The sequence below is a fragment of the Chaetomium fimeti genome (genome assembly GCF_033439085.1).
Source record: "Chaetomium fimeti strain CBS 168.71 chromosome Unknown B0H64scaffold_7, whole genome shotgun sequence".
In the NCBI taxonomy this organism is placed as follows: domain Eukaryota; kingdom Fungi; phylum Ascomycota; class Sordariomycetes; order Sordariales; family Chaetomiaceae; genus Chaetomium; species Chaetomium fimeti.
The window spans coordinates 510,068-1,004,677 of NW_026944335.1; the positions used below are offsets into that span (position 1 = coordinate 510,068).

Here is a 494,610-nt window from a genome sequence, read left to right on the forward strand (position 1 = left end):
TAAACCTAAATATACTACTATAGAACGGTATTCTTAGAATTAAAGGTAACTATTAAATCGATAGGGCAGTTAGTTAAAGGCTTAAGAAGAGCCTAGGCCCAGTCTTATAGGCTATCCTAGGTAGATATAGCTATCTTACCGATAGTAAATATAAAAGTAGTTGCCCAACTATAAATTTAAAAGGAAAGAGGAATCTAAGAAGGGGACTGGTCTGGATAGAGGGTAGAAGGTAAGAGAAAAGATATTAGATAAGATTATAGGTTATAGTTAAGGAGTAGGAACTAAAAGTAGGAGAGGAAGGAAGAACTAATACCTCTCTTTATAAGAGAAACTTTTATAAAACTATACTTTAAGCTTTTAATTCTTTTTATAAGAGGTTCCTTCCTATAGAGGTTTTAAAGAGTAGAAAAGATTAGATAATAGCTATAAACTACTATTTTATAAAAGGGGTAGTTTTTATATCTTCTACTACCTCGATTTCTTCCCCCTAATATTATATATAATAACTATATAATATAAGCCTATTCCTTTCTTATTACCTACCCTAAATAATTATTATTACTCTCTAGTTAGATAACTAGTATTATAGCTATTAGCTATAATACTATATAAGAGTACTGTCTAGATAAGTAGGGAATCGCACCTAGTAGAGGGTTCAGATAAGCTACCCGATTTATATAGTAATAAATACTATTTTAAAGATAGCTTTAACCTTATAAATATAGGAGACTCCGATCTAATAAACTATAGGAGGTTCCTCTATACCTAGATAGCTAACTTTACCGCCTAAATATACCCTGGAGAGTTGGGACGAGAATTATTCCTATAGGACTGGTAAACTATAGACTACCCTATAGAAGTTATTATAAGGTGGCTAAACTAGATTACTACCTCTAACCTCTCTTTAAATAGAAAGATAATCCAGTTTCTTTTTTCTAGGTAGAAAGGCCCCTAGAGTAATATCAATACCCTATACTATAGTACCCTATTTTACAATATTATAGCTATACTCTTCGATATAGAAGGATATATCCTCGGGTAATACTAACTTAAGTTATATAATACCCTTAACCTACTATATCTCTCTCTCTATTCCTATAAAGAATAGGTTTTTATTTACCTAATCTATATAAGTAACATCGATACTATACTAGTTAAAACCCTCTATAATAATACTTTAAGGAACTAGGCTAAGTTTATAAAATAGTAGGTTTTCCTATACTACTGTTTTAGTAGATACTGGGCCCTAGCTATTTATAACTAGGTAGAGGGAATTACTTTTTACTTCGATTCTATAAAGGAATTAAACCAGTAAGTTAATAAGTAGTTCCTTTATATATATATCGGTACAATTCTAGTAGATACCCTAAACTATTAAAAAGAAAGTATCTAGTCTACTATAATCGTTCCGGTTACTATTTAGGCAGAGGTTTAGGAATATAGGTTCTAGGTTACTAAATATACTTATATTTTCTTCTAGGAGTCTTAGAGCTATCTACTTAACAGTACTAACAAGGTTAAGCTTAATAAGACCTAGTACTACTAGGGTAATATATTAGTAATCGCCTAAAAGTATATAATATACCTTTAGCTAAACCTTTACTATAATATATTAGAATATTAGAAAGACTATCCTCTAAAAATAAAGATAGTATTAATAAATAAACCCTTTAATACCAACCCCTTTATAATACCTTTATAACTAATAATATCTATACTAGTAGATCCTCTAATATAGGATCCGAAGATACCCTATACTAAACTAATAAATAATCTCGATTAACTAAAGGTTAGTCTCAGAAAATAATAATATACTCTACTTCCACTTATACTAATACTAGGCTTATAGTCTAATAACCTTTAAGGAAGATTACCGTTACTATCTGCCTAGAGTAATACTATAGCTCTAAAGGGAGAGGAGAGTTAAAATAAGTAAGAGACTAGTAATATAGGTAACCTGAGCGGTCTTTATATATTAACTGCTTTACTAGAATAATAACCTTAGCTGCTATTTAATTACTAAAGGTTATTGAGGATCTATATTACCTCTCTAACTAGAGCTAGCTAGAGAGGTTAGGTAATAGAGTTATATTCCTAAGAGATATATAAATATAAATATAATAGCTAGGAAGTATAGGAGGTATCTATAGCCTCTACTACCGATAAGTAGGCTTACTATAGGGAGTAGTATAAAAAGAAGAATAAAAAGGGGAAGTAAGGTCTAACCAGAGTAAGGGTAATATCTAGGATATAGCTACCTATTTACCGGTACCTAATAAGGATTATTATAGAGAAGAGGCTAGATATAGAGTAGGTAGTTAGTAGGTAGGTCCGGCCTTTATAAGTTATAAAGTTATAGTATATATTTAAAGATTATAACTACTAAATAGTTTTAGATACTAAATACTATTTATACCTTATTATTCTTAATATAAGCTCTATTTATTTAGGAAATACTAATAATAGCCCTATTAAGTTTAATAGTTAAGTTTAATAGTTAGGAAATAGTAACTATTACCAACTATATAATATAAGGCTAAGCCGGAATAAAAGAGGTTTAATCTACCTACTAGAAATAAACCTAATCTAGACTAACCTAGCTATATAATATAAAGCTAAGCTAGAATAGAAGAGGTTTAATCCACCTACTAAAAGCAAACCTAACCTAGACCAACCTAGCTATATAATATAAGGCTAAGCTAGAAGGGAAGAGGTTTAATCCACCTATTAAAAGTAAACCCAATCCGGACTAACCTAGCTATATAATATAAGGCTAAGCCAGAACGGAAGAGGTTTAGTCCACCTACTAGAAGTAAGCCTAATCTAGGCTAGCCCAGCTATATAATATAAGGCTAAACCAGAACAGAAGAGGTTTAGTCCACCTACTAGAAGCAAGCCCAACCCGGGCCAGCCCAGCCAACCAGCCGTACAATATAAGGCTGAGCCAAGATAAGGCTGACAAAACTGAACCAAAACGAACCAATGAAATATCAAACGAAGAATAGCCGAACCAATAAAAGCAGTGAAAAGGCCCAACCAATGAGAATGCTTGTTTATGCGCCTACCACGGGGGAGGGGGTGGAATCCGGAGACATAAGCTAGTTTTCTTCCGAAAACCATAATCCCTTATAGAACCCGCCTTATCCTCTTAACCCCCCCAGCGGTAAAATGAGTAGTGATAACGAGACGGAGCCGCCTGCGTGGGGTGCCCTCCCCGTCGAGCAGTACCTAATTGTAAGCCCCTATCTCACGCAAGCCCTTTATAACCCTCATCACCGTCTTCATCATAAACATCTAACCGTCACTAACCCTACCAGCGCAAATGGGACCCCTCGTCCGAGCTCAGCCCCGACGAGCAACGCGCCGCACTGGTGGCGGACTACATCAACGAAGATGTGCTGGACTCGGACCTATTGGCGTCGCCGCCGTCGCGCTTGCCCACGGAAACCGAGATCGCCGAGATCCTGGAACCGTGGCGGCCACAGAAGCTGCGCCGCATTGCCGCCGTCTACCTCGTCGAGAACAGCGCTATTTACACATGGTGCTTTCTCAGAACCTACTACGGCGGTGGCGCTGCTGACGACGCTAAACTCCGGGGCTGGCTGGACCTGGACGAATGCGAGAGCGCCGGTATCAACCCCGAGGACGAGTGGCACGCCGTGTTGGACGACCCGGGGCTGTTCGATGTGGGTGATGACTGGCAACAGGTGTACGCGGTGCTGCCCGAGCTGGCAGCGCGGGAGTCGGATCGCCGCTTCACCGACGAGCTTGTTGAGGAAGCTCGGGATTGGGCGACGTCGCACAAGCAGCCTGGCGAGGAGGTCGATGATGAGGAATATGGGGATTGCATCATGCGGCTCGCGACCATACGCTCGGCGTGGCTGCTTGTGTTGGACAAAGAGGCGTTTGAGACGGGGGAGCTGGGACTGATTCTGCGGGACGCGAAGGGAATCCCAGTCAAGGAGACGACCATCAAGCCCGAGAACCTGGATTATTATTATGTATTATCTGCTATCAAGGGTATGATAACCGAGACGGAATATTGGATCGGGGTTGAAGTGGGAGAGAAGTACCGGACCCACGGCGAGATCATGCGCCAGCTGTTGCCGAGGGTGAAGGGGGAGTAGTATACAGGAGGAAAGTCTGTGTTTCTGTACCCCGAGCCTTAAAAGGTTCACAACACCAAGGGCCGGTATCCCATTATTATGATATTGACCACAAGTATGCCTTTCCCGACACCCATGCCTGGTAGAACATAGGGTTCCACCATACGGTCCATTCTTGCCCACGCCCTAACCAGCTATCGACTGCAAACTGCTCTTGCGTGACCTCGACCACATATTCTTGAAATAGGGCAAGCTCATCCGCTTGTCCTTTGCCCTCAGCGACATCGGCAAAGAAAGCGAGACTCTGCGCAGCTTATCCCTCCATGGATGCATGCCCTCTGCGTCATAGTCCGACTTGAGGGGGCTGTCGCTGTCTCTTCTTTCGTCAGCACCGTTGACGCCGTTGGTGTTGTTATCATCGGCCACCCCCCGCTCGCAGCCGCCCTCGCTCTCCGTCCCTGCGGTGTAATCGCCTCCTGCCTCTCCGTTTTCGGGTTCTGCCCACTCCCTTCCCTCGCCAGCCTCCCCCTGTCCCAACTCAACCGGAGCCGACTTATCTACCGGCTGCACCCGACCCAAAGGCTCACAGTCTGCGTCGCCATTTTCTATCCCCATCCCCTCCTCCACCACCACCTCCCCATTCCCCATGTACTCTCCCTCCCCATTCCCCACTGCTTCTCCATCCTCCATCCCCATCCCCATCCCTTCACCCATCATCTCCCCATTCGTCCCCTCCACCAACCCCTCTTCTCCCAACCCATTCACCTCCCCATCCACCCCCGCCCCATCCACCACCACCCCTCTATCCTCCCAAATCCCCTCCTCAAAAACGACCTTCCCCGGCGCAAAACACGGCGACAGCGGACTCAGCACCGACACCGACACCGACACCGACACCGCCTCAGACCCGACCGAGCCCGAACCCGTCCCCGTCCCCGTCCCCGAGCCCCCCCTCTCACACGAAAAATAGTCGGTGGTGGCGGCGGTGGCGGGTGTGACGGGGGTCAGCTCCTCGTGGCAGGGGCTGAGGCAGGGGATTGCTTCGGTCCGGCCGACATGGATCGGGTTTGGGAGGGGGGTTGAGAGGGGGAAGGGGAAGGCTTGGGGGGTGATGGGGGGGTAGGTTGTCGTCGTGGGAGGGTAGGCTGTGGTGGTGGGGATGGGGATGGGGGAAGGGGGGTAGGTGGTTATAGGGGAGTAGGCGGCGACGGGGGAGTAGGCGGGTATGGAAGGGGAGTAGGCGGTGATGGGGGAGAAGGTGGTGACTGGTTGGGCGGTTGGTTGGCGCTGGTGGACGAGCAGCCAGCGGTCTCTGTTCTGCAGCTCGATATGGATCTCGCCGAGGCGGAGGAGGAGGAGCTGCTCTTGTTGTGTGCTTTCCGCGATCTTGGCTCGGACGAGCGAGGCTTCTTTCTTGCACCGTCTTGACTCCGGTGAGGGGGAGGCGGCCGCGGCTGTGAGGCGGGCTTCGACGGCCGCGTAACGGTGGAACAGCCGGGTTGCCCGTATCCCTTGCTTCTGTAGGTCGTGGAGGAGATAGGAGCGCTCGCGGTGAAGGTCTTCCAGCGGGCGGGGGGTCCAGTGCTTGGACTGCCTTCATATATGTGCTTGCTGGAGATGCGGGCTGGCAGAAGCTGGAAGGCCTAGGCTTTGCGGGCGGCATCGTGGTGCTGAGACGGAGAGGGGGCCTCAGTCGGGCTCCCTCGGTACTGCAGTCGTGGTGAGGGATGGTCTTGGGGGATACGGGCCTGCTTATTGCGTCGATCGAGGGCATGGTGTCCGGATGAAACATATACAATACTTCGGATAGATTGATAGGACAGGGCAGCTCGAGTCCCATCCGAACCCGTGAGCAATGCCTCATGCAGGTGCTTTAAAGTCTGCAGCTTTTCTGCAGGTCGCACATCCGTGGCGGCTGGACAAAGGGCCAAAAGAAGGATCGGGCGTCGGTATCCCTGCTTGCCCTTTGTTTGCCATCACGAACTAGCCATCGTTAGCCGTTGAAACCCCACCGTCAGCCACATGGTTAGCTCCCTGGGAGAGTGTATTCAAAAAACCGGCCTCAAACATTGGCGGCGTTTGCCGCGGGAGGAGGCTTGTTCATGAAGTGTGGCGTGGCGTTGGCGGCGTCGTTGAAAGAGGGGCGGCATTCCAGCGCGCCATTCCCGAGAGCTCGTTCTAGATCACAGTCTTTGGTTCCCTGCTTCGAGGCCAAAGCAATAGTGCGTAGGCGGGTTGCAGAAGGATCCCAGGGGCTTGCCGCTCCGGGCCCTTTCGGATGCCAGTGATATTCTTTTTCATCACAGCGTGGTTGGCCGCAGCGTAGTGTCTCTCGCTAGCATTGTCGCCTTTGTCGGCAGCATATTGTTTTGATATAGCCATCAGGAACTAAGCTGCATAAGCGCCATGTGGTGCTGCTCTATATGTTGGTTGTCGAGGCGGTCGGTCCTTGGAGACGTTGGTTACAGGGAACGTTGAGATCGTCGTGCGCTGTGTTTCGGGTCTGGTAGTTATGACGAGGTGGCGCACAATCAAACCGTTTTTAGCAGTCACATCTGCAGCAAAGCGAAAGTTATCATCCTAGGTGCGTGTGCATTGCTCGATGCTGTCCAGACATGCCCGGTCGACCACAGCTTGAATAGGAGACGGATATTCAGGCATTCATCCACCAGTCTGAGCTACCCCAACCAATCAACAAACCACAGGCCGATCGATGTGTTGTATGTAGATGACGGGCATATCCAGCTAGCCCATTATCCCGTGTGTGGGAGAAGCTCAAAGCAGGCTGCTAACAACGCCGTCATGGGCCTTCAGTCAAAGCAAGCACCGACGGGCCTCGGCCACCCACCAACGGCGCCAAGGTTGATATTGTGCGCATTGCCGACTTCTCTCAGCTTGGATCCAGTTCTCGCACAATGCCAGTCCGGTTTTGGACAGCAACTCGGGGAAGACGTTGTCTCGGGAGCGATGTCTGTTTCCGCGTCCGCGAGGCAAGCATTTCTCGCCCTCCAGCTGAGCCCCGAGCACCTCGGTTCTTAAACTTTTGAAATCAATTTTGTCATATGTTTGTGTTCGGGAAGCGTGGCGTTCGAGACCTAGACGTATTATCCGTGCCATCCTTTTCCCATTGCCGTGTCGGTCGAGGCATGCGACCCGTGAAACGTATTTGATACTAAATAATCTAGCAGTTAACAATGATGTTGCCGTTGGCCTGTCTACCTGGTCGTGTAAAAAGTGTTAAAGCTGTCAGCTGCAAAATCAGTCCTGCAATGTGTTTAGGAATGACTCTCCAGTCTCCCTTCCACTGAACAACATCGCTTCGCTAATACACAACGCCGTGGATATCATATCATATCCTCCTCTGCCGGAAACGCCGATGAACTAACTCAGTTGTAACCCGTCTTCTGCTTGCCTTGTTAGTCCTTACCACCACCACCCTGTGCTTTCCTCACAGCCGTCGTTTCCTGTCTAACCCCCAGTCTCATTAGTATTCTATCCCAAACAAGTCTCAACAGCCCAAAAACAAAGCATCCACTTTAAGGACTAATAATCCTTTTTTAACGCAAAAAAAAAGAGAAGAGGTGAAGACAAGGAAAAAAGAAGGTAAAAAAGAAGTACAATAAAACAAAACAAAAATACGTAAACTCACTCAATCTTGCCCACGCCCTTCAACCGCAAATACACATCTGTCCCCCACCCATGCAGACTCTGCACCGCGATCCCACCGCCAAAGTACTCGGCATACGCCCTGCTCAGCGGCAAGCCATACCCCAGCCCCGCGATGGAGCTGCTCCCATTGCTAGCAGCCGAAATAACGTTCAGGGCATCACCATAGCTGTTGGCGCCACCACCAAAAATGCTGTTGGCACTACTACTACTACTACTACTATTACTACCCCCGGGGACGTCGTCGTCCGACTCGCTGAAGGTGGTGAAGGAGTAGCTCCAGATGTGGGGCAGGATGTCGGAGCTGATGCCGCCGCCGCGGTCGCGGATGCGGATGGTCACGCCGGGGGCGTTATCGTCCAGCGGAGCAATGGCGTCGCGGCCGAAGGCGCCGCGGTCCTCGTGCGGCGGGGACAGGCGGACGTGGTCTTGGTCGTGGTGTTGGTTTTGGTCGTGGTGGCGGTGGTGGTGGTCGTGGTGGTAAGGGGGCGGCTTGACCGCGGGCGGCTCCGGGGCGATGGTGATGACGACGGGCTCGCGGCTCATGCCGTTCTCGACGGTCGCGCGGAACGCGTTCTTGAGCAGCTCCGTGACGATGTACTCGAGATGCATGGGCACGAAGGCGAAGGTGGTGTCGGGCTCGCCGTCGACCACCCACTGCGGGCGCACGCCGTAGTTGAGCTCGCAGATGTCGGCGACGAAGCCGCCGCACGAGTCGACGGTGGAGGCGGGCCGCAGGGCGGTGTCGATCACCCCGATGTAGCTGGGGTGTTCGGGGCACGGGGTCGGGCTCGCGGCTGGATCGAAGTGCGGTGTGCTGCTGAAATGCAGGGCGATGTGCTGCTCTGCGACGAGGCGCGTGCCGATACGGGCGCGCAGATGCTGGTCGAGGAAGCGGGTCACCTCGGAGGGTGATATGTACTTGCGACACTCGAGGAAGCCTCGGGCGAGGATGGGAATGGTATCGGTGTGCGTCTGCACTAATTCGGCCAGCACCTCGGTAAAGCGTATCTCATCCTCCAGATTGCTGATGGTGCGCCCCTGCCACGGCAGCAGAGTCGAGAGCGAGTGTTGGTAGTTGTTGTAGATTTTGCTAATGTTTGGATTGGAAACGACGATGTACGGGAGGTTGCGTAGCGCTTGTATGCGATGGGCTAGTCGTATCGGTAACAACGAAAGTGTGAAGCGGGCCGACGCCAACAGAGCCTCGGCGGAGAGGGGAGGGCGGCCGTGTCTGGGTACAGCACAGTTAGCTACTGCTAGTGGGGAAGTGGAAGAAGAAGGGATTGGGATTGTACTTCACTAGATCTGCAAGGCTCAGGGGATGTAACGGTTGCCTTGCTAAGTGAGGGACGACATCGTGATCGTAGCGACGCCGTTGTTCGCGATCACGTTGTGGATGGGATTGGGATTGGGTTTGTGGTTTGTGGTGGGCGACCGAGGCATTCTTCAGATTCTGTAGGGTTGAGGATGCTCTCCGGGGGCAATTGGATCCTAGAACGGCGCTGGGGCTAAACCGTAGCGGCCTCGAAATAATGCATCTCATATTGACATGTTTGCTTGCGCCGAGCGGTACGGAATAATCTGTACTCGTGTTGAATTGGGAATGACGAGAATCGCGGGGCAATCAAAAAACGATGATGTCGAGTGAGGTTAGGTTGAGTGAGTAGCTTGGATCGACAAGCTAGCGCTAGAACAAGAATATACCTCTATCGCTTATGCCCCTCCAGACCGGGTACGCAGTAACCTGTGGTGTTGATGGCAAAGTGTTGATGGCAGAAAGCTACGTGACTCTTGCTCGAGGCACATGTCAGCAGGTTGGGATGAGAGATCTCCACCGAGTCGGAGCCTATGACGACAGGGTTCAACTGTTTTGGGTCACCGCCTTGGCTACAAGTAATTGCTGGGAGTGGACTACCCAGGAACCCGACCATGCTGTAAAATGGACAAGTCTGTGAATTGAGAGACAGTGGCAAAAATACCAAGTAAGGGGGGGTCAATGCAATGCCCTCATAAGAGCGAGATTTATGGAAAGATGACAACGATGTTGGTGGTTGATCAAAGGGTAGCATAACTAGTCTGTTTAGCCAAGGTAAGACTGTCTCAACTCGGCACCTTGATGAGTGCCGAAGTCGCTCAGCTCAGCTCAGCAACACCACCCCGCCTGCCCCGCCATCATGCCCCGCACCGCCGTCCCCTGGCCAGCCTGAGCACCCCCTATTGGGTTGTGACCTGCTTGTCCTCCTCGACGTCCTGGACATGTTCGTGGCTCGCCATCGTCTGGACAGTGCCCTCAGGATAAGTGACCCTGCGCGTTATTGCGTCAGCAAATGGTGTTTTGTCGGTGGTAGGTAGGTAGTTCGGGCCTCTTACTGGAAACCCTTGATCAGGCTGTACTCGTGCCCGATCTCGCCGCCTTGGTCGCGGGCATGCTGCTTGGCCCTGTGCCGTATTAGTTACCACAGGAGTGCCTAACCAAAACATACAACACTCCAGAGTTGGGCAGGATGGACAGTGTTTCTTACGCTTTGACCTGGTCCTCAGTCGCCTCCGGCTTGCAGGTCACCTGTGTCACCCTGTCAGTATTTCCGGTGCTAACGTGTGGTGGATTTGCTGCGGGAGCAGGGAGCATATGTACAATGAATGAAGGCATGATTTCTGCTGGTTTATGTGGTTGCCGTTGTGGTTTTACTTGGTCGAATGGCTTGTGGGCTTCTTGGATGCGAGTGATGTGATTTGGGAGACTTGGAGAACGCGTAGATACTTCCCGAGAGTTGGGCGTTGACTGCTACTTATACCAATAACACGAATAGTTTCGCAGCTTCTTGTTTGGGCAGAGTTGGAGGCCCAGTTTGGCGTGACGCGGCGTGGGAGGGCCACAGAAAGAGGGGCATACGTCATGCGCCTGGCCATCAGCTCTCGCGTGATAAACCGGTATGGGCTTTCAAGTTGTCCCAACCCACTAAGCAGTTAACGTTACGCTTAGCTTCGGGATCCCCGCGTGTTGCGCCTCGAATCAAATTCGGGGCAACCCGGAAACACCATGCATTGGGCGACTTTGAGACGCCTCTATGACCATATTATTGACGTGTTCGTTTGGCTCTGTGTTGTTTGACCCACTTCTACGTTCAGTGTCATTACAAAGCGCAACTGAGTCAACAACTGGCCCCGGGGGACCTGGGTCGGGGAAAAGGAGACGGAAAAGGAGACGAAACCGAAGAAAGGGGGACGGCGTGCCTCATGCCTCACATGATCTCCACGTGACCTCGCGTGGTGGGGCTCTTCGTGTCCATCACATGTGGGGTCAACATGCCGATAGGCTTATCGCTTATCGCGCCCACCTGCCGCCCAAAAATTTCTGGAGCTTTGCGCGAGGAATTGGATCGAGGCGACAGGCTGCTGCGACACGACTCGGATTTGGTGCAGCGACAACTCGACGCCGCAGAAAAGGGGTCCCAACATGGACGGGCAAGCACACAAGCCTCACCGGGCTTCCAAGAAGTCCAAGGAAAAGAAGACACAACATCAAGGGGGTCAGTATCCAATCCTGCCATCCACTAATTCCATTCCAAACTAACAGCAGCAACGCGCGACTCTAGGCCAAAACCCAAAAGCCTTCTCTTTCTCCAACCCCGGCAAGCTCGCGAAACAAGCGGCGCGCTCCCACGATGTACGAATTCTTTGTTGGCTCATATTTAGAGACGTCGACACTGACACGACATCCCCCAGATCAAAGAGAAACGCCTCCATGTTCCCCTCGTTGACCGCCTACCCGATGACCCGCCCCCGCGACTCGTCACCATCGTCGGCCCTCCTGGCGTGGGAAAAACTACACTACTGTGGATACCCCCCCCCGATCCGTACACCTGGGAGACCTAGGTAGCTAACTGGTGAACAACAAACAGCAAATCCCTGATCCGCCGCTATGCGAAGGAGACCATCTCGGACCCGGTGGGGCCCATCACGGTCGTCACCTCCAAGAAGCAACGGTTGACCTTCATCGAATGCCCGAACGAGCTAGAAGCCATGGTCGATATTGCCAAGGTAGCCGACATTGTGCTGTTGATGATTGACGGGAACTTCGGTTTCGAGATGGAGACGATGGAGTTCCTCAACATACTCGCAGCCACTGGTATGCCGGGAAACGTCTTTGGCATTCTCACCCACCTTGACTTGTTCAGGAAACCACAGGCACTCAAGGATGCGAAGAAGAGGCTCAAGCACAGATTATGGAGCGAACTCTACCAGGGCGCCCACCTGTTCTACCTCTCCGGCGTCCTGAACGGCCGCTACCCCGACCGCGAAATCCACAATCTCTCCCGCTTCCTCTCCGTCATGAAGAACCCCCGACCGCTTGTGTGGAGGAACTCGCATCCCTACACCATTATCGACAATTACCGAGACATCACCCACCCCACCAAGATCGAGGAGGACGAGAGCTGCGACCGGTCCATCGAACTATCTGGCTACTTGCGCGGCACCAACTTCGCCGCCCAGGGGCAGAGGGTACACATTGCCGGCCTGGGTGATTTCACAATATCCGCTATGGAGGTATTACCGGACCCTTGTCCGACACCAGCCATGGACCAAGCACTCGCTAAACTCACCGGGAAAACGGGCAGGAGGCGCTTGGATGAGAAGGACAAGAAGTTGTGGGCCCCCATGGCAGACCGGAGCGGCATGAAAATTACTGGCGACCACATCGTCATCACCCGGGAGAAGGGCTTCGCCTTCGACAAGGATGATGAGGGTGTCGAGCGCGGCGAGGGCGAGCAGCTTATTGTTGATCTCCAGGCCGAAAGGAGGCTTCTCGGCTACACTGATAAGGGCGTAAAACTCTTCTCGACCGGGGAACAGATCGCCGAGGTTCCAGAAGAGGCTGACAGTGGGAGGAAAAGCCAAAGAACCGCTCGCTTCCTTGAGCGGGATGCCTCTGACGGGGAGGACGTGCCCGAGGATGAGGGGTTCGTCAGCGGCGAGGAGGAGGAGGAAGGGTCCGACGTTGAGGCCGAATTCGACGAGCAGAAACTAGGCAAGATGTTTCGGAAACAGACCGATAAGGACCAAGGGGATGACGTTGCCTTCGCCGATAGCGACTCTGATCTGGGCTCCTTGTCTGGTGAAGAGGGCCCCGACGGTGACGACGACGAAGATGAAAATGACGAGGATGAAGAGTTCGACTCTGACGAAGAAGGCGCGGCCGTCAAGTGGAAAGACAACATGATGGAGCGGGCAAAGATGCTCCACGGGAAGAGACGCCCTTATCGGGCAGTAGACCTTGCTAGGTTCATGTACGATACAACCCTGACGCCAAAGGAGGCGCTCCAAAAATGGAGGGGTGAAGGGGATGAGGAGGAGGAAGAGGATATCGAGCAGGATGACGACACTTTCTTCCGGAGGACAGGTAACGACGAAAAGGAGGATCTTGCCGAGGACCGGTCGATACCTCGGTTCGACTACGAGGACCTGGCTGCGAGATGGTCGAGCGAGGATGCCGTTGAAGCCCTTCGTAGCAGGTTTGCCACAGCCAATTTGGTCGACGAGGATGGTGGCGACGAAGAGTTGGATGAGGACGACGAGGATGGCTTTGGGGATGAGGACGAAGATGATGAGGGTGACGGCGCCTTTGAGGATCTCGAAACCGGAGAGTCGCATGGCGTCGAACAGGACGAAGAGAAGGGCGAAGAGGAGGCCGAGGAGAGCCTGGAGGCGGAGCGAGAAAAGAACGCCCGCCGCAAAGAAGAACTCAGGCTCCGATTCGAGGAGGAGGATCGTGAGGGCTTCAAGAACGATAAAGCCGTGTCGAGGAGGGAAGGTGGAGACCAAGATTTCGCCGAGGACGAGTGGTACGACGCGCAAAAGGCCTTGTTGCAGAAGCAGCAGGATATCAACAAAGCCGAGTTCGAGGAGCTCGACGAGAGTCAGCGGTTGGCAGTGGAGGGCCTGAAGGCCGGCAAGTACGCCAAGCTAGTCCTCGAGGGTGTCCCGGCCGAGTTCGTCAACCGGTTCCAAGCGCGATTGCCCATCGTTGTGGGTGGCTTGTCTCCCACCGAGGACAGGTTCGGGTTTGTCCAGGTTAGAATCAAGAGGCACAGGTGGCATAAGAAGATCCGTAAGTGTTGAAGAGAAGTTGGTCGGTCATGGCAACGCTAACACTTTTCACAGTCAAAACGGGCGACCCGTTAATCTTCTCGCTCGGTTGGCGGAGGTTCCAATCGCTCCCAATCTACTCCATCTCGGACTCCCGGACGCGGAACAGGATGCTCAAGTACACCCCTGAACACATGCACTGTTTCGGTACCTTCCACGGGCCCTTGATTGCGCCCAACACGGGCTTCGCCTGCTTCCAGTCCTTCTCATCCTCCAACCCGGGTTTCCGCATCGCGGCAACGGGTACGGTATTGAGCGTTGACGAATCCACCGAGATCGTCAAGAAGCTCAAGCTTGTACGTAAACCTCCCAATGAACTGCCGATATCGATGCTAACACGCCACAGACCGGCACACCATACAAGATCTTCAAGAACACGGCCTTCATCAAGGACATGTTCAGCTCTTCCCTCGAGATCGCCAAGTTCGAAGGCGCCGCCATCAAGACCGTCTCGGGCATCCGCGGCCAGATCAAGCGCGCCCTCGCCAAGCCAGACGGCCACTTCCGCGCCACCTTCGAAGACAAGATCCTCCTCAGCGACATCGTCTTCCTGCGGGCCTGGTACCCGATCAAGCCGCACCGCTTCTACAACCCCGCCACCAACCTGATCGGCTGGCAGAGCATGCGATCAACGGGAGAGATCCGGCGGGACCAGGACCTGGCCACCCCGCTGCTCAAGAACAGCCAGTACCGCAAGATCGAGCGGCAGACGCGGCACTTCAACCCGCTGCGCGTGCCCAAGGCCGTGGCCGCCAGCCTGCCCTTCAAGTCGCAGCTCGTGCGCACCAAGGCGCAGAAGAAGGAGACGTACCTGCAGAAGCGCGCCGTCGTGGCCGCGCCCGGCGGCGGCGAGGAGCGCCGCGCCCGCGACCTCATGCAGAAGCTCACCACCGTCCGCAAGGAGCAGGTCGCCAAGCGCAAGGCCAAGAAGGACGAGAAGCGCGAGGAGTACAAGAAGAAGATTGCTGATATTGAGGAGCGGTTGGAGAACAAGGAGCGCAGGGAGAACAAGGCGTACTGGGAGCGCGAGGGGCGGAAGCGCAAGCCTGGGGATTCCGGGGGTGGTGGGGGGAAGAGGAGGAAGTAGATAAATAGGGGATGAACGGGTGTGATTTGGGGGGGGGGGGATAGTATTGTGTACGGTAGAAATTTGATGTTGGTGTTGGCGTTCACATTCCTGTCATTCTTGTTCTTGCCATTGCTGCTGCTCGTGCCATCCGTTGTGATGCCACAGCAGAAGAGGTCTCGTCCCAAACCACGCCCATAATCCAGAGCAGAGTCCTTCTGCTACTATACACACACATATTTAACACGGCGGAACTCAACTACCACAACGAATCAGGAAAGGAAATGCTAATGATGCTAATGCTAGTGCTAATACCCATTATATACGACAAACAGACAACCCAGGAGATGACAGACGACAGAGCAACGACACGTAGCAGTTGCCCCAAAGGAAAACGCAAGTCTGAAGTTACTAGTAGTGGTAATAGTAGTAGTAGTATTAACCAAGTCCAAAAACCGAACAGACGTAACAAGAGACACAGAGAGAGAGACCAGACCGTAAAGGGCCCGATCGGATCGGATCCAATTCAATCCAAGCCATGGAAGCAAGGCAATCCAAACCCCAAACCAAAAAAAAGAAAAAAAGAAGACAATAGCAAAGAAACCCCGATCTATCCCACACCAACATCATTCTTCTTATTAACGGCCAGATCACATATTCGCCAACTCATTATCGATCTGCCTGTCCATAAACGTGCGCCTCTCGCCGGTGAGCTCCGTCTGCAGGCGCTGCTCGACCAGGGCGCGCACCTGCTTCTTGGTGACGGTGTCGAGGTCGACCTCGCGCAGGACGGCCTGGATGGCCTCGATGATGGACCCGTCATCGATGAGGCCTGCGGGGCCGGTCAGGCCCATGCCGCCCCCGAACGAGCCCGTGCTGAAGTCCGGGTGCAGGCCCAGCCTGCTCGGCGTGGCCGACGCCGTCGACATGCGGTTGTTGGCTCCCATGCCGCCGCCGGGGACGCCTAGCGCCGAGGGCGGGGTGCCGCTCATGCCGCGGAGGTTGGCCCCGCTGTTGCTGCGCGGGTAGTCGGCGTAGGGCGTGTGCGAGCGGCGCTGGTCGGCGCCCATCGACATCATGCTCTGCCGGTGGGCGAGGTTGGGGTTGTCCGTGTAGGGGCCTGCGCCCTGGAAGGTGCTGGTGCGGGTCATGGCGCCGGGCCCGTAGGGGGTGCCCGGGGTGCCCGGGGTCGGGGGCATGTACGCGCCCACGCCGCCGCGGCCGGGGAGCCCGGTAAGGACGGACGACTGGCGGACCGAGGAGTAGACCGACTTCATGTCGTCCATTTCATAGTTCTCGTCATACATGCCCACGGCGACTTCCATGCCCTGCTTCTCCGACTGGCCGCCGCGCCGGCCGGGGAGGTTGTTGACGAGGGCATAGTCATCCCAACGCTGGAGGGGCACGGCCCGCGGATCGAAGCCTTCGTCGTCGACGGCGACAACCTGCCTCTTGCCAGACTCGCCAATAACGACGCGCGTGTTACCCCACGAGAAGTTGTCCTGGTTCCAGAACGAGTAGATGGGCAAGATGAGCCAGTACACCGGGAAGGCGATGATGTAGATGATCATCCAACCAACGTGCTGCCACTGCCGCTTGAGGATGAAGATGAGAGCCTGGAGACCGTACACGACCGCCAACATGATGATGGAGATCAGGGGGAACGGCCCGGTGCGGGTGATAACCGTGTACAGAAGCCAGCCGAGGTAGACGCAGGTCGCCGGAAGAACGATGGTACCGAAGAGGTCGATAAACACCATGAAGCGCATGGAGAAGAAGCAGAAACCGCACATCTCGGGGAGGAACATCAGCTCGACCAGGTTGTGGATGGTAGAGTTGATCCAGCGACGACGCTGAGACAGCAGGACGCTCCATTTATCGGGTGCCGCGGTCTGGCAGTAGGCATCCGGGAGGAACTTGTACGACATGTAGGGGAAGTACCTGGTCATGAGGGTGGTCAAGTAACGATCCTCGCCGAGCGACAGCAGGTTCTTCTTGTGGAGCGTGTCAACATGGCAGGTGCTGTAGTCACGGAGAATGTCATCAGAGATAATCAGAGGCTTGCCCTTGTCGGCCGTCCGCAGTCGGTACATGGAGAAACTAGAACCGGTCAGTTAGATGGACTCAATGCCTAACGCAGGAAGGGATACATACCATCCCGGCAAACAGGTGACGCTGCCGAACAGCGACTCGAAGGCCTTCGCGAGATGATGCGAGATGTAGTACTCGTAGACCTGGATCATAGTCCACCACGAGCCCTCCTCGTTCTGCAAGCTCGTCTCACCACAGATGCCAGCAATCTTCGCATCGTTGGCACAGGCCGCAACGAGCCGGTTGAGCGAGTCCTCGCGGACGTTGGTATCGGCATCGACCATCAGAAGGTACTCGTACAGCTCGGGGTCCACACCGATGATGTTGTTGATTTGGTGGAACATCTCCAGCTCGAGGGGGTTCATGGGAGCGCGGTGATGGACACGGTTGAGGAAGCTCATGAGCAGGATCTGCGAGTCACGCTTGCCGCGGTTGCCAGGCTTGGTCTTCTCGCGCTCCGACTCCTTGCCCGTCTTGACGACAACGAGGTACGGGACAACATTGCCTTCGTACTCGTACAGACCGGAATAGACCTTGCCGTAGTTGAGCTGCTCGCCGCCGGTGCCGACCGATTTGAACGCCAGCGCGGGCGGGTCAACCTTGGGGTCTACGCCGAGGATATCCAAGACGATCTTGGGGGTAGGACGGTCGTTGCCGGCACCGACGATGACACCATCGCAAATGACGCAGATCAGCTTTCGCTTGTTGTCGTACTGCAGGGCAGTGAGGGAATCAAGGGCGTTCCGCAGCGAGTCTTCGCCTTCCGTGTACGCCGGCACCTGGCAGATAACGAACTTATCCTGTGGGGAGGGGCGTTTCTTGGAACCGAACTGAAGCGCCGAGACAAACTTGATGAGGATCACAGCGCAGAGGATGGCGGTAAAGACGATGAGAATCCACTTGTTGAACTGGCACCTGGCCGACTCGCGGTAATCCGTGATGCCCAGGTAAAACCGGTTGTTGAGGCAGTTGAAGGTGTTCTGGACCCGAGCGGATTCAGTCGAGTTCGAGTTCGCATCATCAAGTATCTTGGCGAATTTCTCGGTAAGGTCTTGGCCGGGGTTGTTCTTGATGGCGTCGACGACCTTGGAGTCCAGGAAGGCCCAGTTAGGGTGGTCGCGATGGACCTTTTGCGTTTTCATGTAGTCGGTCAAGTCAAAGACTTTGTTCTCCCAAAGGAACCACGGGCGCTGGTCCTCCTCTCCCTCTCTCTTAATCTGATTTGGGTCCCAGACGAGGTCGCCGGTGATGTACTCCTTCATACGCGGCAGGAACTTCTTGGAATACCAAGTCTTGTCCCCCATGGCGCCAGTGGGGTCCCTGGCATAGTAACCCGAGTCGTGGATAGCCAGCTGCCACTCCTGTGAGTCTGTGTTGTTGAGGTCGAGCCGAATCGTCTCATCCGTAACTAGTATAGGGCACGCCAGGGTGAGCGGTAGGATGAAGTAATTGTCCATATCCAAGCCACCCAGGGGCTCCATGACGTCGCGCGTGGTTTCGTAGGAGGGGGTGCCGTGCTGCAGCTTCCAGAACTTTGTGATGTCGTAGACCTTGCCGTGGACGCTGACCCAGAAATCGTCGGCGCCTTGATGGTTCTTGACTTCATTTCGTGACCAAGCCTTGTCGTAGTCGGGACAGAGCAGTTTCCCAAAGAAGATGATCCAGAAGACGATGAGACCGTTGAGAAGCACGATAAAGAAGCAGAGGACAACCTTTTCACGCCAGGCCATCCGTACGTCGGGCCGCTTCATGCGTCCGACATAGTGGAGCAGAGGTGACGGGATCCAGAATGTGAGTGCCCATACCAGGATAACCCACGCCCTTCTGCCAGCGGAGATGGGCTGCTCCTCGATCCTCTTGCCCGCGGCGAGGTCACTTTCGAGACCAATCAACTGGCCGTCGGCGTCGTAGTAGGCGTCTTGTTTGTGGGTGTCGCCCTTGCTACCAAGACCGTAGTCGCCAGCGGCGACGTTACGCATACCAGTCACGGCCGTGGGGGCAATCGAGGGAGCCATCGGGGGACGGGGTCCTCCCAGGGTCGCCTGGCTCATGTTCCTCTGGTGGACGAGCTGCTCGTGACTCCCATTAGAGGAAGGGTCCTGGAATGGCTGTGGGGGGAAGAAGCCGCTCCCGGTGGCGGAATAGCCGGTAGCGAGACCACCGGGAGGCATCATGTTAGGCATGCTCCCCAGCCTCTCAGCGTCGCCAGGCTTCATATCCATGACGCCCTCGGCTTCCCACCAGGCGCTCTCGCGCATCCACACGCGCTCGCGGCCGACCACCACCTCGCCGTTCGCCCAGCCGCGTTCGAGGATCCAGCTCTCGATACCATCGCGGCCATCCATGCACCCCAGCATCCGGTAGCGGGCGACGAACTCCTCGAGATCGAAATCGACGGTGTAATCCAGGCGCTTGTTCCGCCGGTTGGACCACTCGGGGAGGCGCCAGGCCCGGAGTTGCCTGGAAACGGTGCCTGCAGACCACGCCGAGTTGACGGAGGGCAGAGCCGCCAGGTTGGCTGGCGACTCGTCGGTCGGGTGAAGGCAGAGATGGTACCACGCCCGACTCGTGCTAAGAATGGCAGGCAAGTCGAGACGGCCGCCCCGACCGAGGCTGATGCCCTCGGCGGCGTCGGGAATGATCAACTGCTTCAGAAAGCCATCGTCCTCGGATGCGAGCGCGATCTTCTCAAGGACCTCCTCCCGCTTTTCGAGCATGTGTTGCCTCTCCCTACCAAGCGACCCAACCATGATGCCCAACTCGGGCCCTGCCTCGGCCACCGCGTTTTGCATCTCCCGTAGGACCGAGCTGCCGGCGGGGGCAACCTCGACGCCGTCCTGCTTCATCTCCGAGTTGATGCCCTGGTTGTCATCGAAGATACCCCGCATGGCGACGGCCTTCCCCAGGTTTGGGTCAGGAATCTCGAGGAGATGGAGGCAGACGGTATCCCCAGTGTCCTCGGTAGGGTTGGGTGCTCCACCGACCTGGCTACCGTCTGCTGACTCCTCTCCGTCCCTGATGCGGCCCATCTGGGCAGCGATGGCTTCGTTGGCCTTCTTGATGACCCAGTCTACCAATGCTTCGTAAAGGCCAGCGACAAACGTGGCACGGTCATCTGTCGTGCATTGCCTGGCGAGAACCTCGGGCTCCAAGCCGAGGAGACCACCGACATCCTCGCTGATCTCATCCAAAACGTCCTCGTCGACGTTGTAGTCGACTGTGTTGCCTAGCTTGAGCAGGCCGGCAAGCGTGGAGATGAAGTTGCGGTGGGCGGACCCCTTGATGCCAATCTCCTTCAAGGCGGACCGGAAGTCGTCGGCGGCGGCACCATCGTCGGCAGTGGGGAGGTAAGAAGGAGGATCGTAAGTTCCCGAGCGAGCCAGTAGATTATAGCTGGACGCGCCCTTGAGGCCAAGGAACTCCCGCTCGGCCGGGGTAGAGGCCGAGGTGAGCAGATAGTAAAACACGTCAAAGGCACGGTTGCCCGCCTCCGCAGGGATGCGGAGCAGACCCTTGTCTGTGTCAATTCCGCCCTGGGACAGGGCCACCGACGCGCCGACTATCTTCCCGGTGAGACTGAGGGTCAAGGTGACACCAAGAGCGATTTGTCGTGGTGTTGAGGGGTTGTACGGTGTCACGCATCGGAGGAAAGGCTCGATAGCCTGCAGGGACTGGAGGATCGAACTTGGGATGGATACCGGGAGGGTTGAGAGGGCGGGTCGGAGAAGAGACGGAGTAGATGTGTGGAGAGAACTGGCGATGGTTAGCAATGAGCCCAATGGCCTTTCCGCGTACTTGAGAGTACTCGAGAGGGGCAACTCACCCAAAGATGATGCAGCCATCTTCAGCACGGCGGCGGGCATGTTCCCAAGCCCTTGTTACTAGATCGGTGTCTATCGTGCCCCCAATGAGCCCGGTCGGCCCGGGTTGCGAGGCCGTGAGCCAGGTATTGACCACGAGACTCGTCCCCGCGTCAAGCTGGTATGGTTGAGAGGAGAGGTAGATGTTGTGAATCGAGTTCAACAACGTCGTCGTCGAGACCTGGGACTGCTGGCCACCCCTAGAGCCAGTCAGGCCTGGCTCCGAGGCCATCGAGTACATGGACATGCGGTTCGCCATGCTAGCGACGTGTGCGTTGCGGCGCCCCGAGAGGGACACGGCCGAGAACGGTTTCGTTCAACGGGCAACGCGGGATGTGCTCGGGTTTCCCCAAATTAGAGTGGTGATATCAACAGCAACCCAGTTTTCCGACTCGACACAGCTCTCAAGCCTGTTCGAACGCGCTGCAGCAACCAATGCGGGGAGTGAATATGGAGGGATACCGATGCTGAACTAGCGAGTGTTGTCGGATAACTACCCAACTCGTGCGTGGTGTGTGCGTGGTGTGCGTAGTATGCGTGGTGTGTACCTGGGGTTTTGGCGTGGGATGCGGGCTGGTCGCGGCGGCAACGGACGAAGGAACACTGAGCCCCCCGGTGCCCCTTTCTCAGGCAAGCAAGAATTAAGATAGTTACTGGCTGGAAAGGCGGTATTCCCAGGATTTAGGCCCACGATCGACCGAGGAAAGAGAAAAGCAAAAACCGAAAAACCGTCAGAGCGAGTGAGACGGATCGGAGAGCCAGCGAGGGAAGCAACGACCAAAAAAAGATAGGCACAAACGAGCGTGTGTGTTTGCAACCGCGGGCAACCTGGAAGCTTGCAACGAACGAGGCAGAGTGGTGCCCCAGGGGTGCTGCCGAGAAAAGATCCATTGCGGCGGTCGTCCGAGTCTAGCTACGGTGGACGAAATTAACCAACCGTGCAATCGCGCCAAGGAAGGTGTTGGCTGCCAGGGTGTGGGTCGGGATTTGCATGATGTGCCGCGAGAAATTCTGGGCATCCGGCCGGATTGGGCCTGGAATGGGCGTCGCTCAGTCAAGATGGCTCGAAAAATTCATGCTTTTTGGCACTGAGACCAACTTCTTGCAATTACTTGTATACACAAAGTTACGTGCATAATAAACATGGAGCTCGTCGCCCTTGCATACGAATACTGTGACGCATCCTATCCTAATTTCATAGTTACGATGTAATCCCAAGGTGACCAAAAAAGCGCTTTCCATCTGTCAGCACCACACGGTAGGTTATCAACACCGTCAACAAATCTCCCGAGACCACGCCGACGAGCTGTCGTTTTCTTTGCCGCCCATTACTCCCCGAGGATTGGTGTCGTTGCAAGCTGGTGGCGTTTGATGACTGGAGGATGGCATCTGAAGCAACGCGGCGGTGCAGGCCTAAAAAAAGGCCTTCGCGGCAGCTGCCGGACGGGCGAATACGAGGCCCTGGCACACACATGGGCATGATGAGATGGAGCTCCTGGCCCAGACAAATGCAAGTCTCCACACCAAGAACCAAAGAGCTCGCATGACCCAAAGTGTTGGTCACAGCGTTGGACCCAATTCTTCTTCGTATGGAACAACCTGGAGCTGCAGGTTCGTTCGGGGTGGGAGGCAAAACGGCAAAACACGAGCCGTTGAACAGTTCGTTAGCCACATAGCCAGGGAAGTTACTCGGTTCTTGGGGTCGTTGGCTCTGCAGCTGTACTTGTAAGGCTGTGTCCATCGTCTCGTTTCCTCGCTGTCTTCATTCAGTGCCCCCGGCCCAGGGGGTCAGGGTAACACAGACAACGAATGCACTCCCGCGTTTCCGCATTCTTAAACTCTTCTGATCGCCCTTTGAAAATACCTTTCAGGTCCGGACTAACTGTTGACTATTATCGCCATGCCAATTTTCAACCACACTTGGAAAGTCAACAGAAGACGGTGACCACACTTGGTAAGTCACGCAAGGCTCGTGTCTCGGAATGAGCAGCATGCCAAAAGTCGACCAAAAGCTCCCGATTGCAGTGCAGATCGGGCTCATTGTCCGATCAGAGCTCGGACCCGACGTCAAGTGGCATCATCCAAACTTGACTTGTTGGACTTGCGATGAAAGGCGTGTGGGGTGCGGGCGCCAACTCCTTCCCAATCCCCCAGCCCCCTGATTCAGACGCTGCCTGGTGTGAGCCGCAGGAAAGCATGACCTCAAACACAGGATGCCCGGCGCAGCGAGGTAACCACCGGCGGTGGGCTACCTAGGTATTGTGCAGAGCACTCGTCTTATATCGAAAAAATAAAGAGGAAACAAAAAAAAGAACACCGGGCCGCTTGGCAGGATTCGCCGGTGTTTGAGCGCAAAAGGAAACGTCCGAAGTATCCGTATTTGCTTCGTAGGAATCTGTAGTCCTGCGTGCCAGCTTTCGGGTTACGTGGGAAACACCATTGCTGTGTCGCCACCCGACCAATCGCGACCAATCGCGGAGATCTTCCATGGACGACTGAGGTGCCACTGCGCTACCCAGCAACGCTTTTTGTGTGGTCTGCAGAAACAGTACGACGCGCCCACTGCCCCTGGAATTCAACCCTCACACCGGCCCTGTGGTGAGAAGTTTCGGGCAACCTTCGCTCAGGCAGCACATTCCCACACTCACTTGCAAGACACAAGCAACAATGCCGAGCATGCGGTTATCGAGTGAACCAAGACACGGCGGCTGACGCCCAGCCCGGATCTCACGATGCAAGCCACCCATCCCCTGCGCTCCTGAAATGCGATCCCACCGCCAGTGGAGACGGAGAGCCGGCTGGTGCGGCGAACGCCTGATCCTGGTCAGTTGGGTTTAGCGATGCATCATCATCGAAATGCTCTGGAAGCTTTGCGAAGACGAGGGAGGGCTCCAGGGCTGTGGTGGGGAGCAGAGCCGAGGGCAGATTTTCGCGGTGTTTCCGTTGCGCAGAATCTGCATGACCCAAACCAGAGTCCAGCCCCGATTTTCAAAGAGGGTCGCATACGATGGAAGGTTGCGTTCCAGAGATCTTGTTTATTTTGAGCCACTTCCTGAACTGCGATCCAATGCCTTGCTCCGGCTTGGACCGCGCCCCTGCCAATCAAGTGGGGTCCGTTCGAGGATCGCGGGCCCAGTTCGTATGGAGAAGTTGCGCACCTGGTAGATAGCGCCTGCCGTAACAGGGATTTGTGCTCGGAAAAAAACAATCCACTCCCCCCTTTCCGGGCGTGGCCTGGCCCAGCAAGCCCCCCCCCTCCCCCCCGGCCAGCGCGTGCAAGCAAGCAGTGGTGTTGGAAATCGCTGGGCCAGGAGAGTGCATTCAGTTCCATCGCCCAGGCGACTCCCAATCCCCGCCGCCAAACATTTTGTCACACGCTTCGCTGCCTGTGTCCTTCGTTCAGACACTCGTTTTAGACGCTTTTTTGCACATCCCCCAGATAACTTTCGTTTTTTTTGGCATCTTGCTCCAACGATCAGTCTTATTTTAATTTTTTTATTAGCTCCCGAGACCGAAATTGCGCCAGTCAAGGCCCGTGCCGCCGTCGTCAACGGGTCCGGAAACACAGGCCGTGGCTTGCTCCGTCTGTTCCTTAGGGAGAATCTCCCCGTGTCGAAGGACACAAGACAAACACAGACAGTCCAAACACCAGAAATCCCCCCCTCGCTGTCTGGTGATACACCGTTGAAAACCATTGACACCCGGGCGTTGACAACGGCCACCTCTCGGCCGCGCTGTCCACCATGGCCCTCAACCTCCCGCCGCTAGGCGCGAACAACGGCGGAGGGGCCCATACCCAACCCTCGCTGCCCTCGCTGCCCGCTCATTCCCAGTCCGACACGCAGTTGACGGCGCATCTCGCCAGCCGTTTCCATGTCTCGATTCCGACCGCACGCCTCTCGTCCCACGCGCTCATCTGCACCAACACGTATACGAGCTCGACCAAGGGCGATGGCTCTAGGGATTCGTCCGCCCAGTCCGCGGCCGAGGACATGGCGGAGAGGGCCTTCCTCCGGATGGGACACCGCTTGGAAAACCAGGCCGTTCTCTTTCTGTATGGCAGCCCCTAGACTTCCAGGTTGGTGTGATGTCTATCACCGAGACTAACTGTTTGGCAGTGGTGAATCTGGCTCAGGGAAAACGACTGTGCGAGCTCACCTCATGACTTCGCTGCTCAACCGCTCCTCTACTCCTCTCTCGGCCAAGGTATCCCTTGCTGCGTACGTCTTCGACACGCTCACTACCACGAAAACAGCCACGACACCTACGGCCTCCAAGGCTGGTCTCTTCTACGAGCTCCAGTACGACACCGCGTCGTCGACAAACCCCGTCCTCCTCGGCGCCAAGCTGCTAGATCACCGACTGGAGCGCAGCAGGATAACGGATGTTCCCACGGGTGAACGTAACTTCCACGTGTTGTACTACTTGCTGTCAGGTACAAGTGCTGCCGAGAAATCCCACCTCGGGTTTGACGGCCCCGAGAAACGGTGGAAGTACCTGGGCCATCCTACACAGCTGAAGGTGGGCATCAACGATGCCGAAGGTTTCCAGCTCTTCAAGACGGCTCTGCGGAAACTCGAGTTCCCCCGTAGTGAGATTGCCGAAATCTGCCAAATCTTAGCCGGCATCTTGCACATTGGCCAGCTCGAATTTGAGACGACCTCCAGTACGACCGCAACAGGCGATGACAGCGGCGGCTTCTCCCATGAAGGCGCCCAAACAAGCACCACGGTGAAGAACAAGGATGTGCTCAGCATCATTGCCGCCTTCCTAGGTGTTGGTGCGGCCGAGCTCCAGGCGACACTGGGCTACAAGACCAAGATGATCCACAAGGAGAGGGTGACAGTCTTGCTCGACCCAGCTGGCGCGCGGGGGAACGCAAATGAGCTTGCCCGGACACTGTACTCGCTTCTCGTTGCCTACGTGATCGAGAGCATCAACCAGAGGCTGTGTGCTCCCGAGGACTCGATTGCCAACACCATTTCCGTCGTGGACTTCCCCGGTTTCCAGCAACAAACTTCGACCGGCTCAACCCTCGATCAGCTCCTGGCCAATGCCGCCACCGAGTCCCTCTACAACCTGACGCTGAAGAACTTCTTCGATCGCAAAGCCGACATGCTCGAGACCGAAGAGGTTGCCGTGCCCGCGACCAGCTACTTCGACAACTCGGATGCCGTCAAGGGCATGCTGAAGCCGGGCAACGGCCTGCTCAGCATCTTGGACGATCAGACTCGTCGCCACCGTACTGACATGCAGCTTCTCGAGAGCCTGCGTAAGCGCTTCGAGGGAAAGAACCCTGCCATTGGCGTTGGCGCAGCCACCGCGAAGCTGCCCGGCAGCAATTTCTTCACCGAGAACAACGCCGCTACCTTCACCGTCAAGCACTATGCCGGCGAGGTGGAGTACCCGGTCAAGGGGCTCGTCGAGGAAAATGGGGAGGTCATCTCGGGCGACCTGATGAACCTGATCAACGCGAGCAAGAGCACATTCGTCGCCCGTCTCTTTGGTCAGGAGGTTCTCAAGACCGTCGTTCACCCGCAAGAGCGGACAACGGTCATGCAGGCCTCTGTCAGCTCGCGGCCGATGCGCCAGCCCAGCGTCATGTCGAGGCGCGGGCGGCCCTCGGCTGCTCTCCAAGCCCGCCAGCAGCGGGCTATGGAGAAGGATGTGTCGGATCAGGGCAGCGATGCCGGCGACAACAAGACGGCTGGTGGTGTGCGCATCTCGGAACAGGGTGCGTCCGGCCAGTTCCTCTCGGCGCTCGACAGCGTCACGAGGTCCGTTACGGCACCGGGCACGAACTGTTACTTCGTCTTCTGTCTCAAGCCAAACGACAGACGCATCGCGAACCAGTTCGACAGCAAGTGCGTGCGGGCGCAGCTGCAGACCTTTGGCATTGCCGAGATCAGCCAGCGCCTGCGGTCCGCCGACTTCAGCTTGTTCCTTCCGTTTGGCGAGTTTCTGGGGCTCGCCGATGCCGAGACCGTCCTCGTGGGCAGCGAGCGCGAAAAGGTGGAGATGGTGGTCGAGGAAAAGAGATGGCCCAACAACGAGGTTGCTATCGGTGCCACGGGCGTCTTCCTCAGCGAGCGCTGTTGGATGGAAATCGCACAGCTGGGCGATAACCTCTCCCAGTCTGGTCGGTATGGGCTTCCCTCGGACGCAGGGGATGGCACGGGCACGCCCGCGGATCCCTTCGGCGTGTCCAAGGAACGCCTGCTCATGTCTGGCGGAGCCACGCCAACCAACTTCAACGGCGAGAAGAAGGGAGCCTACTTCAGCAGCAACGAAGTCGACGCCCGCTCGGAGGCCGGTGTGTCTGCGTTCGGAGCGGGCGATATGTTCCAGAACTTGGATACACGCCAGCAGATGGCCGAGCGTGGCAACGAGAAGGACATGCAGGAGGTCGAGGAGTACAAGGACAGCCCCAGCCGCAAGCGCTGGGTCTTCATCGTGTACATGCTGACCTTCTTTGTCCCCGAGTTCTTGATTCACAAGCTGGGGCGCATGGGTCGCAAGGATGTGCGGATGGCGTGGCGTGAAAAGCTGGCCATCAACATGATCATCTGGTTCAGTTGCTTGACCGCCGCCTTCTTCATCGTCGTCTTCCCGATGCTGCTCTGCCCGCGCCAGTACGTCTACAGTCCGGAGGAGATGTCCCATTACGACGGGAAGGACGGCCGCAGCGCCTACGCCTCGATCCGTGGGCAGATCTTTGACCTTGGCGCCTTCACGCCCCGCCACTACCCCAGGTACCTGTCGCAGAAGATGCTGACCCAGTACGGCGGCATGGACATCACCTCGCTCTTCCCCGTGCAGGTGTCGGCGCTCTGCCAGGGTCGGTACGGCCAGATCGACCCGGCCGTCCTGCTCGATTACAAGAATGACAACATCACCGGGTCCGCGGCTGTCATCAGCAGCCAAGACAGGAACGCAAAGTATCACGATTTCCGCCACTTCACCAACGACAGCCGGCCGGATTGGTTCTCGCAGAGGATGAAGATGCTGAGGGCCAACTACAAGGTCGGCAACATCGGCTACTCGGCCGAGTACGTGCGTACACTTAGCACGCAATCGCAGGTCGTCGCCATCCTCAACGGCCGCGTCTACGACATGACGAAATACACCCAGAACGGCCGGCGGCAGAAGAACCCGCCTTGGGAGGATCCCCCGTCAGACCCGAACGCGGTGAACTTCATGCATCCCCTCGTGGTCGACCTCTTCGAGGACAAATCCGGTGACGATATCACGAGCCTCTGGCAATCACTCGGCATCGACGCAGCCCAGAAGAAGGCGATGCAGCTCTGTCTCGACAACCTCTTCTACGTCGCCGACTTAGACACGCGTTCTTCCGTGCGGTGCCAATTTGCTGAATACTTGGTCCTGGCGATATCCATCCTTCTTGCTAGCGTCATCGCCTTCAAGTTTTTCGCTGCCCTTCAGTTTGGCACCAAAAACATGCCTGAGAACCTGGACAAGTTCGTCATGTGCCAGATTCCAGCCTACACAGAAGACGAGGAGTCCATTCGCCGTGCCGTTGACTCGGCAGCTCGCATGCAGTACGATGACAAGCGCAAACTTCTGGTCATCATTTGCGACGGTATGATTATCGGTCAGGGCAACGATCGCCCGACGCCGCGCATTGTGCTCGATATCTTGGGAGTGTCCGAGACCATTGATCCCGAACCGCTGAGCTTCGAATCGCTCGGTGAAGGTCAGAAGCAGCACAACATGGGCAAGGTCTACTCCGGTTTATACGAGGTGCAAGGACACATCGTGCCCTTCCTCGTCGTGGTCAAGGTCGGCAAGCCGTCCGAGGTCTCCCGCCCGGGCAACCGCGGCAAACGTGACTCCCAGATGATCCTGATGCGCTTCCTCAACCGCGTGCACTACAACCTCCCCATGAGCCCTCTCGAGCTCGAGATCTACCACCAGATCCGCAACATCATTGGCGTCAACCCGACCTTCTACGAATACCTCTTCCAGATCGACGCCGACACGGTTGTTGCTCCCGATTCGGCTACACGCATGGTCTCAGCCTTCCTCGACGATACCCGCCTGATCGCTGTATGCGGCGAGACAGCGCTGACCAACGCCAAGGCGTCGTTTGTTACCATGATTCAAGTGTACGAGTACTACATCTCGCATAACTTGTCCAAGGCCTTCGAGTCGCTCTTCGGTTCCGTCACCTGCTTGCCCGGTTGTTTCTCCATGTACCGTATCCGCGCCGCGGAGACCGGCAAGCCGCTGTTCGTCAGCCGCGAGATCGTTGAGGCGTACTCGACCATCCGCGTCGACACGCTCCACATGAAGAACCTGTTGCACCTGGGTGAAGATCGTTACCTGACGACGCTGCTGCTCAAGTTCCACAACAAGTACAAGACCAAGTATATCTTCCGCGCCCATGCTTGGACGGTCGCTCCGGACTCGTGGCAGGTGTTCCTCTCGCAGCGCCGCCGCTGGATCAACTCGACAGTGCACAACCTGATGGAACTCATCCCCTTGAACCAGCTGTGTGGTTTCTGCTGCTTCAGCATGCGCTTCATCGTCTTCGTCGATCTCCTTTCCACCATCGTCCAGCCCGTTACCATCGCCTACATCGTCTATCTCGTTGTCATGGTCGCACAGAGGGCCACCGTCGTCCCGATCACGGCGTTCGTTCTCCTGGGTGCTATCTACGGTCTGCAGGCCATCATCTTTATCCTGCGCCGCAAGTGGGAGATGATCGGCTGGATGATCCTGTACGTGCTCGCGGTGCCCGTCTTCAGCTTTGCCCTGCCGCTGTATTCGTTCTGGCACATGGACGACTTCAACTGGGGTAACACGCGTGTGGTGGCCGGCGAAAAGGGCCAGAAGATTGTCATCTCGGACGAGGGCAAGTTCGACCCGGCCAGCATCCCGCGCAAGAAGTGGGAGGAATACCAGGCCGAACTCTGGGAGGCCCAGACCCAGGCCGGTGGCCTGCATGACGATGCTCGCTCCGAGATGTCCGGTTACTCGTACGCCACCCGGCCCAACGTCCCCATGTCCGAGTACGGCGGCTACACCCCCAGCCGCCCAGGGTCCACCACGGGGTACCCGGGCATGCCGACCGCGCCCAGTCGCATGTCGCTGGCCGCGTCGGAGATGCTCGGCCACAACAGCATGGCGGGCAACCGGCAGAGCCAGTTCGGCGGGTCGCAGTTCCTGGGCCACTCGCAGTCGCAGCAGGAGCTGGAGATGGCGAACCTCGCCGGCCTGCCGAGCGACGACGCGCTCCTCGCCGAGATCAGGGAGATACTGCGCACCGCGGACCTCATGACCGTCACCAAGAAGGGTGTCAAGACGGAGCTGGAGAAGCGCTTCGGTGTGCCGCTTGACTCCAGGAGGGCTTATATTAATAGCGGTGAGTTCTTGTCCCTTTTTGATATTGCATTGGTGTGATTGATGACTGACTTTTTTGGGTTAATAGCAACCGAAGCGATTCTCTCGGGACAACTGTAGTAGGCAGCATGCATGGCTTTGGTGTTTTTTGTTTTCCTCTTGGGCTTTGGGTTTCTTTGTGTCCTTTTTTTTTTTTTTGGCTTTCCGGTCTGGTTCCGGCAGCACTCCTCGATCCGACGGACTACCTACTGAGTACTAGCTTGGTTTTTTTGACTTTTTGACTAATATAATGCTTGCATTGTTCTGCTGGAGGGTGTTGAGCTCACGCTGTGGGAGGGTCGTTAAAAGAGAATCAATGTGTTTTCGGGTTTCCTTTTTGGCTTGCTGTGACGGCTACACTTCAGATGATGAGCTGTTGAAGTTGCTGAGTCTGGTTTTGTGTCTCCGTCCTGTTTTGCCACCTGTCTGCGTGTTTGTCTGTTGAGGTGAAATGGGGGCATTGGGAATAGTTTTGGGTATTTTATTCTCTTGGGGTAATTTATCTATATAGACTATAATGATGTGATATGAAACCTTGTTGGAATTATATACAACTGTCCGGGGGAAGTGAGAATCGGGAATGGGGACGTCATAAGTTTAGAGATGGATATGTTATGTTAGCAGAGATTCTCTATTGTTCCTTCACTTTACCCGACTTCATCTAGTTCCTTCTCTCACTTTTTTCTCTTCTAACCACCTGCCACCGTTGGCCGCATTTTACTCATGATTTATGTCAAACCTTCAAATAAAGGGCAAAATAACGGGGTCAAACAAGTCCTACTTTCTCGCTACTGAATAACATTCGTGTCTATTCCCAAACCTCCACTCCCAGCTAGTACAAGACCTTCCTCGCCTAGGGAGAAGCCAAAACAAAATAGACAAGCCAAGGAACCAAAGAGGAGATAACAAAACAAACCAAAAATAATGCTAACGAGACTCGAATAGAAGAGCAAAAGTATATGACAAGGGTGAGATTCGAACTCACGCCCCTTTCGAGACCACGGATTCTGATTAAGGGTTGAACACCTTAACGTGGCGCCTTAGACCGCTCGGCCACCTTGCCGTTTGTTTTGATGCTGTTCCGGATCGGAATTTCGCTGCTTGAGCGAGGAGGGCGTGGGGTTTCGCGCGCAACCAATTCTACCCCTATTTTAGAACGTAACCGCAGTTTACCGTGACTTTTTAGAGCTCAATTGCATTAACGGAGAGCATACCCAATTGTATTTCAAGCCTTTACCATTTCGATATTTGTAGCTACCCCCTTTCTCATAACCTCACCAATCTCAAAAAGAACCCCCCCCCCCCCCCCCCCCCCCCCCCCCAAACCCTTCCCAACACCATCTATCTTTCCTCGCCCACCTATTTCTGCGCAGCAGCAGCACCCACAGCGGCCACCTCCTCCCCCAGCGGCAGGACGTCCGGCACGGGCCCCAGCGGGGTGATGGACAGCGGGTTGATCTGGGTGTGGGAGCGCGTGTAGTGGTTCTTGATGTGCAGGAAGTTGGTCGTGTCGCGGAAGGCCGCGTGCGTCCAGTACAGCTGGCGCATCCAGCGGTGCAGCGCCGGGTAGCCCGAGCGTATGTCCAGGATGTTGCACTTGAAGTGTTGGACGTAGACGGGCTGCGGTGTGTTAGTGAGTTGGTTGGGTTTTGGGGGGGAAGAGAAAGGGAGGGAGGGGGGGGGGGGTGGTTTGCTTACGTCGAACCGGATGATGGTCACGAACCTGTTGACGGAGAGATATTTATCAATGCTGCCGTTCAACTTGGATATGAACCAGGGGATACACTTACAGCCGGATGTCGACCTCGGTCAGGGTCTGGCCGAACCAGTAGGGCCCCTCGGCCGCGGTCTTCTGGAGGTGCGTCTCGGCGCGGTCCAGGGCCTCAAACAGGGCGACTACGTTGCGCTCGTACGCCTCCTGGGTCGTGGCGAAGCCCGACTTGTACACGCCGTTGTTGATCTTGTCGTACTGCCACTCGTGCGCCTCGTCGATCTGCGCGCGGAGGGCCTCCGGGTAGAACTCGATCTGGCGGTACTTTTCGTCGATGAGGCCGTTAAACTATCCCGGCTCTGTCAATAATGTGACGTTCGTAGGAGAGTGGAGAGGATCCATGTTAGTATGACTGACCTCGGTTCCCAACATACGCAGGATCTCGCTGCTCTCGTTGTTGACAATGGTCTTGGTCTTGGTGTCATACAGCACGGGCACGGTGAAGCGGCCCTCGTATGACGGATTCACCTGGAAGTAGAGGTCTCGCAGGTGGGTGAAGCCCTCATGGCCGGAGACGGGGTCGGGGATGACGTTCTCCCCGGCCGCGTCGGTATCCTCAGGGGTTGGGAAGCGCCAGCCTAGAATCATGCCTTAGTGGCATGCTCATCAGAAATAGGTGAGTGATGGGAAGAGCTCACCCTTAGGCCCCATGTGCCAATGCACCACCGAAAAGGAAATAACATCCTCCAGCCCCTTGAGCTTGCGCGCAATGAGGGTGCGGTTGGCCTATCACCCATCCCATGCATGTCAGCCCCTTGACCCCTCCCCCCAAAAAGAAAACGAGGGCAACGAAGTGTGACGGAAGTACTCACCCACGGACAGGCGTAGCTCACGTACAAGTGATACCTGCCCTTTTCCGGCGGGAACTGCGCACCGGGCTCGCTCGAGATCCAGTTGCGGAACGAGCTCTGCTGGCGCTTGAACTCGCCTGATGGATCGCTGGGCACGACCCAGTCGGTGATCTTGCCGCCGGCATTGGCACTGGGGGTGTCCTTGGTTGCCTGGAGAGCGAGTTAGTGAGTGTCGGATTTATCTGGAGCATCAGATTAAAAAAAGATGAGGTTGTGACGCAAACTTACCATGGCTGCAATGTGTCTGATTCCTTGTGCTTGGCTTGTGAATAAATATCGAGTTGCTAGTCCCGGTATGGACCTGGTTGCTCGTGGCGATGTAAAGTTACGAGACTGGCAATAAACTCCTGGGACAAAAAGTGATGATGGTTTCCCAAAAAGTGGCGAGAAGCTCCCGACAAGTGGGCGAGTACCACTTCTTAAGTTCATGGGGAGAGAGGGGTTTACAGGTTGATGGAGTTGGTCACTGCATTCGGCCTGCCGGTGCTTTAAAAGCCATGTGTAAGTGGGTGGTAATAATACCCTGCTTGGTACGAGGTTCCAAGTAGGTATGTACTGTGCACTTACAACAACGGCTGCTTAGACTTGCATTATTCAGGACGGACACATCAGACGAACGTTTGTAATCCCCACTGTCTTTCGTCAGTTGGTTTATCTTTCAAGGGACTGGTTATATCCACAGCACTAGCTTTTTAAGGGGACTGACAAATAGTGACGTAATCCCCAAGGCCTTTGACGCCGAAGCTCTCCACCCTCTGGTGCATGCATGGTGATGAGTAAGGGACAATAGGGGTTACCAGCCAAGGCGAAGTTGTACCCGTTGCTGTTGGCCACACGTAAAAGTGAGGAAGCAGGGAAGGTAACGAAGAGGGGTAACTATGCTTGTAACAAACACAAGGTCTATTTTCTGCTAGGGCCAAACGTGCAAGTCTCCGTACTCGCAATCTACAGTCCCATCCTATCCATCACGTCCCATCCCCTGCCTAACATTTACCGAATTTTGGCCTTGATGTACGGCACCTCGACATCCTCGCCGTCCGCATCCTCTGTGACCACCTCAAAGATGAGCTCCTTCTGGTGCGAGGGGATTGGTTTCTTCGTAACCGACTCGACCAGCTCGCTCAGCTTCATGTTGAACTTGTCCTTCTGCTTGGCTGCCGGGAAGAAGGCCGCAAACAGCAGGCTGACCCCGGAGCTCAGCATGGCAACGGTGAGACCGCGCTTCTCGAAATCGTCGATCAGCTCCCGGAGCGTGATGTTGCCGACCTCAAAACGGTCCCAGATCTTGTCCAGCGTCACCTTGCCGTTGGGGCCCTTGTACTCAACCTTGGGGCTGGCAATCGGCTCGCTGAAGCCAAAGAACGGCAGCGCCAGGTTGATGAAGCCATTCTTGTACTGCTCGGTGTCCGTCTTGCCGTCAATGATCTTGTACAGCTCCAGGACCACCAGGCCGGTGACCAGCGCCGTTGTCGTCGCAATGGCCGGGATGATCTTGCCGGCAATGAACTTGGTCTTGTGGCGGTCCGCCTGTTCAATCTTGTAGTTCTCAGCCCGCAGGTTGCTGGCAGCCGTGATGAAGTCGATGTGATAGTTCGTGTCGTCGTCCTTCTCAAACTCCACCGGCGTCAGTTGGAAACCGGCCAGCGTCTTTGGCTCCGGGAGGTCATTCATGAGCTTTTGTAGCTCAGCCTCGTCGTCGAAAGCACCGGCGTTCGGGTCCTGGTCTGTATCAGCCACAACATTCATATCAATTCGAAAACTCATGCATTACTTACCGCTTCCTTGTCATCAGCCTGGATCTTAACGTTGGAGTCTGGTGAAAAGTCCGGAACAATCATCGAATCCAAGGCTTGGATGTAGTCCTGCCTGGTCTTGCCCTTGACGTTGATGTTGTAGTTGAAAGCGTGCAGGTTGGTCGCCGCCTCAACAAACGAGAAGTGCGTCTTGTTCTCGGGGTCGAACTTGAGCGGGTCTGGCGCGCGCTTGGGGCCCGACCAGAACGGGGTACCAGTCGACGAGACCGAGTCCTTCGGGAAGTTGTAAAGGAGCTGCTGGATCGCATTGTTGTACTGCTTCTCAAACAACATGCGGGCCCACTGAACACAGTCCTCGAACGTGAGGGCGCGCTCGTTTTTCAAGAAGTCCAACAGCATTTGCAATGTGCCTTTCTGGTTGCCCCCAAGCGCCGCCGTCGTCTCCAGGTAGTTGGGCTGGGTGAGGTAGAGGTTCGCCGTCTCGGCCGGCGCCACGAATGAGCTATCAAACAGCTCTCGCGACCAGGCGATGGTGTGCTCAATCCTGTTGGGGAAACTCCGGAGTGTGCACATAGGGAATGATTGCTCCGGCGGGTCCTGGGATGACGAGTATGACTCGGTCAACAATGGGAGGACGACTTGAGTGTTGCCCTTGGTCCCCAAAGTGCCACTCTCCAAAAGAGGCTTGTGGAAGAACACGCATCTCCTATCAATATATGTCCTCGCCTCCACATTGTCCAGAGCGTTGGTCACGCCATCCAGGGCGTGCCAAAACTCCTCGTTGAAGATGCTCTCCGTATCGGGCCCGACACGCTCCTTCAGAGTGATGATGCGGCCCTCGAGATCGGGATTCATCACCTGCGCCGCCTTCGCAGCGCACTCGCTCTTCATCTGGCCCACGTCCTTGGGCCGGAACAGGAATTGCCGATTCAGGTTGCTCTTCTCGATCGAGTCCATATCGGTCACCGTGATTTGACCGTTAGGGCCAGTCCCTAGACCGATCATCGCCCAGTTCTTGAGCATCTCACAGCCGATCGCTCCGGCGCCAACTAGGAACTGCTTCATGTTTGCAATCTTCTCCTGGAACTCACGACCGAACACTGCGATTTGACCATCGTAGCGGGAGCCGGAGGGCTTGCACAACTCCTCCGAACGAGCAACCCCCGTGGGGAGAGACTCGAGGGAGTCAACGTACATAAACTGCTTTACCGGGCTAAACTTGCCCGATACAGCTTTTAGCGCCTCCTGAGCAGTGAGGCCACCGAAGAATGCGGCCATCGGACTGAGATCACCCGTTGCCTGGTAGCTGAGTTCCTTCAGCAACTTCTCGTCAAACTCCACCTCAATGCCTTCGGCCTGAGCAAACTTCTTGGCGGAATTGACGATGACGAGCGCATCTTCCTCGTTCATCGGCCTGGGGAGACGGCCGTGGGTCTGAGCGAAAGCGTGCAGCATTTGGATGCCGATGTGGAGTTGCTGAGGCCGGTCGAACTTGGCAAAATCGGAGATGACGAATTCGGGGTCCTTCATGGCGGCGCTGATGCCCTTGAAGTCGATGAACTTGGGCATCTTGACTTGCTGGTACAAGCCACCCCGCTTGTAGTGGCCGAGGCCAGACACGTCGCCGATCGAGAAGGTATAAGGCCCCTTGACCGTAACCTTCCGCGGTTCGCAGCCGTTTAGAGCTTCCATGCCTTCGACCTCGGAGAATGTCACGTAATCCCCATCTTCAAGCCCGTGCCGGGTTTCGTCCAGGGCGGATACCAGGCCCGTCTCATCGATACCAGCAACGATGCCGTTCAGGGGGTTTTCGCCGGTCGCGTCGATAACGGTGAAGTTCTTGCCAAAGTCGCAGAACACGGACCCAAAGAGACCGAAGGTGTCGGCTACAATGAAGTAGATGCCCTTCTCGTGACAGTAGTCGCCAACAGTCTGTTGGATGTGTTGGGGTGTGTTTGTGAGGACGACGACTTGATATTGGTCGAACTGCGCAAGGTTCTCGCCGAGGCTGCACAGGAAAGCCAGTTAGCACATGCCGCACTCGAGCTAGTGTTGGCAAGACCACACGTTACATACCTCGGAGACTCGTGAATACGCACGGGTGTGTACGCGTTGAGCTCGGCAACCCGGGGGGCGGTGGTCTGATCGCGGGGTTTGCCGACGTCCTCGGCCCGGAGGAAGAACTGGGAGGAGAGGTCCGCGATGGCGACCGGCGCCGGGTCGTGGAGGGTGAGGCTCTTGACGCCGGCAAGGGCGATATTCTTGGCGATCTCGACGCCGAGACCCTTGAGGCCGACGATGAGCACATTCGAAGCGCTCATCCGCTTCATAGCCTCATGACCGAGCACATAGAGTTGCCGGCTGTAGAGGGATTCGTCGATGTCGTTCGACCCCACGACCGACTCGTCCACCTGCATCCTGGTGACGAGGTCGACCTCACCGGGCTTCTTCTTGTCCTGGTAATCCATCGTTAGAGCGTTTGTCGACCACAGCTATGGTTTGTCAAATCCCCCTTAAAAGGATGCGTCACGCTAGAGTTGCCACGGTGGATGCTGGATGCTGGATCTGACCCCCCTGGCCTGAGTATGTCCTCCGTGACGCAGCCGCTCTGGGTTCGACGATCGAGGGGTTGTTCGGACCGGGAAAGTGTAGAGAGTGCAACTCACAGTCATGGTTCGTTTGAGGGAAATCGGTAAATCCCCGTCGGATACTTTGCGCTTCCCCAGTTTGGCGAGATTGTTTTGGTATGGGGCGTAAATGGGAAGTAGAGGTTTTGGTCCTTCTTGGTGATCGAGGGTTGATATGGTGTGGTGGAAGGCGCGAGAAGAGTGTTGGATGTGAAGTGCAAGGCACTCGCAGGCAACTCAGCCCCGCCGGAGGTGGCCTGCGGGAGTGACGGCAAGGTGGGGTAATGGAGCTAATCAGGGTTCTATAGAGACGGTGACTAACCTGATACGGTCGGTTGATTAATCGTGGATTAGAAATGTCATTTTTGTCCCCCTTGATTTAATAAGCTAGGTGGTTGCTTCCTGCCATTCAAGGCGCTTGTTTTGATCTTATGAACTTGAGCAGGACGCTGCACCTTAAGGGAGCTCCAGTCCAAGCAACAATATTTGCAAGATGGCGGCATGTATGTATCTAATGTGTTTCTTTTTTTATTTATTGTAATCCCATATTTCCGCCTGTGTTGCAATTAAAATAACTAGAAACCTTCGGCGCCCCATCGCTGTGACGGTCCTATATGGATTAAGGCAGACCCCAGGTTGCGATGTCCGAACACTTGTCTCGTTGCTAGTGAAAAGGTTGAAGTTCGATTCCTAGGTAGGTATACCTCTTTCCCCTATTCTTGTTTTGTTCTATTGCGCTATCGAAGGCTAGATCGAGTGGGAATAAGCTTGCGCGTGTATCAAGCTCTTGCTAAAAAGAAGAAGAACAGAGGATATCAACGAAATACGTTTTCCCAATAAACGCCTAGCCATGTGTGCAGCATTTTTTCCCCACCAGAAATCCGAAACAGGGCCGGAACAGATCATTGAACCGCTTTCAGATGTACGTCACTATCGACACATGTCAGACGAGATTTCGAGGAAGCCACATCAGTGGCCACTTACAAAATCAGATCAGCATTCGGTGGAATATGGCCGTGGAAGCCCCTGAGATTCTGTTAGCTCCAAGGCCCCTGATACATTATACAAAAGTTCCGTCTAAATGGGTGTACTTGCTTCTCCCCATAACCATAATCACTATCGATAAATGATGCGTTAGCCAATCCCTCTTCCATATAGTAGCAACCTGCACCACCGACGAGTCGAGCAACTCACCTGGTAATGTCAAGGGTTGCGCGCTCGCCGACCCTCATGTCCAAGACTGCCTCGTCCCATCCTAGACGCGTAGTGTAAGCCGGCTTTCTGTCCGAAAAAAAAGGGGCATGTTTTATGAAGGGTGGGTGTGTGGACTGATCCTACCCGTGATGAGCCTCCCGATCCCAATCTCCGTCACAAAGTCGGCGCCACCAACAGACGTGTCAAACCTATGAGAGTTGTGTGTTAGCAGACAAACTCGGCACTACAGGAGATGACCACTCACATTTTTCCCCTATTGCTTGGTTGACTTGTGTCCTTTAGCCAACCAGTGTACTCGATCGTGACTGTCTGGCCCTTGACGGGCTGTGGGCCGTCTCCCGTGACGTGCGTTGTTCGTGTTACGCCCATTGAAACCGAGTATCTGTGATGGGTGACAACGATGATGCTGCCGGGTGCCTGAATTTGGCACTAGTTCCCTGCCTTGGTGTGGGGTTTGTAGAATCGTTTTGCTTGCCTCCTCAAGCCGAGTGTGGCAAAGTAGACGAGGAGTACCAAGGCAAGACGGCGGGCGCCGACGGAAGCAAGTGAAGAGTTTGTGGAGGAAGGGACTGAAGAGGGCTGGCTTCGGCTAGGTACTGCTGTTATGACTCGAGAGAAAAGGAGCGAGCTGGCATGGCACGACGAGGCATTTGTATTTGGAGGACTAGAGGAGACGGGTGTCAAGCGGCCGTAGGTATTTATTACTCGGTAACAACTTGGGCAGTTCCCAGTGCAGTGCGTTTGAGCAGGAAATTCTCAACCTCTCCCCCGGGCGTGATTCCACCGAGCCATCGTCATGTTCGGAAAAGGTACTTGTACTTGTCCTCGGGCCACGCGGCTCACGCGACCAAGGGTACTCGAGACAAACAAACTTGAGGCGGGACAAGACAACTTGGAAATGCTTGCCCATGCAGATCGCCAGCCCATGACCGGTCAGTCATGGCCCGCTCCGGAGCTAAACCCGGCTGCAAATTTTGGTCAATTTTAGTCTGGGGTGCTGATGCAGGCCGGGTACCTTCCTTCGTAGCACTTGGGTTGGCTCCGTGGAGGAGGATTGGTGTTGGCGGAAGGAGCCATGGGGTTTGTTCTGGTCGTGGTCGGCGACTGCCTGCACGAACAACAGCGCCGGTCCCGGTTGGCTGCGTGGTTCCGCAGAGAGAGATCTTAGCGCGGGGTTTTCCGTGGGGTTCATTCGATTTGAAGACCCCCTGGCTCTTTCCCTCCATCTTCACCCACTCTCACACCTCCTCGCTCCCCCCCTCACGCGCGAATCGGCCACTGCATCTTGCAGCTTGCCAACACGATCACCGTTCCCGCCACCAATTACCTGCCGTGGATCGCAGCTGTGTGCCGAAAAGGTTGCATGCACTAGCCTCTGCGCCCATGATGCGGCCGCAGCCATCGCAGGCCGCTTGTCCACGATGACGAAGACGAGACACTGTTCAACAAGCAGAGTTCCATCCATCCTCCGCTCAGGTCCCCGAACCGTTGCTGGCCCGTTCCATTCTTTGCTTTTGGCCTTTCGTCAACCCGCCCCGCCCTGTGCTCCCATCACATGCGTCTCTGGGGGCCGTGTTGATGCATTGCGGACCCGGAAAGAAAGCGGGGGGAGAGGAGGGAGAGACCAGGAGTGTGTTGGAATGAAGTCTCGTTCTCACACAATCGGTGAACCCCCCTGATTCACTGTTGGCCCGCCGTCGGAGATGTGCCCGAATCCGAAGTACCTTGCCGGCCCGGGTGCGGGCCGTATCTGGCATTTGACAACTCCGATCCGTGCTAGTGTATGCGTGTGCGAGATTCCCATCTATGTCGACGCACTGTGTCCGTACCAACGTTGTACGCGGAGAGGGCAAACACCCGGCTACCAACCAGCATGGCAGCGAAGACGGGCCGCTTCTGGCGCTCGTCAAACGACGAGGCAGCAGGAAGGTTGGGCGCAGACAAGGTGGCGCGCGACCCAAGAGCGGGTGCCATGGCGGCTTGGCCAGCCGGGCTCTTATCATGTATGGACGTAGGGCCAACGAACCCGCATGCATAGTCCGTTTGTCACTCGCAGCTCGCCAAACCAGACCTGTTTCGCACATTGCCAGATCTGCATCTCCTGGTGCCGAAGCCGACTGGCTTCTCCTCGTTGGCTCAGCCCCGCTGGACCCCGTCCGTCTCGTCCAAAGATGGCATTTTCTGCCCGTGTTCCTGGCACCGTCAGAAGCCGCGCGGTCCCGCCAGCTTGGTCACTCCCTACGGTTACTCCTAGCTCCCTCCGGCCATCAAGTCTACCCGATTAGGGAGCCGAACCGAGGAGCACCGGCGGGCCACCAAGAAGCGGACCAGAGGTCTGCCGTGGACGCTGACACGAGACCAGAGACATGACAGGCCGAAATCTGCCGTCCTCCCCTTCGCTGGGAAGAACCCAGTCCCGGCCGCAGGTCAAGGGTTCAGCGCGGGCGATGGCATACAATGTCTCGATCTGCACAACCGATGATTTGCAGTGTCTTACCCAGCCCACAAGAAGTACCGAATCTCATCCCAGATATCTCGACCATGACTGGTCTCGGGCTGGCGCAGGACGGCACGTTGAACCAAATATCCCACGGTCCTGGCATTTTCGGACTGCCTGCGTAGGGTAGAGGAGCCTAGCACTGCGCCTTTTTCTGCCCGAGCATCTCATCACCTCCCCTCGTGTGTAGACACGACACTCCACCTGGGTGGTGATTCCGCATCAAGTCCGCCAACGCTTGTCTCGGGGTTTCTAATCGCCGGGCCAGCGAGCCCGGTGCCCTCCTCACCGACACCCCCTTGACTTCTATCTGTTCCAAAGTAGCTTTGATCTTGTCTTCGGACTTCTCGTCGATCATGGTCGATGCTAGTACGAGATAAAACCCCGCCCGCGCAAGATCAGTTGTGAATAAGTAGCGGTAAGCAACAAAAGGCCGGCACATCGTTTCGGGCGCTTGCGGCATCGAGATCGAGTGTAAGGCGTGACCAGGAGACACGTGGAGGGTCCCGAATGGGCAAATCCTGCGTCCCACGGAACCGGCAGGCCGCTGCGGAGACCAAGATCCTGCCGGTTTGATCGATGCCGGTGGCCGGGGCGGATCGGGTTGCCGGAGTTGGTCTCAAGTTGGACAACCCCCATCGATTGTACTAACAAAACCCAACTTCCTGACTTCCTCCTAGCGCGGCCTGGGAAAGTGGATGCGGGAGGCACGCACATGCATCTGCCGTCACAATAGTGCCCAAGGGCTGCCCGATGACTTTCGGCCGATTTGAAACTGGCGGAGAACCCACCGGAGGATCAAGAATATTCAAATTCCATGGAGAACAGCAGTCAGCTCCATCCACACTTGCACGGCTCGCTCGCCTCCGGTTCACGAATCGTTGGTGTTCAACCTTTTTGAGGGTCTAGTGGGGGTCAAAAAAGGCAACTAAAAGATTGCCGGCCTGCAGTTCTTCGCACGAGATCGACGGTCTTGCCGACGATGCCTTAAAAAAGCAACCGAGGAGTTCCGGGGCCGAGACCGATGGGAAGCAACCCCACCACGGGGAGACTAGATCAGCCGTCGTTGCCGCTTTTAGTTCCGAGAGCCGGCCGGCCCATCCCGGAAGCCGGGATAGGCGCCGGCCTGCCTGGGTCGATGTTGATTCACCCGACAAGTATCACACTCAGTCACCTGCCGATATCTCCCACGCCATGACAGCCACAGCCCAAGAGAGAGAGTAAAGGGCCGATACCTCGATCGTGCTTTATGAGGTAAATTAAGCCCCCCGCCGGCTTTCCTGCCAAACAAAGAAGCCGAGAATAGAAGCAGAGTCCTATCTCCATACATACAGACACATCGGGGCGGCCACAGAATAAAGAAACGAAAACGTGGGAGGCAGGCATCCCGAAGATCAAACCGTTCGAGCCGGCCCCCCCCCTCCTTCACATTCACTCCCTCACCCGCACCTAAGATGCCACTCGCTTCGTGCCGAGGGGGCCACCATCTCAGGCCGACCCGCGCCGCGGCCCCTTGCAGGTGGTTCGTTACATCTCTTGAAGCTGGCTGGGAGTCATCATCCCGCATTCGCCATATCAGACTTGGCTTTTTTAGCCCGCGCGTGAGAATGAGGAAATGCCTGGGTTGGGTTGAAACGAAGCACGGCAACACCACTGCACAGAACCATTTGGGCTTGGGACACCCCCCCACCGCACCGTGGCCGCGCCGAGCGCGGTATAATAGGTAATGAGCTACGTAATGAGCGTAGCGAACGAAGGAATCTACTTCGTAACAACTACAGGTTTACCAAACCGTCATGCCGTGCCGGATAATCGGTACCCAAAGCTGGGAGCGCCAACAAGCTGAAACATCCGTCTTTAGCTCGTTCGTGGGGTGGGGAAAGGGTGTTCGACGTTAGGGTTACAGTTTACAGGTGACAGGTGACGGCGGTTGACGGTGAGGCTGAAGTTGGGGGGGCGGGTGCCGACTGTGCCGTGCTCGTTGTTCCAGATCTTGCCTTTGTGGGTGCACGGGGCACTGTCGGGCTGTTGCTGAAGGTTAACTCGTTAGTGTGTGGTGGATGGTGGAGGGTGGAGGGTGGAGTTGTGCCTGTCCCGAAGTTGGGTTGTTGTTGGGTTTGGGGGGTGAGCCGAGATCGAGAGTGTGGTTGTCAATTTGGTTGGTTGGAGGTGGTGAGTTGAGATATAACCAAGATTGGGAATGCAGCGAACTTGCATCTTCGATATTGAAAGGCAATCAATCATTTTGGATATTCTCTCAGTTAACCTACGTTGACAAATTTTCGGCCCAGCCGGTCTTGTTAGGCAGAGGCCGTCGCCTGTTGGTGACGGTTCCTGCAGCTGCGCTTCACCTCAACGGCGGGTTGCTCCCTACCTAACCCCCGGATGGAAGCTGAGGGTGGAGAGGTACGAAGTACGAATACAGATCCGTAATTGCTAAATAAAACTTGCCTTTGTCTGCCTTCTGTCGAAAAACGGATGATCTGCCTCGTCACTGACTGTTGGCACAACCTGTGGGCGGGGAGCTGGATCTCGTGCCTCACGGCGCAGAGTGTTGGTGGGTTTTGTCGAAGTCAGTTGGCGATGGAACCCAGACTCTAGTTTGCGGCGGCCAACCATCCTGCTTCCCCCGCATGCGCACTCAGCTCACCTAGCGTACTGCGTACCTCGTTCACAGTCTGGCGCGCGTGATCTCACCAGAAGCGAAAGACGACTGATGGAAGCAAAGGAACCGGCATTTCGCGGTCGGCGGGAGTGGCACAGAGGGCTGTCAACGGGCTCGCCCTGGTTCCTGAAGAGCTGAGCGGGACCTGAAATCCTGTCAGATGCAGGCTTGTGGCGGGTATTTGAGGTTGCGGTTCTGGAATGGATGATGAGTCGTTTTTCCAGCACCGTGCTGCCCCTCGTTACGAGCCAGTTTATTCCTTGTCTTGTAAGGCTGGAAAGGTGAGACCTGACTGGTGGGGTGGTTGGTCTTTATTTGGCTCGACGATCGCGCAAATCTCGAATGACGACACCCGGGGATCGTCGATGGGCGATGGGCGATGGGCACTCGGGCAACAAACTCGGTACCTGGCTCGCCTGGGCGCGAGTTACCGATGTTGGTGGAGGCTGAGCTGCGGAAGAAGGAACAATCCGTTGCTGCGAGCGCCGCATCGAGCCTCAACGGCACAGTGGGAGGTTGCTTCTGAGTGAGACACAACTGGCTCGCGCCATTGCAGATTTGTTGGAGTCAAGATTCCAGGCTCTTCAAGGCAGCAGTCACAGGTGGGCGGCGGCTATCGGTCTGGAACCCTGGCACCCTGAGCTCCATCGCCAGTTGTGCCCTGAACCGGCGGAATGTCAGCACGCTTGAAAGCTGCGCCGTCAATTCTGGATGCGTGTTGGAAGCGAACACCGGTTTGCACGTGTTTGGGCTGACCTGGTGGTCTGGGGAAATTGAGCTCGCAGAGGTGCCGTTCCGTTTCGTTGGCACGCCGTTTCGAAACGAGAGGTCTCTTCTCATCAGTCTCGGTTGTCTTTGCCGGTGGAAGCAACCAGATTGGATTACCCGACCCAGCGACTAATATCTGGGTCGCGTATGCGGCCATCGACTATAGTTTGTGTGCAATATCCAATACCGCTTGATTAACCGCATTTCGGTGGACCACCGGAACCACCGTTCAGATGTTTGACGCCCTCCATCCCCTTTTCTCCACGCGTTCCGCATCCTCGAGGCGATCGGAACTCCATTCGCGCAGCCCGAGCCCAGTCCGGATTAGGCGATGGGGAGGTGACATTCTCGCTGGCGCCGTGCGGACACCCACCACTCTCTCCAGCAGTAACTGCACGGTACGTACGTGCCCAGGAGGCGGGGACAACAGTCCAGCGAGCATTTGCTGCGAACCTACACAGTAGAAGTAGGGGGCAATAAACTACAAGTAGTGGAACGGCGAGGTCGTCGCGGAGTCAGGCTTGTCCAGCATCGGAATATCGCCGCTGCTGCACGACAAACCGCTGCAGCTTGCAGCTTGCGCGTGGCCCGTCGGCGGAAATTCGACTTGGGGTTTGTCGCTCGGTGTTCTTGGCGATTCGGGATGGGAGCCAAAGCACGGCAGTCCACCGTCGGTGTTGCATTGGTTCGGAAAATGGTGATCAGCGGGTTTCTGCCCTGCAAGAGACAGATGGAAGGGATGTCCCAGCACGTGTTTTTACTCAAGTCTTGCAGAATTCATCAAATTCATCATTGCGCTTCAATGCTTCCCGGCGCCGAAAGAAGGCGGCTGTCTTTGGGATGGAAGCAATTGCGCGCGCGCCATGCAGGCTTTGAGATTGATCTTTTTGCCGTGATGCAGGGATCCGCCGCATGGCGTAACTGAGCAATATCACTTCGAGTGGGGTCGCCCACTCAACACGAACCAACCAGATGAGGCTGGTAATTCTTGGCGCGGTTGGAGTGGGTCCCTCTTGAAGACTGTTTCTCGAGACTGAAAGGTCGAAGTACCTGCATCGCCGGCCAACGTCAGCCAGAAACACCGCAGAGACATTCCCGCCAGAAGTACCTCATACCTTTTCACTCCATTTTCAGGTCCGGGCCACGCGCCGCCACCATGCCGTCCCTCGCAGCTGCCCCCTTTGGACGCCAACGGACTTTTGCATGGCGGGATGGTTATGGTGCCTGGCAGCCCGGCAAGCCCTTGCTGCGTCCCCAGTTCATCGCGTCTCCCACTTTTTTTGTCGCCAACTTGAACTTCCCGTCGCCAACTTCCGAGCAGGGCCCTGCCCATCCAAGCACCCCGTTGCCCGTCGGCTCCGTGATTGTTCTGCGTGAGGTGAGAGAGATCCTGCGCCCAGTGCCGGGCATAGCCAGTTACCTCGTTACCTTAGTTCAAAACGCAGTGTTGTTCCAAGACCTGCTCGTATTCAGTTTTCTCGCGGCGAGAACTCCAGGTCTGGTCATTGTCGCCGTTGCTGCCGAGCCAGGCTCCGTTTCAGCCCGTTAGGTTTAAGGTACCCGCCCGCGCATTGTTAGCCCACGGGTACCTGGATCCCTAGCCCTCCCCCACCCCACCCCCCAGACCCAACCAGCCGCCCAGCGCAGTGCCCCGGCCAGTGTAATCTTCCCCGTTGCTACCCTCACTGCTCGCTCTGCATTCTGGTCTCGCACCCTTGCAGCGCTCCGCCCCAAAGTCCTTCCCTTCCTCCAATCCCCCTCTCCAGCCCCTTGTTGTTTCTTCCGCTTCGCTTTGGGGCGTCTTTTCTTGGTTGCGTCCGTTCCGTTCTCTCAAGCCAAACCTTCCCTTTCCTTTCTGCTTCACTCTCGACATCCCACTTCCGGTGACCTTCCCCGACGACGTCGTCCCTTCAGACCAGCCCCGCGACTCGCCGACCGACCAGCGCATAACCGTCGTCATCCGACCTTTTTTGCGACCTGGAAAAAGGACCCTCCCGGAAGACCGACCGTGATTCCCGCCCGATGCCCACCTTGTCATGACCCGTGAACGCGAGCTCCCGATACCACGCAGGTGAAGCACCGTTAATACCGGAAACCCCCCAAGTTTGACGATTTTTCGTCAAGTCACTCTTTTATACGCAATTCGTCGTTTTTGCTTTATTTAGAGGGGCTCATCCCGAGTTTCCTCGAATCGCCAATTGTGAGTCCAACTGATAGGGGACGGAGAAAGGGGGGGGGGGTGTACGGGGACTCGGGGAGGCATTGGGGGCCCCGTTTGAGGCGCATCGACTCTCGGTGCAACGAGCAAAAAGCGAGACCCGTGCCGGCTGTGCCTATGGCGCCGGCGAAGCTCCTGTTGTGTTCTGTTCGCCCATGCGGATCCTCGATGCCCCCCTGCCTCTGGCGTCACGCTCGGAATAATGTTGGCTGACCCGATGGCCGATAACTAGAACCACACTCGTTCAATATCTTTGTCAAGTACACTCATTACGACTTCCCTGACAAGTGAGTGCCGCATCGCTGCACCGACGCCGTTGGCGGCGCTGACATGCCATCTGCGCTCACAGAACCCTCCACTCCTTTCGCGAGGTACCCTCGCTTCTTAACTCACTCACCAAACTTCGGAGCGCATGACCGAGACGCCATAGCGAGGTAGAATGAGAACATCTTCAGTGTTGGCCGCCGCCTTGGTGGCGGTCTCGTCGGTGGTGGCTAGTCAGGAGGCAGGGAAGTCAAAGTTCTATTTCCCCCGCCATGTCAAGCGGCAGGTCACCAACGCGACAACAACGTCGCATGAAAGTGTGCCGCCATCCACCTCGTTAGACACGACCAAGAGGCAGTCCAACTCGGAATCGGACTCGTCGAGCGACTCGGGGGTTACAACCGTTGTGGTTCCCGTCACGGTCATTGTCTCGCCGCCTTTCCCAAGTCCCACTTCGGAGTCGTCCTCCACCACGGGAAGCGCATCCAGCAGCATATCCTCGAGCGAAAGCACATCCGATCGCAGTACTAGCGAGCCATCGGACAGCAGCTCCGCCAGCGACAGCTCGTCTAGTAGTTTCTCATCGTCCAGGGGCCCCGCTCGCACCACCTCGACAAGCGACAGCTCGTCTGAGGAGACCTCTACGGAGAGCTCATCGGAGGAGGCTTCCTCTACGGAGAGCTCATCTGAGGAGACTTCCTCTACGGAGACAGCGTCCGGCAGCACCAGCTCACCCGCCGACGACTCATCGAGCGAAACTTCGACCACCGAGCCCGAGCGGCCTTCCTCGACCGTGCTGCTGCCGGTTCCCGGCAATAGTACGAGCAGCACTCTGGACGACGAGCCCACATCCTCCAGCAGCACAACGGACGCCGAGGAAACAACGGCATCCGAGGAGCCCCCGGTCCCAACGACAAGCACATCCGGAATTCTGATAGCTCCAACTGGAATCGTGACCAACTCCAGCAGTTCTGAGCCTGGCAACCCGCTCAGCTCTATCATTGGCGGTATCGGCTCGGCCATTTCTAGCGTTTTTGACCCGTCGCCAAATGCCACCACCACCACCTCTGTCCTTGGTCCCACTGACGGTATCACTGGTCCCGGCACAGGTGTTTCAACAACTGGGCCAGCGACTGTGACCGAGCCACCCGTGTCAGAGACCGAGCCGCCTGTGTCGGACACCACGACCATCAGCGAACCGGTATTGCCTCCAGTTACAAACGCGACCGTCTCGTCGACTGAAAGCACGACCACACCAGGCCTGCCCAACTCGTCGACTGACATCCCAGGTACCGGCACCAACACAACGTCGGCTTTCACGCCGCCGCCAGCGCCTACCACATCGGGCGGCTTTTCTGGCAACGGTACCATTCCGACCGGCAACAGCACGACGCCGCCGGAGACGTCGCTCCCGCCGACTACGATTACCAGTGAATCAAGCACACCCATCACCACCACCACCACCACCAAGGAATCTGGCGTTACGAGCATTCCGGGGATCACCACAGCCGAACCCACGGAACCGTATATCCCGTCGACGATTATTGTGGACCCCAGTTCGACCACGGCCTCAGGATTAGTACCGACCGCGTCGGCGAGCGGTATTCCGACCCAATACCCCTCGGCAATCGCACCTAACAGGCCTCCGATTGAGCAGCCTGATGATACGAGAGACATCCAAATTGGATTCCACGAGGGATATAATTATCCGTTTGTCGTTCAGGAAAACAAGGCTGCGGCCCAAATTTTCAAGTTCCTTCCTCAGGCTCTGAGCGAAGCGGGCGAGTTCGACCTCAGCAAGGCCCAAGTTAAGCGCCTGGTCCCGATGGATACGGGGAATTCGCTAGGCTACATCACAACGTGCGCGATCGTGTCGTATCCAAAGAGACTGGTGGACAAACTGGCTATCGACATCAAGCACCCGAACTCGCTTCTGTACAACAATGACAACCAGCTCATCTACAACCTCACGCAGCAGATCAACCCGGCGATCCCCATCGAAATAGGCCAGTTCCCCGACGGCGTGACGGGCCCCACGGGTGACTCTGCGGGCGGCAACCCCGACGGCGACAGCGGCGGCTCCAACAATGACCCCTTTGGCGGTAGCGGCAACTCTGAAGGCCAGAGCAGTGCGCAGCGGGGCACGACGGCAGGCATTGTCAGCGGTGCGGTTGCCGTGGCTGCCGCATACGGCGTGGTCATGTTTGTTGTGGCGCGGCGGTACAAGCGTAAGAAGCAGTCGCACCGGCGCGCGAGCTCTATCAGCAACCCGTCCGAGATGAGCGAGGCCGGCCGCGGCGGCGGCAGCCCCCCGCTCATGGGCGGTGCCCTGCTGAGCCGTGACTTCACGAGCAGCTACGGCGCCATGCCGGCGGGCGGGCGAGACAGCCACGGCAGCGGCGGGAGCGGTGCGGGCAACTCGGGGCGGACACAGTTCATCTCGGCGCCCGTCGCGGCCGGAAACTCGCTCGGCTGGAACTGATGTGTCCTCCCCACAACCCCCCGCCTGTGCTACCCAGCACCCGATGATGACCTAATCTGACTCCGATTTTGCCATGGCCATGTCTTTCTGTCTATTTCTACGTCGTCTCTCGAACCACATTCCAACTCAACCACCCCCGACATACCTCGCCATCGAAATGACGCGAAAACACGCCAACCGTTCTTATGCTTCGATACCCCTCGGCCGGCGGTTGCGGCTTGCCTGTCTGGTGTCAACCAAGCGAGTCTTGCCGCACCCCCGAGTCTTTGTTTTTCCTGCTTCAAAAACCTCATCGACCCCTCAACCACCAACCACCTTATCTATAGACAGACGACACGCACGCACGGCGGAACCTCGGCCATCGCAAAAATCTTTTTTTACTTTTTTTGTCTATCTACTTCTTGGCGGACCATGTTTTAACCACTTTTTAAACCCTTCTTGGAGATGATACCCTGACCGGACGGGACCGTGGGTTCTGGCCCTGGCCTCCTCCCCTCCCTGTTTCCCCTTTTTTGTGTATACAGCTTTTTTGGAGTCGGGATGGCGGAAGGGAAAATGCCAGGGCTGGGCGGCATCCCGGTCGGGGAATTTAGTTACAATTTTTTTTTCTTGAACCTTTACACATTACCTTACGTTATTGCCGGCTCTTTCGATCTTCCTTGTCCTGTCATGTGTGTTTCGGACTCGGATGGGGTCTGGAATGCGGGGCGGTCAGACTGCGCGCGCGCTTGTGACTGTTTTAGTCTGGGCTGCGTGACTGTCTATTCGGTCTGGGCAAAGGAGGTTGGTGTCTGGTATTACCTAATTTATTTGTCCTTTATTTTTATTTCCTTATGTTTTTGTGTTTTCCTTTATTTGTGGTCTATTGTTGTCTTGTGATCCGGTGGTGCGGATCGGGATGAGCGATGAAGGGAGGACGCGAGTGTCTTGGGAGGGAGTTGTGGCTAGGGAGGTGATGGAGGGAGGGGCGGATGGAGGTGGCCTTGCCTGGGATGGGTTTTGTGTTGGGTGGCAGGGTGTTGGATGGAAACAAAAAATGGCTTTCAGAGGATCTGTGAGCGTGGTGGTGATTGTTGTAGGGGAACGCGGGCTCTGAGACAGACAAGGGGTGGTTGGGGAGGTGTTGTGATGAGCCCTGTGTTGAATTCTGCGCCCTGATGGTTGCGGCTGCGTGTTTTTGTCCAAGGTTGAGCAGATCCGGCAAGATGAATGAAGCTGACATGTCCGCTGTCGCGTCACTGTGCTCTCACATGTGCTTGGGTGTGTACGGTGTATTGATGCTTGTGTCAGTCATGCTGAAGGCCCACGAGTCTTACTCCTGAACCACCTGAGCTTTTCAACGTGACGGTTTAGACGAAATAGGCTACTGATCTTCCACTGTGCAAGTGGGATGCTGGCCACTCAGGCTTGTGCCCTGCCGTGCCTGCATTACTCGTGCCTCGAGAACGCGGGGTTCCCTGGTCCCGTGTTGTGCAGTCATAGGACGGGAAGGAGCAGAACAGTGCGCTGATGGCGCAACTGGACTGTGAGCTGCTTTGGGTGCCTGAAGAGCTGAACTCATCGTTATTTCCCGAACTTTACAACTCAAGGAACAACCTCCTCCCGGGTTCGACCTCGAGTCCTTAACATCGTAACTCGCCCACGGCTGAGATAAAATGGCGGCATCATCCGTGGCCATGTCTTAGATTCTCGGATCACCAATTCGATATCCTGATTGATCACTGAGGTCCACCGCGCACCAACGTTGACCGCCTATGACGAACCATATCATATCAGGGTCCATCCGCGCACACAATGCCGTCGTCAGGTTCGACTAGGCTGATGCAAGGGGCGGCGCGAGGAGGGAACCACGGCCGTGGTGAAGGCGGCGTCGAATGGCCGGCATCCCCGTCCTCCTCTTCTTCCGGGGCGGTAACTGGGGCGGGACCACGAGGAGGCAAGCGGCTGACTCCTGAAACTGGGTCGGAGGACGAGTATGAAGATGAAGATGGCGAGGAAAAGGATGGAGATGAAGGAGATGAGCTTCGGGATGGGATGAAAGGGGAGCTGGACGAGGAGGAAGGGAAGCCGTCGGAAGAACAACCGCTACGAGGACGGCGACGACGGCAACTGTATACCGCCGAGGAGGAGAAGGCTGTCGTGCGCAAGTTTGACCGGAAGTTGGTGGTGTTTGTCGCTCTGCTGTATCTGCTGAGCTTTCTGGACCGGTCGAGTAGGTTTGCCCGTTCCCGCCTCCTTACGATCCACCTCATGCTCACGAATTCTAGACATTGGTAACGCCCGTGTTGCCGGGATGGACGAGGATCTACAGTCGGTGCCACCCCGCGAGGGCTGGTACGAGTGGGCACTTGGCGCCTTTTACATCGCCTACATCGTCTTCGAGTGGATGGCGCTTCTTTGGCGGGTCATACCGGCGCACATCTACGTGGCCGCGCTGGTCATGTCGTGGGGCGTGACGGCCTCGCTGCAAGCCGTGGCTGTCAATTACCCCATGCTCATCTGCTTGCGGGTTCTCCTAGGCATTGGAGAGGCGGGCTTTACGGGCGTGCCATTCTACCTGTCCTTCTTTTTCAAGCGGCACGAACTGGCGTTTAGGACCGCCATTTTCGTATCAGGTAAGCCTATGCACCAGCACTCCCTCGACTAGCCGCACCGCTTACTTAATTACAATACACAGCCGCTCCTCTAGCGACGTCCTTCGCTGCCTCCCTAGCTTGGGTGATCGTCAAGCTCGCCGAGTACAGCCCCATCGCCCCGTGGCGCCTGCTCTTCCTTATTGAAGGCTTCCCTTCTGTCCTCGTTGCGGGCATCGCGTGGCGCATCATCCCCGACTCGCCGCAAACAGCCCCCTACCTCACGCGGCGCGAAAAGAAGGTCGCCCGCCTACGCCTCCAACCCTCCAGCAGCAGCAGCAGCACCACCACCACCTCCTCCACCCCCCTCCGTGACACCCTCGCCGTGCTGACCGACCCGGCCGCGTGGCTCACAGCGCTCATCTTCCTGCTCACCAACATGGCCTACTCCTCCCTGCCCGTCTTCCTCCCCACCATCCTCACCGCCATGGGCCACACGCCCCTCCAAGCCCAGGCCCTCTCCGCGCCCCCTTACCTAGCCGCCTTCGCCATCGTGCTCGCCACGGCCTGGGCCTCGGACGCGATGCGCGCGCGGTCCCCGCTCCTCATCACGCACGCGCTCGCGTCCGCGGCCGGGTACGCCGTGCTCGCGCTGGCCGACAGCCCGCTGCTGCGGCTCGACCCGGGCAGCACCATGCGCTACCTGGCCGTGTACCCGGCGGCGGTGGGGTTTTTTAACGTGGTGGTGCTGACCATCGCGTGGAGCATCAACAACCAGCGCGGCACGGCGCGCCAGGGGGCTGGGTTCGCTTTGCTGCAGGCTGTTGGGCAGTGCGGCCCGCTTGTTGGGACGCGTCTGTACCCGGACGCGGACGCCCCCTACTACACGCGCGGCATGACTGTTTGTGCGGTGGCTATGTGTGGGGTGGCGCTGCTGGCGGTCGGGTTGCGGGCTTGGTTGGGGAGGGTGAATCGGCGGTGGGATCGGGAGGAGGGGGTTGGTAGTGGTGAGGAGGGTGTTGGGGGGGAAGGGGAGGCGCTGGTTGGGGGTGGAGAGGCGGGTTCTTCGGGGAGGGAGAAGGGGTTTCGGTATATGTTGTGATTTGGACTGGATGCGGGCGGATAAGGATGAGAGAGCCGGGGATAGATAGGGGTGGATTATAAGCGGGATATTGGGATGCTTGCTTCGGCTTCACTTTTTGGATATAGGGATACAGGTGGGACAGGTGATTGGGCTGACGGTTTTGGATTTGGATTATTTTGTTATATGCTGTTTAATTTCCCGCACCGAGGTCAACAACCTCTTATTCTTTTCGGTGCGCAGTTATAGACACCCGCTTGGGTTGATGGGCACTCGCTTCGTCGGGTTCATAAACCTTCCACAATGTTCTTTCTTGGTGAACTCGCGGCGGGATGACTAGCCCCGTCGAAAATGAGACGATCCACGCGAAACCCGGAGTCCCCTCCCCCTTTACCCTGATGCCTGTCACGAGCGGACCAAGTAGGATCTCCTGAGCTCTCCTGCGTAGGCAGGGGCTATCTCAGCCCAAATACAGGCGCTACGGTGGTGGGATGCGCGGTTTGCAACGTTTGCAACTCGGCCTCTCTCGGTGCCAGAACCCAGTACATCGGGCTAGCCCAGCTCGCGCTTCCCGAATTGCCGCGGGTGGTGGTGGCCTGAAGCTCTCTCTACGCCCCCGTTCGGACGCAAGGCCGGGGGGGGGGGGGGGGGGGGGGGGGGGTGGTTATTTCGAGCGGAGCTACAACAGCAAAAAAAAAAGACAGCACGCAGCGCCATCTCTCCACGCCTCACGGCGCAGCCATCTTCATCTTGACCATGGCCATCTCGGTGCTCTTAGCCCACGCGCCGTCGGGCTTCTGGCGGTAGCACATGAGCTTGCCCTCGTCGCCGACGCTGCCGAGGATCTGGCCGTCGTCGTCGAACCCCACGCGCCACACGGGGGTGCGGTGGCAGTCGAGGCGCGAGATCTCGGTCACGACGTGCCTGATCTGCCCGGGGGGCTGGCCCGTCGCCCGCCGCTCCACCGTGCCCCGGCTCTGGTCCAGCCCCGCCCGTATCCCCGACGACGACATCAGCGACGCCCGCGACACGCTCGCGTCCTCCCCGCCGTCCACCCGCCGCCGCGCGCCGTGCTTCTTGACCCGCCCCGCGGCCCACCTCCCGCGGGCCCCGTCCTGCTCCTCGTCATCCGAGTGCGGCTCCTCGCCCGCGGGGGGGCGCAGGGCATCCAGACGGAAGACCCGCACCCAGCCGTCCTGGCACGCGGTGGCGACGATGTCATAGCCCCTGATGTTCCCGGGGGCCCAGGCGACGTCGCGGACCAGGCCGCGGTGCAGGCCCGTGGCGACCTCGGCGGCCAAGTAAAAGCCCTTCCAGGCGGCGGCGACGCCGAGGGAGGAGCGGATGGTGTCGCGGGTGCGGTAGACGCGCACGCGGTCCATGACGGCCACCACCAGCCCCAGCGCGTCCGCCGGCACGCCCGCGCCCAGCGCCGCGTAGCACACCTCCGGGTTCGGGTCGAACCGCACCTTGAAGGAGGTCTCCTCGCCGCGCGTCGTCACCGGCCGCGCTTTTGCGCCCGCGCCCGCGCCCGCGCCGTCGTCGGTTGCCGTTGTGGTTGTCGCTCCCGGGATGGTCGAGAGCTCGTCGAGCAGGGTGAACGCGGCGAGGTTCTCGACCCGGTCGTTCTCGTACACGGTCAGGCCGCCGTCGGCGGAGAGCAGGGCTAGGTAGGTGGTGCGGCTGTCGTCGAGGTGCTTGAGGGAGAAGGAGCGGTAGGGGGAGCGGGCGTTGCGGGTTTCGAAGGCGGGCTTGGCGGCGGCGACGGTCGTCCCTGACCCGGCGGAGGCGGTAGTGGTGTTGTCTGCGTATGTGGAGGAGGACGGAGGGGGTGCTGGGGGGGCGGGGCTGCCGAAGCCGGTTGCTGGTGGTGGGTTCGCGTGGAGGTGTGGGGAGCGCGAGGGGATGGTGATGAGGGGCCCGTTACGGGTGGATTCGGCGAAGCGGCGGCCGGGGGCGGCGGAGGGATCCTCGGCCCAGAGCTTGAAGCGGCCCTCGATGCCGAGCGAGGCGAGGAGGTTGGGGTAGATGGTTGTCGGGAGCCATTGAAGCTGGTGGAGGGGGAGGGGGCAGTGTTAGTGCGGGGCCGGGATACATGGAAGAACCGGGCAGTAAAAGAGGTGCGCGCAATAATACCTCTAATATCTCGCTTGCGTGGGCACCCCAAGTATCGCACAACCGCCAGGAGCCATCCTTGTGGCGGTTGAAGACGCGGATCTTGCCATCGACAGACCCCGTCGCGCATCGGTCCCCGTGGCCATTGAAGGCGACAGCCTGCACGAGGTCCTGGTGACCGTGCTTGATGATGGTCTCGAAGCTCGGGCGGTCGTCGGCTGTTGGCGGGTCTGCCAGAAACGCAGCCGCTTTCGACATTGCAGTGGTGGGTGGAGGTTGTGATTTCGGGGTTGTGTTGATGCGCAGCACAGTGTTTGGAGGTTCCAGATTGTGGATGGTGGGTTTGAACCCCGGATTAGAGGGGCCGTTACAGGGGGTGAGCAACACTGACGTCGGCATTTACTGGTGGAAAGAGCCGGGGCGAGTCCCGCTCGCTCTTGGCTCGATCAACAACCGAGCACCAAACACCAAGAAATTATCCACCATCAATCTTGCAATTGGCGCGCATCCCGGGGCTCAGGCTTCGTGTAAGTGGATCTTGAGGCTAACCAGGTTCATGGAATTCTGCCGAGATGTCTGGGCAAGTTGGGGTTCCCATGGGGAAGAACGGGGGTTTGACCTGTTCGGCACCCGATGAGGAACCACGAGGCACTAGGAGACAACTCGGTGACGCGGTTAAGCCCCGATCCAAGAACATCACCGAAGCTGGGGCGGAGACGCAGGTACGGATTACCCAATACCTGTAGCCGCTCCAATCGCTGCCGCTGTGGTTGCCGGTCACCGAGAAGCTCCTAAAGCTGGGACATTCACCACGGCAGATTCCGTTAACCGTCGATACCGAGGTGAAGCTCGGAGGTCGTAGTCAGATGTCATATAACCAGCTCACTCGAGCCTGTCGTGACGTGAAAATGTGAGTCTCGAGGTAGGCTAGGTCAACTAAAGCATACAAACCACCAAGATGAAGTGGACCACGCTCGTCGTATCTCTCCTCCCGCTGGTGTCGGCTGCTCCCAAGAAGCAGGAGATACCCGAGACGTTTTCAGAGCGCGTCATCTTCACGCCTCCCGACGACTACACCGACCCGCGCGTGCTATACGCCCGGACAGCTCAATTCGAGGATGGCACCCTGCTGGCGACGTGGGAGAACTACAGCCCCGAGCCTCCCCCGGTGTACTTCCCCATCTTCCGCTCCACCGACGGCGGCTACAGCTGGAAGGAGATCTCGCGTGTTCAGGACACAGCCAACGGACTAGGTAAATCTCACCCTTACGAAAAACACCTCCCCGTGGCGATCAAAAGCTAACACATACCCCCAGGTCTCCGCTACCAACCATTCCTATACATCCTCCCCGAGCCCATGGGCGGCTTCCCCAAGGACACCGTCCTCCTCGCCGGCAGCTCCATCCCCACGGACCTCTCCACCACCCAAATCGACCTCTACGCCTCCACCAACCGCGGCAAGACCTGGGAATTCGTCTCCCACATCGCCGCGGGCGGCGAAGCCATCCCCAACAACGACAAGACCCCCGTGTGGGAGCCCTTCCTCCTGCAGCACGGCGCCTCGCTCATCTGCTTCTACTCGGACCAGCGCCAGAACACGACCTACGGCCAAAAGATGGTGCACCAGACCACCACCGACCTGCGCGCGTGGGGCCCCGTCGTCGACGACGTCACCTCGCCCATCTACCCGGAGCGGCCGGGGATGCCGACGGTCGCGCGGCTGCCCAACGGGCAGTTCATCATGACGTACGAGCACGGCGGCGCCGCGGTGCTGCCGACCTACCAGTTCCCCGTGCACTACAAGCTGGCGGCCGACCCGGAGGCGTTCGGCGCGGCCGAGGGGGTGCCGCTGCGCACGACCGAGGGCGGCCAGATCCCGACGGGGTCGCCGTATGTGGTGTGGAGCGCGGCGGGCGGGGTGAATGGGACGATTATTGCCGGCGCGCATAGCTCGGGGGACGTGTTTGTTAATACGGACTTGGCGGCGCCCGGGTCGCTGTGGCGCCGGGTAGCTACGCCCGCGGATAATGCGTATACGCGCCACTTGAGGGTGTTGAATGGGGATGGGCCGCCGAGGTTGTTGATTATGGGCGCGGGCCAGCTGCCGCCGAGTACGACGAACCGGGTGATGGTGACGGTGATGGAGATTGGTGATTGGTAGGGTGTGTAGGGTAGAGGTTGATGTATTGATATGACCGGCCGAGATAGAAGGAATTGTAAGCCTGGTCTCGAAATTGGCCATAGGAACGATAGAGGAACCCCTGATATTGAAATCTATCTACAACCCAACCCCTCTATCTATCTAAGATTCTAGAAACAACACTAGTGTATGCTCCAATTATCCTCCAAAAACACCCAGCCCGCCAGCGAATGCCTCACAAACAACCCCAACACGCCAGCCGCCACCTGCGCGGCCGTAATCTCCGCCGCCAGACGGTCCTCCCTGAGCGGGCCTCTCCACACCAACCACAGATTCAACAGCGTGAAATTGCTCGTCTCCACAAACTGCCCCTCGCCATCCAACACAACCCTCAACAACCGCAGCTTTCCCAGCAGACGCAACGCCCAGGCTATCGGGGCGCGCGGCTGGCGGGCCTCGGACCAGGGGGTGACGCTGGGCTCGAGCAGGCCGGAGCGGGCGTTGAAGCGCGGGAGGCGGTGGCGGGGGCAGGGGACGAGGCCGAAGAGCTGCGGGGCCGAGTAGACAAAGTTGAAGATCTGCGGGAGCAGCAGCAGGATCAGCGTCTTGGAGAAGTGGCCGAGGATGCTGACGACGACGAAGACCATGCCGGCGAAGTAGCAGTACGTGTCGCCGACGAAGACCCGCGCCGGGTACCAGTTGTGGTAGAGCAGCGCGCACGAGACGCCCAGGAAGGGGAGTAGGAAGGAGAGCGAGAAGAGGTGCGAGTCCAGGGCCGGGTGCGGGTAGGGGGTGAGCAGGTAGAGCGCGTCGTTGAAGGCGAGCAGCGCGGCGATGACGATGGACTGGGTCACTTCGATGCCGTTGATGCCGGCCAGGATGTTGATGCTGTTGGGGGAGAAGATGGCGATGGCGGCCATGTAGACGTAGTAGAGGGCGCCGAGCTCGACGAGCTGGCCGAGGTAAGGCTGGAGGTGGATCGGCACGACAATGGAGGTCACGCCGAAGTCGACGCGGTAGACGACGAGGAGGGGGATTGCGGCAAAGGCGGGGATGAAGAACTTGTGGCGCCAGCGGATATCGAAGAGGTCGTCGGCCAGGCCGAGGGAGGCGATGGTGTGTAGTGATACGATGGCTGAGAGGTAGGACGAAAGCTGCAAGCTGGCTGTTAGTGACAGCCCTGGATTTTGATATCTTGGTGAACATAAGAGTAGCGCACCTTGCTATGCGGGAACCGGTGCAAGAACCGGCCCTCCTGCACATGTTCGACCTGCAGCACTACATCCCTATTCCCGCCTCCACTCGTCGCCGCTACTACATCCTTGTAGAAGGCAAAGGGCACGAATATGATCATAGCAAACAGATAGACGGAGGCGCACACGGCGCCCATGCACTCGGGGATCTCTCGGCGGTTGTGTTTGCTCAGGTCGACGCCCTTGAAACCGGCCTTGATGAAGGTCGGGCCGAGCCAGCGGATGAGGGCAAAGGTAGCGCTGAAGGCTAGCCCGCTGAGGGCCAGCGATACGATGAGGGGCTTGTCATCGCCCTGGAAGACGTTGCAGAGGATAGCGACGCAGGCGGCCGAGAGGGTGAGGAGACTGAGCGACTCGGTGCGGGACAGCGACGACGACGATGTCATGGTGGGCTGGCGATCATGGCGAGTGGGGTTGAGAATGTGTGTGTGCGGCGAATGCCGCTAACTAATCTGTACCCCACGCGTTGCGGGAGGTGTTGGTGTTTTTCTTTCTTTTTTTCTTTACAGGTTATCGTCGAATTGTTGCTGCTTCATCAGTTCTTGACAGATTTCCGGATGACGAAATGTCAAGACCCGCTGCAAGGGTCCTGGCCTGGACCCGCTCGTCTGCTGTGCCGTTTCGATGCGACGGAATGACCCGATTGGATGGTAATTCAGGGGTCAAACCCCCCTGAAAGCAGAAACGAGAAACTCGAAACAGGCGCTGAGAACGGCTGATTCAGGTGTCGTTTGCAAGGCGGGGCCGCCCTCGTCACGACGACAAAGTACCTACCTAACTACCTTGGTACATAGGATGCCTCAGTTGCTTGCATTTAAAACTGCAGAGAACTTGAAAGCTACAAAAAGAGATGTGCAACAAACTTCAACAATAAGACCAGCTTATGCCCTCCTTCGCTTTCCGTTGTCAAGCTCACCCACCGTATCTTCTTCCCATGCAGGACTGGGGGACCGGGTTCCAAAATGGGGTTGATGGCATTCCGCCAGGAGTGCTCCAGCGGGCCGTACATAGGTACATCGCCTATCGCCTACCGCTACATTATTGATCCCATGATTCCATCATCCCTACATCGTCCTAGCCCTTGGGTGTCATTGCTCGCCGCGTCCATCACAGCGATCGCCTGTGCGATGCGGTCGAGGGATTCACCACTGGGCACAGGCTGCTGCCCCGTGCCGTCCTCCCCCACGCCGTCTTCCCCCGCGCCGTCCTCCCCTGCTGGAGGCTGCGCGCTGGCGAGTTCGATCAGCCTCGATCGCCAGAACTCCCATCGCTCAGGGCCCAGCGGGGGAACGCCCTCGCACAGCGGGCCGGGTGCGATCGAGGCCCGCGACTGCTCGCTCAGGGGTTCCGTGGAACCCATCTCTCTGCGCACGAGCTGGCCGCATCGCGTCAGCCACTCAGTCGCAACCCAGAGCCTGCACTCGAAGACATCTGGGTCCTGTGGCAGCGGCGTCTCCAGGGCCGCCCTTATCACCCAATAGGGCAGCACGATCCAGCGCGGAAGGTCGTCGCTCAAGAGCTGGGACGCAAAGGAGTTGAAGCTTTTCCACGCTTCCAGGTCCTCGGGATCGTAGTCGTCGTCGTCCGGGTCTGTGGGATCTTTGCAGGTATTTGATCAGATTCGTGTCCCATCGACTGCGCTCAGTCCCGATCCTTCAGAGGTACCAGTAAGGTAGCTAACTTACCCGCCCATTTGTCGAAGAGGTACTCGCTCAGATGAGGCAAGTCGGCCCACTGTAGCGTGCAGCCCTAGACGGGACCCGAGTGTTAGCCTCTGCCGATTCGAAAGAGTTTCACGGCAGGGGAGAGAGAGTATTCGCTCACCTCAAGTTCGACCACCGGCCCGCCCGGAGACCGCAATCCCTTGACGGCGGCGACGAGTGCAGCGTGCCATGGATGTCCGACGGGCACCATCATCACCGCTTCCAGGAGGACCATCCAGAGATTCCAGAGCAATGTAGAGGCAGTATTTTGCGACTCGCTCGAGATGAAGAATTGCCGCAGGTCGTCGGCCAGCTTGGCCGCCGCCGTCGCAGGATCGCCGCTCGAGTTCAAAGCTGCATCCAAGATGCGGAGAACATCTACTTGACACTGGGGAATATCGGGATCCTCCAAGACCCCAAGATCAATATTTGCCGCCATAACGCAACGAGAGGTTGTGAGTAGGTTATTGCTCGATTCAATGCCTGGGGGTGAAAAGACACGACTGTAGTAGGCATTGGGATAAGGAGAACGGGGGAAGGCGAGCTCCCCAAAAAGGTTAACCACCAGGCCCAAATTCACGTTTTCATCCTCCGTAGGACAATGACAGCTCTTGATCTTCTTTGTTGTTCAAAGGATGCGGTTTCTTGCTCTCATAGCTACCAGTTCCGGACCCCCCCGAGCAGCCACGGAACTCCCATTTATACCTGGGCAAAACAATTACCCAGTCCGCCTGACTGAGCAGAAAAAATAAAACTCAAAAAGTGACTCGGATACCGGGAGTCGAACCCGGGGCTGTTGAGAGAGCAGTCACTCCTGAGAAGTGAGAGTCAACGATGTTACCGCTACACCATACCCGATTGAATCGTGTGTGGTTCCGATTTGTTGCAACAGAGACCGGAACACCGAGCATGCATACCTCCAGCTCCGACTGCCCCTCGTTTTCCATTTCCTAGGTTGTTTCGAAGACTCCAAATCAGCCCTGACGACAACCCCACCTTACTCTGCTGCCGGGTATCCGAGATGTTTCTTATTTACGACAATAAAAGAGGGAGGTCGTCAGAGTAGACTTCGTATCCCGAAAAAACCAAGCATCTCACCCACCTTCCCCGACCGACAATGATCCCAGCCGAGTGAGGGACAGCCGGCTTGGCACGGGTTTTTATTGTGCTGCCTAGCAAGTCTGATCTTATCTGAGATGGTCTGGGGAGGACACGGTCCAATGGCGGCATCTTCTGACGCCAGAAGGGGGGTCTTGTCAGAACCCAATCCGTGTTCTCTCGCTTGAGGTTGCGATTCTAGAACCAGGGTGGAAGGGACAGAAGTCCCTGGAAGGGGGACCGGCAGGGTAGTCTATACAACAAGCTCAAGTCAAGGCCGGAGATCGGCGTTGAGGTATTTCTCTAGTAAAGAGGGGGTTCTGGGGTATCATCGTGCACTTTGTAAACCGGTATTTGTCATACTAGCTATGGAGTTTGTGCGTCTCTACGGGTCTGCTTTGGAGGTTGACGATTAAGGCAAAGTTTCCAAGTTGGATGTAGAAGAATTAACCTCGAGCGAGGACTCTCCCGTAAATCTCATTGGTTGGCTTGCCCCTGGAAGAGCCACTCGAAGTCAACAGTGGGGTGATGAATCGGCTACGCCGTCCAGGTCAAACACAACCAAAACCAAAGTAAGAAACCGTTATTCAGCACCGTACTAGGTGAGACGGACGGGCCAGGTCGAAAGAACCAAAGAAAAGAAACCCACGTCCGAAGTGCAAGAACGACCTACGAGGACATCAGGCAGCGACATTTTGACACACTAAAATTAGCGGAGCAGTTCCCCGAGCCGGGCTACGCTTAGTAACTGCATTGAGAAGGCAGCCCTTTCTTGCACCTGCACTTGCAGCCGATTCGCCGAGTTTTGCAGTGTTTGGTCGGTAGAGCGCCTGCAAGAAAGAGCAAGTGCGTGCATCGAAGGCACGCATCAAGGGCATGCATCGAGTATCCTTCCCTTTCTAGACTCGTTTTTCTCTGTGCGGCGGGGGCGAGTCTCCCCTGGTCGGTCAATGGCCGGGCACCTACTAGGTTCAGTCAACTGACACACAGAACTGCTCGGCACAACTGGCACAACTGACACGCAACACGCCATGGCCTTACCGGCGGTTGCCCCTTGGCCCTTCATTAAGGTGATGACGAGCTGATGGGGTTGAATGGAGCCCGTGTGGCCCAGGCGGTGAACACTTACATGATGGGCGGATGAAAATAGTCGGGGGCCGGAGGGGGGGTGGCCAACCCGCCCTACCGCCCTACCGCCCTACAGCCCTCCCGGAAAGGGACATGGACCCTATCTTGATGCAGCCGGGGATCGTGTTGTCCACATCTGCAGACTTCAATATGAATGTGCGAGCCAGAATAAAATCTGTCCACACGTCCCTCGCCCTCACCAACCAGTCGTACCGTTATACGAACGAGCACTTGACCCTGACTGCCGATCCCCTTGTGGTTGTCATCCCGAACCGTCGACGACACCATGTCGCAACCCTCCTCCTCTAACCGCTCGAGCCTCGAGCCGAGCAGCAACCCGTCCAGCCCATCACCGTCGCCTGCTGGGACGCCACTAGACCCGCCGAGGAAACGCACGAGAGCTAGCAAGCCCAAGGTACGAACTGGCTGCATCACATGGTAAGCTTTGGCATCTCCCCTTCCCGTGTTGGTGACACTAGCCACTAACGCTGTGTTCCCAGCAAGTGAGTACTAGTCACTGCGAAGAGCGGAACGGTGGCAAGGTCGGATCCACTAACCACTGGTCCTTAGAATCCGGCGAGTGAAATGTGATGAGGGGAAGCCCGCTTGTCTCCGATGCACCTCGACCGGCCGGACGTGCGATGGCTATGACAAAGCCGCTCTCGCCCGGTACCGCTCGCCAGATCCGAACCAGACGGCGGAGCGAGCCAGAGCCGAGTTTGTCAGGGCGTGCGAGTGGAACGAGACCCTCCGGTCCATGCGACGTATCGAGGCCGATATCGATGGGACCGAGACCGAGAAACGCTTGTTCGCTCGCTTCCGGGCTGCCACTGCCGACGGGGTTGCCGCAAATCTCTGTAACTTCGCAGCCTTCTGGCGGAGGTTGAATCCATCGACCGGGTGCCAGGACGACGCCGTCAAGCATGCCGTAGTAGCCTTGGCCGCCGCCTACCAGCTCTTTCAACACCCAGACGAGCCTGTCATCGATGGCTTCGCACGTGGAGACCTCGAAGTCTTCACCATCCAACAGTACAGCCGATCCATCGAGCGGTTGCAGAACCATGCTGGCTCTTCGAGCCCGGAGAGCCTCCGCTTGACACTCGTCTGCTGCTTGGCCTTTATCTCCCTCGAGACCCTGCGTGGAAACCACGAGGTAGCCGTTACCCACCTCACCAACGGCCTGCGTATCCTCCAATCCCTCCCCGATTCCACCTTCGACTGTCTCGCCGATGGCTCCATGTTTGCCTGGCCATCGAGCCGGGACTCGCTCCACATGTCCGATATCGTCCAGCTCTTCGCCCGGTTCGAGCTCTCGGCGTGCTTCTTCACCCACGGCATCCAACCTGTCATCTCGGGGCGCGGGTACCTCACCCGCCGCTTCGACGACGGCTCCACCTACAACCTCTTCCACGACGTCCCGCACGCCCACATGGCCATGTCCTGCTTCCAACACGACGTCGTAGCCCGCCTGCACGAGATCACCGCGGCTGCAGCCTCCGGGGACGAGACCTCCGCCATCTTCTGGTCCGACCCAGCCCAGCAACGCACCCAAGCCTGCCTCCTGGCCCGCAGCGCCCGCCTCGGCGCCCTCATAGTCGACTTCTTCTCCCCCCTCCGCTTCGGCATGCCCGACCCCACCAGCCCCGAGCTCGCCAGCCTATACCTCACCCTCCTCCACTTCCGCTCCGCCCAGTTCCTCATCGCCAAAACCGCCGGCGGCATCTTCACCCCCACCCTCGACCCCTTCCTCCAACCCTTCCACCACCACCACAACCACCACAACCACAACCAAACAACCCCCTACCCCCAACCACACCCACAACCACAATCACAAGCCACAAACCCAGACCCCACCCTCCTCCCCACAATCCTCCACCTCGCCTCCCGCCTCTCCCAAACCACACCCACCACCCCCTCCCCGCCCCCAACCCCAACCGACGTCCACACCCACCTCCTCGGCCCGCTCTACCTGGTCGCCACCCATACCCCAGACCCGGATACCCGTGCCGCGGCGGGTGCGCTGCTGGCTGATGCGTTGCAGAGGGGGGGGCTTGCTGGGGCTGAGGTGGGGGAAGGGCGTGGTAGGGGAAGGGGAAGGGGAAGGGAGGTAGATTTGGGGGTGGGGGTGGGGTTGGGGTTGGTGGCGGTGGAGAGGGCGCAGAGGGTGTTGAGTGCCGTGGGGAGGGTTGTGGCGAGGGAGAGGGAGAGGGGGGGGATGATGGGTGATGGGAGCGGTGGTGGTGGTATTGGTGGGGGTGGTATTGGTGGTGTTATTGGTGGTGGTGGTTTGTTGTCGTCGTCGGTTGATGTGCCGAGGGCGTTGGCGGGGGCGGGGGGGATTCCGGCGCTTTGGGATGGGTTGGTTGCTGCTGGTGCTGGTGCGGGTGCTGCTTCCTTGTAACTGTGTGAGTGATTGTGAGTGAGTGGGGGTGGGGTTCGTGGATGTATGTAAATGGTCTGCTAGTTTGGGTGGGTTTGCTGGATTTTATAGCATTAAGGGCTGGTACCGCATTGCATGGGATAGGATAGGATGGGGTCGGATAGGATGCATAGTATGGGATAGGATGGGATACATAGTATGTGATGAGATGGGATGGGATGAATGCATAGGATGGATGGACGGTTCCGGAGGGTAGATTGCATGCATGGCGCGGGAGACAATGAAAGGCTACGATAGACGATGGTTGTAGAAATTTAAGAAAGTGTTTTTCATGTTTGCCTACGCAAATCTGGATTTCGCAATTGCTCGGTCTTCTTGAAACGGGTGGCCAGGCCGCTATGATATATGGTTTGTAGGCAACACGATGACAGGGGGCCGGCGGATATCTGAGGGGGTGGCTTGGTGGGTTGACTTGGGCGCGCGGCGTTTCGCTTCATCTGGACTTACACAGCCCCATCCCACCACTCCATCCATCCACAACCTATGGAGAGTTATACATACCCGCCGGATCCTAAGAACCAGCAAGTACCTCTCCTGTAAGTTAGGTACCTAGTTACACTCAACTGTTTATGGCAAAACGCCGCGTTCGATTGTATTCCTAATCGGCTCCTCAGGCTAGTTCAAAGCCAGACCAGCTCGTCTCATCTGAGGTAGGCGGTGCAATCATGTCCATCAATAACTACCGCAATACTAAGGGGTATTCCGCTCGCTCTTCACTTAAAACACATCCGTCATGAGCAACAACGACACAGCGCGCTAACGGACAACCAAGATGACCAAAAAGAAAGAAAAAGAAATTATCGACGCAACCCCACCCACCCGTGCCATTCTTTGTCTCGTTGTCGTCCTTTTTTACGCCTTCTTCCCACGGGCTATTATCCCGCCATATAAAACACCCCCCTTATATCAGGAGAGATTACCTCCCAGTTGGTGGTACTCACAGACGGCCAGTAACAACCTCCTTCCTGAAGATGACCGCCTCATCCGACACCTCGCAGAACGCAATCCCCTCAAAGACGGCGATCTTCTGCCCCGCGGACTCGTCACTTTCCTCGTCCGAAGACTCATCCTCCAGTCCCACCAGCTCCGAGGCAATCAGCGCGGGCACATCCAGCTCCACGCCCGACGTCGAATCCAACAGGGCGTTGACCGAGACCGACGATATCAGGGTCGGAATCGAGGTCAGAGCCTTCTGCTTCCCCTTGCCCTTCTTGTCATCCTTCTTCCCGCCTCCATTCTCTTCTTCGGTAGTGGTCTTCTTCTTCGGCTCTGGGAAGCGCACAAGCTTATCGACCCGGTCATCCTCGTCGATCGAAACCAGCTTAAGCTTCAGATCCGGGTAGTGCGAGACCATGTCGATGAGGAAGCGCTTGGTCTCTCGCATCACCCACATGCACGTGTCGTCGTTGCGTAGGTGAATGACGTGCAGGACGCGGAGAGTGGTCAGACCCGGCAAGTGTTGCATGAGGCAGTGCTGTTCGTGCAGCGCAAGTCAGTAAACAGAGGTAGGGATGAAGAAGCCGGGATGTTTTTTTTGGGGGGGGGGGGGGGGGGCATACCATGGCTCTTATGCTCATGCTGCAGGCCAGTTCCTCGAGGTTCTTCCCTTGCCTGCACAACAGCAAAACGGTCTTCTCGTCGACGTCCCAGGTCGTGTCGGCCATATTCTTGATCATCAAGCGCCGTAGCTTGGGCATGTGCTTCTTGAGGACCAGTCGCCGGATCTGGTCCATGGAGGCTTGAGTCCTAGGTGCAAAGCTCTCGGGCTTGGCCTTGGTATCCCGCTCAAGCAAAAAGAGATCGTGCAGCTCCTCCAGCGTCGACAGGAATGCCAGAAAGATGTGTGAGACGTTGTCGGTGGAGATCTTGCGCAATGGCAGCGGCGCCTCCTTGTTCTCCCTGTCCAGCAGAGCCCAGATGGGTGCTTGGATCCCGACGTTGAGCAACGTCAAGTGGCGGAGGGCGCGCAGGTCAACCGCTTTAGATAGGACCGACGCCCTGACAGGGATGAGGTAGATGCTAAGGGATTCAAGGGCAACGCCTCGCGTCTGCCGAATGTAGTCCCGTATGTTGCGAGCTTGCTCGATACGCGAGTCCTTCTCACCAGGCGGTAGCGCCTCGGCGCTTTCTATCGCGATCTGGCACGCGCTGATCTCCTTCTGCATGTCGCGCACGCTCCGGGTAAGCCCCAGTAATTGCGACTCAGCCTCGCCAAGGTGGTTTATGTCGGTGGACGACTTATTGGATCGCCATCGTCGAATCTCCTTGCCCAGCGTGTTCGCCTGGGACTCGAACATTTCAAGTTCTTCAGCCAGAGCCTTGTAGTCGGCTTTTCGTGACTCTAACGTAGCCATCACCTTCGCATATTCCTCCACCTTGGTCTCGACGAGGGCCGCTGCGGTGGACGGGGGGACCTCCGTTGGCGTGGTTGCTTCTTCATCCGCTTGGATATCAGCAGCTGAGGGCTCTTCATGGTCCATCACGAGCTGTTCTTCCGGCTCTTCAATATCGATATCGTCGGGGTCCGCGTCTTTTTTGTCCTCTTTCGATTCGCCAAAAAGGCTCACCGCTGGGGCATTTGCTTCTGCAGCCTCTTCTGCCGATGTCTCGCCAGTGTTGTTATCGGGAGTCTCGGTGGTGCCGGACGAAGAGGATCCGGTTCCGCTCGGGTTCTCGTCCTGCTTTTCTCTCCGCGACTTGGCCTCGTCCATGTATTTCCGAGCCGCGGCACCGAACATGTCAATTGTTTCCGGCGAAGCCACGAAATCGCTCGTTCCATTCAGTTCCCCCAGAACTTTTGGTGCGACTGACTTGATAAAGTCAACCACCTCCTGTTCGGTCTTGACTTTGCCCTTCTTCTTCTTATCGGAATCAACAACAATCGCCTGAAGCTTTTCAGCTGGTGTGGACTCAACGTCGAAGATCCTGCCGAGGATAGAGTCCTGTGTCTTTCTCTCCTCCTGTGCGCGGAAGGCCTTGGCTGGTCCGCTCATTTCTTCGTTTTGCGCGTGCGACTGTGCCGGTATAGGCATCAGTTCGTCTTCCTGATCCGAGTCTTCAGGCTCGGGATCGACCGTAGGTTTCCGAGCCGACGAAGCAAGTTTCTCCGAGAAGGATAGCTCAAGCTTCGTGAGGGTTCCGGCGGAATTGCGCAGGCACGCCTGGAGTTCCGATACGATGTCGAGGGTGTCTATGTCGAGAACAGAAAGGCTCTTGAGGTCCCTAAATCCAGATAAGGTTGGGGGTTCCTTGCCCGCCGACGCCTTCTTCGGAGTCCTAGCACGGGGAGGCTTGGGCAAGGGGGGCGGAAGCATGGTTGAAGCGGGCACATAGAAGCCTTGGGGAGGCGGGGGAATTAGCCCCTGGAAAGCTGGCCCCGGGGGAGGGAGGGAAGCCAAGGGTGCGGTGTGGGCTGGCCCCGGCGAGGAGGTCGACTGGGACGGGTTGAAGGGAAGAGGCGGAGGCGTCTCATATTGCGAAGGCCCTGCTTGGAGCCTTATGTGGACGTGCGACAAAGACGCGATTTGGTGCAACTCCTTATAGACCGGACGGCTGAGCTCAACTCGGATATTCCACCTGGGGAGGGGTGTCAGCTACTGGCACGGGAGAGAAACCTCGCAGCGTATCGGCGCGCGTGACCATAGGCACGAGTGTGTGAGAATGTCTGTGGGCGCGGCGAGGCGCAAACTGTTCAAATGCGAAGGACTCACGTAAAGTACTCTAGCGCCCGGGCCTTGCGCAATGTCAAGAGGAGAAGGGTGTTCATAAACTTGCCGCAGCTCAAGTTGGCGGAATATGGGCGATAGGCTCCCTCAGCCTTGTCGCCCATGTAAAGGGTGTCAAACGTCAGACTCCTCAGACACTGGGCATAGTTGTAGTCGCTCGTGACGAAGGTGTCGAACCCGCCGGCAAGAGGATCGACGGGAGTGTCAAACTGAGGATCCTCCTCGTCCGGGAACACGATCTCGAAGTCTCGATATAGCTGGGCGGCAGCAAGGTCGCGGAAGTGCTTCGACACCAAGGCGACGCAGATTAGAACGCGCCTTGGGCAATGGCTGATGATCTCCCTCTGAACTTCGTGCGGTAAGGCCATGAAATTGTAGGGGCGAGGTGTTGATGGGCTTGCAAGCGGCTCTTGCGTCGCCGGGGAGGCCATGGAAGCCATGGCGCGGCGGGGGGTGGTCGGGTCAGGGTGGGGAAACGAGAGGTCGGTACGAGGACGATGCAAAGTGGGATGCGGATAGTTGGGGTTGCGCAAAAGAGACGAAGGTGGGAGAACCCGAGCAGGCCAGTATAAGGCACCTAGAAGTCGACTTTGAGTGAGGCAAAGTAAAGTAACCTAAAGATAGTCCCGCATGGAGGTGCTACAACTTTGGCTCCTGCGCGGGGCGGGGCTATCCTTGGCCACTTCTGAGTTAATAGGTAAGGTAACTCGCTCCCTGGACCTGAGTTTTGAAATTCAATGCCTTGGCCGGTAAATTGCGTTTCACGCTCAGGCTCTGAACAACGGCCGAGGCTCTCGGATGATGCTTGTCAGATTGTTGGCATGGTGCAGACCTAAAAGAGATGGGATGAAGCAGGAGGCCTTTGCAATGGAAGTTGATGAATGCGGAGGAATCTCAGGGTCGATGTGCATGGATATGGCGGGCAGCGGGACGATGTCTGGGCAAGGACCGGGGTAGCTTAGCGCCCAGTTTGACCGGGAGTGGGGCGGCGATTGGGGAAACAGCCCTGAGTGTGGGGCGGGTTTGCACGGTTTGCTACAGGGGTTTGTGGCAAAGGGGAGCGCGAACCTCGCGGGCAAATCGACCAAACCCCCGGCCCAACTGCAGGAACGAAAGGCGAAAGTTGTCCAGGAGCCCAAAGAATGGATGCAAGTGCTCAAGCTTTCGAAAAACGTGTCTAGACTTTATATAGGTAATTTAGGTATACCTTCTTTTACGGCTAGTTATGCTCGACTTCGTTTTGATTTACACTCTGTTTAACTATTCTTTTCTTTTGTTAGTTTTCTCTGCTTAGTTGAGTTAGGTACCTCTGTTTTCAACTTTCATTCGAGCCCTTGCTGCTTGAACGTTTCAGGTGTTCGAGTCCCATGTTTCTTGCAGAGGGTTGACATTTTTGGCCTGTCCTTCGTAGGCTCCAACCGCCCCCGCTTGAGCCTTCATTCATCCTTCGTCTGGGTTTAAGAACCGACTGTGGCCGATTCGAGCCAATTAACAAGCTGAAAATCAAGCCGTTTCTTGATCACCATCCAAGCCTCCCTCCTGCCTGCCACAGCAGCCCTGAAGCGGCGCAGTCGAATTTCAGTCCTTTTTTAACGTCGCTCCATCCGACAAAACCACAAGCGACGAGTCATCCGTTTCAACAATTGCAAAAAATGGCTGATACAGAGGCGCCGCAGTTCACTACGCTCGCTGAGCGCATTGCTGCTCTCAACCAGCAAAAGAATTTCCAGGCACCCTCACCCGCTGCTGGCAAACGACCCCCACCCCCGCCACCCCCCGTCCGCTCCTTGACCGAAGGCGTGCCTAGGACTACTTCCGACACTGTTTCGGCCGAGAAGAGCCCTTCGATCCCCGCCCGGCCTGTCCGGGCTGCCACGGAGAAGCTCCCGCCGCCTCTTCCACGTCGGACCACCGGGCAAGAGAATGGCGACCCCCCACAACCCCCCTCGAACCGTCCCGGACCCCCTCCGCTGCCAACGCGGAACTCGCAGCTGGCGACCCCACCAAGCCTACCCTCGCGCCGGCCCTCTACCCAGACACTTTCTGTTAGGAGGAACTCAAACTCTTCCGATATATCTCAGCTATCCGCCGTGTCGAGTCTGTCACTAAGCCAAAGCAAGTCTGCTACTTCCAATGGAGGACCCGAGACGCAGACACGGAGAAGGCTACCGCCGCCTCTTGAACAAGCCAATCTTCCGCCGCTACCCCCTAAAGCAAAGCCGAAGGAGGCGGAGAATAGCACGCCCTCTCTCCCACCCAGACGCATTGCCGACCCGCCCCAGCCTTCCCAGCCTCCTCGCCTGCCCTCAAGGCCAAACAACTCGCCAGCCGTTGTTCTCCCCGAGCAGTCATCACCCGCCCTTCCAGCCCGGCGCATGGCACCTCCACCGTCCAGCTTCCGCCCCAAGTCAGCCCTTGAGAGCGGTTTCGGTTCCGGCGCGCGCAACCCGTCCCCTCCTTCAGTACCACCCCCTATTCCGCTCAGCTCCCGGCCGACCGTCGCCCAGATCGACGCTGTAGCGAGCCGGACAGCCCCAGCAGCAACACCCCCTCCCAACCCGTCACCCCAATCCTGTCTCATCTGCCGCGACTTCTCCGGCCCGGACACGCTGGCCGCCCAGCACCCCACCGCCTCCATCCCGCGCGGAGCTGGTGCCGTCGACCCCATCGAGCATCTGGCGTACACGCTCTGTGCGCCCTTCTCCTCGCCGACAGACAAGGCGCGAGCCATCTTCGCGTGGATGCACCACAACATTGTCTACGACGTTCACGGCTTCTTCAACAACTGCATCCCGCGCGGGCTGACCCCGACCGAGACCATTTTCTCAGGCAAGGCCGTGTGCGAGGGGTACGCACGCGTATACGAAGCCATCGCCGTGCGGGCTGGGCTAGGGTGCGTGGTCGTGACGGGGCACGGCAAGGGCTTCGGGTTTACCCCCGTCAAGGCCGGACAGCCGCTGCCGCCGCGCAAGCCAACGGGCCACGCATGGAATGCCGTGCGCATCGACGGCGGCGCCTGGAAGCTGATCGACCCGTGCTGGGGCGCTGGCGCGCTCTGCAAAGGCGAGTACTCGCAGCGCTTCGCCGCCGAGTGCTTCACCATGAGCAACGAGAAGTTTGGCACCCGCCACTTCCCCGCCGACGAGAGGCACTGGTACCGCGAGGACGGCCGCGCGCCGTCGTGGGAGGAGTACATATTGGGCCCCCTCGGCGACGAGCCGGCCGAGTGGATGGGCGACGCGACCCGGGAAGGGCTGGAACAGGCCAACTTTGCGCCGATGCAGCGGCGCATCAACGTGAGCAACGGCGGGATGGTGCGGTTCCAGTTTGCCAAGGTGTGCGAGCACTGGCGGCCGGAGAAGAACGGCAAGGGCAAGCAGGTGCTGTTTGGGCTGAAGCTCAATGGCCAGAATGGGATGAAGGATCACATTGTTCCGATGGAGCACGACGGGTTTTGGCACTACCTGGACGTGGATGCGCGAGACCTCGGTGCGCCGGGGCAAACGCTCTCGATGGTTGCGTTTACAATGATAGACGGGCAGAGCGCGAGGGGGCTGACCAAGGAGGAGTGGCTACAGAAGAAGGGACGGTGTGGGTATAGCTATGCGTATATGGTGCGATGGGAGTTGGTATGATGGTTCTGCATGGATTCAATGATGGTTACGAACGGATTAGTACCTTTCTCATGATATATACGCCTACTCCACAACGGCGACTCATATCGCCTCTAGACTAATATCATCCCTCAACACCCCAACATGCACCACAAACCCCGTGTTCGCCCTGAGCCCCTCCACCAGCATCTCATCCGGCACGCGCCACGTATGGAACGACCTGGCAAACCTGACCGCCCACGCCTCGAACACGAGCGGATCCCGCAGCTGCTGCCCAACCACGCACACGCACGCCTCCTCCCCCTCCGGTCCCCCCTCCGCAGCAGCCTCCTCCGCCCCCACCCGCCGGAGCTTGCACAGGTCCACGCAGGTCGCCACGAACGGCTCGACCAGCGCCTCGTTGTAGATGCAGTCGCACGCCACCACCACCTCAAACCCCCCTCGCCGCGCCCCTTCCCCCTCCCTCTCCCCCGTTTCGGCGGCAGCAGCACCCGCCAGCGCCGCCGTCACCGCGTCGGTCTCCCAGTCTAGTGGCCTGAACAAAACCCCCGCTTCCCGCGCCCGGGAGATGTTGCCTGCCGTTCCGGCTGGGGAGCCCCGTCGGGAGGTGTGTGGCGGGGAGGCGCGGTGGGATTTGGAGGTCGGGCGGGAGCGGCGGGCGGTTTTGGACCCGGACGTAGTCCCGGACCCCGAGGCTGAGGGGGGGAAGGAGGGGGAGGTTGACTGTTGGGAGGTTGACTGCTGGGAGGAGGCGGCGGCGGCGGCGGCGCGCCAGTTGGCGGCGACGTTCTGCTCGACCAGCTTGGCGACGTAGGGCTGGTCGGTCAGCACGTAGCGGGCGACGCGCGGGCCTAGGAGCAGGGCGACGAGACCGGATATGCCGCACCCTAGTTCGAGGATGCGTGATGAGGGGGTTAGGAGGTCGTGGGTCCAGAGGGGGTTGTGCGGGGAGGCGAGCCAGGTGGCGAAGAGGGGGGTTATTTTCCAGATGACTTTTGAGGGGGGGAGGGTGTGTTAATGGATGGGCGTGTGTTTTGTTGGGCGGTGAACCTTCATCCGGGTTGGTTAGGGGTGATTGTTGGGTTTCACGTACCGGCTCCTGTTGTGCCGCCGGCGCGGTTGGACGAGAGGACGCCCGGAGACTGGGTGATGACCAGGTCTCGTCCTGCGACGCTGAGCTCTACCGTTGTGGCTCTCGAATCGATGAAACCGAGGTTCTGTGAGGGCAGGTCCTGTGAAAACAACTCGAATGTCTCTAAAACGACGGCGAGGCCGTGTTAACGAATGCCCCCCAAAAGGCAACGGGAACATCCCCCCTCCCTGAAGTTCTTGGGGCAAGTCCTTGCATAGGTAGTTCTCTAGTTACACATCGGTTGCATATTTTTTGTTGTTTTCCCACCTTCTTCAGCATCCTGCATCGGCGTGCCGAGCGACTGCAAGAAACGCTGCAGCTTCTTCATCGTTGGTTGCCCCTTGTTTACTGTCCAATAATGGCGAGTCGTGTCGTTTTAGAAAACGGCAGAAGGTCTCGGCCAAGAAAATCATCATCTTGGAAAAATGTGGAGGCGAGAGACAATTATTAGCTCGGCGTTGGCAGGTCTGGGCCTGGCCCCGGGCACCCGACCTCCATGTTAGAGTTCTTATCCGCATCTCCATGCGCGCCGCAGGGGCTTGATGCCAACCGCATGCAACGCAATAATGTTCGAGGTGCCAACGACGTTGCGTCGGTACCAAACACCATTTCCATTGCATCCTTCATCTTGCTTTCCCCCATGGCACCTGGAAACGACGGTCATAACGGACAATCCGGAAAACCTTCGAGGAGTGCTTGACCCCAAAAAGGTCCATCCCTTCTCTGACAACCTCAAGTGGAGAGACCGATGGGAGTGAATGCGGGGAAGACATCAAGCTTGCAGGGGATGGTCTGCGACAGCCGCAGGCCACCAGTGAATGGATGCTCATCGCCGTCCCCTGCGATTGGACGGAGACGCCAAGGGGCGCGATCTGTCAGGGCTGAAAGCGCCTTCGTCGGATATGTCTTCCAGGTTCACATCAGCTTTGGAGTCACGCGTCCTACCTGCTACCACTGCCTGCCAAGTTGATCTATTGCTCGGGACTGTGTCATTCGTTTGCATGATGCGGATGGAGGTAGGTCCTTGTTGAGTTTGTTGTCCGGCGGGGGTTCCGACGAGCACAAACGGGAGTGCCAGATTGCTTGATAGACCAGGCATCTCCGTGGGTTGCGAGTACAGACCCTGCCGGTCCTCCATACCTACCTACCTTACTGTAAGGCAGGGAGGTATCATCAAGCGCATCGTCGATAAACCAGAGGCCTGCTCAAGGCTACCTAGCTCGGAGCGGCGCGTTTTAATGGAGGACGCCGGTTGCTCAGGCCTTCAGGGTATCCATCGTTGCCTGCGTCGTGACTGCCCAAGCGTGACCAGTGCCACTTCTCTTGGAAGGTCTCAAAGTGGAACGCCCAGCCTGCCAGGACGCGGCCTAGCCCCAGCCCGGCTAAGCTTGTGGGGCGCATGGAGCCACCGAGCTTTCCCCAAACGGAGCATGCAGGAGCTTCTGCTTTGTTCGGGTCAAGTTCTTGCCAAAACCCCTTGCCTCCCATCCCTTCGATCCCGAGCCGATCTTGATCTTTTGCACTTTCTCAGTCCTTGTTTTTATCGCAATATACCCAATCCCCATCCCTTGCAAACTCAGTCGCTGGACCTTCGACAGAGTGACGCGTGCACCACCACCCAAGCACGACTACGCTTCCTGACTGGGATATCCTGTTGCCGAGTGACAGAGTCGCAGCGGGGCTTTTCCGATCTCCGAGCTCTTTTTGTTCGTCCCGAGTTTCGACGATCCAGAAAAAAGAAACATCCTACCGCGACAAGCTCCCCGATTACCTCTCTCGACTTCCACCCCGTCCACAATGGCTAAGCCGACACATTTGATCCCGCGGATGTCCGCGAAGGGCCCCTTCTCGGTCGAGGTACCCGGCCAGCAGCCCGTCGAGGGCGAGACCCTCGTTCGTAGACACCCTCTTGCCGTAGACGGCCTCATCAAAACCCCTAATGCCGAGATCACGACCGTCCACGAACTAGTCCGCGCGAGTGTCGCCAAGTTTGGTAATGCCAAGTGCATGGGCTCGCGCAAGTTGGTGCGCACGCACCAGGACAAGAAAATGATCAAGAAAGTCGTCAACGGCGAGGAGCGCGAGGTCGAGAAATCGTGGACCTTCTTCGAGATGAGCCCCTACGAGTACATCAGCTACACCGACTACGAGCGCCTCACCCACCAGCTCGGCGCCGGTCTGCGCAAGTTGGGCCTCGTCAAGGACGACCGCGTGCACGTCTACGCCGCCACCAGCCAGAACTGGCTGGCCATGGCTCACGGCGCCGCCTCGCAGAGCATGCCCATCGTGACGGCTTACGACACGCTGGGCGAGGAGGGTCTGCGCTACTCTATGGTGGCGACCAAGGCTAAGGCCATCTTTTTGGATCCCCATCTTCTGCCTACCCTCACAAACGTCCTGGCCGTCGCTACCGCCGTTCAGACCGTCGTCTGGAACGACCAGCACCAGCTCAACCAAGAACACGCCGACAAGCTCAAGGCCTCGTACCCGCACATCAACATCCTCAGCTTCGACGAGCTCCGGAAAATGGGCGAGGAGAACCCCGTCGATGTGGTTGCGCCAACGCCCGACGACCTCTGCTGCATCATGTACACGTCTGGCTCCACCGGCACCCCCAAGGGTGTCCCGGTGAAGCATTCCGCAGTTATTGCGGCTGGTGAGTCTCCTTGCGTTGAATTGACAATCGCCAAGACAGAGAGCTGACCCAGTGAATCTGCAGTTGCGGGCGCTAGCGTGGTCGTTGAGCAGTTTATTGGACCTGGCGACGGCCTCCTGACATACCTGCCGCTGGCGCATATTCTCGAGTTCGTCTTTGAGCACGCTGCCATTTACTGGGGCGCCACACTGGGTTATGGTAACCCCAAGACTCTCTCGGACGCATCGGTGCGCAACTGCAACGGCGACATTCGGGAGTTCAAGCCTACTATTCTCATCGGCGTGCCCGCCGTCTGGGAGACGGTCAAGAAGGGCATCATCGCCAAGGTTAACGCCGGCAGCGCCGTCGTGCGGGGTCTCTTTTGGGGAGCGCTGGCTCTCAAAGAGACGTTGATGGCCTCAGGGCTGCCCGGCAGCGGTGTTCTGGATGCTGTCGTCTTCAAGAAGATCAAGGAGGCCACGGGCGGGCGTATGAAGCTGTGCCTGAGCGCTGGCGGCCCCGTGTCCAAGGAGACCCAGAAGTTCCTCAGCATGTCCATCTGCCCCATGATTATCGGCTACGGCCTGACCGAGACGACGGCCATGGGCACCCTGCAAAACCCGCTCGAGTGGACCTCGCAGTCGATCGGTGCCATGACGGCCTCGATCGAGGCCAAGCTGGTCGACTTTGCCGACGCTGGCTACTTCGCTACCAACAAGCCGAACCCGCAGGGCGAGATCTGGCTCCGCGGCCCCACAGTACTGTCGGGCTACTACGAGAACGACAAGGAGACGGCCGAGGCCCTTACCGAAGACGGCTGGTTCAAGACGGGCGACATTGGCGAGTGGGACAGGAACGGCCACCTCAAGATCATCGACCGCAAGAAGAACCTCGTCAAGACGCTCAACGGCGAGTACATCGCCCTCGAGAAGCTCGAAGCCACCTACCGGTCGGCTCCCGTCGTCGCCAACATCTGCGTTTACGCCGACATCTCGCAGGCCAAGCCCATCGCCATCATCATTCCGGCCGAGCCTGCGCTCAAGAAACTGGCCGCCTCGATCGGTGTCGAGGGTGAGGGCCTCGAGGTGCTGGTCCACAACAAGAAGGTGCAGAGCGCTGTGCTGAGGGAGCTTCAAACCGCCGGCCGTGCTGGCGGTCTCTCCGGCATTGAGATCGTCGAGGGCGTCGTCGTGGTTGACGACGAGTGGACACCGCAGAACGTAAGCACCATCCCCATCCTCCCTCACAATGAACAGCCGACTAACTTGCGATCCAGTCCCTTGTCACGGCTGCCCAGAAGCTCAACCGCAGGGGTATCCTCGACAAGTACAGGAAGGAGGTAACGGAGGCGTATGGTTCCTCGAGCTAGGCGTTCGTGGAGAAGTACGGCAGTTATGGCAACGGAGATGGTAAGATTGGACAGCGTGTTTTGTGACTACTACTTGTGATATACACTTCCTTTGGTCTGGTTCTTGGTTGTCCGTTTTTGTCATGTTTTGATATGACGTAACGCGCTGCCCGATGGTGCTTGGCTGGGTCTGGCTTGGTCTGGTTTTAGCTACCGTAATGTTTTGTTCCTTCAGCGCATTCACTCTCAACAATATCCCGCGGAGAAATTAGATACAGCTATTTCGTTGTCTTGAGATCTCAAGGTGCCAGTGACAGTTCAGCGTTTGAGATAGCCGATGCAACTGTGTACAAGTAAATCACCGACCGGCAAAGACAGGGGTCAACCTCACCGCACGCTTTCATTTTTCTCACACCGGGGCCGTTGCAGACACAATAATCACATTGCAACATGAACGGTCTGGGGCCAAAAGTTGAAAATAAACGTAGAAAAAAAAGGGTTGTTAAAACAGACAGACACACAAACGAGTTACAGAGACCTCTTGCAGCCGAACCACGGCGCCAAGTGACTGCGCCTCCGTCCCCGTTTCACAAAAAATCTCTCAAGTGTCGACCGGCGCCGCGGTCATACATACACCCTGACCTGGCCTGGGGGCGGAGAGGGTTGTGCCGCCCACCTCTTGTTGCTGTCGAAGAGCCTGGTGGTGGCTGGGTTTCCCACCGAGGGTAGGTGGGCAGATAGGAGGTAGGTAGAGAAAGCCGCCTGGTGGGGAAAAAAGAAGCGCGGCTCTCTTCTCTTGCCAGCTGTAGCAGGCGATACCAGATATGCTGACCCCGGGGTTCGTTTCGCCATTTCCTTCCGTTCATACCCGGGTAACAGTCCCCTCCCCTCCCCACCCTCCACTGAGATCGCCACCACCGGCAACGGGCACGCGCCGGGGTCACACAAGTCCGTCGTAGAGCGAGAGGGCCGAGACGATGGTGGCGTCGCGCTGGCTGCCCTCCTTGAACTCCTGCATGTCGAGGCTGCCGTTCTCGTCCTTGTCCATCATGCGGAAGATCTTGCGCACCCGCTTCTCCGGCGTGTCCTCGTCCTCGGGCAGCTTGACCATCGAGCCGACCTGATCGCGCACGTGACAAGTCGTGGTTAGTTGTTTGATGTTCTGTGGTGGTGGTAGGGAAGGAGAGAGGAGGGGGGACCCACCATCTTGTAGATCGCCTCGACAATCTTGAGCATCTCTTCGTAGCTGATCTTTCCGTCGCCGTCAATGTCGTACAGCTGGAACGCCCAATCGAGCTTGTCCTCCATCTTGCCGCGGCTGGTGACGCTCAGCGCGCAGATAAACTCCTTAAAGTCGATGGTGCCTGACTTGTCCGTGTCGAACACGTTAAAGACGTAGTCGGCAAAGGTGGACGGATCGCCGAAGGGGAAGAACTGAGCGTAGATCTTTTGGAACTCGCTCTTGGTGAGCATGCCCGACGGGCAGTCCTTGAGGAAGCCTGTTGTGCGTGCCCGAGTCAGGTCAGTATTTCTGTGCTCTCCGCCAGTTTGGGTGCGATCGCGCGCTGCTGGATAACCCACCTCTATACCATTGCTGCAACTCTTTCTTGTCAAAATTGGTAGACCGTTGCAGCTCCTTCAGCTGGTCATCCGGGAGCTTCTTCGACTGTCTGCGAGCGGGCGGGAGTGTGTCAGCAACGCACTCCAGACAACGATCCCAAGGTGCTGGTCTCCCAGGTCTTCCTCCCAAGAGAGCGAGCGAGCGCTGAGCGGGTGCCACGGAAAGGGAACGGGCCTCAACGCCGGCTTTCACAAACGCCGACCACCGCCTCCCTCCCAGGTCACGCAGCTCAACACCCAAGGTCCGCCAGAACCCAGCGACCCCGAATTCGACTGCCCACTCACAGATTGCCCATTTCCGAAAGCCAGTTGGGTGATTGTTGCCGCCGTGGCCAGTTGTCCTGACGCTGGCAGCGCCGTGAGGGGTTGAGGGGTGCGTTGCGACAAGGATTGGTGCTCAATTAATGGCTCGATTGGGCGGTTCCGCAGATCGCTCGAGCTTGTTCTTGAGTTATGTAAGGTACTCTCGGTTAGATGCGTGTCTTGCTGCAGATAAGAATAGCTCCCAAAGAGAAAAAGGGAGACGGTAGAGAGTTCGGCGAGATCTGTTGGCTAGAGCGTGGATTTTGCAGGAGGAAGATGTGCTTTTTGGGACTCGGGCGGTTCACTGGCGGGATGGTGACAGAGCAACAATGCGAGGCGGGCAGGGCAAAGTCCAGGCGCGGCGGGATGGGACCGCAGCGGGAGTTTGAGACGGCCTGTGACGATTGCGGGCGCAACTGAGCGATCCCCACTCGTTGGACCTCGCAGATGGAACCCCGGGCGGGGCGGCTCGCACGGCCCTGTTTGCACTGTCCCGCGGGGGCCGGGGGGGCTTGTTGCCCGAACCTGGGAGGAGATCGCACAGGAGGCCTTCACAGATTCTTTTTGCCCGGCGTCAGGTCGCTTCCATCTACCGTTCTACGAGATGTGGGCATGCGTAGATAGGTATGGAGAATACACTCAAAAAGTCGGAAACGAGGCAGAATTCGAGACTACCGACCTAGTAGTTACTATTTGTTTTCCGGTCCAACCCCCGGAGTCTCCCGACAACAACTCATCAACCACCACAGTCCACAGTACACAGTAGGTAACGAGATCCCGACGCTGCGGCTCACAAGGCTAGCTTTGGGGTCGAGTGGCACTGGGTGACTGGGCAATGAGGGGCTCAAATTCAGGGACAATCCAAGCAAAGAGCGGTTCTGGACATCTGGGAAGTGGGCCCGCATCTTCGAGAAGGGACTTGGAAGTTTTGCCGCCTCTCGTCCCACCCGTCGAGCCGTCCGGCAAGAGGCCTCACCATCCACAGCCTCGAAGTTGTGCATCATGAGACCAGTCTGCCAGTCCGCAGTTCTCATTCTCGGCCTCCCGTGCCCACCATAAACTCACACCAACACCCACACCTTCCATTGAGGGAGGGAACCGGCTGGCTGGACAGAAATCCCAAGACGGGAACTTCGGCCGAGCACGCACATCTCCAACTGCACAGTGACACAATGCAGCAGCACAGGGGAAAATGTAGCGCGGGAATTGTCGCCAATCATTTTCTTCCCGCCTGCCTGATGTTGTCGAGAGACTCCGGACCTCAACACCAAAAAAACGAGAACGAGGGGTCCTCTCTCGCAACCCCCGCTCTCCATCGTGGCTGTGCAACGCGCCAAGAGGTCAAAAATTCAATGCAGTCCGCCAATCAGTCGCCATCCGGATCCAAATCGTGCAACGGCCTCCTCGGAGCAGCACTCGCGTGGCGATGACTGCGAGGGGCGAGGTGACACAACTGATAGTGAGTGAATGCAAGCGGTCACTGAAGCAACTGTGACAGGCCGTAAGTAAATATTTACCGGACAGCACTGGCAATAAGGAGAAATTTAACCAAGAAAATATGCTTCCATTCCGATGTATCGTCCGTAAGGGAAAGAAAGTGCTACCTAGTTACCAGTGGTCTGTACAGTACATGTATATGCGTGCCCCAAACAGACCCTTCCTCGCCATGCTTCCATCCTACCATGCCATCATCATATGGACCTTAGCGCTACCCGAAACCAGTAGAAAAAGGGGGGATCGAGAAACAAACAAAAAAGATAACCCAGGGAATGACGACGGGCTCCAGGCGCCGAAAACAACCGAAAGCAAAGAAAGAGAGCCAGCCCACTTTTCCATTCCCGCCCCCCAGACCGCCAATCCATAACCCCCGCCTCCAACCCACACCGCTCGCCGTCATACAAGGGGACAGATCCCCGCGCCCCATCACCCGACGACAGCCTTCATGCTCAAGCTCTCCAGGAAGCCACCGAGATCCTCCTTCTTCACCTCCACCACGCAGTGCTCGAAGCTGTCGATGCGCACCCGCGCGTTCGTCTCGCCCACCACGTCCTGGAACGCCGTGCCGAACCGGTTCAACCCGTACCCCCTCTCGCGCGAGCCGTCCTCCCCATCCTCCTCCGCATCGCTCTCCTCCTCCTCATCCTCCTCACTGTCCTCCTCACTCTCCGTATCCTCCTCCTCCTCCTCCCCCCCATCATCCCCCCCACCCGCACCCCCACTCCCATTAGCCTCCTCCCTCAACCTCTTCCTCGCCGCCCTCTTCTCCTCCCTCACGCGCTCCCTCACCCGCCGCGCCTCCTCCCGCGCCTTCCCCCGCTCCTCCTTCTCCAGCGCCCTCTTCTTGGCCGCCTCGCGGTCGCCAAAGGCCGAGTCGGGCCCACCCCCACCCCCAGTCCCAACAACGACATAGACGCCGCGCTGCTCGTCGAGGCTGGCGACGACGAGCGGGGTGCCGCGGCCGCCGTGGGCGAGGCGGCCTCCGGAGGCGTCGCGCTCCTGCTCGGCGAGGGCCTCGCCGATCCACAGGGCGAGTTTCGTCAGCGCGCCCGGGTGGTTGAAGAGCGCGGCGTCCGGGGCGGCGTCCTTGACCACGCACATGCGGAACGCGCGCAGGTGCGAGATTTGCTTCTTTTTGAGGACGGTTGTGCCCGTGGTGAAGATGGCGCGGTGGAGGAAGAGCGCGGTGGGCAGGCCGGCCTTGAGGGACTCGATGTCCTCGAGCGCGTCGTAGGCTTCCCAGAAGCGGGGGAGCCACTCCTCGCTGGCGGCGGGGCCCGCGGTGGAGGGGAGGAGGTCCTGGGAGGGGTTGGCGGTGGAGGAAGGGTCGGAGGAGGAGGGGGACGCGATGGTGTTCTTGCCGACTTCGAGGAGCGCGCCGATGACGACGCCCACGTCTTGCGCGCTGAGGGTCGCGCGCCAGCCCCAGCTGCGCACGAAGCCCCAGCCGTCTTTGGCGCCGCCTCGGTCTTTGGCGTCCGTGTCGATGGTCGGCACGAGCTCGTCCAGGTTGTACAGGGAGGCGTACTTGAGGAGCTTGGTGCGCAGCTCCCGCTTGAGCATCATGTCCATGTGCGCGTAGCTCTGCTTGCACTGGACCAGGCTGACGCCCATCTTGGCGAGGAGCTTGTGCAGCCGCTTGAGGCCCGTTTCGCTCCACGTTTTTAGGCGGGAGAAGAGGTAAGGGGAGTGCAGCATGCTGTCGTAGAGACTCCAGTGCCTAATGAGTAGAAATTTGGGTTCTGGCGATAGGCGGATGCTCGTGTCCTCGGGGCTGCGTGCTGTAGTCGGGATGATGCCCGTATTTTCGGGCAGGACCCGGCCGTTGCCAATCTCGGGAGGGTTCAACCGTCGTACTTCATCTCGCAAGAGCTGCCGTATCCTCGCGCCGCGCATTCCCATCCAGCCGGTGGCGGGGCGTGCCGCGTCAGCACTGCGAACGGGCACCGCAATGCCCGCCGAGGAGCGCCCATAGAGCTCCATGGACGAGACACCGACGATGGCCATCCACAGAAGGTCATTGTCTTCGCGGCCGAGCTCAGAGGCAAGTGAGTACATCATGGAAGAGACGGGCTCCGAATATGAGGCACCCAACCGGTAGTAGTCCCTCAGAATGCTCTCGTTTTTGCGCCGTAGACGTAAAAGCTTCCGCCTCATCGTCCGCGCTGATGGTGCCCTTAGCGGCTGAGCAGGCGTCGGGGGTTCCAATCCGTCGCTTGAAAAGATGGCGTCGTCTCTGAGTGATATCAGGCCGCGCTGAGCCGGGCGCCGAGGCGAGTCTGGAATCGGGGTAGACTGGGTAAGGTTAGCCAACAATGATAAAAAGAAACACCCGAACGCAACGCACCGAGTTACTCCTCCTCCTCTGCTTCGGGCGATCATCCTCCTCTTCACTATCCTCGTCGAGGAAGTCCCACGACTTCCGCTTCTGCCCTGCCCGTGATGTCTCAACTACCGGCGCCGCCTCCTCCTCAACGTCGCTCTCCTCGTCGTCATCGCTATCCCCCAAATCCTCGCCATTATCCTCGATCTCAGGCATATCCACAAGCGCAAGATACGCCTCCTTCTCCTTTGCCAAATCATCCTCAATATCCCCATCATCAAACACCACAATCCCCCCCTTGCCCGGCCGATACGCCCGGTCGATACAACCCGCCCTGACACCAACCGGCGCCCTCGCCGCAAACGTCGTAGCCTCCTCGGTCTCGGGCTCGAGCGGAAACCCACCAAACACATTCCCCAAGTTCCACGGCCGGTGCGCATCCACCACCCAGACCTCCACCCCCCCAAAACTCGTCCCATCCCCCTCCCCACCACTATCACCCTCCTCCCCCTCCAGCCCCAACACGGCCCCTAGATCCGCCATACCCCCGACACCAAGACACACAACCACCCCGCCGGCGCCGCCGCGGGACTCGGCCATGGGGCTGACCAGGTCGCGGCCGACGCGCTCGAGGTCGGCGTAGCCGGCGACGGGCTGGATCTTGTGCGGGATGTAGTCGTGCTTGAACAGGCGCGTCAGGATGCGGCAGGCGCACAGCGCGTCGGGTTCCAGGGCGACGAGGATGAGCACGGGCGGGGAGAGTGGGTGGCGCGTGTTCTGCAGGTGCAGGTACAGCTTGGAGAGCAGCGCCCGCGGGAGGTACATGGTTGTGGCGGGTTTGGGTCTGTGGATGGGCGGGTGTGGGTGTGGTTTGGTTGGTGGTGGTTTGGTGGTTTGATTAGGATAAGGTGTTGAGGGCGGGCATTGGAGGCGGTTGAGGGTCGGGTTTGGGCGTGGATTGTGTTGGTTAGGTTGCTGGTGAGGTTGTTGGGAGGGAGGTACCAAGTCAGCGTGGGAGCTGTCGAGCGTACAGATTAGGGACGCGGTCTGTTCGTGATTTTCGAGTTTAATTGGAATTGGGAAGGACAGCTAGGTAGGTGGTCATGGACGGGACCAAGAGTGTAAACAGCTCTGGTTGAAATGTCCAGTGTCGATCCTAGGGCACAAAATACACGGATTCGGTCGGGTCTGGTGTCTAGCAAAACAGTCGAGTTGGTGTTTGTGGAATCGAGTCTTCCACTCCCAGTTAAGACAATGCACGCACGCACCACTGCAAGACGCGCTTCGAACGACGCGACGTGGGGAGCAATACACCGTTGGATGGCACGTATCTTACTGTGCCGCTGCACTGTGCGGGTACCTCAACACCTCAAATTGATCGCGCGATGGATTGATGGATGGGCTGGGTCTGCACAGACCAGTCGCTGGATTGCTTGAGATTGCCCATCGAGTCTGCCTGCGAGCCTGCCCCGCTGTTGCTCGCATTCCATGGATCCGCCCTTTCCACAACCAGCACTCCACGGCGGCGCAGACGATTCTGCCCCTCATTTGTCTGCCGGCTGCCTGACCGCTCCTTTTCCGCGGTTGACACTGTATCTGATTCAGTTTCCTGCAAATGTTCCGCCCACCTGCCCGTTCTGACACAGACGAGGCAGCATCTTCTGCACGATCCGAGTCGGTTGCGGTGCCACCCCGACGGGACAGGACACGGGTAGGCACTCTACACCGTATGGTATGATGTTTCGAGGAAACATGGAACCCCTCCTTAGGTTGCCAACCTGCCGGTCTTCCAGTCTACCCTCCCCTCCATTGTCCGGTATTGTTATTGCACATTGTATCATCCAAGCGCGGCAGTAGCATCAGAGCAGCAACACCGCACCACCAGCAGCGGGGCTTTACCCGATCTCGGGCTCATTTTGTTGCCCCTCTCCCCCGGGAGGTGCACCTAGTGTTGCATCCAGTCTTCAAGGTCGACTTCTTCTCTTCTGGCTCCAGTGCCCGATCATGATCGGCCCCCTCGCTTGCAGAGTGCGGTGAGTTGTGATGCTACTGGTCACCCGGCACATTTGTTGTGCCTTGGCGGGCCAGTTACCGACGCTCTGGTTACTGGTAACGCCGCCCCGAGCTGTTGGTCGCGCTCAAGTTGCCTCCACGTCCCGGCGCTGTGGTTGAGCTCCCCCTCTCCGAACGGCCCCCGCAGGGGGGGTGTCGGGCGTTGGGCAGCGGTTCGTCTGCCGTGGACCTGCACCCATCCGCCGAGCTGGGTCGACCAGGCCTGTACCGTGGGGCAGGGTCGCCAGCAGAGGGGTCCGGATGCGGTCATGGCGTGCTCTTTGATGCAGCCATGCTGCACCAGATGCCACCATCTCCCGCGTTACAGCAGGTGGCCGTCCTTGATTGGCTCTCTCCCCGAGACGGCCGGCTGGATATCCACCGCTCCACCCTCCAAGGCTCCATGGAAGCAGCCCCATCGAGCTCGCAAGGTGCATCTGGCGAGTCGTCTCGCCTCCGCGTTTCCCTGTCTTCTCCGCCCTTGCGTGTGGCCCGGACGAGATATTTAGCTCGTTCTCTAGTTTCTGGGTGGTTGCCCTTTTCCCGCTCGCCTGCCATGACTGGTACGCTTGACCGAGCTCGACGGAGTTCGTCCGCCTCACGGGATCTGCTTCGTCTCCAGCCGGCCCACGTACATATAGTTGAATGCTACGCCCTTGCTGCCAGTTGTCCACAGGAAAGCCAGCAGTCTTTGCTCTTTGCCCGCCACCCGCATCACAACAAGTGGTCACCTGTGCTAACAAACAGTACACTTACCTCCCTGACTTGGCCTGGCATTGTCCCCCCCGCGCCCTAACCTCCTTTCCCCCACCCCCTTTTCCCTCGTATATTACCGCCGCCCGGCAGTCTGAGTGCACTGTAAGGCATATATCCTCTCCGACGAAGGCTCCGTGGAGATGTTCTTGGCCGGCACCTGCCGTCTCACAACAACTATCACAGTCCAACACCAACGGGGCGCTAGCCTGAGGTACCCCTTCAGGGGTTATTCGTCCGTGGATGCAAGGGGAGACGGGCAGCTCTCCGCCCGGGATGGAGGAAGACGGCATCATCGAACCGCTCAGGGACGATGACCTGCCCGAGGCAGCCCGTGAAGTGACGTCCGACTACGATCCCAGCGAGGAGGAAACTACCTTTGGCTCTCTCACCTCGAGCGTCGGCGACCATGTGTGGGAGTATGGGAGGTATGTCGGTGGACTTCTGCTGTCGTGATCCTACCATGTCGGCGCTAAACTAGACGTAGGCGGTACCACGCTTACCGGTATGGGAGGTACCCCATCCCGAACGATGAAGAAGAGTACAAACGAGAATCGCTACGACACACGATGCTGAAGGAGCTGCTGAACGGCAAGATGTATTTGGCACCGGTCGGAGACAACCCCCAAAAGATCATCGACCTAGGCACGGGGTTTGGGGAGTGGGCCATCGAAGGTACGTGGTCGAGACAGGATAACAAAACGGAAACTGACACACAAGTCAGTCGGTGAAACGTTCCCCAGTGCCAGAGTAACGGGAGTGGATCTCTCTCCCATCCAACCGCACTGGATCCCGCCCAATGTCGACTTCATCGTCGACGACATTGAGGATGAGTGGATCCATGCGAGTGACTACGACTTTGCCCACTTCCGCTTCGTCAACAGCCTACTCAGGGACAACAAGGAAACCCTACGCAAAGTTCTAGAGTAAGCTTTGTACATACCTCCGGACACTCTGGGGACAAGTTGCTAACCCCATGGCTCAAGAAATCTCAAACCAGGTGGCTGGGTCGAGGTCGAGGATATCATGCCACGATTAGCCTCCGACGATAACACCGTTTCACCCGAACATCCCCTGATCAGATTCTACTCGATCCTCGGACCGGCGTTGGTAGAAAATTACGGATTCGACATCTACATTTTAAACAACTTACCCAGTCTGCTGGAGGAGTTGGGCTTCGTCAACGTGCAGAGGAAGGTGTTTCACATGCCCGTGGGCGAGTGGGCGCGAGACTCCCACCTGCGGCTCCTCGGCGGCTATTTCCGCGAGGTCGTTGTCGATTTCGTGGGGGCCATGGCCTCACGGCCGCTCGTCGAAGCCGGGGTCGACAAAGAAGAGATCGCGGACCTCGTCAGAGATATCACGGAGGCGGCCAGCAACAGACGCATCCACGGCTATCTGCCGATCCACTTCGTCTGGGCCCAAAAGCCGCCAGCCTGAACACCACACACGGCCAGATATTGCTATCCTCCCCGAAGCAACCAGCCAGTCCCGGGGCGTCCCACCACACGATGAAGAATAACACCCCGAACCCAGCAAGCCCATGCAACGCAACCTGCACGCGAGTCAGCCAGCCATCCATCCATCCGATATCCCCAACCCAGCCGGCCACTCACCACAGCTCCCGAGACCGACCGACCGACCAAAGTTCCCAAGGAGAGAGAAGAGAGACCCCGACCCGTCACCGAACGCTCCCCAATTTGCCGAGCGAGAGAACCCGACCGGGCAGCTGCACGACGCCGTTCCCGGCTTCTTTTTTTTTGGCCCTCTTTGACCGAACCGACCCCTCATCGTGCCGGCCCCAGGCGTGGCGTTGCAGTGCATGCTGCGTTCGATGCGGGTCTGGCCCGCCCGTGCGGCCGCCCCCCCTTTTCCCCCTCTCCCCGCCCGCCCTCATGGGCGTCCCCATGGGCGTTTGGGTGTTCATATGGTATGCATGCCGGGGAGAGAGGAAGGGAGTCCCGCTGTGGGTGGTGGGTGTGGTTGATGGCTGGTTTGGTTGTGCCGTGCCGTGTTTGCCGGGGTTTGGGCGGTGGTGCTGTCCGGATTCTATGGGGGGTGGTGGGCGTGGGTGGTTGGGTTTGGGGATATGGGAGGTGTGGATTTGTGCCGGTGGAAGGGAAGGGAGTAAAGAACCATGTGCGTTTCCCTTGTCGGCTTTGATAGGGCGATTCGGATGCCGAGATCGTTGACGTCGGGTTCCCGAGAGACTGGCTGTTCAGTGAGGTACTTGTAAAACTTGTTAACGGGAACGGTCAAGGCTTCCTGTGGAAGGGATGCGAGGCTGCCTACCTATTCGTACCTAGGTATATAGGTATCTGATCGAACAAGCTATCCCATCCCCATTTGCGTTAGGTACCTAGTCGTACCTCGGGCTCTCACCAACCCGCACACGTGCACCTATCCATCTTCTACACAGCAGATACATACAGTACAACCCTGGTTTGTTTGTTAGCGCGCCCCATTCGGCAGGGGTCCCGGTTCAAAAGTTGAAAACCCCTACCCTGACAGCCCAACAACGGTTTAAAATGGAGGAAACTGTGATAAATAGAATCTTTTATGAAGACAATTCTAGTCAGGACCTTTTTTCTGTTGAAGAAGGCGCCGTTTTGCCGTTGAGTTGGAGATTTTGGCATGGACCCCGGTCTTGAAGTCACGCGCTAACGAACAAACCAGGGGTGGACTGTACATGTACATACATTACCAGTTGGCTTGCCTCCGTGACAAACAAACCCCTAGCTTGTTTAAAGGCTTGATAACTACCTAACCGTACCAATTACCAAAATAGTAGTTTCAAGTTTTCCGGTCGTTTATCTACCTGCTGTGTATTCCCGTAATTGGTGAGAAAATGGGAGAAATGGTCGGCAGCGGGGAGGCAAACAGGGAGAACCCAGGAACGTCATTAACAGAAGGTGTGGCGCTGGGACGGCCCGTTGAGGATCGCTACACAGGGGAAGCGACCCGCATCTTTTCCCCAATCACCTAACAAGATTCCACCACAACTCCCTACCGGCGATTGCTACGCTCCATTTTGACGACTTCCATCTCACGCGATATTCTCAAGTGTCATCTCCATCCACCTAATTTTATCTAGGAGTGAGTCTAGAACTTATCGCTCCTTGCCAAGTTAACTCCCCCGAAACGATACTGACAAGCGGACAGGACTAACTACCGACCTCCCTAACCTACCTTGCCTTTACCTCTTTCATTTCCCACTCGTCGGACATCTCAAATGGATATTCCTAGCCCCCATGACCGACTGGAAGCCCATTGCTTGGCTGCAGCAAAGCAGATCGTTCCCGAGTGCGCTGCTATCTTAAGGGGCGATGTCATCTGCGGGGGCGTGACAGACTGCGGCGATCCTCTTGTTCAGCTCCTCCAGCGACAAGCATCACAACTACTCACGTTCGCCGAGTGCCGATGGGGTGAGGATTTGGACGTAGAGGTGCCGAAAGCTGTGTGTGGAAAGGCACTGCTACTTAAACGGTTGAACGACCTCATATCCTCGGCATACCGTAAGTCTTATGCCTACACCTTCAAGGACCTGCCAGCGTGCTGGCACCAGCTGTACACGGACGCAAGTATCCTGAAGTTTAGCGTACTGTACATATCGTGGGCCCCCGCGAGACTCTGGGGCAAATGGCCGTATGACAGAAACAGGGCAGAGAAACAGTTGGATGACATGATCCAGACGCTCGATCGCGCAATCATACTTGCTGGCGCAGCTGGGGAGAAACGGGGCAGGGTGTGGATCGACAGAGCGTTGGCTCTCCTCGAGGAGGTCTGGCAGGTGTCGTCGCCCCTAAACAACACCCTCACCGCGACTTCCGCGGACGAGAGGCCACAGAAGAAACCCAAAACATCAAATCCCTGGGGCGAAGCGCCCTCTTTCTCGTCCCACGAACCCTTCACTCCCGAGGTCACCCACCCAGTCCGTCGCGTCCACGACATCCCTCTCGAGGACTTCCAAACCTACCTTGACACCCGCGAAGCCGACGCTCTCGGTCCACTTCCGCTGGTCATCACCGGCCTAATCTCCGACTGGCCGGCGCTGACCACGCATCCCTGGCGCAAGCCCAGCTACCTCCTCTCGCGCACCTTTGACGGCCGCCGCCTCGTCCCTATCGAGGTCGGGCGAAGCTACGTCGACCCCGACTGGGGGCAGGAGATCCTCCCGTTCGGCGCCTTCCTCAAACAGCACATCACCGACCCCGACGACCCGCAAACCACCACCACCACCGCGCGGAAAACAGGCTACCTCGCGCAGCACCCGCTGCTCACGCACCTCCCCGCCCTCCGCCAGGACATCCTCCTGCCCGACCTCGTCTACACCACCCCGCCACCCCACCCCATCCCCCCCCCTCCAAAAGCACAAGCACAAGCACAAGCACCAGCCCAACCCCACCTCCACCCGCCACCCCTCGCCGCAACCCCCCCGGACGAGGACGAGGACGCACCAGAGCTCACCCCCGACCTCCTCCTCACGGACCAAGAACCGAAGCTCAACGCCTGGTTCGGGCCCCCGGGCACCATCACCCCCTTGCACACGGACCCGCACCACAACCTGCTCGCCCAGGTGGTCGGGCGCAAGTACGTGCGCCTGTACGCGCCGTGGGCGGGGGGCGGGGCGGTGGCGGCGCAGGCGCGGGGCCGGGAGGGCGGGGTGGACATGGGGAATACGAGTAGGGTGGACGTGGGTGTTTTGGAGGGGTGGGATGATGGTGCGGTGGGGGGTGATGGCCTGGTGGGGGATGATGATGACGCGGTGTGGGATGGGGGTTGGGGTGGTGAATCGGGGGGTGATGGAGGAGGAGGAGGAGGAGAAGAAGAAGGAGGAGAAAAAGGGAGGAGTGGTGGTGGGAAGGACGGTGGTGAGAAGGATGGTGGTAAGAAGGATGGTGGTAAGATGCATGGTGCTAAAAGGCATCGTGTTACGATGCATTGTGCTAAAATGCATGGTGCGAAGAAGGATGGCGCTGAGAAGGACAGCGCTGGGAAGCATGGTGCTAAGAATAAGGATGGCGCTGACAAGCATGGTACTGAGAAGCATGGCGCTGAGAAGGACGGTGCTAACACGTCTAGTAAAAGGACCCACGTATGGCCGAACCACGCGTGGGGGAGTAACCCCGTCAAGGTCGAGTATGTGGACTGTATCCTCAACGAGGGCGACGTGCTGTACATACCCGTCGGGTGGTGGCACTACGTGAGGGGGCTCAGTGTGAGCTTCAGCGTGAGCTTCTGGTGGAATTAGACACAGACGATGACCGTTACGCTGTGCTGGGCTGGACAGGGTAGATCGATAGATAGATGTTGAATAGCAATGCACTTTTAATATTCGACCAGCTAATAAGCCTCCGCCATGCATCATCATTCTCTGCAAAAGGGGCAAGAGATCGAACCAGGCCCCAACCAAACCCGCCGCAGCCTATCCCGGCAGCCAACTCAACGCAAAATTGGGACGTCATCGTCCTAGGTATCATAGCACATCCTCCCTCCTTCTCTACAACAGGCTCACCACTCCAACGGCTCCGTCTTCACATCTCCCCTGTTCGTCTTGGGCACGGGCGCCGCCTTGACGGCCAGCTTCCCTCCCGCGCCCTTGCGCTTCAGGTAGCCCGACCCGTCCAGCCATGGCGTCTCGCGCGTCATCTTGCCCTCAAACTCGGCAATCTTGTCCTCCATCTGCATGGTCAAACCAATGTCATCGAGCCCGTTCACCAGACAGTGCTTCCTGAACTCCTCGACTTCGAACGAGCACAGTGTATTTCCGTCAGCGTCCTTGATGAGCTGGTTCGGCAGGTCGATCTCGACCTCCCGCCCGGCCACGGCCTCGGCGTGGACCTTCTCCAGGTCCTCCTTGTTCTTGATCGGGATCGGTAGCATGCCGTTCTTGAACGAGTTGTTGAAGAAGATGTCGGCAAACGACGGGGCGATGACGCTCTTGACGCCGAAGTCGTTGAGGGCCCAGGGGGCGTGCTCGCGCGAGGAGCCGCAACCGAAGTTGGCGCCTGTGCAGACGATGATCTTGGCGCCGCGGTAGGGCTCGCGGTTGAGGACGAAGGCCGGGTTCTCGACGCCCGGCTCGAGATAGCGCAACTCGTAGAAGAGGGCGGTGCCGAGGCCCGTGCGCTTGATGGTCTTGAGGAACTGCTTGGGGATGATGGCGTCCGTGTCGATGTTGGCTTTCTCCATCGGTGCCGCGATGCCCTTGAGGACGGTAAATTTCGGGAGGCCGGCGGCGGCGGCGGCGTTGGCACTGTTGTGGGTGACGGTGGTGTTTACTTGCGGAGACGAGTCTTGGGGCTGGTCGGCCAGGGCCTCCTTTTCTGTGTCGTCGGTTTCGATGCGCTCGTCGGGGTGGGCCTTTCCGGAGGCGGAAGGGCCGGAGAAGGTGGTGGATTCCGGGACGACGGCGGCCTCGATGTGCGGGCTGCCGTTGAACTGTGAGATCTTCCGGACGTCGGCGAGTTTGCCGGCGATGCCCGCAGCGGCAGCCATGACGGGGGACATGAGGTGAGTCCGGCCCTGGGCACCCTGCCGGCCCTCGAAGTTCCGGTTGCTAGTGCTGGCGCACCTCTCCTTGGGCGAAAGGATATCGGGGTTCATGCCTAGGCACATACTGCATCCGGCCTCCCGCCACTCGAACCCGGCCTCAACAAAGATCTTGTCGAGCCCCTCCGCCTCGGCTTGGTCCTTGACTAGACCAGACCCCGGCACGACCAAGGCGCGCTTGATGTTGGAGGCAATCTTCTTGCCCTTCACAACGAGCGCGGCGGCCCGAAGATCCTCGATTCTCGAGTTGGTGCAAGAGCCGATAAAGACCTTGTCAACTTCGACTTCCTGCATCGGGGTTCCGGGGACCAAGCCCATGTACTCGAGCATCCGGCGGCCGGCAGCCTTCTTGGCATCGGTTGCGAAGGTCTCCGGGTCGGGCACAACACCGGTAATGGGGACGACATCTTCGGGGCTGGTACCCCAGGTGACGGTCGGGATAATGTCCTTGGCGTCAATGAAGACGTCAATATCGTACTTGGCATCGGGGTCGGAACGCAGCGACTTCCAGTAAGCCGTGGCCCTATCCCACTCCTCGCTACCGTACTTGGGGGCCAGCGGCTTCCCCTTGAGGTACTCGAATGTGACCTCGTCGGGGGCAACCATACCAGCCCTCGCACCACCCTCGATAGACATGTTGCAGATGGACATGCGGGCCTCTATGCTGAGGGAGCGGATGACGGAGCCGCAGAACTCGATGACAGCACCGTTGCCGCCGGCGGTGCCAATCTTGCCAATGGCGTGGAGGACTACGTCCTTGGAGCTAACGCCGGGGGCCAGCTCGCCGTCGACTTGTATCCTCATGTTTTTGCTGCGCTTGGTGATTAAGCATTGTGTAGCGAGGACGTGCTCCACCTCGCTGGTGCCGATGCCAAAAGCCAGAGCGCCGAAGGCGCCATGGGTCGACGTGTGGCTGTCACCGCAGACCACGGTTGTGCCGGGGAGAGTGAAGCCCTGCTCGGGGCCGATAACGTGGACAATACCCTGCCTCTTGTCACTGAGACCAAAGTATGTGATGCCAAACTTTTTGACGTTCTCCTCGAGGGTTACGCATTGTGTCCGGGAGTCGTCTTCCTGAATGAAGCTCGCAATATCCTTGAGTGCTTTCCTGGAGGTGGTGGGGACATTCTAGAGGGTGGTGAGTCGAGTTTCAGTTTCAACGTTTGGATACATGACATGTGCTTACATGGTCGGTTGTGGCGAGAGTGCAGTCCGGTCTCCTAACCTTTCGGCCGGCGACCTCGAGACCCTCGAATGCTTGCTGCAGAGAGGCGGGGAGGTTAGTGGAGGAGCTACTATTTAGGATAACGACGGGACCTAGATAAGATAGCGGGGACGCACTGGTGATGTGACCTCGTGGACCAAGTGGCGGTCGATATAGAGAAGAATAGTGCCGTCGAGTCTCTCGTCGACGATGTGGGCCTGAAAGACCTTGTCGTAGAGCGTCTGCGGTGTGCTCTCGGCGGCCGGCATTTTGGCTGTGCAACACAAACACTTCGCTGCGGAACAAGGCCAATTGGGGATTTTCAACACGCGGCAGTGAAAGGCGGGAAGGAGGTACTCGGGTAGTTAGTTGGTAAGACAACGACCGGGAAGGAGGGGTCGATGGATGTCTTTTTTGATTTATTTTAGACACTTCTTCCACGCAGTTGAGGCTGTGGCAAAGAACACGGAGGTTTCGGGGGTGTTGAGATACGGAAAAAGAGGCAGCGAGTCCACTCGCCGTCTGATAATGCGGTATACCACTTCCACTTATAAAACTTTCAGCGATGACGGCGACCTCCAACACCCCAACCCGGCGATGTTGGAGACCGCCGATATTCGGAGTGCTGCACTGCGCTCCGGTTCGCGGAATGCGGGGTGGCCACTGCAATTGCTAAAATACGGTCACTCATTGGCTGCGGTGAACCGGCAGGGCAGGCCATTGCGGGGCCGAAGCCACGGCGAGACCCCGCTGTGGGCAGTTGGTTCAAAGAAAGCGCCGCTTGCACCCGAAAAGCAATTTTGACAACACACGTGCACTACTCGAACAAGTCCCGAATTCTTGTCCGATTGAAGGATTTATTGCCATGTTTTCTATCTGGTTCCGAGTCGACCTCGGACTCATCCGATCTGGGGTCCAGATCGGCCATCGTTGACGGCAACCTCCCGATACAGTCAATTCTCGAAGCTCGCTGATAGGCAGGTGCGCCAACAAGATCCCGGTCAACACAGATCCATCAAATAGATTCTGGCGCTCTGGCTCGTCGACGTCCCCACGAAAACGTAACGGCATCGTCTTCCGATTCGATCAAGCCGTCCGAAAGATAAACAGGAAACTAATTGTACGGCGGGAACGCACCAACAAAAAGACACATGAGTGTTTACCGAGCAGCCGTCCCAGCTTTTCTTCATGCCCGAACATGCACAGTATATCGTACATACATGTACATACATAAGGCAGATGCCCGCCTGTACATGTCCATACACATGAAAAGCTGCCCTGTCTCCAGTTGATTCAACGCAGGGCTGCCTGCCGAACCCCACCCACCTGCTGATATGGACCGCCGCTTTCGACAAGTTGCAGGGCCAGCCCGCCCAGACTTCCCCAATCGAGATCGTCCCCGGAACACGGAATTCACGCCGTTCGCTGGCCCGGTCCCCCAATGGTCTCTCCAACATGCATGTTCCGTCCGGTCTCACCTGCGTGTCCCACTCCCCCGGCTTTACCATTGCCTGGCACTGGATTATTCTCTCCGGCTTTCGCTGTCCTGCTATCCACCGCCTGGCCCACGTCGCCGATCTTATCGTACCATGAAGCAGCGAGAAAGAGAAAGGAACCATGCAGGACCGTGAAGCGGTCACGGTGCCGAGGAACGACGGAAATCTTGGTCTTCAGCTGCTTCCGGCACCCAAAGAGGCAGCCATATATGCAGCTTTATCAACCGTGTCCAACCACGTCCGTTCGGATCACCATTTCCCGGGCCGACTGCAGGACACCCAGAGCTCGTCAGCCGGGGGCGCCATTACGGCAGTCTATCCTTTTCGGTTCCCCGGGCTTATTTGGGTATGGAGAAAGCTGTTTGTCGTTGACTCCCTCTCTGATTTGGCATTATCTAAGCTATACCGTGTTTTTGCCCCAGAGCAGTGTCGTATCCGAGTGGAAAGCCCTCAGTCATGCAACCCTGCCACCACTCGGAGCACCTCTCCAAGCCTGCCCAACAACCTCACAACCCAAATAATACCCCTGACGGCCCATACCCCGCCGGACGCCGCCAAAAATAAAAACACCACGGCGAGCACGCACACCACCGCGTCTCCCCGAGTCGCCTGGGCTTTATCAATCCGTTTCCTGAGCTGAGAGTCCCCGTCAAACACGGGACTCACCACGTGCCAGTACGCTTCCACTACTTTTGCCAACATCACCATGGCACTCCGCGCCCAGCGACTGACCTCAACGTTGTTCATATCTGCTTTAGTTGTCTTTCCCTTCTCCTTTTCCTTCTCCTTCTCCTTCTTCTTCGCTTTCTCCTTCGCCTCCTGCTCGTTTTCCCCTTTTTCCTTTTCGTTCTTTTCCTCCTTCCCCTTGTCTTGGCTCCCTTGACCCTTCCCCTGCCCCGACCCGGTCTCCGCTCCCGCCCCGGGCTTGGCCGCGGCCTTGGCTCTCGTTCCCGCCGCCTGTACCCGTGTCCGGTGGGGCTGGTGGGAGCCGGGGTCCGGCGCCGATACCGGCATCCGTGTCCGCACCCATCCCGAACCTCCCCGGTGATGCGCAAAGGCTGTCCGCGCTGCGCCACGGGCGATTGTCTCGTCTGCGGCTTGGTTTTGCGATGCTATTGTCCCTGGAGATGGAGACTGGGCTGTGAGGGACGTGGACGTGCGTGTGGACGTGGGTAACGACCTGCGGGTGTCGACTTCGTCTTGGGGACCGGGGTTGCCTAGGGACTTGCGCATTGTTTTGCGCATCGCCCAGTCCGGTGGCTCCGGCTGCGGTGACCGGTTTTCGGTTTCCGCCGCGGGTTGACTCTGCTTTACCGAGTGTGTCTCCCCCTGGACGGGGGCTGTTCTCCCTCGGTCGGTTGACAGTAACGTAGTATCGCTGTCTACTCCTGGTTCGCGAAGCGGATGGGGGATAGGATTTCCCCCCAGCGGGATGACTCCCATCCCCTTTCGGACTGACATCGATGACCCCGTCTGCAGACCCGCGCTGTTGGGATTCGGCCAGACGCTCAGTTGCATCTCGCCTGGGGAAGCCAGCCGGTTTGAATAAGTGATCTTGGGCATCCCGGTCGACGATAGGGGCGATGTTGACTGTGAGAGTACTCTGGGCATCAGAACCCGCCGACTCGGAGGAGCTTCGTGCCACCCGTCGAGCGTCGCGTCGAAGGGACGGGCGACGATGCGGTGGCGAGGCTGATTGCGTCCGAAGCCAGTAGTGGTGATGGTGCGTGTGCAGACAGATTGGAGTCCCTGGCCCAGACCACGACCTCCCTCCACTAAACGCGCCTTCGACATTATGTCGCTTTGGCGGAGGCTGTTCAGACCGCAGAGTTGGCTGCTTGCCCATGGCTCTGCCATATTCGGGTCGTCCAACTCCAACACCCGGCCGGTGGGTGTCCGTCGGCCTCGGCAGTCTTCCGAGAGCCGGTGAAGGTCCATGGGGATGACTGTGAGGTTTCCTAGTTCCCATTCCAGTTGATAGTCCATTAGGTGACTTGTATCGTGCAGCAGAGACTGGGGACCCTCCTGGCGAGAGACGAGCCGTGAGAGACAAAACCGTAGCATCACTCTTTTCAACACACACAGGCCCTTTCCCATGTCTCCCACCACTCCGAGTATCGTTTCTTCGGGCCTCGCCAGCACCATCTGCATCTTGCCTTCCACGTTCCCACAGCGGCGGCGGCGGTGGCCGTTCACCCCCTTCGCCACCGCCGCCATGGCTAAAAAAGGCTGTTGTCTCTGCGGATGACCACCGGCTCCCTCGCCCTGCACCGACGACTTCCCGCTCCCCTGCGGCGACTGCAAGATCGGGCTCAGCTTTGGCTCGGCTACCGAACTCCACCCACCGGCCTCCGGCCGCCACTTCACACCCCCCTGCATCAACACTCGCAGAGTATCCTTTCTCTGCTCTGCCCGACTCAACCTCTCCGCCTCCCTCTGCATCCGCCTCCCCACCCTCTCTTCCCTATCTGTCCCCCTCCACGAACCAGGCGCCAACCGTCTTTCATCACCACTACCGCCGCCAGCACCCGGCGCCCACTGACGCCCCCCGGTTTGTGCCCCAGCCACAACCGCCAAAGCGGAGCTAGCCGTCGTTGGCGACGACGACGACGTCACGATCGCGTCGTCCGAGCTGGTCGGCGGAGTGATCAGGTCCGGTTCACCCGTGTATGGGTTCACGCCCGTGACCCCCAAAAAGTCGCCGCTCGATATCAGTGTGTGTCGTTGCTGGCGCAGGGCACGCTTTGCTAAGAAGAGGTTGCGTGTGGAAGGGGTGGGCGTAGGCGTGTAGCTGTGGGGATAGGGCAGGGTTGAGTTTGTGTTTGGGTGGAGAGAGTTGTGGTTTTGGGCTGTTGCGGCGTGGGAGCGTGGATGGGTACCTGGAGGGGTTGGATTGGGAGGCCGATGCGGTGGAAGGCGCATGGGGAGGCGATCCTCGCTAGGGGCTGGGGTCGAGGTGTGAGGTGGGTTGGCGTTCGCCTGGAAAAGGGGTTGAGTGGCCATCACCCTCCTCCCTCTGGCCCCAACGCTGTTTGCTCTCCGCGGCGGCGTGATCGCCGTGTTCCAGCGACTCGCGGGGATTGTGTCCGGGCCGTGGCGGCCCAGGGAGCTTGACCGGTCCGTTCGGCAGCTTGCGGTCGGCCTGGGCGATGTGGGCTCTGCCGACTGATGTTCCTGACTACTGCCTAGCGGAAGCCGAGTGCCACCACGCTCGGGGCGCTGGCTTGGCCTTAGCTTGGAGAAGAACTCGGTCACGGATTTCGAAAGGTTCTTTGGCTTGACGGCATCGGGGGGCGTGGGGGGTTTGTTTACTCGACGTGTTGGTGAGTCCCTGGTGTCCCCTGGATTTCGGTGTTGCCGCCGTGGTGACACGGAGTTAGTTTCTGGTCGAGTATTCCTCATGGGGAGCGATCCCATGTGCTCGCCCATCTTGGTCTTTGCTACGAGAATTGGACTAAGGACGAGCTGTCTGTTGATCGTGGAGAAGCCAAATAACCGGTCAAGTAAGGAGTTGCTCTTGGGCAACGCGAGTACAAGCAAGCGCTCGCGAGCACCTGCTCGACACATACCTAAACGGCACGCATCCCGTCCCTTGGAAGGAACTGCATGAGGCGCCGAGGGACTTCCCAACCTGTTTCCCCTTCGAATCTGAACATGACAGGACCCTGACGAGGCAAGTGGCCACCGACGGAGATCTCCTGAGGAAGGAGTTGCTTGCTCGGTAAACCGCCGTAGGGCATTTTACTCTTCCGACCTCAGTGGCAGACAGATCTCACACTCTGAACCCCGGCAGACAAGACTCAGCGCAGATAGGGCAGCCACAACCCGCAACCGGATCCTTTCATCCTCTACCGTACCTGCGTCAACACCCAGGCCTGGTGTCACCTCCCCCCCTTCCTACAGGCCCCACAACACCGCGACCCCACCCGTAGGTCCCATTGATAATGCCTGGCACCTACCCGAAGTCCCACACGCTCTCCCCGGCTCCCCCAAGTCCCGCTCGGAGGGACCCAAAAGAAAGCGAACCGCGTCAGTGGTTTAGTGGTAAAATCCATCGTTGCCATCGATGGGCCCCGCGTTCGATTCGCGGCTGACGCATTGTTTTGCTCCTGCGTTCTCCGTTTCCTTCCTTTTGTTGTCTCTGTTTCCGTGTCGTTTTTGTTTCTCGGTATCTCATTTCTGTGTTTGTCTCTCGGAACTTCGTGCCTTAGCTTCAGCCCCTTCTAGGGAGAGCACACATCGGGAATCTTGAAGGAGACAAAGGGCCAAAAACTGGGAAATATACTCGGGTATCCACACGCACCCGTTGCTAGGACTGAACAAATTATGATGCCCTTGAGAGCAGAACAAAATAACCATGTATTCCCCGCCGCCCCTATGACGCCAAAACCCCAAAAATGCTGAGTATAAAAAAAAACAGTATGCATCCCCAAATGACCGTTGCCGGCCGTCCAACCTCCCTTGTCTCTTCCCTCTTATTTATTATGATACAGACGGGGCATCTCGTCGCCTCGCGAACAGCAATCCCCTCAAAGCCTCCTCGAAGGAAACCTCTCCTGCGCCCACCGCCCGGCCCTCGCCCTAGCCAGCTTCTCAGGCGAATGCGCTAGGCTGCTCTGGCCCAGCTCCAACTGCCCCTGCCCCTGCTCCCCCGCTGCGGCCATGGGGCGCCTGTGCTCCTTGAACGGGCTGCTCTGGCGGATCATGCGGTCGGCGAGGTCGCGCTGCTCGAGCGCGGCCATCTCGCGGTTGTTGCGCGGCGAGTTGAAGGCGGCGCCGACGTCGTTGAGGCTGGTCGCCTTCTTGAGGGGCGAGTTCATGTGCGTGTATACGCCGAGGCTGCCGCCGTAGCCGGAGTTGGGCGGTAGGTTGTAGTTTGTGCCGGTGGTTGTGCCGGTTGAGGTGGTAGTGGTTTTGGAGGCCGCGGACGGAGTTGAGGGGGGGCCGCCTCCTGCGCCCGTCGAGGTGGTGGGCGGGAGACTCCTCCGGACGGCCGAGTGTCGTTGCTGCTGTACCTGAGCGGCGAAGGACGGGGGCACTGAGGCCCTGGGTTTGGCGGAGGGGGTGAATGGGTTGGCTGGCATGGTGGACCTCAGCTGTGGGGACATGGTGGTCCTCGCCTGGGAGGGCTTCCCGGCGTCAGGGTCGACATATCTGCTGTAGTTTGGGTTTGGGTGCGTCTGGAACGACCGCTGAATCATCGTTGCGGGGGTGCCGACGGCGATTTCCTCCTCGTCGATCTTCCCGTCGTTAATCGACACCTGCGTCGAAACTTCACGGACGGTTGGATGGAGTCGCGGGTGAACGTATTTGACGTCGTATTCGTGCATCACCTCCTTCTGGATGATGGCTGTGTCCGTGCTTTGCTGGGAGAAGCGCGAGTGCATGAGCAGCAATTGCGCCGAGAAGATGACCTGTAGGAGGAAGCATTTGAAGACCGTGACGCTAGGCCGCGGATCGAGCATCGGCAGCGGGAGGAAGAGCATGTGAATGAGGACGTGTCCTGGGCTGAAGAGGCAGAACATCCGCAGCGTCGCCGGATACGGATCCCACACCTTTATCTCCCATACATCGCGAGTCTTGTCCGGGTGTGCTCGCTGCTCGGCCGTTTCGGGCCTCAAGACCCCCTGGAGGAGTCGCAATGGGGTCGAGGAGGCAGGCGACGAATCGACGCGAACGCGTTGCGCCGAGGGCGTGCTTGGTCCTGCTCCTTCAACATTCTTCTCAAAAAGCCGGTAGTGGCGGGATCGCGTCATCGCGTAGAAGGCATTTAGGGCGGATATGGAAACCAACGTCCATTGAAGGAAGTTAGCCTAACGGAACGGCGCGCGTGTTAGCAGATATCCCAGACCAATGCGCAACGAGCGTGGCGGACCTACCACGAGAGTGAACCAGCCATTAGCGGGCGCGTCGCCAAACACGTCATCAACGGCCTCGCGTGCCGTACCGGCGTTTGCTCTGGCGACTAGGAATATGAAGTTGGCCATAAGCCCGAATCGGGTGCCGAATGTTTTGGAATCCCAGTTGAAGGTTTGTATTTCCTCGGATAACCAGAGGTAGAAATCCATGGGGTTAAGCATGGCACGAAGCCTCTCAGTGAGCGGCTGGCGCCTCACGAGACGTTGCGGTCGAGGAGGCATGGCTGTCGCGCGCAATCTGTTTCCCCTAACGAGGTGGGCAAGTTCGTGATGCGCTTTGCGATTTCTTTGTTTGGTTTGGACCCGGGTTTTCCGCCTTATTTCGCAAGAAAGCGGTCGAGGATGAGATCAAGGAGTCGTTTGTTGATCGACTCAACCGCCACGCTGAAGCAGGAGATTCATTTGCGGCAGCGCAGCTGGGCGATACACGTTGCCGATGAGAGTTGCTTGAAAGGTGCAAAAACTCGAGTTGCTTGTTTACGCCGTCAAAGAATTTGGTCCCAGCAACAGCTCCACTCGCCTGGGCTGCTTGAACATTGGCGGGCTGGAAACGGAAGTCATTGGTGCCGGAACAGGGGTCGGTCGGGAGCGGCAAGGAGGCAGCGGGGGTCGCAACCTGGGAGGTGGGCGAGTGGGTCCACGGCCGACTGTTGGTCCCAGCAGCTCCGAGCGGCGTCACTTCAGCGGCTCAGCACGGAACGGGGAAACCTGGAGTGCTGCACCACAACGGAAACCTCCACCAACACTTCTTGTGACGGAAGAACCACGATTTACTCGGGATTCACTACGTTGATTTGAAACTCTCGAGCCACTCCCCGTTTCTTAACCACCAATTGCTTCGCTTCGTAGCCGAGATGGCATCGCAAGCAGACTTCCGCGACAGGCAGTTCCTGGCTGTGATCGGAGACGAGGCAAGCAGCTTCTACGACACGACCAACGTTGGGGATGCTTCGCTAACCGTTGCGTTGGATAACAGGATTCTGTGACTGGACTACTTCTAGCCGGCATTGGCGTACGTCCTAACTACCTCAACACCTCCGCAGCCGTTCGCTCCCACCCGACTGACTCCCTCGCTCGATAGCATGTTACCGCGCCGCCAGACAACCAGAAGAACTTCCTGGTGGTAGACGCCAAGACGGACAACGCTTCAATCGAGGCGGCCTTCGAGCGGTTTACAACGGAGAGGAAGGACATTGGGATAGTTTTGATCAATCAACATGTCAGTCATGCCCGCGCCTGGGCCCTATGCTGGGCTACCGACCGAACAGTTTGCTAAACAAGTGCGCCGCAGATTGCCGATAGGATAAGGAACCGAGTCGATACCTACACCCAAGCTTTCCCGACCATTCTCGAGATCCCAAGCAAAGACCACCCCTACGACCCGGAGAAGGACAGCGTCTTGCGCAGAGTCCGCCGGTTGTTTGGTGAATAAACAGGCTTATGTTGAATAGAGTGGGGAGCTTAGAGAGTGAACGGCCAGCCAGTCACGCGTGTGAAGCGAACGATAGTTAACCAATGCAATATCCATCCTGCATTCCATTATGCCAGCCTCTGGACTCCGTGTGTCTTCAGTATGCTATGAAAGAGATGCAGAACAGATTAAGCCAATGGGACTCCTGATTGACAAGCACAAACAAACACATGAACCAGTCGCGATCCTAGACATCGCCATATGTACGCATACCAAATACCATATCCATTGTCGAACCCGATCACTACTCCCATGTAAAACAACCAATGCGATACTTTAGAGATCGACCATCCCGCCCAGCGACTTGCCCCCAAAGGTCACGGTAGCGGTCAAGCAAGTGATATGCACGTCGTCGTCGTTGTAGACGTCAGCCAGGACGGTGTACTTGCCCTGTATTTGTTGTTAGCGACCTTACTTCCCATACCGCTTAACATCATGGGGATTCGCACCGGAGGGATCTGGCTGGGCAGGTCGACCGTCTTGGTGATAGAAAGCTTTCCCGGCTCGATGGGGCACTCGAGGTCCACATTACCGAGCTGCTCGCACAGGTCGGCCGTCGTGCTGATCAGGCGAATGTAGCCATATTTGACCTCGAGCTTCACATAAGCGCCTTTGAGGATCGTTTCATTCACCGTGCCGCTAGCTTCGATGTTGAGGGTGGTGCCCCTGTAACGACGAATCCCAGTTAGTCTCTGGCCAGCCGAACCATCACCACACCACACCAACTCGAAGTGACATACGCTGCAGGCGGGTTCGGGGACAAGGTGACCTCGTCGATGGTAATGAGATCCTCATCACGGTCGGCATTGCAGAATTGGAGCGGGTTCTCGCCCGGGACCTTGAGATTGTCGTCGCGCTTGACGAGGCTCTGGCCTCCGCTGCGGAAAACGTTCCGGGCGCTGGCAGTCGCAGCGAGGGCGAGGACGATTGGGGAGAGCCTCATGTCGACGGCTTATCGGTGGGTTCGTTGGGAAGGTGGTGATGGATCCGCTACTCCACGGTGGGGCCTCACAAAGACAACCACAACAGACTTTCTGCTTCTTGGAGAAAAGAGGCGGGTTCAATGTTGATGAATTCGAAGAGTGAAGGAGTTGTTAGTGATGGCCGACAGCACGATGATGGCGAACACCGACAGCGGATCGAAGCGCAAGGCGGCAACGCTGACTGGTTGGCCCACCAGGCACTGGCAGTGGCTGGTAGTCCCCAACCACACGTCATGGGGAGGCAGCACAGTCCTCCAGCTGATTTGCTGGGGCCGGGCTGCGCTTGGCTTGATCCGACTTATCATGTGAACTCAAGTGGGCCTGCTTGTTGGACCCGGCCAACCATGACTGCTGAGACCAGAGCCGAAACAAGGGTCCAAGTTAAACAGGACGCGGCTCCGGGGTCTGGGGTTCTGGGGTTTCTTTCATTGTCTTTCTTGCCCAACGATCAAGCGATGCGGAAAAGCCGACGAGTCAAAATCGAATCCGTTTTCTTGAAATATTTTCTCAGGAGGACTCGGGACGGGCAACTCGGGACGCCATCGGTTTCGGGAATTGCCTCCAACTTCCGGACAGTCGAAATCCGTGCCTGTCTGGTCTCCGGCAACCCACCTTACCTAGTACCTAACGCCAAACGGGGAGTGAAAGCGTCGAGGCGACTCTCGCACGAACCCAGACACGCCCAGAGCTCAGCGAAGTGACGTCAAACCTCGCAATGTTGGGACTACTCGCTACAAGTAAAAGCATCGCTTTCGGCTATCTCGTCCTTCGAATCGCATTCTAGTCTGACTACCTTACCTATTGGCCTAATCACTTTGGGAGTGCCGCCCTCCTCCTGGTTCGTTGTTTCGAGAGCCGGGACTCTCGCTTCTCAACGGACTTCGATCCGACGCAGTCAGACTGGAGTTTCAGCGAGTCGCCAGTCAAAAAGTAGCTGATATTGGCACTGTGCACCCGCAGAGCCCCCGCCTTCCTGCCTCCGACTTCTGAGTTTTCTTCTTGCTGCGGGCTGCCGAAGAAACCGCAGCCATCCACCTCGGTTCAAGAGTAGCAGTTCTCTCTTTTCATTCCAAAATCCAGTTTCCATTCTCACTGGCTTTCTCTGCCCAATCATCCCACCACTATTCTCCCTCGACAAGTTTTGCGCCCTGCCTTTTTCTTTCACCTCGCACAAACATAATGTTTCCATCATCTATTATTCGACCCACTTTCGTTTCCCGTTTGGGTCGAATGTACTCTTGACGATGTCGTCTCTGGTTTGTATTTCTTCACATCGTACCTTTGATGGTATTGTGTCCAGGGCGTGCAAGATATCGACTGCTGACGGTCAATCCGCGGGAATATCTTCAAGCTGGCTCGGCCGCCTCACGCTCCGCTTCTTTTTGGTGTTAAATCCGGGCAGGCTGCGCGGTTCGCCCCAACCGACCTCCGTACAATCTCACCCGCCGCCGACCAATCGCGAATGAGCTTCGAGACCACCGTTGCCCACCGCCCTTGCTCCCCTGCTCCGTTCTGAGCCTAGTGCCTCAGGCTGCACTGCATCCAACCTGCCTCCACAGTGGAACATCCTGGGCTGGGTACGACTTTCCAAGGCCGCCCGCCGCGCCCCAGCGAGCAGCAGTTCCCGGCTGCTCATCAATTTTCTCTCCCTGGCGCTTGCACTGCCAGTGGAAGCTCGCTGGGACAAAGGGAAGTCGCGGCGCAAATGTGAGCCCACCCGCCTTCTGGTTCCCTTTCCCCCCCAAGACCGAGAGCCACCATGTTTTGCAGTACAAAGCTGTCTCTGATTGGCCGGTGCTTGCGCATTCCCCGTTTTCTCTCTGAGCAGCATCCCGGGCAGTCCCAAGTCGCAGCAGCCCGTCCTTCCGCTCTCTCTCTCTGTCGCATGGGGGGGCTGCACTGAGAATGCTGCCATGCGCTGCGCTGCACCCGTCTAGTCGACTACCCATGTGGGCCCCCCTCTCTCTTGCACTTTCCACTCTGGCCCTCCTCTCCTTCAAACTCTGCCTTTCTTTATCCAATCCCCAATTTTTCGCGTCACCCATTCGTCCCTCGCCGTCGACATTTCCGGTGTTCAAGACTGGATTCCAATCCTGCACTCGGCGACTCGATTCCGTCGATTCGAGTTCCTTTGTGCTCGAGGCGCATCAACCGTATCCGTCTCGTCCATTGTGTATCCCCCGTCTCGAGCCCGCCGCCACGGTCGCCACACTCGACCACAAGACAGTAGCACTTTCTACTTGCCTGCTTGCACTCGACACCTAACGAGCCGGACACGATTGTTAAAAAAACAAACCCAGGCAGTCCGTCATCGCTCTTTCGCCGGCCCCACCTTCATCGCGACACCGCACAACAACGCAACTGTCACACGCCGACCGAGCCGACGAACCGACTGACACGAGCAACATTGCTGCGGCCGGGTGCGCCGACGCAAGTAGCACAATTCGACCGACCCGCGGATGACACTCTTGCTGTCTCTGCCGGTTCTTCCAACACACACAGTTCGATCTCAATCGCGTCGAGACGCGCGACAAGCATGCCCTTCCAACCGGAGAGATAAACCATTCAGACAATCCCTCCGCCTTTTGGCCGTCGCGAGGCTTTTCAAAGAGTATGACAGACAAGTTACCACCGCTGTCGACGCCGATCGCGCTTCCGAGTCAGCCCGCCTTCTCCCTTCCGAGTGCCGTCTCGACTCGAGATGTCCCTCGAAAGCAAGAGACGGTGGAGGAGGAGCCATACACGATCAAGTGTATCTGCGACTTCGCTGACGATGACGGAAATACCATCTACTGCGAGACGTGCGACACATGGCAGCACATCGAATGCTACTACCCTGACAACATCGAGGATGCCCTCAGCCCGAATTTTGCACACTCCTGCGCCGAGTGCCAACCACGATCTCTAGATCGCCAACAGGCGATCGCCCGCCAGAGGGCAAGGGCCGTTGTGCCGGTCGTGGAAGCGGCGGCTGACAAGAAACCAAAACGGCCGCCGTCGAAGAGCCACAAGAAGAAGCCAAAACCGACAGAACTCCAGATCAATGGTTCCCACCATGGGTCGCTTGAGAACCCGAAGCACAACAGTCCTCAGGACAGCCCGCATCCCGCGAAGAAGGCCAAGAGCTCGCACAAATCGAGCCAGTCAATCAGTTCACAAGCTCCGAAGCGGAGCCCTTCCCACGGGAACGCGAAAGCGACCCACAGCCACCCCTTGAGCCCCGCGACAACTCCACCCGATCTCCCAGACGACTTCGAACTTCACAACTACTCGTCAGGATTCTTGTCCCTGTATAACGACCAGGCTTTTCAGATCGTTAACACGAACTCCTTTGCCGGTCTACAGATCTCGAATACCATGTCGGCCTGGCTGCGCGACCAGGAAAAGATGAAGATCGAGACCGGCTGTTCCTACAACGACGTCTTCCAGAAGCTCCCTTCTAATATGGATTCGATAAAGGTCACACCCGACATCGAGAAAAACAAGAAGATCATCGGGCCCAATACCGTCGTCCAGTGGCCGTGTCTCAAGGCACCTTCGACAATCGAGAAGGATGTCCCACTCATGGAAGTCAATGGCCAAATTGGCTTCCAAGCCGTCTACTGTGCCGACCCCGAAAACCGCTGGGCCGAATTGACCGTGCCGCTCCCATTCGTTTTGTTCCACCCATCACTCCCGCTGTACATCGACACCCGGAGGGAAGGATCCGAGGCTCGGTTCGTTCGACGAAGCTGCAGGCCGAACGCAGTCATCGAAACATACTTGTCGGCGGGAAGTGAATACCGCTTCTGGCTGGTGAGCGACCGGCAGATTGAGGCGAAAGAACAGGTCACGATTCCCTGGAATCCCGGGTTCCCGGCAGCGGAGAAGGCCCGCGTCCTCCAAATGCTCGGACTCGGCGACGACATGACAGGGGCGCACACGGAACAAATAGTCACCGAGACTGACTATCAAAAATACGCCGGTTGGGTCCATCTCATACTCTCTGAGCACGGAGGATGCGCGTGCAATCTCGGCCCGGAGTGTGCGTTTGCGCGCTTCCACAGGAATTACCTCGCCACGGCCCAGTCGCGTCCAAACCCGCCAAAATCCAAGAAGCGCAAACCTAAAGCACAGCACGCTATCTCTCCCACAAGTACGGGCCATGCAACCAACAGCCGGGCCGCGAGCGAGGGCCATCCAGAAGATGTTGCCGAAAATGGCCGGCGGTCCGTGTCCAGTTCCTCGCGGAGCAAGCCGCCCAGTCGAGATATGACACCAGCAGCGCGTCAGGGCTCGTTCGATACGCTGGGGATATTGACCGAGCCAACGGACCGCGATAAAAGGAAAGTGGCCATGGTGGAAGACTCTTTCCGCAGAATGGAGCAGCAGCAGCAGCACCACCAACACCAGCAGCAACCACATCGCAAGAGGAAACGTGTGTCCGATGGGACTGGCTCCTCTCAGACAAAGACGTCGAAGCCGAGGTCCGCAACACATACGCCCAATCTCCCTAGCGGGTTCCCGGAGCGTAGCTACGTTGATGCCGGAACGGGAACCACGAGGAGCAAATCTGGTTCGCCCAGCGGCGTTAGCCCCACCCACATTCACATTAGCCATGCCGGCAACAACCTCCCTTCTAGGAATGCGTCAGCCCCTGTTCGCTCTCGTCCGACGTCGGCCGTGCCGCGTCCACAATATTGCGATGCCGCGGTGCAAACAGACTTCCCTGACGCCAGCGACACGGCGACTCCGAAACGGCGGGTGGGGTCTTGCTTGAGGAAACGAATGCTCGAGAACTGGCACCATGTCCGGCTGGAGGAGGAAGAGCGCGCCAAACGCCTCGCCGTGGAGCGGCCGTCATCTGCCATGAGTGTAGAAAGCTATGGCGACCGGGATATCCTCCTCTCATCACCAGCCTCGGCCAAAGAAGCTGAAAAGGTGCCGGATAGTGATGTTTCGACAGGCGGGCTGAAAGACCACCCAATGCCGGATGCTCGACCGTTGTCCCCGATGCATACGACCCCCGGGACGCAAGCGACGCAAGCACCGACAATCAGCCCCGTCAGCAACAAGTCGCCTGACCTCCGAGTAGAGCCGCCCCCCGTCCCAGTTTTCCAAAGTCCTAGTTCGGCTCCCTCGCCAGCATCAACGCCTGTCTCCGCCGGGCCCGGAGCGGCCCAATCGCCGTCCTCGGCCACCGGTTTTGCGAGTCCGTTTCCTCCGCCGCCGATCAATAGTGCATTGGCAACCCCAAGTCCGGTCAGGAAGAAGCTCACGCTGAGCGACTACAAGAGCAGGATGAGCAGATCCGCTGGCGCCTTTCGACCGTTAACAGGGACGCCACTGTCGAAACCACTGTCAAGCACCGACGAACCCAAGTCGGCTACGAGCGCGGATAGCGGTGTGCACGCCAGCTCACCAATGCCAGACAAGCCGGCCGAGACAGCAGCAGCGACGGCCGAGACGACAACAGGGGCGGCGACATGAATGACGCGCGGCGCATGTCAGACAGACTATATATATACAGGACTAGCGCTATCCAGCACACGGGTTCCTGGCTCGACATCGTCTCAACAGCTCGGCTAGCTGCAGTATAAGCCACGGCGACGGATACGGTCTTCTTTTCTCATCTCTTCTCTCTTTCCAAAAGGACGGGCGGCGATATCATTTTAATTCGAATCGGGATGGGGTCGGCGTTGATGGTGGCGTGGACGGAAATGACGTAAAGGCAGGTCGGGAACGGGAAACGGGGTAGCGAAATGGCGGGAATCTTTTGCTACGGCAGGCGCGGATTTAAGTTATCATTAGGTTTGGCTTTGGTCGGGCTCGGGGTTGGGAGTTTTCTTTCGAGGCCGGGGTTGGGTGGCGGGAGTGCGCGGGTGTTTCTGCTCGGTGGATTTATCCTTGGCTTTTGATTGCTCGTCAGGTCGATGTGGGACTATGAGGTGTGTTGATGAATTGTGCGGGCACGACGGTTCCCAGCCAGATGCTCGTTTTCTTTCTCTCTGCCGGTCATTCGAAGAGTTTGCCTTCCTCCACGCTTTGTTCTGATGGATGCTTCAGGGGCTGGACTACGACAGACAGACAGACAGACACAGACGGGCTCCCTTTTGGAGTCCATTTCTCTTGGGGAAGAGGCAGAAAAGACATAGCCCCAACCAGGGCGCTTTTATTCCTCCCGCTACACGCCTATGATGAAGATCCACTTGACCAATTCGAGTTTTCGAGTCTTACGTACCTTTATTATCTATTAACGCTCGACGCAGATAGTATCATCACTCATTAAGAAGAAGCCCGCCAGGGGAACGGTCAAGCATCCACAGCAACCTTACCTCTCTCTATCTCCCAGCCATTGGTCGCACCCAACCCTCAAATGTTTCCAGTGCCAGGACAGGCGCGTGCCGGCACACCACGACGGTCGTGTTCTGCGGCTGGCGACATGGCGCCGATACTGGCGGCCAGCAAACCCGGCATACCGACGGCCGACTGCATGGTCGACTTGGAAGGCCTTCGCTGCCGACCTTCGTCCTCCCTCCGGATAGGACGGATTCCAATGGCGTCGCTCAATGCGGCAATCCTCCCGCCGCGCACCCGCCTGAGGAATGCTAGGTCATTTCTGACGGTGAACATGGCGCTGCCGAAATCGCCACTGGTGGTGACGGCGGCATCATCATAATCACCACTACCGGCTTCTTCATCTGTCTTTTGTGTCTTTCGCCATCCCGGGACCGACAGCCTCGGCATCCTCGGCACCAGCCGCACACAGGCGCGAAGCCAGCTGTCCGGGACCAGGCGGATGAGAATGCCGACGGGGATGGAAAGGAAACCGAGCACGAGAGAAATGGCCCATTGCACGCCGTTCAGCCGGACAACGCCAAACGCGGTGCTACCGACAAAGATAATCAGCACCTGGCCGGCAACCATGATGGACATCATGAGCATGAACAGATGGTTCCGGTGCAGGCCCTCGAAGATGTTGAGCTTGTTGTCGATCCGCCGGCTGTTGACCAACTTGAAGATCTGCATAAACACGAACGTGTTGAACACCAAGGTCGCCAGCTGCGCCTGCGGGTAGTCGAGGAACGACGGCCCCGCAAAGTGCAGCGTCAGGCATGCGGCGAGCTGGTAGACCGACTGGCCCAGGATCATCTTCCACATGGTCAGTGTAATCAACGGCGCCTTTCTGGGTTCCGGCGTCCGGTCCAGCAGACTGCTGTTGGGCGGGTCCGTGGCCAGCGCGAGGGCGGCAAACGTGTCCATGATCAGGTTGACCCAGAGCAGCTGGATCGCGTTGAGCACGGAGCGCTCATCGCTGCTAGCCACGGCCGAGACGAAGGTCAGCGCGACGGCCGTGATGTTGACCGTGATCTGGAACTGCAGAAACTTCTTGACCGCGTCGTTGATCGCCCGCCCCCACGCCAACGCCTTGACAATCGACGAGAAATCGTCGTCCATCAGAATGATATCCGACGCCTCCTTGGCCACCTCGGTGCCCATCACCCCCATCGAGAAGCCCACATCCGCCTCCTTCAGCGCCGGTGCATCGTTCGTCCCGTCCCCCGTAACAGCCACCACCCCGCCCACCGCCCGCAGCGCCCCCACCAGCGCCCTCTTATCCTCCGGGCTCGACCGCGCCATCACGCACAGCTCCTGCGCCACCACCCGCTGCTCCTCCTCCCCCAGCCGCCGGAACGCGGGGCCCTCTACTACCGCATTACCACCACCACCATTACCACCACCACCATCACCACCCTCCTCCCCCCCCTCAGAAGAAGGAGAAGAAGAAGTAAGAATGCCGCACTCGCGCGCAATGGCCCTTGCCGTCTCCACCTTGTCCCCCGTCACCATCTTGACGGCCACCGACGCTCGGCGGCAGTCACGCACAGCGGCGGGCACGTTGGGGCGGACGGGGTCTTGGATGGCGAGGACGGCGAGCCAGGTTAGGTTTTGGAAGGGGTTGTCTGGTTCTGAGGCGGTGGTGTCTGGGGTGGTGTTGAAGGTAGTGGTGGTGGTGGTGTCGGGTTCTGAGGTATTGGGGTGTGAGGTGTCGGGGGGTGGTGGCCAGGTGTCGAGGTCGCGGTAGGCGAGGGCGAGGGTGCGGAGGGAGCGGGAGGCGTAGTGGGATATGGTGGATGAGATGGCGGCTTTGTCTTGGGGTTGGAGCGGGGAGGTGGACAGAAGCTGGGTTGGGTCGGTGATGGTGGTGCTGCACTGCTCGAGGACCAGCTCGGGCGCGCCTTTGACGAGGAGGCGGTATCTCTTCCCGGCTGGGAGCTGGATCACGGTGCCCATGCATTTGCGCCGCGAGTTGAAGGGGTATGCTTGGATGAGGGGGGTACTGGGCGCGCTCGGTGGCTAGGGGGCCGAGGGCGAAGCTCTGGCGTGCCCAGTCGAGGAGCGCGGTTTCGGTTTTGGTGCCGATGAAGATGGGCTGCCCGTTTTCTTCGCCTTCGAAGGCGGTGGTGTTGATGGCGATGGAGTCTTTGGTGAGGTCGCGGAATTCGGGGTGAAGGGGGGCGTTCTTCTCCCCTGTGTCGTCCGTGTTGGGTATTTCGTTGCCATCTAGGTGGGATCTCCTTACCCTGTGAGGTGAAAAGCCCCCATCACCACCAAACGCAACGCCTCCCGTACCCAGACTTCCCCCGACAACGGTCATGACATTCTGGGTTAATGTCCCTGTCTTGTCGGAGCAGATGACCGTCGCATTGCCCATGGTCTCACACGACTGCAGATGCCGCACGAGGTTGTTTTCTCTGCTCATCTTCTTGCTAGCGAAGGCGAGCGAGAGTGTCACGGCCAATGGCAAACCCTCAGGCACGGCGACCACGATGATGGTGATGGCCGTGATGAGGATTCTGAGGAAGTTCTGGCCCTTCTCCTCGCCGCTGGCTTTATTATCGGGAAGCCTGGCAAGGAACTCGATGAACAGCACAGTGAAGAGCAGCAATCCCGCCGCGCTGCCTAGCTTCGCGATATAACCTGGATCCCAAGCATCAACATCGCACACAAGAGAGTGCGGACACGGGGACATACCTACCTGCGAGGATATTCAGCCGCGCCTGCAACGGCGTCATGCCGGGGTCGTTACGCAGAGCCATCATGGTCCTCCCCATGCTAGAGCGTGGCCCAACGGCTGTCACCAGGAACTTCCCAACCCCGTCCAGCACCCTAGCCCCTGATAACAGAAACGGATCCATCCTCTTCACATGGGCATGGGCATGGGAGGCATCATCATCCGGATGCAGCATCGCCCGCAAGACCGCCTCAGCAGGCATCTTCTTAACAACATCCGACTCGCCCGTCGCCGACGACTCATCACAACTCACATTATGCCCCTCCACCAACACCCCATCCACCGGCACCACATCCCCCTGCTCCAGCACCATCACATCCCCGACCAGCACCTCATACACCGACACCCTCGCCGCCCGGCCCGACCGCACCACCGTCACCGCCCGGTCCTGCTTCTTCCGATTCAACCTGCGAAACTGCCTCTCCTTCTGCCAGTCATTCAGGGCGCCGACGACCACGACCACCAGGATCGCCACGATAATCGCCACCCCCTCGATCCACTCCACCCGCGCACCCCCCGCGGCGCCTTCCTCCTCGTGCCCGTCAAAGGTCTGGTACAGCCCCAGCGCGAACGACACGGCGGCCGCGACGCTGAGCAGGATCAGCACGCGGTCCTGCAGCGCGATCCACGCCAGCGCGAGGAAGGATTGGGATTTGCGGTCGGGGAGGCGGTTGGAGCCGAAGACGCGCCGTCGGTCGGTGAAGGGTTGGTTGGAGTGCTGGTTGGAGGAGGGGGAGGCGGCGGCGGTGGCTTTGCTGAGGAGGGGTTTTGGTGTGGCGGGGGTGAGGGGGGTGGGCGTGGTGGGTGTAGGTGTTTCTACGGAGCCATCATCGTGTATCCTCGTCTCGTCGGTGCTGAGACCGGCGCGGGTGTCGGTCCTGAGGCCGCGTTCGAGACCGCGTAGGCCGCCTAGTGCTTGGAGGGTGGTGATGGCGTCTGGTTCGAGAAGCTTCGAGAGCTGGGCTGGAGTGAGGGAGAAAGGGCTATCCTCGGTGTTGACATCGCCGTTTTCCTCGGGGTCTGGGGGGGTTGAGTCTACTTGGGGCGACGGCCCCGGCGGCAATTTGGTATCTGCAGAGAAGGGGATGGTTTAGTTGCAGCTTTTAAGGAGGTTCGTTTTGAGTAAAAACGGAGTTCTCACCGGGCTTGCTGCTGGCCACGGCGGTGTCGATACTGACAGTACGGGCGTCTGGCGGTGACGGAGAGTTCAGACGGTTTTCATGATCCATTGTGCTACTTGTGCAGGAGTGCGAGAGCAGTGTACTGTGTACAGGTGTGGACGATAATAAACACAAGGCACAGCAACGCGAATATATATCAGACGACTAACAGATCAAAGGCATGCCGCGATGACCCTTGATCGCAACTACAGTGACGTGGTGCGGGTGAGCTATAAGTCTTGGCCGACGTCTCCCTGACGGCATCATAGGACGGCCAGTGGCGAAGAGTTCAGGTGAACCCCCCTTTGTTTCTAGGTTCGAAGCACATAACTGTCGACACAGCCTCGCAAATAGGTCATTGTTTCCAACATAGCCACACTCCGAATCTTAGTCACTCCTGTGAAGACTTGAATTGCAGAATCTCAAAATATACACTCACCTGCTATGAATAACGTCCACCCGGAGCCCCCTGAAAATGGGAACCGTGCAACACCAGCATGGGTCGGATTCGTCGTCTTTGGGGTTCTCGTAGCGATCATGGTTGGTTTCTTCAGCCTCGTTATAATGCATGTTGGCCAAAGTTGTCATCTTGTTGGGTTTAATACTTCTAACACTCACTCGCCCCTCAGCCGTCAGACCATCATCAGGAGAAGGGTAGCTGCCGATAGGATACATTTCGACCCCGAGTCCCACCGCCAGGGCATTAGAGAAAACATCATCCAACTAGCCGCCTACCCTCCGCCCGGGTATTCGGCCGAAGCGCGCCAGACTTACAAAGATCTGCGGGCCGATTTCGACAAGGCAAGGGTCAGACCAAACCCATGCAGCCAGTCCGCTGAATGGCAAGTTGCCCCTGACGTCGTCCTTTCTGTCTCTTCACTCTCTTGTGCTTCTCTTCTCAAGTATGCATCGGGCTGATACGCAGCTACCTCGCTACACTCAACACAGCGTCATTTGCCTAGAGCGTTTCGAGGACAAGAGCTTGGTTCTCGCCCTCCCGTGCCATCATCTGTTTCACCCCGGGTGCATCACAAGCTGGCTCCTGGATCACAATACCTGTCCAATATGCAAGGCACACTACGTGCCACACAGCGTTCTCCCTAGCATGCCTCTTGCGGCCTTCAGAAGATGGGACTGGAGATATTAGACTTCTCAAAAAATTGGAAACATGAAGGAGGTACCAAGAATTCATACACATAATGTTAGTCAATATCAAACGATTTCACCACGTCTCATGCGGCGTCTCTGAGGAGCCTCCTAGACGGCCAGGACTTGTTTGATTTTGTGACGGGCTACTGGCCGAAAGCCTAGCTGACCACAGGATGATCGGCCCGGAGAAGGTTTACTATTATTTGGTTCGTCTTATAGGCTAATTATAAACGATGTCCCTTCTAGACCGAGACTGTTAGGAACTCTAGTCGATAATCAATCTACCCGTCATAGAAGACTGCTCCACAGCCCTTCACCACCCTCTAGCGCAATATGTGAACAGATTACCATATGACCACTGACACACACACCTCGGATGATACGACACTCAGCACTGATGCCACCGAGTGTCCGCACCGCCATCCGCCCGGCTCCCGAGCAGGAACATGCCAAGAAAGACGCCGCTCAGTACCGAGACGAAGTAGCCCGTGTTCATCGTCATGACCGCGATCATCCTATACTCTCTGTCAGTCAGGCACCTCTCTCGGCTCCCCCCTATAGCTAGGGAAACCACCATCCCCGTGATGACTCACAAAAAATACCCCAAGCAAACCAGCACCACTTCACACACCGCCCTCCACAACCGCACCCCCAACGCCGCGCCACTCCACCACCGCCTCCCCCCTCCCACGACACCACCGCCCTCCAACCCCCCCAACCCCATCCCAGCCCCCAGCTCATCTACCTCACCACCCCCCTTCCCCTCCCCCGCCAACAACATCCGCCCCCCACCATCCTGCTGCCGATGACCTCGCCTCGATCCACGCCCCACCCCCACCACCGCGGTATCAAGGGCAGGCCGAACAGCCACAAGGACGCGTGTGACAGCCGCGAGGGCGACCAAGAACACACATGTCGCCGCGTAGCCTGCTGCGCTGTGCGGTGTCCACCAGTCCCAGAAGAGGGGCGTTGTGGGGGAGTGGGAGAAGGTCATTGGCATTGACATGGTGGACGTGCCCATCCGCATGCTGCTGTTGCTGCCGCTGTCGTAATTGCTGCTGGTTGGGTTGGTTGTGGGGGGTGGCATGTTCATCGTTATGGTGGTGGTGGGTTTGTCGGGTTCGTGGTTATGCGGTGTGGCCTGTCTGGTCTGCTCGGTGCGTCGTGGGCTCGTAAGAGGGATGGATAGGTGCCTCGGATATAAGAAGACGAGGTAATTTGGGTGGTGTTGAAGAAAGGGAGTGAGGGAGATCCATTATCCAAACACCAACAGACGTAACCCGGTCCCCGGGAACCTTGTTGGAGGCGGTGGTGGCTGGAGAGCAGGTTTGAGCAGGATAGTGATCCAGTCAGCCCCGGTTGTTTGTTGTCACGTCACCCAGGCCCAACACACGACCTCCCTCAGCCATAACTCCTCTCCACTTGTTGATTCGGATTATTGTCCCGAATAGGTGCTGGGGGTTGGCTGCATAATAACACGCTCAAATCTGCTACGTTGCTCATGATCTAGACGATCGGTGGGGAGCTTGACAACTCAACCCACCTATCACGATTTCCATACCGTCAGGAGCATTATTTTCTCGCCGTTTTTGTGGATTTCAACGCAGAAATCAAACAGAAACCGTAAAAGAGCGTATTCTCGGAGCAAAGAGAGAGGGGGGGGGAGGGGGGGGGGGTTAATCACTACCATATATAAACAACGGTGTAGGTCCGCATTCATCACCACAACAGGGGTCGCGAGTTCAACGAACCCACCAGTAGATTCCCTGGTAGTCGGAGCTTGCTGAATGGATAACCTGGAACTACCGCACTATGGGAAACACCAGATTGCCGGGTAGGGTACCAGCAGTTGCTTGATCTTGACGGCGGCACTCGGCAGCTTCCAATGGAAAGAGGTTCCCGAAGAAGGGATGGCGGAACGACACGGAGCGAGAATTCGCTGGCCTGATCCGTGGGTTCCCAAAGTCCGAACCTGGTGATGGGTGGTTAGTATGAGCAAGTTTCCATTGGCCCCAAGTGCCGGCAATGGAAGGGATGCCAGGTTCATCCATCTGGGATTGGGGTCGACAAGCTCCGTCTTGAACATTATTTGAATCTTGGCAGTCCCTCTTCTTCTTGCTATTCGGCGGTTCTCCATGTCAGCCCCTATTTAGCTTTCTCCAGAATCCCAGACATCATGGGGGTTGTTAGCCTTGTCATCTTCTGGGTGAGCACACTCGTGCCCTTCGTCCACGGTAGCTATGTCCAGACACAAGCCCTCACCGGCTACGGCTATTATCCATACGACCCCCTGTGTGCAGCGGCATGCCTCCGGTCTCTCCAAGGCTACATGCTGGGATGTACCGATATGAGCGGCGGCGGCGACGGCATGATGATGGGTATGATATCGACACCCCCGGAGTGCTACGGGGAGGACACGCCTTACCTGACCTCGGTGGCCTATTGCATGAGCACCAAATGCCAACGGGACATCAAGTTCTCGCAGCTACAATTGTTTTGGGAGGAGCAGATCACCGGTCACCTCGATATCCCCCCTAAATGGACCTACGAGCAGGCTCTCGCCCATGCCGACCCCTTGCCGCCTCTGTATCAGCTCACTAGCAATGACACTAGTCTCAATACTACCTCCATAGTCAATCCCGTGATATATCTTGCGCAGCGGAATGCTCTTTCCGCTGTCTACCGAGAATCGGCCCTGGAGTCGACATACAGGTACGGCTATCAGAACATGGTAATCGGACCTCTTACTGAACTAGAGAAACAGCATTGCTCTTGTTGTCTTCGCAGTTGGCCTCCCTATCGTCCTCACATGCCTGAGCTACTTCCCTTTCGTGCCCACCATTCTAGACAGGCTCAGGCCTTACCTCATCTGGCCGAGCACTGTTGGTAATTACCACGTCCAACCCCTGCCCTACTTGCTGGGCAATGCCCCGACAGTCGGCCAAGGTATCTACATCGGCCTCTTCATCGTCGTCAATGTCATCTTCTCCGCAATCGAGTACGAGTCTCGACGGCCCAATGCTTGGTTCGAAACCCAGTGGCGGGAGGTTATGGCCTATATCCTCTACCGCTTCGGCGCCTTTGCCTTTGCCCTACTCCCCGTCGTCATCCTGTTCTCGTCGAGGAACAACGTCCTCCTCTGGCTGACCGACTGGTCTCACTCCACCTACCTCCTGCTTCACCGCTGGGTCGGCCGCCTGTTCACCCTCTACGCCGTGCTCCACTCCATCCTCGGCCTGATGGTCTACGCAGATTATCAGAACACGGTGTGGTGGATCTGGGGCGCCGTTGCCACCATAACCTCCGTCCTCCTCGCGGTTGGCAGCGGCCTTTACGTGCGCAAAGCACACTACGAGCTCTTCCTGATCTCGCACGTCCTGCTGACCGTCTTCACCATCGCCGGATGCTGGTACCACCTCATCGGCTGGTACAACTCAATGGGCATGAACTGGCCGGAACACCACGCCGGCGGTTTCGAGGTCTGGCTCTACTTCACCTGCGCGCTGTGGTTCTTCGACCGCCTCGCCCGCGTCTTCCGCATCCTGCGGCTGGGCATTCGCCACGCCCGCGTCACCGACCTCTGCGACGGCATCGTGCGCGTCGACATCCCGGGGGTGCATATAGACGCGCAGCCGGGCACGCACGTCTACGTCTACTTCCCCACGGTGCGCCCCCTCCGGCCGTGGGAGAACCACCCCTTCTCCGCCATCCCCACCGCCATGCTCGAACACTGCTTCCCCCCCAACCTTCAAGCCTCACTCCCTCCAAACGACCCCCAGCACCGACAACGACAACAACGACACCCCCGACCTGGAAGCCCAAAAGCCCACCATCACCACCACCCCCTCCAAACCCACCACCCCCCTCAAACCCACCCCCACTCCCAAAACAACACTAACCCTCCTCATCCTCAAATCCACCGGCCTAACCGCCCACCTCCACCCGCACCCCTCCCTCCCCACCCTCCTCGACGGCCCCTACCACAGCAGCACACCCCCCCTCCACCCTAACCACCACCACCACCCTCCGTCACTGCGACCGCGTCCTGCTCATCGCCGGCGGCATCGGCATCACTCAGCCTGCTGCCCTGGCTCTGGCTCCACCACCACAGCAACAACAACGCCCATGGGCATGGTAAGATTAAGCTTGCGTGGAGTGTGCGTGCTGCGCAGGCTGGGTTGGTGGATGCGCTGAGGGGGGTGGTGGATGGGGTAAGGGAGAGGGAGGTGAGGGTGGGGGGACGGTTGGATGTGCGGAGGTTGGTGGCGAGTGAAATAGGAATTGAAGTAGAGGTGGGGAAGGAGGGGGGTGGGGATGGGGTTGAGGTTGAGGGTGGGGGGAGGCGGCGGGTTGGGGTGGTGGTGTCCGGGCCCCGGGGGTTGTGCGATGCGGTGCGGGCGGCGGTGGTGGAGACGGGGCGGCGGGCGGCCGGGCGGGTGGTGTTTGAGTTGGTGGTGGATGCTTATTCGTGGTGAGTGAGGGAGGGACGGGTTCTGGTATACACCGTGACTCCGGGAGGGGGCGGGCCAAGGTCCGACGGGGCAACTAACGGGTGGAAGTCGGTATGGCGGTGCCGGATTAAGGTCCGGAGGTGCTGTAGTGTACGTGTAAACACCCGGGCCGTCGTTGCTTGGCTTGCCTGGCCCGCCCCTACTTTCTACAAACCGCGAAAGATCTTGTGTCCCATATCATCCGCAGAAATAGCCGCGTTATTGAGCACACTCTCACCCGACGGGCCAGCCCCAGCCCCCATTCCGTTCCCTACCCATAACGCCCAACCACGTCAGTTATACAAACCATAACCCCGAAACATTACATACGCCCCGAGCCCGAGTAAGCGAAGAGAGTCCCGGTTAGCGAGGACGCGAGACGGACGCTCCAAACCCCCGAACGCCGACCTCCCGTCACCAGCCAAGTGACAAGTGACACAAGGACTCAGACACTGCCGTGCAGCCATGGCGCCGACAAGAAGCGGTGTAACCCGCGCCACCGTTCCCTCGCAGGCGGCGAACACACAGGCCCGAGAAAACATACCCGAAGTGCCGAGGCTCGTATCCCACCGCCTCGCTCTCGCCAAAAAGTGACAGAAACACTGGTGGTGGCTTGGGGAAAAAGGGTTGAGAAGACAAGAATGTCTCGGGGGCACATCATTCTCGTCTCTTCGCGGCTCGGCACGGTAATAACGGCGCCATTCATTTAGGTTAAGCACCCGCTCATGATTATGGTTGGAAATTTGAAAAGTGTGACTGTGGTATCGGTAGCCTACCAGGAAAGACGGAAACAACATGGTATCGATCATATATATAAGAGATGAGACCCAGAGGAGACAACGGGAAAGCCTCGAGGAGAGAGAACTCGCGCACTGCTCCGGGGAGACGATATATGCCCACGCCACAAAACGCCTGACTCCCGAAAGCCAAACCGATCGCCTGGAACCGATCAACACCGCCGGATCCAACCAGCCAACGCGCCGAGCCTGTCCACCTCGCCTAGTCAGCCGCAGCGCCGCCCATCAGTCCAACTCATCCGCTGCCGGATCCTTTTCGTCCGTATATTCATCACAATATCCATCTTGGTCGCAGTTCTGTGACCCGGCTCGATCTGGAGGCGCGCAATGCCGAATGGCGAGGGCACAGCCCCCTTTCGTGCACCCGCAGCAGGGCCCAAATGTGTTCGTCTGCCTACACCCCAGTGCCCTGGACGTAGTAGCCGTTCGTGGGGTTGAACCCACTTAGGGAGGTGAGTTGGACCAAGTACTCCCAGTCCATCCCGCCGGCCTCGGGGTCTTGTATTTCCGGCGGGTTGCCATACACGGGCGCCATGTCGTTGTACCCCGAGTACATCATCGACTCGTCGATCATCATGGGGTTGCCCACGCCGACACCAGGTATCGGCTGTGGCGGCGGGGCTTGGGACATCGGCTTGCCGGGGTACATCCCCGCGGACGGCATGCCCGCCGGAGGCATGTTCATGTCTCCGACGGGCGCCATTCCTGGGGCGTTTCCGGGCCCGGGTGGCATCATAGGCTGCACGGGGACCTGCTGCCCGCCTGGCATGCCCATATTCGTTCCATTACGTGCCGGGGGCATCGGGGCCGGCCGTTTGGTTTTGGCCAAGGTGGCCCTTAGCAATGTGATTACTTTGGGCGTGGTAAGGGAACGGCCCAGTTGCAGCTCTGCCGCCTCGCGAGCATCCCAGGCCTTGACAAAGTAGCGACCAAAGGCGATGTGCAAGGGGTTGCGGTTGAGGCGCCGCAAGAGTCCGCGCCGGTCGTGGTTCTCGACCATGACGTTCCAAGCGCGCTCGCAGAGTTCGCCTGTGGTCCTATGCCGCAGCTCCGAGACTAAACAAAGGTAGGCCGGTAAGGGGAAGTGAGCGTACGTATACCACCGGAAGCCCTGGAGCATATCCGAACTCTGGATGATGTTATCGTACTCCACCATACGAAGGGCTTCCATAAAGTAACTGTCTCGCTCGCTTTGGTCCACGTTGTCGGTGTTGGCCGTCCGACAGAGGAAGTCGATGATACGCAGTTTGCACAGCGCTTGCCGTGTCATGAGAAGTGTGAAGTAGTGCAGCGGAATCTTGGGGTCACACTGCTTGAGGTATAAGTTCTCCACATATGCGCAGAAATTCGCAAGGTTATCAGGTAGGCTCTGGTTAGCCACGTGTGACACGATGTCGGGTGACGAAGGGGATGGGCTGAAATGCACCATCGGCTTGTGTAGCGGCCGCCCTCCAGGGGTCGTGATAGCCCGCCGCACATTATCGGGCGACGCGGCAACGGTGAGCTCTATCCGGGTAAGGCAGAAAACCATTTCGGTAGGCCCGCTGTAGGGACCAGGTTGGTCCTTGGCGTGGACGTTGAGGTCTGCGTCGTTGATGTTGAGTGGCAGTCTCGTGTCTCCGGCACAAGAAGTCAAAGCCGTCACCGTTGATCCGGTGATTTCCGCGATGCGCTTGTCGAAGACGACGATTTGCCACCATAGCCGTCTCCTCTGCTCGGCTTCAAACGGCGACATGTCGGACTGAGACCCATCCCGGTGAAGGCCTAGGCGGGTGGCATTCCTAAACGCCATACCGAGAAGGCAAAACATGGATCGGGGGTCGACATACGGGCGAGCGCATAGCTAAGAATGGGTTAGTGAACTACTCGCTAGCCGAGGAGCGAGAGAGTTACCAAGTAGAGGAATAACGCCTGCAGCACCATCAAATCGGGGGATCGCATGAAGCCCGCGTTGACAAGCGCCTGCTGGGTGGCGTTGTGGTATTTTCCCAAGAGAATGACCTTGTCTTCGCCGAACGTGCTCTGGACCTCGTCCTCGTTCAGAGAAGTGATGGCGGCGAAGTAGATGGCAAATATGAGAGCCTCGAGCGGCTTTGGGATCTTGGCCGGATTGGCGCTCGCGCTGATGATTTGCGCCTGTAACGTAGGTGTGTGGGTGATCTTGAGGAGCGGGTTGACGTTGCTGATGTATATTTGCCAAAGCTGGAACATCTGGATGGCGCTGGGGTGAACGTTGGTCACACTGGCGAGCGAGCCGCCAACCACGAAGGGGAAACCATCACTGTTCTCGAACATGGTATCATAGGCATTGTGTATTGTCGGGCCTTCGTAATCCTCGTCTGAAGAATCATCATCCGCTCCTCGGTACTGTAGACCGGTCAGAGAAAGCAATGGGTTAAGGGGGTTTCATCGCCATCAATGGGGTGACCCAAGACGAGAAGCGTGATAGGGAAAGGGAAGAAAGAAGGGTGGTCGTTAACGTAGGGGCACACCGGAACGACGGGGACGAAGAGAAGCTAGGCACGAGAGAAGTGTATTCCGGCCGTTGGAGACTGCGACTTACATCGTGCACTATGGGAGCCCATTTTTGTCTGATGAGAAGGGTTAGCTGATATGAAAGGGAGCGGCGCCTGCAGGCGAAGCAGCAACAGTGGCGACAGTAAAGACGAAAACTAACCTGTCATGGCCTTGATCCGGCGAGACATGGTCGGCAGAGCTCGATGGGGAGGTTTTGAGCCCGATAAGATCATGCTCAAGGTCGGCAACATCGTCCCCGTGATCCGAAGGCTTGAGTTCATGGGCGATGGGTTCGAAGTTGACACCGTGCTGAGATAGCAGAGACTCGTATTTCCGGAGGCGATCGATGAGATCCCGCTCATGCGGTTTCTTCTTCCTACGCCGGGGTGGCTGCGGCGGGACCACGCGACACTCGACATGAGCTTTGACGCAGTTGGCACACGGCTTTTGTTTATCACAGCGGACCTTTCGCTGCTGACAGAGGACGCAAGAGTGACCGCGTGTCAGCTTCATCGCCGCCGGTTCGGGCGCGGGGCCCCGCGGGGGCGATGGCGGCGGCGGAGGATCGGGAAGAGGCTGTCCGGAGGCCATGATATATGGGGCGTACGGTTATGTAGGGCTAAGTATACGTGTGTGTCGGTTGGCCGTCTGCCGGATAGGCGAGCACGCCGCTCGGGTCCGAGAGACCCAGCGATCCAGCGATCCAGCCCACCGGGCTCGCAGATTGTGGGATCTGCCGCTTTCCCTCCTCAACTCGGGAGATGACCCGACCCGAGCGATGCTTTCAGTCCCAACTCCACACCCAGTAATGTTGTTTGGAACACCGCAAGACCAGCTGGGTAAGCAAGGTAAGACCCGGCGATCGCTACAAGGCCCGGGAAACCTGAGCTGCGATAATGCACCGACAACAACACCAGCGCAACGAACGACAAACCACGCTACGAAGACGGGTGTGCGCGTGACAGCTGCCAGAGGTTCCGGAATTGATTGACTCGCCGTCCACGAGTGGCGTTCGGGTTTCTGTGGGATAAAGGATTCGACGGATGCGGGTCTCAGAAGCGTGGCCCCCTTCGTCCAGATCTGGTGGGAAATGCGCGACCGCGGAGACAGCAGTCGCAGAAAAGAGTAAGTAGGCGCAGTAGCGCGGCAGCAGAAGGCGACACAAGAGACGTCGGCGGCGAAGGTGAAGAGGAAGACGGGAGTCACGAGCAACCAACAAAAAAGGGCGATAATATTTGGCGCACGCTGTTCTCTCAATGACTGGCACTGGATGCAAACATTGCCGTCGACCCTTCCCAGCAGAAACCAGCAAGAACATCCGGGCACGCCGGGGCACTCAAGCGCGCTCTCCATCCCCCTCTCCTCTCTCCCCCCGAAAACTTGCGGTCTCAGTGCGGTACAATGCCTTGTTTGGCTGGCCTTGAAGTGGGGTTTGCAAAAGGTCTGGACATGCCCTCCCAGCTGCAGACGGCCCGGCGGCGGCGATTGTGTGCTGATGCCAAGCTCACCAAGGCGGGGGAGATCTCGGGACCGAGGGAGAGAAACAAACCTAACCTTGCACCTCATGGACAAAAAAAGCCGAACTCCAAGTGCAGATGTCGGCAATGGAAACTTCGAGTCTTCGGCTGGAGGAATATAACGAAAGTCATCCTGAAGCCCAAAGAAACTCTATTTACTCCATTTCCTTTTCTTTTACCCTCTTTCTTTTTATTTGACTTAATTTTCTCAATATCTTTTCATTTGTTCTTTTTGCTTGATTTCTTGCTTGATTTCTTGCTTTCCTTTCGAGTTCAGCTTTTTTTGGCCAGAGGGTGCCTTGTTTAGGGCGGTCAACTGGGATTGGAGGGCTCAACACAAAAAGAGAAGGCGCTCGGACCAGGTTCCGCTGAGTGTGGCAGGGACAGCCCCGGGGCCCGACCCGTTTTCTGTATCGTATCGTAATGGATGTTAATTCCGACTTACACGATTGAGCAGGGGGGTGCCGGACCCAGATGGGGAAACCGCAACATGGCGATGCCCAATTCCATCCAATATCTCGCGCAGAGAGACACACATTCGCGGGAATGAGAGCAAAAATAAGAAGCAGCGCTGAGACCAGGAGCCCGGAGCACCCAATTTTACACAGTCCGGATAGATTGCCCGCGCCTGGTTCCATGTTAGATCCCACGGGCTATCTTTGGCTGAGAGTCGGTCGGGGCCATCGTGTGCCGAAGGTCGCAGCTTCCATACCTTATAACACAGGACGCCGGAGGTTTCGCAAAAATGATTCATAATGTTCCCTGTTTCCTATAGCTCGCCAGCTGTCACTGTGTTTTCATCCTGCATGCCAAAAAAAGCCATCACGCCCTTTCGCCATCGCATGGGGGGCGTATGCGCATCCTATTCTGTTACCTACGTCTATTCGAACTCACATTTAATATCATAACCCACTGTCAATTTCTGCTCCCCGTTTCTCTCCCTTCTTCGGTTTCGGTCTCTCACTCTACCACCAGTCGCTTCAGACCTCTAACCCACCACCTACTGCGGGCGACCTTCGTTACCCCGAACCTTGCCTTCATGGCTGCCGACTCTCGATCCCTGAGGCCTGTCGGTAGCAACCGAACGGCCCATATTGCGTATACAGCGAGACAACTTGAGGCAGGAAATATCGAAAAACGCACATCCTCCCAACCCCGGCCGGGGGGCACCGAAGACGAACTGTTGTTCCAACCGCGGAGCGTCCGCTTCTGGCTGACGCTGCTGTGTAACTTCCTCGCGCTCTTTCTCGTTGCCCTCGACCGAACAATCATTGCCACGGCAGTCCCACGCATCTCGGACGAATTCCAGGCCTTGGGGGATATCGGCTGGTATGGCTCTGCATACATGTTGACGACAGCCTGCGCCCAGCTGCTTTTCGGCCGCATCTACAAATTCTACGATATGAAGTGGTACGTCGCTACCGCGCGCACGCCGTTGTGTATGCAACCAATATTGCTGCTGACACTACCCACACCTCGCAGGTCTTTTATTTCCAGCGTCGTCGTCTTCGAGATCGGATCCGCGATATGTGGAGCGGCTCCCAATTCGACCGCCTTCATCGCCGGCCGTGCCATCGCCGGTCTTGGCTCGGCCGGCATCTTCTCCGGTTGCCTCCTAATCATGATCCCCATGATCCCGTTGCACCGCCGCCCGCTTTTTCAGTCCATGTTCGGTATGGTTTTCGGCCTCGCCTCCGTTATGGGACCCTTGATAGGTGGCGGGTTCACAGGCAAAGTCACCTGGCGATGGTGTTTTTATATCAACCTCCCGATCGGCGCCGCGACCCTAATCTTCATGGCCTTTTGTTGGAACCCGCCAAAGGAGGAACATAAACCGGCCACGTTCGTCGTTCACGTCAAACGGTTGGATCCCCTGGGCATGATTTTCTTCCTACCCGGAGTCGTCTGCCTCTTCATCGCATTCCAATGGGGTGGCTCGACGTACGCCTGGAGCGAGTGGCGCATCATCCTGCTGCTCGTTGTATCCACAGCCTGCACGTCGGCGTTTATTGCTGTTCAGATCTTGAAGCCCGACACCGCCTCCATACCCCCAAAGATCATCATGCAGCGGAGCGTTGCATTCGGCACCGGCTACACCTTCTTCCTGGCAGGGTCTATGTTGATGTTGGTGTACTACGTACCAGTCTGGTGTGAGTCTTAACTTCACAGAACCGGAGCTGAGACGCTCTGGTGTGCTGACTTGGTTCTAGTCCAAACCGTCAAGCAAGTCGATCCCGTGCAATCGGGCATCGACACACTCCCTCTTGTACTGAGCCTAGTCGTCTCAAGCGTTTTATCCGGCGGCATCACGCAGAGGATGGGCTACTATGTCCCGTCGATGCTGGTCGCCCCCGCAATCATGTCGGTTGGCGAGGGTCTCCTGAGCACGCTCCACCGTAACAGCCCGAGTTCACACTGGATTGCCTTCCAGTTTCTCTCCGGTTTTGGTCTAGGGTTTGGGATGCAGACGGCCGGCCTTGCCATCCAAACCGTCCTACCAAAAGAGGACGTTAGCACAGGCATCGCGATCAACTTCTTTGTCCAGCAACTTGGCGGGGCCGTCTTTACGTCCGTAGGGCAAACTATCCTGACAAACATGCTGGTTTCACGACTTTCCGCGCTCCCGGGATTGAACCCCAAGCTCATAGTGACCGAGGGCGCGACAAAACTGTCCAAGTTGGTCCGGCCGGAAGATGTTCACATGGTCGTCGAAGCCTACAGCGACGCCTGCCGGACCATCTTCTTGGCGTCTATGGGTCTGGCATTCGCAGCCTTATTTTGCGCATGTGGCATGGAATGGAAAAGCATGAAGAAGGGCAGGAACAAGTCCAATATACCTGCGCCGCCTCCCCCTCCAACGCCCCCCGCCTTGCTGGGGCCGTCCTCCTCCGGAGCAAGTATTTCTGACGGCCCGAACTGGCCTCTCCCCGGAAAGCCATTCTTTGTTGAGGACGCCAAGGGTCGTGAGAAGCCTGGATCGCCACGACGCAGCACGACCAAGCCAAAATCACGAGATGGTCGGAGGGATGACAAACGGAGAGACGACAAGTGGAGAGATGACAAGCGGGGAGACGCCAAACGCCAGGCCGTGTCCGAGGCTAGGAAACAGGGCGTTTTGACGAAGCCGGCTCCGAGCCATAGGCCGAGCTCCAGCCATAGACGAAACCCAGGCACGGATATCAGTAAGGAGGATATGCTGGCGATAGCACTCCGCGACTGGTCTGAATTCGCGAAGGCGCATGGAGTGAGGGATGAAAGACAGAAACATGATGCTGCGTAAACGTTCGCGGATGGTTCGAAACAAGGCATTATAAGTGTGGCGGGGGAGTCTTACAAGCGTATTGTGCATTCGGGATATCAACCTGATGCCTTTCATGGCGGGTTTTCTTGTTCCATCCGGCTCGGCGTTGGCGGCGTTGCAGTGTGTCATTGACGGAATTGTGTCATTGAAGGAATATATCGGCGCATAATTGGGAAGGGAAAGTCCGAAAGCGTTCTCGGTCACTTTGATATAGAGACATATGTTAGTTGTTGTGTGGCATCACTTTATTTGCGCCCCTTGAACAAACAGCGCAGTATTGGCTACTTCGCCCCGAGTCTCTCTCCATCAATGATCAAGAATGCGAACTGCCTCCCAGCTCAGCATCGATGATTCACGCAGCGTTTAGAAATGAGTCTCTATAGCAAAGCTGAGGTGTGCGGAGTGGTCTTGATTCCGATTCCCAGGGCGTTCTACTACATGTTTACAGATACAATACACAGACAGCCATCTCTCTCCCTATACCAACCTCTCCTCCCAGCCGTAACCTGCCGCACTCCATCAATCAGTACATCGGTACATCAGTAAGGTACATTAACCCAAGACATGCCCTCCTTTCAAAACACCGCCTGATGCAAAATGAACCAACCAACCCCGCCTCTAGTAGTAGTAGTAATCGTAGTAGCAGCCTTGTCTTTTTGGTGTATAAATTAGGAACACCTCATTTCACGGACTGGCCTCGTGGCCATCGGCCGTGGTGCGTGTTGCGCGTTGTTGTCATTGGTTGTACATGTAACTTGGGGGCAAGTTACATAACTCTGGTCGTTATCTTTTCCCATCCCTTCTTTTTTGTTTCTCATCTCACGCAACCAGCCGGGGCCGGAGCCAAGTTATTTTTTGGTCTTGTCGTCGCCGGGCTTCTTGGTATCTTCGCTGCCTTCGGGCCGCTGCTGGTGGGCTGGGTGGTTGGTGAGGTTGTGCCAGAGCGACTTGAGGAAGCCTTCGTTCTTGTGGGCTTCGGGGTCGTTTTCGTCGTAACTGAACAGGAGGTTAGAACGGGTTGGAGCAGTGGGGGGGGGCAGCGTGAGCGGGTAAGGGAAGGTATTCGAGGGGGGTGGGAAAACTCACTTCTTGTGTAGGTTCATGATCCGCTTCGCAGACTTGTCGCCCATCTCGTCTGCTAGCATCTCGACGAGCGCCCGCTGGTTGGTTGAGAGGTACTTGGGCATTGCGACGCGGAACTCGACCTTGAGATCGCCCTTCCCGCCGCGCCGGGCGTTGAGCTTCGGCATGCCCTTGCCCGCGAGCGTCATCTTGTCGCCCGTGCTAGTGCCGGTGGTGACACGGACCCTGGCGTCGCCATCGAGCGTCGGGATGGTGACCTCACCACCGAGGATGGCGGTGGGCAGCGGGATGGTCGCCGTGTAGAGGATGTCGGAGCCCTGCCGGCTGAACTGCGGGTCGCGCGCCACCTTGACAAAGACGTACATGTCGCCGTTGGTGGCGCGGACGTTCTCGCCCGCCCGGCCCGTGGGGGGCGCGTCGCCCGCCCCGCTCACGCGCAGCCGCATGCCGTCCTCGATGCCGCCGGGGATGTCGACCGTGATGGTTTTGCGCTCGCGGACTACGCCGTCGCCCTGGCACGAGCGGCACTCGGAACCCCGCGGGACCGACGAGCCGGTACCGTTGCAGGTCGAGCAAGAGCTGGCCATCTGAAAGCCGCCCGAAACGAAGTGCACCCGGGTGCCTGTCCCGTTGCAAGACCCGCACTGGGACCGCTTGGCGTTCTGCTTCAACCCGCTGCCGCTGCACGTCTTACACGTCACTAGCGGTAAAGTTGTTATGTTCTTGCTTGTTCCCTTGGCCGCCTCCATGAAGGACACTGTGACCTGCACCTCCACATCTTCGCCCTCCAGGATCTCCGTCTGGAAGCCACCACGACCGCCACGCCCGCCAAAGCCCGCACCGCCAAACCCGGCACCGCCGGTGAACGCGGAGAATATGTCGTCAAAATTGACGTTAGCGCCGAAGCCGCCCGCGCCGCTGAACCCGCTGAAGGGGTGGCCGCCTCCGAACGGATGGCCGGCGCCAGGGCTGGGGCCGCCACCACTCGGGTCGAACCCCGCAGCACCAAACTGGTCGAATTGTTCTTTCTTCTTAGGGTCGGACAAGATTTCGTAGGCGGACTGGATCTCGGCGAACTTGTCTTTGGCAGTTGCATCCTTGTTCGTGTCCGGGTGGTATTTCTTCGCTAGGCCATAGTAGGCCTTCTTGATGTCGGACGGTGACGCGTTCTTGCCGACGCCTAGGGCGCCATACGGATCCCGCGGAGTGGCGAGTAACCGGCGGGTAGTGTGGAAATAGACCTGTTGTTCAGTGTGAGCGGCTGTTGGAAAGGTCGGAAGTGGTATTTGGAGACCAACCCTGGGTCGGGAGATGGGCGGCTGGCTCCGTGGCTTCGGAGATGGGCGACCGGAAGCCCTGGATACGACCGAGTAGGCGACGGCAGGGGCCGACCGGCTGGCGCATCCCTTGAGCCTTTGGTGACGGCATATTTGCGATGGTGAGAGGTGCCGCGCCGGAAGGGCCGCTTTGGGAAGAATACTCGCGCTCATCTCGTTCTACTTATGCGAATTTCTGCAATTGGCATACCCGCGACAACCTCCGGGATAAGTCGCTGTTGCACCTCGCAGTGTAAAATTTGTGTTGTTGATCTCGAAGTTGTCTCTGCTTCCTCATCAACTCCTCGCAACAACTTTTTCTGGGCCCAATCACGTATCGTTAAAGATCGGAGAGATGCCGGGCTTGGCAGCCTGAGGCACATCCACCGCTGTTCGAGAAACCACCACCACCCTCTGTGGGGCGCGTTTGTGGATAACTCGCGCTGAGGTACCACTTTAGCGAGGTTACCACCTCCAAAACCAACCGAAGTCCATACATACCATGTTCTCGACCTTCCTTTTTTCTGCAACTTCCTGCTTTTGAGAGAAAGACAGTACTAATAGTTACACATACTTCCTTATTCTCATTTTCTTTTGGCCCATCCCCCTCCAGCCGAGGGAGGCCAGTGTACTGAGCCGGTACCTGATCGTTAAAGCCACACTCCCTCACGCTCTGCGGGTCCCACCTCTTGGCAACGCGCGAACTCGTCGTTAATTGCAGAGTTCGCGTGCGCTCGGCTTTTCGCGGATGATTGAGCTCTCGCAGTGTCTCACCAGATTTTGATTGAGAAACACACATAAAAGTTCCAGACATGTGTTGCGAGAATGGTAGTCAATTCCAAAGAAGAAAAAAACGCTGTCAACTCCACCACCTTATTTAGGCGATGGTTTGACGTACTGTGTACATACAACTATGCACGGGTATATTCCTAATCATGATTCCGATATCCATGCTGCAAGGCGCGCTCGCTGTTGTGGCTGCAATGCGTGGGACCAAAAGAGTGCTGTTTCCCTCCGTCCTTTGTGTGGGTCCTGGTCTAGGTCAAGTAGATTCATCGCTCTGCGACTGGATGTATGTATTCGCGTCGTTGTGGTTTGCTTTTCGTCACCCCTTGGCTCCGCACTTTATGGAGAAATTCGACGATGATGTCGTTCTCTTGCACGCCCAGGCCGTTGAAGTGCTTCCGCACTACATTGGTCAACTGGTCCTTGTTTTGTCTTCGGAGTTCTTTGCGTTGTGCGATCGTCGGCGAGTAGAGCCCAATGCTCCCCGGTTGGGTCAGTACCCATTCGTGGTGGTCGCTGACGAAAGTGGTTGGCGTCTTGAGACGGTATGCTCGGCGGTAGGCGTGGAGGACTTCTCTCTCGAAAGCGGGCCATTGTAGCTATAGAAGGCAACAAAAATGCATTAGAGAGTGCACTCAAATGAAGAGGAACAAAACCAGGGACTGAAAGTGGAGGGACCACCTACACCTGGAGGGCTGGCCTCTTGTGCGTTGGCTGCCGCGTCGGGGGCAGCAGCGACAGCAGTTGCCGTAGAGCTGGCGTTTGTCACCTCGCGCAGGTTGGAACCCGCACTGCTGGCAACCCGCCGCATCTTGGATCCGCCGCCGCTTCCATTCTTTTCTTTGGCGGTCGGAGTGTCGATCTTGGAATCGTCCTGACCGCCCCGGGCGGCTTTTGAGGGGGGCATCGCGAAAAAGGCTAGGAAAAGAAGGGACTGTTTGTGCCGAATGATGCGTCGAGGGGAGTTCTAGTGGTGTTTACTGGTCGTAACTCGATTTGGTTACATCCTACGGAACAGGACTCGGAAATCTACGGCGGCAAGGTGCTGTGGGAGGAGTGGGCATTGCGTGAGAGGGGTCTCTGGCTGGAGACGGAAAGAGATTGCAGCCCTGCGTTGCAAGGCACAGGGCAACAAGCGCGGGCTTCCCCAGGCTCTGACGACACAGGGTACTTTTTGAGCCCTGGTTGGTGGATGGTGTGGTGTGGCTGAGGCGCGGCTGTCGGCGTCTCGTGCCACAAGAACCGGCTCGTTGGGTCCGGGGTCCCGTCCCCTGCTGTGGATGGAAGCTTGCGCCATGCCGCTCGACGCCAATTAAGCTGGCATTTCTCGGGTCGGTAACATCGTCGTCTCGTCATTCGTGATTTTGTTGCCTTGTGCTTTGAAGGGAGGAAAGCGCTTCATGTCCTCGTTTTGCCATTTTTGGATTTTCCTTTTTCATTTTTTTTTCTCAACTGGGCTGTTTGGTAAGTGAACCGAGAAAGCAACGCAGAGGGTATTGAGGATGTGTGGGGGAGGGGATGTGGGTTCATCCGGAATTGTCGGTCTTCCGTTCCATACCACGGAGTTTTTCGCCTCCTCTGAAGTGATGAAGGACAGTGTCGGAGCTCCTGTTCAATTGAGCTTGTCTGGAGATTTCTGACCGCCACTCGTTGAGTTGAGACTGATGGACAGCAAAGACAAAGGCCGATTACGAATAGAGGAAAGAAAACAACGACGAGCATGCTGCAGCCTTTGCAGTTCATGCTTTTCCCAGGACGGCTCGTTCCTTGTGTGGCACCACCTCAGACGCTGGAGTGAGCCCTTTTCTGTCATGGAGGGCACCCACCTCCCCGGTTCAGACGCAGAGGAGCTCACGTTTTGGTCGACGTGCAGATGGCAGACCGCCACGAAGGACACCGGTGGCTGCACACTGAACCCTGGGCCCCGGTCAGGTGAGGTCGGTGGTTGGCACTCCAGCTCTTCAGAAGGCTTCGTCCGCTTGTGAGGCTGGAGGACGAGACCCTCGCCGACACCCCACGCCCAACGGCAGTGCAAAAGCTCCGCGTCGATCTCCCACGCCAACCCCACATCGGCGGCCTTGCTTCAACGACAGGAGCTGATGTCTTGGCCTACCACGAGATGCTGAGCGAATTCGGGATTCGGGAATGAGGCCTGGTAAGACAGACCCGAAGATCTTTCCCGGACCAGTGTCAGCCAGGGCGTTTGCCAGGTCCTCGGGTTCGTCTGACAACGCCCGCGAATCCAGTGGCAATGCCAATTTTGTCTGAATCTTCACGCTGGTGTCAAGGTTGGGGGTTACGCAGGGGTGGTTCTGTGAGCATTCGGTGTGGAGGACGGCGGATCAGTCTCGTGTTGATTGGTGCCGCCAGGGCGTCGCATCTGCCTGCCCATCCATCGTCCTTGTTGATCGATCGAAACTAGGATTATGAGGGAGTGTACTTCGTACATACATAGTTACATGTTCGGCCCAGGGGGTCTCGGTCAAGTTGCTGGGCACCCGGGCTAGCCGTGTTGGAAGTTCGGTCTCTGGGTTGCGAAACCAGTTAATCCGGTCCGGGAGAGACGGTTTTTGTCCTTAGGCAGGTTCCGAGAAAACGCGACTGCAAAAAAGGGTGATAAAGCTTCGATCACAAGCTGAATTTCGATCATCGGGCCAGCCGATTGGGCAGCAAGACTACCGAACGTTTGATGAGGTTTTGGCTTTAATAACGATGGCGAAGGAAAAGCGGGGAGGACAAGCCAGCTTCGACACAGCCGACCAATTACACGGAACTTCTCCAACCCCACACCTTCTTCAACGAACCGATTCACATGCAGGGATCCCATGCCACGCACCAGCCAAAGGAACAAATCCCACGCCGCGCTCGACGATCGAGGCTACTTCAACACGAATGCCAGGGCACCACAAACGCCACAAACAGTAGTGAGTCCGCAGCAAAGCGGCCACGCCAGCTTCCAGTAACCACCGCTGTTTCCCCCGGTTTATTCTCAAGATCCTCGTGCTTGTGCACCAACTCCAGACTCCGCCGCCCCGAGGGAGGAGGAGGGCACGAGGGGGCGGAGAAGCGGGGTCAGCTTACCACGAGAAAAGGAAAAAGGGGGAAAGCCGTTCTCTCTGCAGCATCATGAGACGCAAAAACGGTGGGCCGGAAATGAGAAGTTGATCGCGGCAAGAGGGACACCGGTCTTCGTAGAACGGGTTGTGTCGCTGCCAACATGCTCTACCAAGCAAGAAGACTCTTGCTTGTGTTGGATGTTGCCCATTATCCGGCTCCCACGAGTCAACGCCCCAGGCGTGTCTGGAGGCGGGTTCCAACGAAGCCGCGCCGCATCCGAGATCTGGCCAAGATGCGAAAATAGTGGGGACCATCAAGGAACCTTTCCCACCGCGCAAGAATAGAGAGATCGGTGGAGGTCGTTGAAGAGAGCTTATGCGGTGCTCTCAGTTGCGCGAAGGAGAAACTCGGCGATCGCCAATGCGCCTCGGCAGTTCCCTTCGATGTGCGGGCGTCTGGGCCCATCGACAGCTTCCGGGATGCTCAAACGATGGAGCATCTGACGCCTGCGGGAACGGTTGCAAGGACCCTGCTCGCTCCTCTCCTTGCCAGTTGGAACCCCGCTCCCCGGAGCCGGGTAGCCGGCCGCAAGATACCAGATCTCTTCTTGAGGGGAATTCGATGGAGAATCGATCCGACATGTAACGTTAGAAGCTCGGTTGATATTGACCAACACGGGGACGCCCCTTAATGCACCTCTTCTGCAGTAGCGAAGCGCAACCACAGGTGGCAGGAGCAGGTACAGACAGGCAACGGACGACAGACACATGAGCTCAAAACCGCATGGGTTGGAGCACCCCCGCCCCTGGTTTTGACCTTGCCTCAATTGGGCCACGCCAACACGGCGTCCTGTGGCCGTCACCATTCTCACTGTCACTTGCAGGGAATAATAAGACCCCCACACTCCCGCTGCTCATCTCTCACTCCCGCTCTCCCACGACACCGTCTCTGACCCACGGGAGCCAAGGTCGGACAGAACGTCAACGACAGGGACTCCGCAGCCGCCAGGTCGCGTGAAGGTATTCCATCCTCGGGCAAGCCCAATCTTGACCTGTGCGCCTAGCCCACCATCCCGCGCGCAACCCCCCTCGCCGTCTCCCTCCCCGAAGCTCATGAACATTAAGTAGGAGGGGCTCCAAGACCGCAACAGTCCCCGAGTGCGTCTCCGCCAACAGGTATGCATTGCATTCTCCTTCCTTCAACGCCCCCCTTGCGGTGCCATTGGTGCCACATTTCGATTTTTCCCCAGGCACGCAGCCGTTCCAATCCGGATCCGAGTTTCGAAACACAAAATTACCCCGGGATTGGAGGCTCGGGGCGGCCCATCGCGGAGTCGACCTGGACTGTGCGCAGATGTCCGTGGAGCTCTGGGTTGACAGCCGAATCTGGACACGGGCTGCCGAGAGCGACTCGACGCGCAGTACCGGAGAGCCCTGCAGCAAGTCTCCAAGCCTCGAAGCGATGGGGGTGGCAACGCGAATGCTAGGTCGGGCCCGGCCGAGTTACCGGTTCGAGCTTGGGAGGTTGTTGCCTGCCAGTGCCTGCAACTGCCTGACAGACTGACTCGGAACTTGGAAGGACCCTTCCGTCCCTTGACAGGTTGGCTGGCGAGGCAGGAACCGACAAGTTTTTTTTTATCCCTCGCCCTCCCTGCCTGGTCCGCCCGGCCCTGCCCCATCGCAGTTCAGTTGAGCTCCACCCGAGCGCTTGGTCCACCAGCTTGCGTGCAGCTTGCTTGGCACACACCCCCTCCCCACCGCCGTCCACCGCGCCGTACCCCGGCCTTCCATCCATCTCCCCCCCGCTCGGTTGTCCAGGCCCTTTTCAGTCCAATGCGCGCCGGGCTATTAGCGTACCGCATTCCGTCCATTTTCCCGCGAGGAGTTCGCTTCGCATTGCTTCCTGTTCCTTTTGCTGATTTTCTCCAGACCAGGTACCGCGTAACTCCAGGTTTCTTTTTTCTCCTGAGCTGGCCAATCTGCAAGCCAGGCATCTTCCGTCGCAAGCTTTTATTCGGGAGGCGCCAGGCCCCTACGCCACTGATTTTGGTCACTTTCATCATCGGCTCCCAGCAAGTTGCGATTGAGTCTCTTCTACCGGCCATGATACCTTGAACCCACCCGGAATTGGTCTGGCGAGGTCGCGAACGAGCCCGATACGAGTTTTGTCTCCCGGTACGGTCTGAAGTAGACGCAAGACGACCCATCCCCACCCCCGGTTTTTGTATTCGCGATACTATTACGTCCCTCAACCCGCCTCACCAACAGCGCGGGACACGTTTAAACACCGGGACAAGCCTACCTTTTTCATATATCCCTACTCTCGGCTCATCCCGATTCGCCGACACCCTGCACCGGGGAATTTCAGTGCAGAGAGGCACAGCGTAACCCACAGGCCTTCCAGAGGACTTCGGTCACTGCCCGGTGTCACTTGACTGTGCGACCAGGAAGTGCCGGTGATTGCCGATGGGGTAATTGGTGGGAGCATGGCTTCGGTTCTCACTTCTCATCCGAGTGAAATCACAGCCCCCGGGCCTGCCTCTCGACCCACCCAAACCATGCCGCCGCTAACGGGGCCGCGGTCTCCGGACAATCTCAAACATGAGTCCGAGCACGAGCGGGGTCGCCGGCGCAGCGGATCCGACGACAAGGACGTAGAGGGGCTTGAATTGGATGATGCTGATGATAGGGATGGCGACGATGGAGCGCACTCCTCCAACTCGGAAGGCCCCGCGCGCAAGCGGAGGCGGAGCCGCAAGGGACTGGACAAGAAATTTGAGTGTCCCGAGAAAGGCTGCGGAAAGAGCTACTCCAGGGCCGAGCACCTGTATGTTCCGTTCCTGCAAGCGACTGACCGTGCTCGAGAGTGCTGACACAGTGCAAGTTACCGCCATCAGTTGAACCACAACCCGAAGCAAGTCTACAAGTGCGGGATTGGCGACTGCCAGAGGACCTTTGTCCGACTGGACTTGTGTAACCGGCACAAGGATCGCCACACAGCCAAGGGCTCGGCCTTGAGCCGCAAGGACTCGATGATGAGCCAGGCATCCCCCGTGACGGACAACAGACAACCCTTCCCCCCGACCGGTTCCGCCTCTCCGGAAGTCAACCGACCGGGGACCGCTTACAACAAGGGCCGATCCTTGTCTATCCAGTATCACTCCCCGAAGGACGCCATGGGGAGCCCATACACTCCGATGACGAACACGCCTCCCACAAGCTACGCGAACGGAGCGCCAAACGGTGTCGATTACATGCATCACGACCCGACTTACGGGCACATGACCCAACGACCAGCCCACCATTCGCCCCAAGATCCGCGACGGCCATCGATCCAAACCAACGTCGGTCCTTACGGGGTGCTATCCCCCATCTCCACGCAACCCGGCTATCACAGCCAGCCTCATAACACGCCCCAGTCTGCCAACGCAATGCCCTATGTCCCACCACAAAACTTCCCCCCTTTCAGCCTCCCGCCGTCGGATTTTGCTACGTCATCGGCAGGGGCGGTCGCCCGCGACGACCAACAAGCATACGCCCCGTCAACGTCCGGCGAATACTCGGACCAGCCGCCTCAGGCGACCGGGGAAATGATGCTTCTAGATCAAATGGGCATGCAACAGACCATGCCGGTATTCGGGAGCGATAACATTCTTAATAAATCACCCTATGTCGCGATTCCCGAGGACTTTGTGGCGTATTTGTTCAATACTCACGGCGAAGCAAGCTCGCCCATGACGGGGGTTCCGATGCAGGGATACAAGTGAGTCCGGTGACAGATCTCTACAGCGCTTATTCTTTGCTGACGGTGCTGCAGCTACGGGGAGTTTTCGAACCAGTACAATGTGCCCTACTATAACGACCCGAACCAGCTAGGCTATTTCCCTGCCTCCACTGGGCCGCAGCAGGTCATGTCCGTGACGAATCTCCTGGACCAGAACCTCCCCGAATCGGTCATTTCAGAGGAGAAGACGGCCGAGATCTTCGAGTTCATCAAGGAGAGGTTCCACGAAAACGGCCATGCACCTGTTGAGCGACAGCGCGAGACCATTATCGAGGGTGACCGCAACGACGACACTCACATGCTTAGTCGCAAGATGATGCAGGCTTATATCGGGTCGTACTGGTTGCACTTCAGTGATCAGGTGCCGATCCTACACAAGCCTACCTTCTCGCCCGATAAGACGCCGAACCTGCTGCTAATCGCCATGATGACCATCGGTGCCGCGTGCTTAGACAAGGCCCACGGGCAGAAGGTTACAAAAGCCGGCGCTCAGCTTTCCAACTTCTTGGCGTGGCACCTTAGGTGGGAAATGTTCCAGGACCCGAACTGCAGGCCGCCGGCGAAGTTGTGGGTGTTCCAGACGCTCTTGCTGCTGGAGTTGTACGAGAAGATGTACTCGACCAGAGAGCTACACGAACGGGCCCACATCCACCACGCGACGACGATTACGCTGATGCGCCGCGGGAGGGCGCTGATCGGCAAATCGGCCTTGGACTCGCCGCCCAACCCCCGGGACGACAAGACCAACGGGTCCCGGCAGTCGTCGACGTCAGGGGTCGCTCATACGCCCGAGGAGTGGTGGAACCACTGGATCACCAACGAGTCGACTCGGCGCGCGGCCTTCGCGGCGTTCGTCATTGACTCGATCCACGCAACCATGTTTGGCCACTCGACCGTCATGGTTGCCCACGAGATGCGGCTTCCTTTGCCCTGCGACGACAAGCTGTGGAAAGCCACCAGCGGGCCCGAGGTGGCAAGGATTGATGCCAACCTGAATTCGGTGGGCAACAAAGCCATATCGTTCCTCGAGGGGCTGAAGCGGACGCTGAGTAGCCAGGAGGTGCAGACCAACTCGTTCGGGCGCACGATTCTCATGGCCGGTCTTCTTAGCGTAAGCTGGCACATGAACCAGCGGGACCTCCAGGTCAACTCGTTGGGAGGTGGAGTATCGCAGGCGCTTGGCGGGCGCGACAAGTGGCGGGGGACGCTGACGAGAGCGTTTGACTCGTGGAAGAGCGACTTTGACAAGACGCTGTTCCGACGCGGCGACTCCTCGTCGGATCCCTACAACTACGACGCGTCGAACCGCAACGAGGCCAACGTCGTGTTTGAGAGCCGGATCGTGCTGCATCACCTGGCGCACATGGCGATGCACGTCGATATCGTGGATTGCCAGATCTTTGCGCGGGCAAAGAGGCTACTCGGTCGGGCGATCGGGCCCCAGGACCTCAACAGCGCGCAGCGGCGCATGAAGGACATCTGGGCGCCGTCCGCCAAGGCCCGCGACGCGACGTACTACGCCCTCAAGTTCCTACAGTCGGTCATGCTTCCGGATACGGTGGGCACGCCAGGGTCGTCCAACGGCGGCTTCCCCCAGGAGCCATACTCGGCGAGGGACGACGTGCTCCTCAACCGGCCGTGGGTGCTCTACTTCGCGGCGCTAGTAGTGTGGTGTTACGGGTTTGCGCTCGAGGGCGCCAGCCCGACCATCCCGATGCCGGCGACGCAGCAGGACAAGGTCCGGCTCATGCGCGACTATCTCGCCAAGTACGGCAACGTGTCGTCGCCCGAGGAGCTCAAGTCGATGAAGGGCATCAGCCACAACACACCGGTGCTGATGGTGCTCAAGGACGCGTTTGGCGACTCGCGGTGGGAGTTGTTGCACGAGGGTGCCACGCTTATGAATAACTGCATCAATCTTAACGCGGGACAGGGCGTTGTCTAAGCTTTCGAATCCGCAGGTCGTCTTTATGTAGAGACGGACTGCGGTTGTGCAATATTGGAAATTAAGCCAAGGGTCGGCGGGATTTGTTGACGTTATTTACAATTACATCTTTCTCTGTATGGGCAGGCAGCTATGATACGAAGTTTGGGGGATATTTGACACAAAAAGATGATATACCTGGGAGGAGGGACTCTGGAGGCATGAAGGAGCAGGAGCAACATTTGGGGGGTGGATGGCATTCTTCATTTCAAGCGAGCATGGCTCGGCAACCTTATTTTGTTTTGATTTCCTTTACCTATACCCCCTTTTCTGTACTTCAAGTATAAAGGAATGATACCTTTGCGATGCATGCGGAGATGTCGTCATTTTGATCTCTTGACAATTGGTGAGACCGAGGTCGGCTTCAGGCTTCGGGCCCGCTTTTCCCGGGCTTGTGATAAAGGAGCGGCAGCTTTTGGTAGGAGAGGACTTATTTTATCCGTTTGTATGTACATAACATACAGGGACTCTCTCCAAAAACAGCAGCATCCCTATTCCAACTCATCGGCAAACCCGGATCACAACCTGGGAAACTTGCATGGCCGGCTGTATGACAGTTAAGGGGTTCGAGTCTAATTCTTTGTCCATCATCCCCTTAAACCAATGAAACAAGACCCTCCCTCCATTAATTAAGCTTTCCTCGACCCTGACTGCCGCGGGGTTTCACGCTATCGCCGCTCTTTCCGAGCCGTGGGGTTACCTATCGGACTTGGATACTTTGACCATGCATTTCATTCATTCATCATCCATTGCTGCTTGAGATTTTATCGAGACTTACCAATTGCCCACTTTCGTCTCATTCAATCGTAAAAATGGCGGCCACTCTGGTACATCTCCCATCGGAGATCCTACACAACATTCTCAGCTATGTCGATCCGGAAGACCTGGCCTGGCTTCCTCTCACATGCCGCTCCCTCAACAACTTCATCAAGGGCAATAACCCCCTTTGCCGGGCCATCTACCTGCGCATCTTAGTATGCTAGCCCGTCCTCACACTCACACCCCCTCCCCAATACTCTACTCAACTAACCCTCCCAGGACGAACCCCCAGTAAGGGACCTCGACTTCGAGCAAGAGCTCCACGACATCGTCAAGCTCAAGAAACTTTGCCTGTCCCAGCAGTCCACCACCAGCAACCGCCCCAACCAACACCCCCAAACCCACCTCCCCTTCGTCCACCGCACCGTCACCCGCCTCCTCAACCACGCCATCACCGTCCCCACCACCAACCCCACCAAGAACAGCAACAACAACAACAACAACAACAACAACGACGATAGCACAACCACAACTACCACAACCACCAACAGTCCCAACAGCAGCAGCAGCACCACCACCAAAAATGCTACTAATAACACCACCACCCGCACGCGCGAGTCCCGCGGCCGCACCTTCCCGGAATCAGAGAACGTGCGCTTCCTCGCGACGCTCTTTGAGGCAAGGCCAGCCGCCCGGCGCAAGTTCATGGCGCGTTCGTTCTTGTATGAGCGGGCGCATGTGCTGGGGGTGAGCGGGTTTGGCGGCGGTGGTGGTGCGGAGGTAGAACAGGGACAGGGAGGGGGGTCTAGGTTGGCGGGGGGTGGGAGTGGGGGTGGGAGTGGGAGTGATAGGGGTGCGTTGTATGGATGGCGCATGCCCCGTGAACCCCGCGAGGCGTGTCAGATGAGCGCGAAGCTGCATTGTCTGTACGGTTGGGGCCTGGGCTTCGAGGGCGGCGGGCGCCCCGGCGCGACCGAGGACGCATCCTGGGGCCAGGCGCTCACCTTCGCGCGCCAACGGGGCGGTGTCTACCCGCTTGCGTGCTCCAAGGTGTATGACCTGAGGGAGTATACGAGGGGGACGAAGTGGGGGCCTTTTCTGGACCTCGGCGGGGGGGAGGATGCGGAGGTGAGGGTCGATTGGGAGAAGGTGGAGGCTATTATGGTGGTGCTGGGGGCGAATATCAGGTGCAAGGGCGTGGAGCGGTTCCCCATCTTTTGGCAGTTCTGGGGGAAGCCGTTTGCCGGGAGCTGGAAGGGGAGTTATATCCCCTGGTCGCGGGACAGGGAGAAGGGGGAGGAGGGCGAGGTGAAGGAGCTCGACCAGCTGGACCCCTACGGGGTTGCGGGGAGCTGGTTGCGGGCTGTCAGTTTTCTGGGTAAGTCCCCCCGCCCTTCCGTCCGCCGGTCGATGGCACCAGTTCGGTACTCACGCGATCCAGACTTTAGCGATTTCTTCCACTTCAACTTCCCCACCTTCGACGAGCTACCGCCCGACGTGCCGCGCCCGCCCATCAACGTCGGCCAGGCGACCCGGCTCATCCTGATGCGCATCCGCGTGGCCAAGGTCGAGCCGCCCGGGCCCGGCGACCACCCGGACCACCCGGTCACGCACTTCGCCGGCTTCTCGCGCGCGGTGGAGGGGTCGTGGGAGGCCGACGCCGACGCCGCCATCCGCGGCACCGTGCGCGTGACCCCCGAGGGCGAGGTCCGCTGGACGTCGTACTCGGTCTTCCACGGCGAGGAGAGGTGGAAGAGCGAGGGCGTCCAGATCGGCGGCATCAGGTCGGCGCGCGGCGTGGTAGGGACCTGGTTTGACAAGTATGTTTCCTGCCGCGCGAAAAAATCAATTAGGGGCTTTGGGTTGCTAATGGTGGCTCGATTCTGTTCTAGGGACTTCAACCCCCAGGGGCCCTGCGGGCCGACGGCGTTTTGGAAGATCTCGGACCGCGAGGAGACAAGCGACGAGCCGCAGGTTTTGTTGGAGGATCTCTATCCGATTAGTACATGATTGTGAGTTTCCCGTGTTGGTGGCAGAGGATGCTAATGGGTCGATGCGCAGTCGCTGCCGATCCGGAAGAGAAGGCCATGGACGAGGACGAGACTGCGCAGGTTGAGTTCGACCTGGAAGCTGGAGTAGGGGAACCCTTCTGGCCGGACGGTGCCGAGGATGACCTGGAGGACGAGATGGAGGGGCTATACTTTTTCGATCCCCAGGATATCTTTGACGAGTTTGATGTGCTGGATGAGGATCCGGATGAGGAGGGTTATGGACTCGATGGCGATGACGATGACGACGATGACGACGAGGACTTAATTGCTACGCTCGCGCATGGCTAGTGGTTTGCGGGCGGGCATGGTTAAAGCGAGACTCTAGACCTAACTGTGCGCTACGAATTCGAATACAACATTTGCAATAGCCAGAATTATGCGCTCAGGGGTATCCACGAGTCACTGTGCAACCTTCCACGACACCCGGGCTCCTAGCATCTCTCTCTTCACCACCCCACCAACCAACCTCGACGTCCCATCGCATACCCTATTCCCCCAAATCCAGAAACCCCCCCACCCCTCAACAACAACAACAACAACGACGACGACGACGACGATAACCACCCACCCAACAACCCAATCACCACCTTAAACCTTAGCCACCCCCGGATCGGTATTGACCTTGCCGTGCTCGCACGTCGCCAGCACGGCGCCGTCGTCGGCCCGCCGCATCGTCCCGCGCAGGCTGCACAGCCGCTGCCCGACCTGCACCAGCTCGCACTCGACCAGCACCGTGCTGCCGGCGGGCGCGGGGCGCAGGTAGGTCGTGTTGAGGGTGCGGCTTACGCCGAGGTAGGACCTGCTCTCTCTGTTAGTTTGGTTTATTTTGGGGGGAAGGGGGGGGTTAAAGGGGTGGGGTTCTAAGGGGGTAGGTAGGGGAGAGGAGGGGGGGGGGGGGCGTACCAGAAGCCGGGGCGGGCGACGACGGCGAGGACTGTTGAGGTGCAGAAGTCGAAGAGGCTCGCTGTGCAGCCGCCGTCTGTGTGTGTGGGGGAGGATGTTAGTGTCGGACGATCACATGGGAGTATTTCTATTCTCTCTCTCTTTCTCTCTGTGAGGGTCAATGCCAGATGGACCTACGCAGGTTGTTAAGCCGGTTGCAGTGTACCGGCTGCACGGTGAAAGAAAAGGTCACCGAGGGATGGGGTCCGTCAGCGGAGACGGAGTGAACCGTCAGATGGGGGAAGAGGGACTTTGTCCATTCCTGATGCCAGAAAATGAGGTTGTTAGTTGAATGTCATCTCAGAACAAGAAAAGGGGTAGCCGAAACCTGCCTGGTCGTCTGCGTTGTCGACTGTTGCGGCGAATTGAGAGATCAGCTCACGGATCCGTTCCTCGCCGGTGAGATCGAGGTAGGTGTTCGCATGTTTTTCTTGCTTGGCTCGAGGGTTCGACATGGTTGCGGTGGTTGTGTCGTGTAAGAGAGTTGGGGAGAGATGTATGGAATTGGATAATAAAAGGTGTGATATGGCCCGGATGCTTATATCCGACCTTGACTCCCAAAGGATTCGGATTGCAAACCTGGAATGTTACCAAACTCTCTCTCGGTACAAGAAATCTGTCAGATAAAATTGGGGATAAGTCTTCCCTGCATAAGAATCCCAACTTCAAGGTTCTCTCTCTCACTCATCAACCACAACTTCAGGCACACCAACCCAGGTTATAGGGGACCAGGGGCTACCCGCTGTGGGGCCAAACCCCGCCGAGGCCGTTCCCCAAATTCCGGGGCCATGTGCCTCGGCATTGGCATTGTAATCCCTGCTTGATTAGCCGTCGCCCCCATGTCGCGATTGTTATCGCATCTTCACCTGTCAGCCCGTGCTTTCAACATTCAACAACCCAAACTCAACACCTCGATCCAACATCCCGAACCCTCACCATCACCATCACAAATGCGACAATAACGCCCCTCCACCAACCCGAACCTCCACCCAAACCCAAAAACAAACACAAAAAATGGAGTTCATCCCCGCCCTCCAATCCCGCCTCGACGAGCAAAAGCCCTCCCTCTTCGAACTCCTCTCCGAACAGCAGCTCTCCGCCCTCCTCCCCCCCACCCTCCGCTACCTCCTCACCCTCCTCACCCACCGCTACCCGCGCCAGCTCCTCCACGTCCTCAACCGCTTCGACGAGATCTACGCGCTCGGCGCGCTGCTGGTCGAGCGCCACTACCTGCGCACGCGCGCCGGCGCCTTCACCGAGCACTTCTACGGGCTCAAGCGCGAGCGCGCCCTCGCCGCCGAGCTCCCGCGCGCGTCCGCCGCCGCCCCCGGCGCCGTGCGCGATGCCCTGCGTCTGAGCCGCGGCGATGTGTGGCGGAATCTGTTGGTGGTTGTGGGGATTCCGTATCTGAAGCGGAAGTTGGACGAGGCGTACGAGGTGGATGCCCCCCGCGCGTTGCTGGGGGCCGCGTATAACCAGCGGCCGGCGGCCGGGGCGGGCTGGAGGGAGAGGGTGGTGTTTTGGTGGCGGTGGTTCTTGCGCAGGGTGTACCCCGGCGTGAACGCGGCGTATTATATGGCGATGTTGGCGTTTAATTTGGCGTATTTGTTTGACAACTCCAAGTACCACAGCCCGTTCCTGTGGATGATTGGGACGCGGGTGCGGCGGATGAACGGGGCGGATTATCGGGCGATTGAGGCGCTTGAGGAGAAGATGGTCAAGAGAGGAGGGGCCACGACGATCAGGGCGAGGATGCTGGGCGGGCTGTCGATGGTGCTGCCGACGAGTATCTTCGCGCTCAAGTTTTTGGAGTGGTGGTATGCGTCCGACTTTGCCAAGCAGTTGTCGCGGAAGGCGGCCGAGAGCCTGGATCTGCCACCGCCCGTTGTGACGGGGTTGCCGGAGAAGAAGGCACAGCCGAAGGAGGAGAAGGACGCGGAAAAGGAGGAGGAAGAGGATATTGACGAGGAGGAGAAGGAGAGGCGGGCGATCGAGAAGGCGCCCATTGCGGCGTCGTCACTCCGGCCCATCTACACGGTCCCTGCGCCAGAGGACTCGGACCATTGCCCCATCTGCGAGGGCGAGATCACCACCGCCGCGGCCTGCCAGACGGGTATTGTGTACTGCTTCGCCTGCATCCACAAGTGGCTTACCGGCACGCACGCGCGGCAAGAGAAGTTCATGGCCGAGAGGGCGGGCAAGTGGGAGAGCGGCGAGGGGAGATGTGCCGTCACCGGGAGGCGGGTCCTGGGCGGAACCGAGGGGCTGAGGCGGATCATGGTGTAAAGTTTGTAAACTGTAATGATGACTGTATCAAAAGCAAGGAGCCGGGATAATGTTTTGTGATTATTAGATCTAGGTCGCGTGGTATGCCATGTGCTATCCGAAACGTGTATAATACAAGAAGCCAAATCCTACAAGTTCTTTTCCCCCCATTCTATTCTTCTATAAGCTGCACGCACTCGCCCTGTGGCCAACACTTCTACAAATCCACCACCGTCACTGGATTGCGCAGCTTCCCGCTATTCCCGTACATGAGCGACACGTTGGCCATCAGCCCGCCATTGTTGGTCCCTGGCCCAAGCATGATCCACTTCCACAGGATGCTGGCGACGCCGTACCATAGCACGTTAAAGGCGTCGACCCAACGGGCGCTCGGCACCATGTCGTAGAATGGTCCGCTCTCGGGCCGCGACATGAGCGACTCGTAGGCCCGTTGGCACTCGTCGTAGTAGACGGCCTCCTTGCCGTAGCCGTAGTGCGCGTGGCCAAAGATGTGCAGCTTCGGCTTCACGCGCCAAACTTCGTTGAGCAGACCGTCGCAGCCGAGGCCGAGGTCGAGGTGGTGGCGCTAGCGATGTCAGTCACCCTCATGAACCTCCCAAGCAAAGGGGCCTACTCACCGGCGGCGTATGCGTGACCAGCACGTCCGTCTCGTCCGGCACCCTCCCCTTCCACGGATGCTTGTCCTTTTCATACTGTAACCTACTCACCCCATCAGCAAGCCCCTTCCTCCCTCAGCCCCGGAAACAAACACAACAAAAGAAACGAAAAGCACTCACGCAAACCCCTCCCCACACCACGGCACCGCCCCCCAGCCGTACACATTCAACCGCCTCCCCCCTTCAAACGCCAACTCCACCCCCCGATCACACAGATACTCCACCCCCGTCCAATCCACCCCCTCCCCCTCCCCCTTCCCAGCAGCAGCACCACCACCACTCCCACCACCACCACCCATCTCCTTCCTCACCCCCTCATCCAACCACCCATCATGATTCCCCCCCACCACCACCTTCCACCCATGCGGCAGCCCCCTCAACCAGTCCACCTGCCTCTGGATCTCCGCCGGCGTGCCATCCACGGTCAGATCCCCCGCATGGACCAGCAAATCCCCCGGCGGCACCGCATACCCGGGGATCAGGTTGTGGGTGTCGGACAGGCACACGACGCGGATGGGCCGCCGGCCGCGCGGCGGGTGGAAGGGGTGGCCGCGGAGGGGGAGGAGGAGGTGCCGGTAGATGAGGCGCGTTAGCCATTGTAGGGGGGAGGCCAGCAGGTGGTCGAGGGCGGTGGGGCGTTCCCAGGGGGAGGGGCGGCGGAGGTGGAGGAGGATGAGGAGGTTGTTGAGGTGGTGGAGCATGGTTGTGGTTGGTTTTTCTTTTCTTGTTATTTTTTTTTGGGGGGGGGGGGGGGGGGGGGGGGGATTGTGGTGTGGCGAGGTGGGTGGATGTGAGTGAGGCAAGTGAGCTGAAAAGAGGTTTGAGACCCAAATGGTGGTGCTGGTGGGTTGCTGAGTCTACCTGTTGTGGTTTCAAATCCAATTAATTAGAAGCAAATCCGGCGTTACACGGCCGGTCGTGGTGGGACGGTGTCATGGCTTTTAAAATGATGGAATGCGAGATGTTGATGTGGACGTCAGAAGGCGCAGATCACCAACCAAAGCCAAGCAAGAAGGTTGAGAGGCCATTCAACCCTAACCCTTTGAATGCCCGTCGGCAGCCAGGTTCAAGTTCAGCGGTTAGGGTGGTACGAAGTGGGAGGACCGTCGAGATATCTTCACGCCAAAGGGATAACAATAACAAACCACCAGATGATAGTTGAAACTTGAAAATTTAGGACTAGGTACTTAAAATTATTACTCAGGTATCTCGCTCATCACTCGTCTATCCTTTTTTGGTACAACCCTGCAAATCCAATCCAAACTCCAACCACAACCCGAATGCATCAGGTATCTCAAGGAACAGACAAAAGAAAAAAAACGAAAAGAAAAAAAAACAATCTATCACTCATCCCAACTCAATCCCCAATCCAACCCTCAATCCACCCTCCTCCTCCACCCCGCCTCCCCATACTCGGGCAACCCCCCGCGATCCGCAACCTGCCCATCCCGCCCCGCCGCCAACATCCAACTCCCCCTCTCCCCCCCTTCAAACCCCTCCCCCTCCGGCGGCGCAAGCAGCACCCGCGGCCTCAGATGCTCATCCGCCGCCGCCTCCTCAAAACTCGGCGGCCCACCCGCACCCTCCTCACCCTCCTCAACCTCCCCGCTTTCCCCCACCACTGCTGCGGGCCCCGAAGAAGGAGATTGCGATTGCGACTGCGACTGCGATCCGACAGCCACCTGCAGCGGCACGACGAGCGACAGCGAGTTCGACGCCCCCTTGCTGGCGAGCGCGACGGTCAGCTGGACGGTGTAGACGCGGCTGGCGATGCAGGAGTGGAAGGTCGGGACGAGGGTCTTCTTGTCGGTGGGCAGGGAGAGCGGGATGGCAAGGGTTGCTGTGTGTTGTTGCGGTTGCTGTTGGTTTTGGGACTGTTGATGGGGTTGGGATGGGTTGGCGTGCTGCTGCTTGGGGGAGAGGAGGTGCTGGTGGGCGAGGTCGCTGCTGCTGCTGTTGCTGGAGTGCAGGCTGCTGCCGTAGCCCGAGTCGCGGCGGGCGAGGGGGGCGGGGGTTGGTTGTTGGGAGCTGGAGGTCCATGCGGGTTGCTCGGCGAGGGTGACGGGCGGGAGAGCGGTGGAGGTGAAGAACTGGCCGCGGCGGTCGGTGAGGTAGGGCGCGTTCCACTCGCCGAGGTTGGGGAAGGAGGCGATGGTGCCCGAGGAGTAGTAGGTGTGCGCCGTCACCTTGGCTGTGACACCCGTGATGGTCGGCGGCAGCGCGCGCGGGGACGCCGCGTCGAAAGCCAGCCGGATGTGCGCCATCGGGTGCGACATGACGCGGCGCCCGTCCGCTGAGAGCACCGCCGCCCCCGGCTGGATGGCCTCCGCTGTGATTCGGCCAAGCTTGGTGGCGAGGATGTTCTTGCGGAGAGTCTTGGCTTTGGACATGCGGTAGAGGCGGTCCTTGGCGGTGATGTTGAGTGGCGGGTCTTCCGGGCTCGCGGGGAGGACCCGGAGGGGCTGATTCGCTTCCATGATGCGGGTCTTGTGGTCGCCGTCGTGGCGCAGAACGCGCGCCGTGATCTTGTACTCGACCTGGGCCATGAGTGGCGCCATGTCATCGCGCTCCCAGCCACCAAGGCTAGGCGGGAGCCGCACGTGGTGGTCTTGCATGGCGTCCGAGAGGCGAGCGTGGTTGCACGCGTTGATGGTGAGCTGGCTCGGGATCACAAAGTTGAAGGGGACAGTGTAAGTCTGGCCGGTCTCGAGCACCCTCGGCACGGGGTAAGTGGACTCGGGAATCGGCATGACCATCTTGAGGAACGTGTGGGTGACTTCTTGCGGCGCCGACAGGCCCTCGAACAAGGTCTTGGTGTAGCCGAGCAGGAGGATCTGGATTGAGTCGAAGCTGACATCGCGCTTGGTTGTGATGGTCAGGTCGCCGGTCACGGGCGAGAGAGAAGTGTAGACCTTGGAGCTGTAGTGGTCCTTCAGGTTCACGTTGATGTCCGACTTGGGGTACGCCATCCGCTTAGCGTGGCTCGGAGCCATGCTGGGTGAGACCATGCTCGCGGCGGAGGAGGTTAACCAAGTACCCATTGCGGCTGGTGTACTGCGAGAGAGAAGAGAGAAAGATGGAGTTCGGGACAAGAGAATAGACCCCAGTGGGACAGTAAGTTGGCGGCAGACCGGCCGGAGATAACGTTATGGCTGTTGGCCCGGTGTGTGCTGTGGTTGGTGTAACAAGAGGGGGCAGGTCCAGTGTAAGTGCTGCTGTCCAACGGCGTAGTAGGCACCTTGAGACAAGTACAGGTGTCAGGGTATCTGATGCTTGGTATGAGACAATGGAACCAAGTCTAGACGAGGGGTACCATTTCTCTTTATAAGAGGCCGTACGTTGACTCGACAGTGGGAAGAAAACAAATTCAGCCCTGTGACTGACATGGAACTTCCATCAAGTTGAACTGACTAACTTGACTCATTACAAAGCATCCGCTTTCTCTTTCTCTCCTCCCAGCAGCATCCCGCCCACCACCGCCAACTAAGCGTCATGGTTGAGCGTCCAGTGATCGACTGGCGCCCTTCTTTTTCCCGACATGGCTCGCCGTGCCTCACCCGGGCCGGGGACTCGCTCTGATTGGCGAATGCACCAATAGCGTGCGTGGTTCAAAGGGCGGCATGTGGCCCCGCAGCGCTTCCCTGGCTGCACTAGCTGCACATCCGGCAACCCAAATGGGGGTCCTCAAGGTGCGCCCAGGCATCAAGCACACCGTCTCGACCCGTCCAACTTGGAAAGTGGGGTTGACGTGGCTGTCGGTTGGCTCCTTCCGTCGATTGTCACGATCCCGTCTCAACAGCTCCTACCACATCGTCGTCAGCCAAGTGAGATAAACTGACGCGGTGGCACACCGCACAAGACGATGAGTAGATTGCATGCATATATTTCCCGCTCGAGCTTTACGTTGCCAGATTTTTGGGTAGTTGTCGTCACAAAAACAAAAGCAGAAAGCAGCGCTGTCTCTTTCCTTCCCATGACGGTTGATGATTCAATCTGGGCTCCACTGTCTGTACCCAGCACGCAACGCCTGAGCCGTTCCTGGGGGCTTGGCACCCTTGTCGCCTTGTCTGGGGAAAGGCGTGAAAGGCCCCTGTCCGGTTATCGGATGACAAACTCCCAAACCCGTTCAGGCTCAACCTCGAATCCCGCTCCCAACGCTGGTTTGCATTGATGAAGGCTGTCCGGATACGGCATAGTTGGTGTGATGGTCGGCTCTCAAGAGCCGCCTTTCAGCGGGTGCCAATGCCGTCAAGCTGCCCGGGTCCGGTGTCGGACGGCGAGACCCGAGACGCGTTGTCTCGTCCGCTCCTCGCGCTTTCACGGCCGGCCGCCCAATTGGATCCATCAGTCAGCCCAGCCCGGACCATTCCCCACACCCTCTCCGCATCCATCTGCTGCTTCTTTCAAGGCGAGCAGAGACAGCCGTTGACGATATCGATATTTGGCAGTAAACCCGAGACGAACGACCCGCCTGGAAGATGGGCTCACGATCTAACCACCAGTGACAGCTCCCATAAGAACCTCGTGGAACAAGCGCACGGAGCCATCCTTCCCGTTTCAACACCCGAGCCGAACCACATCGTCGAACATCAGGCCAGTCCTCGCTAACAGCCACCTTTGGAGGCTTAGTGCCGACCTCGCGGCGTGGATTCTCGGCTCCATCGTATCGTCCCACGGGTCAGCTTCTTGGAGTCATCGGGCAAGCAAGCTGGAAGCTGTGCACCCACACCTCCACACGAGATGCGGACTCCTTGGTAGCGGGCCCCGCACCACCTGCCAAGGCATGGATCCACGTTGCGTGCCGCGTATTTTTTTTTTTCGACATTTCTCAACCCGGGGACTTGGGACCGTCCCTCGAATTGCACACGCAGCATTCCGCGTCATAGCGCAGACCGTTGAGAGAGATGGTGTGCGTACTGGTAATGATCGACCTCGACGAGCGTTTGTCAGCCGTGGGGGGAAGCACGAGAGCTGTGTTGTTAGGATTTGGAGGTTGCAAGTTTGCGACCGGGGTTTGCGCCTTTCTGTCGACATGTCTCGTCGTTTCAAACAACCTTAAAAGATCCCTGCACTGAGTCAGGCATGCTTGGCCGCTAAGTTAACCGATCTCTGAGGCCCCACACGTTGCGGGCGAGGGCTCATGGGTCTGTGCTGCTGCTTTGTCATGAGCCATCTTAATAATCCACCTGAGCAGCTGTTTGAGCTGTCCCAACTTTGAGTCGGGTCATCACTCAAGCCCGTGTCAATATCGAGATTTTCCAGGTTCCACCGCAGAAACGAGCGCTGCGGCTGTGAAATGACCCGCAGTTGACATACACGAGGAGACTAGTCATCGTTCATACATAGAATGAAAAAGATCCCATAATTAAACGGTTATTTGTATCCAACCCGCTTGGATGCGACCTCGGCGACAATGCCGACGCTGGCCGTCTATGACTCTACATATTCTAACATGACGTGACTCGACGATTTTTTGAAGTCAACTCTATCGGCAAGCGAACAGCTCGTTCGCCCGAAGATATCGTGAACTCCGAAACAACTGTCCCACTAATTCCTCAGTCGTGCCACGAGATGTATAGCATGATGCCCGCCCCAGCCAGGATCGCCGCAAACTGCACCAGCGTCTTGCGCAGCTCGGCCGCCTTGTTAGGGCCCGTCTCGAGCAGCTCGGGGATGACAGCCACCGTTCCGACGTAGAGGAACGTGCCCGCGGTGAAGGGCAGCAGCATGTCGCCCCAGGTAAGGCTGGTGCCCCAGAGGCCGCCACGCATGCTCATCTCCGCTCCGTCGCCGCCGCTGCCGCCGCCGCCGCCAAACTCCTGCACCGCAATGCCGATGAGCGTGCCAAGCAGGGCGCCAATGGCCGTGACGAACTGCGCGCCCATGGCCTGGCGCTTGGTGAAGCCCGACTGGACGAGCAGTGCAAAGTCGCCCACCTCGTGCGGGATCTCGTGGAAGAAGACGGCGACGGTGGTCGTGGCGCCGATGGTGGGGGACGCGTAGAAGGACGCCGACATGGCCAGGCCGTCGGTGATGTTGTGCGTGAAGTCGGCGCTGCAAGCCCAGTTAGCATCATCACCCCATCCACACAACACACCCTTCATAAAACCCCCACGTACATCATGTTCAACAACCCGCCCAGCTTAACCGACGGGTTAACCTCCTTCTTCTCCACGACTACCACCTCCTCCTCCTTGCCACTCCCCTCCTTCTTCCCCTTCCTCAACCTCGCCCCCTCCTTCTCCCCAACCGCACTCGACCTCCCCTCCCCCCCACGCACATCCGCATGCCCATGCCCATGCCCATGATCATGCCCGCCCTCCCCCCCAGTAGCAATCCTCAACCCCTTATCCATGCCCACGAACACCAAAAACCCCACCAGCACGGCAACCCCCAACAACAGATTCCGGTTCGGCTCCACCAGCACGAGGCGCACGCGGTTGGGCTCGTCCTCGCCGAGGAAGATCTCGGGCAGCAGGTGGAAGAGGGTGTCGCCGAGCAGGCCGCCGACGGCGAAGGCGACCATGACGGAGAGCGAGGCCGGGTCGATGTTGGTGGGGCATAATGCGAGCAAGAAGTTGGGTGGGCCCGAGATGTAGAGGGTTGCGAGGAGGGCGTTGATGGCCGGGTGGGAGGAGGGGAACAGCGCGGTGAAGAGCCGTGCTGTGAAGGACGGGGGGTGCGCGGCGTGCGCGGTGGCTTTGAGCGTGGAGAGGTGGTTGATGATGGGGCATTCCTGTTGTTTTTGGGGTGGTTAGGTCCAGGTTTACGGGAATGGTAAGTGGAATGGAGGGGAGGTGCCACTAACTTGAAGTTGGGCGTCCAGGTCAGCGAGGGAGAGGGTTTCGGGGGAGGGCGTCACGGTTTTGTCGGAGGTGGTGTTGGCCCACGCTGCGAGGACAAAGCCCGCGAGGAGCACGAGGGCTGCGGCGCGGGTGCGCCGGAGCTGGAGGAGGGCCATTGCGACGGGTTGCGCGGGGCAATTGAGGTGTCGCGGGATGTGGGCAACGGCGTCGGGACGGGATGATGAAGGAAAAAGGGGTCGCGTGTGGGAAGTGGATCAAAGGCCAGCTGGTCGAAATTGGCAGGAGGGTAATCTTGCCAAGCCCGGAGCCCATAGGGCTGAGCCTGGGATCTGGGGCATGATCGGATGGGGAAGTCGAAAGGTCGATCCCGCCTGTCAATATTTGGGCATTGTCGTTGTCTCGAATCTCTCGGTGTTTGTTTTCCATGTATCAGATTCAATTGGGCTCAATGGTGGTGTTTGCCGGGTATTTGTGGTTCTCGGTGACAGTTCCAGGTACTCGGAACCGGGATGGTGGGCCATTAATTAACGTTAATTAACAGATCAGATAACAGAGATGCTACCTGTATCCCGGCAAAAAACCCCGTGCTCATGGTTCCAAACACCACACACCGGGGGAGCGGATGGAAGGTAGCATATCTGTCGGCATGTAGAAAAATCAGGTATGGACGGGACGCATTCACTACACGAGCTTGACATCGAGATACGAAGCTTATTCGCATTTCAAACAGGGACACAACTCCCTGACCACGCATCCCAAGTTATGACCAGTCTCCCAATAGTCGTTGATCAACTCGTTGATCAGAATATTTCACCGAGTATGGTAAGTCATTTAACTCCTAAGCCTGTCCGTTTGAATACCCTGCCAACCGAACCAGTTATTTATCGAAGGCGACATCAACGCCGCAGCCCTGCCAGAAGCCTGCCCAGTGATCTCGCTCACTCAGCATCGCACGCCTCATCGTCCCCATCTGTCCCCTTAGCCTCACCACATGAAAGATCAAAAAGCGGCTTTCCCAGACCCTCCCCAACGATCCCAAAGCTCGGCTCCGGCGTCCCCTTCCCCGCATCGCGCAGCGTATACCACCACACATCCACCTTCCCAAACAACCCACAACCCACGTCCCTCCAAAACCTCCTCGCATTCTCCGCCGACGGCACCGCCTCATTCACCGTCTTCCCACTCACCGGAAACCCCGTCTCCGTCACCCACACGGGCTTCCTCCTCCCCTCCCCACCCTTCCCACCCTTCCCACCCACCGCAACCCCCACCGTGCTCTCCATCGCCTGCCCAAACAACAGCCTCCCCTCCTCCACCCCATTCACCACCCCCCCCTCCCAATAGCTATACGCATCCATCCCCACGAAATCCACCGCCTCCACCACCCGCCGATTCCCCGGCATCACCCACTCCGACCACGTATCCACATGCCCGACGGGCACACCCCCCAGCGGCGTCCCCCTCACCGCCTCCCGCACCTGGTTGATATACCCCACAAGCACATCCGCACCTAGGCCCGCCGCGCTAGGGTCGTGCGCCCGCCCCGTGGGCGACGCCCGGTACAGGTCCTCGCTGCCGACGGCGATGCCGACGACGAGGTCGGTGAAGGCGGGCCCGTGCGTGGCGATGGCGGTTTGGAGGGCGGCGAGTTCGTTGGTCACGGCGCTGGCGCCGGCGGAGCACCAGATCCCCAGGAGGAGGGTCGTGTTGGTGGCGATGGCGGCGGGGATGGCGCTGATGGGGGCGGTGGCGGTGCCCCATTGCTGGTAAGGGGGGTTGGGTGTTAGCTTGGGGGGAGTGGGTGGTTAAGGCTGGGGGGGGGGGGGGTAGAAGAGAGGAGGGGGTGGCTGGCTTACGATCATGGTGTAGAGGCGCGCGCTGTTGAAGCCGGTTGCTGGCGCGCCTTCGAGGTTCTGGGCGGTTTTGAACTCGGCTTCGAAATCGGATTGCATCTTGGGGGAGTTGTCGGTGAAGAAGGCGCCGTAGTTGAAGCCTTGGTGGAAGGCCCGGGCGGAGGAGACGGCGGCGGTTAGAACCGCTAGGCTTAGAGTAATTCGCATTGTGGACGGCGTGGATTATCAAAGAATGGGTTCGAAGAAGGGGAGTATCTCCAGAAAGCACCGAGGCAGTTAAGAAACCCGGGAGACTCCGGGAAGAGATAGGTCTAGGTGGAGGGCCGCAGGGTACAAAAGGGGGAGGCAGTGGTTTTATATAAGAAGATACCCGGGGGAGTAGCCCTGGTCACCACGACCACGCTTGGATCCCGCGGCCAACGGGCATCAAATATTGCAAAGGGGCCCAGGGAAGTGTGATCATATGATTCAAATCTACGTAAAAGCTGTGTGATAGGCATGCTAGATGGGAAGCATGGGTGGTGACCCATGGCCAAGGAAACAACAAGCTGGTGTACCAAGTCGGTTCGATTTCGGATTCAAAGGTAGTCGTGAGAGTCGACCTTGATGTCTGATAAGTAACATGACCTGCCAACCTGCTGTGGCCATGTGGTTGTAGAAAGGGAGATCGTGGTTGTGATTACAATGACATAGTAATTGAAAGGATAACGGAGCCATGTGACTCGCCCCTTGCGACACTATAGGATGAGATGGAATCAACCGCGATGTTGATAACGAGGCCCTAGTGAGCATACATCGTCTTTTTGAACGACCCCTAGATCTACACCAAGGCTTAAGAGGCATCACTTAACCCTGTCTATTACCAATCAGTCCAAATGGCAAAGGATCTCGGACGGTTCATGACAATATATAACCAGTTCCTAAGCTTCGAAAGACTCCCCCGCCACAGAATTATATTTCGTGGGTTGACCCTAAATACATGAGGGTGCCTAGCAAGCCGTGAGGCCTGTTAAGAAGTTTACCACTTGCTAACCCCATGTGGCCATCACTAGACGGTACTTAGGCATGACGAGACGCAAATTTCTGTTGCTCTAGTTCGGTTACATATCAATTTGTATATGGCGGTGTGTTGCTTGAGGAGAACGATCAGAGTGATGTTGCCATCATGTTGGGCGAACCGGTGATAATGAGTTCTAACTCAAGAGAGGCGGCGATATAAGGATGTAATATTTATCCCGGTCAACGACCTTACTGATGGTCATTGTTAATGATTGAGAGGAAGCACAATGTGTATCATGGTAAACCAAAGCAATGCTACTTTTAATCGATTGCGATAATGAGACAGTTCTCGCCTCTGGAAAGTGAAAGTGTCTTCCTGTGCCCCAAAGGCCATATGCTTATGGCTACTTCAATGTTGCAATAACTCGACGCCACAGGAAGTCGGACTTGGACCCGGAAGAACCCCTCCGTGTATACATAACGTGGCAAGGCTGGAGATATCCGAGACATTGGGCTTGGATGAGTGAGACACTGGATGTGCATGATACATGAAACGTCGCCCCCCGCCCCACAAGCACGCGAGCATAAGCCCCGCATCGAAGACAGCGTGAAGTCATGAACCTTCGATATCCGCTTCCATATTTCTGGAACTTCGCCCCTTTCCAAATTCAACAACCAAGCTTTCGGATCCCAAACGCGCATGGCACCGGGGATCCCTCCCCCTTCCACGCCCTCAACTCGACTCTTGGCGATCAATCCTCCCTTCCCAACCTCCCCACCATCGCCCACAACCACATCCACATCCACAACCACCACCCCCAAAAACAAACCACCAAAAATGCCCCCCACCCGCGCCCCCTGGCGCGCCGCCTTCCTCGAGCACCTCAGCCGGACCCCCACCCCAACCTTCACGCTCGCAACCCTCGCCACAGCCACAACCGTAGCCGGAGCCCCCGCCGCCCCGCGCGCACGCACCTGTGTCTTCCGCGGGCTGTGGGCGTCCGGCCTGCCTCCCAACCCACACAACAACAACCCGGCACCGCTCAACCCTCCGGGGGTGTACGAATCCGACCTGCCCGTGTTCACGACCGACGCGCGGTCGGGGAAGGTCGGCGAGCTGGGGGTCGGCGAGCTGGGTGTCGGAGAGGGGGCGGTGATGATGATGACCGGGGGCGGGGGCGCCGTGGAGGCCGTGTTCTGGGTGGATCATCCGGAGGCGCGTACGCAGTGGCGGGTGAGGGGCCGGGCGTGGGTTCTGGCGGGGGATGCGGATGGGGATGGGGAGGGGGCGAGGGTGGTGAGGGGGGTTTTGGAGGGGAGGATGAGGAGGGTGGATGGTGAGAGGGGAGGAGCGGGGTGGAGCTTTGCGAGGGAGGTGACGGCGCATTTTGGGAATCTGAGTCCCCTCATGAGGGGCTCGTTCAGGGCGCCGCCGCCGGGGGTGCCGCTGGCAGCGTATCCCGCGGGAAAGGGGGATGAGTTGGGGCAGAGGGTGGATGATGTGGAGGATGAGGCCGCGAGGAGGAACTTCAGGGTTGTGGTGATCGTGCCGGAGGAGGTGGATCAGGTGGATTTGAGGGATGAGCTGCGGGCAAGGAGATGGCTGTATGTGTATCGGGGCGTGGACGGCGTGTCAAAGCTGCCTGGTGGGGAGGTCATTGGGGAGTGGGAGAAGGTTGAGGTCTGGCCGTGAGCGAGCAAGAGTGGCTAGCTAGCGGGTTGGGTTGAGGGTGAAAGCCCCCCCCCCCCCCCCCCCGGCTATCAGATAAGAATATGAGCAGGCGTGATCCTTCAACATGAGACACCGATCTGTCAAGTGTCTGGCGGCCCACGTTTTGGTTTAAACGGTGGGTTGCCGTTTGCCCCTTTCGAGTTCAAGGTTCACGTTCTTATCAATTCCCACGAGCTGAGCAAGGGTCAACCTTCCTTATGTTGCCTCGGTAGGGAGTTCCCGTTCGAACGTAACATGGCCTTGGGTTGGTTTGAGTCGACCGCATGCAGCACAATTCTCGCCATGCGCAGTAATTGTTGACTACATCAGCTCACCGAAGAGAAGGTGAGGGAGCAAGGGTCGAGGCCGTTCGCAGCCGAGTCCATCGCCCAACGGCCGCTTGTGAAGCAAGGTGGGTCCAGCCAAGGTCAAGGAAGGTAATTAATTATTCGTAATTGCCTGACGTTTCCGAACGTCACGAAAGAGATCGCCGGTTTTCTGGCTCGCTGGAGATGATGGTTTCGAGGATCCAACTTGCACCCGAGCTTGCTGTTGCATTCAAGGACCTCTCACAATTCGGTTCAGCATGGCGGCGAGAAATGTGATTTTCAATGTCAGATGCAAAATGTTGAAACAAGGTGGGAACTGTGGCTTGTGCTTCAAAGAGAGCACAGACGCTGAAATTGCAGGCATTCGTTGACAAGCACGCAAGCCGACAGAAGAGGAAGGCGCAATGACCTTTTGCTGAGTTTTTCGAGGCAATCCCGGGGTTTTCCTTTCTTTTCCTCTTCATGGTTCCATCCAACCTGTGCACTCCCAGGAAACGCCAAGATATCGAGACCCGGCTGCCCGGTGCCAGGCTCGCTTCCAATGACACCTGAAAGGTGCCACTCGGCCAGACGAGCGAGCCAGAGAGCCCGCCGCCGCCGTTAATCTGGGGTAGCCCGTCATCAGTATCGCCCCCCCACGCGGATGGCGGCTCGAAGCACGCGATGGTGGCACGGTGGGTTGGATTGATGAAGCAACAGACCCATGGATTGACAGGAAGATCTACTCATTGGACGATCCATTCAATCACCACCTACCATCCTCGGGGCATCGCCCGGTTATCTTTGGCTCACTCAAACCAGATTGCCAGACCAGGACGCTCGGGTGCGTTTTACCCCGCGTTACACCCACGAGGGTTGCTTCTCCAAGAGGCAGGTCTCTGCTCGGTCAACCGGGCGTGCTTTGTGTAAGCATGTGTTGTTGACTATCGCTCCTGTGGAAGCCAAGCCGTTCGTCCCCTCACGGGCTCACCCTGCCCCGAGGCACGCGCGCCCCCGAGTTTCGAAAGTTTTGACAACGGACGAAAAACAACGCAGCCATAACCCTTGTTAGGCGCCGAAATGAGAACATGCCCGTTGCAAGTGCCGGCTCCACCTCGCAACAACCCACAAAAATATCGGGTTTTGTCGTGGTCGAGTCTCTCGCAAGGTGCTCCTGCCTCGTGGCCCCGTGTGAGGATCAACACAGGAGCAACTCACCGCTTAGTGTCGTGTTCACCATGAACTGCCGTGCCCGCCAAACGGGGCTGACATGAGCAGCAACCCCGCGGTTGTGGTGCCTCGAAGGTGCGCAACCGAGCTCCGCCATCGCCCAGCAGTGGAGTGGACGAGATGATAAGCCGACGCAGAAGGCGGGACACGGTCATGCGCAACTGCATCTGCATCAACAGACCAAGGTTCCAGCCAAAACGAGTTTGCAGCGGTAAGATAAGTCAGCCACTTACACCGCCGCCGCCCGGTACATTGCCAACTCAACCATGCTGACGGGGGTACTGTGTACAAGGACGTTCCTTCGCTGCTTGGTGACGTTGGGTTGGTTTGCGGGACGCGGGATGCGGCGGCATCCCAGAAAGTTACACGCATATCACAAGAGACCCGCCTCTCAGGATTTGCGATTTACACTAGCGAAACTGGGTGGCCCACACCCGTTGGCCCTGGGATCCCATGCGCTCGGCAGGATGGTCAAGAAGAGCCCATGCAGCGTTTTACGGCTGCGGCAGGCAGCCTTCGCCGCAGCCCACCCGGCCGTCCGCCGTCACCCTGAAGCCTTGCGTGCATATTATTAGTCTAGACCCTCCCGACTCCACGAGCGGGCTCTTCTTGTTGCCCTGACCTGCCCTATTCTTGCTCTCGCTCTGCGTCTCACGTCTTTTTCGTCCGGCCCAAAAAAGTTTCCGAAATCACGCCCCAACCCCTCGACGCTTGCTCCCCCACGAACCGTGACCGGATACAAGCTCTGTCACAATCACATTGTGTATGCGCCAACCCGCTCGGCCCCGTTATTCCCGACAGCCGAGCACACAAAAAGCAACACCACCAATCCGACGTCATTGTGCCTGCAGCGCCGTTGCCTTACCCGAGACTCTGGGACGACCGAGGACAAGATCAGAAGAACCATCTGACGAGGCGTTTGGAGATACCGGATTTGGACAGGGGGAACACAACCCAACCCCCCTCGTCCCGCCTGGGAAGATGACGAACGTGGCGTGCCCAGGGCGTTGACGCTTCCATGGCTCTGTACTCGGAACCGCCGCCGTTACGACCCTTCGGCGAGGTCAAGCCGACGTTGCTGGTGTGCTGGTGGATCACCAGCTTCTGCGCTGTAATCATCGCCCTGAGGGTCATTGGGCGGTTCATCCGGTCTGAGAAATTGTTTAGCGAGGACAAGACCGCTGCCCTGGCGCTCGTGCCACTGTTTCTACGAATGGGCTGCGTTCATGTTATCCTGATTTATGGCACCAATAATGCTCGCCTGGAAGGGGCTGGTCTTTCGGACGACGAACTCCACAATAGGTCCATCGCCAGTGGTTTGGTTCTCCTGAGCAGGGTATTCTACGCCGCTACGTATGTGTGACGTCTTCACTCCCTCAACTGCCTACTTGGTTTTGATGAACTTTCAGCTAACAGTTGTGTGTGCCTGCTTGCAGACTTTGGATCCTCAAGTATGCTATCCTCGAATTTTTCAGGAGGCTCAACATCACTTGGAGACGGACGTATGATTTGGCGCTGATGTTCATTCGCGGCCTCCTCATCACAACCTTCATCGCCGTTGTGATCAGTGACCTGGCCGAATGCCAGCCCTTCGACCACTACTGGCGGGTGCTCCCTGACCCGGGGGGCCAATGCCGTCAGGGGTACGCACAACTCCTCACCATGGCTGTCTGCAACGTCGTGACGGACTTGTCCCTGGTCATGTTTCCCGTCCCTGTCATTCTTAGTAGCTCAATGAGCGCGAAGCGCAAGTTTCAGCTCGTACTACTCTTCTCCCTCAGTATCGCCCCGGTCATCGTCACCATCTACCGGGTGCCGCAAATCATCAACGAGCAAGGAAGCCAGCAAACCCGCTCCCTCTACGCTTCCATCGAACTGCTCTTCGCAACCGCCGCAGCCAACACCCTCGTGCTGGGATCTTTCGTCCGAGACAGGGGCGTCAAAAAGCGGAGGTTCAAATACGACTCCATCGCCGCGGGTTCCGTCGACCATTCATCCGCCTCCGAATCCCGACGGCCGACCGCGCTCCGACACTGGGGCAGCGACGAGGACCTCGTGCGGGACCTGGGCCTCGGCGTGACGCCCGAGCTGCGCGACATGCACCCGTCGCCGACCGAGAACCGCCAGTACATCCCCGCGCCGCGCGCCAACACGAACCCGGACATGGACGCCTGGCGCTTCCCGGGCTACGACGGACCGAGCCTGCCCCGCACGAGCGAGGACCCCGCCGGCGACAAGTCGACGCGCAGCGACTCGACCGCCACCCACCGCCGCGTCTCCTTCTTCGACTACGGCGGCCTGCTCGACGACCAGCCGCCGCCGACGGCGTCCACGGCGACGAAACCCCTGCGAGCGAGCTCGTCCCTGTCCGGCAGCGACCAGTCCGGCTCGCCGACGAGGAGGCCCGACCCGGTTGTCCCGGCGAGCGGGAACGGTTTCCGCAGGGGCTCGGCCGCGCTGCTGCAGGATCTGGGCGGGTTTCTGGCGCCGCCGGGCTCGAAGAGTGCGTCGAGGTCCAAGCCGAGGGCTAGGAGTGGTAGCAATCTATCGCCGATCAAGCAGGCGAAGAAGGAGGAATCGAGATCCCCGACACCACCACCACCATCGCCACCGCCGCCGCCGCCACCGCAGGATGGGGAAGGCAGAGGGGAGCCGCAGCTGATGGATGTGGGTGGGTTGTTGGCGTCGGGACGTGGGGCTTGATCTGGCCGACATAGAAGGGGGGGATCGACATGATTTATATTGATTTTGGGACGGGGTCGGGGATACTTTGAACCTAATCAAGAGGCGTTTACTGGGTGCCGGATAGAGAATGGGATCGGCTCGGCTGGGCTGGGATGCGGTTAGACGGGAAGGCGTTGGGGATTTTGCTTAACACGACACAAAGGGTGTGGGGGTAGGGACACCTTGGGGGTGGTATATTTTGCACATACTTCGGTTGGTACTGTCGTGTACTGTACCTACGGGTGCGGACACGAATTGGACCTGGCTATCGCGGGCTTTTGCTGGGAAGGTGGATGCGTGGGAGCGCGGCCGCTACGGTTGGCGCGTGTGCTGGGTGGACATCTTTTTTTCACTCTGGTTGCTTTCACATGCGATATACCCCCGGCAGCAATGCCGTTCTGCTCCGGCTTATGAAGTTATACCAGATGTAGCTACATCATGACGTACTCGGTAAAGATAATATTTATCACACACAGAGATCATGTATGGCCTTGTGCTCACATTATACTAAGACGTCGTTGTTGTGCCCTGTCCTCCTCGAAGCTCGGAATCTGGTCAGCTCTGCGCCGGGCGAGCATTATTCCACCAGACCCCCCGGTGTTTGCGAGATCGCCTATTTTGACATATCGTTCCGTCGGAATGACCCTCGAGTTTCTCGGTCCAGACATGGGCTTATCCCATACAACATCTATTGTAGCCAAGACCGAGCCGCTGCTGACTCCCCTCAAAGAAAAGGGGTAAAAGAAATCCGGTCGCAGGGGCATTGTGTAGCGATGACGTCCCTTATGACAAGCCTCTTGATGAAGAGGTAAGAGAACACGCCCACAGTCACTGGCTAAAGGCGGACTAGGTGATTATGATCACCCAGTGGAGGACGAGCACAAAGGGGGCTGTACAATGAGGGCGGCGGGCTGGAGACAGCCCCCGCCCGGCCTGTATTGCCATCTACCGCATGCTATCGGACATTATCCATTGTCGAAATGGCCACTCGACTCGACGTACATGAGGCAGTAAACGACGCCATGTTGCGTCCCTCCAGCCGAGATTGGCGAGAGACTCCAATCATGCTGATGCCCCTACAAACCCCTCCCCAAACGCCGCGAAAACGCGAGAAAATGCAAAGCCCAACCAGCCTAATCGAAACGCAAACGCCCTCTTTTGGTTAATTTTGGGGCGGCCAATAACCGGAGGGTTTGATGCACCTCCCGTGCAATGTCCCTGCCGCTGTGATTGACACCCCGCGGTCTATCTATCTGTCACCCCACCACCTCGAATTCCCGCCTCATACGCAAAGCCGATAACTGGCGTATCGCCCCGCGGTCTCACTAGTCCGTATGATCTTGACGACCTGCCCCTTCTTGAGCCCGAGGTAGCGGGCGATGGGGTCCTTGGACAGGATGCGCGGGAGCTGTGTCTCCTTGAGGCGGTAGCGCTTCAGCAGGGCGATCTTCTCCTCGCGGCTGAGCAGGACGTGCTTGGGCACGAGCTCGTGGTGGGTGATGTTGACGAGGAGGTCCTCCTCGAGGAAGCACTCGATGAGCGTGTACTGCGAGGTGACGGTCATGACCTTGCGGGCCTGGGCGGACAGGGCGACGGCGGTCACGAGGATGCCGGCCTTGAAGTTGTTGCCGTCGCAGTGCTCGACGAACTTCTTCATGACGTTGATGCCGATCGACGCCTTTTCCGGGCAGAACTCGATCCAGATGGTGCCGCACTCCGGGGCCGGGTCGGGGTTGGAGGGGGTTGGTGGCGGGGTGAATTTCTTGATCATCGACTCGGAGGGGCGGGCGGAGAACTGCATTTTCGAGCGGCTAATGAGAGGGGCGTAAGGGTAAGCGATTGCTGAAGGAAAATAAATTCAGTTTATGGCGGCAACGGGACTTACTTGGGGCTGCCGTCGTCATTTGTGTACTCTAAGCGGAAGCGGTCGAGCGAGATCTTGACCTCGTCTTCGGCCAGTTCGTAACCCTGCAGCAGGAAATAATTAGCATGACGACACCCGACAAGTTGAACAAGTTCGCGGCCTCAGCATTGCGTACCCTATCCTGTACCATCTCGTGGATTGTCCTCCATGAGCGCCATAGGCGCGTAACCTCCTTCGCGTGGACGCTGGCGCTGCTCTCTTCCTCCATGGTTCGTGATGTTGGAAAATTCGATGCGGAGCGGTTTATAATTGGGGAAGAGTTCGGTAGAAAGCACTGTGGCCGGTGGAGATGATTATAGGTATGTACCTAGGTTCGCGGGGGTCGATGTTGCGATGACAACACAGTGATGCTTGAAAGAAGCGGCGCGACGACGCTCAAAAAAATGCGGCTTTGATGCCGCATGGCTGCAGACGGGTCCGGCAACGATCCATTATTAAATATACAAGGGCGTGGAACTAACAATTTGCATAAATGCATTTTCCCTCGTTACCGTTGTAATTAAAGAATTCCGCACTGTACCAGTGCTCTCAGTCCCGACCCAGGGGTACCAAGGTTACCGAAGTGGTTATTGAAGGTGAGGGGCAGAACACAATGAGATAAAAATTGGATTACTTCCACAAGTTCGAGAACAGGAGATACTAGGCGCAAACTGCAAGGCGAAATAACAGATGCCATACGATGGGATCGAGAGGGTGCTGGGAAATGCACTGTGCAGAAGGATGTAGCTATCCGTCTCTAAATAATCGTCCCAAGTCTTACATTTGGTAAATACATGAACAGGGGCCTAGGTGCATGAGAAAGGCCACGGGGGCCAGAATCACCGAAATTTTGGTGATCGTTCGTCAAGAGGAACGAAAGGCGAAATATTCCCTATCCGGAGGGCACTTCCTGGCTTGCTTGTCTTCGCTCGCCTGTTTTCCTCCTCGAACTATTCTACGACTATACGTTTCCAATTATCTTTTATTTCCTCGATTCCTCTCCGAAATGACTACCGAGGCCACTTCCCTGGCTCCGGCCACCACCACCGAGACCATCACCAAGGTTTCCAGGCCAGATGAGGAGGCCTACAAGAAGGAGTTGGCAAAGCTCCAGAAAGAGCATGATGACGCTCTTAGCCGATTCGTATGTCTAGCCCACCTGCCTTTACCTCTCATCGCCTTTCTTCTTTTTCCTCCTCGGTCTCTTTCACCAATTGGCCCGAAACTGACTTTGTGCGTCTCTGCTACAGAATGCTGCCAAGGCTAAACTCGACAGCGCCCTGCCCAAGCAAGGGCAAGAGAGCCCCTTGATCACACGGAAGAAGGCATTGCTGGCCCAGGCCGACGAAATCCGCACGAAGCAGGGCTTTGGAAAGACGGCCCGGTCCGGAAAGATGGACCAAATAAAGTCCCTCGACGAGCAGCTCCGTCGCCGGATCACCGAGCAGAACGCGGCCCGTTCCAAGGTAGCGTTTAAGAGCGTGGGGGAGATAGATGCCAAGATCCAGGAGCTCGAGCGGGACGTCGAGAGCGGCAAGATGAAGCTGGTCGACGAGAAGAAGGCCCTGGCCGAGGTTAGCAACCTGCGGAAACTCCGCAAGAACTTCTCGACCTTCGACAACGATCAAAAGGCCATCGATGATCTCAAGGCCAAGATCAAGGAGATCAAGGACAGCATGGAGAACCCGGAAGCCAAGGCACTTAGCGAGGAGTATGGCAAGGTCCAAGCAGAGCTGACCTCCATTAAGACCGAGTTGGATTCGGTCTTTGGCAACCTGACTTCTCTGCGCAACGAGAAGTCCGAACTCCACGGCGCGCAGCAGGCCACCTGGACCGCGCTCAAGAAGCTCAAGGATGACTACCACACCCAGCGCAAGGCCGCCATGAAGTGGGAGCGCGAGGTGAGGGAAAAGCGCAGGGAGCGCGAGCAGGGAGAGCGCGACCGGATCGCGAAGGAGCGCAAGATGGCTCGGGCCCAGGAGATGCTGGCCGAGGCCAGCGACCCAGCTTTCGCCGAGCAGATCCGCCGCGCCGACAACCTGGTGCGCTTCTTCGACCCGTCGCACGCCGTCGAAGAGAAGGCGCCCCTCCTCGCCGACAAGGGCCTTGGCGCGTCCGCCCAGCGCAAGGTCGACGCCTCCGGCTTCGAGGGCATGAAGCTCGTGCGCAAGGAGGACCGGGAGGAGGACTACCTCCCCGCCGCCAAGAAGGGCAAGAAGGGTAAGAAGAGCCAAGCCTCTGAGACGCCCGCCTCGAAGTTCAGCTGCCCTCCGTCAGTGATCGAGGACTGCACCTTCGTGGGCGTCAACCCGCCCATGAGCGCCGCCGAAGTGCCCGAGGTCATCGAGAAGGTCAAGGGCAAGATTGCGCAGTGGAAGGCGGACCAGCCGGTTCAGACACAAAAGGTACGCTGACGATATTGCTCTACGCTTTTCACGCCCGTATCACTAACCCCCGTGTAGAACATCGACAAGGCCAAGAAGGAAATCGAGCGCCTCGAAGCCGAGGAGGCGGCCGCCAACTCGGGCTCCAACACCCCCGGCAAGCAGGCGGACGGCCAGAAGGGCGACGCCGACCAGACCGTCGCCGAGGCCGCCGAGAAGGTCGCCGAGGTCTCGCTCACCGAGGCGAGCGAGGCGCCCAAGGAGGTCGAGGCCACCGCTTAGACCCCAGAGCGGCAGGTGAACACCGGCGGGCCACGCAGCGCGTCGGCGGGCTTCTCGCCAACAACCACACGCCCTTTGCGGGGTGGCGATTGGGTTCGCGTGTGAGCGGGCGGGGCTATATCCACCGGCTTTTTATAGCATCCGTTCTTAATGTTATTGCTCCTCTTTTCTTCCAACGGGGATTCCTCATTATTCACCTCGCTTTCTCGAGGGATGGGGATTTAGACGGTGGCCGTTCTGTTGTTGTCTTGCTCGGTTTTCGTCGTCTCGACATCGCCCGGCTCTTCTTGTATCTACCTTGTGGGGTCTGACGGCGAGGACTGGACGGAAAACGGTGGGAATCTGGGGGATTGGGCGTATATATCTCCAATACCACCCTTTCATCCCAAAAATTGCCCCCACGGCGTTGTGTGACATGCACCCCCCGCACCTCATTATCCAAGACACGCCGCCGCTGCCGCCGAGCAAGCTGTTGCCGGCCGGCCCGATGTGTTGGCCTCGCCCAACATCACGCCCGACACCTGGCTCGACGTACCACCTCCTAAACCCGTGTTATCCGCCACAAATACTTGTTCGAGGCTCCTACGCTGAAGCAGGTTTTATTCATCCCCACCGACTCATCCTGTTCTTCATGTTCCAACCTGTTTGTCTGCCACCCCCCAAGACTACGCATGTAAGCCCTGGTATATACACACCCACCACTGGAAGCCAACGTGTTTACAGTAGGTAGGGAAAACACACCAACACCAGACCCCACAAACGCCAACCCGCGGCCCGCACGTGGAGAGAGAAGCCAAAGCTCGTGTCCTATCCATATATTTCGTGATCCCTTTGTTGTTGTTTGTCCGCCTCGTGACCCCGCCTGCTGTTGTTTGTTGTTTTGTTGTTTTGTTGTCTCCCGGCATCGCATCCGTTGGCACTCCGCGCTGGCACTCCGCGCTCGCATGCCATGTCTCGGGGTCACGTTGGGCATCCGCACCTCGCCTGGCTTGGGCCGGGCCCGCGGGGCCCTTCGCTTCGCGTCCGGAGCGTCGGGCATCTGCCACGGATCCGGTTGCTGGTTCGGGGGGAGGGGGGGAAGTGTTGTGTTGTGTTGCCTCCGTCCGCCCGGGGTGGTCTCTTTATCTCGGGCCCCCCCAGGGAGGAGGGTTGGCTGGACCAACATGGCATGGCAGAACAGGGCATGACACGTGCGGACTCTAGTTGGGCTAGGTATTTACTTTGGGTGTGTTGAAGCCACATGGTGCTGACTCAAGTCGACGGCGGGTGGGTGTCTCTTTTGCATACCTCTTTTCAAGGGGCATGCCAAGTGCTTCTCTCCATGCCGGTACCCAGCACAGTCTATAATTTCCTAGGCCATCACCGTCTCTAAAAAAGACGGACCCCGGGAGATATCTAAGGTGTGTACTCGGGAAGTTCAAGTAACAGGGACCCGGACAAAAGAAAACTAAACCGGAAAGCTAAGTTGTGAAGAAGGCTAGATGAGGAAGAAATCTTGAAGAAGAAAACTAGATGAGAAGAAACCTCGATTAGGAAGAAGACTGAACCTAGAGAAAAAGGGACGAACTTGAGAAAGAGAAAACTAGAAGAAAACTAAACCTATAAAAGAAAACGAACCTGGGAAAGAGACAGCGAGATCGAGTAAACAAAATTGATCAAATAAGAGAAATATAAACCGGGAAAAGGAGAACGAAATCGAGGAAAAATAGCTGTAGAATAAACGTTGAATATTCTTCATAACTGGAGGTTTCTTAGCACTTTGACATGCGGAAGGGCTTGGGTATCTTGTTGCAAGAACCTTCTGAATGCGGCAGGCGGCAGTCAACCAACTGCTTCAGACCAACCACCAACCACCAAAGCGGGGTATAAGACACTGCGCAGCCTCGTCCCCAGGCATTGCTCCTTGCCATTGTTCCTTGCCGCTGCAGAACCCCTACGAGTGCGTACTTACGAGGTATGATCTAATCTAGGTACTCTTTAAGGCGCTTCCCAAGTTCTGACGATATAAATAGACTAAACCCCACCCACAATGACGACCCTCGAAGACAGACTGAAGGAGCTCCTCGAGATCGAAGCCAAGATCGAGCTGATAACGGCGTACAAGGAGAAGGAGAAGGCGGTCGAAGAGAAGAAGGAGACGATCACCAAGCTGAAGGACGAGCTGAAGACGCAAAATGCTCTCGTCGCGACGGTCGACTCAGATCTCCTAGAGTTGATGTCGGCAAGCGCTTCGCGATCGAAGAAGAGAAGAGAGAAGGGTGAAACCACAGACATCAGCGAATCGGTCACGAAGGCTTGGGAAAGGATTGAGGAGATCAACAAAGAGATTCCGGAGGCGGAAGAGGAGCTTGAATTGTGGCAAGCAGAGCTTGAGAAACTGCAAGGGGACCTCGATAATGTGTCTCTGGATTCACTTGAGCAGCTCCAGGAGGACAAGCAGCGTCTAGAGAGGCATTAAGTACCTCCTGAATCATCGATGGGCGGCTCGCCGGGTTTCCGGCTAGGTTCCTCGCCACCGCTGGCCGGGAGCATGCCCGTTCTCACCAGATGATCAGCGTATCGTTTTGAGGCCCTTAGTCGTTTTTGGACGTCAATAGAGAATTTCCCATCTTTACCATCGCACTCGTAGAACCCTTTGACTTCCTCCTCATAAGGAGTTTTGTAAAACTTGGGGAAGACGCCGCGATAGTATGCGTTGACGAAGCAACTGTGATGTTCGAAAATGACGGCTAAAGGCAAGTCGATCCGGTGCGGGAGCTTCCGGTCCCATTCGGAAGCAAGCTGGCGGCAAGGCTCAGACGTGCTCGCTAGAAGGACGTCGCGAAACCAGCGGTATTCGACTTGGAATTCCACCCCTGATGCCTTGTACGGGGGGACTCCGGCAATCCATGTGGGCGGGAGGAAGAACTGGCGAGGCACCGTGCTCGCCCATTCCCAGTCGATGATGCCTTGAATCTGCAGGTCCTCGTCAACTATGATATTAGTCGGGCGAAGGTCGCTGTGGGTCAGCACGAAGGGAGGCCGATCCTCGACAACGCTAGCCAGTCTGTTCTTCAAGTCCTCCAGCGCAAATACCTCGAGCTCTGCCACCTCTCGACATAGCTTTTCTGCCGGGAGCTTATGAGTCTCATCTAGGAGATGGTATTGGTAGAAGGCGTAGTCGATGGCGGAAGCGAACTTGGCCGGCTGGATGGTTAACCCAGGGTTTTCGCGTTGCAGCTCGTTTAGTTGTATGGAGAGCAACGGGCCGACATGTGGGTTCGTTCCCCCGTCTGGGTCTGGCATCAAGGAGCCCGCGTAGGGGAATTCTTGCTGGCGTAGTTGGGCGAAGATTTCGACAAGTTGCGAGTAGAAGTATTCTCTCCGTGGCAGACCGCCTAACCTGAAAGCGACGACATCCAGCGGCTGGCCGGTGATATAACTCTGGATAATGTAGCCATGTCCAGTGGGGTTATTCTCGTCGACGGCCCCACCGCGGCCGAAGGCGTGGATATGGGGTACGGGTATCGTGGTCTTGGCTTCGAGGTAGCTACCGCTTGATTAGAGCCAGTTGGAGAAGGCGAGGTCAAGTATGAAGCGGAACTCACCGGATCGTAGCAACTTCGCTCTGAATTTTGTCCCAGACATTGGAGATGCACGGCGCCAATGGGATCCTTACAACCCACTTGGTTCCGTCCTCAAACTCGACAAAGTAACAGACGTTGTAGCTCCCATGCGCATGCTCTCGAAATACCCGGCAGGCTTTGGACGAATTGTGGTGCGAAGCTAACTTGCAGACATCATTTATGTCGATTGAGGCAATGAAGGCCTGAAGCCCTTCTTCACATTGCTCGTCGGTTGGCGGGAAAATTTCCATGGGTTAATGGAAGAGGGCAGGCAGCCTCTCGGGGTCAAGGGAAGCCACGATGGAGGGAGAGATAAGGGAGACAAGGGGGGTTGCACTGTTGCGTCGAGTTGATGGCCACCTATTCTCCAACCCTAACCCGCACTCCGATTGCTCAAAGCGCAACCAACTGCCCGGTTAGAATACAGTGCGACATGCGGCGGTGTCACCAAAGTCGAGGGGCGTCACGGGTGGTTGGGACAGAGGCGAGATTTTTACATCTCAATTTCCCTATATATCGTATCCTCCCTTCCTCCGCTCCATTACGTATGTACACAAGCAAGCGCCTTCTGCCCCAGGCGAAAGGGTATATCCGTTCAACAACCACCGATGCCAGACGGATCCCTTCGGACCCCACAGCCAGCTTGACGCTGAAGCCGCCATCGTGGCCGTTCGTTGTCTCGAAAACCTCCCCTTCTCCCAGAGCACCGTGCCGACCGCCCCAAATGGAAGGTATACCATAAAAGAGATGCCAACCTCCGGCCGTCGATTACCCGTGCCGTCTTTTTTCTTTTTCGAAATCCAATCTCATGCTGTTCAATCCATCTCCCGTCTGCGTGCGCCACCAAACGGCTGACCATCTCTGGTCGTCCATATCGTCCATACGTGTGAGGTGGATATCCCCCGGGAGCGCACAGATACACCGCCAACGCCGGGCAAGTGAAAGGAGAAGAGGATAGAAGCGTATCGAAAAACCCGTGCCGTGATCCGGTTCCTAAACATAAGAAAAATGGTCATGTGAAGCAGTCCTGTCCGGTCCGGATGTGGAATAATCCCCGAGGCCTTTTGTACACACTCATGCCTCGCCGTCCAAGAGAAACAAAGGCAAATAAAACTCCGAGATGCCATCCCAAAAAAAAACGCAGCCGAGGCTATGCAGGTCGTGTCGTGGAACGTAACCATAAGAAACCCCAAGACATCATGCTCTCGTAGACTCATCAGCGTATCGAAGGAGATGGTGGAGGCGATAATGATTACGCAAATGGCGTGGTTGTAAAGCGAGCGAAACCTCCCCCTCACACCGCCTCAACGAGTGTTAAAAGTTAACATCCTTTAGTAAGGCTGCGGATAGTATGGAGCCGGTGGCGGCGGCGGCGGTGGCGGCGGTCCCCGGTAAGACTGTCTCCGCTCTCGCGGCGCCGGTGTCCTCCTCTCGCGCAGGGGCTCGAGCGGTGGTGGTGTCCGTCCCCGAGCAGCCATGGGTAGGTCTCTTTCATGGGCGGTGAGGCTGGGTCCGCTGGCCACGGTGGTGGCGGCGGCACCAACACGCCGCGCCCCCTTGCGAGGCCCGCCGTTGAGGGCACTGAGAGGCGGGTCCTTGACGGCTTGCTCGTTGTCGTCGGGCAGGGTCAGTTCAACAAGGCTGTAAAAGTACTCGAGCACTTCCGGGTAGCGTTGTACCGAGGCTTGCCAATCTTCGTCGATGCCTCGCTTCAGCTGCGCTTGGGCGGCGGCAAGCTCGTTAGGGTGCGGCTGGGAATGGTAATAATGGTATGCGTGGGCGGAGAGGCGTTCAAGATGCTGGGCGTGGGCCGCCTTGCGTCGCTCTGTGAGAAGTCGGAAGTACTCAAGGATATAGTCCTGCGCATGAGCTCGGACCCACGATCTGAGAGCAAAGTCAGCGTCTGCGTCCATCTTCAAAAAAAAGGAGGCCGAGGTAAGAGGAGATAACCCACCGGATGTCATTGTATATCGACTGCATCATGCGGCTCTCGGCCTGCCTGACGGCGACCTCGAGGCCCTTGGCCTCGCACTCGCAGGCGAGCGCGGCCGGAGCGTGGCAGATGGCGCAGTCCGGGTCCATCCTGACCTGCCCTTTCCGGGATTTGGAGTTATAGTCTCTGGGATACATCGTCTTAGCGCTTTGTGTTTGTTTGAAACGTGCGGAAGGTATCGGGTTATGTGGAGAGGGGAAGGGAAGAAACAACACCAAGTCTTAACCTAGTGATACAGAAAAGAGGCTGACATGCGTAGAGTGGCCATGGTCTAGGTCTAGGTCATGGCCGGTAGATTCCAGGGTCCAGCCCAGAATAAGAGGAGAACGGCGAGGCAGCGGGAGAGGAGGGGCGGGAGGAGAAGCAAGATGATGTGGGAGGACGGAGAGCCAGATGATAGGGAACACGCAACCCGGCGCACTGGGTAGCAAGAGGACGGGAAGAGGGCGTGGATGGGCTGATGAACTGACCTGGGCTAAAGAGCACGCAAGAAGGGACGGCAGTCGAGCGGCGGCAACAAGAGTAGGTAGGGCGTCGACACAGGTAAAGGGGGAGGGGGACAAGGCCGAGTTGCTGCAGTTCGTGCGTCGTGTGCTGGACGGCCGTGGACGAAGAAAGCCAGAAGCCGCAGCAGGACGAGACACCACGTTTCCCGGGACAGCAGGAGAGGGAGAAAGGAAACAGAGTAGTTGCAGGAGACGGTGTCGAGTCAGGAGCGATCTGGGGACAGCGAGAGGCTCTCTTTGGCGGAGAGAGGCCGAGGGGTGCAGGAGGACCAGCAGGACCAGCAGGACCAGCAGGACGAAGGCAGGACGAAGCAGGAGGTCGCAGGGCGTCGCAGGAGGAGGTGTCGATGGAGTTGGGCGGTGGTCCAACAAAGGCCGGGGGCACTCGCACAAACCAAGGCGGGCTTAACCACGTTTAGACTGGGGACGGTGTCGTGGCTCGAATGCGGGCCTTTGGCAGCATTGGTCTGCAGCGTGCAGCGGCCCAATGTTGGCTCAGCCAGTCCCAAGACGCGCTGATTTCGGCGGGGCCCAATTAACCCTCGACTGGGTCTCGAGTTGTTGTTCGCAACCGTGTCGTCCGGGGGTGGGGAAGGGATGGACGGGGGGGGACGTCTGATTGCAGTTGCAGAGTGCAGAGTGCAGGTGGACGGGGATGATTCGTTCTCCTTTGCGTTTGGGAGTGAGAGGGAGAGAGAGAGAAGCAGCGATTGTCGCGGCGGCGGGGTGACAGCGGATGAGCAGCAGAGAAGAAGAAAGCAGCACCACCTTGAATGCGGATCCCCGGCCAGAAGAGGAGGTCGGGTGGTGGAGACGGCTGAGGTGAAGAGGGGATCACGAGAGGACGAGGCGGGGGTAGGGAGGTATTGAGATAGTGAGGGAGGATCAGAAAGGGAGAGAAAGAGGGACGAGATGGATGCCTTTTACTTTAAAGTCAAAGTAATCTGAAAGCGGATGACAATACGGAACCAATTGGCAGCAGAACCTAATACCGGTCGGTCTCTTCGGCGGCTTCCTCGTTTGTCGCCCAGCTGGTGTGTGGGTTTTGATGGGTTTGGTGGGTTTGGTGGGTTGGGCACCCGGGGGCGGCTCACCACTTTTCGGCTGCTGACCGCATGTTTGGGCAAGTTTGGCCACGGAGAGGGCCAGCCCCCGAGCGGCAGCAAGACGGAGAAGCACGAATTGCGGGCCAGCCAGCGTGACGCGGGAAAGCACCTGCATGAACAGCGCAACCTGAATCCTTGCCTCCTACGTTGCCGGGAGGCAGAGGCGGGTAGATGATGGGGGTTTTGCGGGGGAGCGATCGCATATGCGCAGAATCAGATAAGTGAAGGGCAGCCGTTGGGTTGAATTCGGTGCAAGTGAGATGAACTTCACCATGGCGAAAAAAAGATGGGACGGATCGGTCGACCGATCGCGGGGCTCCTTCCCTCCCGAAGCTTCTTCGGCTTCGAGCGGGCCGGAAGACCAGACTGTGTTGGTGCCTCACTCCCATGGGGTGGGGCTAACTGGGTAAGCACGTAAGGTCTGCGAGCGAGCACTAACTCTTCCTAGCCTTATCGTTTATCAAACGAGCACCCCCTGTTCAAATTTACGCAGCACGCCGCACGCCGCACGCCGCCGGCTCAACGCCATCTTTTGAAACCCTCTGCGATTCTTGAGCGAGGGGAGACGCGCCGCTACCACTAACGGTGCACATACCGCCCAGCATGGCCTGTCGCTGTCCGCGTAGCCCGCGGCTGTTCCTACCCTTCCTCTACCCGTCGTTATTTCCTCCCAATGGCATCTCCCGGTCGAGCCTTGCCGCAGCCATCCGTGGCACGAGACGGAGCAGCTCCGAGGCCTCGGGGCCGACCGACCCGACCGCAACCGCGACCCGGCTAAACCCTACCCCGGACGACTACTCCATGTCCAATTTTGCCGACAAGGCGAAACTGAACCTCTACGCCGGCCCTGGCGGCCACGGCTGCATCTCCTTCCTGCGCGAAGCATACATGGACGATGGGCCGGCCAACGGCGGCGATGGCGGGCACGGCGGCAACATCTACATCCAGGCTGTCCACGGCGAGACCTCTTTACACAAGCTATCCCGGAGGAAGATCGTGCGCGCGGGCAAGGGGAAGAGCGGCATGGGTGGCGCCAGGGGGGGACGACGAGGAGACGACGTGGTCATCGCGGTTCCCGTTGGGACAGTGGTGAGGGAGTTGAGTCGGGACGACCCAGAGGCCGAAAACCGCTTCCTGGCCCAGCGAGACAAGAAAAGAGTCGGAAGGGATGTGCTCCCGGTGGAGGAAGGGCCGGATGGAGAGCCAGTGGATGACCCGTCGCGCAGCAAGTGGATGCTCTACCCCGGTATGTCCTCCTCCGACATGAGGCGGGTTCAGCTGCCGCCACTACCGAACCGGGAGCGCCTGCTTCAACAACCCAAAGAGCCAATACAGCTGGACTTGTCTCGACCCACACCGCGCCCGATCCTGCTTGCAGTGGGCGGAATCGGCGGGTTGGGGAACCCTCACTTCGTCACCAAAGGCACGCCGAAGCCCATGTTTGCCACCCGGGGAGAGGGCGCCGTGTCGATGGAGATTGAGCTGGAACTCAAACTCCTAGCAGACGTCGGCCTGGTGGGCTTGCCAAACGCCGGCAAGAGCACGCTCCTCCGTTCCATCAGCAACAGCCGCACCCGCGTGGGCAACTGGGCGTTCACCACCCTCCAGCCCAACATCGGCACCGTCGTGCTCGACAACAACAAGGGCCGCCCGATGCTCACGAGCTTCCGCAAGGTCTCGGACAACACCTCCCCCCTCCGCGACGACCCCTTCCACCTCTCAGCCGAGCCCCAGCCGGAAGTCGAGCGGCGCACCCGCTTCACCATCGCCGACATCCCGGGCCTGATCGAGGGGGCGCACCTCGACAAGGGCCTGGGCATCGCCTTCCTCCGGCACGTCGAGCGGGCGGGCGTGCTGGCCTTCGTGCTCGACCTCGGCGCGGGCGACGCCGTGGCGGCGCTCAAGGCGCTCTGGAACGAGGTCGGCCTGTACGCCCAGATGCGCGAGGAGGAGGAGCGCGAGCGCAAGCGCCTCGCCGCCGTCGACTGGAGCGCTGCGGCTGGCACCGACGCTGAGGATAGTACCTTCTGGCCGAGCACCATGGCGGACGATTATAATATCCCCGCTGTGAACGCGGGCGGGCTGCATATCGCTGGGAAGCCGTGGTTTGTGGTGGCGACCAAGGGGGATCTGCCAGACACGCAGGAGAATTTCAGGAAGCTGAGGGAGTACCTGGCGGCCATCGGCCGCGGGGAGGAGCCGCATCCGAGTGGGGTCGAGGGCGCGTGGACGCGCGACTGCGCGGCTATTCCGGTCAGCGCGATCAAGGGGCAGGGGGTGGACCGCGTGGTGCACTGGGCGGTTGGCTTGCTGGATGGCTGAGCCGTGTTTGGGAGTTGTACCCGCGCGCCCCCAGGGTCACCGCCGGGTGATACACCCACTTGACAGGGTTGGTTTGGTACCATGCCTGGAATGAAGTGACTCTCATGCCACGTGGGAGAGATGAGAAAGATGAGGGGTGGCAGTCCAGCATTTTCGTGTATAATATACATGTAATCAAAGGATTTTGTCCAGCTCTGACTTCCACGGCGGGGTCCATTTTACGAGTCTCCGTTCACGCCCCTTAGTTCTCTCCCCAGTAAAACCAGGGCCGAGTCTCGGCCAATACTGTCTCGGCTGTGGGATGATTCGGGGGAGGCAAACATTGGCAGAGGTAAAGTCTAGACTGTATCAGGGTCGGTCAATTGCTCGTTGTACTTAGGTTGATTCCCTTCCACATCTTCAACTTCCACTCGCCCAACCTTCACCCTCCGAAATTTCTTTCAAACATGCAGCTTTCCTCTACTTCTCGACATGGATGACAGTATAGAGCTCACTCGGGCTTTTCCCTAAAGGGGACGAGCCGGCATACATCCGTGTGGATGTCTAAGGGGATGCTAGATGGTGATACGTTGGAGAAGGAGAAGTTGTCTATTAAAATCTATCTATAATTGAGCGAGCACACATGTTTATTTGGTGCTAGCCCGTTGGAGGGCACCGAGGGAGAGTGGCCCGGTTACAATACCAGCCAAGATATCCGGCCTCCGCTGTCGGGGTCCCCCTGACGCCCGAAGCCGTGATTCTCTTAGTGGGAATCAACTGGAATGTCCTCGACGTAGCTCTCCAGTCTTCTGAGTGCCTCCTGTCGCAAGTCATTGGCCTCTTGCTCGGATCCCTTCTTGAGAAGTAGGGCCTCCAATAAGGTCAAGTCATGTATCACGATCGGATTACGAGCATCCTGTCCGTACTCCCGCAGGGCAACCACTCCACGCAATCGCTCGATGGCGATGTCGATGTCCCCTCCCATCTCTACGTCGACCTCCACAAGAACTTTTGTTGAGAATGCTAAGACTTTGGCAAAAAGGCGCAAAGCATGACTGCTTGCCCTCACCTTGGTCTTGCCGATTGTCATGCCGTCTATTCCCTCGGCAATCCTGCTCTTAACGAGCCCCTGGATAATGCGAACCTTCATATTTGGGTTGAGCCCGTCTGCCATGTATCTGGCACGGAGAGCAGCAGCGGTGCTATCGCGGATGCGGTCGTACTCGGGCGGTTCATTGTATGTGTCACTCTCTGCCTGACCAGCAGGCTCAACGGAGGAATCCATGCAAGGGTTGGCGTCTTGCAAAGCTGCGGCTACAACGGGTACCTTGTCGGCAAGAAGAGGAAACCACTGATCGACGGCGCGTAGCTTTCCCTCTGGCAACGCACACGGTGTCGGGTCCCACATCAGACGATAGTAGAGAAGCAGGAGCCGCGCGTCGAAGTTATCGAGAACGATGCCGGCGTTGAGGAGCCATCCGCGTTGTACAATCTCTCGCAATGCGACCAGAGACGCCGCTCCCGTCTCGGCGCTCCAATGCCGCGCGAGTTGCATCAAAGAGCCTAGAATCAAAGCCGCCGGATGATTCTTGCATGCATGGTGCGTGCTTGCAAGGCCAACAAGGTGGACCAGCAGCATGTGGAAAAGCTTGCCTTGCCCCATGACAAGGATGGCGTGCATGATATCCAGCAGATTCCAGATGAAGGAAGGGCCTTCGATGAGCATCATATCCTCAACCTGTACGAAGGCCTTCCGGGCCAATCGACCAGCGAGAACGCCTTGGCCATCCCGCAGAAGCCTGGCCACGAGCCGGAGGGCGTAACTGGCTCTCTCGGGTTCGTACTGAATGGCAGGCCTTCCGCTATTAGGTGGGGGATAGATTGGCCCCTGTCTCCAGACGCCGTCGGACGCGAGACACTGCTTGAAGTCGGCTGACTGGAAGAATGTCGACGTCCACAGGTTGATGCCGGCGAGAAGGGTCATTGTGCAGGCGTCGACGGTGGTAATAGCCGGTGTCCCGGGCGGGCTGGTGAGCTCCGTTGCAGGTTTGCCCGGCCGCGAGTGATTGGCGTTCTTACGGAATCCCCATTTCGCGAAGCGTTTCTTGTACATCTGGGGGCTGTCGCCTTCTCGGTCAGAGTCGAGGAAGTCCAGATGGCCAACATGGACCCATGGGCATGATGCCGCTGCGCCTACGGTGACCTACCTGGCTTTGAATTGGTATTTCTCCTCCATGACGGCCCGGACGTGACGGAGCTTCCGCCCCTCACGCAGGTACAACCTCTCAATGTGAGGGTAGACGGCGGCCCATTCGACCTCGGTATGCTGCTTTGAAACACATGATGGGCCAGCCTCTGCGGCGGCCGAGGCGAAAGCCGGTCGGAGTTGGCGAGCTGTCCGCCGCGGTGATGGGATCATGTCTGTGTCGTAGCGCGGGATCGTTGTGAAGGAATTGCAGGGAACTTTTCCCGTCCTTCAGAATGGTTGTGGTGGAGAGAGAAATCAAGTGATAGTCCAACGGGGTATTTTCCGTCCGTTTCAATGAAGGAATCGCCAACCGTTTACGGTTCTGTTGACTTCAGCCCAGCTCGGCTTCACGCCCGACCAATCAGACGTGTTCAAAAAGTCTCCCGCAGCTCTCTTACACGGCATTCCGTTGGATCGGGACCCCTGCGCTTTCGGCATCATCCACAACCAGCCGGGTTCCCCATGTGAACAGTAGCGGCCGGGGAGTATGATGGCCGAAACCCGAGGCAATATTCCTTCATGATGCTTCATCTACCAATGGCATCGGTCTGACAGGTTCCCGCGAAGTTGACCGGCATCTCTTGCGTCTAGGACCGTCGGACGACTTCGCCACGTCCAACCTCAACAGCTGGTGAAAACAAATATATATATATGTAGATATATAGGCCGTTCCAGAGTGTGTCCGTCGATAAATCCAAAAGACACCACACTTCACCACTGCGGTTTTTGATCCTCACTCTCTCACTTATCTTCCCCTTATACGTCTGCTCAGGTGGGAAGTGTCTCCGTCCACCGTCCGTCAACCGGAATAAATGTCTGCTCAACTCCAGGACACGGCTGCCTGGGAAGCGAGTTGGCCGGGCATCTTAACCAAACAAATCCTCCACCGCGTCCCCCGTATCCCATCGCGTACTACCCTCCAAGGCAAGACAGCCCTTGTCACGGGTGGCAGCTCTGGCCTCGGCTTCGAGTGCGGCCGCCAGCTCCTCCAATGCAGGCTGAGCCACCTCGTCATCACGACCCGATCGCAGACGCGAGGCGATGCCGCAGCGGCCAAACTGCGCAGCGAGTTTCCCGGTGCCAAGGTCGATGTCTGGCTACTGGACATGGCGTCCGAGTCGTATAACTCGGTGCTGGAATTCGTTTCGCGCTGTCGCAGTGAGCTGGACCTCCCCAACTTTCATATTGCTATCCTCAATGCCGGGCTAGGCAAACAGGCCTTTGAGCGATGCGATGGTGAGGGTGGCCGCGAGGTCACTCTACAGGTCAACTACCTCGCAACCGTTCTCCTCGCCATCCACCTCATCCCTTTGCTCAAGGTCCCGCCCCAATCTCCAGCCTCTGCAGCCTCTCCTACCACAGACCCGGCCCGACTGACTATGGTCACCTCTGGGACCATTTTCTGGGCCAATACGGATGAGAGACTCGACGAGGGCATCTTCGACGCTATGGATTCTGCCCAAGACTTCGATGGAATGGAACAATACAAGAAGACGAAGTTGATGCTCACCATGTTCGTCTCCAAACTGGCCGAGATTGTCAGCGAGGAGGACGTCATTGTCAACGTTGTCAACCCCAGCGCCGTTCGAGGAACGGCCCTCATGCGGGAGGCCAGCGCCTTCAAGCGCATGGCCATCTACCTTTACTGCATGGCCGTGGGGCGCAACGTCGTCGACGGGGCAAGACAGTATCTCCACGCGTCGCTCGTCTTCGGACCGGAGAGTCATGGCTCCTTTGGAGATTGGCAGATCAGACCGTAAGTCAAAACCTGCCAGATCGAGTACTATGACGCTAACCATGAGTCCTTCCGGCACAGATACCCCCCTTACATGTACACAGAAGCCGGAAAGAAGTTTACCAACAGGTTGTGGAACGAAACACGACGGGAGCTTCGAGACAAGGGTGTTGAGGCAATCTTGATGTCGATCGATCAGACGTCTTGAGGAATGATTCATCAGGTTATCGCTTCATGGATCGGCCGAGGAGTGTGCCGAGAGGAATTGGGCTTGCTCGTTCATGTACAAAGAGGCGGTAAAACACAACATGTGGCGCCTTGATGGCAGCGAGTGCAACTGGGGGACGTTTCTTGAGGCCGCCAACCTGGACGGGGTCCAGATTCCCCTACAATATCTCACTTGAATTTTCAACGTCACGCTCTGCCCAAGAAGCCGTCCGGCTGGGGCCTTGGCTGGGTCATGCCACGGTCGATGTGCGAGATCCAGTTAGTCGGACCGAGTCACAATGCCAAAGTCGGAAACACTTGAAAGTGTGACCTGTACGTCGTGTTTTATTTTAGCTGGCTCAGAGCCCGGTTGACGAGACTAGCGAAGGCTGGGTCGGGGTTTTCGGTGCCGAGGGCAAGCTGGCAGACATCGTTTTGGATGACAAAGGGGATGGATATTGGAAAAAGCGGCTTCATGTTCCAACACCTGCAGGGGTCGGGTTCGTATAGGTTCATATCAAACGAGGGCAACTCCATCGACGGCGTGACAGACAACCAACCTTTTTACTAAACGTGAAATAAAAATACAAGGAGACACATTTTTACAGTAACATTCCAGGGAGACAATTATTTCCATTTCCACCACTTAATTCTACCATAGCTTGTTGCATCGGCTTTAACCTTCAAACCTTTTCACACATTTTCCCACACAAGGTCGGAGAGAAAGTGGGATATGCACAAAGTGTTCACTGTTTCAATTTCAGCTGGCTCAGAACCCGGTTAGCGGGATCAGCAAAGGACAACAGCCGCTGTTGGATGTGCTGGCGCGCCGATCATGTGCTTCTAGGGCAGATGATAAGTTGATATCTCGGCGTGCTAGGCATGGTATGGTATAGCTTGATTTGCATTGTCTCAGCGGTCGGATCATCTCAGCGCTGACCCTGGACAGAGTGTTGATGTAAATTCTACATAAGCTGGCCACATAGCCGCCCGTTGCTCGTTTTCAGTCCTCTTCTGCATCCTCAACAACTCACACCGGTCCAACCAGAACATCAAAACCCGCCTCACCCCCTCTCCACCCACTCAGTCTCTCGCGGCCATGCATCTTTCATCTGCTCTCCTGTCGGCCACGGCGCTTCTTGCGCATGCAGTGTCTGGGTTTTACCTAGTGGCTGCGGTTTAGGAGCCCCCCGTGCTCGGTTTTGCCAGCGTCCGGAACAACACCGCCGGATTTTACTTGCCTGCTGGCCCTCAGCCTGTGGACATCATCATTGGTCCCGGAAGGGATATCATAAGCGAGTTCATGTTACAATACGCCGGCACTGGTTATGAGTGGATTATGAGGTCAACAAAGGACACCTTCATCGGCGTACGCCTGCCCCCTCCCCCCTCCGGCCTTCCCCTTCTTATGATATAGCACTGCATCTGACGTTATGCTAATGTATTTGGGGGCTAGCCTGGCGATATTAAGGCGCCGTTTAGGCTGGGTGATAGCGGGTTCGTCTACGAAGGGGGGGGAGCCGGGCAGTGGTACCTTTGTGGTCCTCCTGGCTCCCAGGACATTGTTCTGACCATCCTCCACCGGCCCCCTAGCCCTAGCCGCGGGTTGTGCGTCCCGACCTCGCTCTTCCCTTCCGGGAGGCGGTAATTGGGGTGTAGTCTGAGATAATCTGTCAACATTGCGCTCTTGTGATGGATGGATGGTTTTGGGGAAACAATAGGGACATCGATCATCATGTATAGTTGGGTAGCTCGGCACAGCACCTGTATGTACACATTGTGAACTCCTGCGCTTGGAACCCTAGTTGTGTGGTAGTGTGGTGAACATGTCCATTGTAGCATTGTGGGGGATGGCTGTAATTGAGTGAGAGGAAAAGAATGGAGACTTGCCGAGGACGAAGTCGGTTCGTTGATAAGGTTTCTGCGGCGGCACTCGGCGGTTGTCCAGACAGATTACGAGCAGGCGTGTAAGAGGTATTGGCCGTAATTTCAGTGCCAGTGCTCGCAGCCACGGACGAGCTTGGGCCAACCTTCCAAGATCCCTGCAACGTCAGCCCACTTGCGCGCAACGCCAGCTTGAATTGAGGCAACCGTGGACGCTTTTAACAACCTCGCGCGCAAAACGACGACGACTGAATTAACCCGCAACTCCACCAACCTCCGACCCTTGTTTTCACAGCGCGACAATTTTACAACGCCCAGCCTCCCAGGTCCGACCCAACCACACGCCACCATGGCCGCACCAAGTCGCCGCGACTACCAAAACGTCCCCGCCGTCGACCTCGACGACGACGACGACGACGACCTGATCGACCCCGATGACGGTACCCCCCCCCCCCCCCCTTCTGCTCTATCCCACTCAATCATGCTCCTAACTGACCAACCAACCCCCGCTCCATCACAGCCGACCTCAACACCTTCGACGACCCCCTCAACCAACGCACCACCGGCGGCACCAGCCACACCACCACCAACACCACCACCGCCCCCCCGCTCACAGGCAGCATCGGCTCCACCACCTCGCGCCAACAAGCCAGCAGCTGGACCTCGCGCATCCCCGGCGAGGACCGCACGAGCGCCTCCTCGGCGACCGCCTCCACCATCGACGAGTCCGTGTGGGCGACGCTGCGCCGCGACCTGCTCGCCGTCTGGCGCAAGCTGCTCGAGGTGCTGTACCCGCGGCACCTGTTTGCGGCGTGGGGCGGGCCGGACTCGCTGCGCGGGGCGTACGCGTCGCTGCGCAGTGGGGGGTTTGCCGGGGCTAGGGAGGAGTTGGCGGGGCTTGCGGGCAGGGTGATGGATGCGGAGAGTTTGTTGGGGACGGGGAGTGGTGGGAATGTAGGGAATGCGGGGGGGGAGTTGGTGGGGGCTGGTGGTGGGTTGAGGGATTGGGATCTGTGGGGGCCGTTGGTGTTTTGCTTGCTGTTGAGCACGCTGCTGTGTCTGCAGAGTCGCGAGCAGCAGCGGGAGGTGGTGTTTAGTGGTGTGTTTGCTATGGTGTGGGTGGGCATGGCGGTTGTGACGGTGCAGATCAAGTTGTTGGGGGGGAATATGTGGGTTTTTTTTTCCCTCTTCCTTTTCGAGTTGGGTACTGACTTTCGGCAGCTCCTTCGCGCAGAGCATCTGCGTCATCGGCTACACGCTGTTCCCGCTCGTCATCGCGGCGCTGCTGTCGGCGCTGAAGCTGCACTGGATTGCGCGCATCCCGGTCTATCTCGTCCTGGTGGCCTGGTCGATGGCCGCGGGCGTCAGCATCCTCGGCGGGAGCGGCGTGGTCAAGAACAGGGTCGGGCTGGCCGTCTATCCGCTCTTCGTCTTCTACCTTGGCTTGGGGTGCCTCTGCTTTATCAGCTAAGGCTGCGTGGTTGGAGTTGAGTCTTCTCGGCGTGGGATGGAGGGTCAGGTTTCGTGCTGGCGTGTACTTGTAGAATATCCATCACGGCTGTAAAAGTTACCCGGGTGCCGGAGGTGTTGAACTTTTGCGGGACAGAATACGCAGTCATCTTTGGCGTCGAACTATTATCATCGCATCGAGTTGAGTGGTACCCAAGACAGCTCCAAGCTCAAATTGGATTGTATTATGGTCTCAACGGGGAAGGGCCTAATGCCCCGAACCACCGAGGCAGAAGCCTAACCTTTTACTCTCGTGTACTTGCCCCCAAATCCCGCCGTAAATGTATCAATATGCCGCTTCTAAAAACACGCCCATGGAACAACAGAAAACCAACCCCCCCTCCCAAAACTCAGTGATGCTCACCACCCCCCTCGGCCGCCGCGATGGTGTGCGGGTTCGGGTAGTACAGCGCGGCTACAGCAATAGCAATGTACACGAGCACGCACAGGGAGCCCTCGAGGTAGTTGCTCTTCTGGTCGCGCAGGAAGTTGCCGACGGTGAGGATGGCCAGCAGCAGGACGACGACGTCAAAGACCTCAAAGTTGAGCCCCATGGGCTTGTCCAGCCCCCAGCCGACGATGACGACCAGCGGGGCGTTGAACAGCGCCGTCTGCAGCGTGGCGCCCAGCACGTGCGACAGCGCAAAGTTCATCTGGTTGTCGTACGCCTCGTCGATGGCCGTCAGGTGCTCCGCCGCCTTCTCGACCAGCGGTATGAGGATCAGGCCGACGAAGGCGTCCGACACGTGGTGCTCCTCGACGAGCGAGTGGATCTGGTCGACCAGCGCGATGGCGATGACGGTGACGAGCGCGATCGACACGGCTAGTGCGATGCAGCACTCGGTGAAGGTCAGCCGGTGGTGCATGCGCTCGAGGTGCTTGTCGGCGTCGCGCTCCTCGTCGGCCACGAAGATGGCGTCGTAGATGCCGTGGTGGGTCCGCGCCTGGAAGAAGATGTAGATGAGGTAGGCGACCATGAGGAGGACGGCGGTGCTGCGCGAGATCTCGATGGTCTTGCTCATGAGCTCCTCCTGCGCGATCTTGCCGCTGAGACTGTGCTCGAAGACGGTGGGGATGGCCAGCCCGAAACCGCTGATACCTTGTTAGTTATTCATTGGACCTATGAGTATGGGATGGGGTGTAAACTCACGCCGTCAGAAGCAACCCGCTGCCGGCCTCGCTCACGGCCTCGCTAAAGTGCGTCTCCTCCCGCTTCAGGCCGCCCGCGACGAAGCATAGTCCGAGACACAACAGCATGGTGGCCAGCACGGAACCCAGGATCGCCGCCTGGATCACTTGGATGTAGTCGATGCCGTCAGATTCCGGCCGTGTGATCAGCACGATGAACATGATGATCTCAACCAAGCTCCCCAACCTGTTTCCAGTCAGCACTCCATACATACAATTTCCTCCGTCTCTAACCCCATCCCCCCAGAACGCAACGGACGAACTCACGTAGTCTCAATAATAACCCCCATCACATGCGGAAACTTGCGACTCAACTCCTGCCCGGCAAACCCAATCAAATTCGCGCACGGCACCATCGCCAGATAGCTCAAGATAAAAATCACCAGATGGTTATCCGGCATGGCGTAGCGCACCGCGATGGCCGCGGGCACGACGGGCCACAAGACATTGACGATGCGCGAGGCCCAGCTGGCGGAGCGGAAGACGTTGCGCAGGAAGAGCAGCGGGTGCAGGCCCGAGCGGCCGGCGTCGCCCGACGGGCGCACCATGAAGACGCGCTGGATGCGCTCCACCGGCGTCAGCTCGCGCGTCAGGCCCACGTCGCCGCTGTGCAGCGGCAGCGGCGGCGAGAGCAGCCCATTCTGCGTCGAGGGTGTGGTTGGTGTGGTTTGCTGGCTCGCCTTCTTCTCGCCTCCTCCCCCCCCTCCTCCTCCTCCTCCTCCTCCTCCCCCTTCCCCCGGGGTTTGGGAGGGGGGTGATGTTGGCGCCGGGACCAGTGTTGATGAACGGGAAGGTTCGAGTGGTGGTTGAGTCTGGGGCGGTGGTGGTGGTGAGGCTGTCGCCATTTCGCAATGGTGATCTTGTGATGAAATGGGCTTGGTGTTTGGTCTGATGTCGTGCGCAAAGAGATGGGACAGTACTTCGGGTTAAAAGGAACTATTGCATGTACAGTTACGAAGGAGGTCGTGTTACTTGAAACTCGACTCGTCGTGCCGAGGACGGGAATCCCACTCCTAAGTAACCCGAGCCCGCCAGGGTGGTCTGGGGTAACTCCAGCTCAGGAACCAACCGTCAAGGGGGTCTCGGCAGGCAGTTCCGTGGAGAAAATGGACCATGGCGCGCATGGCGTCCATGGCGTTCCTTATTCGCGCCTCCTCGAGCCACCTGGCGTGCGTTGCTTGGCTCCTGTTTCAGGAGTTTTTTATGGACCACGACGGGTGAGAGACGGCGCGACGCCACCCCCATCGACAGACAACAGTATTACATACAAACCGCGCCGCTGTTGGTCGAATGCGCCTCTGCTGTACTGAAGATCGAGTTGTTGGCCCCAGCTCTCGATCAGCCGCTGACGTGCAGCAAGGTCAGACTTCCAACAGTCTCAACACCAGGGGACAAACCAGCCGGCCAGTCCGTTGTCGTGGCAATTTTTTTAAGCTTTTAATTTGGGGGTCATGGTCCCCGGTTCCCTGTCTAGCTGCTGCTCGGAGCTGAGACCAGGGGTTTAGTGCAGATCAACCCAGATTATGCACTGCGTTCGCCAATGGCGTGGGCTCGGCAAAGCTTAGCTCTGATGGCCTTTTTCCGGCCTTCTCGTGAAGATGGAGAAAACATACGATGTTGACAAAATTATGTTGGTCATTTCCGGTTCACCAAACGGGCCCAGGACCGCGCCGTTCCGAGGCTAGCGGGGACTCACGGCACTCGGCGGCGAGTACTCCACCGGCCAAGGTCAGCTTCGGGCTCGGCAGGGCTCGGCGGAAGCCTAAATAAAAGAATAATCAACAGCCGGCCCCACCTGGTTGGTCTTCTTCATCACCGGCCGTCGGCATCTTCGCCGGCGCCGGCGTCGTCAACCTCCAACCCCCGCCCGTCCCTCGGCAGCACCGCCTCCGCCAGCACCACGGTCTCGAGCCCAGCCGGCGCGCCCTCCTCGGGGCCCATGGGCAGGGCATCCACATCGATCTCCTCGTCCAGCAGGGCCTTGAGCACGACCTCGCAGCCGGCCTTGCTCATGACCTCGTTCATCTCGCCGCACGCGGGGGACGCGCAGCACTCGGGGCAGCCGGCGTCGCAGGCGCAGGGGCAAGCCTCCACGCGGGCGCGCGCCTGCCGCAGCAGCAGGTCGACGAACTCGAAGGCCTTGGTGTTGATCCCCGACCCGCCGGCGCCGCCCTTGGCGTCGTAGAGGGTCAGGCGGGCGGGCCGCTTGCGCTGCGTCTCGGGCTTGCGGGCGAACTCCTTGCGGCCGCTCTTGCACTCGGTGCGCACGTCGCCCGGGGTGCTGACGACGAAGTTGGGGATGAGGCTCGCGAGCGCGTGCTGGGCCGCGTGGATGGCCGCCGCCGCGTTGAGCCGCCGCGCCGCGAGTATGTCGAGCGCCCGCTTGGGCACGTCCAGCCACATGCCCTTGCTGTGCCGGACCACCGGCGGGTTGTCGACGTCGACTGCGTCTAGGATGCGGTTGTTGCGCCGCGCGTCTACTTTGAAGTATCCGAAGACTACCTGCCGGATCCGGATCGTCCCGTAGTAGGCCCGCGACCGCGACCCCGTGATCCGCTTGACCGCCTCCGTCTCCACCGGGTCGACGTCGGTGTAGTCGCGCTGCGACGTCAGCCAGTCGACTTTGACCCGCTCCACCCGCGCCATGTGCTTGTCCGGGTTGAAGTCGCGGACCAGGTAGGTGTTGCCTTGGTGCAGAAAGATGGCGCCGTCGTAGATGGTGAAGGTCGCGCGCGAGGCTTCGAGCTCCTCGAGGACGACGTTGCGGTTGTTGGTGGTGTCGATGATGGCGAAGTGGTCTTCTTCCGTGTCGCGGATCGACACGAACTTGGAGGGGAGCGGCCGGAAGCGGGGGTGGCAGTGGTAGAAGCCGGTCTCGTCCTGGATCAAGCGCTCCTTGCAGAGCTGAGGGAGGTCGTTCCCAAAGTAGGCGGCGTCTTCGACTGGTCGTATGGGCATCTCGTAGGCTGCGCATTGGATGTGGCCCTCCTTGACGAGCATGTTGTCCAGGTCCACCTGCAGCTCGCAGTTCGGCTTGGTAAAGAGCTCGTCTGGGTTCTGCATGTAGTGCTGGTCTGTGGCAAAGCCGTCGCCGACGAGGATGGAGAGTGAGTCCTTGTTTCTTCGACCGGCTCTCCCGCTCTGCTGTCTAAGGTTGGCGATAGTGTACGGGAACCCCCAGGTAAGCACGCAGTCCAGGGTGCCGATATCAACCCCGAGTTCCAAGGCAGTTGTGGCAACGATGCCGAGGAGCTTCCCTTCGAACATCTCGCTCTCGATTTGCCGGCGGTCCTGGGCCGTGTATCCCCCACGGTAGCCCATGACCCGCCCGACGACCTCGCTCCGTCCGAGGGTTACTAACTCCTGTTTGACGGCACTGACCAGCTTCTCGCACTGCTCTCGAATCCTGCAGAAAGCTATGACCCTGACGCCGCGGAGGATCAACTCGCAGAACAGTCGAGAGCACTCGAGCATGGCGTTTCCGCGCCCGCTCGCTGGGTCGCCGGGGTCTTTGTACGGGGTGTTCCAGCAGAGGAACTCTTTCCGTCCTGCAGGCGTCATGTCAGCTTGTTGTCTAGGTACTTTAGTGCAGTTATGGACTCACCGGACGGAGACCCGTCAAAGTCGACTAGCCGCACATCCTGGATACCAAACATCTTCTTGAAGTGCTCCTCCGGGTTTCCGACCGTTGCCGAGCATGAAATGAACTTGACATGTCTGTTCCCCAGCGCTGCGCATGTCCGACGCAGCCGCCTCATGACAAAGGCGACGTGGGACCCCATCAGACCGTTGTAGTAGTGTAGCTCGTCAACTGCCGCTGTTAGCCTGCCGTTTTGGACTTTACGGCGTGGAAGCCCTACCGACGACATATTTCAAATTCTTTAGAAAAGTTCGCCACTGGTCCTCCTTGGGCAAGATCGTAATATGCAGCATATCCGGGTTTGTGAAGATAATCCTCGCCTCGTCGCGGATGGTATTCCTCTCGCTCATGGGCGTGTCTCCGTCAAAAGTTTCGACCAGTACGTCCTCCATCCCCGGCATGAAGCCTATCATCTCTTTTAAACTCCGCCTCTGGTCCTGAGCTAGCGCTTTTGTCGGAAATATGTACATCGCTCTGGTGTTCTGGTCCTGTTCTAGAGCGTGCAGTACGGGGAGCTGATAGATCAGTGATTTGCCTGAGCTTGTCGACGTCGCGACGACAACGTTGTACCCGTCGTGTAGCGCGTTGATAGCCTCGGCCTGGTGGGCAAAGAACTGTGTGATACCCTTGGTGTTGTACAAGGCGTTAACCAGGTCCTGACTGAGCAGGAAATTCAGCTCCCCGTAGACCGCTTCCTGTGCTTCGAACACCCTGTGCCCATCCGGCACGACCTGGCCGGTGTACCACGGGCTGTCCTTGATCTCCTGGACAATTTCGGGTATGCTCTTCCTCTCGTGGGGTATGCTCGCCGGGAGCGTGCTGGTCAGCTTCCCCGTCTCCTGAGCCTCAACCTCGGCCATCTTGGGAATATACGCCTCTCTCGCATCCTTCAGCACCATCTCCGGATCCAACCCTTCCGCAGTGCACCGCTCAACAAACTCATTAACAGCCTGCACAAACTTGGCATTCCGCCGCTCAATCAAGCGCATCATCTGCGCCTGGCCAAAGACGGGCATCCGCATGCTGTCCTCTCGGCCGCGCCCTTTAGAGCCCTTCGGCTCGGTCTTCAACTCGGCATCCACAAACTCAAACACCAGCACCTGCTCCTCCTGACCCGACGCAGCGCCACCACCGCCGTCCTGAACAAGGTACTCCCTTTCCCGCTCGGCCTCGGCGGCGCCCATGGAGAGGGCCAGCTCGGCTTCACCGACGTACTCGAACCTGATACCACCCCCGTTCCCTGCCCCCTGCTGACCAACACCCCCCCTTCCCCTCCCCCCATCCTCACCACCATCCCCACTCCCACTCCCACCTTCATTGCCACCTCCATAATCACCACCCCCTTCTCCACCACCCCTTCCATTCCCACTCCCAACCACCAAAACCCCCCTCCGCAACGCCACAACACCCGCAACATCCTCGACAGCCAACCCGCAACGCGTGTGTCCCTCGACGGCCGGGCGCAGCGTCTCTAGCGTGGGCGCGACCTGGCGGCGGGCCGAGACGAATGTCGACACCAGGTTCAGGGCGCGGTGGGTCTTTTCGAGGTGGGTAAGGTAGGGCGGCCAGGAGGGGTTTGGGGATGGGGTTGATTTTGGTTTTGGTTTCGGTTTCGGTTTTGGTTTGGGGTTGGTGGATCGTTTTTCGGGCGCTTTTTGGTTTTCGGTCGGGTTGGGTTTGGGTTTGGGGTTGGGTTTGGGTTTGGGTTCCTTGGAGGCTAATGTGTTCGCTGTCGCTGTGTCTGTATCGCTGCCCGCTTCAAGAGGTGGCGGTGGTGTGCTCTGCGGTGGGCATCGACTCGGCTGGGCTTCATCGGTTGTGCGCCCGCGCTTGCGCTTGCCGAGGCTCGCCCCCGTGGTAATTGCATCGTTGGTTAAGGGCATGGTGTTTCCCTGCGTAGGTTGATTGCACGATGGGGGATTCGCATTGGGAGTTGGGGAGGGGATTCTCTTCGATGAATGATGGAAGAAGACGCGATTGGGCGCGTTAAGTGGTTCGCGAAAGGGGCGGGAACGCACGTGGTGCCTGGACCATGAACAAACGGTTTGCCCCACTGTATCAGACATGCTAACTTCGACAAGTGCTTTATTCGACACGATTGCGTTAATAAGGATACAGCTGTTTCCGTCGCCCGCCGCCTGTCTGGTGCTGCCCCGTCTAGTGCCCCAAGATAAAGCGCACTCTGGCATCCCAGTGCTACCTAGGACAGGCGACGGGCCATCCAACCGTTGTAAGTAGTTTATAGGTACAGAAAAAACCGACAAAACCTGACAGACACCTCCCATGAAGAACCCACTATCCGTAGGTTGGTAACGTAGTTCTTTTGGGCCCCTTCTCGCAAAGAACGCCCCCGCCAGGCCAGTCGAAGGTAACGTCCCAATGCCACCAACACCCTCCTTTTACCTAAAATGCATGCTAACCACCTTCCCCCCGATGGCCCCCCTCACCAACAAATTGTAATCAGGTCAGGCTCTCTTGCGTGCCCAAACAAAGGGAAGGGAATAAGGACTGCGGTTATCCTGTCGAGAAAGTACGTCGTAGTCGGCCGCCAGGGCCGTGCCTATACATCGGCAAGCTGTTTCTTCAACATCTCCACCATTTGTGAGAATGCCGTGGCATTGACCTCGCTCAGCTATGCATTGTTAGTAGAGGGTTCTGTATGAAGAACGAAACTTTGTGTGTGTGTGTGTGTTGTGTGTTTTTACGTACCTTCATTTGCACTTGGCGCGCCACGCCCCCTTCAAATGCGGTAAACCCCACCGTCGACGTCTTGAGCCGGTTGGTAACCTGGAACTTCATGGCCGGCAAAAGGACGGTATTCAGAATGACACGTAGGGTGTGGTCCTGCCGCATGAGGAGGCGGACGTGCTTTAGCTGGTCGTCGTCTTCGTCTGCTAGAACAGAGGCGTCGAAGGAGGTCGGGTCGGGCACCCCATTATCGTCCAGGTCGACAGTCGACTTGGGTACGTTGATCTTGAGCATACCCCCGCCACGCTCTTTCCACCCGACATCCTTCTCCATGAGGTACATCTTCGCCCGCACAGAGAAAAGAGTCACCTCCTGGCTCTCGCCGTCGTCAACCACGACTAGAAGAGTTGGTTAGTAAAGGCGGGACATACGAGGGAGGGGCGAGCACGCTTACTCTTCTGCAACTTGGGCTTCTTCTTGTCCTCAACCCCCTTGGATGCCTCCCTGCTCCTCTCCTCCTCTTTACCCTCATCGTCGGACGAGGCATCGCCCTTAGCGTCCTCGTCTCCGTTGCTCTCCTCCTCCGACTTGTCCTCAGCGTCGCTGTCTGGCGCGCCGAATGGCTTTGCCGGCTTGTCGCTCTTAAGAACCTCGCCGGGTTTGCCAAAGTTGATGCGCGGCCCTGACAGGGCACTGCCGCCGAAAGAACTCGCAAAGGGGCTCGACTTGAACATCGACGCACCGCCGGTGCCCTGCCCATTTAACCCGGCGAATGGAGACGAAGCGGCAGCTCCGCCGAAGCTAAGTTTCGGTGGTGCTGAGGGGGCGGCTGGCTTGGAGCCGCCGAGAACACCGCCTAGGGAGGAGGAGCCTGACGATGAGCCGAACAAGCTGGGCTTCCCCGATCCACCAAAGCTACCGAACGGCGAGGTTGACGAGGCCGCCAGTTTTGCAAAGCCGGAGCTGGCAAACGCTGAAGTTGATGTTTGCTTGGGCCGCGTTGTCTCGGATGTGGCGGGCGAGTCTCGTGCTTCTAGTTGCTCCATGCTCGACCTCGGTGATGCGCTGGCAGAGAGAGGCTCCTGGTTTGTGTTACCACCGAGGGCCACCGCGGGGTTGAACGGGTTGCTTACCACTTCTTCCTTTCCGCCCTGCACCGCGGATGCACTTGCTTGGCGGTCCCGTGGTCGCTTCTTCTCGGGCTCGGACCGGTTCGTCCTGTTCTGCACCATTGTTGGACTGGCAGCCTTGTCGGGCGTTCCTCCAAGCGGAGCCTCGGCGACATCCTTGTTCTCGTCGACCTCATCGTGGGCTCGTTTTTTCTTGGGCGAGGAAATCTGCGCTCTCAAAATGTCGTCGTTCGACGCACTTAGGCTGATGGGCGGTGTGATCCGCCGGGACTTGGATTTGGGCGCTTCGTCTTCCGAGGCACTCTTGTCGTCCTGCGAGAGCTGCACGGCCTCGCGCCCCCGCTTCTCGGAAATCGTGGTCTGCTTTAGCTCACGCCGTGCGGCGGTGGTCTCGGCGTCCTCCTTTGCGGCGGCGGCGGGTTCGGCATGATCCGAAATGTCGCTTGTGTTGTGCGGGTCGTCGGCCATGATGTCAACAAGTCGATCGGTTGGTTCGTGGGGGGCAGCCAGACGGCAGACGGCAGACGGCAGGTTTAAACGAGAACGTCGGTCCTCTTGTTTGCCCGTTTCACTTCTCGGAAGCTCGTTTTCGCTGCGTCGGTTCGGGGCTAAGGTCGGGTGGTGCGGGCAAAAGTCGGTTTCTGCGATAACTCGAAGCAAAGAGGCGCTGGCGGGTTTAATTAGCTACCACGAAAATTGCGGAGTTTTGGCACCGTCAAAGCCCGTTGTCGTGCTTGGGTCGGGGATGGGGAACCAAGCCAATGGATCGGCGGAGATGAACGAGACGCTGAGAAAGAGCTGTCAAAGGGATTGGCTCAGGAGGCTCCACCCGCTTGATGACGGACCCAGGTACCGCTGGTAAGGCCTGGAACAAGCTGATAGCGGGGTTTGGGTGCCAATTTGGGTGTTTCATGCCCGTAAGAACCAATCACGGCACAACGCATGTTCGTCCTCTTCGTCTTCTTTCGAGCGACGCTCTGCGATTGGGGGCGAGCTGCGATGAGTTGTGCGTTATCTCTGCCTGTATCCTCCGCCTGTTGGTCCTATTGTTTGCCTCGAAGTTCTCATGCTTTCAGGAACGAGACAAAGAAAACGGGGCTGCCGACTCCCGGTCCTTTCTATAGCCACGCCGCAAGTAGCCATCTCCAGCTCCCGAAGGACGGATACCTAGGTATGTATTTCAGGCTACCAGGGCGACGGGAATCACATGCAGCTCCGCACCTAGGTATGTAACAACGTTGCTCTTGTTGAAATTCCGGTTCAAGACGCGCGATACTCTGTCCGGCCTCGTTGCCTTTCCTCCGCCGCAGCAACCATATTCTCGACTAGCTCCACCGCCGACCTGAAGGACGCAATCTCGTCCCCAAGAGTGAGTTGCTCTTCGTCCCCTTCCTCATTATCATTATCCTCGAAAATCTCGGCATCCTCAGCCACAAACGGCACATATTCGCCCTGGTATCCCTCCTCATCAAACCCCGCCTTCTCGTCCCAGTACCCCTCCTCCTCCTCGCAGGGCTCCCCTTGCTTCCCGTCGAAGCGTTCCTCCCCCTTTTCTGCCGACCCCCAATCCACTGCTTCTTCATCCCCCAACCTGATCCTCCCTTCTCGCGCTCGCCACGGCTGCCACCAGCTGCCCGTAGCCTTGCCGAGGGCATCACGACATAGAGATCCGCACCACAAAACCACAAAGCAGAGTAACATCAGACCGGCGCCGATGGCGATGTGCCGTATGGTGAACACGGCAAGAATGGAGAACAGGAGCTTGTGGATGAGGAGATCGAGGCCCTTTACAACCTCGTCTCGAGGTTCAAGGTCGGGGTAGCTATCGGCAGCATCCTCTTGGCGGCGGTGGCGGCGCTGCTGTCCCGGGAGGTATTCGTCGTCGTCGCCGCCATCGCCATCGCCACCGTTGCGGCGCAATGCCTCGACGGCATACCCGGCCTTGCGCATCACTGCGCGGAAGACACATGTCGGGCCGTCGCAGTCTACGAGCGCAGAGCGGTCTGTCGGCCCCACGCGAGCGGCCAACCGGACCGCCCTTGTGTCAACCTCCTTTGTGAGGCTGGCTAGCTGGGCACGGAGGGCCTGCAGCTCGGCGAGCTCGAGCTCGAGCCTGGACTCCAAGCTGTCCTCGCCGTTATCCTTTCTGGGGATCGGTACCTCCTGGCTGGCGGGTGTCCGCGCGCCTGGTACGGTGAGGGATGGGGGAGGTGATGTCAAGGCAGAGGCTGAAGCGCCGGCACCCGGAGCTGTTGCGATGTCAGCAGACTGGACAAGCGAGTCCGGAGCTGCGGCAAGTATCTTACCTTCTAAGAGTGGATTTGGCAGGCCATTCGTGAATGTGGGTACGTTCAACAGCAGGAGCAGCCCGGTGGCGGTAAAGTGTGAGCGCATGGTTGACTCGCTGTGCTCTAGGCAGCGGTATAGCAAAGATCAAACTAATTGGCGCCTTGGAGATGGCGCCTTGGAGACGGCCACGCGGCGAGTAGGTAAGTGAGGTGGTGACGCAAGTAAACAACACTATCGCCACACTCGTCTAGTCTCAAATTAGAAGAGAAGTAACCGGCCTCCTCGTTCGATATACTAGAGAGGTTCAAAACTAGACGGCAGAACTTAGCAAAGAACTGAGGTGGGAGAAAAGGAAGGAAAGGAAGGGGGACAACTGCCCCTCAGATCTTCGGAATTGACTGCATTGAACACATCTACGTACCGAGCTGAGCTATCGGATGGCGCAAGCCTCTCGCAGCACATCCCCAAATGCCCCTTTCCTCGCCCAGTTCAACATCCACACCCCGCAAAGCGCTGCGCAATCCTGCCCGATTCGGACAGGACAGCAAGGCGAGAGCGGGAGCCGACCAATCAGCACGTGTACGGGTTGAGGAGCTGACGAGTCCCTCAGCGTCCTGACCGAACGGGGGCACCCTCTGCCCAGAAAAGCCGAACTCCAAAGAAAGGAAACAAAAAGAATTAAATGAAATAAATAGGGGAGAACGAATCGAATAATAAAACATCGCTCAACACGGCCGCATCAACGACCACATTTTTCCAACAACCACGACTTCGATTCTAAGCTAAACTACGACAGTGGTGGGAAGGCGGAGTCCCACTGGTCGGATGTCATAGCGGCAGGCCTGACGTTGCTGTTATGCCCATCGGTCTTGGGGTCCTCGATGGGCATCCGACATATCGGGCACGTGTTGTGTTCCTTGAGCCAGAGAACAACGCACTCGCCGTGATACCAGTGGCTACACGGGAGCACCAACACTTCATCGCCCTTCTTGATATCATCGATGCAAATGGTGCACTCGGCCTTTCCCTCTCTGCCGAGCATCGCCTCATCCACCCGTTTCTTTTCGAGTTTTGCGATGGCGGCCTGTGTTGCGGGAGGGGCGGCATTGGTCTGGGGTGAAGCCTCCATGAGCTGGGTGACGATGCGGTCCAGCGCCTCCTGCGTAAATACTGCGTCGCCATGTACCGCCGAGGCGGGGTTGTGCAACGTGCTCAGGAGCTGGTGGAGTCCGTGCAACAAGTTGAAGGCCGGGTCTGCCGCATCGTCCGGAGCTGGTGCTCCCCAAGGGTTGCCAAAGACCTGGTCGAATAATCTAAGCGGTTCATTAGCGTCAGTAACACGATTGTCGATGATGGTGACCGCGCGTATCGCTCGCCCGCCGGGATGAAGGTGGCCTCTCGTAGGGATGACATACGTGCTCACGGTGACCGGCGGCCGATCGGGATCGTCTCCCGCTGTGGCTCTACTTGGGAAAGAGCCGCCTCCGCTTGTGACTCTACTTGTGACAGAGCCGCCTCCGCCTGTGGCTCTACTTGGGATGGTGCTAACACTCGCGCGGAAGGACACCCGGCCCGCCCGTACAGTAGTATGCCCGGGCCGCACCCTGGTAGCTGGCTGGGACGCACTCCCATCTCCCGGGAACAGGTCGCCGGATCCGGGACCCCCGTGCACCACTCTCCCGGCCCCCAAGTCGTTCATTAGCATGTCAGCGAAACGCCTAAAGACGGCGTCGCCGTCGTTGACGTGGCCACCGTCGTTTTGGGCGCCGAAACGCGGCGCGGGGCGAACTCCAAAGGGAAATTGCCCAAAGGGAGATTGCCGTTCGTTCACTTGTTGCTCCATATTCCCGTTGGTCTCGGGAATGGAGGCAGCGGTAAACCCTCCAGAATAGGGTAACCCTGTCTCATGTACACTATCCTGCGTACTGTTGTGGTTTTCAATCTGGTTCGGCAAGTTAGTCGGGGTGGGCTGCAACGGGAATCGCGGGGCAACAGCCACTTACAATCTCGGTGAATGAGCTCTGGCATCGGGGACACTCCAAAGAGTCCTCGGAGCCACGCCATTCGTTTCGACATTCGTGGCAGAATAGCCTCTGGAGGCTGCCGTCGCGGTCGCGGGAGTTCCTGGACTCCATGGCGGGTTGTTCGGGTGGCGGATTCCGGGTAGTTTGCTGGCGAGTAGCGCCAAGCGCGCCAGTGATGGTAGCAAACACACGAGTGATGGTGGTAAGTACGCCGGTGATGACGGCAAGGGCGAGTCGGCCTCGCTGTTGCGGGTTGTGTTCAGAACTAGGCGGCATCGAATATTATCGCTTTCAACATTCGGAAATGTCGAAAAGTACTTTCGGTAGGTGTGTGCCTGAAGGCGAACCTGATGGATGGAAGTTCAGGTAAGTGAGGTAAGTGGGTCGCCCTTGTGGAAATCCATGCGTCACCGAACGCTGGGGTCGTAGGCGGACGGGCCTTAAGAAGTTGCGAGCACCGTTTGTCTGATAAGTTGTTCCCGCTAATTACGCACACTGATAGCACCATAGGCGGGAGGTGGGTACATACCGCACGTGCAGCTCGCCGTCGGACTTGCCAACCACCGCACCAACCAAGTGCCAGAGTATTCACAGAAAATTGTGGCGATGGAAAGACATGGACGATATAAGAAATTGATGGAAACTAGTAAAAGGTGACATGCCACAGCTCATCTCTTGGCTGGACCGATGATCATCTCCACAGAAGTAAGCCACTGTGCCCGCCTTGCGCAGGCGCTCCTCGTCGGGCCTCCTACCTACATCGACTGCGGATGTACACTATATTGGTGATCCGCGTATGCACCAACCACGCACCAAAGCACCCAAGGTCATTGGACGTGTTAGGCACTCAAAGTATGTACCTGGTTTCATTTACGGCTTTGACCACGCTAAGGGAGGACCAAGGACGGGTGTGATGAAACTCAACTGTTATTTTGTAAGTAACTGCCAAGTGGAAGATCCCCGATGGTCCAACAAGCCAAAACGGGCCCTCTCCCCCTCCAGGGTGACCTCGTCACACACGTGCGGCCCCAGGGCATAAACACCATACAGTCTTTGTGCGCGGCGAGCGAGACCCAACATTGTGGCAGGGCTGACTCGGACAGCATGCACATGTATTTACAGCACCTGCAGCTCGCGCCCAGAATGCCCAACCTTCTCTCACCCCCTCATCCGCAGCAGGCTATCGGGGTGAGAAGTCAGCCTCGATTTACTGGCGCGAATAAGCGGTCCCCTTCCTCTTACTCCCCTAAGTCGTCCCTCCCAACTCCCAAACAGGGTGCGGGGTAAAGTCGGAAGCTGAATGTGTCACGAAGTTTGCGTACGGTGCCCAACGGATGGGCGTCCTGGTCGTTATTATGTTGCATAGTGGTGTCGTGCTCATGCTGTCGCTTGCTAAAGAAATACAAGCCCCGCCGATAAAGGTCATGATGCCGCCATCTTCCCGTATAAATACAATACCCGCCCCGATACACCGGAATATGCTCTTTCTAACCCACCCGCCCAGTGAAGGAGCGGGCTTCACCTCTTCCGCCCCAGATTCCGGAGCAGCACGCCGCCGACGATGCCGGCCACAACTGCAACACCGCTGACGATGGCCACGCCCATGAGCCCTTCCTTTGCCACCTTCTCGTCAATCAGCGACTGCAGGTTCAGCGCTTGCAGGTTCCCAGGCTCCTTAGATAGCAGGATGTCATTGTACTTTCGCGCGTCGCCGTAGTTGCCCAACTTGTAGTTACCCAGCCCGAGGTAGTAGAGGCATTCGCGGCGTCGCTCGGTGGATACCCGGAAGATTTCGGCGAGCAACATCACGCCGAGTTGCTGCTCTTGGCGGGTGCTAGACTTGACGAGTCCCTAAATTTTCAAGTCGTAAGTTGTGTGCAGCAAGACGTGTAGGAAATGAATGTTTACCCAGGCGTAGTTGAACTTTGTCTGGAGGCCCACCATGTCCCCTTCCCGCTCGTACTGCGTCCGAAGTACTGCCAGCTCGGCGGGGTTGAGAGGCCTGTATCCTTACGTCAATACTAATGCCCTAGGACTAACCGCAAAATCCAGGGACATATTCTCACGTCTCCGCGTCGATCGCGTCTGGAAGCATGTTGGGTAAGCTTTCCTGAAGTTGGGTAAGGTAGGCGGCCGTGCGAGCACTCACAAGGAAGTTGTGCCATGATGAGGCGAAAGGTCTGGGCCTTTGACAGTGCTAGGATAACGTGCTCAAAAGAAGCTCTGAATGACGCGACCTGCGATTTTACCAATGCGCAGCGGCTGCAAAAGACGTAGGAATGACACTGTTCCGAGGTAATTATGGCTGCAGCAGCTCAGGTGGTGGTTCTTTGCTTCTTGAAGCTCGGGCCGCTTCCAAAGTTTCCAGAATGTCCGTGGCCCACCGATGACGAAAGCTGTGCCACCCACCAAAGCGATAAGATAAGGCAGGCCGGTCAGCCCTGTCGCCTGGGAGATGGTCTTGGCGCCAAGCCCTTCAAAACAACCGCGGCTTTGGAATTCAAGATCAGAAAACACCACGAAGCAGACGATCATTTCACGTCAACAGCCAATATTTCCTGATACAACCCCCTTTCAATTCATCAGGCAACACGAAACCCACATCAAGCCACAAACCAGCAAACCACCGCCAAAATGCTGCTCGAAGAAGACCCCTCCACCGTACGCCCCACCCCCTGAACACCCCCCCCCCCCTCTCTCTCCCCTCCAAAAACAAACAACCCACTAACCCCAACCCCCCACCCGGGGGCAACAGCTCATCCGCCACACCATCTCCAACTTCAACATCGCGCCGGACAAGACCGCCGTGTCACGGGTATCGGAATCCCTCTCCACGCTGCAGCAGGCGCGGGAGCTGCGGGTGCGCGAGGCGGAGGCGGCGCTGCGGCGGCTGGGCCGGTCGCTGGGCACGCTGTCGTCGCAGCACGCCGAGCTGACGGCCTCGCACTCGTCCACCCAGCACGCGTCCGAGATCGCCCGCCTCGACACCCAAAAGTTCCGCGTCGCCAAGGCCGCCTCCGACCTCGAGATGGAGACTGAGCGTTTGCAGGCCCAGCTGGCGGATCTTAATGCGCGTCTGCAGGAGTTGGAGTTGCAGGGGGTGGATGGGGGTGGGGTTGGGGTTGGGGAGGGGGGGAATGGTGCTGGTGCTGGTGCTGGTGGTGCTGGTGGTGCTGGTGGTGCCGGGAGTGGTGGGGCGCTGGAGGACGAGCTGCTGCTGCGGTTGAAGGTCTATCGGAGTTTGGGGATTGAGATCGAGAGGGATAGTAAGGATGGGGAGTTCAACCGGGTGGTGGTGCGGAATGATCGGAAGGGGGATGTGCATGTGGTGAATATCGATAGGAAGTTCTCGAGGTTTTTCTACGCCAACTATTTCTGGCAGAGTTTGTAAGCGGTTGGGATTCGGAAGGTACTCATGGACGGCGTTTCGGAGTTGGTTTGGGATTGGGGGAGATACCAGGGAAACTCAGCGTATATAAAATGGACATGGTTTACTGACGCCTGACGCGAGGGACCTCGGTTAAGCTCACGATTGATATCATGGGCATCAGCTCTATTGGCCTCGGCTGCTGGATTGTTGCCCGTGCCCGACATCTAGGTTGACTGGCTACCAGTTAGATTCGCCTATTCCATTTGGAAGTCGTCATCCGGTCCAGTGAGGGTGCTCGGGGCTCGTCTTGCTAGGCCCATGCGCATCGTCACGTCGCTTTGCTGACGTGCGGACCTTGTCCTGCCTTTGCCAACTGCTTGCTCTGCAAAGCGATCGCCACCTCTTCCATTCTTTCATCGTTCGATTCACTCGATCGACGACTTCCATTTACCCCGTCGTTGTCGTTTAACCGCAACCATGGGAAAGGAACCGTTCTCCCAGACAACGATGGGCCGTATTGGCCTGCTCGTCAAATGGTTTGTGCTGTTGATGATCACCAGCATCATTTGCCCCATGGTTTGTATGGCCTCGATCTCAACCACGGCCGCATTGCTGTACCTCAGCGTCCGCGGTGTTTACCTCTTCTTCGAGGGAATGTTCTTGATCATCTACCACTTCACATTGAGAAAACCGAGCAGCTCCGACGTCGGGAGCCCGGAGTTCCAGCAGACCATGGCCAAGTACGAGATGTTCTGGATGACGGACACTCCGTCTCCCTCCCCACCGCAGAGCGATTGCGGATCGGACGACCCGGAACTTGACTGCTCTACGCTCCCCTCTACCATCGCCTATTTGGAGGACGCCAACATCCTCCCCCGCCGTCGCTGGAGCACAACCGCGGCCCCGGAGCCTCACCCGCTCACGATGCGCGACTCAAGCACCAGCCCCGATCGAAGGGACCTCACTAGACGACGAATTGACATTGACACGCTGCGGTTGGCCATGCGGTCGACCAACGACGAGCGGGAAAGGACTCGTCATATCAGGAATTCCGATGTGCCCAGAGGTTTGACTCTGCCAGAGCGGCGGAGACGCAGATTGGACCTGCAACGGGAAACCATTGACCGTTGGTGTTTGAGGCACCAGTTGCGTCAGCTACACTAGGTAGCATGGCGGGATGGGACCACGGCAGTGGGAGAATGTATGTAGCTTGATGAGATATGGGAGGACGGCTCCGCTAGGTAGGATGCTAGTGCAACCGAGACGAAGGGTCGAGGTATGTACCGAGCTTCCATATTCTATCTAGGTACCTAGCGAAGCATTCCCATTTTCATGTTGAACAAACCGTCGTAATGTGATCTCTCAGTCTCTTGATGTTCCTCCTCCAAACGGTCCATGGCTCCAGGCTAGGATATCCCGATGAGAGGTTGCCACTCTCCAGCCAGAAAAAGCCCAACTCCAAAGGAAGATACAGGTAATACTGTGCAAGAAGTAAGCGAAAGATTTGAATGAAAGAAATCGAGAAAGCGCGGCTTCCCGGGGCTTCCTAATGGCTTTCATTTCGTTCCTGCAGTTGAGGTTTGCTCAACATCTACGCTTAGAGGCCGGCTTCCTTTGCACATCGGGTGGTTGCATCATATATTTGATCCCTCCATTGGATGCTGCTCACCTCTGTCCAACCCACAACAGTGTATTGTTAGGTAGCTTTACGGGTGCTGTCTGGAAGCTTCCATCACCCCATCAAGGTGACAATTGGCGTCCACGATCATCAAAAACAACCGTGTCCGTCCGTCTCACGCTCAGAAAAATTGACACACTGCTTGGTCCACAGCACCTCGGTATGTACCTGGGGTGCTGGGCTTTGAGGGCCCCTGCAACTCAGCGGAGACCCCTAACAGAAAGATCGACGCCAAGATTTCCGCGGGGTTCTTGCGGGGAAGGAAGCTCTTGGAAATACATACCTCAGTTACCACTGACACGAAAGAGCTTGAGGGCAGCCATTCTCCTCGCTTCGCATTTTTTATTATTTATTGAGCGAATCTCGCTCGCGGCCAAGACGTGGTGAGCTTGTCAGAGTTACAGCTATGTCGAACTAGGTAGCCGGGCATTACCTCAAACGACCCCTTTAGGTACATAGCAAGCTTGCCTGGCTGCCCTGGCTACAAACACAACCATCCGCACGCGATCAAGCTCCCCCAGCGCCAGATCAAGCCTCACTGGAGTTGGGTTATTATGTGCAATCCCAACGACGACCAATCCGCTTCGGCAGCTCCCGAACAGAATGACGTCCACCCGGATGACTTCCCATGGCACATTGGCGTCTGTGACGCCCATTGCCACCCAACCGACACCATGTCCTCAATCGCTAGCATAGGCAGCATGCGTGCCCGCGCTCTAACCATCATGGCCACACGCTCGCAGGACCAAGACCTCGTCGCTTCGTCCGCGGCGAAAAATCCCATCCGAGACCGCTCAGTGCTTGGTTCGCCGGCGAAACAAGACACCCCCGACAAGATCGTCCCCGCATTCGGCTGGCACCCCTGGTTCTCCCACCAACTCTACGACGACACCGAGGCCAGCACACCCGGCCCATCCTCCTCCCCCGAGACGGCCGAGCAGCACAAAACCGAGCACTACCGCGCCGTACTCTCCCCCCAACCCGACGATGCCTTCATCGCCTCCCTCCCAGACCCCATACCGCTCAGCACCTTCATCGCCGACACCCGACAGCGCGTGCTCGACGCAGGCACCGCGCTCGTTGGCGAGGTCGGGCTGGACAAGGCATTTCGACTGCCGTGGCCGTGGGGGAAAAGGGACGCGGCAGGGACAGCCGCCGAGCATACCGCCGAGGCCGACGCCGACGCCAACGCCCCGCCCAGCCGCGACGAGACGCTGACGCCCGGCGGGCGCGAGGGCCGCACGCTGAGCCCACACCACGTGAAGATGGCGCAACAGATGCGGGTGCTCCGGGCGCAGCTCCGCCTGGCGGGCGAGTTGGGCGTGGCGGTCAGCATCCACGGCGTGCAGGCGCACGGGGTGCTGTTCGACGCGCTGGCGGCGCTGTGGAAGGGCCACGAGCGGGAGGTGGTGTCGCGGAAGAAGCAGAAGATGGTTGCGACGGGGGCCGAGGACTTTTCGTCGTCGAGCGAGGACGAGGGGGAGGAGGGGTGGGGTGATGATGGTGGTAATGATGTCCCGTCGCGGCCGAAGGTCAAGGAGAAGAAGGCTTACAAGCCCAAGCCATTCCCGCCGAGGGTGTGTCTGCATTCGTTTAGTGGCTCGCCGCAGATGATGCAGCAGTACCTCAACCCGGCCATCCCCGTGGAGACCTTCTTCTCCTTTTCGACCGCCATCAACCTATCGACTGCGGGAGGGGAGAGCAGGTTTGCGGATGTTGTCCGGGCGTGTCCCGACGACCGGTTGCTTGTGGAGAGCGACCTGCATTGTGCGGGCCAGGAGATGGACCGGGTGCTCGAGGACATCTCGAGAAGAGTTTGTGCGATCAAGGGCTGGCCTTTGGAGGAGGGCCTGGCGAGGATACGGAGGAACTATGAAGAATTCATATTTGGCTGAACTGCGCTATCAGAGGTTGGGAAACAATGCCCCGCACCCAGCGCAAGATAAATAAAGTTAATCCCCCCTTCATCCCTCTGCAACTTACTCTACTCGGACGAGTCGGATATATTGCTGGCAGGTTTTCATCGCCAACTCACCTCACCCCAGATTAAACCACAGAGTGCAATGGGAGCGGAGGCCCAGCCGATGAAACGAAATCCAGTACGGATCAAATATCCGCCGCTGAGAGAGGTTGAAGACGTTGATTTGGAAACGCGATCGCGTATTTGCTGACGATCAGTGCGTAATCAGGTAATCACGTAATCACAGGCTGGTACGAATCGTTGAAGCAAAGTGGGGTTTGTTGTTCGGAGCAGCTCGGCGTTTACCACCCAAACTTGGGCACCCTGGTGGTTGGAGTTGCTCATCAGAGGCTGCCACCTTCCTTGTCTGTCATCGGGGGCAGAATGGATGCCCCTCAATTGGCGAATTGGTGCTTCCACTTGAAGGAAGATCCGGGGTTATTCTTATCCCCGCCTTTCCAATGGGCTCATCCCATCACCTCCCAGTCTCTCAACTCCCATTCCCGATTGTTTCCAATCCCTCACTATTTCCAGCCCTGCCCAGCCGCTTGTGTTTCCTCCGCGGAACAGATTACACAGTACTTTGGTTCGAAAACGCGGACGGCGAAGACACGCGCCGCATCTGCGCGTTATTCCCGGCAGCGGGTGCTGCGCCTCGCTCCTGTGTCTGTCTGTCTCTCTTATCGACGGGCAGCTTCAGTGATTCCTCGGACTCCATCCCGCGGCTGGCGCCGTCCGCCCACGGTCCGAGAATCTGGGGATTGACTGGGACTGGGACTCGAGGAATCAGAATCCCACCCCTCTCGCCCATCACATCGCAGCCTCGGTCTTCTCAACTGTGAGCCGGGGCTTATCCTCCAGGCCATCGCCGTTTGCCTGCCCCCTTGGCACTCCTGCAGTTCGCGAATGGAGAGACCGCCGCAAACACGAGCCCTGGGCCAGCCGCCCGTCCTCTCGGTCTTTACAGCTCAGACGCCGAGCTCGGGTATCGCATCCACCATTTACGTGTCGCCCGAAGCCACTCCTCAGCATCAGTTGCGGCAGCAGCAGCACACACTCGTGCACTCAGATGGCGGCGGCGCACCACTCCGTCGTGGCCCCAAGAGGGCGGCGCGTGGAGAAATCGGGGTTGCTGACGAGTCACCGGCAATATGGGGCTCGGCCTCAAGCACCCCGGTCAACACCGACCGAGCCGGCACTAACGGCCACGGACCGAGTCCCGGTCTTGGCGTGTCCCCCGACGATGATCGAGACAGCAGCAGCGCCTCCCCTTCGGCGACGGCGACGACAGACCAGCCGAGGAAAAAGCAGAAACGAAACAAGCCGACCTTGTCTTGCTTTGAATGTGTCGAGCGGAAGACCAAGGTATGCAACTTTTCAGTCTTGAAAGTTTACCACCGAGATGCCGAGAAAAAGAAGGCCCACTTACACGTGCAACAACAACACATTTATCTTGCAATTCCGTCGTGTTCGGTCTCATGCAATATGTTGTGTCACTTAACAATTTCTTTGCGATGTTTACTACATCCCAAACTGACGTTGTGTTCAGTGTGACCGAGGAAGACCACACTGCCTTGCTTGTAAGCCCCCCCCCGCCTCCCTACTGGTAGGGAGTCATGACTGACCACAACGCAGGTATTAAACGTCAGACAAACTGTGAATATGCTCATGTGGCCAATCTTCTCGAGTAAGTAATCTACCGCACCACAACGATGTGTGACTTATGCCTGTGCAGAGAAACCACTCGGAGTGCAACAAATGGCCGCCGGATGACCAGACCGCCTAAGAAGCGCTCAGACAGTGTCAACCATGTCATGCCCAACGCAGCTGACCGCGGCTTGAATGTTGGCCGTATAAAGGCCTTGGGCTCGGTGGCTACCTCCACCGGCCTACTGTCCAACGTCCCCTATTCTTCTCCGGGGTCGTCAAATGTTTTTGGCATCGGGTCTGAGCACCCCTTTGCCAACTACTGGACCTGCGAGGGTGGACTACCAGAGGTCATTTCTGTTCTGCCTGACAAGTTGCAGGCTGATATTCTCCTCAACCGCTATTTCGAGTGCGTTGACCCGGTGTACCCCATGCTTCACCGGCAGACCTTTTACGCCGATTATGAGCACTTTTGGTCCCTGTCCCGGCCCGACAAAGATCGTGCCGATGCCGCCTTTGTCGCGCTGATCTTCGTGATGCTGGCTTTGGGCACACAATTTGTGACATCGACATCGCCGAAGGAGAGAAAGCAGACGGCCGAGTTTTACGCCTCGGCGAGTAATCAAGCGTTGCGAATGTGCTCGTACCTGAGCACCGCATCCATCAAGTCCATCCAAGCCATGGTCCTCATTACGTATTTTCTTATTAATGACAACCACGCCTCGGATGGCTGGGCCTTTGCCGGAATACTAATCCGGCAGGCCTATGCCATGGGCCTACACCGTGACCCCAACATCGGTGCGTGCTCCCTGAACCTGATCATCCACATACACCGTCGAATCCTCTAACCCCTCCCCAGTGGTCCCCGACGCGCCCCCCTTCGAAAAGCAACAGCGCCGCAAAGTCTGGCAGGCCGTCCTCCTCCAGGACACCTTCTTGACGGTTCTCCTCTCCCTCCCGCCGAGCGCCACCCACACCGACGTCAGCGTCGACGACCTCGTCGAGGACGACTCGTCCATCGCGTCGGACGACCCCACCGACACGGCCTACATCCGCGGGTCGTGGACGCTGGCCAACCTCGTGCAGGAGACCATCTGCTCGCCGCGGTCGCTCGACGTGCCCATCTGCACGACGGCGCGGCACAAGTCCAAGCTGATCGGCGACTTCCGCGCCGTCTACCGCTCCTTCCCGGACGTCTTCCGCTCCTGGGACCCGGAGGCGCTCGCCCAGCTCGCGCAGAGCAACAAGCGGGTCGTGCGCCAGACCCTCTTCCTCAGCAGCAACTACTTCCACAACCTCATGCTCGTCCACGCCTCGGAGAGCCAGGACGTGCCCGTCAACGCCCGCGGCACCCTCGAGGCCGCCCACGACGCCATCACCGCCTTCTTCGTGCTGTTCGCCCTCTTCGAGGCCGAGGCCCGCGTCTGGTGGGTCTTTAACCACCGCGCCTTCCTCGAGGCCCTGTGCATCGGGAACGTCCTGCGCGAGGTCGCCCGCGAGCCGGGCGGCGAGGAGAGCATGGCCAAGGATCCGTTGTTTGTGAGGGCGAGGAGCGATATCCGTGAGTTTTTCTCCTTTTTTGGCGTTTTTATTTTTATCCGTTGCTCCTCATACATCCCATCTCGTGTGTGGTGTAGTTGTGGTATTTTCTTTTGAATCCATGCATGCACACCCTCCACCCTTTCCCTAGTGGGTTGGTACAAAACAAGGCGGGTGCTAACGTAGCGATTTTGTTCCAGATCGCATGATACAAATCATGCAGGCCATGAGCGAAGGCGACCACGGGTCGAACACCGCCAGGACGAGAATCCAGGTCCTGAGCGAGTTCTTGCTCTAAGAGAGGGAGGAGGGCAAGGTACCAATAAGAGACAGGAGGGGCCGGGGAGGGCCTCTTGGAGAGGGGTCTGGGAATTCTGAGGGATAGGTCTTGACGATGGTGGGTTGGAAGTCCGGGGACGAACTTGATGATTGGGTGACTAATATCGTGTCTCTTGCCCATTTGGAGGGCAAGGGGATGAGCATTGATTGATTTGAGTGTTTGTGGTTCGGGTTCGGCGTCGATACCATGCTGCTGCTGCTATGTAGAAAGAGTGCTTCGAAAAAGAACGATATGTTTATGGTTACGCTACGCGGCTTGTTTTGTGACCTCATTTTTGTTGCACCGAATGGCTTGGGTGATGTTGGGGCAGCATTACGCACTGCTGAGTAAATAAACAAAAGTTCAATCATACGCATCACGGAAGGTAGAACCTTGTCCAAACCCGGATCAAGTCTATTTTTTTCCTTTTTGCAGCCCAAAAAATAGATCGTAATACATACAAAAAGTCCCACGCTGGCTATCGCGAGCCAGGACAGTACCCGAACACACGCCCCACCCCGCGGGAAAGACGCACCAACTAAGCTGTTGGTTCTTCCGCAGCAGCAGCCTCCGCAGCCTGGGCCTCGGCGACCTCAGGAGCGGGCGCATCCGCCACCTCGACATCCGCTACACCAGCGGCCTCCTCAGCCTCCCCGGCAGCGGCGGCGTCCTTCATCTCGGCGTCCTTCTCACCCTCCTTGGCCTCGGCACCCTCGACCTTCTTCTGGTCGCGCTGGATGCCCATGTTGATGAGCGGGGTGGTGTCGTTGTAGATGCGCAGCAGCATGGCGCTGCGGTCTTCCTTGGGCAGCATCAGGTTCAGGCTCTGGAAGCTCTTCCACAGGGGCAGGGCCATGCTCTCGGCGAAGTCCTCGTCGCCGCCCTCGGGCTGGACGCGCAGGACGCAGCAGCCGAGGGCGAGGTCGCGGACGCGCTCGCCGATCTCGTCCATGCGGCGCCAGTCGTCGCCGGCGATCTTGGGGAACATCTCGACCAGCAGCTTCTTGAGCGTCTCCTTCTTGGTGAGCACCACGACGCGCTCCGGGCCGACGTAGCCGTGCAGGATGGGGATGCCCTCGGACTGAATGCGCCAGCGGCAGACGTCGGCCGACGGCGCGTCCTGCTTGACGTACATCTTGACGCCGCCGTGCACGAACTTGACGCCGCGCCCCTCGTTGAGCACGAGGATGTCGCGCACCAGAGCTGAGGTGTAGTAGATGGCCTTGGCCGGCTCGCCGAGCGCGTTGCGCACCATGTACCGGTCTGACGGAAAGCGTGGCGAGATGGAGTAGAACTCGGCCACGTTCTTAATAACGTCGTGGTCGGGGGAGAGGAATTTGAAGGGTTCTTCGTAGGGGCCATCCGGCCTGCGCTTGGGCTCCGGGAGGGGCTCCTGGGCGGTAGGGGTTGCGGCTGTAGCCGCGGGGGTTGCTACGGTGGGAGTTGCGGATGTTGAGTCTGTTGGCTGCGGGACCGGGGTGGCTTCTTCGTTGGCGGTGTCGCCGTTGGCCGGGGTTTCGAGGGTCTCGGGCTTGGTCTCGGTTTCAACTTCCGCCTGAACTTCTGTTCCGGCCTCTGCTGGCTCGACTGCAGCTGGCTGCTCCTTAGAAGGCTCCTCGGACAACCTCAGCTTTTTAACACCGGCCTCCTCCTCTTTGTCCTCCTCATCCAGCGGCCTCTTGGTAGTATTCGCCTTGCCGTTGGCCTTGGCATTTTGAGGGGGCTGCTTCCTGTTCTCCTCCGGCTTCGCCTTGAACTCGACCTTCTTGTGGAGGGCAGTGATGAAGAAGCCACCAGTGTCCTGCTGATGAGCATACACCCGCATGCACCGGTCCAGGGGGAGATCGGCACAGTCGCTACTCGCAGAGGGCGGGAACATGCTCTCGACGAGACGACCCGGGGTAATGCCATCCTCGGTGGACTTTACGTACTCTTCGACCTCCTCCCACGAGTTCCATAGGCGAGCCGACTTGTCCATAATCTGCCACTTCCGCAGACCCGGCTTCCGCTTGAGTAGGGGGAGTTGGTCGCTGCAGTCAAGGATCTCGATCTTCTCAGGTCCGCCGCACCGCTCGATGGCGGCAGCCACAACGGACTCGTTCTCGACAGGGTTCATGCTGCAGGTCGAGTAGACAACGCGACCTCCGGGCTTGAGCATCTGTAAAGCACGCACTAGAATCCTGACCTGTGTGAGATGTAGACCCAAGGCATTACCGGGAGTCCAGTCCTTCCACAGATTGACGTTTTTGCGGAGGGTGCCGTCGCCGGAGCAAGGGACGTCGGCCAAGATGCGGTCGAATTTAAGGTAGTTGGGTTTGGAGGGGTTCTCGGGGTTCGGTATCCTGAGGGAGGGGTACATGGTGGCGTCGTGGTTGGTGACGATCATATTAGGCGAGGACAGGCGCTTCAGTTGATGGATAAGCATGTGACTCCGCTTATAGTCGGCGTCGTTAGCGATGAGCATGCCGGTGGCTCTGCCATCATCGCTGGGGTCGGCTTCTAGGCGTGTCGTCTCGTCCTCCTCCTGAACATCCTCGCCCTTGGCCTCGTCACCAGAGATGCTCCGAATGACCTGGCGAATGCGAGCCTCCTCGCCACGGTGGATCATCTCTAGAAGCTGAGCGGCCTTGCTGCCAGGTGCAGCGCAAAGATCGAGGACGGCCATTCCTGGCTTAACGTCCATGAGCAGAGGCGGGATCATGCTCACCACCTCCTGTCTGCTAATGTTCCCCACGCTGGTCTCGGAGACGAGGAACTTCTGGAAAGCGGCGAAGGGAGGGAACTTGCGGATGACGTTCTTCGGGGTAGTCATGGACCAAGCGAGTCCGTCGGGGTACCAGGGAACGGCGGTCGGGGGGGCGACGGTGACACCATCGTGAGTGATGCTAGTAATCTCGGGAATGTATCTCGTCTGGAGTAGGCGCTTGACGGCGAGGGCGTGGCCTTTCGAGCCGCAGAACCGGAAACTGTTGGGTAGCTCCCTCTTGAGCGCAGCCCAGAACTCGGACCTCTCTTCCTCGGGCAGGTCGACTAGGGAGTTGTAGTACTGCTCGAGTCGCTTGTTCTCCTTGGGCACTTCGGGATATGTTTGGTAGGGACGATGACCTCCACGATTGTCTCGACCACCGCCACGGCCACCACGACCGCCGCGGCCGCCGCCTCGGTGTCCCTTTGATTGAATAAAATGTCAGCAGAGATGTCAAATCAAGGTACGGGTTTCTGTGTGGTTGTGCATACTCTCTTTCCGCGACCCATGTTTGTGAGTGTGAAAAACGATGCGACGAGAGAAGGGCCGCTGTTGTAGACGGCCGTAATGCGCTCCAATCGCATCGAATTGACTTACGACAGTGGAGGAAGAAAAAAAAAAGGCGGCAGGAGGCCAGAAGCTGCCAAATGTGGGGGCGGGGAAGCTATCTTATCTCGGTGGAGACGGGAACGAGGCCGGAGCCAGGGAGCCAAGCAGGCACGAGGGCGTTCATTTTTAAAGTTAGTTAACAGTCCACGGTCCTGGTCTTTCCTCGTGAGAGAACAACCTGGAAGGAGTGCAAGCGCTAGACGATACATCTCGCAAGCGGACGGCGTCACAACCTAGGCACATAAATACTATACTAGACAGCGAACCACACAAGATGATGGTTGTATTACACGCACAAGTCCTCGGAAACACCAAGACATGTCATATCTATCTACCTAGGGTGTCATTCGAACTTGGGCGAGTGGAGAGCGTGACATTCAGTCTGTGGTGGGGATGTTGGTCGTAAATTACCCCCTCTAGGCTGGCGGTTGCAAGATAAATATCCCAGCGGTCGTAGCCGCCGTAATAAAGGTGCCACGTATTGTGCTCTCCTTCCCCTTTATAGACGAAGTTGCCATCCTCGATGGCAAATGGGCGTGTAATGTCGTCCGACTAGCCCCGGATACATTGGTTAATAGAACACCAGATGTGTGTACCATGTGGAAAGGGAAGAAACTTACGCCGATAGAGAGGCGCTCCGTCGAAACCAACCTATACGAGCTTGTACGGTATAGAGGCGATCCAAGGCCTTGGTATTGGAACATGTAGCCGCTCTTTCCAATGTCCTTGTCGGTGTCTATTTTGATGTCTGCGAGAGGACCGCCCGAGAGCTCTGGTGACAGAAACCCGACTCCGTTACTGCGGCCGCCGCTCACCCGGGCGTCGCCAGGGGCGTTCGGTGAGTTGAGGTAGAAACCAGAGGCCGCCTGCGCAAAGAGCGCCGTGGCTGATAGGAAAGCAGAAAGCTGCATGGTCGAAAGAGGCCGGGTGGATTTTGGCTTCCGGGTTGAACCAGTGGAAGTTGAGGTGGTGGAAGAAAATTGAGGAACGAGGAACGGGCAACTGGCCAGTTGTTATATAACTAGCTGAGGTTCAGACATCTCTCTCCCTCTTGTTTGGCTTTCAGGTCGTCCCCGTCGCCGAGACACAATCGACCGAGACTCGACTGCAGTATGCCTGTCGTCCATCCCTGAAGCAGAGGATCGGCATACCATCACATCCAAACCGATCATTAGTCTATGCTGATCCCGTGAACCTTCAGCTGAAGTTGGAGCCCGTGCCGGTTCATGCAAAACGCGGTGAAATTCGTGCCCGGTCTTTCTTGCCAGCACACAATATCCTTGGTTTTACTCGGCCACCGGCGGAGAGCTCCATGCTGACTGCCTTCCCTCTCCTCTTCAGGGCTCGTAGCGAATCTGCCATTAATAATGATACTTCCAATAAGGTATTCCGTAGATATCCAGATGACCCCAACCAACCAAGTTTTTTCTCAGACCCGCCTGCTCCGCCCAGTACCTTGCCAGCCAAAAGACCCCAAACCCAAGATGTAAATGCAACTCTCACCTACGACTGGCGCAGGAACCTTCCATCCCCCCCACTCCCCCATCATGACATCCCCCAACGGCCAGACCCGGGAGCAGTCACGGAGGGCGCGCCATGAACTCGCAACTCACTCCCAAAAGTACCTCTCCCTCGCCCTCGCCCCCGCCGTCTTAGACGATTCTCCCCCTGCGCCTGCAGGCCCCCCACCACCACCACCACCGCTTCCGCCCACCCCCCTCGACGGCGGCCCACCCGCTCCCCCATAGGCAGTAGGTATACACCCCCTACCCGCGGCAGCCGCCTCCCCAGCAGCAGCAGCAGCATGCCAGATCTCCTCCCTGAAATTGCACCGCCGCGCGGCGGCCTCCGACGCCGACGCGGGCGCGTACGCCTGCTGCTGGTGCCGCGCGTGGTCCTGCAGGGCGTCGTACGAGAACGCCGGGCGGAGAGGTGGGCGCCGGTGGTGATAGCCCCCCGCCGCCGCCCCTTCATACCCCCGCGCGCTACCGCTACCGCTACCGCTTCTCCTACCGCCGCCGCCGCTGCCGTATGGGTACGGTGACGCGGCCCATCCTGCTTGTCGGCTGTTGCTGGAGTCATACATGTTTTCGTCGAGCGAGGCGTGGCGGGTGCGGTAGCCGTGGATGGACGAGGGCTCCGACGCGTACAGGCCGTTGCCGCTGCCGCGGCCGAAGGCGGGGTTGGTGGTGAGGGGTTCTTTGGGGGCGTCGTTTCGGTCGGCGGACATGTCCTCGGAGGAGGGGTAGGTGCTGCGGCGGGAACCGGATTCCCATGTGGGGAGACCGTCAACGGGCGCTTGGCCGCCGCTGTTTATCCTGGGCCGGCCCCCCTGGCCGTAGTTTTCTGCGAGCGTCGGGTTGATGCCGGTTACGGCCCACGCAAAGACGGCCACGTCACGTATGGAGCGCATTAATTCTATGACTGGAAATTAGTATGGACTCTCCCGATGGGAGATGGGGAGGGGGGAAAGACATACGGTCAATAGGTGGCCCGCCCGCCGCCTTGACGCATTCCCGTAACGGCATGTATTGTGGTAGAAGTGGGGGGCGAAATGTGTAAAGTAGGTCCGGGGAGATATAAGGTTCGATCGGCTGCTGTCCCCACGGGGCTGCGAAGAGGCCGTTCTCGAAGTTTAAGGCGGCCGGTGCCACCGGCGGTTGTGGGTCGGGGATGGGCGGCCGTGCTCGCCGCAGCACAACGACGAGCCCATCTGATGTGCACGAAACGACAGCCTCCAGCTCAAATGTCTGAGGTGACTGGCGATGAGATCTCCCACGGGCATCGTTCCCAGCGCCGTCTTCCCCACCCCGAGTCCGGAGATTAGACCCGTCGTCAATGTCCATGCAACCATTCCTCAGGCCTTCGTCTTTGACGTCAACTTCACTCGCGCTGGGGCTACTCCTGTCGTCTGCTCCATCCTCCGTTTCATCAACTCCCTCCTCGTTGAGTGGGTCATTAGGGTCGATCCGCGGGTCCTTGTACCAGAAGCGGAGGTAGGCAATCGACTCGTTTGCCTTAGCGCTCTCCAAGCATCTTTCAGCCTCGTCGAGACAATTCGGCTGGATACATTCGTAGAACGGCTTCTCGAGAAGCTCATCGGAGCGTATCCCCAGAATTTGGGCGACGGCGTCTGTTGCGTACATGATGGTTAAGTTTCTCGTAAAGCGGTTGAGGATTAGGGCAGCCCGCGGTTCCCGCTCCATCGGGGGCATTTTGAATTTAGGCGACAGATGCTCGAGCATGTGGTATCGGGGGTCTCGCGGGGAGCTAGAAAATATCCGCCTGATTTGTGGTGCATCCCTCGCTCTCCCTGAAGACGTATGTTAGCAGTGGGCAAGGGGCTTGGCAAGTGAGTTTGGTGCATACTCTCGCTCCTTTCCCCCCTGAAGTATATACTTGTCGAGGCGACCAAGACATTGTGAACAACCGTAAAGCAACACTCGCAGCTCATCCACTGCCCATTCTTCGCAACGATGCGGGCATAGTGCAAGACGGCCGCCTTATCTAGCAGCACGCCTCGGCTGTGAACAGAACGAGCAAACGGGACCTCCTCGGGATGGAAATACTCAAAGGCGGACTTGCCCCGGACCTCATCAGGCTGGTAGCCCAGAATGTCGAGAATCGAGTCGGAGGCGAAGAGGATGTTGGCATCGGGGGTGAGGTCTGGGGGGCACTAGAGTCAGCCCGGGCCGGGGAACGAACGCGGTCTGATTTGACCTACTGTGGATGGTCATGAACGTCTGGTCTCGGGGGTCCATGGGGGGCTGAATATGGCGGGCCGCTCCAACGAGCTGGCCTGGCGTGCAAGAGTGTGGTTACAAGATGCTCTCCATGCGTCGACAGAAGAAGGGGAGTAGTATCGGGCAAGGGAGGCTAGTCTCGAAAGGAGGCGCCGAGCCAAACACAAAACAGGGCGTCGCGCAGTGTAAGTGCAAGTTGCCAGTGTCCCAGGGGTTGGCGGCACGGGACAACAAATCAGGCGCGGTTCCTGGATTCCTGTGACCGGGAGCAACGAGACCGAGGGGCTACAGAGCGTGCGGCAGCGAAGAGTTGGGCACACTGCGGTATCGCCTGTGCGTGAACGGATGTCCTCGACCGCCGTGTCTGGGGGTTGCCAACTGAGGTTGCGTAGGACAGAGATCCCGCCGTCACCTGGGAAGCGGATATATCCAGTCCCACCTGTTCCACCGCCGGCTGGTTCTGGGGCTAGCGGGGAGGAGAGGGGAGCACGTTTGCCGAGCGCGCTGAGGGAACCCTGGAAAGCGGCCAGATGCAGCACACGCTGCGGAGAAGTTGCCGACTGCTCGGAGCGAGAGACCGAATCGCAACCGAAAGCACCCGCAAGGTCGCACTGCTGGCAATGGCTTCGGTTCTGTGCAGCCAGGCAAAGCACCAGAGATCAGGGTCGCGGCGACAGTTGTGACGGGGAGAGTGCGAAAGGGGGAGGAGGGATTGCCGGCGGTTTGAAATTGCGAGGTAACGGCCGATTGTTGTCGGTGCTGCGGAGACCCAGACGCCGTGCAGGAGGTTTTTTTTTTTTTTTGTCTTGTCGCGTTTGTCGACAGTTCCAATGGGCAGGTAGGTAGTAGGTCTTGTTCTCACGGCCCTTCTTTGGGGGTCAAGTGGGCGACAAATCGGCGGGCTGGACAGGTATCGTTGGTTCCAATAACCGGAGAGGAAGAGCGCGCCAAATTGTGGGAGTGGGCGAGAGAGTGGGTATTCCGTGTGTGTGGCTGCTCAAACAAACTGGAAACGATGAGAGACACTGGCTGGGAAGAATCCGAACTCCAAGACTGAGACGGCAACTAACGGAACCGCACCACACAACACTTTGCGGGAATGCGGTAGTTATTGAGTGTCTGGAAAGCTGCGGGCGGGATGCGACGCAGCGCGGAGTGGTAAACTGGCGATCCCCAGGACTCGAGGTCGAAGTGAAGAGAGCATGGAGGGGCCCTGCAAGGTACGGGCGGGACCTTAAACTTTGCACTGGCGTGCCGGAGGATTTCGAGACGGAAACATGGCGCGGATGGCGCGAGCTTCCGTCGACTCCACGCCCTCGAGAGGGAAATGGAACCTGGGAGCATCCTCTTTGGGCGGGATGCAATCCCGCCGGCAGAAGCGCAATTTTTGCTCCCCACCCCGGCAGCAGCAGGTGCCGGCGCGGAAGTCTAGCCCTGTTGGGAAGAACCAGAAAGGCCAGGGCCTGGGTTGTTGTGGTTGTGGAGAGCATCTTGGCGAGCGGGATGGTACCCCAATTGTCCAAGAATTCTCGGGTTGCACAACTCCGTCTTTGAATGGATGGCAGATCGAGAAAATCACCAATCACGAAGGAGCTGAACTCGACGATTTGACATTGACAAACTGTAAGTTTAGACAAATTTCAATAAACATCTGCGTCTTCGGATAACTCCATTTTTGAAGTCGGCAGGACCGAAGGACGAGTGCCCATTGAACCGTCAAGGTGTCTGCCAATCTAGGCAGGTCATCCACGACCTGGATGAAGAATGCACGAACTCCCTACCCGGCGGGTGACGGGAGCTCGCTGCGGCCTAGCTTTTTCGGGTAAATAACACAAATTCATTCCCCCGTGAACATCAAGCTGGAACCCCAGAGACAAACTTGATCCTGGCGAACTTCCACAGACATGACGTCGAAAATGCATAAAAAAGCAAAAGGCCGCCAAGACGAAAGACGCCCGACTTCACCGGGGGTATCAGTACATACTGAGCAGACCGTAAATATCCCATCTCTCTCACTGGCTTTTTTCTTGCCGAGACAGTACGTGCGTATCTTCCATGTTCTGTGGTTGCGCGGCCTTGGCAACCGTTCTTGCTTGCCCTCTTGTGAGACAGACCTGGATGGACAGAAAACTGACGGGTTTCCCTTGTGCTCCTCACACTCGGGAATCGCACACGGTGTTTGATGTACAAACACACACTCACCCCCGCACGTGCCCAGGCGCCCCGTAAACCATTTTGCTGCCCGATCTCTGGGCTCCTCGACGGTCGTCACCATCGAAATTCCCAATTCCCGCCCGTCTGCATGATCGTCAGGGCCGGGATGACTGCAACCCCCCAGCGAGGATCACGGCCCCACTGCCCGTCGCAACCCGAGGGACGGGAACGGATGAACCACGGGCGCCACTCGGCCCAGCCGGACGTGGCTTCACCGCAATTCCCCGTGACACGGAGACGTTGCCCGGTGGCGGCTAGGTATGGAGTGTTGTGTATGTAGATTTTAGGTCACCCGGTGGAGTACGTCTAGGTGAAGAGGCCAAAAGCGGCGTTCCATGGGTGTTTTGTTCGATGCTCTCCGTCCCTCTCCTGTCTCAGAAGACAGCAACTCAAATTCTCGAAAACTCCTTGGCGTGGGGTTGCGGGTACTCTTGGCGGGAGAGCGGGTGGGCCCCGAAGGTTTTCGGGGTGCTGGGATGGCGGCTTTCCCCGTCTGGGCTGTTTTTCGGTGCGACCATTGGAGGATTTGCGGATTAGTCAACAAGTCGAGATTTGCTCTTGCTTTCCGTCTGTTCCCCTTCATGCACGCTTCCATCCCGATTCGCTGGTGCTCTTCATCCCCCCAGGGGCCGGGCACGGCTGGAATGATGGGAAATCATGGAATCACGCCTTCCTGGTCCGGAGCATCACGGGCAAATCTCGACAATCCCTTCGCTTCGCGAAATCCGTCTTCGTCATCGCAGCTCGGCGCCAGCCATGTGACGTTCAGCCGAGCTGGAACCCCAGCGTATGTGCGTATCCACGGCATCCCGGGGAGATGCAAGCGATGAGAAAGTCTACGCGAGGCCGATACTCCAAAGTTCTCGGATCCAGGATTGCGTCTAATATTTGCAAGGCTTCCTCTTGGCATTTGGAAAGGAGATGAGAGTCGAGCTGGACTCACCACGGTTACCTCTGCTCTTCATTACATTTTCCGTTGCAGCATCTCCCGATAATAAAACTCCGGATTGTGTTGTTGGCGAGATAGGACTTCATTCCAAATAACTACCTAGGTACCTACCTAGTCAAGTTACACGCCGGAGGGACTTTGCACAGCTTCGACTCAACAACTCGGCAGCTACAATGAACCTGTTGTGCTTGAACTGCACCACAGTTAGTAAAGTAAAGCTGCCAGTCCCGAATAAGCGGCGTACAAGTCTGAAATCAAACGTTGCCGTGATGAAGCACATGTTTGGCGGGTGTCAACAGAGCTTCTGCAAGTATCTGGCCCGAACTATAGCATCAGAGCCTATTATGATACTGGCTGAATGCTTCATGAAGAGGAGGGATGGCTGTCCAGTTAGGTAGCGCCTTTCAGCGGCCGGTCTCACAACACTCATGCCCAGCAGTTTTAACATTCAATAACTATCATGCTGCTTCAGACCCAGCAAGTGCAAATATGATAGGAGTAGTCCCGGGGTTGTGACGAAGTCGATGATGCGTGGGCTATGACTGCACTTTCCATTGTATGGGAGGACTAACTAGGTACCTAGGTGGTAGTCGACGTTGTACATAGTATGTGCTGCACTACCCCTGCCATGGACGTCTGAGTCCTCAAGGCGACTCGGCTCGCGTCTATTAGGTCCAACCCGGCGGATAGAAGAGCATAGCTTGCGATTGTGATCATTGGACTCAACAAATACAGACTGAGCCCCGTCTCAATGACCACTTGCTTCATTGTCCTGCTAAAATAGGTCTGTACAATACGCGGTGACACCTCTTCTTTAACATTACGGTGAGTACACAATTTGAAACCGTAGGAGTCTCTATCCCCTCATGCCAGGCAGTAGTTATGGGCATCCGTCCATTCGACCATTGCCTTTTCCATCTGTTTATTGGCTCCATAAGTCGCAGTGTTCGCCCTCCAGGTCCTTTTTCATCTCCTAGACGGCTCCGATACTTTGAAGCCCTTCGTGGTCTAAATTAGCGGCGAGTGGAGCCGGGAAGACAACCCAGCCATCAGACGAAGTTGCGAAGGGAGCTTTGGTCGGAGGTCGCGTCGCGTGACGCGCATCTTTAATTGAACTTGTTGGCCCACTTTAATTCTGGAAGGAAGAACGAAACACCAAACAAACTGAACATAATATTGGCATTGGCATTCCGCAGCTACGAGCTCAGATTAAGTATCCTCTATTTCATCTACAAGCTTGTGCGATATCCCAGCACTCCCGTCCAATTTTACTCAATTTTCCGGTACGCACGGCGGGTCACCCAACCCCGATCAAGAACACCCCCCAAGCCGCACCCTCCACCGAAACGTCCCTCTGGCCCCACACCAACGGACCCGGCCTGGAACGCCTTTCTACAGCCTGCCAAAGTTGAAATAAATCAGATTGCCATATGTCGAAGATGGCCCCGGCCGACTCAGCCGAGTGGGAACTCCCCAGGCTACGTGCATCCTTCCTCTTCCAGGTACTTCCCCTTCACCATAGCCCCTCACCGCCCCCTATCAGACTTCGCGACACTCACGCTGCTGGTAGGACGACTATAAATACCTCTCCGCAAATGATCAAGCAGCAAGTCAGGGTGTGTATGCATTGGGCTCTACTATCGTCCGCCACGGGCGTAGCTGACCTGACTTAGACCTGGCCGAGTTCTTTGACGTTAAGTTCTACCCATACAACCCGCCAGGCGCTCCTCCGGTTTTCGCTGTGACTAGTAAGAAGCATGTAAGATGGCACCAGACGTGGGGAAATTCGGCACAAAACTAATCAGGGGCTGAAAAAAGGCCGTAGTGTGCCGGTTGACGCAAACAGACAAGGACACCCAGCCTTGCGAGATCATACAGCTTATCAGGGACGACGGTGTGAGTTAGAATCACTCTCGCCACATGTATTATGATCATGTCATCTCACTGTGTTAGGACGACGCCAACTGCGCGAGCTGCTGGTCAAGGGATCCCGCCACTGAGGAACCGCTGCTCTGTATTGCCGGCACCAACTCCAACATCAAAATCTACAACGTAAAGCAGGGAAAGTTGGTCAAGGTAAGTCCACGATCCGAAATCCCAACCCCTGGGACAGAATGGCTAACTGCGAGCAGACCTTGGTCGGCCACGGAGGCGTAAGTCGATGAGAACTGTGAGGCTTCAAGATCCCAGGCTCACCGACATAGGGCATCAACGATCTCGCAACCTCGCCAGCCGATCCGCTTATCGTCGCCTCGGCCTCGGACGACACCACCATCAGGATATGGAGCCTCGCAGCAGCCCACGAGAAGCAACCCTGTGTCTGTATCCTAGGCGGTGAGAGTCACTCATACGACTTGCTTAGTGTGGTACGTGTCGCCGTAAAAGAAAAAGAATTCTTCATTGTTGCTTAACCTTTCCCAGGCTTTCCATGACAACGGCCGCTATCTCTTGTCTACTGGCCATGACCAAGTCATCAATCTGGTAGGACCATATACCCCACCAACTTCTATTAAGTCCCGGACTGACACCCTGTAGTGGGCGCTTCCGGAATTCCCAGCCGAACACCTCGACGTCCCCTTTGTGTTCCAATATCCCCATTTCTCATCTTCCGAAATCCACCACAACCTCGTCGACTGGTAAGCTTGCGCTCTGCCCTCCTCTCAGCCAAACCCTTCCTAAGCCTAACCCCCCCAATAACAGCGTGGCCTTCCACGGCGACCTGATTCTCTCGCGGGCCTGCCACGAGGACTCGATCGTGCTCTGGCAGATCGAGGGCTTCTCGTCGGCGGACCCGATCCCGGGCCCGCTGGACGCGCCGACGCCGACCGACATGGCCAAGCAGACGCGGTCCTACTTCACGCCGACGCTGTCGCAGGACCGCCGCGCCATGTTCACGCGCCTGGCCCAGTTCCACACCCCGGACTGCGGCGTCCAGTTCTTCATGCGCTTCCGCATCTTCCACGCCCCCGGCCGCCACCCCATCCTCGCCTTCGCCAACGCCCGCTCCCGCACCTTCTTCTGGGACTTTGCCCGCTTCGCCTCCTACAGCCGCTACATGGCCGACCTGCGCGACGCCCAGAAGGCCGGCAAGCCCCTGCTGCCCGCTACCGCGGCCGCGGCCGGCGGCGGGGAGGCGCCTGCGGTCCAGAAGCCCGCGTGGCTGATGGTCAAGCGCGGGAAGAAGGGCGCTGCTGCCAACGCGGTGGCCCAGGCCGCGGCGGGCGATGGGACGCCGAGTCTGAGGTCCTTCGTGATGGGCGGTGGCGGCGGTGGCGGCGGTGGCGGCGGCGGCGGTAGTGCCGGCGCGGGGGACAAGGAGTCGATGGTCTCGGCGAGCCCGGACCCGGAGAGCGTCGTCACCGGCCTGGGGCACAGCAAGGAGACGCTCCAGGCCTGGGCCGAGATGTATGACCTGTCGAACCCCGTCGGCTATGTCAAGGCCCATCGGACCCTGCAGATCGACGGCGGGTTTGTGGGCAGGCAGGTGGGCTGGAGCCCTGAGGGGGAGTGGTGCGTGGTGGTGGGCAATGGGAACAGGGCGCTGATCTACCAGCGGTGGGCCAAGGAGAAGGGGGTGGCCACGACGGTGGCTTGAGTGTGATTTAGTTTGTAGCTGCGCGGTTTTGATGGTACTTGGGTTGTATTGCCTATCCAGCGGTGGTGTCTTTTGCACCTGTCTAAACTTGCATCGACGAAAACATGGGCAACACCGACCGGTCCGCGTCCTCTAGGTCGTCTTCGTCATCCGAGTCCAGAGTCGCCAGAAGCCGTTCATCATGGTCTCTTAGCCCTCCGGTCGACTTGATCTGGCTCAATAGCCCTTTTGCTTTCACGCGCTGGTCAGCCCGCGCTCTCCTGCCCTCTCTATCCTCGGAGGAAGACCGCGGTGCAGGCCTCATGAACAAGTCCCCGATATACAACGCCACCATGGCTCTGAGCCTGAGTAGCTCGTGGTCTCGTGAGAAAGGGATCGTTTCCATGACCGTGTCCATGCGCTGTGCGATGTCGGTCATGCGCCGCAGTGCCTCGAGCCGGACGTCGTTTTCCTTCTCGCGCAGTTTCAACTCCCGGCGGCTGAGGCCTCGTAGATGGGGTTCGGTTTCAAACTGCTCACCCCCCAGCTCTCCTTCTCCCATCCCCTCGAGTCCGTACTCTATCGGTTCATCCACATCCATGCTACCCTCCTCCTCCCAGCTGTCGCCCCGCTGCAGCTTCGCCAGCCCCCTCTTGTTCGCAGCATGCGCCGCCTCCATCTCGGCACTGAACAGCGCTACCTGGAAATCCAGCACATTATGAGCGCTGCCGGCATGCTGCTTGCTGTACGGGTACTGCTGGATGAGGTACTCGTAGTACGCCTTGAGCCGGGCCAACCTCTCCACCTTTACCTCCTCATCCTCCACATTCCCATCCCCATCCCCCTCCCCTTCCACCACCTGCCCCCAATCCCCCTCCCCATCCCCATCCTCATCCCCATCCCCTTCACCCTGATCACTCTCCCTTCCACCAACCCCCCTCCTAACCCTGCTAACCCTCCCACCCCTCCCACCCCCCCCAACCTCCCCCTCCCTCACCAGCACCTCCGCCCCCATCTCCCAAAACCGCTCCCTTCTCAAATCCACCCTCCGCCCGTACACCCGCGCCCGCACCAGCAGCCCAAACGCCCGCCTCGCCCTCGCCACATCCCCCTCGGCCAGACACCGCCGCACCACGGCCGCCAGACACCCCAGGCGCGCCCGGTACGCGCGCGCCCCGCGATCTGTTGTTGCTGTGGAAGTGTCGTTGCCGTGCTTCCCCCTACGGCTACGGGTGCGACTGCGGCGGTTGCCGCTGCTGGTGGTGGTGGTGGGCTCGGATTCGGGGTCAGTGGTCTCGGCATCGGTGGTGCGCCAGCCGCCTTCGGTGGCGGTCGCGTCGTCGTCGGCGTCGCTGGCTGGGGTGGAGCGGAAGGCTGCTGCTGCTGCTGCGGTGGGGTCGTCGTCGTCGTCGTCGTCGTCGCTGCTGGCGGCGGTGGTGGTGGTGGTGGTGGGGAGTTGCTTGCGGGCGGGGCGGGAGGTGCCGCGGTGCGGGAAGCCCGGGTGGGCTCTGGAGGGGAGGGGCTTGTCGGCGGGGTAGCCGGCGAGGACGAATTGTCGGAGGGTGTCGGGGGAGTGGGAGAGGGGGTTGATGACCGCCTCTGAGGGCGCGCGTTTGCGCTTGCGGTGGGGGGTGCTGGTTGGGGGGCTGTTCATGGCTTTTGTTCTTTTTTGGTGAGAGGGGTGGTTTGGATGTTTGGGGTCGGTAGTTTAGAAGCGCGGTTGGTATGCTGGTGTTGTGTTGAGTCGACGGTTGATGGTTGAGATGAACGGTTCTGAGCTGTTGTATAAACTCACATGTGGCGCAAATGGGCACTGAGATAATTTCAAACCGTCACTGGTCCCTAAATATCACATAACTTCGCTGATGGCAAAAGTTTAGATTTTCTGGGTTTGTTGTGACTTTGACAAGATTTTCAGTCTCTCTTACGAGAGGGTTGGTGGGTGATGAGGAGTTACAGGTTTGCCCAGCTGCTGAATCGGGATTTTGATGCGGAACTGCAAACAGCAACCACACCACGACCCAACATAGGATCATTATCCACTCAAAATAACCAGTTCCTTTGAGCGATGAAAATCACAGGGAAGTAAGCAAATTCAAAATCGCTTGCATTTACATCTTTCTGCTAAACAAGGTATTTCCTTCTTGACATCTCCCTCTTCCACTTAGGACTTAATCGGCCCCAACTTGAGTGCCATATTTTAGAACGAGAAACCACTTGCTAGGATGACATATCTGCGCTGGGTCTATTCATATACATTTCTGATGTGGTGGTACGCCCTACGCCTTGCGCTCAAAGTAGACCCATTGGCCCTCGGCCGGTTGCTCCTCGAGAGGTTCCCAGCTAGCTAGATGTTAGTAAATGTAAAATAAACAAGAGGAAGCATAGGGCGCCGCTTACACCTTGGACTCGACCATGGTGTCCACCAATTTGAGCTCGCCCTCAGCGACCTGAATGACCTCCTCGATCAAGCCAGCGCCGATCTTAGTCTCGAGCTCCGAGACTCTACATCGAACGGATCAGTATCTGTCACTCGCTCACGGAGTCTTGAAAACCCACTGGTCGGCCGTAAATTGCGGCTCCGGCTCCCACTCGACCTCCCCCTCAACATCCGCAATATCCCTCCTCTCGAAGATATGCCTCAAATCCTCCCTCTCCTCGGCCGTCCTGCTGCCCTCGAGCTCCGGGCCCTCATCCTGCTCGCCGTCCCACTCCTCGTACCGCATATCCTGCTTCTGGGGGATCTGGTGCACGACAAAAGCCTGGCCGCCGCGCTCGAGCTTGATGGCCTTCTCGCCGCTCACGCCGTCCTTCCTCGAGACGGCGAACTGGTCGGGGTGCTCGCTGACCAGCTTCTGCGCCCTCTCGGCCCACTCCTCGTATCCGGGGGGCACGACGCCCTCGACGAGGGCCATGCGGTGTTTGGTGACGGCCTCGACGGACTGGCGGTAGACCGAGTGGTCGGGCACGGCCTTGAGCTTGTCGAGGGTCGAAGTGTAGAGGTAGAGGAGGGTCGAGCGCGGGGAGGCGTGCGTGGTGAGGCCCGTTAGGCCCGTCGGGTTGCCCGGTTCGAGGTACCGCGCGGCCGGCCGAACGGCGGCCAGGAGGCGGAAAGTCGCGCGCATCTTGGTGGGATGATCGGGCGGCGTCCCAATTGATGTGGTGGTGGTTATTGCTGCCGCGGAGCGGGGATTCTCTCGGGAGCGCTGCTGCTGCTTCAGACGTCAGAGCTTCTTGCTGCTGGTCGCCAATCGGGCGCTCCAATTGGGATCCTGGAAGAGGTGTACCACGTGACTCGTAAGGTAACTTACGATGTTACAACAATACGCTTCCGTTCTGTGACCGTAAATATGAAGGGTTACACAACACAACACTTCTCCTAACATTTCCAAAAGTTGCGAGGACCTCGGAGATACAAGGGCAGATTGTATCATTCTATACAAGCTTACGGAGATAGTTTGTTTCTAACGTAGCAGCCGGTTTTGACCTCATCCGAGAATGCCCGTCATGTTTGAGCATCTCCGGGGCAAGAACATCTCTCACACCACTTCGTTTCTCGCATGATGGCTTCCACGACGAATTAACTGCCACTGGCATTGAGTATTGTTTTCATGTTTTCATGAGGCTCCTCATCATAATTCATCATTTTCTTCAAATACAAAGCTTAAGAATTTTACAAACAGTCGCTCTCCACTAAAAGAAAAGTAAATCGCCCTCGTCCCACCCCATCCCCAACAATGCCTCCCTCGCCGCCTTCTCCATCCCCTCCGGCCCGCAAATCAACACCATCGTATCCTTCTCCCCCGTCGGCCTCCCCACCTCACGCTCCAACAACCCCTTATCCACCCGCCCCCTCAACCCCGTCCACCCCTCCCCAGGCCGGCTCAGCGTATGCACAAGCCGACACCGTTCCCCCCCTTCCCGCTCCAACCCCGCCAACTCCTCCCTCAGCAAAATATCCCCCTCCTCCCGATTCCCATCCAGCACCACACAGCTTGTCTCATCCTCCCCATCCCTCACCACCGCCCGAAGCACCGCAAAGATAGGCGTCACCCCCGACCCGCCACAAACCATCACAAACCGCCGCACCGTCCTCTCCTTCCCATTCACACTACACCGCCCGCGACCCAGATACTCAAACTTGCCCACGGGGCCCTTAAAATCAACCGCATGCCCCACCGGCAGCGCATCCAGACCCTGCGTCATCAGCCCACCCTTGCGCGCGGGCGTGTCGCGGTAGATCTTGACGAGCACGCGCAGGGTGCCCGTCTCGGTGCCCTCGGACAGGGGCGTGTAGGCGCGGATGACGGCCTCGCGCGTGGCCGGGTCGCGCAGGCGGATGAGCAGGTGCTGGCCGACGGGGAGGCCGACGGTTTGGGTGGGGACGGGGAGGGTGAAGTGGAAGATCTTGGTGTCCGGGGACACGGTGGTTTTGGAGGCGAGCAGGGCGCGGCGCCAGGTTTTGGGGGTGAGGAAGACGGTGTCGGTGGTGGTGGTGGGTGTGGTGGGGGTGGGTGAGGAGAGGGTGAGGGGGGCGGCGCCGATGTGGTAGGCGGGCATCATCGCTTTGGCGTTTTCGCTGTCTTTTTTTAGGGGGGAGGGTGTTAGTAGGGGTTTGGATGGTAGGTGTGGTTTGGGCGAGACACTTACGAATGGCGAGGAACTCCTCGCTTACGTCTTGCCCTGCGGCGTTGGTGATGGAGGCAGCGCCACCGGGGTGCTCTTCGAGGAACTTGGTGCCGTCGTAGACTTGGCCGTTGACAACGAACCATGGTTTGTCCTCGCCAGAGTGTTCTTGGAGCTCCTCGGCGGTGATCTTGCGGGTGATTTTCTCGTCGACCATGCTGATCTCCTTGGCGGGCGCCTCTGTCGATAGCGCTTCGTCCTCGCCGGTCATCTTCTCCCCCCAGAACCCGTTGGAGAGGTTGCCGCCTCCTTTCTTGACTCGTTCCATCCACCCTCCCGGCATCAGCGCCGGCTGGGCGGGATGCTCGAATCTCAAACCATGCGCCTCCTTGTGGATGACGACCCGGTACCACGGGTTGTTCATCATACCCAATACGCTCCAGTACATATCCCGCGGCTGCACCATCATGGAGTCATCCATGCCCCGAATCATCACATCACCCGCCTCTTGCAGCCGCGAGAGAGGCACGTCCAGCTCCCAAAAACACCAACAAAAGGAGCTCTCCCGCCACGCCATGTCCAGTCTCCCACCAAACAGCACCTCTCCCTCCGGCGCAAGCCGGTACAAGTCTTCGGGGTACGACATGGTCGCCAGCATCCACGTCCTGCCCTGATCCAACGTCACCTCCATCCGGCTCACCCTCTTCCCACCCCCCGCATACGCATACCCCTTCAGCTTGTACGTCCCCTCACTACCCGGCGGCACCGCCACCCTCTCGTCATGCGCCGGATAGCAGATGGCGCTGTTGGTATTCAAGTCATAGATCGCATACCTCTCATCCTTCCACGTCTCCGGCAGATTCGCGCTGTCCTCGGGGCTGATCATCATAGGCAGCACCCTGTTGTCATAGATATGATACCAGTTATCACTCGGCCGGTCCGTAACAATGATCCTCTTCAACCACTTCACACTGCGGCCGCCAATCTGCCCCGGAATGACCACGCGCAGCGGCTTGCCGTGGTCGGGGTGGAGCGGCTCGCCGTTCATGCGGTGGGCGAGCAGCATGCCGCGGTCGGGGTCGGCGGCCCAGGCGAGCTTGACCGAGGTGCCGTAGTGGCCGTTGGGCAGGCGGTCGGCGCCCTCGAAGCAGACGTAGCGGGCGCCGCGCGTCGGCGCCGCGCGCGCGAGCAGCGACGCCAGCGTCACCCCCGTCCACAGCGCCGTCGACAGGCCCGCCGCGCCCCACGAGAAGCCCTTGGTCTTGCGCACCAGGTTCTGCTCCTTGCGCCGGTTGCCCGCGCATACGAGTGTGATGGGGTACGTGACTTGTTCGTATGTCTGCATGAGGTCGCGCAGCGTGAGCGTGGCTGGGTGGGCTACCAGGCCCTCGATGCTGAATTCCCAGTCGAGGACGCCGGCGTCCTCGACGACTGGCACCGCGCCATGGTTGCGCACGTAGTGCAGGTCTTTGCTGGTGAGGAAGCCTTCGTCGTAGAGGTCGCTCAGGGGGGCTTCGACGTTGAATGGGTGGACGCCGGTTAGCCTGATGAGTCTGGGGTCCCTTTCCACGTGGTTGTCGGGGGTTTTGAGGTCTTCGGGTAGGACTTTGTTTTCTCTTGTTGTTGGAGGGAGTGGGTAGAGCGGCGCGGATCTTCCAATGCCGTTTGAGGGCAACACAAAGCCTAGCTTTTGGTACTCGTCGTAGTCTTGCAGCGGAGGGGTTGGGGGAATATGTGGATGGAGGGCAAGGGGAGAGGAGTGGAGAGAAGGGGTTGGTGGGAGTGCCACTTCCATAGTGTCTGTAATAATGGGGCGTAACTAGACAAAAGACGGAATAATAAACACCACCCAGGCTAAGCTGTAAAACGATGTGTGGCCGCTGAGAAGGGTTGAGAAGGAGAGATAACGGTGGCTATGAAATACTACGAAGGTGATGTGAGAGTGGAACACCTTGAAGTCAGCATGTCCCATCCCACAACTCCCACGTTTTATTCCCGTCCCGAATAGAACATCATCCCGAAGGAGTGCTTGTTTCTCCGTGGCCTTGTCGGAGTTGCACGATAACGATGACCGGCAGTGGCTTGATGGGGAAACTCCTACGAAGTATAAACAGGGTCTTGGACCGCGGGTCGTGGGCTGTGGGCAGTTCAGGTTTGTGTGGACCCGGGTAGCCTCCCTCCGGCCGCCGCTCAGAATATCTGGCGTGAGACCTTACCGCAGTGAGAATATCCGAGAGAGGGTATCACAGCGACGGTCGGTGTGCGGTATGGTATGGATGCCCATGCTGACAATAGACACCACCCGAGGAGACCGGAAATCATCGCACAACAACGCATGATCGCCTCTCTTCCGCGGACATGCTTCGATCGGTGCCAGTAAAGGAGCAGACGGATTGCGCACTCTTATCAGCTGTTTGGGCCACGATATGGCAGTCTGCAAATCAGACGTCCTGATAAGGCGGCCCACTTCAAGATTAGAACGGAGATGCTTGACCAGGACTTTCTGCGAGTCGCGACAACCACGACGTCGCAAACCCGGTGTCGCCGAACATATATCTGCAGCTTTGGAACCACCCCATATCCCTTCTCTTTTGGATGGAGAGGTTTTGCGGAGGGCAATTCTGTGCCATGATTACCCCCACACCACGAGCGATTTCTGTTTTTCTTTCTCCGGTTCGAGATGTTGGTGTGTGGTTGCTCGTTATCAGGAGCCCTGCGGCTGTTTGGCGTGGGACGACAGGGGGGTCTCACGAGGCCCAGGCCTTTATCTGCCAGGGGTCGAGCTTGGCTCGGGGGCTCGGGGCCAAGACACCGCTGCGGGTCCAATCCTTGATCCGAATCGCCGGCTGCGCAGCTGCCGAGTCGCCGTGGCCGGCATCTGCCAAGACCCGTGCTCCGGCGAGCGACTTTCACGGATTCCACGTCGCCTCCAGTCTTGGTGGTAGGTAGTTACCTAGGTATGTAAGTTAGTAAATGTAACATCCATTTGCGGCGGATTTACCTATGAATAGATCTAGGGTGGCTATGTACTTCAAAATATCCGACGATTACCTTTGTTTCGATTCGTAAGGTGCATGCACGCATCACCGCGACAACGATACAATCAGCGCGCTTTCACGGCATATTGCCGATTAACTCGAGAATCCGAATGGCACGAGAGGAAGCTCGATCGATCCAAGCGGTTAGTAAGTGAGAGAAGTTGCTGCATCATAGGTAGTTTAAGTACCTACCTATACCGCCGACGGCACCGAGAGGTACATACCTTTGTTCCTGAGCATTTTCTCAAGTTTGCAACTAAGCTGAAACTGCTCGCCGAGAAGACTAAGCACTCCGGGAAGGGCAAATTCCTGCGTTTTCGAATACCCTACCTAGGTATTTATGCGGCTGGGCGTCGCAAACAACTCACAAGCTATGGGTTTGGAAAACGGAAAGAACCTTGCCACTGATTGCCTGAGCTTCCATCCAATGGATGTGGGGTTGGATCCCGTCGCGGGGCTGCTTCCGCCCGCGGGGCTGTCGCTCCAGGCCAAGGGGCGCTAAGACGCGCCTAATGACCCAATCCTAGGGCGCTGATGCGGGAATCCACCAAAACCGCAAGCACTATCAATTCCGTCACCGAACCTTCAACTTTCAACCGCACAGGGTTCTTCCAACCTAGCATTCGACAGCGCGATCTCTTGGACCTTGCACACTCTCTTGGAGACTCTCCTTTACCACGGGTGCCTCTAGAGGCTGCTTCTGCAAATCACGTCACCGATGCCTCCCATTGCTGATGGGGATTGTCGTTTCCGGTTCCTTAACCCTTAGCATCTCGAACTTCGAATGCGCCACCACTGCCAACACTATCCGAATTGCACACCACCAAGATAACGGCCCGCCATGGATCGTGCTAGGAGGCGTACGTGCCCCAAAGTGCGCCATCGCTTGTGACGAGATGGCTAATGTCTCACAGACGAGTTGCGCGAGCTGAACGAGCGGGCTTGGAATGGGGAGAAGGGTGAGGATATCCAGACGTTCATTCTCGAATCGCTCGTCGCCGTGGGCTAATGCCATCTTTGGCTAGATCTTTTCCCCGTCGGCAACTCGCTCGACTCAACCATGAAGAAAAACACTGCTTTCATTAAGCGCCTGCGTACCGCCATCTCCCCCGCGACCCTGAACACGTTCCTCCAAGAAATCAAGACCGTCAGCCTGTCGAAATATCTTTCCGAGATTGTCTCGGCTTGCCACGAGGGTTTATGCAAGCTCAGGTCCCCGGGCGAGATTGAAGCCGGCGTGGAAATTGTCAGCGCTCTGCACCAGCGCTTTGGACCCGACGAGTTTACATCGTACCTGGGATGGTTCCTCGGGAGGTCGATGGCGACACCCGATAAAAGCGTTCTGAAAACGCTTACCCCGGAAGCAAGAGACAAGGAGGAGAAGGATCGATTGGTTCGACAGCGGGTCCTCCTCCGGGTCGTGACCGAGCTCTGGCTGGTTGATGTCCTGCGCACCCTGGACGACATCAAGCGCCCGGATGATGCCACGAATGGAGGTGCTGGAAAGCAGACCGAAGTGAAGTCCCGTGCCTCCGCCAAAGGAGGTGCTGCCGAACCATTCCCCCTTGAAGTTCTGAAGGATCTTCTTGGTCATGACCGGGAACATGCCAACCTGCCGCTACTAGTCGTCTTCGTCAGGGCGTTCAGCTGGGATGTCCTCGGCGTCAGGGCTGCCGGCTCCGAGGGCCGCAAAACTGTTGAGGAAGATGGCGTGACCAAGGCCGGAGAAGCGGCTGATGACCAAGAAGGCGAGCCCGAACCGACGTCTGAAGATCCTCCTTTCACCCCGCCCGAACTACAGGAACGCTTCAGGAACATCTTGAAACGCTACTTCGAAGACGTCAAGGGCCACCTTGTCCGGGACCAAAAGGCCATTTACAACCAGTCCCGCAAGAATGCCGAAGCCTACGTCAAGTCGGGCGAAGTGTTTGAAGACCGCCAGGCGAATTTTGAGAAGCAAGTCAAGGCTCAGGAGCGTCTTGTAGCCAACGCACATGTCATCGCGGATGCCATTAGCGCCGAGATGCCAGATCTGAAGGACAGCGACGATCCTTCAGGTGGCGCGAATGGCTCTATTGGCATTGTCAAAGCTGGTGAATACCTACGCGGTCAAGGAGACGGTTCCGGAATCTGGGAGGATGAAGAGGAGCGCCGCTTCTACGAAAACCTCGTTGACCTACGGGGCAAGGTTCCCGGCATTCTCCTGGAGGAAGTCAAAAAGAAGAAGGCCGATGCGGACGAGCAGGTTGGCAAGAAGGTTGACCCGGCGGAAGTCGCTGAAGCCCCGAAGCCGGCCGACACCGCCGCCGACGATCAGTCAGTGGCGATTGCAAACAAGACCATCGGAGCTCAAGTCGATGCTCTGCTTACCAGATTGCCGGACCTCACGACCAAAGATGCCATTGACCAGACAGCCATCGACTTTTGTTATCTCAACTCGAAGGCTTCGAGAAACCGGCTTGTAAAGGCATTGACAGACGTCCCGAAGGGCCGCGGTGATCTTCTCCCGTGTTGGGCGAGACTCGTTGCCACTCTCGGCCAGTACATGACAGACATCCCTAAGGGACTCGTGGACTACCTGGATGCCGAGTTCCGCAGTCTGCAACGGCGCAAGGAAAAGGAATTTCTGGGTCAAGTCAGGCTCAGCAACATTCGCTACCTGGCTGAACTGACCAAGTTCGGCATTGTCCCCGAGCACGTTGTCTTCCATTGCCTCAAGGTCAGCCTAGATGATTTCTCTCGCATGAACATCGAGATCATCTGCAACCTGCTGGAGAACTGTGGCCGCTACCTGCTGCGGAACCCCGAGACTTCGCCCCGCATGTCGGCGTTCTTGGAAACGTTACAACGGAAGAAGTCTGTGCAGCACATCGGACCGGCCGAGAGAATGCTTATCGAGAACGCCGTGTACTACGTCGACCCACCTCAGCGTCCGGCAATCGAGCAAAAGGAGAGAACGCCCATGGAGCTCTTCATCCGCAAGCTTGCTTACGCGGACCTGACCAAGCGGAACTACAGCAAAGTCCTCAGGCAGATTCGCCGGCTCCACTGGGAAGAGAAAGAGGTATACAGCTACTAAACCCCCCCTACCCCACAGCTTGGACGTCGTGGTCTAACCTAGACAGGTTGTCTCTGTGCTTCACAAGGTGTTCTCGAAGCCTGGAAAAGTCAAGTTTGGCAACATCCATCTGCTTGCCATCCTGTTGAGCGCCGTCAACAGGTACCATCCCGATTTCGTGATCGGCATCATCGACTCCGTAATCGAGTCCATCGCGTTTGGTCTTGAGCAAAATGACTTCAAATTCAACCAGCGCCGTGTTGCTGAAGTCAAGTACCTGGGCGAGCTGTACAACTACAGGATGCTCGAGCATCCCGTGATCTTCGATGTCATGTACAAGATCATGACCTTCGGTCACGGTACCTAGTAACCCCCCGTTTCAGCATATGCCAACTGGCTAATCATAGTCTCTAGGTGGGCCGCCAATGCCTGGGCGTATCAACCCGTTCGATCAGCCTGACGACTACTTCCGCATTCGCCTCATCTCCACAGTTCTCGAGACGTGTGGGATGTTTTTCAACAAGGGTGCTGCCGGGAAGAAGCTCGACTACTTCCTCTCCTTCTTCCAGTATTACATCCACGCCAAGAACCCTTTGCCCATGGATATCGAGTTCCTAGTCCAGGACATTTTCGCTTTGTGCAGACCTCAGTGGAAGCTAGCTTCTAACATAGAGGAAGCCGCGGAAGTGTTCCGTCTAGCGATGGTCCAGGACCAGAAGACTTCGGGACTTGACAGGGCCGTGGAGCAGGATGATGAAACAAGCGGAGGTTCCAGTGATGACGAGCATGTGGGGGACCAGGATGATGATGACGAGTCGGGCTCAGAGGACGGAGAGGTAGAGGCCGAGGCAAGCCCCCGTTCCCAATCTGAATCTGAAAGCAGCCGCGCTAACCGGGTTCGAATTGCACAGGACGCTGAGCAGGACCCATCCTACAATACAAGCGACTCTGAGGAAGAAGCCATCGTTGTCACTCGCGAGGAAGAAGAGATCGATCCCGAAGATGAAGCTGATTTCGACCGCGAGTATGCGAAGATCATGGCCGAAAGCGCCGAGACGCGCAAGTTCCAGCCGAAGCAACAAGTTGATATCCCTCTCCCCATCCGAGCCAAGGCTCGAGAAGCCACGGGCGGCAGCGAGACTGCCGAAAGCGGGCCCGGCACCCCGGGCGGAACAATGGCCTTCTCGCTACTTACGAAGAGGGGAAATCGCCAACAGGTGAGCTTGGACTTGTTGTGTTATGCTTCTGTGGTGGCTAAACGTGATAGACACGAACGGTTGAATTGCCCTCGGACTCTAACTTTGCCGTGGCCATGATCAACCAGCGGCAGGTAGCGAAGGAGGAGCAACAGCGCATCAAAAACCTGGTGCTGAACTATGATCTTCGGGAAAACGAAGAACAGGACGGTGAAGAGCACACGAACTCCCACAAGTCAAACATCAATATTCATCACATTTCAGCAGGACACGAGAAACCACCAGCGCATCACCACCACAACCGGCTCGATCCTCGGTTGGGCAAGGAGCGCGGACAACGGGTCCGCAAGCTCCAACTTAGCGACGTTGACTGGTATGATAACCCCGAAAACAAACCCTTTCAAGAGCGAGGGCAAGTGCCCTATGCTGCCCAGGGGCGTCCCAACGGATCGAACCAAAGCTACCGGCGACGCAACATATGCCAACCACCCGTCCGCCATGTGGCTGTGAAGCAAGAGCATGACTAGCACTTCATCGCATGCATTTTGCTTCAGGCAGACGTCAAGAGACGAGCTCGCGTAGATCGCAGCAGCAGAACAAGCACATCGATTAGCAAAAAGATTTCTAACAAAGCCGCATTGGTCGGCACGTTCTAGGACTTGATACCGAGAAACCGGCGATCCTTCCGATCTTATGGTTTACGCCAGGGTAACGAACCCGAGATCTTCGTTACCAGATGAGCAGTTACTATACCGGCAGTGTAACTCTGCCTGGAATGGCCTATTCGGGCGGCCTGCGGTGCAGAGTCGTTTGACTGGAAGGCTCCAGCCCGCTGTGATTTTCTCACCGACCAGATCTAGCCGGCCGTATTGATGGCGAACTCTCCCGGCCATACAGCGGGCCGGCAGCGTTGCCGATGGTGGGTGAATCATCCAACACGAGCCGGACGGGATTCTTGATCGACGAAGATCAAGCGGACTATATATAGACAACTGCCCCTCCCCGGCTGGTCCACTTGTCCCGCCGCCGATCGCGCGTCAAGATTCATCGGGTAGAGGAGCCGCAGCCAGCTATGTCTGGGATCTTCGCGGAGAAAAGGGGGCTTGTTGCGTCTCCACACCAAGCGCGGCCTGTCAGGGCTGGCAGAGAATAGTCGCTACGAAGGGCAGACGGCAAGACAGAGATAGCTTGCGATACACAACAGATTGCAAATTTTCATACGATTTTTTTATTCACTCTACGGTTTCGTGTTCGGCGGGCTAGGATCGACACGACTGATGCGGTGTGACGATAGGGGACGGTTCGCCCTCCTCGTGACGTTTGTCGCGAGCCAACCAACCATCAAACACCACCTACAAAACTCCAACGGCGGAGCGACGGTGTTGCACGTGTGCGCAAGGTACGATATGCCTTGCCGCTTCTTCTCTCTCTCTCTTCCCCCGAAAGGAGAGATCCCGCTGAGCCGCCGTGGTTATTGCCAGTGCTGATATTATATTCCCGCAAACCCGCGAGTGCTGACGCACGCAGTCCTACGGCGGGATTGCATCTCGCTTCGCTGCAACTAATTCCCCGAGTGTCTTGCTGGGTAGGTGAGCGAGTTTCGTCTTTTTTCCACTACCACTACCACACTGCAAAGTACATACAAGAGGTATACCTACCATCGGCAGCTGCTGCGGCTACTACTCTGGCGTGGTACCGTGCAGCTGTGGTAAGTCCGGTGCCTGAGCCAGGGGGGGTTGAGACCCCACCCGGGAGATCTCCCGCCCCTGTCTCTCTGGTGGGCTGGCTGGCGCACGACTTCCTTGCGAGCGAGCGAGTGAACCTCTTCTGGTCTGGTCTCGATCCGATCGAGAGCTTGCTTTGCTTTGCTTTGCTCTGCGCCGAGTGGTCCGCTCGGGAGTCGGGATGCCGGCCGGGGGGGGGGGGTTGGGTGGGTGTGTGTGTGTGCCGCCGCCCCCACACTCCCGCCCCTCCAGCTCATGCGTGGCGGGCTCGGCAGATCTTGTTTCTTCGTCTGTTTTGTTTTGGGGTTTGGTTTCGGTTTTGGCGTGTTGTGTTCGGTGTTTGATGTACATCTGTGAGAGGTGTACATACCGTGTAGATCCGGGGGATGGATGGGTTGGTTGATTCGTCTTCTTGCTCCGGTGCGATGAAAGCTGTCACTGGATCCATGGATTTCGCTTTCGGTTCGAGTGGCAGGCCAGAGTGCCGTCGCTTCAGTGACACTCAGCTGCCTCTGCAGCACGACACTGGGGAGCCCGTTTGGATTCAGCTCGTGGGCTGGTTAATTTGCTGCCGTGAGGCGTCGTGGGGGAAAGTCGCCTCGACTTGACATTCTAGACCTTTGCTCGACCATTCTGAGCTCGGATCGGGGATTTGCCTCCCTTTTCTCAGTTCGATGAGAGCAGTCTGAGGGCCTCTTCCCCTGGTGCAGGCTAGCAAGTGCTTGTCGTGTCTTCAAGTTACACATGTTATTGGTTTTCCCGGGAAATATGCCGGGACAATTATGCGCTGTTTGTGTTTCAACCCATTCCCTCGGGAAACAGACAAACGGCGACCACACAGCATCTGGGTATCTGGATTCACACGCAGCTGAGAGCCCCAGATTTACACAAGGCGTTCAAGTAGACGAATAGCCATGTTTCGATGACTCGCATCTGGCCGATCTCTTCTCTCGGTCTTTCTCGCGGCGGTCTGATACTATGCGTTCCCCATCCAGGCCCAGAACCCAGGACAAAGGCGGTCCAGGTGGCTACACAACATGAGCCTGGACATAAAATGCTACTTCGGTCATTGCGCGCGAGTCTGGCGAAAGAGAGCCCCAGCGTGGAGGCGAGATGAGCTGTGGTGAGAAGCGTGTTGCCTTGCGAAGAAGCAACCGGCTAAAGTGTGTTCATTTGCAGATATTATATTGATGTCTCTGCCGTCTGGCCCACTGGGCCTGCACCCCATACATCGGCTGGCCGACCGGATGCTGCAGATTCTTTCAACAAAAGGTTGGATGATCGGCGGTGTCGTGGCCCTGTAGCCATTGGTCTGGGTCTAGGTTGGGGTCAGGTGTGGTTGCGGAATAGTACAGGTCATTATCCTACCGGCTGCCTTACTTCCAGCTTCCCCGGTTACTCCCTCCCACCGACCTGCTGCCCTTGTCTTCCTCTTCCACCTCATGCTTGCTGGGCAGAGCATCTCCGGTCGCACAGCACAGCCTGGGCGCGAGTTCGCCGGTTTCCTGGAATCGAAAATACGGCCCTTGCCGGACCATTTTTCGGATACGAAGGGGTCGGCCTGCCCGCGACCCAGGGGCTGGAAATCGGCTGGCCGACGGCGCTGCAGGTAGCCGTTCGCTTGTGCACCTTTCCGCCGACCGCTCCTTTACGGAGACCCGCGCGCCAGACACATCACATTTGCAGACAGGGTTCCTCTGCGTATGGTCTGCGGCTTGGCTTCTCGTTGCCGTTCATTCTTTATTATCGCCGTTCTTCCCGGGCCGCCGCCGTTTGACGGGGTCGATACTTTCGTTTGAGACGCTCACTTATCCGACCACTACTCCAGAATGGCGGGGGATGTTGAAGAATTATGGCCGGTCAGCGATGTGAGTGGCTTAGCCTGTGCCGTGGACGACAAAATGAGGAGTTGACTCTTATGTGTAGATTGTTTACACCTCCATCGTGGGGGTGGTTATGCTGGCCGCCCTACTCGAGTGGTTCCTATGGATAGCCGCCTTTCTTTATTGCTTATGGAAGGTGTTTGTCAAAGCCGAACACTGGACAGTCCGGGTACTGGCAGTGGGTGTAGGCGTTGCGTTTACACTGCTCAGGTCTGTACCAACCCCAGGTCTCGGCTATGGCTCACAACTGACGTGTCGCAGAGCCATCTTCCTGCCAATTATGGTGGTGACGCTGCCACTCCCTAGTGTCATTGCCCGTGTCTGGCCTGAGTTTATGGTTTCGTTCCTCCAATGGTTTGCCTTCTGGAGCTTCGCCGGTCTCTTAACCATTCCCTGGTTGTTCTGCGTCTACCAGATTGTCACGCACCAACTCGGTCGGACCAAGCGGATCAAGCAGGTTCTCGACGAGGTATCCGCCCCGAAGGTCGTCATTGTCATGCCTTGCTACAAAGAGGAGCCCGACGTACTCGTGGCCGCCGTCAACTCGGTCGTTGACTGCGACTACCCGCCTTCTTGCATTCACGTCTTCCTCTCATTCGACGGTGACCAGGAAGACGAATTGTACCTCAACACCATCGAGAAACTGGGAGTGCCCCTGACGCTCGAGTCATACCCCAAGAGTATCGATGTGACCTACAAAGCGGCCCGGATCACTGTCTCGAGGTTTCCCCACGGCGGAAAGAGACATTGCCAGAAGATGACCTTCAAGCTCATCGACAAAGTCTACCAAGAGTACTTGCGGAGGAACGACAACCTGTTCATTCTCTTCATCGATTCGGACTGCATCCTAGATAAAGTTTGCCTGCAAAACTTCGTGTACGACATGGAGCTGAGTCCGGGCAACAGGCGAGACATGTTGGCCATGACTGGAGTTATCACGTCGACAACCAGAAAGCACAGCGTCATCACGCTCCTCCAGGACATGGAGTACATCCACGGTCAACTCTTTGAACGAACGGTTGAATCCGGGTGCGGCTCCGTCACCTGCCTGCCCGGCGCCCTGACGATGCTCCGGTTCTCGGCCTTCCGGCGCATGGCGAAGTACTACTTCGCCGACAAAGCCGAGCAATGCGAGGACCTCTTCGACTTTGCCAAGAGCCATCTGGGCGAGGACCGGTGGCTGACCCATCTGTTCATGATCGGCGCGAAGAAGCGGTATCAGATCCAGATGTGCACGTCGGCCTTTTGCAAGACCGAGGCCGTCCAGACGATGGCTTCACTCATCAAGCAGCGCCGCCGGTGGTTTCTGGGATTCATCACCAACGAAGTCTGCATGTTGACCGACTGGAGGCTGTGGAAGCGGTACCCGATTCTCGTGCTTGTCCGGTTCATGCAGAACACCATCCGGACTACAGCCCTGCTCTTTTTCATCATGGTCATAGCACTGATGTCGACTTCCAAGGGGATCAACGATCTCCCCGTCGGCTTCATCGCCATTTCGTTGGGGCTGAACTGGATGCTCATGATCTACTTCGGCGCCAAGCTCCGCCGCTTCAAGATCTGGCTCTACCCCGTCATGTTCGTGCTCAACCCCTTCTTCAACTGGTACTACATGGTATACGGCATCTTCACGGCGGGCCAGCGCACCTGGGGCGGCCCACGTGCGGACGCCGCGACCGCTGACTCGCAGACCACCGCGCAAGAAGCCATCGAGAAAGCCGAGGAGGCCGGCGATGACCTCAACATCGTTCCAGAATCCTTCATCCCCGCGGCGCAAGAACGCGCAGAGCTAGACCTCGCCGTGGGCGAAGACGAAGACGACGGCCAGGACAAGGAGGGCACCACCAAAAAGAAGAAGAAGAGCAAAAAGGGCAGGAGAAAGCCCACCGCCACCACCGCCGGCAGCGGCAACAGCACCGGCGTGCTCCTCCTCCCACCAGACAAAGTCGACGGGCGCTTCGCCGCACCAGAACGAACCCCATCCGGGTGGTACCAACACCCCGACGACTCCGTCTTCACCCTCCCCTCCCCCTCCACCCCCTTCACCGGCACCTCCCCCATCACCGACGCAAACACCAAATTCAACCGCGCCATCCCCCTACACACCACCCGCAACCACCACCACGGTCACCCCCCCCACCCCCACCCCCATCACACCACCTCCCCCAACGCCAACACCAACGGCCAAAACCAGCGCGACTCCTTCGACAGCGCCTTCTCATCCCACATCGCCGGCAACCTGTCCACGTCCATGTCGGTCTACATGCCGCGCCGCGTCGAGAGCATCATGGGCGACGAGGACCGCCGCAAGTACGAGCTGGCCCAGGCCAGCCACATCAGCAGCATGCTGGCGCGCAGCGGGGAAGGGTCGCGCGTCTGGCGTGGCGTGCAGCACTCCGGGTCGCAGCATGGGCAGCAGCAGCAGGGGGGGTATGTGGTCGGGGTGGTGGGGGATGAGAATGGGGGTGGTGGGGGGGAGTGGGAGTGGCACGCCGACGAGGGCGTCGACGCCGGCGCCGGGGGTTGGTGTTGGTGGTGGTGCTGTGGGGGAGGAGGTGAGGAGGCCGGTGGGGGGTGGGAGGGTGGGGAGTTATGAGAGTGCCGAGTCGGGGGTGGAGAGTGTGCAGCAGCAGCAGCAGCAACAACAGCAGCAGCAGCAGCAGCAACAACAACAACAACAGCAGCAGCAGCAAGGGGCCGGGGTTGATCTGTTGAGTGGGAGTGTTGCTGGTGCCGGGGGCAGGCAGCCCCTCGTTCCGCCGCCGCCTCCGGCTCAGGCTACGGGGACGAGGTCCGGGAGGAGTCCGCTGGGGAGGGCGAGCTGGACGCGCCCCGTTACGAGGGATGAGGTTGAGGCGGAGATTGAGGACTCTCACGGTCACGGGCAGGGAGAGGGGAGTTGGTCCTCGTCGTTGAGGGATGGGCAGGGGAGAGGGGGAAGGTAGCCGTGGATGAAAAGGGGGCGTGATGATGATGCTAAAGAGTTGATTTAATGGCAAACGGTTACAATTTTGTGCATTTTGTTGAGAGAGGGACGGTGGCTATCATTCATATTCATTGTTGTTTAGAGTAGGCAAATACCACATCGTACACGTATGTACGGCTCGATCCTAGTATTTTATTCCTTTTCTTAGTTTGACATTCCTGTTGATATCGAGAAGTAAACAAAGACTTGCAGGAACCGAGGTTGTGCAAATACCAAATATACGCTTTTATCATTACGCCACCTGGAACTAGTGAATATTCTGTTCCCGTCTGTGTATCAAATCTGCAATGCTGACAACAGCAACACCCCCCTGCCGAGCCTTGGGTGACCCGCGAAAGAAGCTTTCCATGACTGCACTGTGGAAGTCCTGAGTCGTACAGAAGTCCTAGGGTGCCTTTTGGCCGGCAATCATTACGTATTGGAGTCCAAATCCCGTGGGTCCTCGGGGCTGGGCATGACAAAAAGGAACGGAAATGGTGCAATTGGGCACGGCATCTAAAAAACCAGATGCTTTCGTTGGTCCGGATGCTCCGAGAAAAGCGGTTTTGTTGATTATGTTGGGCATCCATGCTGGGTATATTTGAGTAACGTGAGTAATTCTGCCGAGGTGGCCATGTTGATTGACAAACTACCCAAGATTGAAAGACTTGGTAGTTGAAAATAGCACCACGAAGCGTTGTTTCCTCGTTCCATGAACTCGGCCTTGAATGGATGGTAACAGGAAACTCAGGTAATGGCGGGGCACTCGCAGTTCAAAAAAAAATAAATGCGGAGGGGCTGTGCTTGGCGGCGTGTCAGCGGTGTGGTCGTTGGCGGCAAAGCACTCGAGGTGGGGTGATACGGACACTCCCTGGCGTGTTACAAATGATAAGCTTATCGGCGCGATGTTGGCGCCTGCCCCTCGGCTTGGCAAGAACGGGCGTGAAGGCAACGAGAAGACAACACCGCGATAAATTCCCGACAAAACAACCCAAAACAAAGTAGAAGACGAAAATAAAAGAAACTACTGATGAATGTTTGGGTATCCCTCGTCATCCCGAGTTCTATCTTCGGATTATTTGCGGAAATAAACACAACAGTCCCTTTGGAGTGGTTCCGAGTCTCTCCTGCCGTCCGAGGCCAATCTCGAAGCTTCTCCCAGGTTCTGGCTTGTCTTGGCTTAAGTGTCGACACCCTGGCGCGGGGCTAAATCGCGCCCCATAAGGCCCCATGGAGGGGAAACCCGCCTTCGAAGCACAGCAGAGTCGGGCACCTAGGTCTGATTTTTTTCTGTTTTGCCTGCCAACTGCACTTCTAGCGATACTGGATTCCCTTTTCTGCACCATATACGCCGACTCTCAGACCCTGCAGCCGCGCAGACCAACACCCCAAGTCACATACATCGACACTTAACTCAGCTGGTGAGCGCCTCTCCTCCATCGACTTTGCGACTCGCCCTCTACTTGCGTTCCTCGATCGATTTGTTTACAAAATACCCGGTTCTGCTAGTGCCCCTCACTTTCCGCCCAACATGAGTGTCGTCGGTAAGTATCTTTGCGATTCACCATTGTTGCCGGAAAGATAAAATGCTGACTGCCATGTGCGCCCCAGGTGTCGATTTCGGTTCTCTCAACACCGTCGTCGCCGTCGCGAGGAATCGGGGTGTCGATGTGGTACGTCGGATTCCCCGCTGCTGCCTCTATCATACTCTATAATACCTTATCGGCCTATGCGCTTGATATACACACCGATGTTGGCAGAAGCATTCAAGAGAGAGGCATACATCCTAACTATGTCGCCCTGCAGATCACCAATGAAGTCTCCAACCGGGCAACGCCGTAAGCATCACTGACCCTCCCCCTCAAAACCCAACCTCATGGCCGGCGCCTAACCGAGCATAGGTCCCTCGTCGGCTTCGGGCCCAAGTCTCGCTACCTCGGCGAGTCCGCAAAGACACAAGAGATCTCCAACCTCAAAAACACCGTCGGGAGCCTAAAGCGCCTTATCGGACGCTCGCTCAAGGATCCCGATGTCCAGATCGAGCAGAAGTACGTCTCGGCGCAGTTGGTTGAGATCAATGGCCAGGTCGGCGCCGAGGTTCAGTACCTCGGCCAGAAGGAGCAGTTCACTGCGACACAAATGGCCGCCATGTTCTTCAGCAAGATCAGGCAGACTACCGCCGCCGAGATCAAGCTCCCCGTGTCGGAACTCGTCATGAGCGTGCCCACATGGTTCACCGACGCCCAACGCCGCGCCATCATCGATGCCGCCGAGATCGCTGGCCTCAAGCTGCTCCGCCTCATCAACGACACAACCGCCGCCGCGCTCGGCTACGGCATCACCAAGCTGGACTTGCCCGCTGCCGATGAGAAGCCCCGCCGTGTCGCCTTCGTCGACGTCGGCTACAGCGACTACAGCTGTTCCATCGTTGAGTTCAAGAAGGGAGAGCTCGCTGTCAAGGCCAACGCCTACGACCGCCACCTCGGCGGCCGCGATTTCGACCGCGCCCTTGTCGAGCACCTGCAGAAGGAATTCCTCGGCAAGTACAAGATCGACATCTTCAACAACCCCAAGGCCCTGACCCGCGTCTACGCCGCCGCCGAGAAGCTAAAGAAGGTGCTGTCGGCCAACCAGCAGGCGCCTCTGAATATCGAGTCGCTCATGAACGACATTGATGTCCGTGCCATGATTACGCGGCAGGAATTCGAGGCCATGACCGAGCCCCTGATCAACCGCATCGATGTCATTCTGGAGCAGGCCCTCGCCGAGGCCAAGCTCAACAAGGAGGACATCGACATCATCGAGGTCGTTGGCGGTGGTAGCCGTGTGCCGGCCATCAAGGAGCGCATCCAGGGTTTCTTCAACAAGACCCTCTCCTTTACCCTGAACCAGGACGAGGCCATTGCCCGCGGCTGTGCCTTCAGCTGCGCCATCCTGTCCCCCATCTTCAAAGTCCGCGATTTCGCCATCCAGGACATCATCAACTACCCGATCGAGTTCGCCTGGGAGAAGGATGCCGACATTCCCGACGAGGACACCAGTCTCACTGTCTTTAACAAGGGCAATGTGATGCCCTCCACCAAGATCCTCACCTTCTACCGCAAGCAGGCCTTCGACCTGGAAGCTAGGTACGCCAAGCCCGAGGGTCTTCCCGGGAAGGCCTCTCCTTTCATCGGACGCTTCTCCGTCAAGGGAGTGAAGGCGACCGGCGGCCCAGAGGACTTCATGATCTGCAAGCTCAAGGCCCGCGTCAACATCCACGGCGTCCTGAATGTCGAGAGCGGCTACTACGTCGAGGACCAGGAGGTGGAGGAGGAGGTCAAGGAGGATGGTGATAAGAAGGACGGCGATGTGAGTATTCTTATGCAGTCTGGAAACGAGCCCTCATCGGTGGCTTCTGAGCAGATGGACGCCGGCGCACCGGAGGAGACCAAGAGGGAGCCGAAACGTCGCAAGACCAGGGCGCCTATGTCTGGCGAATCCGGGGCCGTGGCGATTGGTGAAGATACAAGGAACGAAGAGCTGACAACTGATTCATCGTACAAGGCCATGGACACCGACGCCAAAGACGAGAAGCCCAAGACCCGGAAGGTCAAGAAGCAAGTCCGCAAGGGCGAGCTGCCCATCGTCAGCGCTACCCACTCCCTCGAGGTCACCACCAAGAACGCCGTCTCGGAGAGGGAAGCCGCCATGGTCATGGAGGACAAGCTAGTCGCCGACACCGAGGAGAAGAAGAACGAGCTCGAGACGTACATTTACGACCTCCGTAACAAGCTGGACGACCAGTACGCCGACTTCGCCAGTGACGAGGAGAAGGAGAAGATCCGCGAGAAGCTCATGGCATCCGAGGTACGCCTGGGCGACAAACCCCCTACATCTACTTGACAAGACCGCGGCTAACAGCAGTGATAGGACTGGCTCTACGACGAGGGTGACGACACCACCAAGGCCGTCTACGTCGCCAAGATGGACGAGATCCGCGCTCTGGCCGGCCCCGTCGTCCAGCGCCACTTCGACAAGGTCGAGGCCGACCGCCAGGCGCTAATGGCCAGGCTGGAGGCCGAGCGGGCGAAGAAGGCCGCCGAGGCGGAAGCCCGCAAGGCTGCCGACGGCGACAAGTCGCAACAAGACGGCGCCAAGGACGAGGAGATGACGGATGCTGACGCACCCAAGCCCGAGGTGGAGGAGGCCGGTGACCCGTAAAGGAAAGATAATATCTCCTAAAAAGATCTTCGCTTTAACCACTTTCGTCTTCTTTTCTTTTTTTTCTCTTCTCCCGGATGCGAATGTGAGGTGGCGCCTAAAAGCCCTTCACGGGGCGGTCTTTTGATAGATGGGTCACATAGGAATACGAAGCGAAAGCATGTATTGGGCGTCTATGACGAGTTCTGTATGAGAGGTTGAGAGAGACATGATGTGGAAACGGGGACTGAGATGAACAGATGCATAACGAAAGACAGAGCTTACGACAGAAACGCTTAGGTTTATAGTGAGAGAAGGGCTGGTAGAGTAGTTTCTTTCCACCGCAAGCTTCAGGCGGGGGAGTTAATTCAACCAAGACTGACGACCACTTCACCCCCTGTGCATTCTTTCTCTACCGCTTCGTTGTCCTGTATTAAAGTAGATAGAAAATGCGAGCCAACACGGCAAAGACATAGCTGTATTGATGCAATGCATGGGGCCTAAGATGGTACAGCAATAAGAGTGAGGTAAACTTTAGCACCACATACCTATCCTCCACAACAGACAAAAAAGTCTGGAAACAAATTCCCCTGCTTTTTGTTCCTCCTTTTTGTCCCCTCCCCTCCCCCTACTTACCTACCTACCTATCATCAACCAACCAACCAACCACGCCTCGACGACTAGGTAACTAACTACCCCTCCCCTACCAACAACCCTACACCCTCCACCCCAACCCAACCCAGCTTACGGGATATCGAACATGGGCTTGAGCTTGATGATGAGCTGCCACTCGTCGTTGGTGACGTCGGCGCGGTAGAACTGCTTGAGGCAGTCGATGCTAGCGCGCGAGATCTGCGAGTAGAGCATGTCCTTCTCCTCGAGGTGGCGGCCGTAGGTCGGCTGGTGGCCGCCCATCTCGATCTTGACCGCCACCGACGGCTGGCCCTTCTTGCACACGGGCACCTGCTTGTGCTCACGCTCGATGGAGGTGCTGTTGTTTGGGGGAAAGGGGTTAGCAATGTTGTATTGGAGGTTGGGGGGGGTGAGGGGTTATGTTAGGAGGGTGGGGGACGTACACTCTGCCGAGGTTGATGATTTCCTTGAGGCCTGTTGTGGGGTTCGGCTTGATGACGGAAATGGGCGTGTTGAGCCTGAGGGAGCCCTCGATGACGTCGACACCGATGACGATAGGGCTGGTCTTGTTGAACACGGCCACGGGACTGAGCACACAGGGGAAGACGGCCAGCATCTTGGACTCCTCCTTCTTCTTTTCGTTCTGCTCGTTGATGTGCTTCGTGAAGGCGTCGAAGAGGTGGTAGATGATGTCCGCGGTGAAGATCTTGATGCCCTGTTCCTCGGCGTACGCCTGCGCTTCCTTGTCGACCTTGACATCGAAGCAGAGCATGACCGCAAAGTCAGGGGCCTTCTCTAACATGGTACCGCACTGCATGACGTCGCGTTTGAAGACCGGCCCAATGCCGACGTTGGCGACGGGAATCTTGCAGCTCTTAAGGAAGTCCAGCAGGGCTTCGAGAGAACCGAGCGTCGACGCCTGTACACTGACACCACGGCCGGACTTCTCGACTCGACTGAATAGGCTGGCGAGATCGGACTCAACCTCGTCCTCGAGATCTGACTCGTCGTCATCAGGACCGAGGACGAGCAGCCGGGAACCGGCGATGGCACCCTCGAGCCCCGGGGCGCTGATCTTGACACCCAACGCGGCCTTGACCTCCTTGTTGTGCACGTACTGCGACTTGAGACGGAGTTCCTTGAGCGGTGCAGGGGTGAGCAGCGCCCTGATGTTCGTCTTGATGACGCCTTCTGTACCGCAGAGGATGATGCGGTCACCTTCCCGAAGGATACCGTTTGACAGGATGACATCGATGGTCATGCCGAAACCCTCGATAGCCTTGACTTCGAGGACGGTGGCCTGCACTTCGGACAGATACATGAGCGAACCCACCATCCTCTCTTGGGTGAGGTGAATGATGAGCTTGAGCATGTCGGGGATACCCTCGCCGGTATGGGCGGAGGTGGGCACCAACGACACAAACTTAGCCATCGACTTGTTCTCGTAGAACAGCTCCGAGTTGAAACCCTGCTCGGCAAAAGCCAGCTTGGTCTGCTCAAGGCGGTTCTTGAACTCGTTCTGTACAGCCTTGTTCTGCAGCGCCAACGACTCCTGGAAGCCGTTGTTATCGATCTTCTTCCAGCCGTAAAGACGATCGATCTTGTTGAGGGCAACAATGAAGGGTGTCTTGCGCTCACGCAGCATTCTCATCGACTCGAGTGTTTGCGGCTCGAGACCGTGCATGATATCGACGACCAGGATGGCGATGTTGCAGAGCGAAGAACCACGAGACCGCAGGTTAGAGAAAGACTCGTGCCCGGGGGTATCGATAACCAGGAGACCGGGCACCTTGAAATCGAACTTGCCATCGGCGTTGACAACGGCCGTCTTCTGCTTGATGGCCTCGACGGGGAAATAAGTGGCACCAATCTGCTGAGTGATACCTCCGGCTTCGCCTTCTTGGACGTTGGTCTGGCGAATCTTGTCAAGCAGCTTTGTCTTGCCGGTATCGACGTGCCCAAGAATGACGCAGATGGGCGAGCGCAGGTTGTCCTTTGACCGCGCAGCCAGGGCGGCCTGGTGAGCCTTCTCGCGGCGTTCGGCCCGCTTCCTTCTTCCTCTGGGCTTCTGCAAGCCGGGCTTGAGTCTCCCTCTCGTCTTCCTCGGAATCCTCGTCGGATTCCTCCTCTGACTCCTCTTCCGACTCGTCTGTGGGCTTTGGTCGAGAGGGCAAAGCCTTTGCCTTAGTGCCAGCTTCGGCTTTCTCGGCTTCGTCCTCGGTATCGGCATCCCAGCTGTCTTTGACGTCCTCCTTCTCCGACTCGGCAGCTGCCTCCCAGTCCTCGTCCACGCTCTCCTCGGCGGCGGCTTCGGCCTTAGCGGCAGCCTCGGCCTCGGCAGCTTCCCGCTCGAGGCGAGCCTTCTCCTCAGCCTCCTTAGCGGCGGCCTCGGCCTGCAACCTCGCACGCTCAGCGGCCTCTTCCAGGATTTTGTCTTCGTCAACCTGCACGGCAATTAGTTAGCATCCACAAACTCAGAACACAACCAGATAACGTGAAGTACGTACCTTCGTCCGCCCGCCACGCTTCCTCGCATCCGCCTTCTTCTTTTCCTTCTCTTTCTCCTTCTCCTTCTCCTCCTCGCCCTCCTCGAGGCCGCCAACCTTGATGCCGGCCGCAATCATCTGCTGCAGCTTGCGCTCGTTGCGGGCCTTCTCCTCCTTCTGGGCCTTGGTCATGTACTTGCCCTCGCGCTTGAGCTGATCGATGCGCTCCTTCTCCTTCTGCTTCTTGCGCGCCCTCTCCTCCTCCCTCCGCTTCATCTCCTCGGCATCGCGCCGCGACTCCTCCTCTATCCTGGCCTTTTCTTCAGCACGCAGGCGTTCTGCTTCCTCTTGCTGGCGTCGGAGCTCCTCCTGCTGCTTCTGGAGGGCTAGTAGGTGGGGAGGGAGCTTCTTCTTCTTGCCACCCGTCTCGGCGGCGGGAGCGGCGGCGGGAGCCTCGGCCTTCTTCTCCTCGACGGCGGCCTTCGCGGGCTCGGCCTTCGCTGGGCCAGTGGCCTTCTTCTTGGCAGCCTGTCACGGGGGTATTAGCTTGGGTCCAGTGTGTGACCGGGCGATTTGTGCATATCCTACCTGCTCCTTCTTCCGCTGCTTCTCCCTCTCCTTCTTCAGCTTCTCCTTCTCCGCCTTGGTCAACACCCTCCCTGACCCGTCTCCCTCCTCATCATTCGCGGCCGCCTTCTGATTCTGCTGCTTTCCCTTGCCGCCCTTGCCCTTCTTGTCCGGCAGCGCAAACTCGTCCTCGAGGTTCGCCTCCTCGGCCTGCTTGGCGGAGAGGTCCGGCAGGGTGAGGGTCTCGGGTAGTGCGTCGGCGGTAGCGGCATTGTCGTCATCGGCAGTTTCGTCGACGAAGCCCTTCTTCTTGCGCTTCTCCCTGTTCTTGCGAATCAGGTTCATGAGACCACCACCACCGGCGGAAGCCTCGTCGTCTTCGGCGGGGGCGTCGGCGGCGGGGGTTTCAGTGGCGTTGGCTGGGGCGATGCTCTCGCCGAGCTCGGCCTCCCAGTCGTCGCCGCCCTTCTTGTTGCCTCCTTTCTTCTTGGGCGCCATTTTGACTCGCTATTGTTTCAAGGTTCGAGTCGTTTCTGGCGGAGGAATCTTGTTTATCTCCGGCTGGATGCCCGCGATCTTTTCAGGTCGTCTAATCCCGTCAAAGGAATGTTAAATATGGAACACCTGGTTCACGACACGAAAAGAAGTGACCGTAGGAAATTTCGGCCAGCAAAGTGTGTGAGGTCACCTCGTCCGATGGGTTCGGAGTTCGTGGAGGAGAGAACTGGCGTGAGTGGCTCTCAGCAAAAAAAGTTGTACGGTAGGGGGGGGGGGGGGGGGGGGTGAGGTCGAGGTCAGCAACCCTTGGCTCGTGGTAGGGCTTGCGGGTCACTGTGGGCTGGCCGGTTCCAAGCAGTGCGGGGCAGCCTGGGACGATAAGCGGCCTTATCAGTGTGGTGGTCATCCACGAACACCATCAACTCCTCCTGTCAACAGTCTCGAGATGGAATACTTCACAAATTGTGGATTCCACTTGCGCCAGCTTAGGCGATACATAATATGGGGGAAGTCTCCGCAAACATTTTGATCAAAGGTATCGGACCCTTTTGTCGGATACTCATCTACTTGACCAATGTTGTCTTCACTGTAACCGAGGGGCAAATGTTGGAGGAGGGGGTTGATGAATGGATGAGCGGCACAAGACAAAACAACCTTAACGGCCGAGCAGCGGGGTTTTGTGGCCACAAGCTTGAATTAATTAATTTTGTGCCTCAAACAAGAACTCGAAGCAGAAAGTCGAGCCACTCAGTGTAGCAATGGGACCCGGGTGCTTATACATGCATACCTACCTACCGACATTCATGTACCCTCACTGTCACTTGATATGGTGAAGGCATATGCATGTTTCTGAAATCACCAAATAAACATATCACCCCCCCCATTTAACGCCCATTTCCCCTTTCCCCTTTCCTTGATGTCCTCAGATCGCAGGCGACAAGTAGTACTCCAGGACATCGTATGCAAGCCGAAAGTACTTCGCATGGTCCCCCGTCACGGCAAACCCCTCCGTATGCTGCCCACCATCCAGCGCTCTCAGGAGCTCCTTGAACCTCGCAATATGCTTCTCCTTAACCACCAGTAGCTCCAGCACCCTCCTCTCCAGACAACGGCCCAGGATATCCCCGTCCACATGCATCTCCAAGCCGTGCCCGGGGCGCGGCTCCGGACCCGCATCCCCGGAACCAACAGCATCCTCGTCATCCTCATCCTCACGCAGACGCGCCACGCCCGCAGCAAAGGGACACATCATGGGCCTCGCCACGGCCAAGTTCTGCACGAAGCGCAGCAGGCGCCAGGCGTCGACGGCCAGGAGGGTGAACTGGTGCAGAGACCCGTCGAGCGCGACGCCGAGGATCTGCGCGTCGTCGACGGTGGCGGGGAGGCGGCCGAAGCGGGGCCGGCCCGCGGCGAGCTGGGCCCAGACGGGCCGGGTGCGGCCGCGGCGCAGGCGGCGGACCGACGACAGCAGCTCGGCCTCGAGCACGACCTCGCACTCCCGGTCGCGCGTCTGCCACGACACCCACAGGCCCGCGACGCCGCGCTCCCGGTCCGAGACGAGGTGGATGCCGCCCGCGGCGTCGTCGGTCTGCGGCCCCGCGATCTCGATGGAGTCGAAGGCGAGCCGCCGCCAGGGGTCGGCGTAGCAGAGCCGGGTGTTGTCCGCGTTCGTGTCGAGGTTGTCGAGGACGACGAGCGAGTCGTGGTAGGTCAGGGCCATGAGCTTGCCGTTGGAGATGCGCAGGCTCGTGGCTGCCGAGCTCAGCGTGAAGGACTTGACCGGCCGGAGCTTCTTGTCTTGGTGGTCTAGCACCTCCCAGTAAACCGTTCGGCCGGCACAGTAGATGAGGCCTTCGTCGTAGCCGACGACGGCATATATCGGCTCCTTGACTTCCTTCCTGAACCGCGTCCAGTAGCGGTACGTCGTGGGGCCACCGTCTCGTGGCACCTCTTTTTCGGTAGTGATCACGATGAGGCGGCCGCTTGTGGTGGCGACGATGATGAAGTTCCAGACGTGACCGTCCCTTCTGTAATTCCATTCCGCGAGAGCCGTAATCCGGTCATCTTTCTTCCCTAGACCGGCGATGCATGGTTGCGGTACCTTCTTTTGATCGGTGGGTTTGCCGATATCTTCTCCTGTGTCGGGATTGATGAACATCAAAGTCGGGCCGTTCTTGCTGTCGACCGCAACAACAAGACATTGCATGTAGTGGCAGTACATCACTCTGTTGGGCATCCCTCCTCCAACGGGGATGCTCCGATGGACCGGCCCGGGTTCCTCATGCATCTCTGTGAGCAAGAGTCTCGAGCCGGATATCATGAGAACCGGAGTAATGCCAGACTCGGATGGCATGTCCACAGCTGTGGCATATTGAATCGGCAGCGCGCCGGCCTCGAGTTTGCTGGCATCTACCGGCCAAACGCGGAAATTCGCCTTGAGATCGCCGCCGTCGCTACTATAGGGGCAGGAGATAGATTGACGGAAGCGAATAGAGACGAGGCTGTTATCGCAACAAACAAATACGGTAGGATGGCGTGCATCATCCCGATATCTGCAACTGATGATCGCGGGTGTCGTGCCGAACTTCTCAGACTGGATGGATACAGGGTCCGCAGTGTTCTTTACCGTTATCACATTTCCGCTCCGAGTACCGAGAAAAACAGTATCCCTGACCGAGATGATGCTTTCGATTCCTTCAACCAAGCGCCCTTGGCTGAGTTCAACATTCGATTCACTGTCTGACACGTCTGCGCGCGGTTAGCAATCTACGAAGCACGTTCGGAGAGGGTAGAGTGCGAGGGGTGGGAACCAAACTGGGCTTACACTCGGTGAGGTCGATCATGTGGAGGCCGTTGAAGGGCTCGTGCAGTGAAACCCAAGCCAGAGATGTCTGTGAGCCCGTCCATATGCCAGCCAGGATGGTGAGATTAGCGCCTATAGCAAGGCAGGTGACATCGCCGTTTACGTCGATCGTCCGGACGTGTGTAAGTTCGAGGTTGTCGGAGTCAACTTTGAACGCATGGATCTTAAACTGAGTGTCGGCATATGCTGAGAGAACAACACAGTCGTCAAGGACACAGGCGTCGACGACTTGATAATTCGAAAGCCCCGGGAGAGATTCACAGGGCGACGAAACACTATCCCCAAGTCAGAATAGAACCATGAACTTGGCCATGCTGCTATCTCGCGCTGGGAGTGCATACCTTCGATGTTGGTTCACCAAAACTACGGTCTGATGAGTGACCTGTACCGTCAGCTCCGCGTGGCTCACTAGAGTCAGCGTGCTCGACGATAGGTCATACGGTATAGCCCCCTCAACGGGGGCTGTAGCGCTAGAGAAGTCTTTGGACAACAGCAGGGCTGCAGTGGAGTCGGGCATGGAAATCAGTAATAAGTAGCCTTCGAAAGAGGCTGAGTCGGAGATGGGGAGAAACCAAGCCTGTTTCATCCCGGGCCCGTATTCGAGATCGAGCCCGATATTGGCTTTCAGACCGTAACGGTATTCTGTGATAGACCCCTGGCTCCCGCCCTCGCAGGTCGCAAAAAGGCGGTCCGGTTTTCGGTGTTTGGCTTGTTGCCACGGTATCATAACCTTCCCCGGGTGAGATTCAGGGTGCCACCCCGTGAAGTCGTCAGTGGTTGTGAAGTCAACGACCGGTGACCAATTTGGCAGGTGCCCGAGAAGCTCTGCAGGTTGCCGTGGGGGAAGCTGGGCGGGAGCTGTTAGGACGATTCACATCGCATCAAAATGTTGGGATATTCGTACCTTCCAGTAGCCCCCTGGGCCTGAGTGGCTCCCAAGAACAAGCACATCAGTACTATGGTCAAAGAGGCACGCAAAGGCGTCTGATATATTGCAAGGAAACGGGTCCAAGGCGTGGCTGGTGAGGGCGTTATCTTGATCGGCTTCTAAGAGAAGGACCACGCCGTCCTCTCGGGCGAGATAGACGCAATCGCGGTTCTTGCTGTAAGACCAGAGGCGGAAAGGCCTGGCCCACGCCGTCCACAGGGGGTGCTGGCGCCCGCGATAATTTGCAGTTGGAGGGCGCGCTGCTATCGCGATAGTCTCGAACATGGGCGGCCCATGTAAACATTCGGTGCACAAGGCAATTCCGTCGGCGGATATGGCGAGGAACGCGGACTGAACCGTCAGAGGGATCAGCATTAGCGGCACCTGGAACTCGACAGGCATCCGATGGCCTTGTTTCTCTTCGGCAAACACCTTGTTCAAGTCGTCACCGAGTTCCCACTCATAGATGACCGTCGTCGACACTATCCTCGATTTACGGCGTTTAACGAGCACGAGCAAGAGTATGATGTGGCGGTCATCCCCCGGCCGCGGATATAGGAACGTCATCTTGTGTATCACGCCGGGTATGCTGCGAAGGCGGATGGACTTGATCATGCGCAGGGGCTCGCCGCGGAGGTACGACTCGTTCAGCTCCGCATGCGGCGTGAGCTCTGAAACGACGAATTGGTCCGTAGGGCTAGCCATGGCCATGTAGCGCGAGCTCGGATCGACGGCCATATTGAATCCCATAAGCTTTCTCATGTGCTTGCGGCCCCCGCAGCTTATGCCAACAAACTTTGGCCTCCCGTCAGGGCCTGGCTGGACAAACATGAAGACATTATCCCCGGTCTCTAGGGCAACCACCAGGAACTGAGGCGGTAGTTGGTTGCCAGGTGCTGGCAGCCTTTGTGAAGAAAAGCTAAATGGGTCATTTGCAGGATTGTCCTCGGTCTTGATTGCGTGTCGGCTGGAAGGGTTGTCGTCGAGCTCGGGGATGATAGCGGAACCGACGACACAGGCATTCCGAATACGGCATCCAAAATCACTCTTCCGGATAATATCCTTCAAGCGCCCGTCTTTTCCAAGCTCGCAGATCTGAATGAAATGGTCCTATGGAGTGTTAACGTCGAGTCCCGCCGACCGAGCAGAACTGAGGGAGCGGGGGAAAGACATACTCCAACGAAAGCGATATCATTATGATCGGGGGACCGTAGCATAACTGGCAAGATCGAGTTTGCCAGTCCACTCTCGACCAATGTTTTCGTAAGTAGGCCGCATTGGGGTGGTTTCGGGGGTCTCGGGAAATCCGGCCTCACTGAGCCCTTGGATCCTCCATTTTGCGAGTTGAGAACGGCTTGCAGATCAACGGTCTCGGTTACCCATTCTCCGTTTCGAAAGACGTTGGTTTGAAAGGCCATGGGAAACCGTGTTATAGTATGCTATTGATGAATCGGAATAGTGGTTGGAGTTGGTGAGATGAAGGAAGAGATGGGAAGAGGGTGTATGTAGTCTGGTTTGTTGGGGAGAAAGAGAAGAAATTAAAATAATCCGGATCGGTTGCAAGCCACCTGCGCCTATGTTATGTCGCTCTTCTTCCTTTCAACCCCAAGTCAATCACCATCTCGATCGTGAGGGTGAGTGAGCTGGTGGTTTGCCACTGGAAGTTCCCGATCGGGCGGTGGCCTGGGTTTGCCTCGAGGCTGCTCGAGCGCACTCCTGCCTCGTTTTGGACCCAGCTCGGATGGTGTCGGCCCACAGGATACAGCTGGACAGTAAGTTGTCTTTTTAGAGCAGCAGAAACAGTTCTTCCGTGCATCTCACTCCCACCTTGGCCCCGTATATTTTGTTGTGTTTGTTGCTTGGGAGAGCGTCTATCCAAGCCAAAAAGAGGCGGGGCAGCCCTACCTCTTTCGGGACGGGCGCAGGAGCAACTTGCTGTGTAGGTACCAAACCTTGAGCTTTCAGCAGCCCCGATGCCTATTTCGGACGGCACCACAGGCGTCAACCGCTATGCTGGTCTCTTTGGCGCCCTCCATTGCTAGGCTTTTCCGTACTGACTTCGTTATCTTCGTCGGTAGCATCGAAACTAACTCATCAATGCTTCAGCCGTTTCTCACGCCCTTGTGTGTCGAGTCCACGAAACAAAGAAACCCCAGATTCAAGCCTCATCGCGTTCAAGCCGTATCGTACTCTTGGCATTTCCGACGGGGCGGATCTTGTATTGACCAATAACTAAGCTCGGTCCCGACCTGGCATCGAAGTGCTGGGGTGAAATAATCGTAACCCTGACATCAGACACTTTATGAGGGCTTGATCTGTACAGGTTGCTTCAGATGATTAAAAACAGAAAGAGGGGAAAGAGGGGAGATGATCGCGGCATTTTCGGGTCAACCAACTCATCGCTCGCTTTCTCAGTCTTGTCTTTCTCGTGCTTCTTGCTCCCCTTTGGCATTGTATTCCATCGCCAGGATCCTTATCAAACAAGGGTTTCCCGAATGGGAGAAAGCCAAGGAGATGTCACAGCTTGAAAGGCGACATGTAATCTGTAACTTACACGACAGGACATCAATCAATGCACGCCTTTAATCTGCGCCAGACACGCGTTCCTGAATCGAACAGGCCAATGTTTCATCTCCGTTCTACAAACCACGGCTCTTTCACGAGAAACACGTCAGGCTCTGCTTTCTACATGTATCCAGACTTATCCACCTTGACAAAATCTTGAAGCGGGCCCGCGAACCGAGACACGCGGCAGGAAAGGACAGGACAGAAATATTACACCAAAACGATCCCGGAAGGGAACGTTTGCAGATTTGAGATGTCATATATTTATTCTTAAGACCAATATCTGTCAACGTCCCAAAGGAGCAAATATCAGATCTCACGGCAAGCACATCTGGGTAGAGAATGGAGGAATCCACCAAGTCGCCGAGTCTCGACGAGAAGGCCGCCAAACACAAGTATGCAACTCACGCCATCGATGAAAAGAAAAAAGCCATCCTCGAAGCATGCAGTCAAAGGGACCTAGACGCTCTGAGAGCGCTTGCGCTGTCACCTGGGGGCTTCTTGGCCGATAGCATCCGCCAGCAGGCATGTAAGTGTCCTCACTCCCTTAGTAGCCTTATCAGCTCTCACTCAGTCCCATCATAATTCCGCTTTACAAGTTTACACTTTGCTCACTCCCACATAGGGCCGATACTCCTCGGACTCCCCTCCGAACACGCCAAAACAGAATCCGGTGCCAATGGGACAGCTTCGACCTCCACATGGGAATCCCTCCCGCGCCATCGAGACGAGGACCAAGTCCAACTGGATGTCAACCGCGCCTTCATCTACTACCCAGAGCGTATGCCCCTCTCTACTCCGCCGGGGGGAACACCCTTTTCCCTAAGACACACCAAACTAACACCACCACCTCTCTTTCCCCCCCAGACCAAACCGACGCCCAACTCGCCCACGCCAAAACCCTTCTCTCCTCCCTCATCGTCTCCGTCCTCCGCACCCACCCCTACCTCTGCTACTTCCAAGGCTACCACGACATCGCCCAAGTCCTCCTCCTCACCCTCCCCCCCAAACTCCACCAACCCAGCCTAACCCACCTCTCGCTCTTCCACATCCGCGATTTCATGCTGCCCTCCCTCGGCCCGGCCATCGCCCAGCTCCGGCTCATCCCCGACATCCTGCGGCTCGCCGACCCCCCGCTCTGGCGCCACCTCTCGGGGACGGAGCCCTTCTTCGCCCTGTCCGGCACGCTGACCATGTACGCGCACGACGTGACGACGCAGGGCGAGATCGCGCGCCTGTTCGACGCGCTGCTGGCCGCCGCCGCCACGCCGGGCCCGGTCTTTTCGGTATACCTGTTCGCCGCCATCGTGCGCGCCCGCCGCGCCGAGCTCTTCGACACGCCCCCCGACGAGCCCGAGATGCTGCACAGCATCCTCTCGAAGCTGCCCGTGCCGCTCGACTTGGAGGGCTTGATTGCCCAGGCGGTGAGACTGCAGGCCGAGTTTCCGCCCGAGCGGTTGCCGGCGTGGAGGAAGGGGGTGTCGAGGTGGAGTGTGCTCAAGACGGGGCGGCCCCGGGGTGGAGGGGGTGGGGAGGGTTTGGTGGCAGAGCAGGGACGGGTGTGGTTTGAGAGGCAGGTGAGGGAGTTGAGGTGGCAGGAGGCGAAGGGCCGGGCGGGGAAGTGGGTGTGGAGGCATCGCCGGCCGGCGGGGATGGTCGGGGTCGCGGTGCTGGTGGGAGTGCTGGCGGTGCTGTTGCGGAGGGGGCCGTTGCCCGGTCCGGTGGTGTCCGGGCTGGGGTGGGTGTCGGGGTGGTTGGCGAGGTGGTGGCGGTAGCTGGTGTTGCGTTGTAATCTATTTTTTTCTTAGAAGGTCATACATGGTAGAACTGGCACTAGGGCAAGTAGTCATGGGTAGGGGTCGGCGTGTATAAAACTAGGACTGACTACATTTAACACCGAGCATCCATCAGGATGGGTCGCTCGCCGTGACACGTCAACATGGCTTTTACTCTATCTTTCCACCTGGACCCTAGCCTCCAAAAACCAAAAGAAACGGCGACATAATCAGACCAACGCCTGGGCTAACCCTGCCTCAACAACCTATCCAGCCTCCTGAAAGCTCGTCTTCAACGCCTCAAAATGCTCCTGCTCCCCGTCCGCCAGCTTCCCGCTGACATCGCTAATGATTGTCAGAACCAAGCTATAATTATTATACAAAAACCGCTCCCGCTTCCGCTTGTCCGTTCCAAACGACGCCTGGCTCGCCTTGGTCAGAAACGCCTCGACGTCATTGCGCAGCCGGCGCAGGCTCGCCACGACCGGCTCATCATCTCCCCCGGCGTCCGCGCTCAGCGCCAACACCCCGTGCAGCAGCTGGCCGAACCGCTGCGTGACTACATGCGGCGCGGCAGACGCCGTCTTCACGGTCGCCGCCGACGGCGCGCGCGTCGGCAGAGCGGCCGTCAGCGCCCGCACCGACTCGCAGTGGGCGTCCATGATGCCCTGCAGGCGGGGCCACAGGGTCATGGAGGTGCCGTTGATGTAGCCGTCGGCGGCGGGAACGCGGCGGCGCTGCAGCTCGAAGGCGGAGTGCTGGTTGAGGCGCACGCACAGCAGCACGCCGAGCCCGTCGTACGTGTCGGCGACGAGCTGCCGGGTGAGGGCCTGGCCCAGGGCGAAGGCCGGGTCGAAGATGTAGTTGAAGTGCCGCGAGATGGCGGCGAAGGAGAGGGACGGGCTGAAGAAGGCCGCCAGAAAGGTGTACTCGGCTGTGGCGTTGTCGATGAGGGCGATGTTGAAGTGCCGGAAGGGGACTTCCAGATAATGGGTCGATTGGTCTTCTTCGGCGAGATAGGAGGATATGGCGAGTTGGTTCGTGGTTTTTAGGACCTCTATTCTCCTGCCCAGATTGAATGCGTCGTGTGGTGCACCAGCGATCTTCGACCCTGAGAGGACAGTGGTCCTTCTTGACGTGTCCTCGTGGCCAAGCACGTCGTTCTTGTCGAGGATGTGAAGCTTGAGCTTCTCCAGCGCTTTTTGGTAACGTGTGAACTGGTTCAGGTAGTACCAGCGCATGGTGTTGAGATAGGCCTGGCAAATCTCCCCCGCGAGGACGGGTTGGTGCCGGTGGAGAAAGGTAAAGAGATCCTTGAACTTGAGGAAATTCTGTTGTTGAATTATCTGAGCATTGATATTGGGCGACCTTAGGGCCTTGATTTGGGCCACGAGGAAATCCCGTATTCGCTCGACGGCCTAGTCAGGTTAGCATCGCGGCCCGAGGGGGTGCAGGAGCAACAGTACCTTGAGGACTAGCTTCTCTAGCAATGGCCCTACATCAGCTAGGGCCTTGCTTGGTGTCTGCTGAGCGCTCTTCTTCTGAGCCGTTGCTCTCTTATCTAGATCGGCTAGGATCTTGACCCAGGCCTCGTCGATGTGGCCTTCCGAGATCTTGGACACGAACGTGGGTGACACGCTCAACTCCTCCACGACCGGGGCCAACGCCTTCTCCACGGCCTTCCTATTCTCTAATCTTACATTCAAGGCCGTCGACCGGGCCTGTAGACTCTCAATATCGGCGGACACGGCAGCCAGGTCGTTGCGGAAGCTGGTCAGGTTGGATTCGACCGAGCTCAGGATGTCGTCACATGCTCGAATGGATCGATGGAGATCTTCAAACTTGGCCTTGTCTCGCCCAACTATATTGAATCTATGAGTACAGGAAGAGAAAGCCGCACTGACTCGGGGCGACCTACAGTCTTCTACAGTCTGCGATCTGTCGGTGTCAGCGGCCGCCCGACCGCCGCCCCCCTCGGCGAGGTCGCGCAGGGAGAGGCCACCAAAATCAAAATCCAACTCCAAATCATCCTCTGTGATCCGCCCGCCCCGGTCTTCTTCTAGGAAAGGGGTATTATTATCGGGGAGAGGACCAAGGATGCTGGCGAGTATCGTCTCCGGGTCGGGTGCGTTGTCCGCCGTCGTGGACTGTTTCAGGGTCGAGCCATTGCTCCGCTTTGACGCGCCAAGTAGCGAGGACGAAGAATCGTTCGAGGCCAGTGACAACGAAGACCCCCTCGGCGAGAGTCCCGGTCTCTGCGACGTGAGATAGGGGCCCCGCGCACTCGATGTCCGGCGAGGTAGCGGCGACTGGGTGCGGCTCTGGCTGTTGGGCGGCGACGGGGTATTTCCGGGGTGCGGCCCAGCAAACCGGTCAAGCCACATGATGCATCACCACTCTCCTGCGGTTTTCGTGGTGGTTTCTCTGTCCCACTTGCTCTCGTTCGTGGACTAGACTCGGGTATTTTGTCGCCGATGTTGTTCTTCGGAGCTGACCGAGAAGCTGCACGCGCAACGCAAGCACCTCCCTAAGCAGCTCCACTGTGGGGCCGGGAAGGCTGCGACAGCCCAGCGAGAACCTCCTTCTATTGGTCCGAGCTGAATCTCTCTCGAGCGCTCGCCGCAACCGCCTTCCCCCGTGCCCCCCACCCTTCAGCCTGTTCGAGGCGTTTGGCACCAGCTCTTCAGAAGCTCGCGCGACCGGTCGGCCCTCGCAGACCTATTTGCAGTAAATCCAAACAGGCGCCGTCTCCTCGAGGACAGGGACAAGAAACTGGGGCTAGATAACGTTTTCCACATCTCGTATACATACATTTCACATTGTGTGAAGCCATTGATAGGTATCTCGACAAGCGCAGACTCAGGATCGAGTTCAGAGCGCGCCCAGCACCAAGTGAAGTGCCCGAGGAGTGAGGTGGTCCCGTATTGCGGACAAACTGAAGCGCCCCAATAACACGAACTACCTTACAAAGGAACCAGTATCTTAACACTCAGGTCCTAGGCAGGTTAATACTCCTTGCACAATGGAGGATCGTTAAAAGCATACTTTGTAGGTAGACAACCTGGACCTACCTACATACCTACGTATATAGGTAGGTACCTTTGCCATGCACTCCAATACGGGTCGAGATACACATGTCGGGTGCTCGTGTGACCACGACCGACTTGGGAGTACCTAGGTCCTTACCAGACCTCAACCGGCCACCCGAGAATGGACGTTTGCCAAAATCTGGGCGTATGTACTCTACTAATGAAGTCTTGTTTCCAAACGCATGTTCGGGCAGAAAGATGAAGAAACAAAAAAAGACTTACATGGGACCAGAGGTTGGCGGCCCCAGCCGTTTGTGGCGGCGGCTCAGGCCCGCAGTCGGTCGGTGCATCTTGTGGGGTGCAAATCTTGAAAAATGAATCAGTTGTGATAGGGCCATTCTGATTGGCGGGGGGCTGCAAAAGGTGCTGGCGGGGTTCTGCGACAAGCCCACGAGCCCACCAAGCACAAGACCCACCCTAAATTCGAATTAACCTAACAAGGCGATGCTCATGGCGGGGAAACGTTGCCCATTTTTCTTCGCTTCGGCTGTCATTCAAAACCGCAAATTTCCTCCCGCCATCCCCTCTCCGGTCAACGCTTTCCACTCTCTCTTCCCCTCGACCATTCGACATCTTCTTGGGCGTCGTATCTCCGTTTTTTTTTCCTTCCGACTGACCAGTATCCTTTCCGAATTTCTTTCAAGATGGCGGAAGAGGTGAGTTGCGTTTGCTCGCTTGCATGTTGCTCGCTTGGGCGACGAAAGAAAATCACCCCGCACCGTCGAGCCCCGCGGTGCCCCCCGAGACAGCGTACATTAGGCACCACATTTGTCATGGCGTTCGGCGGGCTGCCATGATGCGCGCTTTGGCACCATCAAAACCCAATTACGAGGCTGGTGCTAATTGATGGTTTATAGGACCATGCCTTCGACCAGGATGCCGCCGGTGAATCCGGTGCCTCCAAGACCTTCCCCATGCAGTGCTCTGCCCTACGGAAGAACGGTCACGTTGTGATTAAGGGCCGCCCCTGCAAGATTGTCGACATGTCGACCTCAAAGACTGGCAAGCACGGTCACGCTAAGGTCCATCTTGTCGCCATCGACATTTTTACTGGCAAGAAGCTCGAGGATCTCTCCCCCTCGACCCACAACATGGACGTTCCCCACGTCAAACGCAACGAATACCAGCTGGTAAGCACGCATGGAATGAATAAGGTATCTTTTCGAGATGTGGGTGCTGACCCGACGCCAAGGTGAACATCGACGACGGCTTCCTCAACCTGATGGACTCGGACAACAACGCCAAGGATGATGTCAAGGTGCCCGATAACGACTTGGGTAAACAGATTCAGGAGGGTTTCGATGAGGGGAAGGACCTCCGTAGGTTTTGACCCGAGCGGAAGACTAGGAACCGAACAAACTAACACCGTCACGCCAGTTATCACCATCCAGGCCGCCATGGGCGAGGAGGCCGCTATTTCCGTCAAGGAAGGCGCCAAATAAAGGGCTGTACCCTGAATGGGAGGAAAGAGGAGAAGGGACCGGGGGGATGGAGTGACCCGATTCCGCCTCGGCGGTAGCAATATGATATATGTTCTCGCTAAGCTTTCTTTAGCCGACTGAGATATATCGGTTGATGTCTTTGGGCTGTTCTGGGAATTATCGTGTCGTCTGGTTGCCTGGGAGTCTACCACGGCACCCTGTGCCCATCACAAGACGACAGTCTTGTGCCATTGTATGGTATGGAACTAACGTCTTCTTGCTTGGGCGCAGCGCCTTTTCGTGCTGAGACAATCCTGGCGAATCCCAGATGTAGCCTTGTGGCTGCAAGGACATCGCCTGAATAGAATCAAACACACCCTGGCTCACCACCATGCCGATGACCGATGAACCATATGAACCATATGAACCATAGCTATTTTGAGTAAACTTTATATGATTGCCGACTGGGAAAGGATGCTAGAAAAGAGCAAAGAGCCGTGGCGAGCAACGTAAAAAGTGAAATTTTATCACCAACTCCGTAACTAGTTGATACTGCAACCTTTATTTTCGGGCCCAACAACGGCTAAATGCAATAGAGGCGTGTTAACGGCGGACTCTAAGGGCGCATCTAAGTACCTAGGTAGTTTGGTTAAAGGGGGTATCGAAATCGTGGGTGCTGTCGAAATGCTCGAGCGTCATGCATAGCAAATCATTTTCCACCTAACAAACACGCAACTACCTGGTAGGTAGGTACCTTGGTAGTTACGAAACACTGCGGAAGTCAGACTCAGCGATTTTACACGCCATGGCTCCGCGCCGTCATCACCGCTTCCCGCGCGGCGAGACCTGCTCCGAATGCCCCGCCAGACGGTGGTATCTCGAAAATGGACGGCGATACTGCGAGAATGGCCATCAGGTCGAGGTCAGTTCTACCCTCCCCTACACTTCACCACACACACATTCCCACCTCCTTCCCTCTTTCACCCCTCCCCCCAGCCAAGATCACAAACCAACAAGAGAAAGAAAACAAAAAGAAAAAGTACTAAAACGCACCAACCGCCCGGAAACAGGGCTACGTCCAATTCGACATCGACGAGGACGACAACTTTGGCAAGTCGGGCCGCGTCGCCCGCAAGAAGAAGGACGCCCGCCGCGCCGACCGCAAGCACCTCACGGGCAACCCGGCCCGCGAGCTCTTCCTCGAGTGCCTGCAGCTGCTGCTGCGCAAGCAGGTCCTCTGGCTTGTCCGCCGCAAGGGCTTCCACCCGGACCTCGAGGCCGTCGTGCGCGACCTCTGGCACCTGAGGGTGCGGGCGTTTCCTGGGATCCAGCGGGATCGGGATGCGAGGGGTGGGGATGGGGCTGCTTCTACTACTGCTGCTGGGAAGGGGGAGAGTGGGGAGTCGGGGTTGGTGATGTTTAGTTCGCAGGAGGAGGAGATGAAGGGAGGGGGGGATGGGCGGGGCGATGGGGAGGGCGGTGAGGGGTTGGGGTGGACCAGGAAGAGGGAGAACTGGGCCGGTGAGGTTTGGGCGCTTCCTGGGGCGATGGATACGCTCGCCTTGGTGTATCTGGGGTGTGTGTTGCGCCAGGAACCGGTGAGGATCGGGGATGTGTTTCGGTGGGCGAAGAACGGGCAGATACCGTTTCTAAGTGCCGTAAGTATGCTACGTGAGGGCTTGCTTGTTGCGCCGCTACTGACTTTGGTGATAGGTCGACTACGTGCCAAAAGAGTGGCGGGATAGGTTGCCGGGATGGGCCCATCACTCACTTCTAACGAGATATGCCAAGTTCCATGGCGGCGAGCTGCACCGGGCCATCATGAATTTGATGATGGGATACAAGGAGAACCACGGGCTGGAGTTTCCCGCGGTACCAGCGCCGCCTTTGCTATTTCTCTACATCAGGGATTTGGCCCTCCCTCGTGCGTTTTGTCTGTCTCCAGATACTGAAACGCGGAAGCTAATTATGACTACAGCTGAGGTTCATCCTTTTGCGCAAAAGGCTTACCGTCTCCTTGACATGAGTCTCGCCTTTCCAACGAGACGCCCCACGCCCAAACGATATAGACTGCTCGACATGCCAGAGGTTTTATTAGTGGCGTCTCTTGTCGTGGCGACAAAACACCAGTACCCCCTCGATGGCATCGAGCGGTTTCCTCGCGACTCCAGTGACCCACTCTGTCTCCAAATGGACTGGACTATCTGGGAGTCCGAGTTCGCGAAGAAGCCGGAGAAGAAACCTGGGATATTGCAGTACGAGCATATGGATCCACAAGAGGTCTGGTCGATGGACAAGGGCGATATGGATGAGCTGTTGAACTGGTTTCAAGAGACACAAATATTTGAAAAGCCTCCGGCTGGTGAGTCTGATTGATAACACTCGGTGTGTGCCGTAGCTAACTGTCCGCAGACGAAACGGAAGTCGACCGTCTCTTCCCGCTCCAAGACATCCCACCACTGCCTGCCATTCCCGAGTTGTCCCAGGAGGAAATCGAGGAAAGAGTTAAGAGAGTTCTTAGCTCCATGAAGAGCGTTAGCCCGATATCAGATCCCCAAGGTATGGACTCGAGCACCAAACGATTAGGCTCTGGTTACACTTGTTACAAGGATGTCGACGAGCTTAAGGGGACAACCAAACGATTCTACGAGGTGATGGCCGAAGTTGCTGGGTTGCCAGTACGAGACCTGCTTCGGGCAGTTTACAGTCTTGAGCAGATGCTCTTGACCTGGCAGAAGGAGGAGAAGCGCCGCCTCAAGGAGAATGATGGTATGTAGTCCTCGTCGGGCTTGATGCAGGATTGTACTCTACGCCATCTAAGGCGACACGTGCGGAGGATAATTAGATACCCAAATAAATATTATGACAAATAAATCGTGACTTTGAAGTGCAAGCAACTAGGGGCGGGAATCTCATCGTTGGGGTTGTGATCGATGGTGTTGTCAGGGTTCGGGTTACAGTTCGAGCTACAGTGCGCCGTTAGTCAAAGCACAGTGGCCATATTGCTGCCTCGCAATTCCGGCCACAAACCCTAGTCCCCCAGTCGCACGCCGATTCTAACCCCCACCAAAATTTACAGCTTCCTGGAACTTTCCCGTCATCCTCACCAGCAAGTCCACGGAAATCGGTCAAGAGTAAGCCACGCCCACGCCATCGCACAGCGATATTGACAGGATGCTGATATTGTATTTCCACCAACAGTGCAGATCTTCGTGAAGACCCTCACGGGTAAGACCATCACCCTCGAGGTCGAGTCCTCGGACACCATCGACAATGTCAAGTCGAAGATCCAAGACAAGGAGGGCATCCCCCCCGACCAGCAGCGCCTGATCTTCGCCGGCAAGCAGCTCGAGGATGGCCGCACTCTCTCTGACTACAACATTCAGAAGGTCAGTCCATGCGCACGACGAAATTCGATTTGGGAGCCGCGGAAGACGGAACGGAACGGAACTAGGGAAGAAGCGTGTTTTAAGAGGAGGAATCATATCATGGGGGGGAGATGTTGATTCCGCGGCGCCGAAATCGAAATGAGCGTCGAGAGGAGGCGTTTTCACATTAAACTGAGCTGACACCCGGCCACAGGAGTCGACTCTCCACCTCGTCCTCCGCCTCCGCGGTGGTATCATTGAGCCCTCGCTCAAGGCTCTTGCCTCCAAGTTCAACTGCGACAAGATGATCTGCCGCAAGTGCTACGTAAGGAAGCACCCTCGCGCTGCAGCGGTTTCCGGCAGCTAACATGACTCAGGCCCGTCTCCCGCCTCGTGCGACCAACTGCCGCAAGCGCAAGTGCGGCCACACCAACCAGCTCCGCCCCAAGAAGAAGCTCAAATAGACGGTTACTCTTTTCGGTCACGGTCGTCTGGCGTCTTTGGTTTTCTCGGCATTGCATGGTTCTGCAAGGGTTGGCAGGGGGTACACGGCACATTCTGGCTGTACATTCCGGATGACCATAGCTCAAGACTCCTGACCATCTAAATTCATCTGCATGACTGTTCATGAGCGGCTGGTCGCGATGTAAACTGCAACCGAGTGACATGAGATGGTTTCATCCCACATTGACTACGGAAATGATCACGTGATGCTGAGCCCTGCATAACCAGAGGGGTGTCGATATCGCCTGCAGGTCCTCAAGTGGGTCCAACATCCATCCAGACAGACCACGCAACAGCTGTCATAAGCGCAGCGCAGCTTCAGGGTCGAGACACCTTGACGACTTGCTCGATACCTCGACCACAACCCATGTCGCTTTAACCCACACCCAATCACTCGCCGCGCGCGTATTAGAAAGACGAACACAAGATGTCAAGATCAGGCTACGACGCCGTCGTCGACGTCGACGATGAAGTCAGTCCCCCCCATTCTGGATCCCCCAGCGCCCCTCCACAACCATCCCCCAGATCACAGCAACTAACCCCGCCATAAACAACAGGGCGACCTCGGCCACACCGACCTGCAAGAAGACCTCGAATTCCACAACTCCAACTTCTCCGAGTCCAGCCCAGCCCTCGGCACCGGCTCGGCGCGCGGCGGTGGCGGCGGCGGGCACAAGTCGCCGTCGCTGCCGCTGCCCGCGACGGCCAACACGTCGTCGTCGTCCTCCTCCCAGCCCGGCGGCAAGCGCTTCCTGTGGACCATGTCCTTCTACGCGCAGTTCTTCGACGTCGACACCTCGTCCGTGCTGCACCGCTGCTGGGCGGCGCTGTACCCGCGCGCCAACTTCCTGGACGTGTTGGACGGGAACCCGGACCTGTACGGGCCGTTCTGGATCGCGACGACCGTGGTGTTGATTCTGTTCCTGGGCGGGACGATCAGCGATTACTCGGCGAGGGAGGGCAGGGGCGAGTTTGCGTATGACTTTGGGTTGTTGAGTGGTGAGTGTTGGCCCGGTCAGTTGTTATGGAATGATCGCTAATGAATGCGATGTGATGTTCAGGTGCTGCCGGGTTGATATACGGCTACACGTTCGTCATCCCCGTCATCCTGTACCTCGCGCTGCGGTACTTTGGGTCCGAGAGCGCCAACCTGCTCGAGTGCTGGGCGCTATACGGGTACTCGAACCTGACCTGGATTCCCGTGGCGCTGATCAGCTGGTCACCAATTGCGATCCTGAACTGGGTGTTTGTCGGCGTCGGGTTCGGCGTGTCGGTGGCATTCCTGCTCCGGAACTTGTACCCCGTGCTGAGCGCGACCGACCGCCAGACCAGCAAGGTGCTGCTGATTCTGGTCGTAGCGCTGCACTTCGGGCTGGCAATTGCTATCAAGGTGCTGTTCTTTGCGCATGGTAGCCCGGCGCTGAAAGACGGTGGTGACGGTGGTGAGAAGACGGATCCGGCGCCGGAGAGGATGTTTTAGATTGAGGTGGTTGGAGGGGGGGACGAGGGGGTGGGTTTATGTACGTTTGGTGTGGTAGCATGCGATTGCCTTTGGCAGGTATCAGGCGTTCAGGGCAGGCATTCTTCAATGCAATGTACAATCAACCCTTGCACGTATCCTACAGCATATGCTCCTTTTCACTTTTCAAACCCCCCATCATCCCGATACCCATATGTACGTACGTACCACCTACCAAGCTCCCTCCCATCCATCCATACCCTACCCACCCACCCCTTCAAAGCGAGCCTTTCACCGCTCCACCTCCCCGCCCTTCCCAAACCAATCCAGCCAACTCCCGGGATACTCGCCGACCTTCTCCCAGCCGGCGTCGCGCGCCAGGCCCGCCGCGGCCCGGCTGCGCACGCCGGCCTGGCAGTAGAAGACGACCTCGGCGTCGCGCGCGGGCCGCGGGTGCCCGAACCGGTCCTCGAACTCCTCCTCCGTGATGTGGAAGCTGTCCGCCGCCGTCGACACGGGCACGTTGATCGCGCCGGGGATCCGGCCGGTGTTTTGGAGTTCGTGCGGTTCGCGGACGTCTGTTGTATGGGGGGGTTAGTGGGGTTGGTTGGAAGCGGGGTTGGGGAACTGAATTGGGTGGGGGGGGGGGGGACGGTACCGATTATGGTGATGGAGGGGTGAGGGGCGGTGGTGAGTTTCTGGAGCTGTGTCGGGGAGTTTGGGTTAGCTGAGTGCCTGGCTACCTAGTTGCTTGCTGGGTCTTTGGATGGAGGGAAGTTTGTCGATGGATAGGTGGACATACAGCTTCAAAGTCCCAGATCTTGGATGGCGGAGCGCCGGAGTCGGTGGAGTAAGGCCTTGTAATCGCTGACTTGGTGCTCGACCTGTTGCAAAATGCCGGTGGCGACGGTCGCTGGACGGAAAGTTGCTGGGACGGGGTGTAGCTGTGATAGCTGTGATATTGCCGCGACGCAAGATGCGCCGGAGCTCGGAGCTGCGCTGGCGTCGCGGTCCTTGCTGAAGGGACGGCGGCCCTCGCGAGGCTTACAACTGTGCGTCTGGATGCCATGATTGTCTGCTGCCGGATCGGTATTTGTGGACGCCGATATTAGCGGAGGTGGCGGAAGGCAGATGGGGTTCATAAAGCTCGGCTAAGCTGCCCGAGAACCGAGCAAGCTGCAAGCTGACGGAGCCGGGAGTCGGAGGTTGCCCCACAGGAATGCCCGCCGGGACCTGCATGCGCCCGGCTTACCTATCAGTGGCCTTGTATTCAACAGTCGACGTCACCGCAAACACTTCCAATATTACCGTATATGTATGTCCAATCATCGGGGGGTGCTGACTGCGTCCAGTAAGACGCCACCGCAGGCGAGACGGAAGCCCACGACCTGCACAACAATCCTTCTCATCTCACCTATCCCAACATCTTCCCTTCTCTCTCATCTCAGCAAGCTTTCTCATCATCGTTTCATTACGGACCATACGGGTCTAGGTATGTACAGACTAAAGATTACAATGGTAATAGGTCGTTGGCCGACCGTGGCCATTCCCAAACCCCCCAACCCCCCTTAGCTGGTGGACCATAACACATCCAAGCCAGCCGTATATCATTACCCTTCATTGATGCCATGGTAGACGGTAGACCGTCGGGACCTCGTGTGGCCCCATCAATGACTGGCTCCCTCCCAATTAATTAACGTCTATACCACAATGCAACGCCGCGCGAGCGCATGCTCTTCTAAACCACTCCCATCCCATCCTAACCTCTACCACTTCCTGTTCTCGAACGTCAAGGGGCAGTCGTCCTACTTCCGTCAGCAAACCGAACATGACTCAAGAATTCGTCTGAGGTACTCACCATAGGGAAGATGGTCGCAAACACCTTGATCTCCTCAGACTTGGGCGTCGCGTGGTGCTTCCAGTCGAGCAGGAGCGACGCCTTTCCGATCATGAGGACAAGGTTGAGCTGGGCGTACTGCTGCCCGAGGCAGTAGTGGGGCCCGGTGCCGAAGACGAGGTAGTTCTTCATACCCTTGACCTCGGCGTCACCGGTGAAGTACCGCTCGGGGTCGAACTCGTCGGGCCTCTCATAGACCTCGGGGTCGCGCAGGGCCATGTACGTGGTGGGGATAACCATGGAGCCTAAAAGTCATGTTAGCATCGGTGGCTTTTCCGCATATATTAGGGGGTAGGGGTTGCTCACCCTTGGGAGCGGTGTAGGTCTCGCTAATGGGGAACGCCTTCTTGACGACGTAGGGAACCATGAGGACGGGCGGGCGGTAGCGCAGCAGCTCACGAACGACGGCGCGGGTGTAGGTCATGGACTCAAGCTGATCCATGTCGACAGCGGCGTTGATGTCCCCGTTGCGGGCCTTCAGGTTCTCCTCGCGCACGCGATCAAGCACATCCGGGCGCTGAGCCATGATCTGGAAAAGCCAGGTGGCGGCGCTGCTCGTGGCGTCCTGGGAGGCAAAGAGGAAGGTGAAGACGGTCTGGGAGATCTCATAATCGGTGAAGTCGCGGAGAATGTGCGTCGGCTTCTCGACACCCTCGGTGTCGCCCTTCGCCTGCGCGTCACGCCACCTCTGAGACTGGATCATCTGGATAATCCAGGCATCCATGATGCAGTTGGGCTCGCCACCGGCAGCCATGCGGGCCTTGCTCTTCGCAGCGCACCTGGCGAACTCGGCCAGCACCATGTCGGCCGCCTTCTTTCCGTACCACGTCTTGGTGTAGGGGAGAATGATGGGGAAGTTGACGAGCTCGAGGGCGGCCGTGATGAGGTAGTAGTCGTCGGCGATCTTCTTGACGGCCTCGTCCGAGATGTAGTGGCCGACGAAGGTGCGGCAGGAGACAGCCGTGATGACCTCGCGGAAGTGCGTCATGAAGGGAACGGGCTCACCGCCGGCCTCCTTGGTGGTGGCGACGAACTCCTTGAAGTACCGGTTGTACACCTCCTCTTGACCGGGGAGGTAGATCTCGAGAGCGCGGCGAGTGAAGAGGCCGTTAAGACCCTTGCGGAACTCAACGTGCGCCTTGCCGTCGAGGAACACCCAGTTGTCGGCGCCGAGCAGCTTGTGGGCGACGTCGACGACGCAGGGCTTGACGAAAGCGGGCGAGTTGAAGACTTTCCGGGCCATGTCACGGGTGGACGCGATAACGACGAACCTAGCCGGACGTGTTAGTACCAATGGTGCGATTATTCGATCTCGGATAGGTCGGCCTACTTGTGGAAGACGGAGACGCAGCTGAGGGGACCGCTGAGCCACTTCCCGTAGTACTCCTCGAACTTGGGGTTCACGGACTGGAGGAAAGGCCCAATGAAGGGCATCTTCCATGATGGGCCGGCGATCGACCCCTTATTCAAGATGTAACGGACTAAGGAGTATTGGTGTCAGCTGAGGTGGTCAAACCCGGGCGGGTTGGGTCAGGCGCAAACATACACTGGTCGTAGACGACGAGAGTCGCGAGGATTGTCGCGAGAATGGTCCACGTGCTGGCGTTGGAGACATAGTCGATGACATATTCGAGCTGGGGAGCCACGCTGGCGGCGCCAAACTTGATGGTCGCCAAAGGCGAGGTTGTCGCGTTGGCGGCCATTGCGCGTGCCGTCGCCGTCACCGTCGCTATCGTTGTCGCTGCGGGTAAAGTGTGACAGTTACCAGAGCTTCAGGGAACGAGCGCAGTTGGTGAACTTTGAAGGTAAAACTGAGGGATTGGAAATGCGCAAGCGGCAACTGGGTGTGGAGGAAGAAAAGGGAAAACGACGGACTGCAGAGTTCACCCGGGGACCCGCGAGGGAAAAGTGAAGATGTCGACCGCGCGCGGGACAAGACACTGCTTCGTAGGGATTGGAGAGATTTGAAGCTTTGAACCCCTGTTCAGGTACTGCAAGATGTGGAGCCCCAAATCTTCCCTGCAGAAATTCGATGAGATGGGATGTCTCCGTAATGGTGTACAGTATACAGCCGAGTCTATTAACAATGCTTTGCCACATCCCAACACTCGCTATTACAATGCCAGAAAAACAAATCTTGAAAGCAGTAATATAACTACATTGCTTTTAGGCCCCTCTTATTAGTACTATACTACTATCCCCGCAGTGATTCCATCAGCATCATGGGCTCAAACTCACTGATCTGGTAGGCTTTCCGGTACTATCGCGAAAGGATCCCCGCTCGCCCTCAAAGTCCGGAGCGGGGCTTTCATCAATTGACCACTCACACGCAACACAATCCGAAAACGAGTCCCAAGGTCCGGTATTCAAGCAGAGCCAGCAAGAGCACCGCGTATTCTTTTCCCTCTTACTGTAACCTGCCAGTTCGCAAGGAAGCTTTTCCGGCAAATAAATTACCTTTGCCATTCTTCTTTTCCCTCTCTCTCCCTTCCCATCGACATCTGAGCAGTGGATGAAGGATCTGGAAAATGGTTCGTTCCGTCACTTCGATCATCGCGAGTTAGCGCCAACTTGGCAGGGCTTCTCAGGGGCAACCATGTCCTCCGCCGACCCAACTGGGAAAAGCGGAAGGTTTGATTCTGCCAGCGCTGCCAGGATCAAAAAGTTTTGGGGCGAGTGGCTTTTGAACGACGCGCTTTGCAGTGGTCTGAGCAGGCAATCTCGTTTGGTACACAGGAGTTCGACGTCGTCGTTCTCTGTCACCCAACCAACAACATCTCCAGGCCCATGGAGTTGCACGGCCTTTGTTATACGTTGGCCGAATACTGCCCCCCCACTGCGTATTGTCCCCCTGAGTTACCCAAGAGACATTCGCTCCAGGATGTAGTCTCGCCCGCCCTCGGGACTCTCAGCCGAGTCGACGACAACAACGCTCGCCCTCTCCCCTTCTCCTGGCCGGCACGGGTTCTCGATGAACCTCCGAAACAGAGCACGGGGGTCTTCACCTCCTTGAGCTTGAGAGATAGAAACATCCACCGGCGGCCGGGCGACGCCTGTCCGCTGGCTTCTCAGCGGGATCCTCTTGCGCAGCCTCTCATCTAGCAGGTCCATATCATCGACTCGACATTCGATGTACCAATACTCGAACCCGTAGAGCTCGGCCAGCTTGGATCCCTGAGCCAGTGTCTCATGGTAATTGCAAACACTGTCGACGATGACATTGAGTCCTTGCCTCATCATGGACCCAGCAAGCGCCCAGCCAAGGTTATACGCCAATCTCGCAGCCTGGTTGAACGAAACGTCGTCGGCAAGGAGCGTTGATTTGACGATGTCGTGATCGATTACCACCGCCCCAAGAGGTTGTCGCAGTAGGTTTGCCATGGTGCTCTTGCCAGAGCCTGGCGCGCCCGACATTTGGATGAAGAACTTCCTCTGGCCTTCAGGTGGAGTTGCTTGTAGATTTCCATGTTGGTTGTCCATTGTGAATCACATTTCAGAGTGGACTGTATGAATTCAAAGTTGATGCGAAAGCACAGGCTCAACCGGAACGGTGATCTCGACCCACCTGCGAACTGGAAGCTGGGGGATCCTGATGTGTGCGGAGACTAGGCGGAATAAGGACTAGCGCGCTTTCTCGAACAGTGGGGGCCAGTTGCCCATCCAGCATTCGTCTGATTGTCCGAAAAACCGAGGAAAAAGAGCAAGCAAGTGACAACAAATCAAGCGAATCACATCCAAACTCGGGAGCAACTCCAGTCGTTTCCCATGTTCCCCTGAGACAGAAGCGCCCGATTTGTTGAAATTCTCGTCCTGAAACCCGGGCCCAGGTCTGAGCCGAGTCCCATGGTTAAGACCGATGTCATGAGAACCGAGTGTGCCGTGTGTGCCATCAATGTGTGTGTGTGTGTGTGTGAAAGAGGGAGAGCGAGAGAGAGAGGCAGAGCCCCTTCTAGCCGTCTGAGTTTTCTTCCCCGCATCCCCCTCTTAAGAGTTTCCTTCGTCACGCACGTCACCCACCGAGCCAAATTAAAACCGTGAAATGCAGGCCACGAGCCGCTGCGTCAGCATCTCCGTCTCGGGTGGCTCAAACAGCCAATGGGACGCCGATATCACGGGAGCTTTCCTGGCGACGGTGACCACAAGGGACCGGTGACTCAGACGCACCGGCCACGCACTCAGGCATCAAGTCGACGCCGTCCGTTTTGGTAGAGCTCCGCGAAGAGTGCCCGTTTGAACAAATTCATCTCGCGATCCTGAAAAACCAGGATGGTCAGCAATGATGGCGTCGCTCCGATGACGAGTCACATCTCCAATGCAGCCCTCGAGTCACCGCCGGGTTCCCATACATTCGCCCTTCATTGAAGCCAAAACTGTCGGGGCAGAGCAGAGCAAGAACGTCTAAGAGGTGAGCCTACGAATCAGCATTTCGGCGTTGCAAGAAATCTGTGTTACTACAGAGCTTTGTGTGCCACTCGAGATCTGTAAGGTACTCAAGGGCATGTCCAAACGCAGCAGGTGCCCCGTCGCCGACACCCTGCCAAGTCCCGGTTCCCTTTCTCACACTTACACAGGATACGCGCGGCTCAATCGTCAAGGCGTATTGCCCAGGTGTGCAAAGGTCCAAACTAACCTAGGGTGGACCACTTGACGTAGGTTGTGTCATCTTCTGGCGTAAACGCTATTCTTCTGCTCGTCACCGTTACATGTTCTAGAATGGAGGTTCGAGGTTGCGCATGAAACCTCATGGGTTTCTCCTCAGTGGTCCGTGACTCACACGGCAATCCGAGTTTCCCCCCTTGGCGCGGACACGCACTCATACGCAGCCTCGCACGCCGAGGATGGCGCGTTGGTTGGCGTTGCACACCAATTCGAAAATGGACGATGAGCGTGGATGTCAAGGCTGGGGCTGTGAGACAGGAAGCCTCACCACAAATGAGACAAGCCATGTATATAAACCATGAGACGGTCTGCCTCAGGTCTCTCGTCCTCATCACGACGAGACAACCAGACAATCAAGGCACTCAAGACCAACTCACAATTAAAACGATTCACACCACCAATTGACCATTCACACAACAACTTTGCCTCAACCCAATTCCACCCCTGACAACAGCATCACCATAAACAACAACACCAACCCCTCAACCAAAATGTCATCCCACAGCAGTATGTCCACCCCCCTTCTCAACCCCAACTCCAACCACACACCACCACTAACCCCCACCCAAGCCTCCACCACCACCAACACCACCACCACCTCCCAACAGCACGACGCCTCCGACACCGCCTCGGTCGCAACAACCTCCTCCCTCTCCAGCCGCATCACCCTCCTCAAAGACAAGCTCCGCCCCACCACCACCACCACCACCACAGCCGACAAGGCGCGGCAGGAGCGCCAGGCCAAAGACGACCTGCTGAGGAACCAGATCCGCATGAACGTCTAAATATCTCCCGGATCTCTCCCCGAGAGAGAGAAAGGAGATGTAGGCACTGCCTAGCCTAGCGGGATAGCTATGGCGGGCTGCGGCTGACAGTGAGAAAAGGGGCTGCGCCGCGCTGCTGCTTGCTCTCTCTAGGGAGTAGGTAGCGCGCGAGGGCCGAGGGCTTTTTTCGACAGCATGGCCTTGCTATGGGGTGCCGGCCCCGCTGGGGGGAGGGCCGCGCCGGGAGGAAATAATGGGGGTTTGGCTGGGTGGGTGGCCAGACCCGGGCAGCCGGGAAAGGGGCAGTGTGATAGTTATAGCAGGTTGGCCTTTTGGGAAAGGGGCTAGGGGAGATGGGGAGAGGAATTTGAATGTAGCAGAGGGGTATCGTACTCTGAGAAAGGGTATTATTGTCTATTGGCAGTTATTCATAATTTAGATGACATCTTCTCGTGCTTTCCTTTGATTAGAAGGTATCGTCCAAGATATCCTGGTTCATCTTGACCACCGTCGGGCTGTACTCGGACGGGTCCTCAAGATCCTCGCCCGCCGTTAGCAGGATGTTGTCCACGATGCGCTTGCTCGCCTCGCGGGCTAGTTCAGGTCAGTACTCCTATGTTCACAACATCGTTAAGGTTGCAGATACATACCCGGTGTCTGCAATAACTTCGACGGTGGCATCGCAAACTGTATCGTCTTGGGCGGGCTCATCCCGCCAAACCCGTCGCTGTCGCTGTCCCACGTAATCTCGTCATCGTACTTTGACGAAGCAGCCCCCTGCTTCCCAGCAGTGGCAAACACATCCTTAGTCTTGCGCCCGGTAGCCGGCGTCTGAACGCTCACGCCGGGGGTCCTCGGCCCTGTGGCCGCTGGCGCTGCCGCCTTCCCCTTCCCCTTCGCCTTGTAGGCTGCGCGCGCTGGCGACATGAACGCCGCGCTGCGGAGCTGCGGCACCGCCATCTCTGGGCTCGACGTTGGTGAGTCCTCCCAGATAGGCCGCCCCTGCTGGTGTGCGTCTTTGCCCTTCCCGGCGGGTGTGGTCGCGAGTTTGTCTACTTTCCACTTGATCGGCGAGACGCCCGTGCCGCCACCGCCCTTGTGCGGTGTAGCCGCGATGCGGTAGTTTTTATCGAGCATGCGATGCAGCAATGGGTCTTTGCTACTATTGCTGTTGCCCCTGCCGCCGCGAATGTCAAAGTCGTCGTCCTCTTCGTCGTAGTGCGGGAGCGAGAACTTGGCGGGAAGCCGCGCGGTATGCTGCTGGAACAGCAGCTCCGTATCCTCTTCTTCCTCTCCCCCCGGAGGCGGTTCGGCCGGTGTTGTGCTACCGCCGCCACCCCGGCCCCCGCCACCCTGGTTGTCGTATTCGCGCTTGACGGTTTCGTAGGGGGAGAGGGCAAATTGCGGGCGGGCGGAGAGGGTCTTGGTTGCGGGCGGGCGTGGGGTACTACCCGTCAAGTCGTCGTCGTCGTCGCCACCGAGGGTTGACTCCTCCTGATGGGTGTCATCGCCGTGGTACATAGCGGACGACTGGTCCGTGGCGATAGAGACATCGTGATCACCGGCGCTGCGGCGGCTTGGTGTGTAGTCGGCGGTCTGATTGTGGATCGTACTTTCGTCGCCAGTTAATGCGCTATTCTCATCGGCCGCGGCCAGATCTTCGTATCCCGATAGCGAAACATTGGCGGAGGCTTCGAAGAATTGTTTCCAAAACTGCGACAGGTAAGAGTCAGCGACAGTTGCTTAGTTGCCAGGCCCACGTGTCTGTAAAGAAAGGAAACGGCACAACCAACCTTTGTAGCCTCCCATACTGAGCGCGAATGCTCGCCATACTGCTCGACGAGGGGCAGAATACTTGTCGTAACAATGCGGTGCGCCTTGCTGAAGTTGTGGTCAATCTCTGGGGGGCGTCAGTGGTTCGGCCCAGACAAGCAACTTGTGCTGTTCGAACCTTGTAAAGTAAGGGTAATGGACTGCTCGAGCTTTTCAAGCTCCTCGGTGAGTGTGAGATTCCTCGGCGCTGAGGGCCCAGGTCGAGACATGTTGGGCGGCCGTGGCGTTTACAATTTTACAGATTGTCAACAATGTAATGTGGTGCCAGGGGAAGATCCATCAGTTTAGGCGCGTGTGTCATGGGCGGCCAGCGCGATTGCGGGGTCGTTTTGGTGGGGTGCTGCGGGCAGCTCGAGGTAAGTTGTTTTCGAAACACCGCTCCAGACAGGTGCAACAAGGAATGAGCGGTACATGTAATCGAAAACATTACGCTTTTTTCTAACTGAGTATCCATAAACCAACCTCGGGGTCGCCTCTCCTGGTGGTGGCGTTCATCGTCCGCGCCGACCTCTACCACGACCCCTTCCTCTACCCGCACCACGTCCTCTTGCTCCTCCCCGTCCACCCTTCGTAGATACCGGTGTACCCGTCTCCTCCTCCTCTTCCTCTTCTTCTGATTCCTCCTCTTCAGCGCTCTCCGCCTCGGACGAAGACTCTTCCTTGACTTTACGCGCTCTGCTGGATGTCCGCTTCGCAGTCCTCCCTCCTCTCCCCGGCTTTCTCGTCGGGCTCGCCGCCGGTGTTTCGTTCTCAGTGTCCTCGACAGTACTACTACGGGCTCTCGAGCTCGATTCGGCGGCAGCGCCCCGTTTCCGCTTCTTGGGATCGCCGGCTGGCGCATCCGGGTCCCACTGCGCCGGGCTGGTTGGCGCTTCGCTCGGGTCCGCACGCACCCTCTCTAGTATCAATTCACCGTACTCATAAAATGGAAGGCTGAAGTCGTTGTACCGCCTCGGTTGGCCTTCCTCGTCCGGCGGATCCATGTTATTTTCCCGCTCGTCGATGGCCTCGAGGTTGTAGAACTCGCCCAGCTTAGCCCATATGCCGGGAACCCGTGTGTGTGGCCACGTGTCGGGGTCAAAGCCGTGGTTTCTCAGGTGCTCGCTGATAGCCAGTATTCGGAAGTGCTTGTGCATGCCTGAATAGAGAGGGATGGTTAGTGGGTGAAGGAGGAACAAGCGGCGGCGCTATCTACCCGCTGGTTTCCACCTGATGACGCCTTTGAATAGCGATGCAATCTGGTCGTCTGTCCATGGGTCGGTAACTGGTTTTGGAGGTTGGGGTGCCGCCGGGGCTGTTGGTGTCTGCGCCGGCGTGTCGACATCCATGGCATCATCGTCTCGCGCTGGCGTCGCGCCCTGGGTGCTCGCCCGCCCACCCTTCTTCTTGGGCGGCATGTTGACGCACAATTTGCAGGTTGAATTGACTCGACCTCTTGAATAATTACTGTGCAAAATGTTGGGGCGAAATAATGCAAGATTATGAAGCTATGTTGTTCAAGTTGAAGCTGAATGGCAACTTTCAATTGCTGCAGCGAAGCTTCAGGTAGCTGAGCGCCCCGAAATGCAAGCACCTTGGTGGTTTCTCGGCAGGCACCATGCACATGCATGCGCGACTTGCTCGGCCCGAGGGTTGGGGTTAACTATGGGAGGTATTGGCCCCCATTTACGCGGACACTGCGAATTGATGGGTCCCCACAACGCGTCGAGCTCCTGCCCATTCATTCATTCACCTGCAGCGGGAGTTACAACACACTCACTTAAACCAAACACCAATTCAAGGTTGTGGGTTCCGAATCCGGCAATACGAGATGTAAATAGAATCCTACCCGAAACACTCGAAACCCCAAAACATGGCAGATGAGGATGATCCGTCCAACCTCTTCTCTGTCCCCGATCTCTGGCGACCTTCGACCTGGCTTGACGATGCCCTCGCCAAAACCGCCAGTATCGACAACATCGACAAACACAACACTCTTTTCACTCTCAATGTGCTAAAAGAAGCCTTCCCAAGGTCATCCCCGAGCCTCACTGAAACTGGTGAAGTCCATGTTCTACACGGGAACCAGGATGACGACGACGTCTTCTTCAAGCTTCCCTCTCTTTTGAAGGAGTTAGCCGACGAAGAACCTAAGTCACAAACTAAGCCTAACCAGTTCAGTGTTGGGCATCCCGAGTTTGAGCCTGAGCCTCCAACCGCCTCTTCAGACGATGAGGATTTCTGGCTGTCTCACGACATCGACCCCGCCAAACCATCCCTGTTCAGGACCTGGGAGAGTTTCGACGATTTAGAGCAAGAGCAGGGCTTGCCATTATTTATCTCTGAAGCGGGGCCTGCTGCGTTCGATGCTTTATTGGCATCCAACGAAGAGGCCGGTGACATCCCCGATGTGTTGGATGCCGCAGTCTACTGCGCATGCTTGTTGAACCTCGCCCTGGGGAGGAGTTCGGTCTTGTTCTCATGGGAATCGGAGAGGAACTCGTTTATCAAAACTAGCCCTCGCCTCACCATCTCTGGGCTGTCGTTGGACACGGTCAAGGACGTTGACAAGCTCTGTATCGAGTGCGGAAACTCGGCCAGGCATCTCCAGGCCTTCGCTGAGGGGGCATATTTTGCCGCCTCCACTCCCACCAGGGTTGCTCTCGCCGGTGTCGCTGACCGGCTTGTGACGGCGGTCCGCTCCGAGCTCAAAAACAACAGCCACGGTGTGAGGTCAATCCTCCAGCTACAATCTGTCGTCCAGCCGGCTCGGTCGATCCTCGTCTACTTCAAGGGGCTCGTCAGAAAGCTGGCCCAACAAACGTCCGACGAAGGAATGCTGTCATGTCTCTTCCAGGAGGCGCAGGCTTCTGAGTACCGAGATAGCCTCGTAGAAGATGCTACGCGGGAAGTACTACGTGTCTTATCCAAGCCATGGATCGAGTTTGTTGAACAGTGGGTTGGTCTAAAGGCCGAAGAGGGGATTGCCATGGCCAAGACGGGGGCCGACAAGGGCTTTGTCAAAGTCGCAGACAAGATGTGGATCGATGATCAAGGCTTTGAACTAGAAGAAGCCGACTATTTCCTCGACGAGGATAGAGTGCCGACCTTTGTCCCGGCGGATATGGCCCAGTCGATTTTTGAAACTGGCAGGAACCTCCGGTTTCTACGCGACCATCACCCGGAGCATCCGCTCTCGAGACCGGACGTGGTTTCTCGAGCAATGCCGCCGAAGTTGAAATGGGAATTCAACTGGGACGCTGTATCGAAGCTGGAGGAGAGAGTCAACGAGTACCGAAACGCAGTAGCTCGAGCTATCAAGGGGACACCGTCGAGGGCGCCTCAAATCACATCCTCCGGCGTCAAGAAGCGGAAGTACGACGTTGCAGAGCTCGAGTATTTTGGAAAAGACGAAGTCCAGGTGCGAGAAAATATTCTTGCTTCGATACGCCAGCTTGATCAGTCCCTCGGAAATCCCGAGCCGCAGGATGAGCTTACTCGACTTATTCGCGATCGGCTGTATCGAACACCAGAGACATCACTCAACCACAGCAGCCTTTCCCCCCACTGGACACTGGTACCCCTTTTGTCCTTCGGTCCAATCATTGAGGCCCAGTCGGTTCTCATAAACCAGGAATGTATGAAGTTCCTCTTTAGCGCACACCACCTGCGCGTCCACATCGACCTCCTCAAACAATACTTCCTTCTCGGCAATGGTCTCCTTGTCAGCCGCCTCACCCATGCCCTCTTCGACCCTGACCTCTCCACCGCCGAACGCCGCACCGGCGTCGCCCTCGGCAGCAGCAGCACGATGGGTCTCCGTCTCGGAAGCCGTCAAACCTGGCCGCCAGCGAGCTCCGAACTCCGCCTCGCCCTCATGGGCGTTCTGTCCGACTGCTACCAATCCCCCACCTCTTCTCCTGGTGCCGATACCAACACCAACAACCCCAGTGCAACCCTCCCAGGCGACCTCAGCTTCTCCGTCCGCGACCTCTCCCCGCAAGAAATAGACCGTTGCATGGATCCGCACGGCCTCGAAGCCCTCGATTTCTTGAGGCTGTCCTACAAACCACCCACTGCCCTACGCCCCGTCATCTCCCCGGCCATCCTCCTAAAATACGACCGCATCTTCAAATTGCTACTCCGTGTGCTAAGGATGCTGTACGTCGCGAACCAACTCTCCTGCCGCCGCTACCGCAAGAGCAACAACGGCAACCGTGCAATCCCCGGGGAAGAAGAAAACCAACAAGCCGAAGAAAGCAACGCATCCCGCCGCTTCCGCATCGAAGCCACGCGCTTCGTCCACCACATCGCCGCCTACTTCTTCGACGTCGGCATCCTGGAGCCGTGGGCGCGTTTCGAGGCGTGGCTAGACGTAGTCCAAGCCGAAACCGAGGCCGAGGCCGAGTCATGCAGCCCCAGCTCCTACACAAGCACCAAACTAGCCCCGAACGAAGGCGGGAACTCTGGAGACAACGCGAACAAGGCAAACAAAAACGACAAGAAAAAGAAAGCGACCCCAGGCGGCGGCGGCGGCGGCGGCGGCACCGCCGCCGGCCCGGACGTGCTGCGCGCGCGGCAGGAGCGCGTGCTGGACGAGATGATGGGCGTGCTGTTCCTGCGCAAGCGGCAGGCGCCCGTCATGGGCCTGCTGGAGGAGACCTTTGGCGTCGTGTTGCGGTTTGCGCGGCTGAGCGCGGCCGGCGGTGGGGGCGAGGGGGGCGAGGGGGCGGAGGGGGCGGAGACGGCGCGGGAGCTGTATCGGTTGTTTAGGAAGAAGGTTGAGGTGTTTGTGACTGTTTGTAGGGGGCTCGGTGAGAAGATGGCTGTTTCTGGTCGTGCTGGTGCTGGTGCGGGCGCGGGGAGGGATGGGGGTTGTGTTGAGCAGTTGTTGTTGAGGTTGGATATGGCGGGGTTTTATGGGAGGGAGGTTGTTAGGTAGTTAGTTGATGATGGTGTCGTGGTGACGGTGACGGTGATGCTTCGTGGAAGGAGCTCGAGTCTAGATACCCGGTGAAAAAGATATTACTCAGACTACCTATCCGTCGTGTTATATATGCTTGAACACTGCACGAGTTAACACTTGGAGCTTCATGGAAGTAACACGCTACGTCGTGGTTTAGAGGACAGGCCTTGGTCTTATCCGCCGTATTATTGTCAGGGTAGTTAGTAAATCTAACTTAGTTATGGCAATGGGTGAGAGGTTTATTCTTTTTTCGGAATAAACTCGATGAGCTGATAAGACATATACTTGTGTATTTAGGGTTATGGGAGTGCTTAGTATGTATCAAATTATCTACATTTAAGCTGGGTAGCTGCAAGAGACCTGTGAATGTATGCGTACGTAATTCCGAGAGATTATATTTCGAGATACAATATCATACCCCCCTGTTTAACGCTCTGGACTATCACTACTCTGAGATTTATTATCCCTTGGAAGCTTCTCAGCAACTCAATGATCATGCAAATGGAACTTTGACGTGAATATCATCTACCACGAAAAGAATTGCCAAACACGAGAGTTTTGATACTTATAAGAATGTGAGGCACTGAATTTAATGCCAACAATAATACCGCATTTCTTCAGTCATCGGTTTGCACACACAGCACCTCATCGTGTTGATTCCGACACGGATTCTAACCCAACTCTCAGACAAGACTCGTGAACTCGCGCTCACCGACACAAGGTGTGGTGGTGTTCACGACTGGTACGGAAAGTAAACCATAACGCGTCACTGATAGGGAAACTTGCACGAATAAAGGCGGTATATCGTTCATCGTTTGTGCCTAGGGCGGATGGAACGTTTTACTTTCTCAGGCTTGCTCATGTCTTTGGTCGCGCCGTTTGTCCACCAGCGTGCTCCCCCGTCGCCGAGAGGGAGCTCCCCGATTCGAGGCATTGTTTGTTTCATTAAGATATGGTCAAGATAAAAAGCAGAGTCTACATCAAGGTCCTCGCGTTGTTGTCCGGCCGAAGAACTCGGTCTGCTCTGTTCATAACCAGCCCTTCTCGTTTTCCCAGCGCGTAAACGCGGCATTGCAAACCAACTTGATGTGATGTCTTCACGGACGCGGTTGACCACGCTACAGAAATACAAAGTCTCACTCGGAAATGGTGAAACCGAAGTTTCGCCTTTGCGCTCGAGGCAACCAAGCGCCAGGGAGGCGAGTTCTGGGCGCAAAAACCGGCCGACGCCGGTCGTTTAGCAAATCCCTACTCGCCGGGAAAAACGCGGTTGCCTCTTCCTCCTGCAATCTGACAGGCGAATGGTGCGAACCTCTCGTTGTTTTGTTGTCCGTGGTTGATTCTCCGAAAAAAGGCGGGCAGCGATGGACCCAGGGATCGTCCCTGAACCTTGGCTAGGGGAGACAGCAATTCCAGGTACCAGTCTTTCAAATGTATGACCAAGAAAACAGGGGATAACGTTGTCGACCGCAATCCCTGAATCGGGGACTCGGACATGTGTTTGGCAACTACCGGTGATCACGAGGTTCGAGTCGATAGCTTCTCGACCGACGGTGAGGCGGTGAGTGCTTTGGCTCGCTCGCCCGTCTCCGAAATGGGCTCCGGCTTTTCTCAGACCTTACTCGCGCGGGTGTCGGCTTCTCACATCATTTGTAAGTGGTTCGGTTTCGGACCTGGCATGGAGCTGCTCTCGCTCGCTCGGCACATTGGACCGTTAAGGAACAAAGATATACGGTGAAACGGCCCGATGGGTGTTACAACTCCGAGGACGCGTGTCGAGTTGAGGACGGAGGCTGCCGAACTTGCGCCATCCGCGCTTCGATTATTAACATTTTTTCCTTCTCTCTTTTCTTTCGGTTGTCGTTGGAAAATCGATTGTTTGCCGAGCACAACCGTTATTTCCACTGCCCGATACCCGGCATTAGAGCGGGTCGACGGTACATTTTCCTTGCTGCATCCGGGAACAAGAACGGGGTGCGTGGGATGGGTGGATGGCATCGGGTCTGGACACTGTGCGTCGACCACTGGTCCGGATCTCGCGTTACACAATCAATGATGAAAAAATGTCCCAAATAGGGAATGTCATTGGCTGGGGGTGGGGGTCACGGAAGATCCCTGGTAGCTTGCCTCCTTGCCACGTTACGGCAGACCGCCTTCAATCATTCTGATATGAGAAGGGGCGGGCCAAGAGCCCCTTCTCCTGAGGTGGTAATGGATAAGTCACGCGGTTGTCAGTCTTCTTTTTATTAGGTACACAGCAACTACCAAATGTGCGTGCATCTCCTAATGGAAATCAGCAGGGCTTGGTGTGAATCATGGAAGTTACCGGAGAATGCTCCGGGTTCAGGGTTTGGTCTGCCTCGATTGCGGATGTCGGGATGAACGAAAGGCAAAATTAGCCACACTAACTACTTCGTAACATCAAGTAATTCATCCAAGGTCGAAGCTCTTGAGGAACGAGGCGACGAGCAAAAAAGTCTTGCTTCTTGGTTGTCATTCTGACGCGATGAGGCAACCTCCTGCAGATCGAAGGAAAAGCAGACTGCATGTTCAACCAATGAATGAAGGCGCTGATCGGGCAACGGAGCAGACTTTTCTTTTATCAGCGCTGCAGGCAAGAAACCATACTCGCTGAGTGACGATGTTATTCAGTCGAGTCTCCGGACCGGCAACCCCCGCCAACACGTTGAGGTTGCGCTTTGTTTTCGGCGAAATTCTCGAATCTTTTGCTGTCCCTGGACCCATTCGCAGCGTGCGAGAGCAGGGATCGGTCCTCTTCCGTTAGGCTCCGCCAAGCCGAGGTTGGTGGTTCAAGGTGGGATTTGGCGTTTGCCTGAGCCGGTGCAGTGAGATCCCAGCGGCGATCGCGAGCCATGGCCAATATTTTGGTGCGGCTTGCCCTTATTGGAAGTGCCGCCGCTCTCTGACGTTGAGACTCGGTTTCCAATCGATCCTGAGCCGTGGTTAATTCGGTGGCCGGATGAAGGGAGGCAGGAAGGGAGATGGCTTGCGAGGGAAGCCCTAGGTTCCGTCTCTGTATCAAAATGGCCGTCGGAGACACGACTCAGATTTGATTGCCGGATCTCGGTCCACAATTGCCGTGAGGTCCTGCCGAGATCCTTGCCTTGCGTCGTGGACCCCCAACTTTCACGGGTGATGAGCAGGGCATCGTTTCAAAGACCCCGTGATAATGCCAAGGAATGGGGCAGCTCGCTTCCCAGGTGGTCTGGAGGATGGGTCCGCTCATCCGGAGATGGGCACTGACGTGATCTGGAATTGTTGTGCGGCATGTCACTGCCCGCACTGAAGAAGCGGGGTGCCCAAGAGAGCCCGATGCTGGCATTGAGGGCACCTTGGCAGTCGGGCGAAGTTCGGCCTGCAGGTGATGCAGCCATCGCGCCGCGTTGCCGTCCATCGAAGGCGATGCAGGCAGGACTTGGACCAGTCTGCACAGTTTGCGCAGATGTCCCAACTCGTCACCGACTCACACCTTGGAATCCTCTCTTGTCGCGGCAGTCGCGCTGATCTTCCATCCTTGACGCGGCACAGCCTAAGGCAGCTGGATAATGTGTACGGGGCAGCGACTTGTCTCAAGTCTGGGGTCACGTCTTTTTTTAAGCTCGAACCCCCGAGCCGGTTCTGCCGCTGGTTCGCGCAATCGCGAACGCCACATCTGGTTCGGTGGAGTAGGCGGGTTTTGCCCGGTTTTAGCTGACCCGGCCCAATCCTTCCACAGATTCAGCCAAAACTCCGGGTCACCAAAACACAACGAGACCGTTGGTGTTGGGGTTTTTTTTTTTTTTTTACCCCTCGACGCGATCCGATCCACCGAGGCCAAGCGGATGTTTGTTCTGCCAGCGAGCTTGGCGGGTGCGGGATGAGCCCTGCAGCACCAATCCGAAGGCTGGCTCGGTTGGGACGGACCAGGGCGAGGTGGAGGTACCTTGCCGCTCTTCCCCTTCCCCCCCTTCGCCCCTTCCCCTCCTCTCTGCCGACATCTCTCCGAGCAGTCCAACGAGAGGCAGCAGCTGATGGGTGCCGGTCGCCGCTTGTCGCACTTCGAAATGGCAGGTGCCCTGCATGCCGTAGTCCGGAAGTTCCTAGCAACGTGGCATGTCCATCGCTGTCGGCGCAATGTGCCCTTGTTTGAGGGGATGCGGCCGGGAAAGGCCCGATGTTCCTTGGCGGGCTCTCGAATTCTCGATGCTGAGTTTTGTGCCGGAAGCGTTGGGAAGGCTGGTTAGTGCCGTGGCCGACCCGGGCTGGGGGCAGACGACTTGATATTGACATTCTTCGTTTGGTGGAGCTCTTCGGCTTCCAGAAAACGCCCCTCATTATTTCAATATTTTAGACGTCGCACAGAACCCGCAGGAGTGGGTTCATGATACGGACCCTCCCAGAGCCTCAGTTCTTGGATCGCCCACCTCTCCACCAGACCCTTGAAAGGGGACCACTTTCATCCGACGCCATGCGACGCGGCTGCCGTTCCACGCCGCCATGCGCGCGCGCGGCTGACGCGCAGCAGGACGCTCTTGAGAGATCCAAGATGCAGCCCAGATGCCGCTGTGCCTGATTTTGTCATGTGGGTATTCAGACAAGGCAACCTTCGCCGAGGTCCTGGGAGGTGAATTTTTTTTCCCACCTTGCCTCCTCGCTCTCGTCGGAAGAATATCCGATATCGCCGCAGTGCGCCGAGGCCGCGGTAACCGGGCGAAATAGCCAAATCAGAATGCTACCCGTTTTCAGGACGTGGCATTGCCTCAGGAAAGCTCGCTTGTTCTCGAACAAAGCACCTTGCCCGCTTCCGCAGACCTGCCTGGAATCGCCGAGTTGTCGTCATATCCGCCGATGAGACGGACGGTACGAGTTTCCACAGTGCGAGCCCGTGGCCAACATAATTTTTCCTTCTTTTTTTTACCCTCGGCGTTGCTGTGTTGGCCCCTGCGCAGCATGCCGAGGCAAACAGGGAGCAGGGGAGTACACGAAGTTATTTCGCGTCTCGGCCAGTTTCGCTCAACAATCTTGACTCGTGGACGCTGCACATCATCGCCCCGAAACCGTCAGGATCCTGCGTTCGCTCGAGCGGAGGGATGTGGGCGGTGCGTTCCCGAAATCAACCCACAAGTGGCCCCGCCTTCCCGCCATCCTTGAGCCCTGGGATCGAGATGGATTACCAGGTAGGTCTGTGGGGACGGGCGGCACGGTGGAGTGGCTAATAGCAATCCACAAAGAGCTGCGTTGTCGCACGTGCGATGGTACAGACAGGATACAGACAGACAACTCGACGGGAATTGTCGCGAAATTGCTGAGAGAGCCGGTAAGCCGGTGCTGCGAGGCCAGATCCAGGAATGCAGGTCCAACATCCGACGGCTTTTTGAGATAGCCGAAGCGCCCGGCGGCAACCAGCAAAGCAGCCCTCACCGCAACTCAGGCGCCTTGGCAGCCATGCCATTTCACCCATGGATGGTCCGAAAGTGAGAGTGATAGCTCGGATTAAGAGAAGCATCATAGGTAATCAGAAGAAGCTAGCCACCCAACCACCCGACGCTTAGGGCTTTGACCAATGTTATGGTGTGGTGTTTGTCTGTGCGGTGCTAGCCGCTTTCCTGGCTTCTTTCGGCTTTCGCCGCGGTGTTGTTTGATATCAAGAAACCGCGCCACGGGGTACGAGTCATGACGAGATCGCTGAGTCTAGCTCACGGCACAGTCGTCGCCTATTTGCCGCGGCCTTCGCCGGTGAATACTTGACCGTGCCGGCTCAACTCAGCGAGTCTGCTGCTGAAAGAGAGTTATTCAGCCCCCGCCACGCTGAAGAAGTGTCGATCAGCGAGGGTACCGATGGGAAGTCACACACGCCTCTCATATATCATACTACACGAAGGGCGGGAAAGGGATGGTAGATAGTCTCATTTATTTTTCTTTCCATATTACAAACGGTGGCATTCTGCGCCGTCCCCTCAACTGACTGAGACTGAGATCTGACATCTTGTGGTGTGCTTTTATGGCGGGATGACGGCGAGTGGCAACTGCGGAATGCGTGGCGCGCGCCTTCTCAGCGCCCAGCAAGGTAGGTAGTCAGTCCCAGTAAGCGCACAGTGTGAGACTGCCCAGGCGCAACGTCACTCGGCGTTCGTTTGGGCTTAGGCCGGCCCTCTGTGCCACCCAGAGAAGTTAGCAAATTTCCCTGCATTTGAGAAAATCGGGCGACTGCGAGAACAGAGGTGGAAACCATCAAGATGGAGGAAACAACTACCCCTCCCAGGGATATTTAAGGTTACTGGATCAAAAAGAGCACCGCAGATCACGAACTTGGCTCGAGAAGGACACCCACCGACTCGCGGCGATGGAATGTGCCACATTTTAACCTGGCACAAATAATACCGTGTCTTCTGGTGTTGCTGCTCACTGCTGTGTGAACAGCGACTCCCCCGTCACATGTGTGCAGAATCCCGCCGAGACAGCTGGCCGGCATGTCCCTGTCGTTCCATCCTGTACAGTAAGAATACGAATGAGAACCCCTCTCTTGGAAGCTGGCATCGGGGACCCCCGAACCACACACCTCGCATGAAGTGTGCGGCAGAATCGATACTGTATCGTCGAGGTAGCTCCTTATCTCGCTGGCTTTGCGATCATCGCCCTTTACCGGCTCAAGCGCGTCACAGACGTCAGCAGCGCTTCATGTACATGTCGTCGTCGCAAATCATAATGCAGCAGAGATCTTGGGCGAGCGATACCGGATGATCGCGGGCCAGTCAAATGTTGCCATCCGGTGGCAGAGGGGATTGCTGCAAGCGCGCACTTTATATCCCACCTAGGTAGGTCAGTACACGCTTGCCAACATGTCCGTAAACAGCAAGGACTGGCCGTATTTTTTCTCTTTCAATAATTCCCGCTTTCCGCCTGTTCCCCTTTCGCCTGCGAGTGGTCCAAGCACCCTGCCCACCTGGCATTTTGGCACCCCCTCCCCTCCATTTTTCCCTCCCAACTCTGCCCTTGGTTCTTACCCACTTTCCCTTTTCCTCTTTCCACATCGCGCGTGCCCCATCTCTTTTCCACAACAACAAAACTGCTTCCCACGCGAAGCCACTGCGCGTCGAACGCTGCATTCGAGGTGCAAGTAGAAGAAGCCGGAAACTAAAAACTTTCCACGCATAACGCTTCATTATTCTCGGTGCCCAAAGGCCTGCATCGGGTCCATTTGCATCTTCCCGCAGGGGACCTCGAATTTTTCCCACGTCCCGGTCCAGGTTGTCTCCACCCAAAGGCACCTTCCTCACGGCTGTTCGCGCTGGGGACCGGATATCCCACACACACCTTGCTGCCCGCCACGCGCATCAGCCAAGTCCCCTGGCAGCTGCCGCCCCCCATCCCAAAACATTAAAGAAGGACGCGCAGCACCAAAAGAAAAGTGGTTGTCCCCACACCGACTTTCCACTCATACCTCCTCATTTCTCTCCACTTCTACCTCTTTTTGCCTTTGAGCCTCATCTTCCCGCTTCGGGTCTTTTCTCCACCTTTCAGCACGTCGCGCGTCTTGACAACTCCATTCTCGCGACTGCAGGTCCCACAACTTTTCAACGACGCATCGCATCCGCGTCCCTGCATCTGAACGGACGGCAACAGAGCAAAGAAGCCAATTCGAGGACCGGACAAAGTGCAACTCGCCGACGCATCATCGGCTCGAGTGCATCGTATCGTCTTTTGTGTGTAAAACGCCCAATTGAACCGAACTCGCCTCGTCGCGTCGTCCGAGGCCTCGACACCGCTTGGACTAAGTCGCCGTCGTCGGTCTTCGACAGCAGCACACAAAGCCTTTCGTGCTCCGGGCTCGGATGGTTTTTTTGTGCTCGCGACTGCACGGTTTTTGAGCGACGGATTATGGAAGGTCTGCCCAACGGATCGGCGAATGCTATAAACACGACGGTGGCTTCTTATCCCTCTTCGTCAGCAGCATCACCGCACCTACCCCCGCAGCAGCACCCGCACCACTCCCACCACGCCCACCACCACCAGGCTCAGACTTCGGCCCCTCCCCACACGCTGCCACCGCTTCAGCCAAGCAACCCTGTTATGCAACAGGGCCCTTACGGGAGCTATCCTCACACGCCCAGGACTCCAGCGACCCCCAACACCCCAAGCTCCACGGGCACGATGGCAAGCTACCCGCCCCCGCCTCCGCAGAATGCGGGCCGCGCCAACGCTTATCCCATCATGGGCAACAACACGTACCAGCAGCAGCCGTACCCCGGCGCTTCGTCGAGCGTGATGCCGCAGAGCACCACAGCGGCTTCGCATCCCCAGCCGATTGCCCCCGCTCCGGCCACGGCTGGTAACCGCGCCCCGCCCGTGCTCCGCCCGATGCCCGCTGGTGGCGTCATGTCCCAACCCGGAATGAACCCGCCATACAGCCAGAGCCCGCTGATGCCCCAGATGCCAGAGGGTGACACGCCGACGCATGTGGTCGGTTCGCAGGGTCGGAGAGGGATCTTGCCCAGCGCCCCGGGTAGGCCCGCTGCGCCGGCCGCCGGGTCCGCGCAGGCCAAGAACCAGATCCCCCAGAAGGACGCGGATGGAAAGTTCCCCTGCCCTCACTGCACCAAGACTTACCTCCATGCGAAGCACTTGAAGCGCCACCTTCTGAGACGTAAGTCTTGCGCGAATCTCCCCTTTGGCTCATGTGTGAGCTGGACCTTAACCGCCCGTGATAGATACCGGTGACCGCCCGTACATGTGTGTCCTGTGCCACGACACCTTCTCGCGCAGCGACATTCTCAAGCGCCACTTCATCAAGTGCTCCGTCCGCCGCGGCAACCCGACCGGTGCTAGCCATCTCTCACACCCCCAGGCGCACGTCAAGAAGAATGCCGCTGCCCAGCAAAAGGCCCTGGGCACCGAGGGCGATGTTAATCATATTAACGGTATGGGTAACATGTCTGCCGACGGGATGGTTCATCCGTTTGGCATCATTCCCACGTCTGATGGCATGAGCAACGTGGCCAACGACCAAAGCCAGCTCTCGAGATCTAGCAGCATCAACCGAATCGCCGACGACGCGAACCGCGATAGGAGAAGCATGACCGCGTCGGTTATGGGCGCGTCGACGCGTCCTGCCAGCTTTGAGCAGCCGTACAACGGCGGCGAGGTCGCGAACAACATGACGGCGAACATCAACCCGTCGCTGGCCAACTACAGCATGCCGCAGAACCAGAACGGGATGCCCATGTTTGGAGGGTCAAACTCGACCGATTGGTCTCAAATGTTCCAGGCTGGTGCGCACTCTACCTACGTCAATACGATCCCACCTAATACCGGACAGGGACAGATGCAGACCGTAACCAAACCCGAGCCTAGTCACGGCTCCGTACGAGCGGCTGGCATTCCTGGCGACCATTCCACCGACTCATCCCTCTTCCCCTCGTGGGGAGTACCGTCGTCGTATCCGAACACTTACCATCAGCTCTCCAGCAAGATCCTCAACTTTTTGCAGTCCTCACCCGCCGGTGCTAACACGGCCACCTCCAGCTTCCTCGACTTCTACTTCCATTCTGACAATGTCCGCAACTTCCTCGAGAACTACACCAACTTCCATGCCCACATCTCAATCCTGCACATCCCAACGTTCCGCGCCATGGAAACTCATGTCGGCCTTCTGGCGGCCATGTGCTGTGTCGGGGCTTGCTACTCAGACCGAATACCTGCTAACAACATTCGTGAGGTGATGGATCTCTTGAAGGCCGCACTCGAAGGCTCGTCTCGCATGTTCGCGTCCCTGCTGCAAGCTGGCCAGCCGGAGGCCGGGTATGAGTGGACGTCTTTTGGAAACAACAAGACAGATCTCGAGGAGCTGCAAGCGATCATGCTTACCCAAAATCTCTTCACCTGGCACGGGACACCGGTGCAACGCGACAAGGCACGGAGGACGTTTCCTCTTATTGCGTCGTCCGCTCGCAAGGCTGGTCTTCTTCGTCTCGCAACGGACGGCGCGATGTACAGCATGGTGCACCAAGCTGATTTTTCCCTCTCGAACTTTCCAGTCTCCCAGTTTAGCTGGCACGCTTGGGTGGAACAAGAGAAGCGCATCCGGACCATGTACATGATCTTTCTCTATGACGTGGCTCTTGGCTTGTACTTCAACACGGGGCCCGAGTTTGATCCCTTTGAGATCCGCCTTCCATTACCCGCCGACGACGCCGCCTGGGATGCCAACGACATCAATGAATGTGCCCAGGCGCTCGGGCTGCAAGGACCAGATGCCGCCAAGATGCGCAATCCTGACGGCGCGCGGAGAAGCAACCAGCCTGAAGCCCGCTTGGTGTTGAAGGCCCTTCTTGACACCAACTACCGCATCCAGCCAGAATCCACCAATCTGTTCGGAAAATTCATCCTAATCCATGCGCTTCTGGCCATCATGCGGCGAGCTCAACTGGAAGGCGGCTCGGCGATTTTGAATCGTTCGAGCACCCCTGTCCCTGCGCAGTCATGGTTTGTTGGTGCGCGAAGCAGCCCCGCGAGTAGCGGTAGGGCAACTCCAGTCGATCTTGGAGCCAACCTTCTGGATGCGCCCACCGTAAAGGTGCTCATGACGGCGCTGGACAAGTTCAAGAACAATTGGGACCACGACATGGCAGCCCAATTCCCACCTTCACCGGCCGTCAATCCCCGCAGATATGGCTTCACTCGGGATGGGATCCATTTCTATTGGTTGGCAACGTATCTTCTCAAGAGCACGCGGACAACGGACCTGCAGATGGCGCCGGACCAGCGGTTCGCCTATGTCATTCATCTCTTGAAGTCGGTGAAGCAATGGGTTTTGACAGATGGGGCTTCTCGAGGGGAAGAACTGGGATCTGTTGGAGATATTGATGCCTCGTACGGGGCCAAGGATGTGACGCTCGACATGACGCAACTCTTTCGACCACTTTCGACGGTGAGGAAGTCGCCAGGTTTTTCAACTGCTCCGGGAGGGGGCATGCAGAGCCAGCAATAATCATAGGGGTATGATGTGATCGGCACACATTCCCTCTGCATCAACGGCGTTTCAACGACTTGTGTTTTCTTTTCTTTTTCTTTTTCTTTTTCTGGGGGGGTCTTTACGTCATTTTATGTTGTCTTTCGTTCAAACAGCGGCGCCTTTTTTCGTCTTCAGAAAATTCGTGGCAATCCCCTTGTTGCATCAGATTGGCACGCGGCGGATTGTTTGCTTGCATCACGAGGATGGGTTGCGGTGATAGATTTCCTATCGGTTCTGCATTAGAGAGCTTCTCACATTCGACGACGACAAATAGAGCGAGAAGGCGGTTCATGGGTCTCTTCCTCGGTTCTTGTGGGAAGAGTGGCTGGGAAGCTATGGTGGGCCATCGCCGGCGATACTGAACGTTTTCGACTCTATTATCCTCCTACCCTGGTTGGCCTGTTCCTGGTTTCGCGAGGAACGGTCGGTGGCTGGTTGGCAAGACTCGGCGGACGTACTTCTCTTGGAGAAGTGATGGTGGAAGGGGGTGGTTTCGAAGGAAACAAGGAAAAAGCTTTACACGGGACTCTCACTATGAGGGCAGTGGGAAAAGGAGGAAGTACGCTTTGGGGCACGGGATGTACATCATTGTCAAACATTACATACGTTGCGTAGGAGCTTGGCCAGGAGTTGCCAATTAGAGGCGAAAATAGTGCAATCAAAAGTTGTTGGGGAGTCTCTTGATGTCAGCAGCCATTGCGGTTGGTATTGATATGCTCTACTGTCCTGACGACTCGTTCATCTCACTCACTTCGGGTATTATTTTTCTTCAGCGTCCTCCGTCCGTGAGCGACACATCATCGTCCTGTGAGTTTCCATATCCTAACCCGCGGAACCTCCCCTCCCCATATTTCAACTCCACCCCAGAGGTCGGAGGTGAGTAAATCAAACCGTGCGCCTTGCTCCCGCTGTCCCTCGCGGCCTGAGAGCCCTCTATCAACAATAGATAAAATAGTTTTACACCCTCCCCATAAGCGTCACGTCACCTCCCCACAAGCCTCAACCCCCCCTCCGTCATTCGTCACCGCACCGCATCGTACACTCGGCACCTCACCTGACCTCGGTACCCAACCGGTCGACTCGGACTCGGGCTCATCATGGCTTCACCCCCTCCCCCTCTCCACGACGTGGATCTTGGGCGTCATCTTCTCCAGCTCGGCCTTGTCGGCCTCGGTCGGCGTGTACCCCAGCTTCGACTCCACCTTGTCGCCGAACGTGAGGCCCAGCAGGCCCCAGGCGAGCAGGCCGGCGCCGAAGGCGAGTTTGGTTTTGGGGGTGAGGTTGGTGTATGTTCTGGGTTTGGGGGTTAGTGGTGGAGTTGGTTTGGTTTGGTTTGTTGGGTTGTGGTGATGGTAGCTGGGGAGTGGTGGGTGGTGGGTGGGATTGGGATTATGAGGTGAGGGAGTGGCTTACTTCCAGAGTGACATTGTGTTGTCGGTGAGAGAGAGTTTATTTTATTGTTACTTGGAGACTTTGGACCCAATTCATGGTGAGAGTCGTCGCTTGGTGTTGTGAACAAGCGCAAAGGCTTGGGTGCTGGCAGCTGTGTGCACCTGGCTCGCCGGACGCACACGACAACCCACCCTGCCGGCCAACGCTCGGACCACCTAAATTTTCAAGTTCGCGGGTCCATTGTTGCGAACCTCTTGCGCTGCTCATCCGATATCGAATATTGCCGGTCCAACTGCCTTATCTAGGGTACGGGTAGAGCTCAGTCACGGTCAATTAGGGAGTGACAACAACAACAACCGTACCGTGCCATCCTCTAACCCACTGCCGGTCCTCCCATCAACCCCCTCCTCTCTCCTCCCCACCATGGCCGCTGCGGCGATGCGGCCCTCGATGGGGGCACTCGGCAGGATATCGTCATCCACGCCCTCCCCCCTCCGTCCTCTAACCCAGACCGCCTCGATCTCCACTACCGCCGCCCTCCTCAAACGCCACAAATACCGCGAAGCCCGTGTCTACAGGGACAACAGCAAGCACCGCGGCGAGTCGGCCATCCACCGCAGCGGCACGCGCTGGCGGCTGTCCATGTCGGATGAACCCCTGCCGCGCCCCGTGCCACGCAGCAAGCTGCCGGCCATCGAGACGGACCCGGACCACGGCCTGTGGGACTTCTTCGCCAACCGCCAGATGATCTCGGACCCGCCCTCCGAGATCGCCAAGCACGGCCGCAGCTGGACCGCCGAGGAGCTGCGTCACAAATCGTGGGACGACCTGCACCGGCTGTGGTGGGTGTGCGCCAAGGAGCGCAACCGCATCGCCACGGCCAACTGGGAGCGCAACAAGGGCGAGATGGGATTTGGCGAGGCCGAGGCGCAGAAGCGGGACCACACGGTGAGTTTGTTTTGGCGTCTCTCGTGGTCTACGGGTTAGGAAGGGGAAGAATGCTGACAGTTGTGGGTTGGTTGGTGTGCTAGGTCCGGCAAACGATGCGCTCCATTAAGCATGTCCTGACGGAGCGGTTTTACACATGGGAGGATGCCGTCAAACTGGCGGAGAACGACCCCGAGGTTGACCTGACCGGCAATGGGCCGGCGTTTATCCCGAGCAACTACCTTGAGGAGGGCGATGTTGCGGCTACCGAAGGCGAGCAGCAGGCCGCTGAGACTACGGGGGAGACGGTAGAGAAGGCGGACCCTGTCACAACGGCCACCCCTGAGCCGGCAACGATACCCTCATCTCAGCAACCGACTGACGCCCCGAGGTGATGATGGACCAGGCTTGTACCGCACTCTTCTACACGGCTTTTCTCGGGCATAATTTGGCGAGAGACGGGGATGGGTGTCCGTGTCTCGGATCACTTGTACTGCATACAGATCTGTACATACATCCCCGCTGTTGCATGGTGCCGGGCAGTCGGTATATCCCCTGTACAGATAGTGTATTGGACATTTGTTTGGGCGTGCCCTGGACGGGAATAGTGTCTCAGCCAAGGTCCCATGTTTAATGTTAGCATGGTTAGATGTCAACCGAGATTCTAAACAAAAGGAGGAGCGTCACGGCCAATATCAAGCATTAATGAGCCGAGACGAGCCCCCCAGACCGCCTGTCTCAAGCATCGAATCACAGGTGGCCACTGGCGGATTAGCTCCAAAGAAGCCCCAGAGCGGGGCTCCTCCACCCCTCAGTGATCCCCCCCCACCACAGCAACCTCGTGCTTCCTGGGGATCCAGACTCCTATTTACTTGGGAACCCAATAACAAGCCCAACGCATCAAAAACGAAGCCAATCCGGACCTGGTGTTCATCGAGTCCCACATCCATCTTTCCACCGTTTTTTTGTCGTCGTCGCTTCTCTTCGACTTCTCTACGCAGGAGCTTCCCCGAATCCACCGCCGATCTTCGCTCCAAAGCTTAGCTCTCTTTCTTTCTCTAGCAACCGCTCGTTAGCAAACAAGACCTCACCATGGCCGACGAGATCTCCCCTGAGTACGATGTTATTGTGTTGGGCACGGGGTTGACCGAGTGCATCCTGTCGGGTGTGCTGAGTGTCAAGGGGAAGAAGGTCTTGCATATTGACCGCAACGACCACTACGGCGGGTGCGTGCATCTTTTATCCTGCCCGACCTTTCCTCGTCTTGACCCAGCCAAAGATCACTGAACTGACACCGCTTTCTTCGACAGTGAGGCAGCGTCGGTCAACCTCGAAGTGGTATGCCGCCGCCCCAGCCCCATCCCCAACCCCAACTCGTCTCCGGTATACATGCAGATGGCCTAACATATCCCCCTCCGCAACCAGCTCTTTAAGAAGTATGGCAACTTCGCCCAGGGCACCGAGCCCTGGAAGCAGTACGGCCGTCTGAACGACTGGAATATCGACCTGGTGCCCAAGTTCCTCATGACGTCGGGCGAGCTCACCAACATCCTCGTCTCGACCAACGTCACACGCTATCTCGAGTTCAAGCAGGTCGCCGGCAGCTACGTCCAGCAGGGCGCTGGGTCCAAGGCCACCGTCGCTAAGGTGCCCTCCGACGCCGCCGAGGCCCTCCGTTCGCCCCTGATGGGTATCTTTGAGAAGCGTCGCATGAAGAGCTTCATCGAGTGGGTCGGCCAGTTCGACGCCAAGGACTCGGCCACGCACAAGGGTATGTTCTCCTACGTCCGGCTTGCTCCTAGTATTATTGCATGAGCTGACAGAAGCTGTGTTTCACTTATCAGGCCTCGACATGAGCACTTGCACAATGAAGGAGGTTTATGACAAGTTCGGCCTCGAGGCCACCACCAAGGACTTCGCCGGCCACGCCATGGCCCTCTACCAGACCGACTCATACCTCGATGTTAAGGGTGCCGCCCCCGAGGCCATCGAGCGCCTGCGCCTGTACGGCAACAGCGTGGCCCGCTACGGCAAGTCGCCCTACATCTACCCGCTCTACGGCTTGGGCGAACTGCCCCAGGGCTTCGCCCGCCTCAGTGCCATCTACGGCGGCACCTACATGCTCAACACGAGCGTCGAGGAGTTGGTGTACGAGGGTGACAAGGCCGTCGGCATCAAGGCCACCATGCGTGGTGTCGACCCGGAGATGAAGTTCGAGACCAAGGCCAAGACCATTATCGGTGACCCGAGCTACTTCTCCGACAAGGTTCGCGTCGTCGGCCACGTTCTGCGCGCCATCTGCATCCTTAAGCACCCCCTCGCCAGCACCAACGACAGCGACTCGTGCCAGATTATCATCCCGCAGTCGCAGGTCGGCCGCAAGAACGGTATGCCCCCCTTCTCCCTCTCTGGCATCCCCTCTCCACCAGCAACGAGCCCCTCTAACCTCTCATAGACATCTACATCGCCTGCGTCTCATCCGCACACAACGTCTGCCCCAAGGGCTACTGGATCGCCATTGTCTCCACCATCGCCGAGACGACGGCCAACCACCACCTCGAGCTGGCGCCCGGCATCGAGCGCCTCGGCCGCATCGAGGAGCAGTTCATGGTAAGTCCTTCTCCAGAACACCAACTTCCCAAACAATGACTAACCATATCCACGCGTCCAGGGCCCGCCCATCCCGCTCTACGAGCCCCTCGGCGACGGCTCCAAGGACAACCTCTTCATCTCCAAGAGCTACGATGCCAGCAGCCACTTCGAGACCACCACCGATGATGTCCAGGACATCTACCGCCGCGTGGCCGGCGAGGAGCTCGTCGTGGAGGCGCTCCGGGAGGGGCTCCAGGTTGCTGCCGAGTAAGTGAGCGGAGCGCGAAAAAAAGGGGGAAGCCGGAGAAGGGGATATACTAGGCATAATAACAATGAACATAAGCGAGTGACCTCATTTGGCGATCCTTGTCTTATTTGTAACAAGCATGAGCGAAGTGACGCTGAGACGCGAGGCGAGGAACTGTTAACGTGAGTTGTGGTTTCGTGGAACGAAGTGTACGGGGACACAAGGCAAGGAGCAAGTAAACGGCCAAAAAGTGTCCATTCATTCCGGAGCGCCCGAGAAACATGACAAAGACATATCAACAGCAATGACCAACGGACAAGGGGTAATCTTTCCTTCCGCTTCCCCCGCCTTTTCCTCCTTCCCTTTTCCCGTTCCTACTTCGCGCTTCTTCTTCATCCTTTGCCCGCCCATGACACAAGGTAACCCGCTAACAGCCACCAGCGCCCTACATACACCCACCACATGGCGCTTATCTTCAAAGACTGGGTTGGCGTCTGCAAAAAGTCGACGGCATGCCCGCACCAAACCGGCCGAGTGCCAACACCTCTCGACAGCCGACTGCACATACAAGCCGATAGAGAAGGTTTAACGACGAGCAGTCTTGCCAATAGTGCGCTTGCCAGAGAACTGCGGGGGTGGAAAAGAAGCACGGGTTAGCCAGCATATTCTTAAAACCTGATAGACAGTGAGCAAGTAACATACCAAATGCTTCGGCATCGTTGCGCCGATATGCCTGTCGGCCTCGCCCTGCCGCGCCATGCGGTTCATCTTGCGCTGGCCGAGCTTGGCCACGCGCTCGGCCTTGGTGCGCGCCAACTCGTCCACCACACCATCGTCGCGGCGGTTGGTGGCCATGACGGAGCGGTCGCGGACGCGGCTCTTGGAGCGCAGGCGCTCCTTGGCCGACGGCCCGTTGTCCACGTCCATGGCGTCCGGGTCGACGGTGCCGGTGCGGCTGCGTGCGAGCGACCGCCCACGAGTCTCCTGCACTTCGGACCGCGCCCGCAGGCCGATCGATTCTGTGTCGACGCCGAGCTGGTCGAGGTGGTCCTCGAGCTGGGAGAAGGGCTTCTTCTGGGCCTTCCGCGGGATCAAGGCCCGGTTCTTGAGCGACTTGCGCATTTGTGCCTCGTTGCGGATGAGCTTGTGCTTCTCGCGGATGTACTCAGCCTTCTGCAGGACCTCCTCCTCGGACTCGTCCCCAAGATCCTCGTCGGATTCGTAGAAGCCTTCCTTCTCCAGTCTCTCCTCCTCCTCCTCAAGTGCCGCCAGTTTCGTCTCAATATCTGGGTCGACGTAATCGTAGACGTTCTTGCCGTCGTAAATCTCCGGGATCCTGTCGTACTTCCATGACGGGTCCGCCAGAAGATAGTCTTTCCGCAGGTCGACGTTAAAGACACCAGCGCCACCGTTCGCCTCTTCCTCATCCCTCGCCAGAAATCTCCTCTCCGGGTCGCTCTTGTCGTACTTCTTGAGACCCTTGACGGCCTCTGGGATGAACGTCTCTCTCGTGATGCCATCCATCGGCTGGGCAACGTGAATACGAGCCATTACCTCGGTGAGACGAGATCCGAGAGCACCGTTGCTTGAGGTACCGGCCTTGAGCTTCTGGGACACCCGCTCAGCGAGCAGTCGCTCGCAAACGAGGTTCTTGACGTCCTGCACGCCATCCTGCGTAGCGCACGAAGCGCGCAGCAGCTCTACGTCGCCCGACTTTGTCAGATCCTCCAGCTCGGTTTGCATTTCCGGCTCTAGATCCTCGAAGGTCTTGATGTCCATCTTGTTCAGAACGACGAACACCATCTTGTTGGCGAAAAGGGGCTTGATCGACTTGAAGAGGTTGCACTGGGCCTTGAGCGAGTAGCCGCATTGCTCGCTGCGGATGATTAGAATCGCACGGCGTTCCACTAGAGCCAGCAACATACCTGATATCGATGAAGAAGAGGACCGCAGCTCTGAGATGGGCAAGAGCTGTGACACTCTGCATTTCAATAGTGTTCATCTCCTCTAATGGGTGATCGAGACTGTTAGGGTTAGCTTTAATCCTGTTGAATCATTCGGCAGATGTCGAAGGTGCTCAAGTGACCATCTCGCGGTAAGGAATGGTGGTGACCTACATTCCGGGGGTGTCTATTACTTGGTACCGAAGATCTACAACCAAAGCGGTCAGCCATCAAATGAACATAAAGGGGGTCGTTTGCAGGACGTACATTTGAAGTCAAGATGTCCGACGAACTATTGTTCCCTGCTGTTAGCAAATCCCACCGCTGAGGCGATTCAAGGCCGGTACATACCAAACTCTTAGTCGTCTAGTTCACCGGTTAGCAACAGTTCAATATATATATGCTCAGGGCACAACTTACGAAAGCATAAGGCTCAACTGGGGTGTCAGCCCGAGTTACTGAGCGGACGAAAGAGCTCTTGCCGACGTTCGGGAAGCCGGCAACAAGGAGAGTGCGTGTGGTCGGGTTGATATCGGGCAACCTGGCCAAATGCTGGCGGACCTGGTCGAGGTATTGAAGAGGGTCTTTTAACCGCTTGATGAGAGTCGCCATACGACCGAGAGCGGCCCTCTTGAGTTGCTTGCACTGGAACAAACTTTGCGAGTACTATCCGGATGTTAGCCTAGCTTCTCGGGGCTATGAAGCTCTGGCGCATTGGTTACCTTCAGGAGGCGGACATAGTCCCGGGAAATCGTCTCAATCAGATGCTTCGCCGTTGAGACCTGGCCAAGGGCCACCTTGAAATGGTCGGCATCTGACATGACCGTCAGCATTTCCTCACCAGCTGCCGCAAAGGCTCTCCCAAGTGTTTCCCAGAACCCGGCGAGGCATACCATAAAGGATGTTCATCAAGTCGCGGTGGAAGGGGTGCTGGTCCGTGAGGATGGGAAAGCTGGCAACGATGGCGCCGAACTTTTCGCTGCATGTTTCCTGCGTGAATCTGGATGTCGCAAGTTAGCACCGGGGTTCGGGAGTGCTTCGTCGCTATCGTGGAGGGTACGGTGGGTTTGAAGAAGGCTGGATCGTCTGTCCGGGGATACTGACTTGACCTTGCGGGTGTAGAAGGCTCGGATTCTGCTAACTGTTTGATATTAGGCATTAGTATTCGTCCATAACTCCGAACAGCGCCTCGCACGAGGAACACATACTCTTGAATCCAGCACGGACTTAATTGGTGTTTAGTGTCAGCCAATATCCTCACACTCCGTCGTTCGGACCAACATACTCTGTGTTGGCAATCGCCGCTGTGTCCGCCTGAAATTTTGTCAGCCCCTGTTACCCTCCAAGCGCATATCAGCAAGTCAACTTACGAGAGAATGATGTCGATGAACTCCTGTGCCCTGCGAAAAACAAAATTAGTTTTGCCCAAACCATTACCCAATCCATACAGGCTGGTCCCTTACGTAGGCACAGGCGCGATGTCCTTCCAGGTCATGTTGGGCAACTCGCAGGGTGCTGTCCGGATCTGGCGAGGGTGGTGGCTGGAGGAGGTTGCAGATAGGGAGCACCTGGCGGGGCGGTGTCGATATGCCGTCCCCAAAAAGTCCCCCGAAATATTTTTTTGCAGAACCGCACGATTTCCACGATAAGATAAGTCGGGCGGTGTGCGTTCTCAAAATCTCCAAACCAGGCTAAAAGTGGGGGTAGACCCACTCGTTCTGCACCCCACTGTCAACCCCACCAAGAAATTACTTCGCGGTTGGAGGGGTTCGTGAGCTTTGCGGCTTCCGAAGCTCGGGGGAGGCATTAAAACAACACTATATAAGCTCACCTCCATCCGGTCCTTATCCACTCCATACCCACGCTCGGGACCCCCGCGGACAAAACAAACAACGAAAAAAGCCCGCCCCACAACCGACCAAAATGACCTCCCTCGCCCCCTACAAAGCCGACTTCCTCCGGGCAGCCCTCGAAGGCAACATCCTCAAGTTCGGCAGCTTCGAGCTCAAGTCGAAGCGGATCTCGCCGTACTTTTTCAACGCGGGCGACTTCTACCGGGCGGACCTGCTGGAGGCGATCGCGACGGCGTACGCGCGGGCGATCGCGGACGCGCACCGGGCGGGCGAGCTCCAGTTCGACGTCGTGTTCGGCCCCGCCTACAAGGGCATCCCGCTGGCGACGGCGGCGACGATCCGGCTCGGCCAGCTGGACCCGGACGCGTACGGCAAGAGCACGTGCTACTCGTTCGACCGCAAGGAGGCCAAGGACCACGGGGAGGGGGGCAACATCGTCGGCGCGCCGCTCAAGGGGAAGAGGGTGCTTATCGTCGACGATGTGATCACGGCCGGCACGGCGAAGCGGGAGGCGATCGCCAAGATTGAGAAGGAGGGCGGGATTGTGGCCGGCATCGTGGTTGCGCTGGACCGCATGGAGAAGCTGCCTTCACCGGACGGCGATGATAGCAAGCCGATGCCAAGCGCGATTGGGGAGCTGAGGAAGGAGTATGGCCTGCCCATCTTAGCCATTCTTACGCTGGATGATATCATTGAGGGCGTTAAGGGGCTCGCGTCGGAAGAGGATATTAGGCGGACGGAGGAGTACCGGACCAAGTACAAGGCGACTGATTAAATGGGAGGAAGATGCAAACTCAGAGTGAAAGCTGGCTGTTAATGTGAGACGCTCTAGGGCCATAACCCCACCCCGAACTCGGGGTCAAGCGCTGGGTAGTCCGGCACTACCTGCACCATCTATCTATTTGGCGAGGCCTAGACACCCCGTAACAAACGCATCGAGGTAAAAAGAAAAAAAAAAGAGGGTTGGAAGAGGGTAGGCCGCCGCCAGGCACCCTCTCTCAGGCATGACCGCATTGCCGAGCCCCAGGGCATCCGGTTGATGTATCCCCGCCTATGTATGCACAACCGGTCCAACGAGAGCGGGATTATTTCTCGATTCAGTCAACAAAAGTCCCAATCTTGATCCTCCTGTTCCCGTCTTGCCGCCCTCCGTCGTGCTACCGTTTCCTTCTATGACTTTGGCGTCTTGCTTTCACGCGGTAAATCGTGGACCTGAAGAAACGGTGAGTCCTGAACATCAACGCACACGACCACAGACCAGACTCAGGGGCAGGGAGAAAGAGTTTACCATGTCATGCCACCCGCCTCCCCCAAACTGCGCCTTGCTTTCCCCGAGATGTTTAAACCCGGATCGTTGATAGTATAACATGAGATGCTATCACGTCACTTGTCAGCCTCGCGTTCCCTCTCTTCTCAGACCCGTCACAGCCTCTAAACGCAAGGAAGGTACTCACATCTTGGCAAATCAACGCCACTCGATCTACCAGCCCGCATGACTTCATCTGGTCGAGATAAGCCTTCATGATCGTCTGCCCGATGCCGCAGCGCTGTAGCCGCGGTAGCACGGCGAGCGAGTGTAAGCCGACGGTCCGCCCGGCCTCCTGGTGCCCAACGTGCTGACCGGCTGCGCGCCCGGCCTGGCTTCGCCACTCTTCCGGGTACGCCATGTCGGCATCGGTGATGATATCCCCCCGGCATCGTGTCGAAATGACGTGGGCGAGTAGCACGCTCACGGCGCCATCGGCACGGCCCGTCTCGACTGGTTTGGCGAGTGGAAGTGTCTCGAGGCCCAGTTTTGCGGCCCGCTCCGGGATGATGGTGAGGAAGAGACCTAGGCTGAGTTCTGGGCAGACAGTGAGGCGGTAGGCGATCTGTGCTCCTCAAGGATAGATTGGGTTAGTGGATTGCGAACCAGGACGGGTGGTAGCGAAGGCTTGCCTTTTGGGGTGACGCCCGGTGTTCGGGGTTAGGGAACGCGGCATTCTCCAACGCAATACATGCTTCGAGGTCGTTGATGGTCAACGGCCGGATATTAGGCGCGAAGGCCCCTAGGAATGGGAGGGCCTTCTGGAGGCGGACCTCTGGGCTGTCTTTGGCCGCCCTCCTTTTTTGGCTCAGCATCTTTTGAAGTGAGGCAAAATCACCGTCAACGTCTGATGACTCGTCAACGGCCTGGTCTGTCTCCTGGATTGGGCAAGGACTCTCTTCGTCCGAGCGGGCTGTCTCGGCGCGTGCCATACCTACGCCGAGACTGATTCGAGTTGTGTTCCCTGAATACCTCGCGTCTCCACGAGTATATATCGGCCGACAAAAAAACTTTGGGGCGGATGCTGGTTAGGCGAGGAATGCCAGCCGTACAGCTTCCCGCTTCTCAGACAAGGTCAACCCTTCTACCGGAATTTAGAGAGCCTAGAGGATTTGGCCTGCTCTTGCCGTTGATAACGCGTAATCTCCTCACTTGTGCTTTGGACAGTTTGGGATTATATCCCCTGTTCGAATATTGACAAGTGTCCGAAGAACAGGTCGGGAATTTCTAAGCTGGATATCTGTATTGATCGTAGAATTTCTTAGCATTGCTATTTGTCGGAGCAGGTCCTCGTTCTGGGTCAGGATTCTGTGGATCTGGCGGCGAGATTGCTGCATGTTCCACAAGGCTCCCGTCCGTGATCGGCGTTGATGTTTTGCACAATGTCGAGGCTTGGAAGATTGGGCATCCAGGCTAGGCGGAAAGGAGATGTGGGTGCAGGAACAGGAGAAGCGCAAGTCGAAAGGGGGGATGCTTGGTGAATTGAAGCGAGTACAGATGCAGTTGATGTTACCGTAGTGCTGGGACGCTGGGATCGAATTAGTCGGGAGAAAATAGAGGGTGCAATTCCCCGCTGTGCTGTATGTCTCACCGGGATAGGAAATGCTAACAAGGCTGGCGGAAAGGATGTCGTGGGTGCCACCCTCTGGCCAAAAAAAGACGAACTGGAAAGGAAAGCAAGAGATCGGGCGGGGGAAACAAACCAAATAGAAAGAAATCGAGAAAAATAAATCAGATAAAGGAGAGGGGCAAAAGAAAAGTAGATGGAGTAAATACAGTTTCTTTGGGTTTCGGAGTAGCTTTTGTTTTGTGCCTACAGTCGAGGACTCCAAGTTTCCATTGTTGACATCTGCGCTTGGAGTTCGGCTTTTTTTGTCCAGGAGGTGGGTGCCCAACAATGGATGATCGGGGGACGGAGGATACAGTTATGGAAGAGCCAAGGTGCTTACCTAGGGACCTTCCTGTTCGCAATATTAATACTCGAGAATGAAATCTCTGGGTTTGGCGTGCTGGCTGCCTCCACAAAGGATAGGTGCTTGACTGAGTTGGTTGATGATGCCCTCGAGCAGGTGTTGCCCGAGATAAAATCAACCTGAAGAGACACAGTACAAGTGTAAGGTACTACCTACCTCACAGGACCCGTTAGGAGTGCTCTCATCTCGGGACTCGGCCAACAAACAATCGGACTCTGTGGGGCTCGTCGACCCATGGACCCGTTGTGTTGTCCAGCGAAGATCTTGCCGTGGGGCAGCTGTTGCCCCTCCTGACGGCTGTTGCCCCTCCTGACGTCACACAGCTAGCAGGCCCCGGGCCACATCATCTTTCGTTGAAAACACTACTGTGTAGAAGATGCCTTGAGCGCATGATAATTAAACTCTGAATAGATCATCGGACACCTTACCCAATATAGTGTTCAATGACCTTCCGAGCAGCCACATAAAGCTTTTCCTTGTTATGGATGAGCACGTGGTGAGTACAGCGCAAACTCAACAGTGTTTTGGAGCTCTTCGAAACGACCGGTGACGTTACACTTGTCGTGGGGCTCTGTCCATATGCAAAGTAGGCATGCCACCTGCGAATATTGAAGAAAGAGAGGATAGACCTCGAGTCGCTTGAAGAGATCTAAAACCCCGGTTTTCCGAACGAGCTCTATACATAAATATATGGTCTCGCAGCTTGAGTTAGCCAGGGGCATGGAACCTGAAGCACTCCCCCGCCGTCCACGATAAGCAACGCCAAGAGGCAACGGCACGATACCGACCTCGAACCCGTGTGCTCCTTCGTTTGATCTGCTTCCGCCCTATGCTAGTCGAGCTGAGCAGAGGGAGGGCGGGCACGTTTGCGTGGGACAATATGTAACGGCTGCAGCACGACTTCGACCGAGGTCAACTGATTACAGGGTGCATGAGGAGATTTCCCCACCACCTCACCGGTTAATAATACACTCTGACGCTTTTCTTTTGTCAAGCTGCAATGCAACGAACTGCACGTTCAAAGCTGCTGCTACTGTATGTACCAAGCTATTGTTGGCGAGGCAGCTGGCCGGGAAAAAATAAAAGTTGGCGGGTCTCGGGCCGCGATCAAGGCCGGGTGGGAAAGGGGTGTTGCGTTAAATATAACTGCGTCTCCCAAAGCGGATGGGTGCAGTGGTGGTGGTGAGAAGTCGAACGATCTGGACGTTGTTGCATCTGCGGGGCAGGGCTCGCGGCGGGTGAGACTTTCCGAAGTGGAGGGCTCACTCATTTTAAGTTCTCACAAAAAGATACCCTCAGGGACAACCTCGACCTGATCGCCGACAGTTGCCTGCCCGAATTGGTCGAACGTCGGCTGGTCCGTCGTTCGCTGCCTCATCCGAAATTGCCGCGTATCTGAATCCGGGCCGCACAAATGACCAGGCAAGGCACCGAGGTACCTTCCTTACTTGTAGTTGAAGTCGGCAACTATCCTGGTGAGCTAAAGCTGACACATTCCTCGGCGGCCTTCCAGAGTGTTCCATTTTGAGGTGATCGGAAAGATAAATTGCCATGCCCCGTCATGCAGCTGCACCTTTCAGACAGTGTTCATTAGCAGAAGCGAGGTATTGGAATTCCCAAGGCCTTCGACACCCCATACCTACCCCACGTCATCCCCTTGCGTTGAAGCTGCAGTGGAGGCGCGAGGCAACAGCCGACACCGTTTTCTTGCGCTGGCCTAGACCCAATCAGCACGATCTAGAAGGCAAACACCCCTGCGCGGCCTGTGAGTTAGCGGGCCACTTCGGTTTGCGCTGAGCCTACCACGGCGCCGAGAGCTCTTTCCACATCTCATCGGAACTTCCCCGGAACCCCTCGTCCCTCGGACCTCAACAACCTAGAGTGACGCCTTGACTGCTGCGAGCCCGGGCCTGCTGCAAATCCGTTGCAAAGGGCAAACAGGGCGCGGCCGAACGCCGTTTCCTTTGTTCTTCCTCGTCTTCCTTCCTTCCCCCATCACCCTCCGACACCCAAGACTCCGACTCGACCTCGTCCCTGTCCACATCTCCCAAAATGTAGGCTGAACATGGAGCTCCGATTCCCCGCTCACTGACCGCATACTTACTCACCGGCTCTAGGCGTATTACACTCTCCATTACCAATTCGGAGCCCCAGGGCGATGACCAGGAACTGCTCTCCCTCGAGGTCTACCCGGAGATGACGATCGAGACTCTACGCAGCTCCATCCAAGTTGAGACCACCCACCACCCCAGCGCCCAGCATCTCTACCACAACGGGAAGCTCGTCAACGACAATGCCAAGACACTGGGCGAGCTCGGCGTGACCGACGGCGACATGCTCGCTCTCCACATCCGCGACATGCGGGGCAGCACGACAGCCCCAGCAGCCTCCAGGCCAGCCCCGCAGAGTGCAGCTCGGCCTGCAGCGCGCCCGCCCCCGGCGCAGGACCCGGAGGTGATTCGGCTGCAGATTCTTGGAGACCCGAACCTGAGGGGTGAGCTGGGTAGATCGAGGCCCGACCTGGTGGCTGCGCTGGAGGATCCGCAGAGGTTCGCCCGCCTCTTCGCCGATAGTCTGGACAGGGAGCAAAGGGAACGCAACGAGCGCCAGCGTCAGATACAGCTACTCAATGCGGATCCATTCGATATCGATGCGCAGGCGAGAATTGAGGAGATTATCCGTCAGGAGCGCGTCATGGAAAACCTGCAGAATGCCATGGAGCACAACCCGGAAGGTAATACCATGTCCTGGTACAACCTCGTGGCTCATAATCAGTGCTAACCGCCACTTCTCAGTTTTCGGCACCGTACACATGCTCTACCTCGAAGTAGAAGTCAACGGGTACAAGGTCAAGGCTCTGGTCGACTCAGGTGCGCAGGCAACCATCATGAGCCCGCAATGCGCTGAGGCCTGTGGCATCATGCGTCTTGTCGACAAACGCTTTTCGGGCATCGCCCGCGGCGTGGGAACAGCAAATATCATTGGCCGTGTGCATTCAGCACAAATCAAGATCGGACCTCTCTTCCTACCTTGCAGCTTTACCGTCATGGAGGGCAAGCAAGTGGAGATGCTCCTGGGGCTCGATATGCTGAAGCGATACCAGGCGAGCCTCGATCTCGCAAAGGACAAGCTGATTATCCAGGGCGTCGAGGTACCGTTTCTGGGACCGGCCGATATTCCGGTTGAAACTGAGGAAGCGGTTGAACGGGAACCCACCGTCCCAGGCCCAGCGGGAACGACGATCGGCCAACGGTCTGGAGCGGTACATGCGCCCAGCGGGCCGGGCGGAGCCGCGCCGGCTCAGGGGTCACAAGCGCACACTGCTCCCGCTGCCCCCGCTGCTCCTCCTGTTGCCGCTGGCCCCGGCAGCCAACCGAGGGCACCGGCAGCACCTTCGTTCCCAAGGGAACACATCGACCAGCTCGTGGCTCTTGGGGCGTCCGAGCAGAGGGCGATCCAGGCGCTGGAGGCGACCGGCGGGAATGTCGAGTACGCAGCGAGCTTGATTTTCCAGGACTGATCATGAATGGCTGGTTTTGCCTTCCGGCTAGCTTTGCCATTGATTACGGCCTGAAACGACGTTAACGGGTTACGAACTTCCTCTTCCTCGGGTGGGGCTGGGATATACAGGGACGATTCTAGGCGCACATGTCAACATCTCCGCATGGTATCGGTAGGCCATGCGTCGAGTTTGCTTTGGACTACTTGCTGTGCTTGGGAGCTTATCTCTGGGGCGCAACAACTAGCGGACGGATATAAAAACCGGTATGGTGTGTGCAAAGGGCATTTTTGTCGTTCTAGAGGGCATCTAGCACTGGAGAGCGCATAACTTAGAATCGACCGGACATTCGGTTCGCATTGCTGTCGCTGATTTCGTCCCCGTTTTATACTCTTTTCCAGAATGCCGTTTTTGCTCCCCGCTTTCGCACACACACGTCGGAGACTACCGAATCTTATAAACACACGGCTTCAAAACCGCCGCCTCGTTCCCATCACCCTCCCGATCCCCATCCCTATCGTCATCAAGGAACTTCTTCTTCTGCACCGTCCGCCCCTTCCCGTCCGTCCACTTCCGCTCCCCCTGCGAGGCCGCCTTCTCCTCGGCCCCCGGCGCGGCGCACTTGCCGCGGATCGCGGGCGCCGCCTTGACAAAGTGCATGCGCACAAACATGCGGTTGCTCATGTCCACGGCCCCCTCGCCCAGGTCGCGGCTCAGCAGGAACCCGCGCTTCCGGAGCGCCTCCACAAACGCCCCAATGTCCGTTTCTTGTTGTTGCTGCTGCTGCTGCTGCTGTCTGCCGCCGCGGGCGTCGGCGCCGTCGACCTGCACGGCCAGCTCGGCGAGCTGCGCGGCCTCCTCCTCCTCCTCGGCGGCGGCGGCCTTGGCCTGCTTGGTCGCCGCGGCGGACGGCTTCTTGCGGTTGCCGACGCTGTGCGCGACGACCTTGGATCTGTGGGACGCCGCGGCGGCCGGGTTGGCGAAGCGGCTCTTGATCTCGGCCACCCACAGCTCGCCGCGCCAGCGTAGGACGCGGTAGGCCTCCTCGACGAAGGACAGCCAGTTGGTGCCCATCAGCGCGAGGCAGAAGATGGCCACGTCGACCGAGCCGTCCGCGAGCGGGAGGTTGGCGATGTCGGCGCGCGTCACGAGGGCCGAGCCGCCCGTCTGCAGGTCGAAGCTGCGGATGTCGAGGTGCAGTTTTCGCGCGACGGGCTGGAGAGCGGTGGCGAGCTTGGCGTCGCCGCAGCCGAGGTCGGCGACCGTGCAGGTTTTGGTGCTGTGCATCTTGGGGAGGGGGAGCTGGGCGGCGGTGACGGGGCCGTTGGGGTTGCGCGGCTGGAAGCGGACTTTGGCGCGTGATTTGAGGTCGGCGATGTATCCGTCGACGGGGTTCTCGGGCCACACGTCGACTTGCCGGCGGAAGCCCTCGTGGTACTCGGTAAACATCTCGGGGGAGTCCTGGAAGAGCTGGAAGGCTTCGGCGGAGGGGCGGGTGTAGAGGGTCTCGTTGAGGTGGCGGAAGCGAGCAGAGACGAGCTTCTCGCGCATAGAGGCTTGTAGAGGGGTGAGCTTCGGTGCGGTAGAAGTGGGAGGTGCTGATGGAGGGGCCGCAGCGTCGGATTTGGGTTTCTTGTCGATGGGTTTGGCATTATCCTTGCTATCGCCGCCTGCTTTTTGCTTCTTCGTCTTCCTGTCCGTCTTCTCCTTCACCTCCTGGACAGCGCCGGAAGGCCCCTCCTCATCGTCGATACCATTCCACTCGTCTTCGTCCTCTTCAGCAGGCTGAGTCGTTGCTGTAAGCGAGCCCCGTTTCTCCTTTTTGTCCTTCTTTTTCTGCTTCTTGCCGGGTTTGTCGCCTGATTCATTCTGCGGTTCTTTGCTTCCTATTTGAGCTGTGCCGTCCTCGTCCTCGGGATTGCTTGCAGCCGCAGTCTCATGCTCCTTCTTTTGGCGCTTATTGTCCTTCCTCGGCTGTGTCTTGTTTGCCCCCGAAACTGATGGCCCCTTGTGCTCAATGACCTTCTCCCACAGATCGGCCAAGTTTTCCGCCGTCACATTCCCCGTCTGTCCAGGTCTCTTGCGCTTCTTCGCGGGCTTCGGTTTCGGGGCAGAGGGTGCGGATGGGGCTGGAACTCCCGTTTCAGACTTGAGCTTCTCGGCCGAAATACTGAGGCCCTTTACTGGAAACATTGCGACCGATCATAGATTGTTTCTGCAGGAATTGGAGTTGTTGCACTGCTCAGCTAGTCCCAACGCGAGTTGTGGCTGCTGCGAGTTTGGCCTTGATCAGAAAAATTTAGTGGGGCGATGGACGGAGCTTGCGCCAAGGCGAGAGATAACGCGGATGGTGGTCTGATGCGATCCGTGCACCAGAAGTTTTGGTTATCTTCTGCCAGCACCGGGGGGTTTCACCAGCCTGGATATACTTGTAAAATCATATGAGCGGGCAGGGAGTCAACATTGATACGAAGGACCTAGATTCGCGATGGTTTGATGGTTTTCACAAGCCGATCCAGTCGTAAAAGCATTCCTCTTCGAGCCTGGCTAAATATGCTGGCGCAACTCAATTATTTCATCCTACTGGAGACTTAGAGCTCTTCCGATGCTGTGTATGATGTGACTTTACCTTCCCACGCCTCGTTTCTGCGCGTCGGAACGGGAAAGTAGATACCGGGCATTCCTCCGCCCAGCTCTCATCAGTAGTACGCCCAACACGCCCTCCCAACTATGGCTTCCATTGCGGCTGCCACTCGAGTCGGCGTTTACCGAGGTTCTTTAGCTGTGGGGATTCTTCTCCGACTCCTGTCCCTGTCTACCGGTCCGTCCCCGGCGTGACATCAAGTCTGCCACTCAGTCAAAAAAAAACAGTAACGAGATATTTCACCGAAACTTCAGATTTCCCGACGTTGCTGCCACGCCGTGGCGAGTGAAAAGCCCGGTACATGGATGCCAGCGTGAGTCCAGCTTGCAGTTTGTACCTCTCTGATGTCGGTCTTCCTCGGCTACTCTCGCGGAAGCATGGAAGGTGCGACCGGCCTTCCATGAGTGGGTGACCCAAACTGGGGAACCTGTGCAGGCTCGTGGCTCAGTCAAGGGACCCCGCCCTTTTCGGGTTCGAGTCGAGTTGCACAACTTCAGCTCAGTTCCTCGTCCCGCATCACGCCGCCAATGTGCAGACCATTAGACGCTCTCTGCCCGTTTTGCTCAGCCCTCTAGTCCGAAAGGCGTTCGCAGTTCCACGGGAGAGCGGCGTTCCGGCTGCGGTCTCACTGTCACTACCACCCACCAAAAAAGTGCCATTACCCACCGTCGTACACAGTAGTCACAGTACCTTGCCTCTTGCGCGGATATGTGCTCATGTGTGGTCCCACCCCGGTCCTCGGAATGCCCAAACTCTTCGTGCAGCCGGGAACCGATGGCATGCTGCGGATGCAGTCCGCCCTGCGCGCCGCTCAACGGCAGCTGCGGGAGACTCAACAACGCCTCCGGCCGTCACCTCACGGCACGCGAGAATGCCTCTTCCTTTTCAGTGACTTCCAGGTTACTTCCATGGCGTGGTGAGGCTTCAGCGGGGTTCAGCTCTCCCCTCACAGCACCCCCCTGTCGCACATCAACCACGCGAACAGGGCACATCGATCTTGTCGATCACTGGAGGTGTGGCAGTCCCGCACCGTTCTGGCCCTGAACTCATCCTGTCCGAGCGCGGCGCGATTCTCTTGACCCCCCTTGATTAAAACTCGCCGTTATGCACACCAAGCCATTGGGATCCACATGGCGATGCTGGGCTCTCCAAGTCGCCAGTCTCGCCCCATTCTCCATGTACCGCGATACAACCTCACCCTTGTAAAGCCCCCCCGAGGCTTCGGACTCTGTTTGCTGTTCCAGGATGCCGATCTGTCCTCAGAACGGCGCCTTCTTCTCACGACACGGCCGTGATGCTCTCATCCAAGGTCAGCACGGCTTAACAACCCCGCGGCAGTACATATGAGGCCGGATCGCTAAGTTCCCCTGACTGCGGCGCCGAGTGTTGAAATCACCCCCTAGCTGGGCGTGGAAGGAAACCTTCTTCAAGGCCCGTTCCGCGACAGCCCCTCGGGTCTTCCCGCCTTCGGGGCGACGACAAAGGCGAGCCGACCACAGGCTGCAGAATCTTCAGCGGTATATGCAGGTCTTCGGCCACTTTGGGATTGAGCGAGTTCAGCTGGCAATAGCACTCAATTGAGGTACCGCTATTGTTACGCTGTTGCGGTTACTGTTGCTGCTGCTGCTGTTGCACTTTGCACTGTACTTCGCAAAGCTGTCAGGCCAGGTTTGGACACGGGCATCGACGGGACCACAAGACGAAGCAGTCGGCAATTCAACCCCCGTTACACTAGGCGTGTCCCAGTACCCTCCAACGAGGTTGTCCATATACAGCACTTGCCCTTCGCCTATCTGAACGGCCCGGTCTGTGGCACACCCACGGCGTTTGACAACCCTTCTACCACACAGCGAGACGCAGCTGAACCGAACCCCTTCTCCACGACTATTTCCTAGTCAGGTTCTGGACTCGCCCTTCCTTTGGCGGATCACGCTCGCCAGCTCGCCAACTCGCTCGACGGCGGCGGAACCACCCCAGCATCGTATTACGTTCCAAAACATACGCCCACCACCATGGCGTCTGTCGAACCACCGCCGAATGCGGGCTCCCTTGAAGAGTCCAAACAAGATCCTTCCCCTACGTCTGGCGACAAAGGGGATCAACCATCACAGCCGCCAAAAAAAGCGACAGTCAGGAAGAGGACGAAAACCGGATGTCTGAGTGAGTCGGGCCGTGTTCTCTTGATGGTCGTCACTCACGGGGCCCGCTGTATTAACGACGTATTTCCTAGCGTGCCGGCGACGCCGCATTAAATGTGACGAAGGCAAGCCCACCTGCAACAACTGCGTCAAATCCAAACGAGATTGCGAGGGGTACAGTCAGAGACTCACCTTCAAGGAGCCTCTCGGTTCGTTTCCTGGTAGCCACCTCTATGGTCATCCCGTCTACCACCGGCAAGTTCAACAACAGCTGGTCAACGCACAAATCTCCGCGGCGCAAACCAAATCTGCATCGTCGCAAGGATCACTTGCCGTCATCGCTCCAAAACCACCACCGGTGGACTTTTCCACCCCCGCGCCTTTTCCCCTGGGGCAGGAATATGGAGGCCCGTCGAATGCTGGAGGTCCAAGTTTCGACCAAGCACAACGGTTACCGAGTCCCCCCTTTCTGGGCCCGGACTCCAATCTCTTCCCTGATCACCTTGCCCAGCCCACTCATGGAGATCTGGCTGCACATGGTCAATTCTTTGAATACACGCCGGCACCCGTACAAGGCTTTCAGCACCCCCCAGGCGAGGCAGATGTGGCACCCGCGTATACTGGGCACCACCCGCCCGTGTCTGGTCCCGAACAGTCCCTAGCTTCCCCAGAGAGCGGTGGCGAAAGGTTAAACCAACCCTTGTCCACCGAGGAGGAGTACTGGGACTCAGACGATGAAGCATCCATGCCTGAGTCGGATGACGAAGTCCCGCCAAACCCGCACCTCTTTCATCTCGAGTCGAATGACCTTGGTATCCAGGTGGCCAGACGGCTGGAGCCACAACAGGATTTGTACGGGGTGCGAGTTAGGTCGTTCGGCGGCTTGATTGACGAAAACATACTCGACACATACACGCCATCCTCGGCCAGCTCGCCCCTAAACGACAGTCAAACGGCAACGGTATTCTGGTACTTCGTCAATGTCACGGGCCAAGTCATGTCCCTATACGAGAGGCACCCGTTTGACCCTACCCCTATGTTCCGGGGCCATCCTGTTCCCAAACAGCGCCAGCAGATATGGACTTGTTCGTAGCGCCAGTGTCCTTCATGTCGCACGTTGCTAACGTTTATGTTAGATACCTTTCCCATCATGGCGTTCAACCATCCGGCACTGATGCAGGCTATGCTTGCGCTAGGTAGTCTACAAATCGCCAAGCTCCAGGGCACACCCCCTACTGCCGCCATGAAGCATTACCACCTCAGCCTGAGAAGAACGGCGAAGAACTACCAAAGTTTCCACCGACGCACCCAACCAGCGACACTAGCAGCCACACTTTTGCTCGGATTTTATGAAGTCTGGAATTCAGACCACGACAAATGGTGCAAGCACATGTGGGGAGCCCGTGCCATCATTAGGGATATCCCCCTCCGGCAGCTGACGCGGGAGGTGCTTGCCTATAAGCGGAGGCAGAAAGAAGAGATGCTGCGAAACCACCAGTGCAACGAAATATGTTTTGCTGCGCATGGGGATCTCAGCGTGGACTCTGGGGCAGTCGACACCGACCTGATCTCTCAGATAACCGGCCAGAAGGTCGACTACGACATCGCCGAGGGCCACGTTATAGGGGGCTCATCTCGGCCGTCACGCCTCACAGAACGTGACGTTGAGACGTATGAGCAGATCCGCGACCTCTATTGGTGGTATTGTAAGATGGATGTTTACCAGAGTTTCCTTGGCGGGACTCGGCCGTTGTGAGTAACTTAAACATTCTATCAGCATCGATTACAGTTATATTGACTATCACTAGGATGGAATACCACCAGTGGACGCAATGTGCGCCGCGCGGCCCATTTGGGAGGATAGACGCAATGTAAGCTGCCCCCTTTCTCTACTGCTGTTATTATTCAGTAGGCTGACAGGGTCCGTTTTTTTGAAGTTATGGTTCCTTTGACTTCTCGCTATTGTTACTCGGACGCGTAGCCGACTTTGCGTCTCGTGATCTTGCACGGAAGCGGAAGGCGAGAAAAGCACAGGGCCCGGGACCCGGTCAGGGTCCTCCGGGGATGGGCCCTCCCGGCGGCCCGCCTCCGGGGCAAGGCCCAGGAGTTGGTCGGGGTCAATCACCCCCTTCGTTCCCGGGCCTGATGCCAACCTCGGGCCGGGTCACGATACCCCGAGGGTTCACCCCGCCCCGCGAGTCATCCCCGCCGAGCGACTCGGCCGAAAACATAGACCTTGACGCCTCCACCGCTGATGCAATGCGGGAGTGGGGGGAGATCCGGCAAGCCTTCGACATCTTCCACGCGCGCTTCGGTCCGGATTTTGAGCCCCTAGGCCCTGACGTTGTGCCGCCCGAGATGACTCCGTTCGGCCCCGCCCTCACGTACCGGACGTACAGCATCGCGGGCATCTGGATGACCTACTACATGGGCTTGATCGTGCTGCACAGGGCCCACCCGTCCATGCCGCCTGTCGCCGTGATTGCCGCGGGGATGGCGGCACCGCAGACGGGCAAGTGGGCGAACGAGATCGCCCGCATCTGCGCGGGCTTGCAGGAGGATGCCACGCATGTGACGAGCGCCAGCACGCTGGTGGGTGCGGCATTCATCGAGAGCTGTTTCCCTCTCTTTGTAGCCGGTGTTCAGGTATGTCGCCGCTCCCTTGCCCCCTTTCCGCCCACTTTACATACCACCCCCCCTGCCCTTCCAAACCCGCCCCCCCCCCTCTTCTAACAACACAACACCCACTAACACCCCACCCCTCCTCCTAGTTCCGCGACCTCCACCAACGGCACTGGGCGATCCGGCGGCTGCGCGACGTGGCGCGGCTCACGGGGTGGCAGTCGGCGCGGCAGATCGCCGACGGGTGCGAGTCCGGGTGGCACAAGGCGGCCGAGATGGGGCGGGGACCCCCCTACCACAGCCCGCCCGAGCTGGGCCCGCTGTTCCCGGACTCGGTGTGGGACCGGCCGCGCCGCATCGACCGCCGCATCCAGGAGCTCGGCGAAGACGGCCGGCTGGTGCTGGCCAAGTCGGAGCAGACGCACTATGCGCTGGGGTTGTTGGGGGTGGAGCGGGATTTTGATACATTGGGGATTGATGATGAGGGGGCGGCGGGGGAGTTCAAGGGGGTTGGGAGTGAGGGTGAAGAGGGGTTGGGGGAGGAGGAGGGGGGGGATATGGGAGGGTGGTGAGGGCTAGGTTAATCTTTTGCGGTGGGGTGTTGGTTGGATGTTGAGTTAGTTGGATGATTCCCCAAGATATCCCGAAATTCCCATTCTCTGTTTTCTAGCAGCGCAAAGAAATAAGTTTGAGAAGACAAAATGTGTGGTGAGAAGTGGGACAGGGCGAGGCTAGGGGTTCATCGTTATTTATCACCATAGCGTCTTGCTTCAGTTGCCCAACATCGTCACGCTGTGATGTCAAGTCATGAAGCCGAAGCTCTTGTCATTTCCCGGCTTCCCTCCCTTTCTTCCCCGCTCTTCTTCGGCTAGTTTAGTTCGCCGGCAGCCGCTCCACGACAGCGGCCATCTCCTCGTCCGTGTATATTCTAAAGCCGCGTTCCTTAGTCACGCTCGCCAGTTGCACATTCTTGGAGTCCAGCTTCTCCTCCATGACCTGCTTTAGCGTCTTGAGCACAAGCGTCTCGGCGTCTGCGATGGTGAGGGACTAGATAGGAGGGGAAGGCAAACTGTTAACAACACAGGTTCCATTCATGTCCGGATGTTGAATCACCACGAGGCAAGATCAGAGAGGAGGGGAGTACACACCTTGTGATATTCATTCTGCAACTCCGCCTGCGCGCCCTCGCTCCCGCTCCCGATGGCCTTGGCGTCGTAGCGGTAGAAGGTGCCCGAGGGCTCGGCGTGGTAGAGCGACGGCCCGTCCTCGTCGTAGCCGGCGATCAGCAGGGCGACGCCGAAGGGCCGGCTCATGATGCTCTCCTCGCCGTCGGCCGACTCGCCGAAGCGCAGGGCCAAGTCGCAGATGGCCTGGGTGCACGACTCGACGCGGAGCTGCTCGTTGTAGTTGAAGGCGTGCGACTGGCACTCGACCCGCGCGTGCTCCACCATCGACCGCGCGTCCGCCTGCAGGCCCGACATGGCGCACCCGATGTGCCGGTCGATCTCGACAATCTTCTCGACCGACGACGTCTCCAGCAGCGTCGACGTCACGCGCTTCTCCACGCCCAGGATCACGCCTTCTGACGTCGCCACGCCGATGGCCGTGCTGCCGAGCTTGATAGCCTCGAGGGAGTATTCGACTTGGAAGAGACGGCCTTCGGGGGAGAAGGTGCTGCGGGGGTGGGAGGGGTTGTGTTAGTGTGACCGGGCCGCGGGATGGTTGCGTATTTCGTGGGTCGGGCGGGATAGGGAGCGCTCTATAAGGCAGTGGGAGATAGTAACCTACTTGATACCCCGGTCTAAGAGTAAGTGTTAGCTTGTTTGTGTGTATCCGTCTGCCCGTCTCTCTTGGGCATCGCAATGCGAGGGGCAGAGCTTCAGGGACGCTCACCATATTCCGATCTTGCCATAAACATCTTGCCGGTAGTGTGAGTGAATTCTGGGTTTCGGTATGTTCGAGGGGTGTTTTGAGCGGTTCGTCGCAAGAAAAGCGGCAGATCGTGATGTGTCGCGGGGCAGTTGCGGGTTGAGGGCAGTGGAGGTGAGGCGGGCTTGGATTGGCAGCTGAAGCTCCAGGCACGGAGGGCTACGAAGCTCCCCACTGTTTGCTGCCAGGCGGCCAACGGCTGACCTGTCGACCCTTGTCGGTACGTAAATACCAGTACCTGCCTGGGCAGCCCACACGCTCTCAACGCGCTAATCCCAGAAAGGCAAGGCGTCAACGATCGCGCTCTGCCGCAAGTCGCGCTTTTTGGGTCGGGGAGCTCCCGCAACTTGGCGCTCTCACTCGCTAGTTAACTTACAGACTGCACCAAACAGCCCACCAAGAAATCCGACCAGGAAGCAACCAGTCCCAGCAACGGCACCACGATACACTCCACCCTGGCAACCTGGGCTGCGCATCGCCAATGTAGTAGACTGACGCAACCATGTCAGGCTCCAGACCGTCCTCGTTCGCGGGAAAGAGAAGTAGTGGCGTAGCGGGATTGGGCGACCGGGGCTCGGGGGGTTCTGCGCCGTCACGACCGCGCATGTCGGAGAATACCAGTAGGGCGCCAGAACCGAAGATCAGCAGCCGCTATGCCGACACCACACATAAGCGGTCTACCTCAGGCCACCCGTCGGGCCATCCGAATCCCCGATCGACCACCAGCTCTTTCGAGGAGCGCCGCACCGAGAAGGTTCAGGTAACCACGCGAGAAACCATGATGTCCCGCACGAGGAGCCCCCAGCACCGCAGCACAACCAGTAGGACCACCGATGGGTCCAAACAACGAGCGCCCGAGCCGAGGAGGGAGGCTAGGCAAGAGACACCAGTGCCAGGTACACACACATATATCCTCCTGAGAGAGGAAGATTCCATACTAAAGCTGAACAACATAGATAAACTCCCCGTAATATCATGGGAACCGGAGGCGACACTCCTACCACACACGACAGCACCTTTGGCATGCCGCATCTCGATACCCCCGCTGGCCTCGGCCGCCCCCCAGACCTTACAACCGAAACCCCTGCAAGAGCTCTCTCTGGAGGCACAGGAGGCTGTGATTATCGAAGATCTACTGTTTGTATTTATGGGCTTTGAAGGGCAATACATTCGCTTCGGCAAAGGGTACAACCCCTTCGAGGAGCGCGATCGCTTGTCAGGCCCCCTATGGCGCATCCTCCCGGGACTGGACCCGAGTCTGCAGGACCTCACCCAGTCCATGCTCCGTATGGCCAGCCACTATACCGCCCTCGAAACTTTTGTCGATGTTCAGAGCCGAGAGGAGTTCGGCTCTGTCAACCACGCCTTGTGTGCCTCGATACGGAAGCTTCTACAGGAATACCTAGTCATGGTTGCCCAGCTCGAGACACAGTTCCTCAGCGACGACTCCTTTACGCTCCACGTACTCAACGTGCATGTATTACCCACCGTCCACATGATGGCTCAACTTTACGCCCTTGCACACGAATTCCTCAAACGGAACGCCCTGTTGGACGACGAGACGGACGAATCGAGCGACAGCGACGACGACTACGACCATATTCTAGAACAATTGAGGGACGGCGGCGAGTTGGTACCCGGGAACATGATGGGGAAGAAGATATGCAAGGGTGGCATGGTCCTCGGGCTGATCACCAAGAGGCTGGAGTCTATGTCGGGAGACCCTGCTGCCCGTGCCCTCCTAACATCCCTCTTACGAGACGCCAGCCGCCCGTACATGCAGATGCTAAACGAGTGGCTACACCATGGGGGCATCAACGACCCCCACTCCGAGTTTTTGATCAAAGAACAGCGAAGTATTCGTCGGGAGCGATTGGAACAGGACTACACCGACGAGTATTGGGAGCGGCGATATACCATCAGAGACCACGGCATCCCTCCCCAGCTTGAGGGTGTTAAGGACAAGGTCTTGCTTGCCGGCAAGTACCTGAACGTTGTCAGGGAGTGCGGTGGAGTCGACGTTAGTCTGCAAGTTAAGGACGTGCCAGTTTCGTTTGACGACAACCGCTTCCTCGACAATGTCAACAATGCCTACGCCCACGCTAACGAGTCTTTGATGCGGCTGCTCCTGACGGCCCACGGCCTCCCAGCGAGACTGCAATCGTTAAAGCACTACTTCTTCTTAGACCCCTCGGACTATTTCTCCTATTTCCTAGAATTAGGTGCTTCTGAGCTGCGGAAACCTGTCAAGGCGGTCAACACGAGCAAACTACAGTCACTCTTGGATCTGGTACTTCGTCAACCCGGCAGTGTGGTGTCCCTGGACCCGTTCAAGGAGGACGTCAAAGTCGAAATGAACGAGATCACCCTAACTAAGTCGCTCCAGCGCGTCGTCAACATTACAGGTATCGAACAAGGTGAAGCTCTTCAGCCCTTGTCCAGCAACCAACCCGTCGAGGGGGACAAAAATGCCAACGGCTTCACCTCTTTGCAGCTTGACTATGCCGTACCATTCCCTGTTTCACTCGTCATCAGCCGCAAGACGGTATGGCGGTACCAGGCGCTCTTCCGGTATTTGTTATCGCTCCGCTATCTCGAGTCACAACTATCGACAACCTGGCAGACACACACGAGCGGGTTTGTATGGTCACACAAGTCGTCGGTCCGCAACCTCGAGATCTGGAAGCGCCGGGTCTGGACGCTGCGCGCGCGCATGTTGGTCTTTGTCCAGCAGCTGCTCTACTTTTGCACTGCCGAAGTGATCGAGCCAAACTGGCAGAGCCTAATGGCGCGGCTGCGCCGACAAGACGGCGGTGACGGCCAGGACGCTACACCCAACGGTTCAACCACAGGTGTAGCCCGCACCGTCGACCAGCTGATGCAAGACCACGTGGATTTCCTCGACACTTGCCTCAAGGAGTGCATGCTCACCAATAGCAAACTGCTGAGGGTACGGCCCCCTTTCCCACTGCCCCCCCATTCCCGCCCACTCTAACAATGCCACAGATCCACTCCAAACTCATGCAAACCTGCACCGTCTTCGCAACCTACACCAACTGGCTCTCGCGCGAGCTCGAAAAGGCCGACCCCGACCTCTCCGGCACCACCAAGCCGCCCAACATGACCGAAGACCAATGGCGCCACTTCCAGTCCATCCGCACCCAAAAGACACAACAACAACAAACCCAAGCCTCGCAAGGCCAAAACCAAAACCAAGACCCCAACTCCTCCGTCCTCCAACCCGCCGACAGCAACAACAACAACACCAACAACAGCGGCCCCGGGGGCGAGGAGGCGCGCATCGCCGAGCTGTTCGACGTGATGCGCAAGTGGGAGACCAACTTCAGCCGCCACCTGCAGATCCTGCTCGACGCGCTCAACCACTACGCCGCCACCGAGACTGTTGTGTTGCTCAGCCTGTGCGCGCGCCTGAGCACGGCCAACCAGGGGACCGAGTACGCGGGCATGAGGGGCGAGGAGGACGGCGGTGTTTGATAGGTATGTTTGATACGCCTTCGTTCTGAGGGGTGGGGGGAGGTTTGGTTTGGTGGTTGGGGTGGTGGGGTGGGTTGCCGTTTGCGTGGGATGAGCGACTGTTTTGTCGGGGGGTGGGAGGGTCATGTCTTTTTGTTACAGAACCCTGGCATTGGGGTCTGGATGGGTTTGTTCTAGTGGATGGTGTTGGCTTTGGTGTATTCGAGTTGGCGTTGACATCTAGGGAGCATAGTTATGCGAAACGGTGTGTGGCACGAACGAATGTCATTGTTGTGAGGAAGACTTTCGTATACCCAGCAGTGAAATAAAAACCTCAGGGACATCGGCCCGCCACCAGACCATATCGCACCGCATCTCATGAAGGCGGTCTTGTACTTACTTTCTTCACCGCTTCCTCTCCCAGTAGGTAGAACCCCTATAGTCGCAGGTGGTAGGCAGTCACAGACACTGTCACAGCAATGGCAACTTGATTCTGAGCAACCCCTGGGTATCATTGACGTTACCGTACGGACCAGACCCTAAGATATATCTAGCCGATCCATCCATCCATCACACCAACTACAACCATCCCCCTTACGCCCCCTTCCCCGGTGCGCCGCCTTCTCACCTCCGAGTCAATCTAAGCGCGCGACCACCCGTCAACCAATCTTCTCTTCCGTTCATCACAGACAACAGTCAGATCGATTGACCAAACTGCAGGCGAATAAACAGCCCACGCCACACGACTCGCCCTCATACCTACCGCTTCGACGAGGCGACAGCAGCGGCAAACCCACTACCGGTCACCACCGACCCAGATACGGCCCCCCTCACATAACCCCTACCACATCACAACTTGTTCTCTCTCCCCGTTCACTTCCCGGCTTTCCCTCGCTAACAACAAACTTGAGAGGAGAGTAGGAAGTGGAAAGGAGAAGAAAGGAAAACGCAAAACGCAGCAAGAAAGCAAAAAAGGGAAAGTGAAGACGGACAGCGAAGAGAACAGGCTAGCTGGCCCTAAGCCATCCTCCTCCAGGTTAAATCAGATCACATGTCGCCCGTCCGTCCGCCCATCCACCGCCTGGGTTACCACGGCTTCGCCGGGATTTCAAACACATCACCCCTCATCAAAAAGCATCACAAACAACCACCTCTTCTACCGCGTCCTTCGGCTCACTTGGGGGGTATAGAACGCAAGCATAACGTCAACGTGAACTTTTCGTAGCAAAAGAAAGTGCCAGCAAACCATTAGACTGTGATCCGCAACTGTGGTCCGTGAGATAATTTTTGGTTGATTGAATATTGATTTCGATTTGATCCGATTCGATGCGGTTCGATTCGATTGATTGATTTGCCTGGGTTGGATTGGATTTGTCTGCCCCTGGGCATTCGGGTTGAGTCGTGAGGTCATGACTGCATCAAGAGCAAGCGTCATTCATCGGCCGTTGCACCGGACCCGCAAGCTCTCGTCAGAACGAACCATCCCATCCCATCTCCATCTTCATCTCCATAACCATGTGGACGGAGGTGGAAAAGAGAGGAAAGAAAAACGAGAACACAAAGACTGAGAGAGGGGAGACGAAAAACGAAAGAAAACGGAAACGAAAAGGAAAACAGAAAATCAACGGCAACCGACCAAATGCAGAGAGCAACTACCGGGGTATTTTGCGCCAGGGGTATATCCAGCCGTAGGGGTATTTCTCTTTTCCTCGCAACTCGACGTAAAAAACGATTCCGTGTCTAAAACCTTGCAAAGCCCGAACCATGGGAATCTAACGAAATGGCCCTGCGAGAGGGCCGGGGTATCCTGAATTGGTTGAATGAGACGTGGAGGGGCGTCCGCTGTCAGCAGACTGCCGGGGGTGATGGCGCGGGGTGGCGTCGCCGGGCTGTGGAACCGTGAGCTTGTCAACACCGTTGACGAAAGCTGTGCCTGGGCCCCAGATGTTGCCATCGTCGTCGGGCAAATTGACGCCGCTATCGTTCCAAGGGTTGCGGTCGGCGTTGAAACTGCGGGTCGACTCGATTGAAATGAGCGATGACTTGGACACGTTGCTGGAGCCCTTGAAAAAGTTGGCCGCCGACTGGGAGCTGTTCTTTCTGCGGTCCAGGAACGAGGAGATGGAGGACATGCTACCTGGCTTGCGGAGACAAGCGAGGATGCTTCGCTCGCGAGCAACCTCCTCGCCGAAAGTGGGCCTCGTCGGGGAGTCAGTGGCCACTGGAGCCGGTGCGTGCTGGAGTAGCTTGGAGTTGAAGAAGGGCAGCGACTCCTCAAAGGTGTCCGATTTGGGGCGCGGGATAGCACCCTTAATAATGACGGGTTCTACACCCGCTGTGGCAAACTGGGTCTGGAGAAATTCCATGGCATCGCGAAGACCACCGGCGTTGTTGCGCGTGAAGGTCCAGAGCAGAGTAACGGTGGGCGAACCATCCTCAGTAAGCTCCTCGGAGTTCTCGTGGACGGTAAGTTCAACTTCGTACTGGCTCTTGAGTTTCGGGGCAATGGTCTGAACGAATTCAGGCGATTCAAGGTACTTGATCAGCTCCGAAGCCCGCTCAAGAACCACCTCGTGCTTGTCGGGAACCATGCCCTGGAAATCAAAGGTCAGTTGGTGCAGGAAAAGGGTGGGGTACGGGGTCGTAAATACCAGGAACTCGTCAATGCACTTGGGCACAAGCCACTGAGGACCGGTAACAGTGACCTCGTCGCTCGCCTGTTCGGTGCTCGGGAAAACGATCTTGCAGTTCCAAGTCCTCTCCAGTTCCTCAACCTCGATCAGACGGGTGAGGAGCTGGCGGTGATAGAGACGGTCGACACTGACAACCTGTGAGGTAAACTCGGAGTCCTGCGGCAGCATGTCAGTGGTTGAAAACTTGTAATAGTCAAGGGCCAGGGGGCTTACCACGCGGTCCACCATTTCCAAAATCTCGCTCTTCACGAGCTCCAGATTCTGGGCGTTGCGAGCGGGGGTACGGCAAATGACGTTGTCAACCCGGCTGTCGTCGTCCTCGCGGCCCATGCCACCTTACAAAAGCGTTAGCAGTCATGTACATAGATGTACAATCAGCGTCTAACTTACCACGATCCATGGCATTGGAGAATTTGACAAAGACGGAGTGCTTCTTCATGATGCGCTGGATGTGCTGTCCGCCGATGCCAATGATGCGCTTGTGGTATTGATCAGGCACGTGAAACGAGATGGACGCCGGCATTTCCTGCTCTACCAGACCCAAGCCCTGCTTCAGAGAGTCATAGGCCTGGGCAATGACTTCGATGTTGAAGTTGTATTCGCCGAAGTTGTCAAACATGATCTGCACGTTGCTGTTCCCCATGATCTTGTTGATCTTGCCGTTCTTCTTGCCGCTTACAAACTCTTTGTGCTCGTTGGCGAGCTCAATGCGCACACGAATTTGGTACGGGGAGTGAACGGCGAACTTGATCTGCGAGATGACCATCAGGGCGGCCTTGATGGACTCGTCAGAGCCGGTGATAGTAAAAGACTGTCTGTCAAAGGAGACATCGGCGTCCGAGTTGGCGCAGATATCACCAAGCATTGCTTGAATATCCTGGTTGCCGGGCTGGCGAGGGTCCGGTTGCAGGAAGATCCACGACGCAGTGTAAAACTGTCCGACCTTGACTCGAAGTCAACACCTATCCTCATGCACACACAAAGAAGGAAGTCTTACCAAGGCCATGAGCTCGCGGAGAGAGCGCTCTATATGCAGGTTCTCGACCGCCTGCACGCGCACCATGCCCTTCCTGGACCCCAGTGAAGGAAACATGATGAAGGCACCGTTCGCTTCGGTGATCTTGCGCACTTTGTCCATGCGGCTAAGCAGGATGCTATCAATCTTGGCAGGCGGGATGGTCACATCTTTGACAAAGAGCCTGGTACGAGTAAGGAGTTCATGAATCCGGAACTTGGCCTGCTCGATGGCCTGGGGCGTCTCGCCCGTGATCAGAACCTTGGATGGATCTCTACGCTGCGCGTTGGGTGGGCAGTAGCGGTAACACCCGGAGAAGGGCGGGGGGAAGTAAATGGCTGTGTTCGTGACGGATTCGATGAGCTTGATATTCTTGCGGTTACGGCCGCAGAGGAGCTGGTGCATCGAAGGCTCGAAGATGGTGGCATCGACGATCCTCCCGAGCTATATCAGTCAATTAGCAAAAGGCCCTTTCCATTATTGCAGGAGCTAGGCTGGCATACGAGTTGGTCGATGTGGATGAGCACACGGGTCTTGGCATGCTCAGACGACAGATAGTCACCGTAGATGGCTACCCGCCAGCGCTGGTCCCTCAGCAGATCTACATCACCGTTTAGGCCACCGGTCAGGGGGGTGAGTTTGGGGCCGAGGAGAAAGATGTCGACCCCACAAAACGTCGACGTTTCGTCCAAAAAGTCTGTCACCGACTTCTTCAAAACACCCTCGGAGAGGTTGGCAACCAAATGCCCGTCCGCAACAACAGTCGTGCAGCGCTATTTTTTAAAAGGTCTCGTTTTAGCAACAGAGCAGAGCTACGGCGGCAACATATGGAGTAACCCACCAATGAGAGCGGCGTGTGGTTCAAAACGGTTTCCCTCGTCTGTTGGACTAGGTCGGGGGCGCCGGACAGACACACGGTAGTGACCTGGCCGTTGACATTCTTGGGGGTGGTGGAGAGGACGTGGGCTTCGATGGGCAATGTGTTCGACGTGATCTCCCTGCAGAGCTGGCGCAGCTGGCCCAGGTTCATGGCGTGGACGGGCAGCTCGTGGACGGGGACATCGTCGGGGGCTTCCTCGGGGTGCGTCCATCGGAGCACAGCGTCGGTAGTAGCGTGCAGGATGTCCTCGGTGTTGGGGCCGGCTAGGTCGGAGGCGAAGGGGACATTGAACGAGTAGTGGATGGGGCCGTCGGGAACGGGGGGAGCGGCTATCGGAGGCGGGCCTTGAGTCGCGATGTCTCGACGGGGATTGATGGCTGCTTGCATGCCAATATTCCTCGTCATGCTAAAGTTGGCCGGACTAATCCGCTCGGGCCAGTGACGCATGCTTGACAATTTGTTCATTTTTGGTATTTCGGAACCCTCGCTGCCCGTGTCGATGGTTGTTGGTGGGAGGGTGAATTGCTTGGTTGGCCGAGTCGAGGGGGAGCAGTGAGTTCGACTCGAGCGGCGGAGCAGGTTAGGGTGACGGGGGTTGTGGGGGTGGTGAGAAGGTGCAGGGACGGCAGCGGCGGAGGCGGCAGAGGAGGACGAGGCAATTGGGGCTAAATGAGGGACTGAAGGAGAGGGACCTCAGGCCGGGTCGAAAAACGGGGCATTCAGTAGAAACGACACGAGGAAAATGGGTATCTGGGTATCTTAGAGGGGGGGAAAGTGCCGGGTAGGGAAAGGAAAATAAAGACGACAAGAAGTTGTCGTGTGCTCTGGTCCTTCCTGCGATCTACAACAGGTTGGGGGAGGGGGAAAGAGGTGGAGGAGGAAAGATGGTGGACTTTGATGAGGGATTGGTGGATGGAAGCTGATGGACTGAGGCAGCGCAGTGAAGATCCACACCCGCTGGCACTGAGAGCCAGCCACGGGCGGTCGAATGTGGGAGAGCCCGCTGGTCCGTGCAACGGCCGGGGCCTGGGGATGCTTAGCGTTGCTTTGGCGAGGGGACCACCATCACCACTCACTGGACGACTCCACTGCACGCATTTCAACTTTCAAGATTTCGGATCAACCAGGAAACTTCGTCACTTGGGTCAGCTCGCAGGGCCGGACATACGCAACACACAATAGTACCAAGTGTAGTTGTTGAAGGAGAAGGCAGTCCCTTGACACTTTCCAACCAGAGTCATCGAGCCTTCACCAGTCTCACTGTCCAGGTATTGTACCTCCCGCCCGTGCATGTACATACACTAGCTACAAAGCTGCAGCGGACAAGGTGATTTTCGATCGAGGCTCAGGACCCGCGACTGGTCCAATCCTCGCCAACCCCCTTTCTCACAGGGAACGGGGTGCATCCACCAATGCAGGAATGCTCTTCCATTCTCTCTTGCTCTCTCGCCTCTGGGCACGCGTTGAGCAATGGAACCGCCGAACTAACTATTCCCTGCTCGTTACTCCATGTACACACGAAACATCAGAGCTCGGGCCTTTCCCGGGGGTGACTCGGATCGGAACGCCAACAGCGATCTCGAACTCACTCGTCGAGTCTTGATTCGGATTCGAGGCCTGCCCAGCTGTCTTCAGCCACGAAGAGACCAGCGCTCTCGAGAGCGATCCCGCTGCTACCGTACCCCCCGGTTCATTGAAGCTTGGACGCATCGCAGCAACCCGGGTCTGGACATCCATCGAGCTGGTGGTGGAGCCCACCCTTGCCCTGCTGTGACGTTGTGATCCCCCTGCTGCGGCACAGGTTCAAACGGTCTCTGTTCCCAGTCGTCCCCGCCAGTCGCGCCCTGTCTTGGACTCGGTCGACGAGTGAAATCCAAACTCATCACTTCCACATTCCCGTGCAGTATCCGACCTTGCCACGAAAAACAAATAAATGACTGGCTCGCTCACGACCTAGTGGTCAGTCGGTCACTACCTAGCAACCAACGCGCGAGCGGCCAGACCGCCGCCGTGGCCACGGCACCTTCCGGACCATCCCGCGGTCAACAAAGGTGGCCCTGGGTCCCGCAGCCCGCAGCCCACAGAATCGTCACTTTCCGACCGCTCAGAAGCGGTGGGGAGGTCCTTCCGGGTCCACTGGCGGCCGGACAGTGCGGTTGGGCTGGCTGGAGGTGCGTGCAGCGTGACCACTCAGCATTTGCTTGTTGCTGACGCGAGCACGCGGTCGAGCTCATCAGAGTGTCTTCACACCCATTCCAGGATCCCGTGTCACAGGAATGTCCTCCAGATGAACATATTTGTAGCACATATTGGATGTTCCGTACATAGATAAACCACTATGGTGATCTCGATCTACGTCTGCAGCAAAAAGATTGAAGATTACCGCCTGCATCCCCGGCGGGCATCACGGGCACACGGGCACTGTGCCGCTTATGTAAACGCTCCGGAAGTGGGCCAGAGGCCTCAAGCGGGCAGCAAAGCAGCAGGGTCTGGTCGAGCAGTTTTCGGCGAAACAAACCCGCCTTCACTCCCGAGCGTCTTGTCTCATTTACGGGTTGTGGCAGTGTCGAGGCCGGCTTCCTTGGCTGGCTTGCGCGGCTCCGGAGCAAGCCCCTTTTCCAAGATGAAAAACTGGGCTGAACCATTGGCAAGCTCGCAAGCTTGCTTATGCTTATTTTGAAGGAGGCACGCGGTGGAAAATGCCCGAGTGAAAACAAGAGGCGCGCTCCCATTCCCCGGATTCCCCGATCCCCAATGCCAGGGCACGGTCAAATAAAGCACCATACCGGACCGGCCGGACCCGATTCTACACAATCCAAGCATATGCCCCCTGCTCACCGGCCACTTTCAAAGAAGCAATTGACCGGTCGTGGAAGTTCGAGCGAACTTGTCCGTCCCCACGAACTTGCGGAGAGCTGAGACTTGACTGAGAGATTCTCGCCTTGTGGCGTCAAATCAGACCGGGACAAATAGGCTAGGCCGACATCGAGGTCATACAAGCTGTTCACTGACTCACGCGCACATCTTCAGAAGTCATTGATATGCTCCGTTGTTCGAATAACCATGCTAAACCATGAGGGCTACCAAAAAAACAAAACCGAGGTATAGGTGGCCGGGTCTCAATACCGTCCTTTGCCCACCAACCGTGAACCGCTAAATCAATGCAATCCCCAGACGCGAACCCATCCATCCGTCTCAACCCTCCATTCCCCATTTTACCGCACCGTGTAGACATAACCGTAACACCACACCATATGATGATTCATTGTCTGATCCATTGTCTCAACCCCTTCGCCCCCGCCAACCCCTCGTCTGGCTAACCCCTCGCCATCCCCGATCACCTCCAGACTAAACCCTCCCAGTCGCTAGCTTAGAAACTCAGCGATACCCCTCCCTGGCCCCGGGCTGTCCCCTCTCCAAAAACACCACCTCCTCATCCTCTCTCCCTTGTGGTGCCGGGCGGCCATAGTACCTCTCCACGGGCTGCTGCTGCTGCTGCGTCGCGGGAGGATACTCCATCCGCACCATCTCGCCCGGCGCGACGCTGTAGGCCCTAGCGGGCGGCGCCGGCGGGGGCATGATCTCGATCCTCCCATCCTGCGGGTGGTACTGATACCCCGCGGCCGCGCCGCCCGCGGGATCCATGGGGGAAGGGCCCGGGTGGGCATACTCCACCCGCCTGCCGCCGGCCGCCGCCGCCGGCGCATACTCCCGGGGCACTTCGTACCGAATGATCGAGTCCGCAGCGGGACGCACGCTGGCCGAGCGCGGCGGGACCGGCGGGTACTCGCGTGCCGGCAGCTCGTAACCGACGGGGATTTCGTAGCGCGGGGGGAGGGGGAGGCCCTCTCCCACCACCGGGCGGGCGCTAGCGGCGCGGTAGTACTCCCTTGGCGGGGCCGGCGGCCGATCATCGAGCGGTGCCGGGATCCGCTGCTCGTAGGTGTCATAACGGGCTGACTCCATGGGGGGCCGGACGCTGGCGGAGCGGGCGATGTACTCCACCGGAGGCTCTGGGCGGGACGGGAGGTACTCGGCTGGGGGAGGGGCCATGGCGCTGCTTAGCCCGGCGGGTTCCCGGTAGGAGTACTCCGGTTGGGTAAACACGCGTCTGGGGGCGGCATACGCCGGCGAAGTTGGGTGATAGAGCACCGCGTCATCATCGACCGGCTCTGGCCGGTGCGAGATGCCACGCGGTGTCACGATTCGCTCAAAAGGACCCCTGGGCTCCGCCACCACCTCTTCCCGGGCGACGGCGGCTGGGCGCACCGGCTCCAAGTACTCGCGGCCGAAGGCGTCGACGATTATGCGGCGCGCCGCTGTTCTGGGAGGAGGCATCGCCGCAGGCGGCCGCTCGTATCCGGACGGCGAATGCGAGCGCTCGGGGTATGCTGCGGGACGCACGCTCATCCTCGATGCGGCGCGAACGTCATGGTAAGTAGCACCGTCCTCGTAAGGACCCTCGACAAGGCGTGACGCAGGCCGCGCGGTACGTACTTCCCTAGAGACATACTGGACTGGCTCCGGTCCGGCTTGGTAACCGCTGGGAGGTGGCGCTCTGTAGTCATCGTAATACACCCTCTCATATCTTGGGGAGGTAACGAGAATAGGCTCTTCGCCGTGATGGGCGCGATACTCATCGGCTCTCTCGTAGCCCACAACCCGTTCCTGCCTGACAACCCTGGGCTGGTAGCGCCCTTGGTAGCCACTCTCGACTCGCACTGGCTGCTCATATCTAGGCTCATCATCGTGAATCTCTACCGGTTGCTGCTGCGAATACCTCTGGCGTTTATTGGGGCGGGACAACTGAGGGGTCAGCGGCGAAGGAGAACGCGGCTCTGGTTTGATGTACGGAGAGGCAGCCGCAGTGTCAGCAGCGAGCCGGTCAGCCTTTCTCTTCTTTTTCTTGTTGTTCTTCTTCTTCTCAGCGGCTTTGCTACTATGGGGCGAACTCTCTGGGCTCGAGCCATTGGAGGGTTGCTTTCTGAGCGCAGCAACCTGCGCAGGAGCAGCTTGGGGGGCGCTTCCAGACTCGGTGGGACCAAGTTCCGGCTCCCTCGCCATGGCTGACGGCAAAACATGGGTGGGCTGGGGCGCGAGAGGGGAGAGATCATGCCCACGAACAAGGGGAGGTTCGCGAACCAAAGCCTGGTTAAGCAATTGCTCGTTTACCCGCGCAAGATCATGTGAGCCGCTCAACTGCGCGCTCCCCGTCTGAGCCGATTCCCCCGAGCGCCCTCCTGAGCCGTGCTGCACCGCAGTAGCAGCCGCTGGTGCTTGGGGCACATATACCCTTGTAGAACTACTGGCGCCAATCGACAGGCCAGGTACCGTTACGCCGGATGCCGGGGCCGACTGGGCTGGCGCCGTCGTGTTCAGCTGTTGCTGGGGCTGGGAAGTGGCGGCGCTGGGTACGGCTAGCGGGGGCTGCGTAGCAGGCTGCGGCTGTAGGATGACTGGGCTGAAATCGAGTTCGGGCTCGTACGGTGATCCCTCTCGCATCTCTTCATCCTCGGACTCGTTGGGAAGTCGGGACACCATGTTCGATTCGGGAGTGTCGTGCCGGCTTGAATAGAAAGTGTCATCATCAGCCGAATCGTTCGACGCTGAGACATTAGCAGCTGTGTCGTCAGTAGGCTGGGCAAGAGGAGTCGCAAGGACCAGCGACATGGCCTTCGCCAGAATATCGGCGACGTCAAGTTCGGCTAGCTGTCTCGACGCCCGTTTAGGGCCACGATGCTGCTCAAGTTGCTCCTTGAGGCTGCGCTCCACCCGCTGCCGTTGTAGCTGAATCTCGGCCTTGACCAAGTCGTCAGACTTTTGCAAGAGCACAGGATGGATTTCGGTCGTTCCGGAGCCGGGAGCTTTCGCGCTGCCAGGCGTGCTTGACAGCGTCCCAAGGCCAGGAACGCCCGAAGCCATGTTTACCTGCGCCCGCTGCTTGTTCGCTTGCTGAGACTGCGACTTGTCAATTACTGCGCGACCTCCGATTACAGCGCTTTTCGCAGTGGCTGGCTTTGAAGGCGCCGGCACTGCTGAAGCGGATGCGGAATGTTGTTTTTGGGTTTGGGTTTGGGCGGTTTTCCCTGGGGGATGGGATGGTTTGATGCGAGGATGCAAGCCGCCAACAACCTCGTCGCGAAATCGCAGCAGTTTACCATACTCGCGAAATTCAGCGAGTTCATCCGGATTGAGCGACGCCATCAAGGAGGTATTTCCCGATGCGCCCAATCCCGGCCCTCCTCTTGCCGGCATCACTCCGATTAAAGATGTCCCGGCCATGACGGTGTGCTCTCCTAGCTCCTGGCGTGCAGCCAGAGCGCGTTTTGAATGCGAGACTCAGCGCGACAGCAACCCATCAAATACAGTGGCGGTCGATAATAGCAGCAGGCAAAGCAGCAGATACAGAAATCGAAGCTGGCGTGGTGAGGTTGATAACGGATGTTGCCTGCTTCTCGCAAAAGGCGACAGAGGAAGCTCGGAAGCTCTTTTCGCGGAAGTTGAAAAAGACAAGGTTCGGGCAGTGGAGGGCTCGACCACAAGATCGCGCCGACCTGCGCCAAGCTTCCTGTGGTGCACGAGCCAAGTCTGGCAAGGTCGGTCTTTTTGTCCCGTGCTGGTGGGTCCACTGGTCGGCCTGAGTCAACTCTCCTTCCTCCCTGCTGCGGAAGCGTTCCAAGGTTACCATGAATGTTCCAACGTGATGTGGAGAGTTCGCAGGAGTGGATGACTACTGGTTAGCTCGGTATATAACAGGCCAAATCCCGAACCAGAATTACGATGTTGTGCTGCCAACACCTTCTTGAGACACACTGTTCCAAAACAACGCACAACACCACCGGCCTTGACGTCCCCATTGTCTCATCTTGCTCCAATCAAGAGGATTGCCCCTAACGTAATTAAGCGGGGTCCCGTCTCTACTTCGTAAAGGACATCAAGGTATTCTTTATACATCACATATACCATCCGGTATAGCTCGGGACTATTCAGTAAAATGGAGTCTACTACCAACGGGGCTTTACCCAAACAAGTTTTCTTCTTGTGAGTGTGCCAAAGAATGTGAACTCTGAATTCGTAGTACCCATCTGACGTTATCTAGCGACATTGATAACTGTCTCTATCCAAAGAGTGAGTGAGGCGGCTTGGTTCAAAGCGTCCCAGTCCTCTTGGAGAACCAAAGACTGAAACAACCTAGGCGCCAAGGTCCACGACTTGATGGCCGATCTCATCGACAAATACTTTGTCACTCATCTCTCGCTGCCATGGGACGACGCAGTCCGGCTCCACCAGGAGTACTACCAGAACTACGGTCTGGCCATTGAGGGGCTGGTACGGCACCACCAAATCGACCCCCTCGAGTACAACGCCAAAGTCGACGACGCCCTCCCGCTCGACGATGTCATCAAGCCACGGCCGGAGCTCAAGAAGCTGTTGGCCGACATCGACCGGAGCAGGGTCAGGCTGTGGCTCTTCACGAACGCATACATCAACCATGCCAGGCGGGTAATTCGCCTGCTCGAGATCGAGGAATTCTTCGAAGGTATCACATACTGCGACTACAGCTCAGTACCATTCTCCTGCAAGCCGCAGCCCGAGATGTACCAGAAGGCGATGCGCGAGGCCGGAGTTGAGAAGCATGAAGATTGCTTCTTCGTTGGTGAGTTGTTGTTTCCCGGGCTCGGTAACTTTCTGGTCGAAAACAAAGTACTAACACCGAAACTAGACGACTCATACCAAAACTGCAAGAAAGCGCAGGAACTCGGGTGGACCGTAGCCCATCTTGTCGAGGAAGGTGTTAAACCGCCCAGGACACCGGCCTGTAAATTTCAGATTCGCCACTTAGAGGAGCTGCGGACAGCCTTCCCGCAATGCTTCAAGGGAAGCCCAGCGGGAGAAAGTTGAAGACCAAACCAGACAAAGAGGCTCAAGGCCCATAGACAGACCCAATTCTGGATAGAACAAGCGCCTTCAAAATGGCGCCCATGATGCATGATAAATAGAAGAACCAATTCCTTAAACCCATTCGATGTGTCCCAACCCGGATCACATTAACCAAGCCAACGCCGAACACCGTCCAACGCCGCCCTCCATGACTCCCTAGCTCCCTAAACATCCCCGAACCCATATTCGTGCCTAAGCCCATACCCAGCCCCCAAAATCAACAAACCAACCAACCCCCTCCCCGCAGCCTCACCTCACGGCCGCTGCAAGCTGCGCAGCAACGCATCCAGCTGCCCAAACACCTCGTCCCGCTCGCGGACGGCCTCCAGGCGCTGGGCCTCGAGGCCCGCGATCTCCTCCTCCAGGCCGCTGATGATGCGGAGCTGGTCGCGCTCGCTGTTCTGCAGGCCCGGCAGCTCCGACACCAGGTACTCGATGCGCTGCGCCTGCACGATCATGTCGCGGGCGATCTCGGCCTGGCCGTCTTTGAAGGCCTGCGGGTCGAGCGTGTCCACTGTGTTTCCGCGTGGTGGCGGGTGGTGGTTAGTGGTCTGTGTTTTATGCCTGTCTATCTGTTTGCGGGTTTGACCGGGGGGGTTATGGTGTTGCGGTGCTGGTGGGCAGCGGCGTACCTTCTTTGGGTTGGTCGGCTTTGAGGTCGGGGATCTTGTCGTTGGCGTTGAATTGTTCGAGGTCGTGGTGTCGCTCGACGTAGTAGAGGCCTGCGATGAACATAGTGCAGAGCTATCCGCGGTCGGTGGGGTTAGTGGGTTGGGAACTGGTTGCGCTGGTGAAGGGGCGCTCGGCGTACCAAGTCCATTGACTCCTGTAGCTGGGTGAGAATATCCGCCATAGTAGCGGTTGGGCGTGAATCAATTGGCGATAAGGTTGTCGGCACAAAGCGACAGGGAGTCGGTGCGAGATGCGAAAGTGTCGGCGTTGACAACCAAATGGATGGAACGGAGCTCCAATCGCTCGGCGGCCGGCAAACTATGGGGCTCGGGCTGGAGAAGCTTTGACCGACAAGGCGGAATGATCAACTGCCGATCCCGGCAGGCAATGCTTGAACTAATTTTCTTGCTTCACACGAAGACAACCACTGCGAATGCATCGTAAAAGCCAATCTCTCTCACAGAATGCGCCTCTCTCTCCTCGCTCGCCGACTTCCACCTCTCGGCCCGCCAATACCACCCGCACGCCACGTTTTCTCCTCAGCCGCCGCTGCCCGAGCGAATCCCGAATGTACCCCGGAATCACAACCACATCAACAATTATCACAAGAACACCCAACACCACCCAATAATGCCACCACCTCCCCCAACCCTCCCACCCCAACAACCACAACCACAACCACAACCGCAACCACACCCCAAACCACCACCACCAGCACACCACCCCTAATCTACCCCTCCGCCCCCTCCCCGCACCACCACAACCTCCCCACCTTCCTCACCTACGCGGCACGCACCAACCTAGACCCGCACTCGACCGTCTACGTCGGCACGCACTTCGAGTACACGGCCTCCGCCTCCCTATCCCGCTACGGGCTGGCCCTGCGGCGCGTCGGCGGCGCGTCGGACAACGGCATCGACCTGCTCGGCGTGTGGGCGCTGCCCGGCGCCGTCGCCGAGGTGCGCGTGCTCGCGCAGTGCAAGGCCGTGCAGCAGCCCGGGCCGCGCCTGATCCGCGAGCTGGAGGGCGCGTTCGTGGCCGCGCCGGCCGGGTGGCGCGGCCGTGGTGGCGTGGTCGGGTTGTTGGTGGCGGAGAAGCACGCGACCAGGGGGATCCGGGAGGCGCTGGCGCGGAGCAGGTGGCCGATGGGGTTTGTGGCGTGTTCGAGGGCGGGGGCGGTTGAGCAGTTTCTGTGGAATCGCAGGGCGGAGAAGGCAGGGCTGGAGGGGGTTGGTGTTGGGATGAGGTACGGTGGTGGTGGTGGTGGGGGGCAGGAGTTGGTCTTGACGTGGAAGGGGCGGAATTTGCCCTTTGTGAGGGCCGAGGAGGCATCTGCGTAAAGGGGTGTCTGGGTAAAATGACGGAGTGGGCGAGTGCCAATACGGTTCACCGATGAATTTCCGGCTCTTGAGGGAGTGGGTAAGTCAGAATGTTGAGAACCCGGGGTTAACAACTGACGTTGCCACCAGACCAGACAACGCTTGCGGTCCGCGATTCCACGAAAAATGCAATGGCACTTATCCATGAGCGGCAAGACCAGAGTGGGAATTTGCACTGGGGCAGCCAGTCGGCCGTTGGCATACAAGTTCTGTAGTGCTTCGTGTCACCGACCGCCCCCAAATGGCCGAGCGGTCAGAGCCGGTGGTCAAGTCCCCGGGGCGCAAAAAAACCTCCTGGTGTACCTATTTATTTCGAAAGGTCGCTGGTTCGGGTCGCCCCGGGGTAGGTCATAACAAGGAAGGGGGTTCGTCCCCTTCCCACTCCCGAAGTAAACCCCAACGGGTTTCGTAGCCGATTACCTTCCACTGATCGAGGGAGTTAGTCGGTAAGCTTTTGCCACTTATCCTGTGCGTCCTTGCGGTTTACCTGCTCGTTCTGTCGACTGTCTCTTCACTTGTGTTTTTTAAGACTTGAATCAAAATGGGTGATAAAAGAGAGTTCGTCTATCTACGATGGTCTAGCAGAGTCCTCTGGGCATTTCAGTAGTGCGAGCGCGACTAAAGCTGTTTATAACACCCACAACTGAAAGCAGATGAGAAGTTCAAGAAAAAGGCTGTGAAGCATGCTTCTTTCAATGAGAATTCCCGTTACCAAAAACGACAGGGCTCAACAGTTAATATGTAACCATAATAAACCAAAAACGGCCAATCCAAATCCAACCGTGTAGCCAACCTGCAAACGATGTCCAAAACTACCTAAACCAGATCGCCCACCCGTAGCCATGCAAGACACAATTAACCAGAAGTACCCAAAAGATCAGTCATCCCAAATCGCCTGCCTAGCCTTGGCAGCCGCCTCCTCCTTCAGCCTCTCCTGCTCCTTCTCCTCCTCCCTGCGCTTCTTCTCCTTCTCGCGAACCGCCCGGTCATATGCCCGCTGCTCCTCAGTCGGCCTGGGCGTCCTCATGCCCAGCGCGCTGGCAATCATGCGGCGGGCCACGGCGTCGGTCTTCTCGGGCCGTTTTGAGGGCCCGCCCGAGGCGGAGGAGGACGATGGCGACGAACCCGGGTAGTCGCCGCCCGCGCCCTCAAAGGGCGGGATGCTGAACCCGGGCCCCGGCAGGGTGGACGGCGAGAAGGCCCGCTTGTTGGCGCTGCCGAGGGGGGACATGGGTGTCGGCGGTGGCGCTGACGTGCCCGCGTGACTGAGGGCTGCCACAGGGGTAGGGGTGGCCTGCGCCGTGTCCGGGCCCGCCTCGTCGTCCTCGTCGGCTTCGTCTTCCCAGCTGTCGGCGACGGGGCTGCTTTTGCTGTGGGGCTTGGTCCGCGGTTTGGTGGCTGTTGTTTCGAGCTCAGTGGTCTTGAGAGACAGCTTGGCGAGGTTCGAGGTGACCTCGTCTTTGGAGTTGGCAGCCATGATGGGAAAGTATTGGGGGTTGGCCGGCAGAGGAGGATTGAGACCAGGTGAGAACCGCGTGGTGCGGAAGCGGAAAGTGAGAGGAGGAGAGGGTGAATTTCTAATGTCTTTTTATGGTTGGAACAAGGCTCGGTCCAACCTAACAGTGCCGCTGCCAAGCGTCAAGAGTGAGACGAATGCACCGAAGGAGGATCAACAATTGGTTAGAGTGCGGGAGGAGAGATAATTTTGGCAGTTAAGCAGCGGTAGAAGAGCACGTCTTCCATTAAAAGGAGTGAATTGGGTGGCGTAGGTAGGTAGCTTTTGTGGGTATGAGCAATGTGCCCAACGCAGAGACGCCGGATGCAGGTCGGGATATGCAACTTCAAGATGATGCAAGCACATGCGACTCCAAAGCCTCCATGGGTCTGGAACATCGTAAGCTGAGTGCGGGGGCGGGGCGCATTGTGGGGGAACCGTGCCTCTCAGCCTCGCTGTGGCTCAACTACCGAGTTACAGAGGGTCTCCTTGAATAAATTGCGGCTGGCTAACTGGATTCAGGCAGGCCCGGGCCCTGCCATGACGCGGGCCGGCGCCAAGTCTTGCCAGCAGCTTCCAAAAACCGTGTCTGCCCTTAACTCCATCGCATTATTAAGACATCATCGCCGAGATCCCGGCCTTCGCAGGCGTTTTCGGAGCTACCATTGAACCCCCCAACCACCACCTCCAGGGTTTTCCCGTACTGCGCGGGTTAATTTGTACATTATTTTCTCAGTTCTTCGAGTGTTTTGGCGACATTGATTGCGTTATAGACTCTGCTTTTCCCCGCTGCGTCCGGTCGTCCAAGCTCAAGATCGCTTGGACCAGAAACCCGCAAATCTTGACGTCAAATCGTCCTGAAGCTCTGCCCTTCGCCAATCCACAATGCTGCCCCGACAGCGCGTCCTTCGGCTATCCGCTCCGAAAACCCCCATATTCTCGGCATCGTCACGAAGCCTGAGCGTGTGCTCCGTCCCCGCATCAATACGACATCGACGACATGCTGCGCCCCGGCTACTGAGCTCCTCGAGGGGCCCTTGGCCCTCGTCTCTTTCGAACTTCTCGACGTATACTGCGCTAGGCAAGAAGAAGGATGGGTTCTTCGACGGCGCTACTGAGCCTCTTTCCGAGGAGGAAAAGAAGGCGAACCTCGAGAAAGCTGAAGCTGGGGAAAAGGAGGCTGCAAAGACCAAGTCGTCAACCTCCGATGCGCCATCCAACACAAGCGGCAAGGGCGCCCCAGAGTCCCCGGATGGCAAAGGTAGCGCTGCTGGTGGTGCCTCGTCTGGCTCGGGAGGAGATGACTCGGGGTCGACCGGCGGAAAGCGGGGGCGGAAGAGTGATAAGGCGCTCGCGAAGCCAGTCGTGCCCGAGATCTACCCACAGGTTCTCGCCATACCGATCGCAAAGAGGCCGCTATTCCCGGGGTTCTACAAAGCCATTACCATCAAAGACCCCAACGTCGCCGCTGCGATAACTGAGATGTTCAAGCGGGGGCAACCCTATGTCGGGGCTTTCCTGTTCAAAGATGAGAATGCCGATGACGACATCATCCGCAATGCGGACGATGTCCACGACGTCGGCGTTTTTGCTCAGGTCACCAGCGCATTTCCCATGAACTCGCAGAGCGGCGAGGGCGGAGGTCTGACGGCGATTCTGTACCCCCATCGCAGAATCCGACTGTCCTCGTTGATCCCGCCTGGAGCTGCGGATGCTTCGAAGGCCACCCCTGTCGCAGAGCCTATTCCCGAGCCTACTCCCAAGCCGGCAGAGGAGGCGGACCAGAAGGGAGACGTGGTGGCGAGCTTTGAGGAGAGTGCCGTCGAGCAGAAACCAGAGAAAGCCGAGACGCCCAAGAAGCTGCACGAGGTGACTTCCTTCCTGAAGAAGTACCCGGTTAGCATCGCCAACGTCGACAACCTCACCGAGGAACCCCACGATCCCAAGAGCCAAGTCGTCCGTGCCGTCACGAACGAGATCGTAAACGTTTTCAAGGAGGTCGCCAGCATGAACAGCTTGTTTAGGGATCAAATCTCCACATTTTCAATTAGCCAGTCTGCCGGCAACGTCATGTCAGAGCCCGCCAAGCTCGCCGATTTTGCCGCTGCCGTCTCTGCGGGAGAGCCTGCCGAGCTTCAAGAAGTCTTGGAGAGCTTGAACGTCGAGGACAGGATGCACAAGGCGCTCTTGGTGCTCAAGAAGGAGCTGGCTAACGCTCAGCTTCAGTCAAAAATTACCAAGGATGTGGAGAGTAAGATTACAAAACGCCAGCGTGAATACTGGTTGATGGAGCAGATGAAGGGCATCAGACGGGAGCTCGGTATCGAGTCGGATGGCAAGGACAAGCTGGTCGAAAAGTTCAAGGAAAAGGCGGACAAACTGGCGATGCCTGAAGCGGTGCGGAAGGTGTTTGACGAAGAACTTAACAAACTAGCACACCTGGAGCCGGCCGCTTCAGAGTTCAACGTGACCCGGAACTACCTCGACTGGCTCACGCAAATCCCCTGGGGGCTGAAGAGCGCCGAGAACTTTGACATCCGGAACGCCATGACCGTTTTGGACGAGGATCACTACGGCCTCAAGGATGTCAAGGACCGCATCCTAGAGTTCATCGCAGTCGGAAAGCTGCGCGGAACCGTCGAGGGCAAGATCCTCTGCTTCGTTGGCCCTCCTGGTGTGGGTAAGACGAGCATTGGAAAATCAATTGCCCGCGCGCTGAACCGCGAGTACTACCGGTTCAGCGTTGGTGGTCTCACCGACGTTGCGGAAATCAAGGGACATAGGAGGACATATGTCGGTGCCCTGCCTGGCCGTGTCATCCAGGCCCTGAAGAAGTGCAAGACCGAGAACCCCTTGATCCTGATCGACGAGATCGATAAGATCGGGCGCGGCTACCAAGGAGATCCTTCCTCGGCCCTGCTCGAGCTTCTTGACCCTGAGCAGAACAGCTCTTTCCTCGATCACTACATGGACGTCCCCGTCGATCTCTCCAAGGTTCTCTTCGTCTGCACTGCCAACATGACTGATACCATTCCGCGACCGCTCCTCGACCGTATGGAGGTCATCAGGCTGTCTGGATATGTCTCGGATGAGAAGATGGCCATCGCTGAGAGGTACCTCGCGCCGCAGGCGCAGGAGCTCGCTGGCCTCAAGAAAGTTGATGTGCAGCTGGCAAAGGCGGCAATCGAGGAGCTCATCAAGTCGTACTGCAGGGAAGCCGGTGTCCGAAACCTCAAGAAACAAATCGAGAAGGTCTACCGTAAATCGGCACTAAAGATTGTTCAAGACCTGGGTGAAGAAGCGCTACCCGAGGCGGAGGCTCTTACAGACGAGGGCAAGGCTGCCCGCGAGGCGTCGGAGAAGGAGGGCAAAGCTCAAGAGGCCGACAAGGAAGGAACCGAAAACAAAACCACCGAGAAGCCGAGGCTACCGCTAAAGGTCCCCGAGAGCGTGCACGTCACGATTGACAAGGAGAACCTCAAGGACTACGTAGGCCCCCCGGTCTTCACCTCGGACCGGCTCTACGATGTCACCCCGCCAGGCGTCACGATGGGCCTGGCCTGGACACAGCTCGGTGGCGCCGCGATGTACGTCGAGGCGATCCTCCAAGCGGCCCTCAAGCGGACCAGCCGGCCGTCGCTCGAGATCACGGGCAATCTCAAGACGGTCATGAAAGAATCCTCGACCATCGCCTACTCGTTCGCCAAGTCCTTCATGGCCAAGGAGTTCCCAGAGAACGACTACCTCGAGAAGGCCAAGATCCACGTGCACGTGCCCGAGGGCGCCGTGCAGAAGGACGGGCCGTCGGCGGGCGTCACCATGGCGACATCCCTCCTCTCCTTGTCCCTCGACCACCCCATCGACCCCGCCGTCGCCATGACGGGCGAGCTGACCCTGACGGGCAAGGTGCTCCGCATCGGCGGCCTGCGGGAGAAGACGGTGGCGGCGCGCCGCGCGGGCTGCAAGATGATCATCTTCCCGCAGGACAACATGTCTGACTGGCTGGAACTTCCTGAGGTATGCATCCCCCGTTTTTTTCTTTTTTGGTTTCGTGCCCTGGCTTTTTTTTTTTTTTTTTTCCTACCCCACACCTTCCTGCAATGTTGATCGGCAACGGCGCGTGCTAACGGCAATCTTCCCCTCTCTCCTGCAGAACATCAAGGAAGGCATTGAAGGCCGCCCGGCGAGCTGGTACTCGGAGGTGTTTGACCTGATCTTCCCCAACCTGGACCGGGAGCAGGCCAACAAGTCTAAGATTCGCGACGACAAGAAGGACGCCGACGAGAAGTCGGACGAGGATAAGAGCGACGACTAGAGGAGCATGGGAGAGAGCGGGGGCGGAGGGGGAGAGAGACAGAGAGGAGTCCAGCCAGCTATCATGGAGGTTGGCTTCATCCCTGCGCCAATAACAGCCGCTGTTGTTTATTAGGCAAGTGGCCTCGACTTTGTGCCAATGGATGAGGTGCGGAATTACCCACGCCCCACGGCGGCGCATGGGATTGTAGGATCGATCGGAGGGGGGGAGGCAAAAGGGCGAAGCGTGGAGTGAATGGACGGGGAGCTGAGGGGGAGATGGTGGGTGCATTTACCTGGCGTTGAGCGGCGGAGGGGGTTGTGGACACAAATGGATGGCAATGGCGATGACATCTTGGACTCAAATCATAGAACGGTGGCCGGCGCCGCCACGCACATACACATCCTCACTCTTTGTTAATGGAAGCTCCGTTGCATATTATACTAGCTTGCATGTCTCGAGACCGCGTTTAAAATCCCAAGTCCTACGCGTGCGGGCGTTGCGAGCTCGGCGGGTTGAGTCAGTCCCGTGGGTCGTCGTTGGCGGAGGGAAAACTGCCTCGTCATGCGAAACGACTGGGTGGGTAACGGTACCCGTGATGGCGACACTCTGCGGTGCGAGCCCCCGTGGTCTCGTCTTACACTCCTTGAAGCACGCTCACTCGGGGGGTTATCCTCGGGATAACGGGCTTGGGACATTCGTATGTATGTACATGGATGCACAAATTCCCGTGGGGTTTGGAGTGGCACTGCTGGCTTCTCCGGGCATGCACACCGAAACCGAAACCCAAGCGGCAGGAGTTGATGAAAAGGTTGGTGTGGTGGATTCCACAGATTCGTTGTCGTCAAGTCAGCCTGACATCCGGGTCCGGTTCCGAAGCGATCCTTGAGCACAGGAGAAAATGACATCGAAGACTTTGCGAGAGTCCAGTCCCCAATCTTGATCTGGCGTGCCTGCGCCCCATCTCGAAGATATGCACATACATACATACGCAGTAAGTCCGAGATGCATTGGACTCGGGCAGCTTGCTGCATGCAGCCTTGTTTCCTGACGTGCCGTGCGCAGTCCTGGTGTCGTCAGAAAACGGTATTGGTCATCGGTTGCTGTGGTTGTACTTGGGCAGCAATGCTGTGGCCACCCCCTGGCCTACCCAAGCGCGGGGCTGTATTTCAGGGAGGATTGGATGGTCCAGCCGCCACAAACAGGGCTCGACTCGACGAGTGGATAGCTGTTGCGGATGCGGACGTCTTGGTTTTGATGTGTGTGCCGTCCCGGAGCCATGGCAATGGGAGGGTGGGAGTTTGTTAGTTTCGTTGTCGAAGAAAGCCATTTCACGTTTTTTGAAGGTACACACACGATCGAAAATACATAATAAGCCTGAACGAGTATCCCGCAGTTCTGGTATCAGGTCGGGCGATGGTAGCCGTGTTCTTCAAGTCGGGCTACCCCGGGCCGTTGGGTGTTGGCTGGATTTGGTTGTTCATTGGCCCGAAGCCATGGTCAGGCAGGAACCAACAAGGAACCCATCGCTTCGGTTCCGGAGGGTGGTGCGGCTCAGCTTTGCTCAACCCAGATCTCCATCTGGCCAGGGCTGGGCTTTAGCGAGCAAGTACGGATATCCGTCTGTGTACGGAGTACTTCGTACATACCTATCTTGAAATATAATCCATTAACGAACTCTCGGGCAATAAATGCTACCTGTCTCTCTGGGGACGAGAAGGGACACGGGCTGAATGGAATTCTCCTCCGGTGGATCCTTGCCGTTAAACCTGGGCGACGCTTTTCTGATACGGGTTCCAGGACAGGATGAAATGACTATCGCGTGCGTTGTCGAGACTCTTCGATGCTGGGATGAAGGTTGGAAGGGCCGGATGAGGCCAGAGGCTGTGGAGGGGAAACAACATCGCGTCCAGAGGCAGCGGTGTGCGGGTCTATCTTGCCAAAAAGAGCACATGGCCCCACGTGCCCCCCAACAAGCCCTGTTGACCACCACCGTTTACGGCAAAGCTTGATCTTCTCAACCCCATCTTGCCATCTTGGTCTTTCCCCACAATCCTAAAAAGGAAGAGCACTCCGGGGATCTGGCAAGATAACCCAGCTGCGGGGTGGTCTGCCTCTTCCCTCAAGAGACCACACCCAAGCCACACCATGGAGTTTGAGGTTTTGTTGAGTTGAAAGACATGACATGACGCAAATCATCGTGCAGAGGACGCACCTCAGTCCAGGAGTTCACAAGCTATTTGGTTAGCAGATGGCCGGGCAAATTGATGCCCGTCACAGGGCTGGCGCGTGCATGGTAACGAAACCCCTCTTGCCCATCGACGCTGTTACACGTGTTACACCCCACAAGACCCCTGTTTTCGCACTGCCCCGCAGAGGTCACTCGCAGTCGTCCCATCTCCAAGCTCTTGCACCTCGCTGCCCTCGACAGGCATCCTTCCTGCCTTCTCCTGCTTCGTGCAGCATGCAGGAGAAGAACACAAACAGGAGAGGCTGCGGGGAGAACCAATCCTGGGTTACTGTAACAATAGTGCAGAGCCGAGCCAGCCAGAGCCAACCGCAACGGGAAACGGCGCTGTAGCACCCATTCTTTTCGTCTAATTTTTCTCGTGTGTGCGAGTGTGCGAGTGTGCGTGTGCGTGTGCATGTGTGTGTGTGTGTGTCTTTCCATATCCCGGTGGTCGCCGCTGCCATCTCGAATCCCACGTCGCTTCATCCCGCTCTCCCACTCGGGGGCTATCACGGTCACACCCTGACACCCTCCACTCCCTGCTCTCTGCAACGTCATCTTTCATCTTTTCATCTCACACACCACTATCCTACTTTTCCATCTAATGAAAATCCCCTCGCCTTACTAGCCGAGCGTCAGCAGCCTGCCGTCCTCCAATGCCTCACTGCGGCCCCGGGTTCCAAGGCTCTGAACCCATAGTTGTTGCTGCACTTTGATGGCATTCCAACGACACTAGTCCGCCGAATAAGCACATCCAAAAACGACCTTGTTCCGCCAGAAATCCTCGTCTCTCAACTCACTAGCCTGTGGTCAGCCTGCCGCGCCCGGTGAGGCTCACTCTGCATGCTCTGAGAAGGTTGACGAAAGCCCGTCTCTACCCCTGGCGCATACATAACAGGGTTGTGCACATGGCCGCCCCCGCTTGATGGATGCGCGCGATCACTTTGCCGTATGCTCTTTAGCCCTCTCATACTCTACCTCGCCACCCTCCGGTATCCATTCAGGTGAAGGGTGGGAAGGAGCCGGCCAAGTGAAAAAGGGAAAAGAGAACTGAGGACGCGGGGCAGACACCAGTGGCCGCCACGGACCCCCGCCGCTACCTCAACTTAACGTTATCTTCCGGTCCAACCCGTTTTCAACCCTTCCCAGTCCCGTCTTTGTACCATTCGGCCGCCGAGCCCGTCTCGAACCGGGCCCGACACCCAGTAGCACCGTACCCGGCCGCACCTCATGGCCCAACCTCATGCCGATCCCACAGCGGAGCCGGCGGTCCCTTTGGCAAACACCAATGGTCACAACCAGCAGAGCCGATGGCGCAGATTTTTTGGTCGGGACAAGGACAATGGGACCGAAAGCATACCGGAATCAACCTTGAGGGGCGAGGAGGGCCTTGAGCAGCCAGAGGACCCCAAAGCCGGCATCATTCAACGTGTCTCCCGGAAAGTTGTCCCTGGCCTGCCCCGAACTCAGACATTCAAAAGGCAGCGTTCCGAGGTGCGAAGCAGGTTAGAACCTGTCCACCCTACACCCGCTGAGCGAAGGACGGTTTCCATGGACAGGCGCGTGCGTGATTCCAACACGGCTTTCAACCACCCGGACCCACGAACCAGTGCCCCCGACTTTCTGCACCACTACCTGAGCAACCCGCCTTCTCCCTCGTTCCCCATGAGCCCACCGGAAGACTGGCCTGACCCACCAGAGGACCTCGAGACCATCGACGCTGATATGGATTCGGTCCACGATGACTTCCTTCACGACATCGACGCCCTCTCCAGGATAGACGTTCAATCCCTGACCACCTCGCAGTACGACGCCCTCATCGAGAGCGAGCTGGAGCGCAAATGGATCCTCAACCTGTCCATGTACTTCCGGGATAAGTCCAAGAGGGAAAAGTTCTTCGTCACCTTCCGTCAACATGAACACAACTGGCGACGCGTCACCGTCTCGCTTGACTACCGTAATGCTCCCGAGAGCTCCCTGGAGGCTGACCTCGCTGGCACTCAATACCAGCGGGACAAGAGCGCAAAGATCTACGAGGCTATCCGCGACAGCCTCGCCGAGATTGACTTCTACGGCACCGTCACCAACCTGAAACTGGAAACAAAAGAAGGGAGATTGCATGTTCATGTCGTCGAGGATGTCAATGTATGTTGCGCAAGTCCTCCGCCAGTCCCCCCTACTAACGCCCATCGAGGAAATCATCAGCTACCCCCCAGTCCGTATGATTGAACACATGAACTGCAAGAGGGTCAAGGAGCGCGAGATCCACTTTGACTCACACCTGTCGGGATTTGTTTACCGGGTCCAAGTTCATGGGAGGCTGCTGATCAAGAAGGAGATTCCGGGCCCGGACACCGTCGACGAGTTTCTCTACGAAATCAACGCGCTACACCAGCTGTGTCCCGCCAAGAATGTGATCGAGTTCTACGGAATTGTCGTTGACGATCGGGAAGAGCACGTCACAGGCCTCCTCATCAGCTATGCCTCTCGGGGTGCCCTGATCGATGTCATATTCGACAACGACCATTCTTTGCCCTGGCCCACACGAGAGAAATGGGCCCGCCAGATCGTCGGCGGCTTGTCCGAGATCCATGAAGCCGGTTTTGTCCAAGGCGATTTTACCCTATCCAACATTGTCATCGACGAGAAGTACGATGCAAAGATCATCGACATCAACCGACGGGGCTGCCCGATTGGATGGGAGCCGCCGGAAGCGACACCTTTGGTCGAGAGCAACCAGCGAATTTCCATGTACATCGGCGTGAAGTCCGATCTCTATCAACTCGGCATGGTCCTCTGGGCTTTGGGGACACAGGAAGATGATCCTGATGCATATGGTCGTCCTTTGAAGCTCGGCCCAGAGGTACAGGTGCCAGCGTGGTACAGACGTATCGTGGACGTTTGCCTAAGTACTGAGCCCAGGGACCGCGTCCAGGCCATCCAGCTTTTGTCGTGGTTCCCGGAGCCGGAAGAGGAAAGCCAGTATCGCGGGCTCAACGGGTCCGCCATGTCACTAAATGGCGACGGAAATTCCCGCCAGGACTACTTGTCGCCTTCTGGAATCCCTCGAATCAAGGCTGTTCACCCGCAGAACGATTGGGCCTTTGTGGGTTGGAGCAACCATAACCCGGCGGACGACCCGTTCTATTATCCGAGTAGGGGTAGATCTCCGCCATCGCCGATGCCGAGCAACCAAGGAGACTATGACCCTGCACGATTTGGACATCAGATATACACTTGGTCGGACGGTTACAACCGTGCGCCCACCGTGCCGTCTGTTAGCGACGTTCTCGCCAGGGAGTCACAGGGGAAATCGATGTCGGGGGTGCAGGGCAGCGAGGAGACGTTGGAAACATATGCGGATGGTCCTTACCGATTCCGGGGTGCTGTGACGGAAACAAGCAAGGATGACGAAGCCTTTGCGCAACGAGGACGCTCAACGCCGAGGAAACACCATGATGGGGAGGCGGAACTGGCGGCGTATGACGGTCGGGGTTCGACTTTGACGTCAACACAGAACCCATCGCCTCTACCCCGGAGTTTTGGAGAGGAAGGACATGCTGCGGGAGAAGCGGAAGGGAAACAGGCCCAGGTGCACACAAAACCCGGATCACAGGCCGATAGCGGAAAGGATCTCACAGAGCCGGCGAGCACCCCGCGGGAACATCGAGGATGTTTTACCGGTAATAGGCAACGGTCCGTTTCTCGCGGTAGGAGCGGTAAAACATCGACCGAGTCGGCATCACGACAGAACGCCCAGAAAGGAACAACCATCACGACAGCCACCGAGAAGTCAACACACGGCCTTCCTCTCGGTGCCAATAGTCGCAACTATGACAACGAGTCCCGAACTGACAAGGATGGACGTCCCCACGGCCACGAAAACGAACTCGGTGCAAAACCCCAGTCACCCGCGCCAGGCTTACCCCCGGTTTCGCAGACGAAATTTGAGCGGGCAAACGACGACCTGAAGGGTGTGGGCTCAGCTTTGGGCCCTATCAATATCGACGGTTGCGACAAGAATCGACAGCGTGAGCTTAACATTGACGAGGATCTAGGTTCCGAGCTTGATAAGGGCCTCGGGGAGATCCAAGCTACCAGTGACAGAAAATGATGATGATGAGTTTTGTTTGTTGTTGTATATACACGGTATTTCCCTTTTTAATCTCTGCTCTTCTACGCTTGGCTTATAATAGTATGCGATGCTTTTATTTTCTTCTTCATGCGGCGGTTTATAGCGGGGATGGGCGCAAGCGCAAGGGACAAGGTGACTTGGTTCGTTGGGTTTTGGGCGAGGGAGTAGGATGGTCAGGCATGGGCGGGGCGGTGGGAGGCACTCTGAATGATTTATGAATTTCGCGTTGCTATTTTGCCATTTATATCGCCTTCTAGCATTGCATTTGACGCTGGTTGGGCGGCTTTCGTTATTCTCGGTGTCATTCATCCTGTTTTCGCGTATATCATTCTAATGTGTTCTGCAAAGAACAAGTGTGTTATGACTTACAGCGAATCTGAAGTTTCATGGCGCGGAGGGCTACTCAATAAAACCATAGGCTTTTTGACTTATTTTGGCTCCGGTAGCCTGCGTACTTTTTTCCTAGTTACTTTTCGAGGCTCCGTGGCGGCCGCACCGTTCACCTTCCCGTGGAACATATCCGAGGAATATGGAGGAACGCTTTGGTTCATTTACGACTGAAACCTCACGTTCTTGACCAAGTGGGAACTGTGCGAAACCGGGGTGCACCTGTCCTCACCTCCCCGTTCTTCCTTAGCCTTGCGAGTGTTTCCGGGGCCCCTTGAATCACGCTGAGCTAGGTTGGCCTCAACAACACCCTCCGCACTGCACTCACTGCCATTAATGTCAATCCCTGGGCCTACGAAGCATCCATGACTGAGAGACGCCAATGTAATGCTACAGCTTTTACACAAGATAAACGCCCTCGGGCTGGTGTTAAAGTTTCTCGATCCTTGTAGGAAGGCCGTCCTAAGCATGTACCTAATTTGGCCACTAATGAAAAGTTAGCCACCCATGGGGAAGTTCGGGCGTGGAGAACGACAGTGGTGAGAGGTTCGAGAGAGGTTCGCGGATTATGTGGGTCTTGCCGGGCCCTTGCCGGGTCCGGTGTGGGGCCCCCGTTCCCGAACTCCGGGGGTGGAGACTCAGCAAGCGACCCGACAAAAGTTCAGCAGGGAAAGAAAGGAGAAAGATTCCGAGAGAGTGTTGCTTCATGTACAGAGGGTAGCACATAACCTTGTGGTATAACTGGGTTGACTGGCCGAGGCATTATTACTTGGAGAACTTCAGTCCATACTTCGGTCCATACTTCGTACTTTGTGCAACAATCATCATCGGTGGTGTTCGGCCCGGGTGGGACACAAAATCGTGGAGAGCCGGGTCCGGCCCCACCCTACAGGGCTGAGTGGGAAAGTTACATGCCGGAGGCCAGCTGAGGCCAACGCCCCATGGGCAAAAAAAGCCGGCATGCATGGAATTGTCGATGTCGACCAAACCTCGGCTGGAGGAACGAAACGGAGACCATCCGGAAGCTCAAAGGAACTGCAATTACTCGATTTACTTGGGGGTTTTTTTTAGCGTGATTTCTTTTATCCAACCTCTTTTGCTTGAATTTTTAATTCCCCTTCGGAGTCCGAGCTCGAACATTGGAACTGTGTCAGCCCCCGCGGCCGCAGATGGTCCTGCGGCTGTGAGTGTGGCGTCCACCCAACCTCGCGTGCCAAACGCAGGAACGAGAAGATCTTTGCGAGTGGGAAAGGGCGGGACGAGCATGTCACCACGCCACTTTTGCATTTCTCAGCTGCAAACAACTGAAAAATTGCATGTGATTCCCAAACTGTCTCGAATATGGAGAACACCTGCAGTCAACGACGACAACACCGTGAATTGCCACCCATTCCCAAGCCGGGATGGGGCGGAGGTGTGGATTTCTGGGTTTTACCAGAAGCTTGGGGATGCGGTCAAGTGGGGCCCGGTTCGACCGGTTCCCGCGTCCCCTGACGTAGATAGCCAATCAGCGGCCAGGGAGCTTCGCAAGGCATGCCGACAGGTCCAACGCCTCCCCAACATTTTCCTCAACAATTTCGGCCGGGACAACGGCTGCCATCCAGGCCTGGCTCTTTCGGGCAGGGAGAGGCGTTTCCAACGTGATGGCGTGTTGCACGGGCACAGGACAGGCTCCTCTCGGCCGAGGCCGAACAATTGCTCTGCCCATGAGCTGCGAAATCGTTCTGGAACCGCGATGCCGAGCCGATTCTCTATTGGCGACGTTTCTTCGGGATTCACCCCAACGGATGAAGTGGGTGAAGTGGCATGAGTGGCAAACCGCCTTCCCCAGCTCGAGGAAGTCGATGACCGAGCTTGGAGGGGTTTCATGTTCCCATCTTGATTTCCCTGCCCAATTGGAATGCACGCTTTGTTGTTGAATGCTGGGTTTCGCTTTCCCATGCTCGCCATGCAAGCACACAAGGGAAGCTGCACGCCTTGACACTTGGACCTTCCTCCTCAACCACCCACCGCTCCCTGCTTTAAACCCACCCTTGCTCTTTTGCATTCCGTATAACTGTATTACTTCCCGCCTTGTCACACCCTTCCCTTTCCACCTTGGCCGACCAAGAACCTCCCCTCCACCACTCTCCTCACACACAACCTGTTGATTGAGTGAGCATCCAGGGTCGACGTTGTTCCCACATCGACACCTCAACGACCACTCAACTCGGAGTTGATCGGCTTCGCCACAGTCGTTCGCGATGGCGTCGTCCACGTCCGAGGTGCCTGTGGCCCAAGCCGAAACCTTCCCGGACGGCACCACCGACCACGTTCCTCTGCGGAAGAAGACTTACGATCTCCGCAAGCCTCGTAGGTTTCAGGTTTATCGCAATGCTGGTTTCGACATGCTGACAATTGCCGATATAGACATCACAGAGCAGCCGATAACATGGGGCAATTGGTACCAACACGTCAACTGGCTCAACACCTACTTCATCATCGTTGTGCCTATGATTGGCCTGGTCTCTTCGTACTGGATCTCCCTGCACTACAAGACGGCCATCTTCGCTGTCGTCTATTACTACTTCGCCGGTCTCGGAATTAGTAAGTCAACCGACAGAGGACGATCATAGGGATAGCTTGGAATGACTGACACCCTTCCAGCTGCCGGCTACCACCGTCTGTGGGCTCACTCGAGCTACAAGGCGTCCCTTCCCCTCAAGATTTTCCTCGCCGCCGGTGGCGCTGCCGCCGTTGAGGGTAGCGCTCGCTGGTGGTCCAGCCTCCACCGCTCCCACCACCGCTACACCGACACCGAGAAGGACCCCTACTCCGTCCGCAAGGGTCTGCTCTACAGCCACATCGGGTGGATGGTCATGAAGCAGAACCCCCGCCGCATTGGCCGTACCGACATCACCGACCTGAACGACGATGCCGTTGTTGTTTGGCAGCACCGCAACTACCTCAAGTCGGTGCTGACCATGGCCCTGATTGTGCCCACTCTTGTCTGCGGTCTCGGCTGGGGCGACTTCTGGGGCGGCTTCGTCTACGGTGGTATCTTGAGAATGTGAGTTCTACAATCCCCTGGGAAATAAACCTTGGACCACCTATACTAACCCCACCCCAGCTTCTTCATCCAGCAGGCTACTTTCTGTGTCAACAGCTTGGCTCATTGGCTCGGCGACCAGCCCTTCGATGACCGCAACTCACCGAGGGACCACGTTATCACTGCTCTTGTCACCCTCGGCGAGGGCTACCACAAGTATGTGCATATCTCGGTCCATTCATCCCTTGAACACCGGTAACTAACTATAACACCTAGCTTCCACCACGAGTTCCCCAGCGACTTCCGTAACGCGATCGAGTGGTGGCAGTATGACCCTACCAAGTGGTTCATCTGGACCATGAAGCAGCTCGGCCTCGCCTACAACCTCAAGACCTTCCCCCAGAACGAGATCGAGAAGGGCCGTGTGCAGCAGCAGCAGAAGAAGCTCGACCAGAAGCGCTCCACTCTCGACTGGGGTATCCCTCTCGAGAGCCTCCCCGTTGTCAGCTGGGACGATTTCGTCGAGCAGTCTAAGAACGGCAAGGCCTGGATCGCCGTTGCTGGTGTCATCCACGACGTCGGCAAGTTCATTGCTGATCACCCTGGCGGCAAGGCGCTTATTTCGTCGGCCGTCGGCAAGGACGCCACCGCCGTTTTCAACGGTGGTGTCTACAGCCACTCGAACGCCGCCCACAACCTGCTCTCGACTATGAGAGTCGGTGTCCTCAGGGGTGGCTGCGAGGTGGAGATCTGGAAGCGCGCCCAATCCGAGAACAAGGATGTCAACGCAGTCACCGACTCATCGGGTCAGCGCATCGTTCGCGCCGGCGACCAAATCACCCGTATTGGCCGTCCCATTACCACTGCCGACACCGCATGAGCGAGGCAGTCGGCGCATTTGAAGGAGAAATATGTCACAGTTGGGCCCTTAATACCGGCCAGTCGGAAGAGTTGGCTGGCCCCGGGGTGCCTGTTTTTCCTCGACTTTAGACAGCTGTGGTGGCACGCGTCATTGTTAAAAAAAGTACTCATTTGCTTTGGGGTCCTTTTCGGCGTTATGAGACGATGGGTCATGGGCTTGGAGTTTTCCGTCAATCACGACGTGGTATGGGCATCGGCATGGTTTTATAGGCATTAACGAAACTTTGAATGTGAAAGATAAAAAATGACATCAACAACACTTACTCGCGTTTCCCGAAGAAGCTCCTAAAATGACTGATGTGTGGTTCCCATCTACAAAGTATTGTCAACTGGTTGTTGAGCCTCAATTCGACTGGACTCTCAGCTAGCCCGGCTGTGCCCACTGTCACTAGCCTAGCGAGTAGTTGTAGTCTCAGCTTAGGCCTTTCGGTCCATTTCAAGAAACGCACCTAACCTGGACTTGTTTGCTGTTCTTCACTGCTTTTCGATCTTGGATTTGTCCACGATCCTGCGGCTTGTGGATTTTGCCCCTTGGTATGTAAGCCATTTGCCGGCTCACCAAGGCAGAGTTGAGGCCGCGGCTCACCTCGTATGCATTTCTTGTTGGTCCCCACGTTGAACTTGAAGAAGATGGGTCTTCTTTCCCACCACTGCCTGTCCTTTGATAGCTGTGATGGGACTTAATCATTAGGTACCGCATTAGAGTAGCGGGTTTGTTTGTTTGAGAGAATGATAGAGATGTTTCTTGGTCTGTAATATTACCCCAACGCGACCATTACATCTACGGAACTCCGGACTATAAAAGAAGAAAAAAAGAAGAGGGAAAAGGAATATAAAAAGCTGGCGCAAAAGTCGCTGATGATGTCTAACCGATGCTGTCTGTCTGCCTGTAAAACTAAAACGCAGTGACGCCACCCAGTCCCGGGCCAACTACTCCCCCCGGCCAGCCAGACTCTATAGTGATCCCGAGAAGCAACGGAAAGAAAACGATATGTGCGCGCGTGTGAAGAGTGGAACCGATGAGATGGAACAGAGAACCTCGAAATCGCAAGAAACCACCTGCCTGATGCACATCCACCCAAAGTCAGCACGATGTAACCCGTTTGCCCCCTGCTTGATCCCTTCGCCATGCCATGTAGCCCCATGTGATGTATATTGGCTCCCGAGTCCCCGAAATGAACAAACGGCCTGAAAATGCGCGTGTAAACAACCGAAAATGGCGCCGGGTAGTGCGCCCAGAGAACTCCCTGTTCGACTGTCTGTTATGAAATGCGGAAAAGATAATGATGGTTGTTTTGGTGAAGGGGGCCGGTGATCGTAACGCCGTAGTCATTGCCGGGCACCTATGCTTGCGAAGCCCGAGATGCTGTGCGACCGGTATCCTTTCTCTGCGTTTTTAGTTGATTTGTTCGCGAACGAACTCCAAGAGGGCCAGTATGGGGACTTCGGAAGGAGTTATATATGTAGGCAATGCCGGAGCCAAGAGGACATATCGCTGCGTTTATTTGAAGAGGCTGCGTAGGTCCATCAGGCGCTGTCTGGCAGCCTCGGTGCGATCGGTAATACGGTCATTGGGATCACGATCCATGCTGAGGCTGGCCAGCTTCTTCTTCTTGTCCTGTAGCTGGAGCATTTTCTCCTCGAAGCTATCCTTCATGACGAAACGGACTGTGCGGACACAGCGGGTCTGGCCCAACCTGTGGACCCGATCCACAGCCTGTGCCTCGGCAGCCGGATTGAATTGCGGTTCCATGACGTAAACGCTGTTGCCGGCCGTCAAGTTGAGCCCCAAGCCGCCGGCCATGATGCTGACCAGTATGACTTGGACGGAGGGGTCGTCGCGGAATGCATCCATCGCAGCGTTTCGGGCTGGGCGCGACATTTTCCCGTCGAGCCGCGTGTAGGTGATGCCGGCATTATCTAGCGCAATCTGGATGAGGTCGAGGTGCGAAGTCCAGCCTGAGAAGACGACAGACTTGAATGGAGCCTCGTCCGGGCGCATGGCGCTCTGTTCTTTGTTGGCGAGCAGTTCCTCGACCAGAACACGAGTCTTGGTATGTGGCCCACTGTAGCGATCATCTGGAATGATCTTGCCCGTGCCGCCCTTGTTCTTGGCTACGCGGGATTCGTGCTCGATGTCAGCGCGCTTGCGCCTCAGCTCGACGCAGGACGACTTGGTGAGACGGGCGCATACGCCGCAGCCGATTTGCTCACTCCGGAGTAGGTTCACGCAGGGCGGACAGTACGTGTGGAAGCATCGTGCCATGTACCCAAGGATGTCGTCCTGGCGATCGGACTCGGGATCGTCCACCTCAATAGCTCCCAGCTTAGCGTTGCACCTGGAACAATTGTCGCTGTTGCCCTCCTGCATCAGATAGAGCATCTCGTATGCCTTCTTCTCCTGGAGCACGGGGCGCTGGTCTTCATCGCCATCGCTATCGAGGTCGATAGGTGTGTCAGCGGTCATGCCCTGAAGGTCAGCGAGGTCTTCGTCGTTGAGGAGTTCTTTGCCATGAGCACAAATCAAGCGGAGCTGTAGAATCGACCGCAGAATGTGTATCATGGTCTTCCCACCCACGATACGTTCTTGGCCTATTCCTTGACCGGTCAAGGCCCGGACACGGTCCTGGGCCGTCTTTGCGAACCAGTCGTAAACCTGCCGCTCCTCGGGGCTGAAGTCTAACCTCATGACCTCGTCCGTGCGATCAGGAAGGTGGATCTTGTCCTTGAGCCTCCGCAGCGTGATGGTATCGATGAGAACGCGGAGCTTGGGCACAATCTCCGGATCTGCGGCTTTGAAGGGCTGGATGATGAACTGTAGAAACTTGCTCTTCTCATCAAAGGGCTTTAGCCGCAAAAAGGCGAGAAGCGCAGCCAGGTCCTCCAACTTGTTCTGAACCGGGGTTCCCGTGACGGCCCACCGGCGGTTCGCCTGCAGGCGGCAAATGGACTTGAATGCCAAAGTGTTCTGTTCCCGGATCGTGTGGGCTTCGTCCAGAACGATGCGGAACCAACCGATCTCCTCGAGAGGATAGGCTCCCCGCTTCCGCTTGTTTCGCGAGTTGAGTTCGCTCACGACGGAGCCGTACGTGGTGATGACCAGGTCAAACTGTGCCAATTGCGCGACGTCCTTGACGCGGTTGGGCCCGTGGTATATGTGGTAAGAGATTGTACCCGGCTTGATGTGTTGCTTGATCTGCTCTTCCCAGTTGGTGACGGTGCTCAGAGGGCACACGAGCAAAGTTGCCTTGGCGTTTTGCCGCAGTGGCGTCAAGTCAAGAGACGCTGGTTTCGGCATCTCGAACTGATGTTGGAGAGGGTGTTGCGATCTCCGCTCGGGAGCTTTCGGCTGGACAGGAGCAAGCTGCGACCAACGGTCTGCGGCGTCGAGGGTTTTGGTAATGAGCGACAGCACGCTGAGAGTTTTACCCAGCCCCATCATATCGGCCAGGATACCACCCAAAGTCGACGGGGGCTGCTCTCGCTGGGTCTGATTGGTGACGACATTGTAATAGGCCACGGTGCCAAACCGGTCTTTCTTGCGCTGCCAGGTTGACGTGATTAGGGCCTTACCAGAGTCCGGTAGTTGCTCAGACTCCCGAGCCGCCATGAAGTAGAGGGCTTGCCGCTGATGCTTGAGTAGAGCTGTCAGGACCCGCGGATCGGGGTCCGCTTCAGGTAGCTCCTCCGATTTGGGGAGGGAATCAAAGACACCCAAGACCTCGGAACGAATCTCTTCGACCGTGCGCACTACGGGCGGAAGACGGTACTGTTGACTGCTGCTCCCGTTGTTTGGACGGGGAGCTGTAGGGTGCCTGTTTTCGGTTGCCATGGGATTGAAAACCCTGACCCCGCTCTCAACCCGCGAGGGGCTCACGAGGTTGAGCTTTCTGGAGGACATGTGGTTCCCGACCTGGTTGGCGAATTTTCTAGGTCCGTAAACCATGAGCTCAAACTTGCAACTAAATGAAGTCGGCGCGCCGATCTGCTCGCCGGGGAGCTTCCGCCTCGAGGGAATCCGGCAGTCTGTACGTATCCGCAGGGCCGAATCCAAGAGAGGGGCTAGACACTCTGCTGACTTGACATCGATGACCCCGAAGATGTGGCGTGTGTGATCGTAGACGGAGATGACACTCGTCTGGTCATCTGCCTTTCGCTTCAGCACAACCTTGACCTGCGGCCAATAGCCATCACCGTTAATGGAGACCATGCCCGGTTTCGGTGCTGGGACCCTGTGACAGTTAATCGAGGCGCCTTCCACCATGCCATAACAGACCTCCTCATCTTTAACCGCTTCTCTAGGTGTCTGAACTCGCGAGACCGGCTCCTCCGAGTCACCCTCGGTCAGATCAATTGTCTCGGATGGTTTCCGCGCTGGGTTGGTCTGGTTGGCGTCCCCAAACTGCTGCTGCTTGATGTGCTGGGTGAGAATGCTGGTGCCTGCCCCGGAGAAACCAGAAAAAGTAGCGTTCTGTGCCGGAAGCAGGGGTGTCGGGTCGTTCTCGTTGGTCGTCTTCCGACGTTTTGGCTGGGGAACAGCGGTGCGATCCTGCACATTATGCAAGCGCTCGATGCTGTGACTGAAGCCGTTCTGGTAGAATGGCAGGGTCGGAAGGTGGCGCTGCGAAACAGGCAGGCCCATGGGGGTTCCCGGCGCCGTGAGGGGCACGCCGGCGAAATCGACGGCCAGGTGTTCGCCGGGATTAGCGAACTGGAAAGACATCTCCGGCTGCGCAGACGGAGTTGAATGAGTCGAGGAAACCGGAACGGCACCGGCAGACTGCGGCCTGGCCGGCGGGGAGGTCCCAGCCTTGCCCGGGTTCAGCAACGCAGTGGGACTCCACATGATGCCCTCTACCCTCTTAAATGGGCTCGTCTTGAACGATCCTTGGTCTGTAGTTTGGATTAGTACAATGTCGGGCTTCTCTGCGTTATGTCCGGATGAGGTTCAATGATGGGGAAGTTGGGTGAAGGTGGGGGATTAAAATGAGGTCGCAGTTCGGGCGGTGAGAGGTGAAGTTAAGTACTGAAGCGACTCGGAGGACTCACCGAGGTGTGGCTACTGGCGAACGACTCACGCCTTTTCCACGGCGCGGCGCTTCTCCTCAGGCCAAGAATACCAGCAGTTGCAGGAAAATCCCCTGCAGAAGCATCACAAGGAGTAGAAGCTTCTGAGGATGGAAATGAAGTGTGGGATGTATTTTTCTCGTTGGCCGGCACGAGGTATCTCTTGCAGGTAATTGTCTCCCAATGGAGGGGCAGCGAAGGCGGGAGAGGCTGATGCCAGGAAAAAGAGTCGGCGTTGGCTTTTAGATTGGCGAGTTGGGCCGGAAAGCAAATAAAAATAAATTACATCTGGAAATTCCAGCAACGATAATACCGCCGGAAGGCACGTAAAGGAGCTTCAATACGCGCAAGGCATGGGAGGAAATAGGTAAGGTCGGCTTGATGCTGCTGCTGCCGCCGTCACTTTTTGGAGGCCAGAAGCTTTATCGCAATCGCCCGCTTGGCTACGATAGGCCCGCGTGACCCAGCACAGGCTGCAGTGGGAAAAGAGCACGTGCCACACTCGACACTGTACCTTGGCAGGGCAGTTGAGGACTCTTTTCACTTGGCGAGTTGCGGTTTTCAGAAACACCATGCTGTGTTCGAAGGCAACCCAACCTTTCGGTGTTGGTGTTGCGTAAATAATAGGTAGCACCAGTTCTCGATTTGAACCCTTAACAACCAACGCTCCAACGGGATGCAGACAATACCCTGTGTGTTTCAACGCAGGTGTGCGTCAGGGGCGGCAAATACCTGCAAGATGATGTTTCCTGACCCGCCTGGGCCGAGTCGCTGAGAGCTTAACCTTTCTCAGTGTTCCAACTACCAATCTGATGTGCAGCTCGTACGTAAGGCAGATACGTACATCTGGGTATTCTCCCGCCGCAGCCCCCATCCCCGCATCATTTACAAACACACAATAACATTGTAACACCGGAACTCCAAAGACCAAAAGTCTGGAGACGGATCATGGATCTGGCATGCTATCCTATCCCCGCTTCGATCATGTTAGCGCAGAAAAAAATGCCGTATTCCAAGCGGATGAAAGCAAAACAGCCTCGGTGATCAACCCGGCTTCTTCTTCCGCCGCCAAAAGACACCGGCTTCAAGGACGACCCTTTCCGAAGCCAAGGGAAAAACCGGAATCTTACCAGCCATCGTGCGAGACCATCAGCCTCATGACTACCCTGCTGACCTCCCCAACCCCACTCTCCTGCCTTTCGCCCCACCGCAACAGACCGTCCCCCCACCCCACCACCACCTCACCTCCATCCTCTGGTGCGCGTCCTCGCTCAACTGCCGACGGCACAAGCCCCGCCCCCACTCTCACCACCACCGCTCTCACCACCACTCTCACCGCCACCACCGCAACCGGCCCGAGGAACACCCACCACCAAACCCTCCACCCCGAACCCGACCCGGTGCTCCCGACCCCGACTCCTCGTCCTGCGCCTCCGCCTCCCACTCCCACTCCCACCACTACCCCTCCTCTCACCACCACCACCACCACCACCACTACCACCACTACCACCACTACCACCATCACCCCCCGCAAAAGAACAACAAGCCAGCCCAGCCGGCGATCTCGAGCGCGAGGGACTCAGACTGCGCCTGCGCCGGCGGCGCAGGGGCGCCCGCTCGCGCTCGATCTGCACGACGCGCAGGTAGCGCATCGTCCCGGCGGCGTTAGCGTTAGCGTTGGCGTTGGCGGCAGAGGTTGGGGTCCGGGTCGGAGTCCGGGTTGTCGGGGTCCCGATCGGGATCGGGGTCGGGGTTGAGCTGTCGGTGCGGAACAGCGGCGGGAGCGGGATGGAGGCGCTGGTGGAGCGGTGGCGGACGCGGCCGCGGAAGGTGGAGGAGTCGGTTGAGCTGGGGTGGCGGTAGGGGGTTCGCGGTGTTGTTGATGATGGCTGGTGTTTGGTGATGGTGAGTATGGGATCGTCGGGGAAACGGCGGCGTCGGCGGCCGCGTTGGACTTCGGGTTCTTGGGTTGTGTCTGGTAATGGGGATGGGGGCGGGTTGGTTGGGGTCGAGGTGGGAGGTGTTGCTTTGCTGGGCGGGTTTGGGATGGGAATGCCCTCCCTCGGGACGGGTGGATAGGTTGTTGGGTGAGCTGCCATGGGTGGTTGGATGGTGTGAGTATTGGCCACTGAGCCTGTGGTAAGGCTGACGCGTGTGCTATGAGCACGCCGTGAATCCTCTTAACCTTGGGAGATCGTATAAGAGATTGGAGTTAGGACCGGGAGTTGGGACTGGATTGATCGGTAAGTTCGTAATCCTGCGTGTTGTTCATTCAAGAACGGTTTATGATGGATCGTGAAATGGAAATATCCACTTGGGCGGCATCGTTCGCGTCATACGATACAGGGTTCTAAACGCCTTCCCCTACGTGTGAGATGTCATGACTCGGGGACGGAGGTCCCGCGGATACTGTAACGATACTACGACCGTGCAACCGGGAGCGGGATCTCGGTTGGGCCCTTGGCCGAGCGCCTCAATATCGTTTACACGGGCCCGGGGATCTTCGTCCGGCAACGCTGGTGTGATGGCACCACGGGCACACCGCATACCGTGTCACTGAACGCGGGACGTTTCTGATGATGACCCGGGTTCCTCCCAGAGATCCCGGGTGACAAGTGTAGGCGTCATGAAAACGCTCTGCCCCTGTCGATCCCTTCTCGCCCGTTTCTTTTCACCAGTCCCATGCACACAACCACCCATGAGATCGAGCCAATCGTATGAGGAGGGGAGAGACCAGATCGGTGGATATCTTGGTGTGGTCCGAGGACGCAGCGACCACCGGCCATGGTGCATGCATGTCGAAGCTGGTATCTTATGATACATATGGTACAGTGTTGATACAGCCAACCTCAAGTGAGACAACCGCGACCTACTTGGCTTCGCAAGCCTCCTTGACCATCGGGATCACGCCCTTTTTCTCAACCGAGGCCCCGTCCAGCAATCCGCCCGGCTTGAAAAGGGCTTTTATTAGCTCCCCCTGCAATGCCTTCTGCTGGACGTCGTCGGCAAGAAGAGCAGCCTTGGCGGTCTCGATGATTTGCCTAAGCTCGGCCTCTCCGATTTCTCTGACGCCGCTGCCCGCAGCATACTCCTCAAGGATCCGCTGTTGTGCCTCCTCTTTCTCGGCCAAATCCTCCCGGCCCGCCTGTCGTGCCTCGGCGGCGGCTTCTTGTGACTTGCGTGCCGACTTTTGGAGCAGGCCGACGAGCTGCACGTCTGTCTTGATGGGCTTGTCGGTTTTGCTAGCGTTGAGCGTCGCTGCGAGCACAGAGCGAAGGACAGCGAGGCGGTTCGCATCCTTGGCCCTCATGGCTGCCTTCAGGTCATCCTTGAGCTTGGCCAGAAGAGGCGGCGGCGGCGGTGGTGGGGCTTCAGTCGAGTACGTCGCGCGCGACACCCGCAGGGCTGCCGTCCGCGGCAAAGTCGGCCGGCTGAAGCTCCGGAGGAGGAAAGGGGAGAGCTTACTCGCCATTGGGCTCGGGGGTGGGGGGTTGGAACGAAGCAGACGGACGTCAGTGAGCTGGCTGTCGAGCAGATTTCGCAAGTGTTTTCGCAGTGTTCGGGCAGAATTTGAAACCGAGACTGCCCAGGCCGCACAGGCTCGCACCGGACCGGCACGGCAAGTAAGCCTATTGGCACGCGAAAATGCAGCGAGTCCATTGGTCGCGTTCATTGGTTCCATGATGGCCTGCCCCTGTTTTCTGTCGCCGACCGTGCGTGACAGCTCGACGTCACTGCACAATAAATATCCTTAATTTTCAGAACCAGGGCTGCTCTTTACTGTGTTGCAGCTGATTCTGTACCTTCCATGCAGTTTATATGCGTGTGAAGACGGGGGATATATCAAAAGCTGGAATTCTCACTTTTCTCATGGTGTTTCACCAGATTAGGGCGCCGAGGGCCAAAAATCACCTGATTTCCTGCCGCCAACTTCGGGTCCCACCATCCAGGGTCGGGGGAGTGCTGGCGCAGCCGCGGTGCTCGATCGTCAATCAGGAACGGGCAAAGCTTGGCCGTTTGTGCGGGGGGCAGCAGCAAAGACGACGGGGCGGTTCTCTTCAAGACATTGCGGTGGAGACTTGAGCCGGCGGTGGTGGCTGCGGGTGCCTGAGACGGCAGTGTGATAATTACCTCCCTCGGTACTTAGCTAGGCAGGTGTCCCATTGCTGGGTTGAATGGAATGTGATAAGGTACCTCGGTCGGCGGCTGGAGTTCAAGGTTGGTCCTTGGGTTGGGCGGGCTGGGCCCGGGGTGGATGTTGGGCACCCACCAGTCGCTACAGGCTGTTTCGGAGATGCTTCCGGCTGGGGGCACTGATGGCGTTTGGTGTTGGCCCCGTTCTCGGGCGCCTCCCAAATTAGTGGTGCAAATCTTAGCGGCCGGATCCAGAACCGAGATGGAAGAAGCCGCGAGTCGGAATTGGCAGTTGCACCGTCGTCTAAGGGAGAACATCTATTGGATCATTTTCTCCTCTCCTCAACTACCTCACCACTCGGTGCTTGAAGTTACCTGAAGTGAACGTTCTGTGTTGGAGCCCTCCGCCGAAGTCGATCTCCATTACCGGTGAAGTTGCCCGACTTGGGGTTTTGGAACTCCCGTCGCTGTTGCTCCTTCCTCGGTATTCCCTGGTACCTACCTAGGTAGCCTAGTACCTGCCACCCAGACAGCCACGTTCCAACAGGCCCAGGCCATCTGCAGGAAGGTGCCCCCCATCCTCAGCACCGCCAGTTCTTCCAATCCCCTAACGCCTTCGGCTAGAACTTACCACGAACGCATTGCAGCTTCCATCCCACACAGTCCTCCATCGAGACCACCCACAGATCATCTAACAATTTACCCTTCCGCCAGCATCGAAACAGCAACGTGGGCTGGTACTGAATGAAGATGGCAAACCCCAAAAGATCACGGACCGACGCGTTTGTTCGTTGCGAGCGTGGTGTAAACTCGAAAAGGCTCTGGCTGGATGTGGACCATCTTCAACTCTGATCAATTCTAGCCCAGCTCTCTAGCCCCCATATGCGCCTAGGACCGACTCCCACAAAGATCTCTACACGGTGAACCAAACGCCGTCCGAAACTCCCACCACTTATTAGTGTCGCGCCCGTTTCCTAGAGTCGCCGGGTCGATTGCTTTTGGGTTGGCTCCGGCCGTCGCTCTGTCGGGGATGCCGGCTACTGCCAGGCTTTCGCCCGATACAAACGTACCTGCGTTACATCGTCAGCTATGTCGTCACAAAGCATGTGTACCCATCAACACGAAAGTGGCCGGGTCTCTTACACTGGGAAATAGGCCTAAAGATGTTCCACAACGGATCAGCAACCCTCCAACACGGCGAGTTTGGGAGAGAGACGACGACACCGCGGAAGGGGAGGTAGCCAGACGAAAGCAAACACGGGATGCTACACAGCGCGCCATACCTTAAAGGCCGGATTGTCGGCTTCACTGCGCGCCTGCGCTATGAGGAGCTGGATGTCGGTGTTTGTCATACTAGGGGTTGATCATTCAACATCAGTCTCAAGTACGCCTAGGCTATGGCGCGGCCTTGCCACTCACTTCAGGGCTTGCGAAAAGGGGAATGCGGAAAGTGATGACATGAGTCGATGCACATTTGCTTGATTTGCGGTGCCGATGGCATTGTCTCGAGGATCTGGGGGGAGAGTTGTTAGACAAAGACACATGCATCAACCGCTCTGCGTTTGGACCCCGCACCTGTCGACCACCCGCTCAGGGGCAAAGTCAACAATCGCGACTCGACCTCGACAAACCCTGCCTGGGTCATCCAGTTCTGCAACCGCAGCGGCGCTCTGGGATCTTTTGCGGGTTGCATGCTTTGCATATAATTCTGCGACCACACTTGAAGAGCATGGTCTGGCCACCATGTTAGCGTCTCTCAGGGTAAAGCAGCACCGATGGCGACTCACTCGCGGTAAGCGTTCCATTGTCCGATTGCGCGTTGAAGTATATCTCCACCATCTGACACCACCCTCCTGGGCGAAGAACGCGCAGTATGTCGCTCAGATAATTCATCCATCTGTTCGCATGGATTCCGCCGGCCATCATCCGGCTGTGCACTAGGTCGAAATAGTTCGACGGAAAGGTAGACCTGGCGTTACGTCAACGATGTCGAGCCCATGGCCGATGACTTCAGACTTGCTTACGGGCTGTTGAGGTCGTCGACCTGGAAATCTAGGTTGGGCGGGATATCTTCTGGCGCGGGATAAGGGTACACGTCGATTCCGATGACCTAGTGCGCCCGAGAAATCAGCACAAACGACTCCGAGCCTTCACGGTATTCGGGATGGAGCCCAGCTTCCAATTGCTCGGTCATGGACAACCACATTCCTCCCCCGGATCGTTAGACTCCTGGAATTGGCATGCGTGCTGGCAGGGTGTTCGAATAGGGGCGGCTAATTCTCGATGTGTTCATATCCGTCGTCGCACCCCTTGCGCTAGGAGGACGAGGGAACTCCATCGGGGGTTATTTCACCCACCTCGCAGTTAGGATACTGTTCGGCAACCTCCATGGCCCACGCCCCAGATCCCGACCCACACTCCAAAATTCTCCTCGGCCGCGGGACTGGCGGGAATATGAGCCTGTTGTCAAACATCATGTTGAAGATCCCATGCATGTATTGGAGCCGCTCGATTTCGTCCTGCTCGGCCACGGAACAGTGAGCAGGCGAGGAACCAACGAATCACATAGGGTATGGCTCACATCGTCCACTGGAGCAAAGTATATCCCGTGTTCCAAGGCGTACCGCTGGAACTCCCTGTTGGCGTGCACAACAACCTCCCGATATGTGTTGTCGACAGGCACGGTCTGGGAATCACTATGTCCAGCTCAGTGGTGGGCTCTGCACGAACGTGGAGGCATGGTCAAGTCGTGGATTACACACCCTTCGTTCATGGTTGCAGCAACTTGGACCTGACGTTCCTATTCCGGCGACGCGGCAAATCTCGAAAAGAAAGACAGCAGGTGCAGAGGACGATGCGTGGAAAAATACGGTTCTCAGTGGCTCGAGTGGGGAGGGCCAAAAACCTGGGTCAGACATCATGAGGACTTACATGGCCTTATGCGGGTTCGGGAGGGTGAGCGGAGATACTTCAAGACCCCTTGCTCCTCGGGACAGGCTTCTCAGGGATGGCGTCGGACCAGGTGCTTCTCCCTATGCGCTGCGGCACTCCCACGTTTGAAATGAGCAACGCTCGCCTGGTGGGCCCGGTCCCGTGCCAGACCATTCAGATTGGCCCGACAGAGCGGTTTGCGCGCCACGATGATTTTGTCGATCAGAGGACATTGTTGGCGCATTGTTATTCAAGTATCTGGGAAAAGGGCCGTCCCGGGATCCCTGTCCTTGATTCGACTGTTCCAGAGAAGCGGGTGGAAACACCATGCTCGAACCAGTGGCGGCATCTCGGGGTTTGGGGAATACTACACCGCTTTTGGCCAGGACGACCAGCCGTTGACTACGTGGACGGGCGGCTCCCCCGGTGGCGCCTTTCGAACCATGTTTCTGCGTAGGCGTTTGACCTGCTGGGAGCCCGGAAGCCCCCCGCATGCACTGGGGTTCTCTGCTGATCGAGACAGACGAGCCCGTGACATTCTACTCTGCCGGTGGTCAAGCGGCCGCCTCTAGCTCCGGATGAAACCCGCAGATATTGTTCTGTGATTGGAGAGCCCTTGCGAGTATGTACTCGACTGGCAGTTCGACGTGTCCCATCGCCTAGGAGGGCCCGGGGACTAAGACACTCTGAGCCTGATGCAGCGCCCAGAACCGATGGCCGGGACGACAGGCCATCATGCCCCTTGGGGCTGTTCTGCGGGTCTGCTTTGTTTCCTCCAGCAGACACACCACGCCTATCAACCCACTCAACACGGGAGATGGCCCGGTAGGTGGCTGTGGTTGGGTTAATTACTCCGTTAGGCATATCATCTAACGTTGGATTCATTAAGGAAGCTCGCATATCGGCACGCCATTTAAGACTCGATCATCAAACGGACGGACAAACAAACCGGGTCGTCGGAGAGTGGGAATATTTCCGCCAGACTTGGCATGAGCGACCATTTGTGTCTCGGTGGTAACCTTTGGACACCATTCCCTATCCTACTGTACAACCAAAACCATTTGCGTCTCCCGGCTGTTGTACAGATCTGACGTCGAGGAGGGACAGCGCCATGTTGCGTCCAGGGGCTCTTGTACGCAAGACACCCCGTCAAACAAGCCTTTCAACGCGTGCCCGGAGAATCCGACGACACGGTCCTGGGATCGCACGGATGGTAAAGCCCGCCGCCGCCGCAGTGCCCGGTGGAACGGTGCTGCCAGGGGTCGTTTAGGCGGGACTCTGAAGGGCCATGGAAGGAATTTTTTTCAAAACCCCCGCCGCCTGCCCACCGCTCGCGGGCACTAACATCCCGCTGCTGCAGAACATCAACCATCTGCCGTACCCCGGTCGGGTGTCCCCTCGCCAACCCACTCCTCTTCTGATTCAGTCGTTTTGCAGACGAGATGAGCGAGCAAGGACACCAAGAGCGTGAGAAGACAGATACGCGTTTTCCTTCTCGGAACCTGGGAATTTGTCTGAGCGAAGGCACAAGACGGGCATTGTATCAGGAGTGAGAATCCCGGTGAAGAGGCGGCAGGCAAATCAACAGGTCTGGGGACCCTGGAGCGCATTGGCTGATGTCCGTCCCAGTGTTGCGAAGCGGGCCGAAAATGCAGGGGTTAGCGGTACGTACCCCTCCCAGCAGCTTGGGGACGACGCCTCATGTCTTGTCGGCTCCCGCCCGGTTGGTAAATTGCCCGCGTCCATCTGTGCGCAGACCACACCGACGGGTCGAGCGGTGTCCCAGACAAGGTATCGCCATGGGGGGTCCGACTTGCGAAATGAATCGGCCACACTGAAACGGTCTCCGGCTCTCCACGGCGGATCTGCGAGGTAATACCCGTGACCGAGTCGGGTGAGATGATGACCGGGCTTGACGAGATCCCGAGAACGACGCGTCGGTGTCCCTTTTTGCGGCTAAAATTTAGTCAGGCATGATCGCCAGATGAGAGGGTCTGTTGCAGAGGTAACGTCGTGTGCCCGTCACAAGAAACCGCCTGGAGCCCCTGCGTCGTGCAGCATCACGAAAGAGGGAAAGGCGGGCACGAATCCAGAGAGCTCGCGAGGCAACGATGGGATGCAACCGAGGCTCGAGTACAGGGCTGTCCCAAAAGTTGTGCACGCGAGGACATGTCAGCAACAAGGCTGCCATTACCCTCATCTTGGTGCCCATAATCCTTGTCGGCGCCACCTGGATTCCCGAGCACTGGGATCGAGTTTCAGGTGAATCATTCGCGGCTATCCCGGGAAAGACGTTCCAATCACTCCCAACCCGGGACGAGACGAGCAGCACTCAGACCAAAGGGACGTCACGAGTCTGCCCGTAATTCATGTTCGCAACTAAGCACGACCACCAACCAGGAAACCTGCTTAGCCAATTTCGTCTTACTGTCGCGAACGCTGCACGTCAGTCGCGGGCCCAAACAAGTTCCGCAGATTGCGAAGTCATGCCAAGGACACGGTTTCTGAGCGTGGTTGGCGGGTGGGCAGGGGAGTGAGCATGGGCAGGGGTCACTTCATCGCAACTGACCGGGGCCCTCCTAGCCGCAACCACCGCCTCGGGTCGGGTGGACGACTATCTTTTTTGCAGCCCGTCCCAACCTGCAAGCGGCCTTTTTTGGCCGTGGTGGCTTACCGGATGTTATGGAAAGCAATGTGAGGCCAGAAATGCCGGCCTTGAAGGACGGTTATGTTACCTCTCCGGGACGACGCCGTGTTCCCCGAGACGGCACTTGTCCCGCGGGTCTTGAGTTCGGGATGCTGGGAGCAGACATGTCGCTTGCGCAACACCGAGAAACACGGCCAAACAATGAGCTGTGTTACTCTCATTACTAATGATAGACTACTCCAGACCCCCACCAGCTGGCTGCAATCTCCTCGCAGCTTCGCTTTTTTGCCCTTTTCCTTTTCCACTCTCGAACCCCAGCCCCCAAGGCCGTCCCAGTCGGCCGGGTTCGTGGAACCTTGTCAGACCAACCCCTCCTTTTCGGCGACCTCTCCCGAACCCACCGATCTTGGCGTACCATTTCTCGGTCAGGATTCCGGCGAAACGGGTCTCTCGGGGTTGTGGATACGGTTAGTCTCGTGGTGAGAAAAAAAGCAGACTCGCGTCCTGCTCGAGGACTGGGCATCCGATCACGGCCGCCTTGTTTGGTCTACTCATCTCACTTCCCAACTCTTCGATAATACCCTTCCTCAGCGTTTCTCGGTCGCCCCGACCACTAACCCCGCGGGGTAAGGGACGGAATAGTTGCGCGAAGTGGGTATCGCGGAGGGTCGGTTCCTGCAAAGGATGCATATGCTGCTCTTGAACGCGGAGGGGGGGGTTCGCGCGGTGTGGCTTGCATACTCACAAGACTATCGCTTTTCGTTCGGGTCCACCTTGTGCCCACTGCCGTCAGGAAATCCGAGAGGCCGGGCAGCTGTCCACCAACGCCCCTTGTCTCCTGCAGGCACGAGGAAAGAGCAGGCGGAGGCATGGCAAGCGCGGTGCTAGAGTGTGGCCGAGAGAGGGTGATATTCGATTGTCGTGTCGATTCTCATGCCCGGGAACGCGAGAGCGAGGGTTCATTGGCTCCTGCGTGCTCGTCTCATCAATGGCCCCCTCTGCCGGCCCGTGGTGTCGGTAATAACACAGGGGTTACGCTCCGCGGCTGTCCCTCCTGCATACCTGCGGTATTTTACTTCGAGGCCGGTCTCTCTGCTTCTTTATGCCACGTAGGTACTTGGCAATGGAGACCTTTAATCAACATCAACATCAACCGCACCACCGAGTGTTGACGAAGAGTACTACGCTCAACCAACACCCGCCTGTGCCGTACCATCCGATGTACCATCGTTTCTACTTCGTCCTCTGCCTTTGGTCCGCTCCGGTGGCTTCATGCCACCTCACTGTGCAGACCTGGCGTCTCCCAACCGTGACACCTTCCGCCTCCGGCTGAGCCGCCTCACCTCATGCGCCAGTAGTAGAGGAAAAAGCAAAGTAGTTCTCCTCAACCCCGGGAGCAACGCCAAGTGCCTGGCCGCATAATCGTTGTCTCACTCATCTCGATATCTCTCTGTGCTAGGCGGGCATTGGACTTGGGGGAACCGTCCACTGCATATGTGTACCCGTAATGAAGCCTCTGGCCAATCTACTCCCTAGGGATATATTCCGTCTCCTCTCGAGCGCTCTCTTTGGCTGGGTTTACGGGGTGGAGTTGAGAGTACCCCGAAACATAACGGGCGTGTCAGCCAGTGAGAGAGTTGGTACATGTATGTATGTACATACAATGTAGGAGATAGATGGACCAGTTGCTCCGGACGAGGGTTGTTGGGTTGGAGATAGGAGCGTGAGTAAGAGCATTCTTGTTGTGTAGAGCTTCTGTTCTCGCCTTTCCCATTATTTGTGTGTCGGTATTTGCTTTTTGGTCTTAGTTCACGGACCGCCCTTGTACCGTGATCTGATCTCGGTGTTTTGGGTTGAGGTGGTTTCGGTTTGGCCTCCCCTCTCAAGAGTTTTAGCAGGCAGAAGGGGGTTGTGTTTCTCTCGCTGTCTATAGGGTGTTGCTAGTCCTTGTAGGGCAAGGATGCCCATTTACTCGGTGTCTCGGTTTCTTCATCAGGCATCCGTCATAGGTCCTGACGGGCTAGCCGGACCCCAGCATCCTTCCTCTTCTACTTCGATGGTGAAATATAGATGAGGTGGCAAGAATCATAGAGAGATGAGACAGAAAGCTGTAAAGAGATCGGTCGTTGGGCAAGGAATAGCTAGCCCCATAGCACAACTCGGCAGGGCACCAGTTAACCACGCAAACCAAGCAAGATAGTTAAACTACCACTCTAGATACCCAAACCGCTTTATTTCTATTCTTAATAGCCCCTTTCCCATCCACCCATATATGCCAGGCGCCGTTACACAATATACAAATACACACATACCACCCCCCGCCACCACACCACAGACAGACGACAAACCCATGGCTAACTTAACTTAACCCCCTCTCTATCAACTAAACTAAACCAACCCCAGCCCAACACGGGGCACAGATAGATAGAAAAGTCCAATCAACACCACGTAAACACGGGATTCCGCCCCTTGATCATCTCCAACCGCTCCACAATCACCTTCCTCTGATTCCCCTCCATCCCCGTGGCAGCCGCATACCCGAGGTCGCCGCCCTCCAGGTCCTCGTCCTCCTCCTCCCCATGCTCAGCATGATGCTGATGATGCTGATGATGATGGTGATGGGCATGATGATGATCGCCATCGTGCCCCGCGCCGATCGAACCGCCGTAGTCCAGGCTCGCCCGTCCGTTACCGCCGGCGCCGCCGTTGCTGTTGTAGAACTGTGAGGCGAGCGAGTTGCTCTCTCGCCGGGCGGCGGCGGTGGTGGTGAAGGAGAAGCGGGATTGGTGGTGCTCTGCACCGGCGCCGCGGTCGGGGGAGTAGACGTTCAGCGACTTGTGGCTGTTGGTGGCGCGCGGGAATTGTGGGCGGGTTGGCTTGCCGTTGCTGTTGTTTTGATCGCCTAGCGGGGCGCCGTTGCTCGACGCACCCGGGGACGGGAGGTCGTCTTGTAGCGCGAGTTCGAATCGGCCCGGGTGGGGGAGGTTGGCAGGCGGGCTGGTGACAGTCATGCTGAGGAGGTCGGCGACAGCGCCGGATGTGGTGGGGGCAGACGCCGCGTGGGCGCCGGAGGTGCCGGCAGCGCCGATGTCCATTTCCTCTTCGCCGATGATGTCGCTGCTGCCTTTGGAGTGGGCTGTAGCGGTCGCTGACACGGTGGCGGGGTCGGACTCGGCAGTGGCGCGGCGGCGCATTTCGGCGCTCGCGACGCGCATGGGCACGGCGACCGGAACGTCGACGAGGTCGTCCCAGACGCAGACCTTGGCGCGGCGGGTGAGCTCGAGTGGCCCATGGTCGGGGGTCTTGAGCGTTTCGACGACGTTCCAGGCCTGGCCTTTCATGACGGCTATTTGGCGGGCAAACATGCGCTCTTGGAAGTCGTTGTCCATCTGGAAGATGCGGCGCAGGGCGAGCTGAGTTTGGCTCCACCACTGCGTGGATGTGAGCAGCGGGAGGAAGTGGTCGCGGGTTTTCTGGGAGAAGGGCCGGCCGATGAGATCGACGGGGAGGAAGAGCCAGCCGAAGGGAAAGCTGGGGACTGTTAGCAGTTGTACTAGTTTTGGGATCTGGGGATGTTCTCACCTCCTCCAAGCATCCGGGTGCTTCCAAGGCCACGACAGGGAATTGTCAATAGCCCCCAACGAAATCTTGGGATCCGGCGTGGTCGACACGGGAGTCGAGGCATCCATAGGCCTCTCAACGCGGTACGGATACGACGCTCTTGTCCTCTGCTCTCTCTGCGATAGGTCGACTGGCCTCGGCCCGGGTTCCGGATCCGACGTATCCATGTTGAGGTGCACCGGCTCAGACGCCACCGAGACCTCTTCCGTCTCCCAGTCGATCTTGATCATCCAATTATCCAACCCCCTATCCGTGTTCCGCATGATGTAGTCCAAGATGACGAGCTTTTCGAGCTCCTCCCGGAAAGCCTGTTTCAAGGTCGGGGTCCAGACAAAATTGCCGGGGCCTGGCGTTTGCGACTGGGGCGTCTCGTTGCCATCATCGCTATCTCCATCGTCGGGCTGCGCGCTGCCCGGGCGGCAGTTGTCGGCCCATCGCCGCTTTCGTTTCCTATGGGGGTCTGTTGTTCGGAAACCCGAGAGGTACTGATCTGGCCATGGGTGTTCCCGCAAAAAGATGTTTGCATCCTTAAAGCCCTTGAGGAACACTTGGAAGCTGCCCGGCTTTGAGGGTAAAGGCTTCCTCTTCCTAGAGAAGGCGTATCGGTCCCAAAAGGGGTAGTGGAAGGACTTGGACGAGAGATAGACGACGTCTGTGTATGGGACGAGGTGTGTGCGTAGTTGCGCGTCGAGGACGTACGCGGCAGCCTCGCTAACGTAGGAAAGGTTGGGAATAAGACTGGGAGGGAAAAGGTTAGCGTTGCGACAGCTCGTTTGGAGGGTCTGGCAGAGTTGACAGACCAAGCTCTACCGAAGAAGCACGGGAATAGATTCCGATGGATCCACTTGTTCCATTTTGGGTTGCCAGCCGCGTAGGGCTCCTCGTCCTTGGGCTTGAAGACGCCCACCACCTTCCCGTCAGGATTTCTCGCGAAGTAGCTACCAGAGCTCCCCTGGGAGATCATGCGGGGGTGTACACCTTGCCGTATGGCGGACCTGACGCTGTCGACGATGACCTCGAATTCGGCCTTGGTCATGTAGCCGGGCTCCGGGACGGCCAGCATCTCGGCCGTCACAGGTCGGACGCCCTCCGGAGCCTGAAAGACGGAATGGTGTATTTCGAGACGCTCCTCCTCGCCCTTCTTCTTGTGTCGGCCGCGCTTGAACTTGGAGGCGATCTCGTCGGCCCAGCGCTCGAGGCGGGCGTTGATAGCCTTGAGGTCGACGCCCGAGTTCCTCCGACCGCGGCGACGGCGACGCCCCCCGGACCGAGACGAATCACGGAGACCGGCCGATCCCGAATATTTCGGCGTAGCCATGCCCGAGTGCGGGCGGGGCTGGCCGATAGGTGCATAACGCGGGGCGGTCGGTGGTTGCAACGATGCATAGCTGGCGGCGAGCGGGTCGTCGTCCGAGTCGTCGCTGATGTCGGCCTGCGCAAGGCGCTCGTACCCGGTCGTTGCCGGCCGTGGCATTTTGAATTTCCGACTTGGGGGTTTCGATTCGCGTGATGCTCGATGTCGAAGGTCTACTTCGTGAAGTCGAGATGGATGGATGGCTATGCCATGGATGGTTGATGGAAGCAATAGGGGTAGGGGCAGCTATTAACACAAGGGTAGAAGTAACAAAATATTATTAATACGGAAATAGGAATCAAAATAGTCGTTTGGGATATGGCGGTATAGAATTGGCATCGAAAGAAACACTGTAGATGCTCGGTCTGCAAGCACACAGTGGTTTGGCAAAAAGTTGTCAATGTCGAGATGCACCAGAACTGAGGTTGGTGCTAATTGCAACACGACACCACAGGTCGCCAATGACAATGACGGCAGAGTTGACGAGTCCAGGCGTGTGTGTGGGTGGGCTCGTGGGGTGCCACTAACATTCATTTTCGCTTTCCGGGCTCGAACCGGGGCTCGGCCATACCCGTCCGGGCAGCACACAGTAAGGACTGGCTTACCACACCGTGCCCATTGGCGAAGGAAGGAAGTCTGGGGTCCAACCACGAAACAAGGAAAACGGACTCCAGAACACTGCACATCAGACATCGTCAACAACATGGCGTGCTTCCGAAGATGCCGAATTTCGAACTTTCCCCATTGACTGAACACCCAATCTCTGCTGTGCCAGCAGATCCCATGTGCAATGGCCGGCATCGGGTGATAGATCCCTGTAGGATCCTCGAATTCGGAATTTGTCTCCCAATCGGATGCCTACAACAGTCAGCTAGCGAGTGCCTCGGGGTCCTGACAGGGACCGGTGCAGTCGGCCGCAGCCTCGTTTCTCGTCCCAATGGCACAGCCGGCACAGCCAGCCAGGTCGCCAACAGTCAGTCAGCAGGGACTAGTCGGAATTGACAAGAGCATGAGTTATGAATCCCCTGCCCGGACTGCTTTGAAACCGTGTTTGACAAGTTGTCACTTTCACCAACATCGCTCACCCCCACCACAGCGAGACTCTCTCCACAACAAAAAAAAGAAATAGAGAACATAGAGAGAGGTGGCACGAATCAAGCCTCCGTCCTGCTCTCAGCCTCACTTTTCTTTACTCGCCCTCACCGACTTTGTAATGGTGAAACACCATCCGGTCCCCCAACACCCTCATTCGCCCACCAACTGCCACCCCTGAAAGATATATCTCCGGCCACTTGTTCCTAATATTCACTTGCCTTTCTCCACGACCATTTTCACTCCCTACGGCCACCTTAGCCTCTCCCTCCAACAATTCCATACTCGCCCACACCGCTCTCCAGAGTACGGGTACCCTAACCACGAACCCTCCCCCTCCCCCCAGCAACAACCATCGGCCGGTACAGATCACATATTCACGACCCCCCAGCAACAAGACCAACAACCGCAAGAACCAACCAGCAACCCAACCACCGACCCAACCCAACCCACCCAAAAACAATAATAATAAAAAAATGACACGCCAATACTACTGCTGGAAAGTCAGCCTGACCTACCGGTGCGGCTGCACCCAGCTCGCGCCCATCGCCCACCAGTGCCCGCCCGACCGCGAAGGGTGCAACAGCTGGCTGACCCACAAGCGGACCGACAAGGAGTGCGAGGCGCACCGGCTCGGGTTCGGGCTCACTTCTTCTGCTGCTGCTTCTTCTTCTTCTTCTTCTTCTTCTGCATCTTCTGCTTCTTCCTCTCCCCGGCCATCACAGCAGCAGAGTAGCGAGGATGGTAGCGGGGGTGAGGGTGCGGGTGCGGGTGAGGGGGTTCCGGGGAGGCGCGGCAGCCCGGTTGGGGACGAGAGTGGTGGTGGTGAGGCGGGGGCGGCGGTGGCTGGGAGGAGGGTTGTTGGGTATTACTAGGGAGGGGTGCGGTATGGTATGGGGTTGGCGCGCTCTGAGAGAGGAGATGATGCGGCAGGCAGGGGAGACTACTACGCACGCCGGAGGGCTGTGGGGAGACTCGACTTTGGTGCCGCATACGGTGCGAAAGGCGAGCCGGGAGTATGGGGGTGACACGCCCGCGCAATGCATCCGGAGGGGGGTGGGATGTTGGGGGAATCCTGGGCTTACGGAAAGGAAAACCAAGCTACTCGAAGACGGGGATGCTGACCTTGAATGGACCCGACGTCGCGGAGAAGATAGGGCGGCTGGAGAAACTGGATCATGAGCAAGGCCGCATAGCAGCACAACATTACTAAAACCACACAACTCGGACTTAATACGGCATCTGTCTGGATATTACCTGGAGAGATGCCCGCACTCCTCTCAGAATCGTTTCTCTCAGACTGCAAGCTACAATACAACTCAATTCTTCTCCCAGATAGGTAATATCTGCTAAATTACTGCTTTCTTTTGGCGATAACTAGCGTCGTGCATGTCCATGTCAACGAGGATATTACCTGTGCCCATACCCGCTGAGTGATCGAAGAGCAACAGGTACTCTATGCTGGTGAGCCTCGGTGACTTGCAAGACAAGGACCACAGCGCCGACCCTCCTATATTGAGGGATGTGGCCGCAACCTCTTGCTCCCAAAACTGGTTCTCTAAAAAGACTCCGTCCATGCCCGTGGTTAAGATTAAGTAAGCTGCTTTAACCATCATGCCATGTGCCTTGATCGCCTGTGCCTTTTCCCAGCTCCCAAGAAAGGTCTCACGGGGTATCAAATACCGCAGCGCTAGTTTTCATAACCCATGTCCACCGTCCAACCGAACGCCAGAGGAAAGAGAAAAGGGACATCGGAAGGAGTATACAGGGAAGGTCGTGGAGATCGGACCTTCTTAGACAACTTAAACTATATATATATGTGGGCAACAAAAGGAGACAAACAGGGTTGATGTGACGCAGCACCGAGGATACCATCGCTGGGGCTGCCGTGGAGGGAAAAAGAAAGCAACTCAAATCTGCCAAGAGACCGTCTTCTGTTTGTTACATTGGCCCGGACGCGACATTGACGAGCGAAGTTGCGATGGGCCGTCCTGGGTGGGCGACGGAGGATCATTGTCACCGTGTCTGTCATGGAGAATGTCGTGTACTTGAGACGAGTTGTGGCGGTGCAGCCCTGGAGTCGGTGTTGTGCGAGTTTTGATGTCCTCCTTGATCTTCCTACCGGACAACAACTCGTGGAACATGGTCGAGCCATGCAGAGGTCGCGCTGGTTGGGATAGGTTGATGCCAGGTGAACCTAGGTCTCCGTTCAGTTGTCCACTAGGTGGCAGCTCATAAAAACGTGGCGAGCGGCCCAAGTGTCGCGGCGGCGTGGAGGGATCCCCGGCCGAGCGACTGCCGGGGCTGACCTTCTTGCCGGAACCACACAAGCGCTGCGGGATCGGCAAGGGTGTAGTCGGAGAGGCTAATGTTTCCTTGATGGCCTGTTCGCCATGGTGCTCGGGAGACCAGAACAACGGCGGCGGGTGTCGCCACGACTGCGGCTCAGTCGAGGACCGGTAGTTCAGATCGTTAACATCCCTGCCGTGCAGCACCTCACTGACATCGACGCCACCGCCCGAGCGGCGCCACTCGCGTTGCTGCCAGTACTGGTTGATATCTTCGCGCTCTTGCTGCAGCTGATGTTTGAGAGATAGGCGGTCCTTCTTGTTCGCCTCAGCTTGGGCCGCCTCGATGTTTTCAAGGAGGCGCTGATACCTCTGTTTCTCAGACGGGCCTTGATCTTCCACGCGCGGAACGGGAACCTCTCGGTGGCAAAGCTCGCAGTTGCGCTCGGGGGCGGATGCGTCGGGACCGTTACGGCAATGCCACCAACCTCCACGAATGCGTTGTATCGTATTAGGCCAGGCACCGTTGGGCTGGTGGTGTTGCTTGTTCCACGTGTGCTTGTTTGGTCGAAACCCCTCGCCCCATTGCTCCGCCCTCGCATTCTTAACTGAGGTTCCCATGAGCAGAAGCAGGTCCTTGAACTTGTCGAGCAGGGTGGCACCTCGTAGTGGGACTGCCTTTTTGGCTTCCATGATGGTGAACCACTCTGGCACTGAAGTAACAACGGCATCGACATTTGACGTGGGAGGGATGGGAGTTGGCTCTGCTGACTTGCGCCAATCGTCCTGCTGATCGAAAGCCTTTAGTTGCTGATCGACGACAAGCTGGGCGTTGTGCATGATGGCCTCCTGAGTCGACTGGTCTTGTTCTTTTAGAGTGCCTCGCAGTCCGGTCATTGCCACCGCGATGGCCAACTCTGTGCCTTGCTCTTCAACGGTCTTCCTTTCGTGCGTTCGGGATCGCTTTCGATCGATCACGGTGGGCGGTCTGAGGTCTTCATGGAGCACACTCGTGATCTCAGCACGGCATCGCATGATGACCTCATCTAGCTCTTGGTGCACCAGATCTTGTTCTTGTGTCAGGATCTCCTCCGCCTCCCCAATCCTGGCGAAAAGTTTTGTCTGTTCTTTTCGAGTCATTACCTTCCCACGGGAAAACTTGTTCGCAATCGCCCGCTGGCGTTCGTGGTTCAGGTGAGCGAGTTTCTCCTTGTTAAACAGCAAGGAATCGTTGGCACGGTCGAGGTCAGCGTGACGTTCCTCCATTGCCTTAGCAAATGCCTTAGTTCGGGCGGCATAGCTAGATAGTTGTTCATCGATAAAGTCCGAACCAAAGCCCTCATAGACCGGACGACTCTCTTCCAGCTGCCTCTCAAACTCGCGGTTGTGCTCCCCCATGTCGGGTGGTGGGAAATGAAAAAATTCATGACGGTCGACTTTGACGGAGTTGTAAGGGTCCAAGGGGTCTCCTTCAACTTGTCTTGCAAAAAGAGGACTGCCGATACCTAAAGAGCTCTCGACCAATCCGCCGACAACATGAGGTACTCCTTCCATATCAACCCGGGGGATTCTGGGCTGGCAGGCAGCTGAAGGTACTGCTACGTTGGTCTGTGGCTCTCGCGGCGCTCGAGATTGTTGCTGTAGCTGGTTGTTGGCCTGTGGCACTCGCCGGGCTCGAGATCTTTGCTGTGCCTGGTTACCGCCTTTGCTCTTCTTTTGAACCGTCCGATGACTGCTTTTCCTTCGCATTCGGGGGCAAAGGAGAGGTCGATGGCCGGTGGGGACGGTGGAGGATCCGGCAGCCCTTTGGCGCCGTGCTGGAGATGCTGCAACATGAGGGATATCGCGAGGTGACTCTGGAGAAACCACATCATCGTTGTCCTCACTATCGGATTCTGCAGCTTTGTCACCCTTGTCGGGCGTCTTGGCCTTGTTTTGCGCCGCTTGGATCGTCTCTAGTGAAGTGAAAGCCGACCGGGCGACAACTGTAGAATCGACTCCTGAACGCGGAGATAGGGTGATGGCTTGCAAGCATGGTTCCAGGAGATTGGCTTCCCTGTCAGTATTCGAAGTGGAATGCCTCTTATCGTTCCGCGCTGGATGACTCTCTGAAGACGTGAGTGACGCCAAAGTGACACTGCGTCGATTGGCGTCGGCCGAGAAAGCGGCAAGTGAGTAGGGAGTCGCCGTGGTGGCTGTTGCAGCCGACACTCCTTGAAAGCAGGGCTCGTGAGGGCTATTACCACGGTCGAACATCGCAGCTGAATCGGGTTCATCGAGTTTGTCAGGTTTGTCAGGTTTGCCGGCTTTCCCGTCACCCAGCTTCTTGTCATCTTGTGGGTGGCTCTTCTTTTGGGTCAGAATCATCCCTGGAAGGGTGACTAGGGTTGGACTGATGCTGATTTCGTGAACAATGGCTTGATGAGTGTTGGGAGCGGGGCGAGATGTCGAAGAGGTTATTGATGACCCCATTTGGCGCTCGATGTAAGCGGATTTCCGCGTTTCCGGTGTTTTGTGCGCATTCTGCACAATGTCCTTGGAACAAGCCGCAGGATCTGCCGGCGCAGCCCTGACTTCCAAGATTATTCTGGAGGCCATGGTTTGTAGCCGTGATATTGTAAAACGAGATTGAGAAAAGGGTGTGATCGGAGTGACGAGTGACTGATACTACAAAGTCGTTCGCAGGATGATTTTCCCTGCTTCGTGGAGTCTCGGCCGGACTCAGAGGGTGATAGCGAGCGACCGGTTCGATATCGTTGGGAAGTCGGTCGCGTACGCGAGACGAGTTCGTGTCTCGGGTCGCAAAGGATTCGCCCAGAAAGCGAGGATTTGGTGTACGCAGAAAAATAAGGATTAGAGGGAGGAGGATAAGTTGGATTATCTCGGAGGCAAAAAAGCCGAATCACCCAACCGGCTGCTCGCCGCTGGGGGCACTCAACTCCAGTCGGGCGTTGTATGAGCATCGGGCAGTGTAATCCAATGCGCTGGTTCCATCCATGGAATCCAAAGTTGCGGTGGGCGAAGAGAGCGGGGCTGTTAAAGGGAGTCCGGGAGGAAGGCACGATTTGTAAATTGGCGAAGGCGGGACCTTGAAGTTCGGAAGTAATAAGTGGGAAGGTGCGGTCGAGTGAAGTCGGAAACCCTTCAGGTCGATGGGCAAGGACCTTGGCCTCAACTGGAGGCAGGTGCGTAGAAGGTTCCATGTGGATAGATCGCCCAGAGAGGCACCTGCTGCCCGGGCTCCCGCTTAGGCATCTTGGTATCCATCCAATAGTGGCAATCGATACACTGGATGAAGAGGCGAATACAGTGGCCAAATGCACTTTGTTGTGCCTTTTTTCCGTGCACACACTGCCCAAGCTCAAGCAGATACTGGCCCAACCATAACACGCTCGTTGAGTTGCCTTGTACGGTATTGCTCGTCGGCCAGGGTAGATTTCTGCATTTTCTTCCTGAGGGCCTCGATGGTCGCAAATCGACCCCTGGCACCATGCTTGAGCTTCGTGATCATGTCCGCCGCCTTGCCCTTGGTCACGTCTTCTGGTCCCAGTTCATCCTTGGTACCCCTGAGCTTATTCAAAAGCTTGAGCTGTCCTGCAGTTGCCGGCGCCTTCCTCCACGGCAACGTTCCCGTGATGATGTAGAAGGGGTAGTTTTCGCGGGCGTATTCGTCGCAGCCGTGGACGGCAGAGTCAAAGGTCGCAGCGGTTAGAATCTCACGGGGAGCCGCATACGGGGATTTCGATACCCCTGCCGGCAGAGCCCTGACTTCGTATGCCCTGAATTTGGGGTGGTCGGGTCCTTTGTAGGGAGTCTCTTCTAGTTTTAGGTACGTTCCCTCGGGGCCGTTGAGGATGTATTTTTCCGGGGAAACCCGGACCCAAGAATGCCGGCTGATGTCGCGGATATGCTGCTCGCCGGACGTGTCGGCAATTAGGTCAAATACCGTGTCGTATTCGGTGAAGGTGACGTTGTAGGAGTGACCCGTCGACTCGGGCTCCGTGAACTGCTGCGTTGGCGGAAAATCCTTCAACTTCTCTGCCTCTTTACTGTCTGACAGCGCGAACATTTTGTCGGTCGAGGCCTCATTCACCAACTCGTTAGGGTCCAGCCCAAATAGGGTGGGGGTGGTGACGATGCCAGTCTCGAGGCTAGCTACCATGTCGATGATGTGGCAGTTCTGCTTGCCAGCGTGGAGTCTCATACCGCGGCCGATCATCTGAATCAAGAGATTCCGTGATCTGGTCGGCCTCGCCAAAACAATGCAGTCGATGTTGGGGATGTCCGTTCCCTCGGTAAAGACGCCGCAGTTGATGAGCACAGGGAACTCGCCCTTCTTGAAGGCGTCCAGGCGCTCGCCCCTGTCGCGCATCGGCGTGTCGCCTGTTACGAACCGAGCGTCGATGCCGTAATGACGAAACCTCTCGGTCAAGGCGGCGACATGGCTTAGGTCGACGCAGAACACCAACGTCGATTTTCTCCCGGTGGCCTTGGCAAACCAAGTGCGGATGACGACATCATTGAGCTCGACGGTGTTGACGGCTCGGGAGAGGGAATCGGTATCAAACTCGCCACTCCCGCCTCGGCCCTTTCGCTTGACCTGAGACAAGTCCACCTTGCTCTCGACAGTGGTGAAGAGGACATCGCTGAGCCACTTCTCGCTAATCATCTCCACATAGTCCTTGTGGTAGACTATCTCGTCAATGGCCGCGCCCAGCCGGAGCCCGTCAAAGCGAGAGAAGGTGGCCGACACGCCAACCAGATGTGGAGAATCGGGCTGCTTTTCCCTGAGACCGAAGTGTTCTAGCACCCTCAAGTACCCTGGAGCAACGATGTGATGGGCTTCATCGACAAGGACCAACTTGAATCGGCCGGGGTCAAACTTCAAGAGACGGTCTCTGGAGATGATGCTCTGCAAGCTGGCTACAGTGATGTCGGCGGTACCGGAAGCCGAGAGCTTACCGAGCTCGAGTTCGATGGTCTTGTCCGGGTACGTGTTGGAGCAATGCCGGGCGGCCTGCTCAACCAGTTCTCGCCGGTGGGCTAGGATAAGTGTTTGAGTTGCCGTCTCTGACCGGGGCTTGATTCGACCAATAAGTTGAGTGAAGATAACCTGACGCCGTCAGCAATGGACTTTTTTATCCCTTTCCCTTGGCCAAGGATGAAGGTCCTACGGTCTTGCCACTGCCAGTGGCCAAAGATACACCCAGCCGCTTATGACCATTCTCAAGGTATTGAAGAACGGTCTGGATGCATTCTTCTTGGTAGTTACGCAAGGTAAGGCCTTGAGGTTGAGAAATTTGGGGCGCCTCTGACAAGCCTGGCACAGTTTGATCAAGAAGTCGTCTGGAGCTGGATATTCCCCGGCGTGGGCATGGCTGAAATGACAGTCTCGTTACACTCCGCAGTACTCTAGCCCTGAGAGTTGCCGCAACTAACCGTTTCATTTTTGCGTCGAAATCATTGCTCGCGAGTGTTGTTGTGTTCACTTTTTTTGAAGTTTCTCACAAGGTTGACGTTGGTACCAGCAGTTGGCACCTGGCAGATAAATGCCTGCAGGGCCGGTCGGAAACATCATTGGTTGGCGTTTCCTTTTTGGAGATCGACGGGCACTGTGCGCTTACGGGTTCGGCCAGTGTTTTGACTCGGGATTTTCATCTTGAACTCATCCAACATTCAGCGATTGCAAACGACTCAAGTCATGCATCGACCGTATGAAGCACAGAGAAACCCGTCGTTTACGGGGAAACTCAAAAGTAGGCCTAGCCATCGCGAATCAAAGGGGTAGGCCTTTTTTCCCAATAATCCGGGGTTGCTATTTTTTCTTTTGCTCGACTTTGCACAGTTCAGTGCTTTTCTTGCATCATCAATCATCAAATATTCATCGAAGATGGACTCGGATCAATCAAGCGACTACGATGCTCAGGGAACCGGCCGCCTAAGGAAATCAGTGTCAATGGCTCTCAGGCAGTTGCAGCAGCCACAACGAGCAAGGGCGCGCTCGAATGAAATTCCAGAAAGTGATGAAGAGGAAGTCGAGGATCATGGGAATGACGACGACAACACCGACGATGACAATCAGAATATCATGGACGACCTCGACAACAACACAGAAAGTCAAAGAGAATACTCAGTTTCTTCAGTTGGCAGTCACTACAGTCCCGCGCCCACCGCTTCCGAAGCCGATTCCCCCCCCGCAACCCCCAACCACTATTCCCTACAAGTCCAAGCAGAGCACAGCAACCGCCGGCACATCTTATCACCACCAACCAAACGACCACCCACCTCATCCCCCTACAGCACCGTCCCACCCACCCCAACCCACACCTACCGCTCCTCCCCACGCAAGCGTTCCCTCTCCCCATCAACCCGCTACCCCTCCCACGCCACCAACACAGCAGCAGCAGCAACATCAGCAGCAGCACCACCACCCCCGGACTCCTCTCCACGCCCCTTCAAGCGCCTCCGCACCGCCACCTTCCACCACGCCTACCTCACCCTGCTCAACGACGACATCCGCGACGCCGCGCAGCAGTTCACCCCACTCCCCACCGATAACGCCGACGGCGGCAACAGCAGCAGCACCACGCTCGCGCCGTCCCAGCTCGGCCTGACGCACTGGAGCGGCGCGGAGAAGGCGCTCTTCTTCTCGGCGCTGGCGCGCGTGGGGCGCGACGACGCCGCGGGCATCGCGGCGCGCGTCCGGACGAAAGGGGTGTTGGAGGTCGCCGCGTACCTGGAGCTCCTGGCGCGGGAGCGGGAGCGGGAGCGGGCGGAGGGGGGGGCGGGGGGCAGGGTTGTGGCGCTGGCGCTGGCGGCGCCGGCGGAGGTGCCCGCCGCGGTGGAGCTTGGTCAGGAATGTTGTGCCGCGCTGGAGGAGGCGGCGGATGCGGTGTCGGTGAGGCAGGAGGGGCATGAGGTGGGCGTGGAGAAGGCGAGGTGGGGGGAGAGGGCGTGGTTGGTGGAGGGGGGGAATTGGAGGGCGCTTGAGGCGGCGCCGCCGGAGGGGTTGGAGGGGAGCTTGGGGCTGTTTCGCGTTGGGAATTGGTTGCGGTTGAGCGGGCGGGTGTTTATGAACTCGGCGGTGGAGGAGTATAATTGGGCGAGGGTGGAGGGGGAGGAGCCGGCGGTGAGGGCGACGGCGTTGGAGGACTTTTATACGCTTGCTGTGGAGGTCACTAGGCGGCTGGTTGCGGCGACTATTTTTGTTGGGGAGGGAAGGGTCAGGGCGAGGAGGGAGTTGTACCCGCATGCGAGGAGCAGGGTGTGGAAGCAGGACGTGGAAGCAGCGGCTTTGTCATTGGGGTTCCCGACCAACAGCCGCAAGTTCTGGGCACAGAGCGCTAGGCGGCTGAGGCTGGATGTGTATGACAGTGAGGATCCGCCCATGGTGGGCTGGGAGGGTGAGGGTGAGGACGAGCAGGACCCAATGTCGTATGATGAGGTGGAGCGGGCACTTGGCCTTGAATCAGAAGCCACCGGCACGAATACCGCCCCTGCCGAAGAGACCGAGTCGTCAGAAGAGGAACTTGACGAAGACATGGCCTCGGCCGCGGGATCCGATGACGGCTCAGTCGATCTCGGTGCAGGAACGCCGCGGGCTTCCGGGGACGAAGAGGTTCTCCCATACGAAGACGAAGCGGAAAAGGCGGCCATCACGCGCGAGGTGAACGAGATCTTTGTCCACTCGGCCCTCGAGTACCCCAAAACAGGGCCACAACGGAACAACCTGCGGAACCGAATCCGTGCCGAGAGGGCACAAGAGGCCTATGCGGACAAGATGGACGCCAGGGCATCGTACTACGAAGAGAAGAGAATGTGGGCCATGCTTGAGCGGCAGCCCCGGATGGAATTGGTGAAGCCAGACCCCCCGGAGGAGCCGCGGCAGTGGACCACAAAGACGGTCGATGACTTAGTGAAGAGTTATTCCAGAACGCCCGGCGACTGGAGGAGCAAGCTAGAGCTTGTGCCCAGCAGGTGGGAGATGGACTATGCGCTTGTGGAGGATAAGAAAAAAGCGGAAGCCATTTCCGTTGCAACAAGTGGCGACGAGATTTGATACCATATATATGTTCGGATCTGTCCAAGCTGGAATGGATTTATCTACCAAGCTGTGAAGCGTCTAAGCAACACCTAAGGCCCATTTCCAAAGAGCTCATCCCACCGCGTTCTCCGATCCCACACCACCTTGTCGTCACTCTTCCGCTTGAAGTACAGGATCCGGTGCTGCGGGATAAACTCCTCGTCCGTCTGCTCGCCCTTCCACGCGTCAAGCTCCTTCTCCTGTGCTCCCGTGAACCGGTCCTCATAGCCGACCACAAAGTCGCTGCTATCGAGCTGCGGGTCCCACCGGATGCGGTTGATGGCGTCGGCGGCAGTGCGGAACTTTTTCGTCTTGTCGGCGCGGAGGTCGACAGCAGCAATCTGCTTCCTGGCGGCTTGTCCCTTTTTCTTCTTCTCTTTCTTGGCAAATTCATCGTGCTCCGAGTCCTGACCCGACGTCGCCTCCAGCTCTTCTTCCTCCTCTTCCTCGTCCAGTTCCTCCTCCCCGGGGGTATACTCGCCCCACTCGCGACTGTCAAGCTCCAGCTTGCCCAACTCGCCTTTATTCACCACAGCCGCACTCAACCAGCAACTCTTCGCATCAAAGTACCTCTCATCCCCCCTCATCTGCGCCTCAAACCGGGCCAGCACAGTCTGCAGCGCCCCCAGCGCCACCTTCAGGTCCTCCTTAGCCATATCCGGGGAGCCCTTATCAAGGCCGATGAGGTAGCAACCCCTAAAGTCGCGGTCACCATCATCACCACCCCCATCCCTATCCCCTCCCCCCTCCTCCAGCTCATTCGCCTCCACAAACCGCGCCGGCCACATACGCACAAACAAGCCCGGCGCGCGGCGGTGCAGGTCCACCAGCAGCATAACGCACCGCGACTCGAGCCAGCCGAGGAACTGGGCGCCACGCGCCAGGGACAAGCCCCAGTACTGCACATCCAGCTTGACATACGACCGATGCGCGGCCAGGAAATCAGCCGTGGCGGCGGTCGACCCGGCCACGAAAGCCGACCACGAGGGCGCGTCCCGCAGCGCGGCGCCGGCGCGGCGGAACTCGGCGGCGAGGGTCTTGGCCGACGGCACCGAGGCCGTCAGGGCGGTGTTGCGCGCGGGCGGGAAGTAGCCCAGCACGGCGAGCGGCTCGCGCGCCGTGCGCGTGTAGGGGAGGGTGTGGCGGTGGAAGGTCGGGTCGAAGGCGATTTGGTTCGCCCAGTCGAAGGTGGCGTAGTGCGCGAAGAAGGTGGCGAGGAGGGTCTCGGCGGTCGAGGGGGCGCCCGTCTCCCGTGCGAGGAGCTTGTGCACGCGCGCGAGCAGGATGGAGATCTGGATGCCGCTGAGGAAGCCGAAGCGGGCGGCGTAGATGCCGCGCGACTTGGCCCAGGTCTTGATGAAGCGGTGCGCGAGGCGGAAGGTGGCGAGGTCGGGGAGCGAGCGCGCGAGGTAGTCGGTGTCGCGGATCGCTTTGAGCTTAGCGAGGGTTTGCACCGAGAGGGACCAGACCGGGTCGGTCGCCGGGGCGCGCAGCACGTCGGGCCAGCGCTCGGCGACCAGGGTGGCTGGGCAGTACTGCAGGTCGACCTTGATGCCGTCGACCTCGATCTCCAGCATGGTGCCGGTGTGGGCTAGGACCCGGCGGAGGATCCTGATGCCCTGAGCGGCGGCCTTGCGCAGGCGCTGGGTTGCCAGGGCGAAAAAGGTCTTGGTGCTGAAGGGGCCGATGCACAAAACGTCGATGTCTGAGGAGGCGGTCCAGACGTCGAGGGCATAGGAGCCAACGGGGACGATGACGACTGCCGGTTGTGAGCGTGATCCTGCTGCGTCCGTTGAAGGCGCGTCGAGGATCACACCCTTCAGGAGCTCCAATGCCTTCTTCCGCTTGATAACCTCGTCCCCCGTTGGAATTACCCCAAGCTCACGTAGAGATGCCTCCACGCCCCCTGCTTGATCCAACTGCTCTGGCGCCTTCTCCGGGTGGACAGGCACAATAAGGTCGGCAACCTTCTCAGACGGCTCGTCGGCCTTGTCACCGATGCCTCCCATGTCCAGGGTGCATCTGACACCCCAGTGGTCGCTAGCGAACATTTTTGAATCATCTCCCTGCTCCGTCAAGAAGCCAAACATGTTGAAATCGGTGATCTTCAGGAAGCCCTCGCCACGAACAAGGATTCGGTCATATCGTTGAGGCTGCGCGTTGGCGCCGCCGGTGGCCATGGCGGCAGCCATACCGTTAGTGCTCGGATCCCAGGTGGCGCCTTGCTCCCCTTCCACATCGTCGCCGTCAGAGTCGTCCTCGGTGGAGGTCTGCCAAGCATCAACCAGCTTCGCCTCGGAGAAAAGACCATCGAGGCTTGCCAGGTGGCTCGCGGACAAGTCCGATATGGCCTTGTTTTTAAGCGCAGTGTTAATCGAGACGGATGATGTCGTAACGTTGAAGTCGCCCGCAAGAATCCAGGGGTGTCTGGGGTAAGTTTCAGAGAGGTAGTTGATGACCCGTTTGATATCCGTCTTTTTGGCAGCGACCGCTCCATCGGTCAGGCCGTGGCTAAGGTGGACAGCCGCAATAACAACCGGGAGGAACCTGTCGCCATCAGACCGGCCGGCATGCTTGATCTTGGCGACCAGCGCGCCCTTGTGCTTCCGATGGAGGGAGACATACTCCCAGTCGAGGGGAGTCGCGCTCAACATGACGATGTTAAGGTAGTTTGGGAGCGGCTCGATGTCGTCTTCGTGGGGCGGGCCGTGGGTGCAGAACGGATACGCTTCGCGGATCTGCTTGTCGGAAAGGAGATAGGACAGGAAGCTGTCGGTGACCTCTTCCAGCACCAGCACATCCGCCTGGGCATTCTCAGCGAGAATGTTCTTCACCACCAGCGGATACCGGGCCTCGGACGGCGGCCACTCGAACTCGGCGAGGACATTATAGCTCGCCACGACGAGCTTCGAAGGCATGAACGGCGTCCACCGCTCCGACTCCTCCCCAGCGCAGTACAGCGACGCGGTCTGGAGCTGATCCTTCTCCGCCATCCCCTCCGCACCCTCCGCATCCTCATCCTCCACCTCCCTCAGCACACCCACACCCTTATAAAACGGCGCCACCTTCCCCAACCTCTCCACCGTCCCATCCCTCAGACTAATCCTCCCCCACAAGCGCATCACACTTCCACCACCCGCGTCCCGCTCCCTCACCAGCACAGCCAGCTCAGCAACCTGCCACTCCACCCGGGGCAGCAGGCCAACCTTTTCCACCAAAAACCGATGCGCATCACAATCCACATCCTCGCTCTGCGCGACCGTCATGTGCATGCGATACGGCCGCGACTCCGGCGCCCCCCCACCCCCCAGCGCAGCCAGCACGCTCTCCCTCAACGCCTTAACCCTCTCCGCCCTCGCCACATCCCCATCCTCCAAAAATATGGTACTGCTCACCCCCTTCCTCCGCTCAAACACACCCACCTGCCCGAGACACACCTCCACCCCGGTGTCTGGTAACGGAGCAGCAGCAGCAGCAGCAGGGGCGAACGCGGCACCAACACGGTCGGCGGCGTCGGCTAGGCGATCGGGCCGCACGAAGGGGTAGACCAGGTTGATGTGGGGCGGCCACTTGGGGTAGGCGGCGTCGTAGAGGGCTCGCAGGCGGTCGAGGCGGGGCCAGAGGGCGGGCGGGGGGAGGAGGGCGAGGGCGGTGTCGTGGGAGGTGAGGGTGAAGGAGGGGGGTTGGGGTTGGGGTTGGGGTTGTTGTGGTGATGTTGGGGTTGGTGATGGTTCCGCCATTGTTGGTATTGTGTGTGGTGTTCTTGTGTTATGTGTTGTTGTTGTTGTGGTGGTGTTGGTGGGTTGGGTTGGAAAGTTGAAGGGAGTGGTGAAAGTGAGTTGAGTTATGAACCCGATTATTTTGTGAGGATGGTAAAAGGGTAAATTGATGATGAATTGAATAAATAAACTCAGGATGAAGTCAGAAGTGATGTTGGTACGATGATATTTGAGTAAAATGCCCCTGTTCTTGCTGCTCATCCCCCCTGAGAGCTGCCCGTTTCTTCCCCGCAATGGCATGAGTGAGGCTGGGGCTGAGTTCGGCAGTGTGTCACAACCTGTGCAGGGCCCCCCATTAGGGCCTCTCTCCGAGTGACTCACCTCCGCCTTGGAGACTTATTCCACCTTGAATCCTTGACACATTACTCCATAGACATGTCTGAGTCGATTGATGCAATGCAGGGCACTGTTGGTGCCAACAGATTGAAATGCAAGTAAAGTAAACGAAGCAACGGCAGCTATGTACCCAAGTTGGAACTCAAAAAGAGAAAGCTTGACACAGTGTATATTCAATCCAAAATGCACAGTACACGTGCAGCCCCTATCCAAGCCAAACATAAACATGAATAGACATTACCGCAGGGATCCAATACCCGGGTCTCAACCACCAAACTCCGGCGCTATGAGCTTGCCTTGGAGAACAATCTTCAACAGGCGTAAAAGAACAGACCATAAAACCAACTAAAAACCGACTCTAGGAGTCAGGCCTAGTACTCCGGACCCCAGTCCACATCCTCCGGCGTAGCTGACGGCGTGCCCTCCATGAGCGCCTCGAGCTTGTCTTCGTTGGTGACCCAGCCATTTCGTTTCGTAGCAATTGCTATTCTCGGTCAGCTCTGTGGCCCACGGCATATCAACAAGCACTAAGAAAGGAGAAGGACAAGACATACCATAACGAATCGGCCCCCTCCACTCCCTCCACCAGACCTCCTCAGTCTGCACCGCACACCGCCTCCCGTCCGCATCACTCCCCTTAGGCATAGTCGCAAACGGCCAAACCGCCTTAACAACCTCATACTTCCTCTTCCCCGCAAAGAACCCCGTGACGCTCGTGATAAACTTGTTGACCCGGTCCGGATTCTGCACCACCACCCTGCTATGCGTGATAGGAAACGAGACGGCAACCGTGCCCGGGTAGCGCATAGCAGCAACCAACTTGCGGATCTGCCCCTCAAGCCATTCAACATCCAGATTAACAACAACCCTCTCGAGCGCAAAGGCCTTCACGCTCGCCGTGTCGGCCACGAAACGGGCCGCCCACGCGTCCAGCGAGCCGTCCCCCTCGACCTCTGGCTGCGCGGCGGGCTTGGTGCCGCCGCGGAAGGCCACCTCCCCCGCGCCCACGCAGCGCAGGTAGTCCATGCGCTGGCGCGGGTCCTCGGGCACGAGCAGCGAGAGCAGGTTCAGCTTGATGGAGAAGTCGGCGCGCCCGGTGCCGGGCGTGTTGCCGCGCCGCCCCACGATGTGGATCTGCGGCTTGGGCGGCACCGTCGCCTGCTGCCGGATCAGCGCGACCAGCGCGTCGGCCGAGCTGGAGAGGTGCGCGGTGGTGGACTTGATGGTGGTCTTGTCGGTCGAGAGCTCGAAGAGGGGCGGGTTGTAGAGGCGGTAGTCGAGGGCGGGTAGGCCCGGGTACCGAGGGGGTGGCTTGGGCCCGCCGGTTTGGGATTCCGGGGGCGGGGCTGGCTCCTGGGCCGGGGTGGAGGGGCCGGAGTAGGGGGGCGGGGTGGGCGAGCGGGGGGTGGTGTAGACGGGGACCGGGGCGGGGGGCGGGACGGGAACCCGGGGTATCTGCATGTGGGTGGGAGCGTACGCCGGCGACTCCTGGCTGGGGTCGGGGGAGTACGCCGGGGATTGCTGGTTGTGTACCGGTGATCCCTCGAGCTCTTCCTCCGTCATGGGCACCGTGTTGCTTCCCGAAGTAGGATTGCGGCTCTGTGATGACTGTGATGACGGCTGCTGTTGCCCTTGCTGTTGCTGGCGCTGGAGGTGTTCCTGAAGACGCATCTTCTCCTCCACGACGGACGGTTGAGGCGGCTCCATGGCGGCTGCTGCTTGTTTTGGCGGAACACGAGTACGCGCTGTGCCGGCTTGGCTACTCAAGTACCTTAATGACGTGAACTGCGGTCCGGGCCCGAATTCGGGGGGAGCCGGGGGCCGAATGAAGAGTCGGGAGCTCCGGAAACCCCGACGTCAATTCAATTGGGAGATCTAGTCAGCCACGGTGGGCAATTGGCGTCCGACTTGGGAAACAGAAACCGGCCACGATGAGATGGTTAGTTTGCAGTTCACTCGTGGAGCAAAGCTGTCACACAAGGAGAATTGAACTGTCGGTCGGTTGCTGGGCGCTCTGCGCTTCCTCGTGGCGCAGCAAAGCCCACTATGTATGTATGAAGACCGTCACGTTGAAAAGGCAGCCGGCAAAGGCCATGCCGAGAAAGGGCGCCAGGACCACGACTTGGCCAGGATTCCACATGCATGTCAGCAGAATGAGCCAATCGGATTGGGTGTTGAACGCGATGCGGTCGCAATTGGGTTGTCGCGCTCAGCCTCACTTTCATCTCCCATCGTCATCAGCTCTAGAGGCCGCCGGTGCTGGAGGTTGTTTCAGGTTGATATAGTTATGTGGTTTGCTCATTTTAAGAGTTGTACCCAGGTACGAAGTATTCGTAACGGTCGGTCGGTTGTTTGTGGCTGGAGATGGAAGCCGCGTCGAATTACGAATCAGATGGTGGGCCTAACTGACGGGCTCAGAAGACGCCAATTCTCGCGTGAACACTTCCTGTTTTGGCCGTTGCGCAGGAGGCAGTTAGCGTCTGACTTTGGGCGAGAGATGTCCCGAGAAGCATTATCATTGGAAGGAAAGATAGAAGGGAGAGGGAGGGGGATGCTCACGAAATATCCATATCTTTTTGCCGTCTTACGTTTCTTGTTTCTTTCGTTTCTTCTCTCCTTCCTTCTCTCCTTCCTTTTCTTATTTTCCTTCCTCTGCTCTCCTGTGCCCCACTCTGGTCGAGGCCAACCTGGAGCCCCACGCAAACAAAATCGAAGCGTTTGAAACTGACGGCGAGTCTAACCGGCGCTAGCTCCGTTGAGAAATCCCCACATTCGGAGGTATCGAAGGAATTGCCGAACCCTGAACAACCGAACGCCGGGTTTCAATCCATCATCCGAACCTCAAAGTTGCCAGGCATCCGCGCCAAAGGTCTATCTTGGACGATAAAATTCGGAATTGTTCTTGTCGATATCTATCAATTTATTTGCGAATACAACAAACCTTGGCTTCCTTCAAGTCTCCTCAAAAGGTCCCTCCCCTCCCGCCGCTAACCCTCCACTTCTCCAAATGTCTCACTCCTGCGTCTCGCATCTGGCCCCGATGCCCTATCAAAACAAGCATGCCCCTGGTGGCTGCAGCCATCCCACCACAACGCTTTGTTTCGTCTTCAGCCTTTCTCCGCCAGATGCTTCGAGTCTTGGCTCCTCGCTGTCGATGACTTAGTTGAAAAGAGTCTAGACTGATCCCAAAGCGCCAACGTCTCTATTGTCTGTGCCATGGCTGTCTTTCCTCGGCTTGTCCGTTCTGCGGTGAACATTTTGATCTCGTGGCGAAACAATAACTGTCATCACTTTTTAACCACTGATGCGTATGCTGTTGTCATGAGGTGACAATGTCCGTAAAACGGGTGATAGTCCCTTACTTCTTTGGCTGGTTGCTTCTCATCCAAGCCCCTATCGCGGCCGTTGCGATTTATGCCTCAGTCTTTATATTTGGCGGTAAAACAGTTCCATTTGTTCTAGCCGTGGTTGCCGTGAGTTTCAGTAGCCCGATATCGAGGAGACCGACGACTAATAACTGGATAGACTATTTTGCACCTATTACTGGGCATATACTGCTACGTAACTCGGTCGAAACCTGGGTCCTACCACGTTTTCGTGATCCTGGCATGGTTAGCCGCCTGCATTGGTCTCTGGTGCGGCCCGTTGTCGTACTTTGCGAGGCTCATTGCCAACTATCGGGAGAGTGAGTGGTTGGCGGAGGGGACAAGCCAGCACCAGGCTTCGACTTGGACTAAAGCCGGATGCGCCGTGTCCGCTTTGAGCATGTATGTGTTCTGTATCGCTCAGGGTAACGGTTGGCACTAACATGTGCAACTAGTTTCATTGATATTATGCTGGCGGCGTTCTTCCTCCTCGCCGTAAGACGGCAGCAGACTCAAGAACCCGAGGAAGAATATTTTACATCTCGCTCCCTCGAAGCTCCTCCACAAGTACGCATCCAAGACACTTTCCAAGCACGATTCCTATTAACGCCTTCCTAGCTCCCACCCTTCACCCCCATCCATCATCACCGCATTTCCTTGCCCTACCCACCTCCCACAGCTACACCACCGAATCGAAACCCGCACCTCTCTCCAACCATCATCCCCGTGGCTCCCGAACGCCAGCCGCAACGACCACAACGACAACAGCCGCCCTCGCCACGGGAAACACACCAAAACCAACGACAACAACCACACCAACCACACCGCCACCACCACCACCACCACCACCAACCTTCCCTCTCCTCCAAACCCCTCCCCGCCCTCCCCCCCTTACCACTCCCCCCCCTCACCCTCTCCCCCACAACCCCCCCAAACCGCATCGCCCTAATCCTCCACCTCACCCACCTCCAAAACCCGCGCACCGGCCACTGGCCACCCTCCCCGGAACTCACCACCCTCCTGCACGCGTGGACAGGCGGGCGCGGGGCCGTGGCGCCCGGGGGACGCGGGGCGACGGCGCTGGCGCACGCCTGCCTGACCGAGCTGTGCGGGCGCGTGTGGGCGGCGCAGCGGGAGGGCCGCGAAGGGGAGGTGTTGAGTGCGGAGGAGTTGCGGGTGCTGGAGGGGGTGGGGTGGGATTTGAGGTGGGTTGAGGGGAGGATTGGGAGGGCGGGGGGGTGGTTGGAGAGGGGGGGTGATGTGTAAGAAAGGGGGAAGGGGGGTTCTGTGCGAAGGGGGGGGGGGATGATTGAAGAAACCGGGAAGGGGGGGTTGTTTTTGGGAGGCAGGAAGGGGAGTGACGGGATGGCGTTTGGGTTCGGGACCGGGTTATAGGATAGTATTGGGAGGTGGATGGCGTTATTGGGGATATTGTTTGTACAGTAAAGGTTTTCCGTCAGCGATGGCAGCGATGTGGCATGTTTGATGATATATGTATATTATGTAACCGACTTTAAGTCGTATCAAATCCGGAAGAGACGGCCATCGAGGCGCCGTTCACGCTGTCACTTTTATTTTAACACTTCGACGGACTGCAAACTATGAGTTCAACATCATTCATTCATTCCAACATAACTCACATCACACCAAACACACACAACAACAAATCCTTCGGGTATCCCAAGCCCACCAAGCCGTCTCTCTACTCCTACGCAACCCCCTACCCATCAAGAGCCCTGCGCTGCTGCTGCCCCTCCCACGTCTTCCGACACACCTCCTTCATAAGCCGCTTCGGCGCCATCCGCCCCGTCATCAACTCAAACGCCTCAATCGCCATCTCCGCCACCACCTCCAGCCCATCCACCACCACCCACGGCGGCGACATGCTGTCCCGCAGCGCACGCATCTGCGCGACCAGGGGCGTTACCGGGGGCTCATACGCCAGCTACAACACACACACACATAGACATGTCAGCAAAGTGCACCACCCCAAAACGAAACAAAACAAACCCAGAACAAGAGAGGAACAGCTTACCTCAACCACCACACCGCCGGTCGGACTCCTGAGCCAGTTGAGCGGCATGACGAAATCCGCCGGCGGGCTGCCGTCCGCGCTCGTCGCCGGCACGCACGAGACGACAATGGTCGGCAGCTGGAAGCCGGCGGGCCAGGGGACGTCCAGCGAGGTCAGCACGCGGCACACCTCGACGGCGCCGGCGTCGTTCACGCCGCCCGGGGGGGGCCACCGGTTCCCATTCACCGGCTGCTGCTGTTGCTGTTGCTGCTGGGCAGCGGACGCGAGGGCGGCCTGGCTGGCGGCCCAGGCGTTGAAGTGGGCGGCGACGTCGCGGGCGCGGTCGGCGGAGCGGTTGTAGACGAAGACGTGGCGGCAGCCGAGCTGGTAGAGGGCGTAGATGGCGGCGCGGGCCATGCCGCCGGCGCCGACGACGAGGGCGGCGGTGCGGGAGGGCTGCACGTGGTTGCGCGGGCTGATGGCGCGGCGCAGGCACGTCAGGATGGAGCTCCAGTCGGTGTTGTCGCCAAAGAACTCGCGCGCCGGGCCGGCCTTGTTGCGCGAGTTGGCGTGGTCGAGGATCGCGCTCGTGCGCCCGCGGAGAGGGAGGAGGACGTTGACCGCGCCGATGGCCGTCGCGTGGTGGGACTTGACCTTGAGGTGGGGCATGATGGCGACTTTGAAGGGTGCCGTCAGGCAGGCGCCGCCGAAGGCGTCGGCGGAGCAGATCTCGTTGAGCGAGTCGAGCGTCGAGCAGGGTACCGCCTGGAAGGAGTGCGGCATGTAGGCGAAGTCGTAGGCGGCCGCGTGCATGGCTGGTGATAGGGAGTAGGAGACGTGCGAGCCGAGGACGTAGTATTGTAGGGGGTCTAGCAGGAACTGGCGGAAGAGGAGCTCGAAGGAGTGGGATGAGTTGGAAACGGTTGCGAGGTGGTCACGCTCGTTTTCCATGTCTGGGTGCTTTACGGGGCCAAGGATACGGGTTTGCAGCGGGGTGCGCACGCCCAGTACGGAGAAGTCGTAGGCGACGAGAGGGGGCTTGGGGTCGGGTATGGCGTCGCGGAGGCGCTTCCTGAAGTCGTCGAGATACTCGACCGGGCTGTCGTTGGAGCAAAAGCGCACCATCCGGACAACGTCGCATCCGAGGGCTTGGGCGCGCCGGTAGTTGTCCAGCTGCTGCTCGTCCTGCCAGGGAAGGGCCCCGAACCCCATGTACCAGTAGTTGCCGATGATCTTGGATCTGCCCCGGCGCCGCATGACGCCGTTCACCAAGGCCTCGTCGCGTTGTAGGTCAACGCTGACGTAGTCGACACCGAGGCGGACACCTAGCTCTAATAGCTCAGCATCCATCGTGTTTTTCTCGTCTGGCGGCCTTCGGCGCTCTCCGCGGGGGTTTTCCTCGACGTGGTAGATAATCGGGACGCCCAATTTCCTCCTTATCAAAGCGACTTGCCGTGCGATGATATTCAGGAGGTCGTCAGGCCAGTGGTCAATGATAAGCTCGACGCAGTCGCCCCTTGCCTCGAAATCTTCCCATTCTAAGTCCATGTCCATGAGATAGGATAATCGGAGCCGCAGAGAATATGAGTAGGAGCGAAACTCTGGTGGAACAGCGGCGACGGAGAAGGGGCTTTCCAGCCATGCTTTGGCGGCACCGCGGCCTGTGATAATGTCGAGGAATCTTGCAAAGCTTTCTTGGACGGATAGGAGTTTTGAGGGTCCAGGGTGGCGGCCGCTCATAGGTGTACTCGCCCCGGAAGTAGCCCCTGAGGAGGAAGGGGGGGTGGAAGGGTCGTAGAGGTTGTAGTATTCGAAATTGGAGCAGTTCCTATGCTTCCCGTCGGCTTCTAGCAGCTGCTGAGCGTCCCCCGCATCCATCAGACGGGCGATCTGTTCCTTCTCGCGGTGTACGTACACCACGGGGTTTGTCCTCGAGTACAGCCGCAAGGCATCCTGGGCCTCTTCACTAAAACTGCTCATGCCGCACTCGATGATGCACCCGGACCGGTTCGTGTCCAGCATGCGCTTGAACACCTCGATGTTCTGGCGGGCGAAGTGGTCTCTTCCGTGCTTAGCCAGATACTGTCCCCGGGATAGCCCTGTAACCTTTTCGAAATAGTGGTCCTCAGTCACCAAGCGCCGCCGGAGATGGAGGGCGCCCATGAAGCCCAAGGTGCGCTTGCCGGCCCCCCGGCAGCCGACGAGCACGATGGAAGCATTGGGTTCGAAGACGCGTTCATTCCTAGGCGGTGCCATCTTCGGGTACCCTAACCGTGATGAATGCGCGTTACGGTCGAGAATGTTTTGCCTTCAGTCGACGCTGGGCGTGTATTGATGGTTGCCAGGTTGGTGCTTGGTCAGGTGGTCCCGGGGGGGTGATTCAGTCACCTGAAGTTGCGTCGAGGGAGAGGAGGGACATTGCTTCGTTGATTCAGGTGAGACGGGGAAGAACATGGGAGAAGCTACCTATGTTTGAGATCAATTATTTGATTCCCGCCTCCCATGCCGTCAAAATGAAGGCCGAACCGGTAGTCCCCCGTCCTGACGTTGAATTTGTCGGCAGATTAGTCGGGATTGTCTAACGGGGAAAAATGTAGACCCTGCTGTCGATCCCCGCTGCCGTTCCATGCCCCACTGCCTCAACTCGATTCCCGGCTTTCGGGGGAGTGGGTCCCCCCGCTTCGGCGCCCTGTAGCTGCCCCAGGTTGAGTCTGGAACATCTGCTGTGTCGCTCTTTCCAGTGAGGATGCACCAATGACTTGCCACTGTCGACAGATTCCCCTTTCTCGCTAAACTTGAAGTTGAGATGTCGTGTTGCATTCGGCCGTTAGGTAACCCCCGGAGCCAGAGCTGAAGTCTTCCGTAGCACCGGTCCCACTTTTAAGCCGGCGCCCATAATTTTGCTGAGTGAGTGGCTGCCCGTTTGACGAACCCCACGTCTGGTTCGGCTCAGCCAGAGGTTTCTCCAACCAAACCGGCGAGAGAGCGTGAGAGAGGCTTGAACTTCGGCTCAGGTCCACGTTGCATCGTCCGATTGCCCCTCAGCCTCATTTATTTTCTTCACCTCAAAGATTGCCCTCGGCCGTATGGACTTAGTTTACCGTGGCCTAAGATGGAGCTAGCCTCAGAAGAGCCAGCAATTGGCGGTCAATCGACGCAACGGCACAACTCACAACAAGTCAAACAACAACAACCTACAGCTACACCACCCTCCAATGCGGCTCCGGCTAGCGATGCCGGGGCCGACGCCGGGAGTGAGGCGCCCATAAACCCACGCAAGAGGAAGAAGGCATCCCGGGCGTAAGCTACTTCTCGGATTAATCACCCCCCCTTCCATCTTGTTTACTTACTCACCCCCAACTGAACTAACCCCCCACACCCAGCTGCGACTTCTGCCACGTCAACCACCAGCCGTGCGACAACGGCAAGCCCAAGTGCGGCGTGTGCACCAAGCACAACAAGCCGTGCCTGTACCTGCGGCCGACCAAGCGGCGCGGCCCGCAGAAGGGCTACCGCACGGCGCTCAACACCTACAAGGAGAGCGCCGCCGCCTGGGGCGCCGTGCTGGGCGCCATCCCGGGCCTGGACGCCCTCGTCGAGGGCCACCTGCGCGGCGCCGCCGGCAACGCCGTCGTCGCCTCCATCAAGGACTCCAACCAGCAGGACGCCCTGATCGCCAAGTGGCAGCAGAGCTCCGTCTTCAAGGCCTTCTTCGGCCACAACGGCCCGCCGCCGGCGCTGGCGCAGTCGGCGGCGGAGGAAAGGGGCGGCGCAGGGTTACGGGGGAGTCCTGCTGTTGTTCCGCTGTCGGAGGAGGCCGAGGAGGACGAAGAGCCCGGGTACGAGACGCCGTCGGTGCCGGTGCCGGTGCGCTTGCCGCCGGTGAGCAGGGTGTCGCAGCCATCGACGAGTCGGCGGAGCCAGTCGGTGTCGAGCTTCCCGCCCGCGCCAGAGCTGAAGGCGCTACCCGCCGCGATGGGCCCGCCGTCGCCGTTCCAGCCGAAGGACTCGCTGTCGGATCTCGTGGCCAAGGACGCCGCACAATCGTATGGACCTCTCCATCTTTCATTACCTAGCTTCGATCTAACCGGGTGTTTTGTTTAGGTCAACGCGAGCCGCGCAAACGCTGGCTTCACTTGGGTTCGCGCCGGACGAGACCATCGCCGATTTCTACACCATGGGCTCCAACCCGGAGCCGATCCCGGAGCCCAACGATGCCGACTTTGACCCTTCCCTGGGCAGCGAAGCGGAGCAGAGGGCGTATTACGAGCTGCTCATGGGGCGGGCGTTTCCAGGCTGAACTGTGTACCGCCATTGCACCGATGTACAGTCGATTAATCAACCTGGCCACGGCTTCGTTGAGATGTGGCCTCATCCGGTCCCCGAGAGGTTCCCCGAGAGGTTCCCTGTAGGATCTGGAGCTTCCCCGTCGTTGGATGTGTAAGACGGTGGATGGTTGGGTATGATCCTCCACTCAATTGTTCAATCTCGAGGCTAACCAGTGGCAGGATAGATAATGATGTGCGAATTGATACCCGCCGGTATGGCAACTCTGGAATAGACCAAAGGACAGCAATGTTTCCGAACCAGGTCCTCCTCAGTGAATGTGTGGTGAAACCGCGGGCCACTTAAGTTTCACAATTCGCACGATTCAACGTCAAACGCCTCGAGTCCATGTTGGCTTCAAAGTGATAAATTACTCGAAGCCTATCTCTCGTGGGTATATTCTGCGCCACTTCTCCTCGGGGAGAATGCGCCAGGTACCCCCACAGAGACAAATGCCCGCCTTGCCTGATACCGCAGGAATGCAAATAAAGATAACAAGTTGAGGTACTGTGTGTCCCCTCAGTGCCGTGAGGCAGTCCAGTTCCCATCCCAAAGCCCGTCCATCCGAAAAGCCATAGTATGCATACAACACCCGCTAACATGCTTCAAAGAGAACACTCGGAAAGAGAAAATAAGGAGAAATGAGACAAGTCCACCGAGTACGGAATGAACGTCCTTCTAAGAATGAATGCCGGCCAGGAAAAAAACAGGCAGCTCAGCCAGAAAACGAAGCGAACGAAGCAAAGGGATCAAACCAGCTCAAACCAGCTCAAACCCACCCTCCACCTCCCTCATCTCCTCAACCCCATCCCCATCAGCCGCAGCCGCCGCCGCCGCAGCCGCATCCCTCTCCTTGGACGCGCCCCTCCGCAACACAGCCCTCGCCCGTCGACCACTTACAGCGTCCCCATTCCCATCCAGCACCTCGTACTCGCGCTCGACGAGGCGCTCGGTATCGCGCCCGGCCGTGTTCTTGACAAACACCTCGAGCGTGAGGGGGCGGCCGGGCGTGTCGGCCCGGTCGAAGCTGTACAGCACCTCGGCGTCGGCGGACGGCGCCGTGGCGGGGGCCGGGAACAGGCCCCGCGGCAGGTCTACCGGTAGGGAGGCGGCTTCGATCTCCGTCTGGCAGTGCATCTTGCTGCGTCGGCGGGCTGGGGGCATTTCTGAGGCGGAGCGGGTCTTGACGATGTTTTGGGACATTTTGGCGCGGTGGTACCTGTTTTTTGGGGAGGTGGGTGTTAGTGATGGGGGAGGAGGTGGTGGTTGTGGTGGAGATGGGGGGGAGGGCATGTGCTTACGCCTCGCTGGGCCGCTTGTTTGGCCTGCACTTGGCGAACATGTGGTCGGGCGCCGTGGCGCCGGTGCGGAAGGTGTCGTCGCAGCTGTTGCGGTCGATGCCGGCGAGGTATCGGCTGCCGTGGGCCCACTTGACGTTGGAGTCCTTGCCGCGGCGCCACTCCTTGTTGGCGGACCGGAGGTCGCGCTCGTACTGGGTGGAATCGGCGGCCATGGTGATGGATCGAGCGGGTGAAATGTTGGGGTTATTGGGTTTCTCTGGGAGTGTCTCGGATGCTGCGGGCATACGAGAGTGGGAGGCTTGGTAGCTAGGTGATGATGCTACCGGATGGATGAAGGCCGAGCAGCTGGAAGTTGGTTGTGGAAGAGGTGTCCGGTTTGCACAAAATGTTTGGGGGATAGTTATGCCCCAGGCCTTTGAGAGGATGGTAGGAAGCCGGAAGAGGGCTGGGTCCTTCTTCTTCCTTCGGTGGCTGTCAAATGTGACAGCGGGGTTGCCGACGGTTTCTTCTTTGTGTGACGAAGAGACAATACCGAGCTTCCTTTGTTACCGCAGGCTTGAGCTCGTTTTAAAACGAATGGTTGGCCTCTTTCGGTCGCCGGCCGGGTGACTCAGAAAGGTGTGGTTCCAGGGGTGAATGACACGAGCGTCCGAATTGATAGCGATAAGCGATGCCGATATGACAGAAGAGCAGCGGCTGCAGGGGTTGCTTGCGGTGAGGATAAACCGATAAAGAAAAACAATAGTGTGTGGATAATGAGCAGTTTAAGATATTTGGATGAGTGATTTGTCTTATTTGAAGTTGCAAAGGAAGAGATTTGAGACAAGACGAGAACGGCGCAGAGAGGTTATAACAGCTTCACGGGACTTATCGGACTGGCTTTGGGATGCCGGAGTGGCAGCTGATAGCAGCAAGGCTCAGCAGGGGTGGCGTATCTCCAACTGTGGGGCGGCCGGCAAAGTGACAAGTGACGCCAGCCCGGCGTATGACCAACACCGCGACGGGTACGAGGAGAGGCAGCTGGCAGCATCTCAGCCAGGGGTGTGGAGCTGATGAGGAAGGGGCGGGTGACCAGGCCGGTTCTTGGCTTCCGACCAGGCGTTGGTCCTGGCTGGCCCTGGCTGACTCCGTGCCTTTGTTCCCACGGTTCCGTTCGCCGATGACGAGATGGGCCAGGAAGGTTCTCGCAGCAGGGCAGCCGGCTCGATTACGCAACTTGTTTTGCCCGCTCTGAAACAAACGGACCCCGATACCTCTCCGCATTCATCGCCAGGCCAACTCACACAAACGGAGCTCAGGGCGGCCATCGTCATCCCAAGTTCGTTAGCATCCCCCTGCCTTGGAACTGGGCCGAGGCGATATCCATGATAGCGCAGTTGCAAGCACATATGATAGAGAACAGTTCCCAGCGCGAGCTCGCTCAGGGCATCGGATGTGGGCCACCCTGATTCATGCGTCGCGCCGTGGATGCAAACGGGAGAGATGGGATGCCTGACGCACCTCCCATTAGTCGCGCTTCATCTTTGCTACTTGCCGGTCACACCGGACCAAGGCGGCAGTGCGAGTCGCGTAGCAAGTCGACCACTCCATGGCTGCCTCCTTTGCCCGTGTGTTGGTTTCGATTATCAATGGCCGTGGCCTTGGGGCGAGGCACCCGAAGAGGCGCCCGGAGACGGCCGCAATTGCTCAACGCGGTGCCGCTCGATGGGCAACATGTCCCAGCCCCGAGCTGCGATTGGTGAGCCCTGGTGTTGTGGTGGGCAGGTTGACGAGTTGGAGACGGGACTCCCCAGACGAGGCTCTAAATTGCATGCAGCGGGTGGTGGAGACCTGCAGGAACCCCCCCACCGTCCCCAGAGATACCCGCCGCGTCACGTCACTGCCATCGCCGCTATCTGCCTCCTGTTGGTCTGCGGTTGGATCATTGGCAAAATCCTCGGCTTGCACCATCTCCTCGCATGGTTCTCTAGGTAGGATCCTATCATCGTTCCCCGGGATTTACAACGGTGGGGAAGGGGGGATGTTCAGACGCTGTTTCCGGTCCCTGAACTTCCGGCAGGCACTTCCTTGCCTGTTATTGCGGGGTTGCATGGCGGCCGTGATAAGCTGATATGCTTGGATGGAAGCACGAATTCCGGCGCCCAACCCCAACCCTCGCCCTCCCAATGCAATGAACGATCGAAACACTTCAACACCAGCATTTCCGGGATCCTCAGGTTATGTATGTACCTGTGTAGATACGTTCAATGATACATCTATCTATATGGGTATTGGTGAGGCTTCAGGGGTGTACTCTGGAATTGCCTGGTGGGTTGACCGCCAACCCTGAGGCGACCAGTCTTCCCCGCTCTCCATAAACTCTCTTGGAGGAGGGGTTATAGAATATCTGACCAGCACGTAGTGGCCGAGGGAGACCACAGGACCTGCTTGCCGGCGAACCATGGTGACGCATAGACGCCATGGGATACTAACCACGACGTGGAAAAACAGCTCGGTATCTCCATCCAACAATATATCATTGACCCTTTTCGCCTCGCCATACTTCTTTGCCACCATCATGAGGACGTCAGCTGGTTCAAAGCGCCTTTCGTTCAGGTGTCGCGCAAGAAGTGTAGCCGTTTCTCTTCCGGAAGCCCACCGAGGTTCCGACGCTTCAAGTTGTTCAAGGGTCCAGATAAGTACGTTTCCAGCCAGCTGAGTGATTGGCAGACACAGGTCGGATAACCGTAAGTGTGGCATTGGATCGTATTTGCCAAGAGATCCTCTAAACAGCAGAAACGATGCAGTATCTCGAATGACCTCTTCTTCGGATTTCTGGTAGCATGGGTAGAATGTCTCCGGGTTGCATGCATCCTCTGACATGCCGAGCAAGGCGTAGATTCTGTCCCGGACTAGAAAAGACTGGCTGTCTGCGAATTTGGCGAGAAGGACGTGTAAATGGCGATTTGATGACCACCAGGTATTTTGTCGAATTCGCGGCATGATGTCAAGGACCGCTTGAGTGTGCTCATTGACGGCGAGTTTCATCAGAGAGGGCATCAAGGCGAAAGTTCGTGCCGGACAGGAACCCCGCCCACACAGAACCCTAGCCGTCCTCGCGTTGGCAACTTCCTGGAGAATCCTGTCCAATAATATCAGCTCTTACACTTTCTGAGAGTAAAGAAAATAAGTCGAGGTCGGCATACCACACCCTCTTGAACCAGGGTCTTGTTAGGAGCTCTGTGAGAACTTGTTTCGGCCACGATAAGTCTGGCCACCGCTGGCTTATGGACTGATGGCAGAGGCTCATCCAGTCCTCCTTGTTTCCCGATGCCAGGGATTCGGTGGCTTTGTTGTCTATCCAACTAAAGGATTGCAGAAGGGTATCGGTGCCCTCGTGACCGGGGCCAAGCCAGATGAGCACTTCCTCTGCGCCTTTGTATATGTATCCCATCTGCTTAACCTGATGGCCCTTCTCTCGCGGGTCTTTCTGGTTAATGCAGATGGCGTCCACCCAGAGGAAAATATTTTGATCTGGACGCCGAATGTGCCGTAGAGCCGAGTACAGATTCTCTGTCAAGCTGATCTGATGCCCGTCCACGAGGACAAGGGGAAGACCGGGCTGTGGTTCATGCTGAAGGCCTCCCCAGTTGTACGACAGAGCTTTGTACGGAATGCCCTTTTCGGTTTGGAGGTACGATTCACACAGCTCGCAGATGATGTCCTCTCCCGGCCACCCTTTGCGGATGTACAAGAGTCGAATAGACGACTCACTGAGGTCGAGCGGCGTGTATGGGAAAGTGGCCATTGGCTTGCGTGGAGCCCCAGGATAGGTAGGTGAAGAAGCAAATGTATCACCAGAGTTGGTCGGAGAACTTTGGATTTGACTTGGGAACGTTGACTACCTATTGGGCTCGTTCCCCTCTTATTTTCTCCCACTATGCCACCACAGTTGGGGCCGCCGATGCGTGCTTCTGCACTGCCCCCTGTTGTCATTGGCCAGTGCAACCATGCTCATGAACATTTTGAGCAACGTGAAGCGGCCGCTCACGAAAGCTTTCCAGGTTACGGTAACTCGAGTTTGACCAGCATACTTATGTGCTGCGGGGTTAGAGATGGAATAATACAATTGAGCCACCCATGGTTTCCTCACCTCTTGATATGCCTCTTGTCTTGTCCTCGAACAAATACATGAGATGGACGAAAGGCCTGGACTGCTAGTGGGGATGTTCTCGGTACACGGGCACTCGGGCAGCAAATTATTATCCTGAAACCCATTTTTGGGTTGGCTCAGGCTGGCTTCAAGAGTTCAATTGTCATGGAAGCTGAGAGGGTCAGAGGTGCGCTGTGGAGCCTTTTGCAGTGGCTTTCGAACTGCTGCTGATCAGGCAGTGATGTCATTCGTTCAAGGCGCGCTGGAGCATCGCTGGGTGGGCCCCGAAATTTGAAGCCAAGACTTCCCGGCCACAGGAAGGCGACACCTTGATGGCAACGCGACCGAAACATCGCCATTCGAGTCCCTCAAACTAAACCAACAAGTCGCCCACCATGCCCTCCGACAAAGCAGCCTACCTAGCAGCACACTACCTCACATCCAGCAGCAAACCCTCATCATCCTCCACCAAAAAGCGCAAGCGCAAGCAACCCACCTCCTCCTCCGGCCTCCTCATAACCGACGACGATGAAACCGGCTGGGGGGGCAGCGCGGCCCAAAACGACGCCGAAGACGATGACGCCCCGCTCACCGTAGCCGGCGCGACGACCGACTTCCGCCGCACCAAGAAATCCGGCTGGAAATCCCTCGGGGGCGGTGGCAGCAGCGCCCGCCCCAAAGACACGACCCCCACAGCCGGGGACGCCGACGCAGACGCCATCATCGCCTCCGCAGCCGCCGAGTCCGCCGCCGCCGCCGCCGCCGAAGCCGCCGAAGACCTCGACCCTTCCGCAGACGCGTCCACTCCACAGATGATGTCCAACGGCGCGCTCGCCGGCCTGCAATCCGCCTCGGCACTCACAGCCCAACTCCGCAAGCGCCAACAACTCGAAGCAGCCGAGCTGGCAGAGCTCAAGGCCGCCGCGGCTGCCGCTGCTGCCGCCAACAACACCAACACCACCGCCGACAGCAACAACGAAACGGAGGTGATCATGCGCGACGCGACCGGCCGGCGCGTGGACGCGTCGCTGCGGCGCGCCGAAGCGCGGCGGCAGGTCGCCGAGGCGGAGCGGGCGGAGCGGGCGCGGCGGGACCTGCTGACGGGGGAGGTGCAGGCGGCGGCGGTGCGGGCGCGGCGCGAGCGGCTGGAGGAGGTCGCGCTGCAGCCCGTGGCGCGCGGTAAAGATGATACGGAGTTGAATGACGCGCTGAAGAGGGAGGAGCGGTGGAATGATCCGATGGCGGAGTTTGTGGCTGCTGATGACGGTGGTGGTGTGGGACAGCAGTCGTCTGGGGGGAAGAAGAAGGCGGCGGGGAGGAGGCCGGTGTATAAGGGGGGTGCGGCGCCGAATCGGTATGGGATACGGCCTGGGTATCGGTGGGATGGGGTTGATCGGGGGAATGGGTTCGAGGCGGAGCGGTTCAAGGCGCTGAATCGGCGGGAGAGGGATAAGGGGTTGGAGTATGCTTGGCAGATGGATGTGTAGCGAGGGTGTCACGACAGGTAGCCTTGGGCTGGCAAAGGGTTGGGTGATGTGGTTGTGATTACACGTTGCAAAGGTCAGTGGCTAACAGGAATGAATGTGGTCATGATATGATGCGAGGTGATATCTCATTCTGAAGTGCCATAGACGACCCTCCCTCAGGATTACTAAAACGACGTTTCGGGCCGTGTCGCTCATGACCCTAATTTCAAAACTCGGATTGCTTCCCCGTAACCGAACACCAATGCCATTCTAGAAACCACCTGGCAATCAACGGAAACCATTTCATCCTTCAACCTCTGTGCATGGGCCGCCGCTCAGCCGAATCGGGCCAAGTATACCTGCCTCTGAAACCAAATCTCTGGGCCATGGCATATTCGACGGCGCGATAGCGTTCCAGTAACGCTACCTAACCGGACTTGGGCCGTAGAAGCTTGTCCGCCCCGTAGACGCCGTGGGCCTTGACCATCTGTACCCACTGCGTGGTGTTGATGTTGCCAGGCTTGTTCACGCGTCCCTGGAACTTCTTCATGAGATTGGACAGACTGATGCCCTCCTTGGCATACGGAGCCAGGGCCTCGGCAATTTCCCTGGGCTGGATGATATCGGGAGCCTGGCCTGGGGGTGGTGACCCGCTGGGAGTCGCAGCACCGGGCTTGGGTGCTCGGTTTGCTAGGGTGACGGGGTCAGCACGTTCCGAAGCTATGGTGAATGAACCCATTGACTCACCTCCTGGGGCGGGGCTGCCAGCCCTTGAACCTGAAGGCGTCGCGCCCGGCCGCATTCCCGCCTTCACCTTGAGCTTCTTCTTGAGCTTGGCGCCTGCATCCGATCCCTCGCCCGCCGTAGCCTCGCCATCGCTCATGGCAGCGCTCACCGGCTTTGGCCGCCCGGGGATCGGAGTCCCCCCACGGCTAGGGGCAACGGATGCTTTTCCGGTTTTGAGCTTCTTACGAATGGCTTCGTTGTCGCTCGACTCGGACATGTTGGGCGAACCGGCCCGCTTTAGCTTGCCCTTTTTGAGTGCATCGACCGTTCTCTGTTTCCCAGAGGGTGTCGTATTGCCCTTCGTGTTCGACCCAGAGGCACCTTGGTCTTTCTGGCTGGCCTTTTTGCCCTCTTCATCCTCCTTGTCTGACTCCTTTTCCGATTCCTCGTCTTCGGAAGCCTAGTACGTGTTAACAGCGAACGGAAATACCTGTATATCACAACTGTACTTACCGATTCGTCAGTGAAGGGGTTGTTCTGGTCGGAACCAGACTCCAGATCATCATAATCCTGCCCATGTTCAAGCTTCTTGAGGGTCTTGACGGTCTGTTTGCCCATCATTTTGCTTCGGATCTTCTCCAGCTGCTCCTCCCGCTCCTGTTTCTCGACCTTTTCCTCCTCACCGGCGCCAAAAGTGTTGGCTCCTACCTGCTCGCGGCGGATGCGGTCCTTGGCGTCCTTTGCATCTTCATCGTCATCCGCCTCAAAGTTGGGCGCCTCGTCATCGTCCTGAAATTCATCACCTGACATGTCAAGCTCAAAGTCATCCTGTCTCTCGGTCCTGCGCGCCATGCGCGAAGTGGCGCTCTCCGTCTTGACACGCGTGGGCCCGCCCAAGAACCGGCGCGTCTCGCTCTTCTCTCTCTCCATGAGCTCCTGGTCTTTCTGCTTCATTACCCAGCGCTTGATCTCCTTGACCTCGTACATCATCTTCTCGGCATCGTCGAGAGAGAGCGTATCAAACTTCGGCTTTTCGTCGAACTTGTAGTACCGCTCGAGCGGAATCATGCGGAAGCGCGCGCCATCGATAACTAGCGCAACGTTCAGGTCCGACAGGCTGGCGATATACGAACCGACCCACACGCCCGCCTTGCCCTCGGCGTCCTCTAGGTGCCACGGCCAAGTTTCCTCATAATGAATCTTGGATTCCTTCTTCTGCGCATCCGAGTTCCTCCCGTAGAAGGCGGTTGGCTTCTCCTTCTTGTTGTTTGGCTTGGGTTTCGGTTCGTTGGCTCTCGCAACAGGAGCTATCTGTGCTTGATCTAAGGCCCGTTGCGCCTCCTTGTCGGCCTTGAGCTGGCGGGCACGCTCAAACTCGGCGGCCTCGGCGGGATCTACGGGTGTCGACTCCTCCTTCATAACCATACGGTGGGCAGGCGGAAGTCTCGGGTCGCGGCGCAGCAGGGTGACTGGGCGCGGGAACTGGTCCTGGTTTGTGATGTCCACTACAGCATCCGCCTTCCCCTTGCTCGCTTCTCCTTTCGCGTTGCTTAGGCGCATTATATGGTGACGCAGACCCTCCAGGAGTGACCGCTTGGTCATTACCAAGGGAAAGTCTTTGTAAGTAGCTGGCGTTTTCTCCGTCCAGCCCCCGTTCTGTTCCCGGATTTGCGCCAGCTTGCGCATTCCGGGATCGCTCAGGTCATTGAGCACAGGCAATTCTTCCTCGTCTAGATCGCCTTTTCCTAGGCCTTGTCTTTTATTTGGTGGTTTCGAAAATACGGGCTGCGGCCTCTTTTTCTTTCTTGCCACGAGGGGATTGGCAGAAGCTGGTTTCCGAGGAGCGAACTGGGGACGACCAGGTGGGCGCGGGGGGCCATTGCCCGCTGGAGGAGGAGCGCTCATGACGGGTAGCGATTCAATCGAGTCTGCTCGATACAGCCTGGGGTGGATGGGGACAGTAAGTATTTTCCAACCTGAAGTGGTTGGCGGAGAAGGTCGTCCCTCAGGCAAGGCGCGTCGGCATAAGTCGCGTGGTGAAGAGAAGTACGTTTGTTACCCAAGAGAAATAAATGGTAGGGACTCGATTGGAATGTACCGCCGAATAAATACTGATCGAGAGTGAGAGTGTGGTCGTTGGGGGAGAATTGGTATGACGGATGGGGCAGGCAACGAACGGGCGATCGCAGTGAACATTGCAGGTAAGAAAGGAAAGCTGGGGTTGTTTGCGGCAATGACCGAGCGAACAAACCGGCCGAGAACAAAGGGCCCACTGAAAAGCAGCCGCACAGCATGCATGTGCACAGACCAATCTTGAGCCCGGCGGATAACCAGACTATGCCCACCTCAAGAGGGAGGAAGGTACAGCTCCATTACCATTCACAATACTGGCCCATTGTGTACCTTCCCCTTCCTGCAGTGCCTGCCGTAATATCGCTCGGGGCCCTACCCCAGATTGTTCCGGCCTAGAACAGGCCAGTGCCACGTTCGCTCGCCGGGCCTCGACTCCAATCCCGAATCACCGACCCACATCCACCCCGAACAGCGTCCATGAAAGTCAGTTCCAGCTGCACCGCCAGGTTGTTTTACAATTTCGAGGCTTTCGCCCATGGGAATGGGATTGGGGTTGAACTCAAATGCGCAATGTAGGCGGCTATAATTTTTTTTCTGAGCAATCGTCCCGCATCGCTCGGTCCTCAGTTGTTTATGGTGGGGTCACGATTTCACCCAAACTCCACCAGAACAGAGCAATCCATCCCGTCGCCGTTTGCTGGCAAACAAATTACCAGTGGTGTCCTTCGATTGAGAATATAGTTGCTGCAACTACCCGGTGCTCAACTCTGCCATTCTAAAATCCTACAGGTCTCCGCAGGTGGATGTCCCCGAGCATTTTTCTCCGCGCCCGCTTCAATTATTCTTCGCCTTGGGTTCCAGTTTCCATTCCTGGTTTCATTCCCTCAGACAGAGTTCCGCAGCACATTGGTATCTACCTCCTCAAATTGTTCTGTAACTGACGGAAGAACGACCGAAAAAGCAATCTTGAGCAGTAGTGCTGGTTATTGTTTCAGATAGTGCTGCCGGCGCTAAGTTGCGCCGCCTGTTGGCATCTCAGCTGGTTGCAAACAAGGCTGGGGCCGTCTTGCTTGGCTGTATAGAGTTCGGCAACGCTCCTTTTATCTTCGACACGTCAAGAAAGCAGAATTGACGAAAGCAACAACAAAACGTGGTTCTGTTTCTTATACAGAAAAGCCAGCACCACCATGGCAGCTCATGGCCAGCCCGGTGCAGGTCCCCTCGAGGACCGACTGCGCAACTTAATCCTCAATCACTCCGAGCAACCTTTGGAGAAATCGACACAACAGGCAGGCCATCAGTCGCCGCACCAGCAGCCTGTCACGAAAGATGGTTCACAGCCGGGACAGGATTCCCCGTCAGGATCGCCCTCACTGGGCAGCGCAGGCGCGCCGGCCTCATCAAAACCTTCTCGGAAGCGGCCGAACCAAGCGCAGCGTCGCCAGATGTCGGCCCAGCTCTCTATTCCGGTAGACACACGGCCTCAGTTCTCGCACTCAGATGGCCACCAGAATCAGCATCGTGGCAGGGGCGGCTACCGCGGGACCCGGCAACCGCACTCCGCCACTTTCCACCCACAAAGCCGGGAGAACGCCATATCGAGCGCTCCGGCGACCGGTGTGCCGTTGCAATTCCGGTCCCGTCACCAGTCTTCTCTCTCCTACCAGGGCCCTATGTCGACACCTAACCAGTTTGGTTGGCCACAATCTCCTATGCATCACACTGACCCGAGGGTGTCGTACTCGATGCCAGGCATGCAGCCCATGCCACCTATGACCCCCTTTGATGCTTCAGCGTCGATGCATCGGGCACAGCACAGCTCCGACTTTAACACCCATGGGAGACACTCTTATCCTAGGCAGGACGATCTAACAGCACAGTCAGAGCTGCTCGAGGGCCTCTGCAACACCATTGTTGCCGATGCTGAGATCGAGCCCGCTGAGATCGGGGAGAAGGAAACATTTCGCCAGATGATTGAACAAGTTGCCCGGTCCACCATCGCCGAGCACGAGAGGAACCGCAACGGTTTCAGCGACTTCCCCCCCGAGAGCGTACAGCTCAAATGCTTCGGTAGCCTTGCGTCTGGCTTCGCTACCAAGGCCTCCGACATGGACCTTGGCATCCTGTCACCGTTGTCACGCCTCCAGCCCGACGCCCCGGGCTCCATGATACCTAGGCTCATTGAAAAGGCCTTTCTTGATATTGGACTTGGCGCCAGACTGCTCACCCAGACTCGCGTCCCGATCATCAAGGTTTGCGAAAAGCCCCCCGAGGAGCTTCGCGTCGCGCTTGTGGCGGAGCGGACAAAGTGGGAAACAGGCGTGACTGATGACGGCGACGAACCCGAGGCGCACGACAGCCCCGACCTACAGAAAGCCGAGGTCGTCCCCGTCGCCCCGGAGGCTCAACACCAGGAAGAGACAATTGCCCCCGAGAAGAGGCTGCAGGGGCTAAAACAGGGCGAGGCAACCAGCTTGTCGAACTATTATATTGCTGCCAAACGCCTGCTGCGGAAGCTCGGCGGGCACGACATGACCCATTCGAACGCCTCGGAGTTTGAGATGGATCGCGTCAAACTGCTGAACCAAGTTTGTTTGGCATTTGTTGACGGGCTGGCTGACAAAGCGCTGCGCAACCGGCTGCTAAGTTACCACTCCCTCAACCGGTACGACCTCATTTCCCATGGCAACAATCCACGTACACTACTAGGGGTGTTTACCCAGATCGAGGGAGAGCATATGGCCTTGCTTTGGGACTCACGGCCCTTTCAGGAAAAAGACAACTCCCGCGAGGCTGGTGCGGAAAGCGTTGTGAGGACCTGGAGAGCGATTGCAGAGAAACCTGATTTTGGCCGGGATCCGCTCGGCTATCAAAAGGAGTTGCACTTCGCCGCGGAACAGCTGAAGAAGATAGCCTCCGTCCAGGTCTTGCTTCTTTCTCAGGCTCACAACGAGTCGGCAGCGAATTACTGCGCCAGGGCTTTGCGGCTGTTCCATGATCTGGGCGGGCATGACTCGCGCCAGAGGGCCGATACAGTCCTGCCAACCCTCGTCCAACATTATATCGGCGGTATTCTGAACCAAGAAACTCGGGAGCAAGTTCAGGACTTCCAACGAGTCCACCGAGTCAACCATTTGCGGGCCATTGGGCGCAGACACAAGTGTCTACAACTTGCCCACGAGTACGAAGTGTGCCTGGCAAAGGGTTTGTACCCAGAGGAAGCTGTGGCCAAGGTTCAACGCTATATTGAATTGTTGCGGGCCCCGATCACGGAATCAACGGCCGGCTACTCCCATGGCATGATACCCCTTACCCCGGAGTCCGCGCCGCTTCTCTCTGAGATCCGCCTACTTGGCGACCCATCACGCGCAGTCCCAAACCAGCCGCGAGACCGGTACAACAGCGCCCTCGAGTTTCCCAAATCCGGCGTCGGCGTGCAGTGCGACATCAACTTCTCCGCGCACCTCGGGGTGCAAAACACCCTTCTTCTGCGCTGCTATTCCCACTGCGACCCCCGCGTGCGGCCGCTCATCCTCTTCGTCAAGCACTGGGCCAAGATTCGCCGCATCAACTCGGCCTACCGAGGCACCCTCGGCAGCTACGGCTACGTCCTTATGATGCTGCACTATCTCGTCAACGTGGCTCAGCCGTTCGTTTGCCCAAACCTGCAACAACTCGCCAGGCCTGCCGACCCAAACCTCACCCCGCAGCAAATCGAGGAGACGGTGAGCTGCAAGGGCCGGAACGTCCAGTTCTGGCGCGACGAGGCCGAGATCATGCGTCTCGCGCGCGACAACGTCCTCACACAGAACCGCGAGTCCGTCGGCGAGCTCCTGCGCGGCTTCTTCGAGTACTACGCGAGAGGCGGCTCGCCCATGGCCTCCCCGCCCTGCCGCAGCTTTGACTGGGGCCGCCAGGTGATCAGCCTGCGGACGCACGGCGGGCTGCTGCGGAAGGAAGACAAGGGCTGGACGGGGGCAAAGACGGTCCTCGAGGTCCAGCACGCCCCCGCTGCTGCTGCTGCTGCTGCTGCGCCGGGCCCCGACAACACGGCTCCCAACAACAACAACCTCACCCCACCCCCTCCGGCGGGCCAACCTGTCCCAGCCACAGCCCCGCAAACCCAGACCTCGCCTACCCAGATCCAGAACCCTCCCAGCACGCCTGCTGCCCAGGTCAAAGAGATCCGCAACCGCTACCTCTTCGCCATCGAGGACCCCTTCGAACTGGACCACAACGTCGCGCGGACGGTTACCCACGTCGGCATCGTCAACATCCGGGATGAGTTCCGGCGCGCGTGGCGCATCATTAAGAATGCTGGGCGTGGTGGGCAGGGTCAGGGGCAAGGAGGGAATCCTGGTAGCGGTGGTGGTGGTGGTGGTGGTGGGCAGGGTGGTGGGCAGGGTGGGAACCAGGGTGGTTGGAGACAGGAGGAGCTGCTGGAGGATTTGGGGCGGGCGGAGGAGATGAGGGAGACGGAGGCGTTTGCGAAGTTGTTGGAGGAGATTCATGGGGTTGGGGTTCAGGAGGGTGGTGGTGGTGGTGGTGAGGAATGAACGGATGGGGGGTGGGTGCATAGTGTACGATTTATGTGTGGGTTTCGAAAAGTCTGGCTGGTGAGGATGGGTATCATGTGTTCCGGTTACTTGTTGGAGGGAGTGGCATATGGAAGTTGGGGGCCATAGGCGTGTGTGTTTAGCGTTATTGGACGCGGTGTTGTCATATGTTTGCAAATGGAAGTCAGCGATGAACTCTTTTGTTTATGTCCGGGTTGTGACGTACAAGCTAACATGAAGACTGCAAAGCATATGCCCTGGGTGTGGAAGGGCTGTTTACCGGTGATGTTGCGGTGCGTGTGAGCCATCTCCGCAACTAATTCATGTTGCACTGTAAAGCCTTTTTTGGCCCCCTTTCCTCGCCTTGTTTACTTTCTTGACTTATTTTTGGCTGGCTGCTTGTCAACGGCCATCAAGACGAGGAACAATACTAAGAAGAAATTGATGATTCAACCGCTATGATGTAACTCCATACCAATACGCTGTATACTGAGGACACTTCCACCGCACCGTTCCCACGAACCCCATCCCCCGCCAGCGGAGGCAAACACCCCCTCCCACCACCACCGCTTCTACCATCCCCTTTCTACCACCCCCCCGACGCAAACAAACCCTCTCCACCCCCCACCCCCACCATTCCACACCACCTCACACCACCTAACACCCACCTCCAACCCCCTCCCATCCCAGCGAAGGAGAAGGCGAAGGCGACCGCGACCTTGACCTTGACCTTGACCTTGACCCTGACCCTCTGGCATGCACCAGCCCCCTCCCCACCCCCCTGACCAACCGTCTCACCCGCCTCACCCGCCTCACCCCCCTCCCCCTCCCCTCCCTCACCAAAGGAGGCGAACGCGAACGCGAAAGCACCCTGCGCCTCTCCATCTCCATCTCCATCCCAGCGCACAGCAGCTCCCGGATGCGCTCGTCACGCACGCGCACCTCCCGCAGCAGCCGCTTGTTGGCCTCGGCCAGGTCGCTGACGACGCCCGTCAGGCGGTCGACGCTGCGGGCTAGGGTCTCGGTCTCGGCTGTGGTCGTTGGGGGGACGGGGGGAACGGCGTGGATGGCGTGGTCTCCTACTAGGGGCCAGGGGGGGATGGCGCGCTCCGCTGGTGGGGGCGGCGGCGGGGTTGGTTCGGGTGTTGACACTGGTGTTGGTGGTGGTGCTACTGCTCCTCCTCCTCCTGCTGCTGCTCCTGCCCCTGCTGTTGGGGGGCTGGATGAGAGGGCGATGACGAGCGGTGGGGGGGTTGGTGGTGGTGTTGTGTGTTGGGGGAAGCACGGTTGGGGTGGGAGGTGAGGTGTTGCTTTCGGGTAAGAGGGGGGGAAGGCTTGTGGTATTTGTGGTGGTTGTGGCTCCGGTTCTAGTGGCGGGAGTTCCCGCAGCTCGTTCTGCGCTTGGTCGTGCGACTCCTGCTTCCCCCGGCGGGCGACGGACGCGGCCTCGGCGCGCACCTTGCGCTCTTTTGCGGTGGAGTGGGAGATCTCGTCGGCGCCCGGGATGCGGAGCGCGTCGGCGTACATGCGCCAGATGAGGGCGAGCCTCGGCCGAAACACGACATTTCTCCTGCAGATTTCCTGGGTGGCGTGCCTGATTAGGTCGCGGCGGGTCGGGAGGTAGGCCCAGCAGATGGAGCAGATGGAGGGGCTCTCGTGCCTGGGCTGGCCGAGGACGGCGGTCAAGCCGGTGATAGTTTTGCAGGATCCGCACGAGGAACTCGAGTTATGGTTGAAGGGCCAGTCGGTCGGACAGACGGTGAAGTACTTGGGCGATTTCGGGATACTAGCCACGGGCTCCCGTTCGCCTCGGATGAAACAGTGCTTGTTACTAAAGTGTTTTCTAGTAGGTTCATTAGTGCATACCTCACCACGCCGGCAAGGAGGGACTCACATGAAAAAGTAATACCGGCCACTCGTTGCACGGCACAAGTGAAATAAGCAGTCTTTTTGGGCCCTCTCATCCGGGTTTTCTGGGGGGTGCTTGAGGAATGGCACATTATCACCACCCTTCCGTACTGGCGCCTTCTGATCCGGATGCCTTTGCCCATTCGCGTTCCCGTTCGCGCTAGGTGTCCCGTTTTGTTCTTGAATATTCTCCACGTACGGCTCACCACCGATCGTGCCGCCGAGTGTTCCAGAATTGCCATTTCCCCGGGTTTCCTCACCCAAGGGAGGCAGGGAGCGAGGTTGACTCTCCATAATGGATTTGTTAGCATGTTCTTTAGGTGGCTGCATTGCGTATGTCTGTGTGCAAGTCGAGGCGCTAATGGCGAGTGTAAGAAAAGGCGTAGCAAACAAGGGAGGAAGAGAGGAAAGAGGGTCGCAGGTTAGGTAGATCCGAAGTCGAGTCGGATGCGCCTGCGAGGTAACGACGTCGTGCCAAGATGCAGAGGAGAGTTTCACCAGGACGAGGGCAGGTGCAGAGTGTGTAAAACTACAGCGTTTATTTCAGCTGTCTTTTTCCCCCTTCTCGAAGGTAGGGTTTTCTAATATGGAAGCCCCCGACTGTTACTAGCTCACAGGGTACAAGTTTAGCATGTCACGATACAGAGACATGTACCGAGGAGTTCTCTTGCCCCTTGCCCACCAACCTTGCGGAAGCAACTCTAAACAGAGTCGGGCAAAGGGCCTTCTGTCTCGGACAGTCCCGAAGGACAAATGATCTACCAACGTTCCGTTAAGAGACACGCCCTGGGTTGGACAATTGCTCCTGCTGTCGTAAGTGACAGCATCGTTGGGGGTGATGAGGTTTGCAAGGGCAGAGCCCGTTGCAGATATTTGGAAGGGGGATTCACTGGCGAGTGGGCCACCCGTCCTGACTGAAATGGTCAATTCGGTCTATCCATGCTTCCCCGTGCAATGTCAAAAGAGGAGCGCCGCCAAACCGATACCGTCCAACGCCAACGCTTGTAGCCGGACGCCGCCGAGCTCACCGAGGAACAGAAAATGCCTCCGTCTGGCAACCAAGAGCCAGACAAAACAGTGAGAGAAGAATGAGAAAGAACCTGCCGAGATGATGATTTAATCCATGAGGTGTTGGAACAGTGGCGACATTGACTCGCCGTAATGGTTCCGCCGAATCGCCTCGGCCAAGAGGAACGACAGGTCGAGAACCACGAGCTTGCTCGCATTGCGCGCCTTGTGCTCCGGAATAGGGTAGCTGTTGGTCACGACAATTGTGTCGATACAGTCGCAAGCCTGCATCTGCTCCAAACAGTCTCCTCCAAAGACGCCGTGGGTGGCGATGCAGTAGACCTTGCTGGCACGGCCGCGCTTAACCACCGTTTCTGCAGCTGCGATCCACGATCCTGGCTTGTCGATCATGTCATCGACGATGAAGACTGACCGGCCCTTGACATCGCCCACTAGCGTTATCGTGCGCTCGACCTTGGGGTCCTTCAGGATGTCGTCCTCTTCATCCGAGCTCGCTCCCACATCCCCGGAGCCGCCGAGGGCGTGCGGCTGGGGCGCGAAGAACGAGGACGCATGCGACAAGGTCATCGGGTCATCGTCTGGCACATTCGTATCGGCCACCGACGTCGCCGGGGAAGGAAAATCGTCCGGGACGATATGGCCTTGCACCAGCCGGCCATGCGTCACCTCGTGGGCTCGCTGATCGTTATACTCCAGTCCGTCCGCCTCTCCGTCTGCCTCCTCGTCCAGCTCATCAATGACCGACGATTGCGATAGCGTAGTCTGTGAGCGTCTCGGGGGAGACTTGCGGTGGGCCGAATTCCGCGAATGCGTGCCATTAGCACGCATTCGCGGTGATCCTTGAGCATCCGCGGTGGTGCGGGAATCTTGCGATCGCCCGCCGTCTGTAGCGGAGGTCCCGTTCTCAGGCTCTGACGAGTAGTTGGTACGCACCTGATTGCTGATGGGGTCGAGCACCGGCTCCCGCTCGATCCCGTCGAGCGGGTACGAGATCATGCTGGCTGCCATGCTCGGGCCCGGGCCCCTCTTCTTGTCCGTCGTCACCATGCCGAAGTTGAGCTTGAGGGCGTCGGCCAACGAGGTGACCCGCTTGGTGCCACCTGCATTTTTTGACACCACCACCGCCTCTTGCCACCTCGGCACGTTGCGACGAATCCAGCGGGCGATTAGAGGCTCCGCGTGCAGATTGTCTACCGGGCACTTGAAGAAACCTTGCATCTGCGACGCGTGGAGATCGACCGTGACGACGTGCTTGACGCCGGCAACTCCAAGGAGATTGGCTAGCATCCTCGCGGTTATGGCTCCTCTATGCGACTTTTTCTTGGATTGGCGGCTGTACGGGAAGTACGGCAGCACAGCTGAAGGAAATCCCGGTCAACCGCTGAACCCATCGTCGAAAAGTGCCTGCGAATTGGGGCATTGAACGTGACGTACCGGTGATCTTGTTTGCAGAGCCGCCCTTGCAGGCAGAGATCATGATGAGCAACTCCATGATGGTGTCGTTGATCTTAGGGCTGCCCGACTGGACGACGAAGACGTCCTTCTCCCGAACACTAGTGAGGATGCGGACGCTCGTTTCGCCATTGGAGAATTGGGTGAGCTCGGCGTCAGCCCGCGCCATGCCTAGGTTATGGCATATCTTGTCTGTGATGTCGGGGCACGAGCTGCCCGCGAAAATCAAGGTGCCGCGCATATCGGATGGTGCTCGGGTGAGGTTGCAGAAATAAAAGTGTGAATTTTCGGTTTGCCCCGAGAGAAAAAACGGTTAACCACTCAGCAAGTGGGCCAGTCAGAATTTCAATTCAGGAAGAGACCCGCAGCTGGTGGGGAGTGCTGCCGGAGTGTTGCCGGAACCGGAGCCGAGGGGAGGGGAAGGGAAAAGCGAGACAAAATTGAAGGGTTCCTCTTGAGTATAAACGGGGAACGCGAGTTTGAGGGAAAGGAATTGGGTGTTTGTAGTGGGAAGTTCTGAAAGAGCGGTAAATAAAAGAGACCCGGGAGTGATACGGAGAGAAGAACCTTATTATGTCAGGAGCTGCAAGTTTGAGTCGAGGCTGCGGGGCCCCACTTTCCTTGTGGTCCCCGAAACTGAAGGTCTTGGCGGCCGTCAGGCGGCCAACGGTGACGAAGATGGCGTGGAAGCCGCAAGAATCTGGAACCCAGCGCTCGGGCCCGCTGACTGATCGGAGCATACTTTAGAGAACCGCTTCCATCGTGCTTCTGTTGCTGGACTCGCATTCGAACAACGACACCCGAAAACAGTTTATCCATCTTCCAGAGCGATTCAGACGCACTCTTAGCAACCAACTCGCTTCAACCTCGATATTTCCACTCTCTTCTTCCTCCGTGCACCCTTTCTCAAGCGGAACGGAACGTCCAGAATCCCCACTATCGATATCGCCCCCCAACCGGCGCCCGATTTCAGATCGAGAACCTCCATACCTACCCAGATATCGACCTCTCTAAACATGAGCGATCAGCCGGCCCAACTCAGATGGTCGGCTCAACTCCGCGTTGCACACCCGTCGCGCGTAGCAGCGAAGAACTTGCGGGGAGACAAAATCCTCCTGCCGCAGTCCGCCCTCGAGCAGCTACTTGCTGCCTCCACAACAACCGGCCCTTCGACGTCACATAACTTCACCGCATCGGATCCGTCTAACCCCTACTCTGTGGCCAATGCACGACAAGAGCTCTCCCAGTATCGTGAGAACTACCAACAACTACCTAACCCGTTAATGTTCCAGCTGGTCAACCCAACAACCGGGAACACTGTCCATGCTGGGATTCGCGAGTTTTCGGCTGACGAAGGTGAGGTGGCTTTGAGTCCCCATATCCTCGAAGCCCTCGGGATACAAGAGTGGGATGTGCAGAACAGCAAGGCCCCGCCAGTCGAGGACGGTGTGCTGGACTATATATCCGAGGTCGACTTTGGGTCCGACGATGGTGATGGAAATGGGAATGGGGCCCCTCAAATTACCATCAAGGCGAAACACCTTCCAAAGGGTACCTCTGTGCGACTTCGACCCCTCGAGGCTGGCTACGACCCCGACGATTGGAAGCCTCTGCTGGAGAGACAGCTCCGCGCAGATTTTACCACACTCACAAAGGACTCGATGCTATCGATTCAGGGTGCGAAGGGGGAGGAGTTCCGTTTCTTGACGGACAGGTTCCAGCCTGAAGGAGACGGTATCTGTGTAGTTGATACGGACCTCGAGGTGGACATCGAGCCGCTCAATGAGGATCAGGCGAGGGAAACGCTGCGCCAGATCGCTGCGAACGCCCAACGCGCACCGGGAACCGCGTCGGGAAGCTCGGCTGGAAGTACGATAGATATCTGGAAGGACGTTGAGGGCCAGGTTCGTGAGGGAGACTATGTCGACTATGACTTGCCCTCATGGGACAAGAGACGCGCCATTGCCATCGATTTGACAATACACGATGACTGTGAGGTAGACATCTTCGTGAGCCCCAAAACCAACAGGCAACGGGCAGTTCCACGAGATACCGAACACACTTTCGGCGATTTTTCTTCGCCGAAGGATGGGGTAAAGCACATCATCATCCAGCCGACGAACGTGGAGCTCGAAGGCGCCGAAAGCTTGATGATATCCATTCACGGCTTCTCTGATCCAAAGGTTGGCTCGGCACGAACAAAGCCATGTCGTTACACACTCCGCGCAAGAGCTACCGATATCCAAGGCTCTCCCGCCACCGCTGCCGAAACTGGCAGCCCGCAACTGTCTGCAGACGAAGAACAATGCGCAAACTGCCTGCAGGTAATACCGAAACGGACAATGATGCTCCACGAGAACTTTTGCCTCAGGAACAACATCGTCTGCCCACAATGCAAGGGTGTCTTCCAGAAACAATCTGAGGAATGGAAGAACCACTGGCACTGTCCCACCCACCCGGATGCTTACGGCCACGACGCTCAAACCAAGAGCAAACACGACCATGTCCAACACACGCAACACACCTGCGCGTCTTGCGGGCCATCCTCGACATTTACGTTCCCCTCACTCCCCGAGCTCGCCCGCCACCGCACGACGATCTGCCCGGGCAAGCTGATCCTCTGCCAGTTCTGCCACCTGGAGGTGCCGCAGGAAGGGGACCCGCTGGACCCGTCCTCGGAGGCGGAGACGGTGATCTCGGGGCTGACGGCGCACGAGCGGGCCGACGGCGCCCGCACGACCGACTGCCACCTCTGCGGCGCCATCATCCGGCTGCGCGACATGGCGGCACACACAACAAACCACGAGCTCGACAAGGCGGCGCGCGCGCCGCCCATCCTCTGCCGCGACGCCCTCTGCGGCCGCACCCTGCACGGCATCGGCCCGCGCGGCCAGGTCAACGGCGGCACCCGCATGGGCCAGGGCCCCGGCAACGACCTCGGCCTGTGCAGCCTGTGCTTCTCGCCCCTGTACGTCAACATGCACGACCCCGAGGGCAGGGCCCTGCGCCGCCGCATCGAGCGCCGCTACCTCTCGCAGCTGATGGCCGGCTGCGGCAGGAAGTGGTGCGCCAACGAGTGGTGCAAGACCGGGCGCGCCAACGAAGGGCTGGAGAAATGGGGCAGCACCGCCGCCGCCGCCCTGCCGCTGGTCAAGCCGCTGCTGGAGCAGCTCGCGGACCATGGGGCGCCGATGCGCTTCTGTGTGGACGAGGCGTCGCAGCGGCGGAAGAAGACGGCCGAGATGATGGCGGCGGAGGGGGTGTGGGAGCTGGAGTGGTGCGTTGCGGCGCTGGAGGCCGAGGGCGGGAATCTGGCGAGGGCGAGGGGCTGGCTTGGGGATTGGGCGCCGACCAAGGTTGCTCGGGGATGATCTATTTTTTTTGTCTTTTTCTTTTTCTTTTCCTTTTTTTTCCTTCCTCTTTTCTCTCTCTTTCTTTTCGGGATATACTGAGGGCGTTTGGGGGGCATATATCTTGGGTACAATGCATTCGGGGGAAGGACGGCGGCGCATGGGCGATACCCAGCATGATAGGTTATGGGGTGCATCATGAGCGATAAATCTCTGTCCAACTCGGTTTATTTCTAGCATGTTAGGTCAACCAATGTATTACTGCCTTGTTTCCTAACTATCTACTTGTATATTGTATCGTGGCAAATTCTCCGAAACCTGAACCTGAGAGATGGTCATGGTCTAGTGCTTCTGCGTTGAATTAGTACGAAAGATGACCCTACTTTTTCCGCGGGGGCTCACGCAGCAGGAGCAGCCATCACAGTTGTTGCAAGAGCAGCTGGTGCAACCGCAGGGGCTCATGTTGACGGTTCTGGCTTGGTTTGTTGGATATGGCTTGATGATGTGTTGGTGCAAACTCTGCTTTGCAAGAGGAATCTAGAGAAGCGATGGCAAGTTAATAGGCTTTCCAAAACGAGGACAGGCTCTCTCTTTATAGGCCTTCCGTGCTCTAATAGATGTCATTGATCAGCATCACTTCCAAGGCTTCGGGTCCTGGGACCGAAGCTGTGTTTGGTTCCACCGTATGAAGACTGTCTTGCGCCAATGATACACTTCCACTTATCTTGGAGGACTGTGGGGATGATGAGGTCGACGGTTGGCTTACACCGGTTCTCACCTCCCCGCAAACGTCACCGCGGCACGGAAACAAGCTCTCGGCCGTCACAGATCAAGTCTTCTGCGTGCAACATGACACATTGTAAAACCGTGAATCATTTCCTCAAGACTAATACTGTGTTTGAGAGGGATTCTAGGGTGTGGGTTACTCGGTGTATTACGCATTGTTGACCCGTCAAGATCCAAATTAGCCGCCGATTTGAGCGACGGCTAACAAATGGGAAACAGAGCGAGGCGAACCAAGTTACCTTGACAACAAACGATAGGGGGCTCGTCAATGCCACTTACGTCAGACGGGCGTCAAGGGGTAATGGGCCTGTTAAACTTGCCTCCTAGGACTACATGTTGGTAAAGGTTGCTTTGTATGGAACCCCTCGGTTTTGTCTTATCCATGGCAGGGCAGTCCGGGACTAAGCTTTGCGGGAGCTCCTTCATGCGAAGCATAAAGTATAGCGTCATGAAACTAGCGGATGCTTGCACCCAACACCATGTGGGCGGAAACAAAACATCACCGGTTCCAACCTTCCATTCCGTGGTCCCTGGTCTCAGAGGAGGGCAGGCGATAGGACCAAAACAAGTTCCCAACTCCTTGGGCGACACTGCTCTTCACACAACGCACAAAAACGGGTACAGCGACTTTCACACAGCACCCCGACAGCCTGCCATCCCAACAACACATACTCTCCCTCCTCATCCTCATCCTCATCCTCCCCGTCCCCCACCCGCCAAAACCTCGCCCTCAAAAACCTCCCCGCAGTTGTTACAGGGCTGTGAAACACGACATGAACTAGATCATACTAGTTTGCGCATTCGTGGCGCACGGCGTCCCCCCCCTTCCCCCCCGCCCTGGTAGAATCCTGGACGGCGACGGCCGGTAAGCCGAGAGTCTAACAACTTTCGAGGAGCGTAGGGGTAGAGGAAGGGGACTCGAAAAAGAAATACAAAAAGATGCGAATGCAGTAATAGTCTGATAGAAGGAAAGGGCAGAGTTCAGTGTGGGCTCTGATCGACTACATGTATATGCTCACAGGCTACTTCCACTCCGCTTCCTCCTCACTCTGAAAGTTGAATTATCTCCCACTATGGCCTATTAGGCCCGTAATATATGGTTTCCCCTAAGTATTTTTCCACTCGTTTCCCTCATTTTTGTGTGTGCACTTCATCTAGTTTCGGGTCGCAGCGTGCTGAAGCATGCAGACTGAGAAACACAGCCTCGCAGGAGGCCGCTCTGCCGTCTCCGATGTGAGCGGCTTTCTCAGCTGCTCGTGATTCGCGACGCAGGCCGTGGCCCCCAATCAAGGCCCCAGTGACGTGGCGGCCGCACCACCGCCCGAAAAGCCGTATAGGTATTCTCCCCCAGGCATTACATTTCCCCGTCCCACCATTTTCTCAGCTCGTGGCCTCATCCAACAGTCCCCATGACCCCATCTCGTCAAACATGGACCCCGCAAGCATCATTGGCGTGGCAAGCGCGGCGATAACGTTCGTGGAGTGTGGATACAAATTCCTTTCCACCCTCTACACCCTCTACCAAGATAGAGATGCCATCGCCGGCTATGAAGAGCTCATGGCTGTGAACGGAGAGATGGGACGGCTGTCTCTCCACATTCTGAACACGCCGTCCCTGTCCGACAGCCGTGGTAGTGGGATTGCGGAAGTGTCAGATCTTGCCCAACTCTGTTGCACTCTTTCATCCAATCTCTCCAAGAAGATCACCAAATCAAAGCCACAAGGCCCAGGCGCTATGCAGATGCTCAGGGCGACGGTACGAGCAATTTCATCCAAGGAGGAGATCGACCGACTTCAGAGAGCCCTTGACAACTGCCGCGCACAACTGCATTTTCATCATGCCATCTCTCACAGGTAAAATAACGAGCCAGGCATTTTGCCGTTCTAATTAGTCCATGTGGTGTACATGCCTGTGCTTACAGTTGTCCGGTTGCAGTGTCGAGACGAAGCAGTCTCTTGAGAGAGTGGAACTTGCCTCAACATTCTTTATCAACTCGGTCGAGAAATCCAGGGAGAATGCCAACCGAGCAAATATCTTGTCCTCGCTGGCGTTTGATGTAATGAATGCGAGGTACAATAGTATCTCTGCTGCGGAGACATCTACTTACGAGTGGATATTTGACGACAAGTATACGGGAGCCATCAGTTCTACCGTAGATTACGACGAGGACGACGAGGACGACTACGACCACGACCACGACCACGACTATGCCGAAGATTCTAGTTCCAGCGTGGCCCCCGCACTACCATTCAAAGACTGGCTCGTATCTGGAAACGGGATTTTTCACCTCTCGGGCAAGCTCGGCGCGGGCAAGTCGACACTCATGAAGTTACTCTCCTACAGTAGCAAAACCAAGTCCGAGTTGAGAAAGTGGGCAGGACACGACAAACTCCTTCTGGGGAAGTTTTTCTTCTGGAAGCCTGGGAGCGCGCTGCAAAATTCGTTGTTGGGAATGGTCCGTTCCATATTGCATCAGACGCTTTGCAATTGTCCAGATCTTGTCCCGGTGGCATTCCCTCAGCTTTGGAACCCTGCGCAGTACGACTTTTTGGGCAATCCTCTCCCGTTGCAGATGGACCACGAGGCAATATTTGATGCCTTTGATGCCCTGTTTCAAGACTCGGCCTTGTATCGAACCCACAAGGCCTGTTTCTTCATCGACGGCTTGGACGAGTTCGTCGAAGAGCGGCGGTCTTATTCCGACCTAGTCGACTGGCTCCAGAGTTGGGTTAACCGTTCCGGAGGATCTCTGAAACTCTGTGTGTCGAGCAGGGAGTTGCCCCCCTTTCTGGATTACCTCGACGCCAAACAGAGGATCCGACTGCAAGATCTGTCGGGAAACGATATCACAACCGCGATTAGGCAGACTCTTGGGAGGAATCGTCGCTTTTTACTTTTTCAACAAGCTAACAAGCAAGAATGCTCCCAGTTTATGCGCCAGATTGCTCAGAAATCCGACGGAGTCTTCCTTTGGGTCACTCTGACGCTGAAAATGATCATCGACTCCTTGGACGGTAGAGAACCGCTCAAGTCTATCATGGCCCAGGTCGATTCATTGCCTGAAGAATTGGAAACTTTGTTCGGCCGTGTTCTTGAATCCATACCCAAGGTGCAGCGAACAAGCGCGTATTCTTATTTTGCGTACGCGCTCGGGTTGGCTACGATTCAAGCCGAAAATTGGTTGGAGTTTTGGCCATTTCTTGACGATTACATCGAGTCGCCGAACTTCGCCAAGGGCCTTCCCCTTGAATGGATCAAGCCAGAAAAGAGACCTAGGCGTATCGGCATCGCTGCTGATCGGATCCAAAGCCGCACTCGGGGCTTGCTGGAGATTGCCCCGGGTGACATGGATGATCGTATTGGAAGCCTTGTTGTTTTTGCCCATCGGTCAATACCTGAATTTCTCCAGGACGCCCTGGAAACGGAGAAGATTCGGAGACAGATCCGAGATTTCGACTTTATCCGCGCTCATATCAATGTCTTACTCGCCTATGCAAAATCGACCCAGCTCAGCGACATTGACTTTCGTCACAGTCTCATCCTGCGCGAGTACCAGATAGTACCACTGATCAGCTTCATACGCGGAATGAAGGAGACAACGGCTTCCAAATACTTTTACGAACTCAATCTTCTAGACGAGGCAACCACACGGCAGCACAGCAGCAGGCGCTCCGTGTCGCGCTCCTTGGTATCTTCCCCAACTCCTGATTCGCCGTGGGTGAGTTTCCCAAGTTGGAGGTCGCCCACCCCGGCCTGCGTGGCCTGCTCTATGGGGTTCAATGATTATGTTGTCTGGAAGGCGGCAACATATCCCAAAACTCTGCAAACCTCAGTAGGCATCGGCTTATTTGAGGCGATCCTGGATACCGTACGCCTGCACCGCGCCAATGCCTCGCGACGAGAAAGCGTCCGTGGCTTAAAGAGTTTGCTGAGGGAGATGATGAAACTTGACATCGACCTGAGCCAGTTGCCTAACCGCGGAGGGGCTGTTACGGACAGGCTGAGCTATTGGGCCTTTATCCTGCAACTCATGTGTCTAGACCGGGAATCAGGCCGGCATTGGACACACCTAGAGACAATGCTGGAAAATGGTGCCCCGAATCCCTCATGGAGGCGCTCTGGCGAGATGGTGAATCTTCACCTCGGGGACGAGGTTTACTCGTATCATTGGGACGTGGTAGAGCGCGACTGGGATCCAAAACTCCTGCCGGCATCGAAACTTGACCGGGGCGACACAATCACGCTGAAAGACTGGGTGGACGAGTACGAGCCGGAAAACGGGGGAAAGATACTGATGCTTCTCGGCGGCACGACGACAGACGATGAGACGACAACCGCCAAAGCGGAAGATGAGAAAACAGGTTATCTCGATCGAAGGCTTCAAACTTTCTTCGCGGCGGCATGGAACCGACTCTCACAGCTCCTTGGCAGTCGAGCCTTGCCCTGGATTCTTGTTGGTATGCTGCGGGACCACTTGCACCATTCTTTAGTTTTTGACGCTGACAATATGAATGGCAGGCCTTTTTTCAGCTTTGTTGTTGCGCGAGGGTGTTGGTAGTTGGGCTAGGTAGCAGCGGGTCGGCTTGGGCAAATTGCTGGGGCTAGGGTGAGAGGCGATAAGAGGATTAAAATATGTGCACTCTTACCCTACTAAATGTACATACCAAGTAGTTGTACCGGAGCCCGAGCAGCGAGGGTGTTGGCGAGGCTCCTGGCACTGATCCCATTTGGTCGATGGTGGCTTCATCGGCAACAGATAACCTCCGATGCGGCGGCGCAGTCCTGAGTGGTGGTTTGTCGACGGGACCGAGCATAATCGGGCAAAGGTTTCCGGTGCAAGTTGCTAAAAGCGAGAGCGAGCATTCTGCATTCTGTGACAGGATGTTGCTCTCATTGGCTGACATCCCCTGCTCCTTCCAGAACCAGCTCCGGCAGACGAAATTGGGGACCGCCTGCGGCAGTGTGGGGGCGAGCGGTCTGCGCTGATTGGACTTGAGGAATGGGTTGGGTGAAAATTCCATGGCGAAAGGGGTGAGCCCCCGCCTTAAATCCGGGCCTCATTCAGCGGAAGCTCATGGGGCCGGAGCGAGTTATGCACAACTTGTGCAGATTGTGCGTTTTTGCAACCAACGCTAAATTTCAATGCCGATGGCCGAGGTGCCGACTTTCAAGGACAGAACTGGATGATGCCCAGGTCTCGCCAGCATTTTTGCGATAATTATCACAGCACCAAGCACCTAATTTGACATCTTGAACCGAAAGCGAATGTGGTCCCGGGTCCTTGCACCCGGACTTGGCTCCGGGTGACGCCGTTGAGAGGTGAGCCACTCGTTTTGCTCAAGCTTTGCTTGTCCAGGGGGGGTGCCGATCTGGAAAATGGAAGGTTCCTCGGTTTCGCTAATCGCCAAGTCCGAGGATTGGACCCCGGAAAGTCGGGCTGCTGGCTGTCCCGTTGACGGATGCGCTCCATCTGGGGGCCATGTTTGGAATACAAATAGAAAGACCAGTGCATGCCCGGTCCGAGATGGATCTGGTCTTTAGCAGCCAAGAACCGTTCCCAGATCCCCGGTGACCGTCCGACGACACAGGTCCACCATGGCCGATCCCTCACTATCACAGACGGCCTTCACCGACAGGACAAAGCGCTCCGACGTCGACCTCGAGAAGGGCGTCTACGAAGTAAACTCGGATCTTGAAGCCGCCACCATCGTGCTCGACGCCGAGTCGGAGCCCGCCGGCCGGGATGGCGCTGTTGGCGACAAGGGGGATGCCGAGAGCAACGACCCCAACGTTGTTAGCTGGGACGGCCCTGATGACCCCACAAACCCCATGAACTGGACCATGCGCAAGAAATGGAGCAACGTCGCTGTGCTTTCCGTCTTGACTATCATTACGTGAGTTTCGAGCGCCAGTTACACGCTCCGCTGTGTGTAAGACTAACGACGCCCTCAAGACCCCTCGGCTCGTCCATGTTCGCCCCTGGAATCCCCCGCATCTTGGAGGAGTTCCACGAAACGTCGTCCGTCACCGCCACCTTCCTCTTGTCCATCTACATCCTCGGTTTCGCCTTTGGGCCCCTCATCGTCGCCCCGATGAGTGAAATCCACGGCCGCTCCCTGCTCTACAACATCGGCAATGTCTTCTTCACCATCTTCACCATCTGCACGGCCCTCAGCAACAGCATCGGCATGCTGATGGCTTTCCGCTTCCTCATGGGCGTCGCCGGTTCCGTGCCCATCACCATCGGTAGCGGCAGCATCGCCGACATGATGCCCGTCGAGATGCGCGGGAGGGCTATGGCCGCCTGGGCTCTTGGCCCCCTGCTTGGCCCCTGCATCGGCCCCGTCGCCGGCGGCTACCTGATCCGCGCTGCCGGGTGGCGATGGGTGTACTGGCTCATCGCCATCATAGCAGGCATCATCACCGTCTTCACCTACTTCACCCTGAAGGAGTCCTACGCACCCGTCATCCTGGAGAAGAAGGCGAGGCGCTTGAGAAAGGAGACGGGCAATGAGAAGCTACGGAGCGCCCTCGCCGGCAATGCTACGACCCCGGCCGAGAAGCTCAAGGCGGCCATCGTCCGGCCCTTGAAGCTGCTATTTCGCGCCCCGATTGTCACCGCCATGTCTCTCTATGTTGCCATCACCTGTGAGTTACCCGCGACCCGCTGCCCTTGGCCGCCCGGTATCAGAACTAACAAGTCCGCAGACGGCATCTTGTACCTCCTCTTCTCGACCTTCAGCATCGTGTTCCCTCGCTACTATGGGTTCGGCGAGGGTGAGAGCGGCCTCGTCTTTATCCCCTCCGCGATCGGCATGGCCCTAGGCATTGGTATCTTCGGCGCCCTCTCGGACAGGCTGGTCAAGAGCAAGCTCGACAAAGGCGAGCGCCATCGCCCCGAAGTCAGACTTACGCCGTGGTTCACCATCCCAGCCGGCCTTGCTATTCCCATCGGCCTGTTTATCTACGGCTGGACGATCCAGTACCACGTGCACTGGATTGTGCCCATGGTTGGTGTTGTCATCTTTGCCTTTGGCCTCATGGGTGTCATGGTATGTTGTTGTTCACGACCCCCAAACCAGACTCAAACCGCTGACGTCCGTACCAGATGTGCGTCCAGAATTATTTGTTGGATGTTTACCCCCGCGCGGCTGCCTCCGTCACCGCCGCGCTAGCTGTCCTTCGGTCATTGGCGGGCGCCCTCCTCCCTCTCTGCGCCATCGACATGTATAATACCCTTGACATGGGCTGGGGCAACTCTCTGTTGGGGTTCCTTTCGCTTGCCCTCGTGCCCATCCCGCTGCTGTTCTACGTCTTTGGGGCGCGCCTTGTCAAGAGGTTCGAGCTAAAGCTGTAATATCGTTTGTTTTTTGGGTTGGCATAAACTTTGCATCTTAGCGCATTAGCCACGGAGTTGGTGGTTTGGGAAAAACGAGTCTTTTTTTGGCATAGAGATACCAGTATATATATAGATGGAGCGGTAATGACAGTTTTAGCAATCTCCTGGGCCAGTACCCCCCTTTGCACAACCCCCTCACACTCTATGTAAATACTCCTCCTCCACCCGCAACCCCACCGAACAACCCCCCTCCCAAGTCATCACCCCCCCACACCCCCCTTCAACCCCCAACCCCCAACCCAACCCTCGTTTAGTGACACTGCCCATTAAACTTATCCACATCCCCCCAGCACCCCTTGTGGCAGAACACCCCCGTCGTCTTCAGCTCCGCCCACTCGGCCGGGCCCGACGACATGCGCACCACCTCGAACAGCGTGTTCCACTCTTTGCCGTCGCACGTGTCTTCCCTGCCGCACGCCGCCCGCGCGAGGTCCGTTTGCGACCAGTGTTGGTCTGTTTGTTTGTGGAAAGGAGTGTTAGTTACCTGGTAGTTACTGGTGTTTGGGTAGGGTGGGTATCGTTGATTTGTTGGTGGAGAGGGAAAAGGGGGTTCGGGAGGGGGTGAGGGGGGTTGGTTGGGGGGGGGGGGGGGCTTACGCTCGCTGTTGACGAGTTGGTGCCCGCAGGCGAGAAGGCGCTGGGCGGTGGCGCCCGTGGCGGCGATGAGGAGGGCGAGGGCGGAGGTCTTCATTGTGGTGGGTGGGTGTTTGTGGTGTTTGGTTTGGTGGAGTGAATATGGTTGTTGTTGGCCTGATGAGTCTGTTGATTGCTATGAAGGTGGTGAATATGGGATGAAGATGGGGATGGAGGAGAGTTGGCGTCGTCGTCTTTATACTATTATTTTGGCGCTGCGAGTCAAACGGGGCGAAGGTAAACATCACCACTTCTCCTGTTTAGGTAGGTAGTAAAGCCGGGGCGCGGTTCTGCAGTCATCCCCAAGCGATGCACTCGGCTCTTCGCTCAGCGCCGTGGTAGGTCGGCGGTGTGACGGTTCCTCCACAGGTCGTACGGTTTGGGATATGAGTACCAAAATATTGTCTGGTGATTCGTCCGGTTCGGGTGGGGAGGAATTGCTGCAGAGCTTACTGGGAGTTGTTGGAGAACGGACTCCGAGTAAACTCAGCCAAGTAAATGCGGTCCCTGGGGTCTGAGTATTTGTCTACCACTGGATTTGAGATTCTGGGTGAATACAATCTCAGACCTTCTCATAACTCAAATGATTCCAATTGCCAGGGCTCTCACTTGAGCGCAATCACCCACGGTCCGAGTCGTGATGAAACAGATGAAGGAGGTCTATCCAGGAAAACAAGTCGACGTTACGGTGTACATACATCCCCGGCAGCAATTTCTAGCCTAGCCTTCGACAGCGTTTCATCGGTGTAAGGGTCGCTTTTTCCCTGGCTGATATCACAAACTCGACTTGGCTAACGACTGCTCGGATGGCATTGGGCAGACGCCACCCAAGGACGTAGTAACCTTGGGCAACTTAGATAGCTCCCCCTCTCACCGCTTGCCTAATGGCGCTAAATCTTTCTCGCCAAATCTTGGGCGAATCCGCACATGGTCAACGTGGGGTTCCAGCTCCCCGCCGATGGGAAGAGAGCACCTCCCGTCACAAACTAACGAGAAGGGGTCAGCCGAGAATACAAATGGAGGCAAAGGATACGGCGGGGGCGGGATGGATCAGCTCTGGGAGGGCACATACGACGTTCTCAATTCCATGGGGCCTGTAGCTGTCGTCCAACGAACCGCCCTTGTCCTTGGGCCCAACAAAAGCAGTGCTTGCCTCATGGACGATTCCGGGAATGCGGATGGTCTCCTTGGGTTGCTTCGCCTTCGCCCACCCGCCCTGGTGTGGGTCCCAGTATTGGATGCTGTCTGTGTCGCCTCCAGACATGACGTTGATGGTCTGGTAGGTCGCCTCGTCCATGACGTCCCAGAGCTTACTGTCATTCTGATGCAGCGTGAACTGGAGCTTGACGTTCGTGGACGGATCCTTGCCGTGGTTGAGCTGCAGGAAGTTGTCCTTGTTGAACTCGTAAAACTCGCCCAACAATGCGCAGACTCCACCCCCCCCCCCCCATGAATTAGTTTTTGATACGAAACCCGGATGGTGGCCAGCCCTCTCTTCGCCCCCGGATGTGGAGTCTGTGAGGCGCGCATGACCGGCGGAGGGACTTACCGAATACAACATGCTTCTCGGAGCCCTTGAGCTGTTCGTAAGTAGCCGCGGCGGCGTAGTCAGGGCACTCTCGCGCGGCGTCGTCGGCATCATTCTCTGGATCGGGACTGTGGATGGCAGTGATTTGGACGTGGTATTGCTGCTTTGTTTCCCGGTCCCTTCCGGCGAGATAGGTCGCCGCGATCTGCAGCTTGTTCGACTTGCCCCAATCCCAATCAGGAAGACTATCAACAGGGCATCTCGCGGCGATGTGAGTGAGAAAGTGGCCGGTTATCCGTTTTCCAACTGTGTCTCTGCAACTGGGGAAGGAATTGAGGAGCAATGTAGCGTTAGGGATGGCCTGTACAGGCCCATAGTGGGCGTGACGGTCAGCGATATGGTGCTCTGGCAATATGGAGCGGCGGCAGTTGAATGGGGAGGGAAAGGTACGTACGCCAGCGCAGAGCACAATCTTGGTATCGTTTTCGGGCCATGAGATGGTTCCCCGGTTAGTCTCGATCGCTCGAACCACACCGTCGTCGCCTTCCGCCAGTCCAGTAACGGTACAATTCAACGCGAGTTGCAGAGGCTGCCCCTGACCTCCCTCAGTGAGCTTGCGTTGCTCCTCGTACAGAGCCAGGAGCGGACCCGGAACCGAGAATTTGTTAAAACGCATCCGGGAAGTCGGGCTTCCAGCTCCGACAGCCAAGGGCGCAGATTCAACAGTGTCAGCCGTGGGAATATGTTTCAGCTTGTGGCGCAGCACTTTGTCGACTGCCTTCTGGAGCGGTCCGAAGACGTCGTCGCCAATATGCCCCGCCAACTTGACGTGAAGCAGCTTCTTTGCGCTCTTCCAAAACTCCCCGGTCTCTGCCGTCTTTTTCATGGAGTCTGGGAAGCCTCTCATGAGCTCCGGGCTAGGCTGGGGGCTCCAAGCGGACCAGAACGTGCTCCTGCCACCGAAAAACGGACAAGAGCCGTGACAGAAACGGAGTTCCTTGTTCTCGTACGTCTTACGGGAGAGCGTCCAAGGGAAGGTTTCTGAAGGACCCCCGAGCACCATCTTGAACGGCAGAGGAAGATTCTGGAAATGCGAGGGGAGCCAGAAGTCTGCATGGTTGGATGGCGTGATGAGAGGGACGATCGTCAGCCTCATTGGCTAGTTACTAGGAGGCTGATGACAGGTACATACCACCTCGTTCCAGGCACAGAATTCTCTTGTTCTTGTCTTGTCTTAGAACCTCGTCGATGAAGGCCAGGGCAGTGCAGCCAGATCCAATCACGATGTAATCGAACTTGCCGCCGGCGAGGATGTTGGACCAAGTGGCATCACTATTCGGTAAGGAATGTTGGTTATTCTTTATTCAGTGGAGAAAGGCCACTGGGACTTTGTACGTTACAAAGTAGTCCTTGGCCATGACAGAGGTCGCCGACGGATTCTGTTTCCAAACCGCTCTAGTCGAAGAGGATCACACAATGCTAGTATGGTAACTTGGAACCTTTGCAGACCCTTGAAATCCCGTCGGCATTTGTGCACTTACACGGGAGCATCCGTTCGCTGTTGACCAACTGCGAGGCCGGATACTGTACACTTGCCTAGATATTCTGGACTATCACCTCCGTTCCAACTGGTCGGTCAACGACATCGGTCGCGAACAGGGCCGTGTGGACGAATAGGGGGTCGTGTATCAGGAAGTTGAGGGGGGTAGCGCCAGGAGAGTCGTCCCACGCGCACACCTCGGGGGCGTAGAGATTCGTTCTAACCGATGCCAAAACTGAAGATGAGCCGTCGGTCAGCTAAAAGCTTAACAGGATGTGACTGGGAGCAGGGAGGACAACAAACGGTTGGCCGCGTCCCCTACCATGAATCGTTGCGGGCCAGTGACGCCCTTAACTTGAACCCACACAACTTCAGAGCTGATGAGAACTGGAGCCGGAACTATGTATTGGGGCATGGTTCGGTCCTGGCGGCTCCTTTGAACGGTGGACAAGTCTTCCTGTATTAAAGGTACCATGCTCGTAGCACCTGACGGCAGTGACTGTGAGTATGTATAACTGCCGGGTCTCCTGCGCCGAGAAGAGGATCCACGTGTTGCTGCATGGCTCTTGACGATTTGCCGGTCACGTTTGCTTGTTTTAGGTGTTGATGTGGTGACAATGAATCGGAAACCTAGATTGCCTGGGTGATGTACGAGGCATACGCCGCTGCGATACAGAAATATATGTTCGTCTCACTGCAGTTATAACTTCCAAGTTCCAGTCCAGGACGTCGCCGCGTCGTCATGGCTAAGACTCAAGCATGGAGGGTACAGGTTCAGCCGTGAGTATGCGCTTTGTTTTTTGGTTCGAGTTCGAGTTTGGGTTTGAGAGGGAGGGGGAACGGAGTTGTGGGATGGCTTGATTGTCACACTGAGTGGTTGAATGGTAATGCCTTGCTGTTACTCTTCGGATGGGGAGGTACCTACCTAGGTAGGTACTGTGTAACCCAAATCATGGATGCGGCCTGGTGAGTCATTCGCCCTGGTCGGTTTGATGATTATCTTGATTTGCTGTCGATGATAGGGGCAGCTAGCCTTATCGGAAGTACGTGGAAGAAAGTCAGGCAGTCAACATGGAAGCAAGTACCTATCCGATTCACAGCTGGAACTTCCATTATCCGGTAACTTTATTCACAAGCTCTGTGTGGTCGGGCGTTGTCAAGTTTCCCACCCCCGCCACCGTTGAACACAGCAACAACAACCACAACAACTTGACCACAACAACTAGGTTTGACCCACCCAGCACACTTGTTCTAAGCACCAAAACTTGGCCCTTCTCCCGGACAAGACAAAGAACGGTTTTGGATGCCTGCCAAATTATCGCCCATAAATTGCCGTCATCTTCCCACAACAAACTAACAGAAAGCTCGGCAACCAAACCACCGCAACCAGACCACCCTTCATCAAAGTCCCATCTTTCCTCCTTCTCCCGTCATCTTACTGATCCATCTCCATTCCCAACCAGTCATTAACCAACCTCAGAATGGCTTATACAACAAGGTTTACGACCATAGCGGGTATGCCGTCCGTGATCTTCACGTCCGCCAATGCCACGGCCGAAGACTTGGAGGACATGGACTTCGAGGTCATCCAGATCGACATTCCTGCTCCCACAACCGGCGATGCCGCTTCCACGACCAACGATGCCGTTCCCACGACGGGCAATGCCGCTCGCATAAACATGCAGGACATCTTCACGGCCCTCCGGATCGACGACGCTGCTCCCACAACCGGCGATGCCGCTTCCACGACGGGCGATGCCGCTCCCACAACCGACGATGCCGCTTGGATAACCGACGATGATGCGTCTTCCACGACCGACGATTCGTCTTCCACGACCGACGATTCGTCTTCCACGACCGACGAAGAGATATTCATCGCCAAGGATCTCGTCTTCGACGAAAAGGGCCGACTCGTGATTGACGCCCTCTGCGTCGCCGACAAGGATGCACCACACCACAGATGGATGTACCGTCACAGGGTCTCTCTCGACGCCATGGAGCGGGCGTCACCGGTCTGGAAGGAAAAGATATTCGGGCCCGAGGGCGAGGAGCGGCCGAAGCCCACCGACGACGAGGAGGACTGGACCCTCGTGCTGGACGACGACGACCAACCGCCGGCCATTGCCATGCAGCTCGCCCTCATCAACGGGAAGCCGGAGGTGGTGCCGCTGTGGCACAACAATCCAGATACCATGCGCGTCTGCACCAACATCTTCGAGTTCATCGGCACCGCCGACAAGTACGGCGTTCTGCCCCTGTTCCGGCCCTTCGTCTCCCACTGGTTGCCGCACGCCCGCCCGAGCTCCGGGAACGCGGACGTCAATTACGTGCACCGGATGGAAGCGGCGTGGCAGCTGGGCGCCCTGGGTCTGGTGCAGGATCATGTCCGGAAGCTCGTCTACGATTGGGTCTTCACGCCGGCCATTCTGGACGCGTCGCTCGCCAGACTGAGCTTGGCCAACGATGACGGGCTCTTGACGTCAGTTCCGCAACTGCTCGACGTGGTTGGCAAGCGCCAGCTGGAGCTGATCCAGTCCGTCCTAGACTTTTTCCATCACTTCTTGGCGGACCTCCGCGGCGAGAAGGGGATCTGCCAGCACTCTCTGCCTGGCACGCCGGACTACGATCTCTGCAACGCTGGGGTCGACGAGTTTGTCTCGAAGCGTATGGAGGAGCCAGCCATCGGGAAGATCCCGGTGGAGGCAAAGGATTACCCTCTGACCATCTACCACTTGCTACACACCGTGACCCATGTCTTGGGCGTCTCTTGCACCCCGGGACCGAAGCAACTCGAGGGGCACGCGTGCGTCCCGGCCCTCCACAAGAAATGCGTGGACCTTGCGACAGAGTTGCTTGGCCGCTGGAAGGGAGCGGAATCCATCTTGGAGCCGGAACAGGTCGAGTGGCTCAAGGAGCGTGGTGAGATCCTAGGGACCGAGAGTTCCTCTGCTTGTGAGACTGTGTGATGGTCGCAGGCAAACTGTGGGCGAAAGCGTGGCACCCGGGGGATGAACAAACAATGTTCCCAGTTAACCGGAACCAAGTGGCGACCTACATGTATTTTTAATTCCATGGTTGTACCATGACCAACAATTGAGCATTAGGCTTATCCAAGAAGTAGCTTCCTGTGTTTTGTGACCTCGCGTGATACTACCTAATGGACGGGACACGTGGTCGCTGCCCTCAACGGCACCGGAGAGAGAAAGTATATATATATATCTTGCTCCAGGACCTTCCGGAGTCTCTCAACTTAAACCTCAGAAACCCTCATTCACCTCACCATAGGTATCAACCCTTCCCTGTGCCTCTCTACCCAGCGGCTAGTCAACACCATGCGTCTCCTCTTCTTCCTCGCCCTTCTCTCACACAGCTAAGGTACACATTACATATCCGTCGCCCCCCAACATCAGTCAGGGCTGTTGTGATGCATGTGTATCGGCATCGGCTGTTCTACGCGCCGGGGGATCCGGAGAATGCCGAGGCCGAGCCTGAGAGGGAGCTGACGAAGCTTGCTCCTATGGTGGAATGGCGCGGGCCACAACTTGCCGCAGGATAGGCCGCAGGCGTTTGTAGACGCTGTTTTCCAAGTTGGGAAGCTGTCAAGAGAGATTCTTCGTCCTTAGGCATTCAGGTACCTTGGGTTGCTTACGCTCTAGATACTCAGTCACAAAGGGTTGGAAACATTGGGTAGAAGAAAAAGTAAAGTATTTTCGTAAGGCGATGCCTGCGGAATGCAGTACTAGTATGTGTTGGTTAGGCAGTCCCATCATTCAGTCATCTAAATCATTTCACAAATCGTTATCGTAGCGAGCCCCCATCGAACGGGTCATCATACCGGCCCGAGCACTGGGCCCGCTGTTACCGGCATGAACGGACTCGAAGTATGAGGCTCAAGTACCTGATCTTGGAATGGAAGAGGCGGAGAAAATAATGGGTAGTAAGCGTGGTGTTTAGGTAACGTTGCCGAGGTTTTACTGGCCTCGTCGTGCTGTCGTTGGAGGATTTTCTCCCTATTCTCAGTCAGTAGTTCCTCGTATTACCCGACGTGAACGTTTTAAAATCTTGTTTTCTCGCCTTGGGGAAGTATGAAGATGGGCAAGTACCGCCTACCTGGAACTCCTGGACCACTGGTCCTGCGAAAGCCTTGGCCGCAACAACCCTTCCCAAACCATCGCTCGGGTTTATCGGCACCGTCCTTGGAGAAACTAGCTCACCCTCGGAATTTGGATAACGCGGCGGATCGGTCCAGATGTTTCCGGGTCGGAGGTTCTTCTGCCAAAACTCAGGGTCGTAATCATCATCAAGCCAAAAGTCAGCCGAGCTAGCCCGCGCTGTCCTGGTGTAGGATAGTTGCAAATTCCGACCAGGCAGGAAGTATTGGCGATCCTGGGCTTCTCTTACATCCTGAACGAAGGACCGTCTCGGTACCGCTGAAGCCGGAGGCCCATATGATACGGGTACAGGCCGTGGGGGCGCATACGTTCGGCTAAACTGAACGGCATTTGCAGACCTCTCGAGCTGAGCTTGTTCGGAAGGCTTGCACAGGCCGTAGTGGTTCCTGTCGTGCATCCACCATGGCAATCCCCGAGAAAGATCGACCGTTATCAGGCCGGGTATCGTCCGTGCCTCGGTCCAGGCTCTCCACTGCTGCTTATACCGTATCTGTAGACCTACAGCAGGGTCTCCCATGCTGACCTTTCGTTGCGGGCGACGGGCGCGCTTGAATTCTTTGACAACTGGTCTCGGTGGTTCCGGGTTTGGATTCGGTTCCGGGAATCGAGGCCAAGGTAATTCCTCCTGCTCCACCTCATTGATGGTCAGCTGGCTCCAGAGAGCAATAGCCTGGCCCAGGCGATCATCCAAATCATCTAGGACCTCACAAGCGGTCCCCAACTGCTCAACCTCCTCCTCCACGGTGACACCCGTGACCTGGTGGACGTCTATAAAGTCATCAGCTTCTTTCAGGAACTTCACGCTGTCTTCCTGGTTGTCTACTACCTTGCTTTGCTGTGCTACTGAGTGATACAGGCCTTTTATCCGGCCCAGTAACGCCGTCGCCATCCTGAAGACCTGCCTTGCCCACCCGTTCTGAAGACTGGCTTCACGTGCCGCTCCCGAATAGCAATTACTACCTGGATAACCGGAGCTTCTAGCAGTACTGCGTTAACTAGCCCGAAACAAAATGTTGCAAAGCACACCTGGCAACCTTACCCTTTGAACTCCTGAACTCCCTGTTCACCCACAGACCCAGTGAGAGAACCAAGCAGAAGGATGCCCGTGTGTCAGCCCATTCGGCATGGCAATGTGCACATGTGCCTGGTGAACCACCCCGCTAGGAAAGTCGTCGGTTTTATATGTTCGAACAACTTGCCCATTGCTTTCAAAGTTTGTTTCGTGAACAAAGGGTCAGGCGTTGGAACGTGCTGGGCCCAATGAATCGGGTTTGAACAATCCCTTTGTCCCTCCAAATTATGTTACATCCAAAGTTCTTTACGACTCTTAGTAGTGAATTCAAGACGTCCTTCATGATAACACTGGCCCGTAGGAGGTTCCATCCCGAGGTGGGTTACCGCGGGCGAAAAGCCACCAGTAAAGTACAACAACGACCGGCTCCCTTCACAGCCTTTCCCCTCGTTTAGTTTTCGAATGACTGGATTTTACAAACATTCCTCGGTGTCGTTAAACGGCGCAGAACAATTTGGGATCGAGTGGGAAACCGCAGGATCGGACTATCGGACCATGGAGCTTGGTTGTGGACTTGATTCTTGTGGTTGTGCAGTGGTTTGGCCAAGAGGGGCATTCTTGACCGATTTGGGTTGTCTGTCAAAAGATCGGCCCGGCAGCTGATCGGCGATCATTTCTAGCTTCGTGCAGCGGTTTCAGGGTTGCCTGGAGCCGTTGAGCTCTCTGGCGCAAAAACGTCAAGAACGAGTCGCAACTCGCAAGTCGCGACCGAAGGCGTGGCGCTGTCAGCTGCCGGCCTCTGATTCGCTCCTCGATTCCAAATTTGGAAGGAAGCAAGGGCGCGGGTTCTTGTCTCAGCACTCCTCCAAGAATGCCTGGTGGTGATTGGACAGCGGCTTGCCCTGACAGTGCTGAGCCGAGCCAAGTCTTCACCCCACGGGCTGAGATGCACTGTGTGCCTGGCATGTGAAGAAACTCGCCGCACCGCAGACCCTCTCCAACAGCAACCTCGGAGCCTTCCCCGCGGCACAGCTTAAACTCATGCGCTGGGCTCGATCGAAATAGAATGGATGCCGAGCGTGGTCGGCCGAACCTCGAGCGAGGTTTGGAATGCTGGGGAGGGCCTGGCGAGGGGCACTGCCCCCTGCCCAAACCGCAAAGGTCACCTCAAATATCGACGAGACGCCCCCTCTCGCGTCCTCGCCCACCGCTCTTCATTTCGACTGGCATCGCGGTTACTCAATTCGAATTTCGGTGTGCAAAACTTCGTCCAAACGCCTCCGCCGTCGCCCCGGAACCCTTTCCAGGTTCTCGGCCCGTCTTGCCCGTCTCGGCGGATTCCACATTTGACAGCGGCTTGTCCCGCCTTTCACCAAACCAGCGACATCGGGCTGGCCGCTTTTTGAAGAACCCCCCACCGGGCACTTTACACGAAATTCGAAAACTCAAGGGTTCGCCGGTCAAGGCTGGCTCATCAAACTCATTCGTCAACTCAATCATCTCTGGACTCATTTCATCGATTTATTTTTGAGCTCTTATTTTTTCCCCTTCACCGTTCGCCTGGACCTTTTCTCTTCTTGTCGGCCTTTCGTCTCCTAACCCCTCATTGTGACTGACTTGTAAAAGAGTCGATCTCGAACATCCCAACGCCCCACGTGGGGTTGAAGGTGGGGTAAGTCTGGAAACCGTCTCAACTCACCGCTTGGCCACCTCCACCATCCCCTGTCTGAACTGTGAACTGACCGCCTGTTCAGCTCAACAAGTCTGGTCAAATCCGGAGGTGGCAGCGATCGCGTGGAGAAATTCCCGCCGCAAATTCCTGAAATTTTACTCCCTCGGTAGCCAAAGAGGCCTCCTTTTCGCCCGACCAGGTTTCGAGAGACGATCGAGAATTTCGGCCAGCGTCCGGGTTCCTGGTCGTCAACGAGCTTATTTCGCGGCTCTGTGCGCGGCTTCTTATTTCCCGCAGTTTCATCTGGAACCGAGCTTCGATTTCATGCCTGATGAAGAGCCTGCAGCAACCCAAGGTCACCTGCATAATTTGAAAAAAACGGACCTGCAGGTGCAGCATGGTGAGCCCATTAGGGTTGCCCCCCGCCTGTGATACGTGCGAATAGCAGACTGGCTCGTGGTCGCTCAACCCAATTAGCGCATGCTATTTGCTGGGCTGCAGCACAACCGGTTGCAAGCGTCTTGGAGATCACAAAACCCCTCCGGGGATACCCACCCGGTTGTTTACTTCCGATCGAGCGGTTAGCTGACCGCAACTTTTGAGGTCGGCTCTGGTCCGGGAGGACCCTCGTTTCAGTAACCATCGGCCTGGGTGCTTGCATCGGCCTCCCCGCCCGCCGAAATATTAAGAATCTCGCTTCCTCCCACCCTTCTGGACTGTTCCTTTCTTTTCTTGGTTGGCGTTTCGAGACTCTCCGCCGAGTTGTGCCGGCTGTGATGCTTCTAGTTTTGGGCCCCGGAGCAAAACCATGGCTGTCACATCCCACTTGAGTCACCTCGCAGTCATCGACCGCCCAGACTCACGGGTGAGCCTGGCTCGGTCTGATACGACGTACCATAGCTTCCAAGACATCGATTTGCCCGAGCCCGAGGTCCCATCCCGCCCCGTTGAGAAGCCTATTGTCTGTCCACCGCCAGTGTCGTCACAGCCAAAGGAGGAGCCGAGGCCAATGGCTGGAGAAATGCGCCGGCAGGACTCAGGCTACGAGTCGATAGCCCCTCGAGAATCTCTGTCGTGCCAGCAAAGGACCTCTTCCTCGAACTCACTGTCCTCCTCCGCACGCCAGCGACGCACAAGGCCGCCCAACCAACGGTCCCCGAAGTCCGGCCCGGTGTCACACCGGCCAAGAAATGGCCGCCACTCCCCGTCTCCTCCCGGCAGCTCCCGCTCCCTCGCATCACAGCCGCAACAACCAGTCACCTACTTTCACTTCCCCAACTTCACCTCATCCGACCCCACCCTAGTCGAATCCGACGCCGCCATCGCCAGGCAGAACGCGAAGGACTTTTCCTCCACGCCCAGCTTCGCCCTGCAGTGCGAGGCCCCGGCGTACCCGCTGCCGCCGCAGACGACACACTACTGGACCAGCGACCGGACGCGGCGGCTGGAGTACGCGGCCATCGACGCGGCCAGCAACGGCGTCCGCGGCTGGGTGATGCGCCATGTGGTGCCGGACTGTTTCGTGCCGCAGAGCAAGCGGCGGGTCGGGTTCGAGGACGACCGGGGCAGCGTGGTCCGGTACCGGCTGGAGCTCGACACGGAGGAGGCCGTGGAGAAGCCCGACTCGGTGAGGATCAGGGGCTGGAAGGGGTGGTTCTTCAGCATGCGCCGTCGTTGAGCTTGGGGAGGGAGAGGGGAGGGGATGACTTTGGTGGCGGCTGGTCGGTCAGCCACTTTTGTCAGGGACGAAAGAGCAGCGCTCTGGGCGGGTTCTTTGGGGTTGGGATTTCTTCGCATCTTGCACGGGCGGCGCAAATCATTTTTTTTTTCGGCAGCATTGGCGGCATCACGGCAGCATCTCGAACACACATCGGCATCATACCCACATGGGACGGGCGTTCTATACCCCTGTATTGCGGCTTTTTGTCTCTCGCCCACAGAACAGACTGGAATCTGGTGGAGGGACACTTGCATTTTCGGTGTTTACATCATTTTAATCGGGTGATTGCATTGATCTTGAAGCGGTGGATTTATTTTGGTGGTTTATGGTGGAGACCAGAGACGGATTATTAAAGAAAGAGACGCCTGATGAAGACTTGGCGCATGAGAATGGCCAGCACGGATATGAGGATGAGAGACAGCCTCAAAATTTGGTACATAAAGTAATTCTACGAATATATTCCCTTTGTCGTTGAAAATTTGGCATTCGGTTTTGTGATTTCCATCCACGTGTGGTAGCAACGCGTCGGACGAAGTACCACAAGAAACACCACCACCCCACACAGCCGTCCCTCGGCCCGTCTGACATGCATGACGCCAGTCCGCGGTTCCGTCATTCTTTTCGAGTCCATGTGATCCGTGTGTAAGCACTCTATCGGCATTCCCTTCGCCGCCGCTGTCGGGCCTTGGGGAACTCGGTGCACACAGCCTCAGAGGAGGAACAAGGCAGGGGCTTGTGCATTATCTTCCCCCTCCTGTAGTGCCTAGTAACTGCAAGTTGTGTCAGGTCACCAATGCCCAACCAGATGTCACTCGGGCTTGACGGAATTTTATAGAATCATTGATAAATACCATAGGGCGCCACCGGTCTCTGTGAAAATGATCCAGGCATACATTTTCCTCGATGAAAATGAACCTGAAAACTGAAAATAGAATTCGATTCAAAATAAACACACGTTCAATTTCAGTTAAAATAACTTTATAAATAAGATAATATTTTATAAGAGAGATAATCTCTTATATATAAAAGAATATTAAAGATTATTTTAAATATAAAATAGTTTGTCACGACCACTGAGCTGGAAGCACAGGAGTGGGGCGCGGGGCGCCCCGGACCAATCATTAACATAACCAATGAGCAGTGTGCTCAGTGCGCTCAGCGACTGAGCAGGGTGAGCAGTGTGCTCAGTGTGCTCAGCAACTGAGCAGGGTGAGCAGTGTGCTCAGTGTGCTCAGCAACTGAGCAGACTAAGCACCCAGAAATTAGACAGTATATAGTCACTCGTTCTGGAGAGCTCTGGGAGTTCTCCAGTTAGCAATCACAACTACAGTTCGCTACAAGATCGAGAGCCTACTGTTGAGACAAGTCTTTGTTGTGCACCTTTTGGCTGCACCGAACCTAAGCACCCTTGAGAGAATACCTTCGACCGATACTGAACCCTAACAGGACGGGTCCAGAGACAGGTTCGTCACACGTTGCTAACTCCCTTTGATCTGTTACAGTTCAGGCTCGAAGGTAAAACGATATGGCGACTCAACCGACGCCGGGCCAGATCACGGCCGCGCTTCAGAGAGTCACCGAACGACTCGATGAAACTGAAGAAGAGCTTGCGAAGACCAAGGCCAGCAACGCGGCATTGGCAGCCCGACTTGCGGCGACCGAGGTCCACACCAAGGACCCGGCCAAGACGAAGGTCAAATTGGAGCAACCCGAGAAGTACGGGGGCGACCAGGAAGCCTTGCCAGGTTGGATCACGGCGATGCGGAACTACCTCGACCACAACTCGCACCAATTCGCCACCGAGGAGTCCAAGACCAGATACGCCGCCACCCGACTCAAGGACAAGGCCCTCAAGTGGTTCACGGGAACACTGAGTGATTTCCTCGGCGGAGCAATCCACAAACCCTTCACCAAAAAAGTCTTCGAGAACTACTCCGAGTTCGAGAGTGAGATTCAGAAGGTGTTCGGTGACAAGGACGAGAAGCTGCACGCCCAGGAACGGCTAGGACGGCTGAAGCAGACTAGGTCAGCCACCGCCTACGCCACGATTTTCCGACAAGACTCCATGAAGGCAGAGATAGACGACGAGGGGCTGATGCACCTGTTCTACGGAGGGCTGAAGGAGGAGGTCAAGGACGAGCTCTACAAGGAGAGCCGACCCGACACACTCGACGAGTACATCGCCATGGCTGTCAAGATTGACGACCGACAGTTCGCCCGCAAACAACAGAAGAAGGGCAGCGAGGTTCAGCGATCCGCAGGCTACCACAAGCCCAACGACAAAAAGAAACGCCAGCACCAGAGCACGTCATACGGCACGCACTCGGGACCCATGGACGTCAGCGCTGCCCAGGCACAGTGGGCAGGAAAGAGAGATGGTGCCAAGGACAAATCAGGCATCACCTGTTACAACTGCGGGAGGAAGGGTCACTTCAAACGTGACTGCCGCAGCAAGAAAGAGTGGAGACCGGTTCCAGGGAAGGAAGCTGCCACCATCGACCAAGACACGGTCGGAAGAAGAACCCGGTTTCTGGAGGTCGCAGCCGCCAGCTACACGCAGGACGACCTCGAAATCGACATTGACCGAGTCATCGAGCAGGACGATGAACTCACCGACTCGGATCAAGAAGACTTGAGGAGCAGCAACCACCAGGAGGGAAATGACACCGCCCATCACGCTTTCATCGAAACGGATGACGAGGGAGAACTGGCTCCCCCGCGGTACATCCGACAAGTCGCTGAGGACTGGGGCATCACCCTGGTTCAGCAAGAGGACGGGCAATGGCGAACCCACGAGGGTGAAGGAGGAGTCAGCCCGAACCTCACCTTCCTACAGCAGAGGGTCCTAAGCCAACGGCAAAGGATCGAGGAGTTGTCGAGAGAGAAAGAAGAACTCGAGCAGCTTCTCCAAGCAAGGAACGACCAGTATGGACAACTTTGCGCGGAACTCGATTTCGCCAGAGAACGAGTCCAAGAGATCACCGAGGCCAACAACAGGGCCGGGGATCACGTCGAAAAGACATTAAGAGAGGCACAGGCCTTGCAGGACGACATCCGCCAGGCACTTCCGCATCACACACCGTGGGATGGACCCACCGAAGAGGCGGAGGAATACGAAAACGGAGTGCGATATCCCGAGCAACTTTTCGACTACGCACAGGAGCAGAATGCGGCGAAAGGAAGGAAACAACAGAACTGGGAAGAATACTGGACTCGACATCAGCACATCGTGCGCACCGGGCGACAAACCTCCGACCTTGAATGGTGGGGTTTCCGGGGCGAGAGCAACACGGAGGGATTCCAGTTGTTGCCAGAAGACCACGAGCGGGTGAACCCACGAAAAGAAAGTCACATCTACCTGCCCTGGTTCCAGTGCATCGCGCACGAATGTCGGTACCACTTCCAGGACAAATTTCGCAACAGTTTCTGGCCCACGAGGGAAGAAAAAGGAATGCAACCCCTACCCATCAGATGGGTATACGACAGCGGCGACGCCCCCGCAGGCATGTTGTGGGACACCCAACGCACTCACGAGGGCAGGCTGAGGGTTAGACCCAAGGCAGCCTGGCCCCGACGCTGTATGGCGGGCGTAGGAGTCAACGAATGCCGAAGCGCAGACTGCCTACCACACGCCGACGAGAAAATCTGGGGATACATGGAACAGCAATCCCAGAGGAAGCCACACCAGAGGACGAGAACGTCCCGAAGGAACGAGAGGCGCCCAGTTGAGGCATGGGCGGCCCAATGGCTCCAAGAACACCAGACGATTGACGCCGCAAGCCAAGGTGCGGACAGGGACGCCTTGAAACACCACGAGAGCTTGGGAAACGGCTCAGGGCCCTCCGAGGGGCCCGGAAATCTTTAACTCCACAACAACGAAGACAGGCTGCGCAGTACAGGAAGAACTGGCGCAAGCAGAAGCCTTACAACGACCTCCCAGCAGACGAACACGAAGTAGCTGCTGTACGAAGCACCAAGCCAGACAACAGGCTCTGGATCACAGCGCGATGGGGGAAGATCGAAGCCCTCGCGTTAGTGGATGGAGGAGCGCAGATGGATCTCATCTCGCCCGCATTTGTGAATCAACTCAGAATCCCATGGAGGATCAAGAAGCAACCACACGTCGTCAAAGGACCATTCGACACGCAATGGGTACGACGAGAAACAGAACCACTCGACATCGAGGTGGAGGGAAAAACCACCCAAGTGGTATTTGACATCGTGAACATGGGACCAGAGAAAGACATGATTCTCGGACGCCCATGGCATGAGGATTACGACCCAGACATCAGTTGGAAGGGAGATGGCCATCTGCGACCGCGGGAACAGCGGGAGCATCCGACCAACTCGATGGGAGAACGCGCAGAACAGGAGCCACGGGAGAGCAGCGGGTCAGAACGAACCCCCTCTACGGGCCCACCGCAGGAAGCAGCCAGTGCAGAACCACGCACTCTGGAGTCCGGAAGAAGCGGCACACGACGAAAGAAGCAGACACGGGAGGAACGAACCATCGCCGTCGTCTCAGTCGACGAGCACGGAATGCTCAAACACGAACAATGGGTCAATCAGCTCGAAGCGGCAAGCATCGAGCTGGCAGCAGAGGAAGTCAGGGAACTCGAAGCAGCAAGCATCGAGCCTGGGAACAACAAGTTCGCGTACTACGAAGGTACGGCGAAGAGCGCAAAGACGGGGCAGATCCCAGACGACTACAAGGGGCACCCGGCGTTCACGGCAAAACATCTTGCAGGGCTACCAGACCACGGACCTTGGGATCACGAGATCAAACTCAAGGAAGGAGCCCAGTTGAAGTTTTTCAAGGTGTACCACACCAACGAGAAGCAAGATGCAGAGTTGAGGAGCTATCTCGAAAAGAACCTCGAGATAGGACACATCAGACCATCGACATCTCCAGCGGGCTACCCAGTCCTCTTCGTTCCAAAGAAGGATGGGAAACTCAGGATGTGTGTGGACTACCGACAGTTGAACGGCGAAACGGTGAAGAACCGCTACCCACTGCCACTGATCTCAAGGCTTCGAGACCAGCTGTCAGGGGCACAATACTTCACGCGTCTCGACCTTCCGACAGCGTACGCCCACATCCGCATCAAGGAAGGAGACGAATGGAAGACGGCTTTTCGGACACCCTACGGGCACTACGAGTACCGCGTCATGCCGTTCGGGTTGACCAACGCACCAGCGACATTTCAAGCCGCTATCGACCACGCAATTCGACATTGCCTCGATAAATTTGCAGTCTGCTATTTGGATGACATTCTCATCTACTCCAAGACACTCGAAGAACACAAGAAGCATGTGCAGCAGGTGCTGGATGCACTGCATGAGCACAAGTTGTCAGTCAACAAGGACAAAAGCGAGTTTCATGTCAAGAAGACAGTATTCCTGGGTTACGAGATCTCCCCAGGATGGGTCAAGATCGAACCCGAGAAACTGGAAGCTGTCAGGACGTGGCCGACACCAACGAACGCCACAGAGGTCAGAGGATTCATCGGATTCGCCAACTTTGTCAGGATGTTCATCAAGAACTTCGGCGACATCGCGAGACCCCTACACGAACTTACCAAGAAGGATGCCACATTCCAGTGGAAGCAGGAGCACGAGCAAGCTTTCCAACGGATCCGCAACGCGATTATCGCCGATCCAGTGCTCATGCTGCCTGACCCAAACACACCTTTCGAAGTCGAAGCTGACGCATCGGACTTCGCGATCGGAGGACAACTTGGTCAGAGGGACAAGGACGGCAAGCTTCACCCAGTTGCGTTCTTCTCCAAGAAACTCGAGGGACCAAGGCTCAACTACCCGATCCACGACAAGGAGCTTCTCGCAATCATCGAAGCCTTCCAGGAATGGAGACCATACCTCAGCGGCACGACACACGAAGTTCAGGTGTACACGGACCACAAGAACTTACGCTACTTCACCACCACGAAGGTGCTGAACGGACGACAAACTCGATGGGCAGAGTTCCTGTCCGAATTCAACTTCACGATCCACTACAAGAAAGGGTCAGAGAACGCACGAGCGGACGCCTTGAGTAGGAGAGCGGATCATCATGACAACACATCTGAAGCCTCACCACCATTGCTACATCAACAGACAGACGGATCGCTACGGCACGCTTCCCAACCGACTGAAGACTACGAGATCGCAGCACTTCAGCGACAGCAGGAAGATCCCAATGCCAGGCCTCTGCAACAGTTTGTAGAATGTTGTGCAGCCTTCAGGGAACAACGATTGGAACGAGACTTCCAAGGAATCATCGCGGACGACGCACGCGATGCATGGCAAGAAGAGCCGGAATCCAAGATCGCGGGATTGCGACTTGAAGGAACGAGACTCTGGTACCACGACAAGGCCTACGTCAGGCCCGGCGACCAAAAGGAGCTCATTCGGAAAATTCACGAGTCGAAACTCGGAGGACACATGGGAATCAGCAAGACAATTGCAAAAGTCAAGCAGAACTACGACTTCCCAGGAATCAAGCAAGCGACGGAAGAAGTCCTGGCAGAGTGCGACCTCTGCGGACGAAGCAAACCGCCACGACACAAGCCATACGGGCTGTTGCAACCATTGCCAGTCGCGGAACGACCATGGAGTTCGGTGACGATGGACTTCATCACCAAACTGCCACTATCCAAGGACTCAGTAACGGGAGTGGAATACGACAGCATCCTCACGATGGTGGACAGACTCACCAAGTGGAGCTACTTCCTCCCTTACAAGGAAACATGGTCAGCAGAACAACTTGCAGACGTGATCTATCGCAGCGTCACCTCGGTCCACGGATGGCCGGAGGAATGGATTACGGACAGAGATACAAAGTTCGCATCAAAGTTTTGGCAAGCTCTGATGACGAAGCTGGGTACGAAGAGTAAGCTCTCGACTGCTTACCACCCACAGACGGACGGACAGACGGAACGACTCAACCAGGTCGTCGAGCAATATCTACGGTTGTACGTCAACTTCCAGCAGGACGATTGGGTCGAGCTGTTGCCAGCAGCACAACTCGCCTACAACACCACCGTCACGGAGACCACGAAGGTCACGCCATTCTTCGCGAATTACGGCTACGAAGCAGATTTGCGACAGGGGCCCGATGTCTCGGTGCCCCGAGCGGCAGTCAAAGCCGACAAAATGAGCTCGCTGCATGCGATGCTCAAGGAAGAACTCGAGTTCGTACGAACCAGGATGAAGAGGTTCTACGACAGAAACAGGCTCGAGGGACCTCGCCTAGAAGAGGGGGGCAAAGTTTACCTCGTTTCTCGAAATCTTCGCACGAAGCGACCAAGCAGGAAACTCGATTTTCGCAAAATCGGACCGTTCAAAATCGACAAAAGGATTTCGGAGAACAATTACGCACTCGCGTTACCCTCAACAATGCGACTACGGACCAACGTTTTCCACATTTCGCTTCTGGAACCAGCACCCAAGGACGCGCGACTCGACAAGGACGCCGAGGCAGAAGACGAAGAGGAGGAATGGGACGTTGAGGAAGTCCTAGATTCACGCATCATGAAAGGACAGTTGGAGTATTTGGTCAAGTGGCTGGACTTCGGCCCAGAAGACAATTCATGGCAACCAGCTACAAATCTCAACTGCCCCGAGAAACTTCAGGAGTTCCACCAGAGGAACCCTGACCGGCCACAGGAAACACCAAAGAAGGATCGACCCCGGCGAGCCAATCGTCGAAGGAAGGCCTAGAGGACAATCAGTCGGGGAACGATATCAAGGAAAGGACGACAGACTCTTGGGCCCCAGACGGATCGGCAGACTGCGGGGCAAGAGTGGCCAATGCCTCTTCCCGCTCCTGGTCCTCGATGATGCGCTCCTCGCGGACGGCCGCCTTGTGGAAGCGCTCCGACAGAGCAAGACGCTGAGTCCGAAGGCGCGCTAACTTAGAAGCGGCCTGGAGAATCACGGCGTTCGCCTCTTCTTCCTCCTTGTCCAGTTTCTCTTTCTGGCGGCGAAAGGAGGCGGATAAGGTGCGCGTGAGACCATGGACGTCGCAATCGGGACGACCAAGCTCAAGGCAATTGTTGCACTTGACGGAACGATCCAGGGCTCGGCAGTCTTTAAGATCGTTGGCCTCACAATAAGAACAAGGAAGCATGTCGATGCCAAAGAACGAGATGTCGCGAGCAAGGTCCTTGCGGCGTTGGGTACTGGAGGAATCACGTTTCGAACTCTTAACCACTCGGTTAGACATGGTGGGCGACGAGGGACGAGGAGAATACTCACTAAGGGAAGAATGGACCAGCGTTGCCGAAAAAAAAAGAAAAGTAGCAGGTTAGGCCGCCGAGACGTCAGCCACGGAGAGGGGGCATCGTGTCACGACCACTGAGCTGGAAGCACAGGAGTGGGGCGCGGGGCGCCCCGGACCAATCATTAACATAACCAATGAGCAGTGTGCTCAGTGCGCTCAGCGACTGAGCAGGGTGAGCAGTGTGCTCAGTGTGCTCAGCAACTGAGCAGGGTGAGCAGTGTGCTCAGTGTGCTCAGCAACTGAGCAGACTAAGCACCCAGAAATTAGACAGTATATAGTCACTCGTTCTGGAGAGCTCTGGGAGTTCTCCAGTTAGCAATCACAACTACAGTTCGCTACAAGATCGAGAGCCTACTGTTGAGACAAGTCTTTGTTGTGCACCTTTTGGCTGCACCGAACCTAAGCACCCTTGAGAGAATACCTTCGACCGATACTGAACCCTAACAGGACGGGTCCAGAGACAGGTTCGTCACATAGTTTTATATAAAATTAATTTTTAAAATACTATAATTTTTATATTTATTTATAAAATCTTATATTAATTAAGAAGACTAATTACTTAATAATACTATACTATCTAGACTTTAAAGAAATAACTCTAAAATCATCTTTAGGCTTGAAAATAATCTTCTATATAAATCTCTACAGAATATCATTTTAGGTTTCTGAAATGAACACGCGTTCATTTCGAATCTGAGAGTGGATTTTGCTTAACAAAACAATTGCCAGGAGCATTTTCAGACACCGGTGGCGCCCTATGGTAAGTAATAACGGAAAGTGGGTGAGGGCGAGAGACGGCTACCTTTGAGATTCCTCATGACTCAAACCGTAAACCCACGACCAAAGAAAGAAAAGGAAAGAAAAAGGCGAAGTTGCCGTTGAACATCCGGGTTTCTGCGGGGAGGCGGAGCAATGAATTCTATCCGGGACCGCACTATTAGACCATTGTCAACGACCTCTGTACTTGAACCAACTGGTAAATAGGTAGAAAGGCTACTCGTCGTCCCCAAATTTGCAAGCTGGAAACATGTTTATGTGGCTCGTTTTACCACAGTCAACCAAATTAAAGATTTCTAGACCGCCGTGTGTTAATCCGCAGGAGACTCGGAACTCAGCGATTGCAGGTTTTGACGGTGCGGCTGTCGCGATTATTTGGGTGGGTTGCTCCTTCCTTTCCTGCGCAAAGCGCGTGTAGCAAACGGTCGGGCAGGCTGTTACCTTCCTGTGCCCTCTTTCCCTCGTTCATTTCCCCCAAGTTCGCCCCCTCAAACTCCAATTCATCTCTCCCGACCGATTGGACTTTACAAGTCGAGTTCTTCCTCTCCTTCCAACTTTCTTACATCCCCCGGAACCGCATCGTTCAAGTTACGTTCACTCTTCGCCATCCGACTTTTTGACAAATCCAGAAAATCCAATGGAAACGGCGATCATGTCGCGGGCTGAGGTGGAAACGCCTGTTGCGCCTCTTCTGTCAACGACGCTCGCTGAGCAGGTGGCTGCTGTGGCCTCCACAACCACTCCCACTTCCGTCGCCGAACCGGCCGAGGATACGACGGGCGTCTCCGGTCATGTGGAAGCTACATCCTCTGAGGAGTTGGTCACCAATGACGACGGTAAAAACTGTGACGCGGCCAAGTCTCCTGTTGAGACGAAGGAGCTGCCCTCAGTCGTGTCGTATCACCAAAATGCGGAGCTGTACCTCCAGGTCCGCGACTCGGCGGACACTTTTATTCAATGCAAGGTCGTATCTGCCCTCATCGTCGCGGCATCTCCGAAATTGAGCGATCTTCTTGACAACTTCAAGCCCATCAAAGGTGCCGACGGTAAGTTGATTGTTCAACTCGCCGATGGAGCCGACAGCTACTACGGCATCAACGTTGTGCTTTCGATCATTCATTACAAGTTTCATGAGATTCCGGACCGCCCCGACATCGATCAGCTCTACTCCATCGCCCAAGTCGTGGAAAAGTATGACTGCGCTCATCTTCTCCTCCCTTACATGGGGAAATGGTGCGTTTCCAGGAACCGACCCCACCCCCCAATCTGTAACAAACTGACGCATTCTAGGGTGGCTGGCCTCGACTGGCACCTCGTCATGAAGGGTGATGACAACGACGATGACAAAACGCTGTTTCTCACCTGGGCGTTTGGCGAAGGCCGCTGGTTTACCCGCATGCTCTCCAAGGCGGCACACAAGGCCACTCTCGCCGACGATGGAACTCTGCTTGATGCTTGCGGTCAACCTTGGGAAGATCAGGGTCTTCCCCCGAACATTCTTGGTAAGAGCCCGAATCCTCTGTGGAAGATAAACTTCTCTAACCCGCTTAATCTCTTTAGAGTTGATCAAGCAGACCCGGTATGAATGCCTGAAAAAGATTGTGCGCGCTATCGGCGAGCCTCTCCAGGGACTCATGAGCGGCGACAACGAGACCTTGGATTATTGCCGTTCCAAAGACGGGGATATGGGACTGAAGCAGGCGTGCCAGCACTTGCAGCTAGGCTCACTGATGACCAGCCTCGCGACCGCTCGTCTCCTACCGTTCCCGGCAGCCAAAGAGTACAAAGGCAGTGTTGCAGACTTAGCAAAGATGGTGCGGGCCATCAAGGTGTCTCGATTCAAGCTTCCGGGAATCCCTCCTCATCTTGACAGCCATACCAGCTGCGGCATTGATTACGAGGAGGTGGTTGACGGCGTCATGCGCGAGAAGGTTCGGCTTACCGTTGACATCGTCAATCAGCTCAAGCTCCATGCCCAGAAATGTGGCGCTGTCGGTCCTGAAACTTTCCAGGATCTCGAGCATCTGGATGGCGAGGTCGCCAGCTCAGAGTCAATTCTCAAAAGCCTGCGCCTGAACCCTGTCCATTTTACACAGGTCTTGGACACCGAGTCTCATTTGGAGTCATTCAAAGAGGGCGACGATGCGGATATCACGACGGAGCGTTCAGAGGAGTAAGCGACTGTGGGATCCATGAGAAAGGGTGGCTTTCTTGTTTGATGTGTGGGTGAGCGCTTGTGGGCATCAGTCTCGGGACGGATTTGATGGACATCTGGCAGTTGAGTGGATGCTTCTACCATGCTGTGCAACTTTCACGGAGCGGTTGTCGGGTGGTTATAAGGGCGGCGTATAGCAGTGATCGCCTATGTTGTGTGTATTTACTGGGAATAGCCCGTCATCGGCGGAACCTAACGTCCACTCATCGGCGTATCCAGAGGCCTTGCGCACCCCTTTATTCGAGGCCGCTCTGTGGTGATACGCTGGAAGCCCCTCCATTCCTCGGTGCCGTTGGACAAGGGCCATCGAATGAAGATTCTGAGAGGTTCGAGACTGCAGCCTGCAGTGTGCGACGAGCCAAGCCGTTCCAGGCATGCCGCCAACCGGAGCAGGTCGTTGATTCACCCGAGGTCGAGAAAAGCGGTAGGGCAGTGGCCAGCGGTGAACAGTGGGTTTCTCATGTCGGTATACATATCCCACCCACGCCCACGTCCTCCATCGAAAGGGCCCGGCAATTGTATTGCTACTATTGCCCGTTTCCGTCCGTTCTCCGCTTTATAAACTTCTCTTCCCAGATCTGCAATATTGACGGCCGAGTTGGGCCCGCAGTTTGCTTTTACCCATCGAATCCAACGAGCAAGTCTCGATATTCTCCGAGCAGCAACTACACAATGACATACCGACCGCACATCCCCGTCCTCCCCATCCCCGCCCCCTTCTCACCCGCCACACCACCACCACCACCACCACCACCACCACCACAATCATTATCGTCATCACCAACATCAACATCAACCCCACCAACAACATCACCAGCAACCCTAACAACCCTCCCCCGTTCCCCAACCACCCCCACCACTCCCATCACCGCTACCCCAGTCACCTCACCAACTGCCAGAGAGGGGCCAGAGCGCACGGAGACGCGCACCCTCCTCACCTTCCCCACGCACGCCCTGCCCTCCCCGCGCGTCGTGCCCCAGCATGTCCTGCGCGCGTTTGCCGTTCGCTACCCTTCTAACAACGGCGGCGGTGGTGGTGGTGGTGCCCCGCCGGTTCAATCTCAGATTAATCGCTGGCTGTGCTGTCGGTGTGCGGGGGAGGGGTATTGGGATCCCGTGGGGATGGTGCATTGCTCGGGGTCGGGGTCTGGGTCTGCGGTGGGGGTTGGGACCTTGGAGCGGGGGGAGATGGGGATGGGGGTGGAGGGGGCTTTTGGGGAAGGGGAGGGTGGTGGTGGCGGGATGTATGGTTTGGGGAGGGTAGGTGAGAGGGGGATAGGGACAAGCCCGGGTATGGCTCGCAGTCATGGGGGAGGTTTGGGGGGTGGGGACGCGGATGATGGGGCCGAGGACTATGACGCCTGCTGGCGGGAGAGCTGTCGGCATTGCAAGTGCGTGAATTGCGCGCTGTATGCGGGGCCCCTCGGCCGTGATCCCAGGGCTAAGCTGCTCATCAGGACAGTCGGGGGGTTGTATGCGTCGCCGCGGTTCGTGGACCCGGTGTACTGGGAGTGTGCTGGATGTGGGGAGTGGATGCGCAACCGGTTCGACTCGCGCTGCGTGCTTGGTTTGACGGGGTGTCGGAATGAGGGGTGCGTGTTCACGCGGTGGGCGGGAAGGACACAACTTGGGCTTGGGGCAGGTGAGGGGGGAGGGGGGGATAGTGCGCCCGGCGCTGGTTTGCTGATGGCCGCGAGCGTGGTGATGAATCGGTATGGACAGAGACTGGGCACGGCGGATCAGAGGGTGGCTGTGGCGGACGGGCCGTGGGACTGGCAGCGGAGAGCGTTGGGGGATGCGCGCTGTGCGATTGTTTCCGGGTTGAGAGCGGCGATGAAGAGAACGGGGGAAGAGATGCAGTTAAACAGTGATGTTGATGGTAGTCGTATCGGAAGACTGTGGATCGACGGAGAACCGGTACCGCACTATCCGTACCGGAGGCCGCCGCCGCTGGACGAGAACGATGTGAGGGAGAACAACGAGTACGAGGGCTTATATCTGGCCGGGATGCCGGGGGAGCCTTCGGGTAAAGGGAGGGATACTGAGCGCCAAACCACTGCTTCCCGTGGTCCACGATTCTGTTCAGCCCCGACCAGTCCGGGTGTTGTAAGGTCGGTTGCAGCAAACTCGTCGTCTGCGGCCTTTTTCCCGGGATGAAACCACTTATAATAGCAATCAACATTCAAGTTTAGCATTGCACTGGTCCTTCGAGTTGATGGTGCTTGGACGAATGATGAATGGGTTCAACACTTGACAAAAGTTTATTCCGCGCCGTCCTCCTGTATAAGTCACCTTCCCACCATATGGCCTCTTCCCAATTTAGCAATCCTTCCCTCAAAAATACCCGGGGCCCAAGTGTCCGACCCTTTCCATTGCCACCCTACCATATGCACATGATCCGTTCTGCATACCACCCACCATACCACCTACCATACCTCGCTACCTAATCAAGCTTTACATAATCTCGTTCCAGCAGTGGCCCTTGCCCAACGACACATCACAATCGCTGTCGACAAAGTTCCTGTACTTCTTCCAGCCGGAAGAGTAGTTCTTGCAGTCGGTGACGAGGCCGTTGTAGTCCATGCAGGCCTTGGAGTTCATCTTGCAGCGGCCCTTGTTGATGCCGTAGGCCTTGGAGCAGTTCTTGCCGTTGTGGTTCTGCAGGCAGCTCTTCTTGGCGCGCTTCTCGACGTGCGGGTGGCCGTGCTCGCCGTGGGAGTGCAGCTCCTTGCCGCCAAAGTCGTAGACGATGGCCCGGCCAACGTGGCGAACGGGCTTGGCCGGCTCTGACAGGTAGATGACGCCGTCCCGGACAATGTTGCCCTCGACGCCCGTCACCTGTTCGGTCTTCCTGCGTCCGAGGACGTGCAGTCCTCGCCCGACGTGAGGGAGGCTCTCGTCGGACTGGTCCGAGGGGATCCGGCCAAGGAGGTCGGCCTCGACATGCTCGCCGCGGGAGCCAAGTCCGACCAGAGCACCGGCAACGGGGAAGTAGACCCTCACGGCGCGGGCCTGGCGGTCATAGACGCGGTTGTTGCCCCACAGCGAGGTGTTGGCGTAGTAGTCCTTTTCGAAGTCGGCGACATGCTCGGCCTCGATGGGGATGGACTTGTAACCGACGAGGGTGACGGAAGAGGTGTTGGAGGAGTCCGAAACGGAACGGGCGGGGATGGTGTTGATAAATTGTTCCTCAAAGCTGGCGATGTTGATTGCCCGCGGAGAGTTGGCCGAGGCCAGGGAGATGAGGAGGGCGAGGGGGGCCAAGAGCTTCATGGTGGGTATCAATTGGAAGGCAACTTAATGGAATGATGAGTGTGGCTTGAATAACTTGCTCAAAAGAACTTGCTCAAACTGCCTCAGACCGAGCCGTTTTATACTTCGAGTTCTGCTCGCGATTCTGGTTTCCACTTACCTCGGTCATTCTCCTTTCATTCTCTGGCTCCCTCCCTACCGACTCACCGAGCGACAGCTATCATCGCCTGAATCTACAAATAGCAACATGTCGTTCGCCCTCTTACACGTTACATGCGACGAATCACATGGCGACAAACCGAAAATAAGAAGAAAACTGTTTGTTACCGACCAATAGCGCGGGGGGAAAGGCCTGGGGCTGAAAAGCGACCCCGCCAACACTGCCTCTGAGTGGCCTTGGGCCCAGCTTGAGCCCAGGAATAGCAAGACCCTGTCTCCGCAGATTCGGAAGTGGTATTCAGCAGTCTCTCCGGGGCTGACAGGCTGACCGCCCCGCACGTGGCGGGGTCCCCACAAACCCTGGGCCGATCTCCATCAGGCCCGGCCGCCTCTGGCTGGTGGGGATTCGCTTATTTCTACCGCCCCTCACGAATTACGCCGCTGATGAGGTACAGATTACACTCGGCTATACTAGCCCGTGGCTGCTGCGCCCTCTCGCGCCCTCTCGCGCATAATGCCAATGCGCTAAGAACCAAGGGCCCTTTAATTTCTGAAGGACAATGACGGGCACCGCATTCTATTCAACACACGCTCGCGCGCGCATCCGCAACCGATGGGCTTGGCGGCATCAACGCAGCCGAGGTCGTCGTGTGCATACAGCTCGCCTCCGTCCGCCGGCCCAACGAGCTGCCGCGCTAGCAGCAAAGAGGATATGCTAGCCGGGGACGAAGCGGCTGGTTAGGTACCTAAGGAGGGGCGGACGGGCCGCGACTACGCGAGAAGGTCGAGCCCAGCATCCAGAATTTGTGGTAGCGCTCCGTCCCATCGCTGCCGCCGCCGTCGAGCCTGTGCCGGCTAAGTTCCGAGTGAGGGCGAATGCTGGGGTTGTTGGTTCTGCCGGTGGTGGAGCCCGGTGTGCCGTGTGAGCCATGATTCTTGGTGCGGAGGCCGGGGATGAGTTTGGCGACGAAAAGCCGCAGCGTAGGTGGGGACAAGCAGACGACGGCCGCGTTAGGCTCTGTGTGACTTTGGAGATGCTGTACGTATTATCCGAGCTTGTAGCGAAGAAATCGACCGCCATGAGACATACCTACTAGGTAGGGCCGAGGTGGTACGGCGAAGATGCTTATTTTGATGAGTCCCTCCGACCCGACTTTGAAGTGGTTCACTGAAGGTATCAATAAAGGGTTGTTAGATTCGGTGCAGCGAAAGGGGGCACAACAAATGCAATAATAAAAAGCTTTAGTCTCAATGGTTATCAAGTTCGTAGACAACAATCGAACAGGCTGCATTGCTTACTACCTCAAGAACTTGCCATTGTCAGAATTCATCGGGCTGGGGGAGGAGCTAATACCTAGGAGGCCTTCCATTAGCACCGAACACGCACAGCGCTTATATAGAAACGGAGAGAGCGGCTGAGAATGCATAGCAACATGGCTATTCGACAGTGTTGCGAGAGAGAGTGAGATTTGTTGTTGTTGTTTACGTTTAGCATTCGGGGACATACCCGCGTTGCGGACGTACTAAATGCCTTGGGCATGTAGGGACGTGCTGAGCTAGGTCTAATATACGAATGAATACCGCACATACGGCAACTAGCGCCATGCTTCTTTCGACAGCGTTGTGCTGCCTGCTTTGCTGCCGCCTCCACCTCCCTTCGCGGGAGTGTTTGGGATCACTAGCCGTTCATCGTCGTCGCCGGGGGCGTTACGCCAGTCCGTCGGTCTGAGGTGTCTTCAGGATGTGTGACCGTGGCGAGTAAAGTTGAAGGAAAGATAGGTAGGAAAGGAAAGACAGGTACGTACTAATAAAAGAAAACAATTGAAACGATTGGCCTCTGTACTCCTCCGGAGGTACCTGACCTTAAATAATTTCCAAATACATCTAGGGATCTATCTTTTTCAATCTACGTCTCAGCTCGCCTCTCTTCTCTTCACCTCCGCCGCTATCATGTCGTATATTTTTGCTCCAAAATACCATGACGTTGATGAAACAGGTGCGCCGTCTCGGCCGGGCGTCCGAGTGGCAGGTATGCCGGGAATAACACCCTCGGAGCCAGGTCGCTGTCGATGTTGATGTTGGTGTTGATGTGTTGATTCTTGTCCTTCCGTCGGAGACTTGAAGAGCCCCGTTGCCCGAAGAGTGAGATATGGCCAACCTATAGATAGCTCGGTTTTCCTTGGACCAGCATTGGCTTGTGATACGCCAGCATCGGACAAGCAGCCCAGCATCGGATCGGCCCGGATCGGCTGTTAGCGTGAACTGCCCCTCCCCCGCAGAAGCTGAATGCCGAGAGAACCCGCCAGGGGTGGGTTGTTTGACCGATGGCGGCACCCTCCGGCCAAAAATGTCAAAGGAATTGATTGGAAAGGGAAGAACTCAAGCAAAGAATAAAGTAGAGGCGGCATAAATTGAAATAAAAGAAACCAAATGAGGGAAACCGAGTAAAAGGAAACTAGGTTGAGTAAATACACGCCTCTTTAGGCTCCTAGATAACTTTTATTGAGTTCCTACGGTCATGGTTTGGTCAACATCTACACTTGGAGTCCGACCTTGTTCTGTCCACTGGGTGGGCGTTCGCGTGCGTCGGATTCCGTCAGAAAGGCAAAACAAAGAATAGGCAAGGTGGTTGTATGCTTTTGCAAGCCTACCAGGACACTCGGGTTAATGCCGTGGTCCAAAAAGATAGCAAAAACATAGGTGGTTATCCGGCCAGTTTACATTGCCAAATTGCATTGCAAAATGAAAGGCCTTAGAGCTTCAAACGTCCGGAGAGGCCGGACAGCAAACCCCGGGATACAAAGTAGGGGCGATGGGTGGTCGAGACTGTTCGGCCAGCGAAGGTTGGTATGCAAGTCGTGCATCGGACGAACCATGCAAGGTCTCGGAGGAGCGGTTGGAGGAGCGGTTGGAGTACGCACTGAGACAAACTGCTCGGGAACTACCATAAAGTTCAATGTCCCTTTGTAATTGTAAAGGAAACTCGAAGTAACACCTGTGGGTGTGAGTGTTAGTCTGTAATTGTCAAATCGCGGAGGTTGTTGATCAGCGTCATTCCGTTTGCTCGAGTCCGCAACGTCACGCGCTGCAGTTCGATGTTGTGGCCAGGCAGCTCGGCGCACAGACCAGACTTCCAACCCCACAAGAGGTCCTGCCCAATCATAAGCTGGCACTATTTTTTTTCGGCGGGGAAAGTCAAAATTTTGGCATCATCGCTGGGTCCAATTCGGGCCAGAGCCAAAGTGTCTCGCACTGATTGCGCTCAACGACATCGTCGCTCGTTTTGCTTTGCTCACTGATCAAACGCAACTTGGACCTGAGTGGAACTGCCGTGCACAGTACTTGCGGACCTTTTCGCTCGCCGCCGTCAATCCGCAGCAACCAAACGTACTGCTTCCACCGTGCAGCTGCCAATTGCCACTTTTCGCTAACCTTTGTCGCAAACAGAGGCCCAGGCTGCGCGTCGCACAAGTCAAAGTTCTGCGAACGCCGCCAAGTGTTCGGGCTTTTTGATTCCACCTCACGACCTCTTTTCTCCCCTCGGTGACTTCCTCCCGATTCTTGCTCTCGCCGCCTCCGGCCTTATCCATCTCGATCACGCTCTGATCATCCTTCTCGATTACCACAATTACCTTTGCCATCTCTCACTGCAAATATGGCGCCTGTCAATGGAACCACTGGGAAGCCCGCCAAGCCCGCTGCTCGGCTCCCCCACCGACCCGTCGTGCCCGTTCTGCCCCTCAATTATCCTCAACGGCCAGCGAGCAAGCAACCTGCCCTTCCGACCGCTTCATCGTCGTCTCCGAACACGGGTTCACAGGTGCCGAAACAGGGCAAAGCCCAGGTGAACGGGAACTCAGCTAGGCATGGCCCAAGCTCCACAACCGATCTCGATTCCGCAACTCCCTCTGTTGCTCCCGTCCAAGCTGCCACTACAACGGCGCCAGCCGGGCCTGTGACAGCGGCGGAAGAAGACGATAAAGGTATGTCGAATTTGCCTTCTCCTTCACCATTTGGTTTGCCCTGGATCCCCCGCGGGCCATTTCTCTGGCCTCGCCCTCAACCCCCGCCGGCCTTCCTGTCGCTTGCCCCCGAGCACAGCTTCCACACCCTTGCAGGCGGGAATGCTGGCTGACAAACCAAACGCGATGGCAGATACCCCGACAATTTCATCTACTGTCCCTGCCCAGCGTGCGCACTCACCTACCCGTCATCGACCTCCGGGACTTCCCAACCCCGCACCCGAGCCCATGGGCACATCCGGTCCGGTCCCCGAAGGCCCCATCATGGCTCCACACCCTGCCCTGATGAACCGACCAGGTTTCCACCAACACCATATTAGCACCGGGAGCTTGGTTTTCAACGGTCTCCACGATTCCAATGCATCCTCGCCTGCTCCTCGCTCGGGCGGCGGTTTCGCCCCTCCGCCGGGCCTCCTCCCTTATCCGCCGCCTGTGGATGGATATGGTCGGCCGCTCGTCGTCTCGGCAGCCGTTGATGGTTTCCCCCCGACCCCTCTAAACCACCACGGGCCGCCGACGCCTCATAGCTTTCACGGATCGCAGTCATCTCTGCAGGCCGAGGAACATGTTTTCAACCACTACCCCGCTGGTAACGGCACCGGCACCCACGCCCCGGTATCCGCGGGACAAGGCACGATGCCTCCCCCGGGGATGAATGGCACCGGACATCCTACCCCCGGCTCGGTGTCTGCCTACCAGGCCCTACGTGACCAGGACGAGGCCCTGTCTTTCCTCAGGCATGGAATCTCGGATAACACCTTCAATGATTGCGTGCTTGAGGTCCGCTTCCCGGATAGCCCGGAATTCCAGGACCACCCCGGCTACCGACAGTTGCACCGCGTTCTCAGGACTCAGGGTCACCGCTTCATCTTCTCTCGCAGCCCCATGCTTGCCGGGGTCATGAAGTCCCAAGGAACCGCGCCGGGCGGCGTCATCTTACTTGAAGTCAGCGATGAGTATATGCGGTCGGATATCTTCTGGTACTCCCTCCGCTCCCTGTACGGCTGGAGCCTCGCCGATGGCCATCTTCCTACCGAACTTCGCCTTCGGGACATTGGAGACGATCTCAAGACCGCGCTCGGTTACATTGCCACTGCACGGTATCTGCAGCTACCCTGGGTGCACTCTGTCGCCGTCCATCGCGCCAGCAGCCTTCTTCACTGGAACACGATCGAGTTGGCGGTCAAGTTCGTTTCACAGATCACGGCCGTATCCCCGCGGAACGATGGCTTCAACATCTCGGTGCTCTTGGAGCAGGTCCTTTCGTTCATTGTTCACAACTTCCCAGCCAGTTTTGTCCTTGACGCCAACGCAGGCGATTACGGTTTCCCTCGTTTCCCGCCTTCGAACGCTCCGACACGTAGCTCCAATGGACCCACGATTGCCAATGGTACGTCTGGTGGGCACCATAGCCGCCAGTCCTCCATGACTCAGGCCCAGATGCCCCGGAACCCGCGCGTATCTTCCAACCTTCGCTTGTCCCAGATCAAGTTTGGAGACATCTCACCATCCAAGAACGGATACGCGCGTGCCCCGACCCCTAACGAAACCCTCCTCTCTCGCATCCTGCTCAACTTGCCGTTTGAGCCTCTGAAGCAGATATTGGAGCACCCCCATCTAGCGAAGCTCTCCGGGGAGCTCACACCCGCATCTCGGCAGTCCATGATCACCGACGTTATTGTCGAGCGTGAGCTGAGGCGCCAGCGAGCCCTGGAGAAGGTTGACCCACAGCTCCGCGCCTACCAAGAGCGAGTCGAGAACGCGACAGGTCCCCTGGTCGTGGGGCACATGGATGACTTCTGGGTCAACAACATGGGGTTCAAGGAAGAGGTATTCCCTGGCGACCTCCCCTACCTTGTCCACACGTGGTCGCAGCCGACTTCGTCCAACGTTAGCACCTGAGCCTTGCAGTTACAACCTTGGGCCGGTTAGTTCTCACGACTTTATGAGTTTGGGGAGTTGGGTTGGGGGATATATGGGGGTTTCCGCTCGCATCTGCATTTACTGGCTCATATGGTTTCCTTTTCCTCCTGCTTTGTCGGTCGATACACCTTTTCTTACATGCTGCTTGGCATTCTTTGCATTGCGCCTGGAGTCACATGGTTACACAAAATTGCTTGCCCTCGTTTGTTGGGCAGGCTAGAGGGAACGGGGGCATGCTATGAGCGGTTTCCTTTTTTCTACTTTTGGGGGTTTCCTTCTCGACGCGGGACGACCAGCTCCCGCTTTTTTTCTCGGTGGCTGATGCGAGGCCACATTGACCTGGCGTACCGGCAGAGCTTCATGCGTCTACTACCAAAACTCAGTTCCCCTTCCGAGGGGCGACCGAGTCCATCAGACTCCCAAGACCGGTTGGCGCCTGCTTTGGGGCTGACCTTCGTGGGGAGGAGATGGGATGAAGCAACGTTTGCGTCTTTCGGGCGGTTTGCTCGCGGGTGCTTGGGATTGGGTTAGGAAAATAGGAGTTGGCTTGTTAATGATAGATTCTTGCCAAGGGGAAACCGGATGGGTGTGAAAAAAAGAGGGGACGATGGTAATACCAGAAGGGGAAAAGCAAGCATACCTTTGGTGAATTGCTTGGCGTGAGGTGTAAATGTAAAGGGAACTACGAAGGTAATATGGGAGGTATTTTCAGGCGTTGGGGGTCGTCCATGTTGGCTTACTACCTATGTACTGTATTGCTTCATGAAACATGTTTTGGTGTGCTCAACCCGACTTGGGATCCCTGGTGTGTACTTGCACGTGAAGCTGCCGGGAAGCGGAATGACGAAGGGAGTGTGGGGTGTGGGGAAGCCCCATTCAATGTCTTGGCTCACCCCAGAACCGAGGCTTCCTGCGCTGCACATGGATGGAGGTAATTCCACGGCAATAATCCCGTCAATGCACGACATCCTCCTGGACCCGCGTCCTGGGAAGCTGACCTTCCACTCGTCATCTCTGGAATTGCTCGACGGCAAAGCATCGAAGGCAGCCACAACAGCAACCCGTGTTTCCGTCGTTTATAGCTGCCACGGATTGGGAATACGCGACAGGACGCGCATCCGATTATCGACGACCTTGGACCTTTTAGGAGCTTATTGGGCCAAGCTCGCATCCCTTCCGCGCCGTTAATAAAGGGGTCCGATAGCCGACCCGAATCGACCGACAGTCGCGACTTCACCAATTGCCGCAACAACATCCGTACGCAAACACAACACAGCCCAAAATGGCTTCGAGGGCGGGGGCGCCTGGATCAAGCGCTTCTTCGTCCGTGACAGCGCGATCCACGACGGACCCCATCCTTCGCAACGCGCTCCGCTACACCATCTCGGCGCGCGAATATGCGACCCTCCACAAATACGTCATCTCGCGATCACGAGCCCTGAAAAAGCACGCGCCGACAGTGGGCACGGTGCAGAGGATTATCGGGAGTAGTCGCGGGCCCACCCAGCCGGCGGGCAAGGGAGGCAATGGGAAAGGGAAAGGGACAGAGAGGGATGGGGAGGACGACAGGACACGCGGTGGCGACGAGTACAATGCGCGCGCGGTCCGACACTCGATTCGCGTGTTTGTCGCGACAGGCGCGCTGATGAAACTCTGGGAGGTGGTGTCGGCGAGGGTGTTGGGGAAGAAAGAGTATGTCGAGTTCACTCCCTCTGGTCTTCACGCTCCGCAGTTGAGAATACAAGCTGACACTGTTATTCCAGCACCGCATCTGCAACTACCAAGAAGCAGCCGCTGCACAAGTCACCAACCCTCCGCCTCTCCCTCTCTCTCAGCACCATCCTGCTGATGTACCGCATCCTCTTCCGCTTCTTCAGTCGCATGCGCGCCCATATCCTCGACCCCTCGGCCGCCCCCTTCCGGCTGCGCAATCCCAAAACGGCCAGCACGTTAGCCTCTCCCTACGCTCCCGCCGTGGGTGCCTCGCTCGCCGGTTTGGCGTTGGGTGTGTACCCTAACCGGCAACTTCGCATGACCGTTGCCCTGTACACCATCTTCCGGGCTCTCGAGTTTGGGTGGAATTGCGCCGAGGACAACGGCATGTTGTGGGGATGGGAGAAGGGGGTGAACGGCAAGCCGGATAAGCTAAGGCCACGGCCGTGGTGGTGGGGCAGCTGGATGCTGCAGCCATTTGCGTTTGGCCAGCTCCTGCATGCGCTGGTGTTCGACAGGGACTGCTTCCCATCGGTGAGTTGGTGCGATCGCGAGCAGGGAAACACCAGTTACTGACTTGACGTTTGTTTAGTTCTGGGGCAACTTCATCTTCAAGAACTCGACTGCCTACCTCCGCCCCAAGCCGGAGGACTACCCCGTCGGTCTGAAGTGGCCTCAAGCCGGCGAAATTGCCGATAGTCTCGCCCAAATGGCTCGGCTGAACTGGCCGTGAGTCCTCCACCTTACCCCCCTCCTCTCTCAGACTCAACACTAACACCTACCCCCCCAAACCCAGCGCCTTCGTCTCCCCCACCCTCTTCCCCGTCAAAGAGGACGTGCTCCCTCCCTCGCTCGCCGCCATCGCGCCCATCACGTCAGGCGCCCACCCGCTGATCACCTCGCTCTCCTGCGCCACCCTGCACCCGTCCGACCCGTCCTGCACGCGCACCTACCTCCACTTCTGGCTGCGCTCCTTCCCGCCCCTCACCCGCCTCCTCGTGCTCGTCTACTCGGCCCTGCTCCTCCCGCGCGCCTCCCAGCTCTACCACTTCCCCTTGTCCACCCTGCGCCGCCTCCTCTCCAGCGCCCTGCGCACCGCGGGGTTTTTGACGGGCTCCCTCGCCACCGCCTGGTCCTCGGTCTGCTTCTTCCAGGCCTGGCTGCCGCGCGCCCTGCTGCCGACGCAGCGGTTCTTCCTCGGCGGGTTTGTCGCGGGGTTCTGGGCGCTGCTGCACCAGGGGGGTCCTGGGGGCGCCGGGCCGGCCGGGCGCCGGTCGGTGTTCCTGGGGAGTGCGAAGGCGAGCGTCGAGAGTCTGTGGAAGGTGGGCGTGAAGCGGCGCTGGTGGCGCGCCATGCGCGGTGGGGATGTGTGGGTGTTTGTGGCGGCGCTGATGTTGACTGGGGTGGTGTATGAGCGGGATGCGAAGGCGGTTAGGGAGGGCGCGTGGCGGAAGGGGATTAGCTGGGTCAGGGGGGAGGGGTGGAAGGATTGGGGGGTGGAGGAGGAGGATGAGGAGGGGGAGGGGGTTGATGCGGATGGGGAGGGGGTTGGTGGGGGGGTGAAAGAAGAGTAAGGGGGTGGTGTAAGTGGGATGTGCTATTATTGTATGGGTAAGCTAGTCGGCCGTCGAGTAGGGGCGTTGGATGATACGACGATACATGAATAATCGGTAATTTGTGCCTACGCACTTGTATGGATGCAGTGAGTCTGTCGAACCATGGTCATGATCCAGAAGCTATGATCTATCGACGGGAGTATGAGATTCTCGAGAGGGCTTGGCCATGAGCCATAATCGAAGGAGCACCTCGATCACTTCAAGTTGGTTTACGGGACAAGGCAGAGATACCCGCATCACAATTACACCCTTGCGTACGCTACTAAAGTGGCCATGTTGTGATGATATCTAGGGAAGCAGGTCTCGATTTGTCAAGCAGATTGACGCATATTGACATTCCATCTGTCGTCTCAAGCGCAGGGTCATGGAAGCGAAGATGCGGGTAGGTGAAGAAGCAGATTGCATTACCTGTGTCCGAAGAAGAGTTGAACCAAACAAAGGAAATGGAGCACACCATCCATAATCCGAGTTCCAGATGTCAGAACCACATGCCCTGTCCCGTATCCTCAAAAAGCCAACCTACTCCAACAACTGATCCCTAGGTCCTCGACGACCACCCTTCCCGCGTGTAGATGATCAACCCGACGGGCACAATGTAATCATTGCGATAAACGACCGTCTCAGGGTAGTTGACGGAACCGCCCTGCGGCTTGAGCACTGCCTCAACCTTTGATTGGACACTGACCGTCAGCAAATGCTCCCTCCTCGCCGTGGTGACGACTGAACTTGGGTGACGTACACAGTTGAATCCGTGATCGGGGCCGGTCCGGGTCGTGTCTGGATAGGCCAACATCTGAGGCCGGTTGGTGATGACGCGGCATATGAGAACAACGTGTTTCTTGGAGTGAATTTTGTGGTTGCGGGCGTAGCAGTCGGCTTCTAGAATAACATATTAGATTCCCGGATCTCTCTGAGATGAAATGATGAAATAGAAACAAAGCATAAAAGGAGAAAGAAACAAAAATGGTAGGAAGGAGAGCAGTGGGGAACGAGTTCAAGGGATCTATCTTACTTGAGGACGCCACGGAGCTGTAGATACCGGGCCCGAAGAGTGGTCCGATGGGAGAATTCGGCGAGCCTGCAGTTTCACACAGTCAATCATTATCATTACATGTGCAAAACGCCATCGCAAGGCTTACGGGCATATTCAGTCCTGAAGGACTCTCCGAGGACTCTGCAAAGATAACACTCAGGTTTGTCACAGGTAAATAACCTGCCGCCATTCTCGCCGATGTAGCATGCGCGCTGCGTCCCGTGGAAGCGCGTCCCAAAGCCCCCACCGCCTTCTTGTCTCCTTTAGGGAGGGGGACAACCAATTTAGCACCATAAAAGGCATCAAGTAAGGCATGGGCATCAGAACTTCCACTTACATAGCTCTACCGAACTGCTGCCCCCGGGCCGAGTTGAGCAAGTCATCCTTGCCTGTGATATAAATCTGCGTCACACTGGCACTCTTATCCCCATCGATCCATCCGTCATTGAACCTCTTCTCGTCTACATGGTCAAGTGTCAGCAAGGGTAGACGTAGACGCTTGTCAACTGCTCGGGCAGTATTTCTTCCAAGGACTCACAGAGTCGGTACTCGCTGCTCCCAGGTGCCAACTGCTTCATAGGCTAACATCCATGTTGTCAGCGGAATGAAACTGAGCCGTGACAAGCAAGGGGCAGGGCCATACCGGATCCATTTCGTAGTGGGTTTCAGTCGCTTCCTCAGCCAAGTCGATAGATGTTGCCAACGACTCAAGAACCTCTTCGACGAGAACAACTCCGAGTCCTAGAAGAGTCCTGAAGACCATAGGCAGGTGTTGGAGCTGTGGAAAGGTGTGCTTAGCAGTGAGTGCTCAGCATGGATGGGTACCAAGGTAGTCAACCCAGTCTATAAAAGGAAGGTTGAGTGAGTAGGTAAGTGCTCATGAAAATGGATGAGTTGAGCCCAGTATCGGAGCCTCTTCTTATTTCACCCGGGAGGGAATGCGAGAGCCTCAGGACAACCTGATCCCTCCCCAGCCGCGGAAGTCTCTGAAAGCGGCAGCAGAGCCTCAATCCCAAATGTCAGTTGCTTTTTCAAACGGACCTACCTACCTCGGACAAGTCAGTAAACCCCACGTTTTCCGGCCTCCATCATCGCGAAGCCACGTTGGGGTTTACTGTCAGCTTCCTCTGTTGTGTGACTTTGGGCGTGAAGCCACAGTGACGCCCATTTTTGCCATACAACTGCAGGTTGGATACCAACTTAGGTGGCTGATCTATTCTTGAGACCATGGAAGAGAGAGATTGGTGCAGCCTCGCTGAGGAACATTGCACCGGCCCCGTCCTCTACCGCCGAAGGCGCCGACTACTACTGTCGTCCCCCCTTCCGAGCAAATTTCCATGTTGTTTCGACCGCAGGTGCATAAAGGGTCGTCAGCCTGAGATACCTGCATCGGTTACACTGCAGGGGCCTTGGGCCTTGTGGAAATTGGCAGCCCGAGAAGGAAGCCTAAAAAGTCGAAACAAGATGATTGAGCGGTCCTTCCCATCTGGCTGCGAAGAATAGGCAGCTACCCCGCTTTCAACTCCGAATCTCTTAGCTGTGTCGAGGAACACAAACTCGGCCCAACTTGAGCCCGAAACAGACAGCCAGTCGTGCCAGACCGCGTTGCTCGCCATGAACAATTTCATGGCCACTTTTTCACATTCGAGTCGAACAACAGGCTGCGCCTAAGCCAGCCACAACCAAACAGGTCTTTTAGACACTTGGAGTTAGGCCAGTGGGTGCATGCATCAGGCAGGAAGCGTGTCAGCAATTTCCGCAGGACATTGAGCACACTTGCGGCTCGGCTTTTTGCTTTTGCTTTGCTAGCCTTATCTACCTGCCCTAACTTTGGTATGTTGTTTAGTCGCGAGAATCGACTGACACTTCCATATTTCATGCTTCCTCCGTACCTTCCTACCCCATTTTGGTATCACAAAAAATGAACTATATTCTGAGCTTCGTCGGCAGTGGCCCGGACGAGAAGCCTTCACCGAAGAGGTCATCGCGGCCTCGTACACCTCCACGAAGGTCGCCATCCCGCAGGATATCACCCTATACCACCAGGAGAGCCATGGCCGAACCAGGCTCTGGGTCAGGATTGGGAAGTGGACGGGGACAGGCGCCAGCCCCTCCTGGTTTCAACTCGCAACAGTCCCCGACCGGGTCTTCCAGCCCGCCACCACCAAACTCACGCGAGGCACTCAGGGAGGTAGCCCGGGAGACCCAAGACGTGGTCAGAAGCGTCCTAAACCAGCTCGGCACGACCGACAAGGCGCAATTCTCGACCCAGCACAACCTCGACACCCTCGGCCGCCTCAACCCCTTCTTCTGCCCGGCCTTCACCACCCCCACCAAAATCCAAGTCCTCAACGAAGACACCCTCAACGCCGGCCTGGCCCTCCTCCCGGACAGCAGCAACCAAGACCCGCGCCACGACAACCCGCACCCCTTAGTCGTCAACTTTGCGCGCCACGACAAGCCCGGCGGCGGGTGGCTCAACGGCGCGCTGGCACAAGAAGAAACCCTCTGCTACCGCTCCTCGCTCTGGAAGGCCCTGCCCTACACGGCGCAGCACCCCCTCCCGCGCGGCGCCGCCGTCTACAGCCCCTACGTCATCGTCGTGCGCGACGACCTCGCCCGCGGCGGCCACCGCCTCCTGCCGGGTATCAAACCCTTGACCGCGCCGCCGCCGCTGCTGAGCGTGGTTAGCATTGCCGCGCTGCGCAACCCGCGCACGCAGACTTTCCGTCTGGCTGATGGTGTTACGCGCAAGACGGTGTTTCGGTCGGATGATGACCGGGATATGACGAAGAGGAATATGCGCCTTGTGCTGCGCATTGCCGCGCATAATAGGCACAGGCATCTGGTGCTGGGCGCGCTGGGGTGTGGGGTGTATGCGAACCCGCCTGAGGATGTGGCGCACTGTTGGTTGGAGGTGTTGCGGGAGGATGAGTTTTCGGGTGGGTGGTGGCGACAGATTTGCTTTGCGGTGTTTGATCCGAGGGGGGATGGGAATTATGAGGTGTTTAGGAGGGTTTTGCAGGATCAGAAAGTGTGAGTGTGTCTATGTCTTGTGGCTCTTGTTGAGGGGATGTGGGATGGTGATGACAGGGCGGAGGGGGGATGTGGCGGAGGGTTTGGGAGGGAATATGCGCCGGTTCCTGTATAATACAATTTGGGAATATGAGGTCGTTGCAATTTGGTGCTAATTACTACTTCTGCCAGGGGTGGTTTTGTTGGGGCGGGATCGAGGTATTTCGCCAATGTCCACCTGTGACGCAACTGGTGGTGCCACTCGACAGCCTCGTTCAGGTTCAAGCAGTGCTGCACCCAAGGAGCTCCATTTGCCCATTCTTAGATTCTCTTCTTATGAACTCAAATGTGGCAATTACCTTGATTTTAGCACACTACCAGTTCATCATACACCTATCGTCTATTCCAGCTTCTTGATCCAAGAATATCCCATCTCCGACACTCCTCTCCCACCACCAACTACACAATCCGCTCCAGAGGAAAGTCCTTCGGCCCAACATAAGCCTGGTAGCCGCCCGTCGGCGTAACGCCCTCGATCATCTTGATCTGGTCGTTGGGGATGAAGTGCGACCCCCGGGTGTAGCTCAGGCGCGAGACCTGCACGCTGACGATGACGGTCAGGCCCTCCTCGCTGCGGACGACGTCGAAGGTGCGCGACGAGGGCGGGCAGGTGCCGCCCTGGATCTCGGGCAGGATGGCCACGCCCGCGCCGGGGGCCGACGCGCTGCAGTCGTAGCCCTGCGTGTCCATGGTGCCGGGCATGAATGCGTTGAGGGAGTAGCTGAGGGCGGGATGTTAGCTGAATGCGTTGGTTTATTACGGCTTGTGTGAAAAGGGGGACGTACTGGCACATGGCGCTGTGGGGGACGCAGCTGGCGGTGAAGTTGCGGGCTTCGAAGACGACGTCGCGCTTGGTAACTGCGGCGGCGGAGGCGGCGGTGGCCATGGCGAGGAGTGACAGCTTCATTTTGGCGGTTTTGTGAATTGGTTACGCACCTAGGGAGGTAGATGAGTGTGATGTTGATGTCCTGGTTTTTGAATTGATACAAAGAAAGAGAACTTGAGTGGGAGTTGTCGAGAAGCTTAATAGTTACTTTATTCCTTGTCAACATGCCGCCGAGTCACCGGCTGGCGTTCCATTGAGCCGCGGCATTCAACAATTCTGGTGGGACGACTGCATGGGCAAGAAGCTGGTAATTGGCGGAACGCGATGCGTGTGTCCACCTCGTGTTGTTGTGGATACGCGCGCTTGTTAGCGAGGCCTCGTGTCGCTGGCCAAGATCGGGCTCAGCGACGATCTCGGGGTATTCGTACCGTTGCAATATGTCGTATTATCAGCCGCAAGGTCAAGCGCCGATCTTCAAGTACGTCATACGACTCGCTTGCCGCCAGTCCCCGTTGATACTTGAGCATCTGCCAGAAGGGGTGATTAATGCAAACAAAATGTCCAACATGGAACCACAGGGCAGCTATCGTGTTGGCAGACAATTGTTCGGGATTGGGGGATTCTACACGAAAATTGGAAGCGTCGGTTGGTCGGGTGTGCTATGATTGCCTCCTTTTCAAGTTCAAGTTCAACGTACGCAACATTTTTACTGTTGTGAAACAGTCTCGCATTTGAATCCATATGAGATCTGCCTGTCGACCGTCTACTACTAACCTATGATGGATGTAGAACGACTATCGAGCGTGAAGCGCACGTTAAAAGGAGTCCGAGGAGTCCGAGGCGTCCAAGGGGAGGCGATACCATCGCTGCTTTTCCCTCTCACTACGTGCTAGCGAGAGCGCCGCCATGGTATCCACATCGTCCACGTCTATGATGTCCGCGCCATGCTTGACCAACAGGTTGGCAATACCGGTGCCGACCGGGTTGGCGTTGGCCCAAACAAAGGGCGTCCTTCCCTGGTCGTCTTTTGAATGTATATCGGCTCCCTTTTCGAGTAGCATGGCAACGATTGTCTCTGCCGAAAGCCCCTCGCGGCCGGCGGCGTGAGAAAGAGCCGTCCTCCCCTCTTTATCTCTGTACTCGATATCCACGCCACGATCGAGCAGTTGCTTAACGAGGCTGGCCTCTTGATTGTAAGCAATGACGAGATGCAGAGCCGACTTCCCATCTTGTGCGGTAACGTTGACATTAGCGCCAGCCTGGAGCAGTGCCGAAACCGATCGGTCACTGCCCGCGATTGCAGCCTGCACCAAGGGTGTCTCCCCATATTCGTTTTGCGACTCGGGGTCGGCGCCGTTTTCGAGCAGCCACCTGACAGCATGATAGTTGCCACGCCTAGCAACGGCCGCGAGGGTCGATGTGCCGTGCGAGTCTCTTGCCTCGATATCTGCACCATTATCGAGCAAGAACTTGCCAATGGAAATAAACTTTGAAGCTTTGTTGCACCTCTCCATACGATAGCGCAATGGCGTCCACCCTTCGTCACATCTTGACCCAATGTCTGCACCTTTTTCGACCAAAAATCTCACTATGGCCTCACGCCCACGTTGACAAGCATGGCTAAGAGCGGAGATCCCCGCCGCACTCTTGTCGTTGATATCGACGCCCCTTTTCAGCAACAGCTTGACGATATCCAACATGCCCTCTCTGCAGGCCAATGCCAAAGCTGTGTCGCCATGCATACTTTTCAGTCCAATATCCGCCTTGTTTTCCAGCAAGAGCTTGGCATTCTCCTCACGTCCGCGTGCCAAGGCAAACAACAGCGGCGTCATGCCATCCGGTTCCCGCGCATTAACGTTCGCGCCGAATTGAATCAAAAGCCGCACGGCGTCCGCGGGTTTGAATTGGCTAGCCGCTGTCAGCGGCGTTGCTCCGCGGCCATATCGATCTTTACTCCTCGCTTCTACCTGAGCACCCCTCTCAAGCAACAGTCGGAGAACGTCTAGGCTTTCCCAGCTGCACCCCCGGATCAATCGGCAAACGTCTGAATTTTCCCACGTGCATGCCCGGATCAATGGGGTTTCACCGTTTCCGTTCCGCGCCTCTATGTTGGCGCCGTGGTCAAGAAGAAGCCTGACGACGCTCACCGACCCGACTTCGACGGCCCACATCAGAGGCGTCTTCTGCTCGTGATCCGCCTCTTCGATAATGCGCTTCCGGGTGCGTAACCACTCAAGACCCCACAACGTTCTTGCTTCCCCGTCGACCAGAACTTTGGCTACGTCGGCGTGGCAGTATGCTGCCGCCCAGACCAAGGCTGTCTTATCCCGAGTGTCCTTGGCGTGCAATTGACCACGCTTGGTTTTGAGAAAGGCCTGGACGGCTGGAACGAGCCCGAAATACGAAGCAATCATCAGGGGAGTGGTGGCAGGGTCATCGGCGATACATAGAGGTAGGTAGAGTGGGAATTCTCTGTTTCGAACTTCATGTTCCCTCGCTTGGCATCTGAACCACCACGGGCGATGTTGGTGGCAGGCATCGCAGATCTCGACCATTGCTTGTGTCAGTTCTTTGTCGACTCCCACATGCAACGCTCTCAGATGGGTAGCCCAAAAATAAGCCGAGTATTCGAGAAGACCATAGCCCCGCATGAAAGACCGTAGTTGGGCAAGTAACTCCTGGCCGTACCTGGCATATATCCGATGGACATCGAACTCTAGTTCGGGGTGGTCCTGGAACGGTTCAACTTTGGCCATGATTTCGGGGGTGCCTTCGAGTATTTCCGGCAGCCGCAAATTCCAGAGGCAGATCTCCGCAAGGACCCGATGTGATTCGGCGGGGTCTAAGGAGTACTTCCACCTGAATTGTGGTTTGCGCTTCTTAGAGTCCGGTGAAAACCGGCGCCTGGGGTCCGCCTTCACGAGGAACTCTCTAGCGGTCTGATGAAGCAAATATATCCTCGAGTCAATGACAGTCACAAAGAGGCCACAGATATTTCTCAGCCGCTCTCGGAACCGCTCATCGGAATCCAACTCAACGTCTTGGTATGACTGGTGCGAGGGGCGTATCGTCAACGCAAAGTTCATTTCACGGACTGTTAATGGCCTCTCCACCCCCACGATGATATGCAGAATTTTCCGAGCCTCCCCCGGGGCGCAGCTCGTGGAAAGAATCTTTTCATATGCTTCGTCGACTGACTTCGGGAGCTGCGAAGGTGCCTCTCTGATCTTGCGTTTACTGATGTTCTCGCTCCTCTCAACGTGGTCGAGGGTGAGATACACCCATAAATAGGTGCGGTTTGGCACATTCAGCAAACCACGGAGTAGCATGTCTTGTTCGTCCTTGTCGAGATTTAACTTTGCCGCTACGCCCTGGACTCTAGCTTCAATGAAGATGTCGATCTCTTTGGATATTTGCTTCATCTCTTCCTCGCTTTCCCCGCTCAGATGGACAACCGCGAGCTCTGCCATGTCGGGCGGCTGAAAGCCGCGCCTAATAGACCCAAATGGCCGGCTCGTGAGAAGGAACTTCAGATTTGTTGCCTTCTTTGTGCGATGTTGGTCAAGCAGCGCCTCAGAGAGTATCTGGCGGTCGTCTGCCGCGCATTCATCGAGAGCGTCAAGGACGCAAATGATCTCTCCAGCGTCCTCTTCTCGTGCTACGCCGAGCAGAAGCTCCCAAAGGGCTCGGAATGAACGGATAAGCTTGTCGCCCTCCGCCTTAAGTCGGGTGCGGACGGCGTCGGAGAAAAGAACGGGCTTCTGGGTGAAGAGCTGGTGGAGGATGCAACAAATAGCATTAACTGTAGTCTTTTGGTCCTCGAAGTCGTCCTTGAAGAAGAAATAGCACGTTGTCCTGTATTGAGTACTCGGAAGAACTTGGTCAACGAGATGTTTGACCAGCACCGACTTACCGCACCCGGGGTCCGCGGATACCCAGAGCGTCTGGTAGCAGTCTTTCTGTTGGGAGCCCCTTAACCAGTTTCGGAAAAGTTCGTGGCCCACGAACCACTCGCAAGTGCCCGGAACTCGACGCGGGTTTCGATCTTTCCGATCCATATACGGCACGGTCTCGAGCCTTCCCAGCAACTGGATTGCTTCAACACTCAAAGTTGGTTGCTTAGTCCTCGAGAACGTTCCATTGGGAAGCAGAGACTGCAGAGAGCCGGGTACGTCTTTCCCCACCAAGCGTTAGCATTGTTGTGTCAACCGACCAGAAGCACGATTTACTCACGGGTGTCCCAGCTCTCGAGCAGAGCTTTGGCTGTGGCTGCTGCTACCACAGCGGCATAGCCCTGAAACATCTTGTTTTTGTGGCTATCAGCGTAGTCACAGACGCTCTTGATAATCAAACAAGAACATTCACGCAGTATTTCCCAACACCCGGCCCCTTCCATTTCAAAGGCAATGACGCCATCCCGGCGAGCAATCTCGTCCCGGTCTCTCCCGGAGCGCATGACGGTGTCCCCAGAGGCGACGAGGCCGAAATGCACTGTTGGTTGCGATCTGTGTCCCGGCGGCGAGCGGGCTACCAGGTTGGACACCTGCTGGCTGCACCCGAGCGTTTCGCAGCTCTTCTCAGTTACATCGTCGCAGACGGCACCCGCATTCCCAGTACATACTAAACATGCTGAGAGCTCGTGGTGTTTGTGAAGGTAGTCCGGTTGGAACAGCCGGTCTCCTTCCCGACCAGGATAGGCTGCGTCGGGGCCTAGCTGCTGCTGAAGGGCGTCGAGGTGGCGAGACACGCTACGGGAGAACTCTCTGCCGCGTCCGGCCTCGGCGGCCTTTAGTTTGGCCAGCACACCATCGGCTACAACGGACAGTCTGGACAGGTTGTGGCGGGGAGTGTCTTTGCGGACGAAACCGCCCGGGAACCGCCTCCCAAAGTCGTACTGGATGACGCCGGTGCTCACGACCACATCACCGAGAAAGACATCATCGCACGGCTTGTTGGGGGCGTTGGGAGCACCGCCGCAGATGCCGACGACGAGGACGAGCTTGAGATGGCGGAAGCTGGCGCGGAGATTCCCTGCAACGGTCGCGGCGGCCACCTTGCCCATGCTGTGCATATGCGCGAGAACGACGGTATGGGAACCGATGGAACCGAACGAGTACGAGTTTGTATCGGCAGGTGCCCTGTCCAACCCCGCGTTATCCCATCGTTCCTCGAACAGCTCGAGCACAGCAGCGGCCTCGATAGCAAGAGCGCAAACGATAGCGACGCCGAAGTTGTCGCACGGCGGTGCCGGCCGAAAGCTGTCCTCTCGCTTTCCCTTGTTCTGTCGGTGTGTCGAGAGATCGACATAGGAACCGAAGGAGGGGTTCGCTAGGATGGGCGACCCGCCAGGTGTCGGGCTCGGGGGCTGGCTTTCGTCGCTCATTGGAACGGTATTTGGATTTAGATGGACTTATTGAAGCGGAGTGGCCAGGGTCCGTAGGTAGTTACCTTAAAAACTTCAAGCGTGTAAAAGGCTGATCAAGCAATGAGGGTGTGTGTGTTTTGATCAGGTTGCGACGTCTTCGCGGGTGTCTCCTAGCAGAAACCGCGGAGAGCCTCGCCTTGACTGGGCGCGCCGGGCCGAGTGTCGGGCTGAGTCGACAATGCTAGCCACGTCTGGCGGGCTGCAGAAAGGGGCACACCAAACGCACTTAACTAACCTGCTTGATGTCGCAAGGCTTTTAAAGTAACTGGGGCACAAATTACACATTCGAAAGTTGAGCGTCTTGGGTTGTCGTTCAATTCCTTCGCCTCTCGGCTCTTGCCCTTCTGCTACTCTGATTATTTTCTGGACCCAATTCCTGACGCTTGCTCGCTCGGGAAGCTTCCGCCACTTCTAATGCTTCTTCCTTGCTGCGCCATCTTACGCCCAGGCCGCTTCTGCGGCCGTCCGCACCTCCTCCACCAATCAATCCATCCTCTGTTCCGGCTGTCTATGAGCAGCCCACCCCCCCCCCCCCGCCGGAACATCTGCAATATTTAACTCCAAACCACTCACGTCCCTAACAACCCTCAAGGTCCATCTCATACAGGCTCCGACCACCAAGACGAGCCACGAATATATTGGGTTGGCCTATGGCCCTGTCCTGTTTCTCATCTGTCGGAGGACTCCATATAAGGATGACAACCTCGCCCTCCTCCCGAGCAATCGTTTCATCTTCCACGATCACAAGCCGGACAAACCGTAGACGTTGCCATCCCCTAACCATATCCAGTACATACCATCTAACACTCCGAGCCACACCACCTCAACCATACTCCCTACGTACCTAACACCACCCAATGCCACCCCCAACCCACCCCAGTAACCGCCCCAACACCCCCCACTCACTCACCCAACCACCAACTCCCCCCCGACCCTCAAATCCCGACTACTCCCCCCCACCCACACCCTATACCTCCCCCTCCTCAACCGCCACGCCTGCGCCTCCACATCCCAGACACTCAAATCCCGCCTTGTCAACTCAAACACCGCCTCGCGCGCCTGGCCCGGTACCAGCGGGCCCACCCGCACAAACCCGCGAAGCTGCCTTACCGGCGCCTGCACATCCCCCCCCTGAGACTCTGGCACCCCGGCCCCCGGCACGCCGATATACAGCTGCGCGACCTCGGCGCCATCGACATCCCCCGCGTTGGTGACGGCGCAGCGCGCGACGGCGAGCACGTCCCACAGGGCTGGGTGGCCGCCCTGGCGGATGGGCGTGTGTGGGTCGGGGAACTCGGTCCATGCGGAGGAGGTGGTGGTGGGGGTGGTGGTGGTGGTGAGGGTGAGGTTGGTGTAGGTGAAGGTGGTGTAGGAGAGGCCGAAGCCGAAGGGGAATTCGGGGTCTTTGCGGTGGGCGTCGAAGTGGCGGTAGTCGAGGTGGAGGCCTTCGGTGAAGTTGGTTTCGGGGAAGGGGGCGGTGGAGAGGGAGGGGTCGAGGAGGTCGGGGGGGAGGTCGTGCTCGGAGCGCGGGATGGTGTACGGGAGTCGGCCGGTTGGGTTGGTGGCGCCGTAGAGGATCGAGGTGAGGGCGTGCCCGGATTCTTGGCCTGGGAGGCCCGCGAAGAGCGTTGCTGTTACGTTGGGGTGCGAGATCCATGCCGAGACGGTGCGTATTCCTGTTTTGGGGGGAGGGAAGGGTTAAAAAAATGGTGGAGAGGGGTTGGAAAAAGGAGGGAAGGTTGGCTTACCGGCAGAGTGGATGATGACGATGGTGTTGGGGCACCACGAAGCGACGTTCAGCACCAGCCTGTCGCTGAACTCGTCCGTCAAGTTGGTACGGTCGAAGCTCTCCGAGGCGTAGGCATTGATGAACACGAGACACGCCTCGGTGTTGACGTAAGGGGTAGGGTTGTCCGAGTAAAAGTCCCAGCGCAAGATACCCCCGTCCTTGGTGATGCGATCCTGCAGGGCCTGGAAGGGGGAGATGACGTACGGCGGCGTGTTTCCCCCGGAGCCGCCCGCGGTGACGAGCGTGCCGTTGAAGGTGTTCCAGCCAAAGTTCTCGTCGTAACCGCCGCTGTAGCGGTCGCGGTTCTGCCAAGGACCCGCCTTGACGGTGGCGTCGTAGCCGTAGATGCAGAGGAACTTAGGCTTCTTGAGCGGCAGGGTGTTGTTAACGTTTTTCACGAGGACTGTGCCAGCTGCACCGATCTCTTCAATCAGGTTGGCGTGGTCTCCACGGACATCGACGGGAAAGTGCTTTTGGAGGTTGTCAAAAATGGCCGGCGGTGGGTAGGTGTTCTGTTGGCCGAGATTGTACCACGGCGCCAGGATGCGAGTGGCCATGTCGCTGATGCGCTCTTCGCTCACAGACCCATTGTGCACGGCTTGCGCCAGACTATCGCCCCAGAAACCGGCACCAGGCATGACGAGGTCCAGGCCTGCCTTGGCCGAGGCTACCCCGGACATCTGGCCATCCCAGTCACTGACGACGAACCCCTCAAAGCCGAGCTCCGTCTTGAGGATCCCGTTCAACAGTTTCGAGTTTTGACAGGCGTACGAGTGGTTGGCCCGCTGGTAGCTGCACATGACAGCGCCAGCTCCCTCACGCAACGCATCCATGAAGGGGAAGACGTACAGCTCGTGCAGAGTGCGGTCGTCGACGTTGGCGCTGATGGCATCGCCCATGGGAGTCCACCTGCGGCGGAACTCTTGCTCATTCAGCAACCAGTGCTTGGGCGTGGCGATTACGCCAGCGTCCTGGATGCCGCGGGTGATGGCGCCCATGCCGGCACCGGCCAAATAGGGGTCGTTGCTGAGCCCCTCCCAGTTCCGACCGCCCTTGGCGACGCGGCCAAGGGGACCGGCGACTGGGCCTAGGGCGACATTGATGCCCTTTCCGTAGTATTCGCTGCCGAGTGCCTGGCCGTAGCGGTACATGAGATCCTTGTCGAAGGTGGCCGCCAGATGAATGCCGGCGGGGAAGGCCGACACGAACTCTTGTCCGCGGATGCCCGAGGGCCCATCAGCGAAGCAGAGAGCGGGGATTCCCAGCCGGGGCACCTCGCCCGTATTGCCTACGCAGGGGCCGGGCCAGCCCCGGGTGATGTTTACTTTCTCCTCGACCGTCATGCGCGAGACCAGATCCTGTGCGTGGCCGTAAGCGAGAGACCACCGGGCATTTGTGGAGCCATTGCCGGATGCTTCGGAGTCCGGAGCCGTGTTAGCGTGCCGGAACATGTACAGAACACTGATGTTTGAGATAAACCTTACGGGACGGATAAACCGGCGGACTCCGGCCGTAATACGGAAGCTCCGATACTCCAGAGCCTGTTTGCAGCGAGCAGGCGGCGCAAAGAAGTGTCGCGGCCGTGGCCTTTTTGTTGCTGAGAATTGCTTGCTCTGAACCCGAACCTGAGGAACGCCGAAGCCTCCGAGGCAGCATGTCAAAGGCGATTTTGAGCAGTTCCATGGTGGCTCGGATTGGTGTTACATGTATGTGTACGTACTGGGTCGGCAGAGCAGTGGCGATTTCCCGGTCAAGGCAAAATAATAATAGTAAATAATATTCCCACTCGTTATTATACAGGACCTTGTTGGTTCCCGGGTTGCGGGAACCCGACAGTTTGGATGCGTCGTGGGTTGATTACCGCCTATTTGGTTCTTTCCCGGTCGCCGGGTGCCTAACGGAATTGTTGGGGGCGCTTTGGTGGCACAGCGGGGGGTTGATGTGGTGCGGTTGGGACTAACGTTTTGCCCCCGCCATTCTGAGACGAGGCAACAAGATGCATCATCGCTGTTCGCCTGACTCCAGATGTTCGTCCGGAACTGACTCTCTCGAGGCATACTCGGGACGAACTTGTGGATGCTTCGTTTATGCGAACCATATTTTTGAGCCACAGCGGTTGCTCCCGCCCAAGCCCCGTCTGCCTGACTCGCCCGGGCTTGATTCGACCAAACACCAAAATCTCGCCGACAAATCCGTGTCACCACTGTTGGATCGCCAATGAGGAGCCGAAAAGCGTTGAAACGATCGGAGAATATTGTGCGGGACGACGAGCGTGCCGTGCGCCTCACCCAGGAGAGGGAGGAGAATGCCGGGCTTGGGTGGGCTTGCTTTTCTGTGTCTCACCTGCCAGCCGTGCTGCCAAATCCGGGTTGCGCCGCAGCCAAAAGTGCCCTTTTCACTCGAGACTCGGTGAGACAAACGGCGTCAAATCGCGCGTTGTGTTATGGGAGAGGGCAAAAGGAGACGCCAGTTGTGTTGATCTGCATCTGCAAGTTCGAGGTCGAACGCGATGTGTTTGGCTCAACACAAATCGACTGCCTCCCTTGCGTTCTCACCGATGTATGTACATCTTTCGCTTCCGTTCGGTTATCACGGCCAGCGCCGTTAGCGCAACGGAGTGTGAGTCGCAGCAAACGGTGGGATAAGGTTGCACCGGATGAACTTCTCGAACAACGGCCCGGCGCCCTTGTCTCCGTGATCAGCGATTCGGCCGTCCAACTTCAACAAATTTTCGCCGGGAGGCAGGCCATCAACATCCAGACCGCGAAGATGCGATGATCCATCCCTTGTTCGTGCCCTCCGTTGTCATCTGCCCCGCCAGCCATCCCGCGAATTACCAAAGAGACGGAAATTGCCCAGGATATTGCCACGAGGCGAGGATCCATCGCCGGCTTTTCAGCCCTGGAGGAAAGGCCAAATTCACCTCTCCGATTGCGCATGCCCGGAATGCCTGCTGCTTTTCTTGGCCCTGCGGTGCTTGAGTACCTGCAGTGCAGAGCTTCCTTGTTCAGCTGAGCGAGCCATGGAATCGCTGAGATGTGGAAACAGACCCAAAACAGAGCCGAGCCATTAAAAACTGAGTGCAACCAATGTCATCTCTAGGCGACCGCGGCGCCGAAGAGAATAACGAAAGTGCCTCGGGAGCAATCTGGACTCACCCAATCTCTAACTATTGCTTTTCTTGCAATCCCCCAACCTGGATTTGTGCTTTGCTGCGTGGGGAGGGGGGCATGCGATGCGCAGTGGACTCGTTCAGATCGCTCATCTCGGGTGCTAGTCCACAAGCGGTCAAGCGTCAGGAACAGCTGCCTGATTGGTTCGCGGAACCCGTTCTCGACCCGTGTGGGTGGGAAGGAGCCCGGGACATGGGTGCATGGAGGGGAATGAGGGGTGTGACTAATGCCAGGGGCAGCGGATATCAACCGGGATAGCGGTCCGTTCCCACGAGCGAGGGTTCCGAGAGGGAATTTGGCCGGTGGACTGCACTGAGTATTCGTAATCAGCTTAGTAGTTAACAATGGTGCTTTTTGATTACAGCATGTGGACGATTCAAGCTGTGAGGGAGGAGATACAGATTACTCTTCCTTTTGGGCCTGTCAGGGGCTCCATTGACTTTTGGAGCCCAAAGCTCAAACACTGCGTTCTTCTCAGGGGATCCAATCGGATGTGCAGCTCAACCCGAAAATAAGAGCACAATTGGTTGAGGGCTTCTCGCGCCATGGCCACCGGATGCAACCGCCCACCGCGCTCGCCTGTGTTCGTCCATACATACATGCACTTGGTCGGTTTGCAAAAACTACAGTTTGGATGTGAGATAGGGGCAAACGCGCAAAGCGCTGGTCCGATGTCGACTTCCCCGCCACATCCAGGAGAACCCCGCGGCTGGCGGGGAAAAGAAGCATCCATGCAGGCGGCGCAGCGAAAGGGGATGCGTCAAGGCCGAATCCTCCAGCCTGTGACATTTGGACACATCATACCACAGCAAAGGCGCGATTGCAGATGACAAAACCATCCATTCACCTAATCTTGTGGGGAACGGGCCCCTCGGCCCCCTCCGACCCGACTCCGAGGCCCGTCAAAACTCGGCCGATTGAGCAAACGCCAACCGGAGGGGGGGGAACGAAAGGGGAAGCGGGCAATGCAGGTACCAGATGGTGCAGCATGTCAGGACGGGAAACTCTGGTGCCGTCAGACCTGCATCTGCACGTCTGATCTGACAGTGGCACTTTCACGACTGCCGACCGCAGCAAAAACCCGGCAATCCCCACAAACAAACGAGAAAGCTTGAGAGGGAATTTGATGTGCTGCTTTGGACAAACCCTGAGCACATCTCCAAGTTGCAGGGCTTGTTTTGTGTGCAGTTGCGTCCCGGGTGCTGGCCAGTCGGTTCCATCCTTCTCCGTTTTGAACTTTTCTTCTTTCCTCCTTCCGCTTTCCCCTGTCCAGTTGCCGCGTTTTGCTCTCCATTCCAAACACCACCCCACTGCCGTTATTGGACAAGCATTAGCCAATCCGGGGGCCCATGACCAGGAATTCGCTGCAACCCCTTTGATCCTAGTTCGGCCTCCACTCTTTTGCGGGCGTGCGCGCCTGGCCCAAGAAAGAGTCGCTCGCTCTCCATTTCCTTCCCCAGCACGCCCAAAATCTCATGCCATTCGCATCCCAAGGCCATCTTCTCGATTTTACACTCCGCCCTCGAACAGGCCTTGTCGTTCGTTCCTTTGGTAATTCTCCATATCGTTTCACTTCGTACACTCGTTCTCCATTTTCGGATTTACCCATTGCGACCACAACTTCCGAATCGAATCGAATTCGACAACTCGAGGAACGAAATTGGCTGACGTCCGCACGACACTCCCTGAATTCGCAAAAATAAAAACCGCGCCGATACTCTCCCCCGAAACCCTCGATCCCACAGTCACCCAACTCGTGGGACAACATATCCAAATAGCCCGGTGTTGCCACCAGCTTCCGAGTTGCTTCATAGGGAACCATTTGCGGGAGCGTGCAGCTTCACAGTGTGGTAGTTGGCGGGGGCCGTATCGGACTCAGACCACCATCCGAATCCGCCACGATCAGATGCACCGAGCGTCTCTGGGGAATATTTGAGACGAACCCTTGGCCTTTGCTTCACGGAATAGTGGTGGATCCCGGTCCCTCGCAGGGCCTCGAAATTCTAAATTTTCGCCTTCGGTACGTCGTCCCTGACTCAACTGCCCCTTTCTCGCGAGAAGCCCAAACCCCGTGTCTGATCCCGCGGGCGTCCCCTTCATGTGATATCACAAGTCATGCTGTGGGCATGCTGCGCACATGCAAGAGCTCGGCCTGCGTCACGCCAGCACGGCCGAGAGCTCGTGTTGCAGCCTTGAGCCTCCCTGTCCAGTTACACAACTTCAATGTCATCCCGATTTCCATCCGAAAGGTGCTAACTGCCGTTATAGACCAACTCGTTGGAACACTCTTTTCTTCCCCGGCGCAGATGTCGAGGTGAATCTTGTACAGTATCCCGTTCGGAACTCCACCTATGACATCGCCGCGAGCTTGATCTCGATACGACGACTTGCCGAACATCCCGTTTCGGTAGCTGCGCTCAATCTGAGCTTAGTTGATGCCGTCACAGCTTGACAAAACCCAACCGCCAAGATGAACCGGTTCAGGACGAAGAAGCGGGCAAAGGACGACCTTGCCGCCGGCCGGTCTAGCGAAGATTCGGAGCAATCTTCGCTCTCCTTTTTTCGCAAGGGAAAGAAGGCGCAACAGGAAGAAGTGAAGCAGGAAATTGACCTGTCCAAGGCTCTACCTACCAATGACGACTTCCGCACGAGCTTGTTGATGAACAACTTGTCTGCACGGTTCTCCATGTTGAGGGAGCAGGATGACCCCAGTACCAAAATCGGCAAGGCTAGCGACGACAGTGTTCTTTACACCAAACGCCAGTCAAGATTGGCCGACTTCGGATTTGGCGCTGGTGGATTATCCGACATTGCTGAGGTCGAGTCCGTCAGGGGCCCCAATCTCCTTCGCACAACTTCCGTGGCCTCCGACGATCCGGACTCGGCGAATGGCGGGAGCGTTCTAGCTCGTTCCCGGCCCACAGAGGGCAACGTGCTCTTTGGTGGGAGGCAGAAGATTTACAAGATTCCAGCGGCCTCTGGAGGCGGAATGAGCGGTCGAGCAGTCTACGAGGAGGATGTCGCCATGTCGGCGTTCCAGAAATGGCGGCAGACAGAAAGGGACCGGACACTGGATGGCCTGAATGGTACCCGATCAGATGAGGCGGAGGAAGAGCCGCACACTCGGTCCGAGTCCCCGCCCCTGATGAGTTACCGCCGCAAGCGTGAGACGGCATCGACCACATCCTCCAATTCCATCATGGCTCGGAACTCCACGGCAGCCACATCCGTCACTTCGCAAGCGGCCGGTGCTATTAAGGACTGGCAGCCCGCGCCGAGCGTGTCGTCATCAGCCGTTGCATCACCCATTCCCGAGCGCAACGTTACTCGAACTCGGAGACTCTACGAACAGGGCTTTAATCAGGAGTCCAACGAGCATCAGGGCTCAGTATTATCACGGATCGAGGCTCTGACACGCCCGCGCCCATTTGGCACGAAGGCGACAGACACTCCACCTCAAACCGACGGTACTCGGACCATTCTGACAAAGACGAGTGCGCCGAGTTTGAGGTCCTTGAGCCCGGCATCCACCTCCCGACCGATTGGCGCGTTGGATCTCGGTAACAGGGTGAAAGCCGACTCCAAACCGAGCAATCTCGGCGGCTTACCGCCTCTGAGCCCACCCGTCAGCGAGACGGGTGAGCAGCCCATCCTTTCGAAAGATGTGGGAAACGCGACGGCGACGGGCATATTTCAGAAATCGTCGCAACCGTATGATGAGTCCCAGTACGTCCAGCGACAGCTCCAGCTTCAGCAGGGCCGAGAAACGCCTACCCAGCGGCATAGAGCGGAGTCGAACGGCAGGAACACTCCCGTTTCCGGAGACCACGAAACGAAACCCGCGGCTATCGGGGCTCGACCGCCCCCGCCGAATGCAGCTCTCCCTCCAACTCCTATTGCCGAGGCCGAGCCTTCGCAGGCAACTGCAGTCAACCCAGCAGGGCTCACCGTACCAGGGGAGTCTCACATCGAGCGTCCTTCTGATGAAGACCACCCAGCATTTAGGCAATCTGCGTTGCCTACCCCTCTCGCTGTTGGTGCCAAACCTAGCAGAGAACCCTCGCCCATTTTGAAGAAGGCCGTCCCGGTCACAAACTCCCAGAAGCCATCCCCAACAGACTCTCCAACGTTAGGCCCGGCGTCGGGTCTTAGTGGCCTGGTTCGTCAGCATCTTCGCACAGAAAGCGTGGAATCGACGCTGGGCGATACTGGATTCGATGCCTCCGCCGCCGGATCCCGTTATAATCTCGATGCGAAGTCCCCTTCACTCCTGAGCGAACCCGGCCCTGCATTGAGCCCGTGGCCTTCTTCAGATCAGGATTGGCTTGGCTCGCACTCTGGAAACGGCGCGGAAACGACCCCGGGAGGGTCAGAGGGCGAGAGTCAGTCTAACCGTGAGAACTCAGACTCAAGGACGGTCGACCGAGCCAGCACAGCCACAGAGGATGAGACAGACGGCTTTGCTAACCAACTGGCCAACGCTCGTCGCCGTGTCCGAGAGAAGCTGACGTCGTATGTCGAGTCGGATAGCAGCAGGGCTACGTCTCCCCTGCTGCTCCCAACCGACCCGCCAAGCTTGTCCACCCAGACTCCGAATCCCCTCGGCATCGTCAAGCCGAAGTCAAGTCGTGGCTCACTCATGGACCGCTCACGCAACACGGTAACAGGACAATCCAAGGGCCTCAAAATACTGGGGCTCGGATCCGCGACCATGAGCACTTCACCGCAGCCCAGTAAACAATCCTTTGAGGAGAAGGAGTTCCCCTTCCCCTCCTTGGAAACGATGAAAGAAGAGGCCCCGAGGGACAACGTGCCACAACGGGGTCACAAGATTTCGGATGCCGAGTCCTACACTGAATCGGACCCAGCAAAGGATAATGACGAGGATGGCAACACGCACCCGGGGCTGCGAGCTTTCAGACAAGCCCGGCGAGATCTGCAGAAGCGGAAGGAGCTGGAAACGCTCGCCCGGCACCAAGCTTCGCAAACGTCGCAGTCCCCGGATGAGGCACCGGAGCAGCGGAATGGTATGCACTCAGCAGCAGCCAGGGTTCCGCGACAGCGAACGCCAAGCAGGGAGAGAAGGCCGCCTCCTGTTACCTACAAACAACGTGCCCCCAGCGACGATCAAAGCTACAGCTCACCAGGAGCAATGAGACCGTCGGGCGAGCGCTCGAGGAGTGGTTCAGAAACCAGCGGCGGTCGTTCCAACAGCCGGCCTCCTCGCTTGAGGACCAATACCAACAATGGGCCGCATGACCAGCTTGGAGCTCCCAATCCCGGGCGACCGATGATGCGCTCTCCCGGCTTACCCGGGACGGACATCAAGAATTCCCCCGTAATGCCACCGTATCCGTATCCCAGCCGCGGCGCGCCTTCGCCTTCACAGTCACCGCATCCCGACCGGTCAAGGTCGGCCGCCAACCTCGCTTTGCACACCGGGCGGCCAGGTTTAGATCCCCATTCGGGTCAGCCCTCCCCTATCTCACCCATGGGCCTGCCCTCGCCATCCCCGTACACGATGGGGCTCCCCGCGTCTCCCATCGGTACTCCCACTTCGTTTGGACCACGCCCACGGCTCCCGTCGGCTTCGCAATCACCGGCCTTGGGTCCTGTGAACGGCGCCATGCCCCACCAAATGAGGCGACCCGTCGACAAACGGGAGATCTCGGAGCCGACGTTCGTCATGTCAACAAGCCGGGTTCCCACAACGACTCTGCCACATCATCCTCCGCAACACCCAGCGCACTCGCAATACCCGCCACCCCCGAGCCAACCTCCTCCCATGGTCCCGGGTAGAGGTCCAAGGTCTCGGTCGAACAGTCGTGCAGCCGGCCCTGCGCCACCACTGCCGCCCATCAACCCTCGTCGCAGACGTGAAGATTCTCGTCCACGAGCCCCTCACGAAGACAACGAGACCGCCGCGCCTCGCCTACCGCATGCAGATAACGGCACATCATGGATCGACATCGGAGCAGGCAGCGAGGATGAAGGTGGTGATAAGTCAGACCAACGGCGGCGACTACGGAAACCGCACCCGGATATGCAGGCGGCCCCTAGCTCCAGGCCTTTCCCGGGCCGATCGAGAGAAAGCAGCCCGCCGCTGATGGCCAATGGGCCTGCGGCGAGCCGATCCGCGGCGAACCACGGCAATGGCAATGGGATGGGCGTCCCCGGCGGGATGATCTAAAGGCGTCCAGACAATCTTATCATCGCCGAATGTTTCCTTGGTATACTTCTTGGCCATTTCCATTTTTCCTCACTTTCCTTTTGTTTCTTCCTCGGGTTTCACTTGGTCGGGCTGAAAGGATGGCCGGCGCAGCGCGGAGGACAGGCGCGGTTCATCGATACCATATGAGGCTTATGAAATTGAGATACCTCTTTGCAAACTAGACTCCTCGGCGCGGATTGGGAGTTTTCTGCTGTCCTTCCTTATTTCTTCGTTTCTATCTGTACCACTTCTTTCTTTTAATGAGATTTTAGGCTATTTCACGCTTGGCTTTGTTCTGGCATATCTTCCAAAAGCGGGGGGATACTATTGTGCCAGTTTCGATTCTTGGGGTACGCACAGAGGCGGGTTTGCAAGAGAACTTGGTGAGCTGGCTTGGTAGCTGGGCTGCTGCGGGCATCGCTGTTTTGGATCTGAGGGCGGGATATATCACTCGGCGCATAATCTGAAACATTAACTTTATAGACTGGGCGAGCGTCCCCACTGTGCCTCGGAGTTACCAGTCTTCTTCCTCGATCAGGGGGGTTCGGTCGAACTTGGATGGGCTGACTTCATCCCTGGACTTATGTATATTGCTTGCGGTTTCGAAACGGGTTCCCAACCCGAAGGTCGGGACAGACGGCCCGAGTGACCGAGGCGAGCCGAAGTTCTGCCAAACCAAGATGGCAGAGGTGAGGGGGCGCTGCTCCGCTTTCGTTCAAGACGTACATGTGTTACCTTCCCCTTCTGGTAGACCGGTAGACGTGTAAGTGCGAGTGAGCACGCCCGAACGAGTCCCTGGGTATTTATATCTAATGTTGTTTGCCTGTATTGTGGCGAGTGATCAGAAGATTTCCAGTCCTTCAGCTCACTCTTCGCTGCTTTCCGGCGGGCATCCACAGTAACTCGAGTCAGGACACAGCACCTCGACATCCAACTGTCAACATGGCCTTCATCCGCCCGTTCAGGCCCGAGGACACCGAGGCCGCAAAGCACATTGTAAGTGGAACTAGGTCCTTGCCACTACCTCCCCCCCTCCATTCCGCCCTCCCTTCAGCCCTCTCAGAGTCCATCTCCCACCCCAAACACCCCGTCACCACCCCTTCTCCATCCCTTCAACCTCTCCCCTCCCCCCCAACCTCCCCCCATCTTACACTACCATCCCCCTTCCACACCCCAAACCAACCCCCAAACCAACCCCCCTCCTAACCCCGAAATACAGTGCCGCGCAACCCTCCCCCCCTCCCTCGCCCCGCTCCCCGCCGCCGTCCGCATGGCCCCCTACCTCTGGACCCTGCCCTTCACCCACCTCTTCCCGCAGCACTGCCTCGTGCTCGACGCCGGCGACGGCACCCCCGTCGGCTACGTCCTCGGCTGCCCCGACGTGTTCGCCCTCGCGGCGGAGTACCCGCGGTATATCGCGGAGGTGTTGGGTAGTGAGGGGGGCAGGAGGGATGTGCCGGTGCCGAGGCAGTTGGGGGTTAGGGAGCAGTGGTTGGTTGGTGATGATGATGGGGTGGGGGGGCAGGTGGTGAATGAGGGGTGTTTGGCGCAGTTGGCGTATCGGGTCGAGTGGCTTGTGCTGGAGGGGGTGGAGGGCAAGAGGGGGCTGGTGGAGGGGTGGCGGGCGATGTTGCATATTGATTTGTTGGAGGGGTGGCAGGGGAAGGGGTGGGGGAGGAAGATGATTGAGAGGTTTGTGGAGGGGGTTAGGGAGAGGGGGGAGGGGGTGTATGGGAAGGGGGTGCATTTGGGGGTCGCGGGGGATAATAGGATGGTGGTGGCGTTTTATGAGAGGGTTGGGTTTAGGGTGTATCCGGGCGGGGAGAAGGAGGGGGGGAATGTGTGGATGGTGAGGGATTTGTAGGTGGGTTGGGATGGGAGAGACGGTTGGAGATGGGTGGGAGTGTTGCTTGGTGTTTGTGGTTTGCGGGTGGTGAAGGTGGATGTTCATGAAACTGGTCATGTAGGAAACAAGAGGCTATTGCTGCCAATACTTCTGCCAGCCATGCCTTGCTTCTTATTGAATACTTTGGTGGCTTGAGAGTCATGAAAGACAAAGTGGAAGACAAGGTCACTGCACTTTCTAGCGTCAAATGCTTTTCTCTACATACTGTCAAAACTGAACAATCACTACTAAAACTAAGCGGCCAGTTCATTAAATGATCATCAACGGCAGGACATTACAACCTTCGTTCGGGACGCACAGCCCTCTAACTCTCGATCGGGTATCTCAACATGCCGTTCCAAATTGACTCAATCCCCATCTCGTTTCATAAACTGCGGCGATGACCCCAACGATGCCGCAGCAGCCAGGTCCCGCTCAGGCGACATCTGCGGCAGGTAGGACTTGAGGAAGCAATTCGCGTTGTGCATGGGGAGGCTAGTCGTCAGGTTCGCATTGAAAAACACGCCGAGGCAGGTGTTGTTGCGTGCAAACTTGTTGAACATGGCGCAGGCCTTGATGCAGTCGCCGAACGCGTAGGCCGTCATACCAGCAAGGTCGACGCCGGGGCCGATGTAGTCCATCATGCAGTTCACGTCGAAGCCCCAGGAAGAGGTACCCAGAGTCACAACCTGGCGGTTCATGGATATCCTCCCGCAGTCGAAGTCGATGATCCCTCGCGTGGGCACTCTGATGTTGGTGTCGGATGCTATCTCGCGGTCATCGGCTGTTGGGGTGGAACTTGGCACTGCACCCGTGGCTGTTGGCATCATCGTTACGGTTGTTGGCATCATGAGGATCATCGGGTTGGAGTTGGAGGCTCTGTCGATGAGGTGTCAGTTAGCCTGCCTGAGTATGCACCTTGAGGGTATTGCTGGCGGCATCATTACCTTCGCGCATTCGCCGCGGCTAGCCCTCCCCCTACGCCTCCGCCGATGGTTGCGAGTAGAATAACGATAACCAAGGACAGACACAGTATGACCCTCTTGCGGCGGTACCCCCATATTGTCGTTGACTTCGGCCGAACGGAAGCCGTTTCCTTTTCATCTTCGGTTTTCGATATGTAGAATTCATACATGCTCCCACCCGCAGTCCCGGACGAGCCAGTCCTCTCGACTGGCGAGTGGACTGGAGGTGGTATCTGTAGTTTAGGTTGGCGGCGGAGCATGTGCGACAACGACCGTTCCGGCCCTGACACGACCTCTGGGGCGTCCATTGCGTGGGACGATGGAACGGGTGGCAGGAGGCGACGGTGTCCGTCAACCTCCCGCGTCTGGACTGTTCAGCAGCAGTCGGTATCGTGCCGGCCAGGGCTACGGTTGTACGATCAAGTCATAAACTCGTATGACGGTCATGGTGGTATGGTGGGATGGTTGTCTGTGGGAAGGAAACAGGAAAAGGAAAGATTTCCGACCATGGGGTGCAAACCGTGGACAACCGACAGGGTGGGGGATGTGAGACTGCGAGCCCAATTGTCCGAAGGCCGGGAACACGGCAAAGCCATGCCGTCCATTCGACACCAGGAGCTTGGGGGTTGATGCATTCGATGGGGCAATGAATCCTCCCAGAGCCAGGAAGAGCTGCGATAGGCTGGGCTGTGGGCATTCCGTGGGAAAGATGCCGCTGGGGTGCAGCATGAGAGTCGCAGATCTGTCTCGTTTGATCGAAGTCGACCCGAGGACGTGGTTGGACTCGGCTATCGTGTGCATGGTAACCCTGGAACACCCCTACCCATGCAGCCATGGTTGCTCAATCAGGGGTTCTTGTTACCCCTGTCTGCCTCACATCGCAACAGCGCGGACAGGATTGGACGCATTTTCCGCTATTAAAGTCAACGAACGGGGCTCCAGATGAAGAGCTCCAACAACGAAGTTTAAACCCTTCGGTTTCTGGCGCCACATATATTGTCGACTATTATCACCCGATCAAATCATCATGGGCGTTTCAGTGCGTGGTTTGGAGATGGGCATACATTCATCCTACGTGTCTCTAATATTGCTCCTACATACTCTGTTTAGTCTACCAAAGGTTCCAGAGGTTTATTGGCACTGCATGCACTGCCAGAATTTCCCAGGCCACCGGGTGCAAAACCTGGGGTACCACCGAGGGAGCCGAAAATGTCGCCGATGTAGTTGTCTGGTTCGATGCCCTCCTCGAACCTCTTAGACCAGCCAGCCAAGATGCCGTTAATGATCTTGACACCAGTGTTGTACAAGTTCCGCACCGCTGGCACCAAACCCCCGCTATCCATGACCCAGGGTAGCTGGGGAGGCACGTCCATAGTGGGCTCACGGTCAAAGTTGGCCGCAGCTCGCATGAGTAGGATGCGCGAGAAGTCCGCTTTCCCCAGGAGGGCCGCTCTCAGCAGTGCAGTGAGGATTGCCGTGTCTTCCTGGGCCGTCATGGCGTACCTGCCCTTGCCCGCTGTGTAGACTTTGGTGACATTGTCCATGGCTTCGGAGAGGTAGAAGCCGTGCCAGAAGGTGTTGGATGAGAGCACATCCCCCTCCAGAATGGCTGGAGTAAGAGTAGCAGCCTCGTACATATTACCGGGGGAGCCGGCATACTCAGCCCGGGTGGCGGCCGCCCTCTTCGAGTCTTCGAGGGTCGCCTGCCGGGCAAACTCGATGGATATCTGTCGAAGGTTGTCATTGAGCTCGTAGACCTCAGAGCCGTGAACGCCGAGCGGGAACGAGTCGGGCGTGTGGGCACCCATGGGGACGTATCCCGCCTTCCACGACGATGGCATCTCTCTCGAGTCCCATTCCATCTGCGTATCGACCTGAACAGCAAACCGAGCAAAGGCGACTCCTCCAAGTGTGGTCAGTCTGGGGTTCCCCCCTGCGATTCCGCTGAGAATGAAGTAGGTCTTGGTCAAGTCAAATGACGCCGACGAAACGAGAGTATTGACCGACAGGGCGGCGTTGATCACTGCGGCGCAACTTTTCTCGTTAGTGAAGGTACCAAATCTCCAGTCAATAAACAGGTAGCAATGCGGAATGGGGAGGCCACATACAAGCAGTTCCCACGACAAGTAGGCAAACCGAACCGTCGGCTGTGGAATGCACATGATCGAACCCCCGAGAAAGGCCTGGCAAGAGTATCTTGCGGGTGAATTTGATTGCGCTCTCGTCAGCGAGCCAATTGTCGGCCTCTTCCTGGCACTAATTGCAATTTACACGATGGTAAGCAACCAAGCAGTCATGCGGGAAAGACGGATTAAAGCGTGCCATGACAAGAATAAAAACCTTGGGAGTCTCTCTCGAGGTTGGCAAGCCGGTCGCTTCTAGCTGACCGAGCGGAGGGCGAAGAACCATTGCTAAAGAGGACGGATAATAAAGCGACCGATTATTACCTAGGTAGTGATGGTGTGGTGACGCTGACATCAGGGTCGCAGAGCAATGGAAGGCACTGTGATCAAGACAGCCAATTGAGAATGAAGGGTAGTAAGTTGAGGACGTGTAAGCGAAAGCAAAGTCTTACCCGCCAGCTCCCCGAAGCGAGGTAGGTACCTAACCAGCTACAAAACCCCACCGGGCTTTGCCGTTTACTCCGGAGAGAAGGGGGAAAAAGCCCTTCAATTGTCTCAAGGCTCTGGTAAGTAACGTACTAATACGGGATACAGGTACTTCACCGCACTACAGGATTACCACCAGCGAGTGAATGAAGCTTAGGTACCTAGCCCACCACGGCCGAGTTGTCTGAATACCACAAAAGTCCTACAACACCCCGATTGTTTTTCTCACCGGCCCCCATCCGCCCCCTGCTTCCCCTCCATGGCAACATATCTCGCCAACCAACTGATCTCGCGCCCCTTGTGGCCGTCACAGTTCTTGCATCCCTTGCGCGCCATCTCGAGCGCCACCATGCCAGCATTCATGCCATTTCGCTGCCCGGCCATGGTTGCGAGGCCGGTCCAGCTCAGCCGCTTCCCGCCCTTCTTGGTCTGGGACGCCGCGTGGTAGTTGCTCATGGCTGCGATCTCGCGCTTCTCGGCGCAGTCTTTGTCGATGGTCATGACACTGTCGAGGACGCTGTGCATCGTGGCGGGGCTATCAGGGGTCATTTGCGCCGGGAACAGGGCCATGAGGTACTCCTCCATTGTCAAGCCGGAGCAAGTTGACATGCCTTTGCGGTCGGTCGTTTGGTTGGTGGAGGTCGTGTTGTTCATGATGAAGACGCTGCCACAGAACCGGCTCTCCATGTTTTGCTTGACGCTTTGCAACACACCCATCTGGGCGAACGGATCGTTTGCCATGGCGAAGTGTTCAAGGTGAATGCCATGGCTCTCGTTCGTGTGGTCTCCGTTTTGGTGCGCTGACTCCGACTCCATGTCTCCAAGCGGCATCACGAACTCGCTAGCGGCAGCACCGAAAGTGTAGATTTCCAACTTGCGCAGCTTCTCCGAAGGCAAGTCGGCGCACAGCTGTGCCACGGCCTGGGACACAATGCCACTGCTGTCGTTGTGGCAGAGAACGACGCAGCGGTTCATCGAGTCGTCGAGCAAGGCGCTCCGCATCTGAGAGTACAGGTTCCTCCGGACCTGGCTAGGCATCGAGAAACACCGCTGGAGCATCATGGCCAGCACGTCGAAGGGCATACCATAGGTAGGCATGCAGATACACACCACCGGCCTGTTGAAGAGCCGCGACAGCGCCGGCAGCGTCTGCTCATGACAGCGACGAGAACTAAACAAAACCACCACTCCGTTAGCCGCCACCCACAACAACAACAAACACCCCCACCACAGGCCCAAACAAAAACAGAACATACCTCATCCCCATCCCCCCCAAAAACAACCACCTTTCATCCTCCGCCTCCTGCCCCATCATCCACCCATCCGCCCCCGCATCCGCCGTCGCATTACACCGAACCACCCGCTCCCCCCTCCCATACCCATAGTTCACCACCCACCCCACCCCCACCACCACACCCACACAACCCCCCACCCACGCCGCGAACACCACCCCGGGAAGCACGCACCACAGCGGCGCCGCCGCCAACAGCACGCCCACTTCGAAACAGGCCAGCAGCACGCGGAGGGCTGTCTCGGCCGTCTCCGCCCACGACGCGGACCGACGTTGGGTGGTGAGCATGGCCCAGCAGAGGGTGGGGAAGGTGGTGAGGAGCTGGGAGAGCTCGTGGCGGAGGGTGGGCCAGAGGGGCTGTTGCGAGCGCGGGGTGGTGCCGCAGGCGCCGTCGCGGAGGGGGGGGATGTAGGTTAGTGGGTTGGGGGGTGGGGAGGGTGGCATGGTGGGGGGTTTGGTGGTGGTGTTGGTGTGGTTGGTGGTGTTGGTGGTGGTGTTGGTGGTGGCGGTTGGGGTCATGGTTGCGGAGGGGGTTCGGGGGGGGCGAGGCATAACTGATTAGGTTGGTTAGGTTGTGTGGACGTGGGTACTTTGTCGAGGGTTGACAATGGGTGCTGGTGATGGGAGTTGGACGCAGCGAGCAGTTTGGGAGGTATGTTCAACCTCATTATATCGTCGACTGAACGCGTCGTGGTGATTCGGATCTCTGCCGGATGCCTCATTCCAATGACTTGGGTCGTGTTCTGGGCATTCTTCGAGTGAGGTACCACCTCCCTAGCTTCCCCTGGCGATCAATGGCGACTTATTCCACTTAGCAGATCAGCATATCGAAGCCACGGGTAGACGACCCGGAAGGAAGACGCCACAGCTCGCAAAATCATCCGCAGACGCAAGGGAGACCGCTGCTGGTTTCTCTCTGGCGTATGACCCAAGAGGCAGAGCGGATTTCGGAGAATTCCAGTCGAGCATAACAGCATTGAACTCTTAAACAAGCATTCCTAAAATGTTCAGAGTAATCGGTCCATTAACGTAGACCGGCTTCCTTTCTTTTTGTGCTGCATTCCACTAGATATCAGTCCTAGCCCGTCTACACACTTCTACCCCTTGTGGTAACTCACGTTTTGCTCCAGGGGTACTTATTCTGAAAAGCATCTCAGAATGTAATGACGCTACTATCAGCCCATTGTTAATAGACATTGATTCCGTGTCGGATTTCCTTAGGAGAGACGGTTGAAAGCTTCCAGAGACAACGTGACATCGGAAGCAATGCCTTGCAAGCGAGGTCTCAGGAAACCAGGGAACCAGGAACGAACAAGGAAGAGAAGGTTGCATCGCCCGTACCACGACGCCTACGCCGGAGGTTTTCCTCCTTCATCGCGGTGTAACAACCGGCAGGCAAGGCTCCAACCAACAGTATGGCCATGGCACCACGATGTTGCCAGCCACAGGCTGTTCCTTGATTATGCCTCCAGCTGAGAAAGCTCCATCCACTGCTGCCAGCCACTCTAGACACCAAGATAAAAGTTGATTTGAAGGAATAGTTCATACCCAGTTGATGCATCCTCCCCGCATCTTCAATCTGCGAACCGCCTCTGGATATATCCGGTCCAACCAATGCGCCCGAGGCCAGGACAGGGGGTATATCAAACGGTTTATTAACTCACTGTTGGGGTACTTCGAGCCGGGAAAGACTTCAGCCTCCTCCCGCTATGATCGACGACACTAGTTTCTGGCTTTTACGACGATCTAGACTCAAAGTGATGGCATTTTCACATTGTGCCTGCCGTTCGCGGCCCAGACCCAGGATTTGCTCTGCTCCAGGCCGTATCGATGATTTGCAGCTATTGACCGTCCAGGGGCTGAGTCGACACTCGCCAGCGATGATGTCCCAAAGGCCGCCGGTATTCCACTTGTTAGGTTGCAACCGATTTGCGGCCCTTTAGGATAGGGCTATGCTACGTAAAGTGCTCAAGCAGAGAGGGACGCAGAGGAATCGTGTCTTTATGTCTTGACATCATCACGTTGCATCCCACGATATTGCTATATTCCGCGTTACTGTAGGTGGGAGTTATATTTTACCGCCATTCACCGACCTCGGCCCTCCATCATGCTAGAGACAAGGAAGGGGCAGCCAATGGGGTGATACCCTTCCCCTTTTCACTGTGTCCTCGGTTCTGTTCCCAGCCGTTGACTCCTGCAATGGAACAGCAGACTGATTTTCCGCTCGTCAAGCAGAGCTGAAAGCCGGCAGTCTGCTGCAATGAAACCCGACTGCAGGGCGGCTGTCTATCTGAGAGCCGCAAAACCTGTTTGCCATGGCTTCACTCGGGGTCAGTGATCAAAGGACCGCAGCCGACAAAACAATCACTATCTCATCAGAGGGCTTGCGGATCTCTCCGCTTCTTGCCAAGCATCACGGCCTCATCTGTGACCGGTTCAAGATCGACGCTGACTTTATCCATCCCCACTCGGCGTGCTATTCCAGGATTTCCATTGGGATTAGTCCTCGGTATGTGGGATGGGGATGGCTTCGACGCAGCTCAGTCGAGGCTTGCACACCTGTTAATATCACAGCTGAACTAGGGGTGGCGTTGAGGATGTAGTAGAGAGTCAAGGGCCTTGCTGCCGGCAAATACCCGTTGGGTCCTTGGGAAAAACAGGATTTTATCGCACAGATCCACGACCAATAAGCCAGCCGTGTCGAGTGACCGAAGACTAAGACTCAACCGAGGAAGCGGGGACAGAAACGGCTCAAGCTCATCTTTCCAAAAGCATAAATAGAAGGCTTGCCTCTCCTATTGTGTCTCTTGTCTTAGCAGCTACCTAATCCAGAGTCTAGCACAGCAGCCTCCTCATCTCTCACCAGCCCCAAGCACCTAAGCTCTAACCCCTATCTTCACCCAACACCCACCCAAACCGCCCAGCCAAAATGAAAGCCTCCTTCTTCACCCTCCTCACCATCGCCGCCTCGGCCCTCGCCACCCCCCTCCTCGCCCCCCGCCAACTCGAATCCCAAGCCGCCCAGCTCGACCAGCTAACCGAGCTCGTCAGAGCGCACACCGCCAACATCAGTCAGCTCTCCCCTCTCCCTCCCAACCCCCTTTCCAACCCCCTTTTCCAACCCCCCTTTTCAACCCCCTTCTCCCACCCACCCTCTAACCACCCCCTTCCCTTCCCACCCACAGACGCAACAACCACCGCCGTCCAGGACAACCCCACCATCGACCAACAAAACGAAGCGGCAGCCGCCCTGGCGCCCGACTTCGACGCCATCACCGCGGCGCTGACGTCTGCCACCACGACGCTTGCCAAGCGCGCGTGGGCGGCCACTCGCGGCGACGATGATGATGATGGTCACGACGGCGGCGACGGCTGCCCGGAGGACTGCCTGCTGGTCAAGATCCAGGTGCTGGTGTGGGAGGTGGGGTGCACGCTGAGGTTTGTGATTGTTAAGCTGGGGCTTGGTGAGTGATCTTGCCCTTTTCTTTGCTTTGTGGTTTGGTTGTAGGGTGTTGGTGTTACGGTGTTACCTGAGAGAGAGGCTGATGATGGGGGTTAGCTTGTGTGCTGGGTTATTTGAAGCCGTTGTTGCTTGCGCTGGTCGGGCTCGTCAAGGCGTTAGATAAGGTCGTGCTGGGGGCTTTGGTGCTCGTTAAGTCGCTATTGCATACTGTGTTGGGTGCGGTGGCGGCGGCGCTGCTGGAGCTTGTCTTTGTTTGAGGGGTGTGATTCTTTGGAGGTGATGCCCTTGCTGTAACTATTCGGGGCAGCTTCTTTCATGTTGTGTTAGGGGGGGTTTGAGGAGTTGTTGCTCGAGTGGATGTGGACTCATGGGCGCGTGGTTACTTACCTACCTACCTATCCTTCAGTCGTTACTATACTATCTACATTCGTGTCTAGCTTCTGAGTGACAATCAACAGCTGTGAATTTCTAAATGCAAGTTTGCGACAACCATACTTCCTCCCTAGCTTGAATACTACACGTTCCTTTCTCAGAGCTTTGCAAGCACTACAAATAGAAGAGTTGAGACGTAGTTTACGACGATACTCTGGTTTAGCTACCCCAATTAATGTGCTAGACTAGCTACCAGTCCCATTTGCGCGGATTACATGTGGTTTTGCCCCTGAATAGTGTCAACAATGCGTTTCTGGGTGACCTCAACACCATGACGTGGATGATGTTTCGTACTATGGCCACCTCGATAACTCTTTGACTAGGTAGGTAACCGAGGCGACACAGAAAGATACGTGGCTTACAGTCTGAACTCTCGATGTTATCATGGTTGAGCTCCAGTGCACCGAGCGGATTACCATATAAAGTTGCTTAACCCGGTAGAGCTCTCATATTCTCATTCCCACTTCCAACCGTTAACCAACCCCCATTGAAATACAGCACCAACCACAATCTCCCACAAAACACGGCAACCCTTC

The 494,610-nt window shown here is 57.3% G+C and overlaps 166 protein-coding genes and 3 non-coding genes across 169 annotated transcripts; 76 read left to right on the plus strand and 93 right to left on the minus strand.

Annotated features, from left to right (window-relative positions):
* Positions 1-3,168: 3,168 nt before the first annotated feature.
* Positions 3,169-4,127, plus strand: B0H64DRAFT_445162 (uncharacterized protein; the record flags this gene model as incomplete). The annotated part of the gene is made up of 2 exons (XM_062806829.1): positions 3,169-3,234; positions 3,318-4,127. The coding sequence occupies 2 exons, from the start codon at positions 3,169-3,171 to the stop codon at positions 4,125-4,127; spliced, it is 876 nt and encodes a 291-aa protein (XP_062655719.1).
* Positions 4,128-4,966: 839 nt separating this feature from the next.
* Positions 4,967-6,127, minus strand: B0H64DRAFT_224063 (uncharacterized protein). Its single transcript, XM_062799610.1, has one exon. It carries the CDS (start codon positions 5,968-5,970, stop codon positions 5,062-5,064), a length of 909 nt encoding a protein of 302 aa, XP_062655720.1. The 5' UTR covers positions 5,971-6,127; the 3' UTR covers positions 4,967-5,061.
* A 1,360-nt stretch (positions 6,128-7,487) lies between these two features.
* B0H64DRAFT_224106 (branched-chain alpha-ketoacid dehydrogenase) lies at positions 7,488-9,399 on the minus strand. The gene is made up of 2 exons (XM_062799611.1): positions 9,071-9,399; positions 7,488-9,006 (listed from the first exon to the last, which is right to left on the minus strand). Exons 1-2 carry the CDS (start codon positions 9,316-9,318, stop codon positions 7,752-7,754), a joined length of 1,503 nt encoding a protein of 500 aa, XP_062655721.1. The 5' UTR covers positions 9,319-9,399; the 3' UTR covers positions 7,488-7,751.
* A 538-nt stretch (positions 9,400-9,937) lies between these two features.
* B0H64DRAFT_224058 (uncharacterized protein) lies at positions 9,938-10,439 on the minus strand. Its single transcript, XM_062799609.1, has 4 exons — positions 10,411-10,439; positions 10,298-10,338; positions 10,146-10,214; positions 9,938-10,080 (listed from the first exon to the last, which is right to left on the minus strand). The coding sequence occupies exons 1-4, from the start codon at positions 10,423-10,425 to the stop codon at positions 9,990-9,992; spliced, it is 216 nt and encodes a 71-aa protein (XP_062655722.1). The 5' UTR covers positions 10,426-10,439; the 3' UTR covers positions 9,938-9,989.
* Positions 10,440-10,997: 558 nt separating this feature from the next.
* Positions 10,998-15,009, plus strand: B0H64DRAFT_346874 (uncharacterized protein; the record flags this gene model as incomplete). Its single annotated transcript, XM_062801351.1, has 6 exons — positions 10,998-11,305; positions 11,372-11,442; positions 11,502-11,611; positions 11,678-13,884; positions 13,938-14,218; positions 14,269-15,009. Exons 1-6 carry the CDS (start codon positions 11,233-11,235, stop codon positions 15,007-15,009), a joined length of 3,483 nt encoding a protein of 1,160 aa, XP_062655723.1. The 5' UTR covers positions 10,998-11,232.
* Positions 15,010-15,413: 404 nt separating this feature from the next.
* Positions 15,414-21,228, minus strand: B0H64DRAFT_224180 (glycosyltransferase family 2 protein). Its single transcript, XM_062799612.1, has 3 exons — positions 20,903-21,228; positions 17,143-20,832; positions 15,414-17,088 (listed from the first exon to the last, which is right to left on the minus strand). Exons 1-3 carry the CDS (start codon positions 21,196-21,198, stop codon positions 15,639-15,641), a joined length of 5,436 nt encoding a protein of 1,811 aa, XP_062655724.1. The 5' UTR covers positions 21,199-21,228; the 3' UTR covers positions 15,414-15,638.
* A 795-nt stretch (positions 21,229-22,023) lies between these two features.
* B0H64DRAFT_224189 (uncharacterized protein) lies at positions 22,024-22,800 on the minus strand. Its single transcript, XM_062799613.1, has one exon. The coding sequence runs from the start codon at positions 22,678-22,680 to the stop codon at positions 22,141-22,143; it is 540 nt and encodes a 179-aa protein (XP_062655725.1). The 5' UTR covers positions 22,681-22,800; the 3' UTR covers positions 22,024-22,140.
* A 1,756-nt stretch (positions 22,801-24,556) lies between these two features.
* On the plus strand, positions 24,557-30,507 carry B0H64DRAFT_224197 (glycosyltransferase family 2 protein). Its single transcript, XM_062799614.1, has 3 exons — positions 24,557-24,993; positions 25,058-30,324; positions 30,391-30,507. Exons 1-3 carry the CDS (start codon positions 24,683-24,685, stop codon positions 30,420-30,422), a joined length of 5,610 nt encoding a protein of 1,869 aa, XP_062655726.1. The 5' UTR covers positions 24,557-24,682; the 3' UTR covers positions 30,423-30,507.
* A 794-nt stretch (positions 30,508-31,301) lies between these two features.
* B0H64DRAFT_t142 lies at positions 31,302-31,404 on the minus strand. Its single transcript has one exon. It is a non-coding gene; the product is annotated as a tRNA-Leu (tRNA).
* A 268-nt stretch (positions 31,405-31,672) lies between these two features.
* On the minus strand, positions 31,673-33,605 carry B0H64DRAFT_405995 (glutathione S-transferase). The gene is made up of 8 exons (XM_062804475.1): positions 33,531-33,605; positions 33,192-33,449; positions 32,925-33,113; positions 32,751-32,838; positions 32,470-32,690; positions 32,132-32,400; positions 32,040-32,064; positions 31,673-31,961 (listed from the first exon to the last, which is right to left on the minus strand). Exons 2-8 carry the CDS (start codon positions 33,390-33,392, stop codon positions 31,701-31,703), a joined length of 1,254 nt encoding a protein of 417 aa, XP_062655727.1. The 5' UTR covers positions 33,393-33,449; positions 33,531-33,605; the 3' UTR covers positions 31,673-31,700.
* A 218-nt stretch (positions 33,606-33,823) lies between these two features.
* B0H64DRAFT_406001 (uncharacterized protein) lies at positions 33,824-37,774 on the minus strand. Its single transcript, XM_062804476.1, has 4 exons — positions 37,384-37,774; positions 36,794-37,173; positions 34,739-36,725; positions 33,824-34,682 (listed from the first exon to the last, which is right to left on the minus strand). Exons 1-4 carry the CDS (start codon positions 37,387-37,389, stop codon positions 33,954-33,956), a joined length of 3,102 nt encoding a protein of 1,033 aa, XP_062655728.1. The 5' UTR covers positions 37,390-37,774; the 3' UTR covers positions 33,824-33,953.
* Positions 37,775-39,215, minus strand: B0H64DRAFT_406002 (uncharacterized protein). Its single transcript, XM_062804477.1, has 6 exons — positions 38,804-39,215; positions 38,683-38,747; positions 38,539-38,599; positions 38,440-38,460; positions 38,329-38,370; positions 37,775-38,274 (listed from the first exon to the last, which is right to left on the minus strand). The coding sequence occupies exons 1-6, from the start codon at positions 38,926-38,928 to the stop codon at positions 38,247-38,249; spliced, it is 342 nt and encodes a 113-aa protein (XP_062655729.1). The 5' UTR covers positions 38,929-39,215; the 3' UTR covers positions 37,775-38,246.
* Positions 39,216-39,217: 2 nt separating this feature from the next.
* On the minus strand, positions 39,218-40,533 carry B0H64DRAFT_435023 (uncharacterized protein; the record flags this gene model as incomplete). The annotated part of the gene is made up of 4 exons (XM_062806117.1): positions 39,218-39,667; positions 39,804-39,886; positions 39,929-39,997; positions 40,378-40,533. 4 exons carry the CDS (start codon positions 40,531-40,533, stop codon positions 39,544-39,546), a joined length of 432 nt encoding a protein of 143 aa, XP_062655730.1. The 3' UTR covers positions 39,218-39,543.
* Positions 40,534-40,796: 263 nt separating this feature from the next.
* On the plus strand, positions 40,797-41,304 carry B0H64DRAFT_224399 (uncharacterized protein). Its single transcript, XM_062799615.1, has one exon. It carries the CDS (start codon positions 40,926-40,928, stop codon positions 41,184-41,186), a length of 261 nt encoding a protein of 86 aa, XP_062655731.1. The 5' UTR covers positions 40,797-40,925; the 3' UTR covers positions 41,187-41,304.
* Positions 41,305-46,685: 5,381 nt separating this feature from the next.
* Positions 46,686-49,468, plus strand: B0H64DRAFT_224448 (uncharacterized protein). The gene is made up of 3 exons (XM_062799616.1): positions 46,686-46,689; positions 46,940-46,994; positions 47,057-49,468. The coding sequence occupies exon 3, from the start codon at positions 47,147-47,149 to the stop codon at positions 49,451-49,453; it is 2,307 nt and encodes a 768-aa protein (XP_062655732.1). The 5' UTR covers positions 46,686-46,689; positions 46,940-46,994; positions 47,057-47,146; the 3' UTR covers positions 49,454-49,468.
* A 2,019-nt stretch (positions 49,469-51,487) lies between these two features.
* On the plus strand, positions 51,488-53,128 carry B0H64DRAFT_328065 (major facilitator superfamily domain-containing protein; the record flags this gene model as incomplete). Its single annotated transcript, XM_062800818.1, has 3 exons — positions 51,488-51,665; positions 51,721-52,068; positions 52,131-53,128. 3 exons carry the CDS (start codon positions 51,488-51,490, stop codon positions 53,126-53,128), a joined length of 1,524 nt encoding a protein of 507 aa, XP_062655733.1.
* Positions 53,129-53,761: 633 nt separating this feature from the next.
* Positions 53,762-55,549, minus strand: B0H64DRAFT_346892 (WD40-repeat-containing domain protein). Its single transcript, XM_062801352.1, has 2 exons — positions 55,244-55,549; positions 53,762-55,158 (listed from the first exon to the last, which is right to left on the minus strand). The coding sequence occupies exons 1-2, from the start codon at positions 55,478-55,480 to the stop codon at positions 53,836-53,838; spliced, it is 1,560 nt and encodes a 519-aa protein (XP_062655734.1). The 5' UTR covers positions 55,481-55,549; the 3' UTR covers positions 53,762-53,835.
* A 471-nt stretch (positions 55,550-56,020) lies between these two features.
* On the plus strand, positions 56,021-57,472 carry B0H64DRAFT_224490 (uncharacterized protein). Its single transcript, XM_062799617.1, has 2 exons — positions 56,021-56,475; positions 56,539-57,472. Exons 1-2 carry the CDS (start codon positions 56,181-56,183, stop codon positions 57,381-57,383), a joined length of 1,140 nt encoding a protein of 379 aa, XP_062655735.1. The 5' UTR covers positions 56,021-56,180; the 3' UTR covers positions 57,384-57,472.
* Positions 57,464-59,210, minus strand: B0H64DRAFT_224494 (glycosyl transferase family 4-domain-containing protein). The gene is made up of 2 exons (XM_062799618.1): positions 58,582-59,210; positions 57,464-58,516 (listed from the first exon to the last, which is right to left on the minus strand). Exons 1-2 carry the CDS (start codon positions 58,999-59,001, stop codon positions 57,545-57,547), a joined length of 1,392 nt encoding a protein of 463 aa, XP_062655736.1. The 5' UTR covers positions 59,002-59,210; the 3' UTR covers positions 57,464-57,544.
* A 407-nt stretch (positions 59,211-59,617) lies between these two features.
* B0H64DRAFT_224573 (uncharacterized protein) lies at positions 59,618-60,915 on the minus strand. The gene is made up of 3 exons (XM_062799620.1): positions 60,440-60,915; positions 60,301-60,364; positions 59,618-60,214 (listed from the first exon to the last, which is right to left on the minus strand). The coding sequence occupies exons 1-3, from the start codon at positions 60,755-60,757 to the stop codon at positions 59,649-59,651; spliced, it is 948 nt and encodes a 315-aa protein (XP_062655737.1). The 5' UTR covers positions 60,758-60,915; the 3' UTR covers positions 59,618-59,648.
* Positions 60,916-61,084: 169 nt separating this feature from the next.
* Positions 61,085-61,176, minus strand: B0H64DRAFT_t141. Its single transcript has one exon. It is a non-coding gene; the product is annotated as a tRNA-Glu (tRNA).
* A 1,654-nt stretch (positions 61,177-62,830) lies between these two features.
* B0H64DRAFT_445176 (uncharacterized protein) lies at positions 62,831-64,945 on the plus strand (the record flags this gene model as incomplete). Its single annotated transcript, XM_062806830.1, has 3 exons — positions 62,831-62,959; positions 63,045-63,051; positions 63,126-64,945. 3 exons carry the CDS (start codon positions 62,831-62,833, stop codon positions 64,943-64,945), a joined length of 1,956 nt encoding a protein of 651 aa, XP_062655738.1.
* Positions 64,946-65,729: 784 nt separating this feature from the next.
* Positions 65,730-69,312, minus strand: B0H64DRAFT_224516 (uncharacterized protein). The gene is made up of 3 exons (XM_062799619.1): positions 68,695-69,312; positions 66,544-68,560; positions 65,730-66,458 (listed from the first exon to the last, which is right to left on the minus strand). Exons 1-3 carry the CDS (start codon positions 69,147-69,149, stop codon positions 65,922-65,924), a joined length of 3,009 nt encoding a protein of 1,002 aa, XP_062655739.1. The 5' UTR covers positions 69,150-69,312; the 3' UTR covers positions 65,730-65,921.
* An 853-nt stretch (positions 69,313-70,165) lies between these two features.
* B0H64DRAFT_224643 (uncharacterized protein) lies at positions 70,166-72,597 on the plus strand. Its single transcript, XM_062799622.1, has one exon. It carries the CDS (start codon positions 70,362-70,364, stop codon positions 72,342-72,344), a length of 1,983 nt encoding a protein of 660 aa, XP_062655740.1. The 5' UTR covers positions 70,166-70,361; the 3' UTR covers positions 72,345-72,597.
* B0H64DRAFT_224612 (uncharacterized protein) lies at positions 72,385-73,993 on the minus strand. Its single transcript, XM_062799621.1, has 3 exons — positions 73,723-73,993; positions 73,417-73,578; positions 72,385-73,315 (listed from the first exon to the last, which is right to left on the minus strand). The coding sequence occupies exons 1-3, from the start codon at positions 73,781-73,783 to the stop codon at positions 72,426-72,428; spliced, it is 1,113 nt and encodes a 370-aa protein (XP_062655741.1). The 5' UTR covers positions 73,784-73,993; the 3' UTR covers positions 72,385-72,425.
* Positions 73,994-75,136: 1,143 nt separating this feature from the next.
* On the plus strand, positions 75,137-77,674 carry B0H64DRAFT_224665 (uncharacterized protein). The gene is made up of 3 exons (XM_062799623.1): positions 75,137-76,111; positions 76,175-77,310; positions 77,367-77,674. The coding sequence occupies exons 1-3, from the start codon at positions 75,253-75,255 to the stop codon at positions 77,457-77,459; spliced, it is 2,088 nt and encodes a 695-aa protein (XP_062655742.1). The 5' UTR covers positions 75,137-75,252; the 3' UTR covers positions 77,460-77,674.
* A 654-nt stretch (positions 77,675-78,328) lies between these two features.
* Positions 78,329-79,757, minus strand: B0H64DRAFT_406035 (uncharacterized protein). The gene is made up of 4 exons (XM_062804478.1): positions 79,344-79,757; positions 79,020-79,108; positions 78,642-78,937; positions 78,329-78,558 (listed from the first exon to the last, which is right to left on the minus strand). The coding sequence occupies exons 1-4, from the start codon at positions 79,352-79,354 to the stop codon at positions 78,379-78,381; spliced, it is 576 nt and encodes a 191-aa protein (XP_062655743.1). The 5' UTR covers positions 79,355-79,757; the 3' UTR covers positions 78,329-78,378.
* Positions 79,758-81,253: 1,496 nt separating this feature from the next.
* Positions 81,254-84,434, minus strand: B0H64DRAFT_435033 (CDC45 family). Its single transcript, XM_062806118.1, has 2 exons — positions 83,206-84,434; positions 81,254-83,153 (listed from the first exon to the last, which is right to left on the minus strand). Exons 1-2 carry the CDS (start codon positions 84,004-84,006, stop codon positions 81,285-81,287), a joined length of 2,670 nt encoding a protein of 889 aa, XP_062655744.1. The 5' UTR covers positions 84,007-84,434; the 3' UTR covers positions 81,254-81,284.
* Positions 84,435-86,262: 1,828 nt separating this feature from the next.
* B0H64DRAFT_376800 (S-adenosyl-L-methionine-dependent methyltransferase) lies at positions 86,263-87,426 on the plus strand (the record flags this gene model as incomplete). Its single annotated transcript, XM_062802496.1, has 4 exons — positions 86,263-86,414; positions 86,474-86,661; positions 86,711-86,912; positions 86,973-87,426. 4 exons carry the CDS (start codon positions 86,263-86,265, stop codon positions 87,424-87,426), a joined length of 996 nt encoding a protein of 331 aa, XP_062655745.1.
* B0H64DRAFT_224717 (uncharacterized protein) lies at positions 87,138-88,343 on the plus strand. Its single transcript, XM_062799624.1, has one exon. It carries the CDS (start codon positions 87,498-87,500, stop codon positions 88,176-88,178), a length of 681 nt encoding a protein of 226 aa, XP_062655746.1. The 5' UTR covers positions 87,138-87,497; the 3' UTR covers positions 88,179-88,343.
* Positions 88,344-88,942: 599 nt separating this feature from the next.
* On the plus strand, positions 88,943-91,237 carry B0H64DRAFT_477408 (cupin-like domain-containing protein; the record flags this gene model as incomplete). Its single annotated transcript, XM_062808200.1, has 2 exons — positions 88,943-89,082; positions 89,149-91,237. Exon 2 carries the CDS (start codon positions 89,219-89,221, stop codon positions 91,235-91,237), a length of 2,019 nt encoding a protein of 672 aa, XP_062655747.1. The 5' UTR covers positions 88,943-89,082; positions 89,149-89,218.
* A 52-nt stretch (positions 91,238-91,289) lies between these two features.
* On the minus strand, positions 91,290-94,282 carry B0H64DRAFT_477409 (aconitase family-domain-containing protein). Its single transcript, XM_062808201.1, has 3 exons — positions 93,880-94,282; positions 93,725-93,799; positions 91,290-93,666 (listed from the first exon to the last, which is right to left on the minus strand). Exons 1-3 carry the CDS (start codon positions 94,009-94,011, stop codon positions 91,498-91,500), a joined length of 2,376 nt encoding a protein of 791 aa, XP_062655748.1. The 5' UTR covers positions 94,012-94,282; the 3' UTR covers positions 91,290-91,497.
* A 1,406-nt stretch (positions 94,283-95,688) lies between these two features.
* On the minus strand, positions 95,689-97,455 carry B0H64DRAFT_445186 (uncharacterized protein; the record flags this gene model as incomplete). Its single annotated transcript, XM_062806831.1, has 1 exon — positions 95,689-97,455. The coding sequence occupies one exon, from the start codon at positions 97,453-97,455 to the stop codon at positions 95,689-95,691; it is 1,767 nt and encodes a 588-aa protein (XP_062655749.1).
* A 1,810-nt stretch (positions 97,456-99,265) lies between these two features.
* On the plus strand, positions 99,266-99,336 carry B0H64DRAFT_t138. Its single transcript has one exon. It is a non-coding gene; the product is annotated as a tRNA-Gly (tRNA).
* Positions 99,337-99,682: 346 nt separating this feature from the next.
* On the minus strand, positions 99,683-101,729 carry B0H64DRAFT_224759 (uncharacterized protein). Its single transcript, XM_062799625.1, has 2 exons — positions 101,118-101,729; positions 99,683-101,051 (listed from the first exon to the last, which is right to left on the minus strand). The coding sequence occupies exons 1-2, from the start codon at positions 101,376-101,378 to the stop codon at positions 99,768-99,770; spliced, it is 1,545 nt and encodes a 514-aa protein (XP_062655750.1). The 5' UTR covers positions 101,379-101,729; the 3' UTR covers positions 99,683-99,767.
* Positions 101,730-101,830: 101 nt separating this feature from the next.
* Positions 101,831-102,663, plus strand: B0H64DRAFT_406055 (ATPase, V1 complex, subunit F). Its single transcript, XM_062804479.1, has 4 exons — positions 101,831-102,067; positions 102,133-102,168; positions 102,238-102,375; positions 102,448-102,663. Exons 1-4 carry the CDS (start codon positions 102,011-102,013, stop codon positions 102,586-102,588), a joined length of 372 nt encoding a protein of 123 aa, XP_062655751.1. The 5' UTR covers positions 101,831-102,010; the 3' UTR covers positions 102,589-102,663.
* Positions 102,664-103,831, minus strand: B0H64DRAFT_406058 (ML domain-containing protein). The gene is made up of 3 exons (XM_062804480.1): positions 103,368-103,831; positions 103,077-103,293; positions 102,664-103,017 (listed from the first exon to the last, which is right to left on the minus strand). The coding sequence occupies exons 1-3, from the start codon at positions 103,568-103,570 to the stop codon at positions 102,904-102,906; spliced, it is 534 nt and encodes a 177-aa protein (XP_062655752.1). The 5' UTR covers positions 103,571-103,831; the 3' UTR covers positions 102,664-102,903.
* A 2,108-nt stretch (positions 103,832-105,939) lies between these two features.
* Positions 105,940-109,312, plus strand: B0H64DRAFT_224809 (uncharacterized protein). Its single transcript, XM_062799626.1, has one exon. It carries the CDS (start codon positions 106,224-106,226, stop codon positions 109,077-109,079), a length of 2,856 nt encoding a protein of 951 aa, XP_062655753.1. The 5' UTR covers positions 105,940-106,223; the 3' UTR covers positions 109,080-109,312.
* A 466-nt stretch (positions 109,313-109,778) lies between these two features.
* On the minus strand, positions 109,779-114,095 carry B0H64DRAFT_426413 (uncharacterized protein). The gene is made up of 6 exons (XM_062805732.1): positions 113,807-114,095; positions 112,630-113,736; positions 112,200-112,571; positions 111,932-112,154; positions 111,341-111,849; positions 109,779-111,298 (listed from the first exon to the last, which is right to left on the minus strand). The coding sequence occupies exons 1-6, from the start codon at positions 113,892-113,894 to the stop codon at positions 109,962-109,964; spliced, it is 3,636 nt and encodes a 1,211-aa protein (XP_062655754.1). The 5' UTR covers positions 113,895-114,095; the 3' UTR covers positions 109,779-109,961.
* Positions 114,096-114,134: 39 nt separating this feature from the next.
* On the plus strand, positions 114,135-115,055 carry B0H64DRAFT_406067 (uncharacterized protein). Its single transcript, XM_062804481.1, has 2 exons — positions 114,135-114,667; positions 114,774-115,055. Exons 1-2 carry the CDS (start codon positions 114,270-114,272, stop codon positions 114,970-114,972), a joined length of 597 nt encoding a protein of 198 aa, XP_062655755.1. The 5' UTR covers positions 114,135-114,269; the 3' UTR covers positions 114,973-115,055.
* A 225-nt stretch (positions 115,056-115,280) lies between these two features.
* Positions 115,281-116,067, minus strand: B0H64DRAFT_435042 (uncharacterized protein; the record flags this gene model as incomplete). Its single annotated transcript, XM_062806119.1, has 2 exons — positions 115,281-115,535; positions 115,887-116,067. The coding sequence occupies 2 exons, from the start codon at positions 116,065-116,067 to the stop codon at positions 115,363-115,365; spliced, it is 354 nt and encodes a 117-aa protein (XP_062655756.1). The 3' UTR covers positions 115,281-115,362.
* Positions 116,068-117,150: 1,083 nt separating this feature from the next.
* Positions 117,151-119,168, plus strand: B0H64DRAFT_419575 (uncharacterized protein; the record flags this gene model as incomplete). Its single annotated transcript, XM_062805392.1, has 4 exons — positions 117,151-117,686; positions 117,733-118,639; positions 118,728-119,002; positions 119,147-119,168. The coding sequence occupies 4 exons, from the start codon at positions 117,151-117,153 to the stop codon at positions 119,166-119,168; spliced, it is 1,740 nt and encodes a 579-aa protein (XP_062655757.1).
* A 1,296-nt stretch (positions 119,169-120,464) lies between these two features.
* On the minus strand, positions 120,465-123,506 carry B0H64DRAFT_224891 (fungal-specific transcription factor domain-containing protein). The gene is made up of 4 exons (XM_062799627.1): positions 122,939-123,506; positions 122,825-122,852; positions 122,155-122,628; positions 120,465-122,104 (listed from the first exon to the last, which is right to left on the minus strand). Exons 1-4 carry the CDS (start codon positions 123,367-123,369, stop codon positions 120,656-120,658), a joined length of 2,382 nt encoding a protein of 793 aa, XP_062655758.1. The 5' UTR covers positions 123,370-123,506; the 3' UTR covers positions 120,465-120,655.
* Positions 123,507-125,223: 1,717 nt separating this feature from the next.
* B0H64DRAFT_365022 (major facilitator superfamily domain-containing protein) lies at positions 125,224-127,864 on the plus strand. Its single transcript, XM_062801861.1, has 3 exons — positions 125,224-125,705; positions 125,778-126,445; positions 126,506-127,864. Exons 1-3 carry the CDS (start codon positions 125,335-125,337, stop codon positions 127,573-127,575), a joined length of 2,109 nt encoding a protein of 702 aa, XP_062655759.1. The 5' UTR covers positions 125,224-125,334; the 3' UTR covers positions 127,576-127,864.
* Positions 127,865-128,293: 429 nt separating this feature from the next.
* B0H64DRAFT_224931 (uncharacterized protein) lies at positions 128,294-130,292 on the minus strand. The gene is made up of 3 exons (XM_062799629.1): positions 129,978-130,292; positions 128,683-129,920; positions 128,294-128,592 (listed from the first exon to the last, which is right to left on the minus strand). Exons 1-3 carry the CDS (start codon positions 130,167-130,169, stop codon positions 128,445-128,447), a joined length of 1,578 nt encoding a protein of 525 aa, XP_062655760.1. The 5' UTR covers positions 130,170-130,292; the 3' UTR covers positions 128,294-128,444.
* A 636-nt stretch (positions 130,293-130,928) lies between these two features.
* On the minus strand, positions 130,929-132,013 carry B0H64DRAFT_225010 (uncharacterized protein). The gene is made up of 2 exons (XM_062799631.1): positions 131,467-132,013; positions 130,929-131,380 (listed from the first exon to the last, which is right to left on the minus strand). The coding sequence occupies exons 1-2, from the start codon at positions 131,686-131,688 to the stop codon at positions 131,048-131,050; spliced, it is 555 nt and encodes a 184-aa protein (XP_062655761.1). The 5' UTR covers positions 131,689-132,013; the 3' UTR covers positions 130,929-131,047.
* A 4,171-nt stretch (positions 132,014-136,184) lies between these two features.
* B0H64DRAFT_224944 (fungal-specific transcription factor domain-containing protein) lies at positions 136,185-139,731 on the plus strand. The gene is made up of 3 exons (XM_062799630.1): positions 136,185-136,664; positions 136,722-137,600; positions 137,655-139,731. Exons 1-3 carry the CDS (start codon positions 136,324-136,326, stop codon positions 139,564-139,566), a joined length of 3,132 nt encoding a protein of 1,043 aa, XP_062655762.1. The 5' UTR covers positions 136,185-136,323; the 3' UTR covers positions 139,567-139,731.
* A 327-nt stretch (positions 139,732-140,058) lies between these two features.
* B0H64DRAFT_346948 (uncharacterized protein) lies at positions 140,059-143,021 on the plus strand. Its single transcript, XM_062801353.1, has 5 exons — positions 140,059-140,579; positions 140,644-141,742; positions 141,806-142,184; positions 142,257-142,366; positions 142,426-143,021. Exons 1-5 carry the CDS (start codon positions 140,418-140,420, stop codon positions 142,701-142,703), a joined length of 2,028 nt encoding a protein of 675 aa, XP_062655763.1. The 5' UTR covers positions 140,059-140,417; the 3' UTR covers positions 142,704-143,021.
* Positions 142,968-144,040, minus strand: B0H64DRAFT_406088 (HotDog domain-containing protein). Its single transcript, XM_062804482.1, has 4 exons — positions 143,690-144,040; positions 143,496-143,619; positions 143,319-143,394; positions 142,968-143,214 (listed from the first exon to the last, which is right to left on the minus strand). The coding sequence occupies exons 1-4, from the start codon at positions 143,810-143,812 to the stop codon at positions 143,004-143,006; spliced, it is 534 nt and encodes a 177-aa protein (XP_062655764.1). The 5' UTR covers positions 143,813-144,040; the 3' UTR covers positions 142,968-143,003.
* On the plus strand, positions 143,979-145,691 carry B0H64DRAFT_365034 (Pex12 amino terminal region-domain-containing protein). The gene has a single exon (XM_062801862.1). It carries the CDS (start codon positions 144,372-144,374, stop codon positions 145,641-145,643), a length of 1,272 nt encoding a protein of 423 aa, XP_062655765.1. The 5' UTR covers positions 143,979-144,371; the 3' UTR covers positions 145,644-145,691.
* Positions 145,692-147,038, minus strand: B0H64DRAFT_346954 (Metallo-dependent phosphatase-like protein). Its single transcript, XM_062801354.1, has 3 exons — positions 146,420-147,038; positions 146,261-146,342; positions 145,692-146,208 (listed from the first exon to the last, which is right to left on the minus strand). Exons 1-3 carry the CDS (start codon positions 146,998-147,000, stop codon positions 145,840-145,842), a joined length of 1,032 nt encoding a protein of 343 aa, XP_062655766.1. The 5' UTR covers positions 147,001-147,038; the 3' UTR covers positions 145,692-145,839.
* Positions 147,039-147,451: 413 nt separating this feature from the next.
* On the minus strand, positions 147,452-149,788 carry B0H64DRAFT_225153 (uncharacterized protein). The gene is made up of 2 exons (XM_062799633.1): positions 147,976-149,788; positions 147,452-147,562 (listed from the first exon to the last, which is right to left on the minus strand). The coding sequence occupies exons 1-2, from the start codon at positions 149,338-149,340 to the stop codon at positions 147,524-147,526; spliced, it is 1,404 nt and encodes a 467-aa protein (XP_062655767.1). The 5' UTR covers positions 149,341-149,788; the 3' UTR covers positions 147,452-147,523.
* Positions 149,789-151,638: 1,850 nt separating this feature from the next.
* B0H64DRAFT_466933 (ZIP zinc transporter-domain-containing protein) lies at positions 151,639-153,442 on the minus strand. The gene is made up of 3 exons (XM_062807701.1): positions 153,108-153,442; positions 152,419-153,035; positions 151,639-152,353 (listed from the first exon to the last, which is right to left on the minus strand). Exons 1-3 carry the CDS (start codon positions 153,258-153,260, stop codon positions 151,855-151,857), a joined length of 1,269 nt encoding a protein of 422 aa, XP_062655768.1. The 5' UTR covers positions 153,261-153,442; the 3' UTR covers positions 151,639-151,854.
* Positions 153,443-153,951: 509 nt separating this feature from the next.
* On the minus strand, positions 153,952-155,312 carry B0H64DRAFT_225174 (glycoside hydrolase family 17 protein). Its single transcript, XM_062799634.1, has 2 exons — positions 154,962-155,312; positions 153,952-154,868 (listed from the first exon to the last, which is right to left on the minus strand). The coding sequence occupies exons 1-2, from the start codon at positions 155,163-155,165 to the stop codon at positions 154,044-154,046; spliced, it is 1,029 nt and encodes a 342-aa protein (XP_062655769.1). The 5' UTR covers positions 155,166-155,312; the 3' UTR covers positions 153,952-154,043.
* Positions 155,313-156,795: 1,483 nt separating this feature from the next.
* On the plus strand, positions 156,796-157,650 carry B0H64DRAFT_445205 (uncharacterized protein; the record flags this gene model as incomplete). The annotated part of the gene is made up of 1 exon (XM_062806833.1): positions 156,796-157,650. The coding sequence occupies one exon, from the start codon at positions 156,796-156,798 to the stop codon at positions 157,648-157,650; it is 855 nt and encodes a 284-aa protein (XP_062655770.1).
* A 2,574-nt stretch (positions 157,651-160,224) lies between these two features.
* On the plus strand, positions 160,225-161,909 carry B0H64DRAFT_329361 (uncharacterized protein; the record flags this gene model as incomplete). The annotated part of the gene is made up of 2 exons (XM_062800876.1): positions 160,225-160,559; positions 160,643-161,909. The coding sequence occupies 2 exons, from the start codon at positions 160,225-160,227 to the stop codon at positions 161,907-161,909; spliced, it is 1,602 nt and encodes a 533-aa protein (XP_062655771.1).
* An 835-nt stretch (positions 161,910-162,744) lies between these two features.
* B0H64DRAFT_426424 (RNA polymerase) lies at positions 162,745-164,231 on the minus strand. The gene is made up of 3 exons (XM_062805733.1): positions 163,970-164,231; positions 163,816-163,898; positions 162,745-163,741 (listed from the first exon to the last, which is right to left on the minus strand). The coding sequence occupies exons 1-3, from the start codon at positions 164,060-164,062 to the stop codon at positions 163,213-163,215; spliced, it is 705 nt and encodes a 234-aa protein (XP_062655772.1). The 5' UTR covers positions 164,063-164,231; the 3' UTR covers positions 162,745-163,212.
* A 437-nt stretch (positions 164,232-164,668) lies between these two features.
* B0H64DRAFT_406110 (uncharacterized protein) lies at positions 164,669-166,903 on the plus strand. Its single transcript, XM_062804483.1, has 3 exons — positions 164,669-164,977; positions 165,084-166,238; positions 166,296-166,903. Exons 1-3 carry the CDS (start codon positions 164,840-164,842, stop codon positions 166,497-166,499), a joined length of 1,497 nt encoding a protein of 498 aa, XP_062655773.1. The 5' UTR covers positions 164,669-164,839; the 3' UTR covers positions 166,500-166,903.
* Positions 166,904-166,909: 6 nt separating this feature from the next.
* B0H64DRAFT_225264 (uncharacterized protein) lies at positions 166,910-167,984 on the minus strand. Its single transcript, XM_062799635.1, has one exon. The coding sequence runs from the start codon at positions 167,662-167,664 to the stop codon at positions 167,041-167,043; it is 624 nt and encodes a 207-aa protein (XP_062655774.1). The 5' UTR covers positions 167,665-167,984; the 3' UTR covers positions 166,910-167,040.
* A 697-nt stretch (positions 167,985-168,681) lies between these two features.
* Positions 168,682-170,486, minus strand: B0H64DRAFT_225270 (kinase-like domain-containing protein). The gene is made up of 2 exons (XM_062799636.1): positions 170,087-170,486; positions 168,682-170,028 (listed from the first exon to the last, which is right to left on the minus strand). The coding sequence occupies exons 1-2, from the start codon at positions 170,353-170,355 to the stop codon at positions 168,954-168,956; spliced, it is 1,344 nt and encodes a 447-aa protein (XP_062655775.1). The 5' UTR covers positions 170,356-170,486; the 3' UTR covers positions 168,682-168,953.
* Positions 170,487-171,435: 949 nt separating this feature from the next.
* On the minus strand, positions 171,436-172,186 carry B0H64DRAFT_445211 (uncharacterized protein; the record flags this gene model as incomplete). Its single annotated transcript, XM_062806834.1, has 2 exons — positions 171,436-171,988; positions 172,059-172,186. The coding sequence occupies 2 exons, from the start codon at positions 172,184-172,186 to the stop codon at positions 171,436-171,438; spliced, it is 681 nt and encodes a 226-aa protein (XP_062655776.1).
* Positions 172,187-173,969: 1,783 nt separating this feature from the next.
* Positions 173,970-176,246, plus strand: B0H64DRAFT_406119 (P-loop containing nucleoside triphosphate hydrolase protein). Its single transcript, XM_062804484.1, has one exon. The coding sequence runs from the start codon at positions 174,313-174,315 to the stop codon at positions 176,029-176,031; it is 1,719 nt and encodes a 572-aa protein (XP_062655777.1). The 5' UTR covers positions 173,970-174,312; the 3' UTR covers positions 176,032-176,246.
* A 345-nt stretch (positions 176,247-176,591) lies between these two features.
* B0H64DRAFT_225362 (uncharacterized protein) lies at positions 176,592-178,544 on the minus strand. Its single transcript, XM_062799637.1, has 2 exons — positions 178,218-178,544; positions 176,592-178,130 (listed from the first exon to the last, which is right to left on the minus strand). The coding sequence occupies exons 1-2, from the start codon at positions 178,427-178,429 to the stop codon at positions 176,774-176,776; spliced, it is 1,569 nt and encodes a 522-aa protein (XP_062655778.1). The 5' UTR covers positions 178,430-178,544; the 3' UTR covers positions 176,592-176,773.
* Positions 178,545-179,070: 526 nt separating this feature from the next.
* B0H64DRAFT_466953 (uncharacterized protein) lies at positions 179,071-180,275 on the plus strand (the record flags this gene model as incomplete). Its single annotated transcript, XM_062807702.1, has 2 exons — positions 179,071-180,014; positions 180,075-180,275. The coding sequence occupies 2 exons, from the start codon at positions 179,071-179,073 to the stop codon at positions 180,199-180,201; spliced, it is 1,071 nt and encodes a 356-aa protein (XP_062655779.1). The 3' UTR covers positions 180,202-180,275.
* A 2,158-nt stretch (positions 180,276-182,433) lies between these two features.
* On the plus strand, positions 182,434-183,555 carry B0H64DRAFT_445215 (uncharacterized protein; the record flags this gene model as incomplete). The annotated part of the gene is made up of 3 exons (XM_062806835.1): positions 182,434-182,524; positions 182,605-183,253; positions 183,306-183,555. The coding sequence occupies 3 exons, from the start codon at positions 182,434-182,436 to the stop codon at positions 183,553-183,555; spliced, it is 990 nt and encodes a 329-aa protein (XP_062655780.1).
* A 268-nt stretch (positions 183,556-183,823) lies between these two features.
* On the minus strand, positions 183,824-185,848 carry B0H64DRAFT_225383 (Sodium/calcium exchanger protein-domain-containing protein). The gene is made up of 3 exons (XM_062799638.1): positions 185,049-185,848; positions 184,744-184,968; positions 183,824-184,685 (listed from the first exon to the last, which is right to left on the minus strand). The coding sequence occupies exons 1-3, from the start codon at positions 185,624-185,626 to the stop codon at positions 183,944-183,946; spliced, it is 1,545 nt and encodes a 514-aa protein (XP_062655781.1). The 5' UTR covers positions 185,627-185,848; the 3' UTR covers positions 183,824-183,943.
* Positions 185,849-186,593: 745 nt separating this feature from the next.
* Positions 186,594-189,703, minus strand: B0H64DRAFT_419593 (P-loop containing nucleoside triphosphate hydrolase protein; the record flags this gene model as incomplete). Its single annotated transcript, XM_062805393.1, has 4 exons — positions 186,594-188,329; positions 188,386-188,592; positions 188,642-189,590; positions 189,683-189,703. The coding sequence occupies 4 exons, from the start codon at positions 189,701-189,703 to the stop codon at positions 186,594-186,596; spliced, it is 2,913 nt and encodes a 970-aa protein (XP_062655782.1).
* A 102-nt stretch (positions 189,704-189,805) lies between these two features.
* B0H64DRAFT_406127 (uncharacterized protein) lies at positions 189,806-190,555 on the plus strand. Its single transcript, XM_062804485.1, has one exon. The coding sequence runs from the start codon at positions 190,004-190,006 to the stop codon at positions 190,280-190,282; it is 279 nt and encodes a 92-aa protein (XP_062655783.1). The 5' UTR covers positions 189,806-190,003; the 3' UTR covers positions 190,283-190,555.
* Positions 190,490-193,007, minus strand: B0H64DRAFT_406128 (uncharacterized protein). Its single transcript, XM_062804486.1, has 4 exons — positions 192,243-193,007; positions 191,564-192,191; positions 191,131-191,507; positions 190,490-191,053 (listed from the first exon to the last, which is right to left on the minus strand). Exons 1-4 carry the CDS (start codon positions 192,705-192,707, stop codon positions 190,982-190,984), a joined length of 1,542 nt encoding a protein of 513 aa, XP_062655784.1. The 5' UTR covers positions 192,708-193,007; the 3' UTR covers positions 190,490-190,981.
* Positions 193,008-193,485: 478 nt separating this feature from the next.
* On the minus strand, positions 193,486-195,029 carry B0H64DRAFT_225467 (uncharacterized protein). Its single transcript, XM_062799639.1, has 3 exons — positions 194,950-195,029; positions 194,546-194,838; positions 193,486-194,488 (listed from the first exon to the last, which is right to left on the minus strand). Exons 2-3 carry the CDS (start codon positions 194,631-194,633, stop codon positions 193,500-193,502), a joined length of 1,077 nt encoding a protein of 358 aa, XP_062655785.1. The 5' UTR covers positions 194,634-194,838; positions 194,950-195,029; the 3' UTR covers positions 193,486-193,499.
* A 286-nt stretch (positions 195,030-195,315) lies between these two features.
* B0H64DRAFT_328527 (uncharacterized protein) lies at positions 195,316-196,828 on the minus strand (the record flags this gene model as incomplete). Its single annotated transcript, XM_062800837.1, has 3 exons — positions 195,316-195,977; positions 196,029-196,470; positions 196,532-196,828. The coding sequence occupies 3 exons, from the start codon at positions 196,826-196,828 to the stop codon at positions 195,316-195,318; spliced, it is 1,401 nt and encodes a 466-aa protein (XP_062655786.1).
* A 1,242-nt stretch (positions 196,829-198,070) lies between these two features.
* Positions 198,071-198,717, minus strand: B0H64DRAFT_419596 (uncharacterized protein; the record flags this gene model as incomplete). The annotated part of the gene is made up of 4 exons (XM_062805394.1): positions 198,071-198,403; positions 198,461-198,554; positions 198,619-198,637; positions 198,702-198,717. The coding sequence occupies 4 exons, from the start codon at positions 198,715-198,717 to the stop codon at positions 198,071-198,073; spliced, it is 462 nt and encodes a 153-aa protein (XP_062655787.1).
* A 336-nt stretch (positions 198,718-199,053) lies between these two features.
* Positions 199,054-200,136, plus strand: B0H64DRAFT_477444 (Spc24 subunit of Ndc80-domain-containing protein). Its single transcript, XM_062808202.1, has 2 exons — positions 199,054-199,213; positions 199,308-200,136. Exons 1-2 carry the CDS (start codon positions 199,187-199,189, stop codon positions 199,941-199,943), a joined length of 663 nt encoding a protein of 220 aa, XP_062655788.1. The 5' UTR covers positions 199,054-199,186; the 3' UTR covers positions 199,944-200,136.
* A 204-nt stretch (positions 200,137-200,340) lies between these two features.
* B0H64DRAFT_406148 (uncharacterized protein) lies at positions 200,341-201,114 on the plus strand. The gene has a single exon (XM_062804487.1). It carries the CDS (start codon positions 200,400-200,402, stop codon positions 201,084-201,086), a length of 687 nt encoding a protein of 228 aa, XP_062655789.1. The 5' UTR covers positions 200,341-200,399; the 3' UTR covers positions 201,087-201,114.
* Positions 201,115-201,279: 165 nt separating this feature from the next.
* On the plus strand, positions 201,280-202,071 carry B0H64DRAFT_225523 (uncharacterized protein). The gene has a single exon (XM_062799642.1). The coding sequence runs from the start codon at positions 201,472-201,474 to the stop codon at positions 201,985-201,987; it is 516 nt and encodes a 171-aa protein (XP_062655790.1). The 5' UTR covers positions 201,280-201,471; the 3' UTR covers positions 201,988-202,071.
* Positions 202,071-203,793, plus strand: B0H64DRAFT_225559 (uncharacterized protein). Its single transcript, XM_062799643.1, has one exon. The coding sequence runs from the start codon at positions 202,155-202,157 to the stop codon at positions 203,493-203,495; it is 1,341 nt and encodes a 446-aa protein (XP_062655791.1). The 5' UTR covers positions 202,071-202,154; the 3' UTR covers positions 203,496-203,793.
* A 209-nt stretch (positions 203,794-204,002) lies between these two features.
* On the plus strand, positions 204,003-207,326 carry B0H64DRAFT_406152 (fungal-specific transcription factor). Its single transcript, XM_062804488.1, has 6 exons — positions 204,003-204,925; positions 205,110-205,140; positions 205,196-205,247; positions 205,296-206,005; positions 206,067-206,768; positions 206,947-207,326. The coding sequence occupies exons 1-6, from the start codon at positions 204,467-204,469 to the stop codon at positions 207,042-207,044; spliced, it is 2,052 nt and encodes a 683-aa protein (XP_062655792.1). The 5' UTR covers positions 204,003-204,466; the 3' UTR covers positions 207,045-207,326.
* Positions 207,327-207,603: 277 nt separating this feature from the next.
* Positions 207,604-210,320, minus strand: B0H64DRAFT_376838 (S-adenosyl-L-methionine-dependent methyltransferase; the record flags this gene model as incomplete). The annotated part of the gene is made up of 2 exons (XM_062802497.1): positions 207,604-210,234; positions 210,303-210,320. The coding sequence occupies 2 exons, from the start codon at positions 210,318-210,320 to the stop codon at positions 207,604-207,606; spliced, it is 2,649 nt and encodes an 882-aa protein (XP_062655793.1).
* A 268-nt stretch (positions 210,321-210,588) lies between these two features.
* B0H64DRAFT_225587 (uncharacterized protein) lies at positions 210,589-211,680 on the minus strand. The gene is made up of 2 exons (XM_062799645.1): positions 211,041-211,680; positions 210,589-210,972 (listed from the first exon to the last, which is right to left on the minus strand). Exons 1-2 carry the CDS (start codon positions 211,329-211,331, stop codon positions 210,748-210,750), a joined length of 516 nt encoding a protein of 171 aa, XP_062655794.1. The 5' UTR covers positions 211,332-211,680; the 3' UTR covers positions 210,589-210,747.
* Positions 211,681-214,344, minus strand: B0H64DRAFT_225586 (uncharacterized protein). Its single transcript, XM_062799644.1, has 4 exons — positions 214,145-214,344; positions 213,790-214,086; positions 212,900-213,733; positions 211,681-212,838 (listed from the first exon to the last, which is right to left on the minus strand). The coding sequence occupies exons 1-4, from the start codon at positions 214,179-214,181 to the stop codon at positions 212,030-212,032; spliced, it is 1,977 nt and encodes a 658-aa protein (XP_062655795.1). The 5' UTR covers positions 214,182-214,344; the 3' UTR covers positions 211,681-212,029.
* Positions 214,345-218,765: 4,421 nt separating this feature from the next.
* Positions 218,766-220,921, plus strand: B0H64DRAFT_329227 (WD40-repeat-containing domain protein; the record flags this gene model as incomplete). Its single annotated transcript, XM_062800866.1, has 10 exons — positions 218,766-218,828; positions 218,897-218,942; positions 219,000-219,085; positions 219,145-219,222; positions 219,280-219,402; positions 219,459-219,479; positions 219,531-219,692; positions 219,748-219,807; positions 219,862-219,962; positions 220,027-220,921. The coding sequence occupies 10 exons, from the start codon at positions 218,766-218,768 to the stop codon at positions 220,919-220,921; spliced, it is 1,635 nt and encodes a 544-aa protein (XP_062655796.1).
* B0H64DRAFT_466997 (uncharacterized protein) lies at positions 220,899-222,852 on the minus strand. Its single transcript, XM_062807703.1, has one exon. It carries the CDS (start codon positions 222,552-222,554, stop codon positions 221,004-221,006), a length of 1,551 nt encoding a protein of 516 aa, XP_062655797.1. The 5' UTR covers positions 222,555-222,852; the 3' UTR covers positions 220,899-221,003.
* A 138-nt stretch (positions 222,853-222,990) lies between these two features.
* Positions 222,991-224,125, minus strand: B0H64DRAFT_406170 (ETC complex I subunit conserved region-domain-containing protein). Its single transcript, XM_062804490.1, has 3 exons — positions 223,460-224,125; positions 223,301-223,405; positions 222,991-223,243 (listed from the first exon to the last, which is right to left on the minus strand). The coding sequence occupies exons 1-3, from the start codon at positions 224,023-224,025 to the stop codon at positions 223,180-223,182; spliced, it is 735 nt and encodes a 244-aa protein (XP_062655798.1). The 5' UTR covers positions 224,026-224,125; the 3' UTR covers positions 222,991-223,179.
* On the minus strand, positions 224,126-227,321 carry B0H64DRAFT_426438 (uncharacterized protein; the record flags this gene model as incomplete). Its single annotated transcript, XM_062805734.1, has 2 exons — positions 224,126-225,483; positions 225,551-227,321. 2 exons carry the CDS (start codon positions 227,319-227,321, stop codon positions 224,594-224,596), a joined length of 2,661 nt encoding a protein of 886 aa, XP_062655799.1. The 3' UTR covers positions 224,126-224,593.
* Positions 227,322-229,236: 1,915 nt separating this feature from the next.
* B0H64DRAFT_225752 (armadillo-type protein) lies at positions 229,237-233,431 on the plus strand. The gene is made up of 7 exons (XM_062799646.1): positions 229,237-229,424; positions 229,479-229,523; positions 229,590-231,628; positions 231,690-231,981; positions 232,037-232,470; positions 232,534-232,839; positions 232,890-233,431. Exons 1-7 carry the CDS (start codon positions 229,406-229,408, stop codon positions 233,343-233,345), a joined length of 3,591 nt encoding a protein of 1,196 aa, XP_062655800.1. The 5' UTR covers positions 229,237-229,405; the 3' UTR covers positions 233,346-233,431.
* A 492-nt stretch (positions 233,432-233,923) lies between these two features.
* Positions 233,924-235,143, plus strand: B0H64DRAFT_225883 (uncharacterized protein). Its single transcript, XM_062799647.1, has 2 exons — positions 233,924-234,217; positions 234,346-235,143. The coding sequence occupies exons 1-2, from the start codon at positions 234,096-234,098 to the stop codon at positions 234,884-234,886; spliced, it is 663 nt and encodes a 220-aa protein (XP_062655801.1). The 5' UTR covers positions 233,924-234,095; the 3' UTR covers positions 234,887-235,143.
* A 1,120-nt stretch (positions 235,144-236,263) lies between these two features.
* B0H64DRAFT_467013 (glycosyltransferase family 2 protein) lies at positions 236,264-239,370 on the plus strand (the record flags this gene model as incomplete). Its single annotated transcript, XM_062807704.1, has 4 exons — positions 236,264-236,410; positions 236,469-236,635; positions 236,687-238,871; positions 239,044-239,370. The coding sequence occupies exons 1-4, from the start codon at positions 236,372-236,374 to the stop codon at positions 239,368-239,370; spliced, it is 2,718 nt and encodes a 905-aa protein (XP_062655802.1). The 5' UTR covers positions 236,264-236,371.
* Positions 239,371-240,921: 1,551 nt separating this feature from the next.
* On the plus strand, positions 240,922-243,593 carry B0H64DRAFT_445233 (heat shock protein 70 family; the record flags this gene model as incomplete). The annotated part of the gene is made up of 5 exons (XM_062806836.1): positions 240,922-240,934; positions 241,002-241,063; positions 241,197-241,228; positions 241,292-243,239; positions 243,303-243,593. The coding sequence occupies 5 exons, from the start codon at positions 240,922-240,924 to the stop codon at positions 243,591-243,593; spliced, it is 2,346 nt and encodes a 781-aa protein (XP_062655803.1).
* Positions 243,594-244,034: 441 nt separating this feature from the next.
* B0H64DRAFT_406196 (uncharacterized protein) lies at positions 244,035-248,021 on the minus strand. Its single transcript, XM_062804491.1, has 5 exons — positions 247,280-248,021; positions 246,713-247,219; positions 246,339-246,649; positions 244,649-246,265; positions 244,035-244,563 (listed from the first exon to the last, which is right to left on the minus strand). Exons 1-5 carry the CDS (start codon positions 247,754-247,756, stop codon positions 244,317-244,319), a joined length of 3,159 nt encoding a protein of 1,052 aa, XP_062655804.1. The 5' UTR covers positions 247,757-248,021; the 3' UTR covers positions 244,035-244,316.
* Positions 248,022-248,444: 423 nt separating this feature from the next.
* B0H64DRAFT_406198 (mono-functional DNA-alkylating methyl methanesulfonate N-term-domain-containing protein) lies at positions 248,445-253,407 on the minus strand. The gene is made up of 5 exons (XM_062804492.1): positions 252,723-253,407; positions 251,524-252,657; positions 250,961-251,466; positions 250,581-250,894; positions 248,445-250,504 (listed from the first exon to the last, which is right to left on the minus strand). Exons 1-5 carry the CDS (start codon positions 252,963-252,965, stop codon positions 248,679-248,681), a joined length of 4,023 nt encoding a protein of 1,340 aa, XP_062655805.1. The 5' UTR covers positions 252,966-253,407; the 3' UTR covers positions 248,445-248,678.
* A 1,047-nt stretch (positions 253,408-254,454) lies between these two features.
* Positions 254,455-255,887, plus strand: B0H64DRAFT_328946 (rab-GTPase-TBC domain-containing protein; the record flags this gene model as incomplete). The annotated part of the gene is made up of 3 exons (XM_062800855.1): positions 254,455-254,641; positions 254,738-254,893; positions 254,980-255,887. The coding sequence occupies 3 exons, from the start codon at positions 254,455-254,457 to the stop codon at positions 255,885-255,887; spliced, it is 1,251 nt and encodes a 416-aa protein (XP_062655806.1).
* Positions 255,888-255,925: 38 nt separating this feature from the next.
* On the minus strand, positions 255,926-258,426 carry B0H64DRAFT_477459 (Sac2 family-domain-containing protein). Its single transcript, XM_062808203.1, has 2 exons — positions 257,354-258,426; positions 255,926-257,305 (listed from the first exon to the last, which is right to left on the minus strand). The coding sequence occupies exons 1-2, from the start codon at positions 258,269-258,271 to the stop codon at positions 256,154-256,156; spliced, it is 2,070 nt and encodes a 689-aa protein (XP_062655807.1). The 5' UTR covers positions 258,272-258,426; the 3' UTR covers positions 255,926-256,153.
* A 950-nt stretch (positions 258,427-259,376) lies between these two features.
* On the plus strand, positions 259,377-260,895 carry B0H64DRAFT_406208 (translation initiation factor eIF-5A, promotes formation of the first peptide bond). The gene is made up of 4 exons (XM_062804493.1): positions 259,377-259,632; positions 259,834-260,106; positions 260,169-260,295; positions 260,354-260,895. Exons 1-4 carry the CDS (start codon positions 259,621-259,623, stop codon positions 260,416-260,418), a joined length of 477 nt encoding a protein of 158 aa, XP_062655808.1. The 5' UTR covers positions 259,377-259,620; the 3' UTR covers positions 260,419-260,895.
* A 36-nt stretch (positions 260,896-260,931) lies between these two features.
* On the plus strand, positions 260,932-264,391 carry B0H64DRAFT_477461 (putative ribosomal protein). Its single transcript, XM_062808204.1, has 8 exons — positions 260,932-261,319; positions 261,468-262,055; positions 262,111-262,321; positions 262,376-262,759; positions 262,810-263,166; positions 263,599-263,786; positions 263,980-264,090; positions 264,143-264,391. The coding sequence occupies exons 1-8, from the start codon at positions 261,203-261,205 to the stop codon at positions 264,227-264,229; spliced, it is 2,043 nt and encodes a 680-aa protein (XP_062655809.1). The 5' UTR covers positions 260,932-261,202; the 3' UTR covers positions 264,230-264,391.
* A 78-nt stretch (positions 264,392-264,469) lies between these two features.
* Positions 264,470-265,789, plus strand: B0H64DRAFT_477462 (uncharacterized protein). Its single transcript, XM_062808205.1, has 3 exons — positions 264,470-264,741; positions 264,827-265,268; positions 265,331-265,789. Exons 1-3 carry the CDS (start codon positions 264,697-264,699, stop codon positions 265,747-265,749), a joined length of 906 nt encoding a protein of 301 aa, XP_062655810.1. The 5' UTR covers positions 264,470-264,696; the 3' UTR covers positions 265,750-265,789.
* Positions 265,790-266,012: 223 nt separating this feature from the next.
* B0H64DRAFT_406218 (Rhodanese-like domain-containing protein) lies at positions 266,013-267,052 on the minus strand. The gene is made up of 3 exons (XM_062804494.1): positions 266,531-267,052; positions 266,387-266,432; positions 266,013-266,306 (listed from the first exon to the last, which is right to left on the minus strand). Exons 1-3 carry the CDS (start codon positions 266,795-266,797, stop codon positions 266,020-266,022), a joined length of 600 nt encoding a protein of 199 aa, XP_062655811.1. The 5' UTR covers positions 266,798-267,052; the 3' UTR covers positions 266,013-266,019.
* A 7-nt stretch (positions 267,053-267,059) lies between these two features.
* B0H64DRAFT_406223 (cytochrome P450) lies at positions 267,060-269,817 on the minus strand. The gene is made up of 5 exons (XM_062804495.1): positions 269,172-269,817; positions 268,956-269,106; positions 267,932-268,896; positions 267,587-267,870; positions 267,060-267,533 (listed from the first exon to the last, which is right to left on the minus strand). Exons 1-5 carry the CDS (start codon positions 269,326-269,328, stop codon positions 267,495-267,497), a joined length of 1,596 nt encoding a protein of 531 aa, XP_062655812.1. The 5' UTR covers positions 269,329-269,817; the 3' UTR covers positions 267,060-267,494.
* A 420-nt stretch (positions 269,818-270,237) lies between these two features.
* On the minus strand, positions 270,238-271,260 carry B0H64DRAFT_226156 (uncharacterized protein). The gene is made up of 3 exons (XM_062799648.1): positions 271,191-271,260; positions 270,480-271,128; positions 270,238-270,381 (listed from the first exon to the last, which is right to left on the minus strand). The coding sequence occupies exon 2, from the start codon at positions 271,103-271,105 to the stop codon at positions 270,482-270,484; it is 624 nt and encodes a 207-aa protein (XP_062655813.1). The 5' UTR covers positions 271,106-271,128; positions 271,191-271,260; the 3' UTR covers positions 270,238-270,381; positions 270,480-270,481.
* Positions 271,261-272,775: 1,515 nt separating this feature from the next.
* B0H64DRAFT_445244 (uncharacterized protein) lies at positions 272,776-273,069 on the plus strand (the record flags this gene model as incomplete). Its single annotated transcript, XM_062806837.1, has 2 exons — positions 272,776-272,791; positions 272,855-273,069. 2 exons carry the CDS (start codon positions 272,776-272,778, stop codon positions 273,067-273,069), a joined length of 231 nt encoding a protein of 76 aa, XP_062655814.1.
* A 370-nt stretch (positions 273,070-273,439) lies between these two features.
* Positions 273,440-276,420, minus strand: B0H64DRAFT_347037 (chromatin modification-related protein EAF7-domain-containing protein). The gene is made up of 6 exons (XM_062801355.1): positions 276,077-276,420; positions 275,402-276,019; positions 275,258-275,323; positions 274,842-274,948; positions 273,699-274,761; positions 273,440-273,642 (listed from the first exon to the last, which is right to left on the minus strand). Exons 1-6 carry the CDS (start codon positions 276,276-276,278, stop codon positions 273,515-273,517), a joined length of 2,184 nt encoding a protein of 727 aa, XP_062655815.1. The 5' UTR covers positions 276,279-276,420; the 3' UTR covers positions 273,440-273,514.
* A 111-nt stretch (positions 276,421-276,531) lies between these two features.
* B0H64DRAFT_435086 (Spc98 family-domain-containing protein) lies at positions 276,532-280,344 on the plus strand (the record flags this gene model as incomplete). Its single annotated transcript, XM_062806120.1, has 3 exons — positions 276,532-279,674; positions 280,124-280,140; positions 280,282-280,344. The coding sequence occupies exons 1-3, from the start codon at positions 276,734-276,736 to the stop codon at positions 280,342-280,344; spliced, it is 3,021 nt and encodes a 1,006-aa protein (XP_062655816.1). The 5' UTR covers positions 276,532-276,733.
* Positions 280,345-287,977: 7,633 nt separating this feature from the next.
* B0H64DRAFT_445247 (fungal-specific transcription factor domain-containing protein) lies at positions 287,978-290,813 on the plus strand (the record flags this gene model as incomplete). The annotated part of the gene is made up of 2 exons (XM_062806838.1): positions 287,978-288,470; positions 288,535-290,813. The coding sequence occupies 2 exons, from the start codon at positions 287,978-287,980 to the stop codon at positions 290,811-290,813; spliced, it is 2,772 nt and encodes a 923-aa protein (XP_062655817.1).
* Positions 290,814-291,940: 1,127 nt separating this feature from the next.
* Positions 291,941-292,264, minus strand: B0H64DRAFT_445248 (uncharacterized protein; the record flags this gene model as incomplete). The annotated part of the gene is made up of 2 exons (XM_062806839.1): positions 291,941-292,130; positions 292,251-292,264. 2 exons carry the CDS (start codon positions 292,262-292,264, stop codon positions 291,941-291,943), a joined length of 204 nt encoding a protein of 67 aa, XP_062655818.1.
* A 388-nt stretch (positions 292,265-292,652) lies between these two features.
* On the plus strand, positions 292,653-293,551 carry B0H64DRAFT_419622 (54S ribosomal protein L4, mitochondrial; the record flags this gene model as incomplete). The annotated part of the gene is made up of 2 exons (XM_062805395.1): positions 292,653-293,177; positions 293,261-293,551. 2 exons carry the CDS (start codon positions 292,653-292,655, stop codon positions 293,549-293,551), a joined length of 816 nt encoding a protein of 271 aa, XP_062655819.1.
* A 356-nt stretch (positions 293,552-293,907) lies between these two features.
* On the plus strand, positions 293,908-296,159 carry B0H64DRAFT_226325 (GDP dissociation inhibitor). The gene is made up of 6 exons (XM_062799650.1): positions 293,908-294,382; positions 294,467-294,494; positions 294,582-294,927; positions 295,001-295,543; positions 295,612-295,766; positions 295,828-296,159. Exons 1-6 carry the CDS (start codon positions 294,249-294,251, stop codon positions 296,017-296,019), a joined length of 1,398 nt encoding a protein of 465 aa, XP_062655820.1. The 5' UTR covers positions 293,908-294,248; the 3' UTR covers positions 296,020-296,159.
* A 175-nt stretch (positions 296,160-296,334) lies between these two features.
* Positions 296,335-299,563, minus strand: B0H64DRAFT_226319 (P-loop containing nucleoside triphosphate hydrolase protein). The gene is made up of 14 exons (XM_062799649.1): positions 299,402-299,563; positions 299,309-299,338; positions 299,224-299,252; positions 299,147-299,164; positions 299,043-299,079; positions 298,832-298,938; positions 298,661-298,752; positions 298,359-298,604; positions 298,290-298,304; positions 298,206-298,230; positions 298,113-298,146; positions 297,921-298,019; positions 296,698-297,871; positions 296,335-296,622 (listed from the first exon to the last, which is right to left on the minus strand). Exons 1-14 carry the CDS (start codon positions 299,431-299,433, stop codon positions 296,581-296,583), a joined length of 1,980 nt encoding a protein of 659 aa, XP_062655821.1. The 5' UTR covers positions 299,434-299,563; the 3' UTR covers positions 296,335-296,580.
* Positions 299,564-299,861: 298 nt separating this feature from the next.
* Positions 299,862-300,566, plus strand: B0H64DRAFT_329362 (orotate phosphoribosyltransferase; the record flags this gene model as incomplete). Its single annotated transcript, XM_062800877.1, has 1 exon — positions 299,862-300,566. One exon carries the CDS (start codon positions 299,862-299,864, stop codon positions 300,564-300,566), a length of 705 nt encoding a protein of 234 aa, XP_062655822.1.
* Positions 300,567-300,797: 231 nt separating this feature from the next.
* B0H64DRAFT_226502 (uncharacterized protein) lies at positions 300,798-302,137 on the minus strand. Its single transcript, XM_062799654.1, has 3 exons — positions 301,730-302,137; positions 301,246-301,662; positions 300,798-301,166 (listed from the first exon to the last, which is right to left on the minus strand). Exons 1-3 carry the CDS (start codon positions 302,027-302,029, stop codon positions 301,029-301,031), a joined length of 855 nt encoding a protein of 284 aa, XP_062655823.1. The 5' UTR covers positions 302,030-302,137; the 3' UTR covers positions 300,798-301,028.
* A 4,769-nt stretch (positions 302,138-306,906) lies between these two features.
* Positions 306,907-308,855, minus strand: B0H64DRAFT_347054 (methyltransferase-domain-containing protein). The gene has a single exon (XM_062801356.1). The coding sequence runs from the start codon at positions 308,760-308,762 to the stop codon at positions 307,014-307,016; it is 1,749 nt and encodes a 582-aa protein (XP_062655824.1). The 5' UTR covers positions 308,763-308,855; the 3' UTR covers positions 306,907-307,013.
* Positions 308,856-311,225: 2,370 nt separating this feature from the next.
* On the plus strand, positions 311,226-314,545 carry B0H64DRAFT_445256 (fungal transcriptional regulatory-like protein; the record flags this gene model as incomplete). Its single annotated transcript, XM_062806840.1, has 6 exons — positions 311,226-311,373; positions 311,444-312,436; positions 312,488-313,103; positions 313,160-313,222; positions 313,289-313,997; positions 314,123-314,545. 6 exons carry the CDS (start codon positions 311,226-311,228, stop codon positions 314,543-314,545), a joined length of 2,952 nt encoding a protein of 983 aa, XP_062655825.1.
* A 168-nt stretch (positions 314,546-314,713) lies between these two features.
* Positions 314,714-316,072, minus strand: B0H64DRAFT_406260 (nucleophile aminohydrolase). Its single transcript, XM_062804496.1, has 4 exons — positions 315,867-316,072; positions 315,762-315,774; positions 315,122-315,647; positions 314,714-315,020 (listed from the first exon to the last, which is right to left on the minus strand). The coding sequence occupies exons 1-4, from the start codon at positions 315,889-315,891 to the stop codon at positions 314,847-314,849; spliced, it is 738 nt and encodes a 245-aa protein (XP_062655826.1). The 5' UTR covers positions 315,892-316,072; the 3' UTR covers positions 314,714-314,846.
* Positions 316,073-316,195: 123 nt separating this feature from the next.
* Positions 316,196-319,439, plus strand: B0H64DRAFT_406262 (Spc98 family-domain-containing protein). The gene is made up of 3 exons (XM_062804497.1): positions 316,196-316,798; positions 316,859-318,852; positions 318,909-319,439. The coding sequence occupies exons 1-3, from the start codon at positions 316,405-316,407 to the stop codon at positions 319,395-319,397; spliced, it is 2,877 nt and encodes a 958-aa protein (XP_062655827.1). The 5' UTR covers positions 316,196-316,404; the 3' UTR covers positions 319,398-319,439.
* A 1,709-nt stretch (positions 319,440-321,148) lies between these two features.
* B0H64DRAFT_329192 (uncharacterized protein) lies at positions 321,149-324,429 on the minus strand (the record flags this gene model as incomplete). Its single annotated transcript, XM_062800864.1, has 7 exons — positions 321,149-321,970; positions 322,028-322,225; positions 322,283-322,404; positions 322,460-323,012; positions 323,067-323,528; positions 323,588-323,857; positions 323,926-324,429. 7 exons carry the CDS (start codon positions 324,427-324,429, stop codon positions 321,149-321,151), a joined length of 2,931 nt encoding a protein of 976 aa, XP_062655828.1.
* Positions 324,430-327,291: 2,862 nt separating this feature from the next.
* On the minus strand, positions 327,292-330,459 carry B0H64DRAFT_406272 (uncharacterized protein). The gene has a single exon (XM_062804498.1). The coding sequence runs from the start codon at positions 330,244-330,246 to the stop codon at positions 327,343-327,345; it is 2,904 nt and encodes a 967-aa protein (XP_062655829.1). The 5' UTR covers positions 330,247-330,459; the 3' UTR covers positions 327,292-327,342.
* Positions 330,460-330,622: 163 nt separating this feature from the next.
* On the plus strand, positions 330,623-332,013 carry B0H64DRAFT_226782 (Haloacid dehalogenase-like hydrolase-domain-containing protein). The gene is made up of 3 exons (XM_062799659.1): positions 330,623-331,005; positions 331,064-331,092; positions 331,160-332,013. Exons 1-3 carry the CDS (start codon positions 330,959-330,961, stop codon positions 331,864-331,866), a joined length of 783 nt encoding a protein of 260 aa, XP_062655830.1. The 5' UTR covers positions 330,623-330,958; the 3' UTR covers positions 331,867-332,013.
* B0H64DRAFT_226748 (mediator complex, subunit Med21) lies at positions 332,013-332,899 on the minus strand. Its single transcript, XM_062799658.1, has 3 exons — positions 332,717-332,899; positions 332,538-332,649; positions 332,013-332,419 (listed from the first exon to the last, which is right to left on the minus strand). Exons 1-3 carry the CDS (start codon positions 332,756-332,758, stop codon positions 332,160-332,162), a joined length of 414 nt encoding a protein of 137 aa, XP_062655831.1. The 5' UTR covers positions 332,759-332,899; the 3' UTR covers positions 332,013-332,159.
* On the plus strand, positions 332,900-334,057 carry B0H64DRAFT_226747 (uncharacterized protein). Its single transcript, XM_062799657.1, has one exon. The coding sequence runs from the start codon at positions 333,042-333,044 to the stop codon at positions 333,915-333,917; it is 876 nt and encodes a 291-aa protein (XP_062655832.1). The 5' UTR covers positions 332,900-333,041; the 3' UTR covers positions 333,918-334,057.
* A 543-nt stretch (positions 334,058-334,600) lies between these two features.
* B0H64DRAFT_226745 (uncharacterized protein) lies at positions 334,601-335,803 on the minus strand. Its single transcript, XM_062799656.1, has one exon. It carries the CDS (start codon positions 335,431-335,433, stop codon positions 334,834-334,836), a length of 600 nt encoding a protein of 199 aa, XP_062655833.1. The 5' UTR covers positions 335,434-335,803; the 3' UTR covers positions 334,601-334,833.
* A 253-nt stretch (positions 335,804-336,056) lies between these two features.
* Positions 336,057-340,186, plus strand: B0H64DRAFT_406278 (Lon protease C-terminal proteolytic domain-containing protein). The gene is made up of 2 exons (XM_062804499.1): positions 336,057-339,468; positions 339,605-340,186. Exons 1-2 carry the CDS (start codon positions 336,337-336,339, stop codon positions 339,764-339,766), a joined length of 3,294 nt encoding a protein of 1,097 aa, XP_062655834.1. The 5' UTR covers positions 336,057-336,336; the 3' UTR covers positions 339,767-340,186.
* A 3,340-nt stretch (positions 340,187-343,526) lies between these two features.
* On the plus strand, positions 343,527-346,089 carry B0H64DRAFT_419637 (uncharacterized protein; the record flags this gene model as incomplete). The annotated part of the gene is made up of 2 exons (XM_062805396.1): positions 343,527-344,120; positions 344,170-346,089. The coding sequence occupies 2 exons, from the start codon at positions 343,527-343,529 to the stop codon at positions 346,087-346,089; spliced, it is 2,514 nt and encodes an 837-aa protein (XP_062655835.1).
* Positions 346,090-346,732: 643 nt separating this feature from the next.
* Positions 346,733-347,473, minus strand: B0H64DRAFT_406285 (uncharacterized protein). The gene has a single exon (XM_062804500.1). The coding sequence runs from the start codon at positions 347,221-347,223 to the stop codon at positions 346,984-346,986; it is 240 nt and encodes a 79-aa protein (XP_062655836.1). The 5' UTR covers positions 347,224-347,473; the 3' UTR covers positions 346,733-346,983.
* Positions 347,474-348,524: 1,051 nt separating this feature from the next.
* B0H64DRAFT_226849 (uncharacterized protein) lies at positions 348,525-350,727 on the plus strand. The gene is made up of 5 exons (XM_062799660.1): positions 348,525-348,849; positions 348,907-349,083; positions 349,144-349,546; positions 349,607-349,741; positions 349,802-350,727. Exons 1-5 carry the CDS (start codon positions 348,741-348,743, stop codon positions 350,403-350,405), a joined length of 1,428 nt encoding a protein of 475 aa, XP_062655837.1. The 5' UTR covers positions 348,525-348,740; the 3' UTR covers positions 350,406-350,727.
* Positions 350,728-351,134: 407 nt separating this feature from the next.
* Positions 351,135-351,769, minus strand: B0H64DRAFT_226870 (uncharacterized protein). Its single transcript, XM_062799662.1, has one exon. It carries the CDS (start codon positions 351,589-351,591, stop codon positions 351,205-351,207), a length of 387 nt encoding a protein of 128 aa, XP_062655838.1. The 5' UTR covers positions 351,592-351,769; the 3' UTR covers positions 351,135-351,204.
* B0H64DRAFT_226866 (SNF2 family N-terminal domain-containing protein) lies at positions 351,770-355,601 on the minus strand. The gene is made up of 2 exons (XM_062799661.1): positions 355,496-355,601; positions 351,770-355,339 (listed from the first exon to the last, which is right to left on the minus strand). Exon 2 carries the CDS (start codon positions 355,290-355,292, stop codon positions 351,948-351,950), a length of 3,345 nt encoding a protein of 1,114 aa, XP_062655839.1. The 5' UTR covers positions 355,293-355,339; positions 355,496-355,601; the 3' UTR covers positions 351,770-351,947.
* A 523-nt stretch (positions 355,602-356,124) lies between these two features.
* B0H64DRAFT_226928 (uncharacterized protein) lies at positions 356,125-357,921 on the minus strand. Its single transcript, XM_062799663.1, has 4 exons — positions 357,012-357,921; positions 356,644-356,971; positions 356,358-356,489; positions 356,125-356,291 (listed from the first exon to the last, which is right to left on the minus strand). Exons 1-3 carry the CDS (start codon positions 357,610-357,612, stop codon positions 356,399-356,401), a joined length of 1,020 nt encoding a protein of 339 aa, XP_062655840.1. The 5' UTR covers positions 357,613-357,921; the 3' UTR covers positions 356,125-356,291; positions 356,358-356,398.
* Positions 357,922-358,382: 461 nt separating this feature from the next.
* Positions 358,383-358,985, minus strand: B0H64DRAFT_376876 (Yqey-like protein-domain-containing protein; the record flags this gene model as incomplete). The annotated part of the gene is made up of 1 exon (XM_062802498.1): positions 358,383-358,985. One exon carries the CDS (start codon positions 358,983-358,985, stop codon positions 358,383-358,385), a length of 603 nt encoding a protein of 200 aa, XP_062655841.1.
* A 1,709-nt stretch (positions 358,986-360,694) lies between these two features.
* B0H64DRAFT_477488 (S-adenosyl-L-methionine-dependent methyltransferase) lies at positions 360,695-362,420 on the minus strand (the record flags this gene model as incomplete). Its single annotated transcript, XM_062808206.1, has 10 exons — positions 360,695-360,717; positions 360,791-360,804; positions 360,931-361,000; positions 361,067-361,160; positions 361,223-361,381; positions 361,435-361,616; positions 361,672-361,757; positions 362,005-362,166; positions 362,229-362,343; positions 362,410-362,420. Coding segments are annotated over 10 exons (915 nt in total), but the record flags the coding sequence as incomplete, so codon positions are not given.
* Positions 362,421-367,401: 4,981 nt separating this feature from the next.
* On the minus strand, positions 367,402-370,665 carry B0H64DRAFT_477489 (phosphatidylinositol 3 and 4-kinase-domain-containing protein). The gene is made up of 3 exons (XM_062808207.1): positions 369,647-370,665; positions 368,808-369,584; positions 367,402-368,756 (listed from the first exon to the last, which is right to left on the minus strand). The coding sequence occupies exons 1-3, from the start codon at positions 370,318-370,320 to the stop codon at positions 367,664-367,666; spliced, it is 2,544 nt and encodes an 847-aa protein (XP_062655843.1). The 5' UTR covers positions 370,321-370,665; the 3' UTR covers positions 367,402-367,663.
* A 1,103-nt stretch (positions 370,666-371,768) lies between these two features.
* On the plus strand, positions 371,769-372,167 carry B0H64DRAFT_445271 (uncharacterized protein; the record flags this gene model as incomplete). Its single annotated transcript, XM_062806841.1, has 1 exon — positions 371,769-372,167. The coding sequence occupies one exon, from the start codon at positions 371,769-371,771 to the stop codon at positions 372,165-372,167; it is 399 nt and encodes a 132-aa protein (XP_062655844.1).
* Positions 372,168-372,557: 390 nt separating this feature from the next.
* On the minus strand, positions 372,558-373,055 carry B0H64DRAFT_227040 (uncharacterized protein). Its single transcript, XM_062799666.1, has one exon. The coding sequence runs from the start codon at positions 372,906-372,908 to the stop codon at positions 372,642-372,644; it is 267 nt and encodes an 88-aa protein (XP_062655845.1). The 5' UTR covers positions 372,909-373,055; the 3' UTR covers positions 372,558-372,641.
* B0H64DRAFT_227045 (uncharacterized protein) lies at positions 373,056-376,560 on the minus strand. The gene has a single exon (XM_062799667.1). It carries the CDS (start codon positions 376,176-376,178, stop codon positions 373,203-373,205), a length of 2,976 nt encoding a protein of 991 aa, XP_062655846.1. The 5' UTR covers positions 376,179-376,560; the 3' UTR covers positions 373,056-373,202.
* On the minus strand, positions 376,560-379,074 carry B0H64DRAFT_227038 (P-loop containing nucleoside triphosphate hydrolase protein). The gene is made up of 2 exons (XM_062799665.1): positions 378,755-379,074; positions 376,560-378,693 (listed from the first exon to the last, which is right to left on the minus strand). Exons 1-2 carry the CDS (start codon positions 379,025-379,027, stop codon positions 376,942-376,944), a joined length of 2,025 nt encoding a protein of 674 aa, XP_062655847.1. The 5' UTR covers positions 379,028-379,074; the 3' UTR covers positions 376,560-376,941.
* Positions 379,075-379,668: 594 nt separating this feature from the next.
* B0H64DRAFT_329142 (uncharacterized protein) lies at positions 379,669-381,639 on the plus strand (the record flags this gene model as incomplete). The annotated part of the gene is made up of 1 exon (XM_062800862.1): positions 379,669-381,639. One exon carries the CDS (start codon positions 379,669-379,671, stop codon positions 381,637-381,639), a length of 1,971 nt encoding a protein of 656 aa, XP_062655848.1.
* Positions 381,640-381,713: 74 nt separating this feature from the next.
* On the minus strand, positions 381,714-385,403 carry B0H64DRAFT_445275 (2'-5' RNA ligase superfamily-domain-containing protein; the record flags this gene model as incomplete). Its single annotated transcript, XM_062806842.1, has 1 exon — positions 381,714-385,403. One exon carries the CDS (start codon positions 385,401-385,403, stop codon positions 381,714-381,716), a length of 3,690 nt encoding a protein of 1,229 aa, XP_062655849.1.
* Positions 385,404-385,814: 411 nt separating this feature from the next.
* B0H64DRAFT_365178 (uncharacterized protein) lies at positions 385,815-387,485 on the minus strand (the record flags this gene model as incomplete). Its single annotated transcript, XM_062801863.1, has 2 exons — positions 385,815-386,262; positions 386,333-387,485. 2 exons carry the CDS (start codon positions 387,483-387,485, stop codon positions 386,150-386,152), a joined length of 1,266 nt encoding a protein of 421 aa, XP_062655850.1. The 3' UTR covers positions 385,815-386,149.
* Positions 387,486-387,657: 172 nt separating this feature from the next.
* On the plus strand, positions 387,658-388,643 carry B0H64DRAFT_227061 (uncharacterized protein). Its single transcript, XM_062799668.1, has one exon. It carries the CDS (start codon positions 387,829-387,831, stop codon positions 388,498-388,500), a length of 672 nt encoding a protein of 223 aa, XP_062655851.1. The 5' UTR covers positions 387,658-387,828; the 3' UTR covers positions 388,501-388,643.
* Positions 388,644-389,026: 383 nt separating this feature from the next.
* B0H64DRAFT_467119 (uncharacterized protein) lies at positions 389,027-390,409 on the plus strand (the record flags this gene model as incomplete). The annotated part of the gene is made up of 4 exons (XM_062807705.1): positions 389,027-389,251; positions 389,304-389,545; positions 389,599-389,710; positions 389,762-390,409. The coding sequence occupies exons 1-4, from the start codon at positions 389,111-389,113 to the stop codon at positions 390,407-390,409; spliced, it is 1,143 nt and encodes a 380-aa protein (XP_062655852.1). The 5' UTR covers positions 389,027-389,110.
* Positions 390,410-390,620: 211 nt separating this feature from the next.
* Positions 390,621-393,413, minus strand: B0H64DRAFT_426475 (uncharacterized protein; the record flags this gene model as incomplete). The annotated part of the gene is made up of 2 exons (XM_062805735.1): positions 390,621-391,088; positions 391,179-393,413. 2 exons carry the CDS (start codon positions 393,411-393,413, stop codon positions 390,864-390,866), a joined length of 2,460 nt encoding a protein of 819 aa, XP_062655853.1. The 3' UTR covers positions 390,621-390,863.
* Positions 393,414-394,123: 710 nt separating this feature from the next.
* Positions 394,124-395,787, plus strand: B0H64DRAFT_227103 (uncharacterized protein). Its single transcript, XM_062799669.1, has 4 exons — positions 394,124-394,457; positions 394,541-395,203; positions 395,262-395,617; positions 395,666-395,787. The coding sequence occupies exons 1-3, from the start codon at positions 394,270-394,272 to the stop codon at positions 395,455-395,457; spliced, it is 1,047 nt and encodes a 348-aa protein (XP_062655854.1). The 5' UTR covers positions 394,124-394,269; the 3' UTR covers positions 395,458-395,617; positions 395,666-395,787.
* Positions 395,788-396,242: 455 nt separating this feature from the next.
* On the minus strand, positions 396,243-396,996 carry B0H64DRAFT_445280 (uncharacterized protein; the record flags this gene model as incomplete). Its single annotated transcript, XM_062806843.1, has 2 exons — positions 396,243-396,702; positions 396,785-396,996. The coding sequence occupies 2 exons, from the start codon at positions 396,994-396,996 to the stop codon at positions 396,243-396,245; spliced, it is 672 nt and encodes a 223-aa protein (XP_062655855.1).
* Positions 396,997-398,993: 1,997 nt separating this feature from the next.
* On the minus strand, positions 398,994-400,644 carry B0H64DRAFT_435113 (heterokaryon incompatibility protein-domain-containing protein). The gene is made up of 2 exons (XM_062806121.1): positions 399,970-400,644; positions 398,994-399,905 (listed from the first exon to the last, which is right to left on the minus strand). The coding sequence occupies exons 1-2, from the start codon at positions 400,569-400,571 to the stop codon at positions 399,044-399,046; spliced, it is 1,464 nt and encodes a 487-aa protein (XP_062655856.1). The 5' UTR covers positions 400,572-400,644; the 3' UTR covers positions 398,994-399,043.
* Positions 400,645-401,311: 667 nt separating this feature from the next.
* Positions 401,312-402,606, plus strand: B0H64DRAFT_467127 (putative pre-mRNA splicing protein; the record flags this gene model as incomplete). Its single annotated transcript, XM_062807706.1, has 1 exon — positions 401,312-402,606. One exon carries the CDS (start codon positions 401,312-401,314, stop codon positions 402,401-402,403), a length of 1,092 nt encoding a protein of 363 aa, XP_062655857.1. The 3' UTR covers positions 402,404-402,606.
* On the minus strand, positions 402,607-405,136 carry B0H64DRAFT_227135 (uncharacterized protein). The gene is made up of 3 exons (XM_062799670.1): positions 403,622-405,136; positions 403,130-403,568; positions 402,607-403,072 (listed from the first exon to the last, which is right to left on the minus strand). The coding sequence occupies exons 1-3, from the start codon at positions 405,011-405,013 to the stop codon at positions 402,810-402,812; spliced, it is 2,094 nt and encodes a 697-aa protein (XP_062655858.1). The 5' UTR covers positions 405,014-405,136; the 3' UTR covers positions 402,607-402,809.
* A 1,028-nt stretch (positions 405,137-406,164) lies between these two features.
* B0H64DRAFT_467135 (uncharacterized protein) lies at positions 406,165-409,977 on the plus strand. Its single transcript, XM_062807707.1, has one exon. It carries the CDS (start codon positions 406,369-406,371, stop codon positions 409,735-409,737), a length of 3,369 nt encoding a protein of 1,122 aa, XP_062655859.1. The 5' UTR covers positions 406,165-406,368; the 3' UTR covers positions 409,738-409,977.
* A 128-nt stretch (positions 409,978-410,105) lies between these two features.
* On the minus strand, positions 410,106-411,939 carry B0H64DRAFT_467139 (uncharacterized protein; the record flags this gene model as incomplete). The annotated part of the gene is made up of 5 exons (XM_062807708.1): positions 410,106-410,167; positions 410,213-410,226; positions 410,406-410,488; positions 410,578-411,568; positions 411,632-411,939. The coding sequence occupies 5 exons, from the start codon at positions 411,937-411,939 to the stop codon at positions 410,106-410,108; spliced, it is 1,458 nt and encodes a 485-aa protein (XP_062655860.1).
* Positions 411,940-412,761: 822 nt separating this feature from the next.
* B0H64DRAFT_328658 (phosphoribosyltransferase-like protein) lies at positions 412,762-414,367 on the minus strand (the record flags this gene model as incomplete). The annotated part of the gene is made up of 2 exons (XM_062800843.1): positions 412,762-414,032; positions 414,109-414,367. 2 exons carry the CDS (start codon positions 414,365-414,367, stop codon positions 412,762-412,764), a joined length of 1,530 nt encoding a protein of 509 aa, XP_062655861.1.
* Positions 414,368-414,917: 550 nt separating this feature from the next.
* B0H64DRAFT_347110 (uncharacterized protein) lies at positions 414,918-417,488 on the plus strand (the record flags this gene model as incomplete). The annotated part of the gene is made up of 1 exon (XM_062801357.1): positions 414,918-417,488. A coding segment is annotated over exon 1 (2,346 nt), but the record flags the coding sequence as incomplete, so codon positions are not given.
* Positions 417,489-420,908: 3,420 nt separating this feature from the next.
* Positions 420,909-423,163, plus strand: B0H64DRAFT_406342 (uncharacterized protein). The gene is made up of 2 exons (XM_062804501.1): positions 420,909-422,720; positions 422,782-423,163. The coding sequence occupies exons 1-2, from the start codon at positions 421,196-421,198 to the stop codon at positions 422,832-422,834; spliced, it is 1,578 nt and encodes a 525-aa protein (XP_062655863.1). The 5' UTR covers positions 420,909-421,195; the 3' UTR covers positions 422,835-423,163.
* Positions 423,164-423,370: 207 nt separating this feature from the next.
* B0H64DRAFT_365194 (general substrate transporter) lies at positions 423,371-425,771 on the plus strand. Its single transcript, XM_062801864.1, has 4 exons — positions 423,371-424,157; positions 424,217-424,911; positions 424,972-425,315; positions 425,372-425,771. Exons 1-4 carry the CDS (start codon positions 423,859-423,861, stop codon positions 425,618-425,620), a joined length of 1,587 nt encoding a protein of 528 aa, XP_062655864.1. The 5' UTR covers positions 423,371-423,858; the 3' UTR covers positions 425,621-425,771.
* Positions 425,772-427,183: 1,412 nt separating this feature from the next.
* On the minus strand, positions 427,184-429,265 carry B0H64DRAFT_347116 (uncharacterized protein; the record flags this gene model as incomplete). Its single annotated transcript, XM_062801358.1, has 6 exons — positions 429,219-429,265; positions 429,016-429,155; positions 428,278-428,933; positions 427,845-428,184; positions 427,368-427,726; positions 427,184-427,281 (listed from the first exon to the last, which is right to left on the minus strand). Exons 1-6 carry the CDS (start codon positions 429,239-429,241, stop codon positions 427,186-427,188), a joined length of 1,614 nt encoding a protein of 537 aa, XP_062655865.1. The 5' UTR covers positions 429,242-429,265.
* Positions 429,266-430,373: 1,108 nt separating this feature from the next.
* On the plus strand, positions 430,374-432,480 carry B0H64DRAFT_406350 (uncharacterized protein). The gene has a single exon (XM_062804502.1). The coding sequence runs from the start codon at positions 430,845-430,847 to the stop codon at positions 432,327-432,329; it is 1,485 nt and encodes a 494-aa protein (XP_062655866.1). The 5' UTR covers positions 430,374-430,844; the 3' UTR covers positions 432,330-432,480.
* Positions 432,481-432,878: 398 nt separating this feature from the next.
* Positions 432,879-434,424, minus strand: B0H64DRAFT_376899 (uncharacterized protein; the record flags this gene model as incomplete). The annotated part of the gene is made up of 5 exons (XM_062802499.1): positions 432,879-432,959; positions 433,013-433,015; positions 433,199-433,261; positions 433,474-434,025; positions 434,059-434,424. 5 exons carry the CDS (start codon positions 434,422-434,424, stop codon positions 432,879-432,881), a joined length of 1,065 nt encoding a protein of 354 aa, XP_062655867.1.
* A 2,603-nt stretch (positions 434,425-437,027) lies between these two features.
* B0H64DRAFT_329145 (uncharacterized protein) lies at positions 437,028-437,897 on the plus strand (the record flags this gene model as incomplete). The annotated part of the gene is made up of 1 exon (XM_062800863.1): positions 437,028-437,897. One exon carries the CDS (start codon positions 437,028-437,030, stop codon positions 437,895-437,897), a length of 870 nt encoding a protein of 289 aa, XP_062655868.1.
* A 9,604-nt stretch (positions 437,898-447,501) lies between these two features.
* On the plus strand, positions 447,502-449,312 carry B0H64DRAFT_365203 (uncharacterized protein). Its single transcript, XM_062801865.1, has 3 exons — positions 447,502-448,230; positions 448,288-448,499; positions 448,558-449,312. Exons 1-3 carry the CDS (start codon positions 447,635-447,637, stop codon positions 449,172-449,174), a joined length of 1,425 nt encoding a protein of 474 aa, XP_062655869.1. The 5' UTR covers positions 447,502-447,634; the 3' UTR covers positions 449,175-449,312.
* Positions 449,313-449,664: 352 nt separating this feature from the next.
* Positions 449,665-451,369, plus strand: B0H64DRAFT_365204 (uncharacterized protein; the record flags this gene model as incomplete). The annotated part of the gene is made up of 2 exons (XM_062801866.1): positions 449,665-450,370; positions 450,482-451,369. The coding sequence occupies exons 1-2, from the start codon at positions 449,885-449,887 to the stop codon at positions 451,367-451,369; spliced, it is 1,374 nt and encodes a 457-aa protein (XP_062655870.1). The 5' UTR covers positions 449,665-449,884.
* A 130-nt stretch (positions 451,370-451,499) lies between these two features.
* B0H64DRAFT_426488 (uncharacterized protein) lies at positions 451,500-452,485 on the minus strand (the record flags this gene model as incomplete). Its single annotated transcript, XM_062805736.1, has 1 exon — positions 451,500-452,485. The coding sequence occupies one exon, from the start codon at positions 452,483-452,485 to the stop codon at positions 451,667-451,669; it is 819 nt and encodes a 272-aa protein (XP_062655871.1). The 3' UTR covers positions 451,500-451,666.
* Positions 452,486-455,846: 3,361 nt separating this feature from the next.
* Positions 455,847-458,878, plus strand: B0H64DRAFT_365209 (uncharacterized protein). Its single transcript, XM_062801867.1, has 2 exons — positions 455,847-456,606; positions 456,779-458,878. Exons 1-2 carry the CDS (start codon positions 456,279-456,281, stop codon positions 458,545-458,547), a joined length of 2,097 nt encoding a protein of 698 aa, XP_062655872.1. The 5' UTR covers positions 455,847-456,278; the 3' UTR covers positions 458,548-458,878.
* Positions 458,879-459,445: 567 nt separating this feature from the next.
* On the plus strand, positions 459,446-461,855 carry B0H64DRAFT_365211 (uncharacterized protein; the record flags this gene model as incomplete). The annotated part of the gene is made up of 4 exons (XM_062801868.1): positions 459,446-460,260; positions 460,332-460,815; positions 460,874-461,010; positions 461,078-461,855. The coding sequence occupies exons 1-4, from the start codon at positions 459,851-459,853 to the stop codon at positions 461,853-461,855; spliced, it is 1,809 nt and encodes a 602-aa protein (XP_062655873.1). The 5' UTR covers positions 459,446-459,850.
* Positions 461,856-462,435: 580 nt separating this feature from the next.
* On the minus strand, positions 462,436-463,693 carry B0H64DRAFT_445300 (uncharacterized protein; the record flags this gene model as incomplete). The annotated part of the gene is made up of 7 exons (XM_062806844.1): positions 462,436-462,564; positions 462,637-462,776; positions 462,910-462,975; positions 463,037-463,191; positions 463,268-463,391; positions 463,469-463,511; positions 463,574-463,693. The coding sequence occupies 7 exons, from the start codon at positions 463,691-463,693 to the stop codon at positions 462,436-462,438; spliced, it is 777 nt and encodes a 258-aa protein (XP_062655874.1).
* A 715-nt stretch (positions 463,694-464,408) lies between these two features.
* Positions 464,409-466,069, plus strand: B0H64DRAFT_406416 (uncharacterized protein). The gene has a single exon (XM_062804503.1). It carries the CDS (start codon positions 464,852-464,854, stop codon positions 465,968-465,970), a length of 1,119 nt encoding a protein of 372 aa, XP_062655875.1. The 5' UTR covers positions 464,409-464,851; the 3' UTR covers positions 465,971-466,069.
* Positions 466,070-466,179: 110 nt separating this feature from the next.
* B0H64DRAFT_227402 (uncharacterized protein) lies at positions 466,180-467,139 on the minus strand. Its single transcript, XM_062799671.1, has 3 exons — positions 467,040-467,139; positions 466,791-466,941; positions 466,180-466,726 (listed from the first exon to the last, which is right to left on the minus strand). Exons 2-3 carry the CDS (start codon positions 466,910-466,912, stop codon positions 466,405-466,407), a joined length of 444 nt encoding a protein of 147 aa, XP_062655876.1. The 5' UTR covers positions 466,913-466,941; positions 467,040-467,139; the 3' UTR covers positions 466,180-466,404.
* A 507-nt stretch (positions 467,140-467,646) lies between these two features.
* On the minus strand, positions 467,647-472,214 carry B0H64DRAFT_376909 (ankyrin repeat-containing domain protein; the record flags this gene model as incomplete). The annotated part of the gene is made up of 3 exons (XM_062802500.1): positions 467,647-470,708; positions 470,745-470,927; positions 471,065-472,214. The coding sequence occupies 3 exons, from the start codon at positions 472,212-472,214 to the stop codon at positions 467,647-467,649; spliced, it is 4,395 nt and encodes a 1,464-aa protein (XP_062655877.1).
* Positions 472,215-473,090: 876 nt separating this feature from the next.
* On the minus strand, positions 473,091-475,930 carry B0H64DRAFT_227411 (glycoside hydrolase family 3 protein). The gene is made up of 3 exons (XM_062799672.1): positions 475,530-475,930; positions 474,005-475,459; positions 473,091-473,932 (listed from the first exon to the last, which is right to left on the minus strand). Exons 1-3 carry the CDS (start codon positions 475,726-475,728, stop codon positions 473,163-473,165), a joined length of 2,424 nt encoding a protein of 807 aa, XP_062655878.1. The 5' UTR covers positions 475,729-475,930; the 3' UTR covers positions 473,091-473,162.
* Positions 475,931-479,341: 3,411 nt separating this feature from the next.
* B0H64DRAFT_227428 (uncharacterized protein) lies at positions 479,342-483,686 on the plus strand. The gene has a single exon (XM_062799673.1). It carries the CDS (start codon positions 479,689-479,691, stop codon positions 483,406-483,408), a length of 3,720 nt encoding a protein of 1,239 aa, XP_062655879.1. The 5' UTR covers positions 479,342-479,688; the 3' UTR covers positions 483,409-483,686.
* Positions 483,687-484,163: 477 nt separating this feature from the next.
* B0H64DRAFT_467177 (uncharacterized protein) lies at positions 484,164-485,293 on the plus strand (the record flags this gene model as incomplete). The annotated part of the gene is made up of 2 exons (XM_062807709.1): positions 484,164-484,425; positions 484,649-485,293. Exons 1-2 carry the CDS (start codon positions 484,372-484,374, stop codon positions 485,291-485,293), a joined length of 699 nt encoding a protein of 232 aa, XP_062655880.1. The 5' UTR covers positions 484,164-484,371.
* On the minus strand, positions 485,287-487,017 carry B0H64DRAFT_435135 (uncharacterized protein). Its single transcript, XM_062806122.1, has 2 exons — positions 486,262-487,017; positions 485,287-486,193 (listed from the first exon to the last, which is right to left on the minus strand). Exons 1-2 carry the CDS (start codon positions 486,585-486,587, stop codon positions 485,683-485,685), a joined length of 837 nt encoding a protein of 278 aa, XP_062655881.1. The 5' UTR covers positions 486,588-487,017; the 3' UTR covers positions 485,287-485,682.
* Positions 487,018-487,385: 368 nt separating this feature from the next.
* On the minus strand, positions 487,386-488,688 carry B0H64DRAFT_426496 (purine nucleoside permease; the record flags this gene model as incomplete). Its single annotated transcript, XM_062805737.1, has 4 exons — positions 487,386-487,888; positions 487,922-488,302; positions 488,388-488,529; positions 488,620-488,688. 4 exons carry the CDS (start codon positions 488,686-488,688, stop codon positions 487,386-487,388), a joined length of 1,095 nt encoding a protein of 364 aa, XP_062655882.1.
* Positions 488,689-488,817: 129 nt separating this feature from the next.
* B0H64DRAFT_406437 (uncharacterized protein) lies at positions 488,818-490,207 on the minus strand. The gene is made up of 2 exons (XM_062804504.1): positions 490,145-490,207; positions 488,818-490,059 (listed from the first exon to the last, which is right to left on the minus strand). Exons 1-2 carry the CDS (start codon positions 490,201-490,203, stop codon positions 489,114-489,116), a joined length of 1,005 nt encoding a protein of 334 aa, XP_062655883.1. The 5' UTR covers positions 490,204-490,207; the 3' UTR covers positions 488,818-489,113.
* A 2,807-nt stretch (positions 490,208-493,014) lies between these two features.
* Positions 493,015-493,899, plus strand: B0H64DRAFT_435137 (uncharacterized protein; the record flags this gene model as incomplete). The annotated part of the gene is made up of 3 exons (XM_062806123.1): positions 493,015-493,250; positions 493,365-493,643; positions 493,739-493,899. Exons 1-3 carry the CDS (start codon positions 493,109-493,111, stop codon positions 493,897-493,899), a joined length of 582 nt encoding a protein of 193 aa, XP_062655884.1. The 5' UTR covers positions 493,015-493,108.
* Positions 493,900-494,610: the final 711 nt, after the last annotated feature.

Bases quoted from the DNA above. Each gene is read 5' to 3' on its own strand.
- B0H64DRAFT_224931 (XM_062799629.1), bottom strand. From the start codon at position 130,169: ATGAGCGCGAGTATTCTTCCCAAAGCGGCCCTTCCGGCGCGGCACCTC. The intron at 129,921-129,977 runs GTTGGTCTCCAA...ACTGAACAACAG, and splicing joins CGCCCATCTCCCGACCCAGG to GTCTATTTCCACACTACCCG. The intron at 128,593-128,682 runs GTGAGTTTTCCC...CCTCCTGTTCAG, and splicing joins ATCATGAACCTACACAAGAA to TTACGACGAAAACGACCCCG.
- B0H64DRAFT_224891 (XM_062799627.1), bottom strand. From the start codon at position 123,369: ATGGCCTCCGGACAGCCTCTTCCCGATCCTCCGCCGCCGCCATCGCCC. The intron at 122,853-122,938 runs GTTAGTTTTCGT...CCTTCTCATCAG, and splicing joins CCGGATCAAGGCCATGACAG to ACAAAAATGGGCTCCCATAG. The intron at 122,105-122,154 runs GTAACTCTCTCG...ACCCATTCTTAG, and splicing joins AGGCGTTATTCCTCTACTTG to CTATGCGCTCGCCCGTATGT.
- B0H64DRAFT_406128 (XM_062804486.1), bottom strand. From the start codon at position 192,707: ATGGCCGACGACCCGCACAACACAAGCGACATTTCGGATCATGCCGAA. The intron at 192,192-192,242 runs GTAAGCAACCCG...AACACAAACCAG, and splicing joins AGGGCGGAAAGGAAGAAGTG to GAGCCTCTCTCTGCCAGCGC. The intron at 191,508-191,563 runs GTAAGCGTGCTC...CAACTCTTCTAG, and splicing joins GAAGCCCAAGTTGCAGAAGA to TCGTGGTTGACGACGGCGAG.
- B0H64DRAFT_406055 (XM_062804479.1), top strand. From the start codon at position 102,011: ATGGCATCGCAAGCAGACTTCCGCGACAGGCAGTTCCTGGCTGTGATC. The intron at 102,169-102,237 runs GTACGTCCTAAC...CTCGCTCGATAG, and splicing joins TACTTCTAGCCGGCATTGGC to CATGTTACCGCGCCGCCAGA. The intron at 102,376-102,447 runs GTCAGTCATGCC...AGTGCGCCGCAG, and splicing joins TAGTTTTGATCAATCAACAT to ATTGCCGATAGGATAAGGAA.
- B0H64DRAFT_467135 (XM_062807707.1), top strand. From the start codon at position 406,369: ATGGCAGCTCATGGCCAGCCCGGTGCAGGTCCCCTCGAGGACCGACTG.
- B0H64DRAFT_435113 (XM_062806121.1), bottom strand. From the start codon at position 400,571: ATGGCCACTTTCCCATACACGCCGCTCGACCTCAGTGAGTCGTCTATT. The intron at 399,906-399,969 runs GTATGCCGACCT...ATTATTGGACAG, and splicing joins CCCTGGTTCAAGAGGGTGTG to GATTCTCCAGGAAGTTGCCA.
- B0H64DRAFT_225153 (XM_062799633.1), bottom strand. From the start codon at position 149,340: ATGGGTACTTGGTTAACCTCCTCCGCCGCGAGCATGGTCTCACCCAGC. The intron at 147,563-147,975 runs GTCGGATCGCAG...TTGTGGTTGGAG, and splicing joins TCGTGCCGCTGCAGGTGGCT to TTTGGATTGGATTTGCAGGG.
- B0H64DRAFT_406035 (XM_062804478.1), bottom strand. The intron at 78,938-79,019 runs GTGGGTTATCCA...CACGCACAACAG, and splicing joins GTTGCAGCAATGGTATAGAG to GCTTCCTCAAGGACTGCCCG. The intron at 78,559-78,641 runs GTGGGTCCCCCC...GTGCGCGATCAG, and splicing joins TCGAGGCGATCTACAAGATG to GTCGGCTCGATGGTCAAGCT.
- B0H64DRAFT_224809 (XM_062799626.1), top strand. From the start codon at position 106,224: ATGACAGACAAGTTACCACCGCTGTCGACGCCGATCGCGCTTCCGAGT.
- B0H64DRAFT_224058 (XM_062799609.1), bottom strand. The intron at 10,215-10,297 runs GTAAGAAACACT...AATACGGCACAG, and splicing joins ACTGAGGACCAGGTCAAAGC to GGCCAAGCAGCATGCCCGCG. The intron at 10,081-10,145 runs GTAAGAGGCCCG...AATAACGCGCAG, and splicing joins AGCCTGATCAAGGGTTTCCA to GGTCACTTATCCTGAGGGCA.
- B0H64DRAFT_225174 (XM_062799634.1), bottom strand. From the start codon at position 155,165: ATGCGAATTACTCTAAGCCTAGCGGTTCTAACCGCCGCCGTCTCCTCC. The intron at 154,869-154,961 runs GTAAGCCAGCCA...CCCCCTTACCAG, and splicing joins CGCGCCTCTACACCATGATC to CAATGGGGCACCGCCACCGC.
- B0H64DRAFT_406001 (XM_062804476.1), bottom strand. The intron at 36,726-36,793 runs GTATGTAACGTG...TTTCCTGTGCAG, and splicing joins CGTATTCACGAGTCTCCGAG to CCTCGGCGAGAACCTTGCGC. The intron at 34,683-34,738 runs GTAAGTAATGCA...GATACAGACCAG, and splicing joins AGGCTGATGACAAGGAAGCG to GACCCGAACGCCGGTGCTTT.
- B0H64DRAFT_226866 (XM_062799661.1), bottom strand. From the start codon at position 355,292: ATGTGGAGTCCCACTGCGTTGCTGAACCCGGGCAAGGCTGGGACCTCC.
- B0H64DRAFT_406350 (XM_062804502.1), top strand. From the start codon at position 430,845: ATGGCTTATACAACAAGGTTTACGACCATAGCGGGTATGCCGTCCGTG.
- B0H64DRAFT_225270 (XM_062799636.1), bottom strand. From the start codon at position 170,355: ATGGAAATTTTCCCGCCAACCGACGAGCAATGTGAAGAAGGGCTTCAG. The intron at 170,029-170,086 runs GTGAGTTCCGCT...ATCAAGCGGTAG, and splicing joins AGCGAAGTTGCTACGATCCG to CTACCTCGAAGCCAAGACCA.
- B0H64DRAFT_365209 (XM_062801867.1), top strand. From the start codon at position 456,279: ATGGCGCCTGTCAATGGAACCACTGGGAAGCCCGCCAAGCCCGCTGCT. The intron at 456,607-456,778 runs GTATGTCGAATT...ACGCGATGGCAG, and splicing joins GGCGGAAGAAGACGATAAAG to ATACCCCGACAATTTCATCT.
- B0H64DRAFT_224063 (XM_062799610.1), bottom strand. From the start codon at position 5,970: ATGAGGCATTGCTCACGGGTTCGGATGGGACTCGAGCTGCCCTGTCCT.
- B0H64DRAFT_477462 (XM_062808205.1), top strand. From the start codon at position 264,697: ATGTCAAGATCAGGCTACGACGCCGTCGTCGACGTCGACGATGAA. The intron at 264,742-264,826 runs GTCAGTCCCCCC...CATAAACAACAG, and splicing joins TCGTCGACGTCGACGATGAA to GGCGACCTCGGCCACACCGA. The intron at 265,269-265,330 runs GTGAGTGTTGGC...TGTGATGTTCAG, and splicing joins TGACTTTGGGTTGTTGAGTG to GTGCTGCCGGGTTGATATAC.
- B0H64DRAFT_406110 (XM_062804483.1), top strand. From the start codon at position 164,840: ATGACTACCGAGGCCACTTCCCTGGCTCCGGCCACCACCACCGAGACC. The intron at 164,978-165,083 runs GTATGTCTAGCC...TCTCTGCTACAG, and splicing joins ATGACGCTCTTAGCCGATTC to AATGCTGCCAAGGCTAAACT. The intron at 166,239-166,295 runs GTACGCTGACGA...ACCCCCGTGTAG, and splicing joins AGCCGGTTCAGACACAAAAG to AACATCGACAAGGCCAAGAA.
- B0H64DRAFT_365034 (XM_062801862.1), top strand. From the start codon at position 144,372: ATGGAGTTCATCCCCGCCCTCCAATCCCGCCTCGACGAGCAAAAGCCC.
- B0H64DRAFT_477459 (XM_062808203.1), bottom strand. From the start codon at position 258,271: ATGTGGCTTGACCGGTTTGCTGGGCCGCACCCCGGAAATACCCCGTCG. The intron at 257,306-257,353 runs GTACTGTTGCTC...TAACCTGACTAG, and splicing joins TAGAGAAGCTAGTCCTCAAG to GCCGTCGAGCGAATACGGGA.
- B0H64DRAFT_406285 (XM_062804500.1), bottom strand. From the start codon at position 347,223: ATGTGCTACCCTCTGTACATGAAGCAACACTCTCTCGGAATCTTTCTC.
- B0H64DRAFT_224643 (XM_062799622.1), top strand. From the start codon at position 70,362: ATGGCTGATACAGAGGCGCCGCAGTTCACTACGCTCGCTGAGCGCATT.
- B0H64DRAFT_224494 (XM_062799618.1), bottom strand. From the start codon at position 59,001: ATGACATCGTCGTCGTCGCTGTCCCGCACCGAGTCGCTCAGTCTCCTC. The intron at 58,517-58,581 runs GTGCGCTACTCT...GCCAGCTTGCAG, and splicing joins ACCGGTTCCCGCATAGCAAG to CTTTCGTCCTACCTCTCAGC.
- B0H64DRAFT_224490 (XM_062799617.1), top strand. From the start codon at position 56,181: ATGAAGTGGACCACGCTCGTCGTATCTCTCCTCCCGCTGGTGTCGGCT. The intron at 56,476-56,538 runs GTAAATCTCACC...ACATACCCCCAG, and splicing joins GGACACAGCCAACGGACTAG to GTCTCCGCTACCAACCATTC.
- B0H64DRAFT_224180 (XM_062799612.1), bottom strand. From the start codon at position 21,198: ATGGCGAACCGCATGTCCATGTACTCGATGGCCTCGGAGCCAGGCCTG. The intron at 20,833-20,902 runs GTGAGTTGCCCC...AACCATCGCCAG, and splicing joins GATGGCTGCATCATCTTTGG to TTCTCTCCACACATCTACTC. The intron at 17,089-17,142 runs GTATGTATCCCT...GACCGGTTCTAG, and splicing joins GTCACCTGTTTGCCGGGATG to TTTCTCCATGTACCGACTGC.
- B0H64DRAFT_226325 (XM_062799650.1), top strand. From the start codon at position 294,249: ATGGCCGACGAGATCTCCCCTGAGTACGATGTTATTGTGTTGGGCACG. The intron at 294,928-295,000 runs GTATGTTCTCCT...TTCACTTATCAG, and splicing joins GGACTCGGCCACGCACAAGG to GCCTCGACATGAGCACTTGC. The intron at 295,767-295,827 runs GTAAGTCCTTCT...CCACGCGTCCAG, and splicing joins GCATCGAGGAGCAGTTCATG to GGCCCGCCCATCCCGCTCTA.
- B0H64DRAFT_346892 (XM_062801352.1), bottom strand. From the start codon at position 55,480: ATGTCGAAAGCGGCTGCGTTTCTGGCAGACCCGCCAACAGCCGACGAC. The intron at 55,159-55,243 runs GTATTATTGCGC...CCCCTCCACCAG, and splicing joins ACGCAAGCGAGATATTAGAG to CTTCAATGGCTCCCGACAAC.
- B0H64DRAFT_365194 (XM_062801864.1), top strand. From the start codon at position 423,859: ATGGCCGATCCCTCACTATCACAGACGGCCTTCACCGACAGGACAAAG. The intron at 424,912-424,971 runs GTGAGTTACCCG...ACAAGTCCGCAG, and splicing joins TCTCTATGTTGCCATCACCT to ACGGCATCTTGTACCTCCTC. The intron at 425,316-425,371 runs GTATGTTGTTGT...CGTCCGTACCAG, and splicing joins TTGGCCTCATGGGTGTCATG to ATGTGCGTCCAGAATTATTT.
- B0H64DRAFT_225264 (XM_062799635.1), bottom strand. From the start codon at position 167,664: ATGTTGGTCCAGCCAACCCTCCTCCCTGGGGGGGCCCGAGATAAAGAG.
- B0H64DRAFT_406127 (XM_062804485.1), top strand. From the start codon at position 190,004: ATGGGGTTGATTTTGGTTTTGGTTTCGGTTTCGGTTTTGGTTTGGGGT.
- B0H64DRAFT_224448 (XM_062799616.1), top strand. From the start codon at position 47,147: ATGAGAACATCTTCAGTGTTGGCCGCCGCCTTGGTGGCGGTCTCGTCG.
- B0H64DRAFT_224612 (XM_062799621.1), bottom strand. From the start codon at position 73,783: ATGAAGAAGCTGCAGCGTTTCTTGCAGTCGCTCGGCACGCCGATGCAG. The intron at 73,579-73,722 runs GTGGGAAAACAA...CCGTCGTTTTAG, and splicing joins GATGCAGGATGCTGAAGAAG to AGACATTCGAGTTGTTTTCA. The intron at 73,316-73,416 runs GTACGTGAAACC...CCCCCTCAAAAG, and splicing joins CGGCGGCACAACAGGAGCCG to TCATCTGGAAAATAACCCCC.
- B0H64DRAFT_226782 (XM_062799659.1), top strand. From the start codon at position 330,959: ATGGAGTCTACTACCAACGGGGCTTTACCCAAACAAGTTTTCTTCTT. The intron at 331,006-331,063 runs GTGAGTGTGCCA...GACGTTATCTAG, and splicing joins CCCAAACAAGTTTTCTTCTT to CGACATTGATAACTGTCTCT. The intron at 331,093-331,159 runs GTGAGTGAGGCG...GAAACAACCTAG, and splicing joins TAACTGTCTCTATCCAAAGA to GCGCCAAGGTCCACGACTTG.
- B0H64DRAFT_224106 (XM_062799611.1), bottom strand. From the start codon at position 9,318: ATGAGATGCATTATTTCGAGGCCGCTACGGTTTAGCCCCAGCGCCGTT. The intron at 9,007-9,070 runs GTACAATCCCAA...TGCTGTACCCAG, and splicing joins AGCCTTGCAGATCTAGTGAA to ACACGGCCGCCCTCCCCTCT.
- B0H64DRAFT_365022 (XM_062801861.1), top strand. From the start codon at position 125,335: ATGGCTGCCGACTCTCGATCCCTGAGGCCTGTCGGTAGCAACCGAACG. The intron at 125,706-125,777 runs GTACGTCGCTAC...CACACCTCGCAG, and splicing joins AAATTCTACGATATGAAGTG to GTCTTTTATTTCCAGCGTCG. The intron at 126,446-126,505 runs GTGAGTCTTAAC...ACTTGGTTCTAG, and splicing joins GTACTACGTACCAGTCTGGT to TCCAAACCGTCAAGCAAGTC.
- B0H64DRAFT_406272 (XM_062804498.1), bottom strand. From the start codon at position 330,246: ATGGCCGGGACATCTTTAATCGGAGTGATGCCGGCAAGAGGAGGGCCG.
- B0H64DRAFT_227411 (XM_062799672.1), bottom strand. From the start codon at position 475,728: ATGGAACTGCTCAAAATCGCCTTTGACATGCTGCCTCGGAGGCTTCGG. The intron at 475,460-475,529 runs GTAAGGTTTATC...CGGACTCCGAAG, and splicing joins TCCGCCGGTTTATCCGTCCC to CATCCGGCAATGGCTCCACA. The intron at 473,933-474,004 runs GTAAGCCAACCT...CCCCCAAAACAG, and splicing joins CGTCATCATCCACTCTGCCG to GAATACGCACCGTCTCGGCA.
- B0H64DRAFT_406262 (XM_062804497.1), top strand. From the start codon at position 316,405: ATGTCAGGCTCCAGACCGTCCTCGTTCGCGGGAAAGAGAAGTAGTGGC. The intron at 316,799-316,858 runs GTACACACACAT...TGAACAACATAG, and splicing joins GCAAGAGACACCAGTGCCAG to ATAAACTCCCCGTAATATCA. The intron at 318,853-318,908 runs GTACGGCCCCCT...ACAATGCCACAG, and splicing joins CCAATAGCAAACTGCTGAGG to ATCCACTCCAAACTCATGCA.
- B0H64DRAFT_226319 (XM_062799649.1), bottom strand. From the start codon at position 299,433: ATGACCTGGAAGGACATCGCGCCTGTGCCTAC. The intron at 298,605-298,660 runs GTAACCAATGCG...ACATCCGGATAG, and splicing joins ACTATGTCCGCCTCCTGAAG to TACTCGCAAAGTTTGTTCCA. The intron at 297,872-297,920 runs GTATGTTGCTGG...AATCATCCGCAG, and splicing joins CTCTTCTTCATCGATATCAG to CGAGCAATGCGGCTACTCGC.
- B0H64DRAFT_226747 (XM_062799657.1), top strand. From the start codon at position 333,042: ATGCGCCTCTCTCTCCTCGCTCGCCGACTTCCACCTCTCGGCCCGCCA.
- B0H64DRAFT_225010 (XM_062799631.1), bottom strand. From the start codon at position 131,688: ATGCCCCCCTCAAAAGCCGCCCGGGGCGGTCAGGACGATTCCAAGATC. The intron at 131,381-131,466 runs GTAGGTGGTCCC...TGCCTTCTATAG, and splicing joins AAGAGGCCAGCCCTCCAGGT to CTACAATGGCCCGCTTTCGA.
- B0H64DRAFT_365203 (XM_062801865.1), top strand. From the start codon at position 447,635: ATGGAAACGGCGATCATGTCGCGGGCTGAGGTGGAAACGCCTGTTGCG. The intron at 448,231-448,287 runs GTGCGTTTCCAG...GACGCATTCTAG, and splicing joins CTCCCTTACATGGGGAAATG to GGTGGCTGGCCTCGACTGGC. The intron at 448,500-448,557 runs GTAAGAGCCCGA...TAATCTCTTTAG, and splicing joins TCTTCCCCCGAACATTCTTG to AGTTGATCAAGCAGACCCGG.
- B0H64DRAFT_347054 (XM_062801356.1), bottom strand. From the start codon at position 308,762: ATGTTTCCAGTAAAGGGCCTCAGTATTTCGGCCGAGAAGCTCAAGTCT.
- B0H64DRAFT_226849 (XM_062799660.1), top strand. From the start codon at position 348,741: ATGGCGTCGTCCACGTCCGAGGTGCCTGTGGCCCAAGCCGAAACCTTC. The intron at 348,850-348,906 runs GTAGGTTTCAGG...TTGCCGATATAG, and splicing joins TTACGATCTCCGCAAGCCTC to ACATCACAGAGCAGCCGATA. The intron at 349,547-349,606 runs GTGAGTTCTACA...ACCCCACCCCAG, and splicing joins TACGGTGGTATCTTGAGAAT to CTTCTTCATCCAGCAGGCTA.
- B0H64DRAFT_224189 (XM_062799613.1), bottom strand. From the start codon at position 22,680: ATGGACACAGCCTTACAAGTACAGCTGCAGAGCCAACGACCCCAAGAA.
- B0H64DRAFT_406067 (XM_062804481.1), top strand. From the start codon at position 114,270: ATGAATAACGTCCACCCGGAGCCCCCTGAAAATGGGAACCGTGCAACA. The intron at 114,668-114,773 runs GCAAGTTGCCCC...CACTCAACACAG, and splicing joins TGCAGCCAGTCCGCTGAATG to CGTCATTTGCCTAGAGCGTT.
- B0H64DRAFT_346954 (XM_062801354.1), bottom strand. From the start codon at position 147,000: ATGCTCCACCACCTCAACAACCTCCTCATCCTCCTCCACCTCCGCCGC. The intron at 146,343-146,419 runs GTGAGTGCTTTT...TGGGGTGAGTAG, and splicing joins TGGTGTGGGGAGGGGTTTGC to GTTACAGTATGAAAAGGACA. The intron at 146,209-146,260 runs GTGAGTAGGCCC...TGACATCGCTAG, and splicing joins TGGTCACGCATACGCCGCCG to CGCCACCACCTCGACCTCGG.
- B0H64DRAFT_226748 (XM_062799658.1), bottom strand. From the start codon at position 332,758: ATGGCGGATATTCTCACCCAGCTACAGGAGTCAATGGACTTG. The intron at 332,650-332,716 runs GTACGCCGAGCG...GACCGCGGATAG, and splicing joins TACAGGAGTCAATGGACTTG to CTCTGCACTATGTTCATCGC. The intron at 332,420-332,537 runs GTACGCCGCTGC...GCGGAAACACAG, and splicing joins AGCCGACCAACCCAAAGAAG to TGGACACGCTCGACCCGCAG.
- B0H64DRAFT_406416 (XM_062804503.1), top strand. From the start codon at position 464,852: ATGAACTATATTCTGAGCTTCGTCGGCAGTGGCCCGGACGAGAAGCCT.
- B0H64DRAFT_406119 (XM_062804484.1), top strand. From the start codon at position 174,313: ATGGCCTGTCGCTGTCCGCGTAGCCCGCGGCTGTTCCTACCCTTCCTC.
- B0H64DRAFT_406002 (XM_062804477.1), bottom strand. From the start codon at position 38,928: ATGGGCGTAACACGAACAACGCACGTCACGGGAGACGGCCCACAGCCC. The intron at 38,748-38,803 runs GTGAGTGGTCAT...CAACTCTCATAG, and splicing joins CCAAGCAATAGGGGAAAAAT to GTTTGACACGTCTGTTGGTG. The intron at 38,461-38,538 runs GTGAGTTGCTCG...ATTTATCGATAG, and splicing joins GCAACCCTTGACATTACCAG to TGATTATGGTTATGGGGAGA.
- B0H64DRAFT_466997 (XM_062807703.1), bottom strand. From the start codon at position 222,554: ATGAACAGCCCCCCAACCAGCACCCCCCACCGCAAGCGCAAACGCGCG.
- B0H64DRAFT_406437 (XM_062804504.1), bottom strand. From the start codon at position 490,203: ATGATGGGGCAGGAGGCGGAGGATGAAAGGTGGTTGTTTTTGGGGGGG. The intron at 490,060-490,144 runs GTATGTTCTGTT...GGTTTTGTTTAG, and splicing joins TTGGGGGGGATGGGGATGAG to TTCTCGTCGCTGTCATGAGC.
- B0H64DRAFT_225467 (XM_062799639.1), bottom strand. From the start codon at position 194,633: ATGCGCTCACACTTTACCGCCACCGGGCTGCTCCTGCTGTTGAACGTA. The intron at 194,489-194,545 runs GTAAGATACTTG...ACATCGCAACAG, and splicing joins GCCAAATCCACTCTTAGAAG to CTCCGGGTGCCGGCGCTTCA.
- B0H64DRAFT_226928 (XM_062799663.1), bottom strand. From the start codon at position 357,612: ATGGCAGCTCACCCAACAACCTATCCACCCGTCCCGAGGGAGGGCATT. The intron at 356,972-357,011 runs GTAGTGGTGGTG...GAGGAGGGGTAG, and splicing joins TGGTAGTGGTGGTAGTGGTG to TGGTGGGAGTGGGAGTGGGA. The intron at 356,490-356,643 runs GTAAGATTCCGG...ACATGATCGAAG, and splicing joins ATGGTCTCGCACGATGGCTG to CGGGGATAGGATAGCATGCC.
- B0H64DRAFT_426413 (XM_062805732.1), bottom strand. From the start codon at position 113,894: ATGGATCATGAAAACCGTCTGAACTCTCCGTCACCGCCAGACGCCCGT. The intron at 113,737-113,806 runs GTGAGAACTCCG...CCTTCTCTGCAG, and splicing joins CGTGGCCAGCAGCAAGCCCG to ATACCAAATTGCCGCCGGGG. The intron at 111,299-111,340 runs GTGATGGTGGTG...GTAATGCGGTAG, and splicing joins TGAGGGGGGGGAGGAGGGTG to TAGAGGGCCCCGCGTTCCGG.
- B0H64DRAFT_224516 (XM_062799619.1), bottom strand. From the start codon at position 69,149: ATGGCTTCCATGGCCTCCCCGGCGACGCAAGAGCCGCTTGCAAGCCCA. The intron at 68,561-68,694 runs GTGAGTCCTTCG...ACCCCTCCCCAG, and splicing joins CGGGCGCTAGAGTACTTTAC to GTGGAATATCCGAGTTGAGC. The intron at 66,459-66,543 runs GTATGCCCCCCC...CTGCACGAACAG, and splicing joins GCATGAGCATAAGAGCCATG to CACTGCCTCATGCAACACTT.
- B0H64DRAFT_406342 (XM_062804501.1), top strand. From the start codon at position 421,196: ATGCGCCAGATTGCTCAGAAATCCGACGGAGTCTTCCTTTGGGTCACT. The intron at 422,721-422,781 runs GTATGCTGCGGG...TATGAATGGCAG, and splicing joins CTTGCCCTGGATTCTTGTTG to GCCTTTTTTCAGCTTTGTTG.
- B0H64DRAFT_406196 (XM_062804491.1), bottom strand. From the start codon at position 247,756: ATGGCGCCCAAGAAGAAAGGAGGCAACAAGAAGGGCGGCGACGACTGG. The intron at 246,650-246,712 runs GTACGTACTTCA...ATTGCCGTGCAG, and splicing joins AGCGTGGCGGGCGGACGAAG to GTTGACGAAGACAAAATCCT. The intron at 246,266-246,338 runs GTCAGAGGAGGA...GCAGAAGCCCAG, and splicing joins ACAGACGAGTCGGAAGAGGA to AGGAAGAAGGAAGCGGGCCG.
- B0H64DRAFT_477461 (XM_062808204.1), top strand. From the start codon at position 261,203: ATGGCTCCGCGCCGTCATCACCGCTTCCCGCGCGGCGAGACCTGCTCC. The intron at 262,322-262,375 runs GTGCGTTTTGTC...TTATGACTACAG, and splicing joins CAGGGATTTGGCCCTCCCTC to CTGAGGTTCATCCTTTTGCG. The intron at 263,167-263,598 runs GTATGTAGTCCT...TTCCACCAACAG, and splicing joins CCGCCTCAAGGAGAATGATG to TGCAGATCTTCGTGAAGACC.
- B0H64DRAFT_406088 (XM_062804482.1), bottom strand. From the start codon at position 143,812: ATGTCGAACCCTCGAGCCAAGCAAGAAAAACATGCGAACACCTACCTC. The intron at 143,395-143,495 runs GTAGGTCCATCT...CCACACACACAG, and splicing joins CAACCGGCTTAACAACCTGC to ACGGCGGCTGCACAGCGAGC. The intron at 143,215-143,318 runs GTACGCCCCCCC...CAGAGAGAGCAG, and splicing joins GTCGCCCGCCCCGGCTTCTG to GTCCTACCTCGGCGTAAGCC.
- B0H64DRAFT_225586 (XM_062799644.1), bottom strand. From the start codon at position 214,181: ATGGACCCCCGAGACCAGACGTTCATGACCATCCACA. The intron at 214,087-214,144 runs GTAGGTCAAATC...AGTGCCCCCCAG, and splicing joins GACGTTCATGACCATCCACA to ACCTCACCCCCGATGCCAAC. The intron at 212,839-212,899 runs GTATGTCTTTCC...TTCCAGTCATAG, and splicing joins GGGCGGGCCACCTATTGACC to AATTAATGCGCTCCATACGT.
- B0H64DRAFT_227045 (XM_062799667.1), bottom strand. From the start codon at position 376,178: ATGGCCTCCAGAATAATCTTGGAAGTCAGGGCTGCGCCGGCAGATCCT.
- B0H64DRAFT_224197 (XM_062799614.1), top strand. From the start codon at position 24,683: ATGGCCCTCAACCTCCCGCCGCTAGGCGCGAACAACGGCGGAGGGGCC. The intron at 24,994-25,057 runs GTATGGCAGCCC...ACTGTTTGGCAG, and splicing joins AACCAGGCCGTTCTCTTTCT to TGGTGAATCTGGCTCAGGGA. The intron at 30,325-30,390 runs GTGAGTTCTTGT...TTGGGTTAATAG, and splicing joins GAGGGCTTATATTAATAGCG to CAACCGAAGCGATTCTCTCG.
- B0H64DRAFT_227103 (XM_062799669.1), top strand. From the start codon at position 394,270: ATGGAGCTAGCCTCAGAAGAGCCAGCAATTGGCGGTCAATCGACGCAA. The intron at 394,458-394,540 runs GTAAGCTACTTC...CCCCACACCCAG, and splicing joins AGGAAGAAGGCATCCCGGGC to CTGCGACTTCTGCCACGTCA. The intron at 395,204-395,261 runs GTATGGACCTCT...TGTTTTGTTTAG, and splicing joins GCCAAGGACGCCGCACAATC to GTCAACGCGAGCCGCGCAAA.
- B0H64DRAFT_226156 (XM_062799648.1), bottom strand. From the start codon at position 271,105: ATGGACAACCAACATGGAAATCTACAAGCAACTCCACCTGAAGGCCAG.
- B0H64DRAFT_226745 (XM_062799656.1), bottom strand. From the start codon at position 335,433: ATGGCTGCCAACTCCAAAGACGAGGTCACCTCGAACCTCGCCAAGCTG.
- B0H64DRAFT_224665 (XM_062799623.1), top strand. From the start codon at position 75,253: ATGGCTAAGCCGACACATTTGATCCCGCGGATGTCCGCGAAGGGCCCC. The intron at 76,112-76,174 runs GTGAGTCTCCTT...GTGAATCTGCAG, and splicing joins TTCCGCAGTTATTGCGGCTG to TTGCGGGCGCTAGCGTGGTC. The intron at 77,311-77,366 runs GTAAGCACCATC...CTTGCGATCCAG, and splicing joins ACGAGTGGACACCGCAGAAC to TCCCTTGTCACGGCTGCCCA.
- B0H64DRAFT_227135 (XM_062799670.1), bottom strand. From the start codon at position 405,013: ATGAGCGCTCCTCCTCCAGCGGGCAATGGCCCCCCGCGCCCACCTGGT. The intron at 403,569-403,621 runs GTAAGTACAGTT...AACACGTACTAG, and splicing joins ACCCCTTCACTGACGAATCG to GCTTCCGAAGACGAGGAATC. The intron at 403,073-403,129 runs GTGAGTCAATGG...CCGTCACCCTAG, and splicing joins TGGCAGCCCCGCCCCAGGAG to CAAACCGAGCACCCAAGCCC.
- B0H64DRAFT_224573 (XM_062799620.1), bottom strand. From the start codon at position 60,757: ATGGCGGCAAATATTGATCTTGGGGTCTTGGAGGATCCCGATATTCCC. The intron at 60,365-60,439 runs GTGAGCGAATAC...GGTCCCGTCTAG, and splicing joins GGCCGGTGGTCGAACTTGAG to GGCTGCACGCTACAGTGGGC. The intron at 60,215-60,300 runs GTAAGTTAGCTA...ATACCTGCAAAG, and splicing joins CCTCTTCGACAAATGGGCGG to ATCCCACAGACCCGGACGAC.
- B0H64DRAFT_406148 (XM_062804487.1), top strand. From the start codon at position 200,400: ATGGGAAAGGAACCGTTCTCCCAGACAACGATGGGCCGTATTGGCCTG.
- B0H64DRAFT_227402 (XM_062799671.1), bottom strand. From the start codon at position 466,912: ATGAAGCTGTCACTCCTCGCCATGGCCACCGCCGCCTCCGCCGCCGCA. The intron at 466,727-466,790 runs GTACGTCCCCCT...TCCCGCCCTCAG, and splicing joins CCCCACAGCGCCATGTGCCA to CTACTCCCTCAACGCATTCA.
- B0H64DRAFT_406208 (XM_062804493.1), top strand. The intron at 260,107-260,168 runs GTAAGCACGCAT...CCCGACGCCAAG, and splicing joins AACGCAACGAATACCAGCTG to GTGAACATCGACGACGGCTT. The intron at 260,296-260,353 runs GTAGGTTTTGAC...CCGTCACGCCAG, and splicing joins CGATGAGGGGAAGGACCTCC to TTATCACCATCCAGGCCGCC.
- B0H64DRAFT_406278 (XM_062804499.1), top strand. From the start codon at position 336,337: ATGCTGCCCCGACAGCGCGTCCTTCGGCTATCCGCTCCGAAAACCCCC. The intron at 339,469-339,604 runs GTATGCATCCCC...TCTCTCCTGCAG, and splicing joins ACTGGCTGGAACTTCCTGAG to AACATCAAGGAAGGCATTGA.
- B0H64DRAFT_225523 (XM_062799642.1), top strand. From the start codon at position 201,472: ATGGCTTTCATTTCGTTCCTGCAGTTGAGGTTTGCTCAACATCTACGC.
- B0H64DRAFT_406223 (XM_062804495.1), bottom strand. From the start codon at position 269,328: ATGGCCGCCAACGCGACAACCTCGCCTTTGGCGACCATCAAGTTTGGC. The intron at 268,897-268,955 runs GTAGGCCGACCT...ACGTCCGGCTAG, and splicing joins TGCGTCTCCGTCTTCCACAA to GTTCGTCGTTATCGCGTCCA. The intron at 267,534-267,586 runs GTGAGTACCTCA...TGACGGAAGTAG, and splicing joins TTGCGACCATCTTCCCTATG to GACGACTGCCCCTTGACGTT.
- B0H64DRAFT_227061 (XM_062799668.1), top strand. From the start codon at position 387,829: ATGTATGAAGACCGTCACGTTGAAAAGGCAGCCGGCAAAGGCCATGCC.
- B0H64DRAFT_406198 (XM_062804492.1), bottom strand. From the start codon at position 252,965: ATGGCCTTTCAAACCAACGTCTTTCGAAACGGAGAATGGGTAACCGAG. The intron at 251,467-251,523 runs GTACGAATATCC...GCTCCCGCCCAG, and splicing joins GCCCAGGGGGCTACTGGAAG to CTTCCCCCACGGCAACCTGC. The intron at 250,505-250,580 runs GTAAGCCCAGTT...AACCGCGCGCAG, and splicing joins CATGATCGACCTCACCGAGT to ACGTGTCAGACAGTGAATCG.
- B0H64DRAFT_406170 (XM_062804490.1), bottom strand. From the start codon at position 224,025: ATGCGCGCGACTTTCCGCCTCCTGGCCGCCGTTCGGCCGGCCGCGCGG. The intron at 223,406-223,459 runs GTGGGTTTTCAA...CGTTCGATGTAG, and splicing joins CCGCAATTTACGGCCGACCA to AGTCTCGGAGCTCGAGACTA. The intron at 223,244-223,300 runs GTAAGCGGCGCC...ACATCTAGCTAG, and splicing joins ACCATGGTCGAGTCCAAGGT to CTGGGAACCTCTCGAGGAGC.
- B0H64DRAFT_477409 (XM_062808201.1), bottom strand. From the start codon at position 94,011: ATGCCGGCCGCCGAGAGCACACCGCAGACGCTCTACGACAAGGTCTTT. The intron at 93,800-93,879 runs GTGCGTCCCCGC...GCCTCTCTGCAG, and splicing joins TCCACGAGGTCACATCACCA to CAAGCATTCGAGGGTCTCGA. The intron at 93,667-93,724 runs GTAAGCACATGT...ACCACCCTCTAG, and splicing joins CTCTCGCCACAACCGACCAT to AATGTCCCCACCACCTCCAG.
- B0H64DRAFT_224399 (XM_062799615.1), top strand. From the start codon at position 40,926: ATGACAGGCCGAAATCTGCCGTCCTCCCCTTCGCTGGGAAGAACCCAG.
- B0H64DRAFT_225752 (XM_062799646.1), top strand. The intron at 232,471-232,533 runs GCAAGCCCCCGT...CGAATTGCACAG, and splicing joins ACGGAGAGGTAGAGGCCGAG to GACGCTGAGCAGGACCCATC. The intron at 232,840-232,889 runs GTGAGCTTGGAC...TAAACGTGATAG, and splicing joins AGAGGGGAAATCGCCAACAG to ACACGAACGGTTGAATTGCC.
- B0H64DRAFT_406218 (XM_062804494.1), bottom strand. From the start codon at position 266,797: ATGGCATCCAGACGCACAGTTGTAAGCCTCGCGAGGGCCGCCGTCCCT. The intron at 266,433-266,530 runs GTATGTCCACCT...TCCCCGACACAG, and splicing joins AGATCTGGGACTTTGAAGCT to CTCCAGAAACTCACCACCGC. The intron at 266,307-266,386 runs GTACCGTCCCCC...CCCATACAACAG, and splicing joins CCCCTCCATCACCATAATCG to ACGTCCGCGAACCGCACGAA.
- B0H64DRAFT_405995 (XM_062804475.1), bottom strand. From the start codon at position 33,392: ATGAACTTAAGAAGTGGTACTCGCCCACTTGTCGGGAGCTTCTCGCCA. The intron at 32,691-32,750 runs GTGAGCTCTTCC...GCATGATTCTAG, and splicing joins TTGGCACATGGGGCCTAAGG to GCTGGCGCTTCCCAACCCCT. The intron at 32,401-32,469 runs GTCAGTCATACT...GAGCCGGGATAG, and splicing joins TGCGTATGTTGGGAACCGAG to TTTAACGGCCTCATCGACGA.
- B0H64DRAFT_227428 (XM_062799673.1), top strand. From the start codon at position 479,689: ATGAACCGGTTCAGGACGAAGAAGCGGGCAAAGGACGACCTTGCCGCC.
- B0H64DRAFT_224717 (XM_062799624.1), top strand. From the start codon at position 87,498: ATGAAGAATAACACCCCGAACCCAGCAAGCCCATGCAACGCAACCTGC.
- B0H64DRAFT_225587 (XM_062799645.1), bottom strand. From the start codon at position 211,331: ATGCAGCTTTCTGCTTTCCTATCAGCCACGGCGCTCTTTGCGCAGGCG. The intron at 210,973-211,040 runs GTAAGTTTCTTC...ATCCGGGGCTAG, and splicing joins CGGAGCGCCTCTCTATCGGC to TCGGACGACATTACACGCCC.
- B0H64DRAFT_225383 (XM_062799638.1), bottom strand. From the start codon at position 185,626: ATGGCGACAGCCTCACCACCACCACCGCCCCAGACTCAACCACCACTC. The intron at 184,969-185,048 runs GTGAGTTCGTCC...GACTGGAAACAG, and splicing joins GGGGTTATTATTGAGACTAC to GTTGGGGAGCTTGGTTGAGA. The intron at 184,686-184,743 runs GTGAGTTTACAC...ACAAGGTATCAG, and splicing joins AGCGGGTTGCTTCTGACGGC to CGGTTTCGGGCTGGCCATCC.
- B0H64DRAFT_346948 (XM_062801353.1), top strand. From the start codon at position 140,418: ATGGCGGCCACTCTGGTACATCTCCCATCGGAGATCCTACACAACATT. The intron at 142,185-142,256 runs GTATGTTTCCTG...ATTCTGTTCTAG, and splicing joins GTAGGGACCTGGTTTGACAA to GGACTTCAACCCCCAGGGGC. The intron at 142,367-142,425 runs GTACATGATTGT...GTCGATGCGCAG, and splicing joins GGAGGATCTCTATCCGATTA to TCGCTGCCGATCCGGAAGAG.
- B0H64DRAFT_226502 (XM_062799654.1), bottom strand. From the start codon at position 302,029: ATGGCACGCGCCGAGACAGCCCGCTCGGACGAAGAGAGTCCTTGCCCA. The intron at 301,663-301,729 runs GCAAGCCTTCGC...TGAGGAGCACAG, and splicing joins ACCGGGCGTCACCCCAAAAG to ATCGCCTACCGCCTCACTGT. The intron at 301,167-301,245 runs GTGAGTACCTTC...GTGACGTGATAG, and splicing joins TGGCGTTGATTTGCCAAGAT to CATCTCATGTTATACTATCA.
- B0H64DRAFT_225362 (XM_062799637.1), bottom strand. From the start codon at position 178,429: ATGATCCCATCACCGCGGCGGACAGCTCGCCAACTCCGACCGGCTTTC. The intron at 178,131-178,217 runs GTAGGTCACCGT...AGAAGGCGACAG, and splicing joins AAATACCAATTCAAAGCCAG to CCCCCAGATGTACAAGAAAC.
- B0H64DRAFT_406058 (XM_062804480.1), bottom strand. From the start codon at position 103,570: ATGAGGCTCTCCCCAATCGTCCTCGCCCTCGCTGCGACTGCCAGCGCC. The intron at 103,294-103,367 runs GTATGTCACTTC...TCGTCGTTACAG, and splicing joins TCCCCGAACCCGCCTGCAGC to GGGCACCACCCTCAACATCG. The intron at 103,018-103,076 runs GTGCGAATCCCC...CAACAAATACAG, and splicing joins TGCCCAGCCAGATCCCTCCG to GGCAAGTACACCGTCCTGGC.
- B0H64DRAFT_226870 (XM_062799662.1), bottom strand. From the start codon at position 351,591: ATGGGGCTACATGGCATGGCGAAGGGATCAAGCAGGGGGCAAACGGGT.
- B0H64DRAFT_225883 (XM_062799647.1), top strand. From the start codon at position 234,096: ATGCGGTGTGACGATAGGGGACGGTTCGCCCTCCTCGTGACGTTTGTC. The intron at 234,218-234,345 runs GTACGATATGCC...TGACGCACGCAG, and splicing joins GTGTTGCACGTGTGCGCAAG to TCCTACGGCGGGATTGCATC.
- B0H64DRAFT_224759 (XM_062799625.1), bottom strand. From the start codon at position 101,378: ATGCCTCCTCGACCGCAACGTCTCGTGAGGCGCCAGCCGCTCACTGAG. The intron at 101,052-101,117 runs GTAGGTCCGCCA...CCGTTCCGTTAG, and splicing joins ATGGCTGGTTCACTCTCGTG to GCTAACTTCCTTCAATGGAC.
- B0H64DRAFT_406260 (XM_062804496.1), bottom strand. From the start codon at position 315,891: ATGTTTATGGCAAGATCGGAATATG. The intron at 315,021-315,121 runs GTGTGTACTCCC...CCTCCTATCTAG, and splicing joins TGCAGAATGAATATCACAAG to TCCCTCACCATCGCAGACGC.
- B0H64DRAFT_477444 (XM_062808202.1), top strand. From the start codon at position 199,187: ATGCTGCTCGAAGAAGACCCCTCCACC. The intron at 199,214-199,307 runs GTACGCCCCACC...CGGGGGCAACAG, and splicing joins TCGAAGAAGACCCCTCCACC to CTCATCCGCCACACCATCTC.
- B0H64DRAFT_426424 (XM_062805733.1), bottom strand. From the start codon at position 164,062: ATGGAGGAAGAGAGCAGCGCCAGCGTCCACGCGAAGGAGGTTACGCGC. The intron at 163,899-163,969 runs GTACGCAATGCT...TTCCTGCTGCAG, and splicing joins ACGAGATGGTACAGGATAGG to GGTTACGAACTGGCCGAAGA. The intron at 163,742-163,815 runs GTAAGTCCCGTT...CCCTCTCATTAG, and splicing joins AATGACGACGGCAGCCCCAA to CCGCTCGAAAATGCAGTTCT.
- B0H64DRAFT_435135 (XM_062806122.1), bottom strand. From the start codon at position 486,587: ATGGACGCCCCAGAGGTCGTGTCAGGGCCGGAACGGTCGTTGTCGCAC. The intron at 486,194-486,261 runs GTAATGATGCCG...CCTCATCGACAG, and splicing joins GCCGCGGCGAATGCGCGAAG to AGCCTCCAACTCCAACCCGA.
- B0H64DRAFT_435033 (XM_062806118.1), bottom strand. From the start codon at position 84,006: ATGTACCTCCCGCGGGCGCTGCTCTCCAAGCTGTACCTGCACCTGCAG. The intron at 83,154-83,205 runs GTGCGTTGCGTT...AACCTTACCCAG, and splicing joins AGAGGAGGAGGAGTAACTCG to TCTACCCCGATTCCAGACTC.
- B0H64DRAFT_347037 (XM_062801355.1), bottom strand. From the start codon at position 276,278: ATGCCGCCCAAGAAGAAGGGTGGGCGGGCGAGCACCCAGGGCGCGACG. The intron at 274,762-274,841 runs GTTGGTTGTGCC...TACCTGTCGCAG, and splicing joins CAGTATGGGAGGCTACAAAG to TTTTGGAAACAATTCTTCGA. The intron at 273,643-273,698 runs GTATGTATCTGC...GACCTGAACTAG, and splicing joins GAAGTTATTGCAGACACCGG to CCCGCGAGGCGAGCAAGCGC.
- B0H64DRAFT_225559 (XM_062799643.1), top strand. From the start codon at position 202,155: ATGTGCAATCCCAACGACGACCAATCCGCTTCGGCAGCTCCCGAACAG.
- B0H64DRAFT_224944 (XM_062799630.1), top strand. From the start codon at position 136,324: ATGGCTTCGGTTCTCACTTCTCATCCGAGTGAAATCACAGCCCCCGGG. The intron at 136,665-136,721 runs GTATGTTCCGTT...ACACAGTGCAAG, and splicing joins TACTCCAGGGCCGAGCACCT to TTACCGCCATCAGTTGAACC. The intron at 137,601-137,654 runs GTGAGTCCGGTG...ACGGTGCTGCAG, and splicing joins GTTCCGATGCAGGGATACAA to CTACGGGGAGTTTTCGAACC.
- B0H64DRAFT_477489 (XM_062808207.1), bottom strand. From the start codon at position 370,320: ATGCCACGGCCGGCAACGACCGGGTACGAGCGCCTTGCGCAGGCCGAC. The intron at 369,585-369,646 runs GTCTGTCAACTC...TTTCCCTCCCAG, and splicing joins TGCTTCTTCGGTAGAGCTTG to TCTTATTCCCAACCTTTCCT. The intron at 368,757-368,807 runs GTGAGAACATCC...AACAGTCCCCAG, and splicing joins CACCCGGATGCTTGGAGGAG to CTTTCCCTTCGGCTGGCTCT.
- B0H64DRAFT_466933 (XM_062807701.1), bottom strand. From the start codon at position 153,260: ATGGCCCTCCTCCAGCTCCGGCGCACCCGCGCCGCAGCCCTCGTGCTC. The intron at 153,036-153,107 runs GTTAGTGGCACC...CAAAAACAACAG, and splicing joins ACCTGGACGCCCAACTTCAA to GAATGCCCCATCATCAACCA. The intron at 152,354-152,418 runs GTACGTGGGGGT...CTGGGCTTGCAG, and splicing joins GGCGGGTTGTTGAACATGAT to CGCCGACTTCACGCACAACA.
- B0H64DRAFT_406152 (XM_062804488.1), top strand. From the start codon at position 204,467: ATGGAGAGACCGCCGCAAACACGAGCCCTGGGCCAGCCGCCCGTCCTC. The intron at 205,248-205,295 runs GTAAGTAATCTA...ATGCCTGTGCAG, and splicing joins CATGTGGCCAATCTTCTCGA to AGAAACCACTCGGAGTGCAA. The intron at 206,769-206,946 runs GTGAGTTTTTCT...ATTTTGTTCCAG, and splicing joins GAGGGCGAGGAGCGATATCC to ATCGCATGATACAAATCATG.
- B0H64DRAFT_227038 (XM_062799665.1), bottom strand. From the start codon at position 379,027: ATGAAACGGTTAGTTGCGGCAACTCTCAGGGCTAGAGTACTGCGGAGT. The intron at 378,694-378,754 runs GTAGGACCTTCA...TGACGGCGTCAG, and splicing joins CCACTGGCAGTGGCAAGACC to GTTATCTTCACTCAACTTAT.
- B0H64DRAFT_227040 (XM_062799666.1), bottom strand. From the start codon at position 372,908: ATGATGGTTAAAGCAGCTTACTTAATCTTAACCACGGGCATGGACGGA.